This window comes from Sylvia atricapilla, chromosome 1, assembly GCF_009819655.1.
Source record: "Sylvia atricapilla isolate bSylAtr1 chromosome 1, bSylAtr1.pri, whole genome shotgun sequence".
NCBI classification, from domain to species: domain Eukaryota; kingdom Metazoa; phylum Chordata; class Aves; order Passeriformes; family Sylviidae; genus Sylvia; species Sylvia atricapilla.
The window spans coordinates 67,202,932-67,697,581 of NC_089140.1; the positions used below are offsets into that span (position 1 = coordinate 67,202,932).

The 494,650-nt window shown below is 41.0% G+C and overlaps 5 protein-coding genes and 1 long non-coding RNA gene across 14 annotated transcripts; 4 read left to right on the forward strand and 2 right to left on the reverse strand.

Moving 5' to 3' along the window:
- The first annotated feature begins 36,678 nt into the window (after window positions 1-36,678).
- On the forward strand, window positions 36,679-44,633 carry NRN1 (neuritin 1). Its single transcript, XM_066325088.1, has 3 exons — window positions 36,679-37,102; window positions 41,111-41,255; window positions 44,203-44,633. The coding sequence occupies exons 1-3, from the start codon at window positions 37,048-37,050 to the stop codon at window positions 44,432-44,434; spliced, it is 432 nt and encodes a 143-aa protein (XP_066181185.1). The 5' UTR covers window positions 36,679-37,047; the 3' UTR covers window positions 44,435-44,633.
- An 81,319-nt stretch (window positions 44,634-125,952) lies between these two features.
- FARS2 (phenylalanyl-tRNA synthetase 2, mitochondrial) lies at window positions 125,953-354,764 on the reverse strand. Of its 3 annotated transcripts, XM_066325116.1 has the most exons (10): window positions 354,712-354,754; window positions 353,898-354,278; window positions 351,601-351,817; window positions 347,710-347,787; window positions 300,756-301,391; window positions 291,044-291,203; window positions 283,667-283,798; window positions 220,297-220,457; window positions 201,729-201,880; window positions 125,953-126,285 (listed from the first exon to the last, which is right to left on the reverse strand). In XM_066325116.1, exons 5-10 carry the CDS (start codon window positions 301,371-301,373, stop codon window positions 126,147-126,149), a joined length of 1,362 nt encoding a protein of 453 aa, XP_066181213.1. In that variant the 5' UTR covers window positions 301,374-301,391; window positions 347,710-347,787; window positions 351,601-351,817; window positions 353,898-354,278; window positions 354,712-354,754; the 3' UTR covers window positions 125,953-126,146. The 3 variants fall into 3 exon arrangements, with proteins under 3 accessions (XP_066181213.1, XP_066181223.1, XP_066181232.1); XM_066325126.1 differs by lacking the exons at window positions 351,601-351,817; window positions 353,898-354,278 and having other exon boundaries at window positions 354,712-354,764; XM_066325135.1 differs by lacking the exons at window positions 351,601-351,817; window positions 353,898-354,278; window positions 354,712-354,754 and adding an exon at window positions 348,536-348,559.
- LYRM4 (LYR motif containing 4) lies at window positions 354,685-441,002 on the forward strand. 7 transcript variants are annotated; one of them, XM_066325156.1, is made up of 4 exons: window positions 354,685-354,901; window positions 376,322-376,442; window positions 436,481-436,559; window positions 440,635-441,002. In XM_066325156.1, the coding sequence occupies exons 1-3, from the start codon at window positions 354,816-354,818 to the stop codon at window positions 436,541-436,543; spliced, it is 270 nt and encodes an 89-aa protein (XP_066181253.1). In that variant the 5' UTR covers window positions 354,685-354,815; the 3' UTR covers window positions 436,544-436,559; window positions 440,635-441,002. The 7 variants fall into 7 exon arrangements, with proteins under 7 accessions (XP_066181253.1, XP_066181262.1, XP_066181280.1 ...); XM_066325165.1 differs by lacking the exons at window positions 436,481-436,559; window positions 440,635-441,002 and adding an exon at window positions 379,474-379,673 and having other exon boundaries at window positions 354,688-354,901; XM_066325183.1 differs by lacking the exons at window positions 436,481-436,559; window positions 440,635-441,002 and adding an exon at window positions 405,224-405,490 and having other exon boundaries at window positions 354,689-354,901.
- Window positions 356,138-362,053, forward strand: LOC136364982 (uncharacterized). Its single transcript, XR_010744239.1, has 2 exons — window positions 356,138-356,876; window positions 361,877-362,053. It is a non-coding gene; the product is annotated as an uncharacterized lncRNA (long non-coding RNA).
- An 8,309-nt stretch (window positions 441,003-449,311) lies between the features above and the next one.
- PPP1R3G (protein phosphatase 1 regulatory subunit 3G) lies at window positions 449,312-450,202 on the reverse strand. Its single transcript, XM_066341132.1, has one exon. The coding sequence runs from the start codon at window positions 450,119-450,121 to the stop codon at window positions 449,312-449,314; it is 810 nt and encodes a 269-aa protein (XP_066197229.1). The 5' UTR covers window positions 450,122-450,202.
- Window positions 450,203-466,479: 16,277 nt separating this feature from the next.
- Window positions 466,480-478,789, forward strand: RPP40 (ribonuclease P/MRP subunit p40). Its single transcript, XM_066325234.1, has 8 exons — window positions 466,480-466,654; window positions 468,573-468,717; window positions 469,921-469,989; window positions 471,971-472,066; window positions 473,214-473,339; window positions 476,475-476,673; window positions 477,612-477,746; window positions 478,494-478,789. Exons 1-8 carry the CDS (start codon window positions 466,535-466,537, stop codon window positions 478,690-478,692), a joined length of 1,089 nt encoding a protein of 362 aa, XP_066181331.1. The 5' UTR covers window positions 466,480-466,534; the 3' UTR covers window positions 478,693-478,789.
- The last annotated feature ends 15,861 nt before the right edge of the window (window positions 478,790-494,650 follow it).

Here is a 494,650-nt window from a genome sequence, read left to right on the forward strand (position 1 = left end):
ACTGCCCCTGTGATGTCTTCAGTCTGGCTGGAGGCGTGTATAACAGCAAGTCACCAGTGTCCCTGGTCTTCCACCAAGCAGAGCCTGATGTTAGTAGGGATGGTTTATCTTCTCTTCACTGGGATAAGCACAACAGAAAATTTCTTCCTTATCAACCTATGATACATCAGAGGTCATTTTCATAAACTTCTTGTACATTCCACGTCTTGTTCTTTTTTTTATTAATTCAGCTACACAGTAGATCCTGATTTGAAACACGATGCATTTTACATGTGTTGGGTACTCATTGTTTGGTCTCCTTTGTTGCATCTAGAATTTTTCTTACCTACCTCCTAACGTCGCACCCTTTGACAACCACTTATTAACTACTGGTTAGTAGCTATTTGTAGCCTGAGGCCTCCCAGATCATCCTACACCCTCACAATCAATTAGTTACCATCCCATCCTAGTGAACCCTTAGGCTGCATTTTGTTTTGAGGTCACAAATAGTTCATTCTACAAGGAATAACTACCTGCTCTTACTGTCTGCTGGTTACAAAAAGGGCACAAAACAAAAAGCATTTCACCATGCCATTGGATAAAGCACAGCAAAAACTAAAAGAAAGCCAGTAGTAGATACCAGGGCATTAGATAATTGCTCTTACAAGTAAAAAGCTTGACAAGCCCAGTGCCTGTGCTGCTAGGTTATCACCAAGCTGTGACCTTTTGCAAGCAATGGCAGCATCTGATTTGTGCACCAAAATGAGAGAATGTGACTGAGCATTGACTTTTCTAGTGACTAGTACTACCAGTGATAATTGGTTTGAACTGAAGCTAATCAATAAACACTGCCAAATAAGTGACACACCTGGCCCCCCACCCTTTCTGCTGCTGGGCACTTTCATTCCTGCTATGCCATTTTCTCAGCTTACTACCTTCGTATTTGTGCTTGCTTTTCCCATGGAAAAGGCTGTGGCTGCTGGTCCTAACTTCTGAATTTGAGGGATGGCACAACGCAGGAAGACAACAGAAGACAACCAGATCAGAGGAGGTGGGAAAACCAGAATTAATATCCCTGTTACGAAAGAGAAAAGTCTAAAGTATACTATAAGTGTCAATGGAAGGAGGGGAATTGTCTTGTATATTGGAGCCATCGTGATTACTGGGTAAGGGAGAGATGAGTGTGGCTGTGAGGAGATCCAAGCTGGGCTCAGCCTTTTCCATAAGTCACCTGCAGCTCAACTCAAACAGGGTTGTGCCTGTCTGCTCTCCATAGGATTACTCTGAGAATAAAAGGGATCCCTTGCAAATACTCACACAGCTCCTGGTCGGGTTTTGGCTACCACAGAGTGGACACAAGGCCCTGCCCTATGCTGGAAGCACCACTCAAAGCCACAACAACACATAGGCAGGATGTGATTGATGGGGAGGGGAGGAGGTAATTATGCAGCTGCCATCACCTGCAGCTTGCCATCTCCTGCAGCCATAATCCTGGAGTATTGATTGTGTGACTGTTTCCTCAGAATCCACTGACTTATGGAAATGGTGTAGATCAAGCTTCAAAGCTGGAAGTTATAAATACATCAGCTTACCCAAAAATCTTTTGAAGTGGATCCAACAGCAGGCAGACTGCTGAGACTCTTTTGCCTCCAGGTGTGAAACAGGGGACACCCACAAAGTGATGGGGGAGGAAGAATGAGCACTCTCACTGTCTACTAGGTAACTATTTTGTTCATTGCTGTGTGAGTTGTGAATTATGAATAAGAGAACTGGGAGGTGGAAACATCATGAATTAAGTGATGAATCAGTAAATTGGCATGTTAGACTAGTTTGTGCAAAGTTTCAAGTGTCTGTTTTCTTTCCTAGTGTCTTCATAGAATAGAGATTAATTTATGTATTAATTTTAATACATTTTCCTGTAATTTTGGGCAATCCAAATGCATCATGACAACCCTAATGGAAGGAGTGGGAAACAGCTGGTCTAGTGAAAGCTGTAGTAGCAATGAGTGGTGCTGCATATGCAAGTATTTTGCTTATGCAATAGGAATATCCTGGTTGAGCAAAACCACGACATAGAATCTCTGTTTAGTAGCTTTGGTCGCTCTTTCGTTTGTGATCTTTGAGAACTTGGTTAGATTTTGGCATCTACCAAGGCAATTCCCAGGTGCGCTACCAACAGATACAATCAAACATCTCGTATTTACTTGGAGCCTCCTTCTCCCACTGACCCCCTTTGACATCCTGTATCTCTGGGACTGGGAGAATCAGGGACACCTTCTTCCCTCACCAATACACAATCTATAGATTCATAGACTTCTGAACTGCATTTTGTGCACATCCCATCTTCTTCAGATTTAGCCTGTCATTTTGTGCATGGAAATTCTTCCATGCTTGTAACCAGTCTTGTTTCTCTCCTCTGAACTTGTCCCAACATTATGCCACTTTGAGTGCCATTTAAACACAGCAGTTTTAAGCATCTGCATTTTGAAAGGACACTGCTAATGAGTGACTGGCCTACCTGTGCAGGGACAATGTGGGTCTCTTGGGACCCAGACTCATTAGGTTCAACCCAGACTCAATTGTGGCTGAAACAGATTCAAAACCTGCCCTCATTGCAAGATCTGTACCATAAAGGTCAAACACTTTTTGGAGTTTTGCATGCATTGTTTCATTAAATATCTCCATACTGTCATAGAAGTGTGACTGCCCTTGAAAAGACCACGGATCATCTTTCTACAGCAGTGTATGAGCAGTATGTAGGGCATTACCATTTGAAAACCAACTGATATTTTTCATCACTATGTAGATTCATAGCATTATGAGATGCTCTTAAATGTTATCTGCATGCAGCTCTTCTTCAAAGTAAATATTTCTCAGAATCTCTGTGGTTGTATGGTGCTCTTCAGGTTGCTTTACATGATTTCAAAATTCCTCTGCTTGGAAAGAACCTGCAGAATAATAGTGAAATGCTGCTGTGAAGTTCAGACATCTGCACAGAAAAAACCTCACAGAGTAAGGGGTAAATCTAGTGAGCTGTAACTCAGTTTTAATGTTCTTCAGCTATATTTGAGTTAGTAAGTTTTACAGGGGCAGATCTTTAGAGGGAAGCTGCTGGCACTGTGTTCCCAATCGCTACACTGTATTTTGGAGGATTTATATTAGACTTGCCATCTCTGGTCAGAATTGCTGTGAGCACTTGGAGAGCCTTTTGTTGCACTCTTCATTTCAATCACTCTTCACTCTTCAATCAACACAGACAAAACTGAGCTGATCCAATGTGTGCTCTTAGATCACTGTGACATGAACTAAAACACTGTATGCCATCTTTTCTAAAACATGTTACTGGTCAGAAGATGTGAGGGATGGTCAAGAACTCAACATCTGTGACAGCTGCACAGCAAAGATCTGCCTGAGCAATGCAATCTGAAAGCACTGAAGCATTCAGTATTTCTCTGTGTAGGTGTACTGGTACAAAAATTCTCACAACACCACTGCTCACTCCATCAGGAGGTACAAAAAGTGCACCTTCAGAAGTAGTAGTAGGAATGCTTGGCAGCCCAGTATTAAGGAGAAAATTCTCTAGACTTCCACAGCTCTGGTTTTGTATCAGCAGGAATCGGTGGTGCTCTCTGCAGAGCGGCACACTAACCCTTGGGTGACCCCTAGATCCCTTTGTGATCTTTATGCTGATCTAGTTGTATCTGTTCTTGTACCAAGATGCATGCTTTGGGAACTGGTCTCCTTTTAACCAAATGCTGTGTACTTCCCTAGTGGTACACACTGCCTCCAAATCCCCTTTGCAGCTGGAGAAGTTTGCCCTGCTCTTTGCTTAAAAGTTTGTTGGGTTTGTTATCCTTTATAGAACAAACAACTTGAGCTAATTTAGGGACTGTTATAAAGATGATGTTCCAAAGCCTCTGCTGCCTAAACAGTTTAGCTTTTAGGAAGACATTTTCCTTTACTAAGATAAGCTTTGCACAGGGCCATTATAAACCCCACTGCAACATGCTGATGACTTATTTTCTGCCTTTCAACTGGTTTAAGTTAGGTAGCCACAGTTTTTGCAATATAAAGCAATACTTTGTGCTCCAATCAGCTAGTTCTGGAGGAGCTTTTAAGTAATAAAACCAATTCCCAAAGCTCTGTTGACCTCATAAGCATTACTGGTGCCCAAGAAAAAAAATACCTTTGCATTCAGAGACTCAGCATTGGGAAGTGTCATAATCAAACTGCAAATTAACTTGCATCCAACTGTGGTTACAATTGAAAGTGTGAGGTTAAGCGAATAGACAAAGGGGAAAAAATAAGACTTCAGACAGGGAATGTAGAAATTTAAGAAAGCAAAGAACCTCTACATGTTATTTTTAGATATTAAGAAATTGAGCAGCAGGAAACAAATGCAACCAGGGACAATGCTGAGGTAGAGAGGCAGAAGAGGCTGTATCTACAGCAACGCAGACATGCCAACAGGCAAACTGATTATGCCACTTTCTTTCTGAATCTGTAATTCCTTTCACCAAGTGGATCTTGGTTCCTATCTATAGCTGCTCAAACAAACAGTGGCCAAATCTCTCTTTCTGCAGCAGGAAAGGGACTTTATGGCCCATACCCCTTCTTGGGTGCTTTCCATCCACAACAATTTGTTCAGCCTATGGATCTCCTTTGCATAAAACCTGTGCCTAGAAAACAGGTACTTAGAAGAAAAGCATGGATTAAACTAATAACAATGGTGAGCCAGACCTTCAGACTAAAGCTTTCTAAGATTTTAGCATTTCATTACCCCTGGTTCTATCTACTTTGCCCACAGTTGGTAGCTCTGACCAGACAGGTTCAAGCATGTAAAGACACTCTGGGAATTTTTCTTTTCTAGGCATAGGTCTTACCCTACTAGTGCTGGGTCTATTTAGAAGACATTAGCAGGTGACAAAGCCAAGTGCTCAGAAAGAGGAATACATGACTAATGACAAATCAGCCCCTTTGTAGGTTGGTCATCACCACTGCACAGACCAATTACACACTTTTTTTTCCCACAGGAATAGTGTCCCCCTTGGCTAGGACGGATGGTGAGGTTGGGCAGGAAGGACTGTGATCTGAGTGCAGCCCCTGCCTGTTGGATCCCAGTGTCATTCCTGCAGGAGTGGCAAAAAATATAGTGTATAAGGGAAGCGATCAACATGAGAACAAGACGAAGGCCGTCGTTATTTGGGCTGTGTGTGCCTTCACTGGCAATGCACTCCTCTGGTGATGGGCTGGTGGGTCTCTTTGGGATGAGCAATCAGCTGTTTGTGGCTCCAGAAGACGGATTGCTGGCACAGGGCTCCTGGGTGCAGGGACAGCCAACCCACTGGTGTGGGAGAGGCTAATGAGAGTCCCCTCCTGAGTCTATTATATGTGGCAGGGAGTGTTAACATCTCTCAAAAAATTGGCTGTTAATTGAATATCTGTTTTCCAGGCAACTTTGGGTTTCCCACCACCCTGTATTTTACAGAAAGGTGCTATCATGGTATACAACAGAGTGCCTGTGAAGAAAGAGTAAATCTGCTTTCTGAGTAGGGCTTTAAGAGCCAGTGGGTGGGAAGAGCAGGACAAGCTCAGGTCAAGGTGGTCCTTGACCCCTTACCCCAGCCCTTTCTCTGCTTCCTTGGCCTTGCTGAATTTAGGGCAGAAACTTGAGACACATTGCAGAGCCCACAAAAGAACAAAAGCAGGGGCTGTCATAGAGCTGAAGGGAAAAGGCAAATCTCCTGACCAAGATTCAGGGTATCTGTGGTCATTGTACTGGTGGCAGGTCCCCCCTTTTGAAACATCTGTGGCTACAGATGCTTGGGGCAGACTGTCTGTGAGAGCAGCTTGAGAGTGAGAGTATCCCATGCTGCTTTCAGTGGGACTGAAGTGGCTGAAGTGATGGGCCACTGCAGTAACCAAATTTACAATTACTGAACTGAGCAGTTCTTATAATTTTTTAAATTATTTATTGTTAAGTGATGTTGCATATCTGGGCAGTAGAACACTTCTATTTTCAAGCAGGATCAGAGCTTTCAGGAAAATCCTGGTGGGCCTCCTTAGGGAATGCCACCACCACCGAAGATAGTAGGCTTACAGTGTGGGACACAGTCCAGAGGCTCTCAGTCCTTAAGCCCCACACTGAGTCTACCAGCTCAGAGCTTTGGTGCACCATAAACCCAGGGTGAAGGCTGGAATTAAAGACTGATGAGGCTGGGAGGTATCTGAGATTAGTTTGGTAACTGCCTGTACCAGCAGATACCATAAATCCATTCTGCTCCCCTTTGCTTGGCCCCATCACAGTCTTTGATGAGGGGAGAGAGTTTTGACTTTGTTCTTCACCTCTTCACCCCTTGAAAATAAAATAATACACATGAGGAAATACCAAATAATAAAAGTTATGATGTTTTTCCTCTTCCATTTTTTTATTTTTCGTGCTTCATTAATTTTGAGCTGTATTGTTGATATCTGGCTGGGTTACAATAGATGCATTTACTATTGCAATCCACCATAATAGGTTCCTAGTAAAGAACGTAGACAATGAAGTCAGCTCCAGGAGCTCTTCCTAGAGTACACTAGAAAAGATAAAAAAAAACACAGAGAAGAGCAGGTAAATCTTCTTCAGAAGTCTGGTTGTTGCTTCTCTTGTTGTCACATATATTGACTTTAGGAAATATCCAAAAATGAACTAGAGAATCAAAGGGAATAATGGGAATAAAATCACAGAACCTGAACAAGGACAATAGCTCCATACTATAGGAATTAACTAAACTCATTCCTGAAGCCAGAGAAAGAGGGAAACATTTCTGAGGATCAGTCATTTGCCAAGGAAGAAAATTATGTCAACAAGATAGAGCTAGAAGGAGATTCAGGATAAAGTAGCTCTGCAGTTGATTTTTGGGCATCCTTGTTCAAGTCTGTTCTCTGTTTTTTGTCCTGTTTTACAACTGGGGTGAGTTCATACTGCTTGCAAGCATTTCCTGAAACCACGGACCAATGTTGAGCCACAGACTCCAGAAAGTGATCCTCAGAGTAACAACTGCCGTCTTTTTAAAAAAAAAGAATTGTCCTTGCAGGGAAACAAAAAATGGGGAGAAATAATATGAATAAACAAACTTTCAAAGCATGAGCTGATTCTTACTTGGCTTCTAATTAAAAATTGTATGATGATCAGAAAGTCATATGTCATTTTTCTTCCCAAAGGCTTGACATGGGTTATAGATTTTTAAAAATTTATAAATCGGAAACATGGCATTATTACTCCAGGTTATTCTAAATCATGTATTAATGTAGAAATAGATAGATGAGTTGAAATAATTCCATATGTACCATCTCCAGCAGCAATCATCCCAGATGGTTGCTTCCAGTGAGGGCTGAGTAACAGTGAGATACAGGGCTGTCTTTCAAAGGTACTGAGTTAAAAGTGCTTGACTCCTGCTGACTTCAGTGAAAGCACATGGTCCCTCCCAGGAAGAGGCATGTCTTACCAGAACACATACAAGACCATTGATAATGTGCCAGCTTTTAAAGAATCAATAATAATTACATTTCATTGTGTTTTAAAAGCAGGTTAAAGTAATATCTAAAGCAGCTGCTGTATCAGGGTTCGACTGACTCACATCTTACATCAGGTCTTGGTTTGGCTTTGTGCTCTTTATTGACTAAAACATAGTATTTGATTGTAACAATGAGATCTACTTTTAATTAGCCCAAGTTGGATGCTTGTATCCTGGGTCTTTGATAAATTTACTTTGATACTACTTTGATTCAGCAAATGCTGAATCCACCATTGCTGTGTCATCTTTGACTCAAAAATTTCTCTTGAGAAGAACATCAGCTGAGCATTTCTGTGTGACAGCACAGTAAATCAACATCTCCATACCCCAGCCAGGTTTTCTCATCTCATCAGAGACCAACAATTTTACTACTGCATCAGCCTTGAAAATACTTTTCAGTGTTTCCTCTCTCAACACTTTTGTAAGTCATCTTAAGCATCTCACTGCTACAGCTCTAATGCCTCAAAGTTTGTTTCATTCTATTGCCACAGTCTTGATGGTTTCCTACTACCTCTGAGTCAGTCACTTCAGTTGATAATGATTCTAAAGCATTGCCTACACTTTTCCCTTTAAACTGATCCACTGATTTTTGAAATATTAGCACATATACAGGTTGCTGATGTGAAAATGAATCAGCTTTGTTGTGAGATACATTACAGAGCCTGTACCCTGAATGTTAAACTGTTACCCTGGAGGTTTGATGGGAAGATCTGTAATAGTTTTGAGGTCTGAGCCTAGCTCTGTTTGACTCAGTAGCCTTGAGTACAGTACTGAGATCTCAAACAACTCAAGAAACAGGCACTGAAATGCAAAGGCAAGAGCACCAGAAAGCCAAGGGCAGTGCTTCTCTCTTGCCACCTCCTCATTGCAAAAACTCTCTCTCTGCATTTGTTTCATCTTAGAAGGTCTTCCAAGTCATTCCATTTAAAAGCTTGTGCACCATCAACCAGAATGCCCTCAAGGTCTCCAAGCACATGCATTACACACATACAGGTGCATGCTCACCTTCAGGCATCTTCAGCCCACTCCCATATCCAAGGATGTTGAGCCCTGGCCCTTTGGAATGTATCAAATTAGTAAGAAAGCAGCTTACCTTTTTTTTTTTTTTTTTTTTTTTTTTTTTTTTTTTTTTTTTTTTTTTTTTTAATGTCTGGTCATGAATGTATAATGGACTTTCCAAGAGCTACTGTGAAGAAATAATCTAATGTACCACATGGCAATCATCAGGCTCCTACTGTTCGTAGGAGCAGTAACAGGATCTGACCACTTTCTATAGGGTTAATATTTTTCTGATAACTCCAGTCTATACCATGGCCTTTGCTGATCATTCTTCCTCTTCCTCTGCAGTGCTCTTGCTGCAGAAATCCCTGCCCAATCTCTCCATGCGGGCCCAGGGGTACACTTAAATACCCCTTGCATGAGAATTATCATCTGGGATGGAGCCCTTTGGGTTTGGTGCTCATTTGCTGAATTCCCTGTGCTAGCAAACATAATGTGCAGAATTCTTGCCTGTGCTTTAAAGACCTGCTTACATCTTAAAAATAACTTTTTAGAAAACAATTCTCCTTTACCTTTTCCCCTAAGCCAGACAACTCACTCATGTCCTGAGTTATATATATATACATTTTCCTCATGCTTTCCTAATAATGGCAGTGGTATTTTTCTGGGAAAAGCTTCTTACTTGTCAACATTTTCTCCTCTCCTGCAGCTAATTTCCTCATTGGGATCACAATTCTCTGCAACATCTTCATTGATTTCTTTTGCAACTGTTAATAAAACTTAGTTCTTTATACATAATTATCTGTAAATGTAAACTGGCAGGATTTTAGAAAGCGACTAGCAATCTCTGCAGGCTCATGCTGCAAGAAAGCTTATTTTCCTAGAGAATGTTCCTCTGCCTTCTGAAAATAAGTTTTTCCCTCTAAAGTGGTTCAGGCTGCATGCCCATAATGAAGCTACCAAGTACCTACCACTCACTGGCCTGGGTGTGGAGTTTGGTGTCCAGCTCAGCACACTGGAAACAGCAGCAGCATCTCAAACAAGGCTGTGCCCCCACTCCCCTCCGCTGCTTTCATGATGGCTGCACAAACCTTTAGAAGGCTACCACCCCAGCCTGCCCCCCCAGGCACAAATACACCTTCTCATCCTCCCATACAAAGCCTTCAACACTTAACTTTCAGCTGGTGAACCTGCCAGCAAGGTTCCCAAACAGATGGCAAGTCTCGCGCATGAGACAAATTTCTATTTCTGGCCCCATTCTGCAGAACACAAGAGCTCTGGAAGAGGTTTGCTCGCTGCTTCACAGCGAAATCACCGAGTGGAGAGGATGCTCAGACCTCCCCAAGTGCCATCCTCCAGCCCTGAGCACAGGGTGGAACCTGTCCTCTTAACAAGAGCTCTGCTGCTCTTCCAACCACTGCTGGCCAACCACTCTGGGAGTTCAGGCCATGGAGCAAGCCAGCAGTCACGCATTTAAAAACTGAATGGCCACAGCCCATGAGAGATTAATTTTCAGGCTGTGTCTGACCTTCAGCCATGGGTTTCAAATCCCTGCATTAGGCTGCAAGTATGCAGCATAAAAGGAACAAATGGTGACCAGGGAGTGCAAATGTACCTTGTCCAAAATGGAGAGCTGATCTATCCTCCAATTTTTTTGCTTGTTCTTTTGTTTTGATCTGGCTATCTGACATGTTGAGAGGGTCTCATGTGAGGGAAAGTGATCTTACTCCCTCTCACAGAGGGAAAGTTTGGAGATGCTGCATACAGTGACAGATTTATGCTGTCTCCAGTGCCTGGAAAGTTGTTTTCCTTTCCACGCTCAAAGGAAAGGTGAATGTCCTCACCCTCTCTGTACAGCATAAGCGGAGTGATAAAAAGGGAATTGCCACACCAGGGCTGGGAGAAACCATCTGAGACAAGTTCCAATTCTTCAGGCAGAGAGAACAGCAATGAAGATCTGGAAAGGAGGGTGTATTTAGAGTTGCAGGTGCAAGAAGCTGTTGGGAGAGCTTAGAACTGAGTGGTTAAAAATCTTCTGGGTGGGCAAGAAACACAGGCTGTTGATGACTTTGGCCACCACACGTGAATGGATCCACTGGCTGGACACTCTGGTTGTGGCAACTCGGTGTGCAAAGCAAAACACCTGTATTATGGTGGCTTTGAAGCAGGTGTCTCGTGGGAGTGGATCCTTCACAAACGAGTTTTTTGTAGGCTGTTCTAATAAATCAAGAAAGAAAGCATATTCTGACCAGCAATTCCTTGTTATTATTTCAGCTAACTGCGAACTCTGCTACTATTTTGGCTCAGCCACCTGCTCACAAAGCTTAGTTTGTTGCTAAGTGTCAAAATACCCTAAATCAGAACTGGTGTCTCAGCTAGCAAGCAAGCAGCAGTAACACTAATGAGTCTGCAACATGATTTACATACAGGATCTCAGTGCCTACTACTATAAGAAGAGCAATGATAGAGACTAGGCGGTCTGCATGAGCTTAAACAGAAAAAATCTATCACAATTATGACCACTTTTGGGAAAAAATCCCACATGTTCAGGGGGTTTAGAACATTTTAGTATCCGATATCCTCCTCCTGAATTATGGAAACTTTATATTCATGCTGACTTAAGACTTCTTAAGTCAGTATTTTTCAGATGTGTCCCAGAAATAGCTATTGGACATTGTAGAGATTTTGTTTTTCTGTTTTTGACTAAGAATAAGAATTTTTATGCAGAACAAAAGAAAGGTACATATAATTTTGGAGTATTTGACTCTAGAAGCATTATGGTTAGCAGGTCAGAATTTGGCAATTGGGATGTGTGAATTAAGGCAGCACACCAATTTGTTCCTTCTTTGTTTGCTCTTCGTGGCTCTGGCTATGCTCTAGTCAACAAGGATTGGTTGCAAATCTCATTAACATTGCTGGAAAGTGTTCATGTGTGCAAGGGATGAGGCTCCAAACACCCGAATATTCATCAGCAATGACTCAGAGACCAGAAGACATTAACTCATAACAACACAAATGTGAGGCTGATGCTCCCAGACACAATCTGAAGTCCAGGATAGCTGGGGGAATTCATTACACAAACTAGCTACAGTGGGCCAGCACCACTGAGAGTTGAGCAGTGGGGCCAGCAGGGAACATGGAACATCCACAGACTCACCTGGGATTCCTTTTCCTGATGACACTTGATAAATGCACAGGAAATGCTGGCATTCAATTTTGACCTTCACTCTTTGAGAGCATAGCGGAAAAACTGTGAAAAAACAAAGGTGGATAATAATCTCTTTCCCTTTCTTTTCCTTGTTAAACCAGCAGGCTTTACCCAGCAGGCTGCCAAACAGTACAGGTCTGCTTTTCCTCCTGTCTCTCCACCCCAGCAGGAACCACCAATACCTCAAACTGTGCCGTGGTGGGAGATCTGCCTGGCAAACCCTCTGCTCAGCAGCAGGGAGCTTGCAAATGCCTGCAATGGGCCCAGTTCAGAGAATTCATCAGAGCTGCTGGGAGCCAGCAGGACTGGGGCAGAAGGGTCAGAGGGTCTCTGCTGAGGAATGAGGAAAAGCCGATCAGGTGAGAGTGATTTGCAGCACCCAGAGCCAGCTTACTGCCACAGAGGTAAAGCAGCATCTCATGGGGACACGGTGCTTCAGTTGTAAAACTACACCTGGCTCAGCAAAGCAGGAGAGCACTTGATGATGTCTACGTGTGAAGTAATCACATGCGTGGCAACATGATAAAGCATGCTCATCCTGACAGGGGTATGTTGAAAAAAAAACATCCTAGGAGAAAAGCTTGTTATCTCAAATAATGGAGAGGAGAGGGAGAAGGAGAGGGAGAGGAGTTCTGTGGGGTGGAAAGGAAGTTTAAACAACTGCAAACAGCGTGACTTTCATCTGTAAGTGGCTTTTGTGGAAGTTCTCCCAGTCTGAGATCATTTTTCATGAAGGAATAAAAAGAGAGCCATTGTTTAAATCTATTAGAGGTGGTGAAAATAAACTACACATAAGGATTGTTCTCACCCTCTGCACAGAGGGAAGGAGGATCAATTTTTGCCCAAATTTAAGCCTTCATGCTGAAAGTTTGTCTTTAAGTTTAGGCAAATAAAACCCCAAACCAAGCAAAGAAACAAGGAAACCAAAAACAACCTATCAACCAACCAACCAAACAAACAAAAAATCAAACCCAAATCATAAGAGAGGATGGAAAAGAAGGTGGGAGGAGATAAACCTAGAAGAGTCCCTCCCTTGCATAAGAAGCCCAGGAGACTTATTGGTCAACATATGTAGATATTCAAGGAGAAATCCATTTCCCACTGCTGCTTTGGACTTCAATGATGCCACAATTTCATGTGTTCTCTTACAAACAGTGTATGAAAATTCAACATATAAAACCCATCACAAAAGACTGGGAGGGTCTATTTTTCATCCATGTATAAAACTGGACACTCTGCACTGCAGAAGCACATTTATAAGAACATTTTTGGCGTGGTGCACAGGAAGATAACTTCATCTATAGCCATCAGTGAAATAAAGAATATGAATAATGCCAACCCTCTTGCCATAAAAAGCCTTACCCTAAGAGCAAGAAACTAAATGAAATGCATGTACCACCTCCCTTCTCCAGCACCACATGACGTACAGTACAAAGGTATTTGCTTGAAACTCTCCTGAAAGGACATAATTACAATAATCAATGCAATAATGTGGGATAAGACCTTGCATTATGCCTAGACCTGCACCTTGACTCAAAGCGTTTTCTCTCTAAAGCAGAGCCCTGAAATCTAGGTTGTTTTGCATTCTGAGGCTATGACTGACAAGCATATGAAGCAGCAGCTGCTCCATCATTGCTCCATTTCAGATGTCAAAGTCTGACCCTGTCAAACCCACTCACAGACTCATGTGTTCTGGTGAGGAGCTGGAGAAGTGCATGGACTTATTCACCAGAGCACTGTTCATTCATAACGAAGTCATCTCTGCTACCCACATCCATTAGCCAGAATTTGAAATACCACACAGAAAAGCAGCTGCCTAAAATTTTCATGAACTGAGGTATTGGTCCTTGAGACATGAATGGAAGGAGAATCGGAAGTGTGCTTGTGACGATGAGTCACGGGTTTAAAGGGATATTGCCAGGTAAATATTTTTTAAGCCTTCCTCTTTCTATTACCAGCACTTATCTTGCTGCACTTGTGAGAGTCTGCAGGGCTGCATCCTTGCCTGGCAAATTCCAGCTGAGCACCCCAAGCCACCATTCCCTGCTCAAAGCCTAAATGTTCACAGCAGGGCTGAGACCACAGCGTGGCCTTTAATGTAAAGGGTATTGCAGGACCAGTGAAGAGGTGTTCAGCTTTTCTGGACACACCATGAACCAGGTGGTGGCAGAAGGGCACCCAACCACCAGAGTTTCTCCAAAAACTGGAAAACATTATGGCCCATGGAGGGTTCATTTTCAGGGGGAGCTTCTACACTGAAGCACGGGGCAGCCCTCCAAACAATCCACTCATGACATGAGCTTGTAACAAAGCAAGGAATGTTTCAACAAAGGTCTGGAGGAGACAATCACATGTAAAACCACCTCAGTTTCCAGAAGATTCTGTATTAAGACATAGAGGAATTCTAATTGGCTACCCACCAGTGATGGAGGCTGTGCAAGGCAGCCAAATTGCCCTGTTTCCTGCTCACCCTTGTGCTGGAGAAATTACATGAAGAGGAGAAAACCTACATTTGGAAGTGTTGGCTGGGGAGAGAGATCTTTGGATATCCCAGTTGGTCAGCTGGTCCTTACAGCTTGGAGTTACACCTCTTGCTTCAGATAATGAGGAGTTCAAAAGAGAATTAACAAATTAACATTTTTTTCTCACAGAGAGTGGATTTCAGTCAGAGGGGCTGGCAAATCCAGCCAGGTGGAGACGGGAAAGAAGAGTCTGCCATGAGAAAAGAGACAGCACAGAGAAGGGAAAACTATTAGAAGGGATGGATTTGGAAGTGATGGAAAGAGAAAGAGGAATCTCAAGGGTAGGCAGTAGCATAGGTGTTGTCATTGTGCAGAGTGATACGTATGGTTATAGAGACAGAGGACTTTGCTGATGTACACACAGACAAGCACGTGCTTCTTGTCCCTTGTGAGGGACACAGCGAGTTGTCAGGGTCCCCACTGCCTTGGCACAGTTTGGGTGAAGATGGCCCCAGGTGGACTACTGGCTTCCTCCTACCTACTGTCAGGTTTATCATCAAGGTAGGCAGTGCTGAGATACGCCAAGGGTACCTTGTGCATGACCAGGACGGCCAAGGTGTGTGAATAAATTTTCTGCACCCACCAGCGGTGTCCCACTGGGCAATGGAGTGGTCAGGATACCACTGGAGAAGGTAGTGTGTCCCACTGGTGGTCCCAGCACAACTGGGGTACGCCATACCTCCTGCACGCTGCAGTGGCCACTCGAGATACCTTAAACAGCCTCGATCTGTGGCTTGGGGAGCAGTGCATGGCTTTGCAGCTCTCTGGAACGTTCACCTGGCCTCGGACCTGGAAGATGGCATAAATACACATAATTATTTCCAAATGTGGAGACCAAAAGGACTTCTGAAGGCAACCTTTCACGTCCAGACATCAGTGGGGCACTGACAGGACAGATGCCTGTGCACATGCAAGGTGCTCTGGGTAGTAAAGGGATCTCATATCTCTGTTATTGTCATTTGACCAAAGGAAGGAATTGTCCCATTCTACTCGATGCTGGTGCAGCCTCATCTCAAATCCTGTGTGCAGATTTGGGAAACACAACGTCAGAAAGATGCAGAGCTATTAGAGAGCATCCAAAGGAGGGCTACAAAGATGGTGAAGGGCCTTGAGGGCAAGCCATATGAGAAGGGGCTGAGGTCACTTGGTTTGTCCAGCCTGGTGAAGAGGAGACTGAAGGGAGACCTGAAGGGCAGACACTGATCTCTTCTCTGTGGTGGCCAGTGACAGACCCGAGGTAATGACCTGAAGTTCTGTCAAGGGAGATTTAGGTTGGATATCAGGAAAAGGTTCTTTACTCAGACGATGGTTGGGCACTGGAACAGGCTCCCCAGGGAAGTGGGCACAGCCCCAAGCCTGACAGAATTCAAGGAACACTTGGACAATGCTCTCAATCAAATGGTGTGGCTCTTGAGGCTGTCCTGAGCAGTGACAAGAATTGGAGTTTGATGATTTTTGTGGCCCCTACCTGCTTAGGGTATTCTACAATTCTGATTCTCTGATCTTTCCAGAGCTGGTACAGCACAGGGCAGGTGCCTCCTCAGCAGGTGTATCCTGTAGTGTGCAGTGTGGATGCCCTTGGGACAGACAGTTTGAGGGGTGAGGACTCAGCAGAGCAGTGTCCATGGGCAGCTCTGTGTAGAGCAGGGCCAGGATGTTATACTGAGCCTAAAGTCATTTAGTTCACCATTCCCTACCTGCCAACAGCCATGCATTATCTTCCATCCTCTATTGAAACAGCTGGGGGCTGGGGCCACCTTCCAGGAAGAATGTTTTATTCAATATCCAGCACTGCTATATTGTGGTCCATGACTTCTTGGTGGGGATGAGTGGAATTGCAAGGCTCCATCACTGAATGGTAAGTCAGCCTAGATAAAGGAGCAGGGGGCAAGAGAGAAGCATTTGAAAATATTGATGTCACAGCCCTTCCTCATGTTCTCTTTTCACTCTAGCTCTCTCATAATATAAAAATAATATAATAGAGAAGCCTTTTGCATTGACATGTGAAACAATCTTTGCCTAAGAGCTGCAAGATATCATCAGCTTGTGGAGCCTGTCAGAAGGTCAGCTCTGTGACTGAAGTTTATCAGCAGGGCTGACAAGGTTGTGCCTGTCTGTCTGTGCCAGCAGCAAATCACAAGATTTCTAATTCTGAGCCTCTAACAACAGTCCCTGTGTTGCTTGTTTTTATCTGCAGGTCTGATTGAAGGCACTGTAAGGGAGCAGTCCAAAGACCTGAGTTAGAGTCAGGGGGTGAGTCTCAGTGGGGAGCAGCTTTGTAAGTGTGTGCACTGCCCATGATTCCCCTGGTTTGCTGACATAGGAGCTCCAAAAAAAAAAGGAGCATGTGAGGTAATACACAAGAGAAGTAGGTTACCCATGACTTACCAGTGTTCTTTAGCTCTCTTGCCTCTAGAGAATGGCACTCTTGGAAATACACAGCTGTCATGCAGACCTTATCAGATAAAAGGCAGTTTGCCTGGAAAAAAAAATTGCTTTATTTACTGAATTCTGATGCTTTATACCAGATGACTCATTGTCACACATCTTTTCCCTCTTCTCACTGAACTAGAATCGTGTAGCAAGTTACTTTCATCCATTATGGCTTGTTGATAAGATGAAAGGACAAATTTTAAACTTTCAGATTTTTCTTATCCTGTAAGAGATAAGCATCATTGAATTTTTCTCTCTGGTCAGCTGGTTGGCATTTGGAGCTGAGTATTAGTATTAGTGACCTCAGACCTCACATTTAAATGTTTTGTAAAGTTCTTTGCATTGGTTCTGGGACCCTCAGGTTGGGGACATGAAGGTGGTTTGAAGTCTCCAACTCTGCTTGCTGGATTCTAGCCAAGGACATTTGCATAAATATAATTCCTTGGGTATGATATTTAAAAATCAAACAAATTACAGTTTTCCCCATTGTTTCTCAGAGTCTGGTCTAGCTCTCTAGGAAGCTGGCAAGAGAATTATTCAGTTTTAATTAGAATTGGATAAAAGCTTAGAATACAATGGACCAGTTATTTATTTTGCATGGACTTGACAGAGTACAACTGGCTTCAATAAAGATGTGCCAGTTTACAGCATGTGACAAACTGACAACATACAGTTCCTTAACAGCTAAAAAATGCACTAGCTTTACAGTCACAGGTTGATGTCAGGATTTGCATGTCAAAAAATTTGCATTTGAGCCATTTGAGGAAACAGGTGGGGTGAATAATGAAAACTAAATGAATATTTTTTTTCTTAATAGTAGTTCCACCTCTGTTTTTTTTTTTATGTTGAGTGTCAAAATCCAAAGTTTTTGCAAATGAGACATTTTGGTGTGCGCTAGGCTGGAAGAAACCCAGCGTAGTATACAGACCTTCTAGTAGAGCATATTCCCCAGCTTTTAGACCAGAAGCAGTAATATTTGCCAGATTATGAAAGCTAGGCAGACAAATAGACCAAGCCCTTAATTACACATCCTGGAGAATTTCTAGATCCTGTTAAATTGATTTATTCTATTTTTATGAAATGAGAAAAAGGTCCACGTGTGGGAGGCTCAATTTGTAGAGAAATAAGATGGAAGATTAAGACAAGAACACTACTTTATTACATGTATCTGTTTTCCTTACCAAAAAAAAATGTAATTAGTTAAATTAATTACTTTAATTATGCAAACCCATTATAATAGCTTTTGATCATGTTAAATAATGACACAACGCTTTTGAGGTAAAGTTCACCTAAGAAAAGTCATCACAGCAGGCATTTGGGCTCAAAGGGGTGGCTGCAGTTAGCACACAGCAGGATTTTATGTAGATAGAATTAGGATAAAGAAAATTGATTTTTAACCAACCATGAGGACCACAAAAAGAAAAATTACCATGCTCCTTAAGGGAACAGAAGTGCAGCCACCCCCATGGGAAGAGAATTAGACTTCATTTCTCAATGAAGCTGAATTTCAGCAAGATTCAGTAATTAAACTGCTTGCTTTAGCAGTCAGGATATCTGCAGCCAAATGATTGTTTCTTCCTGCTTAATTGATAGGAAGGCACATTTGCATTCCGTGCTTGTCTAAGTCACAGCCACACCACAGCATTTTCTGCTTAGAGGCCAAAGGCTGGAGAGGAATCTGAGCACTTGACAGAAGCCAGAGGTCAAACCCCAGCACCTCCACTGGTGCTGGACTGCAGAGCCAAGAACCACAGCGAGCCCTGCTTGTCACCAGCTATTCCCATCCAATTAAGGGAAATTTTCAGATAGAAATGACAACCCCTTTGAGGTTATGTGTTTCACAGGAGCTTATCTGTATTAAGTTGTGCTGGTATATGTGGAAGCAAATGTTTGCCTTGGGCTCTGAGGCAGTTTGATCGCTTTTATTGGTGCCTGGAAATGCTTTCGCAGGGAGTGGACCACTGCCACACAACAGCTGTCTGTCACCAGGGTGTTTTGAGGAGTTACAAGGAATGAGGTGTTGGAGGCATGTGAGATTACTTACGATCCACCCTGATTTTACAGCTTTTTCCTAGTGGTTCAAAGGCAATTTCTGTGATGCTCCACTCCTCCAGGCCTTAGGAATTTAAAATGGAGGAGTCATTTGCACTGGTCTGAGCCTCACCATCACCAGCATCAAACCTGTGAGCTGTCACCAGCTGGTTTCTTTGGGAATACAAAGTTAGTCCCAAATGGGACACTGGATGCATTGCCCTGGAGCTGACTGGCAGCCCAGGCTCCTGGAGCCAAGCAGAGCTGCTGCTTCAAGCCTCCCTTGCACCACAAATCAGAGCTGATCATCTCACTGCTGACCACAGAGCAGGAGCAACAAGTCTGTGGGAGAAGAGAGAGGAGAGGTGAAAAAACAAAGGCTGGGAAAAGAAGTGAGTCTGAGCAGACAGAAAGAGAAGAGGAAGGAAAGGAATAAGGAAGGATGGCATTTCAGTGGACTGCTAAGGAGGAGAATAAATGTATCTGGGAAGAATTACATTTGCTCACTCCTTTCTAAATTAAGACCTGTAAACTAAAGTAAAGAAAATAATTGGGGAAAACAAGAAGCAGGTGCAAAGCAGGATGCTATGCGTGGCTGGTAATGAGGAAGAGGATTTTTCTTCAGCACACAGAGGAAATGCCAGGATAAGAAGGGAAGCAGATGCTGCTTCCTGGCAGCTTGAGTCAGGTAATATCAGGAAAGTCAGGAGAGGACAAGGCTTGTCACTTTTTATGATTTTTCAATCCCCATAATGACCTTTTATATCAGATAACAAGATTATTTGAACTGGAGAAAAGAGTGAAAATGGATGTTGTGCTGCGTATGCATGAAGGACAGAAGTGCAGCAGCCAAGTGGAGGGACTTAGATGGGTCCCAAATGGAGACAGAAACACACCAGTGTGAAGAGAAATGCCAAAAGTTCTCCCACAGCTTGTGTACAAGCAAAATTCCTCCTCACCTTATCAAAATCCCTGGAAAATTCGAAGCACTAGAAAACTATTTTCGGTAAGATAAACAAGAACGCTAGGCCCCAAGTGGAAATCTATATTGAAACAGAATATAGAGAGCTGTTTAAGGGATAGTTTCCTTCAAAAATTCAAATCTATTGTAAGATTATATGAAGAAATTTTTAGGGTTTTTATTCCTTCAGAAATTCCCTGAGCTGTGTGACTGGACTTGAGCTCCCCTGGGTCTTCCCTGCTCACACCTAACAAAGCAGCGATTGATGAATGTTACCATAAGAAGGCTGCTCTTTGGCCCCTGAGGGAACTCAGGATTAGGTATTAACCAAGCTGCTATTGCAAATCACCACCCTGATACCTACTGGCCCCATGGCTGGGACAGCCTCCAGCTGGTCTTGTCATCAAGGGCTGGTCTGTAGCTGCAAATTCAGACCATGAGGATGTCCTGTTGGGCCAGCTGCATTTGCTTCCACACAAGCTCAAGCCATCTGCAAGTACAGATGTGGCAATTACTTTTGCATGCAAGTTGTCCAAATGATTTTTTGTGGCAAAACTTACATTCTAAAGCTTGCCATGGATCTGCCTGCGTTCTCTCTCTCTGAGTTATTTTGTGATACTGCTAATCACAGATCAGACAATGCACTCCTGGGCTTGCCAGCATCAGGGCTTGACATGAGTCAGAAATTTTGAATGTATGGATTGATTCCACTGACAAGTTGAAGCCACAATACCTCTTGGATGGGCGTAATTTATTTCAAGGTCACTGGAAGGTACAGTGACCTTCTCCAAGATGCAAATATCACCACCCTCGCTGTATCTTCCAGTAGTCATCAAACCATTACTACTTCAGGTTGGCTACACCACCTGCAGCAGTGGCTAGAGTATGACTTGATGATTCCTGAAGTCACTCTCTCCCTCCTACATAATTTTCATTCACTGCCTGATTTCTCTTCTGTTTGTGCTTGTTAGCTAATAACTAGCTAAGCCAAAGTCACCTTTTATCATGTGTGATCCAAAAAATATCCTTGAAGTAATACTCGGAACAGTGAAACATAATTAGAAGCTTGCCAGTTCCTGAAGCAGCTGTGATGAATCTCTGTTTCTCCAGACAGTTTGCTAAAAAAAATATCAGGGTGGAAGGCAGTAATCTTTGTGATTGGATTTGCTGTGAAGTTTTTTTCTCACTTTGTATGGGGTTTGTGTGTTGTCTCTCTGAAAGCGTAACTAGAATGAATAGCCACAGCCATAGGTCAGGAAGGATTCCCAACTCTTCTTCTCCCACAATGCAGGACACAGCATGACCAATCCTAAATTCACCAACAATATAAAAGAATGTTATATTTTCAGTCTAATTGTAAGGGAGCAGAAAAATGTGTTCATACAATAAATTTTACTGCCTTGTATTTCAAGTGCTTTAACCACCACTCGCCTCTCCCCTTTTGCGTCTTCAATAAGAAACGAAAAATTTCTTTAATGGTGGTTGTTACTACAAAAACAAACCAACAATCACCTTCTATAAACCCCTGGTTTAAAGCTGATTGTTTAATCTTGCAGCAGTAAATCCAAGATTTCACATGAGATGCAAACCTGATCCTTCTTTAGCCCAAGACATTCCTTTATCATCAACTTGTATGCATCAAAAGGCAAAATTGAGCTTGGCATAGCTCTTCTTTTATGATCTTACATGTAAATATTATTTTTCTATCCCCTGAGGCCATTTAGATATTCTGAAGAAATTAGAGGTAAAGATGGAGCAATTCTCAGCTCGAGTGATTAAATTGGCTTAATAGAAACCCAGGATCAAGGAAGAGCATTTCTTTCCTAACTCTCTGAGCTCCTGGTGGGCTCAGCTCTGGGGCAGGAATGAGCCACTATCCACATCCTTAATCACAGCTCCTGAGAGATGGCTTGTGTGTTGTCTGCTGTATTGTATAGGGTATGGCTCCCAGTTATAAAAGTCCAGACTAATTTTACCCTAAGTTTATTGGACTAATTCAGATCACACTAATTTAGATCTCTCTTCAAAAATAAAAAAAATAATGTACCCCATGTGTGCCATGCTTCACGTGATTTTCTTCCCTTTAAGAAAAAAAACATGCTAACAATTCAGCTGGTACAAATTTCACTTAGTGTCTGAAATAACCGGAATGTATTTCAAAATAAATTCTTTACTTCTGCTGTAATTTTCCCCAGACCTGAAGAATAATGAACGGTTTTACGTCCCCCACCAGCTCTGTGCTTCCTCAGTGGAATTCTTCTCTACAGCTTTTCAAGTTCAGTCACTTTCTCAAGATGCAATTTCAAGCTAATAATACTAATAGTTCTGTGCCTAGCCTTCCTCTACAGTCAAGGACCTGGAACAGGATTCATTGGGGAGATTTTTGTTTTGGGTTTGTTGAGAGTTTTTTTGCCTCTTGTGACAAGTGCCATCATAGACTCAGAATTTTCTTAAGTTAGTGAAACTGCTTCTGGAATTTGCTACAATTCTGTCTTTTAAGTCTGTGCACTGACGATCTGCACCCTTATACACTTTGTGGAGCTCATTACATTAATTGTTTGACCTTTCCTATAATGAAGTGAACATTCTGCTGCTCTCTCTACTGTCCTTCCTGTGTGACTCTTCCAGATATACAGCAGGATTCTCTTGGGCAAAAAACTGGGAGACAGGTTAGGCACAAAGGTTTATAGGGAATGGGGGTGATACCAGGACAGCAATTGGTCACTAGTGGGGTTTTGCACAGCTCTGTTTAGGGCCAGTGCTCTTCAACATCTTCATAAGTGACTTGGACATAGAATCAAAGGTATACTAAGTTTGCTGATGATACTGTATTGAGAGGAGCTGTTCACTGCCTTGAAGGCAGAGTGGCCCCTCAGAGAGACCTTGGCAAATCAGAGACATGGGCAATCCCCAACCACATGAAGTTCACCAAGGGAAAGTGCCAGATTCTGCACCTGGGATGAGACAGCCCTGGATGTACGGACAGATGGGGAATGAGAGGTTGGAAAGGAGGCCCATGGAAAGGGACCTGGGGGTCCTGGTACCTGGCAAGTTGAACAGAGTCAGCAGTGCCTTGGCAGCCAGGAGGGCCAGCCCTGTCCTGGGGACATCAGGCACAGCGTGGCCAGGTGGGTGAGGGAGGGGATTGTCCTGCTCTGCCCTGCACTGGGGCAGCCTCTCCTCCAGTGCTGGGGGCAGGTTTGGGTGCCACAATATAAGAAGGATCTAAAGCTATTAGAGAGGGTCCAAAGGAGAGCCACAAGGACGGTGAAGTGCCTTGAGGGGAAGCCACCTGAGGAGCAGCTGAGGTCACTTGGCTTATTCAGCCTGGAGAAGAGGAGATTGAGGGGAGACCTCATTACAACTTCCATATGATGGGAAGAGGAGGGGCAGGCACCAAACTCTTCTCTTTGGTGACCACTGACAGGACTCAATGGAATGTCCTGAAGTTATGTCAAGGAAATTTTAGGTTGGGATCTTAGGTTTGGGTGGTTGGGCACTGGAACAGGCTCCCCAAGGAAGTGGTCACAAGCCTCATAGAATTCAAAAAGTGTTTGGACAACACTTTCAGGAATAGTGTGTGACTCTTGGGGTGTCCTGATCAGGACCAGAAATTGGACTTCAATGTTTTCGTGGGTTCATTTTAACTCAGGGTCATAGAATCATTTCATAGAATGGATTGGGCAGGAAGGGACCTTAAAAATCACCTCATTACAACCCCCTTGCCATGGGTAGGTCACCTTCCACTATGTAGCTAAGGAAGTCTGCTCAAAGCCCCATCCAGCCTGGGCTTGAACACTTCCAGGGTATGGGGCAGCCATAACTTCTCCAGGCAACCTGTTCCAGTGCCTCACCACCATCACAGTAAAGAATTTCTTCCTGATATGTCATGTAAACCTAATCTCTTTCAGTTTGAAGTCTCTTTGACCTTGTAAATAGCCCCTCTCCAGCTCTCTTGTACACCCACCTGAGGTACTGCAGGGTGCTGTAATGTCTTTGCTGGGCCTTTTTCTGGCTGAACAACCTTAACTCTCTCAGCCTGTCTTCACAGGAGAGGTGCTGCAGCCCTCTGAGCACCTTCCCAGCCCTCCTCTGGTCTCTTTCCATGTCTTTATAAAAAGGCCTCAGAGCTGGATGCAGCACTCCAGGTGGGGTCTCACCAGAGCAGAGTAGAGGTGCAGAATCCCCTCCCAGGATATGATTTGCTTTCTTTATTGCAAGTGTGCATTGCCAGGTCATGTCAAGCTTCTTACTCACCAACACATCCAAGTCCTTCTCTTATTAAGAGCTGCTCTGAATACATTCTGTTAGTGCTTGGAATTGCTCTGACCCCAGAACAGGACCTTCCATCAGGGATATTCTCTGATTAAATAATTCTATGAGCTATCAGGAGAACTTTTCATCGAATGTAGTCCAAGATGGAGAGAGATACAACATGGATCCCTAGTAATGGTAGCAGATAACCCTGTTCTGTCCCATTCACATGTGAAAGGACATGAGGAGCCTCTGACAGGCAGCAGCTGCTGCCATAAAAAAGTGTAATACAGTGAGTGAAGGGGAAGATGGCTCCTTAAAAATTTGTAAATGTTAAAAAGAGATTAGTAAACAGTAAGTAGAATCACAGTTTTCAACCATACAAATTTAAATAACGTTGCTATGATTGATGTGAGATTGGAATCTCTTGGCCTGAAAGTCACACTGGGCTTAGCAAAGCAGAGTTTAACCTCCGTCTTGGAGAGAGAGAGAGCCGAAACTACCTGGACCATCACCCAAAATACAGACAGGACATTGTGACCAGTGAAAAGTCACATAGTGTGACTGGCAATGCTTTGCAAAGTGAGTTTGGGTGAAATACATATCTGTGAACAGAAGCAGTGAGGAAACAGGAAGAGAAAAGAAAGAGAACATCATAAATGAAGAAAAGCACAGGAGACAAAGGGGTATAAGTAAAAAAAGGACTTTATTTTAAAGAAAATTTCTGAGTGGAAACAAACAAACAAACAAACATAAAGCAATAAAACAGAAACATTATTTCCTGTTAGTGGATTATTATCATACAAGACAAAACAAGATATAGTTCCACAAAGGGTGGATCTGTTGAATCACATGAAAGAAACAGCCAGCTCCATCAACCATTCTTTTAAGAATCAGGAATTGGGGACGAAGAAAGTAACAGAAAGAATCAGCATTATATCCAGGGAGATCTGTTTTTTTTAAAGCCCAGGAGCTGCAAGGGCAAGAAATACAAGGTTAAATGTAGGTCAGCTGCAGAGCTAGCGAAGTCCCCAGTGAGCAGAGCATAGGCTAGGATTTGAGAAAACTGATAGTGCTTCAGATTTGTCTTCCACTTCACTGTGCTGCACTTTAGTCCCACTGATGTGAAAGAGAAATCTTTCCTGCCTACCAAAATAAGCAGTGAGGAATAAAGTAATTTAGCACTCTGGAGATACTGGTATGGTTTGCTGCCAGTTAGACAACAACTGAACTCCAAGAAGAAAGGCCAGCCAGGTTTTCCTGTTACCTGGGACTGCTTTGCTTCGATAGAGCTTGAAAACCTCCAACAATTTACGGCTCTTGAGCCCAAATATATTTGCAGTGCTGGACCTGAGTCTCAACAGAGCTGGTAGGAGTGTGATCACCTGAGGTGAAACAAGCTGTAAGGTGATGCTGGTGCTGATAGTGCCCAGACTGTGCCTGCATCAAAGACTTCTAGCAAAAGGCATGTTAATCAATAGAATTTATAACTAAATAACTTGGATAGGTAATAGATAAACTATATAACATATTATATAAAATCTGTAATTAAATGTTATTTGTGAACTAGGAAGTCAGTATGAAGGCTGACTGTCCAAAGCAGCAGGAAGGTCAACTCCCCTTCTCAGCCACGTCCCAGAAGCACCAAGACACACCTAATGCTCCTCACGAGATTGGTGGGACCAAGAGTTTCCTTAGTCATCCACAGAGAGCAGACAAAGACATTTCCTCTGTTGTTTCCTCACAGGGTGGGAGGGAAGAGGCTGGCTGCATCTGCCAGAGGGTCTCACAGCAAGCTGCTGCTGCTGAGAACCCCAGCAGCCCTTGCTGGCTGTCACCATCCCACCATCAGCAGCCCTGAAACCACCAGCACATCCCCTGTGCCTCTCATCTGACCCAGCCCCTCACTGGACACACACCAGCCATCAGAGCCTACCTGTACCACCACATTCAGCAGCAGCAGCAGCCACAAGAACGTATCTCACAACATTTTTAACTAGCACTAGCCTGCAGAAACTAGTGAAAGAAATTAACAAAAACAGACCTTCAGAGGTTTTAAGCTGCTTGCCCAGGTTTCTCTAGTTTTTCTAAAGTTATCTTCTCACTCACAAAATTCTGGTAGGGACAGAAGAGGGTTTCTCAGTCTGCTTTGCTTGTAGAAGCACAACACCTACAACTAGGCAGGTAGGTGGACTTTTTCTTTAAATAAGCGCATAGGTTGTTACTGGCATGAAGCAGATTAAAGTCTGAGGCATGTGTTGAAACAATTGCTCTGCAGAATTCTTCAAATTAAATAGTGCTCTTGTTAAAATATTTATATTTTAACACTATTTATTTATAGGAGAATAATTTTTCAGATAAAAAAGCTAAATAGTCACATTAAATGCTCTCATACCCCGAGTTTAGAGATAGGGTGTTTAAAAATAAAATTTAAAAACCCCCCAAACTGAAAATGCTGTACCAACAAGAAAGCCCAGTCTGACCGTAAAGGCTCATCTCTCTAAGAATCCTGGTCGGATTAACCTCAGACTGTACACACACACAAAAACTCTTCTCTGGCTAGAGAAAATAATTGAAAAATTCTGAATAGAAAGCAGGTTTTTTTTCAGAAAATCATGAAAAGGAGGCTTATCTAAGTGTAAAGCTAGATGTAATCCTCCCAATGGAATCTCCGGAATATTCTTTATGTATGAAATATCTTAGGTTTAAACTCTATACCTCACTGTATTGCATCTATAGATTATCAGGCCGCTAGGCTGCCTATCCTTTTTCCTGATACTTTTTTTCTGTTTCAAGACTTTCTGTTGGAAAACGTTAGAATCCAAACCCAATACAGCTGTAGTAGCTGAACAGCTGCCTCACTTTTGAGATGAATGGTGCAGCTTTATCCTCAAGTGCACTCAGTGCTGACTGATGTGAGACACTTCCCAGGTGATCACATCCAACCTCCGATACCTCAGCAACTTTATCACTGGGAGATGAGGGCATTAGCTGCGGGAATGGGCTGCAGGGACTGCAATAGCCTTTACCTGATGGCCTGAAGATATTCCCTTTTCCATTTCTTGCAGAAAAAAAGATATGCCCAGCCACAACCACTGCTACAAGCTGTGGCAAATGGCTCTGCTTTTGCTTTCACAGAGAGAAGCCCAGCAGCTCTTCCCAACGCTTTGTATTGCCTTGGTGCCCCAGGTCTTGGCTGGCTTTTTCAGCCCCTGCAGCTGGTTAGAGACTTCACCAGGAGAGCAGAAATACCACCTGTTCCCTCACAATGGCAAAACCAGCCTCTCGTGACCTTGGTGCAGACTTGGAGGAGGTGAAATCCATGGCCTTCTCTGCCGAGCTTGGAGGTGAGTTTGCACAGCATGAATGATTGGCAGGAGCAGGCAAGGTCTGTTGAAGGCTTGCCTAAGCAGCTCACAGATATGCAAGCACAAAATATTGGCATTTCCTCCAGTTTCATTTCTTAGGCTACTCAGTGTACTCCCACCTTTGGTTCTTGGTGGTGTTTACCCCATTAGAGTTGTTGGACGCCAGCAATTTTGTTATACGTATCTTATTGCCATACAGAACACTGCTTCAGTTCTTGTACAGCATTCAGCACTCTCAGGAATTGTATGGATCCTGGAAGAGTCTGATCCTGCTCTTATCGCAGGTAGGGACAGTACTTTCCCATATGTAACCCGTACATGATAACTATCCATTTAATCTCACTCCTCAGGAGGCAATGAAAACAGCAAGAGGCAGGAGAGGGGTGTGGTGCTGACTCAGCAGCAGCAGCTGGCTCTTGAGAGCAGCCCCAAAACACTGTGCTGGCAGCCAGGATCGACAGCATGGGGGGCTTGTCCTCCCCTCCCATTTCCAACATCAGATCAAACTGATCTGCTGTCTAGTACCTGCAACTGGGGAATCTGTGTTTATTAAGGGTAGAAGCTGATTTCACTGTGATACGTGGCATCCACTGCTCTACCTAGCACCATGAACCTAAATTTCCTTTAGCCATTCTTCTCTCTCCTGCTCAGCCTGGCATTCTCAACTGGAGAATTCCCCTCAAGAAAAAAAAAAAAAAAAAAAAAAAAAAAAAAAAAAAAAAAAAAAAAAAAAAAAACCCCCAAGCTGTGCATTGCAGGGAACCCAATTATGATACCAGAGCTGAGATCCTGAGCACTAAGGCTGCTAGAGTGAGTTTGCTAGTGAATTTCCCAAATATTTTTTTTTTTTTTTTTAATCTGGAGAGACGCTGGAAAATTCACAAGCCCCTCGTACACTTCTAAGTAAGTGTAAACACGTGGGGATGTCCACTGATAAGTTTAACAGCTTCTGTAGGAAGTCACTAGCTGTTCAAACATGTAATTACATGTTAACAAGCTTAACTGGGCAAAAAATAACAATAATTCAATAACTGGAATATGGGATGCTTTCCTTCCTTGTTTCCCTGCAGATTGAGGGCAGTTTATATACCCTTACTTGTCCAAGTTAAAAAAATAATGTAAAATGACCTTTTAGGAGCCCTTCAGCAGCTTGGCAATTGTGTCATTCTAGTTCTGTCAACAATCAGATGGACTCAAGAAAAACATTATTTCCTGGCCAGGAAAGTGTGGAGTAAGCTTTGGTTTCTCACACAACCTGCTTTCTTGGGCGCCTGAAATTCATACTGCACCAGCAGTCTTTTTCCCCGATGACAATTCAAAGCCTAGAGAGCTTTGGTTTTTACCCTATTTAAAAATAAATACATGCTAATAATAGGACGAAAGTAAAAAATCTCCATTCTACAATGCTGTGCAATTCTGCTGCTTGGCATGGGCAGAGGGTTCAATGCACCTTTGCTGTGAGCAATGGGGAGGGCTGAAAAGGAAAAATCAATGCCATTTCTTGTTCAATTAAGTTCATTGTGATTCAGAACCACCTCCTCACACTGCAGAGCCTGCAAGAGATCAGTGCTGCAATCACTACCTTTTAACAGCTTGCTTTCTCCGTCTGGACTGCACAAGTCACTCACTGGCAGGGCATCACACTCTGAGAAAAAGAAAAAACTGGGGAAAGGAAAAAACCATCCTTACGGACCCCTCTGAAATACATTGTCGTGAATCACGGGTCTTCAGGTGGGCATTTCACAAAAGGGGAGAGAGGGCAGTTTCCTCAATGAGTCATTTTATTTAGATGTCAGAACTACTGTTGTCTTTTTACCCTTCAGTAAAAAGTTTGCTCTCCTTGCCGCCTGCATGAGAAATATCTGCAATACCTATCCTGCTGCTTGGTCTTGCTCAGGCTGAGCAGTGTGATGGTCTGGCTCAAAGACTTTTGGAAGTCAACAGAAAGATTCTGAGGATTCTGTTGGACTACAGCTCAGACCAGCCCAGGAATCAGTGGGCTATAAAGCGGCCATGACAAAGGATTTTTAGGGACCCTCCCACTCCTTCACTTTCACTGTTCTGAGGCAACTGTTAAAAAAACCCTCAAAAAGTCTGTGCAGAAGAATGGGTAACCTGGAGAGTTTGTAATCCCAAGCCCCAGCCTGCCGAGGATGCCAAGGTCTACCACGGTGCAGGGTGTCCCCTCAATGCCAGCACCCCACAGGCCTGCTCAGCACCTCCCGAAGGAGCAGACCAGGATGCTTGTGAGCATGTCTCACTCTAGTGACAGGACAGACAAACTACAGCAGCCTGCCTCTTCCCAGCCTGCCTTTAATGGCTACTGCCAGCTCCCAGCTGGAGGGGTTTGTCCAGGGCCCTTGGGGCTCAATCCCCAAATTATTAGGGTCTAGTAGAGGGAACAGTTCATTATGAAACCCAAAGATGAGAATGATCAGGGATGGCACAGGCAAAGAACAACATGAGAAAGAGAAGTAACTCCTTAATGTTACTAGGCAAAGGTCTTTGGTGCTCACGATGATGGTTTTAGGTCCTGGATGCATTTAAGCTAATGGCAATGGGTAAGTGATGCGTGGAACACCTTAGTCCACATCCATCCCCATCCCTTTCCAGCTTCTTTATTGCACTGCTAGATCATGCTCAGGAGCAAGACAAGTCCTCAAGGAGGCTGCTGGCTGTCTGGTGCTCTTGTGCACTTACGAACAGCAGCCATGGAACTGCTCCTGACTTTTCCAGCTGCAATCACCTGCATGGCATCTGACACATGACAGTGATATTTGAGCTAATTGTGCCAACTGGGGCATGCACAAAACAAATGTGGCCCAAATGCAGGTTCTGAAGAAGGATGCTTTTTAATTAACGTATACTTCTCTGCTCAAGTCGTGCCTTTGTGAAATCAGTTTGCAGTTCACATCAGGAAGAAGCTTTCTACTCAGATTCACAGGACTTATCTCAGACCTTTCCCAGTTTTCCAGTGTCATAAATAGGTTCCTGAAGCTAATAGTAGAGAAGGGGGATGAAGTAGTTGCCTGTTCTCAGACTGCTGATGCATGTACAGACCCATAATGTGTTTCCTTGTCACAGAGCCCTTTTCACTTTGTACGCATTCTTTCTCCCAGATTTCATCCTTCCTAGGAAAGTGAGATCTCGCTTGAAGTTCTTGCAATGCCCGTGTCAGTGGCTGAACATCTGTCCTAGCAATGTTTTCATCAGCCCACAATTAATTAACACCTTGGTTTCTGCTCCCTAAAGCCCCGAGTTCCCCTGAAATTTAGATTTTAATGACTAAGGACTGACGAGGAAAAACATTGAAGCAATGTCTTCCTATGATAGCTGGAAATCTGATAAGGTTGGTTCTTTAAATATATATTTATGGGTTTTTTTCCAGAACAAATCATATTGACTGTAACAAAGAAAACTCAGAGCGGTATTTCAGTTATTGAAGTCCTACTGTAACTGAAGGTTAATAGCTGCTGTGGCAGTAGATACTCTATAAATCAATGGCAGAAACACATGAATCAGAATATCACCCCACAGAGGTACATCCCATCTCACTGTGGTCAATAGGAGTTGTTCTGCCAACGTCCATGGAAGCAGGAAATGTTCATGTGTCAGCAAATTTTAATACTAGTTATTGACAGATATTGATGATATAGGCTTTATGCACCCAGTTTTGTTCTGGCAGTGGCACTGTTTGCTCCGGAACTGAAGTTTGGTTCCGAACCAAGATCCAGAATTTGGTCATTGGCATTTGCAACCAGAGAAGCTGAAATTATCTTAATGCCATGGGACTACATTCAAGGTTATTGCCAGGCACTCAAGATGGCAAGCATCTGGGCCAAGGTACCTGTTAAGGATGTCAGAGAGTGAACAACAGCTCTGGCATGTTACCTACAGCTCATCATAAACCTTCAGATCCCATATGTGGTGTGGATTTCACCATAAGGAAGCAGTCACTGGAACAACCTCCAAAAGGATGGGCTGGACTCCCCAGCATTGAAGGTTTCCAAGACACGAGTGGACAGGGTGCTACATGATCCCATCTAGGTTCCTTTTCCCACCTAAGGTTGGGATCTCTGGAAGTCTCTTCCAACCTGACTTATCCTATGGTTCCATGTTCTATGACAATAGTAATTCTGGATGCCAGGAAATCCACCCATACAGGCCTTTCACAGCCATTTTCCAAGTCTATATACTTCCCTCTAGCCTATAATCAAAAGTTCATTACATTTCCCATCAAATTGGAAAAAAAAAAAAAAAAACCCCCGAAGATTGACTTCAGGCTTCTGCTTCTTGAAGGAAAATTTCAGTGGTAAAGATGCCAAGAGCTGATACTGCTTTTCTTCTGAGACTGCTTTACTGAAACCACCCCACTCTGAAACATCCACAGGCACCTTAAGCAAATCATGTGTTGCAAACATAATTGCAGTGGGTGTGAACTCCATCTGGCTCGGGAAGCTCAGGCTCGCCTGCCTCCCCTCAGCTCGCCTGGGCTCAGCAGCACAGCCAGTGCCACAATCCAATAGAAAGGGGTCATGCTCATAAGCAGCATTTTGAGTGCATGCACAGGCACCCTCCTAAAAATACATCCCAGAGGAGTGCAGTTAAATGCAAACACTGCTCTTTCGGTAATAGATAGTGCTTTCCTTACTGGATTGGCTGCCACAAGCTGATCATGGTCAAGTGATGCCTTGGTTTTTGAAGACTGCTTTTTGAAAGAAAGAAAGTAGTGAAGAATGAACGCAGAGACTGAGCTTTTCGAAGGAACATAGGGAAGCCTGGCATTCGGGTATTCCCCTTGGAAAGTCACAGAGGCTGGTCCTGAAGTTTCCAATATTCTAATCACTTTCTAAGTTTATATCAGATCATTTTTTTGATGTTTCAAATAGGTTAAATAGGTTACAAATACCTTAAACAGCTTTTTTTTTTTTTTTTTTTTTTTTTTTTTTTTTTTTTTTTTTTAAGATTTGGTATCAAGTAATAATGTCCCTTTTACATCCACTCCGCCATATACTTTTTTCTTCCTCAATTTTGTATTTGAAACCAGAGCAACAGTTTACATTTCAGAAATACATTTTCACAAGTATGAAATCACAGTGATTTTCATGGTGAATGATAAGTGCCATTTTAGTACTAATTTCTAGAGAGACGTGGGGCAGATTCTGGTGCATAACTTTAATTTTTTATGCTTAGCTGAAGTCAGACACATCCAGCCAGTAATGAAGCCAGGTGTCTAATGAACAAGACCACCCAAAAAAGCCCTTTGCTAGTCTGGCTGTTAGCAAAAGGCATTTCTTTAATCCTACCTGTCACATTTTCAGTGTGTTCTCATCATTTTTCTTCTTAAATATAATCTTGGGGGATCAGACTTTGAACAGCTATTCATTTATCAGCTAGGGTTGATATTTGCACGTATTTTTCTGGCTGCCCACCTTGCTCTAGGGGAAGTAGCAGCTCAGGACTGGGAGCCACAGCAGGAGCAAGGACAGCCGCCTCTGCAGGACTGTCAGTCAGTCCGTCCCTCCTTCTCAGGAGACCAGCGAGGCAGGAGGCTGCGGAGGCACAAGCCACTGGCTCCTGTTTCCTGACCTCCAGGGCCAGGTCTCTGGCTGACGGTGGAGGGAGAGGAAAAGCAAAGCGGTCACCTCCTGGTAGAGGCAGTGTTACTGCAGGATGAGCTAACAGCGAATACATCGCTCAACACCCCTGGGAGGGACTTTTTAAATATCACCGTGGTCACTGGACCCTCCCCTTCAACCTGAGACGACGCTTAGAATAAATCAGTCTCTGACTGACAGCGCCAAAGATTTAGTTTTTATCCCTATTACTAGCCTGAAAACATGAAATAAAAAGCCCATGGTGTGAGCTGTTTGAAGGGATATTCTGCATTTTTAAAAAGGGATGAAGGGAAAAAGAATTTGTGGGGATACAGACAGCTTTGCTGGGGAAAGCATCTCTCTGTTACCTTGAGCCGGCTGCCTCTTTTGAGTTTCAGCCATGACAGTCAGCAAGCCAAAAACTAAATGAGAAAACACATCCTCTAAACGTGGTGGGTCCCCTTGTGGTAGATGATTTCGATGGAGCTGAGCTGGAATTAAATCATCTGCCCAGCACACCGCTCTGTGCCTGGCAGCAACAGCCCAGGGCTGCCCACCCAAGTCTCCAGGCAGCCCCCGGGCACACGGAGCAGCCCACGCTGTGCCCGTCGCTATCCCTGGCACAGCTATATCTGGCCAGCAGCCGTGGGCTCTGTCCCTCTGCCTCCGCCACGGCGTGACACGGCCGCCAACCCCAACAAGTGGAGCGTGAGGCTGCTGCTGCTGCCAGGGTGGAGAGCTTTTTTCTTAAAAACAAGGGCAAAGTCGTGCTGGTGAGCAAATTGTCCTAACAGGAACTGAGCAGGGCACCGTCAGACGTTCCCCTCTTTTAATCACAGACTGATGTCCCTCGGAGACGGGCTGATATTCAAGCACCGTCTAAAACATGACACCTTCTAATAGCAGGTTAGGGGGGGGAAAAAAGGAAAAAAAAAAAAAAAAAAGGACAGTCTGATAAACAACTGTCCCCACTTCATCCTGCTCCCCGGCTCCAATAGAGCTGAGAGTGCTGCTATTTGAGATGGGCAGAAACCGCTGGCTTTTGTTCAGAATCTATAGTGCACTGGGCCCCTTCCTGGGGCAGGGAAGGTGGTAAGACTGGAGTCAGGCTTGAATTTCAGACAGATCTGGACTGCCCCAAAAGTCAAGAACATTTAGAGGAATTTGGCCAGACCCTTTTCTCCTCTGTAATTGATGCCTCTAGCTGTGAGATCTCTTTTTGTTGTTGCTTGGCCAGAAATCCCCTAGAAATGCCTGTTCTTATGAGATTTGTGGCCAGATTGCCAGAGGCTACAGTCATTTCGGCAGTGATGGACATATCAAAAGCCAGATATTAAACTCTTCCTGATTGTGCCTTGGAAACTGCCCCAAAATTCATTCCAAAACAGATTTGCAGAGTGTAATATTCAACCCAAACCTCTTGGAGCCAACCTCTTGGAGTCAGCCCAACCTTTAACCTGAAGTTATAGCTTCTCTGCCTTTCGATAAAATAAAACAAACAAACAAACAAACCAGACAAAACCATAGCAGATTTGTATATAAATCAATAAGAAATAATTAACCAATACAGTTATCAGTAGGGCAGAAAGGTGAAATGAAAAATTCCTCTTGCCGCAGCCTCCACAATCAGGTGCTTCTGCAAAGGTGTCCTGTCCTTCTCTACAGCAAACACAGCCACAATGGCCAAGCTGCCAAGAATTGATAAGTCCAAAGTTTATACCCATGTACCTCAACCCACGCTCCTTTCATCCTCTTCCTTTTTTATCCTGATAATGCACAAACTGTGATATATCAAAAGGTCTTTTGGGCTATCTTACCCATCTCTCTAGGGAAAAGGACAGGGCTCAACATTTTGATAACTGCTTCAATCTCTCTTATGCGTTATAAAATCCCTCATCGCCACGGCAGCAAAGAGCTGGGTAAAACTGTTTTGCCTTAGCTTCATCTTAAAACTTTTGCTACTTTGAAGGAGAACTTTGTGCACAGTGCAAAGCTTAGCCTTCACCTCCTTGACACTGCCAATGTCTTCAGGAGGGTGTAAAAGACAGCCCTACTCTGGGCTGCAGCTTTATGGTGGAGTGAATGGAAGGGCAAGCTGCCAGGGGACACAGCCCCACAGCCTGTGCCTTGCACTTCATTCACTACCATGTGCCCACGTGCTGAGCTGGCGCTGAGAGCTGGCTGAAAATGAACCCTTTTTTTTTTTTTTTTTTTTCTTTAATTCCTCAGATTAGTTTTCAGCCAGCTCTGTCCTCTAATTCTTCTCCCTGTCCACATTGGAAATCTATATATAGGAAGAAAAGGCGGAACAAAAAGAAATTATGGGAAGGCACAGAAGCAGCAAGCCAGTGTTTTTTGTCTGCAGGGCCCAGCTGATGGCTGCAGTAGTTGCCCAAAATTACCCTTGCCTTTGAATTGGAAAAACAGAGCTCGGGGGTTCATGATGGCTTTGAGGGGATGCACATGCAGGCTGCCACTGCACACATTAGGTAGACCTAAAGAGGCAGTGGCATTCACCAGCACTATTTTGTGAATGGATTTCTCAGCAAGGAAGCTTTCCCTCTTGCCCTCCAGTTCCTTTACTCCTGGTTGCACTGTCATTTAACCCCCTGCAATCCCTCTCCTTGTCAGGTGGGCTTCAGGCATTTGCAGCCTGTGGGAGTCATGGGTACCTGGCAGCTGGCGTGTCTGTGTCATTCGGGTCTGATTACTAACACGAGTGGTTTGTAAAAGAGAGGGACTGGAAGCTGGTCCAGGACCCTGCGGCACAGCCAGCAGAGCAGGACTGCAGACTGGGGGGGACTGGGAGGAATGGAAGCCAACAGTAATTCTCACTCCGACGAGCCCCCCCTTTGTCTCCCGGAGATGGTACAGATGGGCAGCGAAGGTCAGGGCTGAGCTGGGTGGGGGAGAGAACTGGGCAGGGAAAAAGCCACGGGAGAAGGCTCTTAGGGGTTTTGTCCGATTACTTTGCGCTGAGAGAAGCCCATGCTGGCACCTTGAGGTCCCTCTCGTGCTGCTGGAGGGGATGGCCTTGAGGACGGTCCCGGGAGGGTGCCTGGGTGACAGAGTACCCCAGAACAAGCCTTATCTCCGGCAGGGCTCATCGGAGCCTCGGACGGCTCCACGCCCTCCACCCAGCCCCACCACACCTGTAGCCTGTCCGCAGAGGATGGGGTGCCATGGCGGGGTGCCACGGTCCCAAGCCGCAGGGCAGCCCCACCGCCACTCTCCAGGGCCGTCCCACGCGTGACCCCTTTCGCCACGCCACCCTCTGCGGTGTCACCGCCGGGCTGCCGCCGCCGGGATCGAGCGCCGGCAAAAAGGCCGGGAGAGACCAGCCCCCCTCCTTCCCCGCTCCCCCAAACCTCAGCCGAGGGTGACGTCATGGTGGGGGAGGGGCGGGCAGGGGGAGGGGACCCCCGCACGTCCCTGTCCCCCTGCACGCCGCGCAGCGCGGGGGCCGGGCCGGCCAGCCCCGACGGGGCGGCCCCGGGGGCGGGGGGGTTCTGCCGTGCTATCCCCACCCCCGGGGGGCGGCTCCTGCGTGTGCGTGTCTGTGTGTGTGTGCGCGCGTGTCCGTGTGTCTGTGTGTCTGTGTCGGTGTGTCCCCTCCCGCCCCCGCAGCGCTCCCGCCCCGGGGGGACGGTCCCGGCTGCCGCCCCCGTAACCACCGCACGGGGCCGGAGGGACGCGGGGAGCGGGGGGGAGTTTCTCGCTGATTTATGGGGCGGGGGGGACACGGGGAGAGCGGGTAAATCCAGCCTGTGATGCCTATAAATGGCGCTCCTCTTCCAAGGTGCACATTTATTTAAAAAAAAAAATAATTATATATATAAATAAGAAGGGGGAAAAAGCCCGGCCGGTGTCATCCCCCCACGTCAGGGCCGGTGGTGGGCGTGAGGCTGTACTTCCTCCGCCCCCTCCTAATGGAGCGAACCATTCCCAGCCAGCCTTCCTCGCCCTCTCCCGCTGCCTCCCTCTTCCTCTCCTTCTCCTCTTGTCTCCCCCCCTTGTCTGCAAAGTCCTCCGCTGCTCGGAACTTGTTGGCAATGTCTATTTTTCAGCTTTCCCCCACGTTCTCCAAAGTAACTATTTAAAGATCTGCAGCCGCAAATGGTTTTACTAAATGTAGGATGGGACTTAAGTTGAACGGCAGTTATATTTCTCTGATCCTTGCTGTACAGATAGGTAAGTGGACTGCCAAATTCCGTGTCAAGTTGCGCGCACCCCAGCCCGGCTGATGCATGCAGGAGCGGAGCGCCGGGATAACCCGCGCGGTGCGGGACCCCGCTCCCCGCGCTCCCTTCGCCGCCGCAGCTCCGCGTTCCGGCACTCCGGCAAGGCGAGGGAGACCGCGGGAAAAGGGAGCCGGTTTCTGATTTCTCGTAAACTACTTTTGGTTTTCCCAAAGCACTGCATGCTCGCTCGTACTTCGCTTTTAATTTCCCCTCCGCCTCTTCTTCTTTTCCCTCCTTTTCCCTCGGTCCCCGCGAATGGTTGCGTTTGTATCTGGTTTTCGGATATCCCCTCCGTTCCCTTCCACTTACAGTTTGGTGACTCCAGCGCTAAGAAATTCTCCTCCTCTCCCCGAGGGACAGAGAAATAAGAACCGGCACAAAATGTCTTGCGAGAGATATAGCTGGAAAGTTTTTTTTTTTTTGCAGAAATCAGGGGGACAAGCGAAGGTCTCCCTTTGGGAACCAGTACGTTTTCCCATTTGCAGAGCACCTTAAAACCAAAGAAAACCCATCACTAAATTAAAAGAAATAATCACCTCGAATGGGGCGATTAAACAAATAAAAATTACTTTTTAAAAAATCGCTGAGTCCCACCGCCCAATCGTTAATTTTGTGCTTGGAGAAGACCTGTCAAAAATCGAGCAGGTCCAAAAAAATTCTCTATATGCTGTTACTTAAAATAGAACAGGTTTCTTTCCATGCCGGTGTGTATTTTGTGTGCTTGTTGCTGGTTTGGTTCAATATCTTGGGGTTTTCTGTGGTTGCTTTTGTTGGTTTGCTCGGGTTCATTTTATACATTTCTTTCCTGATTTTTTTTTTCTGTTACGAACATTAAACAATCTCCAAGTTAATGACCACTTTGGTCCTATATAGGCAAATTTTAAAGACTGTCTACTGGATATGTACATTCCCGAGCATGATCCAAAACTGAGTTTTAAGGAAAGGGGAATTAAAGCATGTATTTTGTTATCTAGACTGTCAGGTGTGAAGAGCCCTTTGAAAATATTTTCCTGCAAAGGAATTCCGATGCAATTTTAAAAAAACCTCGGCATTGCTATTTAGAGATCCTTTTGCTCGGTCACACTCCTCTCAAGAAAACCTCTGCAGCATTTTATGGGTACCAAAGAAATAAAAGAGAAAAAAAAATATTTTAAAAGGAGGGGAGAATTAAAAAGGGAGGCAAAATGCCTTGAATACTTCCTCATCTAAAAAGGGGGGACCGGGGGAGGAAGAAATAGTGCAACGAAATGTTGACCTCTGGGATATGTGGTTAAATGATGCAAACCCCTACATTCGTATTACCATTCCATTTCAAATAAGGCTGAACTCTTCAGAAGGCCAGTTTTTGTACTGTCACAGAAACAAGGGGGAAGGCTTTTTTGGGATGTTATCCTCAATTTCAATCCTTGCAATTTTTGTTTGTGTGTTCGTTCATTCGTTTGGAGGAGGAGGAAGATTTTTCTTTCTTTTGTGTTTATTTGGTTCAGCCGAGGACGGATTTTATTGCAATTTCAAAAGGCAGCCAGAGTAGCTGGGAAATGCCGTTCCCGGGCTGGTGTGAGCATGAGCAGTCATTTGGAAAGTTACCCCCAAAATACTGCTGCACACCGCGGGGATGGTGGCGGTGCGGTGGCTTTGCGGTGCCCTGGAAGGGGACGGCTTTGAAGCTCGTGGAGGGCTTTTCTCCTCTCTGCTCCTCCTTCGGTATTTCGGGTAACCTTCCCCCCACCTCCTCCACACCTCCCCACCCCCGGAAAATCAGGTTCTGGTTGTCGGTGTGGGGTTTGCAAAGGGCCCCTGGCTTTGCCCCATCCCCGGTAAAGGCTCGCGTGAAATGGATGCTCGGCTCGTTCCCAAAATGTCTATGCACCGGGACTAAAAAAAAAAAAAAAAAAAAAAAAAAAAAAAAAAAAAGAAAGAAAAGGGGGGGGGGGTGTTCATTTGTTTATTTATTTAGGCATAGGAGATTGGAGCTGTCCGAAATCGCTGACATTTTGGGAGGTGACCGAGGTGGGGGGCAGGGTGGGCTCAGTCTCCGCGGAAGGGACAGGAGGGATGCACCAGTCGCAGGACTGAGAGAACGGGGAATGGGTTTCGGGAGGGGGCCCGGACCGTCACGGAGGGCTCCTGCGGTCCTGCTGCATTGCACATTGCTGCACACTGTTATCTTTGCGCGGGGGGTGTGGGGTGTGGAAGGTCGCGGCAACTGCAAGGCACAAGCGACCTAGTTCGTGAGAAAACCCGTTGTCTTTGAACTGGGAACCAGACAGGAACCGTGTCTATCCACTTTTGCTTTTTTCCTTTTTTTTTTTTTTTTTTTTTAATCTCCCTTCCTTTTATTTATTTAATTTTCTTAATTTATTGGCGGGGTTTAGGGCAGCTTTGGACCGGGGATACCCTTTGCGGAGGCGGAGGCGCGGGCAGACAGGGCCAGCCTGTCTCTCGGGGGTGAGGGATGCTCGGCTCACACTGACCCCAAACGTGACCCCCCCACCCCCGCACCCCGGCCCCAGCCTGGGGCAGGGCTCCTCTTCGAACCCCGGAATTTCAGCCCAGCCCGACACTTTTTTGCAGAAATTCGTGGCAACTCCCCCTCCGCTGTAGCAGCCGGAGCGGGATGGCGCGGGTTTTATAGGACATGTTTTTACCCTCGAGATGGTCTTCGGTTCTTCTCTATTTGTTTGCCTGCCTTTTTTTTTTTTTTCTTTCCTATCGTAGCCAATGTCTGGAGCCTGCTGAGGGTTTGATGTGGCTGGTGCTGGTGTGTGTGTGTGTGTAGAGGGGAGTGGCCACCAAGTCATGTTAGCGATGAATCAAACGGCAAGAGGAGGATTTGGGTAGAAACAGTCTCTTTTAGAGTCAGCCATTTAGCTTGTAAGCGGTACCTGGCAAGGAAACACACAAGCCCGTCACAGCCATTCCCTGGGGACACGGCGCGGGAGGGGACCCCCACCCGGCGCCCGGCGGTGTGGGCGGCAAGGGGCTCCTCCTCGAGGGAGGGGGGAAGCCCCTTCCCGCCCCCGCTGGCCGCAGCGACATCCCCCAGGCCTAGGGACACCGCGGCGTCCCCGGCTCCCGGCAGAGAGCTGCTGGGAGCCAGCCCGTCGCCGTGCCCGGGTACCCGGGGATGCCGGGCGGTGGCACAGCCCCCGCCGCGGGTCCCGCGTCCCGTCCCGTCCCGTGCCCTCTCGGGACGCGCCGAAGGAGCCCGTAACTCATTTCCTTCCCCCGTTTGCAGGCGGTTGCGCTTGTGTCGGTTCCCGTTGTACTGAACCGAGTGCCCTTGGCTAGAGCTATCCCGAGGGATACGTGGGCAGCGGGTTTGGGGGAGCGGGGCTCACCCCGGCCGGTCGCTCCCCGCCGCCCCGAGCACAGGCACGGCCGCACCGGCGCCCCTGCATCTTTCTGCGTGATTTCGCTGTCCCTTCTTTGCGTGTCTCCAGCGCGGCTCTTTCTAGTGATTTTTTTTATTATTATTTAATTCTTTTTCCCGCTGAGCCTTGCACGGTGTTTGCCCAGCGACCTGGGCAATAGGGAGCGTGTGCGTGCGCCTGCGTTTGTACAGAGAAACGCTCCTGCTGCTTCGAGGCGGAATTTTCTAACAAAGGATCAAGTCTGGGGAGAAGCAGGCAGCGCATCTTCACCTCCCCTCCTCCTCTCCCTTCAAAGAAAAAAAAAAAAAAAAAAAAAAAAAAAAAAAAAAGGGGGGGGGGGAAGGAATGAGGGAAAAAAAAAATCAATTAAATCATGCCGCGGTACTAAAACCCTCCGGTACTAAAAAGGGCGAAAAGCCCCTGGCTCTCCTCGTCGAGCGGCCGATGGCGAGCCTAGCTCGGTCCTACCGCCCCTCTCCTGCCTCAGGTCGCGCCTTTAGCAAGGGCTGGGGGCGGGCGGGGGGAGGAGAAGGGCAGAGGCGAGGCGGGGGCGGCGGTGCTGACCTGTGCCCCTGCCCCCGCAGCGTACCTGGTGCAGGCGGTGAGAGCGGCGGGGCGGTGCGATGCGGTCTTTAGGGGCTTCTCGGATTGTTTGCTGCGGCTGGGCGATAACATGGCCAACTACCCGCAGGACCTGGACGACAAGAGAAACCTTCAAACGATCTGCTCGTAGGTCTTTCCTCTCTCCTTCGGGGCCGCGGGGGGAGAATGGGGGTCACCTCGGGCCGGGCAAGGGGGGGCGAAGCTGGATGGTGGCGGGAAGGAGGGAAGGAACACAAGGAACGCTGGGGTTACGCTTTGGGTTCCAGGGTCTCTCCAAGTTCACTGCTACGGGGACAGGCCGGGCTTGGGGAACAGCGAAATCTGGAGGGAATTTTTAGAATTTTTTTTACAATTTTTTTTTTTTTTTTACCATTTTTTTTCCTCTGTGAATTTGAGTGGGTTTTGGTTTTTTGGGGTTTTTTTTGTTTGTTTGTTTGTTTTTTCCTTGCTGGCTTTGGTTTTTTGGTTGTTGGTTTGTTGGGGTTTTTTTTTTTTTTTTTTCTTTCCCTACTTAGCTCCTCTTTCGATTTCTTTCCTTTCCCCCGATCTATACCGGGTGCTGGCATTAGCTGCACAGGGATGGTTATCCCTTTCCTTATTGCTGCCTGTTGGACACACGATCACTGACAGGCTCCCCCCGAGGCTGCCCACCCGGGCCGGGCACAGCCGGCGCTGGAGAGGCGGCTCCTCGGGAAACAAAACGTGATTAAAAAGGGAAGAGCCCAGTCATGACATGAATCGCCCATCGGCAGAGAGGCGGCCGTCCCAGCGCCAGCTCTCTTCTGCCACCTCCATGGCCCCCCGGGAAAGCCAATTTTCTACCAGTTTCGCCCAGCTTCTGGCACAGAAGGGACAAAAAGGAAAGGGCAACGATGAAGGGGAATAATAGTAATAATAGTAATAATAACAACAACAAAAATATTAAAGGGAGAAAAAGTGCTCGCCTTGCAAAATCGTGTCCCGCACAGGGAGGAAGAGATGAGCATTTTCGACATGTCTGGGAGGAAAAGAAAAAAAAAAAAAAAAAAAAAACAAAAAACAGCCAACCAAAAAAAAAAAAAAAACCTAACCCGCCACAAAACAAAAAAACAAAAACCCCCCAAACCAAACCGCACATACACATATATACAAAAGGAAAAAAATCGATTGCAGCACAGAGTGTTTCCCTGATTTCGGTGCAAAATTCCCCCATTTAGAAAAAAAAAATATATTTAGAAACGAGATAATATCTTTAGACATAAATAAGTTTGGAATAGTTTGGGTTTTTTATTTTGCTCCGCAAAAATCAGGAAACAAAAAAACATCAAATGTGAAAGAGGAAAGGAAAGGAAAGGAAAGGAAAGGAAAGGAAAGGAAAGGAAAGGAAAGGAAAGGAAAGGAAAGGAAAGGAAAGGAAAGGAAAGGAAAGGAAAAGGAAAGGAAAGGAAAGGAAAGGAGAGGAGAGGAGAGGAGAGGAGAGGAGAGGAGAGGAGAGGAGAGGAGAGGAGAGGAGAGGAGAGGAGAGGAGAGGAGAGGAGAGGAGAGGAGAGGAGAGGAGAGGAGAGGAGAGGAGAGGAGAGGAGAGGAGAGGAGAGGAGAGGAGAGGAGAGGAGAGGAGAGGAGAGGAGAGGAGAGGAGAGGAGAGGAGAGGAGAGGAGAGGAAAGGAAAGGAAAGGAAAGGAAAGGAAAGGAAAGGAAAGGAAAGGAAAGGAAAGGAAAGGAAAGGAAAGGAAAGGAAAGGGTGAAAAGATTCTGTAACACTCCTCTTTTCCTACCTAGAGATTTCTGAGTCAAACACCCAAAAAGGCTGGCACCTCGCGGTGAATGCAGGGCTGCGGTTTACTGTGTGTCCTGCAACAGAAATAAATATCCAGGGGTAGCAGCGTCCTGATATGATATATTTTGCCCTCGAGTGCCAGACCAGATGTGGTCCTGATCTCTAAAAAATAACTCTTTTCCAAGAAAGACCCTTTTCCTGACCACCTCCTACCATCCGATTGCCTTTGCCCTGTGCCGGGATGTGTATTGAAAGAAGATGGTGAAAGATTTAATTTTCCTTTGGGAGATGCAATTACAGCAGAAATACTGCAGGAGAGGCACACTCTCAGACTCCAGCTTCTCAGTATCTCATTATTTATTACAAATGTAGCAAACATTGGGAGTCTACAACCAGCTTAGAGTGCTCATAAATTAGAGGCAGTAAGACCACTTTCGGAAAAAAAAAAAAAAAAAAAGGAAAAGAAAGGAAATCAAGACCCAGTCTGCCTTGAGGCATGGGGAAAATAGAAAGCAGAGGGCAGAATCGGGGTGATTTCCGATAACCCAGACATGGAGAGGAAAGATTCTCCAGTATTCTCCCTGTGTGGTCCATGGGATGACGGGGAGCCTGCCCCGGCGACAAAATTTCAAATTCCTTTCTTACCTGTGAAGAAAGGAATTGGAAAAAAACCCAAATTGTCCGAATAGATGGAAATTATCCCAGGAAAGCGAATCTCTTCGCTGCCTATAGAGCCCTGGCCATGGATCAGGGGTCTCTCTCGCTGCCCTGCTGCGGGTCGGTGCGAGGCGCCCAGAAGAGGAAGATGCTCCTTCTTCCTTCTCCTACCCTTCCTGCTTCTCCTACCCTTCCCACTCGACCTTTTCCTGCAGTAAGGGCCTTTTCCCGCCCCGGGGGAACCCCCTGCCCCCAGAGGGAGGGATTCCATACGCAGCACCCAAAGGGTGCCTTTCCCACCCCCGAGTGCCCGCTCCCACCGGGGACGAGAAACCCTCGGGACGAGCCCGCGGGCTCCCGGGCGAGGGAGGCACGTCTCCTCCTCCCGTCAGGCGAAGACCCCTCCGCCAGAGATCCAGCAGAGCAGTTTTTGCAGCGCCCTGACCGGGCTGGTGCCGAAGGCGGGGTTGGGGATGGGGGGGACCCCCGAAACCTCGGCCGGCGGCTCCTCCCCGCCGGCCCAGCCCCCCTTCCAGGCGTGCCCGGCTCGGCTCGGCCCCGGCGGCGGGAGGAGGGCGCGGCGGGCCTGAGGGGCGGGCCCCCTCCCCGGGAAGGTGGGCGCGTTCCTGTTTTGACGCCGGCTGCTCTCCCCTCCTGCAGGTACTGGGATGATTTCCACGCCTGCACCCTCACAGCGCTCACCGATTGCCAGGAAGGAGCGACAGACCTCTGGGAGAAATTGAGACGGGAATCCAAAAACCTCGATTTCCAAGGCAGCTTATTTGAACTGTGCGGAGGCGGCAGCGGCGCGGCACCGTCCCTCCTCTCGCCGGCCTTGCCCCTGCTCCTGGCGGCTCTGTGGGCCGCCCTAGTGACCTGGCTGCCTTTCTAGGGGGGCGAGCACACTCACACCCACACCCTCTCCATGTGCTGGATCTATAGAGGAAGTGTCCATCCGTTGCTTTGGGGACGTTGTGCTTTTCTGTGGTTGATGATGATGATGATGATAGTGGTGGTGGTGGCTGATGATGGTGAAACACCCATGTAGGACTGTGGAAGCGTTCTCCCTTTTTTTTTTTTCCCCCCCTTTTTTTTTTCCTTCCCCCCTCCCCTTTTTTTTTTTTTTTTTTTTTTTTTTCTTTTTTTGTGTTTTATTTGCCAAATCTTACCAAACAGGCAGCGGCGCGCAGCCCAAATCGGACCTCAGCTTTACTATCGCTTCGAATCAAAAATAGAAAAATATATATATAAAGAAACAAACTCGAGCCCTCGTTGTGCAAACGCAATCTCAGGAACGGCTCTGGGCCACCTACTGCTAAGGCTGTAACCGGCCGGGTACCTCCCGGCGAGCCACGGGCTCCGCTAAAAATGTGGCAGTGTGCGAGGCGAGAACAAAAACCGCAGACAGGAAAAGGCACTGGCGAGAAATCCAAGGTAGATGTCCACGTGTGAAGCATATGGTGAATAATTCACAATCTCTCATCTTTCCTCCACAGTCGCTTGGGGTTTTTTTTCGGTCATTCCACTGGGAAAAAAAAAAATTAAAAAGTAAATAAAAAAGAACATTTTTTTTCCTCGAGGGGAAAAGAGAGCGAGAGAGGGAGAGAAAGAGAGGGAAATGAACAGCTAAGGAAGGACGGAGCAAGAGAAAGAAAGACGTATCTAAATGCCCGGAGGAATGAAGGAATGCTGCTAACATCTCTTGAGAGTTTACCTTTACTTGCTGTTCGAAGGCATCTTTCCGAATTCACTGCCTTTAATTTTTTCCTCCTCTTTGTTTTAGATGTTACACATTACAGTAAAATATCTGAATATCCAACCGTAGAGATCACAAAAAGGGGGCTTAAATGTAAACCTAAAGGAAAAAAAAAAATAACAACAGCAAAATCATTTTGAAAAAAAAAAAAAAGAGCTTTGATTTTAAAAGAGAAGAAAAATGTAATTTAAACAAAAGTTTATTATAAAGTCAATTCAGCAAAAAATAACAAAAAAAGATTTGCTACAAAGTATAGACAGAAGTATAAAATAAAAATTATTGTTTGAAATGAGGGTGTCGTCCTTTTTATAAAATATGCCTAGAGTATCTGGAAAAGGACAGGGCATTTAAGGCAAGGAAGTCTAAATCTTGAACCCATCCCTTGACGAACACGGCAATTTCAGTTCAAACAAGGACAGGGCGCCTGAATCGCTTAGTCGAAGCCTTTCTCTCTCTCTCTTCTTTTTCTTTTTTTTTTTTTTTTTCTTCCTTCCTTTTTTTCCTCCTCCTTCAAAATACGCTGCGAATCCTCCCACCCTCCTCCTCCTCCTCCTCCTCCCGACTCCGCGAAGCATCCCCGCTGCCCGGCCGCCCGGGGCCGGCGCTGGAGCCCCGCGCAGCGGCGGGGGCGGGCCGCGGCTCTCCCGCGGGCGCGGAGCGCTGCTCAGCCCCGGCGCAGGGAAGGCAGCAACCACCATTAAGGAGGAGGCTGCGGAGCCGGAGCCGGGGCGCAGAGGAGCCCTTTCATAATTAATAAGGCAGCTCAGCCGAAGGAGCGAGGGGAAGGGGGGACGGGGTATTGATTTCGCAGCAGAAGCTGCTCTAACCTCGGCTATTTATAGGCGCCTGATGCCTCTATAAAGAAATACGCATCAAAGAGTAAACACGTCCTTTTTACTTATAAGAGGAGAGCCCAGCTGGCGATCGGGGGTGGGTGGGCGGGTGAGTGGGTGATGGGCAGGTAGGGACCACGAATTGGTGCGAGGTGATTTATTCCGCTGGGGAGTCGTTGCCTGTGCGGTAGCTCTCCTTTGCCAATGTGTAGGGTGGCAGAGTCTCTCCTTCGCCCCCTCTCCCTGCTCCCTCCTTTCCCAAGGTCCGCAATGTAATGTGTAAGCAATAGCAAATGTAACAGTTCATAAATCAAACAGTGGGTCGCAAGCCAATCTGCATTTCCCAAACGGATTGAATCCCAGCAACGAATGTGCTCAGGAACTGGAGCCAGGCGCCTTTACCACTGGAAGCAATGTTGATTTTTTAATGATAAAATACATTATGCGTGTGTTGGGGCGGGGGGGGCTTTGCAGAGCTCAGCCTCGCTTCGGCAGACACAGGTCTGCTCGAATTTCGTTTTACTTTGGCCTCCCTCTAGACTCAATCCCCACCACCACCAAAGGAAAAGGAAAACCCTGGAGAGCAGAGCTTTGTTTAAATGGTTTGGGTTATTTTCCCTCCCCACAGAGGATCTAGACCTAAATTGATTTTTCTGTGCACATCTCTGTATTCATGAGGTCAGGCGCTGCTGTTACGGTTTCCTGTAGCACGAAATGCCAGATGCCGAGGAGAGAGGGGAGAGGGAGCCCTTGCTGGGGTGCGAGGGGCTCAACAGCCTGCTGCCTGAGCCGGCTGGGCCCGGGCACCCCCGCCGGCGGCCGGCAGCGCGCCCCGCTCCGCCCCGGGGTGCTCCGGTCCCGCCGCTCATCCCGCCTTCCCGGCTGGGGATCCCCCAGCATCCCCCGCCGCCGCCCCCGCCTTCCCGGCTGCTGGACGGCGCCCGTCCGTCACAGGGCGATGGAAGGGGGCCTAGCAGCTTTCCCTCACCCCGCAGCAGAAAGCTGAAACGCCCTAATAGGGGGGCGATTTCCAGCTCATTAGCTGACCCGAGTTGTCTTCGTGTGAAGTTCAATTACTAATGAATAATCTCTCCGTAATTAGCACATCCCCCAGTTAACCCTCCGTTGAGGAGAATAATGAACGGTGGGAAACTAGAGAAAAAACAGCCGAGCGGGTGGGGAGGGTGCCCGGTGGTCGTTCCCGGGCCCCTTTCCTCCCCCTGGACTCTCCCGTTTGGGGCTAATAATTGTCGGCTGCTCAGTGCCGGGGCACAGGCCGGCCACGGGCCTGCCGGGCTAGCCGGGATGCGCTGAGCTGCCCTGCATCCCGGCATTTCCCGCACCCCGGTCCCGCCGGCTCAGCTCCCGCTGGACAAACCGGCGAGGGAAGCCCTTCCCGCCGGCAGCTGCGTGTCTTTTTCGGGGAGCACGAGCAACCAACAAACTCCCCCTTCTCTTCCGCCTGTTCATTTTATAAGAGCCCCTCTGTGCTCAAGGCATTGGTTGTTCCCTTTTCTGCCCCTTTCAAGGGCCATTTCTGAAGCCTGAGTGCCATGGCCGATTTTCTGTGTTTAATTTTCTCGACCGCAGGGACGGATGGCTGTTCTGCCTTGCCATGTTGTGTGGCCAAGGAAATACGAGCCCTCCGCCAAGTCCCAGAAAGGGACTGAGTGTACTGGGCTTGCCTCCTGCCGCCTTGCACCTGTAGGGTTTGTAAAGGCTGCGGGAAAGACTGGGCTGCCTCTTGCCAGGCTGGTTCCACTGCCCCAGGCAGCGGCTGCTGTAGCAAGAGCTGGAAGAGGTTCAAGCCTCTAACATCCCTTCTTAACTCCCGTGCAAACGTGAGCTGGTGAACTGGAGAGGGGAAAAACGCAACAGAAAAGCGTTGAAACCTTGACAGGGTCCACAGTAAAATTATCCCCCACTTAAAAGAAAATGCACGCACAAGCAAGCATCAAAAGAAAAAGAAAATAAAGCCCAACCAAACATAAATGCAGATGAACAGGGAAAAAATCCGCAGCTGAAACAAAAGCCAGTGCATTTAGGTGGATAATCAGGAAGGGTTGCAGCCATTGCGGCTCTGCCTGCCCTAATTCCTATCCCCAGCTCCGACTGAGCAACCGCAGCCCCGCAGTCCCCGGAGGGCTGCAGAGCTCTGGCTCCTTCTTCCCCGGCAGCGCTGGATGCACCCGCGCCTGGCCTGCGGCTGCTCTCCTGCTGCCTCCCTTCCCCTTTTCCCAGCCTGGCTGAGCCCTGCAGGAAGGGCTGCGCCTTGCCCCGGCTCGGGCTGCCCTCCGACACGGGGAGATCCTGCCAGCGCTGAGCTGAGGTGGTAGCGGTCGATTATTTTTGCTTTAAGGAAGAAAAAAAAAAAAAAAAAAAAAAAAAAAAAAAAAAAAAAAAAAGGCCTTTCCCCATCTGTTCAAAGGCTGTAACAGGGAGATGGAGTGGGCCTGTGCTGGGAGCAAAAGCTTGAGCCAGGACACAGAAAACTGAGGGAAAATCTGAGTCGTAGTGAGAGCAAAATGGTTGGTGCTTATGGAGGGAGCAGGGAGGCATGGTATGAAACTAAGGTGTAGTATCCATCTCTGACAGGACTTTTGGTGGCTATATCTACATGTCAGAGGAAGCAGCCAATTACTGTCTGTCCTTGGCTCATTTGCACAGTCTAGGGATGAATGGATCAGTGGCTCTTCCAGTCCTCTTCCTCTCCAGGGTCTTTTAAAAATCTGTGCAGTTGCTGTCCTGCCCAGTGAAATCCAGTAAGTTCTGTGAAGGGCTGACAACCTAAGGAGAGAAAGAACAGTTCAGCCTTTCTATTCATCAAGCTGATTCATTAATGATTAGTGCCATTAGGTGGACTACAGTAGTGCCTGAGGGCCCCAATTAAAAGAAAAGTGAGCTTGTTAAATCCAGAAAGCCAGATTCTCTCTCTGATACTCCTGCCTGATGCAGAGGTGGTGTCTCCAGGGTGGGCAGCAGGAATAGCCCTGGCTTTCTATGTGAGCAGCCTCTGTGCCTTCCCTCCCTTCCTCCTCCACTTTTTCCTTCTCCCCTGCCTTAGCTGCAGATCCTGCTTACAGGGTGCTGCAGAGCAAGGCTGTTGCAGGAGTTGGCTGGCAGGACTTGCAGGAGGAGGTGTCAAACCAGCTTATTCTTCTGAGCCACTTCATTCTTCACCACGAGTGGGTTTGGGTGGGCTTTTTTTGGTTTAGGTTTTGGGGTTTTTTTGGGCCGGGTTGAGAGCAGGCAAAGTGGTGGGGATTGCAGAGGAGTCTGTTATGAAATCAGATGCAATTTTAGATGTCTGAAAGAGTTTCTCCAGGCTAAAGGCAGCTGAAGATCAATTGCACTGTTGGCAAGTGTGCTTCCAGCTCTCTTGAGCTGGGACAGTTTCAACCCAGGGCCCGTTGCAATGGTAGTGCAGGGAGGGGCTTTCATTTGCTTTGGGCTGAGGATCTTCTGCTGCCCAGTTCCATCAGTGAGAAGAGAAACTGGAGATGGTGTGGGAGAGTGACAACAGCATTATTACTGGTGAGTTACTGGCTGTTCCTTTCCCCTCAAATCCCCACGGTGGGTCTGTGTTTGAAGATTTTGCTTCAAGCCCCGTATTCCTGAACTAAGAGTTTGCTAACAAATAGGCAGACTGTGCTGGCACAGAATTTGCCTTTCAGGAGGTACTGAAGAAATAGGTTTAAATGGATCAAATTCTCAGAAACCCAGACTGTGGCTTGTGCCTTAGCTTTTTAGGCTGTACTGTTTGTTTTATTTTGTTTCTTTGTTTGCTTATCTCCAAAGCTGATATGAAGAAAAGATGGAAACAGCCTCCTGAAGGTCAAGGTGAGACTGACCAACACCTGAATGCTGGTATTCACCAGCAGTAATAAATCCCTGCTAACAGGTGCTGGAAGTCTCTTCAGAGAAACATTGCTGCAGAGGACAAACAACTAGTCCTGGCCTTCTTTACACAGCCATTCTCTGGGAAAATTATCCCCTGAAGTCAATGTGCATTCTGCCTAGGTAAGGATTTTGAATGCTCAGTTTTATCTCAGACAGCAATGTTATCCCAAAACGAACTCCAGGTTCATGCCACTGAAATACAAAGAGCTTTGTGTATGCATTGTGCTTTGCACCTCCAGGTTTCTTGCCCATGATATCAATTTATTAAGGACCATGAAAAACTTAAAATTTACTAGGTCTTTCAAGCATCAAAACTGGAGGACACTTTTTTTTTCTTTTTCTTTTTTTTTTCTTTTCTTTTTTTCTTTTCTTTTCTTTTTTTTCCATGAGGCAGCTTCAAGAGTAGATCGGCAGTGCATCCTTTCATAACACTTTAATACCACCAATTTCTTTAACAATTTGGAAATTACTGCATGTTCAAAATGATGGTCCCCAAGGCAGCAAACTAAAACCTCAAAACCTCAGTTAACCAAAGTAAAAACCCAAGTAACCAGCCGAAGAACCACTAATAACCATAAGCAAGAAACAATCACTGATAGTAATAGGAGTTGTTTGAATCAGATTTATCCTGCCTTAAACCACGTATTTTGCTGCAGACACTGTCAGTAAGTTTCCTTCATATACAGCAATGTACACGGTCTAAATCTGCCAAATGCACCTCTTCCAGAGTCAAACTATGTGTCTAGTATAGTCTCTCTTTGTCAGGACTTCTAATAGTAGTCCCCTAAGTACAAGAACTTTTGCAGTAAATGGTCAGTTTGATATTTCTGCTTCTTTTAATGCTTTTTTTTTTTTTTTTTTTTTTTTTTTTTTTTGACTGGGTAGTGGAAGAGGTCTCATCCATTCTTGTGCTCCCCTGTGGCACTTTCAATTTTCCAGTCCTCTGGCACAAGCTGCCTTTTGCAAAGGAATGATTCCTGTAAAGGCACTGCCTCATTTTGTTTCCCATATTCTAAGAAATCCTTAAATTATGTTGTCAGATGAAAAATCCAGAACATATTTTGTTAGCATGGAACATTGCTCACATTAGTTTCGCCACGCCTCATTGAAGGATCCAATATGTCAGAAAATTGTCCTAAGTTTTGGGTTTTATTGAGGCTTAATAGGTGCCCTTGTCCCTTTTACTAGACCCATGATGCAAGGCTTGGTTTTTTTCTGTTGCCAAGACATTTCACTTGATCTCCTTCACCCTTGCTCCTAGTGTCCATTCAATAGGAGTAGCACTTTCAGACCTTTGGGATTTGTGAAAAATGCTACGTGAGGAGACAGGCTTTATTAACTAGAAAAATGTTATTTTGTCTTTTAGCTTTCATCAGAAGAAAAACGCCCGGATTGAAATGACAACAACAAATAATAGGTAAAGCTTGCTCCCCTGTTGCTTCACAACGTAACAGAAAGCATTCAGCCCCGGGGACAGGAGGCTTGTGGCTCACGTCCCTCTCCTTACAGAAGGTTGTAGTAGTCCAGCCTCATGCAGATGCTGTGCTGCAGGCATTCCAGGCTGTGAACTTCAGCCCGTGCCCTCGGCTAGACTATCAAGGGCGGGTTGGAGTATCTGTCCTTCCTGCAAAATCCCCGTCCACTTTTAGCCGTGTCACTCACTGCTCACAAGCCCCCTTTTGCTGTGCGTCGGAAGTTCATTTAATTACCTTCCCTCCATTTTCTTTAGGTGCTGGTGATTTGCACTCTCTCCATCTGAATCAGATATCTGGCCCATCAATACTTAGAAGGCTTAGGAGAAGAAGAAAACATCAATATTTCACTGAACACAAAAAGTTGCACAACTCCCCAGCCTTCATTTTAATGTCAGCTGTGGTTAGTTTATCTTTTTCCTTTATTTTTTTTTTCCTTCAAGATGAGCGATTTCCACTTCTTTTTGAATCCCACCTGTGCAAATAGCTTGTTTTTCTCCCTAGCAAGTGTTAACAAGGATCAGCGAGGATTTTGTGCAGGCTCAGTAGTCAGGCAGTCCTGGGGCGGCTGACTTCTAGGAAAAGCCGCAGCAGGAACAAACGAGAGCCAGCCTACGCACCAGGCACAGCTTTTGCTGGTCCTCAGCTTATGTTCCAGCTCACCCTCACGGTAAATGGACCTCCCTTAGCAACTGCAGCGCCGACCACCGCCAGCGGGACAGATCCGGACCAGCTGGATGCTTGGAGCTGCCCTCAGAAACCACGGCCCATGGCAAGGCAGCTTCGCCCTCCTCAGCTGAGCTGTGCCAGCCCACGGCAATTCCGGACTTGCTCTGCTCACTTCAGTCCGTGCCATTCCGTCCTTTGTGTGAGCCAGATCATGCAAATGGGGGCACCGGAGTCACGGGGAAGTCGAGTTCCACACGAGTACTGGCATGAGAAGGAGCAGCAATTAGCTCTAAATTCACTCCACCAGCTTGTCATTTCTGAGCTCTCCCCTGCTGCTCTGCAACTGGAAGCCTTGCGCTCTAGAAGAAGGGGAGAAGAACATTTCGCTCATGCTCATATTAATCAAGTCATCTTGTGAGCTGCTGAATCTGTGAAATTGTATCTCCCATGGAGTTCAGTGGTAATGACTGTCTTCGATGCGGACTCTCTGGTGTCTAATAATACAGTTATATTTCTGCAGTGGATGCACTCCCTGCATTTTTTCTCCTCTGCCTGCCTACTTCCACAGCACTTGCAGGCAGCTCAAACCTTTGAGACTTCTATCCCCTGTCAAGTTTGATCAAACCCAGTTCACAGGCTCAAAAATTATTTAGGAGGGACCGACTGGCACTTGCACAGACAGTGTGATCTCATAAGCTTCCTTTCCTTGGGAAACTAGGCTACCAACCTAGCAACGGGGTAAAAAAAACAAAAAAAGCCATCCTGCTAGCAAAAAGGACCTAAACACCAGGAGGAAAAAGGGGAGGTGGGAGAGGAAAGTGAAGCTGTTTTGAAGGGAAAAGAATCACTGTCTTGTGGCTGCAGAGCTCTCACACACTTAAGAGGGCCAGCTTTGGAGAGACACGCTGGAGAAAAGATTCTCCAGGAGACGGAAAGTTCTCTCATGAAGATTGGTAAGGGAGAGAAATGACCTGGATTCATCTCACCACATGGCATGCTAAATGGATATCTCTATGGTAAAGATTGTCTCCCGTGACACCCGTTTCTCCCTGTGGACTAGAGGAAGACACAGACACAATTAGCATGCAACCTGTATGCCTGCAGTATCTAAAGCGAGGTGTGTCCTATCCCAAAGGGAATGGTCTTCTTCCCACTCTCTCCTTCAGACCAAAGTTTTCCATGGTGCTGCTGCTGCAGGGTTTGTTACTTCATGTACTACATTTGTATTTTAGAAAAGCTGCTGTGTGTCTTAATAGCTGCAGATGTATGCATGGTTTTACTGGGCATTTATTATCACTTATCCTCTTTGCACTGAAACCTTTCCTGTCCCTGTATCTTATGGAATAAAATTCTTTAAGTGAGCTTTAATGGTTCTATGATTCTACTTCTTTACAAATTAGGGAGCTGTCATGCCACTTTTATTTGCTATCACACAATGTTTGAGGCTGTCAAAAGTATTATGGTGCATACTCACATAAATTGATATTTAATTTCAGTAATTACAATGTCACTAATTGTGTTTTTGCACCTGGTGCAATTATTCACATTCATCTGTTGATCTCTTCTTTGTTCTTTCTAGATTTAGGTGTTCCCTTGCTCTTTAATCTTCCCTGCCTATGGTAGATCATACAAACAATGAAACTTGGAAATAAAAGCTCGGACCTTCCCACCAGTTTCTGTGTGCCAGATGAATGGGATAGTTTGGAACTCTGTGTGTACTTGGAGTGCAAGAACATGCTCAAAATCCCACTGACTATTTTAATGTAATTTTTATGAGGCTTAGAGTGGGTCTTTGCACAAATATTGCACAGTGCAATTTGTCGTACTGGCCTACGCCTAAAGGTTTTGTAATTTTTAGGGGGCTTTTTTGCTTGTAGCCTTTCACATAAAATTACTCCGGGGCTGCTGTGGCAGCTCCTTTCACTTGGCCCTTTCACCAGCACTCTTTTCCTCACAGCTTTCCAGGGGTGATTTTTTTATGACAAATTTCCTGGGAAAAGTCTTCCTATACCTCAGGCATCCTTCTGTGCTCTTCACCTCTACCTTTTCATCACATTGCTGTCAAGTTATAATTCATATAATTCAGCACTCAAGTTCTCACACTCTTTCCACCTAATGCCTTCTAGAACCATGAGTATATGTTGCATATAGAGAGTATATAACAGTAATTTTAATATAAGAGAAGCAATACCTGATTAAAAACGCACACAAGGCGTATCAGCCAATTAGCGTGCAACATTCGTACTTAATCAAGCATAATCCAGCCAGTGCCAGCGTTGCCATCAGACAAAGATCACTGGAAGGCAAATTGAGCAGGCTTTATTAAAGGGTGTAATTTTACTGAGGGGTGGTTGCTGGTATGACAGTGATCTCCTGCTGCACTGGAGCAGACACCAGGAGAGGATGGCCACCTGAGGATGCCCAGCTGCATCCTGTCTACAATTTTCCTTTTAACCTTGAACTTGGTGTATGCCACCAGCTACAAAATCAGTGAATAAAGCATAGGCTTTGTGTGTGTCAACCTGCCTCAACTCTCTCTGTGTTAAAGTGCAAGGTAAAAAAATAGTCCGGGCTTCAGAATTCCCACTATGTTCCAGCAGGGAGTTTGAGGATAGTGCTCCCTCTTCTCAAAGATGCCTAAGACTCATTTGCCTCTGGGTAATAGTCCACTCAAACTTCTTTTGGTTCTATTTCATTAAAAAAAAACCAAAAAACCAAAACCCAACAAACCTTTAGTGGGCAGTACATCTTTGTTATTATTTCCACATGTCAGTATTATTGCCATCTTTCACATTATTTCACTTTAGGAGTGGCTTTTATTATTCTATCTTGAAAACTGTTCCCAACCGTCTTAAATTAAGCCAACATAAATTTAATTTAACTTGAAGGGAATGGTTACCTCCCAGACAGCTTCTATGCTTCTCTCTGCTGCTAGAAGTGAGTGGTGCTGCAAGATCCTATGACACAGCCAAGGCTGCATTTGGGCTTGAGTGTCCATGTGGTAATGACCACTGACTTCACTCAGTTTTCCTATCCTAACTTATCTTCAAAAACCAGCCCTTTGGCTTAGTGATAAAATTCACCACTTGGTACAAATGTTTGTACTCTACAGATCATGTCAGAACAGTGGGGCCTGAGCTGGGCACCTGGTGGGCAATGAGGTACCAGTGACAGCAGACATGTGTTATGCAAACTGCTGCTTGTACAGGTTCTTGAATTAACTTTTGTGTTTCAGCTTCTTTGAAGCAAAGACCAAGAGGTCTGCAGAGGTGCTCTCTAGGAAAAAAAAATGCCTAGAACAACATTAAAAGGCAATTTGTGCTGAAGTGTCTGGAGAACTCAACCTTAACAATAAGGCAAGTCACCTAAAGGAGGACCTACAGACCCTAAAACAAATATATCTGAACAAAACCTTGTTGGTAACAAGTATTTCCTGATGATGCTCACCATCAGAAATTACATGGATCACACCTGGACATCATGATTTACTGTGGGTCTCTCCAAGCCTTTTTTCACAGCTTCCTAAAATTCTGGTGTGATAAATGAACGTTGTCAGGAAATACTTGTTCTTTTGAAATATTTGCTGTTTGCAGAACCCATTCTTTTGGTTTAATAAACAATATGAATTGGTCATCAATCACTACCACTACTGAATTAATGAAAATGTTAGCTGACCAGCTTTTCTGAAGACTTACTAGGGCAAAGTCTTGCTAACAAACACATGAGGCTGCTCAGGCACTGGAAAGTCATCTTATGTTGCTTTGGGATCAGAGTGAGAGAAGAAGTTCCAAGACACAAAGCTGTGTTGGACATTTGCACATGGGCTGCTAAGTAAGTCCTCTGAGATCCACCATCTCCTCAGCTGGCTGCTCTTCTCTTCCAGGGCTTTTCTGCAGCACATCCTTCCTCAGCAGCTTTACAAGCTATATTCCCCTCACCAACCATAAATGAGACCTTCAGATATCAAGCTCTCTAATAGGGATAGTGTCCCTGGGCACCACGTCCTGAAGAGCTGATGGACACCCAGCAAAAGGAGCAGATTATAAGGCACATTACTAAGCTTTAGAATTTTTACACCGTGGCAAGGAAACTTTTTTATCTCAGGTTACTTACATAAGCTGCCTCAGAGGATAAAGGTGTAGGAGGAAACACAGTCAAGAGGTAAAGGTTTACCCCAGATATTTATATTCAGTGTACAGAAAAGATGCTTGCTGACATGCAGATGTTTGCCCCACTTTTTTTGTGTAAACAGCACCTGGCTTTAGCATGTGAACTTAGCACTTTAGTTGGAGGAGCTGAGGCTGCATGAACTCTCCATTTGGCACTGAGGAAAGAAACTCCTTAGGGGCTGTGGAGCCCTGAGATAGAGCTTTAAATATGTATTTAAAGGTCAGAAAGCAGCTTTGGCAACCTTTTTTTTTAATATATTCCTAAAATGGGCTTAGGCTCTGGATGCACCTGTTAAAGAGGATAGCAGAAACAAAATCTTTTATGATCATAAATGTGGAGTTTCAAGTCTCATATTTTTTGAGAAATATAGCTCTGGAAAACAAATTTAGAGCAAAAGAATACCCTTTGCTGAAGCTGAGAGTATTGTGCTTGGTAATGTGGAACCTGCCTGAGGAACAGACAGAAGATATTTCATATATTATTTGCTAGGTCAGTGAAACTCCAAATACAAATGAAACCATCAGAAACTTTCCTTGGGTATGTGGCAGTGGTGGAAATCCTGAGTGCCCCTGGACTTGATTTTCAGAAGTTCCAGACCCTCCCAGTTCTCAGGGCTATTACAACTGGAGTTGTGGCTGCTTCAAGTTTAAGCTAAGCATGAATTAGAGATTTCAATATGATAATGAAATATTTTGTTCTTAAGCTGGTGTACAGATATGGGTTAGCTGTAGCTTTGAGTTCAATGTGTTAATTGCCTCAGGGTTGGATTGATAGGAAGGTCATTTTTGAAAGAAAACAAAAACTATTGGTTGTGTAGAGAAGTGTGAATATAGGCCATTTTTAGTGGTTTTTGTGCTGTAACCCATCACCTATACCTGTCCTCCCTCAAAGGCAGGCTTGGTTGTATGCACTGGTGGTATTGTCCAAAGCTAGTTCTTGTTCACAGGCTTAGTCAGATTCCCTTAGGTAATGTTTATGCACTTGTATTTCCAGGCCAGTTCTGACACAGCTCCTCAGCAGCTGGAAAGGACTGTCCTGAGTCTCCCCTGAGATCAGCTGATGGAGCAATATTAGATAGTGCAAATCCCCAAGTAATTTCACATGTAGATTTGTGAATTAAGTCCTCAAGAAGTTTGGATTCTCCCAGCACTTGTCACTCCACACGCCAAAATTGTTCTGTCAGCCTGCCTCTGAAGCCCCATTCCTGTGTCCTCTTTTGCATGTTCAGATCCCCAGGACAGGCTAAGCCCAGGTGACAGATGCAGTGGGGCATCCTGTGAGCTGCAGGATGGGAATAACCCTCACACACTCACCCTGGCAGCAGATCCTGTGCTGGATTCCTTCGCACAGCACATGGGAATAGAGTCACCAGGGCCGTGGGGCAGGAGCCAGCACGGGAGCAATCCCAGCCTCATGTCCAGCTGACACAGGGCTGGGTGGGACAAGCCTTCATGTTCCTGGAACGCAGCCTGGCAGTGCCTTCTGGAAGAACCTGCTTTCCTCTGAGCATTGACCAGGAAGTCTCTCTAATCATCTCTGTACATACCTGCAGTGGCCTAAAAGGAACAAAATGGCCAGAGATGATCTGAAAGCATGAATAGTACCCACAGGTACTTTAATCCTGTCAAGGGTAGGGTGTTTTTCCACTTCTGCTTATAAATTAGAGACTAGAGACCTAATTACCTCACAACATTCCCTAAGATGATAGCAATTATTTATTTTTAAAGTGCTTTGGGTTAGGCTAAGAGAATAAAAATATAGAAGAAAGCCAAAATCTGAGTTTCGTGGCTTTTTAGTACGTTGTACATTTAGTACATTGGATGCCTGAGAAATGCCAGGAGCCCTTGGCTGCATAAAGGGGGCAAAAAGAGGTGAACGGCTTTGTCTGTCAACTATGAGGTTATGCAATGATAGATGTTCCCAGATGACTTGTCAAGTACTTCTACTGAGAAGGGACAAACACAAAAATAAGGGCAGCATCACTCAATAAAATTTGCAAAACTGCAAGATGACAAGAGAGCATTTTGCAACCCACTAAATATTTCTTCATAGCTTTGTTGCCTAACAACTTGGCTGAGCAGCAATACCATGACCTGTCCCATCCTCCTGTGGAAAAGTCTCACGTAGCTCTGGGCTTTTATTTGCATCTGGAACATTTTGTCAAATGCCTTTTCATTTGCTTGGCTGCTCAACAGGTTCACACACCAGCCAGTATTCTTAACTGTAAGCAGAGAATCCACCTAGTATTAATGGTTTAATGATGCTTCCCTATGGTAAACCGTGTTACAGACTTCAACATGCCCAGCATGAGTTGGAATCATCCATAGGATCTTCAGCAGCACTTCCTGAAACACCCTCGTACTGTTGGCAAGGGCAGCCAAACCCTCTGAGAGAGGTTCAAGCAAGTGTGGCTGATTCAGCTACGTCATATCTCAGGGCTGAGTTGTTTCCGATCACCTCTTCCTGATTAACACCCTGTGAGTAAGCTGTTATTGAGAAATCAGTGCATTGTTCCTGCTCAACCCTTGAGCTGCTCTTAAGAAGCAGCAATGGCACTTTATATTTGCACCTTACCTTAATCAGTGATAACTTGCAAGTGTGGACAAGTCCAGGGATACGTGATTCATTATCTTAGAGGAGTGAGAGCAATGTAATGACTATGCTGAGTGACCAAGGGAGAATCTTCTATCCAGTCATTTCATGAAGGGGATCTGGAATGAATTTTACCTTGGAGATTTTGGGAAAGAGAAATGGGGTTGTTTTCCTCATTTGATCAGTAAAAACAAGGGAAAGAAGCCAAAGGAAACCAAACCAGCATTTCAATGGGATACCCTGTTTGCATTGCTCTTGCAGAATAAGTTGGGGAAAATACTATTTCATTCTCATATAGATTGTCTCCCACAGACTTTTCCCACTGCAGAGGGCTATCTGTTTTGGTGGCATCCACATCTGTGGCAGGAGTACTCATGGATAGCAGCCATCCTTCAGATGTAGGAGGAGGAAGATTGCCAGGTTACCTGGGCTCTAATCAGTCAGACTGAAGATAGGCAGTTAGATGTTCACCCATGTATGAGAAGTAAATTGTCTTGGATCAAATCTTTCATATGTCCAGTAATTGATAAGCACCCAGAGGAAAATAGCATTTCTGGGAAGAGAAAAGAAGCAGCTCTTTATTGAGTGTGCATGCATGTGCCTTGGCTCCCTGAGGAGATCTACAAGAGCCAGGCTTCCACGGTCCTCTCCCCCTAAATAAGCCACACTGTTTATCCTTGTACCTTTATAGACACCGAGCAGCACTGTCTGGTGTTTGTTTCTCATTTTTTCCCCATGGAGATAAGCCAGAGAAGCCTGTGGTATTCCTGCGAGGGCTGCAGTGTATCAGAGGTGAAATCCTTTGTGCAGATGTGGACAAAAGCCATGGGTTGTGTGGGCTGGAGAAGGTCTCCTGCCCTTCAGTGCAGCAGAGCTGGGTAAACAGTACAAAATCACTGGCATTTTTCAGGGGCCATTCTCTCTGTGCTTTGGTTTGTTTGCAAAAGGAGACAGGGAACCGCATGGCAGTTAAGATGAATTGTTTGCATCTCTTGCTTTTTTTTTGAGCCATGAGTGTCCATTTTTATGGCTGGACTGGTTTCTGAGAGTTGATTTACATCTGGACTATTTTCTGACCCATATAGGGACTCTCTAGGGAAAAATCCATGCTCCTATACAGCTAATATCCATATGTACTTCTGCTGCTGTGGCTGGGGGATTCTCCCCACTGCCCCAAAAAGGCTTTGTGCTACAGCAGATTTCTCTTCTGGATATCTCTGTATTGCTGATTTAGCCTCAAGACTTGAATGGAGAGTTCCACTCCTTGTGCTCAGAATGAAACTCGGTGTCCTAACTCATCCATTGATCCACTGAAAATCAGCCTGCCAGTCTGCAAGGTGATCTGGAAGGTCCTGTAAGGAAAGGACCTTGATCTGTGCTCAGTCTGCAAATCCCAGACACCAGTGTACAAAAGAGCTGTGGCCTTGAGAGCTCAGGAGCAAACCATAGGCTCAGTAAGATGGGTCAAGCCACAATAAATGAGTTGATCACCGACCTTGTCTCATTTTCCTGTTTGTGAATTACCTAAGAATGCGCTTGCTGTTTTCCAAGGGTAGGTCAACCTGTTTTAGGTAAAATTTGTGGTTCTTTGCTTTGCTTTGTTTAATGCCTAGAAGGAAGAAACAGAGCCATGGGAATAATAAAGCAGCATGACCATGAACACCATACAAACCTCTAGAGAGGAGGCATGGCAGAAGACACAGTAAAGGTCAAACTTCACTGCATTTTTTTAATCTAAAATGGGATTTTCTCTGTGTGTGGGTGTTCTAAAATGACATTTGTTTTTGTAATGATTCTCTTTAAAAAAATCCTGAGTGCACAAGGGGTCAAAAAGCTCTGCCACTGTTCACCCTTGTATACCAGAAAGTCAGTGGAAGTGCACCACTGCAAAACAGGGCATGGTGGGGAGTGGACAAGTGGGGTTAGGTGGGGGTGACAACACCAGCATCACACATTGCCAGATGCTGGTGTCCATTCCCACCACCTCCTGTGTGCTGAGGTGAGAGCACAGGACCTTTAGGCTGATCAGACTTTGCAGGAGTGATGTCACTGCCTTGATTTACATCACAGCACTGTGTAACAGACAGTTTTTCAGCTCAACAGGGAGGTGGAAATGCATAACAGAGCATGGAAATGGGTTTGATAGTGTCACATGGGACATCTCAACAGGCCCAGCTTTAACCACAGGGGCTTTGCTTACAGCTGAGCCCACAGCTTCATTCCCTAAGTACTCTTTGATGCTATCTTCTTCCTTTTCCAAATGCTACTGCTTCCCACACAGGCATGCACACAGCAGAAATGTTGGCAGGACTTCTAGGTCGTCTGCATCCACCTGCTCTGGGCTGTACTGTTAGAGTCAAGAGTTCAGAGAGGGCGCCACAAACTGGAAATGTTTCCTAGCAGAACCACAAGGAAATTTATGATGTGAGAAACAACTCACTAATCTTTTTCATAAAATATCCTGGATCCATATACGACATTTATAATCTGGCAGCAGTTAACTCTGTGTCACTCTGTGGAAACTTTGCCTGTTCTTAGCTAATTGGGGAAAAGGAAATTAATACTTGTTTAATAGTATGGTGATGAAATATGGGTTACTCCACACTTTGTGACCTAGATAATAAAGCATGAATTTTTTAATAGGATCCACTTCCCCTATATTCAAAATCACTCATGAGAGTGATAAAGGAGGCTAATAATAAACAAACCTTGCAAAGGCCTTTGGGACCTCACAGTTACAAGGTTCAGATGGCTGCACAGTGATGGAGATTCCCCACAGCTCACGTAGAGGAAAGACTGCCAAGTGTTGGCAGTCCCATAGCGGCAGCTCCCAGAGGACATTTCTTCACAACGGCAGCACAGCCCCAGCCAAGGTAAAAGTATGTTACATCCAGGTTAGGAAGTCCCATGGCTTCATATCCTTGTGTTTTCTCATGAGAAAAATTACTCTGCACATGCCTGATTTTCATATTTTTCCTCCCCGTGGCCCTGCAATGGTCCCGAGTTGAAGGCAGACTACTGGGATTATTAGCCAGAGCAGATGTTGCTGCTACAACTATCAAATGAAATAAAGCAGGCAGAATAGCAGACTCCTCATTTTTAAGGTAATTAGTGATAGAGAGGATTTATGGCCCTTGCATTTATTGACTGTTTAATTTATTGGACAAATAGCCCTCTGACAGAAACTAATGTAAACTGAGTAGAAGTATTCCAGTGAAAGATCAGACTGGAAAATGTCTTTCAAACAGGAGCTGGAAAATGTTGAATGGAGATGCAAGACTTAAGCCTTTTGCATGAACTCGAAGGCTGATCAAGAGCCCCCTGTAATTCATGCCTGCCCAGTCAAACTCAGGGTTATGTGACAAGTGGGATGCCATCAGCTACTACAGAAGTAAGTAGAAAGAAGATGTTTTTAAGATAAAGTTTCTCCTCTAAAGTGACTAGGCAGCTCAAAGGAAAAAAAATATGGATTTCTAATCATTATGGATGCAGAGAAAGTAAGAATCTAGAATTATCATGAGTCATGAATAATTATTATCTAGTTGCCTTACAAATTATAGGTGCAAAAAAGGCCTCATACCCCCATCTACAGTGCTGCAATGCAACATCAATCCATTTCAAATCTAGGGAAAGGCTGAGGGAATGACAGGCTCCTTGTTTCAGCCCTGCAGGCTGTGGCCTGGCATGGGGAGACTGATGGAAGCCAAGGGCAGATGTGTCCTACCACGGTATTTCCCATGTCCCTTCCCACCAGCCCTAGGGCTAAGGAGGGAACCTCACAGAGAGCTCCCTCAGCAGCTGGTATGTACTTGTGAGAGAGAAATGACATTTTGGAGCCAGGCATTTGGCAGGCTGGGATTTAAAGACATGAAGGGGTCATTGCAGGAAGTTCACAGGCACGTCATATACAATGTGGGAAAGATGTCACAAGATTATCGATGAGGGTAGGTCATTAGCCAAGGGTGACATGTATTTTGGTGGAGGATTGCCAACTGAAATGGCCATCTGTGTCAAATCATATTAAATTGGCCATCAGTACACTTGTCAGTTAAAAACTAAAAAGAAATCAGGCAAGAAAGGCTTTATTTTCTGAACTGTCAGTTCACTTCTACAGCCCTGAAAACCTGGGCTCACCACCAAATGGATGGTGTGTATAAACTTCACTTGGGCATTCAGGCTGTCTCTACAAGGTTAGGAGAGTTCTTGGCAGGATAAAAATTAAGAATAAAGCTCAAATGCCTTTACAGGAAGCATGCTTGACTGTTGGTAGGATCAAAATCTTTCTGACTATTTTTAATAACTAATCCATGTCTACAGTTGAACTCAGTTAAACATCAGTTTTTCAAGGAAGAGAAACTTTTTCTTTTACGTTTTCTCATGAAAAAAGATATCACTCTCAATGCAAAGTACCTCATTTAAAAAACCAAGCAAACAAAAAAGCTAAGCATGATTTCAGCAAAAGAAAAATCTCTTTGTAGGAGATTTCCAATTTTCTTCAACGAGGACCGACAACAAAGTTTTATGACTGTCTTTAATGAACAAAAAACTATATCCCACTTGCTGCATTTTTGACTGAAGTTATTTCAGCCACATCTACCTGAAAATGCCTTTCCTGTGAGGAATGAAGCTGGGGGATGAGTGTGCCAGCCTACTCCTTTTGCCTGTGCCATTCTAGTCCCTCAGGCCTCAATCTGTTGTTTATTAATTCGGCTAAGAAGAGGTGGAAAGGAGAAGGCTGCCTAGTTTGTTTCCCAGCTGAAATTCAGGATTTCCCTTTTTCTCTTGATCTGACTAGCTCTGTTTGGTGCTCTCTCTCCTGTCTCACGCAGTGAGGGCTCCCCGTCCTTTTTCAGTCTGCTGAAATCACCACCTTCTCCTAGAATGCTGCAATTAAAGAAGCTTAACGAGTTTGCAGACGTCAGCCAAATTTCCTTCAGTGGCATTTAGAGTAATGTAATTTATCTCACAGTTGCTGTGGATTAATGCATAGGATCAGCTCCCGTTGCTCACCTTATGCCTGGTAATAGGCATTTAGTTGCTGCCATCGGATGCCCTCTCTGAGCCCTCAAGCCCTGGGGAAGCAGCTCCAGCTGCTGCACTGAAACCAGTGTGTTGCCTCTATAATTGTCCAACATTATCTGGCCCACAGTGGTCAGATTGGACCCCTCTGTGGAAAAAGGAAAAAACCTTAGGCACGACACAGACCGCCTCTCCTACAGATCACACCCCATGTACCGGAATTTAAATCCTCAAACTTGTGATTATCTTCTTTTCAGTCTTTTTCTTTAATTTTTCAGGATTAAATTTTCTCAGTCCCATTATTCTTTTTCATCCTGGAAACTTCTCCTCATTAAAACCTCCAACCAGAGGAGAATGTATATGTGACTCCACTGAGAAATGTGGTTTGTCTGTCTGTGGCCACCAGCTAAGCCACCATTAGGGCACTGCTGGCTTTTCACAGGCTTCCCAGGGGTTTACTGAAGTCTTAACTCAGAGTTTAGACCAAAATAAACAGATTTTTAAAAGGCGATTAACACTTGCAAACGGAAACTCTGCCAGCCTGAGTCACACTGAAACCCTGATGTTTTCATATCTATCTTGGGTGAAGACATTTACTGACCCCTTTGATTATCTTAGCTTTGAAGGTCTATCATTTTTGTGGCCTGTGGGGGGAAATTGGTGTCCCAATAACACAGACCCCATCAGTGGAAATTTTGCTGGGGAAGAACTCACTGTAGCAAATCAAATCCTGAATAATGACCAACTTCCCACATCAGTAAGTGTTTGCTTTAGGGCTAAAACATTTCACACTCGGTGCAAACCCACATGGAGTTAGAAAACTATAGGAATATTCCCACCAATATCCAGTGTCAGTGCTCAATTTGGGCCAGCGCTGAGGAAGAAAAGCCTCTCCACAGTGCAATAGCAGCATGCCTCTTAACCTAGGAGGGTTTAGGGAGTGTGAGCATTACAAGATTCATTCTCTGAAAATATTCAGCAATGTACTTCTGGAGGAGTACAGTGAAGCATATTTTCACATAATGTCCATGAATATTTGCTGAAATCAGATTTTGAATTGACCATCACAAAGAACCAGACAAGACACCCAGCTCCTGCTGATGATCCCATACAGTCGGACAACACAAATGTAGCATTCAGTAGTGTTGGTCCAGGCAGTTTGAACTAGAAATATTCTTTAAAGCTTGCAAGGCAATTAACAAAAAAAACCCAAAAAAACTCTTGGGCTAGATGGGAAAGTTTAATTTCCAATAAGCTATTCATATGATAAATGATTCATTAGAAATTAGTCTACATCATCCAATCACAAAACATTTCTTGTTAGGGAGTCAAAAAAAAGTAGAGAAAGGGAATAATTTTCATTATAATTATGGTAAGAAGACTATGAATGATGATGCACTGAAAAACTTTACATGTTTCTGTACAGTAAAAATTAGTCTCACCTTTTCCCCCTGCTCTTTCATAATTTAAAACTCACTTGCTTTTAAAAGTTCAAGCCTGTCATGTAGTTAATCCTCACTGAGAGCTGGTGTAGATGACATGTTTGAAAATAATTGGTTTTAGGAATAAGAAAGTTATCAGTGCTGAAATTTGCTGGCTTCTTTTAGAGACGACATTCTCTCGAAAACGTTTCCTACAAAAAAGGAAATTCTTTTACTGATCCTATTCTTGAAAGTGGATTAAGTAAAACACAGCTCAAAATATTTCAAATGTAATTTGACTCGAATACAAACTTTGTTTTTATTGTCAGCTTTTATTGTCTACCACTATACAAGTTTCTTATTATTTTGATGGCACAGCACCACTGATGAAAATATGTTTCTATTGACCATTCTTACAGCCACCTCAGCATTACTACAGTCAAATACCTCTCTAAATTAAAAGAATGATAAGATTGAATATCCAAGCACTCAAAAGTTTGAAAAGTTGAGGAAAACTTAGAAACTGTATCTATATGTTAACAAAAATACTTCATTTATGCAATGGGATGCTGCATTTTCCAAAAAAGTGTTGTCCAAATGCACCATTATTCAATATTTCTTTGACAGAAAATAAAATGTTCAGCACACATTACATAACACCAAATTGAATCTTATTTAATTTTCTCCTGGATGTTTCTAACACATTCTGCCTTTAATACTTGAGCAGAGATAAGGCGATGATACACTTATTTCCACAGCACTGTGAGGGAAAAGTGGTAGCAGCAGTAAAGTCTTGCTTGTGAATTAAGTGATCTTGAACACGCTATCTCCAACTTCAGTATTCACATAATTGTGTTCGGATTGTAGTTCCCATCTTAGAAATGCAGTCCTGGAAGGGATGTCCTGGCTGATGCAAGCCGGGGTCCTGCACTGGCAGGCAGTGGCTTTGTAGGCTCCCTTTCATCAATTGCTCAAGCTTCACCTCGAAGCTAATTGGGTTATTTTGGCATCACACCAGAGGCAGTGGAAGCCTCTGTGAGGACTCCATCACTCTGATAGCAGAAGGAGCTTCTCATTTCCAGTCTAGACTGACTCCCAAACATTTTAAAACCATTTGCTATCATGCTAAACTGACTTTTTAAAGCAATCCTTTTCCCTCTCTGGGAATTTTTCAGATGACAATTCTATGTTTTGTCAGCTTTTTTTGTTGCTAGGCTAAACAAGAGAAATTCAGCCTTCTCTCAGAAGGCAGCCAGTCATCTCCCTCTGAATCCCTGCCCTGCTCCTCCTCCAGTTGAAGTGCATCGTTCTTAAAATGAGGAAAACAGGTCTGGACCTAAGCCCATCATGTGGTCATCTTCCAAAAATGTATTATGCTCAGGCTAGGTTATAAAAATATTAGAATAGAGGTTTAGCATGGAAAGGGTGAGGCAGCCTTGAAGTGGCAGGACCAATTTCAGAAGAAGACCAACACCAGCATTTCCAGGTCAAGGACAGAGCCTGAGACTGCTTGTGGTGAGGCTGAGCCACTGTCTGTAGGTTCATAGAGACATCCAGTAACTCAAGGAGCTGACTCTGAGGCAAAGGGGAGAAATCTTCACTTTATGGTCTTGGTTGCTCTGACTAAAGTCAAGGGGTCTGGGGTGAGGGAGCTGCTGCATTTTTGGACCTTTTTCTGCTACCTACATAGGTGTCCTGACAGAGGAGATGTGCAGGATGACATAGATGGCACAGGAAATGAAAAAATAATCTGGAGAGAAAAAAGTCTTCTCAGCTGTTATAGCCCTTTGGTCAGTCTTCTGTCTTCTTAGCACCATCCACATCTTGAGTCAGTTCTCAAAGTAAGTAAGTGCTTTATTCTCTCTAACTGTGTTTCTTTCCATTTCTACACTGCTTTTGTAATGTTGTCAAGAAACACAGTGAAGCTTTGGGGGTGTTGGGAAAGCAGGTTAACACAGGCACAGATGCATCTGATGCCACTATCTCTGTGAGGCCCCAGGGGCTTTTTCAGCTGAGATAATTATCACAAAATTGGCTGTTGCCAAAGCTTCTCTGTCGATCATTTACAGTATTTCAAATGAGAAATACGTACAAACAAACATAACATCCTCCAGGACACAGGTACACAACAAGCAGAGATCAGTGACTTAGAAGCAGCCAGGAAAGCAAAGCTTTGTGGAGACACTGTTGTGCAGAGCAACACATGAAACTCAGTTGAAATGTCTAACACATATAAAGGTTTGCAGGAAACAGTCCCAGGCACAGATAGAATTGCTACAGCCAAATCCCTTCTCTGAACACCTATTCATAAAAGTAGGTCCCCAGCTGCAAGAATCATTGCCCCAGGAAGTGAAAGATGCATTGCAGAGATTTTGATCTGGATAGGCTGTTGCTCACTCCCTCAGTTTCATTCAGTGCTGTTAAAAATGCCCTACTGCATCCTGGAGGTAGTGGATGAAAGAAAATCTCTGCCTATTCTTTACACATTAGTTGTTTATAAGTTTGAAAGACATACAGAGGTTCTTCTTAGTGTATGTGTATGGGTGTATATATGTATGTATGTATATATATGTACAGGTCTTTCTGTGTATGTGTGTATGTATACACACATAAACATACATAGTGTGTGTGATAGACATGGGCTAAGTTTGTTATAATAATTACATGCAACAATTAAAGAGAGTCATGAGATACTCTGCACATACAGCTGCAGATGCCTCATCCTTGGAAGTGCTCAAGGCCAGGTTGGATGGGGCTCTGAGCAGCCAGGCCTAGAGGAAGGTGTGCCTACTCATGGCAGGGGTAGGTCCCTTCCAACCTGAATGGATGGTCCCTTGGAGCTGGATGGTCCCTTCCAACCTGAACCATTCTATGACTCTCCAATATGATTCTGTGAACTACAGGACTCCGTGTGAGACTAGGTAATGCCAAGTAAATGTCAGTAATGACAGTGTTGACAGGTTGATGAAAATAAAGGTTTCTCTGCCACTGAACTGGAGTTTCAAGTTTCTACCTGACCGCACATCAAGTTGTTTATCCAGATATATAAAAATTAAATAGGTCAACAAGTTTCTTGCAGACTCTAATGGCTCTGACATGGCAAGCATGCACCAGACAAATGCCTATCAGGATAGTTTTTGATAGAAACCAGGTGTTTTGTAGCCAGCTGGTGAGAACACACTGCAATGGATCAGAAAGTGTGCTCCTTTGTATGTATCAAATGTAAGTATTCCACAGGGCATGACTCATAATGTTTGTGTTCTTCCTTCTGGACAGTTAGACCTCTCTGGTAATAATTTGTCTAGCAATATAGTATTGTTCAAGAGTTTTGATGCTTGCTACATTGACATCTCTGATGGTGAGCGGAGTCTCTAGCCAGACAGGTCAGGAGGTGAGGTAGAGGCTTGGAGGAAAGGCCAGACACAGCCCTGCTCCCTGCAGGTGGATGCTGGCAGGCCACTGCTCTAGCCCACACAGTAGTTATTCTGCTACTCCTTACCCCAGAGATGCAGGTTATGGAGATGGGGGGAGGGACAGAAGGATTTCTCCTCCTATTCTTGTGAGTTTTTGTGGAAACTGAGCTAGCTGAGATGGATAATACCTTTAGCCCAGGTAGTTAATGCAGAAACCATAAACTTGAGACCATGGGAGGAGGGATATGGAAATTAGGATGCTAATGGAATCCTTCCAAAATAGGTCATGTCTCTAGTTCTGGTTCTCGGTTGGTTCAGGACCTTTGACACATAAAGTCATGTCCCTATCCCTCGTTTGGGATTGGATCCTTGCCCTCAGGTAACCTTATATATCCTTAAGTTAGCCACTCCTCCAGATCTTTAGATGTTGGCCCTCAGACTATGAGGTCTCTGTGTTTGTTATTTCACCAGCATTAAAGTTCTATTTTTGGGCTCTCCATTTTTCCTACTCCTCTATTTTTGCCACGCTCCGCCCGGCCGGACCAGACCTGGAATCAGAGCACCGTCTGTGATAAGTTTGTTGTCCTTGTTATTCGCTAAGTTCCCACAGAGGAAAGCAAAAGGAAAAATGGTGATCTTCTCCTGCAAGCAATGCAAGATGGGTATAGTGCCTCAAAGTCCATCAGGATAGACTGTTCCTCAGACAACAGATCTCCTACCATGACATCTCGGGGCAGCCCCTCTGATCTTTTCCACTTCCTCGAGATTTTTTTTCCTTTCTACAAGAGCAGCCATAATATTTGTAGGTGGTGGAAGACAGTGTAAAGGTCTGCTGACAGCTGCAGATGGCTACATGAGTTATGGCACAGAGCAAACTAATCAGAGAGATATGGAGAGCAGATTTTATTTTCCCATTTGTGAGATGCATATTGGGCTCCACATTCCTGTAAAAGAAAACATTAGAACTATCTGCTGTCTCTGGAAAATTGCTGGATGACTGGGGAATAGGATGTTTCTTCCTGACAGGGCTGTCTACTAAAAAGAAACTAGCTCCAGTCAGCTTACCTGTGCTAAACAAGAGTAGATGAGTTGACTATGCATGCGTTCACATCCCTGTGGTGCAGCTCCTGGGCCCTGGTGCAAGGAAGGAAATGGGATCCCTCCCTCCAGCTGTTTGCTTACACCCTTCCGCCTTCAGCCCAGCACCTGAGCCTCCTGTGTCCTGAGGCCATGTGCAGCTGAATATTTCATTCCCTAGAGACAAGCTGCCACTACGGTCTGTATTTGTCGGGGTTTAGGGCAAATTTAGGAAGAAACCTTTGAATGGGGTATGAATGAGGATTACACTAAGGTAATCTGATAAAAATCAAGGGTTTCCAAAAGTAACTGTGGTTCTTGGGCTCTTTACCACCAGCTCTTTGTCAAGCACCACTGCTCTGCAGTCTGCTAGAGCTGCTCTTCAAGGGCTCCTCACTTCTCAGAAAATGCAGAGCAGAGAGTGTCGAGGCTTTGTTGTCCCAAAGACGGTGAATTCATCTTCAACAAATGAGTCCTCTGTAAAACACCCAAAACAGACCACGTTATCTCAGATCCTCAGATCGAATTACCATTTTGTAGAAGCCCTGATAACTCGAGTCATCTCACGAGAAGCAGCACCTACATGTGTGAGCACACACATGCACAGCAGCCATTCTGCGTGGGACTGTGTGCTCACACACACAGCTAGTGCTGGTTCCCGTGTCACCTCCACGCTCACGGTGCTACCAATAGCTACCACATCTCCACGTCTCCTTGCAGCTAAAAGAACAACTCCCAGCACAGAGACGTAGGTGTGGGTAGTGTGCGTGTCTCCCTCCCACGGGCAGTGGTGACTGTGTGCCTCCCTTTGCACGCATGCACAGCCCAGATCTGCATAAAAAGGCTGGAAGCTGGCATCAGCAGCACTCTCCTCTTCCTGAAGGAAGAGCTGATGTGTCTAATAGCTCCAACAGAAGCAGGAGCGGGCAGCTCGTCCCAGCAGTACACTGCAGTTTCCTAGGTAACTGAACTTGAAATAAGGTGATGTCTGGAACTGGGTCTTATCAAATCAATTTGCTGAAGGTGCATACATGGAGGGGAAAATCCCCTTGTGTAGGATCCTACTGACTGTAAAAGCCAACAATATACCACTTATTTGTTTTGGTAGTTGAGGAGTTTGTTGCCTTTTAATGATCAGCAACGACATTTTCCCATTGAAGCCATCTGTGCGGGTAGGGACGTGTAGAAAATATGACTGTGCATGTTATGCATTATTTACACAAGGCCACAGCTATGTGCTTTGCAGACAAATGAAGAAAAGACAGATCCCTGCCCTGAGGGGGCTGCATGAAGAACACAATACCCACCTTATTTCTTGTACCTCACCTTATCCATGTGAGCAGCCCAAGTACAGCAGCCAGACTGACTCTTCTGCCATAGACTTCCCAAACTATGGTGGGCCATATTTTTGAGACAAGGTCCACAAAAATATTTGAGTGGTTACCTGAAGTATCTGTATAAATCTGAAATCAGTGGGTGGAAGAGTAACGCGTCTTGGAAAATGAGACTTAGCTTCTCTGGTTATACCTCTGCCCAAGGAACCTAGATGAGATGAGGGTATGTGCCTAGGATCTGGAGCACATACTCTTCACTGTCGAGTTAAACCCTTGTCTCATGCCAGGTAGCACTCAATCAAGCAAGTCCTAGGAACTGCCTGAGCGCAACATGAGCCAGGCAGTCTAGGAAGGGATACAGAGTGTGTCACTTTGCTATTGTCCTCCTGCACTGTCCTCCAGCAGAATTTCTCCTTGTGCAGCCCTCTTGCTCTCACAGAAGTTTTCAAATCACCCTGAATTCAGTATCATCCAGTTAAAAAAACTTCTCATTTGTAGGAGCTGCTTTTTGCCATTTTTTTACTAGAGAAGACAACTACAGTTTTTCCAAGGGCCTTAAACCCACAGCCCGCTCCAAGATATCTGCTGATCCCATGCTGCTTATAACTGACCTGAGTCAGAGACTGCTGGTCTCCAGAAGTGGCATCTCTCTTCCCCGCTGGAATAGGATTAATCTGACACAGCCAGCCATGCTTCTGCTGGCTCCAGCCCAAAGGAGGTGGCTGTCCCCTTCCCCCTGAGCATAAGGAAAAAGCAAAAGCATCATCTTTTACACCATCTTTTACAGGCTACAAGAGCAGAGGCAGTACCCACATAACCAGAAGCTACAGACTTGGGGGTGAAGCCTGGAGGCCCCAGTTCCAGAGCCTCAGTGTGCCTGGATGTCTCAAGCGTGGGGCAGGGCAGAGGGGACTGGGGGATGTGCAAGATGCACGTGGCCTCCCCCACACTGTTCATGCCACAGCCTACTAAATTGTGGTCCCATTCAACAGTGACCCTGTAAGCCACCACATGGTGCTTCTGGCCAGGAGGGCACCAGACAGCTCTGGGAATGTTTGTTACTATTATTAACACAGACATGGTCTGTGCTCATCTGCAGCATTTTCTGTCCCTTGCTGGGGTGTTGTAAGGACAAGTACCTTAAAAGACTGAGTCAAATGGGACATCAGAGTAATGGAGACGATAAAAGCACTGGTTATGACAGCAGAAGATGATGACACATCAGTGCCTGTCCTTCCATTACATTTTTTTTAGTCTGATGTTTCTAATACCTGTGACAGAACAATGTCTAGAACAAATGCCCCCAAGGTTTGTACAGAAGGTCCAGGAATGTTTTGTGCAGTTGCTGCTGCTGCATTCAAAGGGGATTTCAGTAACCTAAGCATCCCACTTTGATCCGAATGCACTCTGCATTTAGTTTCTGCCTTTTCTTAGTGTGTTTGGCAGTGGCATGGTGTGCAGAGCAGTGCTGCATTTTGGCCTTTGGCAACTGCAAGACAGAGAAGCCAACAGAGCATCCCAGAGCATGGCCTGCCCTGTATCCTCTGCACCATGTGCCCCACAACTGCTTGGCATAGCAGTTCCCACATGCTGGCAGGCAAAATGCTGGTGTGTTCTGATATGGGATTCACGGGTCCTTTGGGTCACTCAATCACGATGTCTGCAGGTTCAGCATCCCTAGAGCCCTTGAGTCCACTGTTAAGGACAGATGGCCTCAGAGTTTTCCTTAGCTTGCAGCATCCTGCAAAGCTGCTCAACACCCCAGGGTATCAGAAGTCTTTAAAAGACAGGACTCTATCCTAGTTTATCCAGTGGCAAAGCAGGCCGGAGCAGTTTAGCAATCTGTAGTACCCATTAGCAGAGATGCTATGTGATTTCCAAGGATGAATCCATGTTCCAACAGCCTCTTCCAAACTAAATTAGCTTTGCAATACTTGATTGCAAAACCACAGCAATTAGCAGATGGCTCAGAACCAAGTCAGGGACCTGATGTGACCACAGTCAAATCTGGAGGACCGCTTCGTATTCCAGTTTGGTACTGTGTTATCTCAGTGCAAGTGGGGGTTTGGGTTTGCTTTTAACTGATGTCTAAACAAGAAAAAAAAATATTTTAAAAAAGGAAAAAAAGAGATCTATTTTTATTTAGCAAGATATGCAGAAGTGTTATCAGCAAAAATATTGCCTGCAGTGTAGAGATGTTACATTTCATTTCAGGCAAATGCTGTTAAGGCTGCCTGGGATGTGACAAAACATCTGACTGATTGTTCTCCAAGTGCTGCTCTGTAGCCCTTGGAAAATCAACACATTAAGTTTTCGCTATAGGCAAGCAATTAGGAATAGAACCATTCAAATGAAATCAAAATCAAATCTGGAGAGAAAACTGCAGAACATTTGCTTGTCGTTTCACCTCAGAAAGTTTCATTACTGCTGTGCTCAGCACCAGCATGGCCAGCCTTGGGACAGTGCACTTGAAGATGGGGATCATGGGGGAAGGCTGAAATCCAAGAGGGGGTTCAGTGGTGAGCCTTAAAAAATGTTCACATGTTGGTGTGCATTTTTTAGGGTGGGATATGCTGTGCATCCATCCAGCTCCCCCAGGTACACATCCTGCAGTACATCACAGGGTCCTTGTCTCCTTCCCACCTTCCTTAGGAAGACAGATGGGGAGTTTTTCTGGCCAGCCAGTCCACCTGAGCTCTTCTGGTGCAGAAGCAGAGCACAAAGAAGGGTGGCATGGGCAGGCATTGTGCACCTCCATGAGAAAACAGGTCACAGCCCAGGCACTAACCCAGACTCAGGAGTCAGAGAGTGCTCATGGGTCTCCTAAACCCATGGCTTTAGGGCTCAAGAGAGGGAGTCAGCTTCATAAATGAAAAATCAGTGCAGTGCCTTTAGTGATCCACAGAGTCCCATGCCAAGACAACAGAGTTAGGAAAAGAGTGTGCCCCTCTAGCCAGCACACTGAAACAGCCTGAAATAAGTCAGACTGTTACCAGCCACACAAATAAATAAGAACAATAATGTATATTTAATAGAGAAGGAACAACTTACCAAGGGCAGTGGTGGAATCTCCTATTCCCTTCTCCATCTAAGATCAAGTTGGTCAGTTTCTCTCAAAATATGTGCTCTAGTTCAATAACAGCTCTTACACTGAAGTAGGAGTTTAGTTCAGTCAAGTCCTGAGGTCTGTGCTATGGGCAAAGTCTTACTGAACTGCCATAATGGTCTCTTCTGGCCTTTAAAAGTGGGTGGATCACTATGTTGTCCTTTCCCTTTCATCCAGTCTCATATTTCACATTTGTTTCTTTTCAAGTCATTTTATGGCACTCACATGAAGTATCTGAGTACTTCACAAGCTATGAATCACTTCTGATTCAGACTCCCTTGATGAAGTCTGTCATCCCTTTCTCTCACATACAGAACCAAATCTCTGAACATAGAAGTCCCAACTTGTACCAACAATGAATCAGAGCCAAGAAAACGTTATCCTGTGAGATCTGCTCCTGCACCACCACCTCACCAGTATCAAATCAGCACATCTAAGTCTGTGTTTCCCCTTCTGAAAAGAAGTCGCAAAGCAAACTGGACAGTATCTTTAACTGGGAAGTGGTAGTGGGAAGTGTCTCCTACTGACTCATTTTACAACCTATTGGCCTGAGAGGCTGCCCAAATGCCCATTTACCTCAGACAGGAATCAGAGGGGGAAGGCAGATCTGCACTTTCTTTGCTTGCCTTATTCCTGGATCCAGACAAAGGTTTAAAGTAATAAGAGGGTGAGCCTGCAGGGGTTGTGTGGAACATGCAGCTCGAGGGAAACCATTGCAAACTCAGCAGAGAAGGCTGTGTGGAGCCATCTTCCAGTGGGCTGGTGCAGCAGCCACGCCATATTCTCAGTCTGGGAAACGCATTAAGTCTGAAGAAAGGACCCCTGTCTTGCAAGTGTGGGAAGGGGGCAAATTACAGGTATGAAGGCGGAGATGGAAGTCTACTGGACTTGCACTGGAGTAAAGATTTGTTTGCCCTCATCGCACAGAGCTGCATCCTTGTGCTCCATCTTTGTTTACATCCACCTCATCAGCTGCAGCAGTGCTCCCAGAGAGACAGGTTTTCTATTTATAGGCACCAGCAGTACCTCCCTTGACTGCAGGGCAGTCTGAACATTCCAGCTTCTCTTGCTGCTGGCAAGAGAATCACTTCTCCATCTGAACAGAGACATGGGCACTCCTGTGTCCATGTGAGAGAAAAAAAGAAAGGGATATTGCTTCCAAGCCCCAGCCTCTATCGTCTCCCCAGGGGGATAAGCACAATGGTTATTTCTGTGTTCCTCTCTTTTAAACTCATGTAATCTAGAAAACAAACAACAATGATTGATATGCTGAAATGCTCTAGTGGCTAATCAAGCTGCTTAAAGCATATGGGAATATCTCATGTCTGAACAAAAAAAAAAGTTCCTGTGGAGTAAGGCGTCTAAGCCCAAGCCCCAGACACTCAGTGATGTTAGTGTGGACTAAGGTAATTCCCATCTCAGGGTATACATCTGCACTGAACCCACACTTTCCTTCCACTTCTTTATCTCTCATTTCTTTATCTCTCTATCTCTCCCATTTCCTGAGGAGTTCCTGGGAGCGTTCAGCTAATCAAGTTCCACTTAAGCTCATTTTGAGGGAGAAATACACACAGTTGATGTTTCTGAAAATGTTGTTCAGGGTGGAAGAAAAAGAGTCTGGATATGACCTTAATGGATCATCTATTCCAGCTACAATCTCCTCACAAAACCCATCCCAGTGCTTGGTAAAACTTTGGAAAAACTCTTTTATTTTTTCTAATATCAATGTCTCTTGCTGCAATTTGACTTCTTTTCCTATCCATGGCAGAGCTGACAGATCATATGAAGAACAATTGGTAAAGCATTAGTCTAGAGAAGCAGACAGTGAGATGAACTAAAAACTGGCTGAACTGCCAGGCTGAAAGGATTGCAGTCAGTGGCACAGAGTGCAGCTGGGGACCAGCCAGCAGAGGCGAGCCCCAGGGGTGGTGCCAGGTTCTGTGGTGTTTAACACCTTCATTAATCACCTCCACGTTAGGACAGAGAGTACCCTCAGCAAGCCTGCAGGTGACACAAAGCTTAAGAAAGCAGCTGATGCCCAGAGGGTCGTGCAGGCATTTAGAGGCACCTTGACACTCTGGAGAAATGGGCTGGTGGGAATCACAGGGAGTCCAGCAAAAGGAAGAGCAAAATCCTGCCGCTGGGAAGCAATAACCCCACGCCCCAGCAGAGGCTGGGGGATTTCTGGGTGGAAAACAGCTTTGCAGAAAAGGACCTGGGAGTTCTGCTGGATACCAGTTTGACCTTGGGGCAGCAATGTGATTTTGTATAAGGGGAACTTATGCAAGCCTTGTGGTCTGCAGTCAGAAAAGCAGTGGCAGCTGGTTGAGGGAGGAGATCTTTCACCTCTGCCCAGACCTGATGAGTCATATCTGGATTACTCCATCTACACCTGGGTTTTCCAGTAAAAAAAAAAAAGAGATGTGTACATCCTGGAGCGAGTCCAGGGATGGGCCACAAAGACAATTAAGGGGTGGGAACATCTGACGTATGAGGACAGGTTGAGTGAAATGGAACTATTCAACCTGGAGAAGCAAAAGCTCAGAGGGATCTTCTCCATGTGTATAAACACCTGATTGTTATTTCTGCATGGGAGAGAATTGGGAAGACAGAACCAGATTCTTCTCTGTCATACACAGTGATAGGACAAGAAGAAAGGTGAACAAACTGAGGTACAAAAAATTCCATTTAAATATAGGACCAAAACCTTTTCAAGGGGGATTGAAGACTGGTACAGGTTTCCCTGAGAGGCTGTGCTGTCTCTGTCCTTGGAGATACTCAAAACAGAACTGTACATGTCCCTGAACAACCTGCTTTAGCTGCCTGTACTCGCAACAGGTGCTTGGATTAGATGATCTCCAGAGGTCCCTGCCAATCTCATCAATTCTGTGGTTCTGTGATGGTATTTCCTTCCTCTCTCACAGTAGCTTTTTTACATTCTTGAAGGTAATTTTCATATGCCTCCCTCATATCAAGTTACTTCAGTATTTTTTCAGAAGAGTTATCTCATTGCAGGCTTCTGGACCTTCTTCAGTCTGTCAGTGCTCTGCTCCAAGTGCAGTGTCCTGCGCAGGATGCAGCACAGTAGCTGAACCTGAATGACAGCAATAAGTTTTGGAGTTGACAGTCCACAGGGAGAATCAGGAGAGAAAACAGATCTGAAAGAGATAAAAGGAAAGAAAGGCCAGCAAGCAAACAAGAGCTACTACCCACTCACTGAGTTCCAGCACACTGTTAAAAAATTCTGTTCTAGGTGTCATAGATGAGATATCTTCAGAATTTTTCCAGAACTTTATGCTACAGCTGTTCAGGAAATAATGTGTTTGGCTTGGTTACACCCCACTTCTCCCCCTTAATATTAAGTTCTTAAATTGTACCTTTTTGAAAAAACAATGGATTGGGCATCAGCCTTGTTTTCCAAATTCATTTCGTGCCACCTCTCCCTTGACCACTAACCCCCTGGGAACTGACAGCCCTCCCACCTCACTTGGGACCCGACTGCCCCTGTGTACCTGGCAGAGGACTGGATTTTCAGAGGGCAGACGATGCTGGTGAGCTCCCCTGAACTGTGCCCATTAGCTTAGCAGGAGGTGGACTCTTCCCAGTACTCCAGAAGCCAGGGCAGGAGCCAAGAACCAGGAGCAAGAACAGCCAAAACAATCAACTTTAATGTGCTGTACTCTAAAATATATGAGCATGTGTCAAAGTAGGAAGGCTCACAACACGGGGCTGTCTTGTTTATGGCTCCATTCCTCACCCTGCCTCCTCCCTCATCTCTGTTGCCAAATACAGGTACATAGCCCTTTTCAAAATACAGTAGAAACCAAGGGAATAAAAATTCTTGAAGTCATTCAAATATGAATTCTTCCCTCATAAAGAAGGCCACCCTCTTAGTACCTGTCAGCCTATGCACTGACAGTTGTCACCCCTGCAGAGCAGGCGCCAGATGGGTGAAGGAGGGAAGCTGTTCTTTTTCCTTCTCTAATAGCTGCATTCTGAAAACCTAAGGAGCTTGTTTTGAGCTGCTTGATGGTTTCTGCCTGCTGCATTACTAAAGGAAGGCCAGTGAACAGTGCAAGAAGTGTTTCAAAACGAAGTAATAAACTGGGTGAAAACAAGAGAGATTGCTCCTGGCACAAGATGACAGTAACCAGTGACCCCCAGTGACCCTAAGGTATTTACTTGTGAATAAATCTCTACATTTCAGTAGTCCCAAATCATACTGCCCAATTTAACCCAGAGAAGGTTTTCAAACCTTCTAGCCTGCTTGAGCAATACCCCTTCAAACCAAAGAGGCCATTCCCTGAGCCAGGATGCAACAAAGTAATTCTTTGGTTTCAGGGGAATTTTTGTTTGTTGTTTGTTTGTTTGCAGTTTTGTTGCTGTTTCCCCTTCTCTCCCTCCTTATGTCTCCCCCCTAACACCACCCAAATAAATAAAATCAGGTATCTTATTTTTTGGAAATGATTTAGCAATATGTTTGCAAAATTAGAAAGGGGGAAACCTTAACTAAAGTGTGATACATCTACTCTGATATTGCATGCATCTCTTCTTTGGAGGGCTGGTCTCAGCTGCCTTTTTTCTCTGTGTGTGTATTCTGAATGTAAATATCTTGGAGTAACACCAGTGTGTGCTTGTAAAATGCAAGAACATAAGACCTAAACACAATGTAGATGTAGGAATCAACCAAAAAATGTGTCATTATTTTGAGTGAAGCACGACAACAAAATCAGAATTTAAACCTTCTCCTCTGCTCTCAGATATGGAAAAAAGGAGTCAGTTTAAAAACTTTTTCTCCTCCATCTCTGGTCTTGCAGGCCTGTTAGCTAGCAAGAGGACATCTGCTATTCTTTCAGTAGAGGGGCTTTTAGCTCTTTGTCTGCTTGTTTGGTGACAGTGACAGAACTTCAAGTGTAGTGGTGGGTTGGCAGCACTCAGTGGGGATCTGAGGTGCAGAGCAGACCATCAGTTGTGCCAGCCCCATTCTTGGACGTGTAAACTTATGGACTTTTTTTTACTTTCTAGTTCAAGCTTCCACTGAAACTCCACCAGAAGCACATTACAAGGAAAAACAAGGATTATCATTGCTCTGCCTGCTGCAGACGACAGGACCTCCTTGGCCTCTCCTCTGGGTAAGGTGCTCTCTGTAGAGGTGTAGGTGACACCTTGAGTCTTCAGCTTCCCTAAGAGCACTAGGAGTGTCACTGGGATGCTGCACTTCTTTTATTCCTACTAAACTTTTCAAGATTCACTGAGATCTGAACTCTCGAGAGATGGTGATAAATGTTAGGTCTGTCCTCCTTGCTTTCCTTCCATTTTTACAAATTGCAGGCTTTTTCTTCCTGAATTAGGATATCTATTTTCAGAAGAGCAACAGTGGATTTCAATCTCTGATGTATTTAATAAGAAATTATAAATTAATAGGCCTTCTTCATGGAAGATCTATGCTAAATCTGTGTGGGATCCTTAAGAACTGCATAGTCAAAATAATTGACTGTCTGTATTGCTGTAATAAACACAATTTAATCTAGGAACATGAGGACAGTCTAAAAATATATTTTAAAAATCCCGAACAAAACACTAAAATCACATGGCTACAGGGTTTAATGTGTCCTCAGCAGACCTGGCTATGCCAAATTTAATTAAGGAGTTCTATTTGTGTCAATAAATTATCATCCAAGGTAAAATAAAAGTAATTCAATTTGTTAAAATTTAATTTTATTTAGATACACAATTAGTGGGTTTATCCTATTGCAAAATAATTCAGCCAAGGAATCAATGCTAGCACCAAGTACAAGTGAGTTTACACACAGTCCAAACAAGTCTTCTGACACTAACTGGCTACAGATAAGGATGGAATATTTTATATAAATGGCATATTTCTCTTTCACATACATACACACAGACAAATAGATATCTCTGTAACTGTCTCCTAAAAATCATTAGCTGAATGGTACTGTAATATTACTAAAATGAATAACTGTTTTTTAACAGAAATTGCTAAAGGCAGCTTCAGAAACGAGACAAAGCAAAAAACAATAAAAATACAGCATTCATAATTTTGTCCATCTGCATCGCTCCATTTTTAAAAGGTGGTGCTTTAGCCCCGTGTTTGTTTCGTACCATTTTCCAGTAAAATATGGCTAAAATCAGATTAAGAAAATGGTACCAAGAACAAGTCTAATGGAGCCTTGCAAGTAAGCTCTCCTGCCAGCTGTGCCAGGACGCCTGCTAACCTGTGGTAGGAGCCTGGGTGTGGAGGATGGGCAAGATGTGCTCATGCATATTTTATCCAAGAGGCCTTGACAAACCCACCAAAAAGTGAATCACAGTCCAGAAGGATAATTGTTATGACTGAGAAATTGTCACATCACCTAACCTGAGACACCCAGTAGGTAATTAAGGCAGTAGCTGCCTAATGTGCCTGCACTGGCAAATTGGGTCACTCCTCCTTTTAGCCAGCTGCAGTGATTACACATCCTGTATTCATGTTAGCTGCCTTTGGGAGTGAACAGCCAAGAGGAAACTCAGGCACCTCGAGGGAAGAGCATCTCCCTGGTCTGCAAAGACAGGGCACTTGGAAAGAAAGAAATCTTGTTGCTTCCAAAAGAGACACTCTTTCAACTATAACTCAGCAGATTTTTCTCTGTAAACCTTTCTATTTAGGGACAGGGAGTGGCATACCTTTTCTTTTTCTTTTACTAAAAGAACCCAAACCACTTCTCTGAAGGCTGGAAAAAACATCTGTGTCATAATAAATGCATTTTGAACAGTATAACACCGCGTATATGTATGTGTGTGAGCATCTCTCTTTTTAACGTTGCAGCTTGTGGGTGTCACATTCTCTTTCACTGAAGTCATTAGCTCTTGAGGTACAAGGAGAGGCAGCGGTGGGATTTGCGTTTACAGTAAAGATATGTTCTAATGCTCAATTTTCTTCAGGATTCTACAGAGCCCCTAAAAGCAGGCAGGGAGATGGTATCAGGGACCAATTCCTTATTTTTAATTTTATTGTGGTACTCTTGCCAGTTTGGATTGGAATTAGGGTGAGGCCAGTGACACTTTCAAAGGGCCAGTTCGATTCTAGAAGACACAAAATCCCAGGAAAAGAACAGGTAGTGCTGTGAGCAAGGTTCTCTTTTCCCATAGGGAATGATACCTTGACTATTGGCATAGATGATGAGGTGGGCTCAGCTTCTGTAGTTTATTTTAATGAGGCATTCATCATTGTAGGGCTTTCAATAATGTCAGGACAGCTGGTGTTAGCAGAGGTAAAATTATGTGCTCCTTTAGGGAGGGAGGTTACCTCCTCTATGTGAATTACATTAGGGTTTGTGTTGGGATTATAGTCTCAATTTGGAGAGTATAAAATACCAGAAGCACAACCCCTTCTTGCAATATGCAAGGCCTAAAGACATAGTGAGAGGATTTGTGTTGAGAAGAGAAAATTCTCTTCGAGCTCTTTTCCAACACAGATTGGTTCCCTGACTTACAACTGTGATCAGGGTTTGAAGGTCTGGGAAACCTTCATGAGCCCAGCATTCTGTTGAATGCTACAGCAGTTATACAAAGGTTGGCAAGGGTGCTTCCTGCTTTACATGCTCTTTTACTGCAAGGACTAGTGCCCTGATATCAGACTCAGCTGTAGGGATAGGGTCTGCAAATACCAGCCCCCGTGCCCCATATCACCCCATCCTCCACAATCCAGAGGCAGAACGCAGCGCATTTCTGTGATGATCCCTACCCTTTCACAGTAGGAAAAAGCGTAAGGCCTAAAGCTTCAATAGACAAGCCCGTTCCCACCTGTGGTGAGATGAGGGAAATAAACACTCTGGTATTGGCGTGACTGGACAGGAGCCTTAGGCTTGGCTCTCTCCTGCTGCAGGGACCCACCACTTGGGGTAGCAATCAGAGGAGACAATTTATATTTTTAAGAGCTGTCTGTTTGTCCAGAGTCAGAGTAAGCGTAGAGACCAATGCTCTGTTTTATTGTGGGGATTGCTGCCCAGGATACAATTTAAGTAAAGATTTGAACTGGGATTATCTTTACTCTCTCCTCAGCTTGTTTCTCTTGCTATCTGCAGTGCCTCTGTGGTAGTTCATTCCTTCTGGAGTAAATCAATCACCTCCCTCCCAGAGGAAATCTGAGCACAAGTGATGGGGGAACAGCACAGACAGACTTTGTGGCCACAGGTATCATCATACTCAGCTCTCCTCTCCCTGGATAAGCCAAGCAGTGCCTTTGGCAGACCCTGAGGACTCCTGCCTTGTCCTGGGGGACCAATCGCAGGCCCATGACACAGGCACCACTGAGATGTCTGTGACACAACCATCTCCGGCACTTAAGGCACTTTGGATTCAACCCTCCCCTCATTCATAGTAGAGATCTTTATGTCTCACAGTCACTGGGGTTGCCTGATGAGAAGACTTTGGTCTAGAAGTGTCCTGGCCACCTCATGACAGGGGGGCAGCCCTGAGCACTTCAGACATGAGCCATGTCGTACCAAGCAGTGACACATCTGTCCTGTGCACCTTGCAGGGACAACAGTGGCAAAGGAATCTGAGCTGCTGGGAAAAGAAGCTCCAGAGATCTTCCTCCTTGCAGTGAGACAACATTTGATGCTCAGTCAGGTGTTATAGGTCTCTTTCTTCCCACAACACTTCCTTCCTTCACACACTTGTGATTTTATTTTCTGCTCCGTGGTTGGTTTGGCTACACAGTGACACAAAACCATAGGACAGCCTATGTAGCAGAAGGATAACTTGGTTCAGAAAAGAGGGTAATAATATTACTATCCAAAACAAAAAAGAATGAAAAAAAAATTGATTAAAATTGTGACTTTATAATTGTAATCAATTTCAAATTAAAACAACTCAAACCATTTCTGGGCATTGAAAAAAAAAACCCCAAACCTCCATTTTTGCAGTAATTTTCTGCCTCAAGACTTCTGCAGTCTTAACACATGTCTAACACTGCATGACTACTACTACTACAACTACAATCAGGCATTTGTATGCTTTTCCTCAGGTGAGTAGTGTCTTCTAACTCTTTAAATACAATCACACATGAGTGAGAAAGTAAAGAAGGCTTGGAGTGAAATTCCATGGGTCAGAATCTCCTACCCACTGTAGTTTCCTCAGGATTTCACCACAGCACACACCACAGACACAAAGCCATGATGCAATAAGCAATTCTGAGTGCAGCCGATACAGAGGAGTTTAGGGTCTGCTTCTTAGATAAAGAAATAAGGTTACTTACCAAAGCTCATGAAGGAAGCTTGTGGCTCAACTGGTGATGGACCTCTGGCATTTGTGTTTTGTGCTTCTAGCCCCCAAGCTGTATTTCCTTTTACTTATAGATAGCCGTCTTCATCCACGTGGAAAAAGAATGCACAAGGTAAGATTTATTCTGGTTCTAAGCCAGTTCAGTAATCTGTGGTATTGGGGACACTGGTGAAGAGAAGTTGTCTTTGAGCACTAAGGTAGCTTTGTGCATACAAATATTCTTGATTGTGAGCATTAGTTGAAGAAGAGACAAAGCTTAATTTCCTGATTAAAAGAGCTTTCTTTCCACCCTACAAAATAAATCAACATTCCTGGTAAACCAACCATCTTCCCACCCTGCGACATAAACCAACATTCAGGAAAAGACAGAACACTTGCTAGGTTTTTCATTCAACCAACCTTGTGTTACGGGTGCCTCCAGTCTTTTAGACCATACACTGCTTTCTTGAACACTGTTGGGCAGGAGGGCTCAGTGTAAAACTCCAGCAATGGTTTGGCTGAATCAAGAACCTTTTAGCTCTTCATCTTCAGGGACAAGTGTTGGTTTGATATGCAGTTATGTGTCTCTCACATTCAGTTGCATTCAAAATGCTTAAAAAGAACAGTGGTATCTAAGGCTGGAGTCAGTCTGGAGGAAGCTTTCCAATCACAAATTCAAGGAGCACCAATATATTTTTATTTATCTTTTAAACACTGCTTACTGGGAAGCAAAAGTGTTTTTCAACACTTTAGTTCCACTGTCCTGAGGTTTTTAATGGAAAGGGAAAATTATGAAGGTCATATATTAATATTTCATTGACCACGAGTCAAAACTGGTTGGCTGGCAAATATTTTGTCTTCCCACCTGTGCAGAATTGCCATTGTCCTCCATTAAGGACCCGATTCCCATTAGCTTCTTGCAATGGATGGGGGGAAGGGGAACATGTTGTGTGTGCAGCACTGGAATAGGGAATGAGATTTTTGCAACCTTTCATTTAAAAGAGAAATCCTTGGGGGTCTGTGAATGGCAGGCTGTACTAGAGATCTCTCAGAGGCGTTCAGACCTAATGGCACAATGACACCAGAGCTAACCTTTCTTCACCAACCTCCTTTGTGTCAAGGGCTGACATGGCTGATTTCAGAAAGCAATGATTGCTTCTCCCCTTGCTTTAGTCTGTTGTGGAAAAGGTTGGTTGAAAATCACTGTTTGCTGTTTTGATTGAATGCATCAGGACTCCGGGTATTTCTTCTTTCTTTAAAGGCATATATTAGTATGCTGGCTATCTGGAGCTCACTACGGAAAATATTCTAGTTGGGGTAGACTGCCTGCCAGGAAAGACTGATGGTTTGGTTCAGTAAAGAAAATTAAACTAAAATAAGATCTGAATCTGAAGCTCTGGTTCCAGCCTGAGTAGAGATGTATTTCTGTTTCTAAAGGAATCCTAAAAAAACCCTAATTTAATTCTAAACCCAAAAGAAAACATTTTGAGCTTATTTTTTTTTTCTCATGCTGGCTGAGGTCAAAACAAGCAATATGCACAAAATGGCAGTCAAAGATTTTTGCCTTAAAGAAAACTTGAGAAAAAATCCTATCTCTTTCTGAAACAATCCTTCTTATGAGGCTGTTCAGCTAATTTTGCAGACATGAGAGCTGCAACTAATCACACTAAAATCAGACTGCCTGATGCTACCTCAGACACATGTTGAGTCCTTGAAACCATAAGGGCTCTTATCCAGCTAGTGGTGTTCTCAAGAAGAGTCAAGCACCCATGTGAAAATCACACATTTTTCTGGATCTGAGCTGCCACAGTTTGCCCAACATTTGCTCCACTCAATGTTTTCATGGCACTCTCTGGGTACCTTCCCCTGTCCTTGCAGTCTTGCTCGTGTTCTTGCAATCTTTCAGTAATTTCCAGGAGTTCATCATTTTGCTGTGACTCCATTTCCTCTGCCGAGCTTCTCCATATGGACTACCTAACAGCTTTTCCTGCTGTGACCATCCCTGGGGAGAGATCAGCATGGATGGGAGTCCTGCTTTCTGCAACAATAACTTCCAGAGATCATCTGCACCAAAAAGGGATGGATGATGCCAAGATGTGATAGAAAGGAATGATAGAGAGGAAGCTCCCTTTACATGGCCCCTGAGGAGGCAGGATAGAGAGAAAAGATTAGCTACAGAGAGATACATTTTTCTAAGGGCATCCCCAAAATTACTCATAGTATGTTATGAATCTTCACAACTGTATGTCCCTACCACCTCCACATTGCAAACAAACAGGGTTTGAAGTGAGTGCAGGCAGAGGATATTTTGCTTTTACGTTGTCCCACAGGTTTTCTAGAAAATACACATAAGCAGTAGCACTTGTGCAACAGGACACAAAAGTATCAGCATGAGGGTTTGGACAAGAAATAAGAAACTTCTCTCACTTGAAAGCCAAAAACATACATAGATCAAAAAGTAAGTCAGAAAAGTGTGCATGTTTACTCCAGAATGCATTAACACCAGAACTGATTGTATTATTAATTTTAAAAACAGATTTATAATTGGGCAGAAGAGAGAAAAAAATGACGGCTTCTCAAACATCTTTTACAGTGGAAAATGAGGAAAGTAGCAAGAGGTACATCCATCTAACTGTTACAGAAAGAGAAACAATGAGAAAAAAATCTATAAAAGCTTCCCTTTTATTGTTTTTCTAACCTCATTTCCAGTCTGCTCAGGGAATCCTTCCACTTTTCTTTAAGGTGTTTTTCCCCATGTTATTTTGCATCATATATTTTTATTAAATCAATTGCCATGAAATTTACATCATATAGTTTAATTATAGGGAAATTATTTTGCCAAGGAGCCTGATGGTAGAAGAATGGAATCAAGCAACTTCACTGTAAGACTAGTTTTTTCATAAAGACATTCATTTCCAAGTTTAGTCCTTGGGAAACAATAAATGGAATGCTATTATACTGCCTAGAAAATATGACACTTTGGCACATCTTAAATGTTTATGACAAATACACTGCACTAAGCTGAAATGATCTTTTTTTATAACTCAGGTAAAAAAAAAAAAAAAAAAAAAAAAAAAAAAAAAAAAAAAAAAGAAGGGCCTATTTTAACAAGGGCTGGGATGCTAATAGGGTGGTGATTAATTGTCCACAGATGATTAGGGGAAAAATGAGGCAGAAGAAAAATTTTCCAGGCCATCACTTCTGCTGAGAACATCAGGATTTCAAACACTAGTAGGAGTTTAAAAAGTGCACTGGTGAAATAAAAAGATATTTTACTCATTTACCTCACTAAGATGTCAACTCTGCCATACTTACTGCATACAGCAGTCATGCTGGAAAACTGATAATTATACTTCTACCACTTCTCATCATTTTATGAATATTGGGTGTAATTAGTTTCTGTGGCACCGTGCCATGCTAGGCCCTTGTATATAAATACATAGAGTGCTGTAGTCCTATTGTGCTTGTTATCTGCATTCCAGAGGATATCCCAATGACAATTGCTTCCAGAAGACGCATCATGCCTAATACTGCTAATTTTCAAAGCGATGAAATAGCAACTCTAAACCTATTTTGGACAGGGAGCTCCAAAATTCTTCACATACTCCTCCCTTGCTTCTTCCAAAATTCCTACATCCTCCTCTCTCCCCTTCTCTACCATGTACCCTATAACAAAATCTTCAACAAGACCATTCCTTCTTACATTTAAAGACATGGGGAGTAAAAAAGGTGTTCCTCTATTTCCTGCTTCCATCCTCTACTCTGACACCTCAAGAGAGAAAACAGTTTTGATGCCTACTTTGGCTCCACTCCATCCCTGTGCATGAATTTTCTTGGCGCTGCTGGAAATGAAACTCATGATAAAGAAACACAATGCCATGGCCCTCTGTTGGTGTTGAGGCAAAGGAGAGTGACACCACACATGGCTAAGGGAAGCTGTGGTGCCACCTCTGGTGTGGGCAGATGTCCAGTGCACAGATGTTGGGCCTGGGGCTGGGACACTGACTCAGGAACAGCCTTTTCTCACTATCCCCCACACCCCTCTTTTCTGTTAGTGGTTTCACTTTCCCTGTAAAACATTTCCTATAGGTTGCTTTCCTTCTTAGGATTTTTCTTTTTCTTTCTTTCTCCTTTTTCTTTTTTTTCTTCTTCTTTTTCACCCTCTCTCACCTTCAAGGCATTTATATGCTGGGGTACTGAGAGAATTTGCTTAATGTCATAGAAAACAAGAATTTTTTTTCTCCTATTGACAAACAGCAATTCGTCTTCTTTATGCAGGCAATAAAAAGAAAGAAAGGGAAATTGAGTGAAGCCGCAGTAGCTGCTAATATCTCATAACCATTTTTTTTACTGTGATGAATTAGCTTCAAAGGACATTTGACTCAAACAGCCTGCAATCTGATTGTGTAACTTCGGCCTGGTACTTTCAGTGAGCACTGACAGCAGAACAAGGTACAGGCTACACTGAAACCAGGCACACTCAAATTAATCTCAGCTGTGTATTGATAAAAACAGTGCATTATAAGCAATGTGGAGTTCCAGTTTGCTTGATAACATTAACTCTCTAAGGCTTTATTGCTAAAGTAGAGGCATTCCTGATTTTCTATCATTTGTATTTCAGTCCACTTTATTTAAAAAATTTATTTCGCAAAAACTAAATGGGACTGTACAGAGTTTTTCTTGCCTTAACTGAACATCTTGATTTCAGTATCTTGGTCAGTTCTGGACACATCTTTTAATTTTTATTAATATTAAATAACTATTTTCACTGGATGAGGTTCACCTGTGGATCTCATTGCCTTTAGTGCCGGCAGGAAAAGCAGATTGAGATAAGGACTAGACAAAATTGCATGAAAACACATTAAACAGGGTCACCACTCTGTTATGAGAGAGACATACACTATAGAAAGTCGGGCAGATGCTGTAAATGCTAGGTTAGCTCCGAGTTTCTGGGTTTCCCAGCTTAGGGGGATTGGATTGAGCTGACCTGTGCCTGTAGATGACACTTTCTCAAGCCAGTGCTTCAGCTGGGAAATGCAGTCACTTCCCCAGCTGACCTGTCAGGTGTTGTCCGACAAGATATACAGGGTGGTGAAATGTTCTCTTTTAAACCCTTATAATGATCCTGCAGTGATGCCAGATTCCACATTTTTGATGACTGTGCTCAGCCTGGTGATGGATGAATTCAGAGGGAAAGCAGAGGCTTTCCCCTCTGGGGAAATATCTGAGCGAGCTGTTGGAGCACACTACAATACCAGAGCGAGTCCACCCTAATCCTACACTGCACGGAGCCAGGGGCATCAGCCCCTCACTGCTGCCACAGTAAGGATGCCACTTTTTAATGCCTCCTTTTCTTCCCAACAGGTAAGGCAGGCAGGGAAGATGAAGAGGAAGAAAGGGGAGAAAAGGAGGAAAAACTCCCAATGCTGAGGGATTCTGGAGTCACTTGTGGAAAAGGAGTAAAATGTCAGCGTACCTACTCTTGCAGGTACAAAAATTTGAGGAAGCATCTATCCAACACTTCCAGTCAAAATGGGCAAATATTGAGGATATTTTAATTTGCTTTATGGGTCAGAGAAGAGGAGGTGAATACAGGAAGGGCTATTGCATCACTCAGTGAAAAGGACAGCAGAAACTGAGTTATTTCAGACTTTCCCAGCTTTCAACTCCAGGCCTGTAAATTCCTTCCCCTTGCCATTACCATTCCAGAACTTTTTCTAAAGGGCCTGAGTTCCCAAATCCATTGAAACTGCACAGGATAGGCAAGGCATAAATTTGGACGCCTGTCCTAATCCTGAAAATCTATGTGAAGGAAAATTTTGGGTCAGCTACAATTATTTCCTGCTGTCAACAAGTGCTGGGAAGCTATGTGTTAGTGGGCCAGCAGTTTTTAGATGTTGGTCCCATGAAACTGTTGCTCAAAGCAGAGGTTTGTAAAGCCTGCTCAAACCAGGCTTTACAAAGGCTAAATCTGCTGCTAAAGACCTAACACCTTCCTCTCATCAAGGTAATTGGATTAGGCTCCCAATTTGCAAAGGTTGAGGTTCATAGTACCAGAACTAGTACCAGAACATAGTACCAGTACAGTATGATAACTCAGTAGAAAGGGATCTCTAGTTGTCCTCTGCCCCAACCTCCCTTCCCACAGCTCAGACAGCTTTAAAGTCTGGTCAGGTTAGTCAGCAAGCTGAATTTTTAACATCTTTGAGGATGGAGAGCCTGCAGGATCCCTGGGCACCTGTTCCAGTGTTTGACCAACCTTGTTGTGAAGTTTGTTCCCTTAAGATCCATCTGGAGTTTTCCAAGTCCCAGATAACGTCTTGTGGCCTCTTGTCCTGTCACTTTGTGCCTCTGGGAAGAGCCTGGCTCCATCTTCTCTGGACTCCCTCATCAGACAGCTGCAAAGAGCAAGGAAATTCTCCTTCTGCCTTTTCTGAACAAGGCTGAATAAATCCCATCCCAGTCTCAGACCTACAGCTGGCAGAGGGCTGAAAAGGATCTGCCGAAGGAAAAGCAGAAGCTTCAACAGTGGGGCTGCATTAGGAGGAGTGGTTCCATCACATCAAGGGATATGACCCTTCTTTGCTTAGCACTGGTGAGATCACACCTGGAATGCTGTTTCCAGGAATGTGGAGATGCTCCCTAAAGGAGAAGTGAAAGCCCAGAGCTGTGGTTAGATAGGGGCTGGGAGGAGCACACTAAAAGAGAATGGAGGCTCCAAAAATCACCTTCTGCTGGGGAAGGCCTAGTCTGTGGGAGAGCTGGAAGTTTTTAGGGGTCAAACTGGAGTGAGGGCTGATGTAAAGGAAAAGCTGAAACCTCCAGCGCACTGGACACGTGTCAGTGGGACTGAAAGAAACTGCCTAAGGAAACTGAAAGCTAATAGCAGAATCCATTTCTGAGGAACACTGAGTATCTGGGCACTGGGGATGCTGTCTTAGGAGTAAGTCATTGGCCAGGATTGAGAAGTCAGTGGTTAGGTCTGAGGGAGAGAAGGAAAAACTCAGAGCTTTGTGTGAGGATGGACAGGGACTGCTGCAGCATTCTGAAGGTGACAGAAATAGTCATGCACAGTGAGCCTTTTATTATTGAGAGGCTGAGTTGATCACCTGGAGACCCAGAATAGGGCCAGCATAATTGTTGAGGGGTTGAGAAGAGGGAAAAATTTACTCTGAGTGGGGCTGGAAAATTATTCCCTGAGTAAAGCATGGGGCTGATGCCAGTTTTCATTGAGATTTATCACTGATGTTTTTGCTATATGCATCAGGCCCTTGTCAGTGCAGTCTTGCTTGAGATTTCTCGCTGAAAATATAGAATACTCCTGCTTCTCTCCAGGCAAAATTCACCTTCTCAGCCACCTGCTGCTGCAGGGAGAGTTGTGTCATGGTGATGTGGGGACCATTCCATCTTCTTAGCATCTGCACTGGGCTCTCAGCTGCTCAGTTTGACATACAGAATAAAAAGAAAACAAAATAAAGGAATCAAAACACTCTAAAACATCCCCTTAAGGCAGTGGTAGAGCCTTTATGCAATAACGTCTTAAGTCAGAACAAAACATTTAAATGTATATTAGGGGTGGGAACTGGAGGCGCAAACCAAGTTTTTCTCCTACCACTTACAGTGGCTGCTGCTGTCACCAGGTGTGTGCCTGGGGGAACACAGGTCCCTGACATCCCAAAACAGGCAGGCCTCAGCATCAAGGGACTGAAGCGTTACTGCTCTGCAGGTAAAAGATAATTTTGAAGAGATTTCATAGATTTGCAGGCCAAAATTTTGCAATGTTGATCCCTCTATCCAGCACTTGAATTCAAACCAGGTACTAGATCCTGCAAATTCTTTGCACACAGGAGTAGCTTTGGGTTCACCAACCCCCAAACAGGAAGGATCTGGCACCAGATAACTCACAGAATAGAGCTGGAAGGGACCCACAAGGACCATTAAGTCCAACTGTTTAGTGAGTGGCCCTACACAGGGTTCAAACCCTCAACAGCATCATGCTCCAATCAGCTGACATAATCCCAGGCTCTGGACTCAGGGATGTGGGGGCATGAGAGGTTAGTGGCCTACAGATGCTGGCACTCCAAGGACTCTCTGCTGCTGTGCAACAGTGTCTGTGGCATTGCAGGTTTGTAGGTTTTTCTGTTTTCTTGTCACGAAGATCATTCAGTGGCTGGGTTTCCAGCCTGGCTGGAGAGAAGTACTGGGGCACTGGGAACTGCAGGATAGGTGTCAGAAAGAAGGAAACACCCTGAACTGCTTTTCCCTAAGAGAAAATCTAGCCTGTCACTGCCACCTGAGCTCTCACCTCTTCCACTGAAGGCTGTTTTTCCTTATCTTACCTTCTTCTGCCTCTTGTTTAAGCTCTTTGGATGCCATCCAGTGACAAGGGACATTTCAGTGACTCCTTCTGGAATTTAATTACTCCTAACCCACCCATATGGGTCAAACCCACATGTAGTATGAATATTTAGTACACTACAGCTCTATACTTGTCACACTGACTGAGCTATACTGTACCGTCAGTAGATGTACCTTACTAACTACCTGTGTCCTTGGATGGAAACAAGAGTGATGTCCAGGCAGAGAACAGCACTTCTGTGGGAGACCCTACGGCTGTAAGTGCTCCCCCCTGTACTGCAGAGGGGTTGCTTTGGTCTATCCCTGATCCCAGCCACAACAGTGAAGAGCAGCTTCTAGCTCAGCTAACAGGACTCCACTGGGAAGCTCCTTCCTATCTGAGATGTCCTTGGGGAAATTGGCTCCAGATGAGGACTTTCCTAAGTCTGTAAATCAGAGGAGAGCTAATGTCCAACCAGTGTTCAATAGGACCAGCAGCCCTTTGTAGGCTGTGTTAGAGTCCCTTGTATTTCTTCCTTCTCCTTGCATTGGACCCAGAGATTGTGCAATTGCGTGGGGATAACAGCATTGGAAAATTAATCTTGTCAGGGGCATGAGCTGTGTTTGCAATCACTCCATCTCACTAGCAGTTGTGTCGTGGATCAATCAGTGTGAGGGAGCTGGCAGAAAAGCAGCAGTGAGCCCAAGGGGAAGGAGCAGGATACAGCTGTTCTTTCCACAGAAGTGAGCCTCTTGGCCAGATTAGGGATGCCCGCAAACAGGAGATCCTAATTCTCCTGGGAGTTTCTGCTATGCCTTCACAGTAGCCGAAGTTTCATGATCTTCAGAGGAGAAGGCACTGTGGTAGAAGGAGGAGTGCTGGAGGGACTTCTTGGTCTCCCAGATGTGAAGACACAATGTCTGGCTGAGATTTCCTGTGACAGGTTAGGAGTTGAGTTCACCAGGCTGGGACCAGGGGCTCCATCAGGGCTGAGCCTCGAGCTGCTGGTTAAGCTGCACTGGTAAAGAGGGATAGGGAGCACAGGGACCAAATGGACTTCCCCAGAATTGCCCTAGGGATACAGCATAGCCCTGGGCCACCCACTTTCTCAAGGACATCTAGTATGACAGATCTGGGGCCAAGTACCAGGACAGGAATACAGATAAAGTGGATTATCTGATCTGGTAAAGTCATGCCATGCAGAACTGGTAAAGTCATCCCTTCAAAAGTGGCTTCAGGGGAATAAAAGGCAGTTTCATTTTCCACTGCACAGAAGAGTATTAAGCTCTAAGTTTGCCAAATACATCTGAGCTAACAAAACAGGAAGTTTCTTGAGAGACAAGAGAACTTCCTCAGAGCCCCAAAGACAGAACCAAAGTGACTGACATTTTCTCATAATCTCTGTCATGCATTTGACAAAAGCAGCAGCATAATGTAACCCCTGTTACCTGCTATCAGGAGAGATGAATGGCCTGTATAATGAGAAACTAGAGAAAAACTGAAGGACTTGTAAAGGACACTGGTGAATCCTGAAAGCCAGGAGGTGTTCATTATCAGTGCATCAAGACACTCTTGAGACGCCCATCTTCTGAGGGGCCCCATTATGAACATGGTTGAGAACGATGAAACTCAGAGCTCTAACTCACTCCAATTTAAAACTACTTTTCAAGGGTTTGAGAAGGTTGTGTCTTTTATTTCGTTTTGATTTGCAAGAAGAGACCAATGAAGTTATGAATCAAAAGTTGCAAGGCTTACCTGGATGAAGTGATATCGAGCAGTTGTGTGTTCTGGTATACTCAGCTGATGCTTTCAGCTCTCTCAGCCATGACAGCTCCAAAGTCTCAGAAAATTCACATCTCTACAGGACTGTGTGAATTCCTCTGAAGGAACATGGCAATGACTGCAAAAGTCTCTTACAGCTATGAACAAAAAAAATGCTGTGTGCTCTCTGTGCCTTTGTGGATGGATCATGGTACCTAAAGGCACCTCTTGCAAACTAATTTTTGCCATCCAGGTCTTACTTTCGTCCACTGTATGATACTGAGTGAATGAAAAAGTGAAAACCTCTATTTTGATGTGAGTTAGCCACCTGCTTGCTTTCCAGTGAAAATTCCAGCATAGCTTATAACTAATCATTTTATACTGCCCAAAATTAAATGAAATGGAAATGAAATTATTCATCCAAGCTGCACACTGGTACAGATGGATGAACAAAAAATACCACATCAGGAAAATTTACCTACAGGGACAAAGTTATTTTTATTTGATAACTAAGGAAATCCTACTAGACCCACACCCTAAACTGGTCCTGGCTGAGGTCAGTGGGGATTTTTCTGTCATTTAAAAAGTCTATAATTACTCTTACCTTCCATAGGACTTCCCTGTAAGCATAAGGAGGTTAATTACTTCCTGAGTAGTATCTGCTTTTTCTTATTATTAATTATTTAGTGATTAATTATAAGGCATTGCCTCTCAGGGATGTGTGTGAGCTATAATAGGCATCAATACAGACAGACTCTGCCCTGAGGAGTTTCCAATCTCTTCTTTTTAGTTGTATGACCAATGAGATATAGCTTCATTTACACAATAGCTTGACCAAAACAAATGGAAAAGACACCCATCTAAGGCTGAGGGAGCAGAGGTTTCTGGGATGGGTAACACATGCACTTTGTACATCTGTGTGAGATGTTCACGTCCCAGAGGCCACGAGCAACTACAAATACTCAACCTCAGATGGCTATTCTGTGAGAAATACACACCTGGCACTTGTTCACAAAATCTGCCTCCCCAGGTGGCTGCCCTTAAGGGAATGCCCAGATGGCATAAGTGGGATTGAGTACAGGGACCAAAAACCAGCCCTGTCCAGACTGAGACCACATGCTGCCAGCAGGGAAAGTTGCTGTCCGTCCCACATCCCTACTCCAGCTCTGGATGTGAGCTCTGACTGCTGAAAATCTGCTAAATACACACCTCACTCTGAGGAGATATAACAGAAATAGCATCCAACTATTCCTCAGCTCCTGCCAGTCTGCGCTGCAGTCACACGGGGAGCTTCCAAGCAGGAGCCTTGCTCCACTGCCCACGGATGCCTCTCCACTGCCCACACCCTGATAAATGCAGAGGGTGAGCAGTGTTCCCACTACCAGGCCATACCCTGAATTACAGAGTAGAGGCATCCCAAGGGTTGTTCTTCTGACTCTGGAGCTGGTAGTGAGGGGAGTTCAGATGTATCAGAGCAAGACAGTGTGCAGCAGGCTGTCAGACTTGACACCAGCTAGGGATTTCACTGTTTAAATCCTGACTTCAGATTCAATCTGTGCAGCAACAGGCAGAGCAGGAAGCAGCAGGCAGCTTTTTCCAGTATTTCCAAAGTCCAGGTACCCAGCTGTTACACCCACTTGCTGGCCCTTCCTATTTTTTATTCAGACAAGCAACTGAAAACAGTTTCACAGCTTAGCAGCTTCTGCATAAAAACAAATCTGCTCTTCTGCACAATTAGGAATTCGCTAAATCAAAGTCACACCATCATGAGTCTGGTGCCCTTTTGGTGGGTCTAGTGGTGCTGCTCCGTGGTTCAGTGAAGCAGAGACTTTTCCTTGGCATCCTGAGGTATGCAAAGCAGCAAGCAGCCTCCCGTGCAAACGAGACTGTCCTACTTTCTGCAGATGACTGCCCCTCAACCATCCTCACCAGACAGTCTCATTATATTTCTCATATTGCAACACAGATGTTCATAACTTGTCGTCTGCACCAGGAACACCAGCCAAGTATTCCAGCTGTATAATAGCTTTTTATTGCTGATTGAAGAGTCTCAGTATAAATTACTTCCCCTCATATTCCTGGAAATCATACAAACATCATGCAAGGCAGAGAGTGATGCATTTAGAACCACCTCTGCAAAGTGCCACAGCAGTGTTTTAACAAGGGTTGTCTTAGTCCAAGCGCTGAGCAACTCCAATTTGCAGAGCTCCTTCTGCTGAGAAGATGTATGAGAAAAGGATCATTGCTGGGCACACTTGGATTTGGAGGTTCCTGCTCTGCTGTTTGGGAATCCATGATAAAAGGCAAGTGATCTTGAGATGACTTGTTGCCTTTAATTCTTAAAATCAGCAATGCTGAATACAAGGAGATTGGCAGGAAAACAGAAAAACCTGGAAGGCCAGCAAGGGAACAAACAAACGCCTTTGTAAGGAGCAGGGGTTGATCAACCCTTCCCAGGATAAGAAGCAAAGGACATAAAGCAAAGCTTGCAGGTTCAAAACAAACATATGCAAATAGTGTTCCCCACATGCCTAAAGAGGCTGTGGATATTAATTTTTACACAGCTCAAAAAGCTCTGAATGGCTACTTGAAAGCAAAATCCATTGAGGGGTGTTAAATATACAGACAACACACCTGAGATAGGAAATTTCTGACCTGCAATTTTATGTTGCAGCCCTGTACACTTTCCCTGTTCATCCACTATTTTCATTTTATCATCTGTAGGCCCTCTCAGGAACGGGATATCAGACTAGATGTACCTTTCTTGTAATCCTGGAAGGCAATAGTTTTTGTTCTTAATATGGATACATCCAGTGAGCATTTAAAAAAAAAAAAGCACTCTCAGGTCATGCAAGTCTATGGTGCCCACCATGATAAGAGGATCCAAAGAGGCATTTCTTCTTTCAAACTATGCCACCAAGAGATAAAGTCCAGTTGTTGGGGCTGGTGTTGATGCTTCTGGCAGATCACACTACCAGCAATGTGAGAGTGTACATCATGGGGGACTCTCTCAAGGAGGGTTTCCTCACCTGAGATTTAGGTGGTTTAAGTTCTTTGACCCTCTAAAAGCCCCGAGTCGCGTTGGTATAAAAAAGCAGAGTCCTCAAGGTCTGTTTTCAGGTTTCTCATGATGTTTATTATTTGATATCTCAGAATTTTCTCTGCTCCCAGCCGAGGTCCGGACAGCAGCTGGGACACGAGGTGACTGCCCACTGATGGGATGTTCCCTTACATTTATACAGATAACTACGAGTTGGTTATTTACTATTTTGTACCAATGCCCGGTGCCCACACTAAAAGTGTCATTTCTACTTTGACCCAATCCACTCTAACTACTTTGTGCCATCACCACCCCAAAAGATGGAGGATGAGGAAGAAGGAGAAGTACCTGAGGTACTACCCAAATTCCACCATCTTGTCCCCATTTACCTCTATTCTATGAACCCTAAAACTACTGAATTTTGCATCTTCTACTGTACTAAACTACTGTTTTCACATCCTGGTGGTTTGTAATTCCTTTTGCAATGTTGGAAGCTTTTCCCATGGATTAAAATCAAACCCAGTGTTTTCCTGGGCTCTGTGCCAAGGTCTCCGAGCCCCCTGGACCGGCTCCACACCCCCCTGTCCAGGGCTCAAATTCCCTTCCTCGGGTCCCAGGCCATCCAAGGGGATGTCCTGGACTCCAACAAGACTCAAGGGTTTGCTTTGCAAGTCTGCTCTCTGAAAGTGGTACCTGTGGAAATACAGGACTTTATCCAGAAATATCTGCAATGCAAGTGGTCCCAGTTTTTCACCAAAATCCCTTTGGGATTGGAAAATTTCCTAGGAACATGCCAGATAGCCTCTTGAGCATAGGCATTAAAGATATTTTGCTAATGACATTTGATATAGTGCACAAGGATTCTGCGAAATGTGTTGCTGTCCCCTTTTTTTTTTTTTTTTTTTTTGGCAGGCCAAGGTGGGATGGAGGAAACCAAGATTTGTTCCACTTTGCTCTTCTTCTGTAGCTTTACCACCAGGAAAAGCTGAAGGTTTGTTTTCTCAAGCTGGGATGAGACAAGAGCACAAACTGTTTCCCAGAGCACTAATAACTAACACCTTGTGTATCCTGCCACCTACCCAGTCTGAGCAAGCCTGAAAGCACACTTCTACTGCAAATTTTTAGACTTACCTCCTGAGGAAACTAGGTTCACTACTAAACTTTCTGATAGTATATCTGTGTTTCTACGACAACCAGTCACTTCAACAGTCACACTCGAGGCTGATGTCCAGTTGTAAGAATGGGAAAGATTTGGAAAATCTGAAGTTCCTGTATAATTAACAGTTAAAAGCCACTGAGTACTGAAAACAAGCATTATTGATCACCTCACTGTGGGGACAACAGCAGTGCCAATACAGCATTTACTAAACAGCCAAGTTCAATCTCTAGACAGGTCCTTAGGAAACGACATCTCACTGCATCTGCTTCTTATGGACATATTTTAGAAGACTTAAAGACAGTGCATTTCATCATCTGCAATCCAAATCATTATAGGCCTTGATAAATATTCCCCACTGGTTTTATGATGAAATGAGAAAGTGACAGCAAGGCTAGATCAGGAAGCAAGCATGGAGAATGGTTTTCACTGCTGTACAGAAAGCAGAAAAGTATTTTGCCCTGAAAAGCAGAAAAACATCTTGAGCGAAACACTTGAGGGCCATCTCATAAGAAAAGAGTCTGACAAAGTGGGACTGCTTGAAAAAGTCCTTTTTGCTGGGGAAGAAGAGAAAAACTGGGGTAAGATAAGACTTAAAATACATCCTGGCTTATCTGCAGTTAAAAAAAATAAGGTAGCTCAAGTAACAGGTTTAGGTGTTACGCATTCACTCATGAGAGACTAAGAATTTTTTTTCTCCAATAAAATTTCTTCTACCTCAGGCCAGTGCTACTGGGATAAGGACTCAATAAAACTATACAGCAATCTCCCACCCACCAGCTGTAATACACTTGAAGTGTACAGTTTTAAGTTGTTTTAACTCCCTCATGAATATAAAAAATAAACTTTGCCATGATGAAAGTAGGCACATATGGCTGCACCATAGTTAGTTTTACGGGGATGACCAAATTCTAATTATATTGCTGGAAGACCATCCTGAGAACACCCTGAGTTGGAAATGATCCACAAAGATCATCAAGTCCAACTCCTAGCCCTGCACAACACCATCTCCAAGACTTACATCATGTGCCTGAGAGCACTGTCCAAATGCTTCTTGAAGTCTGTCAGGCCAGTGCTGTGATCAGCTCCCTGGGGAACCTGTTGCAGTGCCTCTGAGGGTAGAAACTTCTAATACCCAACCTACTCCTCTCCTGACACAGCTCCAGGCTATGAACCAAAGCTTTTTATCCTGTATACTTCCATGTAGGAAATCTGAACACCTTAACCTCCTCATTTATGCAGTAAGGTGCAGTCCAGAGATCCCTTTACCAAGGTCCTTTGGAGCTGCCTCAACCCCAAACCTCAGCTGATAAGACTTGCCTCTCCGATGAGCTAGTTTGGTCTTGGCTGCCACAAACACAAAATTTTCAGTTCTTGTGGTGCCTTGTGGGTTTTTTTCCCCACTCTGCTGACTCTGGGGATTTTATTGGCTGTGTAAGGAGTCCCTGACAAATCTAGGGACACCAGGTATTTATGGCTGGATGTTTCAATGATTAAGTCATCCAGGTGTGAGAGAGGAAAATGAAGCTGAAACTTGAAAGAATTCCTGGGTAGACAAAATAGATGGATGGGAGGAGAAACAGGGTACATCCAGGTCCATTTACCCCAGGGAACGGAATTGATGACCAAGGCTGAAATAATGGAAAAAATATTTTAAAGTCAGCCAATTGAGTCTTTTGAAAAGGTGCTGCTGTCAGAGGAAAACAGAGGACTTCAGCTGCAGGTGAACCTATTTGCACAGAATTCATGTGTCCTAAAGCTCAGTCAAGCTTAGAAGGGGTGTCATGAAACCATCAGGGAATCTTCTCAAACAAAAATCCATCTCTCTGCTTTCCCTAGCTCCGTGTGTTCAGGACACACATTTATTACTTTTCACTGACAAGTATTTTCTCCTAATTTCCTGTCACATTCATATTTACAATCCTCTCCTGAATTCAGTGTTTAGTCCACATCCCCTATCTGCTTCATGAAAAACTTCATTTACATGGTCCCTGGCAGTACCTATTTTATGATCAAATCAGATCCTTTGCACAGAAGTTGGTGTGTGGCTGCCTCTGTGCAGCTGCATTTGTAGTCCCCAACTTTTGACTGGTTGGCATAAAGTCATTTGTTAAAGGACAATAACAAGCATGATGAATTCTAATGCTCTGTGTGTCATGGTACTTAAGTATCTCATAGATAACTACATCATCATTATTTCACAGTGCTGCAGCAACTCAACTCTCCTTAAAAAAAAAAAAAAACACAACTTCACAAAACCAATGCTTTATCATAATATTCGTGGACAGGTACCTAAAGAAATCAATGGTTGAGCATCTACATCTATCACAGCTTGCAGAAAACCCTTTGCTAATATTGGGTCAAGGGAAACTGCTGTAATTTTCTGGTTTCCTGTGTCAGCTCGTATTCACCTGACACCACTCACTGGCATTAAAATAGATTTTCAGCCCCCTGCTTCATGCATCATATACAGCACAGAAAATAAATCAACCCTTTCAGAGATAGTGCTCATGACAATGAAGCTGATGCCACAGAGAAGTTCTCTCATTACCTGTGTCTTTTGCCCCCATCACATTTCAAATATTTCAGGGACTTTTCAGTCCTTTCAGGACTGAAATCCCAGAAAGATTGAAGCACTCTGGAGGTTGGGCAGGACTTGGTATCACATCCTGGTATCACTGACACCTGGATATTATCTCATTCATTCCCATCCAGCCCAGGAAGGTAGTGTGTCCTACCAGGTTTTGAGGGATTGAACTGTGCTGTAAGTTTGTTGATGGACGTCAGTCAACTTCAGCACGGGAAGGTTGCTGAGCATCGTGGAAAAGCAAGACTTAAAATTCTATAAACATTGTTATAACTAAAGTTTAATAGCAATATAATCATGGAACAGATCCTCCTAGAAGCTCTGCTAAGGCACATGGAGGACAGGGAGGTGATTCAGGACAGCCAGCATGGCTTCACCAAGGGCAAGTTCTTCCTGATCAACCTCTTGGACTCCTATGTTGAGGTAAGTCCATCAGTGGACAAGGGAACAGATACAGGGGCCATTTATCTTGACTTCTGTAAAGCCTGTGACACCGTCCCCCACAGCATCCTTCTCTCTGAACTGAGGAGAGAGGGATTCAATGGATAGGATAAGGATGTGGTTAGATGGTCTTATGCACAGAGGAGTCATCAACAACAGCTCAGAGTCCCAATGGACATCACTGACAAGTTGTGCCACTCAGGGGGCTGTGTGGCACCAGTGTTATTTAATACCTTAGTTAATAACATGAAGGGACTGAGTGCCCCCTCAGCAAGTTTGCAGATGACACCATGCTGAGTGGTATGACACACTTACAAGACGGGATTCCATCCAGAGGGAGCTGGAAGGGAGCTGGACCAGTTTGAAAAGCGGGACCATGTGAGCCCCATATGGTTTAACAAAACCAGGTGCAAGGTACTGCACCTGGGTCAGGGCAACCTCTGGTATCAACACAGGCTGGAGAATGAACAGATTGGGAGCACCCTGCTGAGAAGGATTTGGGGGTGCTGGGGGAGGAGAGGCTGGACATGACCCAGCACTGTGCACTCACAGCCCAGAAAGCCAAATGTGTCCTGGGCTGCAGCCAAAGCAGCCAAAGCAGCAGGATCAGGGAGGGGATTCTGTCCCTCTGCTCTGCTCTGCTCTGCTCTGCTCTGCTCTGCTCTGCTCGGCTCTGCTCTGCTCTGGTGAGACCCACCTGGATTTATGCTCTGGAGTGCACAGCACAGGGGACATCAACTGGAGGAGTCAGTCCAGAGGAGTAGCTTGCAGTCCACTTGGAGTTCAGGGACCCCTTGAACTCAAAGCAAAGCCTTTGTATGCAATAAATATCAATGGATTTATCTTCTCTGAACATGCTTCATGATCTCTTGATCCCACAGAAACTTTCAGCACCTCTACCTTCCTGTGGAAAGGATTTCCTACAGCCTGATTCTGTGTGGGCTAGAAGCCTGCCACGTGCTGGCTTATGTGTACTGCCTGTAATATAAAGGAACAAGTGAGGAACTGCCTGAAATGCAACTTTTCCCTCCACTCAAGCTCCAACTCCAAACCTCCATCTCCTCCCAGCCTTGGAGCCTGAGGACCACCTATCTCTTTATTTGCTTATACTGAGAAAATTGGTTCATGTCTCTGATCATCCTTGCCATTTGTTCTCAGTGTCAGGAGCCAGGACATGTCCTCTGGGAAGGAAAATGAAGAGGAAAATGAGGTAGGACACACTCTGATAAAGGACTGGTGCACAGTCAGAGACAAGCTCACACTGAAGGCAAAAACAGAGCAAAGACCATGGCAAATACAGCCTTCATCCTCTGGGATGGACATGGGGGAAAAATTCACATCTGAATCTGAAAGAACGTGCAGGCGACTGATGGAAGAGAATTAAAAAGTGCATTAGGACTCTCAAACATGTCACCACAAGTGCTCCATTGACAAGTGCTGTCATGCTCTGCTCAAACAATGCTTCAGGAAAGCCAGGGCACACTTCTGAGGGAGGGCATGAGAGCCCAATGAGATGCCTCTGTTTAATACATTATAATGAACCCTTAATGATAGGACACTTGCAATAAATGGCAATACCCACTCCATTGTGAAGCATCCCACAGAGCAGAGGGAATCCATTTTCTGCCCATCAACCTCACCTGGCTCCCTGCTTTGTTCCTCCTGTGGAGAGACACCTCTGATGCTGCAGATGGTGCTGCTGGAAGACGCACTCATTTCATAGTCACGCAAAGGAAATTCCTCATGAAACATCTCATTTGCTTATCGAAGAGCAGCAAGGCTCCAACCTCAGGTGGTTTCAATCCTGCAGCCTGAAATCTAATTTTAACCAAAAGAGATTTTTATTTTTCCTTCCAGAATATCAAGGCACTTGCTTCTGTCTCGAGGCTCTCAGCGCTTAAAAAATAGCTCTTTGAAGAAAATGCCTAACATCTCAGCACATACTCTGGGTGAAGACTGTTTTAGCAGTGCATTGAAGAGATGATGTACTAGCAGCACCAAACTCTCCTGCCCCCAACATCTGGCTAATCTTTCCCTAAAAGATTTGTTATTAAGCACGAGCAACTTCTACTAGGGCATAGAAAAGGCAGAAAGGATTGAAATTCCAAGAGTTTCTAACCGATAAGATGCCCACAAACAAACATGTGCAGAGTTATTGATATTTGATAGTTCAATAAACTCCCTACCATTTTTTAACTCTCCAGGTGCTGCAGCTCACTTACAACTCTGCTGTTGGTGAATCACAAGCTCATTTCTTGCCCACCTTTCTGTCAAACCTTTCAGGTTTTTTAAATCACCATCAGACACATCTCACAAGATTGGTGGCATACTAAGAGTGCTCACAGTCTGCTGCTGGACTGGAGCTGCTGGTTTAAGGTCTAGCTGGGTACAGGCAGCAGCTGGTACGGGGTGCTGCAGCCCTCAACCATTGTCACTGGTACATCCATGTCTGCAGTGAAATAGCCCAAAGGTCTAGGGTTTTCCAGCTGACTTGCCAGTAATTACAAGGGTCTTACCTGATCCTCCTCTAATTACCAGATGCTGAATAGGCCATCCTCACTCATTTTACCTCACCTGCATTTGACAGTCAAGAACAGCAGGTAGGTGAGCCTGTGTGGCAGACCCTTACATCAGGAAAAACTGGCAGCAACAGTAGAAAACTGTCAGTAGCTTTAGAGGCAAAGCCATCCAACATAGGGATCTTCCTCTTCTTCCCTCTCTTCTTTGCTACTCAGTGTTGATTACACTTCTGCCACCACGAATTTTCCAAGGCAGGGAAACCCCTCCGCAGGTCCTCTTTGTCTTGTAGCAGTAAGTGTGTTAACTAACTAGAAGTGCAAAGAGCTGAGCCAAGCCCTTGTTCAGCCAGGCCCTGAGGTAGAGAGTTGCCTGGAGTCAGTCCTGAAGTTGCTGTAGTGAAACTTTGAAGGATGGCACCACAGGGCTTTGTAAGTGTCCCTGAGTTATGTGATGCTCCTTGCACATAAATCAGAGGATCATAAAGGACATTGCTCCAAAGTACTCAGATGATGACTTGTAGCCTCTCTCACTTAGCAGGCTACACTCCAGGTACCAGCAGCTCCCATCACTCATCCAAACAGACTTCTCTCAGCACATGTGAATTGGCTCAGCCTGGATTCTGAGCCTTAAATTAAGCTCAGGCTCTTTAAGAAAAGTCTGATATCACTCATCTAAGTGTTTGCTTAGCAATGCAGAGTCCTCTCGGCTTAGCAAGTGCTTCTCTCTCTGTAATGCTCACCCACAAGCACACACTCCACTAGCAGCTCTAGGGAGCAGCAAAAGTGCAAGAAGGGCAAGGATGAGCCAAGGGAAAAACAAACTGGCTTTCCTTTCTTCCTTAATGGTCAAAGCCACCTTGTGCATTGTAGCTTTACAGTATTTTTTGACAGGGGGGTACAGTACTCTCTGATATATTGCCTCTGGTTGTCACTTGTAGAACTACACCAAAACCCATGCCTCGGCTCCATCCTCGCTTTGCATTCAGATGTCAGGTCTTACCTGCTTCTGCAAGAAAGAAAAAAGTGAACGTTCAGAGGCAGAACTGCAGCCTTAGCTCCTTCCTCCCACAGGAGCTGATATGAAATTATTCCAGGTTTGCTGAAAGCAGGGCACAGAGTGCCTGGATGGCTTGGGGCTGCAGAGGGAGAGTGTCACAGCTACCCTGCTCATTTGGAAGCAGGGGAAATGCCAGTACCACCAGCACCTCTGCCCTCTTCTCCACCCACAGGCACTGGGTGGGAAGGACTTATCAGAAAGGATTTGCAATGAACTAGATGTAAACCATTAGTGTAAATCCCCCTGCAGCCTGGTGAGAATAAATCCTTCCCTCCTCCCCTCCTCTTTCACAGCCAGGAATGATATTAAGACCGTGGGACTGAGGATTTCCAGATTTCAAACATTAAAGTATTTTAATTGCACTTCAGGGTAATTCTGAATGGAGCAAATGAAACATTGCAGGCAGAGAAAATAGCTGCTCTGGAAAATGTCTATAATTTTCAGGGATTCCTTTTATTCTTGACTGCATCCAAATATTTCTACCCTTGACTAAGTGCTCTCTGTTCCCCTGTGTCTCTTAGCAGTCCCTGCAGCGACCAAACAGAATAGCACTAGAAAGGATAAACAGCCAAAGCTGGAACATAAAGCCCATCAGGTGATGAAGGGGGCTTCTCCTCTGGCTGGTTTAGTGCAAACCAGGCTGCAAGCTCGGGCAGGGCTGGCCCCCTGCATGTGCTGAATTGCAACAAGGACCGGGTGTTTGGGGGAGAAAGGCCACCAAGTACACGTAGGGCATCCCACTCCGGAATTCCTCCCTTACGGCTTTCACACCTCTGAGACAAGCCCCTGCTCCATCTGACTGCTGAAATTCATTATTTATGGAGTGGTGTAAACATGTCTAATGCAAGGATTACTATTTTTTTTTTCTCCCTAGCACCTTAGGGGCTGTCAGAAGCAGAAGCAACCAGAAACTAATCCCCCTTCTGATTTCCCTGCCTCCTCCCACACACTGGGCAGGCGCAGGCAGAGTTCCTTCCCTTGCTGAGGCTCATGTCCTGCTTTTCCTAACGCTGTTCAGAGGTTGCTTTCTCAAGCTTGGTGACAAGGCTCTCTCTTCAACAGGATAAAATGTCCATAAACACTGATCTGTGCTCTTTCTAAATGTTTGTGTTACAGACATTTGACATTTATTTTAGACTGACCCTAAGGTTTAGTGCAAATCTTTGTAGCATGGTAGCTTTCAACTCTGTCCTCTTTGAGACAACAAGGATGCCTTTTGACACCGATTGGCTCATGGGTTAATCCTTGTGTAGATGGGGTAATTTATACTGTAGCTGGCAGCAGCTGGATAAAGCAAACCCAAAGGGCCAGGCAAGGTTTACCTCAGATGGCTGATGTATCTTAGGGACAGAGTTTGTCTTTTCCACACAGAGATGTACAAATCTGCCAATGATACCTTCCATCCCAGAGAAGGCAGAGTTTATGTGGCCACCAGATCATTCCTGCAAACACCCTGGTGACCTGGTGACCTGAGTTTCATGTGACAACTAATGAACTAAAGTCTACACACACATGCATGTGCTCACTCTCAGGATTGACAACCAATAACCATTTAGAAGAGGAAAAGGGAACATCTCAGCTTAGCCTTTTCCCCCTGTGGGCCCACAGACACAGTCAAATGCACAAAGTGCCCTCTAGGTAGCAGTGGGACTTATTTGTGGCATTATTTCTTCTACACCAACATTAGTCCTGGGACTAATGATTTTCCTGCAGCATGCAAGGCCCTCCCCATCCTCTGTCCCAAAATACATGGCTCTGAATGCTGGCACTGGGTGTCTCTGAAGTCTATCCATGTTCCTTTCAAACACTCATCCTTCTGCAGTGCATCTAAACACAGAGCTCATGATGTGTGGGAGAGCGACGGGGAATGCCCAGCCATTCCTATGTGCTGGGGCAGGATTAATACATCAGACCTGTCTCTGGCAGATATTGTGTTTGAGGGATATTATTACATTTCCCATGCCCACGGCTACTTGCTGCCTTTTCCACACTAAGCAAAGAGTTACCAGAACCCTTTTTTCTCTGTCAAGTTTCTGAAACTGTTAAACCAATATGACCTGCTTTCCATTCCCATACCTAACAGGCTTGTCCTTCCCCACATTGTTTGTAAGTAAGTGAGTTGTAGTCTGAGCTATTTATTGGATTCCTCTAGCCTTGGAGCCAAGGAAAGGAAAGCTCACATCCATATTGGTCCTCTGGGGCAGTTCTCATCACGGTGAAAACGGAGCTCTTGCTGTCCCTGCTGGCTTCCCGAAGCCTGGATTACGTTACTCCATTGTTTATGGCTCACAGTGTGTACATCATTCTCACAGTGCTGTGTTTTGGTTTGTGGGTTTGGGTTTTTTTAAAAAAGAGGGAATACAGGCTACTAAAGGGCAGGGAGTATTCCCAGCTCATGTCTTGAGCCATGTTAAGGCAGGTGATTTCTGCAAGCAGAAATCAGGATGGCAATAAAGCACCCAAGCAAAGAGGAGCTGAGGGCTCTGAACTGCAAGAAGGGGAAGACAGGAATGTTTGCAATAATAAACAAATAATAAATTAATTTCTCCTTCATATTCATACAACAAGCTCAACATGAACAAAATCAAGCAAAATCCCTCCTCTTTGAGTCAATATTTCACACAGTACACAGTCCATTACACTCTATGTGTATAAAGCCTGTCTTAATGGACGCATGAGCACATGCACACACATGTGCATGTGCATACACATGTGCATAGACCCATACATAAGAAATTAAAACCTCCATGGCACTTCCTATTCAGAGGTGATACAGAAATCCTGTTGCTGCAACCACATTTGACTTGTTCATCCAGTAACATTTGTCCCTGATCAGGTGCATAAGGTTAAGACACCTGCCTCCAGCTTGTTTTGTCATGTAAGATTAGTAAATGTGCACCAGGAAATGTGCACCAGGTAATAAATACTGCACCTAGCTACTTGCAAGAGAGCACGCATGCTGCAACTTTCCAACCATTGCCTCTGCAATGCTTCCCCTCCAAGAAGATCTGAATATCAGGAGTTTCTTCCATGCTGTGGAAGGTCCTGAAGTTGAAAATAAGAGATTTGGCTTGTCTTCTTCCTTCTGCTACTGGTAACCTAAACCACTTTGGGGCGTTTAATGGATCTGAAGCACTCTTTGCCCACTGGAAAGGAGCTGCACTAAGATCATCTGTAGAGCCCTTTGATAACATTGATGAAATGCACTGCAAAGCCTAAAAAGAGAAGAGGAAAATATTAGCAATGTCTGACTGACCCAGAGCAATGGTCCATGCAGGAGTGCTTCGCCTCTCACAGTCACAGCAGCAAGTCCTGCCCTTGTCTGAGAGTCAGACAGCCTGGCCACCATCTGTGGCCCATGATCCCCATCCATCCCCAGCACCCACAGTCATCAGAGCAGAGATACTGGAGGGCACTCCTCTGCCTATTCCATTTAGTAACTGTTTCTAGATATAGTGTTCATAAATGTGCTGCTTTAGTGGGACACGCTGTCAGGGTCCTCAGATGTGTTTTAGCCAATGTCCTTCCTCCCCACGGTCTACACCTTGCTTTCCTCCTACCCAGTAGAGGTAGGGCAAGGAAAAACCCTTGTCTGTGCTGAGGCTAAGTGGAAATCTCAAAGACTATCGTGGGTTTAAAAATCAAATAAGTAGTAATTAAAAATAAGTGGGCAGAGGTCATACATTCCCTTGCCCCATCTGGAAATACAGTGGTGGATTTAGTATGCCAATATTGACACTTTAATTAATCACTGCTTTTAAAATGCTCTGTGAGTGGAAGCCTAACGCAGTCAAAATTATTATTATTAATCATACTTCTAGTATCGTTCAGCTTTTTATTATTACATTATCATACATTAATATTATATAATAATATTAATAATTACGATACTATGTCCTTTAATATGAAAAGAGTAAAAAGACCAGTACCACTTATTAAAGACTTTCCCTGTATTTAGCCAATAGCCACTTTATAATTTTACCCTTGAAATTAACTGCACAGTCACAGGCTGGGCTAGTCCTAATTAACGACAACAGCAGAAAAAAGAAATACAATGCACTCCAGTAAACAGAAGCAGCCCCCTCTTTCTCCCACCTCTCCCCCCCACCTGCCCGATAGTGCAAAATACATAGGGGACCCTGTTGTCATAGTAACTGGCATTACAGCTTGCTTTCGATAATTAATGGAGGGCTTTGCTATTACAGTATTCTTGAAATTTCACTTTCCCCAGTGCTGCACTGCAGAATGCAGTATCATTTCCCCATTCATAAATATTTCATTACCACAGTCTGCTGTGTTTCATCATCACTGATAACACTCAGACTAATCCACCCATTGCTGAATTCATGTCGCCCTGTCGGTAGAGCAACTTTCAATTCCTCCTTCCACTTCTGCAGTCTTCATTTTTCTTGTTCAGTGTTCTCCTGCTGCAAAACTGTCATCGTGGGCTAAGTACGGAGACCTTTATTTTTCTTACTCTGAAAAATAAGCGAGCGGTAAAAGCGCTGCCTGAATAAATCGCATGCAGACACACGCAGGCGCAATGTTTGCATCACAGATGTAATTTGTATGTTTCAGAAAAGGCAGATATTTAGGTCAGCAAGGGAGAGGAGAACTGTAAAATGCTGTAGCAGGAAACTCGGAGTCTGATTCAGCAAATTCCAGGGGTACCTTTAGACACCTGCCTTGTCCCTCGGATGAGAGCTGTGAGGAACACAAGTGATATTCCCATCCTAACATACTACCAGAGAACATCCAAAGCCAGTGGGACAAACAGCTTGGTAGTACGCACAGCAAGAAGGAAGAAATAGAGAAATGGCTTGTTTTTTCTCCCTCAGTATCAAAAGCCTCCAACATATTAACTCTGATGTGCATACATACATAGCTTTTACTGATATCCATGCAGAATTAACTGGATTCTCCTTGTGGAGTCTCAGTTGACTTATCTGTCTTCTCTTTTTAAATGTTTTTCTCTTTTATGTTGCTATCCCTTTGAAACAAGCTGGTGGTGAAAGACTAAGAGACCCGAGAGTCAATTGCAAGGTGTCTCTCCCTTAACTCTGTGATAGACTTGCCTTAGATTGCCTTCCTGGAGGAGGCTAGGGAGGCCAAAGGGAAGGAAAAATGCCGTTTGTAACCTGTGAGACAGAACACTGCACAGAATCTGGCTTGTTTTGTAATAGGTATCACAGATGGGATGTAGTTTTCCTCTGGGAGGGGTTAAATCCTGGATAAGGAATCATGGCACAAATGAGCATTAGTGGAGATCGCGGCGTGCAACTCTTGACAGGCACTATATAAATGTATAAATGTATATATAAATGTGCGAGGAAAATTTGTTTCATCTATTCTGCATGTGGCAGAAATAGCTAGGTAAAAAATTGCACAGCCCATGCAATAAATAGCAGTTATTTGCCTATGCCATGCAATCTGCAAGACCTGCTAGGATGTCATTTATGTTGACACGTTTAAAGAGAGAAGCTCTGCAAATCCATTTTCTTCCAAGCATCATAAAAAAGCCCTACACTTTTTTCTGCGTATTTCCAATTCAGATTTGGCAGTTCCATGTAGCAAGAACACTGGAAGCGCATTGAGGGATTCTTTGTTATTATTTACATTTTGCAAAGTAAAATAAAACAATATGATTTAAAAAAAAAAACTTATAAAAATTTTAAAATAATTAAATCTGCTTTTACAAATTCCATTCCTTGCCAGGAACCATAATAATCTTCTCTTCCATACTATGATTTTCCAACCATCAACAATGAATGAATATATAGAATCCACATCAGCCCCAGGATATTTTTTTCCTCTCTGCAGGGGATTTGACTCTGATGAACAAACTTAATTTCTAAATGAGCTGGTGGAGTCTTTCACTCACTGTGTGCTGGGATGGAGAGTCTCATGGAGTCTAACACCAGTCAAGGCAAAGAGGGCCTATGCCAATACTCAGAAGGGAAGATTACAGTGTCAGTTAAACAGAGAAAAAAGATCCAAATTGCTTTCCGTCCTCTGTGTGAATCTCCAAGTGTCTCCTTTGTGCGGATCCCTGTTAAAAGATCATCCTTGGAAAGGGACAGTCTGAGCACACTTAGGGTGGGCTCAAGCTTTTGTTCCTGTAACCCAGGCAGATGATGCTGATGGAGACATCCAGAGCTCAGCTCTTCTGAGCAGCCCAGAGGGGTGGCACGAGTTTAAACCCAGCTGGCGGCCACCCATCTTCATCCTGCTGTCTACAGCCCCTGTGCAACCCAAAGGCTGCATCTTGACCAGCTCCTACTCCTGAGCAAGAGCAGCCAGCTGGTGATTTTGCAGCAAAGCTGAACATGAGGGGTGGAAAACCCCCCAGTTTGCCAAGAATTTTGGGAGTGCAAGCTCAGAGGAGCTGCAGCCATGTTCCTGACAACCCCAAATGCAAAGCCATTCCTGTGAGGAAAAGTGAGCCCTGGTTGCCCACACAATCACCCGGCTGCCTCCCATGGTATCACTGGCATACAAATATTTGTGTTTGGCCTTCAGCCATCCAAGAGCTGTCAACATGTAGCTCTTCAAATCCACGGTTCACAGGGGCTTTCTTCCTTGGTTTTTTCAGGTTTAGAAAGGAAAAAAGCAGGCAGATGAGTTTTGTGAAGTATCTCTCTCCTTGCTCTGAGAATTTGTTGTTAGTGACACGTGAAGAGAAATTACTCTTGACAATAAAGGCTTTGATATCTTTTCCCTACTATTTCGGACAGAAAGACATGCTTGAGTGTGTGGGTGTAAGAGAGAAAGCAAGAGAGTAAGCGCCTGCGTGGGCTTATATGCAATTGCCATTTTATCTTGTTTTTCTTTTAAGCTTCCCTATGCTTTCCCTAGCTTTTAAAGACATTTCCTAGGCCCCTGTCTGCTTCCTCTCATCTTCAGAAACTCAGTCATATTTTCATCAGTTAGTGTGGCTCACAAGGCACTTTTTATGATTTCTTTTATAAAATCTATGATCCCTACCCTGCAACCATGTCCATTTGTATGTTGCTTCATCAACAGGAAAGTTTTTGCCAGTCTCCAAACTCTAAAATACTACCAGCAGAGAGCAAGGAAGTTCAAGTCACTTAATATGTCACCCTCTAACCCCTTGGTCTTTCCCCATTTCCAAAATAACCTTTCTGACACCTTCCAGTTTCCCTTGAAGCAATTTTTAGCATCTGCCTCCCACCAGCTCTCTCGCTGCCGGCAGACCCAGACCATTCCGTGCACCATTCAGATCCCGGTCACACAGCCTGAATGATGAGGGTATCCTTCCCTGCTCCTGCTCTAGGCTCTGAGGGTGACTGGTGCCTCTGGAGCTGGCTGCAGGGAAAGTCCTTGTGCTAGGAATGTCCTTGACCCAGAGACTTGACCCAGGGACACACCAAGTCCTTGCAGAAGGGCTTCAGAGATGGAGATTCCTCTCCCACCCACCCCATCACCAAAAGGCCAAGGGAAAGCTACCCGGAAGCTCTCTCTCCACCGTGGCTCTCCACGTTTTGGCCATATTGTTCATGGTAGATGAGCTGGAGAAGAGGAAATCCCAGAGCTCAGCAATGTCTCCTGCAAGCCCAGACCCAGAAAACCAGAGATATTTCCACGTGCAGCCTCGTGCTGTGAGTTACCCTTAACAGAATATATCACTCTCCCCTCGCCTAGCCGCGCAAAGCGGTTCTGTCACCATGGCAACCAGACGAAGTTCAGGGATGGTTTCGGAGTAGCCCTCCTCACCGTACCACATCAGGTACTGTGGATGGTCCCTGCATGCCTGGGATGTGTCATGATGTCAGCACAAACATTGTCTTGTTACATATCCATGCTAATGAAGTGGACTGTGCAGTGGTACCTCTGGAAGTCTCAAAAGACATGGCAAAGGAAAACTGACATTATCATCCCCACTTTACAGGCTGGAGAACTGAGGAGATGTGAATTCACAGAATCATTAGGTTGGAATAGACCTCCAAGTCCAACCCAACCCTAACCTCAACTAAACCATGGCACCAGTTGCCACATCCAGTCTTTTCTCAAACATATCCAGAGATGGTGAATCCACCACATCCCCAGGCAGACCATTCCAATACTTTTTTATCGTTTCTGTAAAAAACCTTTTTCCTGATATCCAGCCTATATTTCCCTTGATGCAGCTTAAGACTGTGTCCTCTCGTTCTGTCAGTTGCTGCCTGGAGAAAGAGACTCGCCTGGCTACAGCCACCTTTCAGGAAGCTGTAGAGAGTGATAAGGTCACCTCTGAGTCTCCTTTTCTCCAGGCTAAACATCTCCAGCTCCCTCAGTGGTTCCTCACAGGCCTTGTGTTCCAAGCCCCTCACCAGACTCATTGCCTCCTCTGGACATGTTCAAGCATCTCAACATCCTTCCTAAACTGAGGGCCCAGAACTGGACACAGCACTCGAGGTGAGGCCTCACCAGAGCTGAGTACAGGGGACCATTTTTCATGGTCCCTCTGGTCAGTGCCACTGCAGGAAATAAAAAAGGAGATTCCCAACTCCCTTTTCAGTCAATCACACAATTTATTACAGTACTTATACCTTCCTGACAAGTCAACATCTGTCCTCTGTTCTGTGCCTGGATTTTGGAATTATATCCCTTCTGTATATAATAGGAATTTAGCATTTAAGTAAGAAGCAATGTTCTCTGATTCGTCCATGCCATGGTTTTTCTGCGAGATCCCAGATAATGTACCTTTCCATCCTTTTCCAGCCTCCTCATACTAGCAGCCAAGAAGCAAACAGAGGGATGGGATCGATAGCCTCTCACCAGAAGCCATCCTTTTCCTAAAACAAGACAAGTGCACCCGGACTGAGGGCTGCATCAGGTAACAGCAGCTGATCCACTCAGAGTCTGAGAGATTTTTCTATGGCATTACTAAGAAAGGTAGAATTTCTGGGGTGCTTAAATGGAAAAGGAATAGAAGTCATTCTTTCATAAAATAAAGAAGTTGAGAAACAAACGTCCTACTGAAAGTCAAATACTAACCTAGAGTCTAAAACCTGGCACTAGTTGAAAGGTTTTAGACAGAAAAAAAATTACATAAGAAAGTTCAGGGAAAAAAAAAAAAGCACCACTTCAGAGGAGCGTTGCAATTTTGGCAGCTCAAATGGTGGAAGCTGCTGGTGTAATGATTTTTTTCAGCTGCCATAGCACTAAGAATCCACAAGCCCTTGGAAACTCAGACCATGAAGGTTTACAGTAGCTCTGATGCCTTAAGTTTTAGCTTGCATATTTTCCAGATTCTGTACTGCCTCAGTGTGTGACTCTGAACCTCACATAAAGTGTGAGCAAGTTCTCCTCACAGTTTAGTTAGACAAAGCAATCCTTTTCCAGCCTGAGAACCAAGGACACCATTGCAGGTTCAGGCCCAAAAAGTGTAAACAGCAAATTGAGGAGAGCAATCTGGGAGGATGCGACTTCATAACCTGAAGCTGTAACTGGACAATTAACCCCAATATGTAAATGGACCAAAACTTATGAAGGTGTGAAAACTCATGACTCAGGGTCCATCTTGGGTCTCTCCTGGGTGTAGCCATGGCTGGGCTCTTGTACTGCCCAAAGTGTATCCTTTGAAGGCCTTTCAATAAATATCTACTTTATTCCTTTAACTCTGTCCAGCCTCTGTTCCAGGTAGCCTCTTTAGGCAACAGCTCTAAAGCTGAAGACTGTCACATCAGTTGTTTATAAATAATTTTTTTTTTTTTTTGGTTCTGCTATTTTGGAAGCAGGAGAGTGGCAGGATTTTTTTCTCCGGCCTGAATTTATGGGTTTTTTTTGATGAAACACTACAATTTCTGATGGATAACGTGAAAACTCTAGTTCCAAACAACCCTTATGAATAATACAAACATTAAAACAGAAATTTTTGCTGATTTTTGCATGACTAGCTAACAGCCAAAAGAACTAAATCTGTAGGGACTATTGAACAAAAATCTTAAATATTGGTAAATCTGTCTAAATTGTTGAGGTAACCAAACAGTACAGCACCTGAGCTACGTAGTAGTCAATGGAATTTTATACAGGAATGTTCTCCACCTTCATTAAGAAATGGATAGCATTCGATTAATTGTGCAAAAAATATTACATTAAACACAGTCTTGCAGATCGTGTAAATGAGAACAAACAATTTTTAATGCCATGTGAGTCAGTTTTATGGTGAGCATGTGGCTCCAGAAGGATGACATGTTCAACATGCAAGTTCTTGCCTGGCTCATTTCCTTCCTCTTTCAACCGAGATGACTCCTCAAGGCTGTTGTCTAAGAAAATCTAATTTAATGAATGATAAACAATGCAGAACATCTGTATTTTGGTCACTTTCTTTCAGATTTGTGACTGCTTATTAAAAAAAAGGAAAAAAAAAAGAAAAAAGAAAAAAGAAAAAAAAAGAAAAATAGTTGTTCTGTATGTGAATGACAAACAAACAACACATTTCAGTTTAAAATTACAATATTAAAGCAGTTCATGATATATATTCAGCTTTTCCAATCTGCCTGTTCTGGGTCCATACAAAATCTGTACTGTTTTGCATTTTCTTATTTTTTCAAAAGGGCTCCCTTCATGTCTTTGCTAGAAGAAACTAGATTGCCCTTCTTCTCCAGGAATTCAGAGGCTGAAGTCAGGACTCTCAAGAGGGAGATAAAAACTACACAAGGAAGCCAGTCCAATGTGTCTCAGCTCAGGGCCACGCTAGTTTGGCAGGCTTCTCCCTGCCCACCCACAAGGAAGCAGGGAAGCCCTGTCAGTATTTCCAGATACTGCTGCTTTAAAAGTGAAGGCACGGGTAAAGTCAGTTGCAAAAGAAACTCCTGCCAAGATAATTAGTATTATCATTACATAATTAGTAGAATCATTAGATCAATTAATGAAATTCTGTCAAGCCAAGACAATTCTTCTACCGTTTCAATTACAGAAGTTACACTTTAAACCCCATCTTAAACTGCTGCCATTAAAACAGGTTGTTTCAGTGGGAATGCTTGCTGCATTTCAGTGTCAGCTACATTTTCCCATTACAGGAATCACCCCCAAATCTGAGATGTGCTCTTGGATACTTGGGACTGCCAGGACTCTTTGAAAATAGCTCATTACCATAATCATTACCTATGCAACAATTTTAGCTTTCCCATTTGCAATGTTATTTTTGAATAGTGCCATTGGTCTAAGGAACTCTCAATCTGGAAGCTTCCATGACTATTAGATAAACTCTACAGGGTTTTTTTAGTTCTTATTGTTAATTTTTTTCTCAATTTTATCTCCCTGTTACCTCCTAAGCTTAAAACCAGTCAAAAATTCATTACAAGGAGCATTATATCCTAGGATCTAGAAATGGAAAGGATCTATTAGATCACCACTCCATCCTCCAGCCAATTTACACTTGCTCCCTGAATTACCTTTCCTAATGCTTTGTCCAGTTTGGCTTTAAAAAAGAAAAAGCAGTTGGGCTCCTGCCCTTTCCCTCAGGAGGCTGTTTCACAGCAAAATACATGTCACTGTCAGGAAATTTTACCTTACTTTCAGTCGGACTGTCACACTATTAGCCCTTGTTATATCCCTGCGTGTCACACCAAGAATTCCTCTCTCACGCTCGGGAGAGTGGGAGGGTGTTCGTGCTCATCAGAGCGTTTCATGTCTCACAAACCACACATTTGTTAGTCATTCCTGAGCTGGGCTCTGCATCAGTTTATATTTGAACTTATCTACCTGTGCTTCCACCTCTCCTGATCAACTCTGTCATCTCCTCTAAAAACTTCCCAGATTTCTCAGTACCTCTCTGGTTACCGGGGGCCTGGTGTTGACTGTGCTGAGTATTTTGGGACATGGGAGAGCAGGCAAAGCTAAATGGCAGGTTCAAACCGACCCAAAGCATATGTTCCTTCTAAAACAGCTTAGCTAAACTCAGCTTCTTGCCACAGGACATGAATGACAAAAGTTCACATGGGCACAAGGGAAAACAGAATGAGTTAACGCAAGAAAAAATAATGCATTGAGAGCTCCTGCATCTATAATCTTGTATGTAAGAGCCTGGACTGCCAAGCTATGCTCATCATATGGAGACAAGAACAAAATGTTATTTGATAACTTGATGAAATGCTTTCACATACACTTGCCAGCCTTTCACAAGAGGGAATGTGTTTCAGACACCACCACGTGAATCTCAGCTCTCGTGGCACCCCAATGCAAGCACTGGGGGTGTGCACTGGCCTTGGTGCAGGCGAGGACCAGAGGAAGCAGGAGCACTGCTGTTCTCTGCACTCTCGTGTCCAGAGAGATGCCCTGCAGGGCTAAGCCTTACCACTAAGCATTTCATTCCCTTCCTTACAGCAGATCCAAGAGCTCTTGATAGGGAAAATTAAATCTTCTGGCAGACCAGACACACTAAAGCCCCAGGCAGAAACTTTGTAGATCCTGACACAATTTCAGTACACACACCAGACTGAGATTCTTGCAGAAGACACATACACAGAGGACCAAGGTGCTGTGAATGTGCTGCCAATTGCTTCCTCAGCCTCACTCAACATGTGCTTTGAAAAGAGAAGAGTGGAAGTATTCAGAAAATGAGATGCCTGGTGACCCTCATTTTCTCACGGTTTCCTCCTTTCATCCTTTGTCTCTCAGTCACTATAACACTTCTGGCTAAGAACATTTTGGTGGAGAAAGCTTCCAGTGTAATGCATTAAATGCCACTGCAATGCAGAGAAACAGAGAACTGGGGCCTAATCCTAGTCCAGTGCTGTAAGGATCAGGCAAAGCACCGAGGTCCTCCCTTCCTTTATTCCTGAGGGCACATGCCACCTACAGAATGGGACTCAGATCTGCCTCAGAAATCTGTGAGACAAGGAAAACCCTTCAGACTCTCCAGCTTTCAGTTCATGTGTCTTATAAAGGTGTATTGTTTGACCTTCATTGGAAAAATGTTTCAAGATCCGTAAGCTCTTGTAGGAAAACTCAGGGTAACAGTCACTATTAAGGAAAAGTCCCCAGTTTACGGAGAAATTTGTCCCTCCTTTTTAGGTCTGCCACTGAGTGGGAGGGTTTAACAACAAGCCTACTCTACCCTATTTAAAGGGTGTGTTTTTCTATAGAGCTTTCTGGACAGCGTCCCTTACATGGTGCTCTGGTTTCACTTACAAAATAACTCAGTGGTCATGTAGGAAAGCTGCTGGCTTTCCAGCCAGTGTTGGAAACAACATCTGTCTGGACTGTAGAGGCGGTTTCCAGGTGGAGGTGGCCATCTATGATGCCACCTCCATCTAAACTGAAAAAAACGACCTTTTCCATGGCAGCATGGAACAGTTGCTGCCTGAATGGAAGGCCAATGTCTCACATGGATCATTTCACACCTTCTTCCTTCTGGGACATGCCACTACTTTTCTTCCTGTTAACCATGTCTCCACTGGAACATCAGTGCTAGGAGAAGCACTCTTCCAGCTGACTGTCTTTAAAGCCCAGAAAAAGTGATAGCAATCAATAGACCCTGTAAGTTAAGAGCAACTTTCCCCTTTGCCCCATCCTATGCAGAGCCAGAGTACCAGACACAGAAGGTGTTAAGGAACAATCAGAGAAGGCACAGCCAACGACCCCAGATGTGTGTCCAAACAGACAGGAAGTCATAAAATTGCCAAGCAATTTTCCAAACATGGATTAAAGAGCCTGCAGTGGAAAAAGCTCTCCTCTCTTGGAGCCTCACAAGCTGCACTGATGTGGAAATGCTACCACTGCACAAACCTGCTCTCTAGTAAAGACCAAAACTGACTTCTGTGCATAATTTTTAAGAGGCTAGATTTTTTTTGGTCGTTATGGCAGGACATCTAAGTAATTCAAATGTCTTTTATAAAGTTGGCCTTTCTATTAAGTCACCTTTCTTCCCTGGAGGCGGAAAAAGATCTGCATTGTCACCAGCAGCAGGTGTTGCACAGGAGCCTAAAACAGATGCCAGAAAGTCTTTCAGTCTGAAAAAAAAGTCTCAAATGGGAAAGGGAGTTCTCTGCCCAAAATTTGATTGATCTTTGAAGGGAAAGTGCTCAGAAGAGTGCTGGCTCTCTGACAGCAGGAGGCACCAGAAAGTATTGAATTTTTCTAGGAAAAAGGTGATTTCTGTGTATTGGGGCAAAGCAGCAGAGAGAAAAATCTCTAATCAGACAGAATATAAGGAACAACAACCCTGCTTGTGTGTCGACAGCACAGGAATGAGACTCACATAACCCACTCTGATTTTATAGGTGTATGACATACATAGTTTGGTAAGGTACTGAAAATCTTAGCAAAGCTGGGCTGACCTCCTTGTTCAAACATAAGAAGTAATGTTGCAAGACCAGGAACATCAGGAAATAATTTAATTTTTAATCAAATACAAATTTTTCTGCTTCTAACAAGCAGAAAGGAGAATGACGCAGGCTATACAGTACAATAACAGCAGCTTGTAAACACACAGAGAAGGCTGCTGTTATTATTTATCAAAATATATTTGTAATCATTTTCTGGAAGTACATGCAAGGGACCATGCTGGGCACCATGTTCTTACTAATATACTTGAACTTTCAGTCAGGATACACCTAATTATGCCTTCCTTGCAGGCCTGCTATTTCTCTGTCTCCTCGCTCTAGGAAGCAAGGCTGTGTGCAATGGAGATGGGTGTTCAGGCTTCCACTGCCAGTGACCTTCACTGACTTTTGAATTCAAGCACATCCATGCTGGACTTCAAGCGAGGGTCTCTGAGACGGATGTTCTGGCAAACTTTGGGAAAAACAGCAGCTGAGAGGAGACACTCAAGCATTAACATACATACTTAGGGAGCATCGATCTGTTTTTCTTGGCCCCAGCATGAAAACCTTATGAGCAAGCTTCTGGCAAGGCAGCAGGCACTGACCGGGGCATTGTGGTAGAAAGGGGAGAAGGGCTGATGTCTGGAGTCATGGGAAGGAGACTAACTAGAATTTAGGAGATTGGCAAAGAAAGGGAGTGTTTCAGGGCAGGGCCCAGGGAGGTAATCCTGTGTGTACTGTGAGCATAGGACAGGAGTTTTAAGGCTGTCAGGCTCCAACCATGTTGCTGTGCAAGGCACAATGTGCGCTCAGAGTCTCCAGTGTCCAGGCAAGAGATTCCTGTGGACACTGAGCAGACCTCTCTGGAGAGCTGTTTGGCGATCCCAGATGGCCCTGCTCCTCCTGAAACACCACCAAAAATGTGAACACCCAACAAGAGGGGCCTTGGTGTGGTACTCAAGTCAGATTTTTGACTTGAGTTTGTCAATTACTCCCCACTCGATCTGGAAGACACAAACAAACCTATGGACCTACATTTCCATTCCCACACATTTTATTCACTTCCTATACTGAGATCTGTCAACAATGACCCCGTGAATGATTATTAGTTTCTCTACCACCCATGAGTAAAGATTTGGCATAAGAATCAATAATTCCTTGAATTAATCATCAGTTACAGCAATAACTGATGACCAAAACGCCTGGCTGTGCATGTTAATTATTTACTATGTGCCTATGCAAAGGCAGGCAGTCAAAATCACATCCGTGCCTCTCTGGAGCATGGTGGTGGGGAGGATAGTTCAGCACTTTCAGCCCAGGACGTGAGTGCCTTGCTTCTCAGCTACCCTTTGATCACTCCCTAAACCTGCTCCTCCTCCCCAGACCCGGTGTCACCACCGCCACTGAGTGCTGCGTTACAAAATCTTTCAAGCCACTAAACATTTGGACAGATCCCTCAAGTTTGGACTTTCCATCCCGTACAGACATTGTGGAAATCCCAGAAGCAGCTAATCGTACCTGTCGGGCTCTAGGAAGTTTTCAGTCCTGACCCCTGGCCTCGATGTGCCTCCCATCTGTGGCTGGAGATGGGAACAACCATTCACACTCAGGCAGGGCTCCTGCTGAAAACTGGCTGCGCAGGCGGCACATTCATTGCGAGATGCAGCTAATGGATGCTTCGCTGCAGCAAACACCAGCACAGCACGTCTGGCTGTGGCACACGGTGAAGCTGCAGGCACTAAAATAAAAAGAGAACAATCTACTGCCCATTTAAGTGGCAGCTGCTCCGGATGACTGCGGCGCTGCCCAGCAAATTACTGAGCAGGCAGAGGCGCAATTCCCTGGAGCACGTGTTAATCACCTGCATCCAGAGGGCGAGCACAGAGAGACCCTGCAGTAATGTGGAGCAGGAGCACAGGCTTCAGGCTGTGGCATGATAAATCTCCCTGCCTGCAGCCTGGCACCGCTTCTTCACCAAAGTTATACCAAATCTCAACAGCAAGAAGTGAAGGAGAAAGCAAGGTCGTGTCAGAAGTCCAAGTAAAAAAGGCATTCTAAACCAGACTCCACTTAGTTAACAGTGGGCATAAATAGAATAACAGAGGCCATCTGACGAAAGCACAAAAGCACAATAACTGCCAAACGTTTGAGTGCATCAGATGTTAATGATGATCAAACCTTATACAACACATTCTGGAGAAGTCAGTGCCTTCACCCAGCATATGTCCATGCTCTGTGTTGAACTGCAGTTGTCTCCTCTGAGATACTCAGCTTAAAATTTTGATGTGATTGTACCAACATTTAAAAGCAGCTATCAAGTACCAATGACTGGTTTGTTTTTTTTTTTTGTGCTCCCTACAAATTCGTTCAAGGTCATCACAAGCCTGCTTCAGTTTTGGTGTCCCTTCAGAGACAATGCTCCAAAATCTTAAAATTTGATCAGGATGTAATTAGCCAATATGGCTTGTTCTACACAGAAAGCGAATCTGTTTTAGAGAAACAGTCATATCTGAGTAAAGACACACAGCAGACAGTAGCTGAAGAGAACTCAAAAATATGGCTACTTATTTCAGACCTGAAGTACATACCCATTTTCTCTCCCAGATGACAACAATCCAGATGGAGATAGTTCACAAACTAGCAAGCCTGAAACTCCCAGCACAATCATTTTATACGCTCACACCAAATCTGACAGAATGTCCTTGTACATAAAACTGCTGCTGTGTACGTTTGGGGTGGTGGTGGCAGCACAGAGTGCTTTCTGACCCTGGTTTAACTAATGAGCACCAGTGAACCTTTGGTCAACCCACAATGAAGACAAGGTTCTTTAGTTTTGCCCAAATATGAACTCAATGAGACGGACATAATTCTGCTTTTCAGGGCAAGACTCCCTGTGTTTACTTCAATGAACCACCAAAGAGTCCTGTCTTGACTGTGAGTTTTCCTGGGACACTTGAAATGCACTGATCACTGCAGATAAAAACTACCAGACACTCAAAAAGTCCACAACGTTTATTTTTTTCTTTTTTAAAGCTAATCTCTACATTAAATTATTCAAGGGCTGAGACCAATATGTCAGCAGTTGAGAATACAGGTGCAGAGTAAGAAGGCAGTAAATTTAGTGCTGCAGTACAGCCACCAGGTGCAGAAGGGACAGCAGTAACACTCTCAATGGAAGGGCGATAATGACCACCAGTGGTTTACTAATTTAATTTGGGTTCCCCGTAAAAAACTGGTTTCAGATGTATGTAACTGTTTGATCATGCCCAGCAATACCATGGCAGAGGTGACTGCAGTCTCAAGGGCAAAAACACAGAGCCATTTCCTGCCTATTTAGATCACACCACCTTTCTATTGCAGCACCTTTAGCAAGAACATCAGAATCAGGTAAGACTTAGTGCACCATAATCTGCTGCCATTTACTGGGAAGATCCCAAACTGGGTGTTACAACTAAAGATTTAGTCTTTCAGGAATCACAGTTACCTTGAAAACCAATGTCAACTAGGAGCAAAACCAGCACCTAGAACATTCAAACAGCACATACTGTTCAGCCACACAGATACCCAGCCAGTACTCCCATAGCTTCTTTTGCTACAATTGACTTTTTCCTCTTTTATTAAAAGATGGTGATATAAAACCCAGAGGCACGCAAAAACATACACAAGGAGCTGATAAAAACAAGGAGCAGTGTATTGTGCCTGTCACTGGTCAGTCAGCATGTCCATTACGCAAATGCCTCTTCCATTAATATTTCCACATGGCATGGTATCACTTTGATATTTGGGAACTCATCCCCCTTTACTAGGACTGTAGCTCATCTAAGGTTGGGGATATTCCTGAGACAGATCATAGGGTAACAGAGACCAGCAAAAGATCTTAACCTCGGCAGCAACGTTATTCTTGGTCTTTGTGAAAAATGAGATTCACTTTTTATGTAGATTTTAAGAAATTGGTTTAATAAAAGATAAGACAACTAGGAAATAAGGAAAAAGCAAAGTACGGCTGGCCGGGTGACTTGACATTTAGCCAAGTCCACAAATTGCTATTTCACAGGCTTTCTTTAAATACCCTTTCTACTGTATCAGTCTGTTGAATATTCATATTTTTCCATAAACTAGTTTCCATATTCCAGGGATTGTTTTGCATGGCCCCTCCTTGGGTTGGCCTTTTCAGAGCATGTGTGTTTCTTGGCTGTGTTCCTCATTATCACCTCCAGATTGGGCCTTGGTCCGTGCTTTCTTCAGATGGGAGATGCTGATAGCTGGTGTATCAATAGCAGAGCCTTCTTTACATGTTCAGTGGATGTTATCCCAGCCCAACAGAGAGTTTAAGCATACTATATCACCACTACCACTATGCCTAATTTTCTTTACTAACAGCAGAAATAAAAACTTATATCCTTACCACAAAGTTATTAATCATATAGCACACATCTTGCGAAAAGCCAACTTTATAATAGGCATTTATAACAGTCTTCAAGCCAGTCCACCTACCTTTGTGCTAAATATGTCTTGAGAAAAGCCAAGTGACAGCTGAGGACAACCCTTTCTTTGACAGAGTTGTTGGTAAGTGACTGTCCCAAGGACCTTCCTTAGACATACTACCACCAGGATCAGTCCAGTCTCTGAAGTCCTCTTGGCATCCTTTGTCTCTGACCAGCAGTAAAATAAATCATGGCTTTTACAACCTTGGGATTCTTATGGGCTCTCTGTCGGCCCCTACAAAGGATCACATGGTTTGAGAGTTTACTTTTACCCACAGCAAATTTCCCAGTAAAATTAAGGTCAAGATTTGAAGGGAAAAATCATCTTTTCCAGAGGACAGAAGCATAAAAGTGCAATACTGATGCCTTTTGATCTGAGGTCTGCTTTGCTACTTGTGGTGAATCCTTGCCAGAACAATAGCTCTTCAGAGTAGATTAATCCTAGAACATATATGACAAAGGCTTACCCAAGCTAAACATACCCAAGTACTTATATTATGTTCACAGCCAGGTCATATGATTTTACAGGCCTTCTTATGATTGAATCATGCTTGCTCCTGAAGAGGCTGTTTGGTTTTTTAATCTTAATGGTTCATGTTTTTGCCTGAAAGTTCCTCCTATGAAAACATGTGCTCCAGAAGATGATCCCATGGTTTCAGGTGACTTTCAAGGAAAGCTTCCCATTTCCCCCTTATCCTGTCAGCTTGTGAGATTAACCTTTCAGGTTTCAAAAGGTAACACTACTCCACCAAGACTGTTGGTGGAGCTGGCTGTTGCAGGAAGCCTGTGCTCACTGGAGTGCAATCCAGACACAGAAAATCACAGAATTGTTTAGCTTGGAAAAGAGCTCTAAAATCACTGAGTCAAACACAGCTGATGTTAGTGACTGGATATGGGCTGATCCTAGAACACCCAAACTGCCTTGCAAAGCCAGACATGATGTCCTATGGCTGCAGTGAAAAAGGCTCAACATCCAATTTTCTCCTCCTTGTTTTCCCTAGACTTCTGTGCCCTCAAAACTGACTGATCAGAATGAAAGAAGAACTGAAAAATTTGGGGAGTAGAAAAGGGAAACCTCACTGATTGATAAATTTAAAGGGAAATCTTGTGACCTACTTCACCACAAATATTCTGTTTTCCCAAGAGACTTAGCTCTTTCATACAGCACACAGGTTATGGTACTCTCTCCACAGGCAATTTAATCAATTAAGATCCACATTATCTGCTGCCCTGTGTGACAGCATCGGTCAGGCCCTGTCTTGGAACAAGCACTGCTCAGTGCAGTTCAGGGAAGTCCTCCTCCTTCTCCTCACATCATCACTGAGAATTCTGAAGAGGTGAAGGATGAAGCAGACTGAGAAACATCAAATGGGCCTGGCTGTATTTATGGATCTTAGTAGATGATGGTTTAAAAATAACCACGTAGGTTTTCTGGTACTCAAATGGCACTCATTCTTTTTGCCTTGTAGAAAGTCTAGCATATTGTTTTCATAATCAAGTTATTTGGATAACACAACAGCAGTTTAGATTAGGATTTGTTTACACAGCTAAATATGTTGAGTAATGAAATTAAAATGAGCTCTCTGCCTGTTGTCACATCTGCAATAGTAACTGGCTTCTTACGGTTGAGTACAAGCCTGCTGCACAGATGTTTCTTGATAAGGTATAAATCAGTGTTAGATGCTGTTTATTGCAGCATTTTTACCGCCTTCTTCCCTGAAGGAGGGAATGTTGCCTGCACAGCAACCAGATGTGACCTGCAAGACTGTATGAAATACCATCATAAGCCAAAACAGGTCCCATATTCCACATCAGCATCTGCAATGGCTCAGCAAGTATTCATCAGATCATTTGAACATTCCTACAGGCCCTAGCATCATACCACCACCAGAACTTACTTACTATAACCTGCAATGAAAAAGGCAAGCATCCTGTAAAGTGACTGGAGCCTCAAACAGTAGAAGATCCCATTTTAGTTTGGTTTCCTGCCTTAAAGGTCAAATCTCCAAGCAGATACTGCTGCTAGAAAGCAAGATACTGTGAGAGATCCAGGCAGCTGCTTTTCAGGGCATTGTAAGTAAGAGTTTCTATTTACTGCCATCCTGCCATAGGTGGTATCAATACTTTCATGGTGATGGGGAGGAGACTTGTCTTGCTGGTGTCTATGCAAAGAGAAGTGAGACAAGGGAGCTCCTCCCCTGCTGAAGGGGGCACAGCTTGGAGCACCTCACTAAGCTCTGTTCAGCTCTGTGGGAGCAAGAGGATTTAACAGGAAAAACTTGCCGCTGACCCAGCATTTGTGGACAGCAAAGCCTGGCCCAAGCCACACTGGCTTCCTCTCTGTAGCTGATGAAAGCAACATCCACAGGCTCTGAAGGTAAGAGAGCCAAACTTCACAAGAAGTACTTCTTGGAAGGTTTGTTGAAGCAAAATCTGACATCTCTTATTAAAAAAAAAAAAAAAAAAGAAAAAGAAAAAAGCTGGGAATGGGGTGGGATGGGTTTTTCTTCCCTGAACTAATCTGTGTCTCTGATTTGCTTCACTTGTTACATGGACAGAAGATCCTGTCAACACAGAAATAATGCCAAGTATTTACAGTTTAATGGAACCCAGGGACCAATTAACAACACACAAAACCACCAGGCAGTGTATTTCTTATCGTAACAGGAGGGAAATCTTGCATTACTGCTGTTCCCCCATTTCTTAAAATAAAGCACCAGCGCTTTGTCAATGATTTCTCAGTAGTAATGTTTATTACCTGCCAGTTTTACCATTGCCCATTTATCAATCGCTTTCTGTCTTCAGTCACAAAACCTCTCTCTCTACTTGGGACCTAAAACCATCCCCCGAAAAAAAGAAGAAAAAAAAAAGGAAAAAAAAAAAAAAGAAAAAAGCAAGTGTCCTTGGGGCTCCAGAGCAGCAGTGCTAGAACCTGCCCTCCACCCCGAGCTCCCGGACTGCAGACTCCTCAATGGCTCGGTGGATGCGATGCACCTCGTCCTGCGTCAGCGTCCTCTCGGGGTGCCGGTAAACGATGCGGTAGCAGTGGCTGACCTTCTTCGTCCTACACAACACAAACCAAGACAGGGCTCATAAATACATGTGCCTGCAAATGCAAATACGTGTGGCCAAACACTTACCCTCTGGATCATTTTTATTTGCGGTCTAATTTTGCTCCTGTTGCTTGAAAATCACCTTAATGCTAAGATACACAGTTTGGAGAGGCAGGACTGAGCTGAATTTTAATTCTGGCAGAGGACTTTGCTGAGTCCACCTTATACCTCAACTTGTACTGTGGTGTGGTAGCTTCTTATCAGAGCAAACAGCCCCAGGAGGAGGGCTTCTTACCTTGTGTTATGAAAAGTAAAAGATAAAGGAGAACAAGGAACAGGAATAGAGAAAAGGGAACGATGGAGGAAAGAAAAGTATTTAAGAGTTTCTGGCTAGGCAAAGTTAATGAAAAATCAGGACAAACCATTGGGTTGAGTAAGACTGAAAAAAAGTCTTCTTGCTCTCCATCAAAAGCAGGCAGGAGCACCTAGTTTTGCAAGGGCATCTCTGTAATTGCAGTGCCTGCGTTACTGAATTTAAATGGCAGTTTTGGCATCCTTTTTAGTTTCAAATGGAGCCCACACAGGTTCTTCTTTCAAAGGTGAACACTCACTTCAATGAAAGAAAGAAAATCTGAGGGGAAAAATAATGGGAAACCAGACAGTACCAGGCAGAAGAAGCTTCCAGACTGGCAGAATGCTGCATTTAATGGCACACAAAGGCTGTCAGCGAGCTTTGGATCATCTCTCTCCTGAAAATTGCTTCATGTTAGAACCACATTTATGCTTATGACTATTTGATTAAATCTAAGGTTAGATATGTTCATCCACAAAGACAACTCTCAAGATACTCATTTCAACCTCAAACCCTACTAGAAGAGGGCACAGGTAATTTTTACCTCAGAATTGTTGTTTCATACCGATTTTGTGCCACCCAACAAAGGTGGAAGGTTTGCCCTGCTCCCACTGGCAGTTTACAACAAAAAAGCTACTTCTAATTAAAGCATTCCTCCCTTTTTGTGTGCTCTGAAGATAAAGCAAGTTAAATCTGGCTAGCACCCGAAAGGGCAAACTGCATTTCATAAAGTGTTAAGCTGACTGCAGTTAACTGCTAAAAGCCAGCCAAGAGCTTTCCCTGTGTGCAGGTTAAATGCTGCAGAAAAGTGATCTTTGAGAAAAGAGGGGGAGGTGTAACTGTGGGGAAGGTCTTGCTCTGCTCTGCTCCACCTCTTCAAAGCAGCCAAAAGGACAAACCCGGGGGAAGCAAGTAAATGGAATAACCAGGATTTGGTCAGATGCTACATTGCCAGTGAGAAATTTGAGTGGGATAATGCACTGGATCTGAACAGAAATGATTTTCAAAACCAGGGTGGTAAATATCCTTAGAGCTGGTAATATTTCAGTTTTTAAAGGTGCTACAGGAAAACACCTGATCAAAAACATTTACATATTGCTTTGGCTGAAAATCTATTTAGAAGGTGTACAGTCACAGGCTTAATCCTGAAGTTTTACAAATATTTGGAATATATCCCATGACTGAAAATTCATTAGCATTATTTAATGTGTTGTAAACACAAATTTGCTTAATATAGATGTAAGCTGTGGTAGGCATAGCTACAGCACTGGCCTTGTTAAAGGAAAGTGACAATTACTCCTGGGGTTCAGGTGTTTCTGTGTCCCCTTCCCTCCATGCTAGAGAGTGGTTCATTCTATTACAAATTATATATGGCAGACTAGGACATAATATTTTCTTGTGGTTGTTGTGGAAAACCCAGTAGCTTTAGGAGGTATTCAAATCAGGAAAGCTTTAGAGAACAGCACTGGACTAAGGTTCTCCTAGCTGCAGCTGAAGTTAAGTATTGGTGTGAGAGAACTAAAATGGGGATTGCATAAAATGTAATTAATCTAGATTTAATTAGAGGCAAAAAATGAAGTTGTAACTACTCATATACAAAACTCCATATAACATGGATGCTACATTGTATGCTACATTTTTTCCCTCCTTTTTGCTAAGGTTTATTTGCATCTCTGTTACTAATTAGAAAGAAGGAGTATAAAGGTTCAAAGATATTTCAATAACAGACACATTGTCAGCTTCAAAACCTTAAGCATTGTTTCCAGAGTACTATTACTAACTTTTCAAGGGAGATTTGGAAGAGCGCTTCTCAGCTCTTCCCTCCCCTAATATTTCCCCTGCTCCCAAATAAAGTATTAAGACACTGTGATTAATCCCTGCCGTCAGCTGCAACTGGAAACAATTACTGTCAGCAAATAATACCTTTGTTCATTCAGTTTCTCACTTCCTTTTTGTTCTGCAGAGCCAAGACTGTTTGCCTACCTTAGAGATGGCTCTGCTTATGCATAATGAAGTCTCTGCTGCATGTCATGCTGCAGCCTGATGATACAGAAGCAGCGGCTCTCTATCCCGAGAAACAAAATTTTGAGGCCAAGACCTGCAACAGCAGCTTCATGGGGTAAAAAAAAAAAAAAAAAAAAAAAAAAAGAGCTTAACAGTGAGCACAGGGGGTTTTATTTACCCAAAATGCACGGCCAGACAAGTCGGCGGGGTTGCAGTCACAAGGACTGCTCTGCCATTAGGCTTCCGCTGATCTCAGTGTCACAAGTCTCCTCTGCACCAGCCTGCGGCTCCCAGGTAATGGAGCACAGTGAATACAGGGAAGCACTGCCCAGAGGGAGAGGGAACACAGGGATTCATTCTGATGCCACAGGAGGAAACAGGTTACAGACCGTGGACAAACACTGGAACGAAATAATGCCTAATGCGCTTTCATACAAGTTTTGGAGGAAAGAGCTTTGCCTCAAGATTTTCATAAACTGGCACTTCATGTGCTAGGAGCTGGTCCCTGTCAGGTCAGAGTCACTGTGTGGGGTCCATCTGAAGGTCAGTGTATACATTTGGGTATTTCAGCCTGATACCTAGGCAGAACAAGAAATTAAGGGGGTCTTAATCAGCCAGTAGTCTAATAAAATCATCATGAAAGCAACCTCACCCTGGTACCTAGGCTAGAATGAAAGGATGTGTTAGGCAACAAAAATGAATACATGTGTGTTAGCCTTCCCTGCAGGAAAAACCACTGAAGGATGCTTTAAATGCAACTTGGCTGGAAAGCTGATCCCAGAAGCTACCAACAGCAAAACACTTCAGTGTTCTAGGGAACCTGTCTCGGGCATTACATAAGACTAACCACAGGGTCCTTTGGTAACCAAAATGTTGCATAAAGAATAAATGCCTGGCATTGCCAGTTATCTCTTCCACATGCAATACCATAGCAAGAATGAAAATTTTTCCATCCTGTATGGAAGAGGGAGATAAAAAGGGCAGCACTGAGTGGGAAACCTCTTACCTTTTAACTGTGATCTACTTTCCACCTGCCTTAAATAAAGCACAGAAGCACAGAGAGTTCTGTATGGAGGTTACCCTCGCTCTTAAGTGGTGAGGACAACACAGAACCAGACATTTTTCTGGAGAGCTGGATTTACTTTGAGGAACAGAAAACTAGAGATGACAATCAGCCACAGCATGAAAGTGCAAAAAAGAGTACCATCCCTTTTGTATCCTGAGCAGTTCACTAAGCAGTACTACTCACCATGATATCTATACTGCACCTTTCCTACAGAATACTCTTTAAAACAAAATATCTTCACACATGGTAGTGCAAGCATTTGAGATTTTTTTTCTCTCTGTTGAGTGAGTCATGTCAATAAGCCTCCTTGAGGGTGTCCCTGGCATGGAAATGTATATCCTATATGCCCTCAAAAGATCCATCATGTAATTCCCTTACCTAAACCTTCACACAGTACTCAGTGACCGATACACTCTTCACAGAGATCACACGCATGGAATGACCTCAGGGGAGAGAAAGGCTTCTTTTGTTTGCGACAATGTCCCGAAAGCAGTGATGATGGGAAGAAATGAATAAACTATTTCATGTTACCAGCATCCTAATTGACAAAGCCATGCAGAGAGCACGGCTTTGGTTTTGCTTTGTGGCTCCAGCAGTTCCAGAATGGTTCACATTTTAAGTGGAAATGGGGAAGAGTATTAAACTGCCAGAAGAAGAAGATGTAATAACCGGTTCCTTTTTGTTTCATGCTTTCAAGCCACATCCATCTCTATGATAGTAGGCACAACTGCTAAATATAGTACCATAAATTTTAAACTGACAAATAGCACTCTTTGCTAGAAACCACATCATGGAAAATGGAAAAAAGGCTTGTGCTGTATACCTTCTCATCAGTGGCAAATATTTCAATTACCATGGTGATATGCACATAGAATATAGCAGTAATGCTCTGAACAAAGGTCTTTCCAAAATATGCATTCTCATCTGTCCTTTCAAATGCTAATATTTCATCTCTCTGGAATAGCACATTGTACACACAGCATATTCTTAGAAAGGGACACGTTTTTGTTTAAGGTGATATTGATGCCAGTGAAAGGCACCAGATCACTTCCAGATAAAAGAATTGCTTTAAATCCACAGAAAGCAGGAAATGGTAATTTCTCTTGCATACCTGCTCCAGCTGACACTTCCACCAGCAGAAGAGTGGTTCAGCTTCAAAAATAGTTCAGGCCAGGATATTCATGTTGAGAGTGTCCACTTTATGGGATTTTTTTGGTGGCCATTTCAAAAGAGATGCACGTTCACTGATTGATGATTGGACTGAAATATTGCTCTTCTATTTCACAAAACTGAGACAGTAATGGACTTTTTGCTCTTTTCTAATTGGACTTGGTGAAATCTGCATCTGAATACCAAACCTGAAACCTGCTTGACCTTTTCATTCTTTCTTTAGTATTAATTCCATTTTAAGCTTCTCTCTTCATGTAGAAAAAAAAGTCAAAATTCTGTTAATAGCCAGATTATTGAGAGATAAAGAGCACGGTATGGGATACAACGGCAAAGGACATAAATAACACCTTCTAGTTAGGACAGTGAAAAGTGGATGAAAAATGAAAGCACTTTCAGCTTCTCAGTCACTGGGCACTGTTAGATAGCTGTAAGTACAATCTAAGTCATTGTCCACTATTCAAAAACATTGGATTAATTCAAAAGCTTTGATCATTATTTTCCTTTTCTGCCTAAATCTATCAAATAATTTACTGCATGCAAATACAGATACAAATAGATAAATGCTGAAAAAAAAAATCTTTCACAGGCTACACTTGAAAATCTCCTGGCTGTTCAGTTACTCAGTAAATGTTTAATGGAACAGTTCAAGCAATTAGTTGTGCTTTAGCCGAGCACTTTGGCCCATAAAGACCTTTTCTCATTTCAACGTATCACCTCGGTTGGCTGACAGAGGCCAACAAAAGAACTACCATGAGCAGTTCAGGGCTCTCTTCTGCCAGCTCCCAAGCAGAGAGAACTTTTGCAAACAGACTGAGTTATACAAGAAAGAGAGAGTATTTCCCTTGTGCACTGTTACAGTCCTCTCAGTAACCAGCCAAGGATACAGATAACCCATCTCAGATCCAAGCAGTTCCTATTAAAAAGCTCTTAAGTCTCACAGCATCAGAAGTAATGGAATCCATTACATGCAGGCAGCAATGAAATATCACTAGGGTGAAGAAAAGTACCATTCCCCATTATACCAAAAAAAAATCTAGAGTACCCACAGGATCATAAGCTAACTGTGACACAGACTTTTGCTGCCACCAAAGGGCAGAAAAAACTACAAAGCCTTGGGATTTGGGATTGGTTTTTTTTTTTTTTTCATTTTAAAAAGAGTGACTCATTAATTCCTTGAAGAAGGCAATGATCAGTGGTTGTAAAGCAGGTATGAAACCATTTCTCAAGGGGAGGGATTCCAGCACTGATGATGGCTGCTTGTCCTCCAATCTCCATCTCTTTGGAAAAATCATCTGTCAAACTCAGGGGACAGAATTCCCATCATATTTGATCAATGCCGATACTGACAAATCCATTTCATGTGGATTTAAAGCTGGATGTGACTGAGAGTTGTTCCTCTTGCAAGCTGAGCTTCGTGCATTCAATTCACACAGGGCCTCTTCTGTTTTTAGGGGCTCACCAGTCCATTGAGGGATTCAGTTCAAGATCTTGCCCTAAATCCAGGAAGGTTCAAGTGTAGGCTAGAGGCTGATTATCTTCAGGACTTGCCTAACTTTGAGCAGAGTAACTGCAGAGCACTCACCATGCCATGTAAATTCAACACTACGCATGGAATGAGTCTCTCAACTTCCCAAAGCTGAGCCTTTGAGCAACGAAAGAAAGCCATGCACACAAAGATCAGAACAAAGATCTGTGAGACTCAGAATAAGGTACAAACCCCTATTTTTAATTCAGGGGTATCACCATGACAGAATACAAGGACTGCACAGGTGAAATAACGATGGGAGAAGAAAACTTTCTGATACATACATACAAAATCCAGTGAAATAACTTCTACCCACTGTGGTGGCAAATAAAAGAAGGTTGATTGGTAAAGTACTAGAGACTTATTTTTAAAAATAATTGGATGGTAAAAGTAAGAGAGAAAAAAATTATAGTCTCAGCATGAGACAGGACAGAATACATGTTCTGTGAACAGCACAGGGTTTTATTTTGCTTCACTTTCCCTAGATTTGACTGAAAAAGGTTCATGTCAAAGGCTTTTCAAAGTCTAATCTTGTTTTCACCAAAATAAGATGCAAGGAGTAATACTTTTCATTATTTGTTTAAAAATTGATCACTGGAGAGTTAAACACTCTCCAACCAAGCAAATACAAGAAAAAAATAACTTGATTTGGATATCGTGTCTCAGGAGAATCACCATCTTAGTTTCTTGACTTTCTCTTTCCCTGTTTAGTGCAGAAACCATAGCAGGACTGCATTTCCCGTGAGAAGCCAAGGCAGAAAGTTCCTGTGATGGATCACCCCCTCTCTCTGGAAAAGAAACTTGGCTGGCATAGCTGATACTGACACACTGAGGAGAACAGAAGCACACATTACCTGGAAGTCCTGGTAGTGCTGGCAGCTGAAGCATTTTGGCTACCAACCAGGAAATTCTTAGAAAAAAAATCCCATTTTCAGTGATTAAACCCATAATAAATAAATCAACATATTTTCTGTCATTGCTGGCTCTCCTGCTTTCTCCAGATTTTTCTTGATCACCAAAGTCCCTGGTAATGTAGCAGTGGAAGAAGACATCTCTGGCAGCAACAGGCTCTGTGTTCTGGCAGAACTTTGTGACTTGGGTATCTCATTCACAGCCCTGTTGTGCCCTTCCAGGCTGTACTGGAGAGGAGGAGGGACACAACCTGTTTGTGAAGAGCAGCTCTGGAAGACACACTTTGTAGAGTTGTGCTTCTTGTGCAAAGACATTGTATTCATTTCTCTCTGAGCCACAGCGTGTGAGTAAGAGCATGCAAGAGGTTTTGGTCCTCCTCCTGTCAAACAGTGATGTTAATAATTCCATTCCTGGTCCTTAGCCACAGCAGGATCACTCTAAACTATCCAACCATTGGCAACTACCTGTACTTAACAGTGACAACCTACCCCAGCATTCCAAACAAATCCAACATGAGATGTGAACTTAGACTCTTTTAAAATGCTTTCTAAAACATTTATAATAAAAATGTTAAGTGTGATACCTTTTCAGCTCTTTTGAGTGAAAGATCAAAGAAGAGGAATATAAATATTTAGCAGTTTTTTCTGCCAACTAGATGTTAATACTAAAGGCTACAAAAAGCATTACTAAAAATAACACTGCTGTCAAATTAAAACATATTTCATAATCAAGTAGAAAGGGAATTTATATGAGAATTTAAAACAATTCATTCTCCTAAGAAATGAAGATGGATGGCAGTGACAGTTGGTTTGGATGCATCTCCATTGAATACTAGTAGGAATCAGGGTCTAGATAACAGACAGGTGCATGACAGGAAGGCCTGAATGCTGTTTTAGACTCTTGCATAGATTTCATTACTGAGATTAGTGGTGTTGTCTTCACCAGGAGATAGGTGTTTAAGGTCCTTTTACACTTGTGAGTTAAAGTAAAGATGGACATGGCTCTGGACTCAGACAAGAAGCTAAATGACTTGTCCAAGGTCCCACTGAAAATTGATAAGAGACAGAGGGCTTGGACAAGTGCAGTCACAGACCCTTTGGGTAACTCATCTTTCAAGTTACCCTTCCCATTCACCCACACTTTCAGTCACCTTTCCTTACTGAAAATCCTACAGCAGCCCTGGAAACCGAAACAAGCTAGGGCAGGAAAAAGCAACTCATCCAATACAGGGCAGGCAAGAGTGGAGAGACAACATCAGGATAATCAAATAGGCTGTTTCTTAACTGATAAACTAAGCCCAAACCAAGAGAAAACAGGATGGAGACAAGAAGTCAGCTGAGTTAACCTGAGACTAGAAGGCATGAGGGACTTTAAAACAGAAAGTAGAGGTTAAAGAAATCACTTGCTCCTCCCTCCCCTTTTTTTTTTTTTTTGAGGAAAAGCATTACATTCAAAGCACCTGCACCACTGGTCAGCCTGCAGCACCAGAAGGCAACTTAAAACCATTTGTAGCTGTGTGTGTGCAAATAGAGAGAGTTTCTCAATGGGGCTGCTTACAGTATCTGTCAAAGCTGGTGAAAACCCTGCAGCCACTTGCACAATTAAGTGTTACTTGCTATGTCCTTCCAGTTCATAAGTTATTTTTCCTCTCAGAATTGTCAGGTTTTAGGAGCCTTAATCTGGCTAACTGGATTTGTTTTGGAGATGCAGAAATCTACCACTTTCCATCCCTGAGGGCAGAGTGGTTCCACACCGACAGCCACAAGAAACCTGTTCTCATCCTTTTTCTGACAGCTGCTGGCCAGCAGATTAAACTACTGTTAACACACTGGAAAACTGTCAGACTTTTCTCTTGTCAGGTCCCATTTGTACAGGAAATGCATTTGGACCAGGATGAGAGACAGAGTCTGGATCTTGTAGGTGACGTTTTCCTGGTTATTTTGAATGGAACCATGAGGAAAATATTGCAGCACTATTAAAACTATCCAAAAGATGACTACATATGCCAATGAGGTGCACTGATCACAATTTTCACAGCTGTCAAAATGAGCATTCGTTTGGAAAACTCTAGCTGTGATGTTTGGCATGTTGCCTCCTTAATATTATGGTTGCTCTTTATGAAAATAAAAAATGTGTATATGACAGGAAGTATGCATAGTGCACACCTCCTACAGTGAGATAATATGAGCATCATGCAATAAAACACCCTGTGAGCATGAAGATTAAAAGGTCAGGGCACAAAATGAAGTGCATCATTCTGTGAGTAAAACAAGATTATTGGCCTGCCATTCAAGAAAGGAAAGCAAGCCATTACACTTGGAAGATCAAAATACTATTTTTGCTATGACTTTACTAAAGAAGGCCAAGAAATCCTCCCACTAGCAGGAATTAGTATCAACAAAGAAGAAATAAGTTTTCAGCCCAGAATAGGGAATTCACAGGGAGCATCAGAGTAAACCAAATGTTCTCAGATTGTCCAAGACATGAACTTTGCCATAAAGCACTTCAAGAATGAGTGGAAGAAATCTCAAGGCTGTTATCAGTTGTCTTTGAGAGTTCACAGAGGACAAATAAGGTACCAAATGTTTCAAAAAGGTCGGAGTGCTTATTTTTGGAAATGGAGAAAATCCCAAAGCTAGGAAGCCGCAGGAACTATGAACCATTTGCTTTTTCTTTTATTTCCCAGAAAAACTCTGATGTAGCTAATTAGCTCAGTTAGTGGGAGCATGGTGTTAATAATAATGCCAAGAGTGTGGGTTTGATTCCTGTACAGGCCATTCACTTAAGAGTTGAACTTGATGTTCCTTGTGGGTCCCCTCCAACTCAGATTATTCTGTGAATCTGTGAAACGATTTGTAAGCACACAGCGGAAATGAAAAGAAAGAAAGTTAAAAAATAGAAAACATGGATGTATTGATTAAATCTAGTAGAAACAACCTAATTTCCATCTATTAAGGGGTAACAGGCTAATAAATGAATAATGAGTAAGTGAAACGATAAATTGCAAGAAATAGTACGGAGAGTAGGTGCATGTGTAGGTATGTGCATCTTCACGGGGAGTTCAACCAGGTAAGAAAAAATGGTTTAACATCAACGTGTTGCAAAGCATGGTTCCACTGGCAGCTGCAAGTAGTTTCACGCAAGCCACAAAATTTTAGGAAAAAAAATTTACACATTAAAATGAAAAGTGGAAAAAACAAGAAAAATACTAAATCCAGTTCATAAAATTAGGTATTAACAATCTGTCTTCCTAAACGTTTGAATATAGAGGGAACTGCATATAGATGGATGAGAAAACTGGTGATCAATACTGATGATTACTACAAAAAGGTGATCTTGCAAGTAGCAGTAGTACCTGTCAATAATTTGTTGTTTCTGGGAGCAGTTATCCTCAGTTCAGCCAAATCTGAAGGATCATTCTGGCAAGGTTCTTCAACCTGGCTCCTGGATGATGGAATACTTTCACTAATAGAAGTGGTATCACAGCAGAAGTGTTTGTTAACTGGCATATTGCATTAAGTTGGGTAAAATACTAAGTATAACTGAAGACAAGGTTAGAATAATCCTGACAAACTGAAAAAGCTGGAGGATACAGTTCAACCAGACCAAGCAAAAGCTGGGTGAAAAGCAGTACTGCACAAAGCATCTCAGGACCACACAGAACCATGAGCTAAAGGTGAACCTGTGATGTTGCTGGACAACACAAGTTATAAGGCAAGACTGAGAGAATATAAGTGGCTTAGCCTAAAGAACAGGAAGCACGAAGACATGCTTTGAATACCTAAAGTGCTGCTGCACAGAGTTAGGTACTAATCGTTCATCAACATTCACAAGCAGCTGGAGACAAAAGTGAGCTCATATTGCAGAAATGTTCAGCTTGAAAATTCACTTGGGAAGGCGGTTGGAGTCCCCTTTGCTGGAAGTCTTAAAGGACTGGTTATACAAGTGTCTGTCAGGAATGCTATAAGTAGAGCTGATCCTGTTTTGGAGTAGGAGGATGAACTAGGTGGCAGTACTCTTCAACTCTTTAGCATAACATAATGTAACAGTCTTTAAAATGCAGAAAGTTACTTGAGTAGCAAAGATAGCTCCCTACAGCTCCAACTTAAAACATATCCCCTATTTGTTTAACACCCTGAAAGTGATGTAACCTCTTTAGACCAGCAACCCTATCATTAGCCTTACAGGCCAATGCTGAAATACAGCACATAGGAAAGCAAAGTGCTGCTCAGTTACCTTTCACTAAGTCAACACAGCAAACAAACAAAACAAACAAGCAAACGACCCAGGAAAGTCCACTCTATAAGACAGCATCCCAAAGGCAGAATGTCACTCAGCTGCTTGTCCCATTTGCTTGAGAGATGTGAGATGCCTTGGGAAAGCTCTAAGGAACAGCCACAGAAGACGCTGTGTATCTTGGATAGGCTGAACTGCATTCTTTCTTTTAAACATTTCTGAGTTTATATCAAGAAGTTAACCTTTTACTTACAGCTTTCCAAGTTCACATTAACTACAGACTATCTTAAAATACGAGCAAAGTCTTTCTTCTAACAAAATGATGTCACAAACAAGTCTGTTGAGATTCTTCACTCCAAAGCAATTTTGGGAAGTCCAGGGACTAGAAGACATCTGAGACACCAATCCTTAAATCAGGATTGCCTGGTTGGCCCCACTCTGGGGACTGTGGCCTTCTGACACAGAAGCTGATCAACTTTATGCCCTGTTGCAAGTGGTGAGACTGAAAAAAATACAGAGGAAATGGTATGTCCTAGGATATACTGCAGATCAGCTAATCTCATAATAGAAACACAGAAATCTCAGCTCACGGAGCCCCAATGCAATGCTCTGAATTAGCAGCCATCTTTCCCTCATATTCCTACACGTTACCCTGGTCTCCCCATCCTCCCTCACTGGTTGTTCTGTACTCATTGAGCCTGTTCCTTGTGTAGACAATAGCTGTGAGGAAGGAGCTGCCTCTCATTTTACCTACCTATGCTGCCTTCTGCAGCACAGAACCAGAAGCCACTGTAATAACCCCATCTACTCAACTCAGAATATTTTGTGATTTTGTGATACATTCCTAGGCATTGCTGGAAAGGCTAGGCTTTTTATAAACCTTCACAAGTTCACTTGAACTGATATAGCCACTAGTATGTGGGAATCCTTGATGTTTACTAAATCATTTGCAGGGATTAAATGCTGATCTCCTAAAAGTCCCATTGTATATGTGTTCTTCTGTTCTTACACGAAATATGAAGTTGCCAAGGAAAGAATTAACTATTTATGACTTATCCTGTACAGTAACAAAGAATGGCTTAATAGGGGCACATACTACTTCTGAATGTACTGCAGTCTGTTCTTCCCTGAACTGGAGAGTCTCTTAACCAAGTTTAAGATGTATATTCACTTTTCCCCTCAAAAAGAGACCATATTCTTGACACAATTCTCTGAATCACAGAAGAAAGACTCATGTGCCACAGGCTCCTGCACCACAGTCCAGCAAAGCTGCCTTACTTGTAGGTAATTCAGTGTAAGTCACACAGAGCAACCATTAACTCAGATTGCTAACTGAAATGAACTCAAGTTATTCTTACATTACTGACTTTAGAGTTATAGAAGACATAACTGGTATTATATATTAGATGCAACAATTTGGTGGCATGATCTTAAACACCATCATCTCTGCTTGTAGACCTTCATCATTTGAATTACAGTAACATAAAAGGAAGGAGACATTCCTTCTCAGATTACAGGGAGTTACAGTTGCCCTGCCAATGGTCCTCAGGAGGTTCACTCCATTGAGATCAGCAGAGTTTGTTCTCTACTTTGCCTAATTTGACACACCTAGCCAGGATGGCTGGTGTTCTTACATTATGTTCAAAAACATACTCAATACCAAAGAATATGAAAATTATTGGGACATTCAGTGCTGAGAGGGTTGCAGAGCTCCCTTCTGCATCCACCGTGTCTCCACTGTGTCTCTCCACTGCACTCACATGGCCAAAGCCCCCAGCCAGTGAGACCTTCTCTCTGCGGAGACAGCTGAACCAACACAGGTGCCACAGGTGTTCATGCGGTGAGAGAATATACTTCCCTAAAATGGAAGAGACGTCAGAAGTTACACTGTAGCCCTTACTGAGAAGAAGATGGAGACTAGAATAACCCTGTAACATTTTGCACTGCAGTCTCTACCAAAAGGTGAAGACACAGAGACAGTTTGGACAACTCAGTAAAATCAGATCTCTGAGCAGCATGAAGTAGAGAGAGGCATCTGCAGAACTTGTTCCTGAAACCCACACACTTTTCATCCACAGTATACTTGACATGATACTTGACACTATTGTGATTTTTCTTTAGCATCCACTCAGGAAAAGGTTAAAAGGCTCTCACCCCTGACTGCAATAAACCCATCACAGAAGTTGAAGCACCAATCCAAAGCACAGGTAGCATGGGCTTGGATAGTCAAAACATTTATAAGCACTTCTAAGCTGGATGAAAGCTTTCTTGTATTACCAGCACATCTGCACTGGCAGGGACAAACTTAGTCTCCTGTATCTCAACAGATCTCAGTTCTGATTCTGTGTATCTCACAACACATCGCAGAAACTCCACACGGAAACATGAAAAGAATCTGGATGAGGATCAGCATCCACCTACAAAGCCCATGGTTACATCCATATTGTCTTGGATCAAGCTTTCAGTTTTGTTGCTGCTGTTTTTGGTTTTTAAAGTTTGAGTGTGTATCTATTTTCTTTTCCACAAACTGGGTAAACATTTCAGTAGCACCCGGGTGAGGCAATAAAACTGAGCAGCAGTGCTGTTTGCACAAATCCTTCTCCAATCCCATCTCCATGTGCTTCTCAGATTTGCCCTACTGCATCTAAACCAGCACATCTGCCTGAGTGGCTGCACATGTGATGAACCACAATAGCAAGCTGATGGGGTTGAAAAATGACCAAATTCCCAATCTGAGTCACTGAATGGCCTCCCCAGACACTCTGCCAGCACAGTGCAGGGGTGAGAACAGCACAAAGCAAGATTTAGGCTGCCAGCAAAAACATGTGGAAACAGGAGCTAAAATCACAAGCTGGTAATTCACTGAATCCACATAAACAGTAATGCACATCCTCCTTTTTTCCCTGAAGTTCATGTAAAGCCATACTATACATCAAAGTGATGTAAAGGAAAGGAAAAAAACCCTTTCTGGCTGTCCCCAAAAGTTGCTGAGTCAAAGCTCCTGACCTATTCCCACTGAAGGCAACAGGACGACATCTCTTTCTGCCAACTGAGGATTCAGCTGACGTTTCACAAAACAAGATCGACAGGTCCCTTGGTAGCAATGTTTTTAAAACTGATGAGCAGAAGCAGCCAGTCAGATCCTCTTCTTAAAAAATGATGATACACCAGTTTAGTTAGGAAATGAATGAATGTGTTCAGGACAGCATGAGAAGAGGTAAGCAAAAGCTGCTATGACAGCTGAACTTTGCAACTCTGCAAAGTCTATTGCCATCAGATAAGCCTGAGGTCAGTGGTTTGAGCCAATCTTAGGAGTGTAGGATCCTTTCACACACCTGTGTGCTAGGGCCTTTGTTCTAGCACAGATTTCATTCCGTGCTAGTGAAATTCTCCCTTCTGACAAACATAATGCACAGTCCTCAGAAAGGAGGACTGTGCTTGTAAGCTCATTCTCAGTATTTCATAAAATATAGCAAAAATGCTTAAGAAGTTACTGCCATTAAAGACTCATCTGTCCAAAATCATTGTCTCTAACTATTCCGCTGTATGGTGGGACATCAGCCCAAGACGACTGGTGGCTTTTGGAGAATGAAAAGCAAAGTTGGAAAAAAGCAGGGTGTGGGGATCAAGACCTAGAAATATTAATGGTGAATCACTCCTTTGCTGAGAGAAGGCATGACTGCCTTTAGTGAACAGTTACATGGAGGATGTGAGATAATCTAAGTGGGACTGTTACAAAATTTAACTATGAGATACTTTGAGTCATGATCTATAAAGCTGCTAACTGGGTTTAGTAAGTTGTTGAGTCATTACCATACAAGACTAGGCTGCTCTGAAATCCATCTGTCTAAAGGCATTGAATGGTTTGCTTTTGGTTAGAGAAGATGGAAATGAGCACACTTGCACAGGAATTTTCAAGAATAAAAAATTAATAATAAAAAAGCATTAGCCACAATTACACACTAGCCACACTAAAAGTATTGTGTCATTTTTATTTTAATTAAAGCTGTCCAGAGACTGAGAATTAGCAGGAATGAAATTAGCATGGATTTTTAATGTTCTGAGAAAAAAATACAGCACATTCTCAGCACTTAAGTATCTCTTATGACATCAACTCAAAATAAAATTACGACTGGGCAGAAGGATGCTGGGTACTACCTATAAATCACTGATCTTCCACCTTTTAGAACACCTTCACACTCAAACTGAGATGCTAAACCAGCTTAGAACTTAACAGAAAGAAAAGAAAAAGAAAAGAATTTTTAAACCACCACTATAGATCAAATTCATTCTGGAGTAACTACTCCAGCAAAGACCCAGGGCTGAGCTAGTCAGACAACTCTTATTATCTTTCATCTGAAGAAAGTGTGATTAGTGGAGGAAATGTCACATTTACACTTAAAAATTGTTTCAAAGGCAACTTGTATCTTTTGGCACAACTCAGCCATTAAAAAAAAAAAAAAAACCTGCAAGAGAAAGAGGCAGATATAGCAGAGAGCACTCCTTTTCATGACTTCTCACCCTTGTATTAAGCCACAGGTTCAGCTTGAATATTCAGTGTCTCAGCAGTTGGCATTTCCCAGGCAGCAGGGCAGAACTGCTCTCTACTGAACCTCAGGGATGCAGTGCCAGGGCTCTCAGAGACGAAGGTTCCCTGCACAGAGCTTGCCCCATGGAGCACCAGCCTGTGGTGCAGCACAGAGCAGCAGGACATGGAGCAAGGAGGAACTGCACCTTCTTCACTCCCCTGAAAGGAGAGTGAAAGGGGAGAGCTGGTCTCTGCAGCTGCTCTACAGTGGGAAGGGGAGAAACATGGTCAAACTGGATGGAGGAGGAGGAACATTTACTAACAAACACATATATTCAGAGATTTTCCTCAAAGGTCACATTGACAATATTACATACAATTTGAGTGTCTTCTGAAGATGTCCATGCACACTCACCACCAAAAGATCCACAGTGTTATTCCCAATTGCAGTGCTGTCGTGAGCAGTGCAACATTCATGACCATTACATATGGACACTTTACTGTTCTTGTGGGATTTGTGGTTGGGTTTAGTTTGGTTTTAGGATTTTTTTTTTTGCTTTAAATGGCAACTACTCTCAGTCTTCTTTTTCTGGGTTTTCACTTTTTTTTTTCCCTTCTACTTTCATTTTGGCTTGGCATTTGCTGACATTTAGCTGCGAAGCCTGTACATGGAGCACTCCATGTAAAGTTCTGCGGGAAATTCAAAGGAAATGAGATGTAAAACTAACCAAGAAGTACTTTCAGCCCAGAGGTACTAACTTCATGGTCACCCTCACTTGTAACCTTCTGGAAACATCAAACAAGCCAAGAAGCACAGGAGCTTAGAGAGGACTCACAACTCCATCACTTTTGGAGAGTTTGCATTTGGCACCTCTCTTTCAGCTTCGTGTTACTAGGACCTTTGATGTACCTTTTTTTTTTTTTTTTTTTTTTTTTTTTTTTTTTTTTTTTTTTTTTTTTTTTTTTTTCCCCTTTTCAACCGATTTAACAACCTTTGATAAATGGAGGACCCCCACCATTACAAATTTCAAACAGAATACCACAAAAGATCAAGTTGATCTAGATGAATTTGATCCATCCATACTGAAATTCTTATAGTAAATAAGAATCTCAGCCACTAAATTTGGCTTATGGCATAAAGCTCCCTATGCCTTCCATTCGCTGGGCTGCAGACATTCCAGCTGAGGCATTGTGTGGCTTGCAAATGGAATGGATGGGATGGATTGGGATGAAACCAGAAACTTGTTTCCATCAGGAAATTATCCAAACCCATACTTTGCTGAAAATTTACCTTCTCCTGTGTTACAAACATACCGATACACAAACAGTAACCATGATGTTTACTGGGATTGCCATTCCATTCAGAAAAAGCATACCTGCCTTCTGTTTGCCTTCTCAAGTGAGGAGAAACCAGGCACACTTGGTTTCAAGAGATAGAAAGCAGCACTGAGAGCAGGTTCAAGGAAGTGAAGGACCAACAGAAAGAACCAGATAATCTTTTGCTAGGAACCAAGAAGAGTATCTCAAGAATTGCAGACAAAGCCAAAAAATGAATTTTAAGTGTATTCACATATTGTGATGCTTGAGCTACAGAGAATTATTGAGTTACCATTCATCAGTGAACTGCTGAAGGCAAATATGTTCATGTTTCTACCATTCCCCCAACACAATAAAATACATTAGCATTAAGTGGCTCCTGTAAAAAATCTTTAAGAATGTGAAAACTTTCAGGCTATGCAGATGAGCAGAGAGGTGGCAATTTATTCAGCTACAAAAATGGGATCAATTCCAATTACAAGTTCATACTTTGTTTATAGCAGCATTGCCTGCCTAAACTAACATATTCATCTCTGATAAACATCAGACATCTCTGACCATGGCTGGTTACCAGAAGGGAAAGCGGAGCCTAGTAGGACAGTGAGTGACAAGGACTTGCTGAATGTCACTCAATGAATCATTTAACCTCTTTGCAAGTGAAGAGAAATGCAGACTCCTCACTCAGCCTTCCTAAGAAGCTCAGTTCAATAGAAACTCCCATCCAAATAAAGGGCTCTGAAATCCCTGAAGAATGAAATACAAGCATTTGACATACCTGGTTACCATGTTGAGAATTATCTCTGTCAGTACCTGTAGTCCTGTTGCAAAACTGCTCAACTCTTATATGTTAGATAACATGCCTTCTGAAAGGTAATCTGCCAGTGTGACAACACAGACTGAGACAAAACTCTGACTCATCAACCTCAGAAAATAAAGAGGGTAAAACTTTGTGCATAAATGCTTTTCAATACATTTATTGAAATAATATATTGTGTATTTAAATTTCCTTTTCATCAGATATTTCAATACAGAAAAAGCAATCTGTTGTGAAACAACAGGGCAGACTGGATGGGTGGTTTATCAGACTTGAAAGCAGTGACTAGCTGCTGATCTGTCACCCTCAAACTTAACAGGCAAAAAAAGCTGTCTTCCCTCATGCATCATAGTGTAAAGAGCAATAGGTCTAAACACACACATGATTATTCTAAACTGTGATCTTTGATACAGCAATGCCTGCAAAGGTTACCTGCAAAACTGAAAGGCAGCATCCAACTGGTTTTGTAGGAAAAGGACAATCTCCAAGAGAAGATAAAGGCTATCTGTGTGACTTTCCTGCCAGACATCCTCCAAAGCCATGGACTAATCTTCTTCCCACAGCAAATACCACAGCCTTTTCATCTGGAAATAACAGGTAGCAAGCTCTGCAAGAGCAGCAGCCCTTGCCCTGTCACTCCTGTGGCAGCACCATGCCTGCTTTGTGGCCACACAGCTGGTCGTGCAGGCAAACAATACCCACTCAGCTGAAGCACAATCTTCCCATCACACTGGTTTTTTTAGAGGACAGGTTCTCAGCTAAATCAGCCCCCTGATTTGGATGCCATAACACAGTGGATGGCATGAATGAAGGAGTGAAGACTGGGGATAGTTAATCAAAACAGAAAACCACAAGTTTTTGGCACGGCCCAAGATCATGGTTCCAGGGCCAATCCCAGAGTCTGCCAACTCAGCTCCTACCTGCCTTGGGCTCTCCAAAGCAACTGCTAACACAAGATGTGGTGTCGTTGGTGGGTACCACCTGGGACCTGCTTTAAGATCTTAACCTGACCTTTCTTAAGTTTGACTGAAAACTTCTGAGTGAATTACTGCAATGTAAATGATACTACTAGCCTGTAACCTGCAAGAGAACCAAGAGAACACTGAGCTGGATGCACCTTGCAATACATTTGTTTTTGCAAGCAATCCTTTTTCTGTTCCTCATAGTTACAGAGACTCATGGGAGACCAGGTAGAAGTTTGTGGGATTTGGGATGTTTGTCTGGCTGGAAGCATAAGAGAATCTAATTAATTCATGTTTTCTTTCCAAAATGCAACAGCCATCAAGCAATCACAAAAGAGTGTCATGATTAAACAACAGATCACAGGCAAGCGTGGGGATGCCCACACACAGTAAATCTGCCCTGCTGCTTCCTGGGAAAGTTTGCAGCCTGTGCCAGGTTCTGTACTGCTGTGTTAGACTGCTCCCTGTTCTCAAACTAGCTCATGAACAGGCTTTCTAAAAGTAAGGCGAGCCCTTTATTTAGATCTTCCATTTTCATTTACATTTTTAAAGTGACAATTGTGATTTTTCCAAATAAGTAACAGAGCCCAAAGAACACATACAAATATTGAAATTGAATTTGGTAGAAAAAACTATGTGTCTTGGTTTAACTTTCACATTGGTAGAATTCAGAAAGACAAACCCCCAAGTACTTCCAATACTTTTGTGTTTGTTGAAAATTGCCAATAATTTTTGTTGCAAAAACATTTCCCTTCCACTTTCAACGTTCCTCTGAGACAAGAGCAAAAATAGTTTAACTGTGAAAATGATCCATTTTACAGGCATCAAACTATTTTTAAATCCTACTCCTCAGTCTGCTCCTCTGTGCCTAGATCATCGGTAATTTATTTATGAAATTCCCTGAGGAAGGGAGTGTGCAAAGGAATGGTAGGTGGGAAGCAAAAAAAGCCCTACATATACATATATATATGTATATATATATGTTTATTCCCTAGAGGGGAAGTTACTAGGTGCCAAATTCTGACCTCTGACACAACACAAGCATCACCTCACTACCAGCATGGTTTTGTTGAAGTCAATGAGATGCCCAGTACCACCATGACAAGCAGAACCCAACCCTAAATGCTGAACATGCAGAACGATGGAGGAAGCAGCAGACCTAAGCGTCACATCTGTCTATTTCGTGACATAAACCATTGTAAAGTCACAGAAAAATCAGTCAAAGGGTAAGTAGGAGGGCACACTCACTGACTGCACTCTAGAGGAAAAGGAGTAACACCACAAGGCTTGCAGGTGGAAGTAGGTAAACTGAAGGTAAACTGATAAGGGAGATGTGTGATGTATCGAGGATCACTTGAAGCACTCCCTGAAGCTGGTAACCATAACCAATATGCACTTAAGTCTTAAAATGGGAGGAAATCCAAGAGGGATATGATTGGAGGACTGGACTGGGCTCCTCCCCTGTTCAACAGAGAAAAATGAGATGATATTGAGATTAGCTCACCACCAGGCTTTGGTCCTTCTGTGAGTCTCTTTTTCTTTCTGGTACACTAAGAGAATGGGCAGCTGTATGGCTTTCCTCCTGCTCCTTTGCAGGGATAGTGCTGCAAGAAGTATTCTTTGTGAGGGGGAATTACACATATACTCCTTCAAAAGGTACAAAACTATTAAAGGATCAGCAGCTTAAAGACAGCTAATAAATCTTTAACTTCAGTGTTTTAGGGGGAGCCTTGTGAAGCTATGATCCTACATCCAGGTGCAAAAGAAGCAAACTTCACTTCTCAACATCCGAATTACTCCAGCCTCACCCATCAAATGTGGATGCTGTTAAGAATTCCTGCCTGCATAAGGTGTTTCCCGAAACCCAAAATGAAAATATTCTGTTAGTGGAATACAAGTCCAAGCTCATGTTTAAAGCAAGAACTGTTGATCCCAAATCAGTGAAGCAGAAGATTTGCATTACATGGAGCACAGAAGGAAATGCTTGTCAGATATGTCTCTGGAAAATTTCCTTACAGGAACATGTCTGTGTTCCACACAGAGGAAAAGCTTATTTTTGGGAAAAGATTCCACACATTTGTTTTAATGAACTGCCCTGGAGATTTTCTGTACTGGTTTTCCAAAGGAAGAGGTTGTACAAAGAACTGTTCTGCAAAGGGTGCTGCCTCTACTAGAAAAACATTTTAATGTCACACAGAACACAGTTTAGACTATGGCAGCAATAAAGGCAGAGAGAGAGAGGCATTTCAGAGCCTGTGCTCCCCTTTACAAAGGCAAAAACCAGACAAAAGAAATTGAATTTAAATTTCTGCAATGTGAATTTTCTCTCTACTCTGGGTAGAATGAGGCCTGGAAGCACAAAATCAAAGCAAATAGACCCGTTGAGAAAAGACAGGAAGAAAAGAATGGCGACCTAGTCAGCTTTCCAACTCCAAAAAGAGGCATAAACCATCTTCCTTCCACAGGTGAAATTCTCAAAATCCCAGTCCAGGGTTTAAAATCTGCCCTTTGGGGAAGGCCAAGCCCAGAGTCCTGCACCCACATGGTATCTAGAGAATCCTACTCTCAAAATGTGAGAAAAAACAACCTCCAGTCATTCCCTTTTCACATGAATTCCACTCAGGCAGTAGCCACCCCCATTACAGTGCTGGCAGTAAGAGCCCTTTCACAAGTGTTTGCTTCCTTCCTGAAAGTAGTTCTCTAACAGGCTCCTGACTAAAAATGCTCTCTTTGCCAAGACAGCAATTTTTTCTTTTAGAAGACCACCAGAAAGACTTTTCCATAGTCTACTGTGGAGACAGAGGGGAAATGGGCAGTTAACGTGGGAATATCATCTGCTGTTTGGATGAGTTCAGTGTGTGTGCATCAGGATAAAAAGTCTAAACACAAGCTTGTGGAGGGGGCTTCCTGCACTTCTGCCCCTAGATGTAAGAATATATTTTACGTGGACGTTCAACACACTTTTCTCACGGCCTGCTATCTATCTCAAAGCTGTTTTATTAGCTCTGATGACATAACCTCCCTACTTAGCCATGCAAGGAAGCACATGGGCTATGAAATCGACTTCCACTGCTGGTTTGGATTCTACTGCTAATTCATATGGGGCTTAATTCCATGCCCTTTAGGCTTATAATAAATAACACCCTTGATAAGACAGAGCAAGAATTAAGCTAATATTGAAAGAATCTGTCAGGCCACTTATTTATTGTTTTAATTTTATGACTGTCTTGATGTAAATCGTAACAGACATTGGCTAGGTCCAAACAGAAATCACTAAATCACCCAATGTACTAATTCAATGGGAAAGCAAAAAAAGTATATTAAGCACGTTACAAATAAAGTTGTTAAATGATTCATTACTGGTTTTAAAATGTATTTTGTTGAGTTACAAATAAAACTAAAAACCTACCCAATAAAACAATATCTGTTTTTCAGGACACTTACTATGTCATATGTTGGACTTACCTTCTGCACAATGGAGGCATTCTTTTATTAGTACTTAGATGAAGTTTATCTAACATAATCTATGCTGTAAAAAATTGCCTTTGTTAAATACTTAGGTGAAGAAATATAATTGTGTTCCTGTTCATATTCAGGAAGAATTTACTTTGTGTGAATATAGAATTTACTTTCACAGTGCACACCCTGCATAAGAATCCGATCTGCAACTTGCCATCACCTTCCTCTCTCTCCCTCTAGGTTCACTAAGAGCTGAATGAATGTATCAGCTCACAAGATCAGACCCAGTGCTGGACACGAAAAACTGTTAATTAACTGTCAATATTTTCTTTGTAAAACAAAAGTACCGGTCACCCAGAGAAGAAATTTTTTTGCAGTGGTACCAATTCAAGTGGATTTGTTGAACTCAATTACAGATTACCTCTGACAAGCCAGTTTGCTTTTCTGTGAACCCAACATGGAGCAAAGGGCTAAGGAAGGAAAACAGATCAGGATTCAGGCTGCATTTTAAATGTTCAGCTGTTGCAGTTACTGATATTAAGAATGTCCTTTTAATGAGGTGGGCATTTATGAAAACTCTGTAGTCACATTTACATGCTAGTCAAAGCTAAACAGAACTAGTAACATCTACTCTCTGGGGTAAGAGTTTTCAACTCTTTCAACTTCCATGACAGTATAAAAAAAATTGTTAATGAACAAAGGAAAAGAAAGAGAGATGAAAATAAATTAATAAATAAATAAATTGAAGAAAAGAAAGAAATGAAAGAAAGAGCCATCGAAATGTCAGAGCTATTTTCATAAGTCTCTCTTTGTCACCAAATGGCCAATCCCTTTCCCTGTTAGGCCAAGGGAACTCCCCAACAGGAGACTCACTTTTTGTCTTTAAAGAAGAACAAAAAGAGAGAAAAAAAGCCACCTAGAAACTTTGTCTTTGCAATCAGATGAGGAAAACTATTCTGTGATCTCTTAATGTCGCTGTGCTCCTGAAGTGAGGATAAAAAGTTGTAGAAGATGTTTCAAAACTTCTCTTTCACTGTTGCACTGGGGTTCACGTGCTCCAGCTTCACTGGCAGTCTGTTCAGGGAAAAAAGGAAAGCTCATCCTATCATGTCCCTGATGGCATACTGTTCTCTGAGGGAAGGGACAGCACAGGATTTTCTGTGCTGAAGTCTAAAAATACACATCCAGATTTTCTCTTTAGACATACTACCTGGACACATGCTTTCATAAATGGACCTAATTGTGGAGAAATCTTTCACTGGGAAGCACCCCGCAGTCAAGCTATTTTTTAGAACTCTGGGACAGAACATGCCAGGGGTTAAAAGGCACAGGCAATCTCTGCTGTATTAACAGCCTTCACAGAGCCCAGTGATGGCTGGAGCAAACAGCATTCCTCAGAGCAGCTGTCTCTGTCAGCCTCTCTAACCCCACAGCAATGCCAGAGGAGAGGAGGTAACGTTGGAGAAGAGACAGCTGCAGCAGTGATGCTGAGAACTCCCCCTTTAAAACAGTCCCGAGGCCATTCTGGTTTGTGTCAGCTCTCTTTCTCTGCCTGAACCACTCCAGCTGCTGACAAGCAGTGTGCTCGAGACTCCTGACCATCTCAGCAGCCTTTTGTGGGACTTGCTTTGGTAATGTCTTCCTTGTACTGCTAAATATCAAAGTATTTGACTGAGTCGAACCTTTCTGTGAAAGGTATTTTTGAGCTGGAAAGAAACCCCAAATTCTGTTCCTTTCCATACAGCAGATGCTCCAGTATTTGAAAGGCCTATTTGCCCTTTCTGAGGGATTCCATTCTCTCCTGATGCAGTGAGATGCCTTTAGGCGCTGGCTCTAAATTCAGAATAATGTGGAAGCTGCATCCATGTTTCCGTCAGTTTGTATGCTTGCCCTGTCCACTATTTTCACATCGCATTAATCTTTGGTTCCGTATCACCTTAACTATGCAACAAAATGCCAACACTTTAATTTGCTACTTCAGCAACTGCCATTCAACCAACAGATTTTAATTTATTACAAAAATAGCTTCTTCCTGAACATCCTCAATCTAGCTAGTGACTCTAGCAATGGTATTGATTACTGAAAAGTTACCCTAAGATTAATCCAGCTCTCTGAGTTGAATTTCAAAAAAGAACTGCATATTTCATAATGGTGAAGTAGTCATCTGCAGGTGAGTTTAAAAATCAGTGTTTTGCTAGGACACAGAAAACAACCTTCAAATAGCAGGAGATGAAACATGGGGACTGAGCCTTAAACAACTTACAGCAATAGATGGCTTAGTGCTGTAAAATGGACCAAGAGCCTTCTGGCCCTTTCAAACATCAAATATTGGTTCATTGAGAAAGTGGTTCCAAGCCCAATAAAGAAAATTTCCCTGATAGCAAGCTAATGGTGGAAGATTTTTCCTATCCATTAATGACTGGGCTTATGTACCAAAGCAGAAAGATTTCATTCATGCATTAGTCTAAACTGCTTACAAACTGGAACTCTTTTGCTCTAGAGATTCTTGTGCCAGTGATTATTTATGCACTTCTGTCATAAAAGATTTCCTTTTAAACGTTTTGAATGTGCTGCCTTCTGATTGCATTGGATGCATTATATGTGCAAATCAGTAAGTACAAGAATGCAACAAGCCTTCTCTGCACTATTCATGATTTTTACATTCTGCTATCACGTCACCTGTTGTCTGTTTCCTCTCCTACCTGAGCAGTTCTAAAACATTTCATTCATCCTCATGTCTCATGCATTTTCACATCTCTGACAACTGCTGCTGCCTGGATGTTTTTTCCTGATGTTCACTAAGATGCAAGGACCAGCTCTGAACACAGCTTCTCATAAGGGGGACATGACCACAATTTATAAAACAGAACCATAATAGTTACAGGCACATGTAACACCGAAGGAACAACCAAACAGATTGGAAATTAAATCAAAGTGCAGGACATGTGACTTCATCTTCAGCAGAGAAATAGTCCTTAAGGACTGACAGTGAGTCGAAAAGACAACTCCTACACCAGCAGAACTACCTACACATACAAGCACTTACTGTGTTATGTAGCATCCTTCTTCATGTCAAAGTCATAAATTACAGCAATCCTACCTCCTAGGCTATCAACAACAATTTGTTCCTAAAGTATATTTAAAATTCATTGACATCTACAAAATATTCCTTTTCTGCTAGGCATTTATCCTTCTTAACCCGTGTTCCCCAATAGATTTTATTGCTGTCATTGCTCTTCCTTCCCGCAATGAGTTTAGCTCGTTCTAAAATAAGGTTTAAGGGCTTGTAGGTTGCACAGGAGCTGAATTTCACAAGGGAATATATATTTTCGTTATCAGCACAGTCACTTTATTCAGTCTGAGATTCCTTCAAAAATCCTGGCATCTTGCTGCAATTTACAGGTTTGTATTGCTCCAACCTTCTTCCTTCTCCAATACATTTAAGCTTTATTACCCTCCCAGAGCTGCTGTTTGCAGGTATCTTTCTGATAGATGGCACATTGGCAGTACAGAGAGCAGAACACTGCGGAGGTGCCTATGATTGCAGTATCAGACCTAGGTTGGAGCAGAAGTAATCAGGCTGCACCAGGACAGTGCCTGGCACAGGGCAATTCACACTGCTTCTACACAGGTAGATGAACCTACACATGCAGTCTTCTGTGGCCAGGGTGACAAATCTGGCTGAGGTGCTCTAGGGACTCAGAAGCCATTGAAACAGATCTCCCATGAGCAAATCAGTTAGGTGTTCTGAAATATCCCAGGCATCCTTCTTTAATGTCTCCCTGCTTTGACGGCGTACAGAATTTCAGTGGCATTTTGCATTTTCATCAGTCTCACTAACACTGCATGTACATATTCAGATGTTCCCCCTTCAAAGGCCCACGCTCTCTCTGCTGTCAGCAGACATCACAGGTGAAACATCAATCTTGGCAAAGTCAATAGTGAAATCCTGCTGACTTCTCTGGGGCCCACTTTTCATCCCATAAGGTCAGGAAATGTTCATGTCTGAATCATATTCAGACTCATGATTGTACCAGTTCTCTCCCCAGGGACTAAATAGGGAAATGAAGGCACAAGGTTGAAGAAGGTTTAAAAATTAAGGCATCCAAGAGATCTCCAACTCCTTGTGCCAGGCTGATACCAGAGGTGAAACTCAAAACAAACAGTGATGCTTCTGCAGCCTCGTGCCCTAGGCAGCATGGCTGCAGCTGGGCTGCCTTGGAGGAACAAACCAGCTCTACATACACTTGCCCAGCATGGTCAGAGTCTGTAACATGCAAGAAAGAGTCACGGGGTTGAAGCTCATTAATGCAGAGGCCCTGGTTTCCATTGGCCCCAGAGGAATTTCATCCAGGAAATTTTTATTGCTATTTGTGATAGACCAGCTAAGCTCAGCCTATTCTGTATGAGCAAGACAGATGGTGCTTTTGAAGAGAGCACATGCTGCCTCTTCTTAAGTGTCCTTTTCAGGTAAATTCTAAAAATAGACCAAGCTGGCATCTACAGGTCAAACTCTGCAGTTCCTTCAAAATCCAGAAAAACTAAAACATGCCTCGCACATAGCTACTGTAATTCCCCGGGCTGGCACTTAGTCATCAGCAAAGCTACTCTCACAGCACAGAAGTAGATTTCTTTCTCCTCCATTGCTCTCCAATGTTACTGAAATATAAACAGGTGGAACTGTGATTTTTCCCATCTTGTCTAAGCAGTAAACTTTGGTTTCTTTTGAAGAGGTATCATCTATAAAAATACACAATATTAGTGATGGGGCTTTCTTCATAGTTCCAGAGAAGGCAGCTGTTACAGTCTGCTGCACACACACTGACCTGCTTCATGCCCCTTACCACAATGAGAGATTCATTCACACTTTGTATTTCCTTTATGTATTAGCCTCAAACTCTTTTGCCAACAGCAACAATAGATTTCAACAAGTCAGTCCTTCTTCCACAGTCAGGCGTTTTAGCTTGAGTGCCCACACTTCAAAACTAACAGTGCAGGGGAGAGATCAGTGAGCACAGAGAGCTGCAACCTCTCTGATCCTTTTGGCATTACTGTTCTGCAAGGCGTCCAAGTTTCATTATATACAACATGGAACATGACAAGTTTGATGGGAAATATATATGATAGGGCTTGACTCTGGATTTACTGAAAACGTGCACATTTTCAGAAGGTCCTTTGAGAGCATATGAACATCAGTTCTGCATCCAAAGAGTCTGAGACCCAGATTCACAAGAATATACAAATGCATACATCCAGATGACTTCAGAAGCAGGAATACCATTGCTGACCCAAGCTGATGGTAAAGTCACTTCAGAAACTTGTACTCACTGTCTCAAACATAATTATTCCTTCACAACATCACTTGCTTCCAAGCGAACAAAATACACAGTTCAGCTACCCGCCCTGAAATTGTTCAAAACCAACACATCAGCAGAAAATCCTTTGCTTAGATGCTATTACTAATGCAACAGCTTCATGTATTCTGCAGTGAAAAAAAAAAAAAAGTTTTTGCAACTTTTCATAAATTTAAATAACTTTATGAGGAAATGTGGTGTATAATCATATGGGAATCATAAATACCAAAAGATAAATAAAACTTTCACTTATAAATAAATAACACTTAAATCAACAAATAATATTTAGGGATCATAAATAAATAGATAAATAAATAAAACCCTGATGCTGAAGTTTCAGTTGAAATTTGCTCTAAGCCTTTTTGGGTTTCTTCCTTTTGCACAACACCCAGGAGATGTGGACCCATGCAAATGGGAATAAGCTTTACCTGACTCTCTATGATCCGAAAACACCATATTTTATTCAGTGTAATAAATACTGGTAATATTAATGTTTTGCCTAGCAGACATATTTACAATACTACAAGGATTTTATGAAATCATATCACTTTTCCCTAACTGATGACACTTAACATTTTGTCTCAAAAATGCATTGCTTTATATTCTATGAGTTCCCCTCATAGCCACTGAGTTCTCCTCTTCCCTGTTGCCAGTTCCGTGAATTTAATTTGCACTAGCTACTATACCAACATGCTTCATTTTAATTTTACAGGTATGTGGTAAAGAGTTGGAGGTAGTTTACCATACAAGCATGTGAAAGAAAGCATTCAGTGGAAAGCTACAGGCATTCAGGAGGGAAACACAGCCAAACACAGTGACTTTTCCTCTGCATGACCTGAAGGATCACAGTTCAGCCAGCATCTATGAGAAGGGCATTTTGAAAGATTATGTTGAAAATAGAGACTGATATTCTGACACAGCAGCTCCTGTAGTAAGATAAAGCAACACCTCTGCATGTTGTAGAAAACCAAACCACTCCTGCCTTGTACATGGTTAATTTGCTTATTAATTTTGACATCTGCTGTCTGTTCCTTTTCTCAGGGATGCACCAAGCTAGTCTGGCTTTGTCCTTGGGAGTACATCCATGACCTCCTCATCATTAGGTTCCTGTTTCCCATACTGTAGACTTTACACCTCAGTTTTTATCTGAACTGGCTGCACAGACAATTTCTGCGTCAGGAGGCTGCCATGGCAGACACTTGTACAGGTGGTAACACTGGCTTGCCAAATAAAATCTTACCCTCAAGTACTTCAAGTGCACCTCTTTGGCTCAACTTTGCTCATTTGCTCATTGACAGGAGCATTTTAATTAACATGTGAGAAAAAAAATGAGCAAGACCAAAGCTGTGCACATTGAAAATACTAACTGCAATTTCTGGGCTGGGAAATCTGGCATTTCCAAGGCTTCTGATACCATATGTTGCAAAAGTGAAAGAAACAAAGATCATTAATTATGCTGAGCCCTGGTAGCCAGGCCCTTAATACTCCATGGGTCCACAATTACCCAGCCTCATATTCTTCTCTCTGATAGGATTGCTGATGGTACAGTTAATTCTGGAGGCCATCTCAAGGTATGTGAAAGACAAGAGAGTGAGCAAGAGTAGTCAGAATTGATTTTGTGAATGGGAAATCACACTTAACCAACCTGATTGCCTTCTATGGGGGGACAGCTGGCTGGATAGATGAGGAAAGAGCCAAGGGTGTTGTCTACCTGTATTTCAGCAAGGCTTTTGACACTTTCTCCCACAATGTCCTCATAGGCAAACCCAGGGAGTGCAGGCTGGAAGAGTGGGCAGCGAGATGGCTCTGAGAACTGGCTGAATGGCAGCTCTCAGAGGGTTGAGATCAGTGGCACAGAACTAGCTGGAGGTCTGTACCAGTAGCGTCCCTTCAAGGATCAACACTGGGCCCAGTATTGCTAAACTTTTTAATCAATGATTTGGATGAAGGAATAGAGTACCTCTTCAGCAGGTTCGCTGCTGGTACAAAACTGGGTCCCTTCCAACCTTAACAATTCTGTGATTCTGTGGTTCTGTGACTGCATTAAGTCAGTCTGTTTACCCTCTGTATATTATATATTCCTAAAACCAGAATTTCCTCATCTTTCATCTTCTCTATCCCTTTTTGTCCATGTGACCTCTGTCCATTTATTTGTACAATTTATCTGCCAATGAAGACCTGCTCTCCCAACACCATCTGTGGAAGTTATACAACACTGTTTATCTACACCACCTGGACAAGAGAAACAAAATCTCCCTCTGTGGAGTTCCTGATGGAGGGAGGGATCACCCTTCAACTGAGCTGCCATCCTAAGACTGATCAAAGCCTTCCCCACAGCAGAGTAAACGCTCAGTAAAAGCTGTGCAGAATCAATATGTGACAGAGGATGGTGCGATATCAAGTCTTAGTCCACGTGGGGTTGATACACAAAGACTGAGTCTGGCGTTTTCCCACAGGAACACAGGGAGAACAGTCAAATCCCTGAGAATGAATAGCTCAACAAATGAGTTATTAAGAATTTAACTACACAAGTCCCAAGAGAAAACCATTGAAGCCTAATAAAATGAATTTGAAATTGCTTCTTTATATGGAAAATACACTAAGTGCCAATATTGCAGGACCTCCCTGGATTAGGCGAACATGTTTATGGGCCACAGAGAAGTTTCTACTACAAGAAGCCTGAGACACCACTACTGAAAGAATCCACTCTGCTTCAAGGGGATAGTGCTCGACTTGGAGCAACACCCTTTCTGATTACTTCAGAAAAGTTCTAGATTTAAACTGAGCTTACTAACATCAAAATTGGTCCTAATGAAGTTAAGCACCTCAGCAGCCAGATCAACTTTCTGATCTGGGAATAACTTCCTGCTTGGCCAGGCCAAACCCCTTGTGGTTACTGCTCCATGTCAACCCTGGGAGACACCAAACATTTGGGGCTGAACAAGTTGATGATGCCAAGTGCATCGTGTACTGTCTGGTCCCTGGCATGCTGCTTGGTATGTAGGCAATGGCAGATGTACACAAAAGTCAAGCCCACGCCTTCAAAGACAGCTTTTCTGTAGGAATATAATGAAAACACCTACACTTACATGGTGCATTTCTCCAGCTACTGTTTTCAGGGAGATCGCATCATTTACATCTAGGCACTCTACTTACTTCTTCAACCTCTACTTCTTCATTCACCTCAAGACAGTTCTGCTTGAAAATAGTCTGATTACAGGAACACCTAATTTCATTCTGCCACAACAGTGAAGAACAAGATGAGCTCTCTGTGTAGTAGACTTCATGCCCTCTGTGTCACTGCTAATGCCTTTCTCACTTGAACAACCTGCCTCTAGGATTCAAGGATCACCTGGGGGTTTGCTTTGCCTTTGGAATGGCTCAGGCTGCAATGGACTTTGTCTTACAACAGCTTCCAGAACAAGACACAGAGGTCCCCTGACAAAGTTCTTTATGCATTTTAAAGAATGCAAATTGAAGACTGCAGAGTCTTAAAACGTATTTTTCAGGAACACCATGCAGACATTTCCAGCAAGTGCTTCTTAATGGAAGCTTCTTTGCCAAGTACCTGCCTCCTTTCCTAGCTGTGGTTTTGAGAAAACCCATTTGTTCACAATAGCAAAAGGTAGAGCAAAACTTTCAGCACTGTACACTCAATCATGCTATCCCCTGGTAGATGAACTAGAAGAGCTTCTTCTTTTCCCCACAGGGTTTACACACATCAGCATTTAGTACTGAGCTGATACCCACCAGGATGGTAAGATGCAGTGAATTCAAATCAAAATCATGATAGTGATAGCATTTGACCCAGCAATTCAAAATCAAGGGCCAAAGAGATTTAAGTGCAGCAGAATCACTTCTAAAAAAGCACAGGAAAAGTAAGACAGAGGAGCTAAAATTGAGAGATGATCAGAACACAGAAAGCAGAAAAGAGGAGAGCTCCCAGCCATGTTCCAGAGCACACTCTGAAATGGTCTATGCTGCTAAACAAAAGACAGGCCATTTATTTATTTACCCAACTCATATTGATTTGGAAAACTAGCAAGAGTATTGCAAAATAAAAACAGCATTAGAATAGCCTACATTTTGATTAGCTTGTGCTGCCATAATTTGCAGAAGCGCATTGACATTATGTGTGATGGGACTCAATAAACAAAATTAATATAACATGGCTACCACTCAACATTTCCATAACATTTTATGCCTTCACACCACTTTTCAATATAAACTTAATAAATTAATCTCCATAAGGTAGGCAAATCTGATTATCCTATTTTACAGATAGTTAACTGAAGCTTAGCAGAAGTGATGTCACCCAAAGTAGCACAGAGAGTTGAGGGGAAAGAGTAGCAATTAGCAGCCAGTTTGGGGCTACAGAGATTCTGCCATTCCTTATTATGCAGGACTTCCCTCACTGCTACCGCAGCAGAAAATTTAGACATCTGTGCATCTGGCTGTTAGCATTTCCATGCTCCCTCAAATCATATTCATAAACACACACAGAGTCCTGACTGAGGAACCTATTCTGCTGCACAAACCCATGCCAGACCCTGTAGCCCTCTAGCTTAGCCTGCAAAATTAACCCAGGCAGAGGAAGAGGTCCCTGATCTCCTCCAGCCAGCAGAAATCTGGGCAGTCCACAAAGACAAGTAAAAGGAATTATTCCCAGGGGAAGAGCAACCCATCTCCTTCACACCTTCCTCTCATCAGACATCACTGTGGGCCATGTCCCAGCTTCAGTGGAGGCACTTAGACACATTCCCCTCTCACTGCTTGGCCTCCTCCCCCTGAACACCCCGTTTGAAATAATGACAGCTGCTTTGCCAGTCTTTCCACCCAAACCACTGCGGGAGCCACCACTTTCGGGATTCATGAAGGTGCTTCAGTTTTTCCTGAAAGATTTATTTGCCATTGGCAGTTATTTTGACTGAATATCAGGTCACATCAGTTCAGTGGAAAGGAGAAGAGAGGATTCTCTTAGCAATTATATTTTCTATTATGCCAAACAGCTGCTGAGGGGAAGGTACATCCAAAGGGGAAAAGGGGGTCATTTCAACAGGCATTCAAAACACTTAAATCAGGGGTGACAGAGAATGACTTACTCCCGCCTAAATATACGTTTCCAGATTTGCGACTTTTCCTACAGCTACTAAAATTATCTGCAGCCTTCAGGACTAAAAATGTCAAACCACTATTATACTAGTCCAAAAAAGTGACAGAAGTGTCGCTCAGAAATCAGAAGTAAAAAGCCTGCAAAGAATAGGGCTTGTGAACAAGCAAAAATTGTGAAATACAATCTAAATATTTGCACTTCACAAAATGGTCTTGCCTGCAAGTAAGCACAGAACTATCCTCAGTACCATCATTCAGAAGAGCAAAGAAGAAATAACAATATGTTAATAGCTGTTGTACTGGATACAGAGGAAGTGTGTGTTGTACACTAGAGCATCAAAGGTGACTTCTAAGAACACAAGAACACTAAAAACCTTGGTTTGCCTAGATTTTCCTCTGCTGCTGGTCATCTGGTTTAGTGACATTTTAATGGCAGTAACATCAGATTGGGGCTTTACCTGTGACCCAAGGGAAAAAAGAGGTAAAAAAAGTAGATCCAAAATCTTCTTTCATTTGGAATACCTCTGCTTTAGGTAGAGAAGGTGATTTATGGAAGAGTTGAAAGAACTTGTGGAGAGAAGAATGGAGTTGCACAAGAAACAGGGATAAAATACCATTGTACATAAAACCTAAGCTTACTTTTACTTGATCTCTCCTATCTTTAGATTTGGCTACTTACATTGATACAGAACAGTATCTATTTGACAAGGACCACATATTTGGTCACGGACTCTCACTGGAATGATTCTAAATGGAGAAAAACATTACAAATTTGCCAGTGGAATGTTATAACTGTTGATACACTTCATACATACACCTAGACATACATACATTAGCCTAGAGCAGACATCACTTACTTACTGAACATCTTAAAATCTAAAGTAGGAGCTTAGGTGAAGTCTGAAATCTTTGTTCACTACATGTGTTAAGTATCTTCAATACGAAAAAGACAGAATAGAAAAGTTGTCTCATGCATCGAGGGGAAAATGATCAGACTGGGCCATTTCCTGTACACTTGAAGCAAAGGTCACTACAGAGAGAATTTACTTCATAAGAGCCCAAAGTGAACAAGTATAAGTGGCTGGGACTAGCCAAGAGATGGAAAAAAGAACAAATTGGATCAACTACCCCCATGGGAAAGAGCTTACCTCGAAATATCTCATTTACTGGAAGCGCTCTGATTTGGAAAAAATAATGCTCCACTCAAACCTAGGCCACCAGAGCACCACTCACATGACTGACTGTTGGAAAGAACTTACCCACTGACCTTAGGTCAATCATCTCAACAGAGAAACAAATGCAGTCTCTCAGTGTAGTGCTGGTATTTAGCTACATGAGTTACTGTCAGCAAGGTTTAGGAAGATGCTTTGCTTGTTCAGTGTAGGATTTTGTAATTGTAATTTCATGAAGAGAGTGGGCCAATTCAGAGGAGCAGGAGCTGATCATTTAAGTGTCAGGCCAGTCCAGTAATTCTTTCACCATTCTATTCTACAAACTTTGGTATCTGCACTCTTTTTTGGGTGGTGGTTGTTTTTTTTTTTTTGTTTTGTTTGGGGTTTTTTTTTTTTTTTTTTTTTCAGATTTCAGTTCATGGTAATCTTTTAGGACAGATCCTACAGCCCCCACAACATTCAGGAGCCTTGTTTAGCTATTTGCTTTGGTTCTTTCTTCTCTGTCCCCTGGAAGCCAATAGTAGCTCCCAGATAATCAACTGAGAGGCATGACAGCCCCTCAAAACGCTGGGAGGATATGTTTGGTTTTTTTCTACCAAACGATGAAATGCAAAAAAGTATAAGAATCTATAAAGTATCAAGGTTTGAAGTTTGCATGTTAAGATAAGCTTTTTTTTGAAGAGCTTATGGCATTAAGGACACAGTCACTCAAAGAGAATTTCAAATGTCTATTCACAAACTTAACCAATTCTAACATATTCTAATCAATTTATGACATTAAGACATAGGAAACTAAAATGCTTGAGTGAACTGAAACATCTCAAAACAGCCTGCTCTTCCTTCAGCCTGAGACAAACTTATCCTGTAGAACATTGCTAGATTTTAAAGGTGCTGCCGGACAACTAAAAAGAAAACAAACTCAAACAAGTGCTTAGAGGTTTCTTGAATCATTTAGTGCAGACCTTACGCGACATGAGATGTGCTTCATGTCTTCAACCTGCCAGTGGAAGCATAAGTAATTAATCCTCACAAGACGGAGCAGGTCAGTAATATCACACTGAGACCGACAGGCTGACATTAAAACTCAGGGCTGCTTCAGTGCCACAAATGGTATCCTGGGCCCTTCGGGCTGTGTCTTAAAGGCTTCAAAACCAAATGCTCTCATTTTGCATGTAATAAAATTATATGATATTTTGCTTCAAAAACAGCTCTAAATGTTTCTGAGTGGGTTTTCAAAGAGAGAGGACTGTTCTTTTGTACATTCATTTTCATGACATCTGTCCTGCTACTTTGTTTCAGATGATGTTTCTCAGTACAACTTGACCCACAACAACTTCTGATACTTAGCAGTCTTGAACACTGGGCAATTTCTGTCTGAAGGCTGTTTACAGTTTACTGAAAATAAGAAATTTGCACCAGGCAATTATGGCCTGAGCATTTCTCATTTTAACTCACGACGGGTTTTTTCACTCACTTCAGGCAAAGTGTTGAAGTGCTGCTCTGCTCCTGCCACCAACTCTAAAGTTACACTGCAGGGTTCTAGTTTTGATTCCATCATTTATTAATTTGTCAGTCTTCAAAGAAAGACATTTTGCTAAATGCCAGTCTCCTCCTGGAGCCTCTTCAACATTTGTGTTATCTTTCCAGGTATCTTTCCCACCAATCCTGCTACTAGAGGACTGCACAGCAAAGACTACAGCTCACCTTTCCACAGCTGTGCCACCTCCACAGCACTCACCACATTCAAACCGAATTCACTGCAACTGGCAGCCAGGAGGGCCAAGCCTGTCCTGGGGACATCAGGCACAGGATGGCCAGGAGGGCAAGGGAGGGGATTGTCCTGCTCTGGGGCAGCCTCACCTCCAGTGCTGGGGGCAGGTTTGGGGTGCTGCCGTATAAGAAGACATTAAGCTGTTAGAGACCATCCAAAAGAGGGCTTACAGAGATGGTGAGGGCCTTGAGGGGAAGCTGTATGAGGAGCTGAGGACACTTCATCTGTTCAGCTTGGAGAAGAAGAGACAGAGGGGAGAGCTCACTGCAGTTACACCTTCCTTGTGAGGGGAGGAGGAGGGGCAGGCACTGACCTCTTCATTCTTGTGACCAGTGACAGGACCCGAGGGAATGGCCTGAAGCTGTTCTAGGGAAGTTTGAGGTTGGCTATCAGGAAAAGGTTTTTCACCCAGAGAGTAGCTGATCACTGGAATGGACTTCCCAGGGAAGTGGTGGCAGCACCAAGCCTGACAGAGTTCAAGGAGTGTTTGGACAATACCCTTGGGCACATTGTGTGGCTCTTGGGGTGTCCTAGGAGGTGGATTCAATCCTGATGGGTCCCTTTGAAGTCAGAACATTCTGTTTTATTGTGATTCTAATTCTGGGCCACTGGTGAGGAAAGTGCTGCTGTTTTCAGACAGCTCAATATCAAGCTGGGCCAGGGGAAGGAGTTGCAAAAGTAGCTGAGTGAGTGCATACTGCACTGGAAGAGACAGTATAAAATCCTATAGCAGTAAACTCTGCAGAAAGCTGAGACTGATATGATATATCCAGATTTGCTGCAGGGAAAGGAGAATGGAGCCAAGGACTGAATCCAAGAGAAACTGCTGCAGAAGATGCTAAACCAGAGCCCTTGGAGAATTCAGAAAATTTCCTACAGTTCTGCCTGGACCATCTTTCCTCAAATTTGCTGGCTCCTGGCTCCTCACTCTGCTTGCTTCACTTCACCTTCATTCTACCTCAGAGTGTTTTTAAATAATTTTAATATTTGTCTACTTCTCAGTTTCTTGGTCTTTAGACTACTTTTTTCAAGCACACTTTCTTTTTTCCGCAACTACTATCACAAATGGGGCCCTGCTCTCAGTTGCTTTACAGGCATCCTTGTTTTATGTGGAGTCAGTCACTCCTCAACAGGGCTACTGGCAACATAATCCTTACAAATGGATTTGTAAGTGTTAGGAACAGAAAGAAAGGTATAATCTAAAGGATGCTAAAACCAAAGATGGCCTTATGTCACCTAGGGCATTGGCCAAGGTGTTCCTGGATTGCATCTGCTCTTGGAATTGCTTGTGCAACCATGAAACAAACAGGAGCATCCTGGAATGAGTCGCCTTGGAAAAGCAGTGTTCAGTCACTGTCTGCCTGTCTGCTGGGAAGAACTGCCCAGCCATTTTGGTAGGCCTGCTCATCATGGAGGACAGCATCCTATTTGTTGCTTTAAGTTAATGACTGTTACCTGGTGTTCCAGGCAACTCTGCTGCAGAGTGAGGGAAAAGGTCAGGCCAAACACACCGAATTCACTTTTTTTAAAGCACTGGTTGTACTACAGAAATAGGAAAAGATATGTCAGTCAGTGGTGAAGTACCACTGTACCAACCCAGTCTTCAGTGAGCGTCCTGAACCAGCTCAGTTACTCATGGTTCCTCAGGCCAGCAGAACTGATTCCAAACTGAGCTCTGGATGGAGTTTGAGAGGAAAGGGGAAATTGGCACTTCTGAGGAAGAGGGAAATTTGCACTGGCTGTGCTTTATATGGCCTTTGGGCTGCCTCCTGAATTGTCTTGCCGGAGAGAGGCTGATTCCCAAGGAATCCTTCACATTCCACTATAACGGCCCACCGATGATCTTCAGTGTGTTGCAGAGCCTCTTTCATAGCTATTGCTACCAGTCTGTTTTGATGTGGTCCATCAAATCTTTGAGCCTATTGATTCAGGCCTGCTGATGTGCCCAGTTTATTTATTCTCTGTTCAGCCCATTTGTTGGCCTAAAAAAAAATCTCTTTTAAAAAGTAATACAAATTAGAATGTTCTTATTGATCTTTTGCATTAAAAAGCCTAAATTTCCAGATAAATTGCAGGTGGTCATTTTATTTCAGGAGGAATTTTTCACATGATACAAAACCTAGCTGAATGGTTTCAAAGTGATTATTAAAAAATAACAACCACATTAATTTCTATATAGAATCATAGAAAATAATAGAATTGATTAGGTTGGAAAAGACCTCTAGGGTCATTTAGTCCAACCCCTAAGCTAGCTCTGTCAAGTCCAGCACTAAACCATATTCCTAAGTGCTATATCTACATGTCTTTTGAGCGCTTCCAGGGATGGTGACTCCAGCATTTTCCTGGGCAGTCTGTTCCAGTGCTTTACAAACCTGTCTATGAAGATTTTATCTTAATATCCAATCTAAACCCTGGTGCAATTTGAGGCCATTTCCTGCCATCCTGTCACTTATTACCTGGGAGAAGAGCCTGACATGCATCTCACTACAACCTCCTTTCAGGTAACTTCAGGAAGCAAGGTCTCCCATTGGGCTCCTTTTCTCCAGACTAAACACTCCCAGCTCCCTCAGCTGCTCCCCATAGGACTTGTGCTCCAGACCCTTCATCAACTCCACTGCCCTTCTCTGAACACACGCTGGCACATCAATGTCCTTCTTGTAGTGAGGGGCCCAAAACTGGACACAGGATTCGAGGACTTGGCCTCAGCAGTGCCAAGTCCAGGGGGACAGTCACCGCCCTGCTCTTGCTGGCCACACTGCTGCTGGTACAGACCAGGATGCCATTGGCCTTCTTGGCCACCTGGGCAACGCTGGCTCCTTTTCAGCTGGCTGTTGATGAATACTCCCAGGTCCTTTTCCACTGGGCAGTCTTCCAGCCACTTTGCCCCAAGCCTCTGGGCTTGCATGGGGTGGTTGTAACTAAAGTGCAGGACCCTGCACTTGGCCTTGTTGAACTTCATACTGTTGGCCTTGGCCCATCAATCTAGCCTGTCCAGGTCTCTCTGCAGAGCCTTCCTACCCTCCAGAAGATAAATACTCCTGACCAACTTGATGCCATAAAAACAACCAGCAAGATTTAAGTGGATCCACATTTGTAGACAAATGAGTGTTATCCTCTTTGGCTTCTGTCCTCTCTCAAGCCTTATTTACTCTGGAATTTACTCAGTCTCTGCTTTCCGTATCTTAGTGAAAGCAGAGATATAATAACCTCTGATACCACTCTAAGTGAAGCTATTTCCAAGGTAACATTCACCATTTCACACTGTAACTGTGCAGTGAATTTAATTAACTGATTAGACAAACATATTCATTTGCTTAGTGCTTGTCGTTGCCATTTAAGTATCTGCTCTTAGGACACATAAGCTTATAAACAATGCTACCATCTCACCTTGTAGATAGATTCAACTCTATTTTAAAGTCCTGTTACAGGAATACATTTCTGCCAACTGGTACCAATAGCCACTCCACAGTTCTTACGTAATCAGTCTCCTCAAACCACTGGCCCTCCTGACATCAGTAGTACACCAGGTAATGTAAACTCCTAATGAGAATGAAGAAAACAGGTGAGAGAGAAAAGTAAAGACACTGACAAACTCTCTGTGGGGATCCTTGTACAGCACTAGGCACAGCACTACATTGGAAATATTAATAACATATAAGATGCTTTATATATAGATGCTAAAAAATAAAAAGTGGGGTTGAAAAACCACAGAATATCAGAGAATTCATTCTGAATGTGAATAATTTTATGCTTCACAGAAATCTGAAGTTATAAACTCTATACATAGACTGAAACTGTGACTTCAAAGAATTGCTACATATTCTGTTTCTGACAGCACACTTGATTTCCAAATCTGGGTAATGTCAGCGTGTGGTTCATTCTTCAATAGATAATGAAAAGAGTGGGTTTCTATCAGCAAAAGCTACATCATCCTACAGTGCTGGAGCTAGACACATGCTGCTAACTCAAGAGAGGGTATTGACAGGGAACTGCTGCGATAGATTTGTTTCCCCAAGCAAATGTGACAACAAGGTGATGATCCCAAGCACTGCCTGATGCAGGGGAGTAAGGAAAACAAAAGAAGGAAAAAAAATAACAACCCAAGAACAAGTCCAAAGAATTGGGAAGTGTTCATAAGCTCTGCTACCTTTTCTATTTTAGGCACAATTGTGTTTGAGGATTTTTTTTGGTCACATCTAAGGTTGCATTACTCAGAACCTGTTAAATGAGATCTTTTTTCATCCAGTGATGAAAAACTCTGCAACTGTACTGAAGGATTTAACTCTAATGCAGCTGCTCCCATTACTGCTTCAAACTGTTCTGAAACACTGATGTTTTTCCTGATGATCATCCCAACTATAGATCAGAGGAATTGTCCCTAGCACTTTCAAGTTTCTGATGCTGGGTTTTCCCCTTCCACTCAGTCAAGATCTTTCTCCTCAACCTTACCCTACTTAACAAGTACCAGCTCGAAGGTTGAGGGCCTAGAGATAGCAGGATGCTGCTGTTCTCCCACAGAAAATAAAAACCATCTCTACTAAATGTGTCAAATAAGTCAGAACCACAAGGCACAAACAAATACAGGACACTTGTGCATTAAATAAAACCATGACCCATGAGATCAACTAATCTGGGCTGCAGAGATGTCCAAACTGGGCTACAGAAGCAGACACAGCCATTACCAATTTGCTCAGGCCCAAAACTGAGGAGGCAGATGGTACAGCTGAAATCAAGGGATCCCAAGAAGAAGTGGGGCCGTAAGAAACTGTGCACAGATGGAGAGACATCAGAGCTGGCCCCACGTCAGCTTTTCAGGCCCAGATGGATTTATTCACTCAGAAACAATACTGCTGAATGCAACTTCCCTCTTCCAGGGCCAGCTCGCCTGTCCCAGGTGGTGCTGGGTGTTAACAAGTCCTTGGAGACCTGAGCTGTCTCTGCTTTGCACAGCAGCCCCTGGCACGTGTTGGCATCAGCCCCAGGGTGATCAGAAACTGTCCACTGTTTGGGGTGCTTCTGTCTCCAGAGCCACAAGTCACAGAGAGTATACAACCACTGAGTATACAGTGGTGCTACACACAGTTCATTGCATTGCTTCCACTCCTAAACAGCTTGACTGGGGAACAGAAATGCTGCTGACCACAGGGAATGTTGCTGTTCCTCTAATAACCCTTTCCTCAGGGTTCTTTCAATGTTTTTAAAACACCATTTTAAAATTAGAAGTATACATAGCAATATAACTTTTACAAACAGTCAAGACATGACAACAAGCACATTCACTCTTTGCTTTAGCAGCATCAGGGTGATAAACAAACTTGCACTGGGTCTTCAGCAAACTAGCAACTGGGAGGAGTGCACTTATTGAACAGCAGAGCCCAAATCCTACTGCTCTTAATGCTTTTTGAAGGCCTCCTGTAGAACAGGTCCAAGGGTGAAATCAGCCCAGCTGTCTGGGCAGATGAAAAGCCATCTGTGCCATGAAACTGAGCCTTTTGTGCCCAGGGCTAATAACTTGAGTAGTAAGTAATGGTTCTGCAGAGCAGGAGAGATTACCGACTAAAAAATTTGGGCTTATCATAACATGGAGCCTTCCCTCTCTCATTGTCCACATGATTCACAATGCACCTTGGAGAAGGGAGGTCTTGTTCCTTCCTGAGAAACAACTGCACAATCCTAGACCTTTGATAGACTCACATTAATCAGGCAGCATAGGGTTTTCTGATGGTAACACAAGAACCTTAATTACATGTTCACACACCAGGTGAAAATAAAAGGAATTAATGGGCATTATTTGCCCCTTGAGCTGTGTATTTACTTTCACATCTCTGCTCAAACAAAACACTGAATCTCTCAAATTCATGCATGTGAAAGCTAAGCAACTTTATTTTCATAAACACAAAATGATGCCAGCACTGTAATGTAGAAAACATTAAAGATAGACATACACCAATAATCTATTTAATTTACCTTTATTTAATTATTTATGTAATTTAACCATTCAGGGTTTCTTACCGACCTGACTTCCAAGTTCAACTTCATTATGGTTTAATCACAAAGATTTCAAGTGCAGAAGCATTGACAGGCCTTATACTGGAAATGCTTTGGTTAACTGAAAACAAAGCTTGCCATCCTCTGGAGAAATTTTATCACTCTTTTCTGTTCCTTCAGACCTAGAGGCCCTGATTAAAGCCTGTCTTTCCTTGCTCAAAATACTGGAATACATGTTAGTAAACTAAAAGGAAAACATTTTGAAAATGAAAGTAAATTAAAACTACCGAGGGACAGATCTATTTTATACTCAGGCAATTTTCCTGAGGTTTTACTTTTAATGTTTATTGTTTAACTTCATAAAATTGAGTAACTAGCATAATAGCACCTCAAATGCCTGAGAGAAACAGCCCATTAAAATATGAAGCATCTTGTTAATAAAATACACTCATCAGAATGCACCACAATTCCCTATAAGCTCGTGCAGTTTTAAGGCTAGTAAACATTTCTGATGATCATCAGCAAACTCAAGTTTTCTTCAATGGTTTGTTAAATCACTTCTTCCAAAAAAGATGTTGACATTAAATATAGTCAAACTGTTTCTTAACCTTTCAGGGGTATGTAGAGTACAGATGTAAGAAAAGCCTTGCTGTAAGACTACAGTTTTCCTCCACTCACTAGCTCCTGCGGTGCCAGCCTGGGGAAGAGGAGAGAGATGAGAAGAGAAGAAGAAGAAGAAGAGAGAAGAGAGAAGAGAGAAGAGATGAAAGAGAGAAGAGAGAAGAGAGAAGAGAGAAGAGAGAGAAGTGAATCTTCACCAAGCCCAAAGCAGAATGGAATGAAATGCACTGTTTAAAACAGAAAACAAGCATCTCAGTTTTAGGTAATTTTGTGCTCCAGCTACCAGTAAACATTTTGAGGAAAAAAGGGATCAAATACACCAAAAGGCACTTTTACCCTCCAGATCTGATGTGCAGCACCAATAAGATAAGTTCTTACCTGTACCAAATCTGTGAAGAACCAAAAAGACCTGGATAGATGATGCTAGTTTCTTTTAGGTCAGCAGTTTCACCAGTTTGCCATAACAAGATTGATCCAGCAAACTGAAAGCACTGTCTCCAATGAAAACACTCTACCAAACATTATTTTATTTTTGTTGTGTACAGCAAATGTTTGTTAAAGATCAGGAATTGACCACAGTTCCCATTTTCAGGACACCACATCTTCAGAGTCTTTTCTTCCTGACAGGTTTTTTTTCCAAGGAACAATATTGCACAGGGCACTCAGAGAAAAAAATCACATGTGCTCAAAAGGTGTGTAAAATAGCAGACCCAGAGAAGGGGAAATGTATCTTCTTCAGTTGACCAAAGACATAGACTGAAATGTCTCTAACATCAAGGCCCAGAAGTGAAGGACTTCATAACAGCTTTTTCAAGACTAATTAACAGTTTCCTTGCACGTCTTTGGTTTGTCTAAACTGACATTTTTTTAAAAGGTCTTAATTTTCAGAGGTCTGCTGCCCTTCAGCCTTCTGGGGAAAAAAGAAATCAGTCTTTTCAGTGTCAGCAGCATTTAACAAGTTAAGTTACAGGCTGGTTCCCAAGGTCTTAGAAAACATGAGTCCAGCTCATTATTGATCTCCCTGTAGAAAGTTATTTCTTTTCTTCTTTCTGGTTTATTTTATATAGAGACTGCTACAATTGCTTTTACCATTCCCCCTGGAGTCATTTCAGGTTAACTCACTTACTGGTTATGCTTGCTTAGATACAGCTCACATTTGAAGGTTCTCTTTGAACGGGGGCTTGACAGAGAAATTCAGGATGAAAAGAGCAAAGCTTTGGATTCTGAATAGATTGTCTAATGACAGAGTAATTACTTTTCTGAAAAAGCACAATCCTGAATTGTGGAATCTATGGTTAATTGCAAGAGCAACCTCAACTAAGCCTCATTCGTTTTATGATTCACTCTGATTTTTTTTCTATAATGTACTATTTCTCCATCTAAAAGCCACTTTTTAGTAAAATGACATAGATTTGAAATCTGATCTTCAAATTGGGAAAACTTCTATTTTAAAAACCCACTCATAAAAGTGTAAATAGCCAGTAAATTTCCCTACAGAAAACTAGGTAACTTCTGAAGACTAAGTCAGTATTGTTTTTCCATAATCCATTTTTGTAGGAATCATTTTTGTAATTCACAAGATTTGCTTAATCATTGAGGATAATAGTTTTAGCTTCATTTCTGAACAAGTATAAATGTGAAAATGAATGATGTATTTCAGGGACATATCATCTCCCCTCTAGGATTCACCCTGGAATTAGCCAGGGACTTTATATTTGAAGGTTGCAAGTTGTTGTGGTTTAACCCCTGCCAGCAATTAAGCTCTACAGAGCCACTCCCTCACTCTGCTGACAGAATGGGGGAAGGAATCAGAAGGGTTAAAAGTAAGAAAACTCACAGGTTGAGATAAAGAGTTTGATAGGTAAATCAAGAGCCACCCACACAAGCCAGAGCAAACCACGGAATTCAGTCACATGTTGCCAGCTGTTCCCTCATTAGAAAAACTTTTTGGATTGGGTCAGGAGGCTAAAGAGCTCTGTCCATCTTGTACACAGTTGCTCAGAAGGGTGCATTTCATGTCTCACATCTAAACCCACATCCTGTGATCCTCGTCTGATCTCCATCCACAGCCCAAACAACAAAATTTCACCCGGTGGGGACTTGTTTTGAAACCACTGATTTAACGGGTTATACCAAAACATCTTGCAGATAATATTTAAATTTGAGTAAGAGATATTTTCCCTCCACTAAGCTTTTTTAAAAATACATAGTTGCTCCTTTCTTTTTTCCTTGCCCAGTGGCTTGATATAGGGTGCAAGAACTTCTGTGATTTGCCCTGCCTGTAACAGCTTTTAAGAAAAATGGGCCATACAAGATCTGTTTTCATTAAAAAGGAAAGAAAACCTGTAGGCCTCCTTTGGCTTTGAGTACTCTTTTCTTACAGGGAGGTGTGCTGCCTCAGATCTTCATGGATCCTGTTAAAGAAAAAGATGCAAACTTGAGTAGCAGGTTTTTTCCACTTCTGCTACATTTTCAGAAGTATGTGCTGTTCAAGGAGCCATCCAGAATCTCAAGTTGTACAGCCACGTGTGCAAAGGATAATTCTAGCATGTGTTCTGTTCACTAACTGATCACACAACAAGAGGCCATGAGAGCACCCTGAGCTGTGGGGCTGAATGTTCACACACAGCTGCATCATGTACAGTGCCAGAGAACATCATGTCATTTGTCCAATTCTTACAAATACTGGAGCAGAATACTAAAAAGGAAGTCAAGGAATCACCTGCTTTTGTTCTCAATTTACACAGACATCTATGTACACACAAACAGGGCATACAAGCCAACAGCCAATTAAGTAAACACAACATATAGCAATGCTAAGTGCAGAGCTGGTCATGTGAGTAAACTCATTAATTTAAAATGTTTCCATCCTCAAAGGATCTGAAAGGAATAAAATGTAGCAAGGCTTTACTAACCTGATAAGTTCCCTCACAGAGGCAGCTTTTTTTTTTCCTGCCCCAGATTCTTTCCTTACTGGTGCTGAAGCACCCAGGCATTTGGTCAGCTGTATTATATTTTTTGGTTGCATGTGGGGTGTTGTTTTTTTTTTTTCAAAGTACAACATTGCCAACTACAAAGAAGCCGCCTGACCAGATGTGCACTGTCAGTCCATCTTTATTCCCTTGTTCCCTGCTCCAGTTCTTCTGTAAAGGTTAGCTAAGCAGCAGAAAACATATAAGCAGGGCACTGTCTGCAGTTTAAAATAATCACTGTCTAGTTCCTGCAATGCTAAGACAGTAGAGTAACATAATACTCATTAGTAATGAAATTTGCTCTATACTGCAATTATATAGCCCTTATAGCACAGAATAATGGCAAGTCTTGGTGTTTTTCCCAGCTGAACTGTGTGACACAAGCAGATCAAAACACTGATCTCCTAGAAGAGAATTTCAGTGGGATAGGGCAGACCAAGCAAACTGCTGCTGAGAAGATTAAAACAAACTAACATGTCACCCATATTTATTCATCTCACTATCTGCTGCAGACCAACAAAACCCATAAAGGCATTCACTTACTGAAAATATAGAATGTGGAATTCTGCTCCACTTTACAAGAATCTTGTGGGAAAAAAAATTAAAGTATTTTAAAAACATCTATTATTGCTAAATTAATAAATTATTGATTATTTCAATAGTAGGATTTTGTAAGGAACCCCAAATTTTTTTTTTTTTTTTACAAACTATTTTGTTCTTACACAGCAAATTACTTCAGCTGTATTTCAGCAAAGGCTATTTCACAAATGCAAAGATTAAATGAATCCCTAAAGCATTACAAAACTTCCGCTGTAAAAATGTAAATGGATTATCTCTCCATTAATATCTCACTAAACAGCAACACTTTAAAAGCAATCATTCTTCTGTTGCTCACAACATAAAAGCCAATGATATTTTCTCCATAAATCATCCAGCTATTACAAGATTAGAGTAAAAAGGGGTGGGTGAAAGAAAATAATGTCTTTAGATTATCTTGAAACAAGGTTTACAACTGCTACACTGTTACTTCCATATCTTCTATGGTGGAAGTAACATCCAAAATTTGTTCACATGACAGTTTTATACAAGAGAAGACTTCTGCACTAGATTATAAGTGCTGTCATCAGCTTGTGTCTACTTCATTTTCATATAACAGCAAATGAAACTTTAAAAAAGCTTCTTTTATTACAGCTGTCCTGTAGCACATCTTTATGGAAGTGCTGGGACTACTGCTAGGGTGGGGCCAGTAGAGAGAGAATAAAGAATAACAGTATTATAAAACATCTTTGTGACTCTTTGAGGCCAACACCAAGAGAAGTTTCTTTATAGAGGCATCAGTTCCAGCAACAACAGGTTTCTTAAAGACAAACAACCACAGTGGACAGTCAGGTGCTTATTTGTAGGATGACACCAAACTACATTCCCCTCCAATGTTAGTTTTTTTTTTCTATCCACAGGGAAATTAGAAGAGCAATCTCTTTTTCCTATAAAATTGATCCAGTTAATTTCTGATCACCCACTTTCCACTTTCGTAGCATTTTTCCATGCCTATACCCAAATGAAGACACACATTTTATGTTTACTTCCAATTGCATTAACCATCTGAATTGTACACACAATTGTACATCTCTTCTCTCTTTATTCTGCAGTAATGCATTGGACTTCACATCCATGTGGTACTTCTAGCCTAAAAATTCACCTCACTCATAACACAGGCATTACTTCCCATAAAACTGTGGCTGACATGACAGTGTTTAAAGCATGCATCACTTCATGGGCATTTGTGTATGTACAAACAGGCAATTAACACACGAGACACAAGCGTGCAGAATCTTCTCTCTCCACTGGGAGCCATCACCTTTCTTCTCTTTTCTAGATTTTCACAATCTTCAGCTCTACCTTCCCTTTCAGCAATTAAAAGAGGTGAAGTATTTCAGGATCTAGCTACTTGGAGCAAAGCCATCATGTTTATTAATTGCATCAGTATCCAGCTGAGGTGTCTGTGCACTCAGATTCACAGAAAGTATCGACACAATCACCTCAATTCCAGTACCACAGATACAGGTCCTCTGCTGTAATTACTGCAAAATGACTCAGAGCCACTCTGTCAAGGGGTGAGGGACCAAGGCTGGCCCTTGGCCACCTGGGCACCCATCCAGTAATGGCCTGACTGTGCCTGGATGCAGTCTCCCAGCATATGTTGGAGTACCATGGATACTGCACTGACTTGCACCAGCAGGCAGGAATCAGCAGAATCAGGGAAACCCATGTTGTGCTCTCTCTCCCTTAGTCATCCTATTAACAGAGGCCTCAGAAAAGGAATGTGTCTCAGACATGATGACAGAGCTCTCAGCTATCAGGGAAGTTGCATACAGGTAATTCAGTGGAGCAACTTCCTAGGAGCTGACAATACCATAGCATTTGTTATTGATTCTTGTATATCCACTGTGGCACACTTAAAACACCAAACATTTTAAGCTTTCCATCTCTCTTTGAGTTATAATTATCATTTATAATCCTAAATTTGTAATTTCTTTATAGCCAGCAAAGTATATTTTTGCTCAACACAAAGAGTACCTTGCTGTGTAATATAAAACTGCTGATCAAATCTATTACTAGGTCAAGAAAGCTAAGTTACTTCTGCTACAAATGCAGCACTTTTCAGCTATACAGCATTATAGTTGTATCTTCATCCACTCTTATGCATCAGTTAAAAAAACGTTTGCAAAGTTCTGAGTTAAATTTATTTGCTGATAGTGATGGTCAAAAGGAGAAGAAAGCACATGTGTTGATTTTAGACCACAGGTGGTGCAGCACAGGGTGTTAGAAATTGTCTCTTCCTGTAAGGTATAAACTGAGGAAATTTGCTGTACAAGTCATTGAGAGAGAATTTACCATGTCATTTTTACAGACATTTCTTGACTCACTTTAACTGGACAACGACACTTCTTTTCATATCATGTGATCTTTCTGATCAACCTTATGTATCTGGAACTCTCTTCTCCTTGGAAACTAATGTTTTAGATTCTCAAAGCACTGCCAACTTTTCCTAGGTTACTCTTTTTGCTAATATTTCAGGACCATCTTTCTCAAAGCTGAGCTCTTATAGAGATACAATTTGAGGCTCTTCCTCATGTGGAATATTCTTTATCCATCAGTTCTAACGCATCCATTCAGTGGGGAAAGTTAAGGCATCAGTGTCTGACCTTCAGTTGCCCCTACTACTTCAACTGGCCACGACATATTTGCATTATAAAGCCCATGTGATGAAGCAACAAGGATTTCCATTCGGAGCACCAATTTTTAATGATGCAGCTTCAAGTGAGGTAATGCTTTCAAAATTTGACTGCTTTCTAATGGACAAGAAAACTGCACCTCTTCATCTCCACAGAGCCCTTGGCTGGCTGGATCTGAACTGGTTATTTCAAAATGCATGTTTCTGTGCAAGTTCACCAACTGATTGGTGTGTTCCCTGCAAGCCAGCTGGAATACATAATTTTAAAAGGAATCTTTGGGTTAATAACAGTTTCCCAAAGAACTGTCACTGAAGACTACGTGTGCAGACTACATCTTAGAAGAAGATCATAATCAGAAGTGAAACTCCAGCTAGAATTGTCTGTATGTCCTGAAATGTTTCCTGTAAAATTAGGCAGCAAATCACCAAATGGTAATAAGGCTTACAACATACAGTTCATTCTGCCACACAGGCCTATGCAGGCAGCCTGATATTACCAGCCACCTACCCTTGAGCTGCCTTATTTATAAGTTTCTGAAATTAGAGAACTTAAGAACATTGAACTATGTGAAACTACTCACAATGCAGCCTGCAGACACAATTTTCAGAGAACTGGACACAAAGGATACAAATAACTGTGTATCACATTTACACCAGCTTCACAGAAGTGAGTATCCCCCAAGAACTACCTGTGCCACGAAAGGTAACCCAGAGGGTCTGTGGATTGGAGCAGTGCATGGATTTGTAATGTGTGAGCTTTCCGCATGTAGCAAGTTTGATACAAGCAGAGCTCCACTTCACTCAGGCATCGCTCCTCACAATCCCCTTGGGATTCCGGGCTGGCAGCTGGGAAGGAGGCTCTGCAGCCCCTGGCAAAGGCTTCACTGGAGCTCCCCTCAGAGTCCTTCAGAGACTGACTGCCAGGTAAGGGCTGTGTGTGTAAATCTCAGCTCAGGAGTAGGAGAGACAGGTTCCGGTAAGACGGAAAACAACACACAATGATACTGTCACATGTCGTGGTCTGGGGTTTTTTTTCTTTTTTTTTCTCAAATCCTGTGTTATCTAAAATTCTTAATTGGTGATTTGGTAGAGAAAACAGATTGAAATTATCCAATGAGGCATTTTCAAGTCAGAAGCAGATATAAAATGAAAGCATATTATACAGTTTGTCAAATGAAGGAGCACATAATCTTACTAGATTGTCTACTGCAATTTTTATTAAGAAACTCATGAAAGTAATTGGTATAATTTCTAATTGGAAGTTTAAATTTGCCATAATGAAAGATGGGTTAAATTTGAAATAAAGAAAGGAGTGCATTTAACACTTGCTGAAGGAAGTTAAGCAGCTGTAGCTTAATAAGCTCTCTTTTTGCAGAACTGGTAAGCATGTGGCAGTATTAACCAAATTTTGATTATGTCCTTATCATCAAAGATCCTCTCTGAGCCCTGAAGAAAATACTTGCAGTCTAACACCTCAAGGAAAAAAAAAAAAAAAAAAGGCTGAAGTAAGAACCTTCATATTCAGTTATTTTTAAGGAACACAAGTCAGACAAACAGCAAGCCAAGATTTCTAGAAAATTGAATCTGTACTTTCACACTTGGAATTTTAAAGTTGTCAAGACTCTCAAAAAACACATGCTAAGTTTGGAGGGCTGTGGTAAAAAGTTCTGGGAAAAAAAAAATCTGTTGATAAATCGGCTGGCAAATCATGCTACATAGGAAATCTCCTCTGAAAAAGGAGATTAAACTTCCAGACTAAAGACACAACCTTCTTTGAACATGCCTTGATTTAGTTTAATGCCTACCACAGTCTACAGAACAAAGGAAAGTGAAATTTCAAAGTCAGATTCTCACCAGTGCCTCATGGATGAGCAGCAGGGAACAGAATCTTATTTTAGGACATATATGTACATGTGAAAAGAACAGAAAGGTAAGTCAAAGGCGAAGGAGCACCGAGACTTCTGCCTTTTGCCTTTTTTTTTTTTTTTATTAACTATACATGAAATATGTGACTGACACAGACCAAAATTATTTTGAAAATCATACAGTATTGTAGATGTAAAACAGCTTGTCAGGACTGAGTGTTTTTGCCTCAGTAACTGTGATCTGTCTTAGGCCATGAACTGGGAAATACATGTCCAAAAAAAGATTCAAGAAACAGACATTGATGCCATTCACAGTATCGAGAGAAGTCCTAGAGGCACAAACCATGCCAGAAGACTGTGAAGTGTATGAACCTTTTATTTCTTTTCTCCTGTAACAGGGAGATTCATTGCATAGGAAACATGGGGAATAAATCTATGGCTGCTTTGGCCATCTCCCCAGAACAGGGAGGCTTTGCAGGTAGAGCCCAAAACTTGCAATCCCATCCCTGGGAGTCTGCAGTACAGACTATCCCAGCAGTGGCATGTCCTGAAGTAAAACAGTTTCCAAATTTGTGATCTGACTTGGACAGCAGAGGGATTAACATTAAAATGACTCATTGCACAATCATTCCGCTATTAAAGGAGCCTAAATGAGAAGAGAAGCATGTTTTTAAAAAAATTAAACACAGAACCAAATCCCAATCAAAGTAATAACAGTAATCACAGTATCACACCTGGGAGTCTAATTTGCCCCAAATTAATAAGTAAAATCATTATTTCTTCATTCAGCAATGATCTTTATTAAACAGCACCAATTACAATTAAAGCACTATTGTAACTAAAGAAACAAGAGTTTTAAAGTAAGATCTGGAGATGAAGTTTAATTCAAGGCTGTGAGGGGAGAGAAGCCATAAGAGAGAATTTTTGATAGCTGAAAAGCCTGAGTAAACAAACCCACTGTTGCAGCGAGAAAGGGGGAGCCAGAGGAGACAGAAAAGTGTGAGCTGGTAGTGGAGTAGGGGCATGCTGGGTCAGCAAGACAGAGAGAAAAATGCATATAGAATTTTGAAGAGAATCTTATTCATCCTATACAAGTTAGGTGTGCTTGCTAGATAATGATTAAAATAAGGGAAAATATAATGGAAAAGAGTATATTTCAATAGCTTGATAGGTTGTTGCATAGCAATATAGCCATTAATTATTTGAGCTCTTTCAATGAAAGCTTTTATGCATGAAATAACAGTGTTTACATGGTTTACAGAACAAACATACCTAGACAGATGCCAGAATACAAAACAGCACCAGGAAACCTCAGCATTGTGAGCCACCAATTAACATTTTATCACTTAAAAGGTACCATAGCTTCTACCTCCCCATGCCACAGAAGGATTTCGCACAGTGCTCCTGCAGTAGTTTCAGCTGAATTCTTGCAGGATCAAGACCTTTGTCAATAAGGTGTATCTTTAACAGTACTAACTCAGTAGTCATTCTTCTTAGTACAGCAGTAAGTATATTTTCTTCTTCTGCTTAACTAAACTGCCTACATAACCAATTACACTGCCTACATAACTAAACCTCCATTCGATCATGTGGACAGGTGCTAAATAAAATCAAGAACTTGACAAAAATGTAATAGGTGTTCCTAAGTCTGAGATTCAAGTTCAGGGATAGGGCTGGGTATGGTCAGAAGCCTGAAAGGAGAAACAACCATAACCCAAGCTGCAACCCAGAAATCCTGTGGACTTCTGCATTACAGTGAGTGGACAGTGGTTTCTGTCTCCCTTCCTCACATGGGGAGGACAGATGGACTCATGCGCATACATTTCTTTGCGTAGCAATCTACTGTATAACCATTTACGGGCCATTCTGAAGTACATTTTGATCTCCTATCAAGATCATTCGTTTTGACATAACAAAGGATTATTTATTTTTTTTTTTACATTGAGAACAACCATTTACTGGAATAATTTCCCCAGAGGTATGGTAAAAGCCTCATCACTGTAGGTTTCCAAGGCATGATTGGACAGTGTGCTAGATAACTTCATCTAGGCTCCCTTTTCCACAAAAGGCTGGACCCAACATCGGCTCTTTTATAATTTTCAGCAAAACAGGAAATTGCAAATTAGAATAATAAGAGCTGCTTTTGCAAAGGTAAAGTGTAACAACAGGCTTGAGAAAACTGTATGGGATGATCAACACAACCTGCTACAGGACTTTTAGTAGGAAACATGCTGGTTTCCATCTTGCTGAGCTCTCCATTTGAAACAGTTGTTATTCTCATTTAATACACTACAAGGATTAGAATAATGTTGATAGTTATCTCTCTCACAGGATGTTGTGAAGACTGATATGTTCACATACATTATTCTAAAAATGTAATACAGAAGAATAATGTTATGCATTATTAGCACTGGTAGAATAGTAATATAGTGTTGTATTAACTCAGCATTTCCACAAACAGCTAGTAAATTGCCACTCAAAAGGTCTCTTCTCCTTCCAGCATTCCTCACAGATTTCTTCCAACTCCCAAGCTGGTTATTGAGCAACTTGTAATGTCATTTTAAAAGGACTAACAGGCTTCCCTTGAGGAAGAAAAAATCAGAAAACAAAACATCACAACCAAGTTCTCCCATTAAAACACTTCTATGCAGATATACTTAGAAAGCTGAAATAAAATGACAGTAGGGACAATGCTGTTGATGGTACTTCTCAACTGTGCTTAAAATGACTGAGAAATCTGACCTGGATAATATAAGAGGCCAGCTTTAGAAGAGTGTCTCTTGATTCCATTTAAAAGTAGATTGCTAATGAAAATCTACAAAATAGCAAAAGGTTTTTTTTTTCTCTCATATGTAACATATTTTTCAAGTAGAAAATACAATAAATCATGTGACATTAAAACTATAATTTTGATAGGTAATAACCTGAGCATCATAATCAATAGATTTCTCTGTGTCATCAAAGAAATAGAAGACAAAATTAAACCTATCATCCTTCCATAATTTAGTGTTTTGTGATTAAATTTATTGAGCCCTTTTTCAAACTTGATTGATACACTTTGACTGCACAATTAAAGACAATTAAATTGGTATTGTCACCTTGTTTATTGTCACCCTGTTCAGAATGGTAGAGGAATTTGTATCATGGATTGCCTGATCCATCTGCATCCTTCTAGTCCTTGAATAAAACCTCAGCCTTAAGGAGTAATTAAGCACATCAGCCTTTGGCTCTCATACCCCTCATTTTTATACCAGTTGGACTCCTGTTTCATTTTCATCACCATCTCCACCTACAGTGAAACCAGGACACAGATGATCCCATGCTCACAACAAAACAAGGTCTTCCAAAGAAAGGACACTCTGGTCAAGTATTTTATTTACTTCTCATTAAACTAATAGGGATTTCAATTCCATTCAGCACTTTCTAGGTTTAAGGTGCTGCACTTTAACGATGGACTGATCTCATTGATTAAAAATATTGAATGCAGAGAAAATTCCACAGGTAACTGGACATAGAGATCAGCATGAAAACAAATAAATTAATATAGAAACAAACGGGTAGTGATCAGAATGCAAGAAGATGGAGGATGGATTAAATTGACTGAGGTTCAGACCAGATACCTGGAAACACTTTTGCACCCATGACCCACAAGCAGTGGAGCAGTTTCCCCAGAGGGGGCTGTATGATCTGGATCCTCAGTGGTTTCCAAGAGCAGACTGGATAAACCCTGAGAGACCAAGCCTGAAATCAGTGTCAGCTGTGCTTTTAGAAGGAATTTGGACAACAGAACCAAAATGAGGAACAGGTCTGTAGCATCTGGGCAGGGGAAAGGCTCACAAGGAGTCAGGCAGGGGCAGAAGTACGTGCCTTCTGCAGCAACGCGTTTTCTGGAAAGAGAGATTTTATCCAGGTTTGAAGGACTGTGAGGAGAAGAAAATTGCATAAACAGTTTGAATAGTTTAAACAACTTACTTTAATGGCAACTCTAGTCAATAGAATTCTAAGCACTGAGAAATAACATAAAATTCTTCAAAATTTTATTAGGTACAAAAATAATCAAGTTATAGAAAAGTATCAATGTTCAAAGATAATCACTTTAAAGAGTCCACAATTTAATAAAAAATGTAATACAGAAGTTTACTGTAAAATTTAAATTCATGGTGTATAAATCGGGGGGGGGGGGGCAGGTTGCTGTGTAAGTTCTATCTGGAAAGATTATTTTGTCTAGACAGTTTATGGGAATGTTAGAGGAAAAAAAAAAACTCCTTCAGTCTTGTTTTCTCCCAGTTTCATGACTTTCACTCACACAAAGTCTCTGTTTCAAAACACATCCACCCAAGTTTCCAGATACTAGAGGTGGCTCTGTAGTTTTCCATGCAGTAGTGTTGCACTGGGTTATAAAAGTCATCCTTGTACCTGGACTGCGGCTAAGGTGATGTTGGAAACAGATTTCTTTTCAGACTGAGAGCACTAAGCAGTGGAACACTCATCTGTGAAGTAGCTGTTAAAAGAGTAAGAGGATACTGCCCAAACAGAAGCACAAAGTGAAGTCAAGCCATAGACTAAGGGCCTCCCTTTGGGCTGATTCCAATGGGATGGAGGGGCGGCCGATCTTTGGATCCTGTATAAGAAATGCTATCAGAAAGCCAGCAGCTTTTGAGAAACCATAATGAAAAAGGAGCTAAGTGACCACATGGACAACAGTCAGGGAAACACAGGTACCACCAGGGAGAAATCACAAGCAAGGAACTGTCTCTGTATCCATCCCTGCAGTGCTTGCAGACACTGAAACCTGCAGACTGCTGCAGGGAAAAAGGCTCAACTCCTGCGTCACCTTTCTAGACAAACAACTCAACAAGGTCCTCAAAGTTCTCCTCTTTCAGACCAAAGGAGGGCAATACAGAAAGTGACCCAATTCTAAAAAGCTCATCTTACAATTCTGAAAGCTGTTTATTGAACCTTTGAAGAAGCCAGTAAGTCTCTTCCTGGAGTTCATTTTTTTCCGATGGCCAGTACCAATATTCCCAGTTCCTCAGGAATTTCTGGATATTAATCACTAATACTTTAAAAGAGTAGAAGGAACTTTGTCAGATAAAGCAGGAGGAAAAAACCTCACTGATTCAGTAATGTTATTATTTTCAAGAAATGCACAAGCCCATTTGGATGTTTACAGAGAAACTGAAATGAAAAGTGATTCTTAAAAACCAACCAAATAAAACACAGCAAAACTCAAAAGGATTATCAGTTATGTTTTAAATGCAACCTCTGCCATTTCCTCTTTTTTCATAGGTGCTACTGCATCACTGACCAACAGGAGTGCAATGGGCAGTTAAGTGTTGAGGAGGTAAAGGGGACAGTGTAAGGAAAACTACACACCGTTACATAGCTGTTTCCTGAGGACTCAGCTAGGACAGCTGTATACAGCATTTTTTTGGGTGATGCAGTTTATCCATCATTTAATCCCTCATTTAATCTCAAACACTGCCCTTACCCCCATTCCCATCAAGCTGTGCTAAATGGCTCCTTCCTCAGAAGATTGCAGGGCATGACTGCTCCTCCTCTGCCACCACCACAGACATGTCTCTGTCTGTAGCCCCGACAGCTTTCTGCAGCCATCTTTAGCATCCTTTCAAACCAAAGTCTTTCTGCCTCCTTTGGAATTGCAGGACAAGCAGAAAGGAGGGAAGTGGGAAGATGCTAATTGCAAATCAGCTGTGCTGCAGGTCTTCCCCACCTCGCATTATCTCACCAGTACCTTCTCATCCCCTTGCTTTTCTGGCTTGCACTAGACTGTGTTTGATTGAATTCACAAAAACACTTGGAGCCATTGCTGGTGTGACAGACAAAACAGCAACCATATGCTTGGCCTGAAAAAGCAATTTCAAGTCTCTGTGTCCTAGGCATTCTCAATTAAGAAGTACAAAGTGGATTTAAACACTGCTTTACACACCAGACTCTAATGCAATCAGGTTTCAGGAGTTTTTGGGTTTTTTAATCAAAAACCAATATGAGGATACAGGGGAAAAACAGGCAGCAGCCTCCAGCAAAAATGCCCAGATTTCAAAGCCCTGGAAAAAACCCCAATTTAAGTTACAGAATCACACCATACAAGAGGATATGAACAGCTCTTTGAGCCAGACCAAAGTCTACATAGACCTGTCCCGTGCGCAATACAAAATATCAGCAGCCTGTCCTTGGAGGACTACACCCCACAGAAGAGGGACCCATCCTGCAGCAGGTTTTGGAAGGACTGTTGCTCATGAGATGGAGCCACGTTGGAGACGTTCACAGAGAACTGTCTCCCGTGGGAGGGAGCCCACAGTGCAGCAGAGGAAGGACTCATCTCTCTGAGCAGTGTGAGAAATCACAGGTGATAAACTGACCAAAACCCATGCTCCTGTTCAACTGTGACCAAAACCCCCACGGCTCCTGCCCCCCTGTGCTGTTGGTGGAAAGGAGGGAGGGGTGTGGGGGGGTGGGAAAAAGGAGGTTTTATCAAGGGGTGTATTTTACTTCTCGTTATCTTGCTCTGATTCCGTTAGTAATAAATTCACTTTTTGCCTCTAGTTTGAACCCTCGGAGTGTTTTCTCCTGATCCTTATCTCAACTCATAAACCCTTTGTTAAATCTTCTCTCCTCTGCTCAGCTGTAGCAGGGGAGGATGAGTGAGCAGCTCTAGTGGGTGCCTGGCGTCTGGCCAGTGCCAAATCATGACACCCCATCACGCCACACTCTTTTTAACAGTCTTGAGGACTGGATAGCTGCAGCTAAAAACTGAATCAATCTTCATGTTTATACCACGAGCCTCTCTGGGCTCCAGTCCATTTTCAACACAAACCATTCCTGAGATGCTTCTGTGTGTCTTTCATGTGTCAGTATATTCCTCGGTATTACCTCACTCAGTCTCCCCACATAAGCCTTTGGCATCTCTGTCACCCTCCTGCAAAGGGTTCCTCCTTGCTGTGGAGCTGGTTCCCAGCAATTCACTTGAAGCACTCTGCCTTCTGTACTACAAGTCATGAAACCATCCTTCTCTACTCATCCTCTCTAACTGACCCACAATTTTCTAAATCTCTCTCCATTACCAAACTGTCTCTACCAGAATTGGTTTTCTCTCAGTCATTCCCTTGCTCTGACTAGTCCTGTCAACTTCCTCCATATCCTTGTCGAAATGGAAATCCTCGCCTGTGCACAGTGATCAGCCTACACACAAGAGGGAACCATGAAAGCCCACAGCCTCATCTCCCTTCCCACATGCCATCCAAGGACTGGTAAAGCACCAGCAGCATGGTGTATCCACAGATTCCTATTTTGCCCCTGAGTATTAGCTTTCCAAAGAGAGAGAGAGAACGGAAACAACACAAGGCTTATGGCCACATTCACGTCAAGAGCAGCACTGAAGCAAACATTTCCTTTGACAGATCTCAAGGTGGCCCAGTGGGGATTTGGGGCTAGCCCTCCAGCCCACCCTTTCCTCCAGCACTAACTTGCCCCAAGGCATCAGAATTGCCATGCATGCTTGCAAATGCCTCTCTCTTCCAGGGAGAGGATTGTATGTACACATCCTCTCTCACTGACTGTGCATCCAGATCTGTCTATAGATCTGACATCATGTTTATTTACTTAAAATGAGAATTCCAATTATAGCACCAAATTATTCTGAGGGGGTAACAACAAAGATGCTGCTTTTGGTCCAACATGGATTTATTTCAAAGCGATTTCCACATGCTGCTCAGCGGCAGAAGCTGTAGGATTGTACACCACAAGGCGGGCTGCCAAAAACTGAGCTCTGCTGCAGCTGAGTGCGAGCAGAAGTTCAACATAAACAAAAATAATTGAAAATGAAAACTGGGGGGTAGAGGAAGGGGAGGGAATAGACAGACAAACAGGCAATGCCAACGCTGAGAAGAAAACCCCTAAAATCCACAAAAACATTCTCAGTAAGGAGGGAGAGACCCTCATTTTAAAAAACAGTGCAAAGAAGCATCCCAACATGGGCTTATCTCAACAGTGCTAGGAATTGTGAGAGCCAGTGGATGATTTAGATTCCGCTCAGATGAGCTTTCTTGCATGCTCAGAAAGTGGCCACACACTTTCAGAATGAGGAGCTCAAACATCAGTGTGGCTTAACTGAAGCCCCCTGAAAACGGGACCAGAATTAGTAATATATGTTCTACTGCTTAATTAAAATAACATCATTTAGCTTACAGAGGTAATTGCTTCAAATTAAAAGGAAACTATTAAGTCAGTTTTGCAACTTTGGCTGCTCAGGTGTTTGTTGTGGCCACTCACTGGGAAAAGCCACCGAAGTGTAAGTATAGAGAGACTTCGGAATTATGGATAAAGTAAGAGAATGTAACTTGTGTGGAAAACAGGTGGGGCTTTGCAGACAATTTACTGAGTGTATTTACTTTGACAACATCTGCTATGTTGATCTGTAGTCAACCCAACAAGAAGTGTTTGCTAGAGACTACTCCTTGATGGGATCTGCAGCCACAGCCTGATGAGCGGGCTGGAGCTTCAGCTGCTGGAAAACTGTAGGAAAATATGGAGGACACAGGTTCCATACTGGGACAAAGGGATGATCTGAGGTGGTCACAAAGAACTGAATTCTCTTCAATGCATTCAGGCCAGAAGAAAAACTGCTTTGGTATGCTAAGCACTGCTTTTACCGTTAGTTACTATTTTGGGGAATTGCCACCTCAGCAGAAATTCAATGGAGTTCAGGGGAAGGCACCCAAATAGATGCTATTGTAAATGAGGAGCCCAGTCTGCACGTCAGAAGCACGTGGATAAAAGATCTTAGGTTGTCTTAAGGAAGTGGCAGGAATTTCTCTGAAAATCCTGAAATCTCTGAAAAAAGTGTCAGGTTAATAAAGTTTTATTATTTGCTACCAGTTCCATTTATGATTTAGATAGTGTTTCTCAGCCTCTCTTGCAAACACACTACTGAAATGATCAGAGAAAAAAACCCATGTGCTTACTTCTATGCACACAGAAACAACGTCTGAAAGAAAAACGACCTCACAACGGAAGCATTCCAAGAATAGCCGCAAACATTTGCTGACAATAACTGAAAAAAAATCCCAAATACTTGAGGTAATACTACCTAAGATGAATGGTGGTTTTTTTCTTTACTCCTATCCTCTCATACAAATCCAGTCCAGCTTTACCTTAGTCTAGAAAACACTGGTTAAGAAAAAGTGCTGAAGCTGGTTGATGCTAGGCACCCACAAGAGCTGCTCACTCACTCCCATATGCAGTGGGACAGAGGAGAGAAAATTTAACAAAGGGTTTCATGAGCTGAGATGAGCTAAGGCCTAGAGGAGATTGCTCAATAAACACCATTCAGGCAAATCCAGGCTCAACTGGAGATATAAAGTGAACTTATTACAAACAAAATAAGAGCAGGATTATGAGAAGCCAAATAGCCCTTTAAAAAAACACCTTTCCCCCACCCTTCTCTCCTTCCCAGCCTACCTCCTACCCAAGCAGCTCAAGGAGACAATGGGGCTATGGTCAGTTCATCACCCAAGGCTTCTACCACTGCTTAGCAAGAGGAGTCCTTCGCCTGCTGCACTGTTGGGGTCCCTTCCCACAAGAGACAGCTCTCTGTGAACTTCTCCAAGGTGCTTCCAATCTCATGAGCAACAGCTCCCTGTGAACTGCTGCAGAGTGAGTCTCTCCCAGAGGCAACAGCCCTCCCAAAACTTCTGCAGGGTGGGTCCTTCTTTCCACAGGGTGCAGTCCCCCAGGCACAGGCTGCTCCAGTCTGGAAGCACGGTCCCCTTTCTCCACTGGGTTTTCCCACAGAATCACAGCCCCCTCCGGGCATTCACCTGCTCCAGTGTGGATTCCTCCATGGGCTACAGGTGGATCTCTGCATTCCTGTGGATCCTCAGGGGCACAGCTGCTTCACCATGGTCTGCACCATAGGCAGCAGAGGAACTCAGCTCTGGTGCCTGGAGCACCTCCTGCCCCTCCCTTCTGCACTGACCTTGGTGCCTGCTGTTGCTCTCCTCCCGTGTTCTCACTCTGCTCTTCTCTACCAAACCAAAACTGTGCCCCCACTTTGTTCTGATCTTCTTCATAAATATGTTATCACGGAGTGTTACCATCATCTCTAATTGGCCCAGCCTTGGCCAGCAGCATGTCCATCTTCAGAGCCACCAGGGATTGGCTCTGCTGGACACGAGAAGCTGCTGGGAGCTTCTCACAGAAGCCACCCTCTGTGCCCCCCTCCACTACCCAAAAATGAGTCCATGCAGAACCAGTACAAGTGTAGATAACCATATTACAAAACTTACTGTCAAAAAATTACATAGAAATAAAATCCAGCAACATAATAAGAGAGCTCACTGCAGGAAAGCCTGTCACACCATCTCCCAACAGATCAAGAATTTTGCTCAGCACAAATACAGTAAACAAAAGCTGTAATCTTCCCAGAGGAACAAGCAAAAACAAAACACTTTAAATATGATAACATAAAAACATAAAAGCCAGCATAAAAGTCAATGCCGTGGATACCAGCTAACTCTGACCTCCACATCTAAAAATATATGGAGATAATAAAGGGTCCTTGAGTCAGATAGCAAAAGTTATTAGTCAAGAAAGATGACTGAATTAGGAAGGACTGACAAGATCAGGGCTGTTTATCTGGAAAGAACAACAGGATTAAATAAATATAACAGTATGATGAAAGTTTAATTAAGAAGTATTTTTTTCCTTGCTCTCCTACTACAAAGTCAAACAGAACTAAATCACTTTTCAAATTGACACTTTAAAAAGAACGGGTGGATATAACTTCAGGACTCAATGCCACAAAAATACTAGTGATGGACAGAACCAAGAGGATTCATGGTTCATACACATATAAACTGCAATTGGATATGTATATGAACAGTCTCTGCGGTTCCACTCTAAGCAACAGACAGGAATTAGGAGACCTTCTGTAACAGAGGTATAATTTCCTGACAGTTTAGGGAAGGATTTCATACACCACCTCTGCCGCCTCCTAGTCGCGCTACTGCTGGCTACCGACACCAGCTAGAGGACACACAGATCACTCCAGACACTCCATGTTCTGCTACCAGAACTGTCTGGTGGCAACAGGGTGTGAGCTTCATGACAGATCTTCCACTCAGAAAGCATGTGTGTATCCTTTAAGGGTGTGCCTGTTATCAAGCAGCCTTGATTAGAGCAGTCAAACTTCTGCAGTGAAGGTAAATTTTTGTAATTTCAGTTGCAGTGCTTAATTTTGCGTAGGCAAACTGGTCTCTTCACTTTTTAGTCTTTTTAGTCATCTGAGAGTTCATTTTCCATTCTGTCACTACATCTTCTAGTTTAATGTAAAAGTTATTAATCTTAAGACTTTTTTTTTTTTTTTTTGACACAGCCACCAACTACAGGTAAGAGCAAACTCAAGAACACCTGATTGCATCTTTCTGACACTACTCAAGGAAACTCACAGACCCTCGTTCTAAAGCACAATATGTTTCTTTTCAAGACAGGCTCCCCACAATGTAATACAAATCTTTGTGAAGAGGGCTTTTTTTCCGTCAGTAATGGAAAAGCTGTTAGTCCTTCCAGCATCCCAAATGCCTGTCCATGGCAAAGAGCAAACCAAACATGATGAGGGAATATTTCCTAGCCAGACAAACCAGGTGTGCTTGCAATACACAAGTCAAAGCCCAACTTTGCAAAGGCAAGGTCAGCCAGTGGCTGGTTACCTCCTCTGTCCCTTTCTTCTTAAACTCCATGCTTGCAAATGTGACATTACCCATATGTAGGAAAACCCCGCATTCTTAGGTACAGCTTCAGCTGCTCTTTCATGTTCTAGGCTTGATTGGCCTGGTGCTGCACTATGAGACTATTTCATATTAAATCTATATTTTCATTTGTCCTTAGTAAAGCTGGGGATGATTGACGTTTCAGTCAATCATTGAGAAGTTTTCACAATGCATTAAAAATGTGGCTAAGCACAGGATAAGTGTATTCCCATAACATCTAGGTGACTCCTTAGTTCCAAAATACCAGAAAACTGGAAGGACTTCTGAATGCAACTGTAATGCAAATCTCATTATTAACTACCACTTTACTGAGAAAATATCAACATCTCCCTCCTGAATAACAAGAGCATTTCTAACAACAGTTGTAGTATTTCTTAATGGAGAACCAAATTCACTGGCAATAAAGTCCAGGTTCCCGGAAGAAAATACTCTGTGCTCTCTGTAGACAGACTGGGTTTTTAATGAGCAAGGAAACCACAAAGGGCCTGATCCTAAGCCCACACAAGTCAATGGGATGGCTTCTACTGACTTCAGTGGGCTTTGGAGGGAGATCTGAGGTCCTGATTTTGCATTTGTCGCACTGTCAGCTTCACTGAAAGCCACAGGGAGTTTCAGTGGTAAAGAAGAAAGGTTATGCAAGAACTAATATTATCCTTTCCCCAATACGGATAATTCCCCATTATAACAGAAAAAAGAAAACAAATTGTGAGAATTTCAGATTGTTGTTTTCAAAAAAAAAAAATTCTTGGGATTACAGTCAGGAGGCTCATCTTGTGCCAACCCTGATTGTGAAGAAAGTATGGTGCTCCAAATATATTATAACTTTACCAATATCACTTACAAGTGGCTTGCTGACAGCACATTTTATTTTCAAGTCTACTTTTTTCAGTAATCGTGTTTTCCAGCACCAAGATGGTCTGTTCATGTGGAAACTGGTGGAATGTGTCAGAACAAACTAATACCATGGAATAATAATTTACCATGGATGACAGGTTGCATGGGGCTCTTTAATTTACAATCTGTAACACATTGCTTAAAACACATAACATTTTCCCCCCCTGTATGATATTTTTCTTCTACTGTTGTGCTCTGCAAGACATTACTTCAGTGTACGCCTTCTTTAATGACCTTAATAAATTACTTGTAAGCTTCGAGGGTAAGGACACAATTCTTCAATTAAAACTAATAGCCATAATTGCAGCATCTCTCTAAGGTGCTGCTGCTCTCTGTTGGCTGTACACAATGGAAACACAGCTGGGGTCAACGAAAAAGTGCTCTTCAGGACCGAACACAGCATTTCCTCCATTTGATAGTCTGACCAGCCACAGATTTTAGCTCTTGCCCATCAAACTTGCAGCAGCTTGGCTACTTGGTTATCACAGAATGTGTGCACACACATTATTTCCCTGTGGATGCTTCCTTTTATTCCTAATTACAATGAAAATGAGTTCCACAGTACCCAGTGATTTCAGTGGAAGCCACTAACATGTAGAAGCCCTGAAAATAAGGACTCATTTTATAAAGCCAAACCCAGGAATATCTGCATTAAAGACACTAAGACAAAATGTGTCTACATGACACAATTAAACACTTGGCTCTGTATAATTGAGCCTAGCCACTGACTTCAAGAAAAACTTGAAAGTATCTGCTGCACCATCCTAGCTGAGCTTCACTTGCCAATGCATATTCCATCTCCTCAACACAACTGAAGCAATGTTCTGACCTAAACTGTTAAATTCTATTGTGACTTGTCAGATGGGTCACTTAATACCTCAGTCGATGTGTCGCTGGCCCACAGGATGAGTGGTGGCAATATCTCAGCTGAGAACCATGAGTCCTTCATATACCAAGGTAAGAAAAAAACCCCACAAACCTACATTAAACAGTCTTCATCTATCTCCTTTCTGGTGTTCATTCACAAAGAATGAAGAGTAATTCATTTCCTACTATTCATATGTCCCACATGTGTACTAATAGGCATGAAAATAGTAAACATAAATCTTTCTTCATCCTAGAATAATTTTTAAAAGGCACCCTTCCCTTACATTCTGTGTGATGCCTGATAAATAATAGATCAGTTGTATGGTGTTAGTTTTAATATTACTGTGTATCAGACAGCATTTGAGAGAAGTAGGGCAGAAACCCGAATTCTGAAAGAATTTGGTATGGCAGCAGGTCACCATCCAGAATGTATTTTTTTCAGCTGAGGTCCCATCTCTATAATATACAGACCTTATGGGGCATGCGGACCATGAATTTCCCTTCAATTTACCCAATGACAAGATGTGGCTGCAATTTTTAAAATGAATTATTTAAAATTAACTGGTAGGTAAAATAAATTGTCCATTGAGCACAAAACAAGGAAAATTCCTATGATCTGCTTCAGAAATCATGACCTTTTTTTTTGTTCTGAAATTAAAGAAACCTTGTTTCCTCAGCCTAAATGCTGACATTTTCCAGTATGGAGATAAGACAACCTTTGAGCTACCATAATGCTTTGATTCAGCTTAAGAAATTCTTCCTAGCTATAGGGCTTTATTTATTACTACAAAAACTATGTTCTGGATCCATAAAATATAAAACTAGGATTAATTATTTAGTGCTGTATCCATCACTCTTCCATGCAGTACAAAGAAGCACATAAGGACATTTTCCTCCCATCTCCTATGCTGGCAGCTTCATAGAATGTATGTTTAGCTGAATCTAGTCTAAGAATTAGGGGCCAGGCCACCCTGTTGACCCACTCTACGGTTCTGAGAAGGCCTTGTGGTGGGCGCAAACACGTGCAGGCACCACACACATGCAATTCCCAACACACAGAGGACAGTGATGTCCTTCATCACCCCAAGGAAAGTGTGCTGTGGCTGCCTTGGTACTGCGGCCGCTTTCCATGGCTATGAAGACTGTTGTAGAGAGCCGTCTCCACCTTCCCTTGCAGATCTCAGCAAGAATTCCAGAGAATCTGAGAGAGCTCAGGATGTGCTACAGATGTGCTGTTTCTCCACACTGCTCGGACACTGCAGAAAACAAACGTACCATACTTGCACACTAACATTCATCTAAAATCTGATTTAGGAGGAGAGGGACAAAAGTTGCATGAAGGATACATGTACTGCTTAAAGAAAAAACTACTTTCAGGTACACACTTGACACCCAGCCAGAATGCATTTCTGTCCCTCATCTATACACCTTTGCAGGGATTCTAAGCCTGCAGTGTGTCATCCATCACTGGTGGCCTTGACAGGGACTGCTCCACCTTGACCTCCTAGACTGTCCTGTGGGAGAACAAATGGGGCAGGGATAGAGACCAAGATAAGAGGGGAAGGGTATGGAATCCCACCCTCAGACAGACAGCAGAGCAGAGCCATGAGCGTCCCAGCAGCAGCAGACAGTCAGAGCACAGGCAGAGAAAACTATTTCAGTGAGTAGAGAGGGACAATACCCACCATCTAACAAATGTGATTACAAAAGCTTTGCCTCTCTGGCATATATCCATCGCAATGCTTCTCAAACTCGAGTATACTGACAATGGCAGACTAGGAAAAACAGTCTGCACAGAAGTGGCCTCCACCTCTGTTCTACAGGGTCAGCAATCACCAGGATTTCTCTGAACTCAGAAGCACTCATGAGCCTATTGCTATCCCTTGTGCATCCTGTGGCAGCTGACTCCTTTAGCCATTTTTCACCGTCACACTGCTTGTCAATAAATCACCGTGCTAATTCCTGTGACACATCCTGCGAAGTGCTCTGGGAATTGTGGCAAAGATTTCTGGGCTGCATCCGAGAACTGGTGGTGAATGGCTGACTTCAGGTTGACATGATGAAGAAAGGTTAAGCTCTTCAGCTGAGCAGCCTCTTAGAAATGATTCATTGTGATTCCAGCTATCCCTTTTCTATATAGCAACTCTATCCTCTGCATCTGCCTGAACGCGTAAGGGTCTTGACGCTTGTCTTCTGTGATGCTCACATACTTAAGTTTTCCTCTCTTCTCATTACCTGTGAAGGGTGATCACATTTCCTATGGAGTATCACCAGTGATACATCACACTTCAAGGCTGTGTTTCCCCCCACCCTCTAATGGGAGCCTGTGGTTGCTTTGTCCTTTTCCTGTCTTGAATACCAATCCTCCCACAAGCCTGTGTGTTAGCCACCAGCCTCCCACCAAAGAATAATGGGACTCCTACTGACGCTCGTTAATAGTAAATTATTTTCAGTTGGTAAAGACAATCCTCTCGGTGAAGACTCTGGAGAGCCCGGGATGCTACAGCAGAACACTGTCTGCCCCGCAATTGATTTGAATACAGTGGTTTGAAGGAAACCTCAGACTTCAATAGGAACCCATTAAGAACAGCTATTTGCACGGGGCCTTTCTGTACACTGAGGACACTAAAGAAAGTAGAATCTTTCTATCATGATCAGCTGGTTATTCTTTTTTTTCCTTCCCCAATTAGATGGTCTTCAAATAAACACCATTGGCATCAGAGATCTGAATTAGCAGTCACAAGCTGTGTAAAAGACTGAAGTCACAGAACCCACTTGATTTTTGTATAACGCAAGAAACTTGGTTGCTTTTTTTTGGTTTTTTTCCTTTTTTTTTTTTTTTTTTTTTTTTTTTTCCCTTTGGTTGCTTTTTCTACAGCAAAGACTTCCCTGCTCCTCTTCTCATTCCTCTCATAGTTCTTCATGACACTTGGATTTGGACAGGGAACTGCTATCTGGGGAACCCTTAAAGCAACTCAAATGAATTAAGTACCTGAATCCACATGGGAATTCAAAAGGCCAAGCAGTTAAAAACCTTTGAAAAGGGTGCTTAACAAAATAGGCAGACAGATTCCAAGTCTACACATATACAGATAACAAATACAGCACTAGAAAGGTCTGCTTCCGTATCAAACAATACTTTCTGGCTTGTGCTATTGAAGTGCATGCTCATTTTTGCTGTTTCTGACTTCACCCTATTTTGTACTACAAAAGAGCTGGAACAAGGATGTTTGAAATTCGGAATTTCTAAAATATCTGAAAGTTTTTTTCTAAATAAATATATGTGCATATTTACTCAATTAATTCTCTGTATTCGTTTCAGTCAGGAATGCTTTTGATGGAGAAAAAAAGGAAGAATTACAAGATTTTCAGTTCCGTTTCCTCAAAAAAAGAGAATACCCAAAACAACAAACCCTAGCAGATGGGTACTCTGAGCTCCATGAACATCCTTGTCACTGTGCAGAATATCTGGGAAAGCTAAACTCCAACAGTCTCAGTTCTGGCAGGGAGCAGCAGGGCATCAGGACTGCTATAAAGCAGGGAGTGCAAGATCTGCTGAAGCAATCAGCATGGCAGGGTTACCTTGGAGTCACTGACATGGAGCACAACTCCTGGCTCCTTTAAATTTCCTTTAGGCAGTCGGGGTGAAAACCTTATCACCTGAGAGCTTATCTCAGCTCTGCTGGGACACAAACAGAACCCATATGTCTTCATAATGCACCTCTTTCTGAGCAGCCCAGTGTTTACTCTAAATTAATTTGGCCAGAAAGACCCTGACCGCCTCCAAGCAGGGACTGCTGTGGGAATGGAGCTGCTATTTCTACACAGCTGCTTTTCCAAGGGAAAAAAGGCAGTGAAGAGGAAGAGCCTGAAGAGTTGCTGGGGCCACTCTGACTGTGAATCAAGCAAACAGCACTGCCTGCTGGGTCAGTCTGGAGCACAGGAAATGCCTGATACACACATAAACCAGGAGTAAAATGCACCCAAACTCCACTACGCACGCATCTCTTAAGCTGAAGCCTATGAGGCAAAAGAATCATAAAATTATAATTAAATGGTTTGGATTGGAAGGAACCTTAAATATTATCTAATTCCCAACCACCTGCCATGGGCAGGGACACCTTCCACTAGACCAGGTTGCTCAAAGCCCCATAATACCTGGGCCTGAATACTTCCAGGAATGGTGTAAAGATATGGTTATTAAAATTATTAGAGAGATGCTTCTGCCTGAATTAAGGAGCAAACAACACCATATGCTATAGTCAATAGTACAAATTTTTAGTTAACTGTAAATGTGAGGGAGAGACAAATAGGAAAGAGGGGGGAGAAAGAGATTAACAATCAAAAAAAAAAAAAATAAAAATCACCACAGTGGATGCTGATGGCATCCCGTTGGTCCTCTTCTTCTGATCTTCTCAGAGGTGGAGAAGCCCACAAAATATAGAGTCTAGTGGCTTTATATTCACTCAGGTTCAGGTGGGAACACCCAGGTACCTCCCCTGGAGTGATGAGTTTTACACTGGATGATGCAATATTTTGGATCAGGGGACACTTTAGGAGTGTTTGATGGTTTATGATACCTTCTAAGACATTACAGGAGTTATGGCACAACAGCAGGAACGAATACAAGCTATGTGTGAATGTCCTGATACTACTCCAGAAGGAATTTTTCACAGCTGAGCCACTTGCATAGGAATGTTGGGATGATAAAATGGATTATCCTGCTTCCAAAGATTTGCCTCATATCAGCCTCTTCCTTTATCTGGTTCAACAGCCAGCTGTAGCCTCTGGTGATGGGCTTACACATCCCCTCTGCACTTGGGCAAAATGGTCATTGTTGGAGTCATTAACCATTAACAGCCCAGTCTCTCAGAACAGGGCACCCACAACTTCTCTGGGCAACCTGTTTCAGTGTCTCACCACCCTCATAGCAAAGAATTTCTTTTTAATCTAAACCTAGCCTCTGTCAGTTTAAAGCCATTCCCCCTTGTCCTGTCACTACAAGAAATCCCTCTCCAGCTCTCCGGGAGGTCCCCGCTAGATATTGAAATGTGATTTAAGGTTTTCCTAGGGTCTTCAGTTCTCCAGGCTGAACAACCCCAACCCTCTCAGCCTGTCTTTGTAGGAGAGGTGCTCCAGCCCTTTGAGCATCTTTGTGGCCCTGCTCTGGACTTGCTTCAACAGATTTACGTCTTTCTTATGTTGGGCTGGATGCAGCACTCCAGGTGAGATCTCACATGGGCAGAATAGAGAGGCAGAATCCCTTCCCTCTCTGCTAGCCATGCTGCTTTGGATGCAGCCCAGGATACAATTGGCTTTCTGGGCTGCAAGTGCATGTGCCATGTGACGTGGAGCTTCTCATCAACCAACACCCAAATCTTTCTCCACAGGGCTGCTCCCAAGCCATTCTCTGCTCAGCCTGTATTTGTGCTTGGCATTGCTCCAACAATGCCAAGACAACCTTGCCATCAGCATGACTGCAGCAGGAAGGACAGAAAAGGTTCTTATTTTCAAGAAAAAACAGGTGACATTGATCCTGTTTGGGACAAGAGAGGGACAAGGGAGAAGAAGATTGACTGGGAATACTACTGTAGTGTTTTAACTAGCCACTATGTGGCTATGCTCTACTGTGACTGCTGAAGATAGGCTCAGAAGTGAATGAGAATCCTCTGACCAAGCCTCCCATGAACAATTAATCTATTTCAAAAATATTAGAGTCTTACATTCATGAAGGGGGAAAAATTCAGAGCTGGAGAACATTGTTCATTAATTGAAAACCAATCCTCTGCTAGCTCCTGTCAAAAGCAGCTTCTGGGATGTTTTTTTTCTGCAGTGAAGCTGCTGCTGGGATTTTGCCAGTTCAGCAGTTAATGGTAATCTCAAAGAATCCCTCAGCAAATTGTAAAGTGCTTGGGCTGAAGAACAACAAGGTGTTTGGGGACTGACTTGATTGTTTTAATTTGTGTAATACTAGCAGCAAGCAGCACTTAAGAATTATTCTGCTTAATTCACCTATTCCAGAAGCAAGACAAAACCAAGCCAGCTTTAATGAATAAACCAGACCTAAAAGTATTTGAGTTTATCCCCATGCAGATAAGGAAAAGTTCAAAATTCGGCATCTGGAAAGTGATGCTCTTACATTGTATTTTCTGTATACAAACAAGAAGCTAGGGGCATGCATTGACACAACACAGCAGTCAATAGGATCTGACTCTCTGCTGCCAGATCTGTTCCTATTACTGTTTGGAAAAGAAGAGACACAGGTCATCTGAGTACTCCCAAAGTCTCTAAAGATTGTGCCACACTGCACCTACCTTCCTCCTTCACAGCAGCCAATACAGTTCCTCTCACTTCATTTAACAGACTTTGAGAAATGTGCAGATCTCGCCCCAGAAGTGTGCAAGTAATTGACTGAAAGGCAAGAATAAATCCTTTCTTACCTATTCCCCACTTATATTTTTAACAGCATAGCCATCAAAATGCAGCAAATCAATTTTCCCCCCTTACTGTCTCCACTCTGCCTTTTCAGAATATTTTTAGTTGCTCTGATTAAAAATTTACCTCCTAAGTACGACTGAGGACACAGTGCATGTCTTGATTACAATTCTGCATAACTTTTTCAGCCTACCTATGCATCTTCCTTGCAAAGGAAGATGTGAAGCCATATCTTTCCTTACTTTCCTTATCTTTCTAACAGAACAGAAATATTAGTAACTAACTTTGAAAGAAAAAAATGAAACAATCTCACAGCAAAATGCAGAAAATACATTTTCAGAATGAAGATGTGAGGCCATCACATGTGATGGGATTACACAAGATACCTTACACACGAGAAACATAGCATGCTAAGCTGAGAAACACATTTGCGGGTCTTGCCCAAAGCAGAGATAAACAACCTCAGCATTTCTGTATTCTGTCTTTGGAGCTGCATTGTAGGGGACAGGCGCTCACCCCTGGACTGTCACCTCTCTGTCCTCTTCATCAGGGACAACGTGGGTCACAGATGTCTTGTGCCACTTCTATCACTTGTGTGATAGAAGACTCCTACCATGTGTGATTAACCAGTACTTCCTCTATTACTTTGTCCAGATATGCTTTAATTACCATCCCTGAAATTCTACTTTCCCTGAAAAAATGTGTGCAGCCACAGTACTTGTCTGTGCTTACCAAAATATAGGACTGTATGAATGAAAGAATGTAAGTCCTTCTTCCTGGGATTCTCTCCACAGCAGCAGTTTTGATTTGCTTATTCATAGCAGGCAGAGACCTTTCTACCTTTTGACTGTTATTCAGCCACCCTTTCTTTTTTCCCATGACATCTGTTTCCCATCCAAAGCTGGAGAAATCTTGACCACTGAAAAAGAGATTACTTTCTGATTTAATTTCTGAAGGTCATTCACACTAATTAGGCAGCTTAGACAAGTTGAGGAGTAAAAGGCCTAAACTTAAAGATATGGAGGATAAAGCAGCCATTGCAAAAAGTAAGGGAAACATCCCTTTCTTTTGTTCTTTTAGTATCAATATAGTCCAAAACATTCTTTTTTTTTTTTTTTTTTTTTGGGAATGTTTGTTCACTAAAATGTTCCGGGGGGAAAATGTCAGCTACAAATCCTCACTCATCATGTATTTGCACAGCAACACTTAAAGGTCCTTAAAGATCCCCAAGGATTTGAAAGAAATAATTCAGTCAGGTAGCAGAAACAGTGCCACTGCCTTCCAGTGTCTGGTTACACGGCTCATGCAGCATCTGACAACTCCAGTCAAGTCACAGTGAGCACACTTCACACATCATGCATGGAGAAATATATTCCACCATCCAAATGTATGAAAGCATAACTGTTTGAAGCTAATGCATCAAGCAAAAATAGCTGCAATATACAGGATGGACTGTGGAAAATGTTTTGCAAAGACACACTTCTTCTCTGCTTGTCTTACAGATGGCCTGCTCCTGCTCTTGCCAAAACCACCACAGCTTCACTCAGCTTCCTTGGCACTTAGAAAAGTCACAACTTTTCCCTCACATATGCTGGCTGATTCTTTATATACCTGAGTAACAGGTGTGTAACAGCCATGTTTTGCATTATTCATCTTGGATGAAGTTAAACCCTGACTGTGTGACACAGCACACATTACTCAGTTTACCTCAAGGTTGTGTTTTGATTTTGCTCAGTTAAGTTTACCTAAGACACGTTTAGGCTGGAACAGTTCTTAATTACTCCAGCACAGAAACTTGGCATTCTCCGAAATTTGTGCTTTTCAGCAGTGAGACTCCTTTTTGCTGTATCTTTAAATTGCCTGTGCTTCCCTAAAAGTTGTCTCAATATTATCACCTTACAAAGCTTATAGTAAAGATTTACTTGATTTCAGGCATCTCTTCCTCGCTTAAACAATTACTTGGGCCATGCTTTTTCCTGCCCCCCACTTTCCTTTCACCTGCAGTGAAATACATTTTCACAGCATAACTGCAATGTACTGGAGAATGGGTATCAGTCCAAAGCCCAGTGAGATCTTGAAAGGTTTCTTTCTGAACCGCAGACAAGGCAGCTATGCAGTTTTACACAGAGATCCTCTATAAAGGATCTTAAAGACCTCTTTTTTGTGTTATAAATTAGCTTTATTTGTATAATATTTTCTATTTTCAGATCTTTATAGTCCTATAATTAAGAAAAGTAGTTTAAGAAGGAAAATAAGACTACCAAATGTCCTAATTCCTCATGAAACTGGTGTTTTTTTAAAAATAATCTGAATTTTAAATTCTACAAGTGATTAACTACAAGCATAAACTTATTAAGCGGCTTGTAGGTAAGTAACATTCAGAACAGCATCACTGCAGCTTTTCCAATCTAGACACTTTTCTCCCATCCTCCACAACAGATTCACTAAAAATTCAAGATAATGATTACAAGGACCTAGATCTGTAACATACAGATCCATAGCAACGCTGAGGATCTCTTATGTTAATTTATGTGCCCAGAGGCTTTTCTGTAACACTGAATTAAAGAAGCCACTGTATCATTCCCATAACAAGATGATTATCTAGGAATTAAGACTAAATAGAAAACTCTTTTCAAAACATCAGTCTTCCAAGGCCTTTAAAAATCAAACAAAATTACTTACTCATATCATCAGTTCTCAAAAGTTAAATATCTACACACATTCTGCTCTAAAAAGAAAGAGCAAAGTAACCATTATGTTTTAGTCTTCATTCATGATTCCTTTTTAATGCAGTAGATAATCTCATTGGAATTACTGATTTTTAATGGGACATTCGAAAAGATTTCTCTTACTCTTGCTGCAGGGGAAAAAACCAAGAGGACTACAACATCACTTATCAACAATCCATTAGTGTCACCTCTCAAATTCCTCAGATACAAAGGTGAGAAATTTTTCCTCCTTATAGTGTCAAAACGTTTTTGGTTGCTTGCTGAGTGAGGTTCAAATGGTTTTAGAGAGCAAAACTAGTAAAGGTCCTAAGCACTGTGTGACAATTCTCTGTGAGCAATCAACCTTCCCATCTATTTGCAGAAGTCACAGAGGGAATCAGTGGTGTATTCCTTGAGGAGAAACAACTGTCATCCCTGGAATATGTTCTGGATGTGTCAAAGCATACCAAAGGAGAAAACACACGTAGTAGAAACCCGGAGTAGAGAGTCCTGTCCCTACCTCACCACTCTACAAGTATGGAAGACAATATTCTCAGCAAAGAAGAGGAGCATGACCTGTGAGTCGAGCCAAGACTGATGCAGTGCTGCTGGCAGGCTGTCACAGCCTGTGTGGATTTCCCCAGTAAGATGCTGAGAGTAATCACAGAATAATACCGCCACTGTTTGAGGAAGCAGGGAACAAGATTTCTCCAAACTTTCAGACTTGTAAGAGCTGCTTGTGCTACACATAGGATTTTTCCCTGAGATGATGTAACAATGAAGATACTTGCTGGTTTGGTATCACTGAGGAGAATGTAGACAAAAAGCGGCAATGAGCACAGAGATATTAGACATACAATAAATTTTCAGCATGAATGAATGGAAGGACCAGTTCCAGAAAGGGGTTCAACAACCCAGTTTTTACAAAAACATGTTGATTGTACTGTATCAGAGCCATCATGATAGAAGAGAGCAGGATCTGTGTGCAGACCCTTCAGTGTCTATGTATTTGTGGTAACTGATACTACAGTGCACTCCAAGTGGCAATAACAAGTCATCCATACCTGCAATAAACTAGCAAGTTCTCAATTTCCCTGAAAGATGTAGTCCGTTCTTTACAATGAAAAGTACTCATTATCTTACCCTAACCTGTACTCCTCTTCCACACACACCATCTTGAATAAAGGGTTAAGATCATTTTGCATGATTTGCATGTGAGAAAGACTCAAGAATTATGACTCAAAGCTTTAAGATGCCCACACAAATTTCATTTCCATTTCTGTTTCTTCACATAGCACTAACAGTCTCATATAATACTACACAAACAGGGTAAAAAGGAAAAAAAATCCTTGAAAAATAAAAATCCATTGAAACACCATGAACACTAGGCCACAGAACAATCTATTCATGTGGCCTGCAAATTCAAAAGAACAACAGGTTTAATACTTGGATGTAGAAAGAACAAAATAAAAAATCTATAGGTGTTGGAGAACAACATGAAGCATTTTTCTGTCATCTTCAAAAAAGGCTTACTATCTGCCTTCCTACAGCACTTGAAAACGTCTCAAGACAAATTATTTCAAACCTCTGTTTTAGAAAGCTAGATAGCCAGCAGCTTTTCTACTTCTTGATTTGGAAACAGCAAATTGAAAAACAGTACATATGTAATAGCTGACACTTGTCTGGTTATGAGGCAACTGCTATTACCAGTTGGACAAATACCCTGTGCACTCCCTGGTCATGTCAATGCTGCTATACCCATATGGTGTTCTGAAACCTGAGAGATTGTTCAACAGCATATAAATAAGTGTCAGAAAGAAAGGAACAAGGTCTTGGGGTTTTTTTTCCTCCCAGCTGAACACTAACAATAGCATTCTGCAGCAAACCATTATTAGCACTGATGCTATAGTAAAGGTCTACTAGTGTGCAGGACTAGAAGAAGGAGGGAGGAGAACAAGAAGACAAACATCAGTCACTTAGCAAAAAGCAGGACTAGAATGTCAGACACACTGTGGATAGCAGTGTCACGCACTGCCAGACTTATTGAGGAAGGCAGCCGTTCACTGTTGCAGTCAAAACCTGAGCACAAGGCATTGAGGTAGTCTGAATATCAGAAGCCCAGTATTAGTGGAAAACTGAAAAATAGGTACTGTTTCTTTTATGTAAAAAGTTGTGGGGTTTTTTTGCTGCTGGAAGGTTTTGGAGCTAAAAAATTAAATGTGCAAATATTGTGAGAATCAAGAACTTCCTGGTATACAAAACTAAAATACTCACAAAATATTTACACTGTGACCACAGGAAAAAAGATGCTTAAATTTTTACTTACTTTGGATGGGCAAATTCATCCAGCAGGACAACCTTTTCTATCAAGTCTCCACCAATGGTTCGAACCAAATCATAGAAATCATTCTCGGAGTACGTATCAGAAGGCAGCCAAAAGGAGATGTCATTGATCAAAGGCGGGTATCTGCTGAGTGGCTGAAAGAAATAAAAAAGCATACCTTTATACGTGGTTGGACTTGATAACTTTATCTACAACTGTTCTGAACTTACATAACACACAAAGTACACAGTTTAGAGGCTTTCTGAAATGCTCTTTGAAGTGCAAACTGACCTCATAAACAATTGAGGCAGAAGATTTTTACTAGGAAATGTCTTTTAAAGATCCCCTTATAACAACTTTGATTTATTCATTCAGAAGGAAAAACTTGTTTTGTTTGCTAAAATCAGTGTTTATGACCCTGAACACACTTTTGCAACAGAGCTGTTTAGAGGGAAGAGATAATGTAAGGTGGTTTTTCACTGGGTAGAATTGCACTTCTTAAAAGGATTTTTCAGACTTTTTGCAGATTCAAAACTTTTTATCACATTCAGGTATAAAATTTATATGTATTTTATAGGATTCGCATATTACACAACATATTTATTATTTTTACTGTCAATTTTTTAACAAAGCCTTATAAATAGGTACCTTCTTATTAAAATGTTATAATAAGAAACACACTTTGGTTTAAAAAGAGGGATCATTTCACTTTCTAGTGGTTTTTATAGACATCCAAACATCTACAACAACAAAAAAGGTATGGCTGTTAACATAATTATTCCTTCCACAAGTACCACAACAGGCTTTTAAACATAAAGGGGCATCTTTGCTGTACTCATAAAGTGGGCAGACAGTGTAACTTGTTATTTGTAAAAACAGGAAGAGAAAGAGAAATGAAACCAGACAATTAACTTTGCAGTTTTGATGAAATTTCCCAGGACTCTGTGGGTTTCAGATCTCACCTTTGGTGAGATATTTCTCCCTTTGAAGAAGAGAAAATGGTAACATTCTCCTTTCATGACCTTGAGGTTATACAATATCTTACTTCTGTCTTGCATTAATTCCCTGCAGTTGAAAAAAGTACTTTTGCACAAGATTGTTGGAGTCTGCAGGAGAAAACATCTATTTTATTATTTTGTTTATATGTACAAGAGATCCCATGTGTACACCTTGGTCTATACAATGTAATATCTCACTCAAAAATGTATTCCATGGTTGGGAATCTTTTATGATGGAGCAGTGGAAATGTAAATGAGTACCTGCTAAAGCAATAATCCCGTTAATAAGGCAAGTTTACAGCATTCTGATTTACTCAAATACTGTTCTGTAGAGTGTAAACTAGTCAATAAATATCTGATAAGGAACACAGTGCAAGTTTTAAATTAATAACCCCCCCAGCAAATAAAATTTTGAATCGCTAATGATTATTGAACTTGTTAAAGGAATAAACTTGTCAAATGAATTCATATCCTGTACATCAAATTAAAAAAAGGAAACTTGCACACCAAATTCATTGTAAAAGAGCTTTTGATAAAACACTAATGAATGAAATGCAGATGTCTCTGCCACACAAAAGTCGCAGCTGCAAATGCTGGAGATACTCCTCAGACAACAACTTGATACATGTGTTAGTTTAAATAAAGTTATAATCCTGTAGTAGACCCTTATACTCTCACCTCACTCCTTTCTACCACTTTACACTGCCTTACTTCAGGAATATACTGAACATGCTTCAAATCCTGGCGGGACTAATACAAAACTCACTGAACTCACAGCTCAAGACATTTAATCATTCAACCAGAAGATGTGGCTCATGAGCCTTAGCATGATGAGGCACCTACTTTCATTCACACAGGTAAAAAGACAACAAACGAAAAATAATTTCATGTTCAGGTAACTCAGAAATGTCCTGTGCTGGTTTTGGCAAGAATTAATTGTCTTCACAGTGACCAGTGTGAGGCTGTGTTTTGGATTCGTGCAGAACACAGGGTTCACAACAGAGATGCTTTCGCTATTCCTGCACAGTATTTGCACATAACCAAAGCCTTTTCTGCTTTCCATACTGCCACACTGGCAAGAAAGCTGGGGAATCTGGGAGGAGAGACAGCTGGGACAGGTTGCCCCAAGTGATCAAAGGAATATCCCAGACCATTTGACATCCTGTTCAGTATACAAAGTGGGAAGAAGAATAGGAGAGGGGGGATGCGTGGAGTGATGGTGTTTGTTTTCCCAGGTAGCCATTACATGTGAGGGGGCCCTGCTCCTCTGGAGATGGCCTGCCCATGGGAAGCAGGGAATTAATTTCTTGTGTGTGAAGCCTTTTTTCTTCAGTGCCACCAGTGTGCATACAGAATTGTTGTAATTTTGTGTGCGTATGCATGCGTGAGTTACAAAGACTGAAATGCTTAAAATATAACATAAGCATAACTCTTTATTATTAGCTACTAATCTTTTCTCAGAGCCTTGTAATACAGAAAAATCTTTTATGGGAAAAGGTAAGGCAATAATCCCATATTATATTGTCCCTTCACCACCTGCCTGCAGTCAATACCATTGCAGTAAGTCTTATATCAATACTAAAGTTAGTATAAGGATAAAATTCCTAGTTCTCAAATGTATTGATCTGTTTGTTGTAGAGCTACATGAGTCACATAATAGTTTATTAGCTACGCCTAAAATGGGAGCAAGCCACTAAAGAGTCTCCAATTGGCAAGCCAAAGTGAAGTTCCAAAATTTGTATTCAGGCACTCCAGCAGATACATACTGTGGTCCAACAGACTGCTTTGTCATTCTTTAAACCTGCCTAAACTCTCCTGCTCTTTAACAGCAGACTGGTCTAAAGTCCATTCACTTTGATCCTTTTTCAAGTTCAAGGCAAATGCCAACCCTGGAGGCCATTTCCTTACGAATTTACAGACATTTCAAAGGCTCCCCTTGAGAGAAATGTGTTCTTCCCACTAAATCTTCTACTCTGCTGTCATCTCCAGCTACCACTTCCAGCTACATTCTCTTCATGGCTTAGGAATCCTGCATCACAGTGCTTGGAGAATCTACCAGGACGTATCTGGTTCTGCAGGTTGTACGTTGGCTGAACCTCAGCACACTGCCCAAGCCTGGAAGCCGTGATGTTCCTGCTTCCACTCCCTGATCACCCCCTTAGGTATCTGAGGAATTGAAAAGAGGTTTAGGAAATGGAAGAACCGACCCTACCTGCACAGTGCTGCTGCAGGGCACTGGCCAAGGGTGTCAGGAAGCACTGCTGATGCACAGACATCCTTTTGGTTCCATCAGAGCTCAGCCACCACAGTGCCACTTTAAATGTTCTGTTTACTTTCCATTTCAAACACTTCAGTGTACTATCACTGACATTTTTCAACTGCCTCAGAAAATGAATGCTTTCCCCAAAATTGCACTATCTATAGGACTCCACTGAACCTATCTTGTAGAATACATTTCAAATAATGACACCACATTTTTCTATCACCCAAGGTAAAAGCATTTAGGAGTGCTGAATTACTATATTTTTTAAAAATAATAAAATGGAAGTTTATGGTGATTCACTGTATATCTTTATTAGTCAATGTTCTTTCTCTGGCTAATAAATAAACCAAGTACTTCCTAAAATTGCAAGCTTTTCCCTAAGGATGCTAATTTTAGTATAGAAATGAGTAGTTGGACACCAGTGCTATAACCTGCAGCTCTGTCAGCCTACCTTGCCCATGCCTAGATGTACCTGAGGAGTGCACCACTAAAAACACAGGGCTGTTACTCTTTCATATGGTTTGGTGATAGCCCAGGGCATCCCTCGTCTCCACCTCTCTGCTCTGCCTTTTTGTCTGAGATTACTGCCCCGGCAGCAGCTGATCAAACAAACATGTGCCTGTTCCTTCACCACTGCAGTTCACAGCCTGCTGTAGCCAGCTGAAAATTGCCCCTCTCATTGGTTTATACTAACATGTGCTGGATGAAGAATTGCAGCAGCTCAAGTCTTGAGGGACAGCTGTCTTAAGCAGCAACAGGATCCACCAGAACTCATCTGTCAGCATAAAATAGCAAATACTTGGGCTCTGTGTATGTTGCCATACCAGGGCACTACTCTGGATGCCTTGGCAGTGGGAATCAAGTGGTCACTGTAAGAGTGGTATCTGTTCATCCACACATGGTAAAGGATCATCAGCTAGGCTGGGTCCAGATACCTCACAGCTGCAAGGGAGAGAAACCTCCTCTGAAGGCAGAACCACCCCAGCCACAGTAAAAACAGCTAGCAATAAGGCATAGCCAATGCCACTGAATAACCCACACAAGGCCATGAAGTGTCTTTAGCCCAGAGTCCCAAAAAACAGGATGGACACCAGCACATTCCACAAATATTTGCCATTAGGAAAACCCCCACTTTTCCCCAGATGCAGCAACCATGGGTGCAACATGGCAAAGGGACAGGAGAAGTTTTATGCTGTGGCTGTTCATTCCATTCCTTCCCTGCTGCCAGCTGCAGATGGGACAAAACAAACAGTGACAAATACAGCAGAGGAAAAAGCTGTACTTGTATTTTGACAGTGGCGACACAAATGCAAGGTTAACGACAACACGTACCAGAAACTGGGTTAGCAATTCCACAGCAGCTAGGCTATTAAAAAGTCAGCCATGCTTTACTGCCATCACCAGTCTAAGTCAGAAAAACATGAGACTTGGCAGCACCGAGGCTGCTAAGCTTTAACAGTCCTGCATTGCCCATGTTTTGGAGAAATATCTACATAAACTACGCAGTTTTAATGCAACATCATATTCCCATCAAAATGAAAACTCCAGTCCTGCAATAACTGAGCCTTTCTTAATATATTCCATGGTGAAACTACATTAATTCAGTGTTATCATAGGAAATTCAAACACGTAACAGGCATGAAATGCAAATTTTCAAATTTACAGCAGTAACTTAACCCCCATGCACATAATGAAGTTTCCTGTATTAGTGTGTATGCTTCTAGATTTACACTTCCGTATTTATGACCAGTGTACACAAATTACAGTTGCTGCAGGGAACATAACTTTGAATTTCTTGGCTGCTATGGCTTAAAATTCAGTCACAATATTCCCCATTATTAAAAGTTTTCTACCCTCCTTACCAAATTGATTTTTTCCTTAGTTATATATAGTAAATTCTATATATTCATACACGCATACACACACACATATATTTTATGTTTAAACACACACACATCTTCAAAGGAGGAAATGTAAACTTCAACAGACAAACACCATAAAGTCTGATAAGCAGATATAAAATATGTTCTGGGATTAAGCTCTTAAAACCAAAGCAAACGGACTAGTCTGGGATCAATGCACTGCTCTGTCCTCCTGCAGGGAGTGGCAGAAGCATGTTAGCCTCCACTGATGCTCTGAGCTTTTAGATGAATGAACACAGAAGTATGATGAGCCCTTTTTAGACACCAATCTGCTCACCCCAACAGAGTTTTTAACTTTGAAAAGCTCACATACAGGTACAGGGAACACCATATGTTCATGGGAACATCAAGTGCTCCATGAATTTCAGGCACTCTGCTGACACATGGACCATTCTGAGTGAAGGAGGTTTTCTTTGTACATGGAGATATTAAAGAATGATCTGGATGCAATCCTGTCCCATGTGCTCTGGGAGGACACTGTTTGAGCAGGGAGGTTGGACCAGACGACCTGCTGTGGTGCCTTCCAACCTGACCCATCTTGTGGTTCTGACATTCTACATCCAGGTTGAACAGGGAGGTGCCCTGGGCCCACAGACTTGACTTCCCAGCTAAGTCTCAGCCTTCAGTGTGAGATGACACAGACCCATGGAACAGGTCCCGCTCTGCTGCGCATGTCACCATGAGAGCTCTGCCCCCTTCCCACGTGAACTATGCCCCATGGGGCCTTGTTGGAGATAACAATTTCATTCTCGAGCTCCATTCCAGGTTCCTTGAAGGCGCAAAGAAAAAAAGAGTTTAACTGCTCATAATCTGCCTAAGCAGTCACCAGGTAGCTCTCCCTATCATCCCACTTAGTCACCTTTCTCAACGCTCATCAAGCACCTTTGATCAGGTAAACTCCCTTAAGACACAAAATAAATGCACACACATGTGCACATGCACAGGAACAAGTGCAACCTTTCGTGCATGCTAAAAATTACAGCTCAGATAGAGGAACCTGCCTGACGAAGGAAAGTCAATATCTAATATGACACTGAAAAAATTAAGATGTCTAAAAGCAAGTGAAGAGATTAAACTTCCTTGATAAGCTCCACCCTTTCCAAGCAGCAAGAAGAATACACAAGCGGACCGGTGCTGTGGCAGAATGAGTGAGTAGAATGTTTGCCTTTACACATATTCACCCAAAAGTAATGCTGATTATTAAATCTCTGCAGCCCCACTGGAAAGGGACATTGTGTTCTTACAAGATTTTATTAAAAAGCAGTAACTTTATTTTATAGTGAAGCTTATTTAAATTTGTAATGAAAAATGCATCAAGTTTAAAGTCACAATATACTTCTTTGAGTGCAAATATGCATTTTAAACTGACCTGTGGTCAGAAAGCTGAGAAATAAGGCATGGCTTTTGAGAAGATTTTCAGACACAAAAGAGCACTTGTATTGCCACTGAAAGGGTTTTGATTCTAAATGATTAGTAAGGAATTGAAAACAAAAGTCAGAAAAGACTTAAAGAAGACAAAAGTATTCACCTAATGCTTTTGAAAGCAAGGATGCTACAGTGTACACAGTAGAGATATTCCCAGACACCTTTTCCCTTGGGCATTTGGATATGCCTTGCTTCTTGTGATCTCATTACAAAAACCACCAAAGGATAAGTATAAATTATTCCTAAATTCCAGTTATGGACTCCATGCTCTGTGTTTAATGAGGCAAAAATGACTTCTCATTTCCACAGAACAAAGTAGGATTCACACGGAGAATCACCAAAAGGGATGACTCTCTACTACTCACTCCCACACCACAGCTCCTTACAAACCCCTTTTGAAAGTATCAGGGTTGAAGAAGCGATTAGCCAGATGTTTTCCTCCAGCAGTTCTATGTCCACCATGGAAAAAAATGCTTTTTCCTCATGCTTTTTTCCCAGCCTCCTAGCTGATGGCCTACTAGGCTAGTTGGTTTCAGAGTGCTCATCTTCCCCCATTTCAATCACAGATATATCACTGCAGAATAACTAAAACTCAAGAAATGCTTTTTCTGACATCTGTTTCTGTTATAATGCTTTCCCCTTTGAGCAGTTGCTACCACAGAACCGATGTGACACCAAGTGGAACTGATGGGACAATTCTTACTGTGTTGTGGTATTTCTTTGATTCAAAACAAGCAAGCTTCTATGCTGGGAAAGGAATCCAGTGATTTGGAATGACCAAAATGGTAAAGTGGATTCTCACATCAAACCCAGTAATTAACATTTATGACTGCCTTTTGCACAGGCTGTCCATACACTGTCTGTCCTCCCTACACAAATATCCCACACCACAGGCAAAATCACAGGCAAAGGTAAAAAAAAGACATGATACAAACCTCGGAAAACAAATTGTCAATGCATAAAAAAAAAAAAAAAAAGTGTCCTGAATTTCTCTAAAAATACCTGCCATGCCTGCAAGGAACAGGTAATAAGCCAGTGTAAGTCAGCAGAAACCCAACTTCTCAAAAGATACTAAGAATTTTCTCTTCAGCAGTGCTGAGCACCTGCAACTCCTGCAGAAGGCTTTGGTTGCTGCAGGCATTTAGTGTCTGCCATACTCAGAAGTCAGGTTTCCTCCTTTCTGATGGTTTGGTTTGTATATTTTTTCTCATTATGCTTAATAATAATGCTGAGATAAATAGCTCAGTGGAGTAAAATACTGTACCCATCAACAATTCATATAATAGAGTTATATCTAAATAAACAATGCAAGTATTTGGAAAGAGTCTGCAGCAATATGAAGATGTATTTCTTCCAAATACACAGCATAACAATGGAAACAAAGTGCACCCAATATTTTATTTTGGCTGAGATGAAAAACCTCATATAAAACACTGTTGATTGTATTTCCTTTTCTGCTCATTAAATGCACCATTCCAGAGAGTTACTCTTTAAATTGCAGAATCCCCAGAACACTTGAATGTGACTTACACTAAAATAAGCTGGCATTGTGAATCTTACAGGCACATGCCACACCTGAAAAAGTCCTTCTTCCCACCTAACAACCTATACTTCTTTTTTCTCTCTCCTCCCTAAAAAACATAGAAACATGGAGATTTCCAATACAACAGCAATGACACTTCATATTTCTTGGCTATAACTTCATGTAACGCCCTGGACATTGGTATGCTACAAAGGAATTATTTTTTCTACCTTTCCCAGAGCTAACCTGTACCATCTCATCATGTGCAGAAATTTACCCAGGCAGATAACTGATGGTTTTGAAATATTCTTATGACTTTCAGTTCCACTGACATAGTTGGGTTTCCTTCTTGGTTTGGGAAAACTGCCCAAGTGGAAGAGGCTACCTAGGGAAGTGGTGAAATCACTGTCCCTGAAAGTGTTCAAAAGGTGAGTGCATGTGGAACCTAGGGGTATGGCTCAGTGGTGAATATGGTGGTGATAGCAGAACAGTGGATTTTGTGATCTAAGAGGCCTTCTCCAACCCTAAGGATTATATGATTCTATGACTCTTGGCAAAATCCAGTATTTTTAGTTTCCAGAGTTGCCAACTTCACTTCCACCAACACCCCACCCCCTCATTTCCCCCTCCCCACCTTAAGTAGTAAATTCACACAAATTACAATCCCTAAAGTTCAAAACTCATAATAAAACACCAAGGTAGTGTAGCAAGTTAAAACTTTAAAGTACAATAGGTAAGATAGAGAGAAACAGAAATAAAAGGTTCTACTTAGTCATCTGATACTCAGAAGAGGGACAAAAGCCTTCAATTTTTTTCTGTCAGACAGACCCTGAGTACTCCTAAAGCTATACTCTTGTTAAAGAGTAACAACACTTAGAAAGAGAAAACTGCAGAGAAGCCTTAAGCTGAGAAGAGACCAAGCACAAAAAGGCACAGAAAGTATATTTCAGTATGCAATGACAAAATGTAAAGAACATTTAAATCTCTACAAGCAGAATCTTGGTGCAGAACAGATATTTCTTTAATGTGTTTCTTTATTTTACAAGAATCAGAAAATGGGTTCACGCTTTCTGATTTAGGAGAACAGGTTACATGTGGGAATAATTATGCAAATTGGATTTAAAACTTGTGCACAGGCAGGAGGATGTAATTAATCCTCAAAAGAGGGGATTTCTTCCCATTATTAATTTTCTAAAACTGCAAAGCCAAATCCTCTGCAGCACATGCACCCCAAAGCATTACTTACTTGTCACATTTTGTTTTAGGTTGTCACTGCAGTAGTTCATGTCTCTCTCACACTAGCAAGATGAAGGAAATTGATGATTGGTATAATAAGAATAATACAGTTCTTCCCAACTGTGCCTTCTGTTGTTTGGCTATTCTCTGTAGCCTAATTCATATTCTGATCAGAGAACTGGTAGCTGAAAATCAGGGATTTTTTATTAACACCATCTACTTCAAAAGGTACTTCTGTTCATGCATACATACATACAGAGATTGTTCTTCCCAGCCCTCAATTCCTAGGGACACTCCACAGCTCAGCTGCAATGTCTAATCATGTTACAGATGATGGCTGTAGAGGCTTAGGCATGATTTTTAAGATTACTTTATCAAAACTTCTTTGTAAGGTGTATCTTTTACATGTGAAACATTGGCACCAGTGTTAAAAGAACTATCAAATAAACTCATGAATGACAACCCTCATCTTTTATGTAACTCTGAAAAAATGATTTCCTACTAGTTTTGAGATTTTCTTTTTCCCCTTTTTATATTTCTGCACACACCAGCACACACCTTCATCTCTGAAGAAACGTACTCACACAGTGTGTGCTTGGACACATTTTAAACAGAAGTTTATTCTTACATCAAATGCATAATGTGTACTAACAAAGATGTATGTAATTCCACTACAGGCATGCACATATTCAGATTGTGGTAATTACCTAGCCAGAAACCAGGGTCCCGTTAGGTACACAGAGCACAAAATTAAAATCTTTCTACTCCAAGGTAGTTTGAAGACAAGATGTCAAGGCAGGAGGTACAAGACAACTACAGTTGTAAACAAGATGGAAAACCGAATTATTGAGTCACTGCTTAGGTCAGGGCCAAAGACAAAAGTCAAGATATTTCCTGTGCCATCCTCCTAACCAAAATTCTACTACTCACAGTGTAATTAAACCAATGTTGGAAAACCATTGGAAATGTGTAAGGGTTACCCTCCCTACTAGCTACATACCTTTGTAAACAATAAACTGAAAGCTCTGAACATCTGTGGACTCCTGTCAAAGTCACAAGCAGCTGGTTCTCATAGCTTCACACAACCTATGTGAAATCCATTGTTATTTTAGATTTCCAGGTTTATTCCTTCACCTAATATTAATTTAATGTGGGTTTCAGCATATATATCACTGCTAGAAATTGCTCCATGGCTTATTGAAGCACTTTGTATAACCATTATACTTCATCATTTGGGATGCAATAAAGATCGTTTGATACATTCAGCAGTGAAATTACTCATTTGTGAGCTATTTGTTTCAAAGAGCTTCAGCCAGTCAAATTGCAAATATATGAGGTTTAGAGATCAGAGCAAACCACTGTAACATATGGTTTTCGAAGCTTATTGCAGTTTTTGCTAAGTAATAATTTACATAGTATCAGGTGTACTTTGACTAGGGTGCATTGGCTTCTGCCTAAGAAAAAAAAGACATCAGCAGTAAAATGGTTCTAATTACAGTAACTGTACAGTGCAGCAGCATTCACAACTGCAAAATCATTTCTTACCTACATCACTCAGAAGTGATGCAGTCTAAATGCAGTTAAGGTTACAGCAGCTTCTTTTTGTTTAAAAAGAAACTGGAAGGAAGTTGCTGGTGGTCTGTTCTCGGTTGCTGGGAATGTCTTTCCCTAGTACTGAGGACACACTCCCTGGGTATATTCACCTCTCACCTTCTATACTGCCTCCAGAAACGAAAGTGCTGTCTCATCAGTTGTGCTGATGGCATGAAGCAACCCTGAGAAGTGGACCAGGGAACTGATACAGCTTTAAGGAACTGCAGAGGAAAAAGCTCCCTGATTCATCTCACAGTGTAGCCACAAAAGTAGCTTCTGTGGTACATGTGGAAAAGCAAAGCAGAACAGCACATGGGAAACAAAAAATCCCTATGCTTCTCATCTCAACACTGTGAGAAACAAGGCTCTGGGAGAGGGTGGATAATGAACTGCCGAAAACCACCAAAACCCTTCAAAAAAATAAAAGTCTCAACTGTTGTCTCTGGACTTGCAGTACAAAAGAGAGGACATCTCCTAGGTGGATACACTGGTATCCCAAATAGCTAGCTTCTAAAATCCCCTGTGGCACTTGCTAGGTTTGCTAGTAAAGCCCTGGACCTCTCATATAACTGAAAATCTATAGGAAACACATAATTACAACCAGGTTTTAGAATTACCTGCCATGACATAAAAAATTAACTGGTAATTAAAGTGTGTGTTAGCACAGACAACTGAAAGTAAGGATGAAACATTTTTACTCTCTAAACATATTTACATACATATACACACACACTCCACCCACTCTAAACAAATTCCAGCTGTGACAGTTGTGCACAAAGCAGAAAACTCCTTAACATCCAGAAAAGAACAGTCCAAATCAGCTATTTTGCTTTGACCAGCTAAATCTAAACTAAATGTGCTACTGGAATGAGACAAGTTAACAGAGGTGAACAAGACAGTTTTCAACTATTCTAAGACTGTGAAAACAACATTTTCAAGGAACATAGGTGAAAGAGAGGAAGGGAGTGGTGTTTTTGCTAATGAATGCCATGGGCTTGTCTGTACATCCAACTGTTATCAAGGTGCCTGCTAAATGGATGAAATGGATTTACTTTGCCCTTTGGTACCTCAGCAGACAACATAGTACATAAGATAAATATCACCGACTAATCTAGGCAGAAAAGGCTATTGACATTTTTTTATTTATTCATTTTATTTACTTAGAAAAGTACAAGCAGAAAGGAATTAAACTGCTGCTCATTTGTTCAGGTTCAATGGGAGACTATCAGTAAGGCTAGATTGCAGTGGGTGGGTGGAGGGATGGAAACAGGGCATGCTAGAAAACCTGCATCATTGGTATTAGCTCAGAGAGCAGCAGCGAGATTCCTGGGAACTAAATCCCTTGTCAGTGCTTATTTTTACCAAGAGTTTCAGTAATACGCTCTCAGGCACATGGTGTAATTCTTGGGTGGCCCCACACAGGGCCAGGAACTGGATGATCCTTGTGGATCTCCTGTGGCTCAAGACATTCTGTGATTCTGTGAATATCATCTCAGCCTTTGTCATGGACTGGGTTCTGACACACTAAGATTTTCACAAATCCAGAAGCAAAATTGCAAGTCCCCCACACTCATCTCAAAACTGATGATAGTACTTTAAGACTTGATTTGATGGCTAGTGGTAATAATTTTTGTGGTCACTCATACTTGTTGATCTTTCAAAAGGATGTCAGGAGTAGATGTGTATAGTACAAAACCCAAAAAAACACTTTCTGATTATCTCAAAAAAGACTGCTGCATCAGTCTCAACAGTTTTTGCCATAAACCTACTCTTCTTTTCCGTGTCTTTCCTCCCTTTTTATCCCATTCCCCCCAATCTGCTTAAACTTAGCTTTAAACCAGACTTTTTCATACTGCCTCTAATGCTCAAAGTACAGCACTTCTCTCTTTTATGTTCCTTTCACTTTATATTATATGAGTGTATCAGTGCTTTGGGCTTTTTTGTATTCAGTCTCATGTGACTGTCCATCCCATTTCTTCATTCTGAGCCCCTACTTTCTCAACTAATTTTCTTGAGAATGGGCATTCAAGTGCTGATTACTCTCCAGAATTTTGCTTGTTGACTTTTTTTTACCCAAGTGTTGATCAGAAAAATTTGCTTAGAACAAAGATTTTGCAAATAGAGTTTGTGGTTTTTCAGATTAAACTCTTGCTTCTAACGGTCATTTTGAAACTTTCTACTGCTTAAGCCCTGCAAGGTGCTGATCACTCTCAGCTGAATCCCAGGAAACGTGGAGATCTCTGACCTGAAGCTATTTAGGCATTTGGGTTATGTTTGACTGAGCATAGGAACTACCCCCTTGATTTAAATGGGACTGCTCACAAGTTTAAAGCTCAGCATGTGCTTCAGAACTTTGCCTGGCTGGGGCCAGAGGGCTCAGGTTCCCAGAGCTTTAATACCAGCACTACCTACAAATGACACAAGATAGAACATCCTGATGATCAAGTGATTTCTAACCCAATCATGCCGCTTAGTGCAGCATCTCTGCAATGAAGGAGGTATTTTTGCTCGCTTTCCATGTGAAAAGTGGAAAGCTTTCCACTTTTTTTTTTGCTCGCTTTCCATTATCCAACACTAATAAAGGAGTTTCACAGTGTTCTGCAGAGCAGACAGACAAACCTGAGATGATATACAGCACTGTAAGGCTTTATTGATGTTCCCTTAAGATGCTCTATGTAAGTCACTCTTAGATAGTCAACCTTCCCAAAGTCATGCCAGTAAAATGTTTATGCTACAACATCATCAATCTGTTGTCTAGTGTACCTCCACATGCAGACATACACATTATATATCTTCAATCACACTAAAATTAATCAGACAATAAGTCACAGTTGAAGCTATACCTTAATTGTTCAAAGATCCAGGTTAAATTTACATACTAATGGTTGCACATTTGGCTTTAATAAATGCACTATTAGAAAATAAACATAATAAATGAACAACCATTTTAGCATGAAGTTACCTAATCTTGATGAAAAATATCTGAAAATGCAGCAACCAGGGAATCTATTTAATTTTTATTTGAAAATAACGCTAATCACAGACTAAGGAGATAAATATAAATTATATGAAGTAGCATACTAATGATAGATCAGACAAACCCACCCTGTGCAGTGCATGCAATAAGATCAAACTGATTGAAATGGATGGTATATATTCTAGATGCTCTTCTTCTCAAGCATGGAATAAAGGATATAGACTAGGATGGTTTAATTTGCTGAAGTTTCCCCTTACACTTGACAATGCATTTTATTTTCAGCATCTTCTAAAGCTTCAGGACAAGCTCTGTGTCTCCCAGCAACAATGAGGCTTGTGCACAGGAAAGATGCACAGGGATGATTACTGTCCCTGGAAACTGAAAAGTGCACAGTAAGGTAGAAAAGTTGGACTGTCTAATGGTGTGAACAAGAGGGCTCACATACACAGCAAACAGTGCACACTGGGCTACTGTGTAAATCCTGTGTCATTAGAGCAAGAGCTTAATTCCTATGGCAGACTGAGCAAAGGCAAATGGGAGCTAGCAGGCCCAGCCTGCGCTATCTAGCACAGGAGGAAGAGGAGCCTGCTTTGATTTCCTTTCCAGTATAATGAATTGCTTCTTTCCACACAACTACATCTTTTTGATTATGTACTTTTCTTCATCTCTGCTATCCTTGACTGTTCACTTTTCAAAGCAGAAGGAGTGTCCTGGATTAGGGCCACATACACCATTCTGGCTACAGCTGTGCAGGAGGTGAACAGCGTCAATTCAAGTTGTTTGTCAAGTCTCCTAACCCCACTGCCAAAGGCTGCTATCCCCTCAGGTCTCCCAGCAGCACTGGTCCAGGAGCTTTGTCTCTTCTGGAGCCATGAAAATGATCCCAATTAGAAAGTCTATCATTTTGGGTTTTGAAGGAATTGAATTTTGAGGGACAGTGTGTGCCAGAAGCCACTAGGAAGGAGCAGCCCCTGGAGATGATGGAAGGGGGTGATAAAAAATAGGTGGTGCTAGGCTTATGGCAGATATTGCAGAACATTACAGATAATGCAGAAATGAGGAAATCAAGAAGACAGCAATATCCATAATCTCACAGAGGGAGTCTGTAGTTTTGCTAGAAATCTGATCCAGATTCCCACTTCACCGGCGCCAGAACAGCCATAATCATGCTTCTGCTTGCCCTCTGTGCAGGCCACAAGGCTCCTCGGCAATCAAAGTAAACAACTATTTAAAACAACAGCAGCCAGAGACACCAGCAGCATCAAATCAAAGTGACTTTGTGAAGGGAGAGCACATCAGGAGTCACTCAACAAGATGTGCCCCTTGCTTGCCTTGGCAGCAAAATGATGGAGGCTCCAGGATCCATCCTGCTGCCAGAGACCTTTCTTCTTAACCAACACCTCTGGGCACACCACACTGCATCTGAACTCGGTGCCTTCCTTTTCTGAATGTCATTTCATTTTTGTAGCTTTCCCTGAGAGTTGTCAGCCCATGGACTTTTTTTTTTTGTGTAAGAATGTTGGCTCAGCATAAACCACAAAGCGATTACATGGAACTGTGCTCAGGGCCCTGATGGAGATATAACACAGCAGACTAGATCAGAATGGAGCCATTTGTTTTATTACATTGTGCCTTGCAGGTTCTTGGTCCTTCCTGCCCTGTCCATCCTCAGCCTTTCATTTCACAGCCTGAGCAGAAGCCCTACACAATTGACAGCAAGTTACCAGACCCTGATCCCCACACTGCTGCAGACTTGTGTCAAATTATAGCTGGAGTGAGTTGCTAATCCAAACCCAGGCAATAATCTGATCTATGGGGAGAGGCACTCTAACACTGCTGTGCTGAGTGGCCACAGTGGTACAAGCACTGTCAGCTTTTCCCAGCAGCTTTTTGACCTACTGAAGCCTGCACATACGTACTGAACAACTGATGACACAGGGAAAAGTCTGACACATTCAGGCTGTTAAAAGGCATAAGACATATACTCTAAGTCCCAAGAAAATGCTCCAACTAAATGCAGGTTTTGAGCAAGAGTATATTTAGCCCAGCTAAAGGTTACAGCTATGCAGTGTGGACTTCATATATTTGAAGAACGTTTTAATGAAGTGAAAGAAAAGTTTTTATGTTGGTGTACCATATTCAGATTATAAAAAAGGGTTTGGGGGAGTACCCAAAGGTTGAGAGGTCTCTCTCAGTTAAGCACATAAAGGATGGACATTTATCTGGACCTTCTGAGCCACAGGATTCAGCTTCTGTCGTGAAAGGCTCTCAAAACACTTCATCTGTCTTTGTTCAGTTCAGTCAGGCTGAAAAGTACTGCATGGTCTTGCATGCAGAAAATCTGACACTTTTAAAATATCCATTGAGATTTCTTACAACATCAACACTAGAAGACAGGCTAAAAGTTTTCTTTCAAATATCACATGAATAAACCATGTGATTCATTAATTATGACTCTTTAGCAAGTAGATAGGAACAGAAGGTCTGCTAACTTGGTTTTATAGCACACCTGAAAAATAACATAGAACAGAAGAAAAAAATGGAGATCTTATGGTATCTCCAACGAGTATTTCATAGTATTTTCATTTGAAGGGTCATTAACCCTTTAAAAAGCAATGCCAGCATGTACTAGAAGTATGGACAGCAGAGAGCTCAAAAAGCTCAATGTAAGATACCAGATGAAAGCTGGATATAAACTTGCTTTCAAACAAAAACCTAAGCTTGCCTCTATTCTCTTATATTCAGATACAGAATTGAAAAATGTAAACCAAGACCTGGGGAGAATCACCACAACTGAACATGAAACATCCAAGTCAAGTAGGTGTATGTATAAAAAGGAAAAGGGGGAAAAATGAAAAAGAAGAAAAAAAGAAGATAAAAAATAATTTTAAAATCCCTAAACAGTTCTTGATACCAGAGAAAAAAAAATCTGTTTCTAAAACATTGGCCATACCTTTTCTTTAGAAGAGAGAAAGAACCAAAACTAAGGCTGACAAACAGCACCTTTTTGTTTCCTAGAAACTATGTACTTTCCTCTGAGCTTATCCACAGTAATCTGTGCCTTTGACATCTTCAGATTGGTTCACTACACCTGACTTACCTAAAACTGAACATGAAAACTACATGGAACTTAGAGAAGCCAGACACCAATCCCTTTCTTCGACTCACCTTCAGCACCAGTCCACAGCATTCCAATAACCTGGGCCTTTCCCCAAAAGCCCAATCTACTGCTAATGTCACTCTGAAGTTTGGATTCACAATTTTAAAGCAAGCAAGAAATCTCATCTTAGCTCCATCAGCTGCAATCTGTAAACCAAGCCACATGCTCAGGAGCAAAGCCAATCAGAAAGATAAGAGCTGAAAAGAAGTCTTGAGCATTTCTTATAGAAAAGAACAACAAACATTCTGTAGGACATCAAGGAAGGCTATAAGCAGGCACACCTTCAGGAACAGTGGCAAAAACCTGTCTTTCTGTGAGATAACTAACTACAAGCACTAATGCACTAATTATGCACTAATTTCAGTTATCATCAAACAAATAAAAAACCCAACCAATCGAAAAAAAATCCCCCAACCCCTACCCAAACCAAAAAAACCCAAAAAACTATCACCCAAACTTATCTGAAATGATATTTTGACGGTACCAAACAAGATATGTGAGAATTGCCATGAACCAAAAACAAATGGATGGATGCTGCTAAAAACAAATGGATGGATCTCTGACGTGGAGAATATACTAATGTCATCTATCACTGTTGATCTCCCCTTTAACAACTATGATTCTTAAAAAAACATAATCAAGCTGTAGAAAAAAAACAAACAAAATGGTAAAAGGCAGCTGCAAAAAGTATTTTATTGCTTTAGGGCTTCAGACTTTGTCAAGCATCTGTGTCAGCTCAACTCCCCCAAAGACCAGCTGACACCACCTGACTTGAACCTCCCCATGCTCCTGCTGAAGAGTATTATGGAAGTAGAATTTCCACTCAATCCACTCATGCCTGAGTGCTTTGCAAGTACAAAAAAGCAAGACGAGGTTGCTAACTACAAAAATCACCTCAGCAGAGGAGTTACAAAACAAATACAAGCTGAGCCTGCACTCTCCCCTGCAATAGCCAGGAGAAAAGAGCTGACATTGAAGGTGGCAAGGCACATCCACAAAGAATTTGCCAAAGGTTAACACTGAAACTCACATCAACATCAATGATTATAGAGTGAAAACAATGGGGAAAATTGAGACTGTGTTATGATCTTCGAATGCTTTGCATCAAACACATATTTAAAATGAAACAGAATCACAGACACAACTCAAGGACATAACCAAACCATAACATAACCAAACCACAGGCCTAAATCAAACCCTATTCTGGATATATTTAGAAGTTAAATATGTGCTTAAGTGTTACTCAGAACAGGGATGTTGACTGGGTATCAGCAGGAACTTACAACATTATCTGGTTGAAAAAAATGTTATTATCAAAAGCTGGGTTTCACTCCAGAACATCAGAGAATCATGAAAGCTATAAAGCTGTTGCTTTAAAACCTAATCTTTACATGACACAGAATTTCAATTATGTGATATTGACTAAGTATGTGCATACATCACATTAAATTATTATTATATATAGGTTATTTTACCTGGAACTTTATTTTTTGCCAAATGTGAGGCACAATAAATTGTTTCAAGAAGCGTTCATCTTCACTCCAGAACAGTCGGATGTCAGGGATATCGTACAGGATCATGGCCAGCCTCTCCAAACCCAAGCCAAATGCCCAGCCAATTTTATCCTGAGCACCAGCTGCAACACACAAACAACATAAAAATTCAAGAGCTTAAGTTCACAACATGGAAAATCACTGATAAAATGTTCACCTATTTATTAAGAGGAAATAAAGAAAAAGGTGAAATGGCAAACCAGAAAATCTTAAAAATAACTGCCAAATCAATGATCTAAAGGCCACAGGACAGATTCTACTTAAATCAAAAACTGCAGCAAGACTGAGCACATCGCTGAGTCCAGGAACCAAAAATGGTAATAAAACAAAGCCTTGACAATTTGTGTCTGAAGTTTCAGACAGACTTGAGAAATGCTGCATAATGCCATACATCACTATCCTTTACTATGCTTAGAGCTGAGCCTTTCCTCATTTGACTCTGCTGTTTTTTTTAAGACACATAAACATGAAACCCCAGGGTATTCAGAGTATTTTCCTTGGTCTGGCAGATCAAGTCAAACCTATAGAGCATTAACATCATTACCAACATTTCAAAAGACCATAATTGCTTCTTTTGAGGCTTCTGGAAGGAACAGAGCAATGGGATGTGAGGCACCATTGCATTAGCATCACACTTCTGACCAGGGAAATCCTGAGTTCCTGGGAAAAGCCACTGCTCTCACATAAACAAGTCTCTTTTATGCATCACTAAATATAAAAGGACAAGAATATTTAATAAATAAAAGATGTACATACATTAATGATGCAACATTTCTGTCAGGAAGGTAAATATTCATATGTTCCTTCATTTACAGGGCAGGAGCACTGATTCATTCAAACAGGGATCTTTTCAACACAAGAAACTAAGTCTATGTTTAGCCATCATCCTACTGATTTTGAAATAAGCTGAAAGGCCAGAAGCCCTGGCAAAGGCTCAGAGGTTTTAAAAACTTAAAAAAATGCTCAAACAAACACACATGCTGAAAGGATGTGTGCATGTGTGACAGTCTTGACTCCACACCATCAGTACTTGCAGTGTGCTCCTGAGTCACAAAACATCACTGCACATCTCACAGGTATGCACCAGGGTCTCAGCAGCCTCACCACTATCAATCTAAAGTATTTTTTTTGGAAACTTTAAACTCAGCAGCTTCCTTGTCCTCACACAGGAGGCTGGAAGCACAAGTCTTCTTTCTGAGCCTTGTGTCTGCTATCAGAAAGGAAACAGCTTCCGTTATTTGGACACTGATGACAGACATCCTGAGTTACCCTGTTGTGCTCAATGCTGAGACTAAACAGGTCTGAGTTCTGTTCAAATAGACAGGGGCATACCAAGCTTGGGAAAAGAGACATACTCACAACTTCAATTCCATTAATTCACTTGAACCTGCCTATTTTTCTGGAATAACAGCTCCTCAGCAGAACCTCTCTGCGTCTCACCTGCTGTATCAGCAGTATTACACTGCCACAGGAGTTATATCAGCTCGTAAGAGTACTACATAGAGGAGTCAGGATATTCTGCCTGTCCCTTCTCATGTGCTCAAAGGGAAGATTTTGCCCTTTCTGACTTTTGAAAGCGGACAGTTCATCAACTGAACTGTGTAAGTCCTAGGAAATAGAGGACCAGGTGTGAACTCAAAAGGTACCTCATGGCAGAGCTGCCAAAACACTGCTTAGACTAACCAGCAGACTATGAGCTAATCTGATTCTGGAAACCTACAATCCATGACATTACACGAAGAATGGCACTATTGCTTCTGTTGATTTTTAGAAAAAGCAGAGTGACTACAAAGAAACTAAATACAAATTCAAATTTGCATTTGGGTGGGATTTTGAGCTTTAAGTGCAAACCATAAACTGTTTCTCCTCCATGCTAAAAGTACTATTTCTTTCCATACACTAGTATATTAATTACATTTGCACGGCTGTGAAGAAGGGAAGATAATTCATTGCAATGGTGTTGCATCTTCAAACCTGCATCAACAACTCCTGCCTCAGTGAGAGAACTCCTATGCATTCAGAAGTACCAGATTTACACATATATATGGGCATTTCTGTAGACCAAGCCCTTCCTCCAGAGGTAAAACACCAGGAGTAGTATCCATGAGGGTTCTGAATGGTCACTGCTTAATCTCAACAGAGGCATTAAACCTGAAACCTAAAGATGCCAGATTAAGCACTAGCATTGTTAATTCACAGATGCTCAGTAAAGTATACGTGATGGGGGTGATGATCCTCCTTCCCCATATTAGTGATGATTACTGGTAGATCAGACAGGAAAAAAAAAGATATGACAAGATAAGAACAGGTGTATATTCTGATTAGCAGAGCTTTGCATTTGAGACTTGGGCTTTTTTAATATTTTGATATGAGAATGGTAACTGTAGCACTTTTACTCTAACACGTTTTTCCCTTATTGAACTTGAACTCTGCAATAAATGTCTTGATTTTATATCATCAACTTCTTTTCTGCCCTGGTTTTCTTGCTTGGTTTGTTGGGGGTTTTTTAAGAAGGCCTGGGACACATCACAGGTTTTTTCACTTTGTAGCAGACAAAGAAATTCTGCTATCTGCCTAGCAGCTCAGAGCAGTGTCATCTGAGCTATGATTAAACACCTATTCACCAAACTTAACTTGTCTTTTGGATGAACCTTGTACAATTATCAGCCTTCAAGCCACAAACTTCTCGAATGTCCCCAGTGAAAGCTGTATCAGTGAAGAATTACCTCTACTGAGACAAAATAACTGAAAGAAAAAGGAAAATTCAGATTATTTAAATTCCCCCTCAAATCAGCACTAGCAAATCTCTGCACTCTGAATCTTCAATTATTTTGTCTCTGACCTCTTCTCCAACTTTCTATTTGTAAAGCTCTAAGTCAATGCAGCATTGAGTTAAGTAATTTGAAAAACTACCTTGGAGGACTCAAAAAGATTAATGCATGCTTCTAAACATATTTCTGACTGGAAATGACCAGGTGACTTAGAAATTAAATGAGCCAGTATCTCCTGTTGAGTGAGGGAGCAACCCATAGCTTACCCAACACAAATACATGTTTAAATGCAACCAGTTTTGGCAAGTATTAGGCAAAGAAGTCAAGTGAATGCAAGTCAACAAGACAGGAAGAGTGAACACAGCACCACGTTAAATGTGGCAAAAAGCAATTTGAGGTTCTGATGAGGAGACCTGGCCAAAGCAGCAGATTCCAGGGACCTGGTGGGGCAATCATAGCATCACTGCTTGAAATAACACGGCCCAACAGATAAAGCTTTCCTGACACACGAGCTTTCCCCAACTGGCCATCAAAGATTTTTACACTGCCAGGCTCCTGCTGCCTCACATGAAAAATTTGACTCCCCACCAGAAGAAAATGGCTGGAAGCACTGTTTGTCAGGTAGCCAAAGATGGAGGAGGAAAGGATAAAACAATTTGAGTGGCTTCCCACAGAGGGCTAGGACAGCCCAAATCTGATGTCAGAAGGTTTCATCATTGCAGCCCTGTCTTACAGAAAAGCTCAAGAGTCCTTATCTTCCTTAGCAAGTCAGATCTCTTTGTCCTGGACTTCAGCTTCGAGCCCAGGTGTATCAGTTTACATGTAATGTAGACCAAGCAAGTCATTCTCCAAAAATCAGTGTTAAGCAAAAGTTAAATTTGCTCAATCAGGATGGGAATCTTCCCAATTATTCACTAAGGCATAAATAATGACCTGCCAGAATTAATGGATTATATCACCCTGAATCCTCAGAAAAAAACACAGACAGAAACACTCACCCTTTTCAAGGAGTGTGAGGCAAGACATTCTGCTCTGTGCAATAATTTTAAGACATAATTTGGAACACAGTATTAGTAACAGGTTCACAGCTTTTTTGGTTTATATTCCAGTCATACTTATTTTTATATCGATACTGGCTTTTATTTAAGAATTTTTTGCTACTTCTGTAACACTGCCAATAAAGAAATCTTTCTTTTTCAATAGACCCTAAATTGGGTCTTCAAATTGTCATACTCAGCAGTTACTGAGAAGTGAAAGAAATTAAATTTTGATCTTGGATTGAGGCAAAATCATGAATACACAACAGCCTGCAGACAGGGTGATCTTCACAAAATGCACAAAAACTAATGCACACAAAGTATGAGTAACTGAAATCTGGGATGAGTTCCAGAAGCAAAACCTGAATTTGATCTCCTTCTTTCAGTCCAAACTATGATTGTTAATGGAGCCAGTTCTAGAACTAAAATGGTGGGAAGAGGGGTGAAGAGATTCTCAAGGGCACACAGATTACACATCATGTTTTACAAAACAAATCAGTTTAAAACTGTATAGAAAGTAAGTTATAGAGATAATGAACATGTGGCTTGACACAAAACACCACAAATTCTGGAAACAAATGCTGAGGCCCAGATTTGAGTTCTGTGTGATTAATGGACAGCTGACAAATCAGGCTTTGAAGAACAGGTTCTGTAAAAGAAATATTTACTTATTTCTAGAGACTAGGAATGCATAGTCTACATAACTGCCACAGCAATGAGGCAAACATGTTTACTTGCGTTCAAAATAAGCCATTTTAAATTATTTCCTTATTATTTTCATAAATTATTTCAGATATATGTTGGGAGTCAGAAGTTTTACATAGAAAAAAGTAATGCTAAGGCATCAGTCTAATAGAAAAGAGCTTCTGAAACTGCAAGGTCATGTGGCTATGATGTTAAGCAACTGAGGCCAAAAAGCTTACCAAAGTTTTCTCTGAACTCCTCTCCAGTGAAAGCAAAAATCAAAACCATCACAGTGTTCTCTTGTAACTCAGTTAAATTGATGCATTCAGGTTCCTGTGTGCAACTCAGCTCAAATTAAATCCTAAAATGAGGACTTGGCATTCAGGCTGTGCATGCTAAGAGAGCCCCTCTTCAAGAACCCAAGAAAAGAAGTAAACATTCAATTATGCCTATTCTACGGAAAGAGAACTTATCTTTCTAAATCTAATGTGTGGAATCATTTTCTAACAATAATAGTCACTTTGAGACCATATCTACGTCTCCTGGGTCAGACTGATCTTTTCTGTTCTCTCCATTTGACAGAAGAGCAAAAGAACTTTAAAGGCTTTGAATAAGTTTTAATAAGTATGTTTATTTTTTCTATAACCAAAAGAGCTATGCATATACTAAAAGAACAGCCTGCTTAAAAAATCTACCCAAGGAAGCCATCCACCAGATTCTACTTTCTTCTAATATGTAATTAACATTCATTCTACTATTTTACCAATATTCCAACAGGTCAAGTGGCTGGGAAGAAAATATTTCTGATAGGGAGAAATGGATGACCAGAGTAGAAGAGGGTAAGAAAACTAGATTAGCAAGAAGAGGAAAGAATGTACCAAAGCAACAACAAGGAGGAGCTTTCCCTATTTCTTCCCACCTCCAATGGATATTTTAACTCCAAATTTTTTATCTTTCTGCTTCTGAAGTAACTAATTTCTCAGTCCTCCTCCCTTGCTCCTTTACATCTTCCTACTTTTGCACAAGCTCATCCCTCTGATTCCTGCAAGCCCTCCTAAGCATTTCCATATAAAATCAATGACAAGTCCACCATTAAGTAGAATCTTACTTAAACCCTCGGACATTTTTTCAGAGTTCACAACCATGCACTACAATAGCATTCTGCCTTTCAAATTATGTACGATAAAGTATCCATTTAATTACCAAGAGCAATACAAGACATTAGTCATTAACAATAAATATTTTAACGGTATATGGTTTTCTTTTTCTCTGTATTTCAGCCTGCATAGCTGAACAAATGGCTTGCTTAGTTTTTGAGGGTTTTCCTTATCCCTGTCTCAAGGCTGAACATTTTCCATGGATGACAGTGCAATTTGCTGTCCTAATTTATGTCACAGAGCAAAAAATTAATTTACTCATTCGGTCTTTTTCCCCTGGCTCTGTCTGAAGGCTTAAGTACTGCTCTTTTTATTCTTTGTATGTAAAAGCAAACTCCAATTCCTTTCTTTATGCTTTGTTCATTCAGGAAAAGCTGGATTTTGAAGGTTTGGGCCTTTTAATATCTTCTAATACTGGTAGATCTCCCTAGACACTGGGGCCATGGAGATTTGAAAAAATAAGTGCTATAAAGACATACATGAGGGGCTCCCACTAGAGAGAAAGACCAAGCCTACAATACAGTTCAGAAATTCAATTATGAATCTCATTTATTCAGGGTGTAAGCACAGCTGGACAAATTCCCTTCACATATATTCATTTCCCCCAGATGCAACTTTCTTGGTAAAATTTCACCAAAGTTGACTGCTTAGTGTCTTACAAAATAGCCTTTTCTTACAGAACAACAGAGAGAGCAAAGAACAAGAACACAAAGATCATCACAATGTGGGACAATCTTCATGAGATTAAGACATCCTCAGAAGATACAGAGGTAGCAGTTTATCTGTCATAGCACAGGACACTTCAGCATGTTTGATATTCCTGTTCAAGAATCAGAACAGCCAGGACACCTGTATCTATATAAAAAGGTTAAAAAATATGTTCAGCTGGCAGCAGCAGACTCTCATGATTACTCCAAAAGCTTGACACTGCACAATAAATTCAACTTCCACAGGCAGGAACTGATACCACATTTTGTTTTTCTACAGCATGTGCCATAAAGAAGCTTTGAGCTTATGACTGGGGTTCCTTGGCTTTACAATATATAAAAATAACAGACAGATAAGGTTCACGATTTAGCTCCTCTGCCACAAACTCATTTTTGGGAAGAAAGTCATGAAAAGCCTTATGATCACTTAGGCATCACTTGCCTTATAACTGGAGTTGGGGTAATATTCCTTCCTTTCTAGAATGATTTAGATAAGACACATAATAAATGTAAAACACTGAAGTTCAAAATCTTTCTGTCAATACTTCTTCAGTGTTCTGATAGCAAAGTTGTAAGAAAATTTCATACTGAAGCACAGCATTTACAGTCCAATGAACTGCAATGAATTCCACTACATGTGTTTTGTATCAGCTCCTACAAGGTTCTGGGTAAACATAATTTATTTATCTTTAAGAAAGCATAATATAAAAGGTCCAGGTGCTTTTAAATGTATTGTCACATAGCACAGGATCAAAAAAAATTTGTTCAGAAGTACTACTCCCAGTTTTTCTTTCCTCTCACTAGAGAATTACTCCATCAGCTCTGTGCTATACCAACTTGAAGAACATTTCTTACTTTTGCTCACACAGGGCCCTTTAAAGAGTGGCTTCTCAACCCATGCCTACTCATTGATCCCCCATCTTAAAAAATTTGACCATTGCATGTTCCTGGACAAAATATTTTCTGTCAACAGGTCTCATGCTCCTAAAGACACAGATGTGATGTAAACATATAGTAACAGACATCAGCAAACGAGATTTGAAGACAATGTCACAAAAGACCCTCTTGCATTTATCTCTATGTTGCTCCTGAGTCCAGTGTTTCCAGCTGGCATTTGTCAAACCTGAACACCTGCAAATACCTTTATTTGCACCTGTAACACAGCTATGGATGCCTAGTCTTCTGGTACATTTTGTACACAGACATGCATAAAAGGGGAACTATATAGCTGTAGCACAGACAGACATCTCAAGAGACTCAATTCTGTGCCCCAGGAGAAGACACTGAGGCATGATCTGCCCTTCCTCCTGGGCCTAAAATCTCCTGTTTCCTCTCTCATCTTCATGCTCCCAGGAACACTCAGATGGAACAAAACCTGAACTTACAGATTAGATTCTTTAGTTTGTAGTGTACTGCTTGACTTCTGCGACGCAACAACCCTTTGAAATGCATCACCAGGTAAAGGACTTGAGCTGTGCCTAATCCTACACTTGCTCAGTGGCACTGTGGAACAGCACTGCTATGTCCAGAGCTCTTCTGAGGCAGAAACTGAAGGGTTTCACTCAAGGCAAAAAAGCTACAATTTGATGGCTATTAATATATTCTCTTGGGATTTGGGGAGGCTTCCAAGCAGATGCAGAGGTATCTGCAAAAATATCTGAGAAGCAGCATAATTCTGGGCAACACTGGTGGCTACTAACCATTATACATTGCAAAGTATCTGATCTAAACCAGATCCTTCAGTTCTGCTGTAAACAGGGAGGGAATACCACAAATAATTATTCATTCTATCATAAGAAATGTAGAGAAAAACACTTAACTTTCAGACATGTAAATCAGATTAGATGAATTTGACCCTATATATCCATTTCAGCTTCAAGTTTTACTATGAAACAAGCATCACAGTATAATTACAAGGAAAAGAACAAAAATCTTTCATCTCAGAGCAATCACCTCATGTTAATATCTCTTTTAGATTTCTCTCTCAGTTTTCTTTTAATTAGTTTCCTCATTTCTAGCAACTTCTTTCATTATTTTGGTACTCATATGACACAAATGCAATGGAAATTATGTTTCAAGTACTCCCCAGTCTTAATTTCCCTCTTCCTGCACTGCACAAAGTGTCCATAGCCATTTCTAAAAAAAATAAATTATACATAATTTATCTCAAGTCAACTTATTCATCAGTAATACTACAGGATCATAGCCAGACTTCCATGCTTTTCTTGCTTATGAGTAGAACATTTAAGTTAGTGATTATCCTTAAAATTAAGCCATCATCTCCATATGAATTAGATGACAAAAAAATGTTCAAGATCAATTTTTCCTTAAAGTTCAAAGTAACTCTTTTTCATTTACTTTCTGATTTGTACAAAATTCATGAGTTCTAGAAGCAGCACTTTTTTTCTCTAAAGTACAATGATTTTGTTAAAAAGTGACATAAATTGTATTAAAATCTGGCATAAAGTGGTTGAAGGAGTTTCACACAATACAGTATCACCAGCTATTGGAGAGGAAGGAAATGTAGCATTGTGAAGTCTCACCTAAACTATATAAGAAAAGCTCAGGAAAAGACAGAAGAAAGGGTTTTGCTTAAAGTCCTTGAAATGATTTGTGGATGCACTTTACTTGTTTTTTGCAGAGGGTTCTTGCTTACTCTTGCCATGCAGTTGACAAGGCATGTAAAAGATGGTGGAAACAGACACACAAGCAAGTGAGGGATGGGTTGCAGGATGACCCTGCAACTACCCTCTGCCTAGGTATAGGTACTCTGTAGAAAAGTTTACACCATTACAGAGGGGCCAACAGCACAAAACAGACTAGCTTTATTTATCTGTGAAAGAGGAAGGATTTTCCTTAGAAAAGACTCAAAGAAGACAAAGATTGCCACATAAAGCACTCAATCTTTACAGCTATGTGAACCCCACACACACACACATTTTTCCCACTAAGTTCATATAAATTCTCAATTTTGTCTAATATTTTGTATATGTAATAGAGTTATGTACACACAGAATTACTCTACAACACTTGTAATTATATTACACTGATGACTCATAAGAATGTGATGATATACAACAGAATACTTCCATTTTTCAGTTTTCAATTTAAAACATCCAGAAAATGGCCCACAAAAGTGAGCCTTAACACAACACTTGGTGTTTCAATGAAACATTCAGATATTCTGAAAAAGTAGAATTAAGGTTGCCTGAGGAACACTAAAATGCTCTCATCTTAGCAATACATTACAATGCTGTCTGCAGTGAGACAAACAAGTATCAATCTCTCCACGAGAGTTTGCTCTGTTCAGCACAGAGAAGAGACAATGGTTAATGGTCCCTGCTTGCATTCCTTGCATTGCTGAACACGCACCCCAAGTGCTTCTTGCACTGAGCAATGCTCAAGCTGAGCTCTGAAGACACATTCTTTCTTTTATGAGCTTCCCAATGAAGCATTTGGTTCCACGATATTTAAATGTTTGCAACATATTCCACTTCCTTTTTTTTCTTCTTCTGCATGTCTTTGTAAGCTGGGCAAGTGTTAGTGCCTCCTGTATTGAAGCTGGGCACTTTGGAACTTTAAGACCAAAAGCATTAGTAGTTTTGCTCCCAATCTGACATACCTGGGGCCTAATATTTCTGAGCACCAAGGATGTCATGGGATTTTATGTGTTCAAAGTACAGCTCCCTATTACTACAGGTGCTGCTGTGAGCACTTGACACTTCTGCAAATCAGATTGCATGGTCTCGAGTCAGGCACTTGGACAACAAAAAGCACCCAGTGAGTGGCCACATGCAAAAAATATAAGTTCAAAGATGTTGGTACACTCAACTAGGAACTTTTTTCCTCAGGAAGGAAGAGATTGCAGAGCAGCATTCAAGGGCACAGACTGCTCTCCTGCTGTCATTAAAGACACCCATTTCATGCTTTCCAACTACTGCCTTAGTGAGACAGACACTTGTAAGAGCAGTATCCTCCACCACAGCAGTTCAAATTCATCCACAGAGGAATGATTATCCTGGAAACTGAATCAGATAATGGTCCTTCATAGGAGAAGCAGCAAACTCAGCAATGTCCTTTACTTTCTAAACACTCCTAACCTCCCCTTGCCCAGGATGCTGTAGGATGATGGAGATTTCTCTCTGTCTCGTTGGGACACTGCACAAAAGTTTCAAGGGAGCAAGTCTCCTGTGTCCTGGGAGAGTGCCAATGGATGCCTACAGCCCTGGAGTGAACTGCAGAGAGCCTGACTCAGCCACATCCATCCTATGGTGAACACTGAATGAGCTCAGCTGACAGCAAGCAGGGACCAGAGAGCCCACAGTCCCAGTCTGCCAGGAAACCAGAGCTAAACAAACTCCTGGGGATGAACATGTCTGAGCCCTCCACTCCAGCTCTGCTTCACCCAGAGGCCCAGCCTCCCAGAAAGACAGGACTGTTCACTGAACATAGACACACACTTCTTGTGTGCCTTTTTGCCTCCCCACAAAACAACAGTCTCCTTCAATGAGCACACAAACATGCAAATAAGGTGGGCTAAAGATATAATTAGACTTTACTAGAAGTTGACTCAAAACTACAGCAGTATATAATCTGAAGCCCACTGAAGTCAATAGATAAAAAACCCAAACATGCAGACCTCAGCACAGTTCCTTCCTCACCAAACATCACCTCATTCCATGCACAGAGCAGGGACATGCAGGACACACCACTGTCTCTCTCCCACTGTCTCTGCAGGGATGGAGAGATGTGCCCAAGTGGGTTTTCTGTCTGCGTCACTAGCACAGCAACTCAGTGGGAAAGATCTGACTTGCACTCAGAAAGTTTTGTGTCTTCCTTGTGGACTATATGAATAGAAATATTCTGATAAGCAAAGACCATAAATGAATGGATACTGCTTTGATTAGATGGTATTTCAATTCACAGCTAAAATATTTAAATGAATTATGAGAAAAGGCTATTTATCTGCTTTTCTTTCTGGAATATATGAAGAATAATTTCTCTTCCTCATTTGAAGAACTGCATTTTAAGGCCCCTTATTAAAAAGATTCCTTTCTCTAAAAAAGTCGCTGGTTCTTTAGGATAATATTCCTTTTTCACAGTTGGTAATTAATCTCTTGTTACGCAGTGAACTTAATTTCGTAAAGGTAGTGCACCACTGACACCTAAAGAAATGACTGATAAAGGAAATGTCAGACCTCCTAAATCTATAATTCCTATGTAATGACAATTAATGAAATAGTATTTTCTACTGGAATCTCTTTTAAGCACTAGATAAGGGGGATGCTGTGCTTTTAACATTAACTCATACCAAATTGTGTCTTTTATAGCTATCAGAAACATAATTAAAAGAATAATCTTGCTACAAAATAAACATACAGATAGCATTTAATTATATCTTTTTTCTTTACAGTATGAAAATTGACAGCAATTGCCATAGAAACTCATAACCAGTCTGGTAATTTTCACCCTGCACTCATGTAGAGGAGTCCATCTTGAATATCAGTTCCACTTGTCAATAGAGGAGAATCTGAAATAAATTAACATTTAGTTTTACAGGACAGATACTAATTGGGTTGTTATTCTGTCACTGTGTAAATTTTCAGTGACCTTTCCAAAAAGAAAGAACAAGTCAATAGAAAATGTTTCTTCTTGACTTTCTCCACCCCCATTTAATTTTTTTAACAGCCATCTGGAGTTTCTTAATCCCTTTACACATAGTTTCTCTTTTATTTTAATTTTTTTAAGGTAGAAAGAATATACTAGGAAGTTCTGTTCCTTTTTTTTTTGTATTTTGCATTTTACTTTAATGGAGGTTTTCTAAGTTTTTTTATCACAACTATCATATTTGCAGCAAATAACATCAAGTTTACCAGCACAAAACAGCCTTAGATCTTGCTTCCCACCTCACTTTCTCCCTTGCTAAGGAAATGGAAAAAGGAACAAAACAAAAATGCAGGGGGTCACCTTTCAACAGCTGATGCACATTTGTACATCTTGTAAAAAAATACCTGAACACATAATCAGTTTATCTACATATACCCACTGAAACTTACTGAATAACAGCATTTCTAAACAGCATAGCTGCGCATAAAGACTGAATCAGCTCAAATCCTATTACTCACTCTGTACTATACCACAGCCTCTGAGCCCTTCCCCCTGTGAGCAAGGGATCTTGCTAATATTAAAGGCAATGGAAACCCAGAGCTCTTTTAAAGTGGCACGACCAGCTCTAGGAATCCTCTGCCTCTCTCCTGAAAGCAAAATTGGATGCACATGCACGCAGCACAGGAAGCAAACAGGAGGAATGAAAAGCCTGAGCGCAGTTCCAGAGCCATGACCTCACCAGGATTACAGACATGACGGGACAGCTACTCCACTGCAGTGATAGATGGACACAGGCTCTGCTGGGACCAATCTGAAACATGACCAAACAAAGCCCAGGGCAAACTGTTCTGTCTGCACTTGTGCTGAGCACGGGGTTGGACCACACAGCTCAGGAGGTCCCCTCAGACACACATAATTCTGTGAGCATGGCTTTGTGTGTGTGCTCATAATTCTATATAGGAAAACCATGCTCCGTCCTTGCTTAGGAGGAATTTTCAGGTAGGAGAAAGCCTAAAATACCAACTTCAACAGAAAACTTCATACATAGAAATTACACACAATAAACAGCTTATCATGGCAGTGTGATTTTCTTTCTCAATAGATTACATTTTAAACTAACACACCCCGAGGTAATTTACATGCAAACCCCTGTCAATTCTTTCTGCAGTGAATGGTTAAGCACATCATCTGGGATTTTTTATGGTAACATCCTTCAAGCAGCACGTTTGGCTTACCTTCCTCATGAAACCACAATCAGAAGAACTTCAACAAATGTCACTTGTTATTTATGGAGCACTTCATCATTTCAAGGCAAAGTGGACAAACAAGTTACTATTTAACACAGCTCTTGGGATTATGGTACCATTTCACACATGAAAGAGAGAGAAGGCCTCAAAATCTTCTTTAAGAAAAGCTGATTTGGGGTGCCCATTCCTGGGCTTCTGGGAATTGTGAGACCTAGCAAGTTCCTGCCATATGGGTTATGCAAACTGTCTAATAATTTATGATACATTTGAAGAACTCTTAGTCTCTGAGTTAGAACCCACTACTTAATAGGATTTTTTCTTTAAAAGAAAACAAACCTCCACACATGGATTCAGATATTCTTTAATTGTAGAATACTGCAGTGGGATCTTTACAGTCAGGGAGATTTTAGGGGTTCCCACAAGTTACTAAAGATACCATATGTCCAATTACACAAGAGACTGAATTCTGCGAAGGATCAGCTAACATGGTAAACTTGTGAGCTTCATATCCTGTAAAATCTATGCAGTTCCCAAAAACAATGTAAAACAGTATTTTTTGCCATCTTTCTTTCGATCTTTAGAAATAATTATTTAGATTTTACTTTAATATTTTGAAAAGCAGAAACCTGTGCCAAGAATACAACACTTCCTACCATAATCCTCATATAAATCAATCCAATCAAGTAGACTGTGATGAAAACAAACAAAAATTTAATTGAAATTAAATATACAAATAATAGGAATTATCAAATCAACACACAGGTATATAAAACCATCTAGACCAAAGGGGATTACATGCTGCACCTCCTCCATTACTAGTAAGGCATTGGAAAATTGATAATGCAAAGCAGAAAACTCCCCTGGAAGGCAACCTCACCATCTGGCTTATCTCAAACCCAAAGGGAATTGAACAATAAAAGATAATAATTTTCCAGCAGTGATGGAGCAGTGCAGAGTGGGGGACAAGAACAAGGCACAGCTGAGAGACTGATGTTTGTGAAGCATTTTTGTAACACAGTTCTTTATGTCTTCTAGAAAACACCAAGCCTTAGGGAAGACGTACAACTAACCTTGTTTAATAAATGATGAAATTTGAAGTATACTAGTCATTTGCTCAAAGAATCCAAGTGACCAATTAACAAAGTGAACAACACAGTTCAGAACTATTCATTTCTAGAAATGATGTCAGAATCACAAAAATACACTTCAACAGAGGTTTCTGTACTTCACCTGAGTTTTGTGAAGCTTTTGAACTTCCCAATGTATTAAACTCCCAAGCTGATGCTGCATGAACATAATCTTAATTATACAGTCTTAATCAATAACCTATTAATACTGTTTTTGAGGAATTTGCTATGACAAACTGTACACAAGAAAGAATCCAGGATTTGGATTGAAAATTCTTAAACAGCCCATTTTATCAGCAGATGCTATAAACTTCCTTACTAATCTCGAGATTAGACATATATTGAAAAGCTACACTCAATAAAATTTGTGATTGCAGGTGTGCAGTACACTGTCTGTATGGGACAATAAGCATCATCAGGTTTTGCCTCATCAGCAAACTGGGAAGCATTCCCAGCTAGAAAAAAGATATGGAATATTTGGTTACCACATTTCTCTACTGGAGGTTTTCCCCCTGTTTTTCTCTGATACAAATGTTACTTTTTCATTAACATACTTTTAAAATATGCATACCTCTAAGAATGCAAACCTTAAAATCTTGTAAAATTCTTACAGTTGCACAGGTACCACTTAAGATTAAATTATTATAAACACAACAGAATGATCACAATTTCATTTTACCTGTCAGTGTCTAAGATCTATTGCACACAAGTTGCACATAATTGTAAGAAGTTTTTAGCTTCTGAGGAGTTTTCATCATGACTGCCTGCTTTCCTGAGCAATTTAAAATGTCATCAGCCTTTAGAATACAAACAGATTAGTCAAAGTGTCCTTAGATAATTATCACATGAAGTTTGCATACAAGTTAGAATAAGTTTCCTTTGTACAAAATATATATGATTCCCCCAAGGCAGGTAAGGTGGGATACGCTCTAAGGCAGCAATCCTTAGATGAGTAAAAAATTCTTCCTACTTTTTGTTGTCACAATAGAAACATAAGCTCTTCAGCCAAACTCCAAAAAAGATAGCAGCAGATTTTGGTACGTATTCATTTCGACTTCTCAAAAATCAAATTAAACAAATAGAGCTTGCCTATGCAAAAATACATCCAGATATTAAAACTAGTATTTGTTTTGCATAAGTTAAAAAAGCTATAGAAAAGAATAAATCCCCAATTCGGATTTAAAATAAATCCTGTACATATCTGTGCAACCTAGAACCAAAATGAATAGGTGTATGGATTCACGTGAAGAAGCTTTACTGTGAAACAGGCTTGCAGTTTATGTGCGATTGGCCAGAACTGGAACAAGCACGAAGGGCAGAACAAAAGATCCCTGAGCACAAGATGGAAAGCAGAAGGAGAGGTAAAAAGGAGAAAAAACACTACCCCACAATTGCACAGACTGGACTGCATAACAAGCTCAGCTGGTGTGAATTAGTATAAAAGCTCCTCCAACATCAGTGAAGCTGTGCCAATTCAGACCAGATGAGAGCTAAGCTGTCACTAGCCAAATGGCAAAAGAAAAAAAAAATCAGCCTAGTTCTTATTCATTTCAAAATATACCATTGGCTTCACTGCTACTGTTCCTGGTTTCCTGAAGCATAAGTAGGAGAAGAATCAGAAATATTATATTTCCACAAGACTGCATATAAACATCTACTGACTGCACAACCAGTTAAGCTATCCAACACTGTCCCGTAACAACACTTCAACACTTCAGAGTAGATGAAATTCACCTTATTTCAGATTCACAAAAAAAACACCATAAATTCAGGACAGAAAAAGAGCTGCAATTTTTATTAGAAGCCCTATCAATTCCTTTGGAAAACTTCACTCTTAAAGAAATAATAATAAAAAAATTTCAAAGGTTGTAAACACATAGAGGAAACCAAAAAGAGCAAAATCAGGCCAGCATCAATGCCTTCCCCAATTTGAGGAGATGAAAGAAAGTTTGGACCAGCATCTGCATTTTGTTCCTCTCCAACTTCTTGACAGAATCCAGCCATGATGCAGTTCTGCACAGCTGACATTAACCTAATCACAGCAGAAGAATGAAGCTGAACTCAGTAAAATCACTGGTTCCATTGTTCATGCCTTGCTTTAGCTTTAGTTGAAATCTACAGTACATTCAGACAAAGCCTTCAGATGAACAAAATTGCCCTTTACTCTCCCTACCATGGTGATAGAGACTGCAAGTTGTCTCTGTGGTGAACAAAGGCTAAAAGTACCCATGTCCCTGATCAAGCTAAAAGGTATCCAGCCTCCTGAGCAAGCTAATTCCGCTTCCTAGCCAGATCAACAGGAAGCTCCAGAAAGAACAACTTATCCCACTTCTTTCTTGCTGAGGTAAACTGCTGCAGCTAGTCTGTGGCCAACATATACTGAGGATTTACTTATCTGCCAAGACTGCAGAACACACCTGCCTCTTCCAGCGACCCAAAACCTGGTGTGCTATCCCCCAGTCTTCTGCTCCTACCACTAATCTCAAGATAAACTAATCACTACATCAGCCTTACTGAAACAGCTTAAACTGGCAAACCTGCCAGCTGTTATCACAGAATCACAATCGTGTACTGATCCTCACAAATTTTTCACCTCAAAGTTCACCATCACACAGACACACTATGATAGGAAAACTATGGTGTCTGCCTTTATCAAGCTCTCCTCCCTTTGAATCCACATAGTTAAAGTGAGAAAGGCAGGTGAATTTACACAACTGCACTTCAGGCAATGCACACAAATAGTTATGAAGATGTACTCTTGTCTGCCCTCAAACTGGTCTGCATTTTATGGCCATGAAGACCGCCAGAAAAGCGAAAAGACTCCCACAGTGAAATGTTGACAAAAACCTACATGCAAAACATCTCCCACTCCTCACAACCACCACTGAAAACAACAGATTGTTTCTACTTGCATTGGAAAGTTACTCTGGCTTGTCCACAAGTGACAAAATGGAACAGAGTATCAGGATGCGATTTGAGATAAAAAAACATTATTATGCAGGAAGACTGCTGATAATATCAACTTTGATACTCTTTGACTGAGCCAAGAAACGTACACTTGGGTCCTCAATATCACTACAGGACTCTTCTACATATTTGCCATGGTTCATACACTTGTTTTTTAACACCTCTATAAATTTGATTCAATAATAAAAAGTAAGACAAGAGTAAATCATCAATAAAGACTTAAAAGTATCCCAAAAGCTTACGCTGGTCTCTTAAAGTAGCATAAGTGTAGGTTTCACTGCTGAAATAAAGGCACAAGGCCATCACTCACGTTGTTAAATGGTGCTTGTCAAAAAAAAGCCAGGTCTGATTATTTCAACAATAGCAGCCAAATCCATCTGCTGCTCAATGACCATCCAGAAATCACTTACAAGCTTCAAAGGACTGAGTTACTACTGCACATCCCCCAGATATATACACAAAATCATTACTAATCAATTTTTATTTTGCAAGAAGTTTTCTCTAGCCTTCTAACCTTAAAGCTCAGCTGAGTGACAACAAGGGTTTGTGGATGAATTCAGACCAAAATTATGCTAGGGGGTATTTCCAAAGCAAACAATAAACACTCTGCACCCACAGCTTAGTTATAATTTTGTGAGATTTGATTTTACTGTTCAGTAAGTGTCTTCCACTAGGTATGCTTTTGGGGGGACACAGGCAGAACAAAAAGCAGCTGCACATCATAGAAGCTCTGGTTTTGTAAGCCTGATGGTTTCAAAATTCAGCAAATATTCACTTTTGGACTTTACGTGTAGTTAAGCCTCAGTCCTGTAACTAGAAGTGCCTAGCAACTGGGAATCACTGAAACTGTTGATGGTCTGAGAAGGATAAGAATACAGAGACCTTGCAGAAGTAGGACCATGAAGATTTATAACTATCACAACACAACAGCAGAGCTGATCACAGTGGAACATACAAATACCAAAGCACCATAGGAAGAATTCTCTGAAAAACCTCTTGAGATTATCTAGTTCAATGGCCCTGGTTCAAGCTTGGCCACCTAGAGCTGCCTGCCAGAACTGGGTCCAACTGGGTTTTGAGTATCTTTATGGATGTCTTTATGAAAGACTTCAACAGCAGTCAAAAGCAAAGCATTACTCTACACAACTCTCAACTGCTCTTCCATATCATTACAGAGAAGAGATGAAAATATTTTTAATCCATCCCCCCTCACAAAATAGGCACAACCTAAAGTCTCAAAAGAATAAACACCACCTGTTTTGGATGGGGTAGATGGAGGAAAAAACCAAGAACAAACCTGCAGATATCCTAAATACACAGATTTATAAGAGACAGTGATATATGTGTGTTGATTATTTGCTTAATACATCTGGAATGTATTTCCTCATTTATGCAAGAGGATGATATTGGGTTTTTTTGCACAAAGGAAGATCCTCCACTGGGACTCATAAAGGCAGTAATATTTTAGGAAGCTACTATTACACTAAGAATAGTTAGATTGTCTTGCATTTTCTTGTTCACAGCTTTATAATTAACAAAGTAAAAATGTAGGCTGTTATGTTTGATGGACGTTTCCCCAGAGAGATCAAATAATCTACAGCAGCAACAGCTTTCTATAATTCTGAATATAATTATAGGAGTGAATTTCTTTTTATGGTGTAAACAGTCACAGTTAAATAGATGGGTCTCAGTGATTGCCACTGGCATTTCTAAGGACACCTGCACAAAAGTTGGGTTGCTCTTTACCACATCTTAGGACACTTGCTAAAGTAATACTGTTAGTAATACTGGGGTTCCATAGGGTTCCATCCTTGGCCCACTCCTGGATGCAAGACTTGAAGGAATATGAAGCAAGTTTGCCAAGAATACTAAATTGAGAGGAGCTGCTTAAGGGCAGAGAGGACCTTCAGAGAAACCTCGACAAACCAGAGAGATGGGCAATCACCAAGTGGATAAAGATTAACAAGGGGAAGTGCTGGATTCTGCATCTGGGATGGGGCAACCTTGCTTCTGTGGATAGGCTGGGGAATGAAAGGCTGCAAAGCAGAGCTGTGGAAAGGGTTCTTTGGAGGCCTGGTCACTGCAAAACTGCATATGAGTCATTGTGCCCTGGCAGCCAGGAGGGCCAACCCTGTCCTGGGGACATCAGGCACAGCATGGCCAGGAGGGCAAGGGAGGGGATTGTCCTGCTCTGGGGCAGCCTCACCTCCAGTGCTGGGGGCAGGTTTGGGAGCCACAGGATAAAAACAACAATGAGCTACTAGAGAGTGTCCGAAGGAGAGCCACAAGGATGGTGAAGGGTCTGGAGGAGAAGCCACCTGAGGAGCAGCTGAGGTCACTTGGTCTGTTCAGCCTGGAGGAGACAGAGGGGAGAGCTCACTGCAGTTACACCTTCCTCGTGAGGGGAGGAGGAGGGGCAGGCACTGACCTCTTCATTCTTGTGACCAGTGACAGGACCCGAGAGAATGGCCTGAAGCTGAGTTGGGGAGGTTTAGGTTGGATCTCTGGAAAAGGTTCTTCACCCAGAGGGTGGTTGGGCACAGGAACAAGCTTCTCAGGGAAATGGTCACAGCACCAAGCCTGCCTGAGTTCAAAAGGCATTTGGACAATGCTCTCAGGTACATGGTGTGATTCTTGGGGTATCCTGTGCCAGGAGTTGGACTCAAAGACCCTCATGGGTCCCTTCCAACTCAGCATATTCTATGATTCTATGAATAATTCATGCCATATTAACAAATACATGTTTATAGTTAGGGATACTTTATATCAGCATTACAATGCTGTATCTGCTACCAGCACTGCAAATTTAAGGATTGTTAATCACAAAAACGAGGACTGAACAAACCTGCACCCAGAAACGCGTTTTTCCAAAATTTGATCCTTTTAACCACGGGGGAAAAAAAATCTCAGCTATGCTTAGTGAAGCTGTGTGATCACATATACAATAGTGCATATTAACAGATAAATAGGTAGATATCTACACACCACACAGACACAATCTTTCTGAACTTGTACTCTTTGAGCTTTAAAGAAAAAGCTTTTTCAGCCAAAACAGCTGATAAAAATAAGCATGCTGGTGAAACACACTTGGAATCAAGGCCTAGGAGGGGTGCCTTAGAAAACAACCGTACAGTACAATAGCTGAAAGGAGCAGCCTGAAGAATAATGTCAAGGACAGACAATACTCCTCTCCTGATGGCCTAAAATAACACTAAACATCACCCCATGCCCCAGGCCTTCGAGATATGAATTGAGGCAACTACAGAGAAAGAAAGTAGAGCCAGCATTTCTCCCTCCGTGCTGCAAGAGCATATGTTCCTACAACACTCAGGACCAACATCAAAGATGCCCAACATCTTCTACAGTTGCAGACACCATAAAACTCCTCTCAGCTTGTATTTCTTCAAGAACATTAAATGTTATGTCTTAGCTACACACAGCTGAAAAGCCCTTTCACCACTACAGCTCCTCTTCACAGAGAAAAATCTTCCTACGCAATAAGATTCTATGCCCTGAACATCCTTCAACTTGAAGTTGTATCACCTGCCCTTCTCCTGACTCCTGCACTTTGTCTCTCATGATTCACCTCACCTAAACCCAGACTGCAGAGAGGTGGTGGCACAAGCTGAAAGCGCAGACAATACTTAACTGTATATTAACACCTTTCATTTTGCTTGATCTCTCTACTCTGACAAACAGGTAGAATAATGAAATTGGGTAAAAAAACCCATATAAAAACCTATAAACACATATACAGTTTAGCAGTACACTTTTTAAAATGTAATACAAAATTTCGATACATGACACTATTTCAAAAGAAAGACAAATCACCTCTTGTTGGCATTACTTTCAAAGGAAGTTTTGGACTGTGGCTTCTTAGAAAGAAGAATCTTTTTACTATGGGCACCAGTAGTAGGAATCAAAGATTAAAAAGTATGGCCTTCTGACCTCTACCTCTTTTAAGTACTAATAGCTAAAAAATCAAGAGCACATAAGAATGAGATGGTACTGCAGGATTCCAGATACATGTTCCAATGCAGTTGTGCTGCCATTACCACTAAAGCACATTACCCATTGTCACTACTCAGGTTTATCACCACGCAACAGACACAAAATGCAAGATTTTCTTGTATGAGTTTCTTCTGTTGAAAATGAAGGAAGCATGTAGGGTTCTGTTAATCTTTCCTGTCCTGATTCTCATTTGGGAAGCAGCTACAAAAACATGACAGCTTCAAGGCTCCTTCATGTTCTGATCAACTTCTAGTGTAAAATCTGATGACATGACTAAATATAAACATTTCTGATAGGGTCAGGTATGGAACAATCCAGACCAGAAGAGAGGTGGGGGATAACCCATAAAACTAACAATAATACAGAGAAGATACCAAAGCCAGACAGTCAGATTCTACCTTGATTTTACTCTTGGGACGAAATACCATGGATAAAGAAGAGCTACACTCTCATAGGCATCACCTTACTTGCTCTATTCTTCTGTGATATAAACCCTGTCTTTTCCCTGAGCTCCATTTAGGACAGTGGCCACAGAGCAGGACACAGCTGTCAGGCAGTACTGCACTTGCAAACAGATGCCAAAGTTCACACATTCAAAAGCCTGTTCTCCCAAAGTATTAATGAAGAAATACATTGACATTTCAGACAATATTTTGTTCTGCTTAGGAATAAACTTGTAGGAGAAAAAAAAAAGAATCAAAAGTAAACAATCATCAGATTTCTCCTTCTTTTATTTAATTTGGAATATCTGTGAGCAAAACTTACAGCGCAATGTTCTTGCATCATGTGTGAGGATTTGACTGCAGTTATGCTTCTGAAACAGTATAATAAAGAATAAAGAATGTGAATAAAGAATGCAAGAGGAGGGCAGAGTATTCAGCAAACACCTAATCACATCAAATTCTGATTCATCTGTAAAGGAACTATACGACACCAAAAAGTATAATTATAAATTTCGCCTTAATTAAAAATGTTCTTAATAGTATAACAGAAAGTGTCTGTGCTCTTCTGTTGACAACAGCTCTGCACATTACAGAGACTAGAACTGATGTGCTCAACCTGCACAGTTCAGTACATTTTGGTCTTTTTGTTAACTAGTTATGCACAATTATGCTGGGTTTGAAGCATTATCATGCAATAGAACCAGCAACTGAAGTGTATCCAGGATCAGTGGTCATCCATACATTCATCGATCCAATACTTTGAGCATGTTCAGCAGAATACATGAAAGCACAGATGCATTTAATAACAACATTCACCACAATCATTGTAAATAAAAAATGGTTAAGCAAAGGACTGAAATCTTTCTGAAAGCCTCAGGGCTGGTATTTCTGCCTCTGAAATGTAGCTAATTTATTATACACAGTTTGGTCAATATTTACATGAAAAATGGAAAAAATGCCATCTTGGTAGGACTCAAGAAATAATTTTGCTATTCCACTATCCTTACAAAACTGTCACGCAACATCAATACTGTCAATCAAGGGTGTCAAATTTTGAAAGCATCTCTTTTTTTTCTGATCGGTTAGTACTACTGCATTTTACAGAAAAAGGTTATCCAAGTCAGATTTCAAAGATGACCAGCTTTTAAGTTAATCTGAAACTTCAAGCAGCAGAGAACAGAGACTGTTCAAGAGCGTAGCCTGCAAAATAAAATCCTTTGTTGAGAATACAAAGCCTTTTTTTCAGCAGGAAAAAGTACAAAAGCATACATTCTTTAAATATACATTTTGTCTCTTAGCTTTACTCCACAAAGCTGCACTTTAGCACTGAGAGCACGGCCAATAATATGTCATTACAACCTGACTCTCCTGATACAGTCTTGCTTTTGAACTTCTAAAAGTGTTCTAAATTCCCAAATATTCTTGTCCCACTTCACGCAGTCTGTTCCATTTTTGGAAAATAATTACTAAAAATAGCCTTAATTAGCATTACATAACAGGAATTAAAAAGAAAAATTCAAAAGAAACAGCTCTGTAAATTTTGTGCATTGACTAGAAACAGTATAGCTGATCCATCAACAATCTCTGCATCAAACTGCCTGACTAGCAACATTAATTTCAGAATCAATCAGAAACTGGTTTTTTTAGTTAAGCATACGTAATTAACAACATTGAATATTGAGGTATGGCAAGCTATGGAATAGGAAGATAAGGGGAAAAAAAGAATTAACCATCTAGCCTCAATATATAACACATCTTTCTCTCTTTTCCACCAAATATCCATACCATGTTGCCTTCTCCAAGAGCAAAGAACAATGTACCAAAAGCATTTTCATGCTGTCTAAACTGACTTGCATAAATGCTTTATTTCTAGCCCAGACCAAGCAGTGTTTCAAATTACTTACTGACTGGATAGAAAATATAAGACCTATCATTGCACTCCCTCTGACAGATGTATACTAGTACTACAACAGGTTTGCCTAAGTATTCCCTCAGTACATAATGAAAAAAACCATCTTCCTGATGCCAGGAACTATAATTTTGGAGCAAAAGAACTGCAAACCCTTAGAATTTATTCTATTTGTTATAACTGATGCCTATCATTCTGACTTAATGTAGATAAAACTATGCTGGAGTGATTGGTTACTTCAAACAACTATCCTTTTTCACTGCTAAAATTTTACCCCTAATAGTTGATACAAATTATTACCACAATGAGGACCATCATTCCACTAAGGTACTGCTTTCAAGGAAGAGAAGAGAAGTAGCTCATCCTTCATTCTTCTTGTCCTTTTCCTCCCCAATATTACCAACTTTTCTCCTGCTAGGATCACTCATCTTTATCTCCATAAATACGTGTCACACAATTGAGAATGGTGGTCAAACACCTTCCAGTCAATTCACTTCCAAGACTGAAATAAAACTGAGTGCAATCTGACTCAGAATGCAAAAAACGTCAGAGTGCAAGTAAGTCCAAAGAGACCTCCGTGAGCAGACACATCATACATGGAGTACTTGTAGATCCCTTCTTATTTCAGACATTCCCAAGTGAAAAGTATTAGGTATCCTCTATTGCCAAAACTCATCTCCTTCATAGAATGGCTACAGTGGGAAGAGACCTCTGGAGATTGTCTGGTTAAACTCCTCCTGCTCAAACCAGGGTCAGTTTAGAGCAGGTTACTCAGAACAATGTCATACAGTAGGACTTTCAATATCTCCAAAGAGAAAAGTGTTGTTTTTTCTCCACAAATGTGGCACCATGTATTAACATCCTGAATAACCACCAGCAGTGTGACCGAAGTCCACCAAGTCATGAAATTACTACAACTTGAGCTGGACCAAGGAAATGTCCCAAAAGCATGCTGCCTAGTCTGAATAATAAGCTGCTTGGAACTTGATCAACTCATGCAGTAATCAGGACATAAAAATACAAGGATCAATAAAGAGAGCAATCTATTCTCATTAGGTAAACATAGAAACAGGAATAGGGAGAAGCAGAACTGTAAATAAGTGAAACAATTAAATAAACTCAATTCTGGCTGACAACCCTACTTCATTTTTTGGTGTCAAGAATGAGATTTGTCTCATACTCCTAAAGCTGATGGCTTCCTCTGGCAAGTGTTCTTACTGATGGAACACTGCTTAAGAAAACTATGCCTTGCTCTGGTTATAGTCAACAATTCATACCTTTACTGAAGGACCCATAGAAAACAAACAGGAGATGAAAGGAAATCCTTGACATCTTTTATGATTGTCTTTGGAGTTTCAGATCATGCCTCTCTTAATTCTCTACTAACTTTGGAAACCTCTTAAAGTAATGATTTTGCTGATGGCAGCACGTGTGAAACTATACTAAGCTTGAAAACACATCTCTTTGATGAATGAAAGGAGACCCTGAAGTGCTAATTCCTCCAGCATTCTTTTCTGCTCATTTACCATTTCTCAAGAAGCTGACCGAAAAGCAGCTATGAAATACTGAATTGTATCATTCTGTGATTCACATTCAGTAAGTGCTTCTGGGACAGCTTGCTTTACATGTTCTGATTATTTTATTAACGTAAACCTTTTAAAAATTAGGCACAGAATCCATTCTGTGCCATTAGGCCATTAGAATCCAGTTTCCCTTTTTGCCATCTCCTGAATTTAGTTACGATTTATAAATACTTATGCAGGCTTTCTTCAGTAGGGGGGTTCCTTTGCAACTCCAGTTCTTTGGCAGTACAAAGGTAACTTCTTTTGCCTGTGGTAATGCTTTATAAAGCACACCATCTGGAAAACTGAAACTTGCACCTACTACACTGTCTCACTATTACACTCTGGAGTTGTGTAATGGGAGTGAAATCCCATTAATCACAAAAAATGGGAGTGAAGTGCACAGGGTCAGTCCCAAATTTTATTTCACTCATTACCACGTTTTCCCCAGGAAACTAAAAGAAGTCTGCTTGTTAAATCCTCCTAAACCATGTATTTGTTCTCCTTTCATTACTATAACCATAGCCCAGTATGACAATTTTGAATGCAGGTCTCATGCTAAAACACATCTTGAAGCACGCTCAGGCAATTTCATGGATACACCTCTGGTTTTACTCCTTCACAGCTTTTATTTTGGGGCTTGAGTTTTGCTTTTAAGAAGTAAAGGGTCTAGGATGAATAGATGCCAGATCTAGAAACACTTCAGCAGGGTAAGGATTAAGTTGTTTCCAATTTCTAAACCAGAAATAAAGAAAATGTCTTTCCATGCTGCCAGCTCACTTAGTTTCACCAAGTCTTTCCATATTTAGCCGACTTGGTTTTTCTCTCCCAGATTTTGACACAAGAATCTACAGCTTTCAGAGGTTTAAAAAGTGATGTTTAACTCATGTCACAGTCTGAAGATATGGCTTAGAAGCAGAACCAAAGAAAAGTAACCCACGCCTAACATTTTAAAGCATGTTTTTAAATTGGCATCGTCTGTGATGTCCTTGACTAGAACTTGCAATGCTTCTAGAGAGGCAAGTAGAGCTGGAAGCAGCTGTCCGACCCAGGCAGTAAGCTTGAATTGACTAGTTTCCTCCAAATACTAAGAATTCGAAACAGAAGTTTTTAGTACCAGGTTGCAGCAGTGGACAAATTCTGAAAAATAACATATATTGAAAATTAACAATGAGGAATCTCTATGAAATGTAGTATTAAATATGCACTCAGCTTTTTGGGTTTTGAAATAAGGAACCAGCAGCGCCACAGCTTTCTGCACTGAAGTGAGGTTCTGAAAACACAGCTGGTTAAATTGCACACCTGGCAAATGGAAAGGGGAGCAAAAAGCCAAACACAGAAACACACAAGAGCTGTGAAGCTACTCCAGATCACATCACAGATGGCACTTCAATGCAGTGGCTGAAACAACAGCCACTTCCCTCTTTCCAAAGGCCTATCACTGGAACGCTTTCCCAAGAAAAGGGACTTTGGGCACACATGCAGGACAGTGCAAGTTAGTTGCTTGAGGAAGTTTTTAAAAAAATATTAAATGGCTCTCAAGTGAGTCCAGACATTGTATTCTCTGCTGCTCCAACACTCAGACCATATAAAGCAACTATCACATATGCTTTGCTAAAAACTGCTCAAGAAACCCCAGATATTGCAGGCAGTTCTGATTGTCTTTATTACCGCAATGGCCTGGTGGAAAAGGATGTCTCATATGGGACTGCAGACCCATCTTCCCAAGTACTCCATAAACAAACTCTAAGCACTCCAAGGAGGTTACAGCCTAAATAGATGAGAGGAAAGAAGCATTCTTAATCCCATTTTCCAGATGAAGAATTGAGTCATAAAGTGATATAACACGTGCTTCATAAGGGTGGTGAGGCCTTTCTATGTGCAACTTGACAGTCCACCAAGGGCCATTTATCTCTTGGTGCTCCATCATCCTTCACTTCTTAGAACTTCCTAGGAAGTAAATTCCCCTCCCTTTACAGGAGCAAAACACCTCGTGCAGCACCAGGAACCAAATCCCATTAGACACAGAGCATCACAACACTCAAATACCTCAGAACAACTTGCCCTAAACGACCTAAAATCACATTAAAAAGCCACAGACTTTCTGATTCTTCACCCACAACACTGCTATGGTTTTTGTGCTATTTTATGAATAATGATTTTCACTCTTGTGGAAGTTAACCTAACTCTTGTGTATAAGCTAAAATTACTGAGTAAGTCGTGAGGTGACAGAAGATATGGAACACACCATCACTTAGGTGAGCTGCAAATCAAAGCACTGTTTGTGTCCTTTAAAGATGGTACATTTCAAAAAAGGTCAGTATAGTACAAAGAAAATGTCATTTCTGCAGCATTACCTTCTACTTTATTCTTTTGCCATTTTGCATTTGTCCCATGCCATTGACATACTCAGTTTAAAAGTTCCAACGCTGCCAAAACATAGCCACAATCAGCAATCCAAGACAAAAACAAACAAAACTTTTACGTAGAGAGAGTTAAAAGATCTGAAAAGATTATACAAACAATCTCTTTGCTTGTTTCTGTAGCTTTGATGATTTGTCTGCCTGGAAAGGTAGAAAAAATTCTAAAATAAATATTTCAAAAAATAAGTCAAATTAAAAAGCTAAGCATCCAAAGATTTACATTCAGCTTGTTGCTTTGGAACTGCTTCTGCTGATGATTAAAATCCATAAATTTCAGGAGAATTACACTTGATTTTCAAGCATGCAAATTAAATAGCTGCATCCCAGACCATCTTTGATCCTTCTGTTACTAAGTATGACTATCTTCTTCATAAAGAACACAAGAAATTCTGGATCCTACTCTGACAGTAGTTTTAACTTCTTACAACCCCATTAAAATATCAGAAAAATAGCAAATTTTCTTTCTGAAAACGAAGCTGCAATAATTGGGCATATTATTTCTAAACTGCAGTCAATTTCAGCAGGATATGGGGAAATAGAAAAAAGAAAAGCAATTTGATTCCAAATGAAGCAATGTCCAAAAATTATTTGCTGGACAGATTTCAAGTACTCCACTCAAATTTTCTATTCTTGGGAAATGCAAAATGTAGTAACAAAAAAGAGTTTTCTGAATTTTTTTGAGGACATATAATTTCTCAGATCCCAAACTGAGACAGATTGTTACAGTATACTGAGCATTTAAGAGATATTAGGGGAATTGAAAGAATTTTCAATGATGCTGATGACATTCATTTTCAATGTTAATAACCTATTTACTATGATAGCAGCTTAATAAGCTTTTAACTGGCAGAACTGGAATTACACTGCAATATGGCATATTAACATTATGAAGAAAAAACCCCACAGTTCCTTGCCCTCGTCATTCAATTATTTTTAATCTTTATTCTAGGGAGATAATTAGGAGATATTTTCCCTCCTCTTTCTACCTACACAGGAAAATTCTAATCCCATTTGCTAGGATTCAAAATCTACTTGGGCATTGCAACAGGTACAACCTGACTGTTATCTTTGCAAATTTACAGTCCAGAGGAGCCTTTTCTGTCTGGTTCTCTCTCTGCACAAACCCACAAATACTAAATATCACTGTTACAGGACATATATGAAGTTAGGGCTATACAAAATAGCAAGTCTGTCTCTTTCCACTAGAATGTAAGTGTTCAATTCTTGCCAAGCAAAAAGTCCACCTATCTTTGAAATCCTGATGTATGCAACATAGCTGGTTTGAGTCTCCCACTTTGCTTATGTGACTTGCTCTTATTGTTTTACAAATCTTGTAGCAAAAGTTGAAAGTACAAGTGGCATCTCCCTAAGACACTACCAGCAGCTACTTCACCAACACAGACTGGGTCCATTTTACTGCAGACAGCCTATCACCTCTGCCAGCTCTCTAAAATACATCTGCCATGAAGAGAAACCACTCTACAGAAACCAACACATAAACTGCTTTATTTATGGGAAAGAATTACTTTCTTGGAGTAATCAAAAATAGTATTTTCCCCTACTTGCTTCCTAGATGCAAAGTAGCACACACAGCATGTAGGGAATGTTTAGAAGCATGTATGCCAAATTCTTCCTCTTAAACTGAAAAAGAAAAATCTTTGTCCTGGAAGTGTAATCACTTAATTTCACAAAGATTTTTGAAAAGTATTTCAAGAGAGAACTAACATGAATTCATTCAAACTGCCATTTCAGTAGCTGTATCTTAAAATGAAAGACAGCAATCTGAGAAACTTTAAAATGTTTCAGCATTAGACATTTGTATACCTTACCCAGCTGTTCATTATATTAGTTTAATACTAACTTTTTTTCATGAAATTTTAGAGCATATTACCAAAGTAAGTAAGGTTATGATGAAAGTTCCCTACCTGGTAAATCTTGATGTGGAATGTTTTCTAATTGCTCTACATCCGAGATTGTTTCTGAATATAATTTATATGTATCAATATCATAAATGAAAGGTACTCAGCCAACAAACTCTCTTTGTCAGTAACCCTGCATACTGCATATTGCAGAGTCCATACATCCAAGATAAGCACGAGGACAGCTTCCAGCACCCTACTGGTTTTGGGGCACGAAAAAGTTTGATTTGGTTTTGACCTCCCTGGGGAAAACACAAAGGGTATATCAATTACTGCCAATTGTTCCCAGGGGACTGGTGATACGCCCAGCCTGCAAACATAAATGCATTTCACACAGGTCACTAAACAGCACCCACAGAGTTATTTTTGGTTACTACCTACCTGGGCTACATGCCGACTGGCAACCTGAGGGTGAAAGGCTCTGGACCAAATTATTAATCCCCTGAACCACTGACTCCCCTGGTTCCTTATTTGTCAACCCCCTGATATTGATCAGAAAATTGAGAGGAATCAGTCCAACAAACAGGAAAGGTGTTGATATTTCCAATTTCATTTTTAATTACAGAAAATCTCTGGCAAGGTTACAAGTCCTTTTCGCACCGTAACAAACCGTTAGTCCTCTAGTGCTTGAATTCGCACAGAGGAAAGAAAACAAACACCATCAAGCTTTGATTACACAGACAATGAAAAAGACAAATGCCACAGCACAGGTGACTGGCCACTACAGCTTTGTGCCTTGCACAGACACACTGCACTGGTTCCAAAGTAGTAATGGAAATTCTTCAGGGCATCAGAATGTGCTTGACAGTCCTTCAAGTCCTTCACTCCCACTGCCTATCTTCGTCCAGCCAGAAGTCAGGTTTTCTCAGAAGAAGGAGGGTGGAATCTTTTAGAGTAATCTACATTATTCCATCAAGTCATAGGTCTATAAAACTCTGAAAACTACTGTTGAAGATATCAAAACAAGCACCAATCTGATCTGTGATTTAAATCCTTTCAAGCTACAATTTAATTATATTATATCCAATGATTTACGAAAAGGTCTATACCCCAAACAAGTCAGTGAAACTACTGCAAAGCCATTATTAGAGATGCTGAAACAGTGACAGGCATAAGAAAATGAGCCATTACATTTTTAGGACACAATCTACACCAATAGTTTGTTCAACGGTTGAAAGAACTTCTTAAGTTGCCTCATGGCGAGCCAGCATCAATTTCAGGCCTTTTAACCCCAGAGGTATTAATCCCCTGTGGCTCCTGGGTGGTGGGGAGAGCCTTGGACCTCCTTGGGGAAGCACTCACCAATCTCCATTTCATTTCCCTCCTGCTCAGAAAAGGCAGATGCCAAAGCTATGCTCTTGAGAAGACAAGGGCACTGCCTGCACACTGCCAGCGCCCAGACAAGGTAAGCTGTGCATCAGTCCTCTTGCTTGCCCATCCACGCAGAGAGCACGTGTGACTCACATAAGGCCAAAGAGAAAGACCTTGCTGTGCTTCTCAGAGCAAGCAAGCTGAGCAAGGCACCAAGATGAGCCACCCAGGAGGAGCATCAGGAGTTCCAATCATTTTTTTAATAGAGAGGTGCATCTGAAGCTCTCCTTTCTGCCACTAGAAACCCTCCTCCAGTACCATGGGAAAACAATTCTGTTTCACAGCAGCAATGAAAGATGAGAAGAAAAAGAAATGCAGCAGAAAATGAAATGCTATGAAAGTTGGGGGCACAGAGACAGGGAATGAGGAAATTAGCACCTGAGACTAAATGAACTAGCTGTAATGGGAAAGGACAGAGATAAAAGATACTATAAGAGAAGCTAGCACAGCAGGAGGTGTTGATGCAAATGAATGGATGGGGTCAGGCCCGTAAGACTGTTAGCCTCCTATGACAGAGATGGGAGGCACTACATAAGACCCTAAACATAAGCTGTTTAAAACTTTCAGACAGAAAGAGACCTATTAGAGAGACACAGTTTCAGGAAGTCTGGGTAAAAAAAAAAAAAAAAAAGAAAAAAGAAAAAAAATATTTCACCACTAAACAAATTACATAAGCGCAAGGTTGCAAAAAGAAAAAAGTATTAACACAAATTGGTTTAGCTGTACAAGATTTATCAAGTTAAAATAAAGTGTGTTTTCAGGCTACATTCATTCGAGCTTCAATTATATCAAGAAAGGCGCTGAAATAATCAAATTACGGAGCCCCAAAAGCATTTAATAATCACAAAAACGAAGCAGATGCACTAATAAAATTAACATTAATAAACTAGGTCAACGCTGAGAAAAGAAGAGAGTGATGGAGGAGGAAGAGAGCTCCACCCAGAGCTGCTCCTCCAGGGCGCCAGCCCCGGCGCTGCGCTCCCCGCACGGCGCTGTGCAGTAATGACTACAGATGATGCAGCTCTTTGACCCCTTTAACACACACATTGCTCACACTGTCTCCATAGAATCTCTGCTTGCTGCAGCGAGCATCCAAATGGTTCCTTAATATAGCAGCCTGTGAGGAAATGCTCCCTCTATCAGCAGTTTATCAACCCTCAGATTAGGAAAGGGGGCCTTTAAGCCTCACAGGCTTATCTGCAGTGCAGTAGGAGTCTGAAGAGGCGAGCAGAGGACAGTCAGGCTCTCGAGGCATCCCATGATCTGTGGCTCAGGAGGTAATTTCAGCTTTCCTCACCACGAGTATAAACACCACCTGCTCACCTTGCCTAAAATGATTACAGAGAACAAACCTGAATCCAGCTGTGCCACCCCTACTCTTTTGCCCCTTCCCAAAGCTGGGCAACATTTTGTGTGAAAACAACTCCACAAAAATCAAAGGAATGAAAGGCAGTCCTCGAGACTTTGGCTCCTGGTGTTTTAACAGATAAAAGACTACATACAATAAACACTGAGGTGTGATGAGGAGCTCTAGCTGAACCAGTAAACGCAGTGGAGAGACAGAACTGCTCTGCTCCATCTCAGAATCTGACCCACTCATGTTACAAAACAGATGCATAAATGATTGCAGTGATTATGCAGAGGAGCAAGATTATGCAAGTGCTAAGCACTGCTGTTATAATACAGATACACAAACGAGTATAAAGGGGCCTAGGGATGTAACATTTCTCTTTAGCTTTCTTAGGAGGGTAAAGAAACAGTGAGAAACAGGGGGCTGGATAAATGCAGTCCGAGGGAATTATTTAGCCAGGAAAGACAGAACTCCTGTCTTTCTGCCAAGTACTCCCTTGCTCACCTAGGGAAAGATCCAGCACAGCAGCAAAACCGCAGAGGTAGAAGCACAAAGGCAAAGAACTAAACTGTTCATTAAAACTCAGGATTGGAAAGAGCTGACAAGCAGTATAGTGCTGCAGATGATTCTCCTCAACTTTCTGGCACAGAAAAATCAGGAACAACTGCCATCAGGAAAAAAAGGAGAGGAAAAAAAACCTCAAGGACAGAGAAACACAGGCACAGGCCAGTTCTGAAGAGCAGGGCATGGTAGTGGAGATGCACAAAAGCTATACACACAAGTGTGGAGGCTTTCTTAAAAGACAGTCTGTCACTACAAATACTGACATTACAACCACTACTTGTAAATCCCCCTCCTCCAAATGAAGGTTACTGCAAGATTGCAAAGACTCCAAGATGCCTTTGGATGCAAAAGCAGAACAACATTTAGTGATGTGCACAGAGGATAGAGGAGAAACCACTGGCAGAAGCTCTAGAAAGTATTTCTAGAAACAAGGCTGGCTGCACGCAGTCTGTCACATCACACTATTATGTGCCAGTACAGAGAAGAAAGGTTAGGACAATCACACAATAACCTAAAAAAAAAAAAAAAAAAAAAAAAAAAAAAAAAAAAGTCAAGAACACTGAAGCTCATGAATACAAACCTTTTGCCTCAGAAGTCAGAGTAAACTCCCCAGGGGTTTCAGGGGCCATCCCCACCTCATGCGCTCCATACTATGCCCAGATCCTCCTCACCTACCCCCCTGGCCCTAGGAAGTTCCAAAGGAGCCCAAACACACTCATCCACCAGCCTCCACCTCCTCACTGAGAGCTGCTGGGCAGGGAGCCTCAGGCTCTGAGCGTCCCTGCTGCTCTGTGGTGGGGCAGGAGGCCACTGCTCCTCAGTCACTCACCTCTGCCTCTCTCCTGCCTCAAGCACAGGGTGCCTGCTGCTTTTCCCCCGGCTCTGCCAGCACAGCTTGTGTGGGTGACTGGCCATCAGTCAAGCTCCACCAGCCTGGTCCCATTAACAGAAGGTTTACCTACTGCCTCCCAGGCAGGCCAGGGACCAGCCTGAAGGAAAGGAGAAGCCTGTCATGGGAAGAAAACAAGCAGCTGAGGTCAGGGACCTTCTCAACCAGCAGAACTTCAGCCCTCAGCTGAAACGTCCCTGAAACCCTCGGGGCAGGAATCACCTCGGTCCTATTCCAAGACGGAATGAGGAATCTTTTAGCAACGGAAGAAAATCCCTGTTCCTTCTCACTTTTCATTAAGAGAATCAACAGATTTTAGGAGAAAGAAATCACTAAGACACTACCCAAAGATTACACAGTATTTACTGGAATTACAGCACATTGCCTCAAAGGGATATGAACTTACTCAGGAAACATAACAGAAGATCAGAAAGATGTATTTTAATCCTCAATATTTTCAGTGCTGCTGCTCTTGAAAGCACATATTTCTTGCCTCTTACAGAATGCGTGGTCTGTATGTTGATATTATAAATCCGTATTTTCAGCTCATTCCCCCCCCTTGATGAATAGTTTTAAGTAGCGCTTAAAATAGCACATTTAATATTAAGCTGTGTGAAAATTCAAATTTAAGACACTTGCAGGTAACTTTAGTAAATTAGAAAAAATGGTGTTCCTATGCTACAAAAATTGCCCAAATCCCCCAATACTTCCTCTCTTGAATTCCTCTTGTCCCTTGTAGCCTGAGCCTCCAGCCCAGCTAGCTACAGCTGTCACAGAAAACCTCCTCTGTAGAAAATCTCTCTATTAAAGGAAAAGCTCATGGATAAATTAAGTATCAAAGGCAATAGATTTAAGACAAACTCCTACAGTACTGCTTTTACCCAAGCTTTTGAAGATTTCCTTCCTATTCCTCAACTTCCCCAAACAACTAAAAGGTTTTAAAGATTAATGTGACCCTAGACTATTTCTTAGTGATGTTGAATGCCAGAAGCAAAGCCTAAGGTGAAATACAGAGATATGGAAAGACTAGTTTGGACAGGCTTTATTATTGTTACATGTCAATTTACTGCTCATATCCTTCTTGCTTGTTTCCTCGTCATGATGGCTTAAATACCTTGTCTTCAAAAACTACCAAAGATGCACTGTCAACACATATAAATATGACTGTAAGGCATTAAGAGTCAGTTTTCTGGATTTTTAGAGGATGGCATACTGTTAGTAGGTAATTTATATCTCTGTTTTACTGCAAGGTCTTCAGAGAATCTGTCACTTAAGACTGTGGTAAGCACCTAGCAAGGAGTAGGTGCTTACCATAAATTTATTAATGTACCATTGTTTATTGTCCTATCTTCTAGAAGTTCAAATAACATCTTGTGTGTAGGACAATGCATTTAGTTCAATTAAAAATCACTATATCTTTTTAAATTAGGTTTTCAGCTGCCAGAAGTATCAATAGATTTTAGAACATGCCCTCCTCTTAAAAGGACATCTCAAGGATGAACCTAGAAAGGCTACATCAATTTTCCTTTGTCAGAAACCTCTGAAGATAAACTTCATACATTTCTTTGCCAGGAGAAAACAAACAAACAAAAAACCAACATTTTCTCCACCTTCACCCTGTTAAATGCAGCTTCTACAAATATTTTTGGTCTAGAGGAGCAAACAGATTGCCAATGCAGTATCCTTGCAGATCACCTAAACGAATCAATAATAAAACCCCCCAAAGCTAACAAAATATAGAAATCATTTGACCCAAAGGGAGAAAGAGTTACAAGTGATTTACATAACAGTGCACACACCAGGACTGATCCCTGAGTATTTTTCACTAATACTATTATATCAATCAAAAAGTGCAGGGGTTTGTGCTCCTTAAGAGCCCAACAGCCTTAAACTCCTATTAGTTTGGAACCTGAGGGATTTTATATTAAATATGTCAATAAAAACCTCAAATGAACTTTTCAAAACTTAGGTAAAAAGCAAAACTAAACATTATTTTCAGTGTGCTGGTGCAGCAAGCAGGGGAAGACCCTTGGGCAATTCCTGTATATGTGATTCTATGGTACACTCAATGGCAAAGCCAGTCAGAATATGGGACAGCACTGCTGTATTTTATAAGTAAGGGCAATTCAGTCATATAAAAAAAAATGCAAGAGAGGCAAAACCTGAATGCTACTTATCTATCAATTAACTGATCTGCAAATTGCAACTTCAATTCTGTACTTTGTTTTTATTAAAGTTACTATTGCTTTCAATCTTTAAAGATATTAAATGCAGCTCTTTTGTTTCATTCACAACTTACAAAAGCCTCAGCTGCAGAGCCTCATCTTCTCCAACACCTGCACCTCACTTCTTTTCTCCAGCAACTTCAACCTCCAAGCAGACAGATGTGAATCTTCTAAAGTCATGTATACACAATACACCTGAAGTCTCAAAGCCCCCCTTTTTCATTCAAGTTTGACAGAATTCTCCTTTTTACTGGGAGCTCTTTTAATTGCCTTTTTTTTTCCTGGTATTTTACAGTACCTCCTTGAGACTGTCAAAGTAAGAAGCAAAGAACACAGGAGTGGAAAAGAAGCTCTGTCCTCATATACTGTCACACAGGATGATAAAATCATTCAGGATGGACAAAACCTCAAGATGTCATCCAATACAACCATGTGAGCATTTATATACTCCTGTTTCTCTCGGGCTGATTTACCAAACAGTGGCATAAAAATCTGTCCTCCATCAAGTAAGTTTTTCAAAGCTTTCCTTTTCTTTGGGACATTTTAGAAAGAGCAGCATTCAGGAAATGTGATCTTTCAACCTTCATTATGGCTTACAATAAAAAAGAAAAGAAGTCAAAACATTTCATAACAAGAAGTGATTCAATAATCCAGAAATATCTGTGTTACCACAAAAATTTTCTCACAAATCAACCATGTCCTTTTAGAAGTTAAATTTTGAATGAAAATAACATTTTCAGCTCAAAGCAACATTTTAATGAGAAAATCCATTAGCAGTCCCAAACCTTGCCCTGACAACTAGTGTTTGCACCCAGTGGAAGCTGTGCATGTTTGGATGCATAGATGGTTCTGGTGATGTTTTGTAGCAGCAAAGCCCTTTGGGGCCCACTTACTCTCCTGTCTGTGGGCCTTCCAGCATCATTACATCTGTCAATCCAAAAATCCAAGCCAAGACTGGCTGCCAAGCAATCAAGAGCACGTGCACACAGACTAATCGATACAGTTCTGACTGGAATTCCTTTACGAACAAAAGTAAAATACTAATTTACAAAAAAACTCAGGCGGCAGAATATTCTCCCTCATTTTCTGAACTTTTTGCTCTTACACCTGCCTGGCCTCCTTGGGATGAACAAATATTTGTAGATGATAGCTGAATGAATTATCATAGGGCAAGTAATGTTGTAACAGCTACCACAACATGATGTTAAAAAGGATGAGAGACATAACAGACAGACCTGTAATCTTCAAGGCAGTTTTACATGGGAACAAACGAAAGCATCCAGGCCACTCATGACTTGCCAGTTAATAATGCAATCACTTCTCGTTCTAATACTGCACTGTAGCACTAGCCAAACATTTATTCTGTGAGTCTTCTAGCAAAACTGTATAAACAACAATACCCCTCCTCCAAAGATGACATTTTTATTTCGTGCTGAATGTGAATTAATTGAAATTCAAATTCAAATGCTTTCTGCATGCACAGTTGGAAGCTTGTCCTGTCTCCTAGCAAAGCGTGAGCTCCAGCAACCAAACACTACCATGCAAAGTTGTCAGATAAGCTAGGGAGGAAATTCCAAATAAATTATTTTCAAGGCACTGTCTTTATTTTAAGCAAGGAAGAAGAATTTATGCAGTGAGTCCTTAGCTACAGACAAGCCTTCTTATGAAGGAAGAACTCACGCCAACATAAAGCTTCCTTTATTTCTTGATAGGAAAAAAAGAAAGAATGCATAATGGAAAGAATGTCTTCCACCTGAAGCAGCTCTTAGGCCATATGATACAGGGGCTGTAGTGTGACATTACCACTAGACTGAGCCAAAAGTTTATTTCAATATGTTCTACCTGACTCTACTCTAAATGCCAACAAAGCTGGAGGGGAAGCCAAAGTTGCTGCTCGTGTGGGAGGTGAATCTGCTGCACCAGCAGGGGGAAAGCTGAGCTGAGGCTGGTAGGGGAGGTCCTTGTGCCTGCTGAGAAGCATGAAGGGATAGAGGGCAAAATGCTGAAGTGCAGGCTGGATTTTTCTATATTGCAAGCACAAATCAGGACCGGAGAAAACAATCATGATGAGGAGAGAGGGCTGCAAATCTACTCCCCCTGCATGTGATCAGAACACACACTGCACTTACTGGTAGTAATGAGGATGAGATACTCATCCCTTTCTTATCTCCCCCTGCTCCCCATGAGTCTCTCCAACAGCAACAAGGACTCTACAGTTTTAGAGCAACTGTTTGCTAACCCACTACAACCAACCTGCACAAGCAGACAGGCCTGAAAAGGAAATAAACTACCTATTCATTTAAAGTAAGAGAGAAATCTTTACCTGGATAACACCTGGTAAAAAACTGCATTGACTGTTGGATAGAAGAAACATCAAACACTGCCCTTACTATTTTGAACTGATTTACTTGAGAGGACATTTTCCAAGAATAAGTAGTCAAATAAAAGAGTTATCAACTTATTCTCCTGTTTAATGTTGCAGTTGTTTTCACCCTTAGCCTGTAAGGCAAAGACTAAATGGGAGCACAACTGAGAAAGTGCGTCTAGACAAAGAATCCACAGTTTAAAAAAAACAGATAACTGGAGAGGACCAAACTGCAAGACCATAACGGTAAAATGGAAGCTTTGAGAGAAAAAAAGAAAGAGTTTAATAAGATCAAGATTATAGAAGTCAATTACCAGTCAACTGAAAATTACCCATCCTCAATAAAAGTCACTAACACTAATTAGCTTATGTATTTCCAGCAAGTTGATGTTAAAGAACTTTGCTGTGGAATTATTTTTAAAATACTAACATATTACTCACACAGAACATGTGTTTCCAGACAAATATTTGATCATTAAAGGTGTCAAAATCAGATAGGGGCCTTCTTGCACATTATCAGTCTGACAGCAAAATAATTTTTCTCTTTCTTAAACAAAAAAATAATAGAAATATTTAAAACACAACATGAATTTTCAGCAGATGAAAACAGTCTCAGCTTTGGTCCCTTCTGGGATATTTTTTTCCTTTGTAGAGAAGAAAGTAAGCTAGTAATTACAACATGCAGCTCTAAGACCAATTAACAATCTGCAACATGCCCCACTTCTTTTATCCTCCACTGGTAACGCTACAGGCAGCATTAGCTGTCTAATAAATAGGTGAGCACTGCTTAACACTTTGCAAGGTTTCAGCATTTCTCTTCACCCCTGGCATCAATTCTCTCTCTCCCTTGGCTATTAGCAGATCAGTCTGGCAGTATGCAGATGCTGTTCTGTTGTGTGCTCCAAGACACACACTGCCTTTAGGCTCCCTTGGGCTATGAAAGGCAGGTGGCTTATTCATGTTCTGAAGAGAAAGCTTCACTAATGACCTCGCAAAGGTCTCCAAGAGATATTTTTTTCCTAGTTAATCAGCCAGACAAAGAATTTACTTCTGCTTAGGAAGGGTGGATATTTGTAAGGCAGCTATGAGTAGGAAAGGGCAAATGTTAAAAGTATTTTTAATATACTTGCATTTTCTGAGATTTAAATAGGTCCATGCCCAGCACTGTCAGGAAATATTAAAACTGAATACACTCTGTGTATCAGGCTACACAGGGACCAAGTATATAAGCACTGACAAAACAAACAAACTCCTGAACTGCATTAGTAACTGCAACTTTTTATGTTTCAAATATACATGTCAAACACCTTTTTCAAGGCTGTAGTATTTGGGTTCTTTCTTCTTGGAGTAATTATGGAGGTGTGTAGCTAATACAAAAGCATGCAGGTGAATCGTCTAGTGCTCTCTAGTACCACATGATAATGCTGCTACCAAGAAAATCTGTACAGGCAGATCTTTTTCTTCTAAGATTCCTGCTAGGCACTATATGAACAAGCACAAGATAAATGCTTTCTTTGCCTGTAATAACAAATTCGCACCCACGCAAAATTGACTAGCTTGTCACGGTGTGACAGAATGCACAAAGAGGGTGTCTATCAAAGAGCATACCACCTGAAAACCTGCATCCTACTTACCAATGTCTTCAGAAAGTTGTAGCATATGCACCTTGAGAATCTAAAGTATATACTGACTTTTATATTATATGCTTCTTGCAAGTTTAATAACAGCAGTTTTTCTGTAATAAAACTATATGAATAAGATATGAATAAGCCAGGCTTTTCAGTCAAATATATTAACTAGTTATGCCTATTAACATAAGTAAAAACAAATAGACTACTTACAACAAATCATTTCTCTTTCCTCTCCACTTCTTTAGTCATCCAATTCCACATACACATTTTAAGAAAGGCTGATACTAACACCCACAGTCTTTATTTGGATGCTACCTGTAGAAAACATTTTTGGCACTTCAAAAAAAAAAAAAAAATAGGAAGCGTTTGTGTGTGCATGTATTCAAATATACAAACACACATAGACACATAAACACATATTTACATACTTTCTATATATTGTCTGCTTTTTTACAACTGTTTCAAATTAAAAATGATAACTTTGTTCTCAATTTACCCTAATAGAAAGACTATTGAAAAAAGATCAGATTTTGGCTGTTTTGCCTACAATCTGCTCTCTTTCTCTATTGGCTAAAGAGAAAGAGAATTTTGTAAAAGTAAACAGCTGGGAACCTGGTTCTTTACACTGGCTTGCTATATCCCAAAAATATCATAAGTGCACCATGCAACCCTTGAGTAAAATATGATTTTACTGCCTTTTCATTCACCCCATCTCCACCTTTGTAGAACTCATTTGTAGATACAACAGCGTCCACAGATCATGAAATCTGTCCAAGGGATTTCAAGTTCAAACTCTTACAAGTAGAACTATTCAATAGACCACATGGAACTGTTCTGGACTACCACAAAGAATACCTGTGTTGTATTTTAGTCTTTGTTTCACATGGGAAAATACTGCTTTAATTACCACCAACTTGATGCCCAGAAGAAGGTAATAAGGTAAGAAAACCATCTTCTTCAAATAGAGATTAAGAGAAGTGATCCTGTCCCTCTGCTGTAGTGAGATCCTACCTGGACTGCTGCATCCCACTCTGGGGTGCCCACCAGAGGAAGGACATGGACCTGTTGGGATGGGTCTAGAGGAAGCCACAAAGGCGGTTAGAGGGATAGAGAACCTCTCCTATGAGGAAAGGCTGAGAGAATTGGGATTGTTCAGACAGGAAAGGAGAAGGCTTTGAGGTGACCTAATTGTGGCCTTCCAGTCCATGAAGGGAGCCTACAGGAAGGCTGGAGAGAGACTTTTTACATGGAGTTGTAGTGATAGAACAAGGAAGAATGGATTCAAACTAAAAGACACTAGGTTTAGATTAGCCATTAGGAAGAAATTCTTTACTGCGAGGGTGGAGAGACACTGGAACAGGTTGTTCAGAGAAGTTGTGGAAGCCCTGTCGCTGGAAGTGTTCAAGGCCAGGCTGGATGCGGCTTTGAGAAATCTGGTTTAGTGGAAGGTGTCCCTGTCCATGGCAGAAGGCTTGGAACTAGATGATCTTTAAGCTTCCTTCCAAACCAAACCATTTTCTGATTCTGTGATTGTATGTCTCCTTACTTCCTACCCCTACTTCAAATTCTCCTTGAATTGATAGCAATAGTTCAGCAGCTCGAAGTCCAGAAAGACAGAATGTACTGCCAAGGGCACTGGCAAATGCTGTTATGTCTTTATTGGCTTCCAGACTGGAGCTGGTTTGCAACTACCCGTGAGCGCACAGCCTAAGGTAACACACCACTGCTAAATACAGACACCCGTATTTGAGTCAACAAATACACTCCTCTCCACTGCTCTTCCTAAGATGGCCAAACTACAGGTACATTAACAATGCCACAAGCCTTTGGAATCTGCATCCATTTATTTCACAGAAGAACTATTAACACTGCACCCACAGGAGCACAGGGTTTTCTCCACACATTCAATCCTGCGCTTATTCTCGTCACTTTACTGTCACTTTGCCCTCTGAGAAGAATATGTAACATCCAGGTGGGGACCCAAATAGTGTTTTGCAGGCAAAACACAAAGAGAAAAAACTTATAAAGTAAAATTTAGGTTCAGTTAGGAAGGCAGAGGGGAAAGAAGAATGTGAACACTTTATCAACTGTTTTAATTCAAAAGTTTTGGGGCTTTTCCTCATGCACCGCTTCCTCTTGTGCTGACTCAGAAGGATGCTTGGATTATTATATTCTTTTTGACACTGAATAACCTTAAGAAATTCTATTCTCACAACCAGACTCAGATAATTTTCAGTACTTGGGGCATCGCACTGCTCCTATCCAGTTTCATGTATGCAAAGGGAAATGAAAAACACATATTGGGGCAGGAGGGGAAGATGATGAAAAAAAATATTTCTCTTTGCAGGTCATGACTTGAAAATCATCTAGGGAAGAAATACTCTTATTGAAAAGGTCAGAAAAATCCCCTCAGTGCTTCAAGTTTGGGTACCAGGGAGTTCACCATCTCACCCTTTAGTTCTGTGCACTCAGAGCACTGCCTCTCCTGTTGGCAGGCCTCTTCCCTCATTTCCATTCCAAACTCATCTCTTCTGCCAGTGAGCAAACACGGGCTTGATTTGTACATTGATCCAAGCAATCACCACGTGCACACACTCCACCACGCTCCTTGACCCCACACCCACATGCACAAAATGCTTAACAATGCTCTCGCCCAGGGCTCTGACACGGATCACAGGCACTGCCACTTGTGGAGCACTCACTCATGACTTCAAGTGTGCCAACAGCACTCACTGAGGCTGTAACTGCACAAGGCAGCTCAATTCTTGTCAACCAAACTTAAGCCAGTCTCGCTCTATTTATAAAGCAGGCACAGCAAATCAGTCTGATGAATCTTAACTAAATTTAAATAAACTTTGATTGGTGTAAAATGTAATGTGCATTTGGCCAATGGACCACCTAGTGTAAGAAGCCCAAAGCAGTAACGTTTTAATGCATCATACTCCTCTGATTTGAAGTCTCAGAGTAAAAAAAAAAACAAAGTTTGCGCCAAAAGTGCACCTCAGATGACCTCATCCTTTCCTCCTACCAATGTACTCAACTATTTGTGTTATGTTAATAGAGTCTACATAAATGGTCTTGATAAATTGCTTAATAAAGAAGTAACTTCCATAGTTGTCAATTAGTTACATAATCAGCAAGTATTTGCTATCCATCAAACAGCAGCAGCAAATTCAACTGCAAAACACCAGACTGTACCAGGGGAATGGGGGAGCAGGTAGAAGACAAGAGAAGAAACTAAATTAATACTGTTAGCATTTCATGTCCCCTGTACAGACGGTATTTTGATATTGATGAAAAGTCAGTTTTATTCCTGCTGTCCAGCAGAGCTACCAATCATCTTTTTAGAAGTTTGTAATACACTCGGCTCTTCTTCTGAGATGCCAGAAGATAAGAGCAGATCAGAACCTAAAACTGATCTTACCACATGAAAAAAGAAATTAAGAAAAAACAAATCACCATCACCAAAAACAACCCTGAAAGAAACCCTTTTCCTATTGTTTTGGAAAATCAAACAATTTCCAGACCAGACATAACACCCACTACTCACTATACGTCTTTCCAGCACCAGCATTTGGTGATAAATGATTTCAAACTCTCCTCATTCAAAACAGTTTTGGTTGTTATTTCCCTGGAAATTTTAAATTGATGACAAAAAAAAAAAAAAAAAAAAAAAGTAACTGCAACCAAATTCAGACAGACTCCAGATGCAGAAGGATATAAAGTGGAAGAAATGACTGGAAGATTAAATCACACAACGAAAGAAGCAGTTCTGACTGAAATCTCAAACTTGGCTTTATTTCAGCTATGATGTCCAGTACTACTGCTGAGGGTGAGGCTGAGATTCTGACTAGAATGTGCTGCAAGAAATCCTCTGGTGTGCTAGAGGTAGGAGACCTAGTTTCTTCTGACCTTTACTTAGTACATTTCTATCAGTGAATAGGACAGCTATTCTGTCCACACTGCAGCGTGCTACCTTTGCACAGAAACAGATGCAGGAAGCAAAATTCACATCCTCCAGTTGCATGCACCTACTCCCGAACAATCTTTTGAAAGCAACATTGTCAGCAGAAAGACAAGGTTCCCTAAGGCAGTGAATTACATATCAAGGCCACCAATACCTTTACTGCCCACTGACTTCACAGGACCTGCTCATTTCTTTGTGGTTAATCCCACAGGTCAGAACAGGAAGACAGGACAACAGGACAACAACCATTACTCTAAGGGACGGTTCAGCTCTACTTTATTTTGTGTTTTCCTGTTACTGCTAATAGAGGAGCCTGGATAAAACCCTTGACAGTATAAACGAGCAGGGATTTTATTTATTTTCCATGGAAACACTTACGCCTTTAAGTCACCTTGTTAAAGAACACAGTTATGCATGCCACATGCTTTCACTAGGATTTTAAAAGTCAGGAAAGGTCCGACACTTAGAGTAGCAATCCAAATGCTTAAAATAATGTTAAGCATTGCAGTATTAACATGCGGCAGTAAATTTGAATCATTACAGCATGACTAGATACATCTCCAGTCAACTTAAATTCAAAGTTACAATGAATTCTTTTGAGATTACAAAATAAAGACAAGAAATGGCTGATGATGAGAGAAGAAAGAAGAGAGAGGTCTGCAGCAGCTATAGGCAAGATTCAGGTGTGTCTAGTTCAATCCATTCAGTGGCATTTACCATTTTGTGAACAAGAGACTTGTGAGGGAGCAGGCACAGCAACTGTGCAGTCAGCACCTTCCCTATGCCAGAAGGGTCACACAGTTGGCTAATCTCAGCAGACTCTCTTCTGACAAACACCTTCTCCTTCAAGGCTTCAGCAGTGTATGGCAAACATTGGTCCTTCTTTTCCTTTAAAAGTCTAATTTTTTTAAAAAATTCTATGCCAGATCTTCTCTACCTGCCTTCTCAGGTTTGTGTACCAATTCTTCTCCCAGTTCCAGTCGGGAAAGTAACATAACATTGAAACACTACAAAAGTGTTACTTTTGCTCCCTCAGAATAATATTATGAGTGCAAGAACCACCAATGAATGTGCACCAAATTTTACCCAATGGCAACATAAATGCTCAAGCAAAGCATTACTTGTGTGTCTGCATGTCTGGCTGGCTGGATAGACAGGCAGAATGAGATCTACCCAGTGAGGATACTGGGTGAACAAATATTTATTGAGAGTTACTCAGCTGTGATACAGAGGGGGATTCATGGCATGGTGCATCTGGACTCTGCTCATTTTTTATGAGATAATTGTGCCACGGACTACCTCAAACACGGCATGACTGAAGGATTTGCCTTTTAAATTTAAGAACATGGAACGGACAGGAATTAAATCCGTCATGCCTCTGTGTAGCACACAATGGAGGGAGAATATAAATAAACAGGCAACCAGAACGGTGCAATAAGAACAGGATTAATCCAAGTGTGATTAATTCAGTGTCAGATTAAAATTGATAGTGCCAGCTGTATCGGGTCCATTCTGCCACATTATTCTCGCCTGTCATTTTTTTTTTATGTCCATCTTCTTCCCATTTCCTTGGTGGATAAACCTGCAGGAGAGTTAATTGTCACATACATGGATTTAATCACATCGTCCACACTGTTTGGGGGCCTTGCCTTCAGCGATCCATGACTAATTGTTGTGGTAATTTTTCAATCATTAACAGCACCGCATATGCTGCGGACAAATCCCACGGCACCCACCAAAGCCCCGGCGGCCAGCGGCGCACACGCCTCCATCAAAGCCCCGCGCCCGGCCGCCGCCCCCTCGCCCATGGCCGGCTGCATCCCGCCCTCGGGGGCGAGCTCGGCGCTGGTGCTGCCGCCTCCAAGGAGCAGAGCTGCCAAAGGGAGGGAGGGAGGGCTGGGGGGCGAGGAGGCCATTAAAACTCCATCTGGGAGGGCTGGCGGGGCTCTCGCTGTCCGCCCGGCGGCCGCAGCTGCCGCCCCGCTCCCCCCGGAGCCGCCGCGGGCGCGGCCGGGGAACGGGAGCGGCCCCGGGGAACGGGAGCGGCCCCGGGGGGCCCTGGGGCCGATGGAGGCACGGCTCCAATCACCCCGGCAGCCCGGCCAACCCACTTGCCTTTCCCCTCTCCGGTAATTACGTGCGTTTCAGAAGGCACAAAAAAGGCGAGCCAAAAGCTCCCCGCCTGCTCCAAAGGCAAGTAACAGCCAGAAGGTAACAAATCGCTGCACCAGCAGCCAGCCCTGCAGCAGCGGGGAGGATCAGTGCCACGGAGAGAGCGAGGATCATGGATAAGTGCCACTGCCTGTCCAAGCTAAGTGGACCAAGTGACCCCAGCTCAGCTGGCAAAGAGCTCGTCTGGGGAAATGAGGCGGCCGGCATTCCCTGTCACCTTCTGACTTCTTGTTCCCGGAGCAATTTATTCACTGACGGCGATGTACGACACCCTCCAATGGTGTAGCGCCTGGGTCCCTGCAGAAACCAGTATCGGGTGTGCAGCTTGGAATGGACCGATTGGAAAATGTCATGTTCTGCTCTCGCTCACCACCCCGTTTCCAAACACATTAACATATTAAGCTGTTTTATGCGCCTGGGACGTCACACTTATAGATTATGCATATCAGCATCATCAAAGAAGGTTTGGATGGGGGAAGGAAAAAATCAGATGACAGTCTGCAGCACTTCTGCCTTGGAGAGACCACTTTAAAACAAGGTGGCATTAGAGCAATCACCCAGGTGGCTTCAGAAAACGCTGATAAAACGTTTAATTATTGAAAGCTATGGTAACAGCAATAGTGACTATCGAAATATAAATGCAAAGGAGGGGAAAAAAAGAAACAAAAAAGAACGAGAAAAATAAGAAATAAGAGCAAAACAAGGCAGGATTAAACAAAGGCAGGACCCTCTTTGCTCCCTCGGAGTGGAAGAGAGAATCCCCAGCTACACAGGGGAGTAAACAACACCATCCTAGACTTAGCTTCTGATTCAAGCCATGAAGAAGAAGAGGGAGGGAGGGAGAAATCCCGTCCTTCGCACAAGTTTCTGACAGTCACAGCAGCGGCACTGTTATGCAATGGTTACATAAGTTGTGAGAGGCCGGCGCCTTCCCCACGCCGTGCCCGGGCGCAGGGCAGGCAGGGCACCCCGCCTCGCCACCGCTGCATCACGCTCCGCTCGCCCCGGGGCCGCGGCTGCGGGGTGGTACACAAATACAGAATGAGCCTCTGCACTTTTTATTCTTTGTGACATCTTTCTCCCACCGTCCATCAGTTGCTTTCTGCAAGGGTGGGGCAACACTTAGTGGCACACAACTGGAATAACCTTTCTTGATTTTTTTTTTCTCCCCTCTCACTATCCCGAAGAATACTGCCCTCTCAAACCGAAGGAAAGGGTGACAACATGCAAATAGTTTCTTAATTAATTTCTGCACGTAGCAGTGCTGCTGCCATTACCCCACTGCATTGAGCCGGTGTCATTGACAGAAGAACCACATGAAGTTTATGGAACAGCCTATAGCCTACCAGAGATGACAAAAGATCCCAGCAATGGCAGATGGCATGTGAATCACTGCACAGGCAATTAGCAGCTAGCTGACGGATTTTGACATGCTGGGGAGGACAGAGGGGGTTTTCTCTGCTCCTAGCAGTTCTCACCAGAGGGGATGGAAATAGGCATTAGTCTCACTTTGCCCCCACAGAGCCTTTGCAACCATTCTTGCTGGGTTTGAGGCTGCTGTATTGCTAGGCACTTACAAGAACCCAGTGCAGAAAGATTTGCAGCAGCAATAAAAATGCTGTCTTTTTACCTTGATGAGATCAAGTCACAGCTGCTGCAAAGCAGAGTGTTTTAGGCAGAGTAAGAAAAACAAAAACAAAAACAAAACAAACCAAAACCACAAAATACCCACCTATGCTGCAAAGGACTACAGCCATCAAGCCAAGTGCTGTGAAAACATTACTGTGCTGTAAACAGTGATTGAAAATGCATCAAAAACATCAAATGCTTCTAAGCTACAATGACAAATACATTCTGGAACAGTTCAACTTGGATACCTCTCAAAATTAATTTTTACGGTAGACAATGGTACTAAATTTTGATCAGAGAGCTAATGCAGAACCCTTCAGGATGAGCCTAGTCAGCATATATCTTTATCTTCAAGTCAGTAAAAAGAATAATATAAAAATGTTCTAGTAAAATAATGCCCCGCAAAGGTCTCCTCTGTGTGGCTGCAGTGCAGACCTTGGATAACACTGAAGCAGGGACATTATTCTGAGCAGTCTGACTGGCAGTGTTGTGAGCAGTAACACTCACAAGGCTACTGCCTTAAAAACCCAAGGTGACAACTTCCATTATTTTTCCTAACATTTTTTAGTTTGTTTGCTCATTAGTTGCCAGGTCAGTGCTAGTTTTTGTGAGCTCTGCAGTAGGGATTCTTTCTGTACTTTTTACCTCCTCAGTGCATATTCAGAACAGTAATCCCTTTTAGGGGGCTCCTTGCACTGATCCAATTAATAGCATTAAAAAACCCCTCCAGCCTCACAGCACAGGTGCTCTGCCTCTGGAAGCACAGCGTCTAAGTAACACTTTTTGCTGGAGGAAAAGCTCTACCAGCCATCACTGCCTGGATAAAGCAAGGTTATCCACTTGAGAAGGATTTTATCCACTTGTATTTTTCCATCCCAAACTGGGCGTGCTGGTGGGGATTCAGAAGAGGCCAGATGATAGCCCCTTGCAAAGGGACAAGATGCTGACAGTAAGACTTCCATCAACATCTTGCTGCCAATCAGACAGCTCTTCCTATGACCTGCTTAGTTTTGCATTTCCCAGGAGCCAGAGGCTGTGTATATTTTCCAATGCCTGTGCTTCCAACGTTGTGCCAGGCCTACAGCACACCATTCAATACCTGCTTACAAGCTACTCCATGGTATGGGTTGCCCACTCCTCACTAAAATCCAAGTTTGTGCCACTCTACTTCTACCTTCTTCAGCTACTTTGCTGAAGTATGCACTTGCTGACTTCCCAGGCTACTTTGCAATTGCTGACTGACTTCCATTGGTAGGTATGACAGCATTTTGCAACTCCTGATCAAGCCTGAAGCAACAGTGAAAAGTCGATAGGTTATTATCTCCATTTCATACACAAGTAAATTGAAGAAGACTGTGACTGCAAAAGAGATGTTAAGTTCAAGAAAGTGCTACTGAATAGTTTTAATACAGATATCATGCCTTAACTATGCAGTTAACTATGCAGGTTTTGTAAAGAAAGCAAACAGTAAATCAAATAAATCAGTTTTCCACTATAAGCATGCCTAGGGTCTAATCTTATTCAGTGCACAAAAAGTGCTGCATACTTCATGTACATGATTACTAATCACCAGGACAGAGACAAATGGTACATCATTACATGAAATTGCATGCCATTCTGCAGATGGAACCAAGACTACAAATATATTTCGAATGTTTGAGAACTGATTTGAAAACCAAGTAATTTTATCATATATCAGAACCTTCTACAACAGGAGCAGATCTAAGGATCTGGTGGTTTAGGCATTTTGCCAGCCATGGAGAGCAGAAGCTGTAATTATGCAATAATATGGCTACAGGTGATGTTTCAGCAGCTGTAACTCAGGTAGTTGATGATCATCTCAACAAACAAGGAACGATACCCCATGTACATCTTAACCTTGCCTGGTTTGACAGCACTTAATCATATGAACTGTAATGTAACATGTGGAATTTGAGTGCCACTGAATTCCAGATAAACTGTTAACACACAGTTTCAGAGGATTTTCCAAACCTCTTCTAATGCATCAGTCCAAATCTACCAAGCCAATCACATGTTACAGGAAAGGAAAACAAGCCATATGTTGTCATATTAAAAAAAGTTTTTATGAATCTCAGGGAGCTTTCACATTACATTGGGACATACTTTACTGAATGTTTCACTTCCCCCAGCTCAGAGCTTCCCCAGTAAAATAAAAAAAAAAAAAAAAGAAACCCCAAGCACTAGCAAGCTTTCTGAGCCAGAGATAAATGTTCAGAATTAATTGAAATGTTCAGAAGAGGATGGTGTAATGAAAAAAGCACAACAAAAAAAAAAAGGAACACATGATGCAAAGAGTTACCTTCCAAGTGCAAGGTGACAAGGTAGCAGTAACACTGCCCGTACTGAGGACAAACAATTGAGGTGGGCCAGCCTCTCTCTGAGTGGATTGTAAGGTGACCTGGGACAAGTCACTAAATTGAGAAATGTCACACTTCCCTCTTCTGTAAAATGTGCTTGATAATATAGCTTTTATAAAAAGGCATGCTGCTGAGAATTGCTACATAGGAGCACCATTTTTATTATTGTCCAACAGAGGGCATCTAAGCAGGACAACCAAGACTGATCACATTTCTGTCCCTGAGAATAGACAGAAGCAGTGTTCCCCTCCATTGTGTTTTCCCTACATGCATTAAAAAGAAAAAAAAAAAAAAAAGAAAAAAGAAAAAAAAAAACCAAAACTAACAAAACAACCAGCCACCACAAAAAACCCCAATGTGTTCATCATCTGTTTGAGGTTTCAGAGGAATGCACTTCAGCAGCTGAAGAAGACACATGGCTAGCAGATCTATACATTACTGCTTTCTCAAACCTATGGCACCTACAGGTATTCCAAATCTGCCTTGGATCTGAAGTATGATGCTATAAGGGTATTTGCATGATGACCAACAGTAAGGTCTGAGCAGTTTTCCATAAGGTAGGATTCCACTGCAGGAAGATTTCAGTCTAGGAAGGTTAAGGGATTGTGGAAGAGGCACACAAGGTCTTGGGAAAATATATCCCTTCTAAGCCATTAGACTTTACAGCTTTAGCTTGAGGTTTTTCAGATGACATGTATGTATCAGAACAAAACCAAAACCCCCTGAATTTCATTTAGAAAAAAAAAAAAAAAAACAACACACCCAAAGAGAAAGATTGTGATTCCTCAAACATTTTCTCTGTTGCAGTTCCAGTAGCAGCCGAACAGTGTCTTAAACTTCAGCTGTCAAGAAAGAGCTATTGCATCTTTCATATTCCCCATTTTCATCAGTGCTCAGTTTCTCATACTTATTCCTGACATAGCATTTTACTCCAATCCCACCCTTACCCTCAGAATGACTCCTCCTCATGCTTTTTGCCTGTACCCAGAGCAAGGCCTCAGCTTCCATTTCACACCTCTGCAGACATGGGCATGTCTGTACACAAGATTACGCAAACTAAAACTGTCATTCTACAAGAACAGCTGAGCAAGAAAATCAAAGTCGATGGACCAGGTCACAGACCATCAACAGAAGCCCTCAATCACCTATCAAACACCTTTACTGTTCAAGCCATAAGCCTAGAACCAGGAGTAAAGCAGTGCCTGAAACAAATCCTAACCCTCAAAATTCAGTGTCTTGCCCAGGACTTCTCAAGAACTGGAGAACAGAGCTGATGAGCTCATGCAAGCATCTCCCCTGCTGTCAAACTTCCTTGACAGTTTCCTCAGCTGTGGTTTGAAAATCTTCTTGGGGCTGTCCTTCAGATGGCAGCATACTTGCTGCAATTACTCTCTTCTGCTATGAAGCCTTTCGGGTGTCTCCAGGGAGCCTGGGAGAAGGCCCTTCCAGCTCTGTATTGCACAAATGTGTGGAACACATAAAAGAAATTACAGATTCAGTGTCCCTTAGTTCACCTGCCTTAAACTCCACCTGTGAACTGTAGCATCACAAAGCTTTTCCCTAACTTAAGGTGCATGCATTTTTCTTCAGGCCCCAGGAGAACAGAAATAATGAAAGGGAGTTGGGAGTAAAGCAGCAAAAAGGTCACTGTAGGAGAACTCTTGCTTTTCAAATTGAGCCTTTCAAGGAAAAAGTTGCTGATTTTCTCTTCCTGCAGAGTATCATAAGGCAGCAAGAAGGTCATTGTAGGGGAACACAATCTTTTTCAAAATTGAGCCTTTCAAGGAAAGAATTAATGATCTCTTACTGCTGAGTATCACACCTACAGGTGTCATAGAAAGAAGACAGAAGGCTGCCTGTTGCAAATAAGTGAAGGAAGTGCTTATTTTTTATGATTGCAACTGCACTTCTACCTCTAAGAATTATCATAATAATTTAATCTACCGAAACAATGCCACCATGATCTCAAGCTCTGGGCTGCCTGCTATAAGTGGCTGCTGTTCCTTCTCTTCCTCTGAAAAACGCAATGATCAATTTAATGAAGAACACCAGAATGGGAGAGGGCTCTGAGGGTTGTTATTTTTTTTTTTTTAGTTATTGATCCATGAAGAAGAGGAAAGAATGGGAGAGCATTTTCTGTTCAACATCAAAGCAGCCACAGAGGTCTGTAGGAAATGACCAGTTGTACTACTACTGCAAGTCCTCCTACGCTTGGTGTAAGATGACCCACATTTCCATCTGTCTCATCTTCTAATTGCACCCCCTCTTGTTTTTAAATAATATTTCCTTCAAAGTATCTGGTCAAAAGTCCAGGGCAACAACAGTGTTTATGAAAGATGTATAACATAACAATTATTAAAAAAAAATCAGCCATCAGTCATGTGAATTTCCACTGGTGATCTTGCATGTTTTCCTACTCTCTCCCTCTCCTGTTTTTAAGACTTAGTGCTTCTGTGACAACCACAAAAATGACATACAGAATTACTGATGGGGCACCACAAAAATCACTCTATTTTCTATTCACTGAATTACAGTCATACATATTGAGTGCTTCTTTCTCTCCACCCCAGGATATACAGGCTTGCTTCTACTGAGATCATTTTGTATTGACTAACTGCAGAGAAACAGAAACAGCACAAATGATACTTTTTCTTTGAGCTAGAAACCAGTCTGCTCAGTATCACATGCTGCCAAAAGAGCAGTTTGCTCCTTGTCCCACTAGGACAGTAGCTCATAGGGTCGCATTTAAAGCAATGCAGATAGTCACCAGGGCATCACTCTCATCACCTGGATACTATTATAAAACCACATATATGGCACAGAACAAACTTGGGTATCCACTTAGGATGCTAAAACATTTTTCTAATGTTTGCTAACAGCTCCTCCAAACAGCCATATGCAGAATATAGCAAGTGCTTATGCACAGTCTGCTCCACTTCACCAGTGATGTGTGAAAGCTGAGAGTAATGTAGCCACAGTAACTTTTGTTTAAAACTAGTGCACAATTAAGTGCATCTTCAGATAGCTTAAGTGAGCTCCTGCTTCCCATTCTGGAGTGGCTCTAGTAAATTCTCATTTTCTTTGTTCCTATTGGTCACATGCCTATGATGTGCAAAACCTGCAATCCAGTTATTATACCTCCTCTGAACATCAGGCTGTGAGGAACTAGACAAATAAACAAAAAACCATGAGAGGCGCACAGGATAATCTTGCAAGCCAAGAGCCTTAGAGAAAATAAACTCTCCTGTATAACCACCACCTCATGAAATAAATAAAAATAGCAGCAGTAAGGGGCGGTACAGGTAATGTACAGTTTTTGTTTCTAAGATCACCAGCTTTTATTCAATAAGACTACAAAGCAATTTAGCACTGGGAAAAGTGAGTAATTCTGCTCCTGTCTTGATTGTGATATGATGAGTTCTAATACGGTGCAGAGATATCCTGGGAATTATAGTTTTTGCTGTGCACAAAGCAGTAGTATTGTATTAAGACTATATTTCCCCAAGATGAAAAAAGGCGTCCCAGTCAGGAGTTTATCTTTGACTGTCACTTTTGAAACATGCTAAGCGAATCTGAACTAATATGAGAAAAGGATTCTCCTCATTGTACTTTTTCTTTTGGAATAATTTCTTAGCTAAATACTTTTCAGCCAGTACAGTCAAAGCCCTAGCTGGAGTCTCTCGCCTTATTTAAATAGATCCTACTAACTTTTCTTCTGTTATAATCCCCATTGCTATTTCACGTCAATCACTGTTCTAAAAGAAACTCAGTAAATCCACCTTTTTTTTTTTTTTTTTTATGTTAAACAAAACTAAACAAAATAAAACAAAAAAACCACAGAAAAAGCTCTGAATTACCATGTTGGTGACAATCTCTGTTACTAGAATAAAGAAGACTGGGACTTTTGAATGAGCAACTTCACGGCTGGAAAACACATTCTTTTGATACTTTTTCCTGTCTCTCCACAATTTTAAGATAAAGTAGAAATAAAAGTCATTGCAGGGTGAGGAGTTGAACAGCTCTAAAACTGCAGCCACCAGTTTATGGGCTTTTTATCAGGGTTTGTTTTTTTTTTTTTTACTACTTCTTCTTCTTGATAAAGCCAACATTCTCACCCAGAGAATACAGAACTTGCCTAGATGTTCAAATAGTCAGCTAAAGTTTTAAAATAATCTCAGTGACCTTAAAGGCAAGGAAACAAACATTCTCCCTCCTCCACTCTCCATCTGACCAAAAAATAAAATAGGCACAAGATGACTTCCACAATTACCTATTAAATTCCATTTGTTTCTACATAGAAAAGTTTTCTTGGACTCTGCCAAGCATCAAACTTATTACTGATTTTCACTTCATAGTCATCAGAATACATAATTTATGACATCCATTCTACTCAGGAAAAAAGAGCTATTGCTTTAATATCTATTAGTAATCTGTAAAGTTATTTACATGGGGGGAAAGTGTTAATAAAGGTTGATATTTTCCTCTGATTCATTTCAGGTACGGCAGCAAATCCTGCCCCCAAAGTGGCTGGTACACTGCCTGGAATAGGCTGTCTCCTCTCTGTAGCTGTGCTGCAGTTGCCTTCCTGCACAGAAGTGTCAAATCTGATCTAGATTCTTTCCTTCTAGAAAAATGCTTATCCATGACACCATTATCACCTTCTGAACACCTTCTAATTCATGTGTTGTAGATTTTATCCTCTCTACTTGTACACACTTCCTGTTTCATGAATGCTGAACAGGAAAGTAAATCTGGGTGTCTGAAGACAAATCCCAAGCAAAACTGAAGCTAAGGTAGTCTTTGTAATATAAGTGGAAATGGCATCAGTGGGGCAGACATATATTTCTACAAAGATGGAGTTTATAACACCATGCAAGGCTGTTCTGTTGGCAGGCAGTAATGACAGAGAAGCAGCGGCCCAGCCCTGGCTCTTGAGCTGCTCTGTGTTTGCTCCCATGTGATTCAAACAGCGGTCCCCAGCCAAGGCTGGCCCGCAGGGTCAGCAGTGGATCAGTATGCGCTGGCACACAGACAGCTGGGCAATGCAATCTGCTCAGACTCCAGCCAGAATGAGCCATGAAAGGCTGGTGCCACTGCCTCAGCCTGGACTGCTGCCACAGCCAGGCTGTCAGCACTAGAAAGCTGCCACTCTCTCTCAACTCTGTGACATGCTCGGGTTTTCCCTTCCCCACCCCTTGTCCTCTAAAGACATTAGCCTCACTCATCACTGAGAAATGGCATGGAATTCCGGAGGCTGACCACCCACACACACTGCCAGTGGTTTGCTATTTTCCAGTACACCTGCAGAGCAAAGGGAGGGAGGAGGTGCACGTTCAGCTCCAGCAGGAGACCTGCATTCGCCCATTCCTCTCACCAACTACCAACCTGAAAGACAGGAAACAAGGCACAGCAGAAGTATCCTAAGCAAAACTTTCCCCTCCAGAAATGAGAAATGAGAAAGATTGCATCTGCGATCTACAGAAGAAAAATACTTCCTAAAATGCTTGATCTAATCTCAGCTGAACTGAATCTGTCACAACTGAGCTTTGTGTGTCAGAGTCAGAAACAGTTAGAGACATGCCTGTAAAATCTCTTCTCCAGCCTCAGCTGGGTAGTCCTGGTAAATGTCCTGGGAACAGCGAAAATGAATATTGCAACACAACAAAAACACCCAGAGGGTATCCCAGCCTGATGAGGAATTATATTAGGCTCATTGAACCAACTCCTGGCTGATTAAAAACATTCAGCATTCACCATATAACAGTGTAGTAATTCAATAGTATTATTTAGATGTATTTTCATTTGCATAAATAAAGCCAAGAGAAACACCATTTCTGTGCCGTAAATTGTTGCTCTTCAAGGTTTCTGAGAGTACCACTTTCTTTTACTTGGGAGCTGCTTAATAAACTATATTATCATTATTTAGCCTTCTCTTGTGTGTAGTGCTCTAGTCCTCCTGCAGGATCCCAAGGAGACAAATCATAGTGAATTACTAAACCTTTAATTTACTTTTGATTAAAAAAACTTAAGGGAATGAAAAGCAATACATACACATGGGAAAACTGCTTCAAAGGCAACAGAAACTTTGGAAGGTGCAACTGCTTATCTTTTTTTTTTCTTTTCTAGATTTCAAATGCACTAAAACAGGCCTCACATATGTTGAGGGGAGCTCTTATTCACTTCATGGAAAGATGTGCTGGTAAGTCAAATAAGCACTCCTGCTGATTTCAACGTTTGTGTCAGACTGAGTTAACCCTTTGTCAAATATGTTTTTGTGCAGGAGAAAATGAAGCACGAAGAAAACAGTTTCTTAAATTATGAAGATAAGGAACTTATATTCCAACTAAAAATGTAATTTTGCACCATGCAAAGGAAATTGTCCCCTAAATCTACTGGCATTACTACTCTAAATGCTAAGCTAGAAAAATCATCTAAAACCACAAACTCAAATGGCCATCCAAGTTTTATAATAACTACTTACTTACAAGAATCAATCCTATACTTTTTGTTCTACAAGATATCCCTGTAAACAAATAACACATTTCCCAGGAATAGGTATAATAGAATTGTCATAAAATGGAATACTGTATTTGTTCAATATATATAAACACTACAGATTGGAAGAAAGCTTATATTAATTCTTTTGAAGAATACCAGCTTTAACACAGATAATGAATCTGTCAAAGGTAATAAAATCAGAGAAAGCAACATTTCAAAAATGTTATGGGTTCCTTCTGTATGAAAAACTTGATGGAAAAAACAGCTTTAAAAATAGTTGTAAATGAAGTAGAAGACAACAGGCAAATTATCTTGACAAGGAAAAGGGAAGGGCACAGGCAAGATTTACCTTTATAACACAACACACATATCAGACCTGGTGGTGCAGCCTAAGATAACAGAAGAAGAGAAACAAATAACAAATAAAATGACAATGCCCTTTGATTGACATGAGCATCACCCCTTGTATAACTCATTTCTGTGCTTTGGATTACTTATCAAGGCAAGACTTGGACTTCCTTCCAGTCAGTTCAAAAGAAACCAAAATAAAATCAACCCCAAAAAGCAATCTTCATACAAAGATATGAAATAATCTCTCTTCAGTTTCTTCTTTGAGTAGGAAAGGAGTTAGAAGAAATAGCTGTTCTATACAAGAGTCGTCCCAATTTCAAAATACATGCTCTTTAGAAACTTGAACCCTTAAAGTCCTAAGAATCCAGATATAATCCTGCCAAAATTTAAATCCCAAGCTACAGCTCAGCTCATGTGTAAATATGTAGTAGTGGTGTATCTACTCCCTTTGCAGGACTGGGATGCTTAGCAAGCCACTAGTTACATTTGCAGTGACAAAGGAGGGTGGCACTAATTGTTAGGCTAAAGATGCTATGAAAGTGGCCAATATTGTTGCTGTCACATGCTATAGGTGATTCCTTTACAGTCAAGAGATGCGGTAGTCAACTAATAACACTTAATTGCCACTCCACACTTCTCAGCTTACATGACTGGGCCTTTAAAAGTCAAGTACATGTTTTGCTGGTAGCCACCCAGGGGACTACAATCACAGCTCCTCTCCTCAGGATTGTCCTTTTCAGGGAAAATCAGATCCTCTGCCCTATTACTCATTCCGTTACAAACTGATCAGCATTGTCTTAGGTACACATGTCTCTGGATATGCCACATCCATACATTTGTGGGTATCTGTATGACATCTGAAGAACAGAGATAAAAATTCAATCACATCTTTCTCTAAAAGCCCACAACTCCACACCAGCTCCATGTTTGAGCAATGCAAAATTTCAGTAGCTGCCAGCTCAACAGAAGGTCTCTCAACTTAGCCAGATGTGACAATCAGTTTTTCTGATTTACACTGGGTGTCTGCATGTGTATAGAAAACCACACACCAAAATTAAAACAGGCCGAATCTGCCTGACTGTATTTCACTAGTCATCAATTTGTTTTATTTGTCTCATTCTGCATTTATTTTTATACATATACACACATATGAATATACGTATGTATGTGCAAATGTAAATCACTAGGATAGAGGAAGACAGGTGACACAGGAGCTGATATTTAAAACTTGGATTCAACCTCAGTGTTTTCAAGAGGGCATATTTGGGAATTCAATAAAACTCCGATGCTCCCTCATTTCCCATTAATTTTATTTCATCTGAGACATTGTATCTTCATGAGACACTCTACCTTCAGGTACCTGCCTAAATTGGGAGACACTGCTCTCCCTGCAGTCAGACACAGACAGAGGCCACCCAGTAGATTGATCCAAAACCCTCTACACATTCAAAAGGAAGTTTCCATCCAACTGGAAGACTTTCATTCTCTATTGAGTTTAAAAGGACAGTAGGGAAGCTCACTTGAACTAAGACAGCTGCACTCTTTGTCTGGAGTGTGCATGCGTGTCAGCCTCTGGTGTACTTCAATTCCAGCCCACAAGTGAGGAATGATGACCCCGCTGCCTCAGAGTGGTCCCAGGGGAGTAAGCACAGGAAGGGCTGGGGGAGTCAAGACACTACAGTACTGTGGTTGTACAGGACACAGACAGTGACCTAAATTGACCCCTGAGAGATGTGGGATGTGGAGCTGTGAAGCTTATGCAGCAGATTTAAGTTGGTTTGGGTGCTCCTGTGGGAAGAATCAGTCCACCCAACAGTTTTACCTCCTGTTCTGGGGAGGCCCCAGATGCTCAGTACACCAATCCCTCTGTAACTCTTACTCAGCTAAAATATTCTTCACCTTGAAGGGTTTGAGGCATGTATTTTAAATGCATTATATTTACCCTTCTACACTACATCCATCCAAAGACATACAGCATTAACTATTTCAAGGTCCCCACAGAGAGCTGTTAGCAAAGACAGAACATGGGTCGGCACACAACTGAAGCCACATGCACCATCTGCTCAAACATTTTAATGTAATTTACCAGGCAAGAGCTGAGCAGAAAAAAAAAAAACAGATAGATGGAAGAGATTAGATTTCCCCTTCTCCAGAATACCTCCTGCTGCTTGATATATGAACCTAACTCACTCATAACTAATATTTCATTTAGGAACATTTTCAAAAATTAAAAAACAAAATATCCTGTGCCTGCAAGGTAACATTGACATAATTCTTCTGTTAACCTGCTGCCCATTGAGAACTGTCCAGACTGATAATCCTATTGCCAAAGCCAAAAAGGAGCGGACTAGTTAAGAACTTTAAAATTGTTACTTCCACTCAAATAGCAGTTTTGATGAACTTCAATAAATGAGGAAAAAAAGAAAAATATTTATTTACTGAAACACTGAAACCAAACAAGTTATACATGTTAAGACTTGTATTTGGCTGAAGGTGGCAGCCCTGGGCCTAGTACTATTTGAATGTTGGAAATAAGTCCTGCAACTGATCTATAAAAGGGATTCCAACTGGCAAAGACTTACACTTCAAGAATCAGGTTTCATGGCAAATCAGGTTTCATTTCCACCTCTTAAAACCAAAGCAATGATTTGAAGAACTTAAGACAAACTCATTTTGTCATGTTCAACAGTATTCATGAAGATATTTAGACAGGGTTAGCAATTTTTCCTCTATTAGAAATACTCACAAAATTAACAAGAAACTAGGACAACTAGCTTTGCTATAAATTCAGCTGACATTTCCTCTTCCAAACCCCTACATCATTCCCTACTTCTTTTAAGCCGACAATAAAATATAGAATTTTAAAAAAACCCTCCATAAATAAATAAAATCAGTTTCATAAGACTGTAAATATCACTGTTAATTTCTGATGTGAAAGGCTGAAAAATCTGCATATAGCAGGAAAGTTCTACCAATTTGTCTTACTGGTACCATAAATACAGCAGCCTTCACGATTCATAATTTTGGGAAACTTGAGCTGCCCCCAGAGCTGAATGCCTGGCTGTGTGCCAGGATGCTTCAACCATCAGCTAGCAATCAAAAGCCATCATCTGCAGCAGTCATCATCCCAAAACCTCCCCTTCTTTTTCAACTCAAGGCTCATTAAAGGTCAACACAGCAAAATAAATATTAGGAATTACAAGAAAAGGAAAAAAAGCCTGTATAGGATGCAGGCAGGAGAGATCATGACTCAGTATATGGATAGGCTCCCATGTAGGGAGGGACTACCTGACCAGCACTCTTTGGCCTGGAAAAGTCAGTGACAGTGCCTAAAACTGAAATCTAAACAAAAACCGAGTGGCTTAAACAAGGAAAAAGAGAGACTCACTAACTCTTCTCGCATGACAGAAGAACTCTAACTGTACCTCCAAGTTGTTGGTCAGAAGATGAAAGAAGTGATTCCTCGTGCAAGTTAGGCAATTTAAGACATTGCAGAGAGTAAAGGTTTACTGGGACTCAAACATTTCAACAAATGAATGGAAGAAAATTCCACAATGATGACGGAGAGCCAAACGTACCATTTTCAGCTCAGGAGATACACAGCTGCAGAGGCATACCAGGGAAGGATGCCTGTATAACCATGCCTGTTCTACTCACCTCTAGGCACTGGCTTGGAAAGTCATCATGATACAGCAATGCCTTGGACTTGAGATTGGATCTGGTGTGACACCCTTACATTATTTTACTGTGTACCTCAGGAATTAAAAACATCGTGAGAAGTCTTACCAAGAAAATGAAGGCATTCTTTTCTTTTTGCTGTTTGTTTGTGGGTTTGGGTTTGTTTTGGGGCAGGGGGAGAGCGTTTGGGTTTGGTTTTATTTTTAAATTATTTTGGCTTATAGTCTCCTGGTTTTGAGGTAAACTTTAGTTCAATTTACTTGCTTCCATCCTCAGCTAACATATTCTGCAACACTGAGCACTGAGAACATTGCCATTGATTTCCATCAGCAAAGGATCACACCCTAACTGCTTCCAATTTCACAGTTACTAAGCAACACTAAGTGATCACAGCCTCTGAGCAAGCAACGTCCTGTATTCAAAGGACTGAACTGTAGAACTCCATAAAGACTTGGAAGTTGGGCACCTACCAATGAACACCAGCCTCACAAATCTTAAATAACAAACTCCTGAAGTACAGAAATACATACCTTGGGTGCTGTTAATTGAAATTAGCTCTACTGAACCACAGCATTTCCTTGTATACTTACCATGGACCTAAAACTGAGAGTGCTTTATAATATACTGCAAAGTTTCTGTATTTTTCCCAGGATTAACCAGAACAAACCCCCTTTTCTTTATACTGAAATTCATACACAGCTCTCCTATTAAAGTTACATATTCTGGTATAAAGGTGAAAAAGAAAGTACACAAAACCAGGAAGTTAAAGACTATCAGCCTTAGGGAAACATGTAAAATCATCCCTTACAATTCAGTGCATCTTTGAGGTACAACATATTTTTTCAATGATTATATAAAAACAACATAATAGGATTCATGTTTTTCCTTTAAAATAGTATCACTGTTAGAAATACTACCACTGTTAGAAAATAGTAAATAATACCATATTCCTAATTTTTTTTTGTTGTAGGAGACTTTCCTGAATGCAAACAACTCTTAAAAAATAATCAACAGCTAAATTTGCTTTAATGAAGATGGTACTTGCAGCCTTTACTAAATTATACTTGCTCATCTACACACCAGTACAACAGAAACCTTGCTTGCTGCTAACATGGAAAATCTGAATGGTCCAGAAGGCTGGATCCATTACCCAGAGAATGACTAAGAATGAGGCTGGCTGTTCTCCCTTGGAAAATCCTGATCTGGTCTAACATTTAAAAAATAGGAAATTTCAATGGTGAGAAAGTGCTATGGAAGCCCACACATAAGACAGCTAAAAAAAAAAAAAAAAAGTGCTGTAGAAACCTCTGGTGTTTCAAGTACATCCACTCACACACGCACACAAATATATACAGTAATTGTTTTGAGGCACAGTTTAGCTCTTTTTGCACCAATTAGAGGATCCTAATCATAAGAGTTGAGCAACATAAAAGCTTTTGAAGCAGAAAGTCTGGACATTTGTGTGTTACATCTAATGGAAACAATATTACACAGCAGTCTTTCACTTCCGAGACTGATTAGAAGCTCTACTGTATTTACCACACTATGAAGATAATAACCTGAGAGAACATTAGCATAAATCATTAATTCATTGTGGGGAAACTCTGCAAGAGGATATCTTTCTAAAAGGAAAATGATCACATTAAAATGCAAGCAAACTTTGAGGAAAACAACCGTGCCAAGTAAATGGTGCCAAAATTAAGTAATTCATAGCTATCAAACTTGCTCTTCAATAGGAAGGATTTAGAGCACACAAAAATACAACAACAGCCTAGCAAACCAATGGGAAAAAATCAACTGAGTGTTATACTGGCTTTCTGAAAGCCCACTTGCTGGCATTAAACAGATTCTGTTCCAAAAGGCTCACGTACCTGATAAATAGTACTGGAAGACGCTGAAAAATACAGCACTGAGCACATGTAGATTGTCCTGTGCTTGGTAAAAATTGCCCACCCTCAGTAAATGAAAAAGCAGGCATGCAAAATTCTCCATAGTAAAAAAATTAGAAAAAAAATCCATCAATTTCTCCTCTCCGTCTTTAATACTTACGTGTTGGTTTTAGAAAGCAAAATGGTCAGGTGACATTGCTCTGTAATAATTTCAATTAATATAAATGATGTTACTTTTAATGCAATTTACAACCTCATAAATAACCAACCTGAGGAGAAAAGCAACAAAACAAAAGAAAAAAGCCACCCACCATTTACCCAGCAACCAAATAGCAACATGAAGGATATCACATTCCTTTTTCCATGCTTTAGATACAGAGGAGCATTTTGATATTCCAAATACTAAGAGATTTTATTTGCTATTGATACTTTTAAATCATTACTAAGAATGCACTTGACATCTCTTGGGAAAGAAAAAAAAGCTGCACACCCTAAGTTTCAGGTTCTCCTTTAAAGCTGACACCTGTCTGTCTCCTTATTGCACAAAATAAAAGGCAAGCCTTCTGCTTGCAGGCTTCAGGTCATTTGCTCAGTTGCTACCCTCAAATCACAGCATGCAAGGGCTGCATTCTGTCTGAGGAGTATTCCCACGCAGAGATGTCTGTGCTCACCAGGGTAGAAGGGGGCATTCCAGGCTGTGAGGCTGATTGTGCTGGGAGTGTTTGCTAACAGAGATGTCAATGAAGTAAAGGAGTTTCAGTACCTGAGTTAACAAGCTGCTGCTCCATGACCCCGCAGCCCAGGACCTCCATCCATTCTCCTTGGAAGTTGACCTCCATCTCAAAGGAAGGGTGAGTAAACGGGAAGTAGCAATCTACCCATCTGACTTGCAGTCCTGTAGCAGTGTTTAAAAAATAAATAAATATGAAAGGGTGTATGCTTAAAAGGCCATCCCTCCAACCATCTGTAAAACTTGCCCTTCAACTAATGACATGTATTACAGCAATCCAGAGAAAATAAATAGCAAACAAACTAATTTACAACACTTGTGGGCAGCGATAAATCTTAAAACCTGTGCAAAAAAATGACTATGTCTTTTCTAATATGAAAAATGCTTTGTGCAATTCAAGCACCCTTTGAAACCAAATCAATCATTTGTCAAACTCTAGCAACCACCTGGCATCCAACAAAAATGAGCCAAGATAATGGGAAAGTCAGTAATTTCATTATTCTTTGCACCAGGAAATGACTAACTGCTTCTCACAGGAAAAGCTAGCTAAGTCTTTCATTTTTACTTAGCATTTTATGGAACAAGTAATTTTTTTCACCAAAACTTAATTAAAATACAGAGCTATTCTCTCTGTATATGTTTAAAAATAAAAGCTTAAAATAGATATTAATATACACAAATAGAAATATGTTTTCACAGAGTTGCACATTATTAAGGTATGCAACACACACACACAGAGCACGCTGGAGCATTAGATAAGTGCAAGGGAAAAGCCCTACTTGGTAATTCCCCACCATCCTCCCCAGCTCAGCACCTCTGCAGATACCATTGTGCAGAGCAAGGAAAGTCCTGGCAGCTCAGAGCAGTGCAGCCAGGAGAGGGCAAGGTCTTCAGTGCTGCCAAAAGCAGAATTGTTGTCAAAGCCCTCATTATATTTGATGAGTTTTTAGTTCTTCTAATGCTTTACAGATGCTTTGTTTCACTAAACAATATTTTTGTAACCATTAGGTGTCAGGAAAGATGTCTCAGAAACATAAAAACTCAAAAGAGAACTGAAATGCCAATACTGCAAGCTAAGCAAATGCCTCAACCCCAAATCCATCTTCTCTTCAGTAAAGCCAAACGCTAATCAGAGTTAGGATCGTTAAGAACCAGGCAGGTCCAGCTTCAAAAATAAGGAGCCCTGCAAAGGTAGTATGGGTGACAGCAACTGTTAACATTCCTGGTTTGATCTTCAGGTGTTTTGGGGGGTTGTTTCATAAAAGGAAAGTAAAATATGAAATTGCATGAGTCATACTAAAATTTTTTCTAATAAAATATTTTATGCAGCCTTAAGCATTAGATCTTCATTGATTAGTTCTGAAACATGAAATGTGGCTACAGAAACTGAAACAATAAATTATGCCAAAGGTGTACATGCATGGCCAAAGCATAAAATACCTCCTAATAGTGACAGGGAACTTTTCTAGATGCTATGAAATTTTAAATGGCAAGGCAAGTTTCAAAACAAACAGACTGGTACTTCTAGACTTTCTCTGCTTTCTTAAAAACCAAGCTCAGGAAAGTATATGAGTAATGAAAAAGTTTTTTGACAATTGTATATATAAAACTCAGAAAACTGGAAGTATTTGCAATAGTTTCATTCACAATTGTACTGTGACTTACAGCAATTACTTTACTGCTCTTTTTTGTCTGCATGACATTAAAAAAAAACATAGATGAAAAGAGCTGTGTATACAGTAGTATGGTATGCAGAAAACATTTTTTTTAATTTCCTGATCTTGACATTTTTAATCCATGGGCTGTGCACATATAAAATATTCTATTTAGCTTGCAAAATTTGCAACTGTAGCAACTACATTGAATATTCAACTAGTTTGTGTTCAGTAACAACATTCAGATAATGGTTTCTTATTAATCCTCTGATTACTTAAAAAATGAAGCTCAGGGAAAAAAGGATTCCTCAGCTGTTTGTTCTTAATTAAAATAAATTTTGTAGGGTAAAAAAAGATTTTAAAGTCTTCTTGTTTTTGAACTTTAATGCATATTAGTACTTAAGAGGCTTCTGTTTTAAATACAAATAAGCAAGCAAACAACACTGAATAAAAACAAATTCACAATGAAGAAACAACTCACACCTTTATTCTGTTCTCTAACCTAATAGTTAATCCCACATACCATAATTATTTTATTCATAGAGTATCCAGGCCATTTGGGAATACCTCTGTAGTTTATGTGCAAGTGTTCTTTCAGACTTTTGGTTCTAGAAGACTTTACTGAAAAGCAAAGGGTGCTCAGCGTTTGGCAACATGAATTGCATTTCTATAGAGCATCACAGAATAAATGGGTACATTTATTATTTAGATACAAAATACTGTCTTGGTGCTCAATATATTCCCAAGGAGTAAAGGGCATTGCTTACACTCAGCAAATTAAACCACGAAGGACTTAAAAGTATTAATGATGATTAGGCTTCCTGTAATACTATGTAATTTTCCTGATTCGGTCTAGTTTACTTCTTCACATACAGCCTATGAAATACTGGCAAAATTGATCTTTTCTAGAAATTTTAGGAGGCCAAAAGACACATATCTGTCTTAAAACAAGCACTCATGTTGAGCCCAATGTTGACTCTAACCAAGGCCTGACCACTAGACACAAACTCCACAAGTTTTCTGGTTCAAAGGGATTATTTGTGTTAATACAAACACACCAGCTCATTTCAGAGCCTCACAGTGTTCGTGGGAGTCCTTCCAGTGGGCAGAGGTCCACTCATAACTGTGCTGGGCTGATTCTGGCTGAACACCGGGTTCCCAGCAAAGCTGCTCTACCACTCCCCTCCTCAACTGGACCAGGGGTAGAAAATACAGTGAAAGGCTCATGGGTCGAGATAAGGGCAGAGGAGATCACTCACCAACTACAGTCATGGACAAAACAGACTTGACCTGGGGAAAGTCGTTTAATTTATTACCAATCAAATCAGAGGAAGATAATGGGAAATAAAAAACTAAATCTTAAAAACAACTTCCCCCATCCCTTCCTTCTTCCAGGCTCAACTCCACTCCCATGATTTCCACCTCCTCACCCGCAGTAGGGATGGGGAATGGAGGCTGTGGTCAGTTCATTCCTCATTTTTCTGCTACTCTTCCCCTGCTCCAGGGTTGGAGTCATGCTCACCAAAGACAGTGCTTCATTAATTGCACCAGCATGAGTCCCTACCACAGTGTGCAGTCCTTCAGGAACCTCCTGCTCCAGCATGGGCCTCTCCACAGGGCTGCAAGCCCTGCCAGAAGCCTGTTCCAGTGCAGGTTTCCAACAGGGTCCCCTCCTTCTTTGGGAATCCACCTGCTCTAGCATGGGGTCCTCCATGGGCTGCAGGTATCCATATCCCCGTGGACCTCCATGAGCAGGAGGGGCACAGCTGCTTCACCATGGTTTGCATCCTGTGCAGCAGGGGAATCTCAGCTCAGGCACCTGGAGCACCTCCTCTCCTTCTCCACTGACCTTGTGTCTCAAAGGTATCTGAAGGGCTGTTTCTCACATATGCTCTCATTCCTCTCTCTGGCTGCAAATTGTGCAGGACTTTTTTTTCTCCCTTTTAAAATGTATTGTCCCAGAGGTGCTACTACCATCACTGACGGGCTCAGCTTTGGCCAGCAGTGGGTCCACCGTGGAGCTGGCTGGCACTGGCCCTGTCAGACATGGAGCAAACAACTGGCATCTCCTCACAGAAGCCACCCTTGCAGTCTCCCTGCTACCAAAACTTTGCCATGCAAACCCAATACAGTAACTTACATGTCAGATCAGTATGGAAATAGTGAACAATTATTGTTATTTCTGAACACTGAGTCCAGGTAAGGAATTGGTCATTCAAAAGTAATGGTGTTATCAGACATTAAGCTAAACAAGTGCTAGCCTAATTGAGTCTCATAATGAAAAAGGCTCGACCAAAGGCACTGAAAAAGAAAGAAAAGAAAAAAAAGAATAAATCAAACACATTAAAGCAGCCTATTGCTACACTACAGCACAGAAGCAACAAAGCCTGAGACCCAGATGGTCTTCACTGACCAGAAATTCTCTTTGTTGCTGTGAGGATTATTTTTAGAGACGAGGTCATGGAAGAAAAAGGAGAGGGGTGCAGGGAGGGTGCTGGGAAGCACAGAAGGTATTGAACTGTGGCCTCTCGAGGTGTGCGTCGATTTGTAAGTACTCCTCACCTCGCTGTTTCAGATAATTCATCATACTTGCAGCAGACAGGAGCTGGCTGCCCATATAAACCTGCATTAGCTCACATTTTTTCAGAAGTTATTAGCCAGACCATTATGTCCTTGATAAATTATTTCTTTTTTAACTCCTTACGCTCATAGATCTCCATGCACTCAAAAGAGGCATCAGAACCACAAAATTCAGGAGAACGAGCAGACCATGTATGATTTAAAAGTTATCCAGTGGTGGTTCAGTGAGAACCAGCAGTGGCAAAGCCATCAGTCAAAGCACAGCATTACTCACCCTCCTGCCTTCCCTTTCCAGTGCCTGGGAACTGGCTAGATAAATATTGGACAGCAGTGAATTTTGAGCCATTTCATGTAAAGCAACAAATCAAAGAACCAGCACACAGTCATTATTTTCTATTTGCTATAGTAAGATTACTTCTGAATCTCTCAGGGTGCAGAAAGCTTTTGGCAAACTACAGAGGGGTTAGAAAGAACCACATTTGAGAAAACCTGTCTAACTTTATGAGGAAATCTTGGACAGCCCTGTTACTAGGTAACTAAAATGAGAACTAACAGACTACCTACACTGGCAGAACTGTATGGGGAGATGGAGGTGTAATTTAAATTAGATTTTAAGTGTGCACCTTATGGAGGTAACAGAAGAAAACTAAGAACGGTGAAGTCTAGGGGAAGTATTTGAAATATATTCCTGACAGAAAGATGGAGGAAACTGAAAGACAGTTACTTGCAGAATCAGGCATGTCATACCACCAGAAAATGCCATAAGAACTACTTTACATTATCAAGTTTTTTAAGACAGCTGATTGGATGCTCCAGAACTTTCTCCCTCCACTAATATCTCTCATTCCTTTCCCTGTTGGCAAAGCCAGAAAGACATAAAAGGACAAACTTTTGTAATAAGACTAAGTTTAGATTCTATTAAGTCTTTGACCTTCCTCAGAACAACACAGTGATTTTTAAGCAATTTTGTTTTGTCAACACTGAATTGTCAAAAAAAAAAAAAAAAAAAAACACCCCACAACCAAGTCAGTGATACAACCTTTCTGCAGAGATCCTCAATCTATCATCAACCTGAGCTAGTGAATTCCAAGATTCCCAGACAAGCAGTGCAGAAGCACAGCTTCCAAGTCCAGGCCTTCAGGTACAAGCCAGCTTATGTAAAACTAACATGTACACCAGACTTAATCTGCAATCCAAACCATCTGCCTATAAAACACAGTTGACTGTACAACAATGCAACATTTCAGTCACTTAATGCAGCTGTGGTCATGCTATCCTGCTAGAAAAGATGTGCCACTTCACTACAATATTCTGCTGACAGCATAGGTTATAAAGAATACAACTGATGTCAAGTATAAAGGAAATAAATTTTTGCTTTTAACAGAACATGGGGCCTTACGAAATATACACATACAAGAAAAACATAAAAATTTACTAAGAGCAATACATTTAAACACATTTTAAATTTTAAGTTAAAATTTATAGGAGCCAAAATACAAAAAGTTATCAAGAGTATTGTGTAAAGTAAAGAGTAAAATGCTGGTTAAAAGATGACAGTTGTCAAAAGACAAATTTTTTTGTGTGTGTTCCAAGACAGTTGCAGAGTACTAATCTCACATACCTTGTGCCTAACATGAACTTTGAAAACTTTGAATTCCAGTATCTCCATGAATGGGGCAGGGGGGAAATACACATATATATACACATATATATCTATAATTAAATGTAATAATTGTATCTTATGTTTGTATTCCAGGAAAAATATTGGGGTATAGAAATAAGAAAATCCCAACAGTAAAAAGGTGGTATCTACTTTTAGTTTGTACATTTAAAATAATTTACAAATACATTTTAATGTCTTTTTAGCTACTGTGTGGACTGTATAAGAAGTAGGAATAGCCAACATGCTGAGGTTTAAAGTGCAGCATCTGCCAACAGTCACTGCAGTCTGAGATACCACTAATAACTCTAAGAAACTGCTTACTTTAAACATCCTCAGCATCTGAGGTTGATCTAAATGTATCATTCTTACTGTTACTCGCTTTCATCCCTATTCTGTATGTTTCAAAAGGTCACTGTTAAGTAAAATACACCTACAAAAAGCTCTGAGCTGAAGAACTTAAAAATTTTTGTCCAGGTGGAATAGAGCAGTGAGTGGTAAAAGTTTTGCATGCTATAAGTCAACTTCAGCAATTCAGAAAAATATTCAAGCAGTCGTATATATAACCTGGTATCATTATTAATCTACTCTTGGAACTACTGCTCTAAGTGCAGTAAACACCTTAAAAGACCTTAGAAAGTAGGCAAGATATCTCATGCATTCTAATAGCACCCAGTATTTCCTCAACAGAAAAACGAATCAGCTCAGAAGAGCAGCCTCCTTGCCAAGAAATAGCATTAATGTAGCAATTTTGACTCAGGCCATTTATAAATTCAGTTCCTGACACTGAAAGCAGGTATTTCTGAGGAGAGAATATTTCATTCACACACACATTCATTACCCTTCCTCATCCCACTGTAAGTACCAAAAGACAATTACTGTTCAGCTTGATGTGAACTTAGCCAACCTGGTGTGCCCTCAGCTGGGAGGTTTAATTCACCTGCACATGGGAACAGCTCACGGCGCTGTGCGCACACAGCGGAGCAGCGCACGGACACACGCAGCCCTTCCCTGCTCCTGCGGGATCTGAACACTGCCCAGCTGCACCCACGCTCTCATGCACCCCACGTGTGACGCTGCACCCATGCTCCATCCCGCCAGGGACACGGGAGGCCCATGAGGATGGAGCAGAGGGGGTTCTACACACCTTTGTGCTGGAGCTGCCTCTCCTCGCACGACCCATGCTGACAGACCTTTAGCACACAGCTTCTGCCACACCATTGCTTGCAGTTGGGTCTTCACATGTCCCTGCCTGTATTTGTGCCTACCGTATTACACTGACACCCTGCACACCAAAACATTTTCACAAAAACCTGCTGAGTCAGCACAGTGTAGCGCGCAGCAGTATTCAGGAAAACCCAGAGAAGAACGTGCGGCCTCTTGGGAAAACCCACCTGGCTGATTCTGTATTACCAGCTGCCAACACAACCCCTAAGCTTCCCGTCCAAAATGTTTCTCAAAAGCCCGAATGACTACGGCCATGAGGAATACGGGGGGAAAGGTGCAAGAACCTACCGTCACCAAAGATGTGAGTCATGAGCTTTGTGAGCACTTGCTTCAGGTTGAACTCCACCAGCCTCACTGCCTCCATGGTGTGACACTCCTGCTTGTGTGCAGTGCGGTGGCCTTGCTCAAACAGCTGCAAACCTTCACCATCTTTAATGCTGGAGAACAGCTAGAACAAAAACCAGAAAAACACCGTGTTTTGCATCAGTGACCGCCTGAATGAAAATAAAGGAGGAAGTTTCATTGATTTAAGTGGGAATCTTACCTGCTACATCTGCACTGTGAAAAACAAACATAAAGACTGTGATTCTATACAAATTCTGTTCACTAAATGCAGAGATGAATCATTGTAAGAACAAAAATACCGAAATAATTAAATCTGGTTTATTTCTGTAGAAGATATTTTAATATCTTCAAATAGTATGATTAGCTACAGGAAAATAATAATTTACAAAATAAGCATCTCACTTTTTCTGACTCAGTTACTTTGAAAGTTATCACTCAAAGTACTCTGTACAGTGTATGTAAATTACACCCCCAAAACTACAAAACACAATGAACACAATGGCACGTACCAGAACTTCAACTCTTTTAGTACTTGAATGATGTAAAAGAAATACCAAAACAATAAAAAAGAAACAAAAACAAAACCAAAAAAAAGCCCCAAACCAACCAAAAAAAAAAAAAAACACATCCACAAAACAAAACAAAAATATCCCTGGTAGTTTAATGAGACTTAAGCTACTTATAGTTTATTCATCCTGAGTATGATGTTTATGTTCATTTAAGAACCACTACTTTCCTGTATATTCCCACACACAGGATCTTTTGTGTGACTGGGAATTTTGTCTATAGGGCATTTAATGTTTCATGATCTCAGGTGGGGGGTTTCCAGATAAGTTACAAAGCACAGGGACAGCTGTTTTGGGATGTGGCAGACTTGCTCTTCATTCAGATGCAGCTTCCCACCACATCTGCTGCAAATTGAAGAATTCTGTTTTCTGCACAGCCCCATATGTTTCTGGCCAGGTGATCCTGGCCAGATACATACCAGCAAATCTATATCCTCTCAGAGAGACCAATAAAACACGTTCATTAAACAATATCGTTGGAGGCTCTGTGTTTTGGAAATACAAGCAGGCGGTTTTACACTCTAATGAGTATTTTTGTTGGAAATCCTTGCAGCTGTACAAAACCCCCATATCTGGGGTGAAGTATGGAGGGCAGGGAGAGCCAGTTGTGAAAGTGTTTCTAGTGCCCTTTCCTACCCCTCATCCTCTACCTTCCCCTACTCAATCAAGCACACACAGAGGGGAAAAAACTGCACTGAGATTTTCTTCCCATTAAGCCTCCCAGCATAAATAGCTCTTACTCAGGAGATGCCACAAATAGTGTGTAACGTCAACAACTCTTGGATGCCCACAGAAGTTGTTTTAACTGCAGTTTGATGCCTTCAGAGGACTAAATGTTCAAAACAAAAAGTTCAAGTGAATCTCTGGTAGTCCACAAATGCTAGATACAATTAATTAGGACTAGTTTTTAGCACATTTCCTACAGGCACAATGAATGAAGAGTCTAAGTTTAGATAGCAAGCAAACTAGCACCACAGTGGATTGAAGGAATACCAAAACAAACAAAAAAAATCCAGTAGCATTTAACTTTTAGCTAGCCACAAGGAGATTGCTGGCAGACTGAGGAAACACTTCTCTGGTTAATCTCCTTAGTGTGCTGCAGAAAATACTAAATTAAAAAGGGAAAGTATAAATAAAATGATTCTCCTCCAATCTAACAAAAATGCCTTCACTGACCAAAAGGTAGCAGCTTGACAAACAAAGCATCACACTTTATAAATAACAGTTTCTTTATTCAAGTGCTCATCTGAAAGATTAAACCCCCTTCTTCTTACTGACATCATTCCTACATTGACTGGAACAAGCAGATAATACCTACCCTACAGCTAATTTGCTGTCAGCATGGCAGATTGGTCATCCAGCATGTGGCTTTGAAAGCCAGGGGAATTCAGAGGCCAGCATTAGCCTGGGGAGGATAATTGTCTTAGGCTCACCAGGTGGCCAGTGGAGAGACACAGGCTCCCTCACAGAGGAACACCAAGCGGCTAAATTAGGCTCCTGCTCTGAACTACCCTATACAGGTAGCTATTTTTTCTGTTGACTGACTGACTCACTCACAAAGCCAGAAACACCCCCCAGGCAACAGAGATGTTCCCTCCTTGTACCAGAATACACTGTATTTACACATTAGAAGGTATATTTGCTATTTTATCTATCAGCAGTATTTTAGGACATTAAATTCCCTCCTTTTCCCCTTCACTCCTCCCTTCAGCTTAAGACTGGCTTCTCAGACCACTGCAAAGAACAGATAGTCTGAACACTAGCCTTTAAAACACAGCATAGATATCAACAAGTACATAGAAATACTTACCCTTACTGTTGTATTATTTCTGAATTGTTGCTATCACAATTACAGTCTTAAGCAAAATTCTATTTCAGTGGTTTATATCAGATGTGGAAACATGCAAGAACCATTAAATACACTGAATCATAATCCAGTCCTGTCACCTGCCTGAGCCCTAATCCTGCCAAACCAGTCATATACACTACCTCCTTCTCCAAGCCAGGACAAGAGTCCATGCAGGAGTGTACTGAGCCAGGCTGGGAAGTGAGTCCAGATGGGTGGTGACCCAGGAGAAGGGAAGAAACTGAGGGATCTGAAAATGGTCAAGTTGCAGCACCAAGAGATGAGCTGGCACATGGAACAGGGCTGGGTCACTTTGGGCACAGGCGTGACTCTAGTCCAGTTCAGACAGCCTCTGAAAACACAGCCATAGTAAAGTCCCTGAAACAGGCAAGACAACAACCTCCCTTACAGTCAGGCACTGAGAGGCACTTTGGTATTCTCCACAGAGGCTCCATCAGCTGCAGATGGGATTATACCGAGAAAAAAAGAGATACCTTACAGTTGTATTAATATTTATTCCTGACTTTCCATTCACTGACATTGCTATGTCAATATGAGCAGCTTTAAACCAATACACCAATTTCACTATTACAATGATTGAACTGTGCTAAGTACATGTCTTGGACTAGAAACACTTCAACATTTCTGTATACATAAAGCCAAGAAAGTCAAATCTTGAATAAAATGAAGAATCACCAACAGCCGCTCCTTTTTGATGTCAAGTTTTCTCAAGCGCATATCTGAGAAAAAAAAAACCCTAACATCTTGCATAAAACCCTGACATATCCAAGAAGATATTTTCACATACATTCATTCCTTCAGTGCAGACTGAAGCAGCATGCACTACCTTATTGTATTGAATACAATCAGTCACTACTACAAGCAGGAAAGAAATTTCCTTTAGCCATAAATCAAGTACCTGCGCATCTGTCTAGTGTAAGGACAAGAAGATTTTTCTTTGAGTGAAGGTGTGCAAAACATTGAATATTGTATCACCATGAAGAAGTTAAAAAAATTAACACTTACCAGGACTTATCAGCATATCTCACTGATGCTGCATTACAAAGGAAAAGGCAGAAAGGAATTGAAGTGACCTAACCATGTGGCTTGAAGTTTGCTCACGGTTTTGTTCATAATACAAATAAATTAAAATTGGTAACATGTAATGGCAATAAGACAGAGTTTTAACTGGACAAGTAAAAATGGAGCTACAGTCCTTCAAAAACATGTTCCAGTATTTCTCAGCCTGGCATGAAGAGCAGAAGTAACATCTGTGATTTAAACAAAGACCCAAACGTTTCCTCAGTCACTTGACAGACATTTTAGTCTCACATCCCTTCATTATCCATACGTTTAGTATTCAAAATTAAGTGCCTCTTTGCAAGATGGCATTCAATGTATGTTTCAGATCAGAGAGATCTGTAACTATATCCTGTCTTTTCACAATGCAGTTGTGTATTCCTCCTGCCACTCATGCATACACCAGTGATTAAGATAATGAATAAATCATGCTCATGTACTTATACTCAAAAGGCAATCCAGCATTTAAGATTATCTCTCTATGAGGATCTGCACGTGACTACACCCAACCTTGCCACACCAAATACAGTTTGGCCCTAACACTGGCCCTAATAAATATCTCTAAAAATGAACCAACATCTGCACTCTGAATCCACTTACAAACAGCAAACTCTTTCCACAACATTTTAAATGCACTGTGGAACTCAAGACTCAATCAATGGATCAGGAACGATGATGATGCCAACAGATAGTTCAAAGACAAAACCTAATTTCAGTCTCAGTCAGGCTCCAAGGTGTAATCATACACCCTGATGCAGCCAGCTTCAGGTACCAAAGAGATACACAGCCCACGATCTACATGACAGAAGGCTCTTCACTGCATATCAATAAGGATTTTTGGGGGCAAAAATGAAAATGGCAAAAAATTACTTCAACCCACAAGCTTGAAGGTGGTCACCTTAATTTCTATATCCTTCCATCCCAGTTCTCCAATTACAGCAAAGAAAGGTAACCTCTGTTGTTTTTTGAGGGTGGAGGGCTGGGTTTTTTTGGTTTCTTTAACCTAATCAAAGTAAGAAAAGGGAGAACTATAAAGTTGTTTTCAAACCAGAAAGAAAAAGTAAGACTGCTACACAGATACCTGATATAATGAGAAATCTATGATAGATTTCTGTTTCTGTAGCAGTAGAAATTGCTTTATTTTTAAGGACCTTAGAATTCCCAAATACACTTGTGGACACTTTGCTCTTTTGAGGTTTCTTTTCCTGCACAACTTAAATATTGCATTGAATAGATTTAACTGTTTTATTCTGAAAAGCTTTCTTGGTTTGTTTGGGGTTTTTTTTAGCTGGACAACAAGAAGTAAGACAAAGCCTGAAAAAATATGAAGTCTTTGCAGTAAAAGATGCACCATCAGTTTTCAAACTTTCTAGACCATGGATCACTATGAAAATCTAACAGACCTTCTGATGCCCTTCACTGTCAAATTTTTGACTAAAAATAACAAAGAATACAATTTGGATCCTCAGATCAGTGAAGATCTATTTATTACGGCATGATTTATACACCACAACTTGGAAAATACTGAATAATGCAATGTTCACAGCTTGGATTAATACCAGAGAAACTGAAATCAGTTCCACCTAAACTAGCCAGGCTCTTCATTGCAACCACTCAGTTCAACTGCAGCTTCAGGAATAAATACACCTCCAAATATTGGAGCAAAGTAATGCTGCTGCTCCTTTTATTTTCACCAAGGTGGATCTAGTTCAAGGAGCTCTGCTCCTGTACCACCCTCACCACTCCCTGTGAGAAGGAGGGTTGTCTCTCAGGCTCCTTGAGACCAAAGCTTTGCTCACAACCCTATGCAGAAGTTCTAGAGAGCAAGAAGGTACCTTTTCTTGGTCTTTTAAGCCTTTTAAAATATTTGTTCCATGGTGCCCAGCTAAACACTGCTACTCCCACTCACAAGCACACTGTAAAGCTCCAAATCACTCCATAAAATAGGTTGATCCCAGGAACACTACATGAGTATTTAAAAAAAGGGACCAAAGACAGGAAGGAGCTTGTCTTTGATGCAATGTCAGAGCAAAAGTGCAGTGTCCAAAGCTGCAGTAACATATAGGATTTTGAAGAAGTCAAACCTAAAGATGGGAAACCCAGCATGGCACTTAATTCAAAAAAACTCCCAAAACTGCAGATGAGAGGTAAGTCAGGAGTTAATATCATCCCAAACCACAAAGGAAAGGATAAAAGCAACATCTTTTTCTTTTTGACAGTACACCAGGAATATTGCCATGGTACTCAAGTATGGGAAGATCAGGAAAGCAGTATGTATTTAGATAAAAAATGAGAAAAATCTACTGATTTTCGATTACCTAGAACAAGAGTCTTTACATTTCAGGATAAAAACACTAGAAACTACAATACTGACTTTTTTTAATTATGTATAGTGCTTTGGAGGAGCAATCATTTATTTGTAACTAGAATATTTAGCCTTTTTCCCTTGCATCCTAACAAAAAAGTTTCCATTTCCACCATAAGCATTTCAGTGGACAATAAAGATGAATCCCTACTACTTCTAGCACAAACAAGCCTGATGAGAGCATCATTTTTTCATCTAAACAATCTTGTATTGGCCTCCACTGGAACAAGGTTACTAAATTAGAAGAGCAATTCCTGTGTTTTAGCATCTGTCCCCCTTAAAATTTATATGTAATTCAGTACAGACTATAAAACACTGTATGAAGTATCCTTCAAATATGTAAACATTTTTTGTTATCAACTGAAAGCTGTTCGTTGACTGCCATGGGGTTTGTATTGGCTCCCTCTTCTGGCTGACATGCACAAAGTGCAATTTAGTTGAGATTTTTTTTTCTCTTTTCCATAGATTATGGAACTGTACCAAAGGCAGTAGCATAGCACGGAAATAACTTCTCTTATAATCCACCCAGGAAAACTGGCCAGTTTAAATCTGGCAACAGCAGTATCAAAATTGCCAATCCAAAGCACTATGCAAAAGAAAAAAAAAGCCATACACCACGGAAGGAAAAAAAAAATCCCAACACTAATTAGGAGGAAAACAGGAATGTTGGAAGAATTGAATACGAAAGGGTATCATTTGGTATTCAAGGGCAAAACTACTGTTTAAGAAGAATGGTTCTCTTTATGTTCAGAATTCCGAAGTATTTGGGAAGCTGATATTTTTGGTCCTGGTTTTAACTATTTATATTAGTCACTTTCTAACTGTAATTCTATACATTCAGATAATAATCACCTAAAATACTTTTAAATAAATTGAAACCATGTCTAAGTGTATTTTCAGGTGTTCTTTGAGAGCAGCAGTCCAAGGACATTTTTTTAAAGTTTATGAGAAATTTAAGCACGAATTATTGTAACTTTTAGCAATGAGTTAGTCTGGGAGATGGGAATCTCTTTAGTACTTTAATATTTACCCTCATACTAAGCTGCGGAAATGCATCAGTTATCTGCCCATCTTTAAACTACAGATTACTTTTCTCTTCAAAAAGTAACCAACCAGCCATTATGAAAAAACATATAGTCAAAAAAGAAAATAACTCACAAATATCTCAGAAAAAAATACTGTAAAACTGCCAAACTTCGCTTGCTTTTCCAGATCTTAGTGCAACATACTGATTTGAACTTTGATATGAAGGATTATGCTGAAGGTTTCCATCACAGGACAGGAGTTTTAACCTATTTATGACTACAGAATTTGGGATTTGTAAAGGAGACACACTTTTGTACATCTCCTACATCTTTTGTATCCTACCTAAAATTTCAGCTGAGGATAAACTGACATTTCCCCCACACCTCCTAAACTGAGACCAAATATCAAATTCCTCTAAATTCACATTCTTATAAAATCTCTGTAGGCTTTTGTCATTCTTCTCACATCTTCTTAGGTCTGTGGTAACTTACACTGAGAAGACAATGGATGATAAATGCAAAAACCAAAAGAAAAAACTAGAGCAGCAAACTGACAACAGCACGTAAAATTAATGTATTTGCCATAACATGAAATGTACCCAGGGCTTGTAGCTAAGAGCTGACAGTTTTTCCCTTCGTTCCAAAGATTCTGATCCTTGGAACTTGTGCAAATTTCCTCACATCAGAGACTACAGACTGGTTAGGAATGAAAAGTCTGAGACAAGGGTAACAGGCTCTGACAGTCACACGTTTCTGCTCAGTGGGTTACAGCTTAAACTTGAGTATAAATAAATGAATATCAGAGTATTTCTCTCATGAAGTATTACCTCTATTTAGTCTTTGTTCCGCTCAGACGGTTCCTTCTGGAATTATTTAAATGTGGATTATTCTGAATAGACAACCAGAATACAAAACACAGAAACAATCCCCAGTGAAGTTTCAGAACTACACATTCATTTTTTTCCACAAGGCTCTTGTGATTATGACTGCAAAAAGGGATATATATTGAAACATGAACTGAAGCAAAAAAGAATGCATCAGATCATGCTCAGGTTTATAATTTTTGCACATTGCCCAATAAACAACACTTTACGTATCGTACACCACACCACTATTCTTTCTTCATCAGAATAGAAAGCTCTCCAATAATATTTCAATTGTATTCTTGGGGAAAAAGAAAGAAGAGAAAAAGAAACCATCTCCACTGCAATGAATTAGATTGTTAAGAATTATATATTTCTAGATAGAACGCTGTTTCAGTGAAAACATTTCTGGAACACTGTTTCCAGTTATTCAAATCCTATTTTTCCTATTATTAAATATGTAGACTAGAAAAAAATATTCAGGACCAACATTTCTTGAGGGGTATATTCATTAACAAGTATTTCAATGATCAATCACACCCAAGGTTGCAGGAATTTCACTCTGCAGGAATATTCATGTTATAATTTTGTGGCAGATAAAATGACTGAATTTCTACTCAAGTAAAAAAAAAAAAAGTGACAAAAAAAACAGTTAAGAAAAAGTAGTTTCTTAATATAGTATCATATACTATAAACTCTGATTGTATTCCTAAACAGGCCTATGTGAAAAAAACAGCAAACAAACGAGGCTGGGCAAGCCTGCAATATTTCCATTTCACGGTTACCAAAGAAGCAGCTGCAGGCTGGATTCAGCAGCACACGGCTCTCAGGACACCTGCAGAGGCAGGTATGTGTTCACAGTGGAACAAGCAGCGGCTGCACAGGGTGGGAAAGGGCAGTGCAGGCAGCACGAGCCCCTTGCATCACGGAGAAAAGCAGTGCTCTAGGATTACCTTAGTTTTCCCTCAGGCATCCAAAGGCATCAGGCTTCTCTGCCAAGCTCCTGTCACCCGTTGGCAAGCACATTAAGAATGGTCTACATCTCAGTATTATTAGAATAAGCTAGTTTTAGTTATAGAACTGTGAATTTGGCAGTATTGCTACAAGCATACACAAATTATACATATCAATTACTATTTGGAAAACAAACTGGCTTATATTTACCACTGATCAATGATGCAGCAGAGCACTTAATGACATCCAGGCATTTGCAGAACATGCAAGCTATGCCAACAAAACATATAAACTTAAGAGCCTTGGACATCAACCTAGAGCTCTTTAGCTGATTCCTCTGGACTCTGATGGGTCTACTGTGCATGCACCACACATAACTACTGGCTGCAACAGATGAATCCTTCAATGCAGCTTTTGGATGAGATGAAGAATGGAACAATTCCCTAGAAAATGACATTCATTTACAGAAGGTTGGCACTATTAAAAGAAAAAACGACAGTGAAAATTGTACTTTGGAAGTAGCTGTAACAACTCACATCCAATGAGTCCTTCAAGAATTGATTTGATAGAGGTTTTGGTAAAGTGATCTCACCAGAAGAGAGTTTTGACAGAAATAGAATTGAGTTGTGCAGATCATTAACCAAACAAGTAGTTTCATTTCAGATTATGTTTCACTTTGCCAGCTTTCAATAATGTTGTCTTTCCAGTTTTTCTTATTTTCCTAGGGAATTTTATGGTTGTTTTCAAATTCAACACTGTCCATCTACATTTTTCACAAATTAAAGATATTGCTATACGATAAACCACTTGATCTTTACCCCGGTGCAGCACAACACTGCTGCTGTAACATGCTTACGTGCACGAACCTTGTCTATGCAGATGAAGTTTCCTTGCAGGAAACACAAGACCAAACAACTTACCCAAAGCGTCTTTCACATCAGCTAGAGAATTCATACCTCATGGCAGGAGAAGAGGCGCACTCCCTCCATCTGATGGAAGACTGGGTAGTGGGTGTTATCAATCGTGTCCCGGCGGTAGACATCTCCCACCGCCAGAAAGGCGTCCAGGCCAGAGTGTATCAAGTCCCACTGATGAGCTGATGTATGTGCTCGTAGCATGTGGTCACGATTCAAGTAATAGTTATCCTCTTTCCTTCTGCTGGCATGGTTTTGTGGAATAAGCAAACTATCAAAATTCTGCTGGACCGTAACCACCGGCGAAAGACCGTCATACACAGAAAAGAGCGGAGTCCCACGGCGCCCTAGATAATGTTTGTAGAAGTGCTCCTTCACCTGCTCCTTGATTAGCCACAAAGGGTGATGTTTTCTGTTGTGCAAGTTCTTCCCCACCTTGGAAAGAATCTTCTCTGTGACATTGCTGTAGTCATCTTGAGGATAAGATTTACCAAGCAGTTCTACAGTATTTGAGCAGGGTGCACTGGCAGCGAAATCTGAAGGTACAGACTTGGATGAAGAATGCCTTGAATGGGTGGGAATTCCTCTTACCTTTACTTTTGGTGATAAAGCTGTTTTAGGATATTTAGCTACTCTCATGAATTTCCAGAGCATTGCCATTGTAAACTATTTTATGATCTAGAGAAAAAAAAGAAAAATATTTGAGTTAGGAACTGCAATATTGCTGCAGGAATCGCTATTATCTTAGGGATAGACAAATCCAACTGTCTGCTTGATTGGTATGACAAAGTTCCCGTTATAAACCAGTCTTTTGACTTCAGAGGACAGAAAATACCCTTGTGGTCAAATTCCAGCTAGGATATTTTATTCAGTTATCAGGCTTCTGCATGACTGCACCAGTACTAATGACTCTAGACCTAGCCTGAACCCCATTCCAGATGATGCTCTTTAAAGATGAACAAACAGCAGGCTTTCTGTGGAACAATATTTTTCATCCAATTAAAACATATGGGAATAACCAAATAATACTTAAGAGAAACTCAGAAACTTAACAGCGCCCTTCAGCAGTCAGAACTCGCTTATAATAAGCAATTAACTTATTGCTGTATCATCTCCCCCATTAGCAGAAGCTGCAGAACATGTTCCACATCTACCTGATGCATGTGGCACGCACTATGCAATCATCACTAATTCTTATTTAATGCCAGACAAAACCAGTTTAACCTTTCAAACTACTGAACCACTGTGAAAAAACAGATGGCCAGACAAGTCATATATTTATATATAAACAGCTTATTAAATTCACATATGAGTATTGCACAAGATTTACAATAAAGACTCCATATAGTCAGAACCAATGTTAGGATTTTGCAGTGAGCACAAAACCCCCTTTTCCATATGTTTCCCAGGATGGCTGTTTTCACAGCTTCCACTGCCACACAGGGGAGGCAGGTTTGTCAGATACCAGGAAGGCAAAGTGATGAGATTCTTCAAGTTGTCTGAAACTGAAGAACTCATTTCCCATCAAAGGGCCATCTTTACACATCCTCCCTGTTCACAGACAGGCTTTGTGCTTCATGTGTACACAGCTGCATTCTCTGTAGAGTTCAAAGGTAATTCCAGAACCAAAGAGTTTTGAGAGTGATGAACCTTTCAGTCACTCCATATGCATAAGCCCATTCTGAGATAAAAAATCACTTGAAACTCTATAGCTGGGCTTCCGAAATACTAGCAAAGGCTCCAGTAAAATAATTAAGCATTAAAATTTGCTTATTATGGAATGGGAAAACAGAGGCATTAGAAGTAAAGTGACTAAGGAAAGGCGTCTGCTACAAACAAACTGGCTTATATTTTTCTATGAACCAAGAAATACAGGGCCACAGGCTTTCTGAGTGAAAGAATTTTCTGTGAAAGTCATCTTAAAGACCTAAGGGATAAAAGGACATAAACAATAATAAATTCACCGCAGTCTTCAAGGGATATCTTTCAGTCTTTAGTATTACAGTATCTGGCTAGCTTTCCACAGGAACATAAGGAAAACAGGTGTAAGTAACAAAATACACAAGGTGAGACTATTTTTCATACTCTCACAAAATACGTAGGAAAAAAGAACAGACATACTAAAATAGAGAGTCCCAGAAAAAACAAATCTGTAAAAGGTAAAATCTGTAAAAAGGAGTATGGTCACATTTGGCTTTCTTTCTTCTGGCTTATATCTAGAAGCTTTCCTCAAGTAACTGTATCTCAATCGATCAAAAAAAAAGGCTAGCTGGATAGACAGAAATTAAACCTGGTGGGGAAGAGTCAGATTACTGAATATTTGATTTAATCCTTTTTCTGGTAGAATATCTTTAGAAATAAAGAACAGCAAAAAATTTTATCTAGTGCTGAAACTTTCAGAATGACTGCCTTTGGCAGGGGGGCAGTTTACAAAACTATTTCATCAAATTAGCTCTTGATCATTACTGAGAATGTTCTTCAATAAATGAATCCACTCACACACCAGAAACCACTCTGATAGAGGCTAAGCAAGGGATAGTCTTACATTTTTAAGAGAGACTCAATTTTCCTGAAACATACGTTCTCCTTCATGGAAAAGTGAGTTCTCATTTTCAAACAGCTGCTTGAAATACCCAGTCCTAGTCAGATAATGAATTCAGCTTTCCTTAAGTAAATATCACCATCTGCCCATACATTTATTTTTCTAAAAACTTCAATTCAAAACTTACACATAACCATAATGTACAAAAAAACTCTCATAACTTTATTGTGATTCTCTTGATGTTTGCTGCTTTCTTAAATATCATTCCTCTGAGAATCAGACAACCAACCATATGAGATTAACTTTCACATAAACAGTTTTGATGATTATAAATTTATGGAAAAAGAGATAAGAACATGCACCACAAGTATTGGGGAGGCACTCTAGTTTGTTTGTTTAAGACTCATTATTTTTAAGGGAGACTCCACTAACATATCTTCAAGGGCTTACCTGATCATATTTCAGTATTTGTAATGAGGAACCCTGCTATCAGTTTCTGTTAGTTCAGAAACACTCTTTTTTCTGAGCAAGTGATACATATTCCTCACAAACTTGTAAGGAGAAAAACCAACAGATGAACTTGTATCAGAGTTTCCATCCTAACAGTATGCCTCTGCCTTAAATAGTTGCATGGCATTACTACCTGCATTATTATTCCAATCCAAAGTAAAATCTGAGCAGTAGATAATGTGAGCAGTAAAAAAAGTTGTAGGTTTTTGATGAGTTATCCAATGTCTAATGCTACAAACAGCAAGCACTAAATGTGCCCCTAACATGGTATCACACAGAGCTCCAGAAACTCTGGTCTTTCACCAGCAACACTCTGCTGCTTCCCTCTCCCACCACAGAGTCATGTATTCCTCTTTCAGAATCATGACAGAAAAATGGTATTGGACTCAGTTCAACTCAACTGGAGACAAGTTACATTTGGGCAGAGACACCACAGAGAAGAAAGTAAAATATGTTTACACTCTGCAGACTGTACACAAAATATTCAAATCAAAGTAATGTTTACCAAGGCAGAGAGCAACACTGGAAAATAAAGACATTTCTTTACCTTTCTTTTAACAATAAATACCTGGTGTTAAGAATACACTAATTACTTAGATTCACTTATAATAAACAGACATTTATGCATTTATGTCTATTTATTTCTGTCTACATTTATTTAAATGTCTGGAAAAGCAGTTTAAATGCATCATTTTCTTCTTCTATTTCCACCATGCTTTTCATTTGGCAGGGAAACAAAACTGCTTCCTGTGCACACTGACAAAACCTGAATCCCTCAGCAAGGCCTGCCAGCCAGCTAACAAGAGCAGCAAGCCAAACAGCAGCTGCAGGTCCCGTAGCTGAAAACAAATACATAAACGAGAAATAGACATTAAACAACCACCACTGGTATCTACAATCCAAAGATGGAAAAGCCCTCCACCAGCGAGTCCTGTGTTCTGGGCTCGACAGTGGCTCTGGCTCGCAGCTGGGAGCCAACACAGGGCTTTGGATGCAGATGCGGGACTTTGGAAGCAGGCTGTTCTGCTGGCAGCTCTACGTGGGCTTTCTCAAAGCTCTGCACATGGACATGCAAGCACCAGGCCCAACACCTCCTATTACACATGTCCTCAGCCAGACTCCACCACTGACACATTCCCGAGCACCTCAGCAGCTCTCCTGAAGCTCAGGATGCTGTACCTCAATCTCCAGACTGAGATGTCTACTAAAACTCTAGTCTTGGATAGGATTGGGTTTATGTTGTGCCAATACGCTTGGAACTGTGTGCTTGCACCTAGGCATGAGCTTTTGAGCAGCTCCAAGGCAGACCAGAGGGCAGGAGGTGGCATCCACCCACCCAGGGGTGAAGGCGTAAGAACAACCCTGTCCACGCTGTGCACAGACCAGCCACCAATACAAACACACTCGCCAACATCAGTCCTGTACCCCGTGACATTTCTACAGCAGTTTCAATTGATGGGCAAGGCTCTTTCCTCCCCCATGGAAACCCAGCCATTCCTCATGCAGCAGCCCAGCAGACATTCCACATGCTGAAGTACACCACAGTCAGGAGCCCGACAACACGGAAACAGCAGACAGAATACATCAGACAAAAAATACCATGGTTTTGGAGGACATGCAAAAGGCAGTTTGATTTGATAAGGGATCATACTGCTGTACTGTTAAGGAATGTCCTTTCATGTCTAAATCCAGGTTTCCATGTCATAGTGCAGCGAGGATTAAGACAGCATTATCACAGCTGCAGTGGTATTTGTCACAATTCTCCACTACCCGGCTGAGGTTTAGGAAAGAATCGTAGACTCAGTGAAATTCCTCCTTACACCTGCTTTGGAAAAGGAGAAAAGAGCTGTAGTTTAGCAGCTCACAATGAAAAAAAAATCAAAACAGTGCTGTGCGCTGTTTTTGTTTTATTCACTCACCTCTCCTGCAAAAGTGGAAGAGGGAGAATGCTCCTGTTTGAGCAAGCTACTGCCCAAACAGGCCACTTTTGGGGCCATTTGCTCGGTATTTGCATCTGTGAGCCAAGGGCACCCTCGCTCCTGTTGGACGCTTTTCTCTCTGCCCTGTGCTTTTTACAGCTTATGGATGCAGAAACACAGATGGGCTACTGCATACATATACCCAAGTACATGATGGGTTTGAAACCAAAATTCTACAAAAATGAGAGTCTGTCTCCTATCCAAGAATAGCTAATTAATGCAAGACTCTGAAGTGCCATGGAAAATGTTAGAAAAGTTGGGCTGCCACCATTTTGTGATGTGACAGCTTTTATCTACCGTATGTGTGGGGAGGGGAGTTCAACCAACATAGCATATGTTAAAACAAAAATTATAAACATATGTTAGGCTGCTAAAATTGGACATTTACCAGTCTGCTTAGCAATTTAGCTAAGCATTGAATTTTAGTTTTGAAAACTATGTAGGCATACAGCAGCAAATATCATTGTATTGCCATGACCGTATCTGCATTGCATAGGATATAACATAAATTATTTTGCATGCAAAACTAATAACAAGCTTGGATTTTTTGATGCTCATTTAAAAATGATGATACATTGCTGCACACCAGAACAGACTTCTACTGAGCATGCTGAATTTATGTAATACACACAGACTTCTGAAATAGCCTTACAGATAACTTCGAATGGATCCATTTTAGAACCTGACCCTCCAAGGGCAGAATATTATCCGACATCCCTGATGATGGCTAAACACCATTAAAGTACTTCATGAACTACAAAGCACTGGCAAAATAATATAGCTTTCAAGTATTTGGCTCTTAATTTTTTCATATCCTTGGAGTTCATCTAGTTAATAATCTGTCAGTAAGTTCCAGAAACACACAGAATAACTTTTTATTATTATTTTGTTACTTTGTTATTTTTCTTGACTGAAGCAAAAATATGTCATAAGCTGGCTAGCTGTCTGCTCTGTAGTGGTGATACATTAATCATGATGCCACCTTAGGCAGCATTCCAAGGCTTGCAAGATTGAGAGAGAAAACTAAAAAATCTTTTCTGGGATAAGGGATGATCCTGCTCTCTCTTAGTGCTACATGTAAGAGCTTCTTAAATATGAAAGGTACTAACAACTATGCTCCTTTTCCACTAATGCAGAAGATGCTGATTGTCTGAACAAAGGCCAGCATCTCATGGCCTGTCTTACACACATGAACACCTGGAGGCAAGCACAGAAAATATAGTCCACACTGCTGAGGCACACCTTCAACCACCTGCACCACTCCTTCAGGACTGCAAGATGGGCCAAGATAACCACAGTGAACAGCAGGTCTTTGGAGAAGGGAACATACCTCTGGGCAAGCACCCATTTCAAAATGTCTTGCATCATCCCTTGAGTCCACTCACCGTTCAGCAGCTGCAGGCTGGATATTGCAAAGGATGACAAAATGCCATCCCACTGCAACAACTTTCAGTTCCCCATGCGGGCCTCTAAGGGCTGCTGCAGGCTCTGGTTTCCCTGCTAAACAGTGTCATTTCAGCATTGTTCAGGTTTATCCATAAGTTTCCCACTTACTAAAAGGATAATTCTTCCAGACATATGATTCAAAGCAAGTAAAACGTTTCATTTCAGTAGCCAAAACACTTGCAAACTCTGTAGCTGTGCTGCCAACTGGTATGAGACCATTTCAAAGACTGATATAATCAGATTTCAAGACAAGTTGCAGTGAATTTGTTTTAAGTAATTCAGAAGTAGAGTATCCATGCGCTGGAATTTGTGATCAGCAAGCTAATCAGGTACATCAAATTGCTGAATTATTAAGACAGTATATAATTTTTCAAAAGATAAATGCATAATGAAAGATCACAGTATAAGTGACATTAGAAGTTAAAGATGAAAGGCAAACAAATTCAGACTTCTAGATGGGTGGAAAGGCACCAAACTCTCTCACATGCAAAATTCAGAAGTATAAGCCTGAAAAGCCTGACCATAATATTTTCATTTGGACTTAAAAGAACAGACAAATAAAAACAAAATAAGCAAATTCAGAGGAAAGAAAGAATTATTGGGAAAAGAAATTATATATGCATGACAGAAGATTAAACTAAGAAAAATCCCCTCTGCTCAGAAACAATATCTGTTTTTTCTTTCATTTATACATTAATTCTATTAAAAATGGATGGCTGTGAGCTGATGTCCTGGCAATATTCATGTGTTCTTCCTTACCCCCACAATGAGACAAAACAGCTAATAGTCAATTCCATATTTTAAGGGAAAAATCCTCATTATACAAACATATTTTGAATACACTGCATCACAAATTACATACTGTGAAAAGGCAATGCAGAAATTATTCCTAAATATTCTCAAATGTGTCTACTGCTTTTAAAATATCCATTTTTCAAGGAATGCAATCTGAAAAAAACACTACCTTTGGCTGCTGAGGGAATATTCTTTTTCCAATGCCTTGAAAATGGTGCCAAATAGCTTTCTGCATTTGTAAATAACTGTCAGATGAAAGGGACAGAAAAACTTAAATACCTATAAAACTCTCACTGTGCTAAGATATGAACTATCTTTTCTGCCTTCTTTTTTCTTTCAATATCTGCAACTCGTTATCTGTATTTTTTACAGAAACATACACCAACAAAAATCTTACTCCTATAGAGTTTTAAGTGAGTAAAAATAATTTTTTTCAGAAATTAAATATTAGCAGTATTTATGTGTAGTGGGAGACGTTCCTAGTTCTCATCCATTAGCTACATCATTTGGGCATAATAAAACTTTAGAGACCTCATCCTGCCGTAGCAGGAAGAGGGAGTAATCTTTTTTTTAAAAAAAAACTTACTAAATACCAAGAATGGGACACAGGCAGACTTGGTAACAGTGCAAAAGACAGCAGGGGAAACCAAATTATTTAGATGGGACATATCAGAGGGGGCAGCTAACACAAATCACTAAGTTCATCCACAAATGAGAAAGTCTTCAGCTTTATCTGCTGTATCCCCATAGATTCTAATTCCATTCTTCAGGAGCACTGGGGAAATCTATGACCACAGACCTCTCTTTATTACAAAACGACAAACATAATTAGTATTTTAGGCATAGGAGTTATGCCATGGTTGTAATATGTATGTAATCAACAATATTTAAATCGAACAAGCCTGTCTTAGGATGTTTCAACCCTAAATAGCAGCAGGAATATTGTAAGACTTGTGTCATATCAATTTTTTGTCACATCAAGCTTTAAAGAGATCAGTTTCCCAAATTTGCTATCATCTTAAGCCAAAATACCACCACAGATCTGCACCTTAGAGCTAGCTGTGATATGAACCTGGTCTCAGCCCAAGCTCTAACGCAGCTGTGGTATCATTCCTTGGTCTGTCTGTGTTGTAGGAATAATGAAAGTGTGAACAGACAGAGCCTTTATCAGGACTATGTATATTTCAACAGCCAATCAAAAAAAGAAAGAGACAAATATCTCTACAGATTTCCCTTCAGAATCAATAAGTCTCACAGACTTTAGGATGGATAAAGAAGAGAATATGTGGATGTTTGCAGCAGAGACTCCACTGCAGTACAACACCTCCCAGCTGGAAAATGTGTGGTCACGTGTGTACAAATAAGTCACCCCTAGTTTGAACTGCACCATCTTCATTTATCTGTCACGGGCTCTAACAAAGCATTTAAGGAAAAGATTAGAAGGCTTCTAAGGAAGGAACTACATTTCCCTGCCTGGGGCATACCACTTGTCTGAGGTTGGTAGGAACAGGCCTGAAATATTAATGAGTAAGCCATTTGCCAAGAAAATTATTCAAGAAAATTTGGCAGCCATACAAAGGGGTTAGCAGTAAGATACCAAGCTAGGGCAGTGCACACTAAGCACTTGAAAGAGAAAACAGGAAGGAAAAAAAATTTAAAATCATTCTCATTTGCCTGTCTACATTCATAAGCTTTGGAAGAAAACAGAAAATTAATGAGTGAGTAAAACATCACACTCAGCAATAGCAGGTACTCACTTCTAAAAAGGACTATGAGCTGCTCTAGGTCTAGAATTCATGTTTTCAAGTATTGATTCCTTCAAGACATTCCTTCTAGTGACATTCTTTGCAAATCAACTTGCTTACCAGGTAGCATGTGAACTAAAAGGTGTTGTCATGACAGAAGCCACTTAATTATTGAAAATTCACATAAGTAAATGGGAAAAAAAAAACAATTCCCACAAGAGAAAGACATACAAAACCAAAAAAGCACACTCATCCTGAGGTTTCCTCACAAATCATAGCAAACAAAAGCAAAGACAAAATTATAACTGCTCCATCAAATCAGATGTTAAAATCTATACTCCCTAAACAGACTGGAACCCTAAATCACTTCTAGGAGTTTCCAAGTATCATTTCGCCATAAGAGGAACTGGTAAAAGAAAAATATTTAAAATGCTTCTGTCAGACTCCACGTTTTATATTTATTTTTAAATTTTATGTAATTATAATGTAAATATGTTTTAGGGCCAGATATACTATAATTTTATATAGCACTCTTTATATAATAAATTTGAAGGCTTAGTTTTTAAGTAGGCAGTTGCTAGTTTTTACTAGTGTAAGCAGAACTGAAAAGCATCCAAAGCATCACAGTATATTAAAAAGTAACCCAAAATTTGTACTAAATAAGATTATGTAAAAAAAAAGTAAATTAATTCATTCTTTTGATTTACTAAGACATAGCCAACACCTTGCCAAATGTTAAATATGTCCAACAATGTGATCCATAGGTTTAATCACTGTTGACACCACAACTGGACTCACTGACATACCCAGAACAGCATGATGCAGCAGCATTTAGACTTCCATTAAGCAGCACTCTGCTTTTCCTAAGCATATCTCTACATAGGATCTCAAAGTGCTCTTCAGCCATTAACCAGTTAAGCTTTACAATATGCCCATGGGAAAAGTATTGCATTATTTATACCCATTAGTGCAGCAGCTCCCCAAGTCAAAAGCACTGTATTTCAACATCTTGGCTTTCACCCTTTTTTCCCAAACTGTTTTGACTATATTGCCATTTTTCTCCGTGTTCTGAATTTTTTTGTTGTTTGCAATATCATTTTATCAACAGTTTAACAAGTATAACTGCTACTGTGAACAGAATCAAAATGTTTTGAAAGCTGCTTGCCAGAACTGCCCATTAGGAACCTCACTGAACAGTTCAGAAATACTGAGATATTCCCATTGAAACAGTCTTCTTCTTGAATGCACAGATTTTTAAGGCTCAAACCTACATTCCTTGAGCAAGAATTACAGAGCCATTGCTCTGCTTGTATTGTGGCTCAATAACTTCAGTGTTATTGTAATTACAATTATGTACTTAGTATGATCAGGAGAGATCAACTGTAGAGGCAGAAGACATTTAGGGAAGATGGGAAGGCATATAAATGAAGTTTTATTGAGAGAAACAGGGAAACACAAAACTGGGTGGACTGACCATTGCCGCTGTAGCTGTTCCATGGAAGGGTTGGCCTAAAACCCAGCATGGCATTCACAAATTGTCATCTTCTAGACAGGATTGCACCTCGGGTCACCATGTTTACCAAAACCAAGGGCAGCATTTACTGGCAGCATTTACTTCAATGAGGAAATTATATCACAGAAGCACAGAATTGTTAAGGTTGGCAGCCTGTTTCAGTGCTCTGCCACCCAAAATGTAAAGAAGTTCTTCCTCATGTTCAGATGGAACTTCTTGCATTTTGTTTTATGGCCACTGCTCCTCATCCTGTCACTGGGAACCACTGAAAAGAGTCTGGCACCATCCTCTTGGCACCTGCCTTTGACATATTTACATGCATTGATGAGATCCCACTCTCAGTGTTCTCCAGGCCAAACAGGTCCAGCTCCTGGAGTCTCTCCTCATAAGAGACGCTCCAGACCCCAAATGATTTTTGTGGTCCATTCGACCTCCTCCAGGAGCTCCTTGTCTTTCCTGTACTGAGGAGCCCAGAAACAGACACAACACTCCAGATGTGGCCTCACCAGGGCTGAGCAGAAGGGCAGGATCACCTCCCTCAACCTGCTGGCCACATCCTTCCCAATGCACCCCAGGATGCCATTGGCTCTCCTGGCTGTAAGGGCACTGTTGGCTGGATCTTGGTCAACCTGTCATCTACCAAACTGTTTGCTGGTGACCTCTTCTGGGGAAGTCTCACATTGTACCTAACCCTGCTGCTGCTCTTGCCTCAGATTTTGCAGTGAATAGTGTCAGCTTCCCAGTCTGGCCAGGGAAAAGAGTACTGCACAGGGGGGGTTGTCTCTCCCATATCAGCTATGAGACCTAACAGAGTCATCTGAAATTCAAACACAACACGTAATAAGATCCAAGGCAAGCAATTAAGAGTCTTTTAGTCATATTTACCAGTGAAAGCCTGGTCAAAAGCCACAGCACATCATCAGCCTTACAATTTGGCTCTGCAGGGGCCAAAACGCTTGGTGCCAGCCTGGCATAGCAGCCAGCATTTGCTGAAGAGTTTTGCAGAACTGACTCAGCAGAACTCACACAAAGCCCACAACAACTTCAGAGTAAAGGAAAGAGAAAGCAAATCTCACAAATGTCATGAAACAGCAAGAGGATGTCCACCACACCATGCATTGTTACCACTATAGCAGCCCTTGAATTCAGGAAGACTAAAGACAAAATAGGAATATACAGGACATGAAAGGAAAATTGTCATGGCTAGTGCTGCCAGCACAGGCAATCAGAAAGAAATGTGAGGTCAGTAGTGACAGATACCACATATTAGCACTAAATAATCCTACATTAAAATCTTTATGATGACCAGTGGGCAGAGAAAAAGCAAATCCACGGTGTAATTTAAAAGCATTATAACATGCTTAGAAACCAAATTATTATTGAACAGACGAGTAGGTCTCAAAGCGCAGTAAGGCAGGAAACAGTGACTTGCTGAATCAACTACACAGGACCTGAGAAGGCCACAATGAATTCACCTTATGGTAAAAAGGTACAGCCACAACCCCTCTCCCTCACGTACATAAAAACCAAAGCTGCAAGTAAGGAAAATCAGGTCTCACTTAACAAAGAAAAACATAACCAGCATCTACACAACACCCAACTGAGATAGCCACAGATTTATGATGTGAGACAATATTTTTTCACTACGAAACTTTCATATTACATTCCTGGGATTCCAGGGAACACTGCCTGGCACTATTAAATAAAAATGATGGTTCTGAATTGTTTTATTCTCTGTACCTGCTAGTTCAAAGGTACAATTTTGCAAGTATAGGCTAAATAAAAATATTAACTTCATTTTCATGCTACTACTCTACATATATTCAAAGAATTAAAAAAACTTACAGAAAATTTATCCAGCTTACAATATGATATAACAAAATCTGACCCAGCATAGCACATCATCTCATTTTCTATGCAACACTAAAATACGAATATTGGACACTCCTTTTGAGGCTGAGTTGAGAAAATCATATCCATCACATCTGATGAACCTGATTTATCTACAGATCTACTGAATGCCCAAATGTGAACTTGCAATTTATTCAAAACCATGTAAGCAAAACTGCAATGATTTCTATGCGTAGTTGCACAAACATCTAACTTCAGTACTTCTAAATTAAATTTGCATGTGGTGATTTCATATTTGTAATTACAACTAAACATTTCCAGTTGTTTACATGTTCCTACCTCAGTGGCTAAGGATGAAGAGTCTCAGGATGAAGGTTTTTTAATTATGAAAGTAAAAGCTACTATCCTGGACCTTTCTAGCATTTAATTTTCTGCCATTCCAATGCATTCATTGGCATCTGGGCTAGAAACTCTCCTTTTCCACTTTTTCTCTCTGTCATCTGCTGGGAGACAGAGTAGAATAATTAGATTGACCCAAGGAGTTCTGATTGCTTTCAGTGTGTGCTTCACTTCTTGACAGCACAGAGAGGAGTCATGATAAATAAGGATCAATAGACTGGATAGGAATGTTGAGATTTTCTTCAAAGCTGAAAAGCAATGCCACAAAAAAAAAAAAATGAACTTTTTTTAAGGCAAGTTATTTGGGAAAAAAAAGTAGAGTGAGTTTACTGTGTAGCAAAGTTTACCAAAGAGCTGTGAAGACTAGAATTTAAACAAAATGAAACTCAAGTCAGTCTTTTCAGTTCTCATTTACTTCTTACTAGAAACACAGCTCAAAGGAAAGGAAAGCAATCAAGGCATGATGTTAACATTTCAACATCAGTTAAAGAAGAATTACATGCAGAGTTGGGGTCTTCAATCACAGACTGTTGCAAAATCTTACATAAAATCCACCATTACAATCAGCACCTCTGTTCATTATTACTGTAGAGGATCAATGCTATGTACAGGCAAGCAGAAAAAAAAAAAAGAGAAAAAATTATATAACATCTTGCTTTCAGGATGATGCTATTTAATTAGGGCAGAAGTAGAGGAAAGGTAGTTTCCTGCATTATCATTGCTGTGATAGGCCTGTTGTGGGCATTCAGTCTTCTTTAGCACAACATGAATTTAAGATAAAGTAAGTGTAACACACTCAATGACACTATTTTGCCTTAAAGTCTTAAATCCAGCTTCTTCTCACCGCCGAGTAGCAAACTAGGGAAAGCTCTCCTAATGTCTCTTTTATCGTTTCAAATTACTTCTCTGCTATTATGATTAATTGTTTCTCCAGAAAAAGAAGAGGTAAATTTCAGCAGTCTTTTAACCTAATGTGCTTTTTGTTGCATTTTTTACAAATTTATGTAGATTTCAAAATAAGTAATAGAAATACATCCTTTGGTATGTCCAATGATGACATATATTTCACACTTAAGGCTGAAATTCACCACTTTGCAGAAGGGTGGCACCCACCTCATTGTCAGGTTAGGTCTTATAAAGATAACTACAAAACCATGTGAAGTTCTGATGCCTGAATCCTGCACTAGATCTATCTCACATGGCAGGAATTTGCAGCTTAAGGCCTGAACTCAAATCTGTTTACTGAGAACTTTAGAACACAGCCTTTTGACATACCAGGTACACTCAAAAATATCTTGTGTAAATAAAATTATATCTCCATAAGAATGTCCCGCATTGAACCATTCAAATAATTACCACGTTCATCTCTACCCTAATGATATCTACACTTTATTCAGTTTCAGTTCCATGTGCATCAAATTTACTGCAGTCAGTACAACTGTCATGCTAACTTCTGTTATTTCAGTCAAAAATCACAAGTTTATTATTAGCACTCTGTGGGCAATTAGTATAAATATCAGCAGACTTGGATTTATCTTAATTAGTGTTTGTTTCAGTTCCATGGGCAAACAAGAAATGATCAGTAAAACACTACAGTAAGAATACTGATGATTATATCTAGCTGCAGTCATGCTGCTGCATTCAGCCCTCTCTCTGAAAAAAAAAAAAAAAAAGGCAATTTTACAGTGAATTCTATGTATTTTTCAGTATGTCACATAATGCCTTCATGACATACAAGTTAGCCCATGACATACTTCTTCCTATAGTACAAATGACAAAAAATACACAGCAGTGAAGAAGTAATCTAAAACAAAAGACTATTCTTCAGTATTTGAAAGGATGCTTTCATATTTGTCCCTTCTATAGCAACTGATCTGCACTGTTATAAGCATCCAGTCATTACAGAAGTGTAGCAGAAGCCTGAAAATTAAAGCTACCAAAAACAGTCACAGAATACCCTTATCTGACTATCCAGCTATTGGCAAATATGTAGCTACTGATGTGCAAACACGCACCTCCAAGTTTTTTTCTTTTCATGCTATGAGATCATTTAGCAAAACTCAATTTCTATTTTGCACTTACAAATAACTACTCATACTTGTTCCTTATGCATCATCAGATGACTAAAAATTTCAGCTTTTATTCTATCCCACTGAGAAACAGTGGGGAAAAGGTAGCACAGGCCAGAAACCACAAGATTCCTAATTTCCCTTTTATGCTTTCCAGCTTATATTACTGAAGAAAAGGCAGCTGACTACCTCCCATGAGCTTTCTCATAAGCAGGTGTTTTCTACAAGAAACTACCAGTGAATGAAGGCAAAATTTGCTGATTTTATGACCCCTAAAAAATTGTTACTAGCCCTCTGTCAAACACAAGACGGTTTGCTAAGTGGGTTTTTGCAAGGATCTGGACTTGGTCCAGTTTCAGGGAGCATTTCCATTAGCAACCTATAGAACCTAACAGAGGACACGCTTAAATCTGCTGATCATCAAGAGCCAACACTGCAGGTATGCTGGATAACAGGGCTGGAACCCAAAACCATTCTGCCAAACTAGAGAAGTGGTCAGAAAAACAACAGAACAATCTTTCAGGGGCAAGTGCAACTTTCTGTACTTTGTCAAATCCAGCTGCACACCAACAGCAGAGTAAATGAACTGCTAGACAGCACCTAGGGGAATCAAGGCTTCTAATGGACCATTAGCTTAATAAAAATTCAAAACGGGATTTTAAATAAACAAGGGCCATCATATGGCTATATAAACAGGAATACATACCACATAAAATAAGAAGCATTCCTGTCCTGTTTAGCAGGAAGGAAAAAATAAGTAAAATTTCTGGCATAACCTTTATAAAAAAAATACAAAACAATCTGACGTGCCCAAAGACAGTGGCTGAAATTACAAGTCTCAAAGAAGGAATTATGAAGAAAGACAGAATATACTTGGACTATAAAGCTAGGGAGGAAACAAATTAAAGGCACTTCCACCATCATCATCAGATGTGAAAGCAGCAGCACACTCTTTGAAATAATCTTGTCTCCATCACACCCTGGCAAGGACATTTAGCAATTCACCTACCAAAACCAAAGTTAAAAAAAATTTGTGTAAGTTATAAGGAGAAGTCTTTCTACAAATACAGTGACATGTTGCAAGAGAGGGCTTGTGCAGATCCTGTTGTAGTTTTGTTATTTCATGCAGACTTCTGAACAGCTGTGCTAAAAAGAAACAGGTGTAAAATTCAACCTGCTTTGGGGGCCAGACTAGTCAGTATCTCAAGGTCTTTCCAGTCTTATTGTGGTTTGTTATAATTTCTGTGATCATTATAACAGTTTTTTTTAATGAAGCACATATTAAGAGCTCATTCCTTAGAGATCTATCCAAATCTTTCAGTAGCAGTTTTAATGGTGCTTGTGGCTTTATGCCAGTTATATTGTTGAAAGCTTAGCAGGTGATGTATTTGCTTATAGACACTGTCATATTTTATCCATCGCAGCATCTATTTAGTAAGTGCTTTAACATACTAGAGTATGGCAGGTGCTATATAAAACACAGCATTATTTTCCATATTTTATTCCCCTCTTTGGCATTCCTACTCTCAGATTAACTGGCAAAAGTACAAATATTCACAGCAATTTCAAAAAAGAAAGTTTGAGTGCTCACTGACAGCCACAGTTAGCTGTGTACTATCAGTAAACAAAACATGACACAACACTGTTCCTTCCCTATTACAACAAAATTTCTCAGCAGTTTTTTGTACAGATGGAAAGATGATGGAAGACATACTGCAGGGGCCATTCAGACACCACTTCCTAATTGTGTGTTGGAATGACACTACCTAGTTTACTTGAAATGGTAGCATTATGGTGGTATTTCAGTTAATCCCTTTGTCTTTTTCCATGGTAGAGGATAGGCAGGAAAATCCATATGGATTAGGCTTTTCCATACATAATTTCATGCTACTCTTGTAGGATTTCTAGGTGTGCTAGGTAAAAAACTTCCACTGAAATTAATGGATTACACCAGGAACATCTATGGAAATCAGACTGAGCTGACAAGATACTATTTTCACCCTATTCTTCAAACTGCAGTCATATATATTGTGATGTTTCAATTTCTTTTTTTAGTTTTCCTTCATACAGAAGTCATAATCTCCATTACTTGGGTTCTTGAAAAACTTCTACTAATTTCTCTTCAGTCTTGTTTTAGAGAATAAGGGGACTGAAACTGAATACAATACTCAAGAGTCAATAGTTCAACTGATATTACTGAAACATAAAATAACTTTGGGAAGGTAATCTTCTCCTATCCCAATGCTTTTCTTTATTTACATTTCATTTTGGCTGCACTTCCCACTACAGTGAGATTCAACATTAAGCACAACATAAACCTGTATGATGCTTGAGAATTTACTGCTTAAAGGACTTGAAAATAAAATATTTTTCCTTTCTTAAAGGAACAAGGTTTTTAATTTGTAATTTGTTATTCCAACACCTCTAAGCAGATTCACTTAGAAGTGCAAGGAACATATTTGAATTTTATTCACAACACTTTCAGTTTTGTCCATCACTATGAGATATGAACAGCAATGTCTCCTAAATAATTACAGCTGATGTTCACACCCAAGCAATTCAGAAATGATGCTTCACTGTCAATACTATTTTATTTCAGGACAAAAAGAAAGATAATACATGTGAACACTGGCTGAAGCAAAGAAAAAAAGAAGCTGTTTTTCCTTTATCTATCCTGTGACATTAGGCAAAACCTGTTTTTTAATAATGTGTCACTTGAGTAGCAGCTGTCTCCTATTGAAAAATGCTCAAAATCATGTAAGATCTCAGATACATGGTATAGGCCAATGTATTTCATATTTTTATGTGTTTCAAATACCTATAAAGTCATCTGAAGACAAATTTCAGGAACAACTGAAAAATCTAAAAATGCAATTCCTAAGCTGGAATCCTTCTCACTGCACTGCATATCACAGTACTCCTCCCAGTGAGGAGGACATTCCAGGGTGCACTTCTATATAATCACAGAATCTACTACACTAGGAACAAAATTACTAAAAAAGCATCTTATGAATAACAGTAGAGAAGGTCAAGGCAAGAAAAAGAATAGGATAATAGGCCCTCTTATAAAGCAGCTTGGAATCAACTTCCCTGTTTTTTCAGTAAGGAAACCAAGTACAAAAAAAAATTTTTTAACACACCAAGCATGAAAAATCCCACAAAACTATTCAATGCTTTTTGCAGGACAGAGAGCTCCACAACACACTTAATGATAAAATACATAAGTTAGCACAGATAACCTTTCCTTGAATGAAGCCAGGTGAGTGGAAGCTAACAATGCAATCAACAGCATCAAAAGCACTTCCAATATGCTCTCCAACATGTTTTTGTTTCTTCTTCTGGTAGACTTACCACTGATCTTTCCATCAGAAACACAAACAGAGCATGAAGGGTATCCATTGCAAACATATCCAGAAGATAAAACAATCCCTTTCTCTCCTCCAGTCTATCAGTTCTGTGAAGTAGAATAGTCCTTTTTTAAATTGCATATACCAGTGATAGAAAAGCAGTCACTTGGCAAGCAGATTATTTCTTGACTGTTAAAGCAAACTCCTCAGGAATATCTTGGGTTGCTTTATTTATAACCACAAAAGTTAAGGCTTTCATCTTCCAGAATTATTCAAACTTTTGGAGCAGGACAAGCAACATAACATTATAATGATGTTTACAAGGTTTTAAATCATGACTCTGTTTTTAAAATCCTGTATTTTTCATATGGGAAAAGTTGGATTATCAGCTTTCATCCACTGCAGAGCACATGTTTTTTATTTCCTGTAAAGTTTCCTATAAACTGTAAAGTTTCAAGGCACTAAATCTTAGGTGTACTTTGTTTAGTTACTGAATTTTACTAGAAGTAATTCTTACAGGCTTTTTATAGGTGTATTAAAATATCTTCCTTTCTTGACTATATACAGCAATGAAATAACTAAAGAGTAGACTTACAGATGCAGAAAATGGAAACTACCTACAATAAAAATGTAAAACCCTCTGAACTGTTAGTAAATAAACTTTTCTGTAGAACATTTTTGGTGTACTGTATATCAAACTCAATGGTGAGTGTATAGCATAAAATTTTACTGATACAATCTTAAGATTACTACTTATGACTCACAAGCAGCAACAGTTGCCATACAAACTAGAAGTGACAGTGCCGTACACTAGAAGTGTACAGAAGTGATGGTAAAACTTTCAGACTTTATGACATAAGCCATCACCATTCTGCTGACTAAAATCTTAATTACATATGTAATGCTGGGGGCACTTGTTCACAGGTCACACAGGGTGTCAAATCTCCCTGAATTTCCATTTGATAATCAACCATTCCCTTCTTCCCATGCCAAGTCTGTCTTGGCATCAGCTTAGACTCTGCTTGTTTTTCATTCTTTCCATTAAAATCATCAACTCTCTCAGCTCTGCTCAGCATGTCAATGCACAAGGCTACCACCACAGGATGAAAATGAAGCTAATTTTATACTCAAGAAAAATGAAGCTCTGAGCAATACAATTGTTAACCCTTCTGAAATCCCAAAGAACTTAAGACTCACCCTAAAGTCTTGCCGAATCAATCTTTGGACTGTATTTTAATTACTGGAGTTTCAATTAGACTCATGCTTGATTCTGCTGGAACACAAGCTCAAAGAAAACCCTGAAGCTGGCCAAGTGCTGTCTGATCCACCAGACCTCATTATGCCCTTTTCTGGAGCTGTAGACAAGTGCATAACCCAGGAAAAAGTAAGTAAGAACTCATATCCTTATATTCCATGGTGCACAAAACTTAAACCATATTTCTCTGCAAATGAGTTTCTTTCATGTCAATAGCAAAAGATAAGGGAGAAGGAACAATCCACAGATTTTAACCTAAAATAATTTTTTTCTTACTGTTTTAAATATAACTGAAATAATTTCCTCAGCACATTAAAATGACACCAACTTGCAAAATAATTGTCCCTGCTTGAAGCCCTCAAGAGAGGGCTCAAGAGAGTTTGCAGAAAATGGGAAAGGCTTTTTTCACCTGTGAATATGAGTCCATGACTACAGCAATTTAAACTGAAAAAGACTTTAAACAGATCTGCTGCATTTCACTTTTCAGTGGTGGACTCCATTGAACAATGGATACTCCCAGATGAAACTTGTTGCTTTATGGAATGATTCTACTATTGCAGAGAGAGCGTCTCTTTAGAAAGTAAAAATCATCTTTCTACAATTTTTTGCCTTAAATGATGTATAGATTCTTTTAGGTTTTTTGGTCTCTGCCTGGTGAATTCATGTAAAAATTACGTAACGATTCAACAGTTCAAAGTTTTATGCAAAACCCTCTTTTGCCAATTCCTTAAGTAAATTTTAGTACAATAAGGACAAGAATCTGGATGGAAAGAAAGGAAGGGGATCTGCCTTCATTTCACAAAACTGTCATAGACACCTTCTCTCCCTCTTGCATTTTCTCATTTATTTGTGTGAATGAACTGCACAGAGCAGCCACATTGATTTTAGCAGCACTACTGCCACTGAAGAAGTCTAGCCCCTCAAAGACATACTGACAGATGATGAAGCAGCATTAGCATTACAGAATAATAACAACTTACATTAAAAGCTGAGGAACTACTTCTTCAATAAAAATGTTCATTTCCTTTTTCATGCACTTGTTGAAAAGTGCCAGAGCAGAGCTTAGAACAGTCTTTTACCATCTGAATAGCATCTGTTCATTTAATCAGCTCAGTTTTTCCTGCATGTCATATTTGGCTGCACCAGTACCATCAGTATTGAACACATTTGTAGAAAATGTATCTGTTTAAAAGCATATCAGCTAATGGCTTAATAAAAGTAGCCACCAAAGCCAAAGGCCTTCTGTTTGTAAAGGAACCTAAACAATCAGGTTCTACATAAAGCTGTAAGCCATGTGTTCAGAAATTTCTAAGAATCACTTCCCAAATTATGTCCTCATTCCCTTCAGAATCTCCATCATTCAAATGCATGAAGGCATGAATGTGTGTATAGGAACACACAAGTGGCAGAGTCATTCAGAAGCCATCTCAAAAGAGTAACCATGTTACTGGTTTGCAGAATAACAAATTATGATTGTTCTGTCAAAAAAAAAATCTTTAACAAAAAGCAAGAGTTAAAAAGAATTACAGGCTTCACAGGTTTGGGTAAAGGATGTGCCTTCAGACAGAAGTGGAAAGCTTAGAAACTGCAAAATCATCTTGCCTTCTCTAGCAACTAATCCTGCACTGGCTGTTTCATTTCATTGAGAATAAAAGTATTAAATATCAAAGGTGCAAAACATTTTTTTTTCCTTTTAACAGTGAAGTTGAAATGTTCAGAGTACACATTAACATTTTCAAACCACAGCAAGCTACTTCAAAGCAGATGAGAAATTCTGCCAAGGTAAAAAAAATATTCCACATGCACATGTGTAACAGCTTTGCCCATAGCTGGGAGATGCTGCAGGTAAAACCATCACTGCAAGAGGAAAAAAAAAAAGGGAAACTCTGTGATTTAAGGTATCCCTCATGAATTAGCAATATACCTGCTTAAGCAAACAATATTGGATATCGCTATTAAATTTATTAAAAGGTTACAGGGCTTCCCTAACAAACCTCAAATATCACAGATTTCACCTCTTCAAATAATTTAATTTTAATTGCACATTATATTCATGAAAATAAAGAAATCAGACTTTTTTGGTTAGCAACGCAAGTAAGTTTGCAGATAGCTCTTAAAAACTATTTTACTATGTAAGCTGTCAGCACTTCCATCAACTATTACATATTATATTAACCTTTCAGACACTGCACATTCTGAGGTAGATTTACAGAGCCATGCATTTACACTTAACTCCACTACTCTTTATTTACCCCTAAGCATCTTAGGCCTCATTCATCATCAGAATAAGGCAGTAAAACAGCACTGAAAGCAATCATGTTGCAATAGTCATAGCAACCAATTACTTCAGTCATTACTGATTTCTCCAGACAGCTGGATCATGTTGAGGTTCCAATGCATGCAGTGTGTCCCAGGAAACAGATCTACTGCACTGGTCAGAATTTCAGAGGGCATGAAGTCTGAAGCAGCCTGTGATTTCTCCTAATGTAATTACAAGAGATGATCCTGCAGCCTCTTTCCTGCCATCTGTCCAGGTACATTGGGGGATAAGCATCTCAGACATGAAAAGAGAGATCTGCTGGGCCAGGCATCAGAGACCCAAACAATGGAAAGAAAACCCAAACAATGTCTCCTTACTTGCAAACAGCAGACAAGATGGAACTTTAAAAAAAAAAATCCTGTCTGGATCTGCCCAAGGAATCCACCCTTCACTTAGAGCAAATTGTTATTACTGGAATGGAAGAAGCCCAAATCAAATTCTGCGTTGAAACCTGAAATGTTCTCTAAGCTCTGCACATATATACACAGTCCTTATCTCACAGAATCCACAAAAAAGGAGCAATGCCAATATAATCCCTACAAAGTTTCTTCGGTTTTTTGTTTGTTTTAGTTTGGTTTTTTGGTTTTGTTTGTTTGGTTGGTTGGTTTGGTTTTGTTCTTTTTTTTGGGGGGGGGTTGTCAAAATAAAAAAGATCTAAAAAAAAATTATATACTCAATACTTAAATCCATCAACAAAACAGAGCTGTATAAAGAACAAAGCTGGGGGATGCTAATTTCCCACGTAGTAAGATAAGCACCTGCTTATATCTGGAAATCTGTGACTATTTTAATAAACCATAGATCAAAATTACTCTAAAAAATGGAAGATAATATAAACACCTTTTTGCCGCTTCATATTTTATGCCTAACTTCTCCAGAAGAAAAATCGTATTTGTCTTGTAAGACTGAAACCTCCTGCACCTTTCCTGCTCAAGATGATTTCCATTAATTATAAAAACTAGAAGAACACAATATCTAGAAAAATTCTGCTTCATTCAATAAAAATACTGACTTTGTTTAGCCTATGCACTAGTTTTCCAAGTGAATTATGGTTTTGGGGGAAAGTGTATACTGTTTGGCTTCTGTATTTCTAATTGAAGTCAAATTTCCATCAAAATGTCCCAAATTAAAATTAATTATTACCTGGTAAGCAGGAAATACATCAATCATTATCCGATAAAATTAGAATGTGTAAATATTAAGAAACCAGTTATATTTGTGTTAGACTGTATAATTTCTTACAAGTGAAAAAAAAAATGCTTACTTTAGCATAAAGCATTAACATTACTTACCAAGCAATTGATTTCACTTTTTTCCAGCAGGTGAAAACCAAGCATTTGCATGGAAAACAACACATTATGCACAAAAGCTTCTCTATTCCTTTAAAGAATTAATTTTTAATTACGATTTAAATCAATTCAGCTTGACTGATGTCCTGGTTTGCACACAACAGTCTTCAAGCTCTCCCTCCCATGACCAGAAAGAAGGTTGCTAAGTTTCATACTGATGGGTAGTAGGGAGCTGCTAGCTCACATAAATGATTTCTGGCATGCATCAAAGGAAGGCCTTTGCAAGGGTCCTCCCTAAGAATCTTCAAGTGATTCTCTCAGGAAAATTGATTACTCTCTAAAGATGGTAGTCTGGAATAGAGTTCCCAGTCTCAATTAACCTGGGCTGGTTTCAGCTAATGAAGTGGAAGTGAGGAAAAAAATTAACAAGATAGAGTACACTACTTTTAGCATATGGCCCTATTTATATTTAGAGCTGCTTCAAGCCCTAAAATGAAGATCTGATCAACATATAGTAAAGTTAAAATCGGCAAAAAATATTATTTTATTTGCAGTGTCTAAATTAACTAGCTTTACAAAAATAACAAGCAAGGCACATCATAAAAAGGAAACTGCACTCTAAAGGTCTTCCCTAAGTAAGTTTAGCTGAAAACAGAGATGGGAGAAAACATGTCAGTCCTGTTTTCAGGGTCAAGAAGGACCTACAAGCTGGGAGAACCACAAGCCAGTCAGGCTCACCTCAATCTCTGAGAGTGTCCAAGCAACTAATCTTGGAAATAACTTCCTACATGTGTGAAGGTGAATAGGAGCCTTCAGCCTGAATTTATGAAGGCAAAATCATGTCTGGTGCACCTGTTTGCCTTCCATAAAGAGATTTTTGTTTTGGCAGATGAGAGGACATGATGGTTCTGACTTCAGTAAGGCTTTTGACAGTGTCTCCCAGGACATATTCACAAAAAAAATCTGACAAAGTACAGACCAGGTAAGTGGGCAGTGAGTGGTGGACAGTGAGGTGGACTGAACTGTCAGCCTTGGGAGATTGTCATCAGCTGCAAACAGCCCATCTAGAGGCTGGTCAGCAGCAGTGTGTCCCGGGGTCATATGGGGTCCAATACTATTTTAACATCTCCATTCGTGACCAAGTAGAAATTTACAGATAAAACAAAACTGAGAAGCGTTGTTGATAAACCAGATGAACTTGGTGCCATTCAGAGGGACCACTACAGACTGCAAAAATGGGCCAACAGGAACATCAGCAAGTTCAACAAAGACAACAGCAACATCCTGGTCCTGGGGAAGATTAACCTCAAGCACTGGTATATGCTGAGGTCTGGGCAGCAGGGCAGCAGTTTTGCAGAACTGATGGATAACCAGCTGACTGTGAGGCAGTCACACAAAGCCCTAGAGCATCCTGAGCTGCATTAGGAAGACCATTCACTGCCAGCAGGCCAAGGCAGCTGATCCTTCCCCTCTACTCAGTACCAGTAAGGCCATACCTGGATTGTTACGTCCAGCTTTGGGCTTCCCAGTGAAGCCCAGGGAAGGGCCACAGAGCTGATAAAGGGATCACAGCATCACAAAAACCACTGTAATAATAATGCAATAATCAGGTTTCCATCTCTTTTTGTTGGTCACTATTTCCTCTAAACCATGGTTAATATTAAGCCTGAGCAACAATACCATCTTTAATATACTCTGCAAAAAGCAAAACAACATATCCCCACCACAAAAAAAAAATATTAAAGAGACAATGCCATATGCTTTGTGTCCAGCAGAATGTTTTAAAATACCTTGGTATTTTCAAGAGGAAGGATGACTACTCAACTTCTTTCAGTATTTTTAAAAATAACCAAGATTTCTGTTTTCAAAAATTATAAAAAACCCCCACACCCAAACAACAGTAACATGCCATTCTTACATATGACAAGCCAAAAATACTATTAAAATGGCAATCTATTTTTTCTAGCAGGTATAGGGGGGTGATGGGCTATTCAGTTTTTTCCAAACAGAGCAGCTGCAACTACTTGCAAATCAAAGAAATTCTAACACTCTCTGGTGTAAGGATTGCAATTTTTTCACTTTACCATAGAGCTCAAGTAGTGGCTCTTAGCTGTGCTTACAAAAGGAAACTCCAGAGCTCTGAAGCAGTGTTCACCTGTTGAGAAACACAAGCATGCAACCCAAAGAAAAGCCAAGTCAAAACTTATATAATCCCTACCAGAAATGAGTTCCCTAGAAATATTCTGCTGTATGCTCATAACTCCTTATGAAATAAAGGCTACAGTATCCATGCAGTGTTTTAAGTAAAGGGTAACAAGCAATTTTCTTCATGACTGTATTTGATTTTATCATCTAAGTGTTTAGATCTACACTGGCTCAAACACCACCTACAATTATGCCAACACTTAGTCAAAAATAACTTCATATATATTTTTAAAAAAACAAACCCAAACCCACACCAGATATCTATTCTAAGTCATGGAGTCAGGAGAAATTCAACATGCTGGAATCCCCCATCACCATCTAGAGGGTGTTATCAGACAGCGCAGTGAGGTGCAAATAGGAAGGGACAGAGACAAAACCATTTGAAAACAAGAGAAAGTCTTCACTTTCTCCTTTCACAACTCAGAGAAAAATATAAGACAATTTCTGGTTTACCTTCTTTCTAACCTGCTCCATCTCCCTGATATATTTATTATACATCTTCAATGCCCTGTTTAACTCTGTTTGGTTTCCATATTCTTTTTCCCTGGAGCATTTTGCCAATATTAAGGAAAAAAAATAGCACTAAGGACACACCGTTCTCACGTGCCATTATTTCTTTTCAACTTTTTAATCCAACTGAGTTATGCTTTATGTTTTATTTTCTTCTCTCCCAGTACTAGAAACTCATACACAGGGATAGGAATGAGCAAGCACACTCTCCTCATCCTTCTACTGTTTATAAACATCTTACCATCTCAGGCCACAGCCATTCATCATTTATTTACAATGAATATTTTTCAATCCCCTAATTCTCCTCTAGTCTCTAGTTCCCCACCTAAGTTGCTGTGGGATCTGATACCAACCCAGCAAAGCATGTATGCTATTCAACATCCTTGTGATACTTTAAATGTCTCCTTAATGGGTTTAGGAGATCAGAGCAAAACACTCAGTGTCCTGAAGAACCAAAGTTTTCCTTCTATCAACTGATGAGATTTTCTTTTAATTGTGGCATTGCCTCTGAATCACATCCTGGAGAAGCTTCCAGAACAAAACCACAGGGCTGTTCTTTCCCTGTCATCCCATAGCACCCAAATTTTCAATCCTTCTAGGGTTTTGCCTCAGATTAACCTGTTATGCATACCACATCCACGGTCAACCAGAATAAAAATTATCTTGGTACATCTATTTTCCAGTGTCATGATATTTATTCGTTCCAGTATCCTCCCTGCAGGACCTGGTTCAGTGTTGTTCTTCCTTTATTTTGGAGTCTATCAAAACCTCAGAGCTAACTAGCCATTTCATTCTCAAAGTAGTGAGAAAACAGAATTATTTTCCTGCTTAAAGACTACCCATATCTAATGAACAAGTTACCATTTCTTCACCTCTCACAAAGCAGGAACAATAGCTGTAATGCTTTAATCCTTCAGGTTAATTGAAAATCTTACAAGCCTTCATCTACCCACCATGAAGTTTAATAGAAATTTCTCCCATCATAATGCACAGGTTTAAGTGGCTATGCATGTGACCCCTAAACTCATACTGATTACTTCAAAGAGCCTGTAAAGTTTTAGAAGGAACAAACAGGGATAATACACTCTCATAAACTGGAATAATTGTAGAGACTAGAAAAGACAGGAGAAACTCAGCAGAATTTTTGTTCTTTATTTGGATTTTTTTGCACTTGGGGAAGGAAGGTTACTTGTCTGAGATATTTGGAGAAGGAAAAAACCCCACATTTTCTTCATCAAAGATATTTTTTCTGGTCACCCCTAAAACCCCATAAATTATTAGAAAACAGACATGTAAAACTAAGTTTATCTATTCCTGTTATTTGAGACTATCATAGTGAAGCACATATAGGAAAACTGCTCAGTTCTAAAGGCCCTCCTCCCAGTTCTGAAAACAAAGTCAAAAAATAAAGCACAACCCTCCATCCATGCCTGTCCTTTAATTATCACATTTTTATAGAGCATCTCATTTCACTGGGCATTGTACTTAACACCTCCAACTTCTGGAATGCAAGATGAGAGCAGAAACCAAGCATTCATTTTATAAACATACTTTCCTTATGGAATAAGCTTAGAAATGTAAATTTGTAATTTTCCGAGCATAGAACAACAATGGTGGCTGGCAAATAGGGACGCCAACAAAAACACTTTGTTTATAAACACACAGAAAAATAAATCATGTTTTGGAACTGTCAGTGTATCATTTTATTGGCTTTACCACGCATGAATTAAAGAGCAAGCTCTGACAATAGGAAAAAACAATTAAATTCTGCCTGTTTGTTGCAAATGAAGCACATCTGGTTTGCAATCTTTGTTTGAATATGAGATCCCTTTCAACATCTGTGAGGAAAGAAGGTGAGAAAAATGCAAAGCACACTTACAGTGGAAAGGGACACATCCGGAAAAGAAAATCTTATTTGAGTTAGGTTGGGGTAGAAAACAGAGTTGAAATAGAATTTTTCCCCTGTCAATCAGCAGGCCTTGATTTTGGATAGATAATATCCAGAAGCCAGTAACACATTTGCTGCAGCTCGCAGTCATTCATGTGTGTGCTATTTATATTTAACATATGTGCATACACACACACCAATTATACACATATATATGTATTTGATTACAAGGCATTGCTCATTTATGCTTTTCTCTAGCTAACTGTGAACACTACTCTCCATTTTCTGTAAAATTACCTGGAAGCACATGTGACATGATTTCCATTAACTGAAGTATTGACACACAGACTGAACACATGTCTGCAAGTTATGCCCTAACCTAGACAGAAGTTACTGAAAAGAAAAATGAAATCCCTCTGATCATCCCACTCATTCTGTCAATCTAGATAATATAAAACTCCCTCCTACTTTCACATCCCTAACAGCTGAACTTTGTTATTTCATATTAAAAACAACAAGGAGAAGAACATGTATTTTAAGGACCTGTAAAACTGAAGGTTTATATGTGTTTTCCCTCTACTTACCTTATCTCTAAATTACCTTCTTTAAGGTGAATTCCCAAACAGGGTGAAATTCTAAAATATTTAGTAGCTGTTCCCTTCTCTACTTATTTATTTCATGTTTTTATCTCCCCTTTTCAAAAAGACATGACTCTGATGCAAAGATCTCCCAAGCTAGCATGCTATCCCCTCTCCACCACACTGAAGTTCTTCATTAGACAACGGTGTCTGAGTTCTTTGTGAGACAGAGCACTGACCTGTGGGTCAGAACCTTCATGTAGCTGTACTGGTCTGACAGTAGGATGCTTAAAAAAAGCACAAAGCAGAAAACCTACAGTAAAGGAGAATACTTTAGACATAAATAAGGACATGCAACATCAAGTGGAGAAATCTACAACCGACAGTCTCTTTCAAATTTTCCTCAATTTGATGGGCTCCTTTGCCTCGAACAAGGCACAGGAGCAAATTTCATCACAAAGTAAATGTGCACTCACAAAGCATTTGGGTCAATACCTCCACTTTGCCTATATTGTTTTATTACTCTCTTAGAACATTTTATTTCTACATTATTAAATAAATGAATGTAGGAATACCTCAGTGTAATTAGCTACGTATATCAGTTTGATTCAGGGAAATAATTCATTATATAAGCCCTGCTTTAGATAATGCCTCATTTGTACTGTGATTTAAAGTGGAATATACTTGTTACCAACGATTACTTTGGGGTTACACTTTTGATCTTCTTCCAAAAGATGCCTTTTTATACCCACTAGACAGGTTTCTATAAAATTGAAATAGAGAATGAATTGCAAAAAATACAGTGGTAAGAAAGACACGAGGCCCTCAGTTGTCACATTCATTTAAAGGTTTTTTTGCATTAAAACTAAATTGTTCATTACCAAGACATTCTGGGACTCAGTTCAGAGGTTACTGGAGAGCTACAGAAAATGGCTCCAAACCTTTCCGTATCATGCTCCAAATTTTGGTGGGTGACTTACACTGAAATAAAAACAATACAGACTCCAGTGATGAAAACACATGTAAGTTCTCCCTCAAGCAGATCTGGCTGACGCAAATGGAAAACATATCTCTGTTCACTGGTCCAGATCCTCAGTGCTAAAATTCACATACCTGGGATGATTCTCTTTGTGTTGTGTATAGAAATTCTTCCTGAAAACATAAAGACAATTTTTTGACTGACATTTAAAGTGGGGAGGAGAATCATTGAGGTCAAACTAAATTCACCTATGTTGACATGGTTCTCCATCCCAAATGACAAACTACAACAATCACTTCAGTCTGTTTACTGCAGTTTGAAGCTCAATACTATGGAAATGGCAGAGTAATCAACCAGAACAATCACGTAGAGACAAAGGACAATGACCAACAGTTCAATGCTATGGATAAAATATGCAACTCCCCAGAGGCAAACTGGGATGCAGAAAAGTTGCAAGAACCCAGTAATACTCTGTAAAAATGTAATATTATGTAAATGTTAAATATTTCACTCTTGATTATCCAATAGCTTTATCTCTGTGGCTTACATCTGTTCTCAGGGACCTCAAATCACTGCTGATTGAAGATTATAGTAATCTCTCACTAGAATAAATCCCTGAATAGATGTTACACTACCACTCAGAAAAAATAAACCATAAAACTTCACACTACCACAGAACCTAGTAGGTGGAACTTAGCTCTTTAGCTCCTCAGATCTATCATCTATCATTTATCTCTGTTCTTTTTATGAGTGACAATGGCTATTTTTTAAAACAGGAGAGCAAGAATGGATAAAAGGATAGGTAATGAAAAAACAATGCAGTAACCATAATGAGCATAATGGGGTGTTCAAGTATTTCCTTAATTAAATGGCTGAAGGCAAGAGAAACTCCTTCAACAGCTACATAGAACAAACTACATTACAACTTACAGAAGCAGGAGGAGAAAGAGTAGGGCAAGTCAAGAGAAAGATCTGGCAGTATTCAGTATAAAATTCAATATTCAATATAAAATTCAACTGAGAGCAAGAGCTGCAAAAGGATGTGCTTGCAGTACAATGCCTGGAGGGGAAAAGAGGAGGGCATCCTATATGTCTGCAAGGAAAAACATTTCTATTATTTTCTAATAAAAATATTCAATAAAGCAGAACTGGAACTCATATATATATACTACATAATATATAGTATATATATTACTATTTCAGTGCAATTTAACTTTCAGAGTCACATAACACAATAATCTTAATAACTAGCAAGTAACAAATAAATAATTCTGAGTTCAAGATGATCAGATTTCTCAGCTTTTCCTGTATCTGTGGCCACACACAATATGTGTGCTTAGACATTTAAGGTTTAGGTGTATGTTCATCTGTGTTCAGCTTTCTTCCAGTATTGCCTGGATCAGTTTTAATACCGTATTAGCCAGTAAAATTCATGACCACAACTAGAAACCTGGTAACACAGTCCAATAGCATCGTACTGGCTCTCCAGAGGGATGGGAAAGCTGAGCTCTCTCGGAAGCAAGGATGAGATTGAAAGGAAGATGGAAAGAAGAGTAGAAAAGCACAGGGAAGCAGAGCTGTGAAACTGTGACCTGCCCCTTCAGCCACAGGTGTTTCACGTGGTATCAAATACAGGCTTTTGGTCATCCATTCTCAAGTCCAGCCAGGTGAGATAGTTTAAATGCACTCTGATGATAGGTGTGCATTAGGCCCACACAGTTAGGTCCAAATACAGTCTAGACAACCTCCCATATTCACAATATAAAAGGTTTTCTATTTTAGAAGCACATTGCCTATCTTGCCGCTTCAGAAAGGAAATAAATTCTTGACTAGACTTTTGAAAATGTGGTTTTATGTGGATGAAGTTTTTGTTTTAATAACTTCAAATCATAGAGTCTGCTGAGTTGGAAGGGACCCATCAGGACCATCGAGTCCAACTCCTGTGTGCCAGATTGATGTTCTTGTGCTCTCTCATGATAACAAATGCAACAGAGGACAGATTCTCAACAGTTCTTCATTTGTTTAATATTTCGACAGAAAATGGTAAGAGAACCCCTATATTAATCCTCAAAGTGGTAAAACCGTCCACTAATAACTCAGTGCTGTATGGATTACTTCATCAGGACAGGGTAGGGAAGATAAAACTTGCAAGCTGGCTACAGAGAAGAGGACAAAAAGAAGATATCCATGAGTCCAACACTCAGCAAGCATACAAAGACTTTGCCTCAGCCCCTATTGGAGGTCCCTTGGTGACTTTAGAATAAAGAACAATCAAAAAAACAAAAACAAAAAAAAAAATCCAGCAGATGGCTCTAAATAAGGAAAACAGAGACAGGTGACTAACTAGCCTGAGAGAAATAAAAATAAAATGGGAGCAGTGCCACACTGTTATCATTTTTGTAGAGCCACCTGGGGAGGTAGCAGGCTTATCAATGAATGCCAAAAATGAATAGTACCCATCTGCTCACCCTAATAAATAACCCTTACTAGAAAAAATACAAAAGAATATAATTCCCTTGGCACTACTCATGTATTCAGCAGACTTGTTTGTTTAAAATATTTATTTGGGTCTTAACATGGCTATTTGCTGAGAACAGTACTGCTTTAAAACGACCCTTGGAATTATGGAGCAAGTCTAGTAGCTGTAAGAATTCATGAAAACAGAAAGCTGCAATAACTTTGTTTTTAACAAGCAAAAGCTCTGCAATTACCACTGCTTTCAAAACGTCTTTAGAAAGATATTTCTGACCAACTGAACAGACTGATAGCAAAACCCTGAATGAGAGGCACTTCAAAGTCTGGAAAGTAAGTACTCCTCAGGAGGTAACAGCAGCAGCATCTTCATTCAAAAAGAACTTCCAGAGCCACGCTACAAGATCAGATTACCTCCTCTATGCTTCACCCCAAATGGCAAAGAGCAACCATTATGCTGATTCCAAGTGCGGATTGAGAAAGCAGGACAGACATGGCTGGAGGTAAAATAAGAAATGCTCAGGTCTCCTGATGTACTGGCACAAAAAGAAATGGCATGGAAGAGAAGACTAAAGCAGGCAGATGGGTCTGTCCTCAAGTTTAAAAGCAAAATGCTTCTTAAGCACTAACCTTTATCAACTCCAACCACTGCTTATGTAATGAAGGCGTAGGAGTAAGGACCAGAAATTCAAACTTGCTAAAACTGAGACACTTCCAAGCTGGACTTTTGATTCAGTGGTGTATTTACTTTTCATAGATTACATACACAGCTGGAAAACACCCTGGTCTGTTTAATATCTTCAATTCCACTGCCTCCATATAAGCAATATAAGTCTGGATTCTCACAAAATTATCCAGAACAGGACAGGCCACTTGTACACAGCTACTACCATCTTTGCAAATGTTTCACATAAATGTTTTTGCATTAAATTTTGGCTTTCATATGGCAAAAATATGACAGAATTAAACTTAAAATATGCATATACAAATGTGTGTAAAGGGAAAGAAGAACACAACAGAAAGCATTTCTGAGGAGACAAAAATCACAAAATGTGAGCAAACGTGTCCACACAGGCCAGAGTCCTCATAAATGTCTGTACACATAGGGTCAGAGTTCCTTGATAGTTCCTACAACAGATTTTTAAAAACTCCCAAACAGCACTTCACCAAAACAAAGGCAGCAGGTACTGCACTGGTTCCTATAGACTCAAGCACCTTTACCAAGTACCGGCTGGCTCTTCCAGCTGATTCATAAAAGACAACATTACAATATAACCATGCACATTATTTCTGCTGCTTTGTACTCCCTGCCTTAACATGAACTCAAGTAAAGTAATAAAAACTCACCAACACGATTTTGTTCACCTGTGAACTGGCCCACGCTTTTTGAAATAAGAGCAGGAATTCTCTGATACAAAACCAAACAGAAGGTTCAGTTTAAATCCAAACAAACAGAGCCTTCCAACAAGGAAAACATTTTCAAGGTCAAGTTACAGGATTTTAACCTGTAGCATTTTCCACATGACATTCTCTTTCTAGTCCAAGTAAAACAGCTGGTTTTGGTTTTTTTAATAAGTATTTTTATTAAACACATGCAGCAAAGCCTCAATCATGGAAATTTTCAATGTGAAATGAACATCCTTAAGTTTTAATTTTTGTTATAAAAATTAGCCACAATAAAATTTAAAGCTTTTTTAATGTTAATCATTCGATGCTAGTAGCAAAATATTCCTCCCAGTCCCTCCTTCTGTTGACTGCATCTTATATTTAAAACACCTATGTTTCAATATGAGTAAGGTCCACTGCCATGGCAGGCAGATTTTGCCCATGCTACAGGAAAGAACAGAGGCAGCTGATGCTAGAGCCTTCTCCTGACATCTCTGAGAATGGCACAAAAGAAAATATCTTTAAAGATACAACATATATTCTCATTTTATCAAGCATTAAACAGTTCTCATTGTGATAAGAAAGAAGCATGCCTGTAAGTGGTATCACTCCACTGACACCATTCCATATCCTTTTCACAACAGTCTTCCACAGACCTCCCAGAGCAGGTCATCCTGCCTCTAGCATGCACGACCATGAAATACATTTTAAAAGAAACAGTAATCACCTAACCAGAGTATTCCTAAACTTTAATCTTTGAAAACCTTTCACTTTGCTAAAAGCCTGCATTGAAAAAGAACAAAACAAAACAACAAAACCCCACAAAATTTAACTATTTCCTTTTAAAATCAGCTAGTTAGTAAGGATTACTCTATTCAGACTTGAAAATATTTCAGGATTGCAGAATTTTGGCTCAAAAATCTCCCTAGGAACTAACATTTCTATTTGTCTCAGTAGAATCAGGTTCAGGTTCTTTTGATCTTTTGCGATTCCTCTTCAACATGAAATTTTATCACACATACAACCTTAAATTGTTCTAGCTTTGTTTAACCAATCTTTTTTCTTGAACACATCCAGAACTATTTGGTATCTGCTCATTATATTACAAAAGCAGAGTTTTTCTTCCCTTACCTCTCAACCCAGGTTACCAGACTGAGTAATGGTCACTGAAAATAAAACTTGCTAACTTGCCCACCCATAAAAATGACACTTCTGGAACCTGTAATTTACAGATGTACAAGCAGCAGACAGATTCATTCCCATTTAAATAATCTGAATCAGAGCCTAAAGGACCAGTAGTTAGAAAACGGTCTTAATTTCAGATAAACAGAGCAATCAATGGGTAATCAACAACACAATAAGTATAAAATCTCAGTTTTGTCATGTGCCACTGAATCTTTTTAACAAACCCATCTTGGCTTCTTTCTATTGACAAATACAGGTACTGGGGGAAAAATGCCTTTGAAAGTATGATATCTACATGCTTTAAAAGATTCCTTCCTAAGGAAGTGGAATTATTTTAGTCACACTGGAAGAACAAATTAAATGCATGAAATCTTTGCTGATGCTGGCAACAGGTTACTTCAGCTCCCACTCTAGGTCAGGAACATCAGAGTTTTTCCATGACAACAGTCCTAATGCTGGCAAAATCCAACCAGCCTGCTATCAGACAGGTGAAACAGACTGTTCTTTGTCATACTATACCAGAAATCGACTTGCGTCAACTGAATCAAGGGATTTGCTTTAGCTTTTAAGCTGTGTATCTACTCTAAGGGTGTGAATCTAATTATTTGGCCTTATTGTAATATGCTAGGGAGAGTTTTGCTTAAATAATTCTGCAGGTTTTGCTGGCTGGCCTGTAAAATTAAGAAACTTCTGTGTGCAAAGCAAACAAAGGCACAAAACAAACCAGACACTCTTGGTGCACAGTAGATGAGAGTTTGCAGCTACCTAGACATCCTTAATTGTTTTCAGCCAATAAGTTATCTGGATAAAGCTGTTTGTTGTAGTAAAGGTTGTGCATTCCTCTGTTTAGGTAATCTCACCTTGGAGCACTTGGCATTTCATTGACAAAACAGAGCATTTTTTTCTTGCAACTAGTAAAAATAAAGTGAAGTCATAAGGAGAACCCAACAAGATCTTTTTCTGTAGCACCTAAGGAAGGCAATAAAAGGAGTTTTTTCAGGCTTTTCATGCCACTTGTAAGATATTCTGTTACTACCAAGTAATGGCAGAGAGCTCTCTTGTTGCAAGAAGCAGCAGACCCTTGGTCAGTCAAGACATTTTAGCCCTGAATATTTAAGAATCAGGTTTTAAAAAGTGCTTATGTTTATTTATTACCTTATATAAGAAGGGATTATGATGACTGTAAAACACAAGGCTACTTGCACTATACAGCAGGCATCAGTGCCTGGTGCACATTCATCCTCCAGGCTGTGGTATATTTGTATCTAGGAATTTATTTTGGGATCACCAGAGAACTCTCAAGAATCACCACAGAAAACTTTCTACAGAAATGCTGCTTCACATCTCACTCTGTTTATGCTGTCTTGTTATGAGGGTAAAAGCTTAGTTCCAAATGCAAATCACAGATTGTAAATATCAGAAGGTGCTAGATGTGTCATCAGAAGGGAAACTCTAATAGCAACCATCAGTAGGAAGCATAACCACAATTTGCTAAAAATTTTGTATTCACAACTGGTGATGACATCTTGATATAGTATCATCAGTGATGCTCCAAATGGGTTCAGTTTGATGGCTGCATATCTTTGGTTCTAGTGATACTATATTTTAAGAATGATGTATAGTAAGGCATGATTTCACAATGCAAATATATTACCTATATACGCTTTGCCTCAAAAAATTCTACTAGCTTTTTATTTTTTATACAGCATCTCAGATTTCAAGGCATGGAAAACAATTCAATACAAAATCACCAGCCTTCTTTTTAAAATCAAAAAGTACTTTGAATACTTTCAGGAACAGAATAAGGTCTCCTAAGTGCAGATTCTGGCTTGACCATGCACACCTGAGGCAGGAACTCCAAAGGTAGGATGGTTTGGCCGCAGTGGTGGGGTGGGGAGGCCGTGTGTTTGTGTGTTTTCTGCAGGTATGCACATGGGGAATGTGGACTGCAAAAATATATCCTACTCTGCCAAACCACTTCAAGTTGCAGAGAGCATTTTTCCATGTACTATAATGTTCAAGCAAACAAATTTGCATCATCAGATGGCTCACTCTACTAATTGTTGAAGCACAGATTGTATTATTTCCACAGCTCAAAAAAACTTTGAGAGATACAGAAAATATAGAGAGCTGCCTTTCTCCACCATATTCTGGAATTGCAGTAATTTCCCCTCGAATGGGAAAAGCAGATACCAAATTCTCAAACTGGGTAACTAATTACTGTTTACCTCTCACTGATGATAGTTACCACAAAGGAGCAGCTTTATTAGTCGTAATGGAAGATTAGAGAAAGGAAATTTTAAACACCCTTGCAATATTGCAGGGCTGAACAAAGAGTAGAAGGAAAAGTTTGTGCTGAACCTTGCTTTCAAGATTTCAAGATGCATAAGGCCTCTCTTTTGGTTCAGGAAGTCCAACTTAGTCGTCTCAGGAAGTAGAAGCTCCAGGATAATATGATCCTAATACAAAGAACTCAATGGCTTAGCAACTAGAATTCTCTTCCCCAAACACACTCACAACATGCACAGCCTTGCCAAAAATCTAAGCTACAAGTCCTGCAGAGAATTAATGTATCAGTTATGGTGAAGGTCTATCTCCCATTTTCTAACTTCTCATGGCAAATATGGTGTACTAAGGAGCACAACTGCCCACAAGAAAAGCAAAGTCTAATGACATTAAGAGATGGACAGGCCCAGAACTAATCTTAGGGATGACTTTTGAAGATAATCCCCAGACAAATCTCCTTTAGAAATTAATAAAAGCTTTACTTCTGTCTTTCACAGAACTACAGGACCATAGAATAATTTTGGTTGAAAGAGACCACTGGAGGTGGCCTAGTTCAAAACCTTGTCTAAAGCAGGTCATCAGGGACTTCCCTAGTTGGGTTTGAAAGCCTCCAGAAAAAATGTTTCCACAACTTCTCCGAGCAACCTAATTATGGCTCATTTGGATTTAGTGCTCTCCCCACCTTGAGTTCTTCACACAGAGAGATACACACAAAACAACTGCTTGCTAATACACAAAAGCAAACTTAGAGTTGGCCTAGGTTTGATGTTTTCCAAAAGGGAAATTGGGCAGAAACTGTAGGTGCAAAACTTGGGAAAGATTAAAGGTTCACATGTCATACAAAAAGAAATCTCACACTTAAATACCTACTTCTCAAGTCTTAGAAACTGTCTTTACCATTTACTTCTATCTATTTTGTCTATGTCTAACCTGTAGTACATGATGCACTGTAAATATACAACCTTTCCTTTTCTTTTTGCATCTGACAACCAACACTACAAAAGTTAAATACTAACTGATTTCCTGAACTCTCTTAGATTATTTTTCACAGTTACGGATTTACATTCCAAACATCTAGATTATTTGTAATCCAGAATTTAGTTGTGGAAATTAGGGTATTATACCACAGAATCAGGAGATTTTTCATTTTAAAATAATTCATTTCAGATGTCATATATCACAAATGGAGATGCTAATTAATGCAGAAAAGCTGATAGATTTATGACAAGCTATCGTGTATACTTTTCCAGATGATGGCAACACACTGACAGCTTTAAAGAAGTAGATGTGTTACTGTAAGGTTTATTGTCTAAGCAGCCTCCTCCCTCTGCAGCAATCTAACAGCTTACATTTACAGTTGATTATAACTTCTATTATGTTCCAATATTTGCTAATCATCTCAGAGACTGTGAAAAACAGTATCATTTGTCTCAAGCTTGCTCCTGTAGACACATTGTTCTTCTAAGCGTCTAAAAGACACCATATGCAATGTTTTCTCTTAAAGCATCCATCCTCAGTTCTTTTAAAATATTTCAGACAGAACTATTCTATTTCCCTCTTCTATAAGATGTGTCAGCCAACAGAACATAATTCATTCTCAGGTTTACAGCAAACTTTCTTTTGCAAGCAGCAGAACCAGAAAAGTTTACTTCCTCTGTGTTTGGAGGCCAAGTTACTTTGCAGATTCAATGGTAAGGGACAAATTCATCCTGCTACGTCTGCTTTGGCTTCAGAGTTTATAGGGTTTATCTCCTTCATTAAGCCCTTTATTCTCACACACCACCTGTACCTTGCTGTCTCTGGTGACCCAGACATTCTGCATGAAATTTAACTGAGGTGGAAAAAAGAGGGCCAACAGCAGATGCACAAACACCATATTGGAGACAATTTCCTTAGGCTTTTGTGCTGAAAACCTGGAATTTTTAAGCAAAGTATTAAACTCAACCTAACAGTGTCTTCGAAATGTGATGGCAAAACATCACACCCAGCAACAGCTTAAGTGGAAGTAGCACTCTGGTTCTCAAAAATGACACAACTTTAGTTTATTCTCACTGATAAAGGTCATTGCTAAAGCAATCTGCCACTCTGGGGGCAGATTACACTTACGTACATCCACTTCACTTCTTTCATATCATTCATCCAGGATACTCCCTGCTTTCACCGGGCTGCAACACATTTAAGTGTGAACAGATTGATTAACAACCAGGAATCTGAAACAAGCTGCCACTGCATTTCACTGTAGACAAGCAGGGATTGCTGGTGAGACTTTGTAGAGTCAAACCATACATGCACAGGGGGGCTGTGCAACACAAACTGCACATTTCAATATGGGTGATCCCAGCAGAAGACAGTCATTGCTTTTTAAGGGTTTGCTTTTGCAAAAGTTTTGAGAGGTATGACAGCAATGGCAACTTTTTTTTTGAAACAGCAGAAACACACAGAAAATCACACAGAAACAATAAGCTATTTCAGAGCCAGAGAGGTTGATGAACTGCCATATTCAAGCACAGGAAACCAAATCCCAGCTCCTAATGAGCAGACGTCAGACAACTATTTTTTAATTATATCCTCAAAATTTTGTGGCAGTCATCAAAAAGGTTTGTGACAGTAAGAAAAGTTTTCCCAACTTGTACAATAATACCTTGATTTTTTAACTATGCTGTCTCAAAATATATAACATGCAAGATAGGATATATTGCTACACAATACATTAAGTAATACATTAAACAGTGTTTTTGCTTTTAATTCTGACACCAAAAAAGTACACTCAGTATACATTTTTATTCGTCTGTTTTTTCAGATTTCTACCTTAAAAATATTGGTCTCTTTTTAGAAAGAGTTACTAATTTTTAGTGAAACAAAGGCAAATGAGAATAACCATTTGCTTACCAACATCCCTTCTCAATTGCAAATGCAGAAATAACAATATAAGCTCATCAATCAGCAGCTAGAAATACACAGAACAAATAAATACTTAAATAATTCCTTTTCTGTTGTCTGGATCACCCCCTCAAGCATACAAATAATTCTGTAATACACTCCAAAATCATTGCAGATGAGAAACAATAACGTATCAGCATGGCCTAAGCATATGTCATGCTTATTTGAGAAGGCAATGTCTACCTCAAAAAGTGCCTATGTTCTGTGTTATGCTGCAGTTGCTACAAAATGTTTTTGTGTAAAGCAGTAGAGAAAACACCACCTAAAACCTCAGCATCTTGTTGGTATAGTACTTAATATTGCTCCAGTAACTCTTAAATGCCCTTGAGAACAAAAATATCAAGGCTCCTTTTTATATTTTTTTACATAGACCTATTTTTTTCAGGTTAATTTTCACTGACAGGTACGTAACTGACACCTTAGACAATTCTTATTTATTGTGGTAAAAACTGGCTGCAAACTATCAAATGTATAAGCAAATCCAAGTGACAGGCTTAGCAGATTAGATACACAACTGCTAAACTGAGGAAGTGTGGTGAAGTTTCTTCCTTGATTTTTAATACCTACTATTCCTATTTATGCTACTAATCCACAAGAAGCCTGGTAGCTTTCATAAATTTTTAGACTGTAAATCACTCAGAATCACAGCAGGATCTGCCAAAGCAAACAGGACACATCCACATGGAATCTGTGTCCAGTGTCAACACCCAGAGCCAGCTCCCACCACCCTTCCTCCCTCAGCCCAAGCAGGACCTCAGCTTCACCAACTGCCCCAGGTAAGGCACTGGGGCAGTTCAGCAAAAAATTAACAATACAGGAAGGAATAAGGTGATAGAAATCTGGTTCAGGGTAAAAAACTATTTCAAATGTCTCAGAAGAGAAATTTAGCCATTCTGAACTAAAACTGTCGGACAACTTTGCCTACAAATTTGCCCTTAGAAAAGGAGTTCCCTAGTTGCTTCTCAAACTTGCCTAAATATAAAGGTAAACCCACATGAAGCTGCACTGCTTCACAGAAATAAAAAAAAAAAAAAATAGAGATACCTTCAGTGTGATCCATGACAAAAACATACTCTACTGGATAATTAAATATTCAGTACTAGAGAACCTAATTGCTCTGAGGCAAAGAGAACCTATCAAAACTTTGCATTTTTAACACTTAATGTTAAATATAACATCTGGGGGAGGGAAGAGGTGTTAATGTATTTCAAAATTAGATCTAGAATAAAGCAACAATTTGCTCCCAACTCCAGCATAGAAATATTTTCAACAACATAGAAATAGATCTGTTTTATGTGCAATGCGTGAAAGATGAGCAGATTCAATCTTACCATTAGCAAGAAAGAATAAGAGGTTTAGCATAAAATGACTCTTTAAAATGGAGGTCCACCACTAGAAAAGCCAATTGTGGGTACTTCTCCACTTGCCATATCATAGATACACAAATATATTGGATAATATAATTACCACCTCACTAGGTAAGGAACTAGAAAAGCCAATATCCCAGCATTTCCCAAGCTTGCTACTAATTAAATCATATGCATACTGGTTCAATCCAAGGATGATCAAAGTTAACGAAAAAAAAATAAATTTCAATTTAATTCAATGAACTGTGGATCAGTTCCAGACATCTAGCTGCTACTCTGTCCTCTTTCTTCTTTATCAAAAAGCACTCCAACAGTGTGGAAGTGAAGAGGACTCCATATGAGTCTACAGATTTTGTGATTTTATATTTCCCCTTAGATCTGAATTTTAAATTAATTATTTGACAGTTGACTGCACTGCATAAAAATAAGTAACCTTTTCCATGAAGGTGGATTAGAAGCTATTCCAGGTTTGTAAGGAAAACTGATTATTAACACTAATGTTATTACATCAATAGCTTTAAAATATTTCAACTGTCTCTTTCATACACATACACATTCATTATAAATTTATTTGTGTCCTACTGTTCACCCCTGAAACAATATATTACCATACCTGAGCACGAAAAATGTCAGTCCAATGTACTGGAAATAGGGCATTAAATTTATAAGGTTTTCTAAGATTAATAGAAAGACAAATTAATGTCATCTAAAGAAAAAGAAAAAAGAATCATTGCTCTGATCAAATATCTATTTCTAGTTACATCTGAAATGCCATGTCACAACTGCCAAACAACTTCAGTAAACTGGATATAACATTTATGAAACCTATCTGAATAGCCTTTGCTTCAATTCTTATTAACAATGTTTTTTCACTAAATATTTGTATTAAAAATGATAATTAAATTTTAGCATCTCAAAACTCATCTCCCAGTGCTGCCCAGGTGCTTTGTAGCCATGGTTTCCACAAATGTTCTTTCAGATCCGCCTAAAGGCTCTCATCTGTTTAAAACAGAGCTGAGCAAGAGTTGCTCTAAAATCTTTATTTGGGAATTCAATATATGCATCATTTTTAATAGCCACTACATAATGTCACAAAATGCAATGAGTATCATACAGGAAATTAAATTTTAAAACATAATCTTTCCTGTTCAAGAATCAACAGTTAAATCAAAACTGAAGTTGTCAGCTTTCAACAGCAAGAATAGTGTCCATGCCTGAAACTTCACATTCCATCTATACAGGGACACAAGCTTCAATGAAAAATGGTGTTTTGACATAGTTTCAATAACATTTATGTATGCAGTGCTGCCTAGTTGTCCACCTGACATCTTTCCTATTCTAAGACAGATTTGAAGCATTACTGCTGGAAAAAGTATTTTTAATTCATCGGCTCCTTCTACTTAATGTTGGAGAAACACACTAAAACCAAGGGGAAGGGAATGGTGCTAATGGTATTACTACAACTTTTACTACCACGCCTCAGGTCTCATTCACTGTACCTACTCAGAAACCCTGCTGTGCCACTAGGAAATTCATGACTTGGGAGTCAGAGCTGCAGATTTTATTCCCAGGCAACACAAAATCATCTCTCACAGAGCCCTAAAACCCTGAATCAGAAAGTGAAACGATCTCCCAGTACACTTGCCCCTTCTCTCTCAACCACTGTGTGAGATGAAGATGCAAGGAGAGAGATGTCAGAAAATGATGACTGAAATCCCTACCACCTTTCTTCTGTTTTGCTTTGACAGGGAAGCTTCCTGCAGCGCCACTTTTAGGCATCCAATTAAAAACAATGTTAGCAGGGCTTTTCTACTGGGTCCAGACATGTAAGAAATGGCTCTTAAACTCAGCCCTTGCCTGAGTATAGGATAGTTACAGGATAACAGACTTACAGTTTAAGGTACAATGAGTAAAAACTGAAGCCTGTTAGTTTACCCAGGTGCTAACACTGCTCTTGAGGGGAAAAGAGAGATACTTTCTTATACTTTAAAACAATGCTATTAGCTCATTCTCCTTAATAAGAGCCCACTATCTTTGAAACGTTAAATGGGACCTACTAAGCAGTAAATTCTATCTGCTGCAACACTTTTTTTCTTAGATAATATGAAAACCTTTACTGTTTTTGTACACTTCCCTATCACTGAAGCTCTTTTCTGTTGAGTGAGCAAAACAGAAATCAACAACCACATTTTATTCTCCCATTTATGTGCCAGTGATTTAGGCTGTTGTGTTCCCTTACTGTTAGTGTGGTCCAGAAGCAGAAGACCCATTCATCTCTCAAGAAGTATTAACCCAAAGTCTTAAGCTAGACTTGCAAATATATACCATAATATATACACTGTTACAGCAAACAAAATTTGTTCAGAAACTATATAATCATTTACATTTGATCCCAAATCACATGGGCTGCAAACATGAATAAAGCATGAAAAAAAGAAATAAAACAAAAGTGTAGGGGAAAGCAGCTAGCCTACACAGAGTGCAGTATTGACTTGCAAGATGTAAAAGAAAAAAAACCAAAACAACTCACCACATCAGTTTCTAAATGACGCAGTTCATTCCAACCCATTTAACCTGCACAAAAGGCTGGACTCTCATGAACAGCAAAATTTGAAAACAATACAGATAGCTCTGCCAGCAAGTCTTGCACAATCACAGTATCTGTCTCAATACAGTTCCTCTCACAGCAATACAAATTTCAGAAGGTAAAACAAAAATGAAGTAAGACTGTACTGCTGAACATTTTCAGTTTGCTTTCCTTTACCCCGGTCTTTTTAGCAAACTTATTTACATATTTATTTTTTAACTATTTTGCTGTCATTTCCTTGATTCCAGCACTAAAATTTACCTCAGGTGAATGGATAATGTGCCTCCACTAAGTACCACATAATTGTCAAGCCTGTGTACTGCCTCCTCAGTGCTCCAATATACTGTTAAGCTGCAAGATGAAAGACTTATTTTGCTCTTCTAAAGACAAGTGTACCCAAAAAGACACTCAAGAACTAACGACCTAGCCAACCTCTATCAACCAGCTTAAAAATTTTACCTTGCATATTCTACAGCTATAAATGTATATATGGGTTATCAAAAAATAGAACATCCAATTTGCAGGAATTCTACTTATGAAACATCTATTATGAAACATTTTCTGTAACTACAGCAAAATAAATACATTAATTATGTTTAAAGCCTAAGGGTAAAAAAAGTATTATTTTCCCTAAAAATACTTCGACTGCAACAACTGACACTGAATTATAAACAATGCTGCTGATAAATATTCATGATAAATATAAGCTCCCTCAATTTAAAGTTCTGCCTAATCGAATACATGTAAGTCAAATTTTAAAATGCATCTGCTCAATACTGTTACAATTTCCTGCTACAACTGCCCTATGTTTTTTAAGAAGTTTCCAGCCAGGATTAATTCATATGTATTCAGGCAGACCCACCTCATAACACTGTAATTGATTACAGCTGAACATGACTGCCTTTACAGCATTTCAGAGGTGCTGACATCTTCAATAACTTGTTAAAGAAGAACTACTTCCAAAATATTCTGTAGCAAGCGTAGCAAGGCAAGCATGACTTAAAACACAGATTTAAATTGTCTCCACGCAGCCACACTACCACTAGATAAAAAAAAAAAAAAAGTTTTAAAGTATCACAGGAAAAAGAACAAGACTAGTATTGCTAACTTGTTTCTTTTTCATTAAGGAGAGAAAATAGGAAACACTTGAGTCCATGGCTCACAGCTCCCTAGGATAATGGACTCCCAAGCAGCTTCATATTTTAACATCTGTAATATTCCTGGGCAACATCTCCTGTAAGGCTTGTTAATGTTTATTTATCTGCTCTAAACAAGGCCTAGCTCAAAGAACAAAAGATAATCCTTGTTTCAAAGGCCTTGAGAAAGTCATATATTTTAATTACGTCAGAGAACCCTTCTGTGACACCAGACACTTGTAAGTCACACTTCCCTCCAGAACAAGCCTCAGTGACAGAAAGTTCACTCAGAATGCACATCTCAGACTACAGCACAGAAGTGTGTGTATGTGCATATATATACATATGTATGTATTAATATTTAAGACTATACATAGAAGTATTTCTCAATCCAGTCTTTAGATACCTAAGCAACATCATCTCTTCTTGCATCCTGAGGCAAGACAGACTAGGTGAAAGAAGATATGAAAGTCAGGGGAGTAAAGAAAATAGCAACATGAAAGAATCAAATCTTTTATTAATAATGAAGAATAAGATGTTATTATAGCTCAAGGTCACATATGACAAAACAAACTTCAGTTCATGCTGCATCTGTTACATACTGAGAGAATCAAAATTAAAACATAATAACTGTTTCGGTTTGTTTTCTTTAAAGCCATCTGTAGAACTGCAATTGGCCACATGCTGAAAGATTGTATTCCACACAGGCCCAGCAGGGTCTGGCACTTAGGGCCAGGACTGAGACCCCAGGGGACACTGGGGTCAAATGAACTCCTAATACCAGTTGACAAAATAGGATTTTCGCAGATTCTGCAATATCTCTTATATTTAGTTTATTCAAAAAAGAATTCTTTAAATAACAACTCAGGAAGTCTGACAAAGTAAGTAGAATAAACATGGTGCTCCCATGTACTTAGTTCAAGTCCATCCAGCAGAGTTTCAGTTTGTAGAATTAATACTATATTAAGAATATAACCTACCACAAGAGGACAGCAATAAAATGGCAGCATAAAAATAAGATACATTGCAAGTGGAAGGTGGAATAAGAACCACAATATGTGCAGAGAGGAAGAGGGACAGAAGGGAAACAGAAAAAGCTAACCTCTATCAAGCAACATCTATCTGTTTAGAACAGCATTGTTTCATAAAACTTGACAAAGTTAGCGTGCCAACATAAAAAGCAAGCAGCTATTCCAAGTTCAACAATCCTATATAGAGCCAATATTTAATTATCTCTTTAATATGGGAAAATGTTACACGTACGATACCATATCTGTGCATTTTACAATATTACCTTCCCATGGGAAGAGCTGGTGTAATGCACTATGCAATTTTCACACTGTAAGTAATTAGTATAATAAAATCAAAGTTAAAACAAATGTTTTAAAAAAGCTATTTTCATAGTCAAATAAGTAAGAAAGCAATTTAAAAATTATGCAAATTCTCTCAAAAGTAAGAATTCTCTCGGTGAAGGTCTTGAAAACTTTCTTGAAAATGAAACAAATTTTGAAATCCTACATATACGCAAAAAAAAAAAAAATACTATTAAATCTGTGTGAGGACCTGATAAATTTGCCCTGTTTATGTGTTTTCTCCATTTTAGATGCAGTACATCTACTCTGCCAGGAATCATTTCCAAAAAAGGAAAAAGTTAAACAATAATTATCGTCATGTGCATAAAAATGAATGAAAGGAAACAAAGCATGTGTACTGCCAGGTTAATAAAAACATGCAAACAAACAAACAAACAACAACAGCAACAACAACAAAAAAAACAAACCCAACCTGACCTTGGTCAAAACCAATACTAGGCTACAAAACATACCTGATAAAGCTAATCAGAGAAATTTTAGAACAAGGAGATGCTTAATTCAGGTCTCCAGACAGATCAACTTTCATTAATGTTCCCAGAACAGTATTTCAAACTTTCTTCCCCCATTCCTCTTTTCTACCTTTCAGCAGAATGTAAACCCATCCCTATAGGAAAGCTGGCAGCTCCACTTCATAGGTCTGCATCCCCATCTAAATCAACACTCATTCCCAGCTGGAGGGAAGACACAAACCTGACCAGGAGCCCCTGACACACACTGTCTTTTGCTGATGCTGTCATGGGGTCACGTACATAAGAGACTGGAAGGATAATGGTGGGGTTAGTAAAGTCCTAACTATTCCATAGTCCTAACTATTGCCTCTCCATAGCTCCAAGTTCATTCTCCATTCATGAGAGCACTGTGTTCTATTCTATCCCATCCTGCATCAATTATAACTGGTGTGTAAAATGAGAACCTAATTCTGCCACCTCTTCTCACACCGAACAGCAGCCTAGGTAGTTAGGCAGATTTCAAAGGGATTATATTCAAGGCTGGCAGTGCTAGTGTCAAAGACTCAGAAAGCTAAATTTATTTTTAATTATTTACCTGCAAGCAAAGATAATCTTTCTTCAGCTCTTCTTCTTTTGCCTGTTAGCTTTAGTCAGTGCTTTGTTCTTTCTCAAGCTGAAAGAAAAAATTTGACAGTCACCCCAGATATAAAAAAACAGAAGCAGAAATAAAAAGAAAGTTCTATCTACAACTGTGAAGGCATGTAAGGAAGTATTGATAATTCAGCTGATCTCACAAACGTATCAAAGCATGAGATACAAAGGGACATGTCCCTAATGCACTGTCACTCATTGTCAGAGCTCTGAGGATATAAAACCAATAGTGACACAAGATGAAAGACCAAAAGTGTCAAGGATCATGCAAAACTAAGTATCTTAAACTCTATCAGTACTACAATCCCTAATATGGCTATATTGTTTTCCTTATTTCAGTTAAAGCATTGCTCCATAGCATTCTTTCATCTCCAGAAACAACTTGCTTCAGCTTCCTATTCAAACTGTTGATTCTTTTTCCTGGATCAGAAGTCCAAGCCACTAGAAGAAAAAAATCACACATTTTTGCAGCAGCCCTCTTCTTAGAGGGTAGAAATGAGGCAAGATGCAGACTTCTTGTTTATCGCAGCACAAATAGCGTCCTAGTTTATTCCTCTTTACAGCTTAGCCATCCTGACTCCAGCAGTTCACTGACTCTGGCTGCAGCCAACTCCTATTGTGGGTTTCTCTTGCAGCCTCTGACTGCTGGTTATTTCCTGCCAAACTGTGACTGCATGTGTTAGTTGGCAGACTCTGACTGCAGGCTTTTACCCAGCTAGACTGTGACTGCAGGTTCCAACAACAGGCTCCAACTGCTGATCCAGACTGACCTCACAGCAGTGATTCTCTCTCCCCAGGATCCTGCTTCATGATTTCCCCTCACCAGCTAACCCCCTCCCTTTTATCACACTTATCCTTACTGGATACAGACTCATCAGGGGCAAGGCTGTATTGGGTAATTAACACAGCTGTTACTTGTCAGGCACAAGGTCACCTGTATTCCGTTCTCCTACAATACATGGATGCACAGCACCACATAAAATGAAAATGTATTACAAGTGGAAAATCATATTCCCCCTCCCCTCATTCCACAGTCAGAAAATTAAACAGATAGCCTACTTACAATCCACTCAATCCTTGACAATTTTGCCTAACTTTTCTTTCACTAAAAAAAAATTAAATATTAGTTCCTTCCACATGTCCCATTATCAGAGGTCACACCTTTCCAACACATTATAGAAGACCTTTCAACTTTTACTTCATCTTTCTTTCACCAGATCCACACTACGTTATAGCAACATGATACTTCTACACCTACTGATACTTTGATCTAGAAATTGTTTCCAACAAATAATCACACAAGAAGGATTTATAAGAAAATGGCTACTTGAAGTAGATCTTTAGGGAAGCACTTTAAGCAGCAGTCCTTGAGTGGAACTAGCCCCTAGTGTCATCTGACAAGAAAGGCAATGCCCACAATCCAGGGAGCAGAAGAACTGCAAGCAGCAGGATGTCTTTGACTTCACATACTTGAGACATAGGACTGGGTAAGCAGGAAAAAAAAAACAAAAATCCACAGCACTATGTCAGCTGTGCACCAATCCCCAAGGCTGAAACATGGAGAATCTCAGATAAGGGGCATGACTTTTACCACCACAGCATGACCATGTGCATGTCTGAATACACCTTTACATGTTTTTCTGCACACTCACATACACATTTATATATGACCAAAAATAAACTCAAGAGAAGAAAGAACTTTGCTCTAGCAAAACATCTTAGGTGCAATCACGATCTTCAACTCAAAAGACTGGCAATATCACTTGCAACTGACCTCCCAAACTGGAAATCATAAATCAGCAAAAAATATACAGGGTTGGCTACAAAGAGAATCTCAGTTGCTCTTAAACAAAGTATTGGTCCTTGTTTTACAGCCAAATGTGCTACTTAAACTAGAATTTTTAATATCCTCTGAAAGAGAACAGAAAAAAAAGTCACGATGACTACATAACTTAGCCTGTCTGGCTGACAGCTACTGAGAAATACAATGGTAGTGTAAATCACAGAGGAGGGAGAAGGATTACACAGAGTGACTCTGAATGGGCATAAATGAAAAAGTGGGATGAACTCAGGGAAGAGGGTGGCACAGGATGAGCATCAGAAAACACTTCTTAACAGCAATACAATATAAAATAGAATATATTTTCCCACAGAAAGGGAAGATATTTGAGGCTAAATTTGATAAAACACTGGAAAGCACAGCAAAGAAAGCATTTTGGAATTGATGGGGTCATGGATGAGAATGCTTTATTAATCCTTTATGCTTCTCATGATTAGATTTCTGAGCAAGACTTCATTATAACAAAAAATCACACAGCAAAAATATGATTTTTTTTTGTTGGGTTCTTGTCTTCATCAGCATTAAAGTTAGAAGTGTTTAGAAGTGTGATTCGTGTTTGATGCAACTATTACATGCTGAACTATTTAAGCATTACTGGTAATTTTAATTCCCTATTAGTTATTCTTTTGCCTATAACACAAAATTATCCTTTTAATTCTGGACTTTTATAGTATTTTTATTTCAAGCATTTCAAAGGACTTTACCAACATATGTCCACTGAAAACATCTTTCAAAATCAATACGGTGTATAAAACGGCCTTTCATTGATCCAGAAGTTATCCTGAAGTGTCCAGCTCCTTAGCTGTCAGGTAACACAATGCCCATGAAGTCTTCTGAAGGACTTAAGCCACAGGAAATTAGAAAGTTAAAACTGTTGCCAAGAAGGAAAACAAAACTCAATATTTCTTTTAGTCTGATCCCTGGTAGCACTAGAGATAATGAACCAGGAAATGTTTAGTGGTAAAACAGGTATTCCCTTAAAAGGCCAAGTATTACACCAGGAAATGTACTATTGGTTGCATTTTGGTTTTCTTATTATTACTGTTCTTACAATCTTACTTTAAACAATACACAACATTCTGCAATTCAGTTTGGAAAGAGATGGAGTAACTCACAAAAAGCTGACAGAAAGAAAAGTTTTGTCACCATTTTCTTCTTCCCTTCGAACTTCCAGGTAGAATTTTTTTAAATGCACAAAGAATTCAGGAGTATAGCTGATTTTGAAATATGGAAGTTTCTCCTCCAAAATAAAAATGTTCTTTTCTACAGGGCACCAATTAAATACAAATTTTTAAATAGCAGAGTCACTCAAGGCCTCCTGTTGATACTGTGGCAATCTTAATTTACAATGCAGAACAGGTAAATTATAGATTGTTACATTTGTCACTGAAGTCCCAAAATTCCTGTGATTTATTATCCTTCCTTTAAAGGTCCTACCCTACACTGTGAAGGATCTCACTGTGCACAACTCTATCAACCAAGAACTAAGAGAAGGAAAGAAAATAGACACCACACCACTGTAGCATGGAAAAATTAGCGTGTTTTCACAAACTGAAACGCAATTATTAAAAGAGTCTATAATACCACAAAAATCAATTATCGTTCTGACTCCCAAAGAAAAATAATGAAAACCAACAGCAGCAGACTAGGAAAGCACATGCTCTGTGAGTGTTCAGTGCTGTGTCATAAAGCTGAAATAGTGCACCACAAGGAAAAATTCTGCAACAGGTGACAAGACATCAAATAAATCCCAAAGAATAGAAAAGCTCTTTCTTTCCACTCCAGTCCACATCCCCTGCAAATACTTCATCCAAATTCCTTCCCATCCCTCCTCTCTTTTAGCAACTACACACTTAAATATTCCAGGTACTGATACTATTATATCCACTCAAAGTGCTTATCTATGCTGAGAGATGCAGAAAGGCAAGGCACATGTCACCTTCATTCCCAGGCCAAAGGCTGAAAGCAAAGACTTCCATACAAATGAACACCCACCAACCCTAAATTCAGGTGTTGTTTTCCCCCCAGGAATGAGGAGGCAGTTAATGAAGTGGTTATTGCTGCTTCCCCATACACAGGCTCTGGTGTCACAGGACACACAGTGGTCATTTGGGCTGTGTCTGTCCTTTGAATTCCCAGCAGGCTTGCACTGGTACACAAAAACAAAGGCCAGCAGAAACACAGGTATCCAAGTGAGAGCAATGGCCACTTCCTGCAAAATGACATAACATCTGGGACCACAACCCATCACTTCCAAGAAAAGACAATAACCAATGCATAAGAAAATAATTAATTTTTCCAGCTAACAGTGCCAACCCAACTGCAAAAGGTGACTAGTTTCTGCCAAAAATTGATCTTCCCTCCTTGAGTGAATTAAAGGTGAAGCTAGAAAAAAGAGATAAGAAGAAAGACTTTTCTCCTTTGATAGATTTACTTTGCATTTGTTCATGCATTGTATATGCTTACTGCTTATTCTAAACATAGGAGGCCTCTACGCTTTTTCAAGAGAAAAACATGGTTAGCTAAAAAAAAAAAAAAATTAAAAAATAGAACTCACAAAAACTGTCAGGGTTTCAGGAACAGGATTAGCATCTGAGGCTATCTCAAAGAAATCATAATTACTTTTCAAATATTAAACTGTTCTATTCTTGTAAACAAAATTTGCCGAATGCTTTCATCCCAATTACTCCCTCATCTTTTAGAGCTGAGGATTGTACCACAAAAACTTTATTTCCAACAATACCTGAGGGCCGTTGTAAAATTTGATGGAATAACTGCCAGACACTCACAGAATAATATCACATAACTTTGCTAAACTCTCAAACCTAAGTTGGGCTCTGCACGTGACAGAACCGTATCTTTTTAAGCTGTCTGAAGCCCACCCTCATAACAAAGGGCAGGGTGGCCACTGCTGCTTTCAGGGAAGATAATAAGTCTGTAGACACACAGCCAGAGCCCTCCTGTGACGTGCATTAAGCAGTCCAACCACCAACAGCTGCAAAGATGGGGAGCACCAGCACCCCAGATGGGCTCTGCTTCTGGCATGCCAATCTGCATCAACAACATGGCTTGGGCTACAAGGAGAATTTGGTTAGTCCCACCAGCAAATGAAGGGCCTGCTCACTTTGTATTTCTCCACATGGGTGTCCTGAATGCCGAGACCTAACCCAAAACACACAGGTTTTTAACTTACAAGGGAAGGCCTCAGAAGCATGACGCTTATCCCAGTACTGCAGCTGCATATGTTTTTCCACATTTCCTGTAATATTTCTAGCTTGGGCTTTGATAAAGAGAATATCCAAGGAATTATTGTACATACAGAAAATCTCCATTTCCTGAAGCCTAAAAGGGCTGCTAAAACACAGCACACCTGTACGGGTAAATTTGAAATAAATTCATGCATCTAAACTAATTACATCCAAAAGCACAGAACTATTTTAGTTCTTCGCAACAAACTGAAAATTCCATCAGATGTACAACTGACGATAATACTCAGATGCATATGCAATAAAACATGAGTTAAATTAGAAGCAGTAGCTGAAGTAGTTCTGCCAGAGACATGTAAAATATCTACACGGTAGTTGTTTTAAAAATCTACTATATAAATAACAAACTGTAAAGGAAGTAGGAACCCTGTCATGACACCTGAAATGAGGTTCTAGTGAAGCGAGGACTGATTTCTTCTGCCATACCTGCAGTGAGAGGACCAGAGGAAATGGCCTTAAACTGAGACAGGTTCAGATTACACATTAGGACATATTAGGAGGGAAAAAATACATTGTTAGGGTGGTCAAACACCGGAATGTCACCCAGGGAAATGGTGCAGTTACCATCCCTGGAGGTGTGCAAGAGACTACTGAATGTGCTGCTGGGTGAGGTGGTTTAGGGGTTACAGCAGCAGTGCTGGGTGGACAATTGGACTGCAAGGTCTCTTCCAACCTTGATGATTCTGTGACTCCAGATAAATTGTTTTGCTGACCAAGTTCAAAAATCATTATTAAATACAGCTACGGCATAATACCTGTAAGTTACAATGTTTATTCTGCAGCGGCAAAACTTTCAGCAAAGGAGGATGCTTGATGTGTGGTTTAAATAACAGAATTCATCTTAAAAACAGATATTGAGAGAGGAACAACTCAAACATCACAGTAACACAATGGGCCCCTGGTGCACTAACACAGATGTACAGTGCCTGCAATTGTCTATAGTGATTTCAGAGAATCACAGAATGCTGGGGTTGGAAGGGACCTCTGAAGATCATCTAGTACAACCCCCCTGACAAGGCAGGTCACCTTGAGCTGGTAACACAGGAATGCATCCAGGTGAGTTTTCAATGTCTCCAGAGCGGGAGACTCCACAAGCTCCCTGCACAGGAAGTTCCACTCTTCTGCTACGGTTAATATAAAGTTGTTCCTCACACTGACGTGAAACTTTTTGGTTCCAATTTATGGCCACTCCTCATCCTTTAGCTGGGCATCACTGAAGAACCTAGCATCACTCCCCTGTAATCCACCTTTGACATACTTATATGCACTAATGAGATCTCCTCTCAGTCTGTTCTCCGGACCATAACAGGCCCAGCACCCGCAGTCTCTCCTCACGGAGACAGATGCTCTAGACTCCAAATTATCTTCGTGGCCTCTGCTGGATCCTCTCCAGTGCATGAGCTCTGACTGCAAATGCGTACAGCGATTCCGAAGCACACGTATGACTTGTTGCTCCTTTCCAGGCCCGATATCCATGTCCCCCCGCCAGCGCCCACCTCCCCGCGGCACGCCAAGCACGGGGCGCGCACACCGCGCTGCCGCCCGCGCCCGGCAGAGCATCTGAGCGCCGCTTTCGCTTTCGCTGTCGCTCGGGCCTTCCCTCCCCGCCCCCGGGCCCTTCACAGCCACCCGGCCGAGCCCGACGGGCACTCCCGGGCAGTCGCGCCTCGGCATTCCCGCCGGAGCTGCCGGGCAGGCCCGAGCCGGCGGGACCCGGGAAGCGACTCGGGAGTCCGGCGAGCCCTGGGCCCCCGGGGAGCCCCGGCCGGGGAGCCGCTTTCCCCGCCCCGCCCGCGCCTTGCGCCGGGCCCGGGCCGAGCCGCTCCGCGCCGCCACTCACCGCCGGCCCTGCGGCTCCGCTCCGCCGCGGCTGCGCCCGGCCGGGCGGCGGGAGGGCGGGGAAAAGGGGCCTCGCCGCGGGAGGAGCCGCTCGGTGCCGGCAACATGGCAGCGTCCAGCCGTGCCCAGGTGCTGCGGCTGTACCGCGCCCTGCTGCGGGAGAGCCAGCGCTTCAGCGGCTACAACTACAGGTGCGGGGAGGGGCTCCGGGGGGCGGCGGACGCGGGGCTCCGGCCCAGGCGTGGGGGCCCGGCCCGGCCCGGGGCGGCGGCACGGCGAGCTGCGGCCTCGGGAGGAGCCGAGCCGTGCCCTGGAGCGGCAGCGGGACCGGCACCGGGCCCGGCTCGGAGCGCGGGGAATGGGCGGCCTCCTCTGCCAGGCCTCTGCCGCAAAAGCGCCAGGGTATGGGCTGTTAGGAGGAAGGGACAGGACAGAGATTGTCCCAAGCCGAAGTCTGAAGTACTTACGCTGGGTCTGAGCTCCTCAGTACAAGAAGAGCAAGGAGTTGCTGGAGGGGAGTGCCACAAGGATGAGGAAGGGTCTGGAGCATCCCTCTTCTGAGGAGAGACTGCAGGAGCTGGGCCTGTTTAGTCTGGAGAAGACTGAGAGGGGAGTTTATTAATGCATATAAATATCTCGGGTGGGTGTCAACAGGACGGTGCCCGACTCTTTTCAGTGGTGCCCGGCAACAGGATGAGGAGCAAAGGCCATAAGCTAAAACATAAGAAGTTTCACTTCAACATGAAGAGGAACTTTACAATGAGGATGGCAGAGCACTGGGACAGGCTGCCCGTGGAGGTTGTGGAGTGTCCCTCTCTGGAGGCATTGAAAACCCATGTGGAAATGTTCCTGTGTCACCTGCTCAAGGTGACCCTGCCTTGTTAGGGGATTGGACTAGAAGATCTCCACAGATCCATTCTAACCCTAATGATTTTGTAATTTTGTGAACCCGATACAGCTCATGTGTGGTCTGAGTGCTGCCCGATTCCTGGCAGAGCTGGGGTCAGTGTGCAGCCGAAGCCTGGCACCATGTGCTGTGTCCACGCTCAGGACGCAGTGAGGGATCAGGGTTCACTCTTCCCGCCACACAGGATTCCAGGCTGCCTGCCTTCTCCGGCTGTCAGTGAAAGGCACACACTGGTGTTTTTGGCTAAAGTTCTGAAGTTAGGTGTAGGCCTGGTGTCCTTTAGCTGTCTGCTGTTTTCACGGGGGATGCTGTTCACCCACACTGGCAAAACTGCATTGCCGAATGGTAGTTAATTTCCTTTGCCACGCAGTTGGACCACAGGAAGAGACATGTGAGCTGCTTGTGCTGTGAATCATGTCTCAGGCAAACACTGGGAACAGAAGCCTTTAAACTTGCATAACTGTGGTGAGCTCTGTGCTCTGCAAGGCACAAGTATTCCACAAACCTCAGGTGGGAGGGAGTACCCTGAGAAGAAGGACTGTGGGGCTGAAAATGAGCTGGCGCTAATAAACCTTCATTGCTGATTCCACGCAGCAGTGTGTATTTGCATCATGTTCTGTTGCTGTTAAGGCTTTCTCCTGTTCTTTGCTGCCCTGAATGTCCCTGGCTATCCTTGTTCTGGCTAACAAAGATGTAACTGTGGAGGTGGCTTGAGATGCACAGAGGTGAACAGCTGAATGAAGGTCATGTCTGGGCCATGGTGTGTTTCCAGCAATCAGTGGGTTTTTACTTTGGGGTGAGCAGTGAGGAAGTGAAGTCCACAGCAAATTTTAAGGGACAGAAATTATTTGGTGTGTTTATCATGCGGATCTGTTTTTTGGCACCGTATCACAGTGCAAGTTCCGCCTTTCCTTAAAGGAGAGATCTCTGGTTTCGACGGGCCTGTCCTTAGATTGTATAAAATCAGAAACCGTCTAAAACCTTGTGGTGTATACACATTTGTGGGCATGAAAAGCCATAGCAGTTTGCAGCAAGCAATGATCAGCAGCTGTTAGACGTAGAGGTCTGCTGTGACCACAACAACAGTTCTGCCTGGGTGTTTACACCGCACCCATAGGTAAAAGGGACACCCCTGGCTTCTTGTGAGCCAAGATAAGCAGCCCTGCCGTGTCCTCAGGGCAGCTGTAATGTGATACGGCAGGGCATGGCACTTAACCCAAGGACTTGGTGTGAAGAACCAACCTGCAGCAAAGTAGAAGGTATTATGGATTAATATTTTTGATTCGTGACTTCGGCTAGAGAGTATCAGGATACTTTATTACTGCAAATTGCATATTTGCGAGAGTATGTCTGGAGTACGATCAGCTAGTTATTGTCTCTTTCTTTGCTTACTGTGCTTTCTCCTGATCTGCTTACTCTGGTTTAATTTAGCAGGCAGCTAAATACCACACAAGTGCTTGCTTCCTCCCCGCTCGCCAATGGGACTGGGGGGAAAAGAGGTAAAATTTGTGGGTTAGGATGAAGACTTTTTAATAGAAAAGGAAAGGAATGGATAATAATAAATAATAATAATTAGAATGTGCAAAACAAGTGATGCACGGTACAGTTGCTGCCAACTGATGCCCAGCCAGTTCCTGAGCAGCAGCTCCCAGCCAGCTTTCTCCCTGGTGTGTATACTCAGCATGACACCACAGCAGCATGGTATGGAATATTCCTTTGGCCAGTTTAGATCATCCTGGCTGTACTTCCTGCCAGCTTCTTGTGCCGCCCAGCCTACTTGCAGGTGGGTTGGTGTGAGAAGCTAAAAACTTCTTGACTTAGTGTAAACCCTGCTTGCCACGAGCTAAGAGATCAGCATGTTACCAACATCACTCTCATCCTAAATCCAAAACACACTACTGTACCAGCTACTAGGAAGGAAATTCACTTTTCTATTTTACTTTCAAGACGAAACCAGGACACGTGTACGTATAGATTGTGATGGAAAATTCAACATTTTTGTTTTATGTCTCTCTGAGTAAATATATTCTGTGTGTCATCTCATAGCCCCAGATTTTCTCCTGCCACCCAATAGAACTTGTGTGGTAACTGTGAAGAATATCATTCATGTCTTGAAGTAACTGAGGTCACCACTGGCAGCCTTCAGAATAACACAGGAGCATCTCCAGCATCCTGAAGTAAATGTCACAGAGTGTTTGGAGACCCAGAAGTGTAGGCCAGGTTTTAACAGCAGGGAGAGGGAATTTAGTAGACTGTAAGTAATTTCGTGTCTGCCCTTCTGCCCTATTACCCAAGCAGACAGTCTGAGCATGGGAGAATGATTTGTACTGGAGGAAAATCAATATGCAGAGAGGCAAGATGTTAGGTTTTGAGTCAAAAAGGTGGTTTTTAACAAGTGTACTGTTTCTGCTTGGTTGACAAAAAAAGTAGAACCTCTGATGGTTTATAATATGTTGGATTATAGTCTCGACTAAATGGACTTAAGGGATATTTCTAAATATCATTAGTGATTTAAATAACGGTATGTTGTTAGTGGTTTGAGTACAGAAAACAGAAGAGTTAATAAACTTGTGAAAGCCATTAAAATACATCTGGTTGCAGATGAAGATAATCAAAACTTAAAAATTTCTTATTTGTTTCATGTGACTGAAGTTCAGTGGTCTTAACTCATGGGAATCTAATGGAAGGGAGTTCTCTCCAAGACAGTGCAGGATGGGAGCAGGTCTTCCCTGAGAGAGTTTGTCATCTCCATTTTTTAAAGTTTTCATAATAGGTTTAGCCAGAGAGCACCATGGCTGACCTCACCTTGTTGCATGCAGGCCTGTTTCAAGTGTGACATTGACCTGGAAGAGCTCCAGAGAGTCCAGCTAACCAACTTACTGTGATTTTCAGATCCCTAGCATTCCTGGCCCTACAAGGATACTAACAATGGGTAGTAAGTTCCAGGTAATGTCATATGACAGGGCTTCCAGCTCGTCTTTGTAGCCCTGGTTCCGTGCCTGAGATGTTTTGGTTTTGTGAAATGCTTTTCCCAGGGAGTTTTCTGTAAACAAGAGACATGTTTTTGTAGCTGTAACTTTGTTTGTTCATTCCTTTTCCTGAGAGGGACTTCTTGATGTCCCTCTGCTCTGACCAATGTGACTGAAGAGGTTTGCCTTTGTGTCACCAAATTGGTCTGTGTAAGATAGTATATAAGAGAGACACATCCCAAAAATAAAGGAGTCATTTCAGCTCTCTGAAGCTTGGAGTCTTGTGCCGTTGTGGTGTAAAACAGAGTCACATCTGCTTTCTATTTCTTTAATTTCCTGTAGTTAGAGCAATGTCAGAAGCTTTGAGCCTCTCTGGTGTAATTTTTCTGCAAATAATTTTTTAAGGTCTTTCTTGATTTATTCCAAATTTATTTCAGTTATCCATTATGTTCTCCTTTAACTGGTGGAAGTTGTATTTTTATTTATAGATACATTTTTTTCTTGTCTCTCTAAATTGCATTTTAATGGAATTTAATTTTTCTTTTAGAATATGTAATATTATTTGACTAATAAAGCTACCAGAATATAGAAGAATAAGGGAAGAAAATTTGTCAAAACAGGTTTTGCATTGGAAACAAGTTAATTGAATGCATGCAGTTTCATGTGAGATATGTCCTTCAAGATTTTAAAACTAGTAAATCTGATTTTTGCAAATGACTGCTAACCTAGGAACAAAACTGAGCAAAATAATTTGTGCTGTTTTTTTCAGTGCCAGTTGCTTTTCCTGATTTTAGGGAGTCATGGAACATGGAATCATAAAACAGGCTCAAGATTGCTGCTCCTTTTTCTTGTGGGGACTTCAATTTACCAGCTGTCTGCTGGGAATATAATACCACAGAGAGGAAGGAGTCTGGGAGGTTCCTGGAATGTGTGGAAGATAAATTCCTAATGCAGCTGGTGAGGGAACCAAATAGGGAAGGCACCCATTGAACCTGTTGTTTGCCGAGAGAAAGGGACTGTTGTGTGATGCAAGATTGGAGGACACCTTGGGCACAGCGATCCTGGAATGACAGAGTTATCAATTAATTCTCACAGAAGTAAGGAGAGGGATCAGCAGAGCTGCCACCTTGGACTTCCAGAGGGCCTGTTTAGACTTCCTGAGAGAGTCACTTGGGAGATAGTCCTGGAGGGCAGTGGTGTCCAGGAAGGCTGGACATTCTTCAAGATGGAAATCTCCAAGGCCCAGGAGCAGGCTGTCCCCATGTGCAGGAAGATGAGCCAGCAGGGAAGAAAACCAGCCTGGCTGAACAGAGAGCTTTGGAGAGAACTCAGGAGGGGCAAAAAAAAGAGTTTGCAGAGCTTTTGACCTGTAGAGGAAAGGGCAGACTGTGCCAGAGAAGTCTTCATGGATGTCATGAGGTGACACAGAGAGAAAATTTTAAGAGCCAAACCCCAGCTGGGACTTTATCTGGCTACTGCCATAAAAGAAAATAAAAAGTGTTTCTATAGGTATATCAGCAACAAAAGAAAGGAGAATCTCCATGCTTTGTTGTTTGCAGAAGTAAACATAGTGACAGAGGATGAGGGAAAGTCCAGGGTACTTAGTTGCTCCCTTTGCCTCATCTTAATAGTGAGACATCTCTGGATACCCAGTTCCAGAAGAGAAAGTTCTCTGTACCCAGTTCCTTTCATGAGAGCACTTGGATTTTTGTGCAAGTATAGGTTAAGTTGACCTGTACTTGCATGTTGACCTATTCTTCAAAGGGACTGAGGACTTCAAATAAAGCTGTTAAGATTCTGCTAACAACTCTTTTGAGAACATAACTCACACCAAGTAAATTTTTTTAAAACCACTCTTTTATAGAAATTATTTTCTTTCTTTTACTCCCAGCATACCTTATTTGGTCACTTTAATGGAAAAATCTTACTTTGCTTTTAGTCCCTGGTCTGTAGAATCTTGTCAGTGTTTCTTCATGCACTTTCATCACTTAGGTATTCTAACAGCCCTGTTAAAATTTTACATGTGACAGTTATCCAAGCTGAATAAGCCTTCTTCTCACTGGATATTTTAATGAAGTTTGTGATTGGCAAAGTCTGCCAAGGTCTGTTTATTGTTTATGTTTCTGTGTGTTAGGGAGGAAAAAAAGTCTAAATTGCAATTAAATAAAAAAAAGTTCAAGAGAATAATGAGAAAAGAGAGACATGATTTTCTGACCGAAATGGTAGTTTGTAGCTGAGGTAAGAGATGCAGGAAAAAAAAATTAAATTGTCAGTTCTGTCCAGCAGAGATGTCTTACTTCTTTATAGCTGTACAGTGACAGAATTGCAGTTTACAGTATCTATTTTTCCTCAGCCATGTAAAAAAGGCAGATTACTTATTTTTTCTTCTCTGTATGTGATTGCTGCATGTATTCTGAGTGATAATAAACTTTATGATTTTTTGAGTTAATTTCCCATTTACTTGTATAAAGTATAAAAAAAGTCAGGGCTGCAAGCAGCTGTGATATTCCAGAGTCCAGCATGATTTCCATCATACACTGGTGCAGACACTTGTTTTGGCTGGAGCTGGGTGACCCAGAGTCCCAGGCAAACAGGCACTGCACCTTTTCAGATTATTTTGTGGAGCAGTCACACAGATTTGTGGTTGGCCTTACTAATATCTTGTTTTGGGAGGAGTTAAATTTTGGCTATTCTTTCAGTGACCACATACCATTTTGCCATTATATTATTTTAAGCTCTTTTACATATATATATATTGCCTTATTCTGTCAGAATCATGTGTGCTTGAATAGAGATGTCAGCATTTTTATAGCATTTTAAGATTATAAGAGTATTTTAATGGAGTTTTTGGCAAAATCTAGAGGTATAAGAACATGAGTTTGGATTGGGGTCTGGCATATTGAAGGATTTCCATTTGACTTCAGTATTATATATATATATATAATATTTTGGGAAGACAACCAAAGCACTCTATTACAAAAATGTCAAAACATAGCCATTAGTTACCCTCAGAACATATTTCTCTGAAATTTGAAAATGAATGGAAACAGTTTTATCAAATACTTTGATTTCTTAATAGAAACATGACCTAACTGAAAATCATTGCATCAAAGTTCTGTTGATCTTGTTCTTTAGGAGATGTTATATTTGTTTTAAAGGTTCAACAGTGATTGTCATTTTCCAAATACATTCACTTTACCCTTGTAAAGTTACACTCTTTCTAAACAATTAATGATATCTGTGCATCAGGTCTGATGTAATTTTCTTGGTTTCTTTTTTTCTTTGTGCAGAGGAGAATTTTGAATAGTAGTAACCTGGAGGGAGAGTTTGGAGCACTTACAGAGCATGCAGAGTTCTGGAAAAATTGAAATTTAATATTTGGAAGACAAATGGATGGGGACTTCCTCAAAAGACTGATCTAGTGTTTTAGTTATTCTATTTTAGTAAAGACACCCAAAATGAATAAATCTGCCATGGCTGTTTGTTATTCTTTGTATAGCACAGAACAGGGACATATTTCTTTTTACATAAGATTTAATTACCAGTAGTGTTTGTTCGAGAACTAATGAGAGTAATAGAAAAAATACTGCCTCTGGCAGTGGCTCATACCCGTACACAAATGCTTATTTTCTTGTAAATGAAAAGCACTTTGTAATGTAGCTGTTGTATTAAAATGCTGTCCCAGCTAACCTCCTCCTTTCCTTACTCTTGGATGTGGCTTTAACACTTAGTTCCTCTGTCTTCATCTCTGTGCTGCCCGTGATGAAAAGATGCTGGCCTCCTAACATCCAGATGATTTAAGATACAGTAGACATGGGCTATTATAGTTTCAAAGTGTTCTTTAAAAGATCAGCATTCTGGATTAAAAACAGATCAAAGTAATTTAAAAAAGAAAAAAGGAAACTGCAGTCAACGAGACAATGTTTAGAATCACTTGCTGCAGTAATGGATGGCAAGGATGATCTCTGAATCCAGTAAAGCTCTTCCCATGTGTTTTTGGATTCACGGACCAACAAAGTACAGCCCTAGATTATACATAGTTCTCTGCCTTTAAAAAAAAAAAAAAAAAAAAAAAAAGTGGAGATCAAAGGAGACTTTCTTGGTTGTTTTCTTGCATTTGTGAATACTTGAGCCAGCTGTTTCAAGACTGTTTTGCACAGAACTCAGTACAACATTATCCTTAGTGAGAAATATTCTTGAGGATTCTTCTTTATAGAGTTTTTTCTTAAGAATGAAGATGCCACAAATCATCCAGACAGTGTTCTGGCTAGGGTGGCATTATTGACTATGACCTTTTTCCCTTAAAAAATTTTCTACATTCTATTCTAGTCTATTCTAGTCCAGTCTATTCTATTCATTTTTTCCTGCTCTCCATATGAAATTCTAACATTCTTCTCAGGATACAATGCAACTGAACATTTAATAAGATAGAAGAGTTCAGTTGAGTTCAAATACTTTCTTCCTGAACAGAATGTGTCTGAAATAAAATCCTGAAGACATTCTTCAGGAAAATTTGAAGGTGCTGTGCTGAGAATGGTATTCAGAGACTTAGGACTCAGGCCACACTTTCTTCAGCATCATGTTTGTTACACAGTCTTGGGAGAAGGTCTTGCTTAGATATGTATTTTTTTGTCTTTTTGATAATTAGTAAATATTATGGTTGTGTATGCGTGTATGAATGTATTGGTATCAAGAAGTCTAGAATTCACTTCTGCTGAATCCTAGTAACCCTTTTGCAAAATCCCTGTGTAATGCAAGTTGTGAATGCACTGTGGAGACTAGAGAGTGCGTGATAGGTGTGCTAGTCTTTTTAGAAAATAATGTCCATCAACAGGTCTTGACAGTCCTTCTGAGTCTGCTTGTCTGGCATATCCTGGTATGGAGCCATTAAAGACCTGTTTCTAAATCATTAGCTTGTTTAAAAGTAATATTGTCTTATTTTTACTGCCAGAGAACGTGTGTGTCTGAAACAAAAAGCTAAAATATTTCCCTGAGATTATAATTCATTCTAGTATATTGTTAGTAATCACTAATCCTTTATGGTATTGAAGCTTTTATAATTAAACTTTGGTGACTTTAGGTGCCTATGAAAACAATTCATTGTATCCTGAGAGTTGAGTCTTTACAGAGTTGTCTCCATCTCTGTCTTGGATGAGGGTGTGATTTCTGCTAACTAGGATTTGCTTGCAGGATACACATGGTATTGTTGCTTGGCTAGTGTTTATTTACAGGCATTATATGTTTCCCCAACAAACATTCAGATTATCACAATACTCAGTTGCAGTCTCACACAGATGCAAACATCCATTTATTGTTTGCCTAAGCAGGAGGGAGAAATGTGTACTCAGATTTCCATAGAGCCTTGGTGTTGGCTATAATTGGTTTATCTTGTGAGGGTTACACATTGTGTGAATGTTAAATTTCTGCAGACTATGTTAGAATAGCAATGAAAGAACCAAATGTAACTGGGGTGGGTGGTTGGGGGTGTGGTTCAGAGCCATCATTTATTTGCATTGTTAGTCACAGTTAAAAAAAAGGGAACTAAAGGTGTAAAGGGCCAGTTAGAAACCATCACATTTCATAAAGTTTTTGATTGAATCACTAATAGAATTCTTTGTGAAACAATAATTCATTCATCCATCCATAAAATACATTCAGTGTTTTTAGTTATTTAAATAACATCAGACTGCCTCCTTCTCAGGAAGATGTTTTAAAGTCAATACAGCTCAAATGAAATGCATAAGACAGTCCTTGAAGCTTATAGCTTGAATTATACTGACAGTGTCAAATTGAACTGTATTGTGTTGCCATGAAACTAACCTGCTGCTAAGTTTCAGAAAACATCTTTGACTCATGTAAAATAACACAGCATTTTTCTAGTACAATAAGTTAGCAAATAGGTTTTCAAATTAATGGTCTTCATATGTAAACGACTTTTGAAGGGAGGAACGTTGATTGATTGATCTAAGTAGTTTTATCACTGGCCAAAATAAATTAGATGTCTCACTCATAATGTTTTTTTGCCTGATCTGACTAATTTACAGTATGAAAATAAATGTTCAAGTGTTTTGTTTACACAACAGTAATAAGCAATGCATGTCATGTAGAAAGCTAAATAGGTTTCTTGATTTCCAGAGCTATTGAGCACATTTTTTTACTAAATTTAATTTATTATTTTCAGTTCATAATTTATACCCAAATTTGCTGCTCATTATTTGCAGATTTTGCATGGAAATATGAATATTTATCAAACTGCTCGTGGCACTCTCACAGTCACTTCCAAAAGCAAAGGCAGCATGGGATGAATATAGTCCTATAAGTTACAGCAATACAGGGTTGGACAAAAAAGTATACTGTACATACATCTGTACAAAACTCCTTGTTCTGTGAACTAGTGGCAGTGCTTACTAACCTGTATGGACTTGGAGGCTTGCTTCTGGGCTTTTGTTTCCCAACAGTTTGTTGAAACCCTTGAAGGAGAAATTCTCTGTCAATGCAGGTTATTGCTGCCGTTAGCCGGGGACCTCGTGCTTCAGCAACTTGTGTTGGTAATTCGTCCCTAGACTGGAAACAACTTCTGCTACTCAGGGAGTGGAAGGTCATGTCTCATGTGAAAGGGAAGGTAGTCTGCCCTGGTCATAAAATGTTATGCTGAAAACCTTATCATAAGTTGCTCACTCCTAATACCTCTTTCCTAACATCTCCTGCAGTAATCTTTGCCAGTACTTGTCTGAGTTACTGAATTTTAAGCCAGATGTTAATTCCGCACTTAGAGTAAACGTTATCTGAGAAGAAATTCTTGCAGCCAGCAGCCATGTGCTTATGGGAGGAAAAGGAGCTGGTGTTTACTGTATGTTTTCTATTTCCTTGCTTGCAGTCAGAGGACAGAAGGTGCTACCATCACTCACGTGAGTGACTGTTACTCTGCAACTTTTAATTAGCATTTTAATTAGCATCTTAAGTATTATCTGGGGGGTTTTGTAGCCCATTTTTTGCTTGAAATGCAGAATCTTTTTTGATATATAAATGTACTATTCTGAACCTAGCCTTATTAAATAGAATGTATAGAGATATAGAAATATAGTATGGTAATTTTTTTCTCTCATAGTGTAAGACTCTTAGAAAGAGTGTTAAGAGGTTGATTGGAAGACTCTTTAAAAATCACTGACCTTAGCATAGCTTCACCCCTAGATTTTAATGTCTATATTTATTGTACTTGTCCTTGCCTATATTGAAAGGTGTTTGTCAATGCTTCTTTTCTTTAAAAAGGAAAACTGACTGCTCTCTTTGTCTTCCTGAATACATCTGATCTCCTTTTCTGTTACAATAGTTAAACTGTTTAAGTGCACAGAGGATCTGTCAGCAGGTTTATTGAATGACTTCTGTTCACTAGACTAGAATACCTAGAGTTGTAAATTTAATCTCATTTTTCTGTCTGATATTAAAGTATGTCTTGTCAGATCAAAGTATTGCATTGTATGCTGGAATCTAGTTTGGAGAGTAGGAGTGTATGCACCGCAGTTTTAGAGGTGGAGCTCATACATAGCCCAAAAGAAACATTTTGGCTAGTAGCTGCTCCTGGCTTCATATTTCACAGATAGATAATCTATTTGATATATTTTTTCAGAGTAACTGCAGGAAAAATAGTAGGAAAAAGCGTGTAACACTTTTTTTTTTTTTTCCTTTCTTTGATGTGAAGTAGCTTTGAAGAATGCTACGTTACTTCACTTAGGTTTTAGCATTGCTTGGATTCCTGTTTCACTTCTGGACTTTAGGGAAATATATAGGATCTATAGGTCCTGAGAAGCTGAATTTACTTTACTGGAGCTAGCAGAGGTCTCGGGTATGCCTTAGCTAGTCACCATCATGCCCCAAAGATAAAGAGCTGTGGATATATTTTTCCATAACTTGCCTGCAAAGGGTCTGGCTTTTCTAAATGCTTGCTTGTGCTGGTAGCACAAGGTGAGGTGAGAGCTGTGGAGTGTGGAAAGTCAGAGTGGGCAGCTGTGGCACGTTGTGCCTGGTGCACAGGGGTGCTGTGTTATTTGTGCAGATGATCAGCTGTGCCTACCTGAAAACCTCAAATCTGCCTCACTGTGTGGTGCACAGTCATTCAGCTTTACCAAGCAGAATTTTCTTTTTCTTCAATTCTTGCCTCTCTTCACCATGGGTCCTCCTGCTCTTTCTTCATGTAAGAAGCTGCATCTGACTTCCTGTGGGAGATGAAGTGACACCCAGAATTTGTGTCCTTTGGATTTCTGGGTTACTGTTCAACTCTGGGTTACTGTTCAACTCTTTTTCTTTAGTCTTGGTATAATAATTTCTAAAGTCTATGAAGACTTCCATATCGTATAGCTAATTAAATAGAAAGAATACAGAGAGAAAGATCTAGTTCATTTGACTTTGTCTGCCTTAAGTAGTGTCCATAGTGTACAAAATAACCCGCATTTCTTTTTTTCTGAGCCTTTGGTAATAATTAGAATAGTCTGGATCTGAGCTTCTTGAAACATTACATGCATTGTCCAAAGGCATATATTTACAATCCGAAGTATCTGAAAATAATATTCAGGACTCTCTTATCTGCACAAAGTAGGATGCTGATTTTATTAAAAATTCCATATTGATTTTTTAGGCTCTAGATTTGACTAATATACTTTGCGTATATTAGAATTTTATGTGCTGCTAAGTAATTTCAAATATCCATCGCTGTCAAAAGTGATGTTGTAAATTTGCTAAACTAAACATGCAGTGCTTTGCTAAAAATGAGGGAAGGTCATTGAGCCAAGTGGTGGTAGGAAGTCCAGTAGGGGATATTTGTCATTACTGGCTGAGTTATAAGGAACAAAGATTTTTGGATAAGCTGTAAAGCTGATAAAAATAGATGAGAGAATAAATTTTGGATAGTAACTTCAATGTTCTAAATCCTGTAACATCTAGTATGTTGTATATAAACAGAGCAGGTGGTATGTTACTTCATGTGGGTTGTTTAATAAATTGCATTTGTGGTTTATTGTTGCCTTTGTCGTGAGATAACTGGAGCCTATCTAATTTCAATGCAATTTCTTCCATTTGGACCTATGATGTTTGCATCCTTCTGTCTCAGAAATCTCAATTTACTTGAGCAAAAATCAAGGCAATATAACTGTCTTTATTGCTAGAATCCAAAGATCACTTTTGCAAAGTAAAACTTTATGTTAGGAGTCTGTTCAGTATACTGAAAATTACTAGTCTGTCAAAATGGCCAACAAAGCTTCACCTCAGATGACCTTCGGAGAACTGTTTCTCTAAGTCTTTTGTAAGTCAAAATATCTCATTTATTTTAAAACTGTATACTATTGACATATTTCTGATACTTGATCCCTTTTCTCTTCTAAGGAACTGGCATAATTTCCATATTAAAATAATATGTGTTCTGTAACTAGATATTTACTATGTCTTTACTTTCAGAAATAATGCTGTGTTTCAAAAATGTCCTGTCGAAATCTTATCATCATCCGGACCAACCATACTGCAGTCCAAGAAGTTAGAATATCCCAAGACCTTATGTCCTGCTGCATAATTAAAATAACCTTAGCAACTATTGCTTCATCAAAGGCAATCATTTTCCACTGTCAAGTGTGAAATACTTGCATCCAGAAAGGCTGATTAGCACCCAGTGCTTCCCTAAATTAAATCACCAAGAGGTGCAATATGTTTAGCCCTCTTCAGGGTACCCAAGTCACAGAATCACGGAATCTGGAGAGTTGGCATGGACCCACAAGGATCATCGAGTCCATCTCCTGGCCCTGCACAGGACTATCCCCAAGACTCACACCGTGTGCCAGTGAACATTGTCCAAACACTCCAGGTGTTTGAACTGTCAGGTTCAGGTGCTGTGACCACTTCCCTGGGGAGCCTGTTCCAGCACCCAACCACCCACAGGGGGAAAACGTTTTTCTAATCCAACCAAATCTCCCCTGACAACTCCAGACGGGTCCTGTCACTGGTCACCACGGAGAAGAGATCAGTACCTGCCCTCCTCTTCCCCTCACAAGGAAGGTGTAACTGCAATGAGGTCTCCCCTCAGTTTTCTCCAGGCTGAGCAGACCAAGTGACCTCAGGCACTCCTCGTATCGCTTCCCCTCAAGACCCTTCACCATCTTTGTTGGCCTCCTCTGGATGCTAATAGCTTAATATCTTTCTTATCTTGTGGTGACTAAAATTGCACACAATATTCAGGGTGAGGCTATACCATGCTACCATTTTCTAGCCATGCTGAAAAGAGAAATGTTGGCCACAGCATTGCACTAAAACTAATCTTTCCAGAAAAATATTGTAGTGGCTATACACAGCAGGCCAGGCCTCTTTTATGAACTGTTCAGAAACTGCAGCACAGCAAGTGGAATGGTATATATCTGTCTCAAAAGGAAGAAGAGGGAGATCAGCCTTGTCAGGTTTTGAAATTGTCATTTCAAGGCATTCCCTGCCTGGTAATTGGACTGCTGAGCTACCCCGGTGTCCTGGTTGTAGAGCAGTTGGCAGGGGCTTGGCAGTGAAAGCTCAGCAGAGAGCTGTTACTCATTTCAGGCCATCAGGACGCTTTTCATCTGTAGCAAATTCAGGTTATAGTTCCTGCAGCACATCCTTGCCTGGTGCCTCGTTAACTGAACAACTCGTGCAGTTGGGTCATTCACTGATAACCCTCTTCTTTAGCCTCTTCTGTGATATAACATTGAAATTGCAACTCCAATTAAGATTAAAAGGATGCTTTCATTTGGACATCTTTACTTTTTCTCTTAACCCTGACCTCCTGAAAAGCACTCCCTTCTGCAGAGACTCCTTACAATTCGAATTAACCCAATAACTGTTTTTATTTTAGAAATGTAGCAACAAAAATGTGTGTTTCAATGAATTGAAAAAAATAATCGTCGTTAACTATGAATAGTACCAATAGTATTCTGGGAGGAAGGAAGTCTTTGGGAACAGAGCTGTGTGCCCTGGCAGCAAGGAAGGCCAAGAGCATCTTGAGATGTATCAGGAGTTGCTCAACCAGCAGACTGATGGGAGGGAGATCACATCTGAAGTTCTGCATGCAGTCTTGCCCTCCTCAGCCCCCATCAGGAAAGGCACAGACAATCTGTAGGCAGCTCAGCAGGAGCTACCAAGGGGGCTGAAGCACTTGTCCTGTGAGATAAGGCTGAGGGAGCTGGTTTGGCTCAGCCTGGAGAAGAAACAACATCGAGGGAACCTGAAAGCAGCCGGTACCTTAAAGTATCCAGAGAGCCTGATAGGAGAAAAAATGACAGAAGGGAAGAGAAGCCTTTCAGACTGGCTTTAAGGAAAAGCTTTTTCCTCACAAGGGCAGCCAAACAATGGAGCTTGTTTTCTGAGCAAGGTGGTCTGGTCAATGTCCTGTTTTTCAAGACTTGACTGGACAAAGCTGTGAATAATCTGATCTGATGCTATCACTGACCCTCTTTTCAGCAGGAGGTGGGACTAGAGACCTCCTAGACACATTTCCAATGTGAATGATTCTGTGATCCTGTTGATCACAGATGGTCATCCATGCTCTTTGAAATAGGTACAGACACAAATCGATGGAAAGATACAGTCAGAAAAAAGTTTCCTTTTCTAAAAACATCCACAAGTCTTTCTAAAAATCTAGGGAGGTTTCTTTGGGTTTAAATTGAAAAAAAGAAGTTTTTATTAAATGTTTTGAGATCTGGGATGCAAAATGGCAGTATTTGCTTTAGAAGTAAGCTACAAATCCTTGTATCTGATCATAAAGCATGTATTATATGCACTGGGTTACAGTCACCCTCTCTCAAATGTGTTTTCTAATGTTCATCAGTCTTTATTCCTTTTCTCTGTTCTTTTGGGTTAATCCTCTCTCATAAATTATCTCTAGTGCTGTTCTATTCTAGACATATTTCTTAGCAATTGCATTGGAATTCATGATTTGTATGTTAGCAGAGAAACCAAGTAGTGGCTGGTAGGTTTCTTTCTGAGGGCTTTTGGTGAAGTCTGTCTAGTGACTCTGCTTTGTTAGAAAATTCAAGGAAATAATACTGAGTTAACCGGCAGTCTAATCTTTCTTTTTCTTTACTCTTCTTTCCTCCTTTCCCAGCATCCAGCCACCACCCTGACTCCCCCAAAGAAATCCTGGTTGCAAGAATAGGCTTTGCTTTTAGAAAACGGGCAGATGTAGTTGTTGTTATGCTGTAACTTAAGGTGGCAGCGCTGAAAGTGTGTCTAGTGATGAAGTTTGAGGAACAACTTGTTGAAAAAATGTTGTGTCCACTCCCCTCTGTTGGTCTTGCATTTAATTAGACCAGTCACAGTTACTTCCCTCTAAGGTACTTACATCTCAGTCTCAAATACACATCTGTTGTCAAGTGTTTCTTTTTTTAGTAATTGATGGTAATTACATGCAGCTTTTGCTTCAGCTTTATTGGTGTCTTTTAATGAGACCTTTGTAGAGGAAAAAATATTATAAATACATATATACACACACATATATATGGAAATACACATATGTACACACATATACATCTAAATAAGCATTCTCTCAAAAGTAATTCTGTACATGAGGACATCTTCACTTATGCTAATAGAACTTTACTGTGAGCTAAAATTATTTTTCTGCAGATGGTTTTTTGTTATAAAAACTTTCCTTTTTTAAATAATGCATAATTCTGAAAATTTAGTTGGGCAAATCTCACTTACTTCACATTTTGCTAGTAATAATGGGAAATTCTGAAAATTCATCCTGTTGCTACCATAAGTTAGTAGATGTTAGTTAGAAGGCAACAGTGGTAAGAAAATACAGTTTAGTAAAAGCAAACTGACCTTTTACAAAAAGGTGATGACTTGATTGACTTGATGTAATGCTACTCTATTGTAATGAGTATTTCACTTTTACACATGGTGTCTTTAAATGAAAGCATTATATACTTCATTCCAGAGCTGTTAACCCCAGTGGGCTTCCTAGAGCTTGGCTACTGCTACTTGCCTTAATTTATTAAATAGAAGTCAAAGGAAAGTGCATTTTACTCTAGTCCTTTCCCAAAAGTCTTGAATATGAATATTCTAACCTGGTGGCACTTTCCCTTGTGATCAGTTTAGCTTGCACAGATTGTGTACCACAACTGTCCTATCTTCATGTGTGTGCTCAATGGCCACAACTTGTAATAGCCATTGTGTTCTGCAGTGTGGTGCCTGTGACTTTGATGTGGCCTATTAATATGTTGCATTTGTTGACAGGCACAAAGCCAAGATGTCAACATGTTTGTAAAGATGGAAGGATGACTTAAACCTTTAGCATATTGTGATACTGGGGAATGCAAAGTGATGCTGAGAAAAACATTGCTTGGCCAGGTTTACTTTGAAAGCTTGGAACTGTGTACTTAAGCAAGTATGCTTTTGTGCTGTTATTTCAGCTTCTTGTCATTTAGCAGAGCACAAAGTTTTTTTTTTTTTTGGTGGTGGTTTTTTGGGTTTTTGTGGGGGGGGGGTTGTTTGTTTTTGGGTTTTTGTTTTTGTTTTTTGGTCAGGCATGACATAAGTAAACATTTTGAAATAAAATATATAAGTCCCCAGGCAGTTATTATTTTCTGAAGTACCTGGACTGTGATTTCATTTTTCATTAATAGTTGTTGTTTCAGACTTTGCTTCTTGTAGACTTCATTTTTATGAGGACACATTAGGCTTTTGATTGTGCTTCAGGGAAGAAAAGAGAGGAACTCTTTGAAGATAGAGTATTGGGCCAAAGACTGCTTTCTCTTTAGTTTTCTCTATTATTTGGCAGCACTGTAGTCTTACAACATTAGCAGAGAGTGCCCATTGCCTGAGAGTCTGTGGTAATGTTTTGGCCCTGGCCTTGTTCTCGTATTAACCCCCAACCACTTGTGCTTTCTGCTGGTGCGCATCTGTTGCCTCGTGTAGCCGTCCACCTGTGGTGGCTTTGGTCAGAAGCCATCGCACCGAGTCTACTGCCCATCGAGGGCATTCCTTTGATTTAATTGGGAATTAATTGTGTGACAGATGCACGTAAGTAGGGATCACAAGAGGTCTTTTGAGTGCGCATATGTATGAGAGCACTGACTGAATATGTTCAACTCTACACTCTAGCTTGGGTCCTTCTGTCACTGGGTCACTGGAGAAGTCTGCAGAAGATAAAATCAAAGCTGTTCTCTATTCAAATTTCAGTGCACTTGGATGATAAAAGCAAAAGACCTTGTTGTGTCTTTCAGACATTTTTCAATATCTGTTTGCAAAAAATAGGTGGGAAAAATAATGAATTATGAAATGTAGAAATGTACTTTAAGACTTAATTTAAATGATGTTTCCTAATGAATACTACTGCATTAGGAACTAGGCTTTTCCCACAGGTCTATAGGAGCTCTTTGAGTGTACTGTATCCAAAACTACTTTCCTATTTTGTTTCCCAGGAGAGTTAGCTTGGTACCTTCTCACTTGAAGGTCCCCTTTGTTTGTGTGACTTGCTTGGCCTTTCTAATGGGATCAATTGCAAATTCTATCCATCAAAATCAGTAGTGCTGTATTCCCCCTTCCTCAGTGAAGTCGCTCATCCAGTTCCATGGAGAAGCTCACTAATCTGCAAAATAAGCCCAAAACAACAAAAATGAAGTTAACTCCTGCAATAGGTTGACGTTCTGTCAATTTCCTGAGTTGGACTGGCTCAGCTAGGGCCAAATATCAAGCCGACTGTGCTGGTCTAAAGGGAGCAGAGAGAGGGTTTGTGCCTGCCAGGGAGGCAAAATTGCCATAGCTCCTCTTCACATTGTGTTACACTTGTTGCAGTTCCTTTGTGCCCCTTTGGGTAAATAATCATCCATAAGGTACAGCCATCATTTCATTTGCCAGTCTTCTTTTCAGCTCTCACACTGTCTGCAGTTAGTGCTTCTTTTAGGATAATGTAAAGTGTTATGAAGACAACCGTGCATTCGCTGCCACTGGCATTTCTAGGTGTGCCTTCAAATGTCACAGGTTTGGGTTTGGTGTGTTATGCTCATTGAACTGAAAGTACACTCCATTGGAGTGGCCGATTAGCAGACGGATCTGTTCATCAGCCAGAAGATCTCTGGAGCAGTGCTCTGTAAATAAAAAAGCCAGATACATGTCTGAATGAACAGGTTATTCTCATACATGTGTGTCTTTACTATGTGTTGCTTACACACACTGCTGTATTTTCAGAAGGGCTTAGTTTTTTATAGACTTGAAGCAATATTGCATTTCTTATGGTAGTTCTAGCTTTTAATGCATTCTCATTTCAGAAACTGTTGAAATATAGCAAGTGTCGAGGTGATGAATTGACACTGCTCACAACTGTTGATGCGTATAAAAAGCTGTTGTTTAAAAGAAAGAAACACACACACATAAAAAAAAAAGCCTTCTAGTTTGTTTATATCTTGACTTAACACTTTCTACATAATTTTAGAGAATTTGAATGTTGGTAAAATATTTCCCTGGCAGCTCTCAATGGGGAGGAAAGGATACAGACATTAGGTTTGAGCTTTGAATTGAGCTCATCCTTATTTTAAGTGATACATTAAATCTCAGTATAACTTCGGTAAAGTGTAGCGCCAGGCTATAGGGCTAGTCTTTGAAGTGTGTTTAGAGATACATGGATTTAGCTGTAGAATTAAGGTTGTGTTAAAGCCTATATAAAATAACTTCCTTTGGGTGTTAAGACTCATAAGGGTTTAAAAAATTAGAAGGTAAAAAAATAGAAGGTAAAAACAGTGGAACTTTGTGATTATAGATAAAAATTGGTCTGTTTTCTATGAACATACCATTTCTTTCTCAACAATTGTTGGGTGTAATTAGAGGACGAGAGAGAAAATGGAACAAGTGACACACCATATGTACAAGACAAAACAAAAAAACCACCTCCAGTCGGTAGGCATTATACTGAACAAGAATTTGGTTTTGACTCATCTTTCTTTTTTATGTAGATAGCATTTACTCATTTGTATTGCATTTTGAAAGACTTGTACCCACTAATAGATACTTGCTGTTGTTGTTTTTTTCTTTTAAGCTAAAGATATATATGTTTGTTGTTGTATCTCTTGTTGTATCTGTCCTTTCAGAAAATAAATGTTTTGCACAGTTTAACCCTACATATGCATATGGGGTGATTTGAAATCTCTTCATTATCAAGCAGCAGAATTACACTATATATTAATGATTTGGGAAGAAATAATCAGCTTCCCCTTCATGTCTTGCTAGGACAACAGCTGCAGATGAGATTGAGCTTCCATATTTAATACATTCTATTAACTTCACACGTCCAGACACGCGCTCGCTCGCTCCCTCCCGCACCCCAGTGTCACATTATAGGTGAGCAGGCCCTAATTAAAAGCACACACCATCTGCCGGAGCGCGGCGGCAGAGTGGCACTCCACAACCATCCTGATTCCTCTGATTGAAATGTATTATTTATGAGCTCAAAGACAAAGTACTCTGCTTGGCTGGTGAAAGCTGCATTAGGAGCTGGATAGCACCATCTAATGGAATGGAGTGCCACTGGCTATTCATCTTTCCTCTTCTTCCTCTCTCCTCAGTCTCCTCCTCCAATAATTTTATTTTTCTATCTTGTTCTTGGATTTTCTGTGAGAGTGTTTCAGACAGTTACGTCTCTCGTGTTCCACTTTTATACCAGATTGGAAAGGGTTGTTGAAATATTAAACTAATTGTGTGAGCTTTTTGCAGCCTTTTGTTTCCTTCCAGTGCCACACATGGGGTTTTACTTTTATAGCAGAAGTGATACTGATGTGATGTGGTGCTACAGAATTGGAACATGAGGAAGATAGATGAGCAAGATTGGTTTACTGCATTTCTCTAGCCCCTCCCAAGGACCCATGTAATGGAAGTATCCACTGCTCCATCTGAAAATTTTATTTTCGTATGGAAATTGGCTATATCTGGGGAGGAGGGAAGGGAGGATGACAGCACAGTAGACTATGTGAAAGTTCTTTACTGTGTTGGAAAGGACAGGACTTGGGGAAAGCTGCAGCTTTGGACCTTCCTCTCTGAAAGCAGAGATTATAACCACTTCCAGCTTGCAGAAATCATGTTTTGTTATTGTTTCTTAGTGGGGAAATAGATGAGATGTTGGACTGAGGGGTGAAACACACCTCGTCGGGAGAGGAAAAGGGTGGCAGGGAAGGAGCCCTTTTTGTGTTAATTGGTCCATCAATCTGCCTTTGTTGACTGCTAGATTACAACATTGCATCTAGTAGAAATGTATGTTATATTTACTGTCTAGCTCAATGACCTTTAGAATATTCAGGTTAAGAATAGTCACACTGATTCAAAATAATCTGGGGAATGATTTTCTCACTCTTAGCCTTTTTGTTATGTTCTTGGTTTTGTAGTATTCCATTCTGGACCTCCAACAATATGGCTGCAGCATAAACAAGCAGTTAGAACTGGCCTGATACTTGAAATATGACATTTTTCTACAGTAACCTCCAATAGAGCCACTTTTTTTTAAATTACAGGATCTGGTCACTGTTTCAACTTGGGCAGGACAAAACCCTTAATAAAAAGATCTATGTCTAAAGCTGAGCAAAACACACACACACACACACATATATATATATGTATATATATGGGGGTGCGTATTTTTTTTTATATCATATTATATTTTTATATTATATTTTAAAGAATGTTGAAATTACATAAATCATGGCACATCTATGAACACATGTCCTCTTATTGTTTGTGTTTAGAACATACGCCATCAGAAGAATAAGAGATGCCTTTAGAGAAAACAAGAACGTAGCAGATTCTGCAAAAATAGAAGAACTACTGAAAAAAGCCAAAGCAAACCTAGAGGTTATTCAACGGCAGGTATGTTTATTTCTCTCATTTTTTATAGGAATTGCCCACTACTCATTTAACTGTCTTATGCCACTAGAGATGGAAAAAAATACATCCCTGCTCGAAACATCTCTAGATGAACATCAGTTTTTGTCTGAATTTGTTTGTCCTTCCATCGTAGATTCAGAAGGGTGACTTTGACATTCATGCCAAATAGTCTCACTTTCTTCTGTGTTCATTTTTTCCCATCTCCAGATACAGTGTTAGAATAGTAATAGAACAAGAAAATCCTAAAGTGAATTAAGTAAATGCTGGCTAAATGTGTCCAAATAGGGTGATAGTTTTTTTCTTTGAAAAATTTCAGTCACTGGCAATTTTTCTTCAGCCTTTTTGGAGTAGCATTTATAGCACCTCTGTTCCTTCCGCTAGGTACCATGTTACTAAGAAATGAAGTAGAGTTGGTTGAACTTCAGATGCTTTAGAACTTCTCATTCATACCCACTGTCTATCTAAAGTGACCACTAAAGATTGGAAGAAAGCAAGTTTCTATGCCTGAACTCTCTATGGCTGCTTGCAGTGCTTAAGCAGCTCCTCCTTGCAAAATCTGCACTTGCTGACACCAGTCAGAGCTCAGTAGTACTTTTATTAAACACTGAATGAATATGTGCACCTGCTGCTCCATGGCTTGTTTTAGTATGGCTCTTTAAACAACCAGCAGGTCAGTTTGATGGATTCTTATTTTAATAGGGAGCTGGGCCCTTTGATTTGACAAAGTAGTGGCTTTTTTTTATTTTCTTCTCCCAGGAACAGGTGTTGTTTTGTGCTACCATAGTTTTGCTATCTTTTTTTTAACCCAAACACTTACAATTTTTTATTTATGTGTTTCTCAAAGAAGCAATTTGGATTGGATTGTTCCAATGCAATTACATTTGAATGTTGGGGTGTTTTTTCTCAGATCTGTAGGTGATAATTGGCATTTTCAGCTCTACTAATTCTTGCTTAAGATAAAGTCTTGCTAAATAAAAACTTTCCAGCTTTTTTTCTCAGCAAAACATGATTCTACTGATCTAAGTCCTAATAGGTCTAGGACAGATTTTAAAATAAAACTCCTCTTCCCACTCTAAATCATGTGTAAACCCAGATTACCTTGTTTCTGTAGACCTTAAAAAAAGATATTATTTCTCTAAAACAGATTCTTGACAGGCTAAACTCTTGTCTAGGGTGGGGGTCTTGCCTTGCACATTTTTTGAAGTTTTCTTTTTAGCTTAAGGATTGTCCCTCAGCATCAGTCAGCATCTTTCTGTTATGCATTTATTACTGTGTCACTGAGACATACCAGAATAATTCAAAATGGCCTCAGTTATTGTTAAGTCTGCAGGGTTTTGCATGTTTGTTTTAAATAGCAGCTATTTAAGGGGCTTTTCCAACATGAAAAACCAAATTGCTAAAGTTGGTTTTAAATTGGATCACAATCATTCCATGTAAGAATCTCAGGGAAAATATACTTTAAAAAAAGCAAGAAATATTAAAGACACTGGCACAACTTCCCAATTTTAACACTGCTAAGACAGTGAAACTTACGTTAAAATATCTTTTTAATGTCTCAGTTCTAGACATTTTCCAGACAAAGAACAATCACACTGCATTCACTTTTGGAAGGGTTTATCTTACATGTTGTTAAGAGTAATAGATAACAAATGTTATTATACAGTAACATAATAGGCAATGGAACTTTTTTAGCAAAAAATACTCAGAAGAAAATAATTTTTTCAAGGTATTTTTTGACATGCATCCTGACAAGAGTTTGGGTAATAGAAACTTTTTTTTCCTGAAAAATTGCAAGCTGTTGTGCTTTGCAGAACTTCTGTTATGTTTTGGTGTTGTCTCACTCCCATCTGTAAAGCAAGAGATAAATGTAAAAATAGCAACACTGTCTTAAAAGCTTTTCTTCCAGACTATTAAAAACCTGAGCATCTAAGTTCATATTAATATTTACTTGCTGTCAAATTTCATAATGCTCTGTAGAAAAAGATCATTCTTTCTCTCTGTTTAAGTGAAGATCTAAATAATGAAGTAATCTGACACTATTAAGCCTTTATATTTAAAACTAACCAAGCATAATATAAAGTTTTATTTTATTTTTAAATGCAGAAGCACTGAAGCAAACATGAGATCTAGCATACAGTTTTTTGCTAAGATTGGGGTTTATTATGGTGTGGTTCATCTTGATATTGCTGACTTTTTTTTATTATGTCAGTAGAAATTAAATAATACCCCTCTTTGCTGACAATTTGTTGTTACTCTAAAATCAAATTTATGTTCATTTTACATTCTAATTTATGGTTTAGTCATCAAAGTGACCGTTGAAGTGTAAGGTTCATAAATAACTATTTGAATCAGCCTAGTGGGAAATGTGAAGTATTGACAGATTACTGTCATTTTGTTCATGTCAGTCACTGTACAATTTGCTTGAGTGTTGTAAAAGTAGCTTTATACTGCTGAAAAGCATGGAGAAACATTCATCTCCAGCTTAGTTCTCCTCTGCTTATTGTTGGTTTTGATTTTATAATAGCCTGGGTAAAGGAGGGAACAACACATTTTCAACATTGTTGGCAAAGATTTTTGTGCATGTGTGTTTACTGTGTAAAGAACAAAATGTCGTGATGTCTTTTCTGGAGAGAAGGGTGTTGTAAGAAATGCATTGTCACAAATAAGTGTGAAATAGAAAGTTTTGGAAAGTTTTGAGGTGAAGTCTTGAAGTTGTTTGAGGATTGTCATAACAGCCATTCCCCAGATATGCTAATATGATTTCATTTGTGAGTTTCTATTATTGTAAGTCATTTTAGTATGTTAGTGGTAAGAGCATTTGCACTGAAATGTACTACTGCTGCTGAAATTCAAGATTTATAAAAGCCACTTTGAAGATTGGCTAATATTGAGTGTTTTGAAGTTTTCTTTTTGCCATTCTGTCTCTCGGGTTTTGAACTGAAAACACAACAGTGAAGTTCAAAAGCTGTAGTAGACCTGTGTGCTCTGATTAAAGCCTTGTTTTCATTTATAGGATGTCTCATTCTTCCATATTCCTCTGTAGTGCTTTCTCCTCAGTTTTATATTATAGCTAGAAACTGCCAGTCATCTTGTTGTCCAGCTAAGAAGGATTATTTTGTTTTCCTTGGCAGCTCTGAGCCTGTATTATCAATTTTACTGGTTTTAACATCACACTACCAGAGTGCTCTTCAATAAAAGGGTTTTAATATTTCACAGCTTTTGTTTGTCTCTTTAAACAATCCAAACTGATGAGAATCGTGGTTTGCACAAACCTTGGTCAGGGAGACAAGAGATGCACCGTGAGTGCTCAGACAGTCAGGACTTGTGGATCTGTCTCCTTTACACCTGGCTGGTCATCTGTGTTTCGTAAGGGAACAGATAAACTTTTCTTTTGTGTCTGAGTTGTTTTTCCTCAGACTTGACCCCTCTTACTTTTCCTTCAGATGTGTAGAATGAAGGAATGTAGTGTTGAAGCATGAGACCTCTGTTAGAAAGGTTCCGCTGATAATGATAAATGCTGAGTACTTGCAACATTTTTCATGTTTGCAGCATGTTGTAAAGTACATTTGAGTCCTTGAAATACCCATTGCTTGTAGTAACTTTAGCTCCATTTCTCTTAATGAAATGCTTCCAAGACTACACCTTGATAAAAGCCCATGACATACTTAGTATGAGATTTTGGTCTCATATTCTTATGTTTCTCCATAGTCAAAATTATTAGTAAAGTCTTGTGCTGAAACTTGTGCAAAACAAGAACAATTCTTCTGGATCTTTTACTTTTCAGCAAGCCAAGTTGTCAGTGCAGCTGTGTGTAGCCAAGTGCTGTGCCTTCTTAAGATGTTCATTAGCAGTATCTTAACCGGGCAATATTGTGAATTTGAGTAACACTTGAATGGAAGTGGAAATTAAACTGAATCAATGTACTAATACAGCACTCACATTATGAATTGATGACTATATAGCCATAAGGAAACTTTCAGTTAATTAAAATAACATAAATATTAAAGCATGTTTAATAAATATTAGCAAGACAAGCAATTTCAATTATAGTTGCCATAAAAAAGCAACTGTAGCTGACAGCATCTGGTTTGAATTGACTGCTCATCCTTTCACCAGCAAATATTCCTATATTAATAATTGTCAAGGTGTATGTACCTCTGGACTTAAAGCGCTTTGTTGAGTATTTGGAGGACTAGTACCAGTTTACACAGTTGTGAGTTTGTGACATTGGAATTGACTGTCAGAAGGAACTTACCAAACTTTAAGAAATGTTCCGGGTATTTGAACAAGTTGTGTTTATACTGCAGAGCACTTCTTCCTTTGCAGGAGAAGATTCCTTTTGAAAACTCTTGTCAGTATTAGTTTCAGGGTACAGGTCATATTTATGTCTGATTTTTATGTATATGTAAGAAAATTGCAAAATACTGTGTGATGTATTGCATTATGTTGGCAGCAGTTCTGAGGCCAAGAGGAAAGAATAGCTGGAAAAGCTCTTTCAACACAAGGAGCAGCACCACACTACTGTTCAGGAATGTGTATGGTATTGGCAAGTCATGTCTTCCTGCTGGCAGACAATTCTGTTGGAGTTCTAATACGATTTATTCTTATCAAGCTTGTCACTGCAAGGAAGTTTTAAAATCACAGATTATTTTACTGCTTTTCTTGAGAAGCTCTTTGAATTTCACCTCTTTGTTTTCCAGCTTCACAGTGGCAAATACCCATTTCTCTACAGAAGTATGGATTTTTCTACCACAAAATTGTAGATTTAAAATTCTTAGATAAGAAGATTGCCCTTGGAAGTTTGCTGGGGCTTTCACTTGTGCCATGTTTTTTTATTTATTATGGTTGGACATCATTTTCCAGCCAGGATAGAGCTGACATTGCACCCAGAGAATTTTTCTTACCTCTCCAGCCATTTAGCTATACTTAAAGCAAGTGTAGACACAGTTAAGTTTTTAATACTTCATTTACAGTAGAAGAGCAGGAGTGAGTGACATAATCAAACAGTGGATAAATATCCTGGTAAAACAGTTTTATCAAGTCTCTGCACGGTATCCATGAACTACCTCTACACTTCTAAATCCTTGGATTGGAAGCTAGAATGTTTGGCATGAGCCTCTTGCATTTCTCTTGCTCCTTAGCCTGTTGCAGTACTGGTAGTCAGTTTTTAATTCCTTTACCACATCATGAGTTCTCACTTGTTTAGTTCCTTACCTGCAATTAACAAAATCATGCTGGAAGCTTGTGGCAAAGCCACAAACTGAATTCAAATCAGCTGACTTAGAGTTTAGAAGTCACTGGAGGCATTTTCCTGTGTTTGATGGTGGTTTTAATTTTAATTTTTTTTTAAATTGCAAAGCTCTTTGGGGTGATATTTTTAGGTATTTTCTTTTCCTTGAGGTAGTTTAAATCCTCTTGTTATGTTCATGTTGCATTTACATTACATGTGGTCTGAAAACGTCAAATACTTAATAACACTAACCTACCAGGAAGAACATGATTAAGAAAGCAATGGAAATCCTTAACCGATATTAAAAATCAGAGCTCTTGACTTAGAAAGAGACACAGATACAGGTGAAGTGTCTTGGTTTGGGAATACAGGTATCTGCCAGGGAAGGCTGGAGCGTCCCTTGGAATGGAGAATGTAAACCACCACCACCACCCTTTTTCCAATTATAATTTTTTCAGTTAAAAGCTTTTAGGCAAAAGATTTTGGAAATAGAAATAGCAGTTCTTTACTGGTATGTATAAACAAACAAACAACAAAAAACAACTACAGCATTGATAACAAAAACAGTACCAAGAACTTTGAGGACTTTGCTTCACAAAAACCCAGGGCAGTTTGGTCTCGGTGCCATTGCAGGATCCTCAGAGCACCAAGCTGGGAACAGTGGAAAAAGAGTCTCGGTAACTGCAGAGTGGCAGAAATGTCCCGGCAGAGCAGAGGCAGGGGGATGCAGGGTCACTCTGTAGCAGAGCAGCAGCGCTGATGGAACCACCACGGCAGGACAGGGCAGAGCTGGCCCAGCTCTCGCAGGGCGGCAGAGGAGCTCAGAATTCCAGGGTGAGCAGATGATGGCAGATTTCCCAAGACTGGACTGCGGTGAAATCCTCCAGCAGGAGCACCAACCCAGCCGTGCTTTCTCCCCGAACGCCGAAAACCAAAGAGGCTACCTGAAGCTCTGCTCTTTTCCTGCCTCAAACCTCCACCCTCCTCCGAGCTTCGGCCACCCCTTTGTTTTGTTAAATAGTCTTAAGTACGACATTTAGTCTCCTTGGTAACTTATGGGGAAAAAATTCTTTAGAGTAAAAAGGAACAAAACCTAATCCCCAACATGAAGGAATGTAAAATATAGGGTGGGTAATACCTGTCTTTCAGTAAACAAAAGAAAGCTTCAAATTGAATATTTGAAAGCAGTGAATTCAGAGCTATACTGGTTTTGTATTTAAGTAGGAGAGTAAATATATTCTATGTACAGTAAATAAACTAAGGTTTTGAGGGTTAAAAAGGAGGAGGAACAACGAAAAATGTGTTGTAAGAGTGACTTTGAAAAAGGGTTTGCTAAATTTAAACAGAAACGCAGCTGAATCAGAACTTTTCCTTTCACAGAACTTGTTAGCAGTGAGGTCTGCTTTGGCCAGCTTTTCCAAATACCTTTTCATCTTGGCATGTAGGCTAGCTTTGGAGATATGCAACATTGGAACAGATGCCAAAAGCCCAGAGCTGTCATATCAGCTTAATTTCTGGCATCTGAGGGTGTAGGAAGTGTAATAGACGTTTTACTCGTCTTCAGGTGGCATGGCTCTCCAGGTTACACCTGTGTGAGTCACCAGAGCAGTATTACTCCTTAGGCTTTCATTTAACTCTCCTGATGGAGAACAAGATTGTGTTTTCACAAGTGATTTGCTGCTGTTCATTCTGCTGACTAAACTACAAGTGGCAGGTTCTGTCCACAGTATTAAATTCCAAAGTAGACTGCATTGAAAATAACCTTTAGATTGCCAGCAGAGGCGATTCAGAGGTAGAATGAGGCTTTGTCTTTCTGATGTAAGAGCTTAGGGTAAAACACAGCATTTGATGTATGCAGTAACCTTTCCTAAAAATAAAGACTGCTAAGTGTTGGCCAGTGCATTTAAAATAGTGTAATTATCTGTCATAAAGAGCTGTCATTATTTTTGTTGCATGTATTTAATGGCTAATCCAGTGAGGTTGGGGCCTTATCATAAATAGTAACAGTAGTTATATAATGCATCCAGAGCTGTGAGCACCTGATGTTCTGCATCAGATGAGGGCTGTCTGAAGGACAGGAGAAGGACTTATTTTCTAGCGAGCAACTCGCTGTGGCATTATGTCATATCCAATAAAGGAAATGCTGGGTGTAAACTTCCACATGAAAAAAAGTAAGTTTTATCAGCCTGGTTAGTCAGTAGCTCCTTGAAATGGTTAAGAGCATTAACCATTCTGCGCTGAAGAAAGCTCCAGAGTCAAGAAAAGATCACATTTTCAGGCAGATGTGTCCCTCTGCCATTTGCCCCTTTGTGCTTTCTGCTTTGGTGTGTTTGGTGTCCCAAGGGTTTCAGCCCAGGGTGTAAATGAATATGGCTCTTAGGGGTGGCTGTTGCAACAAAACTTCACGGAGGCTTTTCCAAATGAGATAACAGCAAGTGTGTGTGTGTGTGTATCTGTGTATCTTAGTACAAATAAAAAATATTGTCAAGAGAGGGGAAGTAGAAATAAGTGCTGTAGTTTTGATCATCGAGCAAATGACTTCTGCTGTGTTTCTAATCTGACTGGTTGATCTTGCTTTGATGCCTGTCAGTCTGGTTTGCAGTGGTGCTCATTGAGGGAGAGTTTGAAGATTGAGTTTCTCTCATTAAAGTGTATTAACCTTTGAGCAACTTCGTCTTTCTTTCTGTGTGATGTCTGCTGCAGAGCAGAGCATTTGTGGAGGGTCTCTTTTTTACTGAATAGGAAAAGGAGAAGTATGGCAATCTGGTGTGTTATTTATGAAGCATATAACCTTGTAAAAGCCTTGTGTATGTATTGTGACTTACATTCACATCAGAATATTGATCTCTCCTGAGAGTCCCTTCTCAGGGGTAAACTAGTTCTAAGTACAGCTAGACTCTGATGAAATTAGGATTGCTGTTTTGACGACTTCTAAAAAAAAGAGAGAGACAAAAGTACTATTATTGAAACAGTTCTCTCTTGATCTCTCATTGTCTGTTGGTTGCTTTTTAATCTGTTGACATTTTATTTCTTTTTGCCTTGATGTTAAAACTTTCCATCCTGATTTTGTACTGCTCATTGGAAGGAGACACTGTCAGATTCACTGGCACTGCAATTGAGCAGGCACACTTCTTTGCAGGAGGAGCTTTGGCACATTTGTCTGGTGCCTCTGATCCCCAGGACTGTGTTCTGCTGCCCTTGAGCTGCAGTCTGCAATTCAGCATGACAGTGTTGGTGTTGGCACCCTCACTGTATGACAAGTCACCTGGTCTCATAGCTGTGGTAAAATGGGTTTTTTAATGACATTTTCCCCCCAACCCCATGCTCAATCATCAGTGTCTCAGCATAATACAATTTCAGTTTTTCCATTTACAGCTAACAGAGGGAAGAAGAGGCATTTTAGCTCCTTCTGAAGCTACTTGGTTTCTTTTCTGGCCTTTCTGGCACACTGAAAATATGTTTTAAAATTTTCCTCTGCCTCTCTAAATCAGATGCTTTTTTCTGTTTCTTCCACAGATGATTTTTCAAGTTTAAAGAATTTACTCTTTTCTTCATTCTCAAGATAAGGGCACTCTGCAAAGACCTCCATTTGCCTTATTTGCTCCAAGAATCTGGTTTCATGACTGTTTCATATTTGCCCGTCTTATTATCTTCATGCTTCTGTTGGTTGTCACTAAAACTTTTCAATCTTTCCAGTTTCAAAGGTGACATTTGCTTTCTTTTTTTAAAACTGTATGCCAAAATGAAAGCTGTTTATATAGTCCACCAACATTAACTGTCATTTTACAAAACTCTGAAAAAACCAGTTACTTAAAAAAGAAACAACCCTCTTCATGTTCCTTTGTGTCTGGTATGTCTGCATATATTGTAATCTTCTGGGCATCCACTGAATACCCCTGTGGGTTATCATAGCACCAAACACGATCTTTGTCACCAGTAGCATCTGACTGAATTTGCAGCCAGGTAAATTCACAGTGATCTACTTTTATTTTGACAATAAACAGGTATGTGGCTTTCACATAAAAGCTCTTTCTAGTAAAGAAGCTTTATCACTGATGTGCTATTTTACGATTTTATCTTTTTTGCAGTAATTCAGATTCTGTCTAGTGTCTCTGTAGTAAGCCGCCTGTATTTGAGGGAAATGCGTTTGATCCATGAAGTTATGATGAAGGCCAAGCTTAGGGAAGAAAGTTGCTAAACTCTAATAGCAGCATGTCTGATCAGGCCCTTGGAAGTTTAGGCAGGGAGAGCTGTTTTCTAGACAAGAGTGTAGAGTGAAGTTTAATTAGTGTTTACGCAGTCTCCTTGGTACTTGGTGCATTGCTGCTGTCTTTAGCTTTGTGCTTTCTGAGGTGAGCCTGGGGTTTTTTTGGCCATTAAGAGCTACAGCTGCAATGCCCTTCATCTTCATGACAGGCATTATGCCAATACATTAATTCTGGAAGCAAGTAAAAAGAAGAAGAAAAAAGGAGTCCAAACTCTTCCAGTCACATTTAAATCACAATTTGACTGATTCCTGTTATGCTTTCTGGGGTATGTCAGATGCATGTTTCCCCTCTGAGATATGTGCTGCCTGAATGTCCTTCCTTGGCTGTTTGCTTGGCAGGAAGTGAAGCATTACTAAGCAGAGTTTTGAACTCACCTTTATAATTTTGTCACCAGTAGAAAATGCATAAATGCATAGTTTAAAACAGAGGTCTGCTGTTTATGCTGTAAAAATAAGGTCCTGTCCCTCATCAAGGCATTATAAATATTGCAGTGTAGTGGCTAAATAATACATTCAGTTTTTCTTCTGTGAGCATAATTGACTTGCTGAGCAGTTGCTTTGATAATTCTTAACCATATTTTTGCACACCATTTTGTGTGGTTAATGAGAGTACTGTGTGACCTAATCACTTAACCTTTCACATTAATACAGATCCTGTATGTAATTCTCTTGATTTTGTTGTTGACCCAGTACTTTGGTTCTGTGTTCAAATTATCTTAATTTTAAATGAAAATATTTCTTGTCTCACAGAAGTCTAATTTCTATTCACATTTATCAGTAGTGAATACTTAGTGGGAGTGATAACTCTCTAACTGCTCGTGCCAGTATACCTCTGGGAGGTTAATCAATCTTGTGCTTTTTAATTGACATCAATAATGTGTTTACATTTATCAATATTTCTTAATTGTCAAGTTATAACTGTGGAACTTCAATAATAAATCATGCCAATGGTTAACTTCATACATTAGATTTTTAAGAGTCTCCTTAAGCACTTTGACATTGTAAATTGCTTTTAAAATGATGTATGTATGCTCATGGGGGAAGAGGAGAAAAAAATTGGTATGCAAAGTCATGCTGTCAAATAATACTGCAGAACTGGCCCATTGACAGTAACATACCTTTACCACATGTAGGATATGCTTTATGGGGAAAAAAAGAGGAGTAAGTCTTTTCAAACTGCTTGTTTTATTGCTAATAATTCTGTGACTGTGACAGTGCTCATACATTTGTTGTATCATCCTCAGGGAATTGTCAGGACTGAGACTTTTTCCCTTCTCTCAGCTGTAGAGGCAAGACAGAGGACAGAGAGAATTCCAAGTTTTACTGCTCCTCTGCAGAAGTAGCAGTGAGCTATGGGAGATCAAGGCATCCTGGTTTTGATGGTGCATTTCACCAGTGTCCTTAAGATGGAAAGGTGGAAGATGTCCTTAAGGTGGAAAGGAAAGAGGCTAGACCTGTTTAAATATAAGCGTAGATTTAAAGACTTGGGTGCGCAGGGAAACAAATTATTTGCCCAAGTTCACAAAATATGCTTACAGCAGGAATTAAGGGGTGATAGTCCAAGTCTTACAACACTGTCTGTCTCAGGAAGTTTGCCTTCATCATCTGCCTCGCTCTCATCTGTCTCCCTTAAACCCAAGGAGCAGTATTCTGAAGAAGGAAATCTGCACAGACAGAAAGCTGGCAGGATGCTGACCACACTGTGTCAGTCTTACCATGTTTTTTGTGCAATTCATGAGCAAAATCCACTTCCTTTAGCATGGCAGATTGAGTACCTTCATGTTGCATGTAGAGGGCTTTGCAGTAGGTTGCTTGTGCGAATAAGTGATATTTAGGTTCAAAAGCAGCCATCCTGGAGTGCAGCAGGTCTGCCTCATCAGCCCAGACGCTGCTGCACAGGGACTGAGCTAGAGGTCATTTGCATCCATGTCTAGAAAGGTTCAGTGTATGGATGTGTGAACAAACACAAGTCTGTAAGAAATGGTGACCTTTCAGCAGTATTCAAATTTTATTTGTGCTTTTGGTTTCAAACCTACGAAGGTACTTGAGATGTGTACAAAACCGAATTTAGTGTGGCTGTGTGGTTGGTTGACCCTGACTGGACACCAAGTGCCCACCAAAGCTGCTCTATCTCCTCAGCCAGACGGGGGAGAGAAAATGCAATGAAATGTTCATGGGTTAAGGTAAGTCAGGGAGAGAGCACTCACCAATTGCCCTCATGGGCAAACCAGAGTAATTTTGGAGAAATTAGTATAATTTATTACCAATCAAATCAGAGAAGGATAATGAAAAATAAAAACAAATCTTAAAAGTAGCTTACTTCCACTCCTCCCTTCTTCCCAGGTTTAAAATTACTCCAAATTTTCTCTACCTCCTCTGTGCAGAGGCTGGGAAATGCAGGCTGTGGTCAGTTCATCATACATCATCTCTGCTGCTCCCTTCTCCTCAAAGGGAACTCCTCACACTCTTCCCCTACTTCACCGTGAGGTCCCTCCTGCAGGAGAGTCTTTTATGAACTTCTCCAGTGTGAGTCATTCCCGTGGGGTGCAGTCCATCAAGAACAGCCTGCTCCAGCTTGCGTTCCTCACAAGGTCACAAATCCTGCCAGCAAATCTGCTGCTCTCCACCGCTCCAGAGGTCCTGACAGGAGCCTGCTTCCCATGGGGTTCCAGCCTCCTTCAGGCATCCACCTGCTCCAGTGTGGGGTCCTCCACAGGCTGCAGGAGGATCTCTGCTCCACCATGGACCTCCCTGGGCTGCAGGGGCACAGCTGCATCACCATGGTCTGCACCCCAGGCTGCACCCCAATCTCGGCTCCAGCACCTGTAGCACCTCCTGTCCTTCCTTCTACACTGACCTGAGTGTCTGCAGAGCTATTCATCTCACATACCCTCTCTCCTCTCTCCTGGATGCAATTGTGAAGGTTTTCTTTTTTTTCTCCTCCTGCTTAAATATCCCAGAGGCACTGCCACTGCTGCTGACCTTGACCAGTGGCAGGTCCCTCTTGGAGCCAGCTGGCTTTGGCTCACTCAGACACTGCAGGAAGCTTCTGGCAGCTTCTTAAAGAAGCTACTCCTGTAGTCTCTCCTCTACCAAAACCTTGCCACAGGCTGTTAGCATGAAGAACATAACATTTTGTATGAATTGAATTCAGAAAAAAATTATTTTTATTCATTGTCCTCCACAAATATATTTAATGCCATCATAGCCTGAAGTGTAAGTAAAACTAGTTCAGTTGTCAGGTTTTCCAGTACTTTGGAGGAAGACTGAAATAGCTGCTACCAGGTCGTCAGGTGGGATGTGTTTTCAAATATAAGTGGGCCTAGTACAGGAAACTTGTGTTTCAACCATCTTCCATTTCTCAGACATCCTACATTGAGTGCATACTGGGGCTACTGAGAAAGTAAGGAGTGTAGTTAATATCCATAATGTATATACTCTAGGCTGAAAAGAGAGGATGAGTCTTTTGTTCAGAGGGTAGCTGAGCAGATTGCAAGCAAGTATCTGGGCTTGTGTTCACACATTTATGCTGAGTAATATGGGTGCTTGAGAGCTCAAGGTACTCTGGAAGTCACAAGAATATAAGCTACAAAATTATTTAAGGATTCAAGAACATGAGCTTTTCCCCTTTGTTACAGTTTCATATTTGAATAAGATCAATACAGTGTAAAAGTAGAACTTGTGGTCTTTTTCATCTTTTGGTAAAGTACAAGGCAATATGTGAGTCTATTCTTTCCTATATCTTCAATTAAAAGGAGAGTAACTTTGTGCTGCAAATCTGTGGGGAATACTTCCTTCGGGGAAGCAGAAGAGCACTGTGGAGCTTCACAGTGCACTTTGTATTTTTCACAGGTGCTTGGCATATGCATCCCCTGTTGTAAAGCTGAAAGGTTTGGGTAGAGCAGTGATGGGGCTTAAGAAGTACCCAGTAACCATTGCCACAGACAAGCAAGGAGCCTTTCATAGAATAACAGAATGGTTTGGGTTTGAAGGGAACTTAAAGACCACCTAGTTCCAATCCAAGCCCCCTTCCATGGTCAGAGACACCTTCCACTACAGCACTGAAGCTCAGCTAATCAGCATTCAGTGATGGCACTTCTAATTTCAACTGTTTGTAACAGTGTGCAGTTAAGAATTCATTTTTTAAAAACACTACACAACTTATGCTATTGTATGCAAGTCAGTAGTCAGTTCATACCTGGCCCCCTGACAGGAGGACAGTTGATCTGGAAGTAGTGACAGCTAATCCAGTCTAGATCAGGTCACATATTTTTTATATCCATGTTAGGTAGCTAAATCCAGCTGCATAGTGCGTTAGTTTCATCAGTGCTGCTTGATTTTGATTTTTTGGTTTTAACCTTTTTTTTTAATTCTTTATTTGACTTGCTGGCTAAGGCTTTTTAAAATGTAAATAGCAGTCTTGTACCTCTAATACAGAGTGCTGTGAAGCTGAGAGGAGACCCTGACCTACTCTTAGGAAAGAAAACAAAATTGAGAAAGGGTGGAACATAGGAACAGAGAGATCCAAGGTTTCCCACAGTACAGTAATGGATATGACCTTTAATATTGAGGCCTTTGGATCAAATTTAAGTTGGCATTAAAATTTTCTAATAAATTCCCTGCTGAATCTCAGAGTTTTTTCCCTCAGATTTAATTCAGTAAGGTCACAATAAAGCAAGTGCTGTCTGTGCTATTGTAATTGCTCTCAGCAGGCTGATAATGTTATAGCAGAGAAGTACCAGCTTTTATTCTTTTCTTCAAGCAGTCTCCTTCCTCCGTGCTTGCTCCTCGGACTCTCAGGTCTGCCCTAAGTAGGAAGTGAAACTGTTTTAAATTCCATTTCCTTCTCATTTTAACACATTTTTATAGTGATGCTTTCCTGAGTCTTCAACAAAGGGAATGAAATTATAATTTGTCTTATTGCAGAATAATTGGGGGCTTGTATTTACTTTCCATAATTTTCCTCCAAGCATACTTTAAATTCAGCCTCTTCAGTTCCTAAAAACCAGTAGTTCTAAGCATGCAAAGCTTAGTTCATTTTAGCATCATGGTTTTAGGGTTGTGGAATAGATGTGCAGCTAAATGAGCTTCTCTTAGACATATAGGGAGAAACACTGAATACCCACAGTACCGTGTTTTGTCTAAAAAAAATGACAAGTCACAGCTCACCACAGTGAGGCGGTTGTAGTTTGGGTCCTGCACCACTCTTTTGCAGTTTTCAGAAGAGTGTTGTTTATGTTTCTTGTATGAATGCAAATATATGCTTAGCATGTTACTGGTAGATCTGCTGTTGTATTGGAGGTAAATAATGCCCAGCAGAGTGCTGTGGTCATGGTTCTCCCTGAAAAGTAACTGTGAGAAACTCAGGGCAATTCTGCATCAGTTTCCAGATGCAACATCCTCCTTTTCAAAATCAGACAGTCTGTCTAAAATGTCAGCTTTCTGTCTGTAGTCATGCAGCTGGGTGTGTATCATAGCTACTCCTTTTTTAACAAATGAAGAGCTATCTTAAAACTCTGTATCTAGATCATACGATCCAGCCATGACATCTTTTTGAAGTGGGGCTAGATATGCTTTTCTTGACTGTGGACACAAAGTAATAGCTAATGTTCCTCAGCCTAACTGGTAGCTCAGGCCTTTGCTGTTTAAAAGGCCCAGTTTATACCAACTGTTCTTATTTGGTTTCCAGCACCTTAACTGGCTTCAGACTTCCCCATCTCCACCCTCCTGGTCCATCGTCTTCTTGCAGTGTCTTTCCCTGAGGCCCAGAATTTCTTACCTGAAGTGTTGTGCACAGACACGAGTGCGTGTCTCCAGCTCCATGCAGGCATTTACTGTCCAGTGCCTGTGGCATTCATTGCTGCTAAAGAAGCCAGTTTCAGTAGAGAAGAAAATTACTGGCATGGATATTCCACTGCTTATGCTAACATGTTCAGTGGGATATGTCCTCTTGCCCACATGTGTCCAATTGGAAACTAAGAGCAACAAAAGATGTAGTTCCAGCTCTGAAATGCATGCAGCTGTATTCTGCTGACCTTCAAACTCCATAGCAAGCAGAATTGATCAGGACATGTGGACAGTTTTGATATTATACAGTGCTGCACACCTGTGCTAAGTCTGCTTCAGTAATTAAAAACGACAGATTATGATCTTCAGCCATAACATTTCACCTACTTGGTTATTGCTCATCATTTCTTCTTTTTAACTGCTCTTGATGTCTGCTCTCAGCCATGGATCATATGGTGCTGGTAGGATGTAAACCACAGTGCTAGCGTGTTTGATGAACTTAAGTGAGAAAAGCCATCACTTCTGCAGTGTGTGGAGTTTCTCCCAGCCACCATGCAGGCATGTGGTGGGAGATCATTCCTGATCAATAATTGCCCATTGCTTTTTACTTAGGACATACACATTTTAATTTATATATCCTGCTGCTGCCAGAGGAAACTAATTTCCAGCACCAGAGATGCAACACAGCTACTTTAAAGCAGAATGGTCCTGAGGTGGAATGATGTTACTGACCTGAAGCACTTCAAAAAGCTTGATTCTGAAGCCTGCTGTGGTTTGAGCTTGCAGTTTCTGAGATAGGTTAACACTGCTGTGAATCACTGTGAGACATGATCAGACTGTTGCTTTGTAAATTAAATAATGAAATGTTTATGTGTGAGAGTTTCTACTGTAATTGGTAGGTAGGCTGTGCTTTGAAAAGATCTGAGTCTACATCATATGATGGTAGGATCTGGAATTTGTTGTGCAAACTTGACTTTTAGTCACAAAGACATGAATTCTTCGAAAGTCCAGGTCTGATATATTGTACTTCATGTATTAACTGTTGCAACAGGAGTGAATAATCAAATAGCCCTTTGGGTAGCATGATTTTTTTTCAACTAAATTAATAATCAGGCTTGAGTTATTTAGATAAAAGCTCCTGTGGTTGAGAGAGGTTTTCCCTTAGTTTTCCCGTAGATCTCAACTATGAGGAAGTGGTAAGTTTCTTTGAAGGATTTTGTTAAAGCAGCAAAACTAAAACCTATCATCCTTGCCAATTCTTGGCAATTTACATGTGTGAGTTGCCATTGCCCCGGGACTTCTGAAGTGCTCTATGAATTGTAATAGCATTTGTGAATCAGTCTGCTTTCAGATGTCAAATGGCATGTATTTAACACTTATTAGCCTAGATATAACATTTTAAAATCCTACCACTCTTGCAAGAAATTCCAATTCCATATACCAATTTTACCCTGGCCATTACAATCATACGTCAAACTGCACAATGTGGGATATGGGATATCCCAGCATGGGATAAAGGAAACTCACTACAGCCAACATCTGGGATTTTTTTAGATCGATGTTTTTAAAAATTTCTAGGCAGAATGTCCCTTATTGTGGTAAATAATAGAATATTTAATATCCCTAGCACAGAAAGTAAGACTTGAGTAGATTTGACTGTGATATTTTGTCCTGAATTTTAGCCTGTGGTATTAGGACATTATTTATAAATGTTCCTCTCTTTAGTACTCTCAGTCTCTAAAGAGTGCTGTTCACAGCTTACTACTGTGAACCCATGAGGTCCAAACACTTTTGTAGTAAAAGCCATTAAATACTTCCCAGTCCCATCTAAAATTTTTCAGGGAACTGACAGCTTCATATCATGATTCAACACGACGGATCTTTCAGTTCGATTTGATTAGAGTGAAAATAGAGGCATTTCAGATTTCTGTTTGTTTTCTTTCTTTATAATGTTGGATAAGCAGGGCAGTTGGTAGAAATCACATTGAGGGGGGAAATGGAAATTCTATGTTACTGAGGTCCATTTAAGCAGTATCTGTTGTGGAAGTATTTCTATATTAAAAGAATCAATTGCATGTATTTCTGATTAGGAAATGCTAGGGGTTTGAACAGATAAGGCAAGCTATCAAGTCCTCCACATAGTCCACTGGACTTTTACATTTGGTTTCATGGGATCAATGGAAGGTGAAAAGCAAATAAAGCTGTAAATACTCACATATTTTTGTCTACTCAATCCTCACAATGCAGAAGACTGCATACAGAGATTTTATCTCCACTGGAGTTGCTCTTGCAATTCTTCTCATATCTTTAATGGCTATGAGTAGTCTATCCTTATTTGGGTGCTGTTCTGTCTTTTAGGTGCTCTATGTATGTGCTCATTCACCTCCAGATGACTTTAAAATTACTTTTAACATTAATCTTGAACATTATTTTTCTTCAATCCATGTTTTAAAAGAAGTAGTAAAAAAAAAAAAAAAAAACCCAAAACAGAAGAGCAACTTGGGGTCAAAAGAAGATTTCTGTAAGAGGCAGGACTGTAAGTCCTGAAATAGGAAACAACTGGCTGTTCTGCCAGTCTGTCTCTGGGTCACATTTGTATTGGTTTTGGATCAAGTAGCATAACAAGTGCCAAAAACCCCAAGAACAGGAGAAGGAGTTGATGACATTTCTTGCATTAGTTTTCCTGCTCTCTATTATCACATTCAGGAGACTGTGACTCAAATGATGCTGAAATGCTGCTTCCAATATCCCATTGAGATAAAAATCACACCCTTAATAAGAATCTATGCTGTATTCTGTTGATATACTAGGCCAATTTTAGAAATATGGGATTCTTTCATTTTTTACATGAATTGTGGATGTGATTCAGACTTTGGAGGTATTAGCCTGTTTTAAAAGACATTATTGTTGTTCATCTGACTGTGAAAGCAACGAGAAATTTTGGGAGGCAGGAATGGAAATACCACTTTTCAAAGATTTGTTTGAATTGTGATACTATATGTATTTAGGATTAAGCATTTCCTTGCTATTGTAGTAAGTACAAAAATGCACTAAACTTGTGTTTTGTAAGAATATTTAGTCTACTCTTGTTAGCAGACTGTCCTCATGTGCTGTAGATAGCAACACATGTATTTTGGCTTGTTTGTGCCATTTGTTACTAACTGAAATAAAAAGCTAGAATCTTACAGTTATGTATCAGGAGGTACAAGAGGGACAGCAAAGCAATTCCAACTGCACATAACAGTGAATGAAACCAGAAGTACAAAGCAGTGACAGTTTAGGGAGCTGCTCCCCCCACCTTGACAGTTCTCCTGCTTCCCTGCCCTGCAGAAGGCTGCACTCCTCACATGGCTCCATACCTGCTCTCTCCAGCACTTCTCTGCAGGGTACAGGGAGCAACTCCACAGTTAGAGCCAGTGAGTATCTTTGTATCCCAAGGCTCAGGCATGGGATGCTGAGGGCCTGTACCATGCACAGGTGGGAAAGATGAAGCAGATGTCAGTACCACATTGTATTTTGCACAAAGAGTGCCCTTTCTTGACTCCCTGTGTGATGAATTTCTTGTTCCCATAGGGACCACACCAGAGAAATTAAGGAAATTCCCCCTTTTGACAGTTCTACCTTGCAGCCTCCTTGAACCCTAGAACCCTAAGTTGAAACTATGTAATAGTCCTACTGTGTTTAGTGATTACATGATTTATTTTTTTTTTAATAGGGGTATTGTGGAAGATTCAGATTTTTTTTTATCTAAAACACATAGTAGAGGGTTTTGATTGTTTTCAGTATTTTGTGGGTTTGGTATCTTTACAAATTAATGCCACTATTTGATTGCATTAACCATCAGCTAAACTCAGACTTTTCATCAGAAGTCTTTTAGAAAACAATGGCTAAGGCATGTCATGCATTCTTCTCCCCAGAATTTTCAAAAGCATTGTAAGAGACAGTTATGTGTTTGCTGCGTAGCCCTTTCTCATGGGAACACATTTCTTTCAAAGCTGCCTTTGATCACTTAACTAGAAGGCAAAAAGAGGTGGTAACATTCTTCCTAATAAACCATTTGAGGGTTTTTTTACTCATGGTACAAGTACTTGTTGGCATAGTCTTTTCATTTGAAAGATCGAAACCCACATATAAGGACAGTGCTTCTGTGACACAACTTCAGATCAACTGTAGATAATTTTGCAGTAACTTATACTAAATGGTAGTCACCATTTAGTGAAAAAAGAGAATGCATGGAGAGCAATGTCATGGCTAGAAGAACATGACACCAGAAAAAAAGGTTTGTCCTGAGATTAAAGAAAACATTTAAATAGCATTAATGAAACTTAGCAAGGGTAAAATAGTGTAGTCCCTTTGCCCTGTAACTCAGTGAGGAAGAAGTGTATACTTATGCTCATTCTTTTTTAGATATGTAAGAAATTTGCAAAGGTTATGAGATAGTCAAGACAAGAATTTTTGAAAAATTACCTCTTAATTCTGGTTCTGCCGCATATTTCAGTCATGTAGAACATCATTTTTGCTTTTTATCTTTACCTGCTCTCTTGGACTCTCCCTTTTTTAAAACAGGTAATTCTTCAGTTGTATGTATAGCAAAGTTGGTTTACTGCTCACTTAATATGCTGAAAATGCTTTTTGGTGTGGGGTACTGTGAATATATTTTTCAGTTAGGAAATGCCTTTTAAATTTTTCAGCTTTGCTTTAGACAGTTTGCAGTCATTTGGACTCATTTGAGATACTGTGAATAAGGAAATTAAAGCATTGTAGACCATACAGTTAGAAGAATGAACACTCTTACAATTGCCACTGCACAGATAGTGTCAGGCTGGAAATGTTATTCATTCTCCAATTGATCTCACATGTAAAGATGGTTTTCAGTTGACCTCAGTCAGAAGGGGCCTGAATTTTGCCTCCATACAATGTTCTGTCCCTGAGGTTTCTGTACTCCTTGTCAAAGGATGAACGATTAGGCATTCGGTATCTGTCCCGCCTGATTGTTGAGTACAAGTAAAGTATATTACGCCTCTGCAGAAAATTGAACCTACCTTTTTTTCCCACCAATTTAGCTTTCGTTGCACTAAGAGAATCTTAAAGTGTTTGCTGTTATTTTATGTATCAATTTGTTAGTATATCTCTTTGTACTGTGTGTATGTAAGGGGCAAGTGATATTTTGTAAACAAAATCTGATGTTTAAAGTTTATTGATGGCACATTTTGGAAAATTCTCCTGAATTTTGATAGAGTTTTTCTGGTTTTTTCATTTCTGCTAAGTTGGGTTGTTTGTGGGTTTTGTTGTAGTTTTGGTTTTGGGGGGTTTCTTTCTGTGCTGCCATTTATAAGTCATGCTTTCATGAATTTTACTTACCACGCTGTGTCAAGACACCTGCAGGACTGGAGCATTCTTTAAATCCAGGGGATTTTTATTCTTACTATTTGAGCTTAGTTGAACACTTAAACAGTGTTTTAAAGCTGCAGCAAATCTTCTGTAGTTTTAGAAAAAAATATTTTGGTTGTTGACAGTAATTTGCTGTGTCTGGCTATGAAATTCTCCAAGCTTCTGCCCCTAACATGGTTTAAATAGATTTAGGTGTATGTATTGGAAGTATCTTTATTTATCAACAGAGAAATCACACTTCAAAAAACATTTAGGAAAATTAGTGGGTCTTTTTTGAAGGAATATAGAAATGGTATGTAGAGTGACCAAAAATGGCAGAAACAATTTCTGTTTCATTGGAATGCAAGCCTGAATGATTGGCTTAACAGAAAAATTAATATAGCCTGTTTTTTCCTTTAGAGAAAAAAAAATCAGTAATCTTTTTTAGGCCACATAACATTCTTCATTCTCAAAAGACTGACTGTTTACTGTCCTATGATGTCTTGATATTTAGCATACTAGTAGAGACTCTGAATTCTTATGGACCCAATTATGGAAAGTCAGGTAAGTGGCATTTTTCTGTATTATATTGCACAACTTTTAAGTTATGCACTGTTGTTCTACAGATAAACTGTAAAACTGATGTAGGAGAAAAATGCAATATAATTATATTAAAAAGCCACCTTCCAGCCTTCCTGTTTGTGCATGGCACATTCCATGCATGGTGTGGTGGGCATGAACCCGTGTGCAGTGGGACACGCAGCTGGTTGAGAACCAAGTCAGTCTTTCCTGAGTGTATCTGAGGCACAAAAGGACAAACACAAGGGCAGCTGTTACTCAGATTCTGAACACTGAGAGCACTGTTTGTTCACCTTGGTGCTGTTTGACCACTGATGTTCAAACTCAGGTTTTCTGGAGGCTGAAGGCCAGGAAGGCCAGGTGACGTAGGCTGGGAATCACTGCAAAGCTATCCTGGTTTGCTAGTGCCAATACCCTTTTCCACTACCATATCAACAAGCATAATCAGCGACTCATTTAGCTTACAGAACTAAAAGCTGCTCCTAACACTAGTATCTTGAAGACTTTGTTCTTGGTTTTGTTCTATACCTGTGCTCCAGTAACAAAGAAACTTTACAACAAGGGCTGCAACAACCTGAGGTAACAATTATATGGCTACCTGGGGAGCTAGGGAGCTGGAGCAGAAATAATGTTACATCGTTTTATTGTTCTATAAACATTTTCCAAATATCAGCATTGTTTAAAAAGCAATTTCTATGTCTGTAAATGATGCAGAGCAGAAAAGCAGTGTTTATTTGATCATGGTATGTCAAACCTGTAATTTCACTTGTTCTCTCTTTAAAATAATAATGTGACTGCTCCATGGTATATGTGCTACAGATTATTGTTCACGCAGAAAGTGATATATAAATAGTACTTAGGATAGATTTCTATCCATAGATAGAAATCTTTCAGATTTTAGGCCTGTTTGTTCTAGCATTAGTTTTTAAGACCATTGTATTTTAAATCTTTTTTAAAACAAAAGGTGTTTTAATTTGTGGGCATCCACTTTATGCCCTATTTGATCTAGGAAGAATCTTGCTTGTACTTCACTGGAATGAATACAGCTTTGGGAATGAATACAGCTTTCAACATCCCAACATCATGATTTTTTCTGAAAACTTTTGCAGGATAAGAACAGAAATTTGACTAAAACAACAACGTTGTCTTAGCTGTTGTAGCATCTTCACTTGCTGTAAGAAATGAAAAATATAGTTGTGGGCATAAAACAGCAGTGTATCCATAAGGTTGCACCAGGTGCAGAAGTTGTAATTCCTAAGTTGTTTCTACAAAATTCTGCCTTTTTTTTTTCTTTTTTTTTTTCTTCCTTTTTTTTCCCAATGGAAGTAGAAGTTAAGGTGTACTCTTGGACTTCAGTTTGTGGAAAGCTGTGCATGTTTCATCCCACTTGCAGAAGAGCTTTGACAAGGCAAGAAAAGTGTTTTAATATCACCTTCAGTGCCACCCTTGCCTGTCATAATGAGAAAGATGCCTGTTTGGTGACTGCTTTTTCCCGGCTCAAGCCAGCTGCCTCCAGCTAGACCTTTCTTTGGGAAGATCAATCACCAAATTGCATATATATCTCTTGGGAAATTCAGTGTGTGTGAGCAGTAAGCACAAACATCAGTGAAAATTCCCTATTTCAAATTTTTCACTGACTTTGAAAGATTTGCTAGTCATGGTAATATTAAACAAACATAAATAAAGAGCACTCTTTATGGCTTAAATAACAGCAAAGCATTTTTATTAATTATTAGGCTTGAAAACAAATCTTTTTTTCTCGTATCTAGGATTGGTCCTCCAGATAAGGTTATAAGTATGCTGTCCTGACAATGTAGGTAATTTATGATACAGCCAGAGGTGTAATTGTTCGGTGAATAAAGAGAAGCTTTTAGCTTCCAGGGATACAAAGTGTTTTTCATGAATATTAAGTAAACTTTAATGACTGAAGAAAAGAGCAAAGTGGAAGACAGTCGTTTATACCCTGTCTAAACTGGCCTACAGCCACATTAATGTTTATAACAGATTTAAAGCATAGCTAAAATAAGAGTAAGGATTTCCTCCTCTTTTTCCACGCCTTTTTCACCACTCTTGAAACATACATGTAACTAAAAGGGTGAAGGCTATCTGCTTATTCACAGGACTCATCAAAGAAAAATGGAAAGTAACTGTAATCACTGCTGTTTGAGAAGTAGTGAGAGATGGCAATTGAATGGTTTGAGGCTATTAGATGCAATGAGATTATACTAGTTGAGATACCTCTGATGTCAGGTGCTTGAAATATTAGTTATTTCAAAGACAGATTGGGTTATAAATTATTAGTAAATCCGTACTGAGGTGATTAAAGCCACTTATAAACTGTCAAATGTGGGTACTATTTCAAGTTGTAACTGTCATTTGTATACTGGAAAGGGAGTTAAGAGGTAAATTTAGGGGCTATATGGGAATATTTGGAATAACTAGTTACTTTTGAGACTGAGCATTTCCTATGCTTTCTACTCCCATAATGATTTTTTGTTCAGCCTTCAAGTTTTCATAGACCATCACTGGCCTTTTCAGCTGACTGGAAGATGTTCTGGAGAGGAAGGAAGCCGCCTATCTAAGGCGGAATTACTAACTTGCTTAACCACATGGGGGAGATAAAAAACAGCAGATCCGAGCAGCCTTCATGCAGGTCACAAATACAGTTATGGCATCCTCCAGTTTCCACTACGGGGTCTGCCTTTCCCAGACAGTACTGCTCTCAGGAAAGCAGTATTTTTTTTCCAGTACAATGAAGAAAATGTATTGCACTACATGGGTCTTCTTGGTTATACCACCCCGTGTCATTCTTCTTATCATTAATCAAATGTTGCTTACTGAAGCAGGTGCAGGATTGCTTAATGGTTTGGTATTGGATTTATTGAACTTTAAGGAATGACAAATGGAAACAGTAGAAGCTGAGGAATAGTTCAGTAGTTTAAAAAAATTCCTATCAACTTGGTTGCGTAGCTACTAAATTTCACCGTGTGTTTACACTCTCACATGCACAGACAGACACTGAAAGGATTACAGTCCTCTGCACAATATAACAAAATGAAGCTGAAAGGCTGAAGTGTGTATATTCAAAGTGGTGAAGGAAAAAAAGCAAGAGGACATATTTTTCCATTTATTTCTCCCATCAATGTTGTTTCATTCCAAGCTTGAGGCTTTCTCATGTGTTGTATGTGGCATGTGGATATTTGTAGGAGGATGTTAGCAGAGCAATGGGCATTTTGGATGACTATTTTTTACTCTTCATTTTTTTTACATAAAAGGTTTGGTCATTGCAAAACTTGGCATTCTAGATAGTCTTTTATATGTGCTATTAAAAGTGTAATCAACCATGGGAAATATTCTCCAAAAATGTTCTGTTGGTAACAGAACATTTATAATATTATTACAAAAATAATAAATAGCTGTTGTTTATACAAAATAAAACCTCTGTGATGGATGTCACAGTTCCTCTTACATGCCCTGAGCTGGAGCTAGGATTCTGGGACAGGAGGGCTCCTGTTTTCATTCTGCTTTCATTTTTGTCTTGTGATATTTCCATTTTTATTTGGTTTTAGCCATTTATTTTAGTTGAGGAGCAGTTCTCTCCTCCTCACTCCTGGTGAATATCTGACATTTGGAGTCCGCTCAATTGCTGAAGCAGTTTGCTCCTTTTTTTTTTTTTTTTTCCATTTTGCTTCTCTGACAGTGCTCAGAAAGTGTTCCTCTTTCGGTGTTGTGACCTGGGGCCTACAGTGGCTTCTTCCCTTCCTCCCTAGGGCCCAGCATGAGTCTTTCCTCTGGTCCTTATAAAAGGCAAGGTCACCTGGCTGCTGCTGGGAATATCCCAAGGATGCACAGGATGTGTTGGCTCCTTGACCAGAGATCCTGGGCATCAAAGCACTTCACAGAGCTGTCTGTGAGTGCTGCCATATTTGGCAGACTTCTAGAGATGCTGATTACCTGGAAGCTCCAAGATCTCCCCTGGACATAAGCTCCTTCCTCAGTCTACCCACTACAAATGCATGTATGGCAAGTTATTAAAAGAGAAAGATTGTTTATCAGTCTTTGATATTTAAAGAGATGTGATAGTCATTAAAAAATCCATAGCTCACCATCATTCCTCTATTCATTAAAGATCCTGTAGCATACATTTCAGTCATCCTTAAACAAGTTATCTCTTAAAGGACTAAACTGTCAAATAGTTGAAATAGTTCTCAAATAGTTCTCTCAACTAAGAAAATAAATATATTTCAGTATCACTTGTACTTCCATGCCCACTTCCAGAGGGTACATGTGGCTGTTGCCTGTCTTTTTTGCCAGAGGGACTTACAGCATTTGATGTCACTTTTACTTACTCCATCACAGAAACCCCTGATTGCATTTCACATGCATGCTCCGGAATCTTTTAAGCTGATGAAGAAGCATGAATCATCAGTCATTCCTTTACAATTTGTTGTTGAAATGGAAGTCCGATGTCCCTGGAGTTGCAGCATTTTACCAGTGTTCAGCTCAAGAAGTGGTGTCAGAATTTCGTCCCCTCTTGTTTAACATTGCTCACATTTTCCTTCAAGCTGTATAATTGTTAACACTCAGTTATAAAATGTATAGTAAAAATGGCATTTGAGTTAGGGAACGACATGTTTGAGTGCTGTGGTTGATTCAAGTGAGTGATAACACTACATTTGATTTGAATGTCTTTTCTTGTGGGTGAGGGAAGATCTTTCAGCATTTTAATGTCTTGTCTTTTAAATTAAAGTGAAAGTTCATTGCCAAAGCCATAACAGGAATTGTGAGAGGTTTGCTGCTACCCTGCTCTATCCCACATGGCCACCTCCCCCTGTTTAACGTGGGTGTAGCAGGCTGTCTCACTGCAGGTGAGGAGCTCTGAATCAGCACTTTGTGCTTGCTCAAGACTCAGTAATGTAAGGTGTGGCTGTACATACAGCCCAGCAGGGAAGGGCAAAGCTGGCTGAGAATTTTGGTCTTAACATAAAACTCCATTCCCTGTAGCACATCATTTGACACTTAGTTGTAGGCTGAACTGAGAATGAAAAATCATCTTCCAAAATAAATACGTACAGGGCAAAGTGAAGAAAAGTGTATGTCATTCTTACCATGGGAGGAAAGTAATCACAGCACTGCTTTTGTTTTCTAAAAATGGGTTTGAAGGGTACCTCCTCCATATTAGGCACTTCCCTGAATGATCATTTTTAGTCTATTTTTGCATGTCTGGGAGTCAGAAAAATATTGTTCCTCATATATAACTTTTTATTCCAGTACACAAGGTTAGCTACCTCTTCAGAAAGCTTTGATGTAGAATAAGGAAAATGCCACAGGTTATATATAGTTCTTTATGTGAATACTGGCAAATGATTGCTGACTTTGTGATAATGCATGTAAAGGAGAAATGTTTCTGTATTTATTGTCTCCTCTGCTGTCACATAGGTAACATCCATACAGGCAGGTATTCATATTGATGCCCTGGGTGTTGCATCACTTTTTGTGTGGCAAGTGCTTTGAAGAACGGGAAGAACTGTGTGTTCCTTCACTACCCTCTTGTTCCTTGCTGTTATCTGGCATCCACCAAAACCATTGCCGACATTGAGCTATAGCTGGTGAAGTTTGTAATGGATGTGCAAACCACCTGCAGTTATTACATCACAGGTATTGATGTTGCATTACCTTGCTGCTACCACCTCATATATGCCCAGTGACCTTATAGGATCAGTTTCTCCACTAAAATATTTCAGTCTTTTGCAGATAGTTATTGTTTGTGTGTGCATTTGGTTTGGGGGTACTGCAAGAACTTTTGTGTTTCAATTCGCAGATTGTTAGGTCTACATCTACTGTGTTTGGATCTCAGTTTTCCTCTGCAGGTAGTAAGAGTGGTGTTCTGCAATGTAGAGTATGCCCAGAAATTAGCAGGAGTTTTCACTGAAGCCCCTGGTTTACCCCATACCCCCCTTTTTATTATTATACATAAAATTAGAATGCATCATAGCGAAATTATTACATACATGCTGTTTTAAGTCAGCTTTACTTTCAGCATAGAGTTGTAGTAACCCTTGATATCTGAGGAAACACCTGATAATGGAGCTATAATGTGAAGCAAAATATGCTTCAGATTTGACTGGGAACAAGTTCAGAGATCTGGTGTGGCATTTTAAGTTGCCTACAGTGAAACCCGTGATCATTTTATATTGTAAATTGATGGAGAATTCTTCGCAGTAATCATCATTGTGTTGGCATAGCAGAACTGCTGTGGCAGTGAATTGTGATTTTATAAGAACCACATTGTTACATCAAGGGGATCATTACAGCTGAGCAATCCAACCAAAACACCCTGAACAAATGAAACTGCTTGTTTAACAGCACGCTGCCAATCAGTGCTGTATAACTACTTCATGTTTCAGTCTGCAAAGGCATCTCTGAGGACTGACTGATTAGGCAGAGAAGTTGTGTGAGAGAAAGACTCAATCTGATAGTTACTGGACAATGTGGGTAAGGTAAAACTCAGCCTGATGCAGTTCTTCTGTTTTCTGCATGACAACAAATTAATTGGACATGTCTGTTTAGATAAAGTGATAAACCAGTAAACTTTTATTTAATGGGGTTGTACTAACTGGGACAGTATTCACTAATTATCTGTATTTTTAAAAAAATTCTCAAGCACAGCAGTTTCTATTCTTAAAAAGACATGCCAGTCTATTAAAACATTTTTCTTCTTTCTTTGATAGTGTATGCTTCTTGCTCAAGAAAAGTTCACTCAAAGAACAATTGATTTATAATAACTTGACTTACTCTTCTTTAGTATGAGGGGTTTTTTTATTAGTTGATGTTACACTGAGGTTAAAAATAATAGCTCAAAAAACAGAATTAACAGAAAAGAGGTACCACCTGTAAGTTTGGTGCTACACGTTACTCATAATGGTAAAGAAAATCAGTTGCTACAAAATAACTTGTAGTATAAGTTTATAGTTGCCCTAACTAATATTCACTTGCTATGTTTTTAGGTGACTTCTAGCTTTCTTTTTATTTAAGGAATAAAAAAAGGCTGAGCAGGGTATTTTCTTTTCCAAATACATAGGTGAACGACAGAAATAACTAATATACCCATTTACCTGTAGTAGATTATTTTCCTTTATTCCACTAAAAGTATATTGTTGAAGCTTGCCCTTTGTGCCTAGATCTCTTTGATCTCCTTTGATCCATTGTTGTTTAAACTTTTCACCACTGCCCACAGTTTTGGGATCACTCACTGATTGAACTTTTGGGGAAACTATGATGTGTTCAGGCTTCAGTCATAGCTGAGGGTAACCCAGTCAGCATTTTCATGCTGGGTTTTAAGATGATGAATTGAACATAGAGAAGAAGGAAAATGGAGGAAATCTTAAAATTCTTTCTTGTGCAAATATTTGAACATTTTCACATTTCTGTCATTTTCTCCTGCAAACCATTTTGATGGAGTTGAGGACGGAATGTAGCCAGTCTACAAGTATGAATAGCAGAAATTTCTATTTGTATCTTGTTTTGCAGGCAGAGCTTCCCTGAATGGAACAAGGGGTCTCATACAAAGACACAGCATGGCAGAAAATCCTGCGTAGAATGCAGTACAATTTTGGGGAAATAGTCTGGTATATGTAATTCTTGCTGTAATTAAAGGGTCTTTCAGAGCAATGATTAATGTGGAATCCAGAGGTTCACTGTGGGAACTGTTTCTTTCACATTTCTCCAGACAAGATTGATTGGAACTAAACTGTATTTATATGACAGAAGGTCTAAAAATACAAAATGTGCTGTAAACCCTGGGTAATTCAGCATATCAATGTCAAGTCATCTTTTGTGGCTTTGATTTTGCATTTTTAACATTGCTTTAACATGTTAGCAATTCTGTATTTTATTCTAGGGGGGGGGGGGGGGCGCGAAAGAAACGAGGCACTTTCTGGTCTTATGAATTATATACTGCTAGAATCAGAAATCTCTCCTGAATCTGACTTCCATAACAGATTAGAATAGCAGTCTCTCTGATCTCTTGGGGCTTCCAATTATGATTTTTTTTTTAAGTTTACTGAGCTAGTATTTGAGATAATACAGAATTCAGAAATGCAGCCCATCAGCAGTTTGCTGAATTCGAGTTTCTGCCTGCAGAATATTAAGGAAGTATGAGTGAAGTTTAGTAAAACACATTGAGGCATTCTGCAGCTGTATATTGCTGTGGCAAAAATATTACAAGTATTTTGTAGAAAATAAAAGGCTATCATCCTATTAACATGAAATCAAATCTGTCCTAAAAATCATAAACAAAATCTAATTATGAATGCCAATATGTGAAATTAATGGAAGGGAGTAGTAGGATGCCATTTTTCAGTGCATCCTTTGTAGAGATTTTGCCATACAGAAAGTACAAAGAGACAGGCAGCATTAGAAGATGCAAGGCAGAGTCTCCCCTGGCTCTCCTTTGTTCTCCAGCACCTCTCCGAGGCTCTTAGATATTCTGCTGAGACAGACTGGTGTGTGCCTGCTTCATGGAGGAAGTTCATTTTGGAAATGAGACGTTAAAAAGAAGTAGTTCACAGCTGCTGCTTTTGGAGAGGAGGAAGCCCTGTTAATAGGAGAAATGATGAAAGGAAGGGAAGACTGAAGGGCACAAGGGTAAAGGATGAATTAATGGATAGAATGAAGCAGGGTGGGAAAGGAAAAATAGTTGCTGCTGCATTCCCTCAATTTTTCAAGATTTTCTGCTCCCTGGTATTTTTTATGTGGGTTTGACCAATATTACGTAGAAAGAAAAAACAGAGAGGCATGTCTTTGCCAATTAGTGTGTGCCTAAGAAATAACCTACTTTTTAATTATGTTTCTATTTCTTCTAGGCTGCTGTCCTGAATATGTCAGCTTTTGCCACTTCCTTTGTAAATTATATGCCCTGGTGTCAGGCAAAAAAATGTACCCTGTTTTATAGTTGATGATTCGACATAGGTACAAAATCGCGTCAGTGTTACAGAGACAGTTTTCAGCCTGTGGTAGTTGTACCTATTCTCCCCATCCTACCATTGCACAAGACACGTTAAATCAGAGCAGGTTCTTTAGAATCAGTTTTGTGTCTTTGCTTGAAGGATTTGGTATATAAGTGAAACAAAAAAGACTCCACCAGGGTTTTTGTGTGCTTTTCCCCCTGTGTAATTAAGGTCTTGTGTTGATTTCACAGTTCTGCATATTGCTCGGTCAATGGCAGTAGCTTTCTCAGAAACCAAGGGAAATTGAAATTACTTTTTTTAAATAAATTAAATTGTTTGGCTGAAGTGTCCAATTAGCACTAGTCCAATTACAAGATACCCTAGTGCAGGAAAGCAGGAAGCAATATATCTTGCTTCCTAAGAAGAAACTTCATTTTATTTTTAATCAGTGCTATTAAGGAAGACTTCCTTGGGAGCAGGCTTCACTGAGGGTTTGTTCATTATCAGCTCAAGGTGAAGCCAAGGGGAACCTTTCTTATTTCATACTAGAATTGATTTTTAAAAGAGAATAAATAACAAGTGCAAGAACAGGGGGTTGGCGCATGTATTAAAAAGTGGAGTTGCCACTGGTAACACAGCTGATTTCCTTTGTTGGAAAAGTCGTTGTTCATTGCTTACCTGAAGTGAAAGGTTAATGGCCTGTAGCAATCTGAGGAAACCCCTACAAAAATGCACAGCAAGGATCTAATGTTGTTGTACAGTAGTGCTTCCCATGTACTTTTCCTCAGGTAAGACAGACACAGAAGATAGCACTTGCTGTTCTAATAAATCTACTTCAGGAAAAGAAGTACCCAGTAAACTGGAAAATTAAAAGGTCCCTGCCACTGTCAAACAGACAGCTGTCACCATGGGTACAAATTTTGATTTCTTTACTGAGGTTTGCAAAATGTTCTGGTTGTGCTTTATAGAGCTATTGAACTTTTTCTTAAGAAGCGTCTTTGATGTAGTAGAAGTCAGTTATTTTTTTAGTATGCCTGTTGCTTTAATTGCTTTCTCAATAGCTTAAAACTGTTACTTTGGCACACTTTTTTTTTTTTTTTTTTTTTCTTCTTGCAGTTCGAACACAATTAAAATTGAGATCTTGTTTAGCGTGTTTGATACTGGGGTATTACAAAGAATTTTGTTGGCTCTTGAGCACAAACTCGAGCACTTCAGGGACATCAATTAGGCGCCTCAGTGAGACGTGCCTGTGATGTTGGATTAAGCCAAGTCACTCGGTGGCTGTGGGAGAAAATACAGTGTATGTGTTTCAAACCAAAGAAGAATTTAATGGGTATAGACTGCAACCATCAGTCTGTCATTGAAGAAAAACCTTAAGTTGGCACTGCCTCTGGAAATGACAGTGCTGCCTGGTCCCTTATGTATGTGTAAGTAATTGGTGTGGTGCTTGGGAAAGGGAATCAGGCTGGCTAGGAAGCAGTTTTTTTCCCGGCAGGTACCAGAGTGATGGTGGGTAGCTTTGCTACTTTCCAAGTCACTTTGCCAAAAATCTCTACAGGTTTTGATGTCAGCAGGAGCAGAGCAGGGAACAGAAAATGCAGGAAGAGGCATGACTGCTTTTTTTGAGTGACCAACATAGTCAGTGACAGGATAAAATGTGCATCAAATGAAAGCAGCTGATTTTTAAAGCTGTGAAATATCATCCCTCATCTTCTAAAAGATGCAACTGGAGCTTTGTCAAAGGTATCCAAATAGCAGTAGTGCTGGTAGGAGCAGTTCCAACATGGGGTTGGTTTCCCAGTGGAGGCATCTAGGCAGCCCTCAGACTAGAGGAACAGTCTCTTACAAGGGGCTCATGGCAGAGGTGGCTGCACTGCCATGGAGAGAAGCCTCAACCAAACTGGGCGGGTGGAGACAACCTCAGGGCCATGAATTCTCAGGATATAGAGATAACAACAGGAGAGTGGTCCACAGTGCTTCTGAGTAAGAATTCTGCCAGGGCTAACTTGAAGTAAGTGAAGCTACATATTAAATCATTAGAAATTTTTTGCAGCACTCAGATTTTCCTCACATTGCTGACCAGTCTCAGCTGGACCATAGCTTGAGAAGAGTTGATGTTGGGTGTTAAATATGTATCAGCAGTTTGAATTTATTTAGTGCCAGGTGCTGCGAAAATGTCTTTTTTGTCAATGATATTAGCATATCATTGGAATACTGTGTAAAATTACTTTTTAATCTGCCCATACAAGCTGATTGCTGAGTGTTACATAGATCACAGTCTGTTTGAACCTAAGAGTATTGCTTTAGTCTGGCTTTTCCATATTGACTAAAAATTTTTACAAGGCACAGATCTTTATCTTGATTTTCTGGAGTAATATTTGATGAACCTACAAATTTTGACCATGTCACTTAATAGACATATGTGCTTTCCTGACATAACTGAAAATTTTTGAACCCAGTTGTCTACCTCCTTTTTGGCACATACCTTCCTCCTCAGTCTTCTTCCTTCTCCAGTGTCATCATTGCATTTATTATAAATTGTTCATTACTTCCTGTTTGGTAGTTCAGCTTAATTGGTTACAGAACTCACTCTACAGATGTTTAAACTTCTGTACAGAGAGATGGAGCTGGAAAGAGCCTTGGGAGCGTAGACCAAGGAGAGCAGCTGAGCTAAGTCTGATAAAACAGAACCTTCTGGTGAAAGTTGCTGCTACCTTGGCTGAGGTGCATCAACCATAGGGACATCCCTATCCTGCTGCAGTGCAAATAAAAAACTGCTGGTACTTAAGTAAGCTTACTTCATTTTGCATCATGGTGGACTAGGAGCGCAGCTGCAGTTGGTTGCTGTACGTCAGCTGAAAGGGCAGACCTTTTACGCCACTCTGACGTGTACTTACGGTTGTTATGCCATGTGTCCTGCTGGAAACGCTCCATAGAATTGGCTGTGTGAAAAGGCAGCTTGTAAATTAGCTTTGGGAAAAGCCCTCAGTGACAAAGGTTATGTGGTGAAACTGACAGTAAGGTAGGGGGAAAAAATATACTTCTTATGCAGGGAATAGTGAGGAAAACTGCAGGCTTGCTCAGTGCCACTGCAGCTCACAAATACATCCCTACAAAGCAGTGAAATACCATTTCTGTGTGATAGTTGCACTGTACAGAATTGCCCTTCAGCTGTGTGTAATGTATGTATTAGTTTTGGTTTTAGCTGCCATTCTTAAAAGGAACAACATAAAAGGGAAGAACAAATCACTTTATTTTCCATATGTGAGTATTTTCCTTCTGCATAATCCTTTTCTACTTCAGTGGATGATTTGTCAATCCCATTGCTCCTACCTGGGAGTTAGCCTTCTTTTGACTTGTCAGTTTGCAGCAGCCTTTCTCTAATGATGTATGCAAATAAATCTGGGGACACTACTTCAGATAATCCTCCTTATCTGCATAAAGATGTTTGCTTTCTAAGTTTTACCTTATTTATTTTATGTGCTATTCATTTTGCTCAACCGAGGAGGAAGGCAGGGAAGGGAGGGAAAAGAGTTGCATATCACTAAGTTAAACAAGAGTGGACAGGAGGTTACAGATTAATAGAGAATAATAAATTTCAACCACAGTATTCCAAAGAGAAGCCTCTACAAGGTTTTGCAAATCTTTTTGAAATCATTGCTGGTGAAACTGCTCCTTTTCATTCTGAACTTGCAGGCTGTATATTGTGCCCTTGCTTTTTATCCTAGTAAATAAAGTAGTATCTATCTACTGTAAATAGGTTAAATATAGTAAATATTATAAATGTAAATTTCCTATTTGTTCTTGAGGGTTTTGTGGCACTTTTATGTGTGTGCTTCAGGTTGTTGTTTGGTTGAGATGTTTTCAGTGTCAAAATAAGCAGCCTCTCCCTTTTTTTTTGTGATGCTGTCTCAATTTGTAAAGCCAAAACAGTGATCTAGATCAACAAAGCTGATCCAGCTGAAAAACACCATGTTTTATCCTTGTGAAAGATAAGAGGCATCCTTCACCTTCTTGCCTCGTGGCAAGAAAAGGATACACCGTAATAATCAAGGAATTAGGATGGTTAGAGAAAGAACTGCTGGAGCTGGTGCAAAGCAGCAACCCAGCCGTAGGGATGGGCTCAAACATCACCACCCCCAAAAGATACAGTCCTTCTCAGGGGCTGAAAAAGTTGAAGTAATGTCTGCATTAATTATTGAGCAGGCCTCTACAAAGTTATCAGGAAAGCAAAATGCTTTGTGTCAAGAACCTGATGTCTGCATTGTGTATGCTTTTGGTTTGTTATTGTGGACTTCTTCTTGTCTAGTCTTGATGGCTTCATGCTCAATTGCTGCTGGAGCACAGTCAGCATGGTTCTGGAGGTCTCCCAGGCAGCTTAGAGCAGAATCCAGCCCACGTGCCTTAAGATGCTGGGCCACAATGTGAAACTAAGTATGAGAAGTGAAGAAATTCACTTTGCAAGTGCATTCTGTGTACAAAGTATAACCCCAGTGTAGGTGCTTGACTTACTTATCCATAGTGACAGAAGTGCATGGTCGAACTAAGACTTAGCAATGGCCTTTATAGTCCTATCAGCATTTTACAACTTCCAGGCAAGCTTCCTTCTTGACTCGCTCCATAAAGGTTAAGGGAAACCTTAAATTATAATAGGAGAATGGCTTAATGATTGACAGGCTCTAGTTGTATACACAACTGAGTTGTGTTTATGACAGTATGACAGTTTAGCAGTTCCTACCTGTGACACCGGTGATATGTTTAATTGGTGTATTGATACCAAGAAGTATCTGGTGGTGTGAAGGATAGGGACTTGCATTACAGTTTTGGCAAACCTGAGCTGAAAAGAAAAAGCAGCACAGATGGCTGGAAATAGTAATAAAATATTCCATTTCATGTCTGCAGAAATCATTAGACAGCTTAAAGGGTTGTTATTACTGCATCAGATTCACTTGGGGAGTTAGTTTCTGAAATGTCCACTAAAACAATAATTCTTCTGTTTTTAAGTGGAGCCCGTGCCAAGTGCAGATGTGTTTTTGTGCAACCATGAAATGGATTTGTCAACAGTAAAGATGTAGATTCTCTCAGTGGATTCCGTTTCCCTTCTGCCAACTCAGCACAGTAAGCAAACAGCAGCGTGGCTGTTGTTTGCTGTCCATCATTGCCAGAATTCAGCCTTATCAGTTTTCAGGAGTTATCACAAATGTAGAATGTTGGTTTCATGCTGGCAGTACACAAACATGACAAGTTTTTATATGGTAAATCAGAATATCAAAATATGACCTATGACACATTGCAACACACAAGCAGCTTAAATGGAGCACTTTGTAATAAGTGAACCTTTGAAACTTTGCAGAGCTTAGGAGGGCAGTGGGCTGTACAACTCTTTGATAAAGGCTGGGTTTTAGAGCACAGTGCATGCGATTAACCAGTGTTTCATCATGAGTGCTGAACACTTCTTACCTTGCTACAAGAAATGAGGCAAAAGTCTCTCAACTTTTTTCTGGCTGCAGTTAAAAAGCACACAGCTTTATCATGGTGTGTGACGAAGTTCCACAGCACCAGTCGGCCCTGTAATCACATTTGCTCTGGAATGCTAACACAATCCTTTACAGGCATCACTAGACTATTACAGGGTCATTTATTGATCTTTATTCTCCACAAAGAACCACAGTTTTATTGATTCATCTACCATTTACAAGTCTCTATCTTGGTCTTAAAACCTTTCTTTATTGGTACAATTTGGTAGTTTCTGTTTGGTTTATAGGTGTATTTTCTCATTCTTCAGTGGCAGAGAGATAAACAGATGTGAATAGGTAATCTTATAAATCTGAATCTTTCCAAGAGAATTCAGTCTCTCCAAGCAAATTTATTTTTGATATTTTTGAGCTTATTGGGGCAACCAGTTTTTCTTGAGCCTGAAGCAGCCTCTGCGTTTCTAGAAAATCTAAGATGAGCAGCTTTAAGATTCTCTAATGTCTCAAATTAAATTAAAAAATCATAAAAACAAATCAAAAATACTGTCTCCTAAACAACATTTTATCCCACCTAAAGCAAATGGATTCAGCAAGAACAACATCCAGCTTCTACCATTTCCTCCATTAAGTGTGTAGAACAAGTCTCTTTCTGAAATGTACATCCATTATAATAACAAATACACTGATCCATTAATTCAGAGTTTAGTAGGGCTAAACCACCACCGTTAACTTCTTATTTGCCCTGTAAAATGTTGTTTTATGTTCCCCATGTGCTTTTCCTGCTGAGCTGCACTGCTGTTATTTTTGCCCATGATGGGCATGGTGGAAGTTTGGCCATGCAGCTGCAGCTCCATTTATATATTGTATCTGGCAGGTTTTACTGCCAAGGGCTGTGACGAGGCCTTGGTAACTAGAAATAGACTGAGCTAGTCCTGTGCCTTGTACCTCCCAGGACAGAAATGCCATGGTTTGCCCAGTCTGAATGAATGCATTGTGTGTTTCTTGGTTTATGAAGAGTATGCTGAGAAAAACAAGAGCTCCTGGAAAGATTGTATGTTAGTGCCTCTGTATAGAGGTCCTGGGTTTCAGTCAGTGGCTCACTTGGATTGGGTGTGAATTTTCAGTCTGTTTCTAATGGATGCAGATATGAGTAGGTGGTTTTCTGGAGCAGTCTTGGGAGTTTCAGAGTGGTATTTACAGTATTAAAGGCAGACTGCACCTGAAATTCATTTTTTTAATTTTTGCATTGGTCCAGGACACTTGCATGTTCAGTCCTAGGAATTCTAAAAATGCGATGTACTGAGCATCTGAATTTCAAAATGCTTATGCCTTGAAACTGTGTAATCTCTTTCACTTACTGTCATTTATCTCAGCAGGTGGCAAACTTAACAGCATTTTTAGATGTCTTGAAAAGTATTGTCACTGGCTTGCTCTGGATGACTTACACACACACTTTGGAAAGATCAGTATCACTGCTGAGAAGTGCACTTTCTTAAAACAAGACACGTTTACAGTTTTTCATTCTTCAGAAATGTGTATGTTAATCCTCTGGGATGAAGTAATTTTCTACTACAGTTATGTTGCCCTTGATAAAAAAAATATATAAATCATCCTTGGGGTTTAGATTTCTGTTTGCTAATGAGTACAAACTTCAAACAAGACTTAACTTTCTTCCCCACAGTTAAAACAACTGCATTGCTTTTGCAAATCAGTGACTTTAAATATTTTTGAAGAGCAGATCCATGAGAGATCCTTCAATGTTTTGTTTAAGTTACTGCCTTTTGTGAAATACTGAAGCTGATGCTTTATAGGTATGCACTCGCAATCCGTATCTGCAATGTTGCTATTCTTGGAATGTCAAATTCTAGCAGAATTCTGTGCATTATTGTCCAGCACCTGTTTTTTACTAAAATTTGGTGTGGATAAGAGATTTACATTGTAAGTGAACTGCTTAAAATGGTACTTGTATTTTTTATATTGATTCAGTTGTCAATTTGCCAAGTCCTCTCCACTACCTCCTCCTCAGTATCTGCTTTTCAGTGTTGGCAACTGAAAGTTTTAGATATTGGTCCACTTGTAAATCATTAGTTTATAATTTCATTTCACTAGTAGTGTCTACATTTTATGGTTACTCAAAGTGAGAAAAATAGCCAATTTTACACCCAATTCCCACTGTAAACTCTCTAGACTAAGCTGTAGAGGAGCAGATGTAGAGAACCCATCTCTCTGAACTCTGTAGCACTTGCAAGCGTTCAGGCATGAACTCATCTCATATACTCAGCAGCACATCTTGTCAAAACTGGGAATGCTGGGTGGCTCAGTAAACTCCCAGGACTTGCGAAGCTTCTTCAGGAATACAGTTGAACTCCCAGTTCTGTCTCTGTCATTCCCTCTTCAGCACAGTATGCAGTGTGTGCATCTACCAACTCTTTAGCTGAAGTTTTATAGGACTGAGCACACTGGCTAACATGCCTCTAGCAATTATCCAGCTTTCTGAAGCCACTTGGATTCTAGAAAACTCACTGTGTTCATCACACCTAGAGAGATGTGTAAGCAACTGATAACATCGTGCTTTTAGGTAATCTGTGATTCTCTGTACAACTTCCAGTAATGTGTTTTTCAGTTTTCCTATGCATATGCTTCTAATTTTTCACAGTTCACAAGTTGATACTTATATAATTAAGATGGAAATTTCCAGTGGGTATTTGCAAAATATTTCAAGGGACATAGAAATGATAAAAAAAAAAAACCCAATCAACTTATTTCTTTCCCCACTCATCCCAGAAAATGGCTTCTTAAAGATGAAGTAGTCAGTATCATCAGATGGACCAAATACAAAATCACACTTCCCAGTATTTCCTTGGTAATGGTAAAGATGTGATATCAGTACATTTTTCTACTCCTTTTGTTCTAGTTTTGTCTTTCTAAATATCTTCTGCTAGTTTACAGCTGTGAACACAGTCTAATATGAAGGTCTGTTCTGCATATTCTACATCTGATTCAACCTGTATCACTCAGCCCTCATTTTCCAAAGCTCACCTGATCAATTCTCAGCTGTTACTCAGTTTCTAATTTCTGCTGAGAAACACAAAAATGGACCAGCTATTTCTGTGCTTTTCGTACAGATGTGTACACAAACTGGCTGGTAGGAAAGTACAGTAGTGAATTCCCTTCTCCTCCAAGACAGTTTCAGTCCAAAGGGCAGTAAAAACCACTATGAAAAGCATTTACAGGATTTATGAACTGATAGTTGGATTCTGTCATAAAAGAAGGTGAAAAACAAAGCAGGGAATGGGCATCTGTGGGGACCGGTTGCTTGGTTAATGGTTTTAGAGGTTTATGGAAAAGCTTGTCAAACTATAAGGTGACCACAAACTCCACTGGATCATTTTTTTAAAAGTTAGAGTACTTGATCTTTCTGACTTCAACATTTCTTCTTTTGAAGTTTGAAGACACTATGTATACTTCTTGGTCAGAGGTATCAAGTGTTCAGAGACTGGTCTGTCTGTGTGTATTTCTTGTGTGATTCTTTCAGGGACAAGAATGAAATTCACAGCAAATTTTGCCAAGACAGATTTCCACTGAGAATGTGGATCAGAGCTCAGTAAATAATCCACATGAAGAAACCTCCTGTGTTTGTAAGAACCAGGCTTTAAACATGAAGACAGTAATTGCCATTTTGCTGTTAATGTGGTGTATGAAAGAAAGGCTCAGCACCAAAAATGATACAAATTGGCATCCAAAAGGACATGCTTTATGCTCTCTTCCATTGTTGCTTCTAGATTTGCATGTAACAGAAATCCTCCTATTTCGTCTACATACTTCTCTAGAAAGGATGAAATTCACTGCCAAAAACTAAAGCAATAGCAGTCATTATAAATGCAGTTCATTTCAGAAAGGTATTTCTTGCTCAAATAAATACATTTAGCATTACCTTCATCTGTCTGGTGAAACTGGATGATAATTATTCTTGATTCAGTCATTTTAAAAGTTCCCAGTTCCTTTTACTTAACAGAGCAGAGTCAGCTAGAGTTAGAGAAGAAGATGTGATCTTCATGCTTGTGAAAGAATCATAACTTATGCAAGGACGTTTTTCATTGTTGTTGTAAGTATTCCAAAGTAGCGAGACCTGGGAATGTAATAGTATTATTATAAAAGCTGTCCTACATAAGACCACAACAACAAATCCTCTTCCACACTAGCACACTAGCATTTCTATTATTTAGAGGCTACAGTGGTAGGTAGACATACATCCTGATTCTTGATGGTGCACATGGAAAGATGTGGTCATTTAGGCCTGCACAATGTTAGGTATATATATCAGAGAGAAAAGTACAGACAGAATTACAACTTATGTCCTAATATGCCCCTTTTTCTCATAAGAAAATACTTTATAATGCTTGTAAGTCCTGTTGCTAATTCTGCTGTAGAGCAGTGGAACATAGTACAGTGTGCATCCAAAAAGTTGGAAATCAAGTGTGCTAATTTTAGTCAGTGATGGCTCAAAGGGTCAAATCTTAGTAATCGTGTAGAGAAAAGCACCCACTCACCACCACCTCCTCTTCTCCTACATGAAAACCTGTTTTAGATTAGATTCTGTTTTGCTATTTAATACACAGAATGGAGTTCAAGCCTGGTTTGAATAAGTGTGGAATTAAGAGTTTGTTTTCATGGATTGCAAATATTTTTAACAAATATTCCAGACTTGATGTTCCTGTAGAGTTGTTTTACCATACACTTAATGTTGGGGAATTGCCTAGCAAGGTCGGTGAAATGAAAATATTTGCTCTGGCATGCAAGCAAGTTCTAAAAGAGCTTAGGCAATATTTCTGCTGCAGAAAGTGTCAGTTTAGAACTGCCCAAGTTCTGCTGTAACTTGTGGATTTTATTTTTCTAAAATAAAGTTGTTTGGGTGTTCTTGATCTTTCTTCCATATGGAAGTCTTTTATCAGATATGCTGCCTGGCTCTGTATTGTATTGCTTTGTTGTATTGGTGGGATACTGTATTTATTTCAAGGCCACTTTATGCTGTCTCGGAAAACACAGCACGGAAACACCTTAGGGAATTTGAGCTATGCGTTAAAAGTCATCTATTATATGTAACATGATTTAAGTTACTCAGTTAATGAACAAGAAATAGATTGGTGATTCTACTTTGTGTCTTAGTAAATATAGGGAGAAAAGGGCCTGTACAAATATTTGCACTCTCTACTGCCACAGGTTCATGACCACTGAAGGTCAGTAAAATTGAAGGTCAGTAAGGTGAGGGGACCTCCTGGAGTCAGAACCCCTGCATTTCCTTTACAAAGGTGAGATGATGAGTGTATTTATCAGTATGTCATTATTCTGAATGTATTTGGCATGAGACACTAGTATTTTGCTGGGTGAATTTTGTTTAGTTTTGCATAATAAAACATTCCTAGGTTTCAGGGCACCAACATTTATCATGCATTTGACACACAATAGAGAAGTTACAAGTTAATATATGAAGTTATGCTTTGCTGAAGAGAGAAAGATTGGATACCATTCATTGCACAGAGATGGGGTGAGTGGATCTGTTCCCAGTCATGAACCAGCTGTGAAAATTAAAGTAGTTTGTCAGGAGGGGAGGACATGGGCAAAGGCTGGAAACCTGCCTTGTAAGGAAAGGAAAAGGTGAGGTATCTTCGATGTCACCTACCTTCATGGAGATACTTGTATACTTGTGTTTTTTCTTTAATTTCCACAACTTTAATAAATGTTTGAATTTGTCACTTTCGAATTTTGTGAATGAGTAACTTATGTCCACTTCATTGTAATTTGAATTCATGCTGGATAACAGCAAAGCATAAAATCTGTGGACCAGGAGCAATAGAACACTTCAGACATCCTTGTCCTCCAGCATATTTTTCATGATACACAAAGAATAACAACAGGCAATCCATTTGAGCTGCTTGAGCCATGCAGTGAATTGGCACTCACTGCAAAAGAACAAGAACTAGCCAAGGCAGCAGTTTCTTCTACCTCCTGTTGGTTACATTCCTGACATGGATCCATGTATCAAAGACTGTGGGAAAAGTAGCACTGTAAAAATTTTTCACTTTTTTTTGTCTCCCATAACCTGAGAAACTGCTGTAAGGTTGTATCAATACATTACAACTGGGAGAAATTGATTTCTTTTTTTTTATAACAAATGATGGCAGTAGTTCCACTTGGTTTGTAGTTGTGTTTTTGAACCATCAGTCTCATGCTTAAGACCTTAAGCTTGCAAGAAAGTCTAGACATTAGAAATCTACCTGCTTACCTGGAATAATATCAGTGATATTATTGAAATATGGAATAATGCCTGCTTGGAGAGGCAATTGATTTCTAGGAAAAAATGCAGTCGTTTTCATATTTCCTTTCCACAAGATATCATCCTTAAGAGCTTCACCAATTTGGAGAAACTGGTGAAGTGTATTGTTGCCTCATACATGCACAGCCTCTGGCATTAGTCATCCACAACCTCATCTTCTCCAACTACTGGAAGTTTTCACAATTTGGGAAGTCTTCAATTGTTCAGTTGTAAATCAATTATCAACCTTGCTCTTTTTGGATCTGGAACCTATGTCAACAGGAAAAAATAAGATAAAAGTTATAATTGGCGAGGAATATTTTAGACAAAATAGGAACATTTCACCTTCATTTATGCACTGCTTGGTCCTCTGATTCAAAACTTTCTAAAATTTTATCAATTTACTTCACGTATCCTGACTCAGAGATAGCAGCATGGATCTTATTGGCAGGAACTAAAAGTAGCTTCTGAGTGCTGACAACATTCTTTCAATTCCAAGTGGGTCTAATGGCTAAAAAATATTTTTTTGTTTACACGCAAATGCGCAAATTTTTTACCAGAAATTTTAATCAGATAGGGGTTAACAAAGTTGGTCACTCCTGCATTGCATCACAGCAAACTTGTGAAATTAACTGATCCACTTGGAAAAATGTTTTGAACTACCTGTGATGAAATGTGGTGTTACAGAACTGAATATATTTTGTCCAAATTACTGATATAAGAAAGAAGTTTGCAGTGCTGAAAACACTATGATATGTTTAGTACAAAACACTAAAAAAAGTCAGAATTAGGAGCTGTAGTAACGGGTATAAATCAGTACCCATTGTATTTCAGTTGCTGCAATTGTATGGATTATGACCTGGAAACTACTTTCTCTGTAGGAATCTATTTACCTAATTATTTTTAAGTAGATAATATTTTATTTCTGTTTACATTCTTTGCCTTATTAATTAAATCCATGCATCTGCCTGTCCTGTGCATTAAATTCTCAGTAAATTCTACTAATTAAGGAACATAAGTCAAGTTTTTCTGGTACAGAGCTAAGGATCAGTACAAACAGCACACTGCATTTATGAGTTTTATTAGAAGCTTTAATAACTCATTTACCGGGTCCTAGTTGACCTTTGAAGATGCCATTTATATACAGAAGCAAGTTCTGATAGATCTGGTTTTCATCAGTAATCTTCTCAATAAAATCAATGGAAGGAAAACAAAAGCACACCTAAAGCTAAAAAAGAAGGAAAACTTTTAAACTGTTGGAAGCCAGGGATGACTGTAGTTGTGTACTTGGTCTAGCCTGGAGCCATCACCCAGAAACTCCCAAAATTGGTTGTCCTCTGGCTGCCTTTCTCACAGTTAGTCTGTTGTTGACAGCAGGGAGAGGCACCATGTGTCAGCTTGTTAGTGATGCTGACAGTCCATACATCTCTTCAGTATATGACTTTTAGGATTGTGCTTACATTGGCAGTGCCCCCAGTTTACCTTTTGCATTGAACTAAGAACAGTTGTTCTCATGTCAGTGGGACTGAAAGGGAGTGGGCAGCCACAGGAAAACTGCCTTTGGCCATCTCTTGCATATACACCAGCACGGGAGGTTTTAGTGCTTTCCATAGCTTGCCCCACTGTTTGTTTTTGACTGTGCTTTGGGTGCATTTTTCTGGAGAAGGAAAGGAGTCATGGCCTGGAGTCTGGTTCTTGCAAATGGGAAGGCAGTGTGTCAGTGTTGGCTCTGCCTGAGGTAACATTTCAGAGCCCTGGCTGTGTTGCACTGTGTATATGACTCATAGCAAGCCTTATGGACTTGTCAGTGCCCCCACAGCACCACCTGATAGCCCTTATTTTGGGGAGCAGCAGGTGTGGAGCTGCTCTGCACGGCTCCCTCCTCGCAGGTGCCCAGGCCCCAGGCTGCTCCTCTCCAGCAGCAGGGAGGGGTTGTGCTCTGGCAACCCTCAGAACATTCAGAACCAAACGCTAACACCAGCAGTCCCAGAAATCTCTCTTAGAAGGAAAAGAGTTGGCGGGGGGAGGAAAGGAGTTCCCAAGTTGATATTTTGACAAGCATGATCTGTCAAGTGGGCTGCATCTCAGTAGGTCTTGCTGCCTTCCTCATCTTGGGTCGCTTGAGAATTTGAGGTACTGGCTTTGATGCTGAAATAGTAACTGAAGCCTCTTCTACACACGTTTCTGGTAATGCTGATGCCACCACTTGCTGTTGTCCTGTTGATCTTTTTTGTTGTTACTGTTACACAGGCTGTTGGTTTTTAATCTCTTCAACAGCTGACATAGTCATTTACCATTTAATCATTCTGCCACTGTCCTTGCAGACCTCGGTGTTTCCATAAGGCAGCAATTGTCAAATATTAGCCAGGATTTAGTTATTTGCTTTAGTTCTTTACATAAAGACTTACTTACAGCTTTCTACCTTTTCTGAAAGATGCGCTTGCTCTCAAGGAAGAATGGGTTAAAATGTGGGGGTTTTACATAAAACTGTTTGCTCCTTCCTTTTCCATGAGTGCTGGCCATGTAAGTTCGTTCTTTATAGGAATGAGGAAAAGGGGTCCTGTTGAATGTGTGTCCTCTTTACTAGAACATAAACAGGGAAAAGTGTCTTCCCCTAAGTGATCGTTCTGGGCACTTAAAGAGAATGCTTAGTCTGTTATTATGGAAGGCTGGTAACATTTTGTTTCAAAAATGCTTGTGCAAATACAGAATTTAGAAGAAGTGAAGTTTCTGCAGCTTAAATAGTTACAGCTTGATCTCAGGAATTACTGGCAATGTTATGTCTGCTTTAAAACAGACGGTAACGTTGACATACAACTCTTGTCCCTTCAGACTTAAGAGCTTATCTGTTAATGTTAAACATATGTCCATTGACTAGCTGTACGGTGGTTTCTAAGACAGAAAAGATGCTCAGAATTTCCTATTCTTATTTAAAAAAAGGAGAATTTTCATTTTTATGAGATAGAAGTCTGGAAACCTTTTTTTGTATGCTGAATGAAAAAGCACTAAGTTTCTGCCATTCTTTTAAAAAAAACTGAATTTGGACCAGGTTGTTTTTCTCCTTGATAGGAAAAGCTTGTCAGCTAGACCTTTGGCACCATTCGCTTTGTGCTATGACTCTATTATACTTTGGGGAGAATATTTTGAACCAGACAGTATGTTGTGCCAACAGTACAATCACATCCTCTCAAGGAGCTCTTGGTGACTTGCTTGGCAAGGCAGCATCCCATAAATGATTGCCTCAGCAGGATTCAAACTAAAATTTTAAAATGTTATCTACTGTAACTCAGTTTAGGTCCAGGAGGGCATATTTTCCCTTTGTTAAAATTTTATTACTATGTCAGTTTAATTTTTTGTTATTCAGGAGTAGGTTTATCAGCTCATATTTCTTAAGCTTGTAGGACTGAACATTGTAAAATCAATATTTCCACTAATTAAGGTGGGTTTTGGGAGTGGATAATCAAAGAGTGTAGTGAATCATTAAAAACTTACATGCTAATATTGACTAGTATTATTGGCAAAAGGAGACCAATTCTCTATGCCAGGCACTTCTTTCTTTCTTACATTTTTGAAGCAGAAGCAAAACATGTTCACTAAAAATTGATGTTCTCAGCATTTAATAGTGTAGAGGTGGTCCTTTATGGATATAAAAGCAATGTCTTAAAATTCTGGGCACTCATATGTAGCATTTTCTTTCCCATCATTTAACTTAGCAGTAATTGGTGTCTGCCTTCAAAGAGTCTTGCTGTGTTTGGAAATAGGTGGAAAGCTATGTTCATGCCTCTTATTAACATAATGGATCATTTCTAACTATTGCAAATTTTTGCCGGTACCTTTATACTCTCCCAGTGATGTTTTTTCTTGTCTGACATTGGCTAATGTTGGTTTTGGTGTGTTTACATTAGCTGTTTGCATCTGGTCTTCTCAGAGGGTGTTACTGAACAGACCAGTAAGTGATGATTTATTTGCTGCCACATCAGGAAATAGCTTCCCTTCCCTCACTTCCCTTACCATGGAGCTACCGTGGCTGCCAGTGGGACACTGGATGCTGTTGAGCACCATAGTTATATTCAGTAGCATTTGACTGACTTTCACTTTACAATCACATTCTCAAAAACCTCAGGTCTGCAGTCTGATTCGGAGTGACCTGACTATGAACAAACTCCTCAAGATCCTTTCTGTAAGAGTAATATCTCTTTGGCAGGGTAACTTCATGGTTGTATCATGTGCAGAGGCTGCACCTCTTTTTTAAAGGGAAGGACAGTAAGAAAAAGACTGAAAATACATTCTGAAAATATGTTCATATACTCTTCAGGTATAAAAAAAACATAAAGTAGAAAACTCAATCTGACATGAGCCAAGCCTCACGTTCCATCTCCTCAGACTGTTTTTATCTGTGCTTTTTCAACTACATCACAATTTAAGGAGTTATTCTGTGGTTCTTCGTAACCTTCCTAATTAAAGGAAACTTGGAATCACTGTGGAATTGAGGCATGAGAGTTAGTTGGCTGGAGGGAAGGAGGGTCCTAAGGAGAAATTACGTCAAATTTTTCTGAGCCACAGAAAATGTTAAATGTGTTATCACTGTATTTCCTGAGAAAGTTTCTCCCTAAAATGCTTAATACATTTTTGTTGCCTAATTAAAAGTTCAAAGGAAAAGCTTTTTTTGATGAAAGCACGGCATTTATCATTCTTATTTCTAAGATTAACTTCTTCAGTTTGCAGGGGAAGCTTTGTAACACTTGCATATTGACTCAAGCACGCTGTACTAATCAGGGCAAGTTTTAGTCCATCTCTTACAATATCCTTTAACAATTAAACATTTCTCTCTGCGACTGAAAGAAATTGAATTTGTGTCCCTTAACATCAACTGGGACAAAGTAACACAGTGAGATACAAGCTCCTGGGGTGGGTGCTAGAGGGTTTGTATCTAAGCTAGAGAGAGGTGGGCAGGTATTTGTCACCCCCCGGGATAAGCTATGGTGTGACTTTTCAGGCAAGAAGTGACCTCAGTTTGCAGCCACACCTTAAGTAACTTTTGCCCTGTGTTCCTTAAAAGGTGATTTAAACTGAGACTGGAAGTGAGGGCCAGTGAAGAGTGGTGGGTGGTGAGGTCTGTAGCCAATGCAAGAGCGAGGAACACCAGGGAGTTGGCAGCGACTCTGAATATCCCTTCCATTATTTCATGATTGCTTGCTGCTCTGTCCTGTCTGAACTTTAAAATGATGTTTTGTGGATGTTTGAATTTAGGAAATCGCCTTTTCTCCTTTGCTGGGCCCCGTGGCTTGATGACTGTGGTTACCTCATCACTTAAAAGGTCTTGTGTAAGCTTACCCTGTAGCTGAAACATTTTCAGCTCCCCTCTCCTGAACCGAGTAAGCAGAAAGACTTTTGCTCAAGCCACAGCCTTTCTTCCAGAGAAGCCATTATTTGGGTGTTCTTTTGTAGGTGGTTGCCAGGTGTCCATAGGAACTTGTGAGAGCATAATATCTTTATTTTGCTGTAAAAGTGAGCTGGCAGCTTCAGAAGTTACTACCAGCACAAATGCAAACAATATAACTGTAAAATCCTACCAGGTTTAGAAAAATGATTTAAATGTCATTTAGAAGAATTTAAAAGAAAAGCAGGAAATAACTAAGTGGAGTTAAAGACTGATTTTATGGAGGGAAGAACACTCAAAACCGAATATTAAAAATTTTAATTTATTAGTTCAATTTGATTTGCATGCTTGCAGCTTAAGGAAATTCCTAATTGGCTACCTCTACTTTGTTTTTTTTTTCCTTGCTGGTATATTTTAATGTAATTATTGAGTGGATTGTGAGCTTGAAACAAAGTGAAATACTAGTCTGTAAATGCTGATTTGTACAGGAAAACCTTAGCACCAGTTAGTAAAGTGTTTTAATTTTTTTTTTAAGAAACACAATTCTTGCTGAGTTGAGAGCTTTTTCTTTTACTTGTGAGCAATAGATATTATTGTACCTCACATAGATTTGCTGTAGGCAGTGTTGGAGTGCCTGAAAAAATCTGTCAAACTGCTTTCAGAAATGGCAAGACGTTGTCAATTAACCCTGCAATTGTACAGCAAATTAGCAAATGTAGTATCTTGAGGATACTACTTTTTCTGTCAGTCTGCTTTTTTTTTAGTGAGTGCACAGAGAGCCCCAGTGATTTAGTCCAATATTTAGGACTGAGAAGTACTGTCACATAATTAACTCTTTAATTTACCCAGGAGGTTTAATTAGCCTTATTAATTTTATTTATTATTATTTATCTGCCCAAGTGACTGGTGTAGAGGACATCAGGTCAGGCAGGCAGAAAAGTGGAAAAGTTGGCCATCTGTTTCTCCTTCTGGACAGATGTTGTAATTGGGATGCCTCCAGCCTGAGGGAATGGTAAGCCTGAGCTCCCTGCCTGGTCCAGATGCTCCGTGGCTGTCTCTGTGTGTATGGTGTAGAAAGTTGCTCTTTCACAAATAGTTACCAGTCCTACAAGCAGGGGGACACTTCAGAGACTACGTTAGCGGGAGGTCTAGCACAGATCTTCCTTATGCAAGTAAGAGCACGCTTGGTTGAGTTTTTTCTGACTATAATTTTGGTCTGGAAGAGCAATGAAAGCCTGTGACATAACCACAGTTGTCACCACTTCTTTAGTATCTGAGAAAATTCCCATTGACTCATGCTGTGTTAAACAGTGGCCTCTGCTCTGGTGAATCAGCACCAAGCCCATTTTAAAGTTTCAAAATTTGTACCACTTGTTTAGAATGTGGACTTTTGAAACAATAGTCATCTTCAAAAAATCTCTTGTCTTTGGGATTAGCTGTATTTCCCATTCTCTAAAACAGATACAGCCTGGTTTGTTTAGACGTGGCTGAGCACAGCATCAGGAGCTACTGAATGGGTTGAGAAAATACAACCTGGCATGATGAGAGTATGAATCCTTTTGCGTATATGCTCCAGCTCTGATTCTGTTGAAGCACTGGCTGCATGAGAAGAACCAATATTTATGAGTATGTCAAAGGACAAAACGTTTTAGTTCTTGGATAGGTTTGGAAGGAAATCAGATTCTGTGGATTGAGCTACAAGGAAATCTTTCCACAAAAAGTGTCTGTCCTTGGTCAGGCTGCTTTCTTCCTCAAGGATTCTCATGATAGCAGAGAGTAGCTGATGAACACAAAAAAATGACCAAATTGTTTTTCTCTCTGACATATAAGTGGTGTCCCCTGCAAATCACAGTTCAATGCAGGCAAGAGAGGCCTGTAACAATTTTAAGTTGAAGGTAAGTTTCCCAGAAGGCAAAACTATAGGATGACCGTATATCATCTTCTTGCTGGTTGTCTGTCTCCATCACCAGGTCCTCACAGGATACAAAACCAAACATACATCATAAATAAGATGGTGAAGGATGCTTTTCGTTGCCTGTGAGCCACCACACTCTGGAGGTCACCACACAAGGTCACACTGTATTTACTCCAAAGGTCCACTCCAGTACAATGGACTTTGTGACCCAGAGTGTGGTCAGTGGACACAGTTGGGCACTCCAAATGACTCTGCTTTAACAATAGTAGGAGCAGTAAGTCAGGTCACCTTTTTCTGCTTCTACTGTCTAATGGATTGCAGGGTGTCATGGTGCACTTCCAGTCTGTTCAGAAATGGTGTCTGCCATTGTCCTGTTTCAGCTGCTCCTGACCATGTGGATATTAGCTGGTGGAGTACTTTATCTGAGTTACCCGCCTTCCTGGTACCTGGGTATGAGGAATATACAACTTCAAAACTCCCACAGAAAAAAAAAAAAAAAAAAACATTTCTGAGGCAAATAGAAGTCAAGTGACATTTTCTTTACTCTTTTAAACATTTTACAAGCTCAAAGCAAAATGATCAACCACAAAGCTTTAGAGTTCAAAAGAAGTGCTAAGTTCTACATTTACATGGTAGAACTCCTTGCCACATGCCCCAGCATGCTGGAGAGGCCAGCAGGTGGATGAGTTCAGATGGGGATTAGACAAATTAATCACATCTGTTAAAATGGTGTTATGGTTACATGGCCATAAAGTTGCCAAAAAGTTGTTGTCACTAGAAGCAGAAGAGGCATTTTAGCAGAAGGGTGCATGTGTGTAATATTCATGCTTCCTTTCCCTGAAGAACTGCTTGTGGACTGTGTTGGGCACTAAATACTGGAAAAGGTAGCTCCTTAAATTGATCCAGTTATCAGTGCTTATGTTCCCTCCCGCTACACCATTCTATCTCTTTAAAATGCTTTTGGATTTGTGACACTTGTCATCTACCTCTAAGATGGGATCATGTTGAAAGAAGTGACGATAAGAGGAAGGAACTGTTTTCCCACTTCTCCTGAGTGCTCCAGCACAACCTGACCACCTCTATTCCAAAAAGGAGACATCCATTTTTAATACTTAAACATTCACAGAAATGATTACAACTTTATAGGGAATGAAAGAAACATTTTTCTTGTATCCTTCTGTGTTGTTAAAACCTATTTATAATTGGAAAAGGGAATTTTCACGTCTAAACCCCAGCATTGTTCAAGTGAGGTTGATGTTTTAATAGACATTAAATTTGCTAAAAGATTTGATCGGTTAATTTGTGGATGACGTTTTAGTTGCTTCTTTGTTTCTTAATCCAAGTGTTACGCTATCAGGCAGTGGAGACTTGAAGTTGGATTTTTTTTCTATCAGCAAAACTAAATTGCTTTAGTTTGCTCTAGAAGTGGCACACAAAAAAAGAAAGGACTATATACAACTGGATGCTTAGAGTATGCTATTGAATTTAATGAGAGTCCTTAACGTAATCAGATTGATTTACGCCATCCTGAAAGTTTTTCCTTGTGATAAGAAGATTTTTAGAATTTCCTGAGAAAATGAATAGCATAGTGAAACTAGATGTTTTCATGAAGACTAATGTCATGAGGGGCATTGATATATAAGCCTTACAGAACACCTGAGACTGGAAGACACCTCCAGAAATCTCTGCTCCAACCCCCTGTTCAGAGATGATCGAGGTAAAGCGGGTTTATCTATAAAGTAGCTTGCAGATACAGTACTGATAATTGCAACTCTAGCTTCAGTTTAAATAAGTTTGCCTGTGTATGGAATATAATTCTTAAACTCACAAGGTCTTTTATTTGTTGAGTTCTGCAAAATTATTTCAAATTTGTGTGGTTTGAGCAACAGAGAACTGCTGTGTTGCACAAAAAACCGGTGGGTTGCTACAGTCTTCTCATCTCTAGCTGTGAGGGTGTATCATCAGCTTAATTGAAACACAGTGGGAATATTCAGAAAATACTTAAGAAATTTACTTTTAAGGGGTATCTAATCCACAGAAGTTGCTGTATGGTGGGAAATAGTACTGTCTGCACTGATTGTAAGATCTTGTATATGATTCTGTTTTAGTAAATATTTTTCCATTAATCGCATCTGTTCTGGTATATCTATGGTGGCCACGGCTTGTGGGACATTAATCATCAAATAAGGATCATCTTTTCAAGACTGGGATTGTAAATCTAGCATATGGAGCTAATTGGATTTGGGAACCAGAGCAGACAAGATTTGTTTCAGGGCTAGTGTGACAGTGGAGTTACATCATGCTGTTTTGTTTATTCGGTTGTGCATGTGGAGCACTGAGCAGGAGTAAAATACTGCATTGGTTAAACAGTAAGTGGTTAAACACAGCACTTAGGCTTGCATGTTTTTTATGTGGAATTTTCTGGAATGTTTTTTGAAGTGCCACAATGCCATCTACTGGCTCACTTTTCTGTGGTTTTTCCCAGAGGGGGATTTCTTTTGTACACAAGCTTATATGTAAGGTTTTTTACACAGTATTTTTGAATAGCAAAATAAACAAGCTGACCTAGAATGATCAAAATAATTTTTGGATACCTATGTTTGTTAAAGGACATAATACATTATATACATTACAGAATCATTTTTAATCTCTTACCAGTTAGTCTTGCTCTCCTTTTGTTAAAACTCTGAGATGATTAATACTGAAAGATAAAGGACAGATCTCTGCTTTACATAACAGCTTGTGTGTAGTAGCTTCACTGTTTTCTGTTTGTAGTCAATCATTTTCCCTTTTTTCCAGTGTTTTTATAGAGAAAAATGGAAAGAAAATTAAGAAATACTCAAGGTGTCAAGCCACAGAAGGAGGAAAGTGCTGTATTAGAAATTATTTCAGACAGGGTTCCTCGCTGCCAAATGCCTAGATTCAGTCTATTCCCCATAACTGCCTCCTGTCTCTGCCTTCCCCCCAACATGTGTTTAAATAGCATTTTCAAGATTCATCAACAACCTTCCATTAACCAAAAATTCCATAGACTTTGTAACAACTGTTATGGAGAGGTGTGTATTAGAAAATATTATTCTCAATATCAGACTGTTCAAACTGTAATTGAGCAGCAGGCAGTTCTAAGAATTTTTATTAATTTTTTTCTTTCATCAGACTGACTAATATTACCTATAGGAGTAGCTGTCTGTCTTCCATTTGCTGCTAACAGAAACAAATGGGCAAATATAAAAATATTTTTTTAAAAAAATTACAGGAACTGTAGCTACAGGTAAAAACTGTTATTTTTTTCGTTTCATTGCTCAGTTTTTCTTTAAGCTATCTGGAGAGTTTTCTTATTAGTTGGTCATTTTGTTTATCTTCATAAAATACTCCTCACTTTTAATTAGTTTTTCCCCTTCACATTCAGTTTTTCCTAACAGACGTTTTTCATAATCCTGCCTTTATTCAGTCTAGTTAGGAGAAAAAGAAACATTGGTAATGGCTTGTAACATTCTGAATTGTATTTTTAATAGATTTGTAACTCACTCAAGCACAGCTCCATAATCATTATTCAAAACAGCAGAGCATGAAAAAAAAAAAAAATCCAGCAGTTTCCTAGATGGCCTATAATAAAGGTAAATTCAAACATCTGTGCCCTTCCTGGCCTGTTACCCTTTATCTCACTGACATTCAGAAGGTCAAGTGGATCTCGCCAAGCCCTGTTTTTATCTCTGGTAGGAGCTGTATCTTGCTGACAGCTGCAGAGCACGTCAGTGTGTGTGCTGGTGGAAGAGCCCCAGTGCCTTTGGCCAGCTCCTATGGAAGGAAGGCGTCTGTGTGCTCAAGTCAGTGCTTGTTGGCTGGGGGCAGTGGGTTATTGGCCATTGCCCTGCAGCTGGTGGGCTGTACGTCGGCAGCAGTGAGGCTGAGATGATCCTGCTTGTTGGCCGCGCTGTCTTTTGTCGCGTCAGTGATCCGTGTCAGAGAGGGTGCGCTGCGGAGTGCAGCTCGTCGGCGGCTCGGGCTTCCCAATCTGCTACGGGAGCCACCCCGGTGCCGAGTGGGAGCTCTGCCCAGGGAAAGCCCTCCGGGGGGCGTCCCTCACTCTGCTGCTCGGGCTTGGCCGGTGTTTAGGGGGAGGAATGCTCCACTCTGACATGTGCAAGGGAACAGGCGTTCCTCCCTGCCTGTGTTCCGAATAAGTGCTAACCTCCTGCTCCTAATTATTATCTGTGCTGCAAAATACTAGGGCAACCCTCTGCTTAGTGTGACACTAAATAAGGGAGGACTGGCAAAACCAGAAGAGCAAACAGGGTGATTTTATACCGCATCTTCCATTACAATCTCTCTTTTTTTTTTTTTTTTTTCTTCTTCTTTGAACTGTCCTGTGCTATTGCAAAGAAGGAAGAACTAATTAGGCCAGTTGCTGAAAGTGTTTTGCCACCCACACTACTGAAAAGAGCTCTTTGTACAGAATCAGCTCTTACCAGCTGTGCTAAATCCAGTAATTTATCTTTGCCAAAAAAAGAAAAAAATGTTGCTTTAGTTTAGTCCAATTAAACAAGTTAATGTAAGCAACACCCTATATCCAGACAAACACAGATATCTCCTGCCTAAAAGCTGCAGGGTTTGCAAATATTTTTTTCTCCATTTCTTAATTCTCCTTACTGTTTGTGAAAAGGGCTGGGCAGAGGAGCCCTGGGAAGTTAACCCATCTGTGTGTGGAACTGGCTGAGTGGGAGCTGTCCCCCTGAAGAGCAGTGTGATGGCAGAACAGCCACCTCAGCTTGGGCAGGTTGGAGCTCGAGGGTTTGGCTTCATCTTGGTGTGCTGCTGCAGGGGATGTTTGCCTTGGCACTGAGGGGCAAGGGGAGCAATTCCTGCCCCAGGGGAGAGGCTGGAGGAAGCCGGAAGCCTGCCTGCCCTCACCTGGAGTAACTTCAGGAGGAGGAACAGAGTGGTTCACTGTGTTTGGGGTTATGGCTCCGCAGAGGTTGCTTAATCGAGTAGATCAAAGTCATGTTTTTTGACTGGGGTGTTGGTTTGGAAACTGAGCTGGACCTCAGGAATGATTTCAAGGTGACCCTGGCAGAACAGATAGCAAGTGAGAACTCACAGGCCTAAACATTGACTGAAATTCAACAAGTCCATCCTTAGTCCTAAAACATTAATGTCCTTTCTTCTCATTGGCTTCCTACTCAGGTTTTTAAAGAGTGTATTCAGCCCAGGCAGTGAGGTTTTTTGTATGGCTTCCACTGGAACTCTTCCAAAAGGGGGGAGGAAAAGAAAAATGCTCTTTGAAGCTTGGAGGTTTGGAGATAGTAAACCAAGAATGATGACCGAGCAAGAAAAAATATTTAGTTAGAAATCTTTGGATATCTTCCCTCACAGAAAGTAAGATAAAGAAGGAAGTTATCTTTTTGATTTTGTCAGGAACAGATGACTGTAATTTAGTAATCTGTAAGAATTTTGCCAAAAAAGTAAGTGTTTTTAATGCAGAAAAATAAAAACTTATTCCTGTCCTGATACACTTAGAGATCTCCTAAACACTGCAATAGAGACTTGACATATAAGTGTTTGCCTCAATGAGGTGCTCCTTTCTGGGTGAAGATGCAGATTGAATCAAAAACATCCAATACAAAATTTATCTTTGTGAATACAGCTATATTTCCTAAAGATAAATTCAATTTGTTATTTCTGCCCTTCCAAATTTAATTTTGTAATTTGAATGGGCACAGAGAAAAGCCCAGCCTGTAATCACATCTGAGGTGTATGTAAGGTAACATAAGTGCAGAGAAAGAGACATATTTGAACCTTAAAGTGAATTGTTCCTCCTATAAAATTACGTTTAATCCTTGGTTATAGCCTTTTTGGAGGACAGGGGAAAATGAATTTTCTCTGTCTCTTATGTCTTGGAAAATTGTATATGTTACAGAATTGACTTTTTTTTCCCTGAACCATGAAAGGTCTTGTTATTTTAAAATACTAATAAAGCACCTGTCAGTTTTACAGAATGCAATGTACCTGCTGCCATCCTGTAACCAGCACCAGGAATTTGGTAAGGAGAGTTTGGAGTCTTGAAGAAGACACATCACCACCAAATAATTAAACTATGGCTAACATGCATTTAAATCCAAAATTCAGCAAGTCACTGTGTCTTTCACATCCCCAAACACAGCTTCAGTAGCAGATTGAAAGACTTTTTTTTAAACATTCTTCTGGCTCAAAGGACATTAACAAAACAGAAAATTTAAATTGCTAGGTTAAACAGTTTTACAGTTCTGAGTCACCTGAACTTCTCCTCTTTATGTTTGGTGTTTTGGATAAGATCAGAATAAATAAAGAAAACAAATCCAAGTTTATTTAGTTAATATGATATTCCCTTACCAAATGTACACAGTGTGTTACACTCAAAAGGAAAAATATTCAATGCATGTTTCTGTAATAGGTGATTGTGCCAGCCTGTCTTAATTGATGCAGTTTTCTTTTGTTTAAGCTAGTAATCGAAGATCTGAGCTGTGAGAGTAATTATACATCTCTGTACTTCTGCTACCTATATATACTTTCCATAAAATGTTGGGCAGGATGCTGCAGAGAGAGGTAGCTCCCACAGGAGAGTCCTCAAGCATAATACATGTTGTGTACTTGTTATCCATTTGTCTCGTGGAGTTATTACTGCAGGTGTTTTGTGCAGCCTCACGCTTTGGTGCTGCAGATACTGAGAATGCTTCTTGTTCAGAAAAATCAAGAAGTGAAAGTGTAGCAGATGTGCACGGGGGACTACTGTGCTGAGTAAGACACTACAGGGATGAACTCTGAATGGACCTGAGCGTGGGCCCAGCTGGGATCAGAACAGCTGCTGGCTTCAAAAGCAGGGTGACCAAGGTTTTCCATGCTGCCAAACCAAATGCATCTTCTGGAGCCATCAGCATTGCCACGTGCCACAGCATTTTCTACACTGAAGAATCAATCAGTGGCTTTAGTTGTTCCCACCACTCTAGGCTTGCTCACTTCTGGGCTGCTTTGGATCTGTGTGAGCTACAACATATTTTCTGGCATGTTTCATGTGTGCATCTTCCCAGAACTACATCCAGCCAGTCCTGCTTTTCAGTCCTTGGTATCTTGGTACCTGCTGTCTTAAAATGTCTTAGCTCCTGAAGTTCAGTATTTCCCAAGGAACATACTTTATGTACTTTTCCCCTTGCACTTACTTTATGCATTGTTCACTTAAAAATGTGGTGAGGACAAAGCTTTTCAAGGCTTTAAACAATTATCATTTAGACAAGCAAATCTCAGTTAAAACCAGAGAAAGTCCATGTACCATTTGCTGCTCTAGAACTTTCTTTGAGTTGGGTGGTTTGGGACAAAATCAGGTGCTTTCAGGAACTGGAAGAGAGAATAAATGTAGAAGGTCATGGGCATTATTAAAAAAGAAAAAGGCAAGGAGGTACAGGTGGATAAGTCATTTTCTGAAAACCGTTAATCTACAAATATACTGTATACATCTTTGTGTAACTGTTTAGCAGTTCTCCCCAGCAGCCAAGCTCCACCAGTTTACATGAGAAATAAGACTAAAGATGACTATTTCAGTACATTGCATTTCTGGCATCTGGTATATTTAAAGGTGGTCTTTAAATTATGATTGTTGTCATAATGTTGCTCATTTTAGTACCACAGTAGTTCACAGTATGAAAGTTTATTAGGGCTACAGAATTACTTGATCACACTACTCAGTAAACATATTTAATACTCCTTATACCTGTCTATAATGACTGCATTTTTTTCACTGTTCCATTCCAAAAGTCTTTTAGAAGAGATCCGAGAAAACACTGAAGAGTAAAATGTTTCCCTTTAATAATGACAGTTTAGTTTTTGTATGTATTGTGGAGTTAGTGTATCTGCAATACACAAACATTACAGTACTTTCGTGGACCTAGTGCAGAATGTGTGTTTTGTGACAGTGGCTGTTGTATTATACTACTGACAAAAGTAAGGCAGGCACTCACATTGGCATTGATGAATTCTGCTTATGTAGTTGCTGCGAAACATAGGGTCCTCTGTGAATGGTCTGGGTATTTACATACCAAATGTCTCAGCATTACTAGACTACCTGTTATACACACTCAGCACAATGTTATCCAGGTCTTTGTCTCTATATTTTCAAGTACTAATGTTCTATATTTCTTTCCTTGTCACACTCTCAGCATCTTAACTGAGTGACTTTTCTCTTCTTCATGCTATATTGAGAAAAGATCAGGCTATATTAAGTTTTTCCCCTTTACCCACATGGAATTGACTCTTTAGAAGACCTGCTTCTTCTGTGTTTGGCTTTTTGAAGAGTTTGAGCTGCTCTGTGAAGGTCGAGGCTTTCTATACAAATGCGAGAGTAAAAGCAAGATATTGAAAAACATTAGCAGGTAACAAATAAGGAGGGAAGCGAGGTGGGAGCCTGGAGATTGCCAGGATGCTGAAAGCATGAAAAGATCACACTCAGAGCATTACATCTGCAGACCTGCTTCTTCCTTCCATGTGTGTTGTATCAAACCTTCACCTGGCTGTTTAAGCCCCAAATCAGTCACTGCTTGCTTTCCTGTGGCCCACTCTCTGACATCTTTGTAAGGTAACCTTTGCAGTAGCAGAGGGTTGATTCTTCCCCTTTGCAGCCACCTGCTATTGTGCCCTGCATGCTTTTGAGATGGCATTTTTGTTGTCACGCTCCTTTTCATCTGCAGGCTGAGTGGCTTGCAGGAAATGAGAGAAGTGAAACTGTGACTTTACTGAAGGACCACAAAATCTGGTCCACTTGGCTTTCACAGAATCGTAGAACAACCCAGGCTGGAAGGGGCTTGAAAGATTCCCCTTTTGCTTTCTCTGACGAGGGCCCTTGTTACTTCATGCTACATCAATTGTAGCTATTTGGAGCAAAGGCCATGTCTGCCATGCTCATGTTGTCTCTAAGGACAGTAGCGTGCTTGTGTAATTTTAAGAAAAAGGGGCTCTCTTAACTAAGAAGTGTTTAAAAAGAAGAATCCCTTGCTATTTTAGATCGCCATATACAAAACACATGTGATTATATATGCTTGCTGTATTTTATGTGTAAACCATTGCTGGAGTAGATAAGATTCTCTGCTCTTTTCACTGAAGAGTATCTCTTCAGGGAGGTTCACAGAATAAATTAATGAGAATGTTAAATAAATACATCACCTGCTTCTGATAGGGCAAATGAAGGTGTTCAAGATAAAGTGCATATGGTTCTAACAAAATTACATTATTTATCATTATTAGAAGAAATAACTTTCAGATACATTCTAGCCTATTAGCTGTCTTACTTTACTTCGCATCTTTGTGAAAGCCAAACAAATGGTAGCAATAAATTAATATTTCCTGCCTTTTCAAAAGCTTCTTGTAGCAGTGGTTGTAGGATATGTTATGGCACAAAGAAACAAACAAAACAGCCTTTGCAAAGCACAGGCTTACAGAAGTAAAATACACACTAGTTCTAACTTCTCAGCTCTGTGCATTTCTTCACTTCCTTTCCCATTCTGTGCAGACAAATGGAATCAATTAAAATAAGGGAAATGTCTCCAAAACAATTGTTTTCCACATTTATTCCAGCTCTTCAGAGCTGGAATAACCTATGTGTCTAGAAGCCAAATGCAGTTTTTTCAACATTCTTTCCTGAGTAAAAATAAATAAGGCTGCTGCAGCAGCATTTAATACTAACACAAAGATTTGGCAAGGAACTAAAGTTATTGATGAGGGTTTTGGTTCCATTTGAATTGTATTAATTACTGTGTACCACACTGGTGTGTTTATTATTGCAGTAAAAGATCATTTCAAAAATGACTGTCCATATTCATTTAAAAACAAAAAACATTAAACTGGCCTTAGTAAATATGAAGAATTTATTATAAAGTGTTCTGTGTATATCATATCCAATTTTGGGCATGGAGGAGAAAAGGTAGCCCTTCTTAAGAACAATAACCACTTCACTTAAATTTGCAAAGGATTGCAACTTGGTTGGCATCATCTAATAGGAAAGACTCTAGGGAAACAACTTTTAAGACTTTTACCAGCTCTTAAAATAACCTTTATTCTTGTACATTTCTGTTCTTGTCAGCATTCACATAAGATGCATTTGATAGTCACCATGCCAGAAAACATGAATGTGGAGCTTCATATAGTGTTAGAGGCCCAGATTAGCAGCCATAAATGCAGTATGACTGTGCAAAAATCAAGGATTTTTCTTCCTAGTTAAGATTCAGAAGTGTGCCCTTGATATACACCTGTCAACTTCCTATGTGCAACAGGAAAAAAAAATGATTTTATATGTATAAATATATATGTGTGTGTGTTTGTGTATGATATAAATATATTAATACACAGGACTTTTTCCTGCTTCTCCATAATAAAGAAGCATGAATACATTCTTCTTTATTATGAAAGAATACATGAATATATGTTTATATGTGATCCCTGGCTGTAATAAGGTAACCATTTCTTGCCTGCAGATTTGTAACAAAAGAGAGAAGATGGCTATATTTATTATCTAGAGATTGGTTTTTTTCATATATTTATGCATGTGTATATAACAACTTATATATATTATATATGTAAATGTGTTTATATGTAAATCTATCTGTTGTACATCAGCTTTAGTTATGAGCAGCATTTCTTCAAGAAAAACAGGAAACCATTGTTACTTCTCCAGTGATGAGCCTCTTGGGAGATCAATTTCTTTTAAACTGACACCTAGAGAAATTGCTGTCTTGCAGGGTTTTTATATTACTGTGTTGTGGTGGCACTTTGATGTGTTTAGGCCTTGCATTGTCCAGTAAGTTGATTCTACATAAGGTGAGAGCGTGCTGCTCCTGCTTTTGACAGCTAAACTAAACAGTGGCATGGAAAAAAACACAAATGTTAGTTTGCTCTTGAGGGCAGAAAGGCTGCTGCCTAGCTACTTACCTGAGTAATTTTAGGCCTGTCACTCTGAAATTTATCAGTGACCGTACACAAGTAGGTGGCTAGTTGTTTGGAGATTGGCAAGTTTGGCAGGATGATAAGGGTAATTCAGTGACAGTGAGAAAAAGTATCTTCATCAGAGCCCAGTAGGATTTGTTAGAGCTCATGGGTTATACACCACACAACTGCAATCCTTTGAAGTACATGGGAACAGGAGATGTCTGGCCACCTTTGTGCTGCAGAGCCTAAAGAAGAAAGGAAAAATGTGGTGATTGTTGAAGTAGACAGACATTTATACAGAGCTGTTAAGGAAAGATGCCATCATACTCTTCAGAGCAGAACTATGCACTCTGAGTGAGGCAAATTAGAAAAAATATTAAAACCCAGTCACCTTATTTTCAGCCCTGCAGGAATATGAGCAGTCACTTTGACCTCAACTCTGAGCCGCGAAGTAAAAAGTTTGTGTGGATAAAATACACATCACATGGCCACAAACCTAAAGAAACTGAAGATGATGATCTAGTAGTATTTTGCAAGTAGTAGCAACAGGTCTGCGGGATCTACTCCACCAGCTGTGTGAAGATGGGAAGGCAGCCCCTAGGATGCAGGTTATCCCTTGGGATTCAGGTTAGCCCCTAGGATCCAGGCTGCCTCCCAGGCCAGCACCGTCCCACTGCAATGGCATCTGTCACATGGCTTAGCATGGAAGCCGCACATAACCTGCTCACCAGCCACAGGTCGCCCTGAGAGTCTGGCAGCCAGACACCTTTGGAGAGGACAGGGTTCAGAGTTGTCAATTTGGCTGAATTTGTTGAAATTTTACAGCAATATCATGTTCTTTCAGTGTCTGCAGGACATTCAGATTTTGTTTCTGTAATTCTTCTTAACTCTATGATTTAATTCTTACTGTACCTCCCCATTGACATCTCTGATGCTGTTATATGGGGAAAACTTTTCCTACATGTTTTTTTTTTTTTCTCAAATAGCAATGAAATATTCCATGAAGGGGCTAATTCTTGCCAGCTATTGCAAAGAAGCAAAGAACTAGTACTTGTTTCTGTATGTTTCCACAAATACCTAATAACCAGAGAATGGTTGGGTTACAAGATGGACTAGTGCTTACTCTTCAATGATTTTTTTTCCCCATTTCTTGTCTCACATCTGCTAATAAATCCCATTCTGAAGCCCTAAGCCTTCTGCTGGATTGAGACAGAAGGCAATAGTAAGGTTTTCAAGAACAAGTCTTCTTGTTCACAAGAAACAGCTGGCCATATAGACTTGTACTAAATCTTTGAACAAAGACAATTGTCAGGTTTTGAGGGCTGAACCTGTCAGAACCATAGTTTTGCATGCAGAATTTAAACATCAAATAATTCAAAAGGAGCTGAGAAGCAACTTTTATATAAATCTATTTATCGTCTTCCCCTGATGACAGTGGTTCTTTATTGCACATTCTTTCCTGGGGAATTTAATTGCAATGTGTTACCTAAAGAGGTAAATAAACTTTTGGGTAACCAAGTTGCTCAGCAAATCATAGAGCCTTTTTACCCAAAGGTTTCCTGTGGTCAGTGAAACTCCCCTGGCACTGACCTATGCACTGGCTTCCAGCCACCTACCAGAAGAGTAAATGTGGCGTACAAGCTACAAACATGAACGATGAAAAAAGAGCACAATAGGTAACCACTTAAGTCTCTATTTTGGGAGAATGATCCCCAGCGAGTGTGTGCTGCTGAAGTGCTTTCTCTAGACTCGGGGTGGTGAGGACACGGTAAGAAGGCTGTTGTGGTTCGTAGGGTTAATGAGTGTCACTGTGTAAATACTGGTGCAATCCTTCTGCTGAGGCAGGGGATGTTTATAGATGGGAATTTTTCAGCAGCTATAAATGGAAGGTCTGGTTTTTTTGTCTAAGGCATATGGGAAAGGCTTGATCATAACTTTAAAAATTCCGTGCTAATGGCTTAAAAAAATCCTTAGGTTTCAAAGTTCGGCTTACAGTGCTATGTCAGAGGTTCTGGAAGGGAGGCAGCAGGGCAGGCAAGTTGCAGCAACCCAGCAAAGGCTGAGAGCACAGCACTGGTGGCTCTGCACTTGCTGAAATGCCTGCACGCCTGTGGTTTGCTAAGGAAGCAGCTCACACATAAATCTGTGCTTTTATTGCAGTGGAGTCAAGAGGTGCAGCAGTAGATAACATCACCTGTTGGCACAGGGACAGCAAACAGCAGCTCATACCTTTCTCCTACAAAGCCATCTGCCCCAGCTGAATATGATTGACTGAGAAGTCACGTACTCAGTCTCATCTATCTCCCCAGCTGGGGGAGGAAAAAAAATGCAATTCAGGTTTCAGCATTTTTGTAATCCCTCTGAGCCTCCCATTAAATTTGCTCTACTGTGTGGGAAAGGATTAAAGATTCTTTGGGCTCCAAAACAGAGTATACAAAAATTAAGTACTTCAGCATGGTTTGTGGTAAGGCAGCAACTAAAGTGTATAGCCTGCCACACAACCCAGAGCAGCAAGTTCTCTTTGACAAGTAACACTTGTTGACAGCTTAAAATTTCTGTTGGTAACACATGCCACAGTTGTGTATGGCCTTTGTTTTAAATATTCTGTATGCAACATATTTCATAAGTAACTTCAAAAATAATCAGAGTTGTTCATATGCTGTTACTAACGTAGCTCAGAGTGCCAAAAGAAGGAAATATTTGCTGGCAAGGAAAACTTCTGTTCCTTTACAAATGCTCCCTTGTAATAAATATTTCAAGATTTAAATCAATGCGTTACAAGTTTCAGACAAGGCTGTTTATCAAGATCAAATAGTTCATTTCCTAAAAGGCAGTATTACTCACATTTTATGTGAGTGTGAGCATAGACGAGAAGTTTTTATTCAAGAGCGGACAGAATTTTTTCCCCACAAAAAATGGTAAACAGAAAATGCCAAAAACATTCTTTCCCTGATTTTTTACTACTTTGAGAGCCTGACTTGCTGTTAGTAAGTCAGAATGTAATTTGCACAGAATTAAATTCTTCTAAATATACCATGCTTAGTGTAATTCAGCATCTAGCCTTTTTTGTCTTAATTCAACACTTAAATCTATGAACTTTTTTTCTTGTGAAAAGGACACACAGATACTGTATACCCAGGCCTGAAGGAGAAAGCAGAGGCAAGAAAGGGCATATCAGATATTAAAAAGTAGACTCAAAAATCCATACTTTTAAAAACAAATGTTGTCTTCTGCTTTCATTATCCTACTTACATGAAACTTTTTCCTTCTCCATCTCAGCTGCTGAGCCAAGAGCTGTGTGTGATAACTGCTAGCTGCTCATCCAGCCACAATTTACCAGTGTTACGGGGCAGACTAGAGAGTGCTAAAGAACAAGAGGAGTCAAAGGATCAATGTTCCATTTTTGTCACATTTCATTTCCTCACTGCACTACAAAGCACAAATATAGCAGGTCTGAAAACCATCTCATCAACAAGAGGTAGCTCTTGTGTGTGTAGTAGGTAAAGTGTGTAAAATGCGACTGCTGAACTAACAGCTGTTGAACTGCCTTTGCCATTTGTAAGGCAAATTAAATTAGGATTCCAAAGGAACTGGAAAATAATGCCATGCCATACAATTTATATCTGCGGTCTCCACCCAAAAAGCATAAGAAATATCTGCTGATTATATCTATTTTTTTCATTATATTTTCTTGACATTTTTCTAAACATAGAGCCTGCTTGCTTTTTCTCTGTATTAACTTCTAATGTTATTTTTTGAGACTTTAAACGGTGTTCCTCAATGTCATTATTTCAAGATTTTATATGTGCAGGTATTTTATGTATTGGTTATTTTTCTTAAGGCCTAGATGAGTGTGTTATTTACAAAAAGAAATGTTTATGGAAAGAAAAATGTAATTATGAAAAAGTTTAATATCTGGGCTATTCAGTTCTTGGGATTTTTTACTGATATTTTGGTTTGATTTCAGGTTACCATTGACCAGCTGTACTCCACAGAAAAATTGGTCATTGAGAGTCCGGGAAACACATAGCCAAGAAAAGCCTCTGATCCTGAAGCAACACTGGACCATCTTCAGCATCCTACAGTGCCACATACAGAAACATACTTACTGGACATGTCTGAGCTTGTCTGTTCGGCAGAAGAAATACCTGAGAGACTCAGTTTTTGGCAACCAAAGTACTATTTTCTAATGGGTCACATGTTCTAAGATAAATGGCTGTGGTTTATAATAGTATTTAAGTAGTCTTGGATAGTGTTTGCTTGTATGTCCCATGTAATGGAATAGTTCCTGCCCTATTTCAACAACAAAACTTCATTAAACTACCTGTAACCAGATGCACTATTCTGCTGTTGACCTTGTCTCTCACTGACCACAAAAAACGTTAGATTTAAAACCCCTCACCCAGTTACTAAGTTTGTATTCATCCTGTTGCATTTAAAAATATCCAGCATCTGAATTAAATGAGTAAGTACATACTTTATTTGAAGCATTAAAACTAGAGATGGTCAGAATTTTCATTCCCTGGACTTTGATACTTAGAAATATCATAGGATGCATTGTGTGGTTTCCCTGAAAAGCATCCCTTGACACTTCGGGAGGTGACATAAAAATTTCACTAGTTCTTTCTTTAGTTTCCAAGAGTTTATAACCAGTCTTGTCCTACTCTTAAAAATTAACTGATCACAATAGCAGAATGTGAGACTTGAATTGCTGGGGCTTGGGAGCTTTTAAATTTTTTTTCACCACCAAGTCCTTTAATTTGTTGAGGTGCAGAAAGCTCCACAACACTTTATGAAAGATTTCCCTTTTTTACAAATATCATGAATTTTGGCAGAAGGAAAAAAAAACCTAACTGCAACAGTAACTCAAGTGCTGTAAGTTATAAAGTTGCAACAGACTTTGCCTAGAAAAAATGGAACAGTCAGCATAGCATTTTATTGGCTATTCTTAAATCCAGAGAATGCTCAACATTTTAAGACCACAGATTAACAAAAAAACAAGCAAAATTTTTGATCAGATTCTGCTCAAGTAATTGCTGTGCTTGAATTTGTTTTCTGTTAGAAATCTGCAGAAAACTTAAGCAGGCATAGCAAAGCTGGCATACAGGGAAAAAATAAAGTTTCCTTTTGTTTCAGTGAATTGTTATGGGGTTTTTTAAGTGAAGAAACAGAAGCTCAAAACCACTTCCATAGCACTGTGGCCTTTGAAATCCACCCCTTATTTTTCTTGCTTCACAAATTTCATCTTTGTTTATGTTCTTCTGTGTTGTTCATGCTCTGTGAAAATATTATTAAAGCAGAATCTCTAATTAAAGTGTCTAATTTAGAAGAAACTCTCATTCCTCGCTGCCCCTTAAAGTGTATTTTACCATTTTTATGATTAGATTGAGATGTATAGTAATGGATTTCATATGGACAGTACAATGTACAGAATAAAATAGTGTGTACCTGAGACTGCAAATGTAGCCCCTTCTCAATTTCAGATAAAAAGCAAATGCAGTAATAATTCTCCCCTTACTAGGTGTATAAGTATTGCAATGTAAATTGCTTTTAGTGAACATTTTATTAAAATGGAATTTAGTTATTCTAAGCGGTAATATACATGAGGTTCTGTATTTGAACTCTCCTCATTCACAACTGGATAATTAAGTGCACTTAAGCTAATGGTGAAAGTGCAGGGGAAGAAGGGTTTGATTGCTCTTTAAGCTTCCATTGAGCTCACAGAAATGCAGTAACATATTACACTCCTGGATGACACCGGCTTGGAAGGGCTGCCAGTTTTATACTGTAAGAAACTTGGTTGCTAAAACAATACATGTAAAATCCTTGTCTAAAACAGCTTAATTACTGGAACAAGAAAAGCACTGCATACCATTTCAAGATCTGAGAATGTATGCTAGGAAGCAAAATAAACATAAATAGCATAGCCCTGATTTATACGGAGGGACAACTCCATTGGTAACATTTTTACTATTTAAATCTATGATTTCACCATATTTACAAAAAAATGAGGGAAACTCTTTCAGTGTATAATCAGTTCTTCCAGAATACTTTTCCAGTGAAGTTCTTTAGCATTGTTTCCAACAAGAACACAGCTGGAGATGGTACATGCTGTCATACAGGCAGGCAGTCTTGGGGACATGAAGTGTCTTATTAATCCACTCCAAACTATGGAGATTATTTCTCCATTAATGCCTGAAAACTCTGTTGCTAAGCTATTGTGGTAGATAGAACACTAGTGCAGTCCCAGCTCATGCCGTCTTCTCAAACCTTCTTTCTCAAGGTTACCACTCACATTCTCTCTCCCTTACTTATTTCTACCTTCAGAGGAGCAGTAGTAACCTTCAGGTACAGTCTGCAGAGAGGATCATCAAAGCTGGGGGTGGGGGGAAAAGAATGGAGCTCTGTCATTTCCCTCTGTCCCCATACTGCAGAGGTTAAGACAACTCACCACCTCAGTGACGGACAAATTAGTTCTTACTTGAAATTACTAATCAGCTTATCATACAGTATTTATACATTACTTATTAGAAGCAAGGTAAGAACGCCCCTGCTGCTACAGTCCAAAAGTCTGCGTGACACTATCTAGCTTGTTAACAGGAGTGCAAAGCTAGCAGAAGTATTCCCATTTACTCCTCAAACTCAGCTGCATTTTAGATGTTCGCTGTTTTGGACAGGCCTGTATGTTTCCTTTGCTTGTAACATACATTTAAGCGCATGGTCAGTTACTGTTAATTGTATCAGTTGTACATGATTGAAAGATACCTACAAATATATTTTTGCCTGATGAGCATTTTAAGGTATTTTGCCAAAATATGCCCAGTTCTGAATACAAACATAGCTTGACAAATGCTTTATCACCGAAATCCTACAAGGTATGGAATGAAAACACTTGCCAACCACCTGGCTTAGGAAGTCGAGCCCAGCTGCAGGCTGGGATGACTCCAGTGTTGTGTTGGTGTCCCCTTGCCCTGTTCTTACTCTTGGGCAGGGATGTGCTCAGCGCCGCCAGTGGAGAGAGCAGCCTGGAGAGCTGGCACAGTGCTCCAGCCTCAGAGCTGCTCTGCTCTTACAGCTGCACCTTCTGTGCTCCACCAGTTCCGTTTACGTTGCAATACTCATTAAATCTCTCTTGGCACGCTGTCAGAAGCTTTGTTGGATTTTGTCAAAGCAGTGTAAACAACAGGAATAGTTAAAGCACAAAGGAATGATCCCATGACTTATGTACAATGTCCACTGTTACAAAAAGTATATATTTTTTCCTTAGAACAGAACTCAATAAATATCTTTACCAAAGCTGCAATGCCTTAGCAAAACAAGTTTGCTTTTGTATTATATTAAAAAGGTTTTCCCTTGATCTTGACATTTTAGCAAACCATTGACTTCAGCAGTATGAACCAAAATTTGAGTGTTTGCCTATACTGAAGTTTGTCCTTACTTTTACGGGATAAACTTGGAAAGAGTACTCTGAAAGGAAAAAAGGAACCATTTGATTAATATTAGTAAATGTTCCAAGGACAGGCATTTCTGCTGTGATTAACAACCTCTCAAGAAATTGTTCTGCAATTGACAGCATGGCATCAAAATGCCCAGATATATATCAGAGGTACAGATTTTCAGGAGGAGAGCAACCCAATTAAGAAGCATGTGAACACTTTACATACAGTTTAAAAATAGGCTAAGAAGGATTTTAACTTACTACTCACTTTTCTCAAAAGGTATATCTATTAAAAAAAAAAAAAAAAAAAAAAAAAAGAAAAAAAGAAAACTTCCAAGTTTCCAGGCATTAAAAGCAAAACTTTTACCCTCCAACACCAGCAGACAGAATAACTTTATGGAGAAGCACCAGCCCCTCAACTTTACTTCCTGTAATGCAACATCAATGCATCTCTCCCAATACCCAGCACAGACCATACATACGCGTAAACAGAGCCATGAAAGAGCTGGGCACTGACTGTTTTCCTGAGTTTTCCATAATGATCTACAGTGAAATCCTGGCATTATTCAAGTCAGGACTATACTGTTCGCTTTGTTCCACCATTCTTAACACAGGCATAATTATTTCATACTCTTGGGAACATTTTGCTTGACGACCTTCATAAAAAAAAAGACTAAGCTGTGCAGCTCTTTAACTGAGCGTTTACATTCCTTTTTCTTCTTTCATTATTTTAGAATGTAAGACTAGTGCATGAGGCCTTAATGTGAAAGCAGGAAAAAAAAAAAAAAAAAACCAAACAGAGAAGCCAGTAATTCTTCCAAAACCATGTATTTTCTACAACTGTAAAAGGGAAAAAATTGGAATTCAAACCTGTTTTGCAAATATACGCACCTTCAAAAAGATTCCACAGCTTACAGAGGTAACTAAATATGTTTTGCAAGAGATGCTTCTTTCTGAACTACTTACCTTTTTTACTGTTAAACCAGTATCTACTGAAGCTTTGCAAGAGGGGGAAATGACGGTAATTAGTGTATTCAAGTAACTACTCTTCTGTGTTCAAGAAAAAGAACTATGGAGACCTGTGAAGAATGTACAGGCTTTCTATTGAAAGAGTACACCCCATAAATATTTATAACAGTCTTTGGCAATATGCTAATCCAAGTCAAGTAATTTTCCCTCTCTCAGAAAGAATCATGAAAAAACAATTAAGGTGATTTAATTGCTGCCATGCACAGACAGCAGATTTTGAACTCTTGACAGATGAACATTCATCACAGTGCCATGTTATCCTAACCCCATAACACAAGACTCTGAACAGAATGGACAATTAAACCTAGATCATTTGCCTTACCTTCCTGCAGTACTTTGGGCTGGATCCAAATCCCAGGGAAGCCAATGGGAGCAGAAGCCAGACTTTCCAAGTACTGACTGAAAGCTCCAATTTTAAATAAAACAGAAGTAGTTTTCATGCAAGCTTACAGATCTTCAGGACATCATAGTAAATTTAGCTTCACAGCCCTTTTCTGAATCATTTAAATCTGAATTTAAAAATAAGTGTACATGGCAAAAAATTGCTTAAGGAAAATTTAACTTTTATGTCCTTCACAGTTACCCCTACAGAATTTCAACTATATTAAACTTTCATTTATATGCCTATAAAACCATTTGGCAGCTATTCCTACCCTACATCCTTAATCCATGGTGGGGGAAGAGAAATCTGCATAAAGTAAAAAATTTTGGAGCTGGAGTTTTTCCAAAAGTGCAATAAATCTTAAGTTTCTTATTTAGGTTAAGGGAGGGAGCATGTTTATGAGAACATCGTCCAGAAGTTATACTTTGAATCTTTATGAAATACATTAACAGTAATGCAACCAAACAAAAAGAGTGCTTCACTTAACATTTTACTCTACTGGCCTTAAGATTTTAATGGAATTAAACTCCTTCATTTTGATTACATTCCTTTGAGAATAAGGTTGCAATTATGCCATGTGTCTCAACCTATGACAAGGAGCAGGAAAAGAACCCTGGGTTTTGCTGATGTGGGTTTGCAAGCCTTTGGTACACACAGTCAGTCTAGTGGGATTTTTACAACTGCTGCCCAGTGTAATCTTTGATAAAGCCTTGCATTTCCATAGCCCTCAGTATGAGGGCTAACCTCAGCTAGGAAAATGACAGACAACTGTGAGCAGGCTGTCTTTGAACCCTGCTTCGGAAATCTATGCTTCTGTAAAATCTTACAGAAATGCACAGAAATGTACTGTCTATCAAAAAGTGAGTATGTCTGACTCCCATCTAGAGGTTTTCTCCTTCCTTTCACAAAAAGCAATTCTTAATAACAAATAAAAGCACTTCACCGGGTATCAAAGCACATAAATGTTGTGCTTTAATTAACACAACTGGCAGGATTTTCGATTGGCACTTATTTTCCAGAGCACTCAGATGATTTTACTGTCTAGCCTCAGCAAGTACTTTCTTGCATTTCAAATTTCAGGTCACACATCAGAAAAGCACACAGAAATGTTGCATGTTCTGGATGTGAATGTTTACAGTGGACCAGAGAACGTTTCCAGGCTTCTATCACTAGGAACAGCTAGCTTCTATCACTAGGAACTAGGATTCTTCATAGTACAACCTTTGCCCAGACACAGCCATCAGAATATGGCTGCTCCTTTAAGGAGAGATCCCTCCCCTCCTTTTTCTGGCGATGGTTCTTTCTTCTCTGAAGCAACTAAGAGACAAAGCACAGAATAAGGAATGGGCTCCAGAAATCCCAAATATTACACTGTACTTAAATGAAGGATCAATCTTGACACTGCACTACACATCAGTTAAGGAGCACACTGTTTCATTGATGCAGCAATCTGAAGGCTAATTCATACCAGGTTATCCCATGTAACATCCTGTAATCCATGATAGATTTAAAACAAACTTGTCTAGCAAAGTAGTAGAGTTCACTCTTTTCCCTTAAAATCTTTTTGGCTAGAGCTCACATGTAACTTGAAGGACAACAGTACAAACTTCAGTTTGCCTGCAGAGAGCTTTCCCTCTGTGCATTGTCAAAGCAAACTGATACACTCCAACAGCAGAATGGTTTCTGAAGGAATTAAACACCTCCATGTGTCTGGCTGTATTCTCAAACTGTGGTGTATGGATAGGCGTTTTTGGGAGGAGGGAGGCCAAGCTGTGTTTCAGCAGCAGCGCGCACATGAGCAGAACTGCGGGACGCTTAGTCTGAAGCTCCCTCTGCTCCGTGTCTTTCCCGCAACAGATTCCCTGCTTTTAGCTCTGGGTCTGTTCCAGCCACCTCAAAAGGCAGGGTAGCTGTAGGCTTGAAAATATTCTCAAGTATGGGGAATTTTATAAAGAAGCTATTTTTTTTTTCTAATGTCTTATCATAATTGCCTTTAAGATGCTTTACATCTTCAGAGGAAATGAAGACCTGAGAAATCTCGCAGTATACTCTGTTTCAAAAGAGGAAAATGACATTCCATGATCTTACTGAAGACCATACATCCATATCAGGGCATTTACTGCATTCTGGCAATGTCTTATCTATTCTTCATTAACCAAAAATAACTCACATTTTGAGATACCGTATCAAAAGGAAACCAGAAGAGTCAAGCTGCAGAAGAGCCAGAACAAAACCCATCTACTTTCCGCCCATGCTACTAAAGCTTCCTCACACCACACCTCTGCCTGCTCAAGATGCCTGTCACAGGGGCTGTCGGCAACTGAGAGGGTGATTTGCCTCATGGCTCTGGCAGGACAACAGTCATTTTCAGCTACAACCCCAAACACTGCTCATGGACAGGATCATCCCTGGTCAGGACACACACACGACAGGGTGGGGACACAGGTTGCAAAACTGTGACGCTTCCTGTTACATATTCCTAAAGAAAAAAAAAAAAGAAAAAAAAGAGAAAAAAAAAAAAAGAAAAAAAAAAGAAAATGTGTAATGGTTCGCTTTATGGCTTTTTTTTAAAACTTTTTTTTATTCTTACAAACCCATTTGCATTGGTAGTTTTTGCTTAATTTCAAGAGTTGGGACACCAGCAGTAGTCAACCTCTAGGCTTGCAGTGCAAGAGTGAAGACTATAAAATCAATTCAAGTGTCCAGCGCTGTAAAGTCCAGCTGGGTGTAAAACAAAGTCCTTTCCCAGCAACATACAAATACAGAAAAATATGCAGCAAAAAAGCTGAATAAATTATAAATACTTGAGAAATGTGGTGCAAAATGTAACGTGAGGAGAGCTGAACTAAGGCACTTGTTTCCATTTGTTACTGAGGACACCCTCTCTGTATGGTAGCGTCACACCTCAGTGAGAACCGTCATCCATACCAGACCCAAATCTGAAAATAAAGAACCATGTATGAGACAGACACCATCCTTCACTTCACAGTGCACGACTCAAAGGTGTTACCGAAGTCCTCCTGATAAACACAGCATCAGCATTTTAACTCCTTCTTCATCTCGGTTTTAGACTTGTCAGTTGTGTGAAAAGAAGTCGCCAGTCTATTTTAAGCGAAAACATTTCTGCAGAAGTCCCTGTTGGCTGCTATTAGCCAGACGGGATCTCCATGTGAGCCTGGGGAGCGGTATCAAAGTGTGTTGAGTGACAAAAACCAGGGCAGCCCAGTCCAGCCCCAGCTCCAGCCCCAAAACAGAGCGCCTGCTGTTCAGAGCTGCCGCAGCCATGGCGAAGGTGGGACGGGCACGCAGGCCTGTCACGGGTTTGACAGGTGCTCACAACAGTGAAGCGTATTGTTACGGAGTCCATTGAACTAAGAGAAAATAACAAAAAAAGGACAAAGCACACCATTGCTGTCGCAGTACTGTGTCTTTCAAATGGATCTGAAAAACTGGGATCCTAAGTTAAATCTGTAGCGAACACGCCACCAAGTTTTCACACGAGCGCTCGACTAATCAGGTAAGTGGAGTCAAGCCCAAATCAAGACCTCAAAACTCACTTCAAGAGGGGAAAAGCAAAAGCCCACGCTACTCAGTCTCCTTGCTCTCTCTCAAAAAGGAAAAAAAAAAAAAAAAAAAAAAAAGACGAAAAACCAAAAAGGAGAACAATTCCACAAGCCACAGCAATGCGAGCCTACGCACATCCATGTTTCGGTGGCAGAAACTGAAGCTCCTGCTATAACCCCCCCGACTCGCTCGGGGCAGTCTCCGGGCCGGGGCGCTGCCCCTCGGCGGCCCTCAGTAGCGGGGCTCGGCGGGGCCGGGGCAGCCGCAGCAGCGCAGGGTGTAGTTGCGGCCGCCGTTGTTGTCCCAGAACTCGCCCTGCGGGCCGCGGTAGCGGATGGCGAAGTGCAGGGCCGAGCCCTCCCGCAGGCTCGGCGGGACGCACAGGGTGAAGCCGTAGCGCTCGGCCGGCGGCTCGGGGGCCAGCGGCGCGGCCGGGACGTCCACGAAGGAGAGCCACTCGTTGAAGGTGTAGCGCACCGTCACCTCCTTGGGGCCGGGGCCGCCCAGCACTTGCACCGTGCCGCGCACGTCGGTGGGCGCCGCGGGCCGCCTCAGGCGCTCCAGGCAGACGCGCTGCCGCCGCAGCCGCTCGGCGCCGGGCTCGCCGCCGTCGGGGAAGTCGGGGACCAGGAGCAGCGCGGGCGGCGGCGGCTCGGCGCCGGGCGGCGGCGGCTCCCGCTCCTCGCCGGGCGGGCTCTGCAGGTGCGACAGCGCGGCGGGCGGCACCTGCGGCTCCTCGGCGTCGCTGAAGTGCTTGACGCTGGCGAGGCTCAGCCCCAGCGAGTCGGCGAACTGCACCCGCTTCTTGCACTTGCCGCAACAATCTTCGCCCGCCGCCGCCTCCCCCTCCTCTTCGTCCTCCTCCCCCTCCTCCTGCCGCTCGCCGGGGGACGGCGGCCGCCCGCAGCGGCGCAGCTCCAGCGGCGCCGGCCGCTCCCCCGCCGCCTCCCGCTTGGCGTCGCGGGGCGCCGTCGGGGCCGCGCCGCGGAGCCGCCGCTGCTCGGCCGCCAGCTCCTGCCGCGGGCGTGCGGGGCTCGCCATGGCGGGGCGCCCGGCTGGGCCCGTCCCGGCCGCCCCTGTGCCGCCAGGCGGGCGGGCCGCCACCGCTTTATCCGGCGCCCCCGCCGCAGGCCCCGGGCTGGGGGCGCGCCCCCCGCCGGCCCCGGAGCCTCCCCGCGGGGCCGGGGCGGGGCCGGCACCTCCCTGGACGGGCGACGCGGAAACAGCCGCGACGGGCGGCCGCGCACGTCCTCCCGCCCGCCGGGGGCCGCGGTTACCGGGGCGCGGAGCTGCGAGCTGCGAGCAACGCGCCGGCTTTTACGGGCTCGGGGGAGAGGCGCCCCGCCGGGGCCCCCGCGCATCCCCGCCCCGCACGCCCGGGCCGGGGCGCTGCTGGAGCAGGCTTCCTTATTACTGTGATTAATTACTCGTTATTATCGTCACCATCGCCGTCGTCGGTATTTAGGCTTCCACCCGTCGGAGTTTCACGGAAGAAAGAGCCCGGAGGGTCGGGATGAAGCGGGAGCCCCCCAGCCCCAGGCTGGCATCGCCGAGGAGTTCCATCCGTTCAGGGAACGGGAGGCGGTGGGCGCTGAGCGGCCCTTGGGACCGGGGCTGAGCCGCCGGCCTGGGCGTGAGAAGGGCCGGGCGCTGCCCCTGAGCCGCGCTCGTCCGCTGCTGGGAGTTTGTGAGACCCCGCGGCTGTTGTGTGTTAATCAGTTTTCCTAACTGCAGAGAAAATCTTTGAGACCAGAGCTCGAGGACAAAACCCCAAAGGTAAAACAAACTCCAAAGGCATTAACTTTTTTTAACTGTGATATGTTTTGTAAGCAAATCTCTATTTTTTTCACCCACACCCGCTACTAACTGTACTGCTGCTCGTGTAAAATCCAGTCCAAAAGCTCAGGAGTTACACGTGTGCACAAACACCTTTTAGAAAGTCAGGCTATCTCCAAAGTTTCCAATTAAAAAATACAGAAGAACAAGAAGGGGAAACAAAATACAGGCATTGCCCCTAAATAAATAAAGAGAAGTAGTATCCCTCTCTGTTCTATTTTGTAGGTATGACGTGTAGTAAACAGCATCCTTTATAACATGTTTTTATAAGTAGGATGAGGTCCATATCTGAGAAGTTTCCAAACTTGGTCCTGTACTTTGTGCGTGCCGCGGCTATTGTCTGGAGTGATTTGCACGGATGGTTGCAAAAATACTACATTATTAAACTTCCCTACATTCTTTTTCTCATGGAAGAGACTCCAGGAAGCGTATGCAGAAAACCCAGTGCTTTCTGAAGCAACATGCTCCCACTATGGACTTAGCAAGGAGCGTTTTTTGTTTGTTTTGCATAGGTTGTTTTATTTTTAGCATCAGTCTGGTTGCCAAAAAGCAGCCTCCCAGTGTGAGTGAATACATTGCAGTTCAACTGAGTGTGCAGTCTGGGTCTCACAGAGGAATGAATGTCAAAGCAGCAGAAACATCACCAAACAGTTTTTCCTAGCAGACACTGCTGTGAGGATGTTCTTGCTGCACCTTGACTGAAGAGCTGCACAGCGAGCAGTTCCTCAGGGGTGCTGGATAATCTTGACTACTCGACATTTGTTTGTTGTTTGGTTTAGGGCATTGTAAGAAGAGGAGAGAAGGACAAACATCCTGGCTGGTGCCCGCTGTGCTGATGGGAAACGTGATGAGCACCAGTTTGCAATCAGCTGCTGATCACCAGCTCTGCTGGGAGCTGCCACATTTGGCAGGCTGTTGGCTAAACCCTTCACGGGAGCATTCCTTTGCCTTGTCTGCTCCAAGGGAGCTGGTGTGCCACCACTTCAGCTCTTGGAACCAACCAGCCTCAACTAAACCACAGACCGTGGTCCTGAGTTACTCAGCTGAGCTCTGGTGCAGCACAGGAAGGAGGAACACAATTGTCCTCTTCCTGCACGTGGCAGCAAAGGTCCTGGTGTCACCTCTTTGCATCATCACTCCCAACCTGCTGGTGTCTCTTGCAGAGCAGTGGATGGGAATTTTGGGTCTCACCCTAACACTCTCCCGTTAAGTAACATTCACTGTGATGAAAACAGGTTGCAAGCAGTTCCTTACTTGTGCCTGGGAAGTGAGACCTCCTCACTCACCTGGCTGAGGCTGTGGCACCTCAAATTACTAAGCTGGAAAGAAGAAAAATGAGTAGATGGTGTGTAGGATAGGGGTGCTTAGTACTTAAAATATGTTCAAGAACCCTTACCTAAAATACAACACTGCTACTTTAATTTCTTGAAGTGCTATATGGTGGGGAAAGCAGAAATGAAGAAACCAACCCTTACTTGCTCATGGGGAAGCTATCCCAGCTTGCCAGATCATTAACAAATGTTTTAGGCAGCGAAGGGAAAAAATTGCTCATAAGGCAAAACCATTTGGACTACTAGAAATTTCAGAGTAATGTGAAAGGTTTAAGCAAAATAAGGGACAGCAAAAAGAGAAAACAACTGTAAATATTAATAAGAGTTAAGTAATATGGTAGCAATTAATACACATTTCTTATATGTTCCATAGCTCTGGGAGACATGCCTGCAAAAAGAACTACAATTCATAGAAAATAAGCAAAAGCAGTTAAGCCAACATGAATCCATATTGCAGGAAAATAATTAAAGTCAGGCAATTAGCAGCACACGAACTCATGTTTTAGTGGGAATCAATTGCTACCATTTTAAAAGGAGTAACAAATCACATAAACCTTTAGAACAGATGTTCAACTACACAACAAACCCTGCCAGAGGATGTTAGTTAAGGAGGCATTTAGTGTTCTCTTACGTGTTTTAAAATGGTTTCTCCTAAAAGAATGGTGCAAGCCGGGTCTCAGGCTTCTAAGTACTTTACCACATTTGCTATTAAGGAAAATGTGATAAAACCTGAGGGATTTCCTAGTAAAAGAGAGATAGCATTATTAGCAGCCATGAGGCTTTTTGCATTCCCTGACCCTGGACCAGATATGTTTAAGGTTATCAACTGCACACTGCATCAACACAGCACTTCCTTTCATTTCCCTGCTTCTCGTTTCCCAACAGCCCACCTTGACCCCATCCTGCAATCAGCACACACATTTTGCAGAAGCATTTGCATACTAAGATGATTACTGAAAATGACATTGGAAAAAAAAGTATGTGAAAATCAGTGGTAAGCAATCCATGGTATTGCTTTTCAGTTCTCCCTATGGTTGCATGGAACTGTATGTCTCAGGACTCATTAGATCAGAGAATTTGGGTTGGAGCTATATTTGATATGGAGCTTGATAAATTGGTCAAGCTGCTTGGATCGATAGTTGTCATCACTTGAACAGAAAATTCATATGAAAATATTTGTTTGCAGACACCCAGAGTCAAGTAACTGGAAGAATCTGTGTATTCAACTCAACCACACAATGTAAAACAGAAACCCATTCAAATACTGTTCATCATTTCTTTTAATGCACTTTAAATATTACCTTCAACTTTCAAACCCAAAGCTAGCAGATTTTCCAGTTAGTCCAAGGTAAAGTATTCCATTTTTGGATGTGTCTAGTTCAAATATGCCAGATCTCTCCAATTTCCTACTTTACTGTTATATCTCCCATGATAATAGCTTGCCAGAAAATGTGAATGAGTTATAACTCCTAAGCCCTATGAAACAATTTGCAGGGATTTAGAAATAGGCAGGGATTATCACAGTCCACACACAAAATTAATACCACCTTTTTCAAATGCTAGCAGCATTCGTTCAAACAATATTCTTGCTTTGCTTTAAAATTATGTAGCTCTTTATCCCGGTTTTAGCAGCCATGTTTTTTGTTACAAAAATTCCAGGAAGGGTATTAATAGCCTCTTCAGTTATTAAAAACAAAAAGAAAGATGTTCCCTATCCCATATGAAATTCTGGCTTCTCTGTGTTTCTAGTAAGGATGGAATTTAAATTTAATATGTTTATGAGGATGGCCAAACACTGAATAAAAAACTCAGTGGGTCTATACAATACGAATAGAAATCATTCAGAAGCTAGATTATTAGACCTAATTTTCTTCTTTATGCAGGTAAACCAGGCAGCTGTACTTCAAAAAGGCATGCATTAGGTCCATAATGGAAAGAGTACTGAAATGGAAGCAAATAGATGGAAGTGATTACTTTAATTTCTAAGTCTTAAATACAAATATTTAAATGTAATTTCTGCAGGATGCCCAGCAAGCAAAACCCTTTAGAGCTTTGAGTCTCTCAGACAGCACTTTTAGACATCTCTGCTGTACAGTTTTTCTTGTTTCTCAGCAGACTTTCTATCTGATGTTCCTAATGAAATTAAGTGCATGAAAATACACTTTTTCAGTTTTTATGAACTACAGCAATTATAGGCTGTGTTTCCTATAATGATGTTGAATATCCTTTTTCAATTACTAATATCAAGTGTTTGTCAGTAAGGCAAGGAATGTCTCTTCATTTGGGTGAAATGCTGACCTCCTTGAAGGTGGAGTTTTGTCATTGATTTCAGTAGGTCTGAGATTTCCCTACATCTGGCATAAAATCACGGCCATTCTTCATGACAAGTAAATATCCAGTAATGGCACAAAAGATTCTAAATTCAGAACGAATTTGGCATTAACTGTGACAAAACCACATTGCACAAAAACATTCACTGAGATTTCAGAAGTATTGCTTTGATCTTGTGGTTCATACAGGTGTCAAGATAGGTTTAATACCTTTTGTTTTTATAAGGTATTTATCTAAACTTTTTATGTTCATGTGGTACACTGAAAATCTTAGGCCATTTGTCAGTCTTTTAATTGGTAAATTATATGGTGATAAAAACCCCCTCCCATGTACAAGTTGTCATCCTGCCTTCTTTATAGATTGTTGTTGCATTTCAACAATTTAACTCAAATAAACAGTCTCTGAAAATGAAAAAGTTCAGATTACCAGTGAGAAAAAATGGTTTCAGCTTCCAAAGGGTATTCACAGCACAGGAGTTGAAAAGGGTTTTGTTTTATGGGTTTTGTTTGTTTTAATGTGGATCTCCAGAAAGTTGCAGAACCGCATCTCTTTCAAAAGTTTCTGATGAACACTAGGATCCAGGTTCTCACATGTAAAACCTCTATGTTTGTGTGGGGTTTTGTTTGCTTGCTTCAGGGTTTTTTTTTCAATCTAGGAAAAGTATAATTTGTTCAAATTCTTGCCCTACATTATGCTAGTGTACTGCATTGGACTTCAGTGAGGAAGAAGCTCAATCTTACCCAGAGTATGGTGATACAAAGGGCATTCTACTCCCAAAACTATTGCTAAAGTATTAAAATAATTAACTCTTTTTTCTTGCCTTCTTTCTTAAGTTGCTGGATTTTGCTCCTGCCCTGCCACCTAGCAGCCTGCCTTTGGAAAACATAGCCCAGTGTCTACTTAAAATTCTGTCAGGAAACTTATTCAGACAGAAGATGTTTACCTCTTGTCTAAGGACACTCAGAAGTTCCAAATGCTTGACATGCCCTCCAAAATTAAGTACTGGAAAGGATATAAAATATGACAAAACAACACATCCTAGATCACCTTTTGAGTTGTTAGCACATGACCATTACATGTCTGAGTCATGAGATTTCCCCTCCCCCTTTCTTCCCACTCTTTCTTCCCAGCATTAGATTTTTTTACTCATTGGAAATGCAACATGAAAATGGAAAACAACATGAACTTGTACCCACATTAATTCTGCTTTGTCTTTTTGTGTTTGCCTTTGTTACGAGCAGCAAGGCACCGTAGCTCACTCAGAATCAATAGTGGCATGAACTCATTTGGTCTTTCCCAGGACAACAGAATTTGCCAGCTGGTCAGAAGGACCTTCATGACGTCAGCTGGCAAAACCTTGTTGGTCGTCAGAGTTGTGTTTGACGTGGCACAGTGGAATGCTAACCTGACCTCACCAGCTCAGGTACCTCCCCGTCCTTTGGGAAAACAGAGTTGGGCAATCCAGCTTGGACTAATAACTCCTGGCAAATGTAGACCAACCTTTTCAGTCCAGCAGTTGCAGCTGGGTAAGTTGTCTCATGTCTTGGGTTAAAATGGGAATAGGCTTCCAAGCCGTCTTGCTGTATAAATGCTACAGTAAAATTTGTTGGCTTGAATGTGTGTTTTTTCATGCTGTCAATAAAGGAATAAATTCAACCCTGTCTCTCTGCATTTTCCCAGACTGCCTCGGTTACAGTCAGTTCTCAATAGTTCAGCTATGATACTAGATAGCAAAACAGGTATCTGATAGAGTATATCCTGTAAAGAGAGAGAATGTTTATCAGAGTCATTTATATTGATTTTCATGACTTATGAACATCATAACTTCATTTGATGTATATATAAACCAGGGACTAGGAATCTGTAACACAATACATTACTTCTAAAAGCACACAAGGAGACTTCAGAGTTGAATTTCAGTGCATAAAATACATTATGTAGTGGGCTGAATACAGAGAGATTCGCTTTTCTGAAGAATGTTAATAGATTTTACAGCAGGAAAGAAAGAAGAGCGGAAATATGCGCTGCTTTAATGTTAGTGTGCCATTCTAATAAGTGAGCCTGTACTTGAAAACTCTCAAGTGTGTGAACAAGAAACAGGACTGCGTGATAGAGCCTAACCCTATAAAAGCGAAGGACTGGCACAATAGCTGTCATTAACAGTACACAAAAATTGCTGAAGTAGCCATCTATGAATGTAGGGATGCTTAGTCCTGTATCACCAGAAATAAAAATATAGAGTTTTCTATTTCATTGACTACAAAAACATTTAAAAGTCCCACAATTCCAGTGAGTTCAATTCCACGGCTTCAGCACCTTCAGCAGAAAAGGCAGAAAAGAAGCTCCATCTGGTGGTGTGGCTGATTGTCATTGCTTTTAATTTTCATCTGATTGCAAATACATTCCTCTCCAGCTGCAAAATGAAAATTGAAATAACATGTAAAAGATCACCTGTTCCACAAAAGGAACCAGTATTATCTAACACTTTAAAATCAGAAAACATTCTAAACCCAGGACTTTTTTTTTTTTTGAAGCAAATCAGAGTTGAGGCTTTTCAATGCACAAGATTGATGGCACACATGATCCTGTCAGGGTAGTAATCTAACAAACATGAAAGGGTGCATTAGCACACTTCAAGAGGTGACCTGCTGCAGCCCAGGTTGCGGAGAAGAAAAGGCAGGAATCACTTGTTAAAGGATGAAGGAGGAGGTGTGTGAACATCAAGTCAGAGTTGCTGCTGCACCTGTCATATAAAAGGTATTATTATTACTATTATTATTATTATTACTGCTTGCAAAGAATTGGTGAACAAACTGCAGCAATGCTGGTGGTCAGGTAAAATGATTTTTACCTTCCAAGTAATTTTAGCGAGTATTTAATTCTATTACATTGTTTCAGCTAAGTCACTGCTTTACAGGATTGGGAAACATGTTTCCCCAAGCTGACGTTATAAAATGTTGTAAGCATTGTAAAGTATAAACCTAATTGGGTAGATGATACTAGGGTGGAGCCACTAAAATGCTATGCTTACTTTCACGCACAAGTTCATGTCTGCTACTGCTCCTTCAAGAACTCATGGCAGTTTCTCTCAAGACGTGCTTCTAGTCCAAGTCCAACAGCAATTTTAAACACAGATACACATAAACCTTGTCCTGCAAACTCAGGTAAACGAAATACACTTTGTCTACTCTTTTGTATTGCCCACATTTCAATGGGCAATATGCTACATTTCATCAAATCAATGTATGTTTTTTCCTAAATGGTAGAACAGAGCCTAATTAATTACCCACAAAAAAAATCCATGTTAAAAGAATGATGGGAATACAGATTCAAGCATCAATACACTAACAGTTGCCTGAAGTCACATTTGCCTTTATAGCCTTAATGCAGCCTTTTTTTTTTTTTTTTTTTTTTTTTTTTTTATGCCATAATTAAGGTTACAGCCTTTAATTATGCATTTTTAGGCCATTTTTCTTTCAGGACTGTCTCGTTCAGCGCACAAGACAGACGGCTACTTAATGGTGGTGTCACTGCTTTCCTCCACATTGCTCAAAGTATAGCTGCAGGCGTGACTTACTGGACAGCATTCCAGTCCTGCTCTGGAGATGTGATTGGATTTCCTCACAGGACCCTCCATTTTGCTCAGCACCACAGTATCTTCAAGTGCTTCAGAAAAGAGTAGACTACTGTGAGATTAATTATTCCTGATTTTTAGCATTAGAGGGCTGAGCTGCAGAGGGGTCAAGGTAAAAAGTGTCCCTTTATTCTATGTGCTCATTTTGGAAGTGTGCAACTTGACTTCTGAAATTGCTTATGAGAATAGAAGATTTTTCATGGACTTATTGCATCTCCTTTTGGTTTCAGCTAGAGAGCTCAGTAACTCTGAAATCTGACTGCTTGGGTTATTGGGGTAGAAAATTATCACTATGCATTAGGTAGCCAAATTGAGCAATTTGCATAGCACTGCCAGGTGCTTACTGTCTGGAGCAGCAATGAAAATTTAGTCCCTTTAGACAAGAAAATCACTTGCCTCTGTGGCAGGACTATCATTTTCCTTCCTGCATTCTTCGTAATTTGAGGAAAATGAAGTCCAAGTCCTCCAGCCATGTAAGTAGTATGTGATCATGCCATTAAAACCTTACTAAAGCATGTTATCATGATTCATATCACCATGAATTGGAATTGCAACCTTAATAAAGTTCTTTTAGACTTTTTGTTCCTACTGGCTTGGCACTTTCCAGGGCAGTTGCTTTTACAAGCCATCTGCAGATAATACATAGTTCAATACATTTTCATACAGTAAATATTTAAGAATAAGTTTAGCAAAATATGTTTCCTTTGCTGGTATCTGGACTACTAATCTGCTGTAACTCCGCTTCTGTGTCCTTTTTTATATCCAACTGAAGCAAAAAGACAAATCCCACGTCTCCTATTTGTTTTCACTCCCAAACTGAGGAGACATTTAAAGGCTGCTACTTCCGTGACTCAGTACATCTTTTCTAATGTCTCTGTAATATGATAGACTGTGATTGCAACCTAACGGTGCCAAAACTGAGCTGTTTATCTTTTTACTCTGTGAAGCAGAAGGACTCACTTCAGTTTGAAAATACTTCAAGAAGTCACACTGTAAGGAGTTCAAAAGCAATTCAGTTGAAAGAAGACACTTTGTTTTCAAAATAAAGATGTTCTTGAAGAAGTGGTGCCATTTACACCCTGCTCCATCTCCCATCCAAGAAACAGAAGTGCCTGAGCAGAGTTTAAGTGAACAGAAAGTTTTCACTGCTCTGCGTTACCCTCTTCCCTACAGCAGTAAGTAGATCACTGCCCACTCATCCCACGGGACTTGTTGTTTTGATTTCTGGTAGTCAATGTCCCTCTCCCGAGCATGCCACTATTTCTTAATCACATAAGCAGTGCTACCCAGACCTTTTCCATCTGAGCATTTAACTTGCAAATCTGAGGATAACTCAATAAGATCAGGATTAGCCAGACTAGTCTTAGGGAACCAATATTTTGAGCCTTAGTTATCTTATGAATTACTAATCAGGCTGGAGACATGAGGAGGAACAACTTAACAACCAAGGGGGATTAATGAATTGTTGAACTGAGCAAAACTTTTAAGAGCAGTGGATTAATTTTCATTGTGAATATTAAATGGATTCAGTGATTTAAAAAAGTTAAATTGCCTTAAAGATCTATTTCAAGAGTAATTTCCTCTCCTTTGCAGTTTTTCTTTTTTACTCATTGTCCTTGAAGATTGCATTTAATTTCACTTAATATTATATGCTGTTTTTTAGTTATCCTGGCAAATGAAGAAAAAAATGGTATTTCTTATTTCTCCCACAAGAAGGATGCATTTATTCCCCAACAGAAATAATTTCATTTGCACTCCAAAAGAAAAAAGTTTATCTTGGCCAAAGGCAGAGTGTTTTTGTTTAACTGTGAAGCCTGTCTTACTTTCAAATTTGAAGATTAATGACTATGTGCAAAATTCTATGTTTCTTTCCTGCCATATGTTCAGGGGGAATGTCTTATCACTATGGTTTACAAATGAATCCATGTAGTCATCATTTCTTGATTCATGTTACAGAACAGACAGTTTTGTCACTCAGCAGCAACAAGATGCAAATCGCCCTCTTTATTTTTCACGTTTAAATACAGTGAATAAAAGTAGTGAGGTGGTCACCCTTCAGTATGTTCTGCAGAGAGCTCTAATTCTCCAGGCAACCAGTGAAGTCTAAAAGTTTATTTGAGATGCCATGTCTTCACACTGATCCAATTTTTGCTGTTTGCATGATTTAATGGATGGTGCAGTTTCTTGTCTGGATTTTTTGACTAAAACAAAAATCCAGGCATGTACAAAGGTTTGCCTGTTCCTTCAAGTGTTCCCAAACAAACCAGCAACTACTGAAAGAAGTTAATCTGAGTGCAACCTGCTAGAAGGCAGAATACAAAGACACAAGTGCTAAAGATGAAATTGATTTTCCTTATCATTGCAATCAGCAGCAGATTTTGTGTGAATGGGTTGCACAGGTAAAGAGCCAACTTGCACTGGCAGAGCTTTTATTCAAAAATTTTTTTAAAACATTTAGGCATGAAAAAATAGTGGAGGGAATTTCACATTTTCACCAGCTGTTTGGATAAAACTGCATTTATAGAAAATATAATTGTTTTAAATCCACCAAAATTTAGGTTTAAACCGTAATCCACAGATTGCTGTTCTTTCAAAGTAGCATTGTTAATATTTCATTTGAAATATGGGCTTTAAAAAAGAAATACAAAGACCTCAGAGTTGTTCTGGACAAAAAAATTCCTAAAAATCCAGAAGACTTACAAAAAAACCCAGTATGTGAGTATGACCATTCTAAGGAAGAGAAATTAAAAAAGGAAAGGAGAGTAGAACAGGCTGCTTGCATACCATGTTAACTGTGCACACTTCCCAGGAAAGGTGCTTGGGAGGCCTCCAGTCTTCAAAATCATGGGGACCAGAGGAAAAAAATCTTCATGTCTGTAGTTATGGCTTCAACTCACATACACATACACACTTCTGTGTTTATACTCTTACCTGTGCTCCTGGCTTCTCATATTACTGTCGTGTTTACAGTCATATATATGTGCTTATTTACCTTGACTTGATGGTTAACCTTCACAGAGTCTTTTAAATGCTTCCTGAACAAAACTGCCTTCCATTGTTCCTATGAGCCAGTTTAACATTAGCATAGTTGGAAGGTGAGGGCAGGGAGAATATTTTTACTGTACTTCTAGGCTGAAACCCTGAATCTTGCTCAAATGAATGAAATGTACAATTCTAATTTTAAACTTTTGATAATGCCACACTGGTCCCTAAACATTTAGATCTTGCTGAAAATACTACTCTTACCAAGGAATGTGGTTTTGGTTGGTTTGTGGGTTTGGGTCTTTTTTTAAATCTTGGGTTATTTTAAATACTACACAGTTTCTGTTGCTTGATTTCACAAATAATATTAGGGAGAGAAATTGTGAATCCAGGCACTCCAGTAACTGCTTTTAGAGAACCTGTGTGCAGGCAGGGTGGCTGAGGCAAACTCTCCATCCATCCATAGAGAAACAGGCTTCCAGCTGGCTGGGAGAACAGGCTCCTCTCCCTGTGGCTTTCTTCCTCTGCTGGCACCTTGTCCAGCTTCTCTGTGCCTGAAACCAACAACCACGTGGCTCTGATGTTGCATTGCAAAAGGATGATTGAAATTTTACTGCACTAAGCTTGCAGGGCCAAACTTTGGCACCCATCCTTGGTGGAAACAGCTACAGCCAGCCCCACACAAGATTGGTGTGAAGTGCAGCACAGGACCTTTTATAATTTGGGGGTGTCAGAGAAACGGTTTAGTGAGAGAAAAATGCCAGTGGCCTTGCAATCCTAATACTTATTAATAAAATGCAGTAATACACAAAAGACTGAACAATAACAGGTACAAGAAATACTAATTTATTGGTGGGAATGGCAAATCCTCTCCTTGAAGCAGTCTGGAAGATTGAGCTGTGACAGGAAGGAAATACTGTGCACCAATCTTAAGACAAAATGCACCCTACTTTTAAATTTCTGTGCCACCTTTTTTTCTTTTTTAAGGTATGGACAGGAAGGAATGCTTAGTTATCTTTTCTCTTTGCGTTGCATTCTGTATCTTCACGGTGGTGTATTAAAGCAACAGTGTGACCTGCTGCAATCCCAGGAGCAGCACTAATGCTACTAGAGATAAAATGTTCTAAGGATATTATCAAGACAATTTCTGCAGGGACAACTGATATCCTTTAGCACAGCAGCTCATAAAAGTGGGAAAATTATGTACACATTGAGAACAAAACTGCTATGAGTTTAACACAATCATGTTAATTGGTTATTCAGTTTGAGGGGAAATGGTGTCTGGTATCTGTCATGCCAGGAGAGAAGACCTTGGCAATGGAAATGCAGCATTTTCCCCATTTGTAATGGGACAAGGAGGAGGACAGCTTTTTGGCCCATGGAAGGTCGAGGTGGGTGTGAAAGTGTTCCCTGGGGTGTTTCCCAGCAAATGGAGGCACAACCAGAGGAACATGGCCACAGTTTGTTACCTACTGCAAGGAAGTGTGAATAGAAAACAGAGTACATGTGCCTCATATTATCCATAAAGTGAAGGACAGATGATTTGTTAGGAGGAGAGAGAATGTGAAGATTGAAAATTTGAAAATTCCCCAGTATCATGCAAGGCCCTGACAAAATCTCATTGTTGGGAGATAAGTGGAGGTGATGACCCTGCTTGAATACACATGAAACACACTCCTGCTCCCCAGAGCCCTGTTGGAGGAATTATCCCTCTCATTTCTTCTACCACTATAATACCCCAAAACTGAGTGAGTAGGTTTCCCAGATTACCAAGGGTTTAGCTCTTAGAAAAACAGATCAGATGTTGGTTGTTTGGGGGTTTTTAATGGCATTTTAAACCATATCCAACAACTTGGTCCATGGTTAGCATTCACTGATCTTCCTGGCTTGAACAGCTGCTTTGGGGAGTAGCTCAGCAGAGCTTTCTCTGTAAGCCCCTTAAAGAACAAGTCTGAGTGGGACCTTTTTTACAGTCCATCACCACTGAATAAATGGACTGAAGTGTGTAAAAAACAGGGTATAAAGCTAACTGTCCACATCTTCACCATCTTTCCACTTTCCTACACACACACACACACAAAAAAAAAAAGTGGACGCTGATCAAGTAAACTGCTGGTTTTCAGTCTTATGCATTTTATTATTTTTAGATGAACACAGTACATAGCTCTTTGTTTTTGTTTTGCCATGTACTTATTATAATAGCCAAGGTTAAAAGATTTAGACAACTTCCTTCCTTCTCTTCTGCAGTAAACACTATTTAAGAATGAAAAAACAGTGACTGAAAAGAAAAATACTTTGATTCATCTTAAAGACACAAACCAAAATCAAGTCTGTGAGAAATTCTTGTTTGGATTTGATTTAATGAAACTCTAAGTATTTTAATAATGTTGGTTTTGAAATCAGAAAATCCAGCATTTAAGATTGTTCTTCCATAGTGAAAAAAAGTGTATGCAAGAGGCAGCTGGGCTTCACAAAAAGAGATACTGTACATAATTTGAAGATCAGACTTTTCTTTCCAAACTCAGTCATTTTATACAAAATCAGAATCAAATTTCACCAGTCCCAGGAAGTATCTGAGAGATCCTTCTTTATTCCAACTTATTACCACAGGTTGCCTCAATGCAATCCTTTCCTGTTTACTATATCCGATAACTGTCTTTAAGCATGCAGAAACTGAATTGCTGTAAAACTGCATTACCCTGTCACAGGTTTGAAATCCTTGGGAAAATTGTGATAGCTTTACACCTTAAATTATTTAAAATACTAAAAGTATAAAAGGTGGGGATTTTTGTTTTGGTTAGGTTTTTACAATATAAAGAAATCCCATACCAAATTACTCATAAAACTGCAAAAAACACTATAAAAATGTCAGCATTAACCAACAATTACTATATACACACACATATATAGATGTGATTTATGTCTCATTTAAAGATATGGAAATTCTGTATCTTACAGCACGGACTACTGGACTTCTAAGTAGGTTTTCTTAATGTAGTTTAGTATCTTCAGGGAGTTCTCTAAAACACACATATTCTATAGCATGACTAAGGGTGGGTTAAAATTAATTGCCTGACATAAGAACCAAACTGCCTGAACAGTGATGTGAATCCTTCAGTGCTCCACTGTGCTGCAGTGAACTACACTCCTGCCAGAATCTGTAAAATACTGACTTAAGACTGAATATGCATCATGAATTTTGACTCTCTTGACCCTTCCCCATCATATTTTTCCTCAATTCTCTTCCCATCCATTCGTATCCCCAGCAGAAAGCATAAATTGCATGAGCATAGAGAAGCTCATAAAAAGCCCCAACACATCTCACAAAAAAAAACCAGTCCCACCGCCAAAAATATCAAACCAAACAAACAATGAAAAAACCCTGCACATGCTGCTTTAAGTATAGCTGAAAATTCCTGCCTGGCTCTCTGGGCTTATTGATCAGAGGCTTGAACTTTTCACCCCTATAGCCGCACAGGCTTCCTGATGGGCGCCGTGCGAGGCTCGCCTGCCCGCAGAGGCTTCTGCCCGCGGCTGTGACAGTAACCCGCATTAATCATGGAGCATCTTCTCCATTAAAGTTTGCTTGCTTAGGAGGCTACCGTGATTGCACGGCCTTTTCTCATTCGTAATAATCCAATCAATCCGATTTCTACGGGCGGTGCGGAATTCAGCCCTCCCCCCGGCGTTGCGGAGCCGGTGACCTCCCGAGGTGAGGCTTCCCCTGGACAGACGGACAGACCCCCGAGCTCGGAGCAGCGGCAGCGCTGTCCCGGGGTCCCTCCGGACACGGGCGCTCGGAGAGCTCATGCCCTGAAACAAGGAGGGGCTGAGTCAGCGGCTGCGCCGGCCACAGAAACAGCAACCAGAAAGTTGCTTAGTGCCATTTTAAATAAAATTGGAAGCCACGAAGCCAGGGGACGGGCAGAAGAAACACCGCAGGAAGGCGGAGAAGCGGGAATGTTTGTGAGTGCTCTGAGTGAACTACACAAGGTACAGAGTGAGACGACACGACACGTCCGTGGCTCAGGGCAGTGCCGCCTTCCCGAGCAGACCCTCGGCGGAGCGCCCCGGGGCCCGGGAATGCAGCCCCCAGCGCCGCCCGGAAACCACAACACGGGCTGGGCTGGAAGGGACAGTAAAGACCATCGCGTTCCATCCCCTCTGCCACGGGCAGGGACACCTTCCACTACACCAGCTTGCTTAAAGCCCCATCCAACCTGGCCTTGAGCACTTCCAGGGATGGGGCATCCACAGCCTGTCTGGGCAAACTCTTCCAGTGGCCTCACCACCTTCACAGTGAGGAATTTAATCTTAATGTCTAATCCAACCCTACTCTCTTTCACTTTGAAGCCGTTGCCCCTTGTCCCGCCACTCCAGGTGAGATATTAATTTTGAAGAATTAAGGACTTTAGTTAAACTAGATATTGCTGACGTAGACTTCCCTTTACTAACTAGACATTGTTGAGGTGAACTTCCCTTTTTTTAACAGAAGCCGGATTTAAGGAACTGATAAATCAGGAGACCTGTCAACTTAATCAATAGACTCCAAGAACACAATGTGATCATAAATCAGATATTCTTGAGAAAACAGGATCCAGGTGTCACCAACACTAAAAGGTTAAAAAGGCAAAGCGAGGAAGACCCATCTTACTTCATCATTTTGAGACCCCACCCCATAAGAAGGACCACCGACTCATTTCAAAGAACAAACTACGCATGCTTAATTGCTTTTTGCCTAATTACCATACGAAGCGGGGAATGGGATGGACCAGAGTCATGAATATGCATTTGTGTTCTGGGTATTCAACACTCATGTACATAAAAAGACCCTGTGATCATCTGTAAATTGCGGGTGTGTATTTGGGAGCTATCCCGCACGCTGCCCGGCGTCGTAATAAACATAGACTTTCTAACTTCAAACTGTTAGAGAGTCTTTGTCCGTCATAGTTGGATATCGGTATTAGACCAATACCCATACTTTTTTTTTAACAAATCACAGGCTCTTGGAAAAGGTCCCTCTCCAGCCTGTGTGCTCCCTCCTGGCACCGAACAGCCGCCCTACATAAACCCCGGCGCACGCAGCAGATGCACACGCGGTGTCCGATCCGGGGCTGCTCAGAGCCCGCAAGGACCGAGAGCCCCGAGCGGCCCCCGGCGACAGCGGCACCGCGGCCCGGCCGCCGCCACAGCGGAAGCAGCTGCGCTGCCGGAGCCGGCGGACGTGACCTCACGGCACGGCCCCTTCCCGGCGCTCCTCGCCGCGTCTGGCCGCTCCCGGTCGGCGGCAGAGGAGTAGGAGCAGGAGGAGGAGGAGGAGGAAGGCGGGCGGGATCCGGGATGCTGCCGGCGCACCTCGGGCGCGCGCCGCGGCACCTGCTGGTGTGCGAGCGCGGCCACGCGCGCCACCCGCGCTCGCGGCACGCGGCGCACGTGCGGGACCACGCCTACAGCTGCCGCGTGAGTGCCGCGAGCGCGGGCCTCGGCGGGATCCCCTCAGGGAGGCGGGAAAGGGGAAGGGAAGGGAAGGGAAGGGAAGGGAAGGGAAGGGAAGGGAAGGGAAGGGAAGGGAAGGGAAGGGGCTGCCGGAGGCTCCCACGCCGCCCGTCCCGGGGGCGCCGCCCGTCAGCCGCCCCAGGGGCGCGTTGCCGGTGCCCCGCTGGCGCTGAGCGCGGTGTTCTCGGGGCGCTCCTCCGTCCTGGCCGCAGCTTGCCCGCGCACCTCAGTTTTGGGGGAGAAGGAAAAGGCAAATTGGCCCTCCTTGTGGTATTGCGCAGCGTGGGAGAAACAAACCCTTTCTTCCCTCCGGGCGGGCAGGAGGAGCGGCAGGGGTGAGCCACTGGGAGAGGCGATGGCGCCGAGTTTAGGAGCTCTGGACACGGGCGCAGGGTCCAGTGCCGAAAGGAGATATTGTTGATCCCGCGCAGGGCGCAGGTTTCCACAAATCAAGCACCTGTCAAAGCGTGTCACTATTTATACATTTTAGCAAACAAAGGAATGAGTGTTCGTCGGCTACAAGTTGCATCGTTCTCTTACTAATTAGTGTTTTATCTTCTGTTGGTTAGTGAATCTCCCATGCTAATTAATCCGCATGTCATTCCTTCTCTGCTTAGGAGTCAGGGGGTTTCTGGGGTCGGTGTGATCTCCACCCGCTGGAATTGCCTTTTATCCACTCAGAGCTGATTCAGCACAGTTACTGGGTTTATTAAGTTTCTTGTATGCTCTGCCAAATGTCCTTGTGGCCCGTAAATTTTGCGTTCTGCCCACTCTTAGGTACATCCTTCGCCCCAAGCTTTGTAACCTCACCCTAGGTCTGAGATCACTGAAACGTGTCCGGCCCTAAACTTTAACAAAGGGACCTGGACTCCTCTTAGGGCTTGTTAGCTGTGCTGGTTTCATGGATTGAATGGATCTTGTTGATTAGGCTTGAAAGCGTACAAAGACCAAACATCAACGAACATCCTTCCTTAAGAAAATTTTTAGGTATTCCACATTTTGTAGCAGTCAGGCAGGACCCTGTTTCATAATCCCCTTCTCATTCCCTGTGACTGTGCTGATTGTTAACTGTTTCTGACTTCTGAGACCTTTTTAGCAGCTAATCAGAAAGATTTCTACAGAAAGCTCATTTGTCAGTCCTTACTTTCCTTGAACAGGTGTGCCAAGGGAGACACACACCTGTTCTCCAAGAGCTTTGGGAAAGAAGTTTTTGAGGGATGGAGAGAGGAGCAAGGAGGCAGACTTTTCTGCTGCCTTAGAAGCTTCGTACTTGCCCTTGTATTACTGGCCGTGTATTACCTTGTTTTCTCTGGTCTGCCAGACTTCAGGGTTCTCTTGGTCTATGGAAAATGTGCAGGAAAGGTTTTAAGCAAAAGTAAATTTAAGATTCTACTTTGGTCTTTGCTTTTCCACTAAGATCACAGAAATGCTTAGCCTACATTTTTAGTTAAAACTGCTTCAACAAGTGCTCCAGCAAGGGCTGAAGGAGGTGTCCCAGAGTGGCGTCAAGCTAAATGTACAAGGATGTGAAAACAGGTCTTCCTTACACTCATGATGTGTAAGATCATGTCTTTACGTAATTCATCAAATGCTATTGTATGGCGGAAAAAAAAAGGGTTGGGGGGAAACCCCAAAAAACCAAAACCCAAATCACCAAATAATGTGTTTGGTGTACCTAGAGACTATGAAAACTGATACATTTCAAAGACAGTTGCCTGATGTTACTTTTTTCCCCATCTCATTTTGATTTAATGTACTGATACATCTATGAAGAGTAGAGATTTTCCTTTGTATTTCTTGTTGTTTTGTTTGGTTGGGGTTTTTTTTTCAGAACAGGTTTTAGGATAGGATTTACGTTACGTTACAAATATGTTTCTAATAGGTGTCTTTTTTGATCCCGGAATGTGGTATGATGCCTGAAGTCCTGAAAAGTACAATTGCAGATATTGGAGAGTACTACCTGGTGAGGAATTTACCTGTTCATGAATTGGTCACTCATGAATTCATTGATGCTTTCGTGAAGAAAGGTAAGGAGGAAATCAGAACAGAACAAATGCAGTCGTAATGGTTTTTTTTTATAGCACAGTAAAAATTTTAATAGTCCTATCATTATTTATTCTGGAAAGTGTTTTAAAGGAAAAATACTAAGCAAATTCTGCAGGAATTTGTTTATATGCTTTTTTCTGCTTTGTCATGTGTGACAACGTTTGTTTACACCCACAGGGTCCAAAACTCCTTGGATTGTTCCTTATAAATTTCTCCCTTTTCCATCTCAATTCTGAAAGCTAGCTATCAAGAGGGCTTCCGTGTATCCTCACACCTGTTTCTTCTGCACTTCACTTTTATGCAGATTCTTGTAGAAATCTTCCTTCTCCCATTTTTGTTCTTTCGTACTTCAGTACAGAGCTGTGCTGAGCTGTGTTCCACAGTAGGCAAGAGAAAAATATGCTTCCTTATTTTTTATATTTCACTAAGAGAGCTGTGACAGCTCATCCTTACCCAGTAAGAGCAAAGAGAATGAAAAGAAAGATACAGCCTCTGCCCAGCCAGCTCGCTGTTGTCAGACCATGCTGTTTTTCATCTAGCAGAGCCCTTCAGCTGATAGCCAGGGAGAAAAAAAATGTACAGAGAAAAGAGAGGACAGCAGAGAACATGTAGATGAAACAGGAGGATAAGAGATCCATTACTTGCTAAATGTGGGACTTTTCTTTTCTAATTTCCTTGAATCTCATTAATGTTTTTTATGCCAATAGTGTTATGGAAGCAGTACAATATTTGTACACAGAGGTCACAGCATCTGACACTTGTATTTTAAAAACCAAAATTGATTAGTGGCAGGTGATGTGACAGAATTATTTAGTAATGTGAGCATCTTCCACCTTGTCTTTGTGTGAAATGGTAATAAACAATATGTCTGGGAGAAAACTTGGGTTTCCATTTGCTGACTGGGGAGAGTCACAGGTGGAAGGAAAGAAAATGTTTTCATATTGGTGCATGTTACTAATATTATCCCTGTTATAGGTCCTTTAAAATATTGCCAGATCAGGGTTTATAAAAATAACAAGAACAACATTTTGATTGAGAAGGTGGAAGAAAGTTAGCTGATGAAAACATGAGAGTGATTCAGATGGTGTTTGTCATGTTTGGTTGTCTTGGAGTGAATTGTTTATGTTGTCATGTCTGTCTTTACAGTCTGTGTAATCTCATATTTTTCTGCTTTATCATTAAAGGTTCATGCTACGCACTTACCTATAAGACAAAAATTGATCAAGATAATACTGCAGCACTGCTACCAAATGGTATGGGGGAGTTGTTCTGGTTTTAGTAATACATGTCAGTTGTAGTCTGGGTTGTTTCTATTTTATCTTTTTAAAATTTGGAATGATTTAAACTGGAAAATAATGCTTACTGTACCTGTCAGCTTTATTAGAAATATGTGTGAATTGGAAAAAATACTAATTTTAGCTCTTTTTTTTCATTCATCCTCTTAAATGATGTATTTTATCTAAAGGAAATTAAAAACCAGTAAAAATCAGCTTTGCATATGTATAGTCAGATTGTCAATACTTCAACCATAATTGCAATTGCTACAGGGGATTTTTTTTGTGAAAACATTGCATTCCAACTTCTGATTTCCTACTGCTCTTTAAAACAGAATTTGTACCAAAAAAGAAAGTTATTAGCACTGCTTAGGAGCACTTTTAATATATTAAGTGTTTATTCTCATGAGACCCTACCTTGGGTACTTCGTTCAGCTCTGGGTCCCCAGCACAGGAAGGACTTGGACCTGCTGGAACAAGTCCAGAGGAGGCCACAGAGATGCTCACAGGGCTGCAGCACCTCTCCTGGGAGGCTGAGAGAGCTGGGGTTGATCAGCCTGGAGAAGAGAAGGCTCTGGGGAGAATCAGAGCATCTGCCTGTACCTGAGGGGGCCTGAAAGAGAGCCACAGAGGAATTTTTTAACAGGTCACATAGTAGTAGGATGTGAGGGAATGAATTCAATCTGCAGGAGGGTAGGGTTAGATTTGATATTAGGAAAAAAGATTTTACTTTGAGAGTGGTGAGGCACTGGAACATGTTGCCCAGAGAAGTTGTGGTGCCCCATCCCTGGAAGAGTTCAAGGCCAGGTTGGATGAGCAGCCTGGTGTAGTGGAAGGTGTCATGGCAGGGTAGTTGGAACTGGATGATCTCTACTGTCCCTTCCAACCCAAACCCTTTGATGGTTCTATGAGGATTCTGTGATTCCCTGAGAACTATGTAACATGTTGAAAGTCTATTTCAATTGCATAACAGTTTTATGAGGAGATATCATAGAATGTCCCACATTTCAGGGATGAAAATGAAGCTGTTTTGAACTTCAATTACATTGTCTTATTTCTGTTTAACAGTATATTAGATATAATAGAAATACAAACTGGTCTATCTGCCCTCTAGCCTAAGAAGCCGTAATATGACAGGTGCCCATGAGGGCATGAGTAAATTCAGATTGTTCAGAATAATTCTTTTATGTGTCTGTTAGCACAGTCCTGACAAAATGGATACTTGATAGTGATGTAGTTAGTCTGATGTAGGTGTTACAAGCTGTGCACAATTATTGCAGAGACAGTGTTGCAGTTCCTGGTGATGTCACTGCCTGAACTCTTCCTCTGCAGTCTTACTGGTTTGTGTTCTGTGCTGGTGCTTGTGCAGGAGGACCGAGGACTGTGGTAGAGAGAGAGCTGATGTGTGAAGCTCTGTACCAAGCAGCAGCAGCCAGATCTGGTTTATGAGCAGAGCAGCAGAGTTGTTCCAGCACATATCAGCTCATTGCTAACAAGCATGGTTTACTCAGTGTGAGTAGTCCCGCTGGACTTGGAGGAGCTGCTTTTGTTTATTTAGCTGAGCAGTGCATGTTGAGCATTGCTAAATCAGGCCCTTGTGCAATGAGGTGCTCAGCTAATGACACAGCAAGTGGTAGAGGATGAGTGCAGGAAAGATGGAGACAATGAACTGAGTAGTACAATAAAAAAAGCTATGATTATCTCAGGAATAATATTATGTTTTTCTTAGTTTAGTTCACAAGACCTCTTTGATAAAAAATAATTGAGTTTTAACCTTTTTTTTTTTTTTTTTTTTTTAAGGATTAATCTGGTAATCCATTTAACTGGAACTGAAGAGTCTGCATTACATTAGTAATACCATTGATCTGAAGCTAGCATTGTAAAAGGTGTACAGTTCTCAAAAGACTTCAAAGGGAACAAAGTAGAAGATTATTTCTATTAAAGTTTGTTTTGTTTATAGGTAAACTAATTCTGTCAGTGGATAAGGATACTTACGAGGAACTTGGACTGCAAGGTCGCCCTTCTCGCTATTCAGGCAAAAAAGTAATGAGATACAGTAAGTATTTACATAAACAGGGCTTGTTTAAGAAGCACCTTGTTAGGATGTTGAAACTTCTCTTTCACTAAAATTAGTTGTTGTCTAGGTCGTATTTTTCCAGATGCAAATACAAGGACTGCCTGAAGAGAGGAAGTACTTTTTCTCCAAGCAGTAAAGCAGCTTTAAAGACACGAATACATCATCTTTTCAGTATTCTATAAAATTTTTAATTTCAGGGGTTCTCATTGTGTTGTTTCTACTGGAGTGATGCAGGTCTCAAGAATTTTTGCATGCTCTGCGTAGTGTCTATACCATCTGATTTAAGTCAGAAATTTTTAACTGATGAAGTAGGTGTTTAAAATGTATGCACTACACAAAATCAGTGAAGAGCCTCACCCAAGACTGTGTGCTTGAAAGGGAGAATTGTACTATGTTTCACGCTTTTAAAATGGTAATCTTTATGTAGCAAGTACTTGAAAAACATAATTTTTTAACAGCTGCAGAGGAGGCATCACGAGTGTGAATTTTATTAATTTGTCTTTTTAGGAAATAAAAAACTCCAAACACGAACGCTGTGCTATCTCAAATGTACTGGAACTTGCAGCAGTTCATAGGTATAGTTATATAAAAACTTTAGGAGGGGAAACTTGTTATCTCTAATAAGTATTTTCAAAAAATGGGACGTCATTTTACCATTCTGAGCATCAAAATGTGTCATGAAATTTCTGTTTGAAAAATAAATATAACTTATCCATGGGACAATCCACCTAGGCAAAAACCAACTTATTGAAAAAGTGTCATTGCTGTATACGTAACTTTTGTTGTTAGAAATTCTAGTTTGGTTTTTTTTTCTGCTGCTAATAGGTCGCCTCATTACTAAGATATTTTTATGGCACTGTTCAGGGACTTCTGTCAGAGCCATTTCAAGAGGAATCTGTCCCTCTAGTTACTAGGAGGCAGTTCCAGATTATATCAAAATAAGGACAGCAGGAGGCAAATATTTATTTACATAATGGGGAGTCATATTTGCATAATCAAATACCTTGTAAAGATTTTGTAGCTGTAAAGAGGAAGTTTAATGTTCTTTGGTTTTTTTGTGCTCTTCTATTTTAATAATAAAATTTATTTCAGTTGAGTACCAATAATTATTGTGCATTTTCTGCAGTTATCACTGTTGACTTGACTGATGCTGGCTTTCACCCTGAAAGCAAGAAACATAACAGAGTGCTTTGGGCTTTGAAAGAAAAGAAACCTCTAGAATTTGACTTCCTACTGGCTTGGTATAATACAGGTAATAAGAACTAAATGTAAAACTAAAAAGCAACTGGCATGAAGTCCAAATATTTTTATTTCACTGGTTTTTTTTTTAGTGATTGTCCAAATGCATTTTCAGTGGAGGGCAAAGTTAGATTAAAATGTGTATGGATGGGATTTTTGCTTTGTTTTGTTTATTTGTTGGGGTGGGGAGGGTGTTACTTCCCGTGCACAGAACATCTCAGTTCAGGAACACAACAGTGATTCACAGGAGGTATATCAGTTGCTTCATTTCCTCTCTCTGTGTTGCCCAGGCTTTCTTGCAAAACTTTGCCTGTTTGATGGTGCTACCGCTTTATAAATTCATGACACACATAACCACTATCAATACTGGGTTTTTGTTTGGTGGGGTTTTTTTATTAATACACAGAAGTTACATATCTAGTTGCATACTTAGGATGGGGAACTTCGATTTCTTCAGTAGTTACAGATTTCCTGTTTGAAACAACTAGTTTCAAACAATCTTCTAGTGTTTGTTTATCTACTGTTTTCTAATTACACTATTTTTTTCTTCTGGACTCAGTATTTTTCCTCCTCCGAGGGAAGTTTTTCAAACTCCCCAGCTGTTTGTATTACCTTAGAACAGGCTGTATTTAGGGATATGTAGCATTTACATAGAACTGATGAAAACTGCAAGTGTCTATACTGAAAAACATGGTTTTCTTCATCACAGATGTGTAGCTTTTGATATTGTTTCGCTTTCTCCACAGTAGGGAGAAGGGATGTTTGAAAGGTCCCTGAGAATGCTTTCCCATGTCCTCTTTATATTGTTCATTTTTCCTTGGCTCTTAAAGGCCAAGTCTGAGAAGGAGTTAACTGATCTGAGAAATAGAAGCTGCTTGCAAGCTCCTTTAGGAGTGTGCCATGTTTCGCTTTATTCCTTCATGTTTCCCCTCCCCCTTTCTAAATACTAATCATATGACAAGGATGCTTCCTTGTTTGTCATACAGAAATTGTTTAAAGGCTTGCAATTCCCATCCTTGTAATCTTCAGGAAAGAGTCACAGTGAAGGCTGTTGCTACCATAAATGGTGACATAAATCCAACTGAGGTGGCAGATCTTCACGCTCAGCTTGCTTGGATTTATTGACCCTGGACAGACAGCAAAATGCCTCTAGGGTCACTATTTTTCTTAGGTTTGCTGCTGCCCATGTTAACAGCATTCAGGAAGAATTGCATTTTTTTCCCTCACTTTCTTACATCCCAAAAACAGGTCAGCTCAATCATTTCGTGAATGAGGAGTTAAATCTGAATGCCTTTCTGTGCAAGAATCCTGTGCTCATAACACACAAAAGACTATTAGTTCCTTAGTACTGACAAAAATAAAACTTTTATAGGTTTTTATTAATAGATATGAGACATTGTGTAGATTCTGCTGGAAGGGAAAAAGTGGGCTGTGTTTTATCAAGAGAGTCTGTGTCCTCTGTGAACATTCTGCTTTCAGCCTTTCTGCTGATAACTGGTGTTTCTTGCTGTGGCCAGCACTGCAGGATTTTTGGTTTTTATACCCAGTTTTCCCACATTGTGGTTTTGGCACCAAGAAGAACAGGTAAAGGAAATATGGAGCATCTCATGTCTTTAATGACAGAGGCAGTACAATCTTTTTTCTCTTGCTGTAATTTCTGTCACAATTTTACATGTTTATTGGATGAAATTCAGTGGCCTCTGAAAAGCTTTGATGATGTGCCTGGTTGCTGTTAACATAGAAAGCTGTGCTGTAACTATAGGAATTGTTCTGTTAGGGTCTTGACTGTAATCTTGGAGACTTCCTGCTTTTAGGGCTATAGCTGAGGCTCCCACATGGAGCAGACACGTAAAATGTATGATGTTCTATATTTTACTAGGAATTCTAGGGCAATATTATACATTATTTGAGCCTGTTAGCCTAACAACTAAGAATATAGAGAATATAAGGAAGATCATCTCTTCTGGCATTCTTCAGACTTAACTATATCTATGTAAAAATACTACATTAAGAAGAATTCAGTGACTGCCTGTCTTTGTCACTGTGCTCTTTGGAACAACCTTTCTTTGAAGAATGACTAAAAAAAATTAGCTTAACCCTCCTTTTTCTACTCCCACAAATCATTGTCCTTGACATAAATATGGCTGATAGACTTTAGGCAGTCCATATTTTCTGATAGAAAATTTTAGGTATAGTATTCCACAATAAACTCTACCCTATTCTTGAATTTCTGGTGTTCACACATGCCTTTTCTGTGGTATTTAGATGTTGCTCTGCACTTCAGACTTCCCATGAGTAAGGCATTATTTCTTGGTCTCCAAGACACCCATTGTTACTTTTCGAAAATAGCACACATTATCTGGAATTGGAAATTTCGGAGAGTTTATTCCATGTCAATTACCTCCCTGGTTCAAAAGCAAGTTGGTAATATCTCTGAATTTAAAAATACACCTGCTTAGGTTAGTTTTTTAGTCTAGGTGCCTGCTGGTTTGGATCTTTTACTAGTATTTCCCACAAGTCCATCAAGGTACATTTAACTCTTACAGCCATGCTGCATTTGAAGAGTTATCAGGGAGAGGAGAGCAGGGATGAATTTATTCTTCTATTAAAGCAACATTTGTGATGTATTTTGATTTACTTACCCTCTCCTCTTTCTTCTCTCTTCAGTCCTTACACTCCAGATTATTCTGGAATTTCTCTCGACATCGCTGATAAATCTGTTCTCAAACCTATAATAATCACATGCTGACTTTTCCATTATTCAGGGAAAAAGCTGTTCTGATATGACATTCCTGCTCCATTTTATCTGTTCCTTTCCAAGAACACTCTAAGTTCCTCCTTTTAATGAGTTCATTTTATTACTCATACAGTTAACTCTGCTTGAATTTTCTATTGGCAAATCTACACTTTGTAGTTAGATAGCAAATTTACTGAGCTATACTAAGTTGCTGAATCTTGCACTAACTTTCATTTCCAAAAAGATAAGGAAGCTGAAGATTCTCAGGTTTTGCCATGGATTAAAAGCACACAAGCAGTTTCACACTGCATTTATTTATATTTTTTTGTTTATATACAAATGTTTCATGTATTCACTGCTTCTTTTGTTTAGTAGTTTTGTAACAGCTGTTTGTGGTACTGTGTTGTTAAGGTGCAGAGGGATCAACATTGATGTCATACTTTTCAAAACACCAGATACAGGCCCTGAAGCCAAAAATAACATTCAGCACCTTAAGGGACTTGCAGTGTCCAGTGTTACAAAGTAATGATCTACAAGGAAAACCAGAGGAGTCCTGCAGTACAGAGGAGCTCTTTGAATGGCTGGGTGCTGTCTTGAATCAAGTTAGCTTGTAAGTACTTGAATTTGTTTGATCTTTAAAAATGTTTTAAGTAAAGGGAGCCACAATTTATTTCAAAAAATAGTTGAATAATAATCAAGACAGACGCTGTTTTGTAAGGCGGAGTCTTTTTTGCAGGTAAATATTTGTTGTAAGTCTTGAATGACTTTATCTGTGTTTTTGGGGGTGCCCCTATGTACTGGATTGGGCTGGGATAGAGTTAATTTTCTTTGTAGTAAGTGATGTGGTGCTGTGCGCTGGATCTGCGGCCAAGAGTGTTGATAACGGGGATGTTTTAGCTGTTGATGGGCAGGGCTGGCACAGTCTGAAAACCTTTTTCTGTCTCTCCTGTGGCCCTGCCAGTGGGGAGGCTGGGCATGGGCAGGAGGCTGGGAGAGAACCCGGCCAGGACAGCAGACCCAGCTGAGCAGAGGAATATTATCCCACACCATGGGATATGGTGACACGCTCAGCAGTAACAGCTGGGGCAAGGATGGGTGGGAAATGTTTGGAGTTCCTGTGTTTGTCTTCCCAGGTCAGTTAGAAGCCCTGCCTTCCTGGAGATGGCTGCACACCTGCCTGCCCATGGGAAGAAGGAAATTATTTCCTCTATGTGCTTTGCTTTCGTGTAGAATTTTCCTCTGCTTCCTAAATTGTCTTGATCTCAACCCATGCATTTTCTCTCGTTACCCTTTCAGTTCCAGGTGGGAGTGAGGGAGGGGGCAGCTGTGTGATGTTTGGGTGCCTACAGGGTTAACCCACATGAGATCTTTTGTACTTTAAGCACCATGAGATCTTTTGTACTAAGTGCTTGGTCATCAGTTACTTTGACATTAATTTAGATGATATACATTGATCCTACTTTTTTGGTACAAATTCTGATTACTAAGGCATCCTATAGAATATTTAAAGCATATTTATTTCAGTTGCTTTATTGTTTCTTCTTCCAGAGACAACATATCCTCCAGCTTCTTATCAACCTATTGCTGCCCTGAGCCCAACACAGTGGTGGAAAAAGCTTTTTTGTGCACAATCACAGGCTTTATAATTCCTGAGAAGATTATTCAGTTACTGGAGCAGCTGTGGTAAGGGCTGACAGGAGTACATTACTGTAACACTTGTACTCAAACACTTCTTATTTGAAATCACTTTTAAATACTTTTCAGTTGGAAGTAAATAGCAAAGTATATAAATGAAGACTCTTTTTTTTTAATTAGGAAATGAGCTGGAAGCTTAACATCAGAATAAAAAAAGTAATAAACAATTTTGGATGCCGTGAATTTGAAAAAGCCTGCCCTGTATTCTAGTCATGACTTTGTTTTTTATCTGAATTTCTAAGAAACTGTGGCTGTATGGTACTCCTACATTTCTAAAATGTGGAGTAGGTAATATCTGGCTTTGATTATTCATAATTATTTCCTCTCTGGTGGTAAAAGTATTTGTGTCAAGCATAGCCTTGGACTACATTACTTCCTCCAATGTCTTTTTTTCTTCCCTGATAGCAATTGTTCTCATTAAATATTGAATTTTCTGAAAGACAGTACATTCTGTAGGAAAATCAGAACTGCTACTTTACAACTCAGAATTTATCTAATTGCTGCAGATTTGCATGTATAAAACTATGGTAGGAATAATAGATAGTCAATCTTACTTTGTTCCCTAATGCATTCTGAATATTTTCTTTTGAGTTTATTTATTACGGACTAAACTTTTTTTAACTGTTAACACGTTTTCACTAAAGTGTGTCTTTGATTGTTTTACTTTATACTGTAGACTTGAATGGGGTGCCTTTTCCATTATAATCACTGATTTTCTTGTCTTCTTGCTTGCAGTTGCTATTTTAGTGAACCAAAACTGGCATACTGGCTGACCTTAACTGTGCATGGCTTTGCAGACAGTCCTGTTTCCTGGAGAGAAAGTGAACATGGTTTCCACAAAGGAGGAGAGAACTTGTACAACTTTGTCATTTTTAGAAATCTGGACTACTGGCTTCATATGGCTGTAGGAGCTCATGATGACTGTCCTCCATAAGGCTATGTCCACAGAAGAAGTTCTCTAATAATCCCTTGTTACTGACAGAAAACTAATAAAATATTTTTATACAAGTAGTTATGTAACAGATTAAGAACTAAGAGTCTGTCCATGTTTTTATTATTTGTAGCCAGTGGAAGAAATGGATTTTTGTTTCTTCATTGTCATGCAGTGTCTTCTGAAAAACTTCACAAAACTTCACAGCCTTTAGGAAAAGCAGTGTTTTTGAGAGTTTTTCTCAGGAATTGACTATAGGTAGTCATCAAATCTTCTTTTCCAGGAGCAAATTTGGAATTTGAAAGTTAGTTTTAAAGATTTCTAGCCAAGATATTTGGCAGGAAAGCTCATTTTGGGATGAAGTGTTTTATTTCTTTTCATTAAAGATCTGCAAAACCTTCATATCCCTGTTTAAGATACTTCAGCCTACATGCTAGCAAAAAAAACCAAAGAGGGGGATGTTTTCCCTCATTGGGTAGGGGCTAGGAGAACAAAAGTGAGGAGAATGTGTGTGGCAGTGGAAGGAGCACCCATTAAATGTGGAAAAAATGAAGGCTTACTGACCTGCCCCCTTGATTTTGCAATCACACTTGGTTATCAGAAGTGTGTTTGTGACAATGTTGCAGTGGTTCTTGCTTACTGGACAACTTATGGAGCTGAGCCCCACTCTGATGTTATTGCAGACATATTTCTGGGAAGAAAGCTGTGGACATGCCCTCACACAATGCAATTGATGTGAAACAGGTTTCATTAACAATAAGTAATGCTGAGAGCATAAGCAGCTGTAAAAAATCCATGCTACTCCTGTTGAAATCCATGGAAAGGTGGATGGCGGTTTGGGGAAGGTGGGATTTGGGGTTTGTTTTAAGGACTGGGTACGTATCATTATAGTACCAATGCAGTGCTAAAATTGAAGTTGTTCACTTGATGGAGTGAGAGATTGGTACTGGAAACTAGGGAAAAGCTGTAGTGGAAATGTCAGAGTGAGTGGCACAGAAAAGCAGAATGACCATGGGAAGCAGCTAAGCTCTATGTTTATCTGTATTGTTTCTCTTCAGTGAGGAGAATCATGCTGGATGATTTACCAGGTGGTATTTGCCTACCACACCCCTGCACTAACCATAACCCCACTTTTGCTCAAGTTCTGCCACGTGTCTTACAGACACAACTCCGATGAATCAGCCGTTTTCTAAATCATCACGTTGTTTCTCAAAATGGTGCTGCCATGAGGTGTTTCTAGTAGGCCACCAGGAGCAGAAGTTACATGTACAGATAGACTCACACAATCACGAACTGAATAGCCAATGGTACAAGAGTCTGGGGAAATTCTTGCCTTGGCACATGACTAGGGAATACTTAACATGGTTGTGTTTCATTACTGTGCATCAGTGTGAAGAGCTTGAGTTGTTGACTGAAGTCTTTGAAAGTGTCCACTGAGGCATTATGGACTTACCCAAAAGAAACTAGTAACAGGAAGTATCTTCCTTTTTCCTCTTGACCAGAAGGTTGAGTCTTTAGTTGAGCCTTCATGGAAGCTACACCTGTAGCAAAAAAATTCTAATGCAAAGTTAAAAATCGTAAATTTTTATGAAAATTCGAAGTTTGTAGCTTCAGAGCTACTAACTGTAAGCTCTGTGAATGTGATCATCCTTCTACCAGATTCTAGTAAAACCTTTTCCTCAACAGTGTGTATGCAGGCATAAAAACAAGTGTAATATGTATTGCTTGAGGGGGAAAAAAAGCCACCCAGAATTAAGAATTTTGTATGCATGGGTTTGCTTCCCATGGTAGTTCCAGAAGCAGCTGTGTGCCTTGGCTCTGAAGTGGCAGCAGTAGGACCAGGTGAAGTGATTTTTCTAATGAGCATTTGGTTGCAAGAGCAGGTTGGGCTCCTTGCTGGGGAAGGAGTTGCACAAGTGCTGGTGGGTACACAGTGATTGCCTCAGTGAGACCATTCTGGAAGGCACGCTGAGAAAAAGGGTTTCAGCTCCCAGTTCTCCTCAGCACGTGAGTATTAAATTTAATTTTTTTCCTTTTTTTTTTTTTTTTTTTTTTTTGGTGGATGTCTAAGGAAATCTGAGCAGATTGGTCAGTAATAACCTTTGCCTTCTGTGTACATAGGCAATGGACTGCAAGCATTTCTCAGAGCTGTGTTGTAGTGGCTGTACTGCATCCTATAGCCCATGTTGTCTGCTGGTGGTGGCTTCAAATGGCTTTTCCAGCTAAGGAAGGGATTAAAATACTGTCTCTGAATCCTGTAACTTGAGATGCTGAGTTGTTTTCTAGCTTTTTCCTGTTCTCTTTAAACCTGCAAAAAGTAAAATTGAAAAACCTCGTGCTGTTAATAGGCACTGCAGTTGGTCGAATCTCAGGTTCTGAGAGGTGATACTGTGCTAACCAGGTCCATGCATCCTAGTAAGGTCCAGTGGTGCACTCACCCCTAAGGAGAGAGGCTTCCCTGTGCTTGCTGGACTTTGTAGTTGCATAGAGGAAAAACTGGGCTGGAATTTACTCCAATCTTCCATCCTGCAAAAAAAATTTAAAAAAAATTAACCTGCGGGAGTATTCTTTCCTGGGATGAGGTACAGCAGCCTGTCCTTTACCATCTGTACAGCCGGAGCACTGTGTCTCCCCAGGAGACTCCCAAGCATGGAGGAAACCCTCGCTGAGAAGAGGAATAGGAAGGCATTGCTCACATGGTTGGGGATCCCATTAGGAAGAAAGATCTGAGACTGAGCCAGGTGGGCAGTAGTTCAAGGAGGAATTGGTCAGGGCACGTGAGATGGAGATAAAAGGTTTTGCCTGAGAATGAAAGATGGTTGCTGGTGATGTTCTTGCCCTTTGTGCCTGCCTGTGAGGACAGGAAAATGCAAAAGATTCCTGAGAGCTGCAGAAGTAATGGGGAGCAGCTGTACACCAGCTGCTTCTGAGATCAAAGGCGACTAAGTGCTTACCAAAAAATTTTGCCTCAGGGGAGTGTTTTATCTAGCATGGGGAAGGAGAGCCAAATATCTGAATGCAGAGACAAGCCTGAGGCAAGCTGGCTGTGTGAGAAGTAGAGGTTTTGTTGTCCTGGAATGCGGACAGACAGTGATAAGCCGCTCCTTGAGAGCTAGGGAATTGCTCTGCTTTAACCTTAGCTTTTCTACTGAGCTGTGCAATCCTGCCTCTCTGCTGGTGGATGGAGAGGGAATTTTGTTGAGAGGTTACTGGGGGGTGGGAGAGCCCTCTGGAAATGGGCCATGCGCTTTTCCAGGCCCACTGTGTTTGACTAAGTGTTTATGTGTGTTCATAGATCGGTGGGTGTAGAACAAATAGAGGACAAACTTTGATGTTGACAAAGGAAGATTAAAGCTGTGGTAGCTGGATGGCATGTGTTACACAAAATCACCCTAAATAGAACATATCTGCCTTTTTAGTTAGCAAACAGAATCAGAAATAAAGGTATGTATCCCATAAAGGTACTCATCCCTTTAGAAAGAGTGGGAGACTAATAATGGTGCTAGTACCACCATTGATGCTCGTGTTGGAAAGGAATATTAGCATGAGGGGACTCTGAGAAAAGTTAAAGATGTGAAAAACAAATTTCTCTCTCAGAGATGCTGTGGTAGCAGGAGGAACAAAAGCAAGACTTGGCACAGGTGGAGTTTGGGGAATGCAGGAGAGACAAGAACCTCGTCTGAGGCAGCTTGAAAGGGAGGTGACAGAGCTTAATGAAAGAGAAGCATCAACTCTCTTCTGGTTGCATCATGCTGTAATTTTCTAGGAAATACGCATTTTGGAGAGGCTAGTCAATATGTAAAGTTGGGTGACTGGAAAAAAAGCCAAGTTCATATCTCATCAGCCTGGGGTTTGCATAGCAGTAATGGTAGTAAGGAAGGTTTCACAAAGGTGGACCATAATGTTTTTTGTTGGAAGTAATTTGTGCGTTTTTATTATTCCTTGCTACATGCTGCCTCTCTTTGGTTTATAGAGAAGTGATAGAAATGCCAAAAAATTACAACTGTCTTGAGAAAGGTCAGATTCTGTTGATCTTGCTGTTAATTGCAATTAGCAACTGGGTTGCTCACCCAGTGCTGCAAAGCCACGGTAGAGTTTTGCTCATGCAGGGAGTGCCCCTCTTACAAAAAGAAATGGTAAGGCAGACAAAAGATACAGAGGAAAAGGAGAATTTAGAGTGTGTTTCTCTTCCCCCTCTCATGGGAGGTACACAGCAAGTCAGTGACTAATCTGGAATTAGAATGAAGGCTTTTTGTAGCTAGTCCAGTACCCTAGCTACTAGATTATAGTTCCTCTGATGCTGTTAATTAAAGATTAATGCATGCAATTGACTCTGTCTTAATATGGCAGCTATACTGGAACATGCTTGAACTGTTTCTCTTTATCATTTTTATTCACACAGTGGAGCTTAAAGACCAAAACTGGAGACTAATTCAATTAGTGGTCTGTTAAACAACCACCACCTTCTGAATGGTAATAAGAACTTCAAAAATATGTTATAAACTAAGGCAACTTCTTATAAAGCATTGGCCTCTGTTTCACCCTTGGAAGTAGCTTCCAGCCCTATGAACAGTACTTCTTTTAATGCAGCTGTATCCAGGAGTAAAAAGGGGGAGTTAAAGTGACTTTGGGCAGTTTTCATCTTCCTAGATAGCAAAGAGCAGGGAGCCTTGGCTAAGGCAAGTTTCTTTTAGTTGGCTTTCTTAGAACAATTTAGTTATTAGAATATGGATATGTTTGACTTGGGTAATTGAAGAATATCCCAAGCAGTGGAATAGGCTCTTCTGATCCCTCTGCACCTCACTGTAATATATAGATAAATATTGTAATTATTATTATTGCTGTTAATGCCTAAGGCAGATGTCTGGGTTCTGTAGATGCCAACAGCCTTTCTGCATCATCTATCAGCAACAGAGAATGCAAAGAGACTAAGTTTTAGTGTGTAGTTACCTTTGAATAACAGCACACTTATTGATTCATCATGAAGTCATGTATTCCTAATTCTGTCACTGTTGAAGGTTTTAGCCCTATTCAGTGCTGCCAGAAGGAGTATGCATTTTTAAAAGGCTTTATCTTGAGAGCCTACTGGAAGCTAGTGCATGGCAATTTTCAAAACTTTTTGTAGTTTGGCATGGAATTAAATCCTTAACAAACTGGGCACTACTCTGTTATTTGGACAATGCTGATTCCTATTTATGAAGAGAATTTTCTTCTTTCTTATTGATGGGAATGAAGAATTTAAGTGGTCGGTTTTTGCAGAGCAGACACAAAACCCAGCAGTGATACACTGGTCCTTGTTTTTTGGTCAGATGCGAAATCCATCTTTAGCTCTCCTGGTGTCAGAACAAGGTGCTGTAGCCCCATAAAATTATTTAAATGTGCTCACATATTTTTGAGCCTTGTGATCATTGGGTATAATTTGCCATCCCATAATTGACTTAAATGCCATATCATGTACTCGTGACGACTTGACAGGAAGGTGATGGTGTGTGTTCCTGATGTCACTGACGTCTGTGCTGCTGTTCAGGATGGCATGACTTGCATCTCTCATGTTAAATACTTCAGAATCACAGTCTGAGATTCATGGAACCCCTGTGTCTGCACTGATCTTAAAGGTCAGTAGGAATAGCTGGCATTTAGCAATTCCTTGTATGAGTTTGCAAGTCCCTTGAACTCAGTATTTAAAATTACATAAGCACCCTCAGATTATACATGCAAAAAGCAGCAGTCCCTACAGAGTTTTGAGGACTTTAAAACAGCAGGTCATTGTGGTGTTTATTTGTGACTATTAATTCCCCAAGGGCGGGATGGCCAGCCTCACAATGTGCTCTTCTTCTACCTCTGAAAACAGAGGTGCAGAAAAGTGGGTGTGCTGAGTAGTGAGCTACCTACACTAGCTGGGAGACAGTGTGAAAGATTGCAGTGCTCTTTGGGATTCTTGTGCATCCTGCACTGGTGGAAGCAGAAAATTGGTAGAGGTAATTTGGTTGGGTTTTTTGGGGGGGTGGGACAGGACATGAGCACAGACAGTTTGAGATAGAAAGAGAAGGGTGCCTGAAGTGCAGTGATAGAGACGTCTGGGTTTTATTTGTAGCCCTGGTAACAAATTGCTGGCTGACCTTCTACAAATAGCCTGGCAGTTCCGTGCTGCTCTGACACTTTCTCATTCAATGCAACAGCCTCAGAGATGCTCCTTGCTTTGCAAAGCGCTCTGAGAGAGCCACAGGTTACTATCTAACGTTCACAGAATTTACCTCAGAACCTGGAATTGGTGCTTGCCACATCCATTTTCCCCTGAAGACTGCTAATCAGAGCTGGGGTGGTTTTGGCCAGGGCTTCAGGGCAGAACAAGTCCTCTCTTTCCTCTACCTGCCTGGAGGGTGATGGAAGTGAAGGAAGTGGGATGGAGCTTACTCTGCTTAAGGCAAGACTGCAATGTGCTGGAAAGACATGGCTCCATTTAGTCAGCAGCATTTCAGAGAACAGAGGGATGAAGGGTAACTAAGGGTAACATGGAGCATTTGGGATATTTATAAAAATGTGAAATGGCTTTTCTTATTAAAAGAATGGTTGTGCATCATTAAAGGCATCAAAAGCGAAGTGGGAACATGCTTTGTGAATCAGGAGGAAGAGCAGTCCTTAGCAGTTGCTAATCTATTTATGTTCCAGTCATGCTCAGAGTGTGGCTTTGAGGTCTGCAGCTCTTGTAATTGCCTGGAATATGTCACTCTGCAGCAAGATTCATTGTTCTGCTCTCCCTGAGAGGAAGGCTGGGATTTTTAGCTGTAGGATGTTTCTTTCAGTTGAGCAGAGAGACATTCCCGTGCATTGTTTTGCTGAAACACTATTAATTATGGCTCCCATTTATAAGCATGTGAGTTCTATGTGATCTAGGCAAAAATTTATGCATTTGGTGGGAAGCAGCCAGGCTTTTATTTTGGGGATTACACATGAGGTTTAGGAGCCAAGTTTTGATCTCTGTTGATAGAAGTCCCTTAAACTTTGCAGAATCAGTAGGATGCTTTTTTGGTTCCCTGATTTCTCAAAGGGTCAGAGACTTAATTTTTTTCTTTCCTTTTTCTCTACTTCTTGCTGCCAGGCTTTCTTTGCTATTCCCCAAGCAATGCTCAAAACATTTAGACATTAAGCTTCTCATTAAATTAGAGTGAAATCAGGGCTCTGTGCCTTGCAACAAAGGTTTAGAGGGGCAAGATTCAGCAGGGATTGAACACGTTTTCAGGAAGCGATATAAGATGTGGCTTCGAAAGGGCTTCCAGCCCAACCTCACCCTTGTTACTTTGCATGGGAACCTCTCTCCTCTCTGTCTTCCCTTGAAGAGAAGTGAGTGCTTTTTTAAATAATGAAGAATTCCTGTAGCTTTTTCGGTATTGTTGACCGTGGGAACCTCTCTGTAGCTCCTATGGAAGTGGGAGCTTGGAGTGTAGCCATGACACTTCCATGTAAGAAAGCACACAGGCTCCAGGCAAAACTCTTCACTGGTGCTGGTAGACTGCATGGAAAAGCCCATTTTTATTCTATAGATTTGTTTCTTTTGTGAATGGCAATCTATGCTGACTTTTCCTCTCTGTGGGCTCAGAGCAGAGTTGCTGCTCGGTTTCAACTAAATGTCAGATTCTTTTAGATCCAGATGCTGTTCCCTCTGCTTCTTCTCTAATGCATGGCTAGATTAAATTAATTATACGCTGAAGGACCCTCTAGGGTTGTGAGCTGTGAAGAAAATGTCTTTAACATGACTGTCAGAAGGTAGGCTTGCCCCATGCAGGGCTGCTTTGGTGCTCCATAATCTGGAACAGCCCTTTCTTGTCTTACTCCAGTATGCACTGGTGAGTTGGTTCAGGAAGTTCAAGTCCTCCTGGATTTACTGACATCTGTTTTTAAAAGTTAAAAACTCGGCAGTAACATACAATGGATGTCTGGCTGAAGCTTTTTCAGTAACACAGAAATGGCATCATGAACCAGACACTGTTCAAAATGTCACAGATGCTTCTCCCTGGAACTTGTGAGGACATGGTAGAAGCAGGGTGGGTTTTTAAGGTATGCCGCCTTATACAGCTACTACTCTGAAAGGGTTGTGATTGGCCCCCTTTTTACCTCTGAATTCAAAGTCTGAAAGGATAAAGAAGAAAATTAATTTAGAAATTGGTCTTGGACAGAGACTAAACATGAAAAATTTTACCTTGAATCTCTTCAGTAATAATCTAAAAAGTATTTTCCAGACATAAGATGAGGCTCTGATGTGTTTCTCTCCAAACTCATCTCCAAACAATCTGAGAGAATCGTGGTCACAAGAGAACAGAATGTTTAGACAGTTGATTGCAGTGTGCATAAAGAACCCTCAGGTTCTTCCACAGTGTCCTGAACTTGGTAAGAACCAGGTTTTATTTCTTCCTGATGAACAAATAGGTTATAATGCCAAATACCTCTGAACATATTAAAGTTTATTCCATTCATAATCAAGTGAGATGAGATACTGCCCTGTTCTAAGAGAACATCTACAAACACAAGAATCTATGTGAAAAAAATCAAGAAGCTGATTGGTGTTGTACAAAGTTTTTTGGCTTCTTGACCTTGTACAACTATGGCAAGAAGAAAAGCCTCTTGCTAATTGCCCATGAAAGGCATTTAAATGTTTCTGCTAATCCACCTGCAAGCATGCAGGCTTATAAATAAGTACTGCTGTGGGTGGCATCATCTGGTGACAGCAGCCCCTAGAGCTGAGTCCTCTCATCAACTCTGAGTTCTTTTCTGTGACCCTGAGTTGGGACATATTTTTCTGGAATCAGATTCGTCAAAGAATCCTGTTTCCATTTAGAAGTAGAAATAAATAGCAGCTTCTTGTGGACTTTGGTTTCTCTTGGCTTCACTCATCTTCAGTTTGCCTTATTGTTATTGGGTTTTGACCTCCACAGATGTTTCTCTGTGTCTGTAATTTGAAATTACTGCAGTTAGTTTTGTTGCAGAGGATATAAACTTTATTTCTGTTGTCTAAACCCTTCCTGCATGAACTTTCTGGATGTTCCCAGTGAAGGATTCACTATGGGTAGTAGCATATTTAGAGGAAAATGGTGCAACCTCTGAGCACTTTGCCCAATTTCTAATCAGTTCTCATACTGAACATGAAATGCCATAGCCTGATAGCAGCATCATGTCAAGTGCAGTACTAATGTACAAAAACAATCTTGGCCTTCTGGTGCTTCCTTTGGGGGGAGAAAAAAAAAAAAAAAAAAAAAAAGTCGTGGAGAAGAGTAGCAAAGCTGAATTTATTGCTCTTATTACGAAAGGGAGGCTGCAGAAGAGGGAAATGCACCGCAGAGTGTTTCACCCACTCCAATGCTTTTGAACTTGATTGGCCTTTTCAAAGAAGGATCAGAAATGTCCTTGCCCCATGGTGCTGCAGCTGGACAAGCAGCCTGTTCAGTTGTGTCCCTGTAGCTGTTCCAAGGGTGTTGCTGCCAGCCAGGATCACACCCTCTTTACCAGGTTCTGGAGGTTCTGGGGAATTACAGAGGGGATCCATCACTCCTTGTTCTCCTTCTCTTTCAACAGCATCTGGCTTGCCTCACTGATGGAAAAGGTTAGTCCATGGGAAAATCCTGAAACAGACTGTCAAGAGCAGTAACAGTGTGAGACAGTGAAAGCCAGTTTCAAGATACTGTCAAGAGCCTGAGGAAGTTTTCTGGGAAGGGAATTGAAGCTGACCCTAGAGAAGTCTGGACTATTAAGTTAATTATCCTGTCAAGAGGTTTTTGAAAGCAAAGATGAAGCTCTATTAACATGTTGGCTTCATGGCGAGTAAGAGCTGGCTGGAGCCTGTTCATCTGCATGTATTTTTGGGATGAATTAGAGTCTAAAGGCCTGTGGGTTTTGTTGAAAAATGGCATTTTGAAAGAAGCAAGTTGGCTGCTAGGAGTCAGAATCACAACAGAGCCAAAATAAGCTTCTTATTTCTTAACCCCCATGTCACTTTGAGGTCCAGATTATCCCAGGTGATATACAAATGCACAAGGATGGAGCACTGTGAGCTGCCAGGTGTTCATGAGAAGGGGGCAAAGGAAAATAAACCACAGTTGTCCATTATGTAAAAATATGGCAGGTGTGAAAAAAACTGAACTATTCAAACCTGATAATGTTTGTGAGGAAAGGCAATAAGAATAGGAAAAAGAGGTAGGAATATGAGTTAACTGAGAACTCAGACTGTGACTTCAGCATTTGGCTCAAGTCAGCAGAATAAATAAAGCACAGAGATGCTGGGGGCAGGGAAAGAGACGTGTCCAGAGCAGCATAAACAGTGAGTCTTGAGCCAGGGTACTGTGCATTGTGTTAGCAGGCATCAAGTTGGGTTTGTGGGAAAGATGGATAACAGCAAAACAGACTAAAGGATTTGAATAAAGGCAACCAAAAGATTGTGCTCCAGTTATTTTTGTACTCTGGTATGAATTGGATGCAGCTCCAGGGGACTTCAAGGCTGAATACTGACATAATGCTGGGAGAGAAATGGGCTTTCTTTTTATTAGAAAAGATGCAGATTAAATAAAATTGTGATTTATGTCATTCTGAGCATGTGGGGAGCTGGCATCGAGGGCTGAGAAACCAGTATATTACAAAGGCTCGAGGAAAAAGGAACTGGATCCCGAGGGACTGTTTATTCTCTCCTGATACAAAATGATCATTAGGAAAGATAAACTTATTAAAATTAGGTAGTAAATATAATTTTGGGCAGACTGTAGCCAACAGTGCTCAAGGCCTACTTCATGTCAGTGTGAATGGGCAATTAAGAGCCTTAATGTCTCAGTTTCTCTAATGCTATATAGTAGAAGCTCTGGGCAGCTCAAACCAGAAAAGTGTCAGGCTTCCTCCAGCACCCATGTTCCTTTTCCAGCTGGGAAAGTTTTCACATGTCCTTGTCAAAAGCTGCTCTGAGTGTTGGTGAAGATCTGCTTCAAGGATGGTTGGACAAAGGGAACGCAGCCGGGAGGGATGAAGGGGGTTCAATACGTGGGCAGATCCTGAAAAGTTAAGGAAGAATATAGTGCCCTTCCTTATGGGGGTTCCTCTTTCATGTGGCTCCTGCCTCTTCCCTCAGTGAGCCTGAGGAACACCATTTCTTACAATTCTACGTTTTGTATGATTCACTCAGGGGATGTGTAGTTCCTGCTAAAGAAAGAAAACTACTGTATGGATTAACTCTTTCTAGGCAGGAAAAGCCTGTGCAGATCAAGTAACAGTCCAAAATAATTTCACCGTTCCACTTTGTTTAAAATAATTAAGCTTTTTGTTTACCACAGAGGGCATCAAGGAGGATGCCTGATATCCACCTCCAGAGTTTCTGGAATTTCTTGTGAAAGTTTCCCCATCATATATAATCTTGCACCATGAACCTTTGAAGTGAAGCTTCTGAGGCTGTGCTGGGATGCCTTGGTCCGCAGTTTTGTGAACATTTCTTACTTTCACAAGTGTTGAATTCAGAAATTGTACTGCCACAGTGGTAGGTCATTGTTGCAGGAGGATAAAACTGAGTTTAAAGTTGTCATGATGCAAAGATAATTGGGTGACTAGTTAGTGAAACCTTTAAAAAAAGAACATGAGGGACAAAAATGTAGCTAAAATTCTTACAATGGGCAAAACCCCGTAAACTTATTGGGTAAGTTATACATGCAGAATATATATTTGATTACTGAATATTATGCATTGGGTGTGTGTAGTTGGCTTGTTATGTGCCATAAACATATTTTAAATAAGAAATTTTAAAAATTTAAGCAAGATTTATTTCCTGTTTGTTTAAACTGACAGTCCTGTGTCTAAATCTCATGGTTACTGTCAGAAATACAAAACTTCACTACTGCTTTAAAGCCTAGGTTCATTAATTTGCCCCCGCCCCCCCCTCCCCCCCCCCAAAAAAAAAAAAAAAAAAAAAGTAGATATGAAGGAGAATCTGTGACTGAGATTTTTAAGAAGTTGCAGGTCATGTTGCTTTCCTGCAGGGCTGTCCAAATGGTTATATGCTTGTCAGTCAAACTGGTTTGGGGTTTTTTTTTTTACCCATTCTGGGCACCCAGCCAGCCTAACTTACAAAACTGCAATTATCATGATTGTTCGGAATAGTTCCACTTCTTCCCTTGGATTTCTTCTGCCTTGCTTCTTTTCTTCTTTGAGGAAGTCTTAAATTTTCCTGTCAGTTCTGAGGAGACCCTGATTTTCCCCTTAGGGGTTCCCACAGAGACACAGAGTCGCAGAGGCCCTCCAGCTCTCTGATAAATGTAATCCTATCAGAGGCAGCAACAAGCCAATGTGTCACTCCACAGGATCAAATCCCCAACCTACAAAGCCAGGTCTTGCTGCTGGGAGACCCACTGTGCTCTGGGTCTTTTAATTGCATCGTTCAAAACAGAACTTCTAAATATATTTTGAATTTGAAGGCTGAGAGGCTTTGGCATTTGCATCATTCCTCATTTATGACTGCACTGTTTCGGTGGCAGCTGGTCAGTGAACGCTTCCAAGGTGTTTTGATGCCCCTGCACAAAACATGAATCAAAGAGAAAGAGCTGGCAGCAGATGTTGGCCACCCAGCAGCCTTTGGGCTGCAAGAGCCGTGGTCTGAGGGCGCCTGGGGTAGGGCAGCACTTACTGCACTCTTGCCTCTGGCCCCACATTCTCCAGAAGGAATAAGCCACTTCTTCTCTCAGGCTCCTGGATAACTCCTTTCCTCGTCTACGAAGGTGTGGATGGCTTTAGCTATCAGGGAGAGCACACTGGAAGGTGCAGTGTGAGCTGGGATCAAGCCTGGGAGGTGTTGATAGTGCCTTGATCTGCAGGGGAAAGTGGGAAGTCTGTAACGTGAGCAGTGCTGCACTCTGCTCTTTTATCATCAGTGATTTGCAGGGTCAAGCGTGGCAGCAGTCCAGGCACGGGTGCCCTTGCAGCCCCTCAAACAGGGCTCCTGTTGTGCCCGATAGGAACAACGGATGTGGAAGATGCCTAATCTCGACTGCCATCCCTGGGGAGGAGCTGTGCCTCTTTCCTGTGTCACAGGACATGGATTTGGGGTGGGGTGCTCTGATTCTCCTTCACGCCAGTGGTTTCAGTTTGAGGCGGGGGCCTGGAGGGAAAATCCAGCGCTTATCTCACTCGTGCCTGGTGCTGCTGTGCCTCAGTGATAACGCACCTCTGGCTGTTGGTGCTGCAGCTCTTCTCAGGTTACAGCTGCTCTTCTTCATCAGAGGAAGATGAAGGATGAACTTACAGGAGCTCTAGGAAAGTCAACAATAGGGAAATAATGATGGGGAAATATCAGGTTGTTGTGTAGTACGGCCCATCAGGGAACTTCCCATGTTCAAACCACCTTCCTGGGATGCAAAACTCTGCTGAGGATTTCTGAATCTCATTTATTTTCAGCCAGCCAAACCATGTCAGGAACTTCTGGACAATTTTTATGACTCATTTAATTATTTTATATATATTAGCACTACAGAGTGCTGTATTTCTTAGAATCACAGAGCATCCTGAATTGGAAGGGAACCACAAAGATCATAAAGTCCAACTTCTGGCCCTGCACAGCACCATCCCCCGAGTCACACCGTGTGCCTGAGGACATTGTCCAAGAGCTTCTTGAGCTCTGTCCGGCTGGTGCTGTGACCACTTCCCTGGGGAGCCTGTTCCAGTGCTCAACCACCCTTTGGGTGAAGAACCTGTTTCTGATATCCAACCTAAACCTCCCCGGCACAAATTCAGGTCGTTCCCTTGGGTCCTGTCGCAGCTCAGTGGCAAAACTGTAGTTTTAATGCCTGTGTGTCAAGAACTGTCTAGGAGGACATGTGCCACATCTCTTGTCCAGTGAGTTTTGTTCCCAAAGCATTAACTTACCATGAAAGCACTGGGTGGAAGTATTCTTCTGTTAGGGGATGCAGTGAAGGAGCTGAATGGCATTTTAAATGCAAGCTAACCACAGATTTCCAAAAACTCTTCATTTATTTTCAGGTCTTGAGGTACCTCATTAATATTCTTGCACACCTACTGCTCTTTTTTTTCCTCATTGAAATCTATGTTTTCAACAAATGATGTTTAAACTGTTTAATGTCTGTGAAAATTCTGTTGGCTGATCTAACCTGCTAAACCTGTAGCAGAATGTAAAAGAATTGAATGAATGTGAAAAACTACGTTTGCCTTCATCTGAACGGCTGGTGTGACTTTGGGGGTACCCATTTTAGGGGAACGTGAACTGCAGACCTTGCGGCTGTATTTTTTCAAGTATTAAATGTAGTAGCCTATTTTCTTGTGCCAGGACCTTTCAGAATGATCAGGGATCTGAATTATTTTTTAAGGGTTTATTCTGAGTGTGCATTGTGAGAGATTTCCAAATTTCCTGTTTAAATCATTAGGATTAACCATTTGCAGAGATCTTCTTTTGAAGGCATTGGAACCAATTCTGCTGCCCCACGGACTTATATCAATTACTTCAGATGTTTATGATTCTAGGGCAAACTAAACCAGTTCTTTGGGGGTGGCCTCAGTGAGTGCCTTTTCCTACTGAGGCAAATCATATAGTTTTGACTGGCAGTCAGAATATTTTGCTGGAGAGGGTTATGAGTCTTGGAAAGCAGGAATATCTAGGAAATACTGGTTTATTAGAACATTATGAGTTGACTTCTCACCCTGCAGAGTTGCACGGTTGCTCTATAGTGAGTGTTTAGTTAATTAGACCCAGATGACGTGGTGCAGATGAGTTACAGTGGCTCTAAAGGCTCACACCACTCGCTCCTCCTTGGGCAGTCCATGTGGTTCTGCTTCAGCAGGACTGCCATGGCTGGGTAACTGCTCAGCTTTGTTGACTGAGGCAGAATTTGGAAGAAAAAGCAAAATTTTAAGGAGTTGCTGAGGCCAAAGCAATGTTTCAGGTATAAGGTGTGGCTTTGTTTTGGTTAAGTATTGCAATCCTGTTTATCCTAGAGGAAATAAATCTCTTTTTCTTTGAATTAGTAACTTTTTTTTATGTTTTTTTCCAGGCAGGGTAAAAGATGACCCATTTTACTGAAATGAGCTGAGCTGTACTTATGCATGCTCTAGGTGACTTGGTATCCACCAGGAGTTTGATTCTCAAAGACTACAGTGATCCAGAGCTTCATGACCCTGTAGTCCAAGCCAGAGAGGAAGTTTGTGATGACGACTGGAAAGCTGGAGAATTAATTCAAGTTGGCATTTGTTTCTTTTTGCAGCATGGCAGAAACTGGAAGGAACCTCTGGCAGTCATCTGGTCCTGCTCGAGCTGGACCACCATCAGCTGTCTACCCAGGACTATGTCCAGAACTCTGAGTACCTCCGGTGTTGGGAGACTCCACAGCCTCTCTAGGCAACTTGTGCCAGTGCTGAAATCAGCTTGACATTAAGTGTTCCCTGCTGTTCAGAGGGAGCCTCCTGTGCTTCAGTGTGTGCCCACTGCTCCAGTGCTGTCACTGGGCACCACTGGAAAGAGCCTGGCTCCATCCTCCCTGCACTGGCCACAGGGTGTTTATTTACACAGATGTGATCCTGCCTGAGCCTTCCCTTCTCTGTGTTGTCTTTCCAGGAAATATCAGGGCTGTTGAAGGAGGACCAGGGCCTGAGACTCAAAATCTGAGTTTAGACACAGGTACTGATAATGTCCCCCCGACTGTGTGGAACAGATACACATCCACTTGGTGTTCTTGTCAACTGTAGCTCTTCCAGAATTGAGCACAATAAGAATGGGGACTTCATGAAGAATAGCTGCCACTTCTCTACTTGCTATAGCTCCTTTTACTTCCTAGACACTGGGGTTTTTTTTGTGGTTTCTAATTCTGCTTATTGATTGTATTTTTCCTTGTGCAAGACGGATGAGGAGGTCCAGAATTTCATCACCATCTTCTCATTTTGCATCGCACTTCAGTATCTCTGCCCATCAAACCACTTTTCATCCTGTGAGTATCTC

Coding starts and splice junctions, on each gene's coding strand:
- FARS2 (XM_066325126.1), bottom strand. CDS start 301,373: ATGGCAATGCTCTGGAAATTCATGAGAGTAGCTAAATATCCTAAAACA. Junction 283,799..291,043: donor GACTCACATCTTTGGTGACG/GTAGGTTCTTGC, acceptor ACACTGCTACAG/GACTGCAAGTCAGATGGGTA. Junction 201,881..220,296: donor GGCAAAAAATAAAGTTCCAG/GTAAAATAACCT, acceptor TATTTCTTTCAG/CCACTCAGCAGATACCCGCC.
- NRN1 (XM_066325088.1), top strand. CDS start 37,048: ATGGGACTTAAGTTGAACGGCAGTTATATTTCTCTGATCCTTGCTGTA. Junction 37,103..41,110: donor GATCCTTGCTGTACAGATAG/GTAAGTGGACTG, acceptor CTGCCCCCGCAG/CGTACCTGGTGCAGGCGGTG. Junction 41,256..44,202: donor AACCTTCAAACGATCTGCTC/GTAGGTCTTTCC, acceptor CCCCTCCTGCAG/GTACTGGGATGATTTCCACG.
- LYRM4 (XM_066325156.1), top strand. CDS start 354,816: ATGGCAGCGTCCAGCCGTGCCCAGGTGCTGCGGCTGTACCGCGCCCTG. Junction 354,902..376,321: donor TTCAGCGGCTACAACTACAG/GTGCGGGGAGGG, acceptor GTTTGTGTTTAG/AACATACGCCATCAGAAGAA. Junction 376,443..436,480: donor TAGAGGTTATTCAACGGCAG/GTATGTTTATTT, acceptor GCTGTCTTGCAG/GGTTTTTATATTACTGTGTT.
- RPP40 (XM_066325234.1), top strand. CDS start 466,535: ATGCTGCCGGCGCACCTCGGGCGCGCGCCGCGGCACCTGCTGGTGTGC. Junction 469,990..471,970: donor TGCAGCACTGCTACCAAATG/GTATGGGGGAGT, acceptor TTTTGTTTATAG/GTAAACTAATTCTGTCAGTG. Junction 476,674..477,611: donor GTCTTGAATCAAGTTAGCTT/GTAAGTACTTGA, acceptor TTCTTCTTCCAG/AGACAACATATCCTCCAGCT.
- PPP1R3G (XM_066341132.1), bottom strand. CDS start 450,121: ATGGCGAGCCCCGCACGCCCGCGGCAGGAGCTGGCGGCCGAGCAGCGG.